The sequence below is a fragment of the Ranitomeya variabilis genome, chromosome 3 (assembly GCF_051348905.1).
Source record: "Ranitomeya variabilis isolate aRanVar5 chromosome 3, aRanVar5.hap1, whole genome shotgun sequence".
Taxonomy (NCBI): domain Eukaryota; kingdom Metazoa; phylum Chordata; class Amphibia; order Anura; family Dendrobatidae; genus Ranitomeya; species Ranitomeya variabilis.
The window spans coordinates 739,686,496-740,263,211 of record NC_135234.1 but is presented as its reverse complement, the minus strand read 5'-3'; the positions used below and the strand labels follow the sequence as shown (position 1 = coordinate 740,263,211).

Genomic DNA, 576,716 nt, shown 5'->3' with positions numbered 1-576,716 from the left:
CAGACACAGTAACGAAACTGCAGCTGTGAACTGGAACCAAAATACAAAAACAAAACATGGACGAATGTCCAACTTATCTAGTAGATGTCTGGGAGCAGGAACAAGCACAGAGAGGCTTCTGATAACATTGTTGACCGGCAAGCATCTAACAGAGAAGCCAGGTTATATAGCGACACCCAGATCTAATCAGAACAGGTGAACAGGGAAGATGATGTCACAAGTTCAATTCCACCAGTAGCCACCGGGGGAGCCCAGAATCCAAATTCACAACAGTAAAGTAGGAGAATGCATAAACGTTGAATAGCCTTATAATGTGTTATAAGAAGGTCTTTAGTGGATTTAGCGAGTACGTCCTTAAAGGCAATGTTGAATTATTGTTCAAAGATTTTGCACTTAGTAGAATACCCGGTTGGGTAAGAGAAGTTATTTATAGTCTGTTATTTAAAGTGTTTAACCATGTTTGTAACGTTCAAGTGTCCTCACCTCCCATAAAGGGAAGCTCTGTTAAAAAGTTTACTTGTACTTGCATTTTCAAAATTGTATGTCTTTTTGCTAATGTGTATTGTTGTTTTCTTCCCAGTCCAGGAGTACTGGATTTAACCGGGGGGGGGGGGGGGGAGTGCAGCGCCCCAGAGTCCTGGTCATTGCAGTACTGGAGCTTCGCCGCTAAGGGGAGCTATGGTACGTCTGATGGCACTGAAGGAGTTCATCTGACCAGGTATCACAGACACCAATACATTTCACAGTCTGGCCTCCAGGGGGAGCTAAGGGTTCTATTCATTAGGCCACTCCTCACAATCTGGTAAAACTGGGGGTTAGGCAGGAAGTTAGAAGAGAAAGCTGACTGGGTTGGAACCAGGCAACACCTTGTGGCAGAGGGTGTTGTAGGGGAAGATTCAGAGGGGTCCCTGTCAGGGGTGGGATCCTGACAGAGGCCTAGCAACCAGAGAGAACGTTACGGGACCGTGCCTGCACGATATAGCGGCGGTACCCCAAGAAAGGATAAGAAGCGAAGTTTATTGTGCTGAGTGAGAAACGAGATCAACGCAACAAGGAGAATACCAGTAGGAATCGTGCTGTAAGATGAGGCAACATCCTACTGAGGCGCATAACCGGTGGCCGGAACGCCGAGGAAGTATAGAGCTCCAAGCCAAACTTCAAACCTACGGCAGGACAGTCAGTTACAGGTGGGCTGTCTCACCCAGACCCAGGAAGACACAAGGGGGGTAACAACAGGAGTGGGGTGACGCTAGAGTCCCGGAAGAGCTCCGAGCCTCCCCGTCATACGGGTGCGTCCTAACCGTAAGATCAGGGGGACGTAGAGGGAGAACATCAGAATCGAGTTGTGAGGGAACACGAGAAACAGACACAACAGTTGTGGGTACTATCCCGTAAGCACAGCAGGGGAGGACCACAACACACAAGCGCAGGAAGGTAGGCACAGATTTCCACCTGCAAAGGGAACTCTGGAGGTGCCATCGGACCGACTGGACTTGCGCAGCCTGGTTAACCGTATTCCGGATTGAGGACTCAGAAGCCTTCAGTAAAGAGGTAAAGAGACTGCAACCTGGTGTCCTCGTTATTGACCGTGACCGGCACTACACCGCACCGTAACATCAGCACCATACCACCACCTTTCATTGTGCGCCCCTCAGCAGGGTCACAGACCGGGTCTAGCCACCGTGACAACCCCAGAGCAGAGACTCACAGGCCCGGTACCGGGTACCCCTCGGCCCTGCGGCAGTTGGGGCGCTGCACACACTCTTGGCATTCTCTTGATGAGCTTCAAGAGGTAGTCACCGGGAATGGTTTTCACTTCACAGGTGTGCCCTGTCAGGTTTAATAAGTGGGATTTCTTGCCTTATAAATGGGGTTGGGACCATCAGTTGTGTTGTGCAGAAGTCTGGTGGAAACGAGTGTCCATCATTACTTTTAGAAATGAAGGTCAGTCAGTCGGAAAAATTGGGAAAACTTTGAAAGTGTCCCCAAGTGCAGTGGCAAAAAAACCATCAAGCGCTACAAACAGAGGCATAGCTAGGGTTTTGGTTCAGGGGGGGACGAAACTTCTGAGTGGGCCACTAACAAGGTAACCTTGATTACAATTCGGTGACGCGCCTTAATAGTGCAGGAGTGGAGGAGAACCAACATAGATATTACCACGATACGGTCAGTGGTAAATACAGTTCTACAGAACATATAAGAGATCACAGCACAGTTACAGATAATGTCTTACCGCTTATGTTTTCTAATGGAGTTGTTTACTTTTCCCGTCTTTTCCATCTGGCCCAGACCGACATGACAACTTCTTCCAGCCAGGACTCGTCAGCAGAGAATACAACAAAGACACATTTCACTTTTCACATTCCAGCCCCATCACCATCTATTCCCAACCTGCACAAACTCCTTATCCTGCAGATACCCCAATACTGAGCCGCTGCTGCCGTATGTGTCCCTATTACTGCCCCTGATACCCCAATACTGAGCCGCTGCTGCCGTATGTGTCCCTATTACTGCACCTAATACCTCAATACTGAGCCACTGCTGCCGTATGTGTCCCTATTACTGCCCCTGATACCCCAATACTGAGCCGCTGCTGCCGTATGTGTCCCTATTACTGCCCCTGATACCCCAATACTGAGCCGCTGCTGCTGTATGTGTCCCTATTACTGCACCTGATACCCTAATACTGAGCCACTGCTGCCGTATGTGTCCTTATTACTGCACCTGATACCCCAATACTGAGCCGCTGCTGCCGTATGTGTCCCTATTACTGCACCTGATACCCCAATACTGAGCTGCTGCTGCCGTATGTGTCCCTATTACTGCACCTGATACCCCAATACTGAGCCGCTGCTGCCGTATGTGTCCCTATTACTGCACCTGATATCCCAATACTGAGCTGCCACTGCTGCCGTATGTGTCCCTATTACTGCACCTGATACCCCAATACTGAGCTGCTGCTGCCGTATGTGTCCCTATTAGTGCACCTGATACCCCAATACTGAGCCGCTGCTGCCGTATGTGTCCCTGTTACTGCACCTGCTGTGTAAATTCTAAAGCACCCCCTCTATAATATTGTAATGCCAGGTGCAAGTGCCCTAGAAAACACTGCCCATATTTTGCCCCCTAGAAAGTAATATTGCCCTGTGTGCCCCTTTGATAGTCACCGTAACCCGAGTTCCCCTATAACAATAAGTGCCCACTTTACATTTAGTAATGTCCCAAGTCTCCCCCTGTACAGCTCCCCTATACACAGCATGATGCTCCCTCCCTGTATAGTACCACCCACACAGTATACTGACCCCTTAGTAGACTCCAAACTGTTTGATGGCTCCAACACTGTATGATGGCCCCTTCACTGTAATCCCCACACTGTATGATGGCCCCATAGATAACCTCCATATAGTATAATGTGCCAGATAGTCCTCAATATAGTACAAGACAGTAACCCTATAGGCAGACCCTCTAGTATAAGGCAGTACCCCTATACGCAGATCCTGTAGTGTATAAGGCAGCGCCCCCCCCCAATGGCAGATCCTGTAGTGTATTAGGCAGCGGTCCCCCCATAGGCAGATCCTGTAGTGTATTAGGCAGCCCCCCCATAGGCAGATCCTGTAGTGTATTAGGCTGCGGCCCCCCCATAGGCAGATCCTGTAGTGTATTAGGCAGCAGCCCCCCCATAGGCAGATCCTGTAGTATAAGGAAGCACCCCCCCATAGTCAGATCCTGTAATGTATAAGGCAGCACCCCCCCATAGGCAGATCCTGTAGTGTATAAGGCAGCAGGCCCCCCATAGGCAGATCCTGTAGTGTATAAGGCAGCAGCCCCACCCCATAGTCAGATCCTGTAGTGTATAAGGCAGCCCCCCATAGTCAGATCCTGTAATGTATAAGGCAGCAGCCCCCCATAGTCAGATCCTGTAGTGTATTAGGCATCAGCCCCCCCATAGTCAGATTCTATAGGGTATTAGGCAGCGCCCGTAAAAAACAACAACACAATACTCACCTCTCTTCCTCCTTGTTCCAGTGGCGCTCCCTGCTTCCGCTCTTGCCCTGACAGCGGGAGCAGGGCGGTGACGTCACCACTCCCACTGTCAGTGTCGGCGTCTGCGAGTGACGTCAGACGCTGACAGGGGGATGATGGGGGAAGGAGCGCAGTGCAGCACTCCTTTCCTCATCAATGCAGTGAGCTGTATCGGCTAGTTGCCGATACAGCTCACCATGCGATGACGGTGGGGGTCCCATTGCTGACATCGTGCCCCCCACCTGCTCAGGGGCCCCATAGCAGAAGAGCAGGGAGATTGATTCTCCCTGCTCTGTCGCAGAATGTAACTACATCGGTGTGCTGCACTACTGGCTACAAAGAAACTGGCTCACATGAGGACCGCCCCAGGAAAGAAAGACCAAGAGTCACCTCTGCTTCTGAGGAAAAGTTTATCCGAGTCACCAGCCTCAAAAATCGCAGGTTAACAGCAGCTCAGTTTAGAGACCAGGTCAATGCCACACAGAGTTCTAGCAGCAGACACATCTCTACAACAGCTGTTAAGAGGAGACTTTGTGCAGAAGGCCTTCATGGTAAAATAGCTGCTAGGAAAACACTGCTAAGGACAGGCAACAAGCAGAAGAGACTTCTTTGGGCTAAAGAACTCAAGGAATGGACATTAGACCAGTGGAAATCTGTGCTTTGGTCTGATGAGTCCAAATTTGAGATCTTTGGTTCCAAACACCGTGTCTTTGTGCGACACAGAAAAGGTGAAAGGATGGACTCTACATGTCTTGTTCCCACCGTGAAGCATGGAGGACGAGGTGTGATGGTGTGGGGGTGCTTTGCTGGTGACTCTGTTGGGGATTTATTCAAAATTGAAGGCATACTGAACCAGCATGGCTACCACAGCATCTTGCAGTGGCATGCTATTCCATACGGTTTGTGTTTAGTTGGACCATCATTTATTTTTCAACAGGACAATGACCCCAAACACACCTCCAGGCTGTGTAAGGGCTGTTTGACCAAGAAGGAGAGTGATGGGGTACTACGCTAGATGACCTGGCCTCCACAGTCACCACACCTGAACCCAATCGAGATGGTTTGGGGTGAGCTGGACCGCAGAGTGAAGGCAAACGGGCCAACAAGTGCTAAGCATCTCTGGGATCTCCTTCAAGATTGTTGGAAGACCATTCCCGGTGACTACCTCTTGAAGCTCATCAAGAGAATGCCAAGAGTGTGCAAAGCAGTCGTTAAAACAAAAGGTGGCTACTTTGAAGAACCTAGAATATAAGACATAATTTCAGTTGTTTCACACTTTTTTGTTAAGTATATAATTCCACATGTGTTAATTCATAGTTTTGATGTCTTCAGTGTGAATGTACAATTTTCATAGTCATGAAAATAGAGAAAAATCTTTAAATGAGAAGGTGTGTCCAAACTTTTGGTCTGTACTGTATATGCAGCGCCCCAGAGTCCTGGTCGTGCAGTATTGTCGCTCTGCCGCTAAGGGGGGTGATGGTACATGTGATTGTACTAAAGGAGTTCACCTGACCAGGTATCACAGTCACATATTACACTTCACACTCCGGCCACCAGGGGGAACAAAAGGTTCTATGTATTAGGCCACTCCTCACACTCTGGTAAAACTGGGGGTTGGATAGGAAGTTAGAGAGAAAGCTGACTGGGTTTTGACCAGGCAACATCCAGTGAGAGAGGGTGTTGCGGGGAAAGATTCAGGGGGGTCCCTGTCAGGGGTGGGATCCTGACAGAGACCTAGCAAGAGACAGATCGTTACGGAGCCGCGCCTGCACTTCATTGCGGCGGCATCTTAAGAAAGGACAAGAAGCGAAGTATATTGTGGAGAAGTGAGAAACGAGATCACAGCAACAAAGGAGATAATACCGGGAGGAGTCGTGCCCTAAGATCGTGGCAACATCCTTCTGAGGCGCGTAGCCGGTGGCCGGAACACCGAGGGAGTACTGGCTCTGCGCTTTACTTCAATCACGGCAGGGCAGTTGACTTTAGGTTGGCTGTCTCACCTTTTCACCTAAGCAGATAACAGAGGCAAATTGTGGGAGAGGGGCGTCTCTAGGGTCCCTATAAAATAGCTCCAGGCCTACCCCCATCATACGGGTGCGTCCTATCCAAACTGGGGGACGGAGAGAGAGAACATCAGAAACAGATACAAGAGTTGTGAGGACTATCCCGTGGTGCTCAGCAGGGAGGTACTACAACACACAGGCGCAAGTAGGAAGGCTACTGATTTCCACCTGCAAAGGGAACTCTGGATGTGCCTTCGGACCGGCTGGTCTCAGTTTGCCCTGTTAGCAGTGCTCTGGATTGTGGATGCCGAAGCCTACAGTAAAAGGTAAAGAGACTGCAACCTTGTGTCCTCGCTATTTACCGCGACCTAAACCACCACCACCGTGACATCCCCAGAACCGAGACAGAGGGACCCGGTACCGAGTACCCCATTGCCCTGCGTCTGGGGGCGCTCCATATATATATATATATATATATATATATATATATATATATATATATATATATAATCCCACTTTGTGGAATTTTTTCCTGCTTTTAAGATGAAATGAATAGTGAAATTCAAAACTACAACCAAAACATGACATAATAAAAGAGCATTGTGCCTACAAGTATCTATATAAATGTATTTTCTGCATTAAGCTTATACAAACAGTAAAGACGAAACGGCTGTTGTGAGTGATATGGTGACAAGTGATTGAGCACCGTGTAATTGATGGATTTGCTGCCGTTTACCATCCTCCATACTGTTAATTTATTTCTCTTGCTATTTTTACAAAAACTCAGAGGAAGCATCAGAGCTGGAAGTGACTGCTGCCCCAGATGTCGCACTTTTGTCAGTGTTGAGCACCCGTGGGAACTTCAAGCTTCAATCCCATCTTTTCAGTTAATTTAATAGTGGCTCTGGAGCATACTGAGATAAACAGCTGATTATTCAGCGTTCATTTACCTGATCCATAATACACAGGCAGACCACAGACGGAGATCACAGTAGTAAGAACCTTATGGTTCGTGAAGGGGCCACTGTTCTAGGACTGACCACCACTGTTTGAAATCACATTTTGCAGCCTTGGCGAGTGGAAAACCACATCAGGTGGATGTAGGGACAGGTGTGGTCAAGGACGTGTAGCTGCTATGATGACACTGGCCAGGGCCAGGGCTGGCATCACGGTAGTTTAGGTGGTACTGCTGTCAGGTACACATACCACCCCCAAAATTGGAATGAGCTACTAGAAGAAAGAAGAACTGTGCTGCGTCCTACAGGGTAAAGGAAAAGCCCTGATGTTTTCTCCTCAAAGGATGTGGGAGTTGCATGGCCAAAACTGGTAATAAGGACATTTTTCTTTAATTTTTATATTTTTGTTTTGGCCTAGAGGACTGCGAGCTGGGTGTTTTTATCTGTGGACTCTTTTTGTTTGTTGCACCGTTGTTCCCATTCTGCTCAAAAGCAAGACTTTACTTAGGAACTGTGTGCCAGGGTACAGAAATACCATTTTCAAAGGAAGGGGAGAAACATCTCCATTTGAAGAAAAAGAAAAGTTTGTGGACTTTACTCATACTGAGTCCTCTTTGCTACCTCTAGTATTGCTGTTTGTATAATTGTTGTATATATTAAAGTTCTACCATGGTTGGGGACAACCATATTAAATGGAAGGGGGTATGTAAGGGGATGAGAAAAATATGTTTGTTTATCATTATGCTGGTACTGCTACACCGTTAGGTGTATTACCAATGTTCAGTTGTGGTACTGCTACACGTCTAAATGTATTACTATTTTCTGTTAAATGTATAATGCATGACATGTATATTGTTACATTGATGCGCACAAGGTTAGGGAAAGTGCAGTTAGCCGGGTTGGCCACTAGATGGGGGCATGTTAATGTTCACAGCTAGTAGATAGTGTAGATAGTACAAACACATAGTTAATTGATCTATCTAGAAAAAAAAAAGAACCAGCAAACCTATTTAATAGCCCATTTGTGTGCGACGTTTCGGCTCTGTGTGTGAGCCTTCTTCAGGCAGTATACAAGTGCACATTCAGAGTATTTAATATGCAATGAAGTGAATACAATCTACATCAATTAGTATCAAAACAGTACAATTTCATATCTATTATTCCATAATTTTGGTTATCCGGCCACTCCTGGGAACGTTCAGCACTGCTCCATGATTTTTCCATTTGTGAATAATGGCTCTCACTGTGATTCGCTGGAGTCCCATAGCTTGAGAAATGGCTTTATAACCTTTTCCAGAGAGATAGATCTCAATTACCTTGTTTCTCTTTTGTTTCAGAATTTCTTTGAATGGTGTCTAACTTTTGAGGATCTTTTGGTCTACTTCACTTTGTCAGACAGATGCTATTTAAGGGATTTTCTTGATTGAGAACAGGTGTGGCAGTAATCAGGCCTGCGTGTGACTAGGGAATTTGAACTCAGCTAAACAAAGGTATGATAAACCACAGTTAATTTATCTTTTAACGGGGGGGGGGGGGGGAGGGATCAATTTTTCACACAGGGCCCTGAAGGTTTAGATATATTTTCCCCTTAATACTAAAGACCTTCATTTTAAAACTGCATTTTGTGATTGCTTCTGTTTTCTTTGTCTAATATCTACATTTGTTTGGTGATCTGAAACATTTAGGTGTGACAAACATGCAAAAGAATAGGAAATCATGAAGGGGTAAATACTTTTTCACACACAACTGTCTGTGTACTATGGCAGATCGGCTCACTTGGCTGCACACAAAGGTAGGCAACTGAACACTGTCTCTTTTAGACTGGTTTATTAGGAGTTCTGCATAAGCAGGAGCAGAGCTGTCAAAATAAACATGGCCTTCCTGGCCTAAGGAAAAACAAAGCAAAAACATACAGCACAGTCCTTATGGTTGTGGGGATCCCTCCTTGAGGAAAAAACAAAATGCACTGGTTCAACTTTCTAGTAAGGACACCAAGCACTGGAGTTCCACTCTCCATGCATACCAAACACTGAATGCCTCAGAAGGCCGACTATTTAAACCCCAGGATACACCCTGGGGTGGAGATAAGGTGGACAACCTCCCACCTGCTCTATGGTTGTCCCCAAAAACCCAGTCCTTAAAATGGCAGATTAACCCCTCTCAAACTGTGCTGGAGCAAACTTCTGGGTTTCAAATCACTGAAGCTAATAGCCTCAGTGAAATGTATCTAACCTCCAGCACTTTGCCAGTGACTTTGTCACAGTCCTTTTTGGATTATTTTTGTTTTTAAACAAATATACCTATTCATTGGTTTAATATTTTTTCATTTTGCTTTTTTAGTTATTTTTTTAATATATATATTTTTTGTAAAGTTAACTTTTTTTTTTTTACTATTTTACTCAGTCCCTATATGGAACTTCAACATTTATTTCTCTGATTGTTAGTATAATGGGTAAGTATGGCAATGTATGAGAACTGTCAGTTTTACATTGGCAGAACACCTGTTAGACCCTGCTGCTGGCTGAGTCTAACAGGCCACTAATATATACTAATATACTAAATATACACCAGCTGATGAAAGCAGAGAGAGCAATGCTCTATATATTATATTGATGATAGTAGTAAATTTTGCATTGATGAACCTGCACCTCGCCACACCACCTGATATCACTATTATGTCAGACGGATCACATAGTACAACCTCCCCACTATCACCAACGTGACGTTCCGCACCCCCTGGAGACATGTAAGGCCAGCTTAGTACAGTTTTACACAGACCCCACCTGTCCACTTGGGCCCAGGGAGTCACGGGGATTGAGAGGATGTGACTCACGCAGTCACTGACTTGGCACCACACTCGCTCACAACCCTGACAGGCTGAGAGGCCCTTTTCTGAGAACGTTCGCTCCTCACTAGTAGTTAACTCTTTACAAGCGCTCTAATGGCACAAATATATTGCCATTCATATAATAATAATATTTGGGCATACTAAAGTGGCACTATTTAGACATCATATGGCAGTAAATTTGAGGAGTATGCATTGAAAATGTTGACACTTTTTCACACAGAAATTTTTTTTTGTAATAATGGTTGTTGAGAAAATGGGACAAAAAAAAATCCCACAAGAACCTAACAATGTGGAAACTGTTACACACATGTAAGGTCATGTCCCTTTATACAGGAAATGACCGATATCTGTGGGAAAACTGTATGGGGACCTAAGTGGCTTATGGTGGGACAGACTAATGTCAGAAATAATTGTAAATTCTGCAGTGAATTGTGTCTGTTATGTCTGCAAAAATGTATTCTGATATTGAGGCTACAAGTTTTAATTATTGAAGATTGGAAGATGGAACAAATACTAAATAGTGAGAGAATCGAGGAAGAAAGCTGGTAGTCAGTTAATATGGTAGATATAAGTCTGTACATGCTGTAAGAAAGTAGGAAGTAAGGTCCTGGATGGTGGAGATGTGTCAGTAAAGTCAGTGGTGCCATTAACACAAGGTTACTGAGAGTTTTTAATGTGACTGAATTTTGGGGACAGGATTTTTGAGCAATCAAAAGAACCAGGCTGGGAAAAGTTGATTCTATGATCCAGTCTTGGGTTTACATGCCTCTTAAGAGCAGCTGGGTTGGTTCAGCAGTGTGGAGTGTGCTGAGGCTGAAGAAAGCCAGGGCTGCTGGTTAGTATAGTTATGCAAATAGAGGGTGTTTGTTTGGTGAACACGTTTAATACAAGTGTGAGCTGCTGCTGGGAATACTGAGGTTGGTAAGGCTGCTACATCTATGCTGTTTTATTCTACCTAAAGAAAAGGACTGTTTATGTTATTGATAATGAAGGAAGGATGTTTTTATTTTGGAACTGTAAATTTTATGATGATCAATAAACTACATGCTGCTTTGATATAAAATATTGTGCCACGTGTATCCAGGCGGCTACACAGAGTGTGAACACCTACAATTGGTGTTTGAATGCCGGCATGAAGTCTCAAAGAGCACAGGTGATTATTACAGTATATAGACTGAATATCCTTGGAAAAAGCAGCTACAGCATTGCAAACATGGGTCTGAAAAGCATGGAGGAGCTTGTTAAGCAACTGGTCCAGCAGGAGGCCCAGCAAGAAACTAATAAACTCCTGATCCGGCAGTTGCAACAGCAGCAGCAGTTTCAGCAGTAGCTGCAGCATCAGCATCAGCAACAATTTCAGCAGCAGCATCAGTAGGTGACTCCGCCAGCCAGAATGACAGTATCCATGGGAGGTGAACATTACGGGAGGCATTGCAGGAAATTACTCTGTAGGACGACATCAAGACTTTCCTGACTGTTTTTGAGAGGGTAGAAAAGAGGGAGAAACTGACCCCAGAGCAATGCACAGTGGTCCTAGCTCCGTACCTTACTGGAGAATCACAGAAAGCGTACTACTCAAGCTTAAGAAAGGTTCATATCTCAGAACTGAAATGTTGCCACTGCCACTAAGGGCTAATAAAACACTGTTTTTTTGCCATATTGCTTGTTGTGCTTACTCAGTTGGTTCCTTTTTAAAATAGATAGATAGCTGTGACATCACTGTGTGTATTATCTCTGTACTGTTACATCACTGTGTGTATTATCCTTGTACTGTGACATCACTGTGTGTATTATCCCTGTACTGTGACATCACTGTTTATTATCCCTGTACTGTGACATCACTCTGTGTATTATCCCTGTACTGTGACATCACTGTGTGTATTATCCCTGTACTGTGACATCGCTGTGTGTATTATCCCTGTACTGTGACGTCACTGTGTGTATTATCCTGTACTGTGACATCGCTGTGTGTATTATCCCTGTACTGTGACATCGCTGTGTGTATTATCCCTGTACTGTGACATCACTGTGTATTATCCCTGTACTGTGACATCACTGTGTGTATTATCCCTGTACTGTGACATCGCTGTGTGTATTATCCCTGTACTGTGACATCGCTGTGTGTATTATCCCTGTAATGTGACATCGCTGTGTGTATTATCCCTGTACTGTGACATCGCTGTGTGTATTATCCCTGTACTGTGACATCACTGTGTGTATTATCTCTCTACTGTGACATCATTGTGTGTATTATCCCTGTACTGTTACATCACTGTGTGTATTATCCTTGTACTGTGACATCACTGTGTGTATTATCCCTGTACTGTGATGTCACTGTGTGTATTATCCCTGTACTGTGACGTCACTGTGTGTATTATCCCTGTACTGTGACATCACTGTGTGTATTATCCCTGTACTGTGACATCGCTGTGTGTATTATCCCTGTACTGTGACATCACTGTGTGTATTATCCCTGTACTGTGACATCGCTGTGTGTATTATCCCTGTACTGTGACATCGCTGTGTGTATTATCCCTGTAATGTGACATCGCTGTGTGTATTATCCCTGTACTGTGACATCGCTGTGTGTATTATCCCTGTACTGTGACATCACTGTGTGTATTATCTCTCTACTGTGACATCACTGTGTGTATTATCCCTGTACTGTGACATCGCTGTGTGTATTATCCCTGTACTGTGACATCGCTGTGTGTATTATCCCTGTAATGTGACATCGCTGTGTGTATTATCCCTGTACTGTGACATCGCTGTGTGTATTATCCCTGTACTGTGACATCACTGTGTGTATTATCTCTCTACTGTGACATCATTGTGTGTATTATCCCTGTACTGTTACATCACTGTGTGTATTATCCTTGTACTGTGACATCACTGTGTGTATTATCCCTGTACTGTGATGTCACTGTGTGTATTATCCCTGTACTGTGACGTCACTGTGTGTATTATCCCTGTACTGTGACATCACTGTGTGTATTATCCCTGTACTGTGACATCGCTGTGTGTATTATCCCTGTACTGTGACATCACTGTGTGTATTATCCCTGTACTGTGACATCACTGTTTATTATCCCTGTACTGTGACATCACTCTGTGTATTATCCCTGTACTGTGACATCACTGTGTGTATTATCCCTGTACTGTGACATCGCTGTGTGTATTATCCCTGTACTGTGACGTCACTGTGTGTATTATCCTGTACTGTGACATCGCTGTGTGTATTATCCCTGTACTGTGACATCGCTGTGTGTATTATCCCTGTACTGTGACATCGCTGTGTGTATTATCCCTGTACTGTGACATCACTGTGTATTATCCCTGTACTGTGACATCGCTATGTGTATTATCCCTGTACTGTGACATCGCTGTGTGTATTATCCCTGTACTGTGACATCGCTGTGTGTATTATCCCTGTACTGTGACATCGCTGTGTGTATTATCCCTGTACTGTGACATCACTGTGTGTATTATCTCTCTACTGTGACATCATTGTGTGTATTATCCCTGTACTGTTACATCACTGTGTGTATTATCCTTGTACTGTGACATCGCTGTGTGTATTATCCCTGTACTGTGATGTCACTGTTTGTATTATCCCTGTACTGTGACGTCACTGTGTGTATTATCCCTGTACTGTGACATCACTGTGTGTATTATCCCTGTACTGTGACATCGCTGTGTGTATTATCCCTGTACTGTGACATCGCTGTGTGTATTATCCCTGTACTGTGACATCGCTGTGTGTATTTTCCCTGTACTGTGACATCACTGTGTGTATTATCCCTGTACTGTGACATCACTGTGTGTATTATCTCTCTACTGTGACATCATTGTGTGTATTATCCCTGTACTGTTACATCACTGTGTGTATTATCCTTGTACTGTGACATCGCTGTGTGTATTATCCCTGTACTGTGATGTCACTGTTTGTATTATCCCTGTACTGTGACGTCACTGTGTGTATTATCCCTGTACTGTGACATCACTGTGTGTATTATCCCTGTACTGTGACATCGCTGTGTGTATTATCCCTGTACTGTGACATCGCTGTGTGTATTATCCCTGTACTGTGACATCGCTGTGTGTATTTTCCCTGTACTGTGACATCACTGTGTGTATTATCCCTGTACTGTGACATCATTGTGTTTTATTATTCCAGCACTGTTACGTTCATATGAATTTAGGAAAGACCAAAACATTCATAACTTGTTCAGGACTCATTGCTAAAAGTCTTCATGACAGAGTAAGTCGGCCTTATCCCACGTTCTACCATGGGCCCCATCATTACTCGTTGGACCCCTGATCTGTGTGTACAGTATGTGCATCTTAGGCCCATGGAACACACAATTATGCCTATGACAGAGCTGCAGTTTGATCTCTGCTTATGCAGTGTCTTGGGATTTTAGTATTTAGCGCAGTTCCCGGCTGGATCTCATTTTATTTAAACAATTAGCACAATACCCAACGGTAAATATTTTCATAGTCTAAACACAGGAGCGTTCCAGGAAAATAGACTCTCAGGATTTTTTATATCGAGCTCACACATTTATGTACTATGGAAAAGCAACTGCGGCAGCACTTTAATAAATTACCCAGGAGCTTGTTAATTAGTTGTAGAATGAACACTGGAAGCATAAAATTAAAGCTGAATGCTAATGTATTATCCGTGGGATCAGCGATCATCTGGAGGAGTACTGTAAGGCCAAGGTATTGACAAGTTGCAGTACACTCTCATACACTTTTGGAGACACCATAAGTTAGCGATTATTTTGACATTTATGCAGTACAGACACACATACAGGCATGTTCAAAAGTGTTGGCACCCTTGAAATTGTTCCAGAAAATTAAGTATTTTTCCCAGAAAATTATTACACGTTTTGTTATACCCATGTTTGTTTCCTTAGTGTGTATTGGAAAAACACAAATATAAAAAAAGGCAAATTGGACATAATTTCACACAAAACTCCCAAAATGGTCCAGACAAAAGGTTTAGGGTGTATCAGTGTCAGCACAAACTATCTGTCGACATTTGAAATAAATTAAGCTCTATGGTAGGAGACCCAGGAGGACCCAAATGCAGTCACAAAAGCATAAAAAAAGCTAGACTGCTAGGCTGCCAAAATGTACGAGAGTAAGCCAAAATCCTTCTGGGAAAGCATTTTGTGGACATATGAGACCAAGATAGAGCTTTTTGGAGATGCACATCTTTCTACTGTTTACCGAAAACAGAATGAGGCCTACAAAGTAAAGAACACAGTACCTACAGTCAAATATGGTAGAGGTTCAAAGATATTTTGGGGTTGTTTTGCTGCCCCTGGGTGCCTTGACTCTGTGCAAGGCATCATAAAATCTTAAGACTAACAACATATTTTGGGCAGCAATATAGTGACCAGTATCAGAAATCTGGGCTTGCATCCTAGATCATGGGTCTTCCAGCAGGACAATAACCCCCAAAATACATCAGGAAGTACCCAGAAATAGATAGGAACAAAGCACTGGAGATTTATGAAGTGACCAGCAATGAGTCTGGATGTAAATCCCATTGATCACCTGTGGAGAGATCTTAAAATTGCTGTTGGGAGAAGGCGCCTTCAAATATGAGAAATCTGAAGCAGTTTGGAAAAGAAAAGTGGTCCAAAATTCCAGTTGAGAGGTATAAGAAGCTTATTGATAGTTATAAGAAGTGATTGATTGCAGTTATTTATTCCTAAGGGTGTGCAACCAAATAATAAATTGAGGGTGCCAAAAATTATGTCCTTCCCAGTTTTAGGGTTTTGTGTGAAATTATGTCCAATTTCCTTTTTTTGTTTTTTTTTGTGTGGTTCCAACACACACTAAGGAAATAAACATAACAAAACATGTGCAACTGCAATAATTTCTCAGAGAAATACTTCATTTTCTGGAACAATTTCAAGGGTGCCCAAACTTTCGGCCATGATTGTATATATAAATATTGTGAGGCAACGGCGTTTCCGACAGTGAATTTAGTGAGACAATGACCCAGGAAGTTAAACCAAATGTCCTTTATCGTCCAAATACTGTACACATGAACATTGCTCACCTCCAGATTGCAGCCGGGAACAGTTAAGTAATGTCCAGTGCCGCTGGTATTTGCACCCCAATAAGGTTGTCGGGTGCCATTGCGGTCGTACAAGTCGCTGTCTCTGGGCTGTGTTAGCTTCACACAGTCAGGCATACATCCACAGTCCCTTCAGCTCTGCTGCATGTGAAAACCAAATCCAAAAGTGACACATGCAAACCTTAACTGTCGGTTTAAAGTGAACAGGTCAGCAGGATTTTGCTAAGTAAACTACAGGCATTGTCAGGTTGGTGCTGTTATACTGATTAAAATGATACCTGGGGTGAAGAAATCCGTCTTATGGTTCTTGTGTAATCAGTGTTAGAAGTTTTCAGTTAGTGAGATGCCCGTTCTTCGGGGCAGGACTGTAGGCAGAGTCTGATCTTCCTGCTCTAAGCCAGAGAAACCAAGGAAAGACCTGCCCACAGGCCACCCTGAAGCACAAACATGTTCCTCATCATAGAGACAGACTATTTGTGCTTCGGAGCGGCTTGTGGGCAGATCTTGTGCCTCGACTTCATCGGGCCCCACCTCAAATACTCACCTCTTCTCATTCCCTGCAGCTCCGGGGATTTCAGCGTTGCCATCTTGACATCTCAAGGCAGCGGGTACGATGACGTCACTAAAGATGACGGCACTACAGACGCTGAAGAGACCTGGCCTGTGGAGAGGTATTATATATATATATATATATATATATATATATATATATATATATATATATATTTAGAGCATTATATAGTGCCCCATTATACTGTATGGAGCATGATATGGGGGCCATTATACTGTTTAGAGCATTATATTTGGCCCATAATACTGTATAGAGCATTTTATGGGGGCCATTATTTACAGTGTATGGGGCACATTATGCTGTATGTAGCATTATATGGGGCCCATTATACTGCATGGAGCAATATACGGGGCCATTTTACTGTATAGAGTAATATAAGGGGCACATTATACTGTATGGAGCAATATATGGGACCCATAATACTGTATGGAGGACTATTTGATACCCATAATTATGTATTGAGGACTATGTGGTGCCCATAATTCTGTTTGTAGGACTATGTGATGCCCATAATACTGTATGGAGGACTATGTGATGCCCATAATACTGTATGGAGGACTATGTGGTGCCCATAATACTGTATGGAGGACTATGTGGTGCCCATAATACTGTATGGATGACTATATGGTGCCCATAATACTGTATGGAGGACTATGTGGTGCCCATAATACTATATGGAGGACTATGTGGTGCCCATAATACTGTATGGAGGACTATGTGGGGCCCATAATACTGCATGGAGGACTATATGGTGCCCATAGTACTGTATGGAGGACTATGTGGTGCCTATAATACTGTATGGAGGTCTATGTGATGCCCATAATACTGTAAGGAGGACTATGTGGTGCCTATAATACTGTATGGAGGACTATATGGTGGCCATAATGCTGTATGGAGGAATATGTGATGCCCATAATACTGTATGGAGGACTATGTGGAGCCCATAATACTGTATGGAGGACAATGTGGTGCCCATAATAATGTATTGTGGACTATATGGTGCCCATAGTACTGTATGGAGGACTATGTGGTGCCTATAATACTGTATGGAGGTCTATGTGATGCCCATAATACTGTATGGAGGACTATGTGGTGCCCATAATACTGTATGGAGGACTATGTGGTGCCCATAATACTGTATGGAGGACTATGTGGTGCCCATAATACTGTATGGAGGACTATGTGGTGCCCATAATACTGTATGGAGGACTATGTGGAGCCCATAATACTGTATGGAGGACTATGTGGTGCCCATAATACTGTATTGTGGACTATATGGTGCCCATAGTACTGTATGGAGTACTATATGGTGCCTATAATACTGTATGGAGGTCTATGTGATGCCCATAATACTGTATGGAGGTCTATGTGGTGCCCTTCCCAAGCTGTCCGGGGGAAGGAGCGGGACGCCGGGAGCAGGTAAGTATGTCATATTCACCTGTCCGCGTTCCACACGCCGGGCATCGCTCTGTCTCCGCGTCCTCTTGTTCTGACTGTTCAGGTCAGAGGGCGCGATGACGCATATAGTGTGCGCACCGCCCTCTGCCTGATCAGTCAGTGCAGAGAGACGCCGGGACGGGACGCTGAGGAGCTGCAAGCAAGAGAGGTGAGTATGTGTTTTTTTTTTTTTTATTGCAGCAGCAGCAGCAGCAGCAATGGCACAGCTTTATGTGGAGCATCTATGGGGCAACGGTGCAGAGCATTATATATAAGGCACAGCTTTATGTGGAGCATCTATGGGGCAACGGTGCAGAGCACTATATATAAGGCACAGCTTTATGTGGAGCATCTATGGGGCAACGGTGCAGAGCATTATATATATGGCACAGCTATGGGGCAACGGTGCAGAGCACTATATATAAGGCACAGCTTTATGTGGAGCATCTATGGGGCCATAATCAAAGGTCAAAGGTGCAGAGCATTATATATGGCACAGCTATCTATGGGGCCATAATCAAAGGTGCAGAGCATTGTATATGGCACAGCTTTCTATGGAGCATCTATGGGGCCATAATGAACGGTGCAGAGCATTATATATGGCACAGCTTTATATGGAGCATCTATGGGGCCATAATGAACGGTATGGAGCATCTATTTTTAATTTTGAAATTCACCGGTAGCTGCTGCATTTTCCACCCTAGGCTTATACTCGAGTCAATAAGTTTTCCCAGTTTTTTGTGGCAAAATTAGGGGGGTCGGCTTATACTCGGGTCGGCTTACACTCGAGTATATACGGTACTGGCCTATAATTTCCAGGTTCGCTTTTAGAGCCCTTTTTGAATATTGGTACCACATTTGCTATGCGCCAGTCCTGTGGAACAGACCCTGTCGCTATAGAGTCTCTAAATATAAGAAATAATGGTTTTTCCATTACATTACTTAGTTCTCTTAGTACTCGTGGGTGTATGCCATCCGGACCCGGAGATTTATCCATTTTAATCTTATTGAGCCGGTTTTGCACCTCTTCTTGGGTTAGATTGGTGTCCCTTAATATAGGGTTTTCTTTGTCTCTCGGCATTTCACCCAGCATTTCATTTTCCACCATGAATACCGATAGATATCAATCATGTAATGTAAGAAGTAAGTGAAATTTTTGGCATTGTACTACACTCCCTGACAGAAGTTATGTCGCTTATCCATGTTATGTAAATAAAAGCTTATAACCTGACGTTAAATTCATCCATTGGTTGTATAAATTATTCTTTTGAAAGCTGAAACCCTCTGAAATGTGGTTTAAGTTAAGAAAATAAATTGGCATCAATGCAGAAATATTGATCTGTTAATGGATACAGAATGGTCTGTGTATATATATATACAGTATATATATATATATATACTATCAGAAGGAACAATCCAAGGGAAATCTCTGCTGCTTCATTGGACAATTGTATCCGTAGAGTAATATAAATTGTAGTCTGTTATCTGCGAGGGTTTTATCTCATAAATTCCTCCTTGTCCTCCTCTGCCCTCACTACAGAATGGGGTGAACCGTCATCTCCCGTATCTGTAGCTTATTTCATGCTGTTTTTACACAGAATCCAATTTAAAATCCTCAGAGACTGAAGATAGAGAAAGATCTAATAGGAACGTCCTACACATTTCAAGGAAAAGATCAAAAAGTAAATAACTCAAGTTAGTGAGTATTCATTTATGTGACCTGTGTGTTGTACACAGTGTCCTCAGGCAGCAGTGATGAAAGAGATGTATGGATGGTTGGATGGATGGATGGATGGGTGGGAGGATGGATGGATGAGTGGGAGGATGGATGGATGGATAGCTGGATGGATGGTTGGATGAATGGATGGATAGATGGAGGGATGGATGAGTTGGAGGATTGATGGATGGAAGGATGGATAGATAGATGGATGGATGATTGGATGGATGGAAGGGAGGATTGATGGAAGGATGGATAGATAGTAGGATGGATGGATGGAAGGATGGATAAATAGATGGATGGATGGAAGGGTGGATAAATGGATGGAAGGATGGATAAATGGATGGATAGATGGTTGGATGGAAGGATCGATAGATAGATGGATGGATGGAAGGATAGATGGTTCGATGGATGGATGCATAGATGGATGAATGGATGGATGGATGAATGGATGCATAGATGGATAGATTTTTTTTCGGACAGCACCCGGATCCATAGAGTTTCACCGATCTGTGAGACTCAAAGCATGTCCTATTCTCATGCTTTTAATGGATAAATTACACGCTACAGTATTAGTATCCATAAAAACAGGTTGGAAAACAGAATACAGACTTCAGTTTTCTGTTCGAGTTTCATCCATTATCAACTTATCTATTGCTAACAGTCAATGGCGAAAAAAAAAAATCAGGCAATTTACCTGCTTCAGTGAGAAAAAACAAAACGGAAGCAACTAATATTACATCTAAGAAAAAAATTGGTCCATATCTCTCAGATGATACCACTCAGACGGATGTGTGTATGCAGCCTTCAGGTTTCATGTCAAAAGAAAAAAGAGGTATGTACGAGAGTGACCACCTTAATAACAAGCCACTAACAAAGATTAAAAACATTTAAAAAGGTCTAAAAATGGCCATAACACAAAGCACAAAACACAGACCTTGCCTATGATAGGACTTAGATCAGACATTAAGGGTAGTCCTATAATAAGCTATGCCTGTGGGCTCATCCCTATTCCCTACCTACGTGATTAGTGCCCTCTAAAAACCTTGTTCTAAAGCCTTCAGATTTATCCACCCTCAGTCTCCAGACATTTCACATTTTCTTCTCTACATTTATTTAATGTAAGAAGAAAAATTCGATACTAAACATCTTTGATTAATTATCTCCTATAAATATTGCAGTAGCGCTAATAGTCTGTAATGGGAAATGTCTAATTACTATCCTCTCTGTGATCACAGAGATAATTGTACAGCCGAGACTTAGATTTAATCACAATTATACGTTGCAGCTTTGTTTATGAGACTAAATATGGAAATCAAACAGAATGATTAAAAGAGTCATTGTGTCAGCGCGTCATCTTCCACTGAGTTTCGGAACATAATTTACCTTTTATGTTAAAATCTTAAAGGCAGTCTGTCAGAAGGACCGACCCCCCACACATACCCCAACTGTATACATGGTTATGTCATTCACACCTTTACTTATGCAATCTGTTGCTCCCTAGCTGAGACCCAAAATCATCAAATTAATCAAAATGGAAAATAGGTCACGATTCTTCAAAATGTTCTCTCTGGTCTTGATGATGGAGTGTGGAGGAGTGTCTGATGAGCGGGGTGCTCCTCTGTGCACAACCCCAGGAAATCTTATACCAGTCCTTTAGTGGTGTAAGATTTCTGGCATAAGTTCCTCATGAATTAATTGAGCCGTGGCGTCATGCCCTCACAACACCCCGTCACTTCCCAGCTCTGCCCATTTTGGTGAAGCTAGGAGAAATTAGCATGAAAATACCAAAAGTTGCATAATTTTGATGCAACTCTAAGTTGTGCCAACATTTTGGGATTTTTTTTTAAAGCAATTTTTGCCAAAATTTTGGCAAAATTGCTATGATGAATCGGGGCCATGATGTTTTATGCATTTGGTGCAAAAGCAGACGATCATTTTTTTCTTGCTTTTTCTTTTTATCTGTCTCTTTTTTGTGTATATTTTTGCTCAACCCTTTTATTTAAGCTTTAAAGTGTTGAACATTAATCTTGAACTGTGCGAAATTTTTTAGATATATTCTGTACTCTACTAGGGTATTGGACTACAATGGCATAAAAAGTGTCAAATGATGACTTAACTGAAAACATCTGGATAATAAAATCCATAAGCACATTGTCGAGCGAACCCAAAAGATAACAATGACTGGAAAAGTGGCGTAAAATTGGCACAAAAACTATTTTGAATTTTTTATTATACATGTCTTGTGATATTCACTGCCGTTTCTAGCGTCAAATTCGTCAAAATGGTGCATGCGAATTCATGAGTTTTCCGCAACATCAAAAATCCTCTTTATCTTGGTATTTTGCCTTTTTCTTGTGCTTTTTTTAGTGCAAAACGTTGCATGATTATATAAAATGTGGTATGCAAAACTTTCGTTTTTTGATAAAATCCAATCCAGGAGCGGACTGGAGTACCTTTGCGAAAGAATTTAGTGACTTTTAAAAAAAGTAACAAGCAATAAATCAGTGAGAACATCTGGATTGCAAAAAAACATGGTCACAATGGAGTAAACAACAGTTGAACAAGAAGAAAATTAGGCAGAATTTAAAAGAAAAATTTGGCACAAAATGAAACGGAAGCGTAAAACAGGAAAACTAGACAGCAAATAGGGGCAAATGGCATAACGAAACAGGCACCAAACTTGTACTCCAAAAGAATGATAAATCGGGAGACACAGTTTTCTGGAATGAGGGAGCCTGTCTGGATTTCGACTTCCCTGTTAAAAGGTAAAATGATGAATTACAAACATTGCAAATGTCACATCTTTATGGCATCGTATTGACCTTCTCAGGCCCAGAATAGGGTAGGGCACATGAATAATGAGGCATGCACCGATGACCCTAAATACTGTCTGGTTCCCCCATGATCAATAGTAGGGGATGGAAGCTGACAGTGCACTTTTCCGTGGAGTTTTCTCCTCTGTGATTTTTTTTTACTGATGTAGGATAAACACTACTGCATAGAACCAGAGGTAAGAAAACCTACAACGCTAAAATAGTCCCTATAAATAATATCGGACAGATGGATACTCCGTTATTGCAGGCTCTTCTATTCCCTTGGCGGTATTTGTTCCCTTGGAAAAGAACAATCAGGGTAAAGTTAATTCTTTGAAAATTCCATTAGTTCCAGACAGATACATCATGTATGAACAGGATGGTAATTACGGAGACGGCGGACTATGACTTTGTAAGAAACTTCACTGTATGCTAGCAGAAGCAATATGCTTCCAAGGCCACGGTCATGTGAGCAGGTGTCGGGATGCAGTAACGGACAGGAGGCAGAGCAAGAGTTAACAGATTTATTAACAGGGGTATGCTCCATGCAGGGAGGTAATGGGTTAAGCAGGGGGTATGAGAGGTGACATTGGCACCGTAAGACTGCGTGGTGAGGTAACAGATAAAGCAACTGTTCATGAAAGGGTTAACTTATCACTCAGCCGTCTTCCTGGCTGCAGAGCCTTTAGTTGGCACCCACGCAACTGGCGTGTGATGACTCCGGTGTCGTCCTGAAGAAGCTGGGGGTCTGGTTCCCAAGGATGACGGTGAGTCCTCGTTATACCAAGCGGGGTCCTGATTCCAAGATTCGTCGTACGGGATGCAGCACGGTCTGTAACACCGCCGGAGTGTGACTCAGCTCGGCAGTAGCAGGCAGGTGAGGAATGGCACAGTTCTAGATGAGTCACCCGGTCTGTCTTAGGCGGCATGCATGCAGTAACTAACTGCCTGGAGCATCTGTAACTTTTGGTTACGGGAGACAACGGGCACACGGCAGCTCTCTGTCCACAGTCAGTGGACCCAGGGGATCTACAGTGCTGGCCTGCGCTATCACGATTCTTAGAGGACGGAGCACCAACCTTCCCCTGCTGCGCGCTCTGTCTTCCCGCCAAGTCTGCCCTCTCTTTCCCGCGCACAGGGACTTTTATCCTTATCACGCCCCCTGCTGACAAGTGAAAAAGGTCGGTCCGGGTTGGAAAGCCTTTCCCCGTGCAACAATGGTGACAGCACCGACAGTTCCGAGACCGGTGCAAGAGAGGTACCCCCAGTCCGGTCTATCTTCTTACAGTCACACGGTCAGTATTTGGTCAGTATTATACATCAGTATTTGTAAGCCAAATCCAGGAGTGGAACAATCAGAGGAAAAGTATAATAGAAACACGTCACCACTTCTGTATTTAGTACACACTTCTGGCACTGCAGGATCTGAGTCCATGGTGGCGTAGTGTGTTACTTATGGTAGGCCTTGTTACATTGGTCCCAGCTCTCTGCAGTTCATTCACTAGGTCCCCCCGCGTGGTTCTGGGATTTTTGCTCACCGTTCTTGTGATCATTCTGACCCCACGGGGTGGGAGTTTGCGTGGAGCCCCAGATCGAGGGAGATTATCAGTGGTCTTGAATGTCTTCCATTTTCTAATTATTGCTCCCACTGTTGATTTCTTCACTCCAAGCTGGTTGGCTATTGCAGATTCAGTCTTCCCAGCCTGGTGCAGGGCTACAATTTTGTTTCTGGTGTCCTTTGACAGCTCTTTGGTCTTCACCATAGTGGAGTTTGGAGTCAGACTGTTTGAGGGTGTGCACAGGTGTCTTTTTATACTGATAACAAGTTTAAACAGGTGCCATTACTACAGGTAATGAGTGGAGGAAAGAGGAGACTCTTAAAGAAGAAGTTACAGGTCTGGGAGAGCCAGAAATCTTGATTGTTTGTTTCTGACCAAATACTTATTTTCCACCATAAAATGCAAATAAAATGATAAAAAAACAGACAATGTGATTTTCTGGATTTTTTTTTCTCAGTTTGTCTCCCATAGTTGAGGTCTACCTATGATGTAAATTACAGACGCCTCTCATCTTTTTAAGTGGTGGAACTTGCACTATTGCTGACTGACTAAATACTTTTTTGCCCCACTGTATATATAGCCGGTGATACGTATTGGACACGTTACCAATAGTAAATATATTTCTAAAGGTGCTATTGACATGAAATTCTCACCAGATGTCGGTAACAACCCATTCAATCAACACAGGCAGAGAAATCAAAACATAGTTGTCTGTTGTGAATTTGGATTCTGGGCTCCCCCGGTGGCTACTGGTGGAATTGAACTTGTGACATCATCTTCCCTGTTCACCTGTTCTGATTAGATCTGGGTGTCGCTATATAACCTGGCTTCTCTGTTAGATGCTTGCCGGTCAACAATGTTATCAGAAGCCTCTCTGTGCTTGTTCCTGCTCCCAGACATCTACTAGATAAGTTGGACATTCGTCCATGTTTTGTTTTTGTATTTTGGTTCCAGTTCACAGCTGCAGTTTCGTTACTGTGTCTGGAAAGCTCTTGTTGATCAGGAATTGCCACTCTGGTATTATGAGTTAATGCCAGAGTCCTAAAGTAATTTCTGGATGTGTTTTGTTAGGGTTTTCTACTGACCATGAAAGTATGCTTTCTGTCTTCTGCTATCTAGAAAGCGGACCTCAAATTTGCTAAAACTATTTTCCTGCTGCGTTTGTTGTTTCATCTCATATCACCGCCAATATATGTGGGGGGCCTCTGTCTCCTTTTTGGGCATTTCTCTAGAGGTGAGTCAGGTCTTATATTTCCCTCTGCTAGCATTATTTAGTTCTCCGGCCGGCGCTGGGCATATAGGGATAAAAAGTAGGACATGCTACCTGGCTACTTCTAGATGATGCGGTAGGTTTAGTTCATGGTCAGTACAGTTACATCTTCCAAGAGCTTGTCCCTATTGAGGCTTATGCTAGTTCTCTGGCCATGGAGATCATGACAGTTTGACCGGCCCACTAAAGGGTTAAAATCCTTGGCTGAGAAAGGAGAGAAATAAGAAGTCTGCTGAAAATTTTTTTTTTTTTTTTTTTTTTTCTCTAGTAGTTAGTGTGCTCTTAATTGGATAACTTGCTAGTCTGTCTATGCTGCAGTCTTTCTTTTTTTTCTCTCTCCTTCTAATCTTTGAATGGCTCTATGTTCACCTGTCTATAATGGATCTACAGAGTGTAACTGCAGGTTTGAATAATCTCGCCACGAAAGTACAAAGTTTGCAAGATTTTGTGGTTCATGCTCCGGTATCAGAGCCGAGAATTCCTTTGCCGGAATTCTTCTCAGGGAATAGATCTAGCTTTCAGAATTTTAGAAATAATTGTAAGTTATTTTTGTCCCTGAAATCTCGTTCTGCTGGAGACCCTGCACAGCAGGTTGGGATTGTGATTTCCTTGCTCCGCGGCGACCCTCAAGATTGGGCTTTTGCATTGGCACCAGGGGATCCTGCGTTGCGCAATGTGGATGCGTTTTTTCTGGCCTTGGGCTTGCTTTATGAGGAACCTCATTTGGAACTTCAGGCAGAAAAAACTTTGATGTCCCTATCGCAGGGGCAAGATGAAGCTGAAATTTACTGCCAAAGATTCCGTAAATGGTCTGTGCTTACTCAGTGGAATGAGTGTGCCTTGGCGGCTACTTTCAGAGAGGGTCTTTCTGATGCCATTAAGGATGTTATGGTGGGGTTCCCTGTGCCTGCAAGTCTGAATGAGTCCATGACAATGGCCATTCAGATCGATAGGCGTCTGCGGGAGCGCAAACCAGTGCACCATCTGGCGGTGTCCACTGAGAAGACGCCAGAAAACATGCAGTGTGATAGAATTCTGTCCAGAAGCGAGCGGCAGAATTTTAGACGGAAAAATGGGTTGTGTTTCTATTGTGGGGATTCTACTCATGTTATATCAGCATGCTCTAAGCGTACTAAAAAGCTTGATAAATCCGTTCCCATTGGCACTTTACAGTCTAAATTTATTTTGTCTGTGACCCTGATTTGCTCTTTGTCATCTATTACTACGGACGCCTATATCGACTCTGGCGCCGCTTTGAGTCTTATGGATTGGTCCTTTGCCAATCGCTGTGGGTATGATTTAGAGCCTTTGGAGACTCCTATTCCTCTGAAGGGGATTGACTCCACCCCATTGGCTAATAATAAACCACAATTCTGGACACAAGTGACTATGTGTATTAATCCGGATCACCAGGAGACTATTCGTTTTCTGGTGCTGTATAATCTACATGATGATTTGGTGCTAGGATTGCCATGGCTGCAGTCTCACAACCCAGTCCTTGACTGGAGAGCTATGTCTGTGTTGAGCTGGGGATGTAAGGGGACTCATGGGGACGTACCTTTGGTGTCCATTTCATCATCTATTCCCTCTGAAATCCCTGAGTTCCTGTCTGATTATCGTGACGTCTTTGAAGAACCCAAGCTGGGTTCGCTACCTCCGCACCGTGAGTGCGATTGTGCTATAGATTTAATTCCGGGTAGTAAATACCCAAAGGGTCGTTTATTTAATCTGTCTGTGCCTGAACATACTGCTATGCGAGAATATATAAAGGAGTCCTTGGAAAAGGGACATATTCGTCCATCGTCATCTCCCTTAGGAGCCGGTTTTTTCTTTGTGTCAAAAAAAGACGGCTCTTTGAGACCATGTATTGATTATCGGCTTTTGAATAAAATCACGGTTAAATATCAATACCCATTGCCGTTGCTGACTGATTTGTTTGCTCGCATAAAGGGGGCCAAGTGGTTCTCTAAGATTGATCTCCGTGGGGCGTATAATTTGGTGCGGATCAGGCAGGGGGATGAGTGGAAAACCGCATTTAATACGCCCGAGGGCCACTTTGAGTATTTGGTGATGCCTTTTGGTCTTTCTAATGCCCCTTCAGTCTTCCAGTCCTTTATGCATGATATTTTCCGCGATTTTTTGGATAAATTTATGATAGTGTATCTGGATGATATTCTGATTTTTTCGGATGATTGGGACTCTCATGTCCGGCAAGTTAAGAGGGTTTTTCAGGTTTTGCGGTCTAATTCTCTGTGTGTCAAGGGTTCTAAGTGCGTTTTTGGGGTTCAGAGAATTTCCTTTTTGGGATATATTTTTTCTCCCTCTTCCATTGAGATGGATCCTGTTAAGGTTCAAGCTATTTGTGATTGGACGCAGCCCTCTTCTCTTAAAAGTCTTCAGAAATTTTTGGGCTTTGCCAACTTTTATCGTCGATTTATTTCTGGTTTTTCGGATGTCGTTAAGCCATTGACCGATTTGACTAGACAGGGTGCTGATGTTGCTAATTGGTCCCCTGATGCTGTGGAGGCCTTTCAGGAGCTTAAGCGCCATTTTTCTTCTGCCCCTGTGTTGCGTCAGCCTGATGTGACTCTTCCTTTTCAGGTTGAGGTCGACGCTTCTGAGATCGGGGCTGGGGCAGTGTTGTCGCAGAAAAGTTCTGACTGCGCCGTGATGAGGCCTTGTGCCTTCTTTTCCCGTAAATTTTCGCCCGCTGAGCGGAATTATGATGTTGGGAATCGGGAGCTTTTGGCCATGAAGTGGGCGTTTGAGGAGTGGCGCCATTGGCTCGAGGGGGCCAGACATCAGGTGGTGGTATTGACTGACCACAAAAATTTGATCTATCTTGAGACCGCCAGGCGCCTGAATCCTAGACAGGCGCGCTGGTCATTATTTTTCTCTCGGTTTAATTTTGTGGTATCGTACCTACCGGGTTCTAAGAATGTTAAGGCGGATGCCCTTTCTAGGAGTTTTGAGCCTGATTCACCCGGCAACTCTGACCCCACAGGTATTCTTAAGGAGGGAGTTATCTTGTCAGCCGTTTCTCCAGACCTGCGGCGGGCCTTGCAGGAGTTTCAGGCGGATAGACCGGATCGTTGTCCGCCTGATAGGTTGTTTGTTCCTGATGATTGGACCAGTAGAGTCATCTCTGAGGTACATTCTTCTGCATTGGCAGGTCATCCTGGAATTTTTGGTACCAGGGATTTGGTGGCAAGATCCTTCTGGTGGCCTTCCCTGTCACGAGATGTGCGAGGCTTTGTGCAGTCTTGTGACGTTTGTGCTCGGGCCAAGCCTTGTTGTTCTCGGGCTAGTGGATTATTGTTGCCCTTGCCTATTCCTAAGAGGCCTTGGACACACATCTCGATGGATTTTATTTCAGATCTGCCTGTTTCTCAGAAGATGTCTGTCATCTGGGTGGTGTGTGACCGTTTTTCTAAGATGGTCCATTTGGTTCCCCTGCCCAAATTGCCTTCTTCTTCCGAGTTGGTGCCCCTGTTTTTTCAAAATGTTGTTCGTTTGCATGGTATTCCTGAGAATATCGTTTCTGACAGAGGAACCCAATTTGTGTCTAGATTTTGGCGGGCATTCTGTGCTAGGATGGGCATAGATTTGTCTTTTTCGTCTGCTTTTCACCCTCAGACTAATGGCCAGACCGAGCGGACTAATCAGACCCTGGAGACATATCTGAGGTGTTTTGTGTCTGCTGACCAGGATGATTGGGTTGCTTTTTTGCCATTGGCGGAGTTCGCCCTCAATAATCGGGCCAGCTCTGCCACTTTGGTGTCCCCGTTTTTCTGTAATTCGGGGTTCCACCCTCGATTTTCCTCCGGTCAGATGGAATCCTCGGATTGTCCTGGAGTGGATGCGGTGGTGGAGAGATTGCATCATATCTGGGGGCAGGTGATGGACAATTTAAAGTTGTCCCAGGAGAAGACTCAGCTTTTTGCCAACCGTCACCGTCGTGTTGGTCCTCGGCTTTGTGTTGGAGATTTGGTGTGGTTGTCTTCTCGTTTTGTCCCTATGAGGGTCTCATCTCCTAAGTTTAAGCCTCGGTTCATCGGTCCGTATAAAATATTGGAGATTCTTAACCCTGTTTCCTTCCGTTTGGACCTCCCTGCATCCTTTTCTATTCATAACGTTTTTCATCGGTCGTTATTGCGCAGGTATGAGGCACCGGTTGTGCCTTCCGTTGAGCCTCCTGCTCCGGTGTTGGTTGAGGGTGAGTTGGAGTACGTTGTGGAAAAAATCCTAGACTCCCGTGTTTCCAGACGGAGACTCCAGTATCTGGTCAAGTGGAAGGGATACGGCCAGGAGGATAATTCTTGGGTCACTGCATCTGATGTTCATGCCTCTGATCTGGTTCGTGCCTTTCATAGGGCCCATCCTGATCGCCCTGGTGGTTCTGGTGAGGGTTCGGTGCCCCCTCCTTGAGGGGGGGGTACTGTTGTGAATTTGGATTCTGGGCTCCCCCGGTGGCTACTGGTGGAATTGAACTTGTGACATCATCTTCCCTGTTCACCTGTTCTGATTAGATCTGGGTGTCGCTATATAACCTGGCTTCTCTGTTAGATGCTTGCCGGTCAACAATGTTATCAGAAGCCTCTCTGTGCTTGTTCCTGCTCCCAGACATCTACTAGATAAGTTGGACATTCGTCCATGTTTTGTTTTTGTATTTTGGTTCCAGTTCACAGCTGCAGTTTCGTTACTGTGTCTGGAAAGCTCTTGTTGATCAGGAATTGCCACTCTGGTATTATGAGTTAATGCCAGAGTCCTAAAGTAATTTCTGGATGTGTTTTGTTAGGGTTTTCTACTGACCATGAAAGTATGCTTTCTGTCTTCTGCTATCTAGAAAGCGGACCTCAAATTTGCTAAAACTATTTTCCTGCTGCGTTTGTTGTTTCATCTCATATCACCGCCAATATATGTGGGGGGCCTCTGTCTCCTTTTTGGGCATTTCTCTAGAGGTGAGTCAGGTCTTATATTTCCCTCTGCTAGCATTATTTAGTTCTCCGGCCGGCGCTGGGCATATAGGGATAAAAAGTAGGACATGCTACCTGGCTACTTCTAGATGATGCGGTAGGTTTAGTTCATGGTCAGTACAGTTACATCTTCCAAGAGCTTGTCCCTATTGAGGCTTATGCTAGTTCTCTGGCCATGGAGATCATGACAGTTGTCCATAAATTGTTATGTGCAATAATGAGAAATGTCACAGGGAAAAGAGATTGAAAAAGTGAAGAAAGAGGTGCAAAAAGCCATGGAAAATCATGACACCAGCTGAAATCTAACAGTATTTAGAAAGCAAGCCTGCCAATTAGTGAAAAATAATACCTGGTGCTTCAACTGTTGGCCTATAAAAGGTGTCTCATTACCAAGGTGCCATACAAGAAACCTCTCATGATGGGTAAAACCAGTGAGCTGTCTCAAGACCTTTGCAACCTTATTGTTGCAACCCCATACCGTTTATTACCCAGAGGTTAATAACATCCTTGGCAAATGTAAATTAACCTGGCCTGTTTGGGGTCGTCTCTTTACTGAGAGTAGTCCGCCACCGCGTGATTGGCATCCTCTTCACTTGCCAAATAATTTCAGAAGCCCTTGAAATTTTTCACTGCGCAATGAAGTTGAGAGTATGCTCCCGCGGCTACATCAGCACATTGCATCCTTAAATTTTCAGTAATATTCTTTATAGGCCTAAGTTTGTATTATTTCAAAAATAATTTAATAGCCTAAAAAGTCAAGGGGGATTTTCATGGAAATAGTTTTCTTGTAATACCACATTTTAGTTAATAAATTCTGCAATGTCTGTAGGTCAGTAGGGATTTTCTAAAATGGATAATTTATTATTTAAGATGGCTATCTAGGTTCTGCTATAGAGGAAAAATGTGTAAAACACCAAAGACACTGTGAAATGAACACTATTATTACATTTCTAAAGTAAAACAGAAATATAACCCTGAGTGACCGTGATTGTGGGTGGTTAAAGTATAAATGCAGGTTGGAGAAGTGGCATCACATATTCCTGGAATCTGCAGAGCTGCAGATGATCCACAGGATGAAGGTGGTGCCATACTGCTGGAGCTTTGTTCTTTACATTCCAATCAACGCAGGATAATTACATCGGTTTATCAATTTTATTTCTTAATTTCCAGGTTGATAATAAACTAGACGAGGCACAAAATTATGTCTCTTCAGTCACATTAAACACATGAGTTTTTCTGTTTGTGGACCCTTCTGCAGCCATGGTCCCCAAATATTCCGTAGCAATATGATCATACAGTGTCTGAAAAACATACCGTAATCAAGTCATACCTACAGGTGCTTCTCACAAAATAAGAATATCATCAAAAAGTTCATTTATTTCAGTACAAAAAGTGAATCTCATATTATAGAGAGTCATTACAAACACAATGATCTATTTCAAGTGTTTATTTCTGTTAATGTTGATGATTATGGCTTACAGCCAATGAAAACCCAAAAGTAATTATCTCAGTAAATTAGAATAATTAACAAAAAATATCTGCAAAGGCGCTTCCTAAGCATTTTAAAAAGTCCCTTAGTCTGTTTCAGTAGCTCCACAATCATGGGGAAGACTGCTGACTTGACAGATGCCCAGAAGACAGTCACTGACACACTCCACAAGGAGGGTAAGTCACAAAAGGTCATTGCTAAAGAAGCCGGCTGTTCACAAAGTGCTATATCCAAGCATATTAATGGAAAGTTGAGTGGAAGGAAAAAGTGTGGTAGAAAAAGGTGCACAAGCAACCGGGATAACCGCAGCCTTTAATAAAACCAAAGCTCATCATTATCACAAGAAGTTAAGTTTGCTTTTGTTGCACATATCAATCTGATATTCTTATGCACTGTAACTTTCCATCCACCCTTTCTGAGCAGGTTGTTCCTGTTCATCAGCATTCTGGCAGCACTATTAGAGCTGGAACTTCACTTCCCAGCATGCAATACTCTTGCCTTTGTCCAATGGCTTACCTGAATTGATATGAAAGTCCACCTCTCAGTTATGCCTGTATGCAGTTTGACAGAGAGGAGAGTAGGAGCAGAGATACAAGGATCCACCTCCACTTCTTGTAATCCATAGCATAATCCATAAGCCATTGCTGCTAGAAACAGATTACACTTGACAACAGCCAGAAGATAACAAGGTATACAGAAAAGTGTCACTTAGTGACTGGACTGACAGTATGCAGTGATTTTTTGCGCTAAAACATCATTAACCCCTTTCTGACCTCGGACGGGATAGTAAGTCCGAGGTCAGAACCCCCGCTCCGGCGGTGAGCCCGCATCAAAGCCGGGACATGTCAGCTGTTTTTTTTTTTAACCAATAAATTTTTATTGAAAGATTGCATATTAACAACATATCAAGAAAAAAAAAACCACATCAGGAGGGGGAGAGGGAGGAAGGAAGGGAGGGAGGACAGGGAAAGGAGGACAACAAGGAACCCAGTACATAATACAAGAGGACCACAATGTGGTCAAGCAAAACACATAAATTCCACAATCACAGGGTCAGTCATACTTTAAATGAGGGCGAGTGCAGACTGAGATATGTGTGCGGAGGAAACCCATGGATCCCACCACGAGAGGACCCTAGATTTCCTTGACAAATCCTGCGCCATAATAACCTCGTAGCAAAAATGTAAGTCAATTTTCGCAATCAGCTCGGCTCTGGAGGGGAGGGCCGGGGACTTCCAATATTTTGCAATACATTGTCTGGCGGCAACAAGGACATTAGAGATCACGGGCCGGAGAGGAGAGGGGAGGTCTATGAGGGAAATACCCAGAATAGCGAGCTGACCACTCAGCAGCAAGGGGAGACGGGTCAAATCAGTAATCAGTGCCTCCACCCCACGCCAAAAAGCCCGGATCTGCGGGCATAACCACCAGACATGAGAAGCAGATCCCACAGCGCCACAACCCTTCCAACAGAGGGGGGAGGAAGATGGAGAGAACCTCGCCAGACGGGACGGAGTAATATACCAATGTAATTGTATCTTTTTAACCTGTTCCAAGTGACCAATACATGAAGAAAATTTAGAGGGATGAATCATTGCGAACTGCCAATCCTCCAAGGAAGCCCCAAAACCCAATGAGGACTCCCAGGAAGACATAAATTGAAATTTGCCAGAGATGCCACAGGATAGGAGGGCTTTGTAAATAATGGAGATGCCATGGGGCAATACAGTGGAAGGTCTGAAGAACCTATGGACCGGGTCCTCTGTCAAAGGCGGGGGGGCCCCGAATGAGCGATGAGACCTGAGAAAACTACGAAGTTGGAAATATTGGAAAAAGTCAGAGGCGGTCAGGGAGAACCTCCCAGAGAGCTCCTCAAATGACAGAAGGCCATCTGAGCCGAATAGATCCGCCACCCGGAGCACCCCGCGCCCCCTCCAAGAGGAGAGAGAGATGTACCCGATGGCATACTCCAAGGCCCGTACCGAGACATAATCATGCATGAACCCCAGAATAGAGGGAATAAGCAACGCCCAAAGTTTCGTAGCAGTCCTAACAGAGCGGAGACATTTGCCCACAAGGGGAACCCGGAGAAACTGAAGTTCTAAGAGCAATTTTAGCGAGTTTTGGGGACCAAAGTGAGATTCGATAAGAAACCAGGGTAGACACGAGTCCCCTTCCCACCAAATTTTAAGAGGCTCAAGGATCGCCGCTCTATAATAAGATTGGACCGCCGGGACGCCCAGACCCCCCATTGAGTATGGTAGGCACATAATCCGACGCCTGACCCTATGAGGTTTCTTGTTCCAGATGAACCGATCTATAAGCGATTGGAAAGCAGAGATAAACTTCGAGGGGATAAAGAGGGGAAGACAACGGAAGAGGTACATAATTTTAGGCAGGAATAACATTTTAGCAGTTTGTATACGTGCCATCCAAGATAGAGTCGTACTCGATAAATGATCCATACCTCTTCTGACCTCTGCAAGAGTTCCCTCACAGTTTGCACGGACTATGTTGTCTAACCTAGTTATCTTGATGCCTAGGTACGTGAATCCCAGGGGAGCCCAGATGAACGCATATTTCGATTGGATTTGGACCTGAAGGGAAGCCGGGAGAAACAGGGGAAAAATTGTGGATTTGGTCAAATTAAGCTTATAATACGAAACCGCTGAAAATTCAGTTAGAATGGAGGTGATGGCATTCAACGAGGTTAAGGGCGAAGTGCAAGTTAATACTACGTCGTCGGCATAGAGACCGATTTTATGTTCCGATCCCCCCACCACAATTCCCCTTATATCCGTCGACTGTCTAACTCTTGCAGCCAGGGGCTCCATGACCAGAGCGAAGATAATCGGAGAGAGGGGGCAGCCCTGACGCGTACCATTACGAATAGGGAATGTCCGAGAATTAAAACCCGCCGAACGAACCGACGCACAGGGGTTGGAGTACAATGCCATAACTGCTCTACCAATTTGGCCAGTAAGCCCGAATCTCCCCAGAGTGAGTTCAATATAGTCCCAGTGTACCCTGTCGAACGCTTTTTCTGCGTCGAGCGACAGAAATACACTGGGGAGGCCCCTCCCTTCCACCACATCCAAAAGGTCTATCAGGCGCCTGGTGCCATCTCTGGTCTGCCTACCCGGGACGAACCCAACTTGATCAGGGTGAATAAGACTAGGGAGAACTGCGAATAGTCTGTTGGCCCAGACCTTTGCATAGATCTTCACATCGCAGTTTAGTAGTGCTATCGGGCGGAAATTCCCCGGGGATGTTGGGGATTTTCCTTGTTTGGGGAGAGTCGCAATGGAAGCCTCCAATCCCTCAGCCCTAATACTACCTGCCGACAACCAACTATTAAAAAGCCGCAGGAGGTAAGGGGAGAGAACAGAAAAGAACTGCGCGTAGTACAGAAAAGAAAAACCATCCGGCCCAGGGGAGGAACCTTTATTGGCATCTCTGACAATTTGTGAGAGTTCAGACTCAACAATGGGGGAGTTTAAGAAGGCGAGCTGTTCCTGGGTAACCGAGGGGAGATTAGCCCCATCCAAGAATGCCAAAATTGACTCCCGCGAAGGCTGGGGAATCCCTAGGTCAGACCCGAGATCATAGAGCGAGGAGTAATAGGAAGCAAACTCCTCAGCAATCTGAATCGGGTTGCACACCCGGGAGCCGTCAGGCCTGAGCAAGAATGGGATCTTGGACTGAGCCTCTCTCTTCCTAACACGTCTGGCCAGGACAGCACCTGCTCGGTCCCCCATTGTGTAGAACTTTGCCCTAGATTTCCTCAGGTTCCTCTCAGCTCTATGGAGGAGAAGGTTGCGAACATGCATACGGGCCCTAGAAAGGTCAGAAAGAAGGGCTGGAGTAGGAGATAATTTGTGGGCAGACTCCAGTCGAGATAAGTCCTCCAGAGCCGAGCAAAGGACCGCGTTATACTGCCTTTTGGCCTTAGCTGCCAGTTTGATGAAGTGGCCCCTAATTACCGCCTTGTGAGCAAACCAAAGAGTGTCATCCGCTGTGTCAGGAGTATCATTGTAGGCGAAAAAATCACCCAAAGCCGCCTCTATACATTGGGAGTTTGTTTGGTCAGCAAGGAGATGGGCGTTGAGACGCCAGTGCCCGGGGGGTCTAATGGCCAAGGGGTCCTCCAGGGTGAGGGACACCGGAGCATGGTCCGACCAGGTAATGCCGCCAATATCTGCTGAGGTACAGTGAGGGAGAGCCACGTCATTCACCAGTACAAAGTCAATCCTGCTATAGGAACCATGTCTGGGAGACAAAAACGTGTAGTCTCTCTCGCCGCAATGCAGATATCTCCAAATATCATGAAGGTTGAAAGAATTAATTAGGGGACCCGCTTCACATCTTGACAGTGAGGAGGTAGAACAATCTAAATCTTTAGACATTGGGACATTGAAGTCGCCAGCAATCAATTGATGACCATGCTGAATGTCGTGAAGAGTTAAAAAAAAACCCTCCAGAAACCTGAGCTGCCCCACATTAGGGGCATAGATCGAAGCAATGGTATAGGGTGCGTTGTTAATGAGGCATAGCACCACAAGAAACCTACCCAGCGGGTCTGCAATGGAACGAACCAACTGAAAGGAGTTGGACCTGCTAAAGAAAATAGCTACACCCGCCTTTTTAGACGGGCCGTTAGCAAAAAAATGGTGCGGGTATAAACCTGAATGCATTCTCTGATTATCACATTCCAGCAAATGCGTTTCCTGAAGGCACAAAATGTCATGTCGGGATTTGCCTAATTGGCGCCACACAACAGACCTCTTGCCCGGGGAGTTAAGGCCATTAACATTAATTGAATATAGCGAGATACTCATAATGAGAACATAAAAACAGTTTGGTAATCATCAAACACCGACAACCTGTGAATAAGAAAAGATACCAAGTAATCAATGGACTAGAGCATACATGTGTGCAGACCGGGGGGAGGGGAGAAGGAGATGGGAGGACACAAACAGGACATACGACAAGTAACAAGTAAACTAGCGGACCGGAGTCCATTCAGGAATACCCTGAGTCCAAAAGGTGAGAGTCAGAAAAACAGTTCACCTATGGGGCAAAAGAAGGTTGCAGAGAACCTCAAAAGAGGGCTCAGCACAGCAACAAAAACCAAGAAAAAATAAAAGAAAAAAAAAACCCAGAGTATAACCGTGCGGGAAAATAGCCAGGAACCACAAGACCGTGGAGTCAGACCTCCTCCCAATCAGGAACAATGCGGGCCCTGGGGCCTCTGTTACCTCCAGTCTTAGAAAGGGATGCCGAAGCCGGAGATTCAGGAGTCGCGAGTCCCCATTTGGAGAGAGCGGAGGCAGCGTGAGCCGGAATTAGGCAAGTGGTGATCGAGCCATCTTTGCGAATGAGAAGCTTGGCAGGAAATCCCCAGCGGTACTGGATACCCTTCTCTCTAAGGATCGTGGTGTAGGGGCCAAAGGCCCTCCGTAGCGCCAAAGTACCTGGGGAGAGATCCGGAAAAACAGCAATGCGTGTGAACCTATCAGGGAGCGCTGGATCTTTCCGTAGAGCCTGGAGAAAATCTTCCTTCATCTCGTAGAAATGTATGCGAGCCAGCACATCTCTTGGAACGGAGGGACCCAAGCCAGACGGTTTAGGGATCCTGTGTATACGATCGATTATGACCTCCTTTGGAGCAAGATGAGGGAGAGCTGCAGCCACAAAGTCTTGCAGGAATAACTTCAAATCTCCTGAAAGTATAGATTCCTCAATGCCCCTAAGTTTGACGTTGTTTCTCCTGGACCTATCTTCAAGGTCCAGGGCTTTAGAGTGGGTTTTAGTAGCCATGGTTTGCAGGGCCTCATGAGCATCCCAGAGTTCATTATGCGAAGAAACCAGCTCCGCCATCTTACGCTCCAGGCGGTCTGTACGATTACCCAGCTCCACCACCTCCCCTTTAAGTTCAGCCAGCATAGAACGCATATCCTCTTGGATAGAAGCTCTAAGGTCACCAAGAAGGCCTTTGAGGAGAGCAGCAGTCACCGGGCCATCGACCGAATCCGACGCTGCAGCGCCCGAACGCGACGCCCCACCGCCAGAATGGAACGCTGTTGCGTTGGACTTCAGCGCCGCACCTCCGGACTGCGACGCCTGAGCGTTACGATGCGCAGAGCGCGAGGACCTGGGGGAGGACGGCGCCATCTTGGCTTTCGGCGAGGGCTGCGGGGCGGCAGCGAAGAAGTCGGGAATTCTCCTCGAGGGGTCACGGGCGCCTGCTTTCGCTTTCCCCATGCACTCACCACCGCAGCGGGGACCAGCGCCAATATCTTGGAGGTGAAAATTATCGAAGAGGAGGTAGATAAGAGCCGCTTTAGGGTTCCTGGCTGAGGAGCTCCCGCTCTGTGCGACCTACTCCATCAGCAGATAGGCCACGCCCCCCACATGTCAGCTGTTTTGAACAGCTGACATGTGCCCGCAATAGCGGCGGGTGAAATCGCGATTCACCCGCCTCTATTAGCTAGTTAAATGCCGCTGTCAAACGCTGACAGCGGCATTTAACCGGCGCTTCCGGCCATCCGGCCGGAAATGAGCGCATCGCTGACCCCGGTCACATGATCGGGGGTCAGCGATGCGTCTGCATAGTAACCATAGAGGTCCTTGAGACCTCTATGGTTACTGATCCCGGCTAGCTGTGAGCACCACCCTGTAGTCGGCGCTCATAGCAAGCCTGTTATTTAGCTACATAGCAGCGATCTGATGATCGCTGCTATGTAGCAGAGGCAATCGAGTTGTGCCAGCTTCTAGCCTCCTATGGAGGCTATTGAAGCATGGCAAAAGTTTAAAAAAAAGTGAAAAAAATGTGAAAAAAATAAAAAAAATATAAAAGTTTAAATCACCCCCCTTTCGCCCCATTCAAAATAAATCAATAAAAAAAAACAATCAAACCTACACATATTTGGTATCGCTGCGTTCAGAATCGCCCGCTCTATCAATATAAAAAAGGATTAACCTGATCGCTAAATGGCGCAGAGAGAAAAAAATTTGAAACGCCAGAATTACGTTTTTTTGGTCGCCGCGACATTACATTAAAATGCAATAACGGGCAAACAAAAGAACGTATCTGCACCGAAATGGTATCATTAAAAACGCCAGCTCAGCACACAAAAAATAAGCCCTCAACCGACCCCAGATCACGTAAAATGGAGACGCTACGGGTATCGGAAAATGGCGCATTTTTTTTTTTTTTAGCAAAGTTTGGAATTTTTTTTCACCACTTATATAACAAATAACCTAGTCATGTTAGGTGTCTATGAACTCGTAATGACCTGGAGAATCATAATGGCAGGTCAGTTTTAGCATTTAGTGAACCTAGGAAAAAAAGCCAAACAAAAAACAAGTGTGGGATTGCGCTTTTTTTGCAATTTCACCGCACTTGGAATTTTTTTTCCCGTTTTCTAGTACACGACATGCTAAAACCAATGATGTCGTTCAAAAGTACAACTAAGCCCTCAAATGGCCATATTGACGGAAAAATAAAAAAGCTATGGCTCTGGGAAGGAGGGGAGCGAAAAACGAACATGGAAAAACGGAAAATCCCAAGGTCATGAAGGGGTTAACATACAGTATTTCTTCATCAACCAAAACAAGCCAAAATTGCTTTTGGTGCACAGATCAGTTTGATATGGTGAGGAACTGCCCCTATATGTCACGAGGATGCCGCGGCAGATGAACTGCTGCACTGATTAGAACTGTTTCACCATAATACTAAATGGTTCATGTTTTTCTGGCTCTGTCATTGTGAGAGTTAATCAGTTCAGTTGATCTCATGGAGCATCCTGAATTGTCTCAGCTGTTCTGTGTTGGCCACTCCCCTCTGGTATATATGCTTGCCACTGGCACTTGGTGGTCAGCGATAGTTGTTGTACTTCCTGGTTTGATGTTGGAGGAGAAGTTCAGTGTTTGGAGTAGGCAGTTGGAGAGTTTTTCAGGAGACTGCTGCATGGAATTGATTTGTGTGTTTATCCTTATCCTCTCCTAATTGGTTTGTACCTCCTATTCCTCTCCTGGGGGTAATCTGGGGGACTGGGATAGCCTAGGGTGCCCCTAGTTCGAGAGATCGTGTAGTGGCCTACAGTCCCTTGTCACTACGTGACACTATATTTATACTTGATACCTTGTTATTTGAGTCTACAGTTCCTCTTCATCAGCATTCTGCCAGCACTATGGGAGCTGAAACTTATGCCCCAGTATGCATTTCTTCTGCCAATGTCCAATGGTTTACATGCCTTGAACTGAAAGTTTGCTTCTCAGTTATGTCTGTATACAGTAAGACAGACAGGAGAGCAGGAGCACAAAAACACTTGCTCCAACTTCCTGAAATCCTGTCTCAGCAACTCCCTTGCTAGAGATGGATTACACTTGACAAGAGCAACAATGTCAGATTGAAGGGAGACACCTAGTGGCTGGTATTTTGGATCCATATTTTAGGCTGGAAACATCCTTTTGGGTAAATAAAGTACTTTGCAATTTTATTAGTCTGAGGATTCATCATCAGATGAGCACAAGTTTATTGAAACGATTGTGACCATTTCATGTGTCAAACAAAGATGTGCCCTCTCTACGGATAAAGGGATACCTGACTAATGGGTTGTCCGGCCTTAGGGTACAAGTCTGCTTTATATGACTGCAGACTTGTGAATACTCAGTGCACACTGTCAGGATTCTCTGGGGACGGCACAGGGAGCGGGTTAGTACGTTATTGCAAGTATGTAATTGCATACCTCCCAACTTTTGAAGACGGGAAAGAGGGACAAAGTTTGTGGCAAATTTTAGGCCACGCCTCTGACCACACCCATTCATAATTAGTCACACCTATATCCACGTCCCAACCACACCCATTTAGCACTGCCCATCACACTGTTTCATATACAATAATTATAAACAAAAAAAATATGGCCACACAGTGCCCCATACTGTATAATGGCCACACATGATGCTCCATACTGTACGATGACCACACATGACGCTCCATACTGTATAATGAACACACATGACGCTCCATACTGTATAATGACCGCACATGATGCTGCACACTGTATAATGGCCGCACATGATGCTCCATACTGTATAATGACCGCACATGATGCTCCATACTGTATAATGGCCGCACATGATGCTGCATACTGTATAATGACCGCACATGATGCTCCATACTGTATAATGACCGCACATGATGCTCCATACTGTATAATGGCCACACATGATGCTCCATACTGTATAATGGCTGCACATGATGCTCCATACTGTATAATGGCTGCACATGATGCTCCATACTGTATAATGGCCGCACATGCTGCATACTGTATAATGACTGCACATGATGCTCCATACTGTATAATGACCGCACATGATGCTCCATACTGTATAATGACCGCACATGATGCTCCATACTGTATAATGACCGCACATGATGCTCCATACTGTATAATTGCCACACATGATGCTCCATACTGTATAATGGCTGCACATGATGCTCCATACTGTATAATGGCCGCACATGCTGCATACTGTATAATGACTGCACATGATGCTCCATACTGTATAATGACCGCACATGATGCTCCATACTGTATAATGACTGCACATGATGCTCCATACTGTATACTGGCCACACGATGCTCCATACTGTATAATGACCGCACATGATGCTCCATACTGTATAATGGCCGCACATGCTGCATACTGTATAATGACTGCACATGATGCTCCATACTGTATAATGACCGCACATGATGCTGCATACTGTATAATGACCGCACATGATGCTCCATACTGTATACTGTCTGCACATGATGCTCCATACTGTATACTGGCTGCACATGATGCTCCATATTGTATAATGACTGCACATGATGCTCCATACTGTATAATGACTGCACATGATGCTCCATACTGTATACTGGCTGCACATGATGCTCCATACTGTATAATGGCCACAGTTCTCCATACTGTATAATGACATACAGGCACGCAGCTCACACACAGGCACGCAGCTCACACACATGCTCACACACACAGCTCACACACGCAGCACACACACAGCTCACACATGCACGCAGCTCACACACATGCAGCTCACACACACGCAGCATCACACACACGCACACACATGCAGTATCACACATACACACGCAGCTCACAAACACATGCAGCTTTGGCACAAATGCATCACACACGCAGCCATCACACACACACGCAGCCATCACACACACACACGCAGCCATCACACACACGCAGCCATCACACACACGCAGCCATCACACACATGCAGCCATCACACACGCAGCCAGCACATACACACCAGATACCTCATACACACATGACACACATGCAGCATCACACACACACACACATGCAGCATCACACACACACACACACATGCAACATCACACACACATGCAGCATCACACACACACATGCAGCATCACACACACACATGCAGCATCACACACACATGCAGCATCACACACACACATGCAGCATCACACACACACATGCAGCATCACACACACACAGCATCACACACACATGCAGCATCACACACACATGCAGCATCACACACACACACATGCAGCATCACACACACACATGCAGCATCACACACACATGCAGCGTCACACACACATGCAGCATCTCACACACACACACACACATGCAGCATCACACACACACACACATGCAGCATCACACACACACACACATGCAGCATCACACACACACACATGCAGCATCACACACACACACACATGCAGCATCTCACACACACACACACACACATGCAGCATCACACACACACACATGCAGCATCACACACACATATGCAGCATCACGCACACACATGCAGTATCACACACACACACATGCAGCATCACACACACATGCAGCATCACACACACACACATGGAGCATCTCACACACACACACACACACACGCAGCATCACACACACACAATCTCCTCTGTGGTGGAGGGGCGGCTGATCTGTCCATGTGCAGCTCTTCAGTTTCTCTGGCTGCTCACAGCTCTGCACTGTCCCAGCACCTCCCCCGTCTCTCCTTCTCTGCCGGGATACCAGATGAGCAGGAGAAGCCGGAGCTCCGTGCACACACAGGAGGGAGGTGAGTCCCTGACCTTTCATCTTGATCGCTGCTGGCTCTCTGCCTCAGCATGGCAGCACAGCGCAGCGCCGCACAGGGGGCGGGGGTCGCTCGGGAGGTGACCCACCCAGCATTTATAAAAAAAAAAAAACAGCCACAAACCTAAGTTACTCAGGTGCCGCCCCCTGCATTGTCCCCGCTCTAGGCACGTAGTGCGGGGCAACTAATGTCCCGCCCGGGATCCTGGGGCTGACTGTCAAAATCAGGACAGTCCCGCGGGATCCGGGACGGTTGGGAGGTATGTAAATTGTATACAAGTGGTCACTTGCCGACTTGACCTTCATGGCCTCACTCAATGCAAGTGAACTGAGCCAGAATGGACAAGTCTAGTCGGAATGTGTCTGGAAATATGCAAATTGCATATTTACAGTCCCATGATGGCTTGCTCCTAGTGCAAGGAGAGTTCTCACAGTGCGCAGTGCAGGTGATGTGAGGATTCACAAGTCTCCACATACTTGTACCCCAAGGCCAGGCAACCTCTTTAAGAAACCTTGTTAATTTGCCTGAGTGGAGATTATGCAGCATCTCTCTGGAGGACCTGACATGAATGCGCAGTCAATTGAATGCAATGTGCATGTTGTAATGCTTTATTTCCCCTATGGTGGCGCTGCACAGAAATTAAGCACCAGCTGACAGGTTCCTTCACAGATCACATCTGATCTCTGGTGGTTCCCAGGATCAAGACATCTTGTGATCAACTTATGGTCAGGGGACATTTCTAACGAAGGGAATGTGCAAGGTGGAGAGCCCTTTATTCTTTCGCTCTGTATGATGTGTGTGGTCTTTCAGAACAGTCAGTGTAATATCCACAAGTCCTGCTTGTCACTTCTCAGTGTATGTATCTCTGCTATTTTAATGCAGTATGATTTTAATGTTTATACTCTTATGTAAGACTCGTCTCCATAAACACAATAGCACAAGGATCGGTGATGGTGAAATGCGCCTTGTGCTGATGTCGTCCTATAAACACTGATAAGATAGGATAGCGCATTTATGATGCAGAGATTGGCAGGCACAGCGCACCATCCCAGATCTCTGCTGTCCAGGAATGCGTCTCCTTAAAAGGGATTTTGTTCTCAAATGCAAAAAATATGTTGCACGATGGAGATTGGAAAAATTGAATCAGCATCTCCGCTTCCTAGGAAATGGATTATGTCATGTTCCGGCAAAACATATCAAGCCTGTCAACGTAAGATACGCCAATGTATTATAGTTTAAATCAAGATGAATGTCTAAGATTGTCCTGGCTGATGAGTAACAAAAGTCTTCGCTTGGAATTTATGGCAAATATTCTGCAGCTTTTGGCTTTACAACCGTTTTTTTTTTGGCATATGACTGAGTAAAAAATTGAGTGTTTTTTGGATCCCACTTTCATCCATTTTTGGTCTATGTATCTGTTTTTACCATCGGTGTGGCATCTAATTTTCTTATATAAAAAAAATTCCAAACTTGTCCAATCGAACAGTAAAAAACGGGAAACACCATGATGACATATGAATCACATCCAAACTATTCGTTGTTTTTCATGGACCAATTTCCTTGAATAGGAGAGGTCTCATCTGCAAATCGAATAAAAATGGACATATCATTCATGTGAACATGCCATTTTTCATTTTTTTTTTGCTTTTGTATATTTCTATAAACTTTTAGGACCTGGCATGATTAAGGCTTGTTTTTTTTTGTTGTTGCAATGAGTCCTTTTAATGTGTGTCTATGGCGAGAAATGGGAAGACTATCAGATAAAAGAATCAAATGTCAAACGTTAGGCTACGTTCACATTTGCGTCTTGCGACGCAGCGTCGTCGACGCAACGCATGACGCATAGGAACGCTTCAGAAAACGCATTTTTTCGACGCATGCGTTTAACGCATGCGTCGTAAAATGCTGCGTTTTTGTGTGCGTTTCAGTGCGTTTTTCTAAAAAACGCAGCGTTTTCCGACGCATGCGTTGTCAAACAATGATGTAATTTTTGGTGTCTAGACACTAGATAAAGACCATCAATGGATAGAAGAGGGTGGGTATAATGGAATTTTAGTATATATACCCCGGCATCCATGAATTCCTCCCATTTTGCATGTTTTTTACAGCATCAAGATGGAGCGTCCCATGGAGAGCATTTACCTCAATATGGAGCTGGATTTAGCCATGGCTAATGCTTACGCTATCGCCTTTCATGAACAAAGGAAAAGAGAAAAACAACGGAGAAGGATTCATCGGCGTTTTTGGCTACACCCAATAGTGGAAGTCCGAGAGAGCCGTGGAGCCTACCATTGTTTGTTTGGCGAGCTGAATGAGAACCTGGAGAAATATTTCGAGTATACCAGGATGTCTCAAGACAGCTTCCGCTATCTTCTGCGTCGGGTGGAAGGAGCCATTACCAGGCAGGACAAGCAGCTCCGGAGATCAATTTCCGCCGAGGAACGTCTGCTGGTGACTCTCCGGTACGTAATGCAGCTATTTGAAGGACTTTAAATGTTGTGGACTTTTTTTCATTAACCTTTTTTTGGTTTTTGGTGTGTGAGGGATGCAAATGTAATTTTAGTTTATAACAATGTACATACTTTTATTAAATTTATTTATTTTTCTTCTTGGCAGTTTCCTGGCTACCGGAGAGACCTTGAGATCTTTGCATTTTCAGTTTCGGATTGGAGTCTCTACACTTTCGGGTATTATTGCCGACACATGCCGCGCATTGTGGGACAATCTCCGTGAGGAATTTTTACCAATCCCATCCACTGAGTTATGGGAGGCCAACGCCCAAAAATTTGACCAAGTGTGTTCCTTCCCTAATTGTATTGGAGCAGTTGATGGGAAGCACATTCGGATTACAAAGCCTGCAAAAAGTGGTTCGCTGTTTTTTAACTACAAAAAATACTTTTCCACCGTCCTCATGGCCATTGCAGGTGCGGACTGCAGGTTTCTTGCCGTGGACATTGGAGCGTTTGGCCTGCCAATGATTCCCGGACATTTAAGGAGTCTGATATGGGCCGAAGATTGTATGAGAACAATTTTAATTTCCCCCAGCCAAGACCTCTTCCCAACACCCAAGGCCCGGCAATGCCATTTGTGGTTGTTGGTGATGAGGCATTTCAAATGTCTGCCAACCTTCTGAAACCGTACTCAAGTCGGGGCTTGGACCACACAAAAAGGATTTTTAATTATAGACTGTCCAGGGCCAGAAGAACTGTGGAGTGCGCCTTTGGAATCCTTGTCTCCAAATGGCGGATTTTAGGATCTGCTATAAATCTGAAAATTGAGACAGTTGATCAGGTGGTGAAGGCTTGTGTGGTTCTACACAATTATGTTATTGCCAAAGAGAGAGTCAACGTTGAACTAGATGAACCCATAGCAAACCCATTGCCCGATTTCCAAGATCATCCTCTGAGGACAACTTTGGAAATTGCTCAGATGAGGGATCAATTTGCATCATATTTTGTTTCTGATGTTGGCCGTGTGTCATGGCAAGATCAAATGGTTTAATGTATATACTGTACTTTATCCTGCTGTAACTGTAAGTAAAATTATTGGGATTAATAAAAATATAATCTAATTTAAAAATAATAAAACACTGTTGAGTCCATGACATTTCAGCCAAATGTACTGTTCTTTAAATGTAGAAATGTATAGTGTTTTTATACTTTGTGTTTTTAAATACATTTTTTAATTGTGTCTTTACGTTTAAAAAAAAATTCTCCCCTATAAATGTTGTTGGCAATTTAAAAAAAAAATTAAAAATTTAATGTTCTAGAACCAAATGTGTGTACCATAAAATGTAGTAATGTGAGCACCGGTTCCCAAATTGACTCTGACAAAACAAACCAATTGTTCACATAGCCGTGTGTTCCATAGTTTTGAAAGCAAACATGATTGGCTCCCACCTTGTCAAGCAATTAATCTTGCAGACTATTTGCATATGGAACCTGGCATCATGGAGCGTGATGGCTGAAGCAGGTTTTCTGTCGCTGTGCTGCGGCTGTGTGACAGGCACTACACATGCCTTGGATGTGCATGTGTTCTGCCTGTCACAGAGCCTCTGAACATGTGGCTGCAGATCATATCCGCACTCAATGAAGCCGGGTGACATATGCTACTAGTCTGCAAGTGTTTTGCTTGACAAGGAGGGAGACTATCTCGGGATGGTGGAATACGTCCTGAGTCAAATAGTGGCTACGCTTGGCCACGTAAACATTGCTACAACCTCACGTGACCAATAGCCTTAATGTACCGTTACAGAAACGATTAACCAACGATCACGACCAGCGATACGACCTGGCCGTGATAGTTGGTAAGTCGTTGTGTGGTCGCTGGGGAGCTGTCACACAGACAGCTCTCCTTTGACCAACAATGCCGAAGTCCCGTGTAACCAGGGTAACCATTGGGTTACGCATGGCCGCTTAAGCCAATGTTTACCCTAGTTAGGATTGTAAATTTAAAAAAGTTAAACAGTATATACTGAGATTATGGTGTCTGCCACGTCCATCGCCGTCAGCTTCCCGCACTTTGCCGGGCCACAAGCACAGCACAGCGTTGACGTCAGTGGTGTGCTCTGCTTTTACTTTACGGCCGTAAATCACTGTCACTCATTGCGGGAAGATGACGGCCAGGGACGTGGCAGACAACGGAATCTAAGTATACACTCTTTATATTTTTTACATTTACAATGGTAACCAGGGTAAACATCAGGTTACTAAGCGGCCCTGCTTAAAAAGACATCGCTGTTTACCCTGGTTACCAGTGAAGACATCGCTGAATCGGTGTCACACACGCCGATCCACCGATGACAGCGGGTGATCAGCGACCAAAAAAAGTTCCTGATAATTCGCAGCGACCAACGATCTCCCAGCAGGGGCATGATCGTAGTTCGCTGTCACGCATTAAGATTTCGTTAACTATCAACGATATTGTTAACGAAATCGTTATGTGTGACGGTACCAGTACAGTAGGATTTGAAAATTTATATATTTTTTTAACCTCTTTGTGTTTGTAACAACTCATAGTAAAATGAGCGACAGGGCCAAAAAATTTAAAACAAACTGCATAAAAATCTGTCATACATTGCAGATATGAGTTGTTGCAAATACAAAATTTGTGTACGGCGCACGGTGTGAGTTGGTGCAAACTTTATTTTAGACCAAGAAATCAAATATGGTTAACCAAATAACAATTTATTAGGGGTGATAGGGGTGACACAAAAAGAAAAATGGGGAAAGGTTCTAAGGGGTGGGAACTTCCGCAATTAAGGGAGATTGATATCCCCCAGTTTGGGAGTGGGTGGAGGTGGAGGAGGAGGAGGAGGAGGAGGAGGAACCACCATATTGAAGGATGCTGGATGGTATGCCAACGTCTGACCACCCTGTGGTCGACGGTGGCGAGAATGCCAACGCAGGAGGGGAGGGAGTAGGCACGACCAGTGTCCTTGGCTCTCTGGGCTGGCTCTGGCTACTCCTGCTCCGGCTAGACCCCTGCTGAGAGCTTGGTGCAGGTATTGGAGCAGCCAGAGCTGGTGTAGCGGGTGATGTTCTTGCCCGTTTTCTCCTCTCTCCTTCTGGGTGTTGTTCCTCCTGCCGTCTGTGGGTCCTTGAAGGCCTTGCAGGAGCAGGACTTTGCGGCTCTGTTCGGCGGCGTCGGCGGCGGTGGCCCTCGGCACGCGGAGTTCGGTGTAGCTGCTCTGCAGCAGGAGTCGGAGTCATGCTAGCCAGCGATGGTACTACGGGCATTGTAGTAGCTGACTGCATGACCCGAGCCTGCTGCAGAGCAGTCACGTACGCATTGTTGCAGGCCTGCATCACCGAAATCTGGAGTTCCGGCGTAAGATGTTCCACCATGCCCTTCGCAATGGCACTAAAGAAATGTTTGGCCGGCCTCGAGAGCTCGGATTCCATATTTTCAAGGCGCCAGTCGATATTGGACAGAGCAGTGTCCATTCTATCGCCCAGCGCCTTGAAACAATTCTGGAATACCGTGCTTAAATGGAAAAATTCGGGCAGTAGCGGCCTGTCCGAGGCCCGCTGACGCTGTCGGGAAAACCCGAAGGAAGGAGCGCCAGTGGCCTCGGCCAGGGGAACATCTGATGGACCGGCTGCCGGTTCTCCAGATGGTGGTGCAAGCCTACTGTCGCTGTGGGATGGCTGTGACGGTCCAGATGGCGATTCACGAAGGACCGCTCCAGAGGGACAAACTGGCTCGAGGGTGCTGCTGTGTGTTCTGTGAAAACATAAGGAAAACATTAGTATACAAAATATAACATTTCACATTCGCCACCTCCTGTGTGTAATAAAAAGTTAACATTGCATGACACACTGTAAACTTTTACATAATTGTAAAGGGTCAGTTCCGTCTGTTAGTCCTAACGGTTTGCTGATTTTTACGGCCAGCTGCCTGTCATGGCTGACGCAACCAATCAGCGCCGGGCACAGTCCTCCTTACTCCCCGCAGTGAATGCCTGTCGCCCGCATACTCCCCTCTGTCATGGATAAACACTTACCGGCGGTAACCGTTGCCGCCGTTAAGATGTAACCCAATTTTTACTATTGACACTGCCGATGACGCATCAATATTAAAAATTGAAAATTTTTGGTGTTAAAAAATTAACAAGCTATACTCAACCATGTTTGCCGTTTGTAACGGCCGGCATGGTTTACGCTTATCATCGGAACTGTCATGACGTCACGGACATGTGACCGAGACGTCATCACAGGTCCTGCGATCAGACCAACCCTGGGTACACAACCTGCCGTGGACTACAAGGTCTCCCGTGTCAATTATTTTAACGTTATAGGAAACTGTGATAAACCTGGATGTGCAATATACTACGCCACAATGAAATAGTGCAAGTGGCTGGCCAATACACTATGTGTCTGTGTGCTGTATACTACGTCACTGGCTTAAAAATGGATGGCCAATAAACTACGTGGCTGGGGAATATACTATGTGAATATGCATGTTGGAGAGTACACGATGTGTGGGAATAGGTAATACTTACTGTCGGCGGCCAAGGGCAGGTCTCAGGAACTGCAGAATCCTGTTGTACTTGTATGGTATTGACCTTGCCGCTGCAGCACCACTACGAGCCTGTCCCTCCTTACGCAGGCCCCGATTGAAACGGTCCTTCATGGAGCGCCATCTGGTCTTCAATTTTTTGACTGTGGAAAAGGCAAACAATTAGTTTGAGATAAACTTTTATTGATAACACAACCATGTGTGATGATACAAAAGTAGAACACATCACAGACGGTTGTGTATCCTGATGGTTCAGAGCGGCATTTTAGCAATAGTTATCAAATTTAGTTTGGTCACTGGGTGAAGCGCTGTCAAAGCCATGCCACAGCGATTTGGCCACCTCAGTCCACATACGTTTCAAAACCACCTGGCCCGCGTGCCGGAGGTCACGGGGGTCCCACAACGGGGCTCGCTCCTGGATTGATGCTACCATGACATCCACATCAATGCTCTCTTCTTGGTCCCGTTGTGAAACCTAGAATAATAGGAAAACATTAATGTTTGCAATATAAATACAAATTGGTCTCCCTCCCTTCAACTCCCCACCCCCCCTCCAAAAAAAAAAAAAAGGAAAAAAAAAACATTGGACTACGTTGTTTTAAAAATTACTTACTCGCCGTCTTGCCACCACAGCTTGGCCCTGAGGTCGCTGCTCCTGCTGGCTGTGTTCCTCCTCACTTGGAGAAGCCTGGAAAATAGTTTTAAAAAATTGAGTGACACGTCTACTACAAATGACACCGAATAGGAAGCAACAGTAGATCATGTACTCACCGGACTCCCCTGCGTTGTCGTGTGGCTCGAGTCACTTGCCATTGCGATGAAATTCTAAAATGGAAAAAAAAAATAATATTTACTATGCACAATACAGAGTCACATATTGTATAATATCCAAAATCCAAAAATCAATACATTAACATTACAACCACAACAAACAGTGCACTCACTGTACAATACCAAGTGAACAAGCGCTGAGAAAACAACACCGCCATACATTAAAAGAAAAAACAATGGCAGAGAAGACACAATGCCAGAGTATAGCAAAAGCAACAGTCCCAGGAAAGATAACAAAACAAATAAACAACAGACCCTATGTACTACACAAAAAAGACAAAGATTTTTTTATGCCACAATTTTATAACATTGATTTCCAAAAAGGCACAAGAAAAGGCAAACCATACCGCCATACGTTACAATAGAAAAAAATAACAAAATAAAAAGAGTACGGCTACATATGAAGCCCAGAAATTGTTCAGAACCTGATAAGAACATATTTATATTAAAAAAAAAAACACAGTGGAACCACCGCATGCACAGAACAACCCCAAATAAACAGCACAATACAAGAAAAAAAAAAAACAAAACCCAAAAGTAAAAGTCAATCCTGGATAGACCACCATACTTTACAATTAAACCAACTAGGCCGGAGACAATGAAACGCCATCATATAACGCCAGAAATATACATCACAACCAGAATAAAAAAACACCACAACAAAAATGGAAAAGAAAAGTCAATCCTGGAAAGACCACCATACTTTACAATAAAACCAACTAGGCCGGAGACAATGAACGCCATCATATACAACGCCATACATCACAACCAGAATATAACAATACACCAATGTCCATATACACTACAGTGCAGAACTACATACACAACTTGCAATACAATAAAATAAAACATAAAATGCGCAGAATCAATCTATACTTACATCTCTTGAAAGCAGATGATGAGCTCTGGTCGGTCTGGTCTCTGTGGTATGCTGTAGGCAAAGTGACAAACAATGCAAACTTTATTTTTATATATGGGGGATGTTTTTGCACTGTCTAGACACAGTCTAGACACTGTTTGTGTAATTTTAATTAACGACGCATGCGTCGCACAACGCACGTACGACGCACGCACTTGCGTCTCGTGCGTTGTCAATTGGTTTCAATGGGGATTGTAACGCAATTACGACGCACGGGCGACGCAAGTGCGACGCACGCGTTTTTACGACGCTACAAAAATGCAACATGTAGCGTCGACCGTGCCCCGCCAGGTGCGGCAAACGACGCATGCGTCGTGCGTTGTCCAAAAACGCATGTACATGTGCCCCCAATGTTAAAGATAGGGGCGCATGACGCATGCGTCGTTATGCGTCGACGACGCTGCGTCGCAAGACGCAAATGTGAACGTAGCCTTACATAGGTATATTGGACCTAAAATCATTACTTTCAGACTGCTACACTAAAGGGGTGGTCTAAAATACAAATTAATTTAATTCTAAATGCCCATCTATTTAATGCCATAATCAAGTCTATTTTCTAATTTACTTACAGCCCTGAGAGCAGACAAGGTGGAGGTTGTGGTCTGCTCCTATCAACCTAATGTACTTTTCAGGTTATCCTTCAGTGCCCTCACTTACTTTCCTTTCTTTTGAGGTCCACACTGTCAGACTCTACTAGCCTGTCTACCTGCGATTGACTGTTATGTATCACACTACGGGCCACTCCCGTCAGATCTTGGATCACTTTGCCACCTGGCTTCAACACTTTCTATCCTGTGACATCTCCACCCTCATTATGGGGACCTTTAACATCCCCATTGATGATCCAATCTGCAACTTACCTTTTATCTCTAACCTCCTCCTTCGGTCTTTCACAGCTTACTAAATCTCCTACACATGAAGACAGAAATACGCGGGACCTGGTCTTCTGGCTCTTCTCAGTGCATGATTTTACTAACTCCCCTCTTCCGCTCTCTGACCACAGCCTTCTTTCATTCACTGTCAAGAAATGTCAACCTGCTCAGGACACCCCACTTTCCACACTTATATTATAGAAATATACGTGCTATTAGCATGCAGAAACTTCTGAAGAATTTGCAGTCATCATGGTCCCCAATCTCCTCCCTCTCATGTCCTGACTCTGCACTGAAACATTATAATGATGCATTGCAGAGTGTCCTGGGTGAAGCTGCATTTTTTACACTCCTTCACTGTATCTTTTGCTGGCTCCTTTTCCCCTTAGTGTTGGGGTTCCTTAAGGATCGGTCCTAGTCCTGTTCTCCGTGTATACTGCCCCTATTGGACAAACCATCAGTAGATTCAATGTTCATCAGTACCATCTCTATGCTGATGACACCCAATTATACATCTCTGCTCCTGACATGACGCCTGCATTATTACAAAAGACCAGTGATTGTATTTCTGCTGTCTCTAACATCATGTCCTCCCTCTGTCTGAAACCGAACCTGTCAAAAACTGAGCTCCTTGTTTTTCCTCCTTCTATTAACCTACCTATGCCCGACATTGCCATTTCCTTGTGTGGTTCCACCATTACTCCCAAGCACCATGCCCGCTGTCTTGGGGTCATACTTGATTGAATCAGAGATCTTTCCTTCATTCCATACATCTGATCACTCGATCGCTCTTGTCATCTGCACCTCAAAAACATTAATAGAATTCGACCTTTTCTTACGTTCAACTCTGCAAAAACTCTTACTGTTGCTCTTATCCATCCTTGTCTGGACTATTGCAACTCTCTACTAATCGGTCTCCCTCTTACTAAAATCTCCCCTATCTAATCTGCCCTGAATGCATCAACCAAGATCATATTCCTCACCGACCGTTACACTGATGCCGCCACCCTGTTCCAGTCATTGCACTGGTTGCCCAATCGATATAGAGTTCAATATAAACTTATCACTCTCACCCACAAAGCATTTCACTGTTTAGCACCACCCTACATCTCCTTCCTTGTTTCAGTCTACCATCCTTCCCGTGCCCTCCATTCTGCTAATGACCTAAGATTAACGTCCTCTAGAATCCGAACCTCCCATCCCCATCTCTAAGACTTCTCACAAGCTGCACCAATTCTTTGGAATGCACTACCCAGGACACTTCGATTAATCCCCAATATCGACAGTTTTAAGCGTGGCCTAAAAACACATTTCTTTAGACAGGCCTACTGCCTCAATGTTCTTATCTACGTAATTGTCCCTGTTTTGTCCATACAAAATTGTCTTCAAAACCAGAGCAGGAGGAACTGAGCAGATTAATATATAGCTTTGAGACGCCCACCAGGGCAATGGGGATACTCGGTACCGGGTCTGGTACTTAAAGGGGATGTCACGGTGGCGGTGACCCGGTTCGTGGCCCTGGGCACCCAAGTCAAAGGAGAAAGGTCTTTTAAGGGGATTTGTAATAAAGTATGTGTTCGTGACACCAGCTGTGGTTCTCGGTCAGAGGGGACCGACGCTGGTTAAAGGGGTCCTCTGGGGTGATGTTACTGCAGCATAGATGGTGACGCTTCCCACTGGTGAAGCGGGGTCCCCAGGTCTCCCGGTGTGCTGGGCAGAGATGGTGTATGCCGGCAAATAAATGGAGGACACAGAGTTGTAACGTCTTTACCTGGTTTACTGGTTGTAAGCAGCCGCAGTCCAGGGTACTAGGAACAGGTGGTGATATGGTCTGGCCGGCCTGGAGGCAATAGTGATCTCTCTTCCAGATGAGGTCCGTAAGTCTTCCTACTCGTGCTAGTATGTGAAGTCCCTGCTGCCTGTAGCTTGCTTTCTCTCCCCTGTTCTGGGACAGTTACCTGTATGATGGGCAGTGTGAGCCTTTTTATAGGGTCTCTATCACGACCCGGGCTCCTAGTGTACTGCTGCACCTTCAGGTGTGGGTGCGGGCAAATAACAAAGTCCCATGCCCTCTGGTTCTGCCGTGCGACCTGGAGTACAACACAGCCCGGTGCCCGGTTCCTGCGCTTCGGCCCAGAGGGTGCCCAGTCGCAGTTCCCCTCTAAGCTCTTTCCTTCTCCTGTGCTTCTTTCCTCTGATGCTCACTACAATCCAACCCTTCAGGTTATCTTCCTTTTCCTGGAGCTGCAGCTCACACGTGGCTGCATGGCACCACTGTCTGCTCTCAGTCCTCACTCTTCAGTGTCACTGAACAACTCGCTCACTCCTCCTCCAGACCAGGATATAACTATCTGAGGGAAGCTCCCCTGAATCTGGCTTCAGAGCTCCCCCTTCTCGCCTGGATTCAGAATGTGTTGTATGTAGGTGCGTTACCTGGTAAAGGGACTCCAAGCATGATATTGCTCTCCCCGAAAGGTAGGCAACATCACTGTAACAACGGGTTACCTGGGGTGTTACAGTTTTTTCGGGGAAAATATTATAGCATGTTTTTTTACTCGTTTAAAGGATCATTCCCCAAAACATAATGCATTCTCAGTTTTCTGTACATACAGAATTATTCATATGTGCCAAGACAACCTATTTTAACATCTGCACTGATTAGCAGTCATGACCCATCTAATGTTAACCCCGAGAGGGCTCTTTTTTCCGTCCATTGCCACTGGATGAGTCCTCCAGTACTAATGCTGTTGGTCCAGCATGCTCAGATGCACTGATGGACATAGACAGAAAAGGACACATGTGCAAGAAGTGTCTATGTCCATCAGTGCAGATGTTAAAATAGGTTGTCTTGGCACACATCAATAATTCTGTATGTACAGAAAACTGAGAGTGCATTATGTTTTGAGGAATGATCCTTTAAACGAATAAAACACATGCTATAATATTTTCCCCCCAAAAATTGTAACATCCCATGTAACCAGTAGTTACAGCGATGTTGCCTTCCTTTAGGGGAGAGCGATATCATGCTTGGAGGCGAAGGAGATTCCCTTTACCAGGTAAAGCACCTACATACAACACATTCCGAATCCAGGCCAGTATTGCAGTACAATAGTTCCAATCATACTGCACAATTCCACATACTTTGGAGGTGAACATGGGCCATCTTACCTCCTGGGCTCCTGTGCAGCAGTACATGTTGCACCAATGTTATGTCGCTCTCTGCTCAGATGCACCTACTGACCCTGTTTAATAAAAATCTGACAACTTGGTTGCAGCACAGCTCAGCTTTGCTAAGCCAAGGATTCCACTGATACCACCTGCATTAGCACCCAATGACTATCTAATACATGAAAAACAGATACCCCTATGACCCTGTCTAACAATAACTCAACACTCTCACGGAATCATCATTGCACTGACGGGAAGGTTGAAGCACAACTCAGCTATGCTATATTCAGCTCTGCTATGCATGCAGGGGAGAGCATGGTCTTACTCTGAAGATCCATTAACCAACAATGAAATGTGGCGTTTGTAAATAGTAATGCATATTGGTCACATGGTGGGTCACAGTCACCACATGAAAAACTACCAATGGTCACCTCATTATTAGAAATATAAATTGCCCATATTGAGATCTAGCTTTATCAGGAAGCACACATAAGAGTAGAGAGTGTGGCCTGCAGCACGGAGAAGAAGCAGGGTGTTGTTGGGAAATGTAGTTTTAGCAGCTAAGAAGAGACCTGCCTACTCACCTCTGTGAAGTTGAATGCGAAGGTGATGAAAAAGACACAACAATACAAGAATAAAACTATACAAGAATAAAAATATACAGTACAAGCCGTTGGGCTTGTACAGTATATTATCTATAGTCATCATGAACAGTCATGACCGAAAGTGTTGGGACTCTGGATATTGTTCCCGAAAATGAAGTATCTCTCCCAGAAAATTACACATTACACACAAGCTTATTTCCTTTGTGTGTATTGGAACAAAACAAAAAAGGGAAAAAAAGGCAAATTGGACATAATTTGACACAAAACTCCAAAAATGGGCCGGACATAAATTGTCAGCATCCTCAACTTAATATTTGGTTGCATACCCTTTGGACTAAATAACTGCAATCAATTGCTTCCTATAACCATCAACAAACCTCTTACACCGCTCAACTGGAATTTTGGAGCACTCTTCTTTTGCAAACTGCTTCAGGTCTCTCATATTTGAATGGCGCCTTCTCCCAACAGCAATTTTAAGATTTATCCACAGGTGTTCAATGGGATTTAGATCCAGAATCATTGTTGGCCACTTCAGTACTCTCCGACGCTTTGTTTCCATCCATTTTTGGGTGGTTCTTGAAGTATGTTTGAGGTCATTGTCATGCTGGAAGACCCATGACATAGGAAGCAAACCCAGATTTCTGACTCTGGACACTACATTTGCGACCAAAAATTCCTTGGTAATCTTCAGATTTCATTACGCCTTGCACACAGTAAAGGCACCCAATGCCAGAGGCAGCAAAACAACCCCAAAACATCTCTGAACCTCCACCATATTTGACTGTAGGTACTATGTCCTTCTCATTCCCTTTTGGCAAACAGTACAATGATGTGTTTTACCAAAAATCTCTATCTTGTTCTCATCTGTCCACAAGACAAATTTCCAGAAGAATTTTTGCTTACGTACATTTTGTGAAACTGCAATCTAGTTTTTTTATGTCTCTGTCAGCAGTGAGGTCCTCCTGGGTCTCCTGCCATAGCGTTTCTATTCATTCAAATATCTACAGATAGTTTGCTCTGACACCAATGCACCCTGAACTTCAATTTCCTTGGAACTTGATTAGGGCTGCTTATCCACCATCTGGACTATCCTGTGTTGCAAGCTTTCATCATTTTTTTCTGCCATCCTCATCCAGGGAAATTAGCTAAAGTGCCGTGGGTTGTAAACAACTTGATTATGTTGCACACTGGACAATGGAACATCAGGATCTCTAGAGATGGACTTATAGCCTTGAGATTGTTGATATTTTTGAACAATTTTGGTTCTCAAGTCCTCGGACAGTTCTTTTCTTCTCTTTCTGTTCTTCATGCTTAGTGTGACACACTCAGACACACAATGCAAGGATTGAGTTAAATTCTCCCCTTTTTTATCTGGTTTCAGGTGTGATTTTCATATTCTCCACACCTGTTACTTGCCACAGGTGAGTTTGAGAAGGTGAGAAGAATGTCAACAATTTTGTTTGGCCCATTTTGGGGTTTTTGTGTGAAATTATGTCCAATTTTTGCCTTTTTTTCTCTGTTTTTTTCTTGTTTCAATACACACGAAGGAAATACATTTTCTGAGAGAAATACTACATTTTCTGGAACAATTCCAAGAGTGCCAACACTTTCGACCATGAGTGCAGACAGTATGCTTTGTAAAAAGTATTAAAATTTTTGGAAAAACCTTTTAACGATCATCTCTTTCTATGCTTAGGAGTCCAGTGGGAGGTTCCTAGTGAATGATTGACAGCTTTCCTAAATAGCTGGCAATTATTGAGTTGGAGCGTCCATTGGACTCTTAAGCCCAAAATAAAGAGATGTTGCATCTTACTATTTTTTTTCTCTTTCTCAAAAAGCTATAAATCAATCTGTTCAGCTCCTCCTGATAAAAACACATGTTGCTGGCAGACTGGATAACATTTTTAATCCCTTTAAGCCCCTGGCTGCTTCCGTTTTTTACCTAATAATTTTCAGTGTACAAACTCCTTTATTTGTGAACGCTGAGGACCCAGGTGTCTGATTAAAACTGATCGGCCAAAATGTCCTTCACATTGTCACCTTGGATTAGAGTAGGTAATGAATGTCAGCACGGATCACTTCTCTATAAACACAGAATAATGGATATTGTGCGGCCAAAGAGAAGCTTACACGAAAGTACTGAAAAATTGGTGCGTTGTGCATGATCCGTCTGAAAAATGTAGAATTTGTGTGAAACACCTGCAATCCCAGTTTAAGGAAAGTTCTCGGTTACACCTGAGAGTTGCCGCCATGTGCTGGGTGGAGTCACGTGATACATGCCTTTTTTACTCCTGTAGTTGCCAACAGTCTCCAATTTGCCAGGACTGAAATTTCAGATATAACACCGTCAAATATCAAAGCCATTTCTGTGACATATCGCTTGGGGCAGAGTTTAGGGAGGACAGTCAGCAGCAATGCTTATAGCTTTTAACAGCATGTTCCCAGTTGTGTGTGAAAGGAGGAAGACAGGGCTGAAGGTGCCTGCATCCTGCTGGGTCCGGAACTGCTGAGGCTGCGTCCCATGTTGCCCAGGGGGGAAAGAATAGGGAACAGGACAAGCCCCATGACCTGGGAAGAGGGGGCGTGACTAAGCCAGCAAGTGCGGAGAAAGCGCGCGAAGAAACAGGTTCCTGCCGGCAGCGCGAGCAGAAGCAGGCGTGCGGCGCGCTCCGCAAAGTGACAGGCCGTGCAGCAGAGATAAGGACCGCAGAGCACAGATCCAGGACGGCTGCATGAAAGACTTACTGCATTAAAGACTTTCTGGTATCGGGGATGCGCAGAGCAGTGTGCCGCCGGTTGAGCAGCGTGCTTCCTCCTCTGAGCACCGGCGCCGTGACGGGCTGCATTGTTTGGTCCCCACCGCCTCCAATGGGACCGCTGCAGAGAGAGGTGCTATGAGCCCAGTACCTGCCAGAGACAGAAGTGCCATGCGCCTAGTGACTGAGTACCGCGCACGTGCAGAGGAGGGAAGGCCGAGTACTAGACAGACTTTTGCGGCCTAACTTGCCACTTGCTTCCCTCCCATTTATGCTTGACTGTGATAGTGCTAAGGCCTTATTTTATTTGGCCGCACGTGTTTATGGACTAGGGGCTCAGCGGAAGGTACCGGAGACCGACCGCTGCCGTCAGAAGACGGACCATCGCTTAAAGGACCCCATCTAAGGACATCGCCCGGCCGCTGCCGGTTCTACAAGCCCCTGGAGGATCATATGCTACAGAGGACCACATAGGACACTATAAGTTCTATCGATGGACTGCTATTGTTTTACAGTTGCTACCCCTATTATCCCTCCTTTAACCATTAACCTTCCAGCAAGGAGTGAATACCTTGTTCCATTAAATTGTTACAACTTGTTAACCCTTGCTCTGCCTCCAGTTTGTAACTGCATCCCGCAAAACTGCTTACATGTGTGCGGGAAGCCATAGCCTTTTGTAGACCATATCCCTTTCCACGCCGCTCCCTCGAAATTAAATTCAAAGTAAGGTTAACCAAAATTAAAGGGACGCTATTCTTTTTTACAAAAAATGTAGAAGACGCCATCTGCAGTCCTATGTAACAACACAGATAATAGTGATAACTCTGAGTACAGATAATGTAGATGTCACCCGCAGTCCCATGTAACACTACAGATAACACAGTGATAACTCTCTAAGTACAGATAATGTATTACATGTCACTTACAGTCCTATGTATCACCACAGATAAAACAGTGATAACTCTGAGTACAGATGATGTAGTAGATGTCACCTGCAGTCCTATGTAACACCACAAATGATACAGTGATAACTCTGTGTACAGATAATGTAGTACATGTCATCTGCAGTCCTATATAACACCACAGATAAGACACAGTGATAACTCTCTGTGTACAGGTAATGTAGTAGCTGTTGTCTGCAGTCCTACGTAACACCACAGATAAGACAGAGTTATAGTTTCCCGAGTACAGATGATCTATTAGATATCACCTGTAGTCCTATGTAACAGCGCAGATAACACAGTGATAACTCTGCATACAGATAATGTAGTGTACATTAGGACTGTACCCAGACTAGGAGAGGAGTAAGCATAACACAAAATGACAAAATGGGAGGAGAAAGTTCAGAAATTTTGCTCCAAATAAAAAATGATCTGGGGTAAAATTCGCCCTACATATTTGGCGCTCATAAAATTACTTCTTCCAAATTCGGCAAACCGGTTGTGATTTTAATAACTAATTTGGGAGAATTGAAGAGAACTGGCTAAATCCCATCACTGAGCCTACAGATCCATTGTATAGACCACCTCCCTGATGTCTTGCCTGGTTCATAGGAGGGTGGGGTTTGTGTTACATGTTACCTAAAAATGCTCTGCAAGCATATGAATGTTCCTGAGGAGGATACTAGGTATGTTGCTATACATTTGCAAGAGTCACATTTTCAAATTTGACTGGTGGATCACTTCAAACATACTTATATTGCTGTTCATCCATGTATCCATAAGATCAAGTTCAGAGAAACATTTGACTCCGGCAATCTGAATGCCCGACTAATCCATCTGAACCCACGCTATTCCCCGGCCTCTCCCCACTGTTAATCCCTGCACTGGCTCCCCATTACCCAAAGACTTCAGTTCAAAACCCTAACCATGACATACAAAGCCATCCACAGCCTGTGTCCTCCGTATATCTGTGACCTCGTCTCCCGGTACTTTCCTGCACGCAACCTCCGCTCCGCACAAGATCTCCTTCTCTACTCCCCTCTTATCTCCTCTTCCCACAATTGCATACAAGATTTCTCCCGCGCATTCCCACCACTTTGGAACTCTACCACAACATATCAGACTCTCGCCTACCATCGAAACCTTCAAAAGGAACCTGAAGACCTACCTCTTCCGACAAGCCTACAACCTGCAGTAACCACTGATCAACCAAACTGCTGCACGACCAGCTCTATCTTCACCTACTGTATTCTCACCCATCCCTTGTAGATTGTGAGCCCTCGCGGGCAGGGTCCTCTCTCCTCCTGTACCAGTCGTGACTTGTATTGTTTAAGACTATTGTACTTGTTTTTACTATGTATACCCCTTCTCACATGTAAAGCGCCATAGAATAAATGGCGCTATAATAATAAGTAATAATAATCTGATTAAACAGATCAGGAATGAGTCGGCTCCCGCTATTAGATTGAGCTCCGGGAAGTCCAGGTACTGCCCTAACCCACCATTCTTCCTTTTGACAAATAAGAACCCTGCTGCTAGAGTTGAGGAAGATGGCCTAATGTGTCCTTTAGCTAGACTCTCAGTAATATACTCCTTCACAGCTAATCTCTCCGGACCAGATCTATTGGAAAGTTTGCTGGATTGGACAATTTTTTCAAATTCTACCCTGAGGAACAGGCGAACTGCTCTTCAATCATATTTGCCCCTGAAGCACTATCAATAAATATAGAAATAGAAATCTCCTAGCCCCCTATATTAACGCTGGCTGGTATCTAACATTGAGACACCATAGGGGAGGATATACATAGACCCAGGTTGAAATTCCCTAAAACAACCTGGGTCTATGAGATTTCTAGCTGCTTTGGGAATAGGGAAATAGGGAAAGAGCAGACACGACTAATTTTGCCTCAGCATGTGACCATAGTCAATCAACAAGATTAGTCCAGGAGGAGGAGTGTCTGAATCTGTGGAATCCACAGACCCTGACGCCGCCATGACAGTTTTAGGAAATCTCCTTGTGACACTTTCTGTCTTTGAATCAGTCACAGAAGAAAAAGTTAACATGCTCCTTGCATCCTCCCACCTTACTGCCTGCATCAGTGACCCCATTTCCTCACATCTCCTTTAGTCCCTTTCCTCGCCTGTCACCACTCACCTAAAATATTTAATCTCTCTCTCATCAGGTATCTTCCCCCCTCATTTACACACGCCATCATACATTCATTACTTTAAAAAAATCCCTCGACCAAAACTGTGCTGCTAATTACAGACCTGTCTCTAATCTTCTCTTCATCTCTAAACTTCTGAAAAGCTTTGCCCTCTCCTGTCTATTCGCTATCTTTCAGATAACGCTCATCTTGACCGGTTACAAACTGGTTTCTGCTGTTTACACTCTACTGAAACTGTCCTTGCAAAAGTATCTAATAATCTACTAACAGCTAAATCTAATGGTCTCTGCTCCCGGCTGTTTCTCCTGGATCTTTCTGCATAATTCAACACTGGATCATCAGCTCTTCCTCACTATGCTCCTCTCTATGTGCCTCTAATATACCGTTCTCTCCTGGTTCTCCTCCTACCTCTCTGACGGCTCCTTCATGGTATATTTTGCTGGCTCCTCCTCCTCTCCTGTTTTCCTTCCTGTCGGGGTTCCTCAGGGCTCAGTCTTAGGCGCCCTCCTCTTCTCCTTATACATCACCCCTATTGGACTGTTATGACCTGGTGGTTAAGAGGCCACACTGATATGACCTGGTGGCTAAAACGCAACATGGGACGAGCTCTGAGGAGGTGGAATCTCTACTGACCGCAATCCCTAATCCTAACAACAACACTAGTAATAGCCGTGGGATGTTCCTGACTCTCCCTAGACACCTCTTCACAGCCTAAGAATTAACTACCCCTAAAGAAGGAAATAGAAAGCTATCTTGCCTCAGAGAAAACCTTAAAAGGAAAGATAGCCCCCCACAAATATTGACTGTGAGTGGAGAGGGAAATGACATACACAGAAATGAAATTGAGTTGTCAGCAAAGGAGGCCAATACTAAACTTGATAGACAGAGAGAAAAGGATACTGTGCGGTCAGTATTAAAAACTACAAAAATCCACGCAGAGTTTACAAAAATGAACTCCACACCGACTCACGGTGTGGAGGAGCAAATCTGCTACCCCAGAGCTTCCAGCTAGCCTGAATATGACATAGTGACAAGCTGGACAAAAAGAGACATATTTGCAAAACAATAGAGTCCAAAGCAAATGGACAAACAAGAACTAGCAAAAACTTATATTTTGCTGACAAGGACAGGCCATATGAGAAATCCAAGGAGAGAACCAAATCCAACCTAAGACATTGACAGCTGGCATGAACTAAAGCCCAGAGCAGGTTTAAATAACAAACCCAGGCAAGGCGATCAGTGGAGGCAGCTGCTACAGCTAACTAAAGGAGCAGCAGGTCCACTCGAAACCACCAGAGGGAGCCCAAGGGCAGAACCCACAAAAATACCATTAGCAACCACAGGAGGGAGCTCCAGAACGGAATTCACAAGACTGGACAAACCATCAGTAGATTCGGTGTTCAGTATCATCTCTATGCTGATGACACCTAATTATACACTTCTTCTCCTGACATCACATCTGCATTACTCCAAAATGCTAGTGAATGTCTTTCCTCTGTAACATCATGTCTTCCTTCTATCTAAAACTAAATCTGTCACAGACTGAGATCCTGTTTTTCCTCCCTCCACTAACCTACCTATGCCCGATATTGCCAATTTCCATGTGTGGTTCTACAATTAGTCCAAAGCAATATGTATGCTGTCTTGAGGTCCTAATTGATTTGGATTTTTCATTCACCCCATACATCCAATCACTAGCTCGCTCTTGTCATCTACACCTCAAAAGATCTCTAGAATTTGACCATTTTACATTTGACTTCAAAATTCTTACTGTTGCTCTTTTTAATTCTCGTCTGAACTCTCTACTAATTGATCCTCCTCTTACTAAACTCTCCCCTATCCAATCCATCCTGAATACAGCAGCCAGGATCATATGCCTTTCCAACCGCTACACAGATGCTTCCACCTTGTGCCAGTTGCTGCACTGGTTACCCAACTGCAACAAAGTCCAATATAAACTTATCACTCTCACAAAGCACACCATGGCTCAGCACCACCCTACATCTCCTCCCTCGTCTCAGTCTACCACACCACCCGTGCCCTCCGTTCTGCTAATGACCTAAGACTAACATCCTCAATAATCCGAACATCCCACTCCCATCTCCGAGGCTTTTTGCGTGCTGCACCAATTCTTTGGAATGCACTACCCAAGACAATTAGATTAATTCTCAATATCCACAGTTTTAAGCGTGCCTGAAAAACGCAACTTTTTAGACTGGCCTTTTTTATATAACTATCTCAATTTTGCCCATACAAAATTTTCTTCAAAATTAGGACTCTTGTATCATCTGATCACCCACCCTTCATGCGCTTAACAGCCCATTGTGTTTGTACTTGTACACATATTGGCTGGTGACCGCTCCATGCAGCGTTATGTGAATACTTTATTTAATATATTATGGAAGGACCGTACAATACAAGCACTTTTTATCATTTACCTTTCATGTCTCACCTATTTCCTCATAAATTGTAAGCTTGCGAGCAGGGCCCTCATTCCATTTGGTATCTGTTGAGTTATGTGTTTTTCTGTAAGGTCTTTCTTGTCTGTAGACGTCCTCTTTAAAATGTAAACTGCTGCGGAATATATTGACGCTATAGAAATAAAATTATTTTTATTATTGTTTTTAGTAAGCCCCCAGCTACCATTAATGCAGTAGGTGACAGATTGTCCGCAGTCTAACCACTTAGATCCCATGGTCGCTGCATTCAGTGGATTTTAACTTGTTAATATACTAATAAAGTACCTGAAAAGTATTTTCTTCCTCCAGACATTCTCTTTAGAGTCACTGAAAGGTTAGCAGCTACAAAGTCTCTAGATATCTACAGTTTCTAATGTCCTTAAAATAAACCTAGCTGGTATCTCTCCGTATTATCACTTGAGTTTGTCTGTATCGGGCAGAGCTCAAATAAATCTTGGAAAAATTGTGGAACACTTGACATGGGATACAGCACATATTCTGAAACAGATTAAGCCATTGTACAAATAAATCTTTTCTAAAAATTGAGTAGAAAATCTAACCAGGGTCAGCAGATACAGGATGAGAGATATAATTACCAGCCACAAAGTTTTCAAGGATAGAAGATTTATAATTGTGTTCAAGTCCAGATATATATTGAACAGGTTAGCGGCCTCTTATACTGGACACAGGATATAAATATACTCAGTGCACACACATTAAACTTGTTAAAGACCTAACTTTACGAAAGTGCTAAGAAAAACAGCTTAAAGGGATGTTCCCATTTCCTTATGCCGACTTTACACTGTCCACAAGGAGAAATCTTAGATCATCTATCAGAGGCCTTTTGCCCAGTTAAATCAGATCTACTGCTTGTACTGATGGGTGGAGAAGAGTGAACTTGTTTGGAAAATGTTCACTAATCTCAAAGTTGGCACAAACGTTGCACATTTGGATTTGTGTTCGGATTCCTGGGCATTTTGCTGCAAAATTCGATATATGATCGAGTTTCCCTAAGGCTGTGATCTTACTGCCAGCAAGATTTTTAACGTCGGTCAGAACGTTGCGGGGACACGCTGTCAGATGTCAGCGTGACCCCGCAGCTATGTCTGTGACCAGAGGTGTGGTAAATCATTACTGCCGGTCAGAGAGCCGCAGTTCCCACACTGTCAAATGAGAGCGTGAGCCCATAGCTATGATCGGAGGTAAACTGTTTACCTCCAGTCACTGGCATCAGCTTATGAGACTACTACTTCCATCAGCCGATGGCTGTGGCCTCTAATAACAGCAAGAGCAGGAGCAGCTGATGGGAGTATTCATCAGCCGGCACCTGCGCTCTAAATAATTCATTAAAAAAAAACAACTGGAGTGGTTTCCCCTGTAATAATGATAACCAGTCAGGCAAAACTGACAGTTGCGGGCTGCAACCCTCAGCTATCAGCGTTAGCAAGGCTGGTTATGAAGAATAGAGGGATCCCCACGCTGTTTTTTTTTAAATATTTAATTAAATAATAATTAAAAAAACGGTTTGGGGTCCCCTCCCCATTTTTGACAACCAGCCAAGCTAAAGCAGAAAGCTGGGTGCTGGTATTCTCAGGCTGGTAAGGAGCCATGCATATTGGCACTCCGCAGCCTTAAAATGGCAGTCCGCAGCCGCCCAGAAAAGGTGCACCTGTTAGATGCACCAATTTTGGTGCTTTGCCCAGCTCTTCCCACTTACCCTGTAGCAGAGGCAAGTGGGGTTCAAATTTGCAGGGTTGATGTAGTCCAGTTACATCAAGCCCACAGCTTAGTAATGGAGATGAGTATATAAGACACCTATCCATTACCAATCCAATAGTTATGTTGTAAAGAAACACACAGCAAGTATAAAGTATTTTATTTGAAATAAAAGCAAAACACAGTTTTCCATTTTAACTTGAAAATAAAAAAACACAGTTATACTCACTTAATGCCCATTCCATTGAATCCCATGTAATAAATAGAAAATAAAAAATAACAATATCCCTCACCTCTCCATCGTTCTGTCCCATGCCATAATCCATGTGCAGCGCCCCAGAGTCCTGGTCGTTGCAGTACTGATGCTCCGCCGCTAAGGGGGGCTATGGTACGTCTGATGGCATTGAAGGAGTTCACCTGACCAGGTATCACAGACACCAATACACTTCACAGTCTGGCCTCCAGGGGGAGCTAAGGGTGCTATGTATTAGTCCACTCCTCACAGTCTGGTAAAACTGGGGGTTGGATAGGAAGTTAGACAGAAAGCTGACTGAGGATTGAACAGGCCACATCCCGTGGCAGAGGGTGTTGCGGGGAGAGATTCAGGGGGGTCCCTGTCAGGGGTGGGATCCTGACAGAGGCCTAGCAAACAGAGAGAACGTTACGGGACCGAGCCTGCACGATATAGCGGCGGTACCCCAAGAAAGGACAAGAAGCGAGGTTTATTGTGCTGAGTGAGAAACGAGATCAACGCAACAAGGAGAATACCAGTAGGAGTCGTGCTGTGAGACGAGGCAACATCCTACTGAGGCGCGTAACCGGTGGCCGGAACGCCGAGGAAGTACTAGGCTCCAAGCAATACTTCAAACCTACGGCAGGACAGTCAGTTATAGGCGGGCTGTCTCACCCAATTGACCTAAGAAGACACAAGGGGGGTAACAACAGGAGTGGGGCGACGCTAGAGTCCCGGAAGAGCTCCGAGCCTCCCCGTCATACGGGTGCGTCCTAACCATAGCATCTGGGGGACGTAGAAGAACATCAGAATCGAGTTGTGAGGGAACACGAGAAACAGACACAACAGTTGTGGGGACTATCCCGTAAGCACAGCAGGGGAGGACCACAACACACAAGCGCTAGAAGGTAGGCACAGATTTCCACCTGCAAAGGGAACTCTGGATGTGCCATCGGACCGGCCGGACTTGCGCAGCCCGGTTAACTGTATTCCGGATTGAGGACCCTGGAGCCTTCAGTAAAGAGGTAAAGAGACTGCAACCTGGTGTCCTCGTTATTTACTGCGACCGGCACTTCACCGCACCATAACATCATCCCATACCTCCACCTTTATTGTATGCCCCTCAGCAGGGTCATGGACCGGGTCTAGCCACCGTGACAACCCCAGAGCAGAGACTCAGAGGCCCGGTACCGGGTACCCCTCGGCCCTGCGGCAGTGGGGGCGCTACACATGTCTGGGGATAAACAGTTTTCAACCTGGATGGTGCCAAGATGCGACCGTCCAGGATGAGAACCACTGAGGAATAAGCTGCTGAGAACGTAGCATCAGTGACGTCATCGAAGTTACAGCGGGTCACTGAAACTGCGTTCCCAGATGGAGATTTCTCACGGTGATCTGCGGTGAACTCACTGTGGTGCGGTGAACTCACTGGCATTTTCTCATGGTGCAGAGCTCACCGAGCCATTTTTCTGGAGGAAAAAAAAATTGGCTACAACAATATGGTGCCAGCAGCAGCACATGCACAGTAGCATCTATCGCTTGCTAATAGATGCTACTGTGCAAGCACCACTGCCATTTTGCTGCAGCCAAATTTTTTTCCTACAACAAAATCGCGCTTCCGTCGGCGCTTGTGCAGTAGCATCTGTCAGTAAGAAATTCATTCTATTGCGCAGGTGTGGACGCTAGTGCCATTTTTCTGGATGTCATTTTTTTTTTCTAAGCCTCACAATTGCCACAATAGTATAGGTATCATCAACAATATTACATATTAAGAATATTATCAACAGTAATATCAACACTATTATATGCATTATGTAAAATAGGAGGCAGGTCACTGAAGGATCATTGATTTGTCATAAGCCCATACAGATGCATATGTAAGCAGAGCACCACATAACGCCTGGCCCACAGCCTCGCCCACAGGCTGCCCCAAAGCAATCTCAATTACTGAAAACTCAAAATAAAGATTAAACAAGAACCACAAGACGGATTTCATCAACCAAAATATCATGATAACCCCTTTCCGACATGTGGCGTAATAGTACGCACATGTCGGACTCCCCAATGTTTGGTGTGGGCTCCAGCGCTGAGCCTGCACCTTTCCGGGCACATGATAGCTGATCTATGAACATGAAGTAGTTAAATAATTCGGAAAATATTATGTCATTGTGAGTATTACAATTAGATAATTACCATGCCGGGTGTTATTTTATGCTGTGATGGATCAAAGGGCTTTGCAGTGAGCACATAGTAAACTGACATGAACTCAGATGTCGCTGTGTAAATTTTTGCTGCATTTTGTAAATTGTGCAGCCATTCCCCGCATGAAAGTGCTACGAGTAACACTGTGTTGAGAGAGAGACCGGTCCCTCGAGATGACGTTTTTTTTTTTTTCAAAACATCCTGTCAGGTCATGGAAATTCAATCTTTCCCACGTAACTACATTCTGTGAACTAACTGAGGTCATCTGAAGAAGCATCACTGCGAGTCATTATTACTGTATCAGCTCTGGAAGCATGAACTACAGCTCTGGAGATAAGCTGCTGCCCAGGATATTGTCACTGCCTAATATGGGTGAAGTGGCAGCCTGTATGGAAATGTTCTCTGCTGTAAGGAACATAGGAAAAAGAGGAGGCATGTGCTTAGCTCCAGCTACTGGTGTCAGTGGGGTCCAGAGGTGAGCATGGTAAGGGTGGGCACCTACAGATTTGGTATTGATACTTATATACTGTCTTGGCTGAAAGTTTTGGCAGCCTTGAAATTGTTCCAGAAAATGAAGTATTACTCCCTGAAAATTATTGCATTTACACATGTTTGCATTTACACATGTTTATTTCTTTTGTGTGTATAGGAACAACACAAAAAAAGAGGAAAAAAAGGCAAATTGGACATAACTTTACACAAAACCCCCAAAATGGCCCAGACAAAATTGTTGGCACCTTGCCAAAACTGTGGGTAAACAACTTTGTTTCAAGTGAATGATGCTCATTCAAACTCACTAGTGGCAAGTAACAAGTGTGTGCAATATGAAAAATCACACCTGGAACCAGATAAAAAGGGGAGAAGTTGACTCAATCTTTGCATTGTGCATCTGTGTGCGCCACACTAAGAATGGAGAACAGGAAGAGGAGAAGAGAACTGTCTGAAGATTTGAGAACCAAAATTGTTGAACAATCTCAAGGTTACAAGTCCATCTCCAGAGATCTTGATATTCCTTTTTCCATGGTGTGCAACATAATCAAGAAGTTTACAACTCATGACACTGTAGCTAATCTCACCCAACGTGGACTGCAGAGAAAAAATAATGAAAAGGTTGCAATGAAGGATAGTCCGGATAGTGGATAAACTACTCCAATCAAGTTCCAAAGAAATTCAAGCTGTCCTCCGGACTCAAGGTGCGTCAGTTTCAGTGCAAACTATCCATTGACATTTGAATGAAATGAAACACTATGGCAGGAGGCCAAGGAGGACCTTACTGCTGACAGACATAAAAAAGATAGACTACAGTTTGCCAAAATGTATGTGAGTAAGCCAAAGTCATTCTGGAAAAATGTCTTGTCGACAGATGAGACAATGATAGAACTTTTTGGTACAGCACATCATTCTACTGTTTACAAAAAAAAAAACAGTACCTACAGTCAAATATGGTGGAGGTGTAAGGATGTTTTGTGGTTGTTTTGCAGTCTCTGACACTGGGTGCCTTTACTGTGTGCAAGACATTTTGGGTTGCAATGTAGTGATCAATGTCAGAAAGCTGGTTTTGCGTCATAGGTCTTCCAGCAGGACAATGACCCCAAGCACCCACAAATGGATGAAAACAAATATGAGAGACCTGGCATAGCAAAAGAAAAGTGGCCCAAAATTCCAGTTGAGAGGTGTAAGCAGCTTGTTGAGAGTTGAAGGAAGCGATTGCAGTTATTTATTCCAAAGGATGTGCAACCAAATATTAAGTTGAGGGAGCCAACCATTTTATTCTGCCCCCCCCCCCCCAAAAGAAAAGAAAATGTTCTACAAAAAATGACGGTACTGTAACGGTGCCCAGGGTGGTACCTATGGGTGAGTGTCCTGAATCTGACACCCCAGCACAATACAAGAAACAGAGGCCTGCTTTGGGTGTGTGTGCTGCTGATGTGACTGTGGACACCTACTGACTCCCCTGGTCCTCCGCGCTTAATGTTGCTGTGAATCCCTGCGACCCCACGCACGGGAGGCCATGACTGTGTATAAAAACAAGTTCATCTTTACCTTTCAGTTTAGTCATCAACAAAGCACAGCAGGAGATGCAGACATCTTTCTTTTTTAGCGCTGTTCGGCGAATGATTCAACAAACATATTTAAACCCCATTGACTTCAATAGTAGGCAAAACTAAACACATAGACAACACCTTGCCAAAACAGCTAAAATTAGGGGCAGACACCAGGAAAAGTGGCATCAATTGACCCATCAATTGCTCTATAAATAAATAATTAAATAAAAAATTGAGGTGGGTTCTCCTGTATTTTTGATAACCAGCCAGGCAAAACTGACAGCTGTGAACTGAAAACCTCAGCTGTCAGCATTAGCAAGGCTGATTATCAAGAATGGAGAGCTCTCCATGCTGTTTGTTTTTAATTATTTAAATAAATAATTAAAAAAATGGTGTGGTCCCCCTCATTTTGGTCAACCAGCCAAGCTAAAGCTGACAGCTGGGGGCTGGTATTCTCAGGCTGGTAAGGGGCCATGGATATTGGCAGGGGCGGACTGGGCCAGGTGGCAGAAGGGCATTTGCCCCCTGGGCCGGTCACTAAGCAGCTGATTAAGGCCGCCAGGGGGCCGCCTTGTTTTATTTGTGCAGGCGGCATCACAGTGGAGCAGACACACAGATGCAGCCACAGCTCCCTGTGTGCGGCCGTCTGCTCTGCTGAAGTGGAGAGAGTGCGGCTGTATCTTCTTCCGGCTGGAGATGAGCTTGTGGGCGGCTCAGACAGGAGGCCTGATGGTGAGTGCTGGAGAGCTTCTGTGCAGTGAGGAGGGGGACGCTGATAAGACCAGGGTCGGTCCTGTATAGAGTCAGTGGGCTGCTCTCCTGATGATCACTGAGATTTATTGCAGGAGAGTGAACTTTCAGGGTCGCCCTCTCAGTGACAGGTTATCAGCTTCAGGGTCACCAGATCTGCAGGAAAGTTCAATCTCCTGCAATAAATCTCCATCCCTGTACCTCAGAGTGACCAGAGACACAATACTGAATCCTGCCCTGGACTGATCCAGCCTGAGCCTAGTACAAAGAAGAATACAGAGATCAGAGGTTATATCGTGTACACACTATCTTAGATCTGTACATACATACAAAAATGCGTATACTGTATAAGGCAAAGTTCACATTAGCGTTTGAGTCCCCAGCGTGGTGCTGCGGACTTCTTTCCTTAAGCTCCACTGACTCTGCATGCGTCCTGCGTACCTATCTTTAACATTGTGTACGCAGGCACATGCATTGTATGTGGAAGCATCCGCGTGCATCATTTTGACGTCCCCTTAGAACGCAAGAAAATGCAACATGTTGCGTTCGGCAGGCACGTCAAAACGTTGCACAAGGACGCACCGCATACAACACATGTCCCTGCATACACAATGTTAAAGATGGGTACACAGGACCCATGTGGAAGTAGGCAGAGCTTAAGGAAAAAAGTCCGCAGCACCATGCTGGGGACTCAAACGCTAATGTGAACCCAGCCTAACAGTATATCAAATGCCATGTTGTATGTGTTAGGGCCTGTGCACACGCTGCAGATTGTCGCAGATTTTTCTGCACAGATTTGTCACCAAACCTAAAGGGATTCCTAATGCCAGCAAGTGACTGAGAATCCTGATGTCTCGTGTCAACATTCCTTATATTTTTTCCTTGCAGATTTGGTAGAGATGTAAATCTTCAGCATGTCACTTTTACCAGTGCTTTTGCTGCAGATTTCACTCAGACTAAGGCCGGGATCACACTACAGCGAGCTACGGCCGAGTCTCGCAGGTTAAAACCAAGTTCTGGCACCGGCACTCTTGAGAGGAGCGTGCGGCTCCATGTATTGCTATGCGGCCGCACGCTCCGCTCCGGAGTGCCGGTGCCAGAGCTTGGTTTTAACCTGCGAGACTCGGCCGTAGCTCGCTGTAGTGTGATCCCGGCCTAATAAGTGGGGACAAATCTGCAATAAAATTGCATGTAAAAAACACCTAAAAAACTACTATATGCAGCCTTTTTCCTGCAAAGAAAGACAGAAATGGGGCAGAAATTTCTGCACCAAATACTGTGGACATACCCTTGGGGTATGTGCACAAAGTAAAATTTCAGCCTTTCTAGGCAGGAAACACGCAGCTACAAAACCGGTATTATTTATCCCTGCGTTTTTAACTGATTGTGAAGTCAATGGTGAAAAACGCAGGGAAAAATGCACAGAGAATTGACATGCTACAGGTTATTCTCTGCACCAAATCTGAAAGGGTAAGTTCACACTATGCGGTTTTTCTGCAGCAAAACCTGATCTCTCGGCAGGAAAGAAGTATGTTTTTCTTGCGTTTTTTACTGCGTTTTTTATGAGGTTTTTGCTGCGGTTTTGGCATGCTAGATTTGCTAGATTTGTCTCTTGTGCATGCTGATAAAGTTTAGTGTTGAAAAAAAAGTCCTATTCTATACAATCAGGGTTTTGGCACAAAAACGCAGCAAAACCTGATACCTCAGTTTTTGGTGTGTTTTGTCAGCATTTTTTCACCACCCATTCATTTCAGTGGGTAAACAAATGGTGAAAGTGACATGCTCCATTGTGCAAAAAAACATGCAAAGAACAAAATCCTGATGACAAAAAAAAACAATGTGTGCATGAGATTTCTGAAATCTCATAGACTTTGCTGGTTCTGTAAAATGCAGCTGAAAATTTGCATAAGAAAAGCATCAACAATAACATACATTGCAAAAACGCCCTGTGTGAACTAAGTCAAGAATACTCAACATCTGCATGACACCTCAGGTTTCTCATTCACTTTGCTGGCATCAGGTTTTGTTAACAAATCTGCGCAGAAAAAAACATGGCAAATATGCGCAAGTGTGAACATGGCCTTATACTTTGCGTACAGACATGAGATGTTATACAGTGTACACACTGTCATGTATACGTATCTACACACATACACATGTGTATACTGTATAACATCTGATGTTTGTATGACAGTGTTTCATATGCAAGTAATATATTATCCTGTATGTGTAAAGGTACCGTCACACGAAACGACGCTGCAGCGATAGCGACAACGATGCCGATCGCTGCAGCGTCGCTGTTTGGTCGCTGGAGAGCTGTCACACAGACCGCTCTCCAGCGACCAACGATGCCGAGGTCCCCGGGTAACCAGGGTAAACATCGGGTTGCTAAGCGCAGGGCCGCGCTTAGTAACCCGATGTTTACCCTGGTTACCAGCGTAAAATGTAAAAAAAACAAACAGTACATACTTACATTCGCATCCCCCGGCGTATCCTGTAAATGACATATGATGTTTGTAGACATATCACCCACCAGTCACATATCCTGTATACTGTATGTAATATACTACGTGCACAGACATCTGATGGTATATACTGGATATGTGACTGGTGTAATATCTGATGTCTGTAGTCATTGTCTAATATACACCACTCACATAGTATCCTGTATACATAGTGGGTACGGAAAGTATTCAGACCCCTTTAAATTTTTCACTTTTTGTTTTATTGCAGCAATTTGGTAAATTCAAAAATCTTCATTTTTTTCTAATTAATGTAACTCTGCACCCCATCTTGACTGAAAAAAACAGAAATGTAGACATTTTTGCTAATTTAATAAAACAGATAAACTGAAATATCACATGGTCATAAGTATTCAGACCCTTTGCTCAGACACTCATTTAAGTCACATTCTGTCCATTTCCTTGTGATCCTCCTTGAGATGGTTCTACTCCTTCATTGGAGGCCAGCTGTGTGTAATTAGACTGATAGGACTTGATTTGGAAAGGCGCACACCTGTCTATATAAGACCTCACAGCTCACAGTGCATGTCAGACCAAAGGAGAATCATGAGGTCAAAGGAACTGGGCAAGATGCTCAGAGACAGAATTGTGGCAAGGCACAGATCTGGGCAAGGTTACAGCAGAATTTCTGCAATACTCAAGGTTCCTTGTAGAACAGTCGCTTATAAATGGAAGAAGTTTGGGACCTCCGGAAGTCTTCCTAGACCTGGCCGTCCAGCCAAACTGAGCAATCGTGGGAGAAGAGCCTTGGTGATAGAGGTAAAGAAGAACCCCAAGATCACTGTGGCTGAGCTCCAGAGAGGCAGTAGGGAGATGGGAGAAAGTTCCACAAAGTCACCTATCACTGCAGCCCTCCACCAGTCAGGCCTTTATGGCAGAGTGGCCCGACGGAAGCCTCTCCTCAGTGCAAGACTTATGGAGTTTGCTAAAAAACACATGAAGGACTCCCAGACTATAAGAAATAAGATTCTCTGGTCTGATGAGATGAAGATAGACCTTTTTGGTGATAATTCTAAGCGGTATGTGTGGAGAAAACCAGGCGCTGCTCATCACCTGCCCAATACAATACCAACAGTGAAACATGGTGGTGGCAGCATCATGCTATGGAGGTGTTTTTCAGCTGCAGGGACAGGACGACTGGTTGTCATTGAAGGAAACATGAATTCTGCCAAGTACAGAGAGATCCTGGATGAAAACCTCTTCCACAGTGCTCTGGACCTCAGAGTTGGCCGAAGGTTCACCTTCCAACAAGACAATGACCCTAAGCACACAGCTAAAATAACAAAGGAGTGGCTTCAGAACAACTCTGTGACCATTCCTGACCGGCCCAGCCAGAGCCCTGACCTAAACCCAATGGAGCATCTCTGGAGAGACCTGAAAATGGCGTCCACCAACGTTCACCATCCAACCTGAAGGAACTGGAGAGGATCTGCAAGGAAGAATGGCCGAGGATCCCCAAATCCAGGGGGGAAAAACTTGTTGCATCATTCCCAAGAAGAGTCATGGCTGTACTAGCTCAAAAGGTGCTTCTACTCAATACTGAGCAAAAAAGGGCTGAATACTTATGACCATGTGATATTTCAGTTTTTCCTTTTTCATAAATTTGTAAAAATTTCTATATTTCTGTTTTTTTCAGTCAAGATGGGGTGCAGAGTGTACATTAATGAGAAAAAAATAAACTTTTTTTGAATTTACCAAATGGCTGTAATGAAACAATGAGTGAAAAATTTAAAGGGGTCTGAATACTTTCCGTACCCACTGTATACAGAGCTGGTTGGGAACTCAGAGGACATTATTTGTTATAAATAGGGAAATTAATAGTTTTCATAGGGGCACCTGAATCAGAAAAAACATCATCTGTAAGTTACTATATATGACTGTACTGTAATCACATGTATGTGCAGGGCTGGAATCTACCAATATACGGTTACTATAAGGTGATATTATTGCTCTTTAGTAGCATTTTTGTTTTCTTTTTTTATTTAGTAACAGTTTAATGTGTTTCAGTCATTATGTAGTAGAAGGTGCATAGTGGTGTCATTGGTATTTGTATAAAGTGTTTTGTTATGTAGAGGTAATGGTAATATGATAATATTATGTATTCGCTGTGTAGTGGTTATGGTAGTTGACATTGTGTAGCCGTATTATTTGGCATTTTATAGACGTAATTTTATAATATTGATCATTGCATTGTGTGTTTTTGGTTAGCAACAGTATATACTGTAATTATACACGTATAGATGCTACTTTAAATAGCTATAGGGGGGTCGTATGGGGAGACATGCACTTTGGGGCTAGGGCCCCTGATCTTTTATGACCCTAGCAACACCCCTGCCATACTGTGTGTTTTACATGTCCGTGTTTCTGGAGTTTTATGTATGTTTGTAAATCAGCTCAGTTATGGTACCATATGTAAGCAGTAAGCTTGGTTCTGGTACTATATCAATGTAGTAATCTAGATTCTGGTACGATATGTATGCGGTAAGCTTGGTTCTGTTCCCATATCTACGTAGGAGTCTTGGTTTTATTGCTTTATCTATGTAGTAGACTTAGTAAGCAAAAGCTTGGCTCTGCTCCCTTATCTCTGTAGTAAGCTCCGTTCTTTTCCCATAGCTTTGTAGTAAGCTTGATTCTGCTCACATATCTTTTTTGTAAGCTCATTTCAGTTCAGGTATGTACCATATGTAGTAATCTTGGTTCGTGTCTATGCAGTCAGCTTGCTTCTGTTGCAGTATCTATGTAGGTACAGTAGTAAGCTTGCTTGTGTTCCCATATCTATTCAGCAAGCTCCGTTCTGTTCCCATATCTATATACCATCCCATTTTTTTAAAGCATGTTATTTCTGCTGCTTTAATGCAGGGACCAGAGATAAGCAGGGCAGGGGTGGTCCACCGCAACTGGTGGGCCACTGCCTTGTGATTGCCCCCCAGGCTGAAAAGTGCCAGCCAGCCCCTGGATATTGGCCCCCCAGTCTAAAAATTTTTATATGCATTTTTTCAGTTTTAGAGATCACAGGAAATGTCTCCCAGACCACAGAATAGAGTATGGATGAGAACTGTAATCCTGCCAAAATTTTAAACATTTTTTGTAGTGTTAGATAATATCACAGAAATATACCCCAGACCACGGAATAGTGTATGGGTGAGAAATGTAATCCAGTAAATTTTTTAACGCTTTTTTGGAGTGCTAGATATCACAGAAATGTACCCCAGAATACATGAAACTGTATGGCTGGGAAATTTGAGACTGCAAAAAAATTTTAACACATTTTTTCCAGTTTTAGAGATCACAGGGAATGTACCCCAGACCATGTAACACCATAAGGGTTACAAATTTAAGCTTGCAAAATTTTTAAATGCTTTTTTGGAGTGTTTTATATAAAAAAATTAATCTAGAATACAGTATGGGTAAGAAATTTAACCCAGGCAATTTCTTTAAAATTATTTGGAGTGTTATATAACACAAAAAAGTAACACACATCACGTAATAATTGATGCATCAAAATATATTAAATTTTTTCACCCTCCCCCAAAAAGCTGCAGCTACATATTTGCCAACAGACTGCACAGTCCTCCTAATTCCTGTGTACAGACTGGATTCTGTCACTCTCCCTACTCCTGCGACTCTCTCTCCCTCTGTACACTAAATGCAGAATGTATGTGATACAGATAGCAAAGCAATCAATTAGCCCTTAGAAGGGCTGTTAGTATGATGGCTCAGCTGCAGCACCAGTATCAACACTGCAGGACTCTGATTCATTATACTGTGCACACACAGGCTTAGACAAGCACTATCTCCCTCCAATACAGAGCCGTGGAATGGCGTCAGTGTGCCGAGCTGGGAGGCGCCTGTTCTTTTATAAACCGTGATGATGTCACATGGCCAGCCAATCACAGTAATGCCACAACCAAGATGGCTATGGCATTACAGTGAAGCAGACAATCCTCGCATGCTTATTGGCTGTGTAACCGATGCCAAAAATGTGGGGCGGGGAATTGAGTTTTTGAGCACAGTAACGAACAGTCGCCAAGTAACGAATACATCCGAGCACCATGACACTCGAGTATCACCGAGAACGTTCGCTCATCCCTGTTGAATATGTTATGGCTAAGATCCTGAACTGAACTGGCCACCAAGGGTGAGTACTGCAGTATTTCTCAGTTGACCACATGAGATTCATGAAGGAAATCACATTAATGATTCCAACATTTATTCTTTTGTAGTAAATGGAAAGACTTGTACAGTCTTATACAGAAACAGATGGGAGACTGCGTATCTTCTTTTTTTGCTTTCTCTAGTAAAGGCGATTAGATATTCATCTCTCCGGTACAGAATGTACCACAAGAAGACAAATGGCCGTACGTGACCATGATGACCATGGCGGTGCTGCCTGCTGCTGATGTATATTTTTCATTCATTCTGTAGGAAAATTACCAGAAGTTCTTCGCAATTATTGAAGACTAAAAATTCCATTAACACTCACCGGAAGAAAATCCCAACTATTCTTGGAAATGATTGACGAGATTTCATCTTATTCCTGTTTACTGCAGTTTATGAAGTCATCACGGAGGGGAATCTGATACTGATGGTCATTAGATAATTGAGACCTTGGGAAGGAAAAGAACAAGAAAGCTGATCACACGCACGACAATAATTTGATGGTATCAGCCAAGGGAAAAGAGACTTTTACCATATTAGCTACATATAAATTAGCTGCCCTATTATATGTAGTCCAAGTCTTCTGTAGGGGAACATAAGAGATAGAGAAGAAATTGGAGTTATGGTTCTAGCATCCTTTTTACTCACATAGTCTGTGGGACAAAAAACACTGGATAAACCGGTCTTAAAATTGGAAATGGAAGATATGATGGATGCATTTGATATTACTATGTAGCTTATACGTTGGGTTTTGCTTTTGCCAAGAATCAGGAAGCTCCACAGACATGTCTCTTTATGAAATACTTGTATTTCCCATCACAGTCCATCTCTGGTGTAACATTCCTTAAACGTTTCTCAACAAGGAGAAACTTTACTCCTTAGACTACTTGTCAAAGGGGTCTCACCCAGCCAAACCATTCTCCTGTTTTGCACTGATGAGGGGCAAATATCCTGAAACATCTATTTGAAAAATAGGTATTCTGGTTTGACTTGTTATCCTAAATCATGTAGCAAGGCTCATTAAAGGGTCGTTGATGACTTTTGAGACTGATACCTCCAAAAGGGAATGTTAGAGTTCAAGTCTTGTTCCTCTTTGAAGATGCTATTGGTATATTTTCTTTTCTTGTCAAAGGGGTCTCACCCAGCCAAACCGTTCTCCTGTTTTGCACTGATGAGGTGCAAACATACTGAAACATCTATTTGAAAATAGGTCTTCTGGTTTGACTTGTTATCCTAAATCATGGAGTAAGGCTCGTTGATGACTTTTGAGACTAATGCCTCCAAAAAGGGAAAGTTAGATTTCAAGTCTTGTTCCTCTCTGAATAGTCTATTTGTATATTTTCTTAAATTTCAAGGAAATGAATGAATAAATTGACAAAAAGGTGTTTTTTTTTTTGTTTTCTCACATCTAATCAGTGCCGCTGACAAGAACACTGATAATTGTCAATTTATTCATATATTTCCAGGGGGAATAACCGTAAAATAGCCAAACGCAAAATTCTGAACAATTAACAGGGTTTTTTTTGGCGAGGATGCATAGAAAATATTTAATAAAACATGTCAGGATCACATCTGGCAATATAAGGCTACGGTTACGAACCGCTCCCGGCACATTAACCCCCGGAACACTGTGATCAAACATAATCGCAGCGTTCCGGCGGCATAGGGAAGCATCGCACAGGGAGGGGGCTCCCTGCGTGCTTCCCTGCGACCCTCAGAACAAGGCGATATGCTGAGCGTCTCCTCCGTCCTCCTCCCTGCAGGCCCCGGATCCAAGATGGCCGCGGGGGGCCTTCTGGGTCCTGCAGGGAGGTGGCTTGCAAATGCCTGCTGAGAGCAGGCGCCAGCAAGCCTGCAGCACTACCTGTCAGATCGCCGATCTGACACAGTGCTGTGCAGAGTGTCAGATCAGCGATCTGACACTATACAGTGATGTCCCACCCTGGGACAAAGTAAAAAAAAAAAATATTTACATGTGTGAAAAAAAAACAAAACACATCCTAAATAAAAAAAAAAATATATATGTATTGTTCCAATAAATACATTTCTTTATGTAAATAAAAAAAACAAAACAATAAAGGTACACATATTTAGTATCGCTGCATCCGTAATGACCCGACCGATAAAACTGTCCACTAGTTAACCACTTCAGTGAACACCGTAAAAAAACAAACAAAAAACAATGCTTTATCATCATACCGCCGAATAAAAAGTGGAATAACAAACACGCGATCAAAAAGACGGATATAAATAACATGGCTCCGCCGAAAACGTCATCTTGTCCCGTAAAAAAAAAATGAGCTGCCATACAGCATCATCAGCAAAAAAATTAAAAAGTTATAGTCCTCAGAATAAAGCGATGCAAAAATAATTAATTTTTCTATAAAACAGTTTTTATTGTATAAAAGCGCCAAAACATAAATGATATAAATGAGGTATCGCTGTAATCGTACTGACCCGAAGAATAAAACTGCTTTATCAATTTTACCAAACGCGGAACGGTATAAACGCCCCCTCAAAAGAAATTCACCAATTTCTGGTTTTCGTTCATTCTGCCTAACAAAAATCGGAATAAAAAGCGATCAAAAAATGTCATGTGCCTGAAAATGGTACCAATAAAAATGTCAACTCGTCCCGCAAAAAACAAGACCTCACATGAGTCTGTGAACCAAAATATGGAAAAATTATAGCTCTCAAAATGTGGAGACACAAAACTATTTTTTGCAATAAAAAGCGTCTTTTAGTGTGTGACGGCTGCCAATCATAAAAATCCGCTTAAAAACCCGCTATAAAAGTAAATCAAACCCCACTTCATCAATCCCTTAGTTAGGGAAAAATAATAAAATTAAAAAAAATGTGTTTATTTCCATTTTCCCATTAGGGTTAGAGTTAGGGTTGGGGCTAAAGTTAGAGTTGGGGCTAAAGTAAGGGTTAGGGGTGTGTCACAGTTAGGGGTGTGGTTAGGGTTATGGTTGGGATTAGGGTTAGGGGGTATGTTGGAGTTAGGGGTGTGTTGAGGTTAGGGGTGTGGTTAGGGTTAGGGTTGGGATTAGGGTTAGGGGTGTGTTTGGGTTAGGGTTTCAGCTAGAATTGGGGGCTTCCACTGTTTAGGCACATCAAGGGCTCTCCAAATGTGACATGGCATCCAATCTCAATTCCAGCCAATTCTGCGTTGAAAAAGTAAAACGGCGCTCCTTCCCTTCCGAGCTCTCCCGTGCGCCCAAACAGGAGTTTACCCCAACATATTGGGTATCAGCATACTCAGGACAAATTGTACAACAACTTTTGGGCTCCAATTTCTCCTGTTACCCTTGGTAAAGTAAAACAAATTGGAGCTGAAATAAATTTTTTGTGAAAAAAAGTTAAATGTTCATTTTTTTTTAAACATTCCAAAAATTCCTGTGAAACACCTGAAGGGTTAATAAACTTCTTAATTGTGGTTTTGAGCACCTTGAGGGGTGCAGTTTTTGGAATGGTCTCACACTTGGGTATTTTATATCATATAGACCCTCAAAGTGACTTCAAATGTGATGTGGTCCCTAAAAAAAAATGGTGTTGTAAAAATGAGAAATTGCTGGTCAACTTTTAACTCTTATAACTCCCTAACAAAAAAAAATGTTGATTCCATAATTGTGCTGATGTAAAGTAGACATGTGGGAAATGTTACTTATTAAGTATTTTGTGTGACATATCTCTGTGATTTAAAGGCATAAAAAAATTCAAATTCAATTTTTTTCACAAATAAACGCAGGTAATATCAAAGAAGTTTTACTACTATCATGAAGTACAATATGTCACGAGAAAACAATGTCAGAATCATCAGAATCCATTGAAGCGTTCCAGAGTTATAACCTCATAAAGGGACAGTGGTCAGAATTGAAAAAATTGGCCCGGTCATTAACGTGCAAACCACTGTTGGGGGTAAAAGGAAGAGACAGAAGGATTTACACAAGCGACATTCACAGAAGATCTGTGGTTAGTTCTCCAAGATGTTTGGAGCACCCTCTCGAGTTCTTTCAAAAACTGTGTTACAAATGTATGTATAAGAAATAATGCTGTTTTGGATGCAAACCATCAAATATCGATTTTACTTAAATTTCTGTTTTGTTCATTCCCTTTGCATTTTTTTAAATAAAAAATAAACTAAGAGCAATTCTATGGTTGAAAGCATTCTTGCAGCATTTTTCACACCTGCCTAAAACTTTTGCACAGTACTGTATATACACAGTGTTTATATACAATTTGTATCCTTTGCTATGTCACTGATGGAAATAATCAACTTTTTATGTATATACTGTATATAACGGGACTGTCTTTGAATTCCTGTCTAAATTGCATCTTTACGAAACTTTGACTGAAGAGTAAATTGCCGCCATTGTCTTATTCCTTTGCAGCTGGTCTCCTCCATTCAGCTCCAGGCTGTCACTAATTGCTCATGTATATTTACTTAATAGATCTCTCAGGGCTAAAAAGCTCCGCAGAAATATACATGTGATAATTAAATGGAGCCATTTAAGCCCGATAATCTCTCTCTTCTGTTATACTTGTGTGATGACCTGATTTTTTTCAGCTACTTAGATCTTGCACCGACATCTTCAGCATATGGAGCCGAGCCTGGTGCGTATTCGGTGCCTGAAATGAAGGCGGAATATCAATTGCTTTCATGGTGACTTTTGTTACATATGGGAAATAATCTGAGATGAAAAGTGAATATGTTGTAAAATTAAATAGGACTCTGCAGATTTCCCGGAGATCATGGAGCTGCCTGCATATATTACATTTTTTTGCAGGCATTACTTCTACTACCAGCAGGAGGGTAACATAAGGAAGAATAGATTTGATGGAGATTTAAAAAGCTTGGATGGGTGGATTATTTTTTGCAGATCGATTTTATACTGAATTCTATCATGATTTTTCCATTAAGGTCTTCACTAACATAATCATATAAGTGGTCTGGTCACTGCTTCCAGCAAGGTCAGTGCACTCCTCACCTGCTGCTGTCACCATTCTCATGGTATGAATGACTGCAGCATGTTCTATCGCCCACTCCTTCGTGTCACCGCCATACGATACATAGTTCTACCATCACTAACAATAGATATGTAGACTAGTTACTGCTTCCAGCAAGATCAGTACAAGATCTGAATAACTACAGCATATTACATCTCTTCTTATATCATTCTTCCATCAAATATAGTCCTGTTGTAAAATAATCACATTAATGGACAGGTCACTGCTTCTATAAAGATCACCTCAGCCTCTTCCTTCTGTTATTGTCGCGCTATGACGGTCTTCGGTAAGGAAGGCCTCAAACTGTCCCTGAAAATGGGACACTAACTATCCTTGTCCTGGGGTACTCTTGAAGGTAGAGAGGCCTGAGTCTCTGACCTTACTTTCCGCTCCATGAGATCTGGGACAGAAATATGAGGCAAATAAGACACAAAGACAAAACAGGGATAACAGAAAGTTACAAACATACAAAAGCACTCACCAAAGTGGTATAAAGGGAAGGATAGGAATGTACCTACCAAATGGGAATAGGGACTGGGAGATAAATACACACGTACTACAGCAAACTAAAGTTCACAACTCCACTCCAGCTACTTAGCTTTAGCACACAGCACAGGAAGATGAATCTCCAGTAGCAACAACATACTCCTATTCAGCACAGCGTCTCCTAAGAGCAAAGAAGCAGAGCTTTCACTGGCAGGGCAGAGCGGGTCTGGCCAGGTTTTATAGGGAGAGGTAATGACCAGGTCAGAAGCAGCTGAAAATGGAGCTGCAAGTTTCTGACCAGCATATAAAGAATCGGTAACCTCTTTAGCACCAAAGGTAATCAAATCCATTTAATATGGGACACAAACGCACAGGCTAAATGGAAGATCTACGATTCACAATACGTAGTGATCTTCTACCCCAGGATTCCCAGAAAGACAGGACACAGTCATGAAAGTTATCATTTCCATGCTATAATTGGCTATAGCATGAATTTCATCTCTCTATACCATATACTCCTATCTTCACAATCACATAAATGAAGTCACTGCTTTAAATATCAGTCTCTAACATCCCTCTATTGTTTTAGGCTTCCGCATGATCTATTTATGTACAGAATCTTTTATTTAAACTGCCTTAAATAATTCCCTTTGATATGTAAAATCTGGTGCTGAGTGACCTTGTCTTTAGATTGGACAAGGTCACTGACTCCAATGAGATCAGCACACTCCTATCCCGCTGCTATACCCATTCCTGTGATATAATTGTCTGATGCTTGTTCTTCCTCTACCAAAGTATTGCCCTTGTGATACGTAATCATGTCCTCACCAACATAATTACAGGATAGGACTGGTCAGTGGCTCCAGCAAGTTCAGCAACACTTACTTCTTGTTCCTCACATTAACATTAGCAGCGATGAACGGACTCAGACCCTATTTGTTTGTATAGAAGTGTTTTCTGAACATGCTCTAAACCAGTGTTTCCCAAACTCAAGTCCTCATGGCCCCCCGACAGATCGTGTTCTCAGGGTTTACTTACTATTGCACAGGTGATATACGTAACTGTTATCAAGGCATCAGAAATTGTCATAGGTTCTGTCCCTTGAGTAATACTAGGGAAATCCTGATCCTGATTATAAGACGCACCCCCAAATTTGGTGAAGAAAAGGAGAAAAAAATAATTTTTTATGTTAAATGGGGGTCTGTCTTATAATGCCAGTGTCTGTCTTACAAATCATATGTCCCTCACCCTGGTATCTATATAACACCCATCCTGGCACATGCCCCCCCCCCGTGCTGCTGGCAGGCACATGCCCCCCGGTCACTCTATGCCCCCTGTGTTGCCGGCAGAAACATGCCCCCCCAGTCACTATATGCCCCCCTGTGCTGCTGGCAGACACATGCCTTCCCTGGTCACTATATGCCCCCCTGTGCTGCTGGCAGGCACATGCCCCCCTGGGTCACTATATGCCCCCCTGTGCTGCCAGGCACATGCCCCCTGGTCATAATATGTCCCCTTGTGCTGCTGGAGGGCACATGCCCCCCCAGTCACTATATGCCCCGCTGAGCTGCTGGCAGGCACATGCCCCTCCTGGTCACTATATGCCCCCCTGTGCTGCTAGCAGGCACATGCCCCCCCTGGTTACTATATGCCCCCCTGTGTTGCCGGCAGAAACATGCTCCCCCCGGTCACAATATGCCCCCTGTACTGCTGGCACATGCCCCCCAGGTCACAATATGCCCCCCTGTGCTACTGGCAGGCACATGCCCCCCCCTGGGTCACTATATGCCCCCCTGTGCTGCTAGCAGGCACATGCCCCCCCTGGTCACTATATGCCCCCCTGTGTTGCTGGCAGAAACATGCCCCCCAGTCACTATATGCCCCCCTGTGTTGCTGGCAGAAACATGCCCCCCAGTCACTATATGCCCCCCTGTGCTGCTGGCAGGCACAAGCCCCCCTGGATCATTATATGCCCCCCTGTGCTGCCAGGCACATGCCCTCCGGTCACAATATGCCCCCTGTACTGCTGGCACATGCCCCCCTGGTCACAATATGCCCCCCTGTGCTACTGGCAGGCACATGCCCCCCTGGGTCACTATATGCCCCCCTGTGCTGCTGACAGGCACATGATAAAATAGCAAACACTTAACTCACCTTCCCATGATGGCTCCCTGCTCACAGCTCCTCGGTTGCTCTTCCTGTTTCCTAGGCATCGGATCATGTGACCTGGGCACACTGTGCTGTACCGATCACATGATCGGATGTCAGCACAGACACAGGAAGCAACAGAGGAGCTGGGAGCACGGAGCCATCATGGGAAGGTGAGTTAAGTGTTTGTTATTTTATCATGTGCCTGCCAGCAGCACAGGGGGAGCATATAAGTGTGGGGGGCCATATCCATGATGGGGGGAGATGCAGGCACATGCAATATTCGCTGTACCCCTATGAATCAACTCGGCTCTTCAGCACCGAGGTGATGGCCAGCGGGTGCAGTGAATATTACATGAGGCTAATGAGCGGGAGCACAGGACCTCCTGCTGTCTCTGCAGCCCGCAGCCAGCCCACCCCAGCCCCCTGACAACACTCCAGTGCCGCCCCCTCCTCTACAGCACAGCACACAGATTCGGATTATAAGACGCACCCTCCACTTTCCCCCAAAATTTTGGGGAACAAAAGTGCGTCTTATAGTCCGAAAAATATACAGTAAGCTCCCCCTAGTGGAGACTGCAGGCGGGCAAAACTTTCTCATTTAACACTAGTGCTGAGATGTACCAGCAAGAAGGGCTTTGAAGCTTGCATGTGCAGCGCCCCAGAGTCCTGGTCGTTGCAGTACTGTTGCTCCGCCACTAAGGGGAGCTATGGTACGTCTGATGGCACTGAAGGAGTTCACCTGACCAGGTATCACAGACACCAATACACTTCACAGTCTGGCCTCCAGGGGGAGCTAAGGGTGCTATGTATTAGGCCACTCCTCACACTCGGGTAAAACTGGGGGTTGGATAGGAAGTTAGAGAGAAGCTGACTGGGTTGGAACCAGGCAACATCCTGTGGCAGAGGGTGTTGCAGGGGAAGATTCAGGGGGGTCCCTGTCAGGGGTGGGATCCTGACAGAGGCCTAGCGAACAGAAAGAACGTTACGGGACCGCGCCTGCACTTCATTGCGGCGGTGCCCCAAGAAAGAATAAGAAGCGAGGTTTATTGTGAAGAGTGAGAAACGAGATCAACGCAACAAGGAGAAATACCAGTAGGAGTCGTGCTGTAAGACGAGGCAACATCCTACTGAGGCGCGTAGCCGGTGGCCGGAACGCTGAGGAAGTATAGAGCTCCAGGCCTTACTTTAAACCAACGGCAGGACAGTCAGTTATAGGCGGGCTGTCTCACTCAAATCATCTAAGAAGACATAGGGGGCAACAGTTGGAGAGGGGCGACACTAGGGTCCCGGAAGAGCTCCGAGCCTACCCGTCATACGGGTGCGTCCTAGCCATATCATCTGGGGGGACGAAGAAGAACATCAAAATCAGTTGTGAGGGAACACGAGAAACAGACACAACAGTTGTGAGGACTATCCCGTGGTGCTCAGCAGGGAAGGACTACAACACACAAGCGCTAGAAGGTAGGCACTGATTTCCACCTGCAAAGGGAACTCTGGAGGTGCCATCGGACCGGCCTGTCTCAGCCAGCCCTGTTAACCATACTCTGGACTGAGGATCCTGAAGCCTTCAGTAAAGAGGTAAAGAGACTGCAATCCTGTGTCCTCGTTATTCACCGCGAACTGCACCACGCACCACTACTTTCCCTTTCCTTTCATTGGACGCCCCTTAGCAGGGTCACGGACCGGGTCTAGCCACCGTGACGACCACAGAACTGAGACCGAGAGGCCCGGTACCGAGTACCCCGCGGCCCTGCGTCTGGGGCGCTCCACATGAGCTAGGATTATCTGATCTTTGGGAAGTAGAACAAGCGTTAAGTAGAAAAATGTTTGATATGTCACAATGCCATGTATTATAATACATTATCATCCCCAATTTTATACTATAATTATAGAATAAAATAATTTATATTATATTATGTATATATTGTATTATGTACTGTATACCATATATATATATATATATATATATATATATATATATATATATATATATATATATATATATATCTATGTATTTATGCTGCATTATGTATAAATTAAGTAATAATTTATAATACAATAAAACAACATTTTGTAGGATCCTGCAAAACAAAACCAATATTTCAATGTTAGTTATTTTAATGGTAATACAAATGAATGAATTAAAAATAAAGAATATATATTCTTTTTTTTTTTTTTAAACATCCAACGTTGAAAAATCGGTATATATATATGTGTATATACATATATATATATATATATATATATATATATATATATATATATATATATATAAATACAAGAATAAACCTAAAACAAAACTTCCACTATAGCGATAACGTTAGGACTTATCTATAGAGATCGTGATGTTTCTTCAGATGTCACATTGCTTATTTTTACATGTCTGCAAACAAAGTCTTGTAGTTAATTTGTAAGTGAGGAATTATTTTTCTTCATCCCCATTTCTCCTTTTTTCTCACGTCATCTTCCATAATTAATTTATACAGAGTCTGTACACAGTGTGAGATTTCAAAGAATTGCTGCCTAAATGCACAGATCAAAGGTATCATCTCAAGTTGCTTGTGCAAGGCTGACACATGAAGATGAAGCTCTTCTTGGTTTAGCAGAGGCATAGTTTTGAAGTTCCTGCCAAAATCTTTTTTCGAGGGCTTGTCAATTCTTTGGTTTTCATACTGTTTTCCACCTATGTACTGTATACAGATAGACTTGTCCTTCCTTACCTTTGTTTTGGGCCAGTGAGAAAACTAACTTTACAAAAAAAAAAAAACAAGAACATTATTTTGTGATACTCTGTTGGGAGAGGTTTATGCTATAAGTGTCTGTATGTGGCCAGTCAGTGGTTGTTGTGATGTGGTTTGCAGCCAGTGTAGGGTTTTTTCAGCAGGTTCTAGTATTGTATTGAATTACTGTACTAAAATATTACAAAATTCTCATGGAATGTCATGGAGCAGAGTAGGATGAAAATGCCAATTAAATGAAAAGAAGTCTGTGTGATGGGTATTGTGATGGTCTTACAAAATAAAAGACACAATCTAGCAGTAATGATATTTTAATTGAACCGGCTGGACTAAATAATACTGTCATATAGTGCTCTAAGAATAGTATCATATGGTGGTCAAATAATAACACCATACAATGTTGAAACAATACCAATATTTAATTTCTAAATAGATCTATTATACAGTGGTTAAATGATTCTGCATAATACTGCCATATGGAGCCCAAACAATACTAATATTTATTGTAGATCTATTATATAGAGGTTAAATAATACAGCCATATAGAACCCCAAAAGTTCCAATATTTGTTATCTAAATAGATGTATTATACAGTGGATAAATAATACCGCCATATATAGCTAAAAAAAATACCAATGTTTAGTGTTTAAATAGCTCTATTATACAGTGGTTACATGATACTGCATAATACCGCCATATAGAGCCCAAACAATACTAATATTTAGTGTCTAAATAGATCTATTATGTGGAGGTAAATAATACCGCCATATAGAACCCCCAAAATTCCAATATTTAGTGTCTAAATAGATCTATTATACAGTGGTTAAATAATACCGCCATATAGAGCTCAAACTAAATAGGTCTATTAAATAGAGGTTAGTCATAGTGCAAATTAGTTCTTAGTCATAGTGTCATTGGCACTGTGAATAAGAACCGTTTGGTTCGAAATGCATAAGGTCGCCCCTCTGTCCATACCTTACTTTCCTTGAAAAGGATTTCAACATGATCTAAAGGGAACCTATCAGGTCCCACCAGTCCTGCAACCCTGCAGCATTCACTTAATTATGAGTAATTTCCCTGCCTAACCAGCCCTGTATAAGGTTTTTCTGTAAAAATTAGGTTTTAAAAAAGCATTTATATTATCCCTGTTTGCTATGCTAATGAGGGCTTTGAATAGTCGATGGGGCATTTGTTGCCCCAGACTAGTCAGCCCTCTTTCCATGTTATCACGCCCCTTGTGATACTCGTCATCGCCAACTCCTGCAAACCTCGCGCATGCCCCCCGCACATTTCAGCAGCGTTACTGCACCTCTGCATCCGGGGGTACACTTCTCGGCTTCAGTGTACTTGCCTGGAAGCCATCTCCTGAATTTCTGGTCAGGCGCACTGCACAAGGTCTGAAGTTCAGAAGATGGCTTCCGGTCATGGGCAGTGCTCCTCTGAAGCGAGTAAGAGTACACCTGGTTGCAGAGGTGCAGTGATGCTGTCGAAATGTGCAGTGCATGATATTTGCAGGAGGTGGCGATGACGACAGCTCCTGTAAATTATATTATCACACCCACAAGGGGCGTGATAGCATGGAAAGAGGGCTGACTAGTCAGGGGCAACTAATGCCCCATCGATTAGTCAAAGCCCTCATTAGCAAAGCAAACTGGCAATATAAATGCTTTTTTTAAACCTAATTTTTACAGAAAACATTATACAGCACTGGTTAGGCAGAGAATTTACTCATAAATGAGTGAATGCTGCTGGGTTGGAGGGCAGGGGGACCTACACCTTTTCCTGCACCTGACGATGTGCTGCATCTCAGGGCACGTCGTCTATATCACTCGCAAGTTAGTAAGGGATGGGGAAGTGGACGTGCTGCTGATGGTGCATGCAGAGGCTGAGGGCCTGCCTGCTGTGGAAGCGCAACAAACACACCCATCCATGAGACCTAGCTTCTTGTCCCACTTGGGGCGTTGGAAACCACTCTTGAAACCAAAACAGTACAAACAGTTGGCCAGTTGGATTGCTGATAATGGTTCCAGTATGTTTCCCAGCACGACCCGGCCTGCAACATGGTCCAGACTCAGCAGCCAGGACTCTGAACCACATGGTCCTCAACCTGACCCTCCTTCCTTCCACCATAGTGAGTCCCAGGAGACAAGTGATTCCACACTCGGACACACCGAGGAGCTCTTTAAATTTCCATTTATTGATTCTAGCCTCTTGCCCTGCACGTTTCAAGAGGGACATGAGGAGCTTGTGTGTAATAATGCCCAAATATTTGAGCAGCCATAGTCAGAAGAAGACAGTGGTGGGGAATGGCAATTATTGTCTCAAGATGTAGACGATGATGAGACACAGTTGCCAACAAGTGATGCTAAGTCGATAAGTCAGGAGGACCAGAGTGTGGAAGTGGAAGACGAGGTCCTTGACTCATCACTTATGAAGTCCTTGACCCAACTTGGGAAGGTGCCATGCAGAGCGAGGACAGCAGCGCAGAGGGGGAGGGATCCGCAGCACTACAGGAAGGGGCAGTGAGGTGGCCAGAGGGAGAAGATGGGCAACTGTTCAGCAGAGCACACACGCGGCAAATTTCCAGGGCAAGGGTTAGGTGTACCTGAGTCTGGCGCATTTTTAAAGAAAGTGTCCACAATAAAAGAATGGTCAATTACTGCCTGTGCCGTACCAAGATCAGCAGGGGTCTGACCACCACCAGCCTGACCACCACCAGCCTGACCACCACCAGCCTGATAACCACCAACCTGACCACCACCAGCCTGACCACCACCAGCCTGATCACCACCAGCCTGACCACCGCCAGCCTGATCACCACCAGCCTGATCACCACCAGCCTGACCACCACCAGCCTCATCTCTACCAGCCTGACCACCACCAGCCTGATCACCACCAGCCTGACCACCACCAGCCTGATCACCACCAGCATGCTCAGGCACAATCTTTTTCTGTAAAATCCATTTTCTCTTCGGTTTTGTATGTTTTATTGTCATTCCGTAAAAGTGGAGTAACAACATTGTTCCCAGCAGCGACCGGAGAGACAGATGCGTCCAGACGTCTTCCCCATGCTGTTCCCATTAAATCTGAGCACAGTTTCCATCCATTTCAGCGATTTTCCTGCTCCCCCAGCCCTCCTGTTAGGGTTTTTTGGAAAAAAGCTTGAGCTTCCCATTGACTTCCATTATGTCCCAGCATCCGACCTGCTCGATTTAAGTACCGAGAACTCGAGCATCACTATCTGCCATACATCTGCTACTGACTTCCATTTTCTTGTTTCCATTGCTTTTGAAAGTCTACATCCATACAATTAAAAAGACAGTATGCTGACATATATAATCCCGACATATACTGTCCATAAAACACAGTGTGAACAGAACAATAAATATATTGTTTTAGCATCACAGAAGTTCATAAACCCTACTAATGGCGTCTAATAATATAACAATCTTAAAGGACACATACAATGTTATTGTGTTAATTGCCTCCTGCCAGAAGTCTGTAGTATGTCTGTGGGCAGGAGACGCATCTGGCAGATTAAATCAGGAAATTATACGAAGCCCGAAGCTCCTGCTGCAATACGGGAAGTATTTTCCACTCTTGTATGAAGCATGGAAAATAGTTTCCATTGACTCTGATCATTCACCATAAGCTAATAATATGCTGTAGACAAAATATTAAGCAACATAAGAGCATAGCCCACACTCCTACTAAAATTGCCGGGATCAGAGAATACTCAGATCACACACACTAAAGAGTTGGCTCAGAAATACAACCCTTTTTATCAATTCAATTCCTCATGAGCTTTGCTTCTGAAACACCAGAGATCCTGATTCCAGTAATGTGTAACTTACTTTACTGGGTGCAGCAGTTATGATTGAGCCACAGTTTTCACTGTTGAAGATCTAGCAGAGCTCAATTGTTGAGCTGTGTATAACCGCACAGCTTTCTGTGTATACAGTATAGTGAGAGAGAGCTGCCAATCAGTGCCGGGGATATGGCTGGACTAGGAGGCACAAGAACAGTTGTCCTGTAGTGATAATCTCCTACTGATAAAACAATGGTTGTATTGAAACAGCAAAACACAGCCTAAAAAGTGACATATCACTGGAATCAGGGTATCTGCTCCTACATTATGGTGCTCTTAGATTGCATAGTAAATATCTAGTGAAAGATTCCCTTTAAACACTTTATGACATATGTTGTAAACTTACGTCATATGTCATGTCATGTCCCTGACTTTGATGTGGGCTTGAACACCGAGCCTGCATTTTTCCCGGCACATGTTGGCTGATTTAATCAGCCATTATGTGCCCTTAACCTATTAAATCCTACTGTCTATCTCTGAAAGCCGCATTTAACACGCAGCGGCAAGGAGATGCATTGTTCCACGCTCCCATCAGCGTGTCTGTGACGTGATCGGGTAAAGTGCTGCAGAGCGGTAGTTGCGACTGAGCTGCTGTCCGGTGGCGCTCTGGCACTTTACAGACAAGGGGGTGAGCCAGTCCTAGTGTGCTGCAGGGTGTGGGGTGCATCACACTTGTTTGTAGGCCGCAAACCTCCGCTGACTCCAGGCTTCCGGTCTCAGGAGACGCTCCACACAATGTATGGGACACCAGGTTCTTTGTAGCAGTCAAACCTTTGCTAAACAGTCCAAGTTATAGGGATAGGGCACAGCAATGCGTAGTTCCGTCCTGCTTATCAGAACTCCTCTTCTGTTCTGCCACACGTTCAATCTGAAGTGTTGCCAACCCATTGACTTCACCAACCCCAGGAATTCGCTATCCACTCAGTCAGTGCACCCAGGTTCGACCACCTGCCCCTTACGTAACTACTTGTCCACCCACCTAGTAATGTCTGAGGACCAGGTCTGCCCCATGGACTCTGGCCCGAGCCCTAGGCTCCAGACGTTGGTGGAATGTCCTTCAGGGATCTCCATTTGGCCGCCCACTGTCCTGAACGTTTGGCCCATGCTGTCCCTAGCAACCCACCAACCCAACTGAACTTGAACCCACTCCACACTTCACTGGCTGTCACTGAACTCCCTCTAACCAGGAAGTGCCCCCTTATCAGCACTAGTGCCCACCCCTGGGCTAGTCCTAACCTTAACCATTTCCTATCTAGCATGCTAACCTATTATCCTCATATTATATTCTGTGCTGCCCTAAGCTTACCGTTATGGCATATTCACATTATGCATTAACACTTTATATCCTGTACATCACCATAATACATTATATCGCAATACATTAGACACACATTACTGCACATATAAAACCGCACAACGGTATTCACATAGTGCGTCTGTTGTCTTCACGGACAGGAACAGGGTAAGACAGTCCACATCCCGACAATCGCAGGGCACTAGTGGGTTGTCATGTTTAGAGTTGAGCGACTTTTACTTTTTTTGGATCGAGTCGGGTTTCGCGAAAGCCGACTTTGCCGAAAGTCATAGATTTTTGAATTTGTCCGATCCGTTTCGCTCAACCCTAGTCATGTTATGTATATCACAAGCGATTAGATGACTGCAGCTTTTAGTCCCCTAAAAGAACTATTAAATACAGTAAAAAGTGAAAAAGTTTTAAAAAACGTGAAAAAAATTTAAAAAAACCTACAAAAGTTTAAAACACTTTTGTCCATTAAAAATAAAACAATTAAAACAAAATGAAAAAATACACATTTGTTATCTCTGCATTCAGAAAAGTCCGATCTATCAAAATATAAAATAAATTAATCCGATCGGTAAACGGCGTAATAAGAAAATAATCAAAACACAAAATAAATTTTTTTGGGCTGCCGCATTACACAGTAGGAGGCGATCAAAACATCGTATCTATCCCAAAATGGTATCGATAAAAACGTCATTGGGGTGAAAAAAATAAGCCCTCACACAGCCCCATATCCCAAAAAATGAAAACGTTATTGGTCTCGGAAAATGGCGACAAAAGTAAATTATTTTTTTTTAACAAATTTCCCAATTTTTTCACCACTTAATTAAAAAAAATGAAACTATACATGTTTGGTATCTGCGTACTTGTACTGATCATCACATTGCCAGGTCAGTTTTACTATATTGAACACGGTAAATAAAAAAACCCAAAATCAAATGTGCAATTGCCTTTTTTGTTTGCAATTTCAAGGCACTTGGATTTTGTTTCCTATTTTCCAGTACACTATTATTATTTATTTATATAGCACCATTGATTCCATGGTGCTGTACATGAGAAGGGGTTACATACAAGTTACAGATATCACTTACAGTAAGCAAACTAACAATGACAGACTGATACAGAGGGGCGAGGACCCTGCCCTTGGGGGCTTACATTCTACAGGATTATGGGGAAGGAGACAATAGGTTGGGGGTTGCAGGAGCTCCGATGGTGTTGAGGTGGCAGAGGGGTCATTGCAGGTTGGAAACGTTCTTGAACAGATGGGTTTTCAGATTCCGTCTGAAGGATCCAAATGTGGTGGATAGTTGGACGTGTTTGGGCACAGAATTAACCCCTTTCTGTCGTCGGACGGGATAGTACATCCGACGTCAGAAGCCCCTCTTTGAGGTGGGCTCCAGCGGTGAGCCCACCTCAAAGCCGTGACATGTCAGCTGTTTTCAACAGCTGGCATGTGCTCGCAATAGGCGCAGGCGGAATCGCGAGAATTACTTTTTTTGGTCGCCGCGACATTGCATTAAAATGCAAATGCATAACTTGCCATCAAAAGAACGTATCTGCACAAAAAATAAGCCCTCACCTGACCCGAGATCATGAAAAATGGAGACGCTACGGGTATCGGAAAATTGCACCATTTTTTTTTTTTTTTAGCAAACTTTGGAATCTTTTTTCACCACTTAGATAACAAAGAACCTAGACATGTTAGGTGTCTATGAACTCGTAATGACCTGGAGAATCATAATGGAATGTTTCAGCATTCAGCGAACCTAGCAAAAAAGCCAATCAAATAACAAGTGTGGGACTGCACTTTTTTTTTTTTTATGTCAGTCAAAAGTATAACTCATCCAGCAAAAAATAAGCCCTCACATGGCCATATTGACGGAAAAATAGTTGTGGCTCTGGGAAAAGGGGAGCAAAAAACGAAAACGCACAACCAAAAAAAGGCTCCTGTCATGAAGGGGTTAAAGAGGATGGGGGAAATTCAGGAGAAGTCTTGGAGGCAATAAGATGAGGAGTGAATAAGTGTGGAGGAGAGTAGGAGGTCTTGTGAGGACCGGAGAATACGTGAGGGAAGATATTGGGAGATTAGTTCAGAGATATATGGAGGAGACAGGTTATGGATGGCTTTGTAGGTCAGTGTTAGTAGTTTGAACTGGATAAGGGGGAAAATTGGGAGCCAGTGGAGGGATTTGCAAAGGGGGAAGCAAGAGTGTGCTACTATGTGGTAGACTGAATAATTTGAATGTACAACTTGTCATGCAAAAAACAAGCCCTCATACAGCTACAGGAACAGAAAAAATAAAGTAACGGCTCTGTGAAGAAACTGGGGGGGGGGGGTAAAAATGAAAAATTAGAAAAGCACCGTGTTATTAAGTTGTTAAAAAGTCAGACATTGACTTTTATGGAAGCCACGTCATTTAGTTTCTACTTGCAAGATAGTTTATTTCATTCCATGAGAGCTAATTAACACAATTAAAGAACAGAAGTCACAGTGCTCTGTTAGATCCCCAGCATGATGTGCACCAACAGCACCCAATGGACTTTTATAGAGGGTTACAATAAGTCTTTGTTGTTTTGTAAGGACATATAGCCCTGCAGGTAGCACTAATTTTTCTATTGATTATGGTGAAATCAGAGGCAAAATTTCTGCCACAGAAGTGATCAGAACCTCGGAATACTTGATCAGATGTTTAGAAAATAATGATGGGCGAGCCTGAACTGTAAAGTTCGGGTCCCTACCCAACACCTAGTGTCCCTTCCCCAGGAAGTCCATGTTACTGGTCAGGTTTGGCAACATGAACATCAGGTGTTTCTCATGCTGTTATCTGTGTGACAGTGAGAGAAACACCGGCTCTGATTGGTGGTAAGTACATTAAACAGGATACCGCAGATCACATGCATCGACTGATGAGAGTACTACTGTCATCATAGTACGCTTACTCTCAATGATAGGAGAGAGAGCAGGCATCCGATGATGAGAGTATCCATCAGCTGGAGCCTGTGCAATAAATGAATAAATAAAAAAATGGTGTTGGGTTCAATCTATTTCGACAACCTTGGAAAACCAACAGCTGCTTGTTGCGTCCCTCAACTATCTTGGCTGGTTATTAAAAATAGAAATGCCCACACTCCACCTTTTTAATTTGTTTAAATAAAATATTAAAAAAACGGTGTAGTGTCACCACCATTATTGACAGCCAGCCAATCTAAAGCAGACAGCTGGGGGCTGGTGTTCTCAGACTGGTGCGGGGCCATGAATATTGGCCCCAGCCTAAAAATAGCAGCTCTTCATACTTGCCCTGGTGTGGTGTCAAGTGGGGTAATAGTTGTCGGGTTGATGTCAGCTTTGTAACATCAGCCGACATCAAGCTCACAGGTTAATAATGGAGAGGCGTCTATAAGACTCCCCCATTACTAACTCAAGTCATAGACACAGCAAGTACCTGCATGATCAGGCATCTGAAATCTAAGCACGAGCTGCAGTGGAGTGCACGTTAAAAAGCTCCCTCCTGCTGCAGTCTCAGCCTCTTAACCCCAAATCACAGTCAACAGGGCCATCTGACTCTCCGCAAAGAGAGGATGCGGCACTACCACCATCACCAGTGTGACTGAGCATCTCCACATGGAACAGTTCAGCTTTCCATCCACCAAACCCTGGAGAGAAAGACAAAATTTGCTCCTAAAGAGCCACGAGCCATGCTCCTTAATTACAGCATTTGAAAATTACTCTCCTTTCAGGGACATTACTGTACATCTCTTTAATTGCCACCTGCATAAATATAGTGTTGGCTGGGCCAGAGGCTGAAGGCATTCTAGCGGATGTCCTACCACCACCGAAGATTACTGGATGTTCATTTGGCCAGGCAACCACTTCCTTCACCACCTCATCATCCGATCACAGTAAGACCTGCACCACCAACCTGAGCTCAGCCAAGAGGAATTGACAGCAGGAGGTTCTGAAACTGATCTGTTTGGGGGACAAACGCCATACTGCACAGGAGCTGTGGACTGGGATCAAAGAGCAGACAGATGAGTGGTTGGTGCAGTTGCACCTCAAGCCAGGCCTGGTGGTGTGCGATAACGAGCGAAATCTGATAGCAACTCTTGGCCTAGCCGGGTTGATGCACATCCCTTGTCTGGCGCATGTTCTTAATTTCGTCATGCACAGTTTCCTCAAAAATTACCCAGATACAGTATGTCCGATCTGCTTGTGAAAGTGGGAGCAGTGTGTGCACACTTTCAGCATTCTGAACCTGCTGCTGCTCGCCTGTCTGTGTTGCAGCGTCCCTTCTCTCTTTCTGCTCACCTCCTCATATGCGATGTACCAACAAGGTAAAACTCCTCCCTGCATACGCCGGAGAGGCTGTGTGAGCAGCATCAGGTAATTGTAGACTTTCAGCTGCAGCATGCACAGGTGACTCGCTCTGCAGAGCAAACATACTTGACCACCAATAACTGGGCCTCCATGTGGGACATGTTGCCGTGTTGTGCTGCTTTGAATTTTTCAGCAACATGGCCAGCACTGATGACAATATCATCAGCGTTACGATACCTATTGTTTGTCTGCTGGAAAAAACACTATAGGCTATGATGCATAAGGAAGTGCGAGAGCAGGAAGAGGAGCAGGAGGAACAGGGATCATTATCAATGTTATCAGGCCTGTGCTGAACACAAGTGGACAACCAGGGGACAGTATTGGAGAATGAGAAGGAGGAGCAACAGCCTTGTTCTCAGTAGGGAGGCTCTCAGAGCAGCTCATGGGCATCACTGGAGCATGGATGGGGGGATAGTGAGGACACAGACTATAGATCTTCCACCGAGGACAACCTGTTGTTGCCTCTGAGCAGCCTGGCACACATAAACCAATACATGTGGCAGTGCCTGAGCAATAACAGCCAAGTTGCCCGTATTTTCAAGAGTGCGGATTACTGGGTGACCACCCTGTTGAATTCCTGCTACAAGGTCAATGTTCCATCAATACTTCCGTCAGTGGAGCAGTATCAAAAAATGTGCCAATACAAGCAGACGCTGTACAGAAATTACTGATAGTTTACTGCCCTTATTGGATGGACGCAGCGCTTCCAAAACATGGTGGGAGAGTACGTGTCCACACATATCTATGTACAAAGTGATGGGTCTGCTCCATTTAACTATTGGGTGTCAAAATTAGACACATGACCAGAGCTTGCCCTGTATGCCTTGGAGGTGCTGGCCTGCCCTGCAGCAAGTATATTGTCAGAGCGTGTTTTTAGCACCACAGATGGTGCCATTGCAGACAGGTGCATCCACCTGTCTACAGACAATGTGGGGAAGATAACATTTCTACAAATGAATGACATGCATCACAGAGGACTTGTCTGTACCTTTCACTGACAAGACAATTATACCAGCCACACCCAACCATGGTTACACTGTATTTTGCATTTGTTTAATTATGTTGTGTGTCAAAATCTAAACAACCTTCCAAAAAATTTTAAACAGTGTTGGCCTCCTCTTCCTTTTCCATGTACACCAACACATCCACCTTCATCCTCTCCTCCACTTGAACTTCTGCCTCATGGTTCTATTTTTTTTGTTGCTGTTAATTTTTGATTTATTTTTTTTTCTCTTTAATTCTAAGTCATTTGATTTAAAAAAAAAAAAGTATTGACACCTTCTCCTTTTTCCACGTATACCACCACGTCGAACTCTACCTCTCCTTCACTTGGACCTTTGCATCATGGTTCAATTTGTTTTATTTTTGATAATTGTTTGGTTGGCAGTTTTATTTATTTTTAAAAAAAATTGTTTAAAACAAAAAAAAAATAATTTTTTTTGGCCCCCTTCCCTTTTTCCACCTCCACCCTTTCTCAACTTTGACCTCTAGTTTGACCATGGTTGTATTTTTTTTAATTTCATTTTGTGTCTCTGTTATTTTAAGTCATTTCCCTAAACGAATTGTGGAATGGATGATGGAAGGCTGGACGAGGGAGGGATGGATGCATGGGAAAGCAGACAGCTTGTGTCTGCAGACCTCAGATGTCTGCTTTCCATTAGATGGTTATTAATAGGGGGAACCCACAAGGGTTTTTTCATTTATTTCTTACTAATATAAATAATTAGAAAAAAGTATGTGTGATCCTCCCTATTTTTAATACCAGCTGAGGGAAAGCTGACTTCTGGGGGCTGATGTTAATACCCTGGGAATGGGCCAATATCCATAAAGGTTCCAGGCTATTAATATAATCTCATAGCTGTTTGCTTAGCCTTTACTGGTTATTATAGGGGAGAGCCACCCCAAGCAATGTGTAGTCCCCCTATATTCAATAACCAGCAAAGGCTAAACAGGTAGCTGCGGGCTGATATTAATAGCCTAGCAGAGGGCCATGGATATTGGCTAAACTGCAGCGCCGAACAGTGACATCAATAAAGTCAGCGCTCACGAGAAACTTCTCATGAAGACAGTGCTGATGTCAGGAAGGTCACTGAAGTTCATTGACTATGAACTCCACTCACCTTATTGACATCACTGCTAGGTGCTGCAGCTGAATTGACAGCCTCAGCTAGGTGTCTCTGTCCTATATTCATGACTGAGTGCTCGCATCATGCCAGCGCTCAGCCATGAAATACAGATGTAGCAGAGGTGGAGCACATCGTGGGACAGATATGGATTATCTACTTATCACAAATTTCCGTAACCTCTCTAATCTTATACCCATTCGCCCAGCCCCCACTTCACCAGTCCCACTAATAGGAGCTCTGTGGAACGCTCGCTCTGTCTGCAACAAGCTTTCCTACATCCACGATCTTTTTGTTACTACCAAACTTTCCTTCCTCACCATCATCGAAACCTAGCTCACCCCTTCTGACACAGCCTCTCCTGCTGCACTTTCCTATGGTGGCTTCCACCTTTCTCACACACCCCGCCCCAGCAGCAAGCATGGTGGAGGAGTTGGTTTTCTCCTGTCAGATAACTGCTCCTTCATCCCAATCCCACTGCCACCCTCTGTTACCCTCCCTTCCTTTGAGGTACACTCTGTGCGCATCTATGCCCCCACCAACCTCCAACTGGCTGTCATTTACCGCCCCCCAGGGCCAGCCACCACCTTCTTTGACTACTTCACCACCTGGCTACTTTATTTCCTTTCTGCGGACATCCCCACTATCATCATGGGCGACTTCAACATCCCATTGGCACTTCCCTCTCAGCTGCCACTAAACGTCTATCTCTCACTTACTCCTTTGGCCTCACTCTATGGTCTTCTGCAGCCACTCACAAAGATGGTCACACATTGGACTTCACCCACCTCTGCTCCCTATCTAACCTCTCTAACTCACCTCTTCCTCTTTCTGACCACAATCTACACACATTCTCTTCCCTCTCCACTCCTTGTCTACAATCCCCTCCCCACAAACTTGCACACTCTCGCAGAAATTTTAAACACATTGATCTACATTCACTCTCTGAATCCCTCCTCCCTCTCACAGACATAACTTCCCTACACAATGCGGATGACACTGCCGCTCTATATAACACCACAATAGCTGCAGCTTTGGAATCTCTTGACCCTCTCACACATACCAAAGCTTGCAAAATCAACAGACAGCCCTGGCACACCAGCCTGACCAAAGAACTGAGGCTAGCTTCCAGGGCTGCTGAGCGGAGATGGAAAAGATCACACTCCAACGAGCACTTCATCGCATTCAAACAGTCCCTCACTACTTTCAAGACCACAATCGCCACAGCAAAACAAACCTACTTCTCATCTCTCATATCCTCCCTGTCTCACAACCCTAAACAGTTATTCAACACCTTCAACTCTCTCCTCCATCCCCCAGCACCTCCTCCCTCCCCACTCATCTCAGTTGAAGACTTTGCCTCATTTTTCAAGCAGAAGATTGAGAACATCAGAGACAGTTTTAGTGGACAACCCCCAGAGCCCTTCCTCCCAACTACCCAGCCCTCCACCTCCAAAACCAACTTCTCCACCATTACAGAAGATCGACTCTCCACCCTACTCTCAAGATCGCATCTCACCACCTGTGCAATTGACCCGATCCCTTCTCACTTCATCCCAAACCTCGCTACAGTCTTCATCCCAACTCTAACCCATCTCTTCAACCTATCACTAACAATTGGTGTTTTCCCCTCAAGCTTTAAACATGCCTCAATCACACCTATCCTCAAAAAGCCCTCTCTTGACCCATCCTCCATATCTAGCTATCGCCCTATATCACTCCTCCCTTATGCCTCAAAACTACTGGAACAACACGTCCATCTTGAACTGTCCTCTTATCTATCTTCCTGCTCCCTCTTTGACCGCTTACAATGAGGCTTCCGGTCACACCAGTCCACTGCAACTGCCCTAACTAAGGTCACCAATGACCTATTAACCGCCAAGAGCAAGTGACACTACTCTATCCTCCTCCTCCTGGACCTGTCCTCTGCCTTTGACACAGTGGACTATTCCCTATTACTACAGACCATCTCATCCCTTGGCATCACAGACTTGGCCCTATCCTGGATCTCGTCATACCTAACTGACCTAACATTCAGTGTCTCCCATTCACATGCCACCTCCTCACCTCTCCCCCTATCTGTCGGAGTCCCGCAAGGTTCAGTTCTAGGGCCCCTGCTCTTCTCCATTTACACTTTTGGCCTGGGACAGCTCATAGAATATCATGGTTTTCAGTATCATCTCTATGCTGACGACACACAGATCTACATCTCTGGACCAGATATCATCACCCTACTAACCAGGATCCCTCAATGTCTATCCGCTATTTCATCCTTCTCCACTAGATTTCTAAAAGTTAACATGGACAAAACAGAATTCATTGTCTTTCCCCATCTGACGCAACCCCCCCAACAAACCTATCCATTAGAGTAAACGGCTGCCCACTCTCCCCAGTCCCACAAGCTTGCTGCCTTGGGGTAATCCTTGACACTGATCTCTCCTTCAAACCGCATATCCAAGCCCTTTCCACTTCCTGCTGCCTTCAACTCAAAAATATTTCACGGATCCGTACATTCCTAAACCAATAATCTGCAAAAACCCTAGTCCATGCCCTCATCATCTCCTGCCTCGACTACTGTAACCTCCTGCTCTGTGGCCTCCCCTCTAACACTCTCGCACCCCTCCAATCTACTCTAAACTCAGCTGCCCGACTAATCCACCTGTCCCCCCGCTATTCCCCGGCCTCTCCCCTCTGTCAATCCCTTCACTGGCTCTCCATTACCCAGAGACTCCAGTACAAAAGCCTAACCATGACATACAAAGCCATCCACAACCTGTCTCCTCCATACATCTGTGACCTCGCCTCCAGGTACTTTCCTGCACGCAATCTCCGATCCTCACAAGATCTCCTTCTCTACTCCCCTCCTCTTCCCACAAATGCATACAAGATTTCTCTCGCGCATCACCCCTACTCTGGAACTCTCTACCACAATATATCAGACTCTCACCTACCATCGAAACCTTCAAAAAGAATCTGAAGACCTACCTCTTCCGGCAAGCCTACAACCTGCAGTAAATCACCGATCGGCCAAGCCACTGCACGGCCAGCTCTATCCTCACCTACTGTATCCTCACCCATCCCTTGTAGATTGTGAGCCCTCGTGGGCAGGGTCCTCTCTCCTCCTGTACCAGTTGTGACTTGTATTGTTCAAGATTATTGTACCTTGTTTTTATTATTTACACCCCTCCTCACATGTAAAGCGCCATGGAATAAATGGCGCTATAATAATAAATAATAATAATAATAATAATAATAATCTACTTGTCGGACAGGTGAGGAATATGGTATTTTTTTATTTTTAATTTTTGAAAATAAATGTGTAAAAGAGGGTGGGGAGTTTTATTTTAAATAAAGCAGCCTGTGTTTTTATTTCAAATAAAGGACTTTATTCTGGCTGTGTCTTTGTTACATTATGACGATGGGATTAGTAATGGGGGCATCTAATAGACGCCTCTCGATTACTAACTTGTGGGCTTGATATCAGCTGACATCAACCCCACAACTATTACCCCATCAAATAGATGTGCCTTTTCTTTTCTGGGGTGGCTGTGGGCTTCTATTTTTAGGATGGGAGGCCAATATCCACGACCTCTTATTAGTCTGAGAATACCAGCCCCTGGATATCTGCTTTAGCTTGGCTGGTTGTCAAAAATGGTGAGCAACCCTATGCCATTTTTTAAATAATTGATTTAAATAAGTAAAAAAAATAAGGATTGGGGACCCCTCTATTTTTGATAACCAGCCAAGATAAAGCTGACAACTGAGGGCTGTAGTCCGCAGCTGTCGGTTTTGCCTGCACTGGTTGTCAAAAATAGAGGGGACCCCTTGGAATTATTTTTGAAATTTATTTATTGCACAGATGCTGGCTGATGAATACTCTTATCTTTGTATGCCTGTTGTCTCTGCTATCAGCAAGAGCTGGCGTACAATGATGAGAGTAGTACTCTCATCAACAGACGCCTGTGACCGGTGATAACTTTTTTCCTCTGGTCACAGCTGCTGGCTCACACACTGTCATCTGTTTAACAGAGTAGAAACTGAGGTGCTCTGACCAACGGTAACTTGAAAGGTTATCTCTAATCAGAGATGGTGTTTCTCACTCTGTCACATAGATGACAGTGTGGGAAACATTGTATGTTCAGCCCCCCATTTATTTGAATGAGGTCCAGGTTCGGGCACCATTCTAGTACCCAAACTGAACTTTTTTAAAATGTTCTTCTGAGCCTACCAGACCCGAATATCCATACGTTCGCCCATCACTATTAGAAAATACACATCTTGTTTTCATCCAAAGCATCTGATTGTTCACCAACCATCTGCTTTCCTTAAACAAAGTTTCCGGGTCAGTGAGAAGACCTTTCATTTACAAAATAAAAATCTCATGACAATTTACAAGCTTCACGTTCCCAGAAAGACATAACTGAGTAAATACCTCATGTAATATACTGTATGATAAAAATAACGTGGGTACTAAAATATGCAAACTAACAGGTCAGAAAGGGTGCCGGGATAAATCTGGAAACAGTACAGACTCGACCATTGCACTTTGCAGATGTAATCTGTCTTTCTTTAATTGCAAGGACTAAGTCAATTGTTCATCATTTTCCATTAGGATTAACGTCACAATTCACTTTTGTCAAAAATGAGTAAAAAAAAGTTTGTGGAACAAAATTCTAAATCCTGGAATCAAGTCAAGAAAATGACAAAAATAAAGATGCAATCATGTAAAAAATGTGCTGACTTCTAGATATAAATCGAATAGCAATAAAGCAGTGCAGCCATCAGTCATAAACTTCTCAAGATCGTCCATAAGTCATAATTCTGGATTAAATCAAAAAGCAAAAATGATTAAATGGCAAATGTGAGCAACTTCCATTACATCGTGCAAACGAAGTCCAAACCACCAGTGCCCGACCAGGGATACAATCAAGGCAGTGTGTGAACTTTACCAACTATTTTAACTTGCCAGCAAAACTAAAAAAAGGAAGCAGATTTGTAAATAGTTTTATATCAAAATATATTTCACCTTTAAGTCTACATCACCTATGCAGACTTACAGGTGCTTCTCATAAAATTAGCATATCATTAAAAATTTAATTTATTTCAGTTCTACAATACAATAAGTGAAACTCATAGAATATATAGAGTCATTACAAATAGAGTGATCTTTTACAAGTGTTTAATTTCAGTTAATGTTGATGATTGTAGCTTACAGCCAATGAAAACCCAAAAGTCATTATCTCAGTAAATTAGAATACTTTATAACACCAGCTTGAAAAATTATTTTAAAATCCGAAATGTTGGTCTACTGAAATGTATGTTCAGAAAATGCACTCGATACTTGGCTCCTTTTGCATCAATTACTGCATCAATGCGGCGTGGCATGGAGACGATCAGCATGTGGCACTGCTGAGGTGTTATGGAAGAAAAAAAGGCGTGGGCTCCTGCATAATTTTCTTAACTAGCAGAAGGAACGCCGATGGCTGGGGGAAGATGTTTATAGCCTTGGAAGGGATAATACCCATGGAGCTTCCCAGGCTATTAATATCAGCTCACAGCTGTATACTTAGCCTTTACTGGTTATTAAAACGGAGGACAATAAAAAAAATCACGTAGCGTCCCCCTATTATTAATAACCAGCAAAGGCTATGCGGATAGCTGTGGGCTGATATTAATAGCCTAGGAAGGGGCAATGGATACTGCCCCCCAGGCTAAAAACATCAGCTCTCAGCTGCCCCAGAAAAGGCACATCTCTAAATGTGTCAATTCTGGCACTTAGCCATGCCCTTCCCACTTGCCCTGTAGCGGAGGCAAGTGGGGTGATAGGGGGATTGATGTCACCTTTGTATTGTCAGGTGACATCAAGTCCAGTGGTTAGTTATGGAGAGGCGTGAATAAGACGCCCCCATTACTAACCCGATAATCACATTATTTGAAAACATAGACTCCCAGAATAAAGTCCTTTAATTGAAAGAATGACATATACTCCTTTAATAAATCTTAATTAAACCATACTTACGACCTCGCCCATTCCACCGATGCCCTTGTCATCTCCAAAAGAGTTAAAAATAAAAAAAACAACATCCTCACCTTTAAACAAAGCTGCTGCTAATCCATTTGTCCCACTATGGGTCTAGCTCTGCTACATCTAGATGGTAGGCTGCATGGTTGCATGAGCAGACCATACAGCCTATCATCCAGCAGAGAAATTGAGCAGCATGTGCTCAATGTCTCCCTATGAACTCCTATTCTGTTGTGAATTCTGTTCTCGGGCTCCCTCCTGTGGTCGTGAATGGTACTTTGGTGAGTTCTGTCCTTGGACACCCTCTGGTGGCTTTGAGTGGAACTGCTGATCTTTGAGGTTGGCTTTCCCAGCTGCCCTCGCTTATTGCTTCTGCTGGCTTCCCTATTTAACTCTGCCCAGGTCGTTAGTTCATGCCAGCTGTCAATGTCTCAGTACTGGTTCAGATCTCTCTTGGATTTCTCAGATGACCTGTCTACTCCAGCAGAAGCTAAGTCCCTGCTAGTTCATTTGCTGTTCATTGGTTTTTGAATATATTTCTCAGTACATGCTATGTTTCTAGTCCAGCTTGCTATTATGATATTTCCTTGCTAGCTGGAAGCTCTGGGGGTGCAGAGCTGTACCTCCACACAGTGAGTCGGTGTGGAGGTCTTTTTGCACACTCTGCGTGGTTTTTGTAGTTTTTAATACTGACCGCACAGTTCGCTTTCCTATCCTCTGTCTATCTAGAGAAGATTCGGCCTCCTTTGCTAAAATCTGTTTCATTCCTGTGTTTGTTACTTCCCTCTTAACTCACAGTCAATATTTGTGGGGGGCTACCTTTACTTTGGGGAATTTCTCTGAGGCAAGGTAGGCTGCTATTTCTATCTTTAGGGGTAGTTAGCTCTTAGGCTGTGAAGAGGCGTCTAGGGAGAGTTAGGCACGCTCCACGGCTATTTCTAGTGTGTGTGATAGGATTAGGGATTGCGGTCAGTAGAGTTACCACCTCCTCAGAGCTTGTCCCAGGTTTTCCTGTTTTAACCATCAGGTCATTTCGGGTGCTCCTAACCACCAGGTCCATAACAGTACAGCTGGCCAACAAAGTGTTAATGCATCTTAAAAGAGGGATAAGAGAAGTTCTGAGTCAATTTTTTTTTCTTTGCAGCTTGTTTTGTCTTTCTTTTCCCCTTAAACTCTGGGTGGTTCAGGACTCAGGTGTAGATATGGATATTCAAGGTTTGTCCTCTTGTGTGGATCAACTCACTGCAAGGGTACAAAGTATTCAAGATTATGTAGTTCAGAATCCGATGTTAGAGCCTAGAATTCCAATTCCTGATTTGTTTTCTGGGGATAGATCTAAATTTTTGAATTTCAAAAATAATTGCAGACTGTTTCTTGCTCTGAAACCCCGCTCCTCTGGTGACCCCATTCAGCAAGTAAAGATTATTATTTCTTTGTTGCGTGGCGACCCGCAAGACTGGGCATTCTCCCTTGAGCCAGGAAATCCTGCATTGCTTAATGTAGATGCATTTTTTCTAGCGCTTGGATTGCTTTATGACGAACCAAATTCTGTGGATCAGGCAGAAAAGATCTTGCTGACTCTATGTCAGGGTCAGGATGAAGCAGAAGTATATTGCCAGAAGTTTAGAAAGTGGTCTGTGCTTACACAAAGGAATGAGTGTGCCCTGGCAGCAATTTTCAGAAAGGGTCTTTCTGAAGCCCTTAAATATGTTATGGTGGGGTTCCCCACGCCTGCTGGTCTGAATGAATCAATGTCTTTGGCCATTCAGATTGATCGGCGTTTGCGCGAGCGCAAAGTTGTGCACCATTTGGCGGTGTCCTCTGAGCGGAGGCCTGAGCCTATGCAATGTGATAGGACTTTGACCAGAGCTGAACGGCAAGAACACAGACGTCAGAATGGGCTGTGTTTTTACTGTGGTGACTCCTCTCATGCTATCTCTGATTGTCCTAAGCGCACTAAGAGGTTCGCTAGGTCTGTCACCATCCATTAGTACTGTGCAGCCTAAATTTCTCTTATCTGTTACTCTGATTTGCTCACTGTCGTCCTACTCTGTTATGGCATTTGTGGATTCGGGCGCTGCCCTGAACTTGATGGACTTGGAGTTTGCCAGGCGCTGTGGTTTTTCCTTGGAGCCTTTGCAGAGTCCTATTCCCTTAAGGGGGATTGATGCTACGCCATTGGCCAAGAATAAACCTCAGTACTGGACTCAGCTGACCATGTACATGGCTCCCGCACATCAGGAAAATATTCGCTTTTTGGTGTTGCATAATTTGCATGATGTTGTCGTGTTGGGTTTGCCATGGTTACAGGTTCATAATCCAGTACTGGATTGGAAATCAATGTCTGTGTCTAGTTGGGGTTGTCAAGGGATACATAGTGATGTTCCTTTGATGTCAATTTCTTCTTCCACTCCTTCTGAAGTCCCTGAGTTTTTGTCGGATTACCCGGATGTATTTGATGAGCCCAAGTCCAGTGCCCTACCTCCTCATAGGGACTGTGATTGCGCTATTAATTTGATTCCTGGTAGTAAGTTCCCTAAGGGCCGACTGTTCAATTTATCTGTGCCAGAACATGCCGCTATGTGGAGTTATGTAAAGGAGTCCTTGGAGAAAGGGCATATTCACCCGTCTTCGTCACCGTTGGGAGCAGGGTTCTTTTTTGTGGCCAAGAAGGATGGCTCTCTGAGACCCTGTATAGATTACCGCCTTCTCAATAAAATCACGGTCAAATTTCAGTACCCTTTGCCTCTATTGTCTGATTTGTTTGCTCGGATTAAGGGGGCTAGTTGGTTTACCAAGATTGACCTTCGAGGGGCGTATAATCTTGTGCGTATTAAACAGGGCGATGAATGGAAAACAGCATTTAATACGCCCGAGGGCCATTTTGAGTACCTGGTGATGCCATTCGGGCTTTCTAATACTCCATCTATTTCAGTCCTTTATGCTCGACATCTTCCGGAAGTATCTGGATAGGTTCATGATTGTATATTTGGATGATATTTTGGTCTTTTCGGATGATTGGGAGTCTCATGTGAGGCAGGTCAGGATGGTGTTCCAGGTCCTTCGTGCTAATGCGTTGTTTGTGAAGGGGTCTAAATGCCTCTTTGGAGTTCAGAAGGTTTCCTTTTTGGGCTTCATTTTTTCCTCTTCTACTATCGAGATGGACCCTGTTAAAGTTCAGGCCATTTATGATTGGACTCAACCTACATCTGTGAAGAGTCTTCAGAAGTTCCTGGGCTTTGCTAATTTTTACCGTCGCTTCATCGCTAATTTTTCTAGTGTGGTTAAGCCTTTGACTGATTTGACGAAGAAAGACGCTGATGTGGTGAATTGGTCCCCTGCGGCCGTTGAGGCTTCTCAGGAGCTTAAACGTCGTTTTACTTCGGCCCTTGTGTTGCGTCAGCCAGATGTTTTGCTCCCTTTTCAGGTCGAGGTTGATGCTTCTGAGATTGGGGCAGGGGCTGTTTTGTCTCAGAGAAGTTCTAATGGCTCTTTGATGAAGCCATGTGCTTTCTTTTCTAGAAAGTTTTCGCCTGCTGAGCGTAATTATGATGTCGGCAATCGGGAGTTGTTGGCTATGAAGTGGGCATTCGAGGAGTGGCGACATTGGCTTGAGGGAGCCAAACATCGCGTGGTGGTCCTGACTGATCACAAGAATCTGACTTACCTCGAGTCCGCCAAGCGGTTGAATCCTAGACAGGTTCGATGGTCACTGTTTTTCTCCCGTTTCGATTTTGTGGTTTCATACCTTCCGGGATCTAAGAATGTGAAGGCTGATGCCCTTTCTAGGAGTTTTTTTCCTGATTCTCCGGTAGTCCCTGAGCCGGCTGGTATTCTCAAAGAGGGGGTGATTCTGTCTGCCATCTCCCCTGATTTGCGGCGGGTGCTGCAGGAGTTTCAGGCTGATAGACCTGACCGCTGTCCAGTGGAGAAACTGTTTGTCCCTGATAGATGGACTAGTAGGGTTATTTCTGAGGTTCATTGTTCAGTATTGGCTGGTCATCCTGGGATTTTTGGTACCAGAGATTTGGTTGCTAGGTCCTTTTGGTGGCCTTCTTTGTCACGGGATGTGCATTCTTTTTTGCAGTCCTGTGAGACTTGTGCTCGGGCTAAACCTTGCTGTTCTCGTGCCAGTGGGTTGCTTTTGCCTTTACCTGTCCCGAAGAGGCCCTGGACGCATATTTCCATGGATTTTATTTCTGATCTTCCTGTCTCTCAAAGGATGTCTGTCATCTGGGTGGTTTGTGATCGTTTTTCTAAGATGGTCCATTTGGTACCCTTGCCTAAATTGCCTTCCTCCTCTGATTTGGTTCCATTATTTTTTCAGCATGTGGTTCGTTTGCATGGCATTCCGGAGAACATTGTGTCGGACAGAGGATCCCAGTTTGTTTCTAGGTTTTGGCGGTCCTTTTGTGCTAAGATGGGCATTGATTTGTCTTTTTCTTCAGCGTTCCATCCTCAGACAAATGGCCAAACCGAACGAACCAATCAGACCTTGGAAACCTATCTGAGATGCTTTGTTTCTGCTGATCAGGATGATTGGGTGACCTTCTTGCCATTGGCCGAGTTCGCCCTTAATAATCGGGCTAGTTCTGCTACTTTGGTTTCGCCTTTTTTTTGTAATTCTGGATTTCATCCTCGTTTTTCTTCAGGGCAGGTTGAGCCTTCTGACTGTCCTGGTGTGGATTCTGTGGTGGACAGGTTGCAGCAAATTTGGACTCACGTGGTGGACAATTTGACGTTGTCTCAGGAGAAGGCGCAACGTTTTGCTAACCGCCGTCGCTGTGTTGGTCCCCGACTTCGTGTTGGGGATTTGGTTTGGTTGTCTTCTCGTTATCTTCCTATGAAGGTTTCTTCTCCTAAGTTCAAGCCTCGTTTCATTGGTCCTTATAAGATTTCTGAAATTATCAATCCTGTGTCGTTTGGTTTGGCCCTTCCAGCTTCTTTTGCCATCCATAATGTGTTCCATAGGTCGTTGTTGCAGAGATATGTGGCGCCTATGGTTCCTTCCGTTGATCCTCCTGCTCTGGTGTTGGTTGAGGGGGAGTTGGAGTATGTGGTGGAGAAGATTTTAGATTCTCGTATTTCGAGACGGAAGCTTCAGTACCTGGTTAAATGGAAGGGCTATGGTCAGGAGGATAATTCCTGGGTTTTTGCCTCCGATGTCCATGCTGCCAATTTGGTTCGTGCCTTTCATTTGGCTCGTCCTGATCGGCCTGGGGGCTCTGGTGAGGGTTCGGTGACCCCTCCTCAAGGGGGGGTACTGTTGTGAATTCCGTTCTCGGGCTCTCTCCTGTGGTCGTGAATGGTACTTTGGTGAGTTCTGTCCTTGGACACCCTCTGGTGGCTTTGAGTGGAACTGCTGATCTTTGAGGTTGGCTTTCCCAGCTGCCCTCGCTTATTGCTTCTGCTGGCTTCCCTATTTAACTCTGCCCAGGTCGTTAGTTCATGCCAGCTGTCAATGTCTCAGTACTGGTTCAGATCTCTCTTGGATTTCTCAGATGACCTGTCTACTCCAGCAGAAGCTAAGTCCCTGCTAGTTCATTTGCTGTTCATTGGTTTTTGAATATATTTCTCAGTACATGCTATGTTTCTAGTCCAGCTTGCTATTATGATATTTCCTTGCTAGCTGGAAGCTCTGGGGGTGCAGAGCTGCACCTCCACACCGTGAGTCGGTGTGGAGGTCTTTTTGCACACTCTGCGTGGTTTTTGTAGTTTTTAATACTGACCGCACAGTTCGCTTTCCTATCCTCTGTCTATCTAGAGAAGATTCGGCCTCCTTTGCTAAAATCTGTTTCATTCCTGTGTTTGTTACTTCCCTCTTAACTCACAGTCAATATTTGTGGGGGGCTACCTTTACTTTGGGGAATTTCTCTGAGGCAAGGTAGGCTGCTATTTCTATCTTTAGGGGTAGTTAGCTCTTAGGCTGTGAAGAGGCGTCTAGGGAGAGTTAGGCACGCTCCACGGCTATTTCTAGTGTGTGTGATAGGATTAGGGATTGCGGTTAGTAGAGTTACCACTTCCTCAGAGCTTGTCCCAGGTCTTCCTGTTTTAACCATCAGGTCATTTCGGGTGCTCCTAACCACCAGGTCCATAACACTATTCCCTGTCTGAGGGCACCGCAAACGTGAGAAAGTTCTCCTGCTCGCGGTGCCGTCAGACAGGTCCTGTGAGTTCACAGTTAATTAAGTCACTTCACCTATGTGACATCAGTGCGAGCATTGTGGGAAATTTTCAGTACTGCTGATTCCCAGGTGACGGTATGTATCACACTGATGATACAGGGATGTCATCCATGTGTCATCAGTGTGCACATGTGCAGGACATTTTGAGGCTTGTGCTGCAACCGGAAACACTGACATCTGAAAGAGCCTGTCATGATCCAGGCCGGGGTTTGTTTCATGTTATTCTCTCCCCGGTCTGGTCATGGTGGGGTTAACCTTCTCTGCCTCATTTTGGGTTTGGTGTGGCTATTTCAGTCTGCTGGGCCAGCAGACCCATGTCAGTGATAGTTCATGCTCACAGGCTAGAGCAGCTGACCCCTTGATACAGTGTTTTGTCCTCTGCCTGTGTACTCTGTCCCCGTGACTTTCCTTTCCTGCCACCCTGCTTTGTCTTAGTGTTCGCTTCCTGTTGTTGAACCTCTTGGCATGTGACTCAGCTTGTATTCTGACCTGTTTTACTGTCTCTAATCTCGGTTATGTCTGCTCCCATCTGGCTCTGACTTCTAGCTTGTATTTGACCACGTGTATTGCTGTGACCTCTGGTACTTCTTGTCCTGCCGGTTTCTGACTCGGCTCGTCTGACCACTCTTTCGCCACTTGGTGGCGTTTGTGCTGCTGCTCAGTGGTGTTACGCTGTGTGTGCAACCTCTCCTCCTTCACCAGCATCCCCTGGTGGAGGTTGCGCTATACTGCACTGCAGCAGCATTACAGAGCCCTTAGTGAACTTGATCATTTACCAAACTTTGGTCGACTTTTGACAATTTTTAGGAAAACTGCTCGGGAGTCAGAATCCGAATGAGGTACATTCGTGCTGAATGTTTTCGGAACAAGTTCGCTCATCTCTACTTAGGAACAGCACCACTCTGGAAGGTGAGTCTAGGTCCATTAAGGTTACCTTGTGTAGTAATGGAGAACCTCTTTAGATTCTCTACTGTAATATACTTTCCATTTAAAAGGAATCTATCAGCATATTTTGCTATGTAATCTGACAGCAGTATGATGTAGAGGCTGACACCCTGATTCCAATGATAGTTTACTGGGTGCAGCAACTTTTATTACCAATTAAATAAAATACTAGTGCACTCAAAAAGAAACAATACCATCACCAAACAAAAGACACTTGATAGAAAAGGCCTCAGGATGTGCCTGGCCCTATTCAAAAACTCAACAGCTCCCTTCCTAGCAGCGGAGGTTGGCACCCTACACCTGCGCAATGATGCCCCGCTCACTGTCGACTGTCCCTTCTAACCCTTAAAGACCCTATAGGAAGGGGATAGAAAAACTTTGGGACAATTGTGGTCAATATCGAATGAATTGAAAGATAAAGGGCTGATGATTTGTACTGACCCTTTTCTGACCCTGCCTTACAGCGGAGGTTGGCGCCCTAAAAACAAATAACGACAAATGGCACCCCTGCTCCTCGACGGCTATCCCAAAGTACACCACAATGAGGCGCTGTTAGAGGGGATATGTACATAAGATGTTAAACGCTGGAGTGCAAAGAACGTAGCATCAAACAGGTCATACAGACCATGGGCCTTTTTGTACTAATCAGTGTCAGATGTGACAAGAGCTCAATGATTTAGAGATGCAGGAATAATATTAATGCATAGTTATCACTAATGCAAAATGTAGGAATCATGCTTATAGATAATTCAATAAGCATATCAGACTCCCATGATACCAAAACAACAAACTGAGGAAGAACCCCCAAACAAAAAGTTCATCTTCGTGCAACCTCCTCAGATACATTCACTATACTTAAAATCAAATCCTGCATATTAAAGACTCCAAAGCTCATGCAACACTATTGTATTTAATTTCTTCTCTGTCTATTATTAGGAGTCCAGTGGGCGGTTCTATTGTACTATTGATATTTTTCTCTAATACACTCATATACTTGTCTACACTGAGTCTGGACTGCCTACTGGACTTCTAATCATAGAAAAAGCCAGAATTAAAATAAGTAAGCCAGAAAGCTATAGTGAACAATTAAAAAAAACTCAATCTGCTCAGATGGTACTGTTCTATAACATAGTTCCTGCAGACCAGACACTATGTTCAATGTGACAAATGCCCATTACCTCCTTCCTGCTAGTGATTTACTGCAAATGGGCATACAGCTATGTCTCATAGATGGCACGGACACTGTTGTACACTGCCAAGCTCCTGTCGCCTGTGCTCAGACTGGTCATTGCATCAATTCCAGCACTTAAACCCCTCAGATTCCAAAGACAATAGTGACAGCGGCATGTGACGACTTTGAGAATGGGAAATAGCTTCCTTTGTTAGTACCTCGGTACCCCCGCAGCATGAATGCATGGGTGCCAACAGGTTGCAATGGCAACCTGAGGCCTGACAATGACCTCCATGTTTGCCATGTTCCTGAGCCAATCAGATCCTGCCTAGGATGGGGACTGATAGGTTAAATAATGCATTGTAGCACATAAAAATAGAATCGCTTGTCGGAAACAACTTATTGACAAAAATTAACGTTTTTAAGTGTTAAATACAATGATAAAAAACATAAAATCACAATTTTAATAATACGGTTTAACTGTTAAAAAAAACAACTCCCAGCTAAAACAACACATATTTGATATTGCCACGTTCGTAATGACCAGTGTTATAAAATCATATCAACTTTTATCTCCTACTGTGAACACCGTTCAAAAAGAATATATGACACACTATCCCATAATTGCTGTTTTTCTTACTCAGAGCTAAAAAAACCCCCCTTGAATGTATCCCAAAAATGTTATCAATAAAAACTACAGCTCATTCATTATATAACAAACAAGGACTCACAAAATTATGTAAACATAAAAATGAAAAGGTAAGGGTCCTTACAATATGATATCAAAAAAGTGATTTTTCTTGTTAAAAAGTAGTAAAACTTAAAAAAAAGTATAAAAGTATAAATTGGACATAACTCACAGGATACAGTTAACATGTCGATTATACTGCATGGTAAACTCTGTAAAAAAAAAATGTTAAACCAATTCCAGATTTAATTTTTTTTTTGTACATGACTCCTAAAAAGAGAGAATTAAGAAATGATCAAAGCGTTGTATGTATCCAAACAATGGTACCAGTAAAAAACAAAGGTTTTCCTGCAAACAAAAGAAACCCTCATACAGCTCCAACTATGGAAAAAATGAAAAAGTTATCCATGTCAGAATATGGTGACCAATATAAAAAAAAATGTTTTTAAAGTTACGGTAATTTTTGTGCAAAAGTAGAAAAACATAAAAACATTCCCACTTTTTGTATTGTAAATAAAATATAGAATTGCTGTTTTTTGTTCTTTATTAAAAAGTGATTTAAAAGTCACACGTCCCACATATTAGCACCAATGAAAACTACAGCTGGTCCCATGAAAAAATAACCCTTCGTGCAGCTCTGATGATAGAAAATTGTGCTTCTCAGAATATGGCTGTACAAAAACAAATATTTTTTTTTCCCAGCATACTAACTGTACAAAAAAATAAAAAATAAAAAAATAAATAAATAAATGTGGTGTTGCTATAATTGTACTGACCTACAGAATGAAGTTAACACTTTATATTTGACAATCCGAACGATATCTGGCACTCGCATCTTCTAAACAGAACTGTTTTATTGATCCAGTAGTATAAAAAGGCAGAAAAATTGGTTCAACACAACAGCACAAAAATTTTAAAAAAGGCAGAAAATAAATATTGGCTGCGCTCCCAGGCAACATGTTTCAGACTTTCATTGGCAAGACAATGGACCACACAGGTCTGAAACATGTTGCCTGGGAGCGCAGCAGATATTTTTTATTTGCCTTTTTAATTTGTGCGCTGTTGTGTTCATCCATGTGTTGTGCCTTTTATACCACTGGATCAATTAAGCAAATCTTTTAAGAAGATGTGAGTGCTCTCTATCGTTTGGACTGTCGCTATTATTGGGGTTTATTGCCGTGCACCTGCACAGGAGAGCTGATTGCTCCTTTATCCCAATAACACTTTATTATTTGCAGGATTGTGAATAGCATGAAATTTAAAATGCAAAAAGAAATCCGGTGACAGAATTGCTGTTTTGTTTAACTTCTTCAAATAATGTTAATAAAAATGTATTAATTAATTATCCTTTTTGGGTATATATAATAATTAATTATAAGTTATATACGCCCAAAAATGATAAACACTACTCAACTCGGAAAAAACAAGAACTTATATAACTACGGTATGTTGCTGGAAAAAAAAAAGAAATAAAAGTTACGGCTCCTATCGCGTGACACTAGAAAAGTGCCCCTCAAAAAAGTCAGTCTTAAAGTCTAAAACTGGCTGTGACGCCAAGGGGTTAAAGTCAATGGGGTGTCTGTAAAATAACGAAATGCTCTTGGTAACCGCTCTCCGCTCTTGGCTAAGAGATGAGATAGAAGAAATTAATGATGTTTCTAAACAAATTCCAGAATGAGTTTCTTGGGAATTCTGGCAACAAATGATAATCTGGTATGAGCGTTACTTGTATAAATAGAGGGATAGATGATGATCATTTAGCCATAAAAATGACTAATAATTGAAAGTTATTAAAGTGCTCCGTTAAGATGACCGAAAAAGTATTTCGGAAAATTTCCTACATTGGCAGAGAAAATGACTTTATATTAGAAAAAATCAAATCTACGAGTAGGTGGTGGATTAGGGATAAAAAAATCATAAAAGTCATTACTTCATTGTGTTTTATTTCTCCAAAGAAAAGACAAAATCCTAAAATCTAAAGCGACATAATATACACAAAGGAGAATCAGTGACGAGACAACAGAGGAGCTATTAACATTCTGCTTTGGAAGCTCATTAATTTATCAAAAGTATTCAGAGAACAGGAACAAAAGTGGTGACAAGATCCAAAAATTCTTCTCTAAATTCTTCTTACTTTTCATGTATAAGATTAAAGGGAACAAAGTGAAATAAGTTTCACGACACGGAGGTTAACTTTGCGAATGTTTAATGCTGGGATTATTATTGGTTTGTTTCTTAAAGGCTTTTTCTCGTCTGATTAATGGGAATCCACCACCGCATTTTTACTGCCACATCTGACAGCAGTATAAAACAGGGGCAGAGACCCTGATTCCAGTGATGTATCATTTGCTGAGCTGCTTGCTGCAGTTTTGACAAAATACCTGCTGCAGATCTAGTAGTGCTTTAATGCTGAGCCCTGGATAACCCCACCCACACCACTGATTGGCAGCTTTCTGTGTACACTCTGCATAAGCAGGAAGCTGCTAGTCAGTGGTTGGGGTGGGATTACACCGAGTGTGATGCGGCTGCAGTGCAGTTTAGCACAACCTCCACCAGGGGGTGCTGGTGAGGGAAGAGAGGTTGCACACTCACAGCGTAGCAACATTGAACAGCCGCACAGATGTCACAGGTAACAAAAGAGTGGTCAGATGAGCAGAGTCAGAAACTGTCAGAAACAGAAGTACCAGAGGTTACAGCAAAGAGCAAAGTCAGAGACAAGCCAGAAGTCAGAGCCAAACGGGAGCGCGGTATCCAAAACGAGTGGTGTAAAACGGAGTAGGGGTACAAGCCAGAAGTCAAAGCCGGTCCGGAAACGAGGTATCAGAGACGGAAAGTAAGAGGCAGGGTACAGAGATCAGGCCAAGTCATACACTGTAAAGAAAACCACCAGACGAACACTAAGTCAGGGATAGGGAACAGGTCTCACACAAATAGGGGAAGTCAGAGGCAGAAGGATCACCAGGGTATAAGGGTCAGCTGCTCTAGCCTGGAAGCATATGTGGTGTCCCTGAAGGTCCAGTCACCACAGAGGTACTGTGTCTCAGCCAGAGGTGTGGTACCCCAACTCTCTGGTAAGGAGCGGACACTGTACAGAACCCTAACACTTGCACCCAACACCAGACCTCCTCAGGCCAGGGAGGGATTAGATGGAAGGTGTGGGTGGAGAGTGAAGAGTTGTCAGGGAGACAGAAGAGACAAGTCAGAGAGTCTGTGAAGTGGAGCTGAGCAGACGTGTGGGTCTGCAGCTCCTGACAGTGAGGAGAAAGAAAGGAAGGAAGCTCCCAGGAAGGAGAAGAAAGGGTCTCAGGGGCACGAAAAGTGCAGAAGCCACCCAAGGGGCCCGCATCCAGGCTGACCAGAGTCATGTGGAGGGACCAGGTCAAAAAAAGGGGAACCGACCCCTGATCTAGTAGAAGAACTTCAAGTCTCCACTAGGAACCCGGAGGCTGTGGCATCTGTAAGAGCCACAGCCACATCCACCCATAACTGGTTAAAAAAGCAGCCAAATAGAATCCAGGGGATTGAGAGGACATCACCCGGCCAGGTTCATGGTTGCTGGCTTAGAACAGTGTGGGTGAGACGCTGGGCAGGAGGAGTGGAAACCAGCATAGAGAGACGGCCAGGAAAGGCTTATAAATGGGGGTTCTGGACAGGAGCCCCAAGTTGCTGGAGAGTCTGCTGGAACACTCAGCTGGAGGACACAGCACCCCGGCTGGGCCACAACACCTGAACTGTGAGTAAAACGTAAGTAGAAACTTGATTCCAGTTGCTCTATGCTCATCCACCTGGGGCTCAGACACCGGCCTCGCCCTGGCCTCACATCAAGGAAAATAGAAAAAATTGGAGTCCGGCTCAACAGGACTGGATTTTCCTTTTCTTTTTCTTTTTCAAAAGAAAATATAGTGCACACAAAAGAAAAATTTACATGGTTGACATGACCCAGTCGGCGCATTTCGACGGCACTAGTCAGTCTTACTCATGACATACCATGAGCTCCAGCGGTCCCTTTAAGCAGCGTTGGCTAAATGTCACGGGGGTACTGGGTAGACTACAGCTGATTACCCGGGCCCCTGCAATATCCCTCAAACTAGGGAAACCCTGTATGTCCCTCTCCCAGAGTTTACACTGAAGGTGTGCATGTCTGGGCCGCCAGGCCTGACCCTGAGTCCTGTTTCAGTACTAAGCTGAAACCTCCACCCGCCACCCAGTGATAAGACCTCTCACCAACCCCTACAGAAAGCACAGACAGGGAAAACACTATAATGTGCACAGGGCAAAACAATACAAATATAGGAAATACAGACAAGGTAAAGGTAAACAACACTTAGCTTAATGCTGCAAGGCACAGAACAGCAAGAAGTAACACCAGATTCACTGGACACAGCAGTAGAACAACAATTCCCAGCAAGCTCCTTCTCCCAGCTTGGTCGCTTTAGAATGAACTAACACCGACAGTCAGCTGATGAACCAGGTGACCTTTTAAAGGATGGAGAGAGTGGTCACCTCACCACAAACATCAGCTGACCCAGCAGCAATGCAATAACACCAGCGGCCACCGGGGGGGGGGGAAAGACCTCTGAAGATCTCCTTCTCTACTCTCCTCTTATCTCTTTTTCCCACAACCGCATCCAAGACTTCTCCTGTGCTTCCCCCATACTGTGGAACTCTCTACCCCAACACATCAGACTCTCGCCTACCATGGAAACCTTCAAAAACAACCTGAAGACTCACCTCTTCCGAAAAGCCTACAACCTGCAGTGATCCTCAACCTACTGAACTGCCACACAACCTGCCCTACCCTCTCCTAGTGTATCATCACCCATCCCCTGCAGACTGTGAGCCCTCACGGGCAGGGTCCTCTCTCTCCTTCTGTACCTGTTAGTGCCTTGTTTTTGCTCATGTTTATTGTATTTGTCTATATTTGCCCCCTTTTCACATGTACAGCGCCATGGAATAAATGGCGCTATAAAAAATGTATAATAATAATAATGTTTCCTAAACTTCTGCAAGCAGCCCAGTAAGTGACACATCGCTGGAATCCGGGTTTCTGCCACTACATCATGTTACCGTAAGATTAGATGGCAAAATCCTGGTAACAGATTCTCTAGGGAGCAATGCCTTTCTGAAGGTAGGATTCCAAGACCATCCCCTTAAAGGAGATGTGCATTTTAGACTCGTACTCCTATTCAAACTGGGTGGGTCCGGGCATAGACCCCCAGTGATGTGATCGTGCTTAGCTCAGTCCATCTGTCAAGTCATGTGGAGCGCCCCAACAAGGCAGCGGAGTACTCGGTACCGGGTCCGGTCATAAAGGGGATGTAACGTGGCTGCGACCCAGTCCGTGGCCCTGGGCGTCCAATTAAAGTGATAGGTCTTTAAGGGGATTTGTAATGTCTATGTTCATGATGCCATCTGTGGTGTTCCGTCAGTAGGGACCAACGCTGCTTAAAGGGGTCCTCTGGGGTGATGTTGTTGTAGCAAGATGGTAACGCTTCCCACAGGTGAAGTGGGGTCCCCAGGGCTTCCCAGGTGTATGGCAAGATGGTGTAAGCCAATAAATGCACAAAGAACGAGGACACAGGTTTGCAAGTCTTTACCTGGTTTACTGATGGTAGTAGTAGTCCTCAGTCCAGGGTACCAAGTACAGGGTAGCTGTGGTCCGGCCGGCTTGGAGGCAATAAGAGATCAGTTTACCAGGTGAGGTCCGTAAGCCTTTCCTGCTAGTGCCATTCAGTTAATTAGGTCCCTGCTGCTTGAAGCTCAGTGCAAGTCCCCTCTCTCCTGTCCTAAGACAGATGTCTGTACGATAGGTAGTTTGAGCCTGTTTATAGGATCTCTTAGATGACCCGGCTCTCACGGTCACTGCTTCACCTCAGACTTGTTAAGGGCAATTGACATATAGTGCTCCTGGTACCCGGCTTCTGCTCTCTGACTCTGAGGGTGCCCTTCCGCTGTTCCCTTCCTGAGCCCTTTCCTCCTCTGTGCTTCTTTCCCCTAAGCTCCTCCACAATTCAACTCTCCTTCTGCTTCTGTTTCCAGGGGTAGCAGCTCCCTCGTGGCTGCTTGGCCCCCACGTCTGCTTCAAACGCCCTTCAGCTACTGGAGACCAACTGTCTCCCTCCACCCTCTCTCTCAGACTCCCTGAGACTGACTGGCTCCTCCTCCAGACCAGGATACATAAAGTGTAAGGGAGCTCCCCTGTATCTGGGTCCTGAGCTCCCCTGTTATGATCTGGTGGCCCAGGAGTAGCATTGGACGTACTCTGGAGAAGGTGGTATCTATACTGACCGCGGACCCTGAACTTAACACCGCAACTAGAAGTAGCCGTGGGATGTACCTACTGATCCTAGACACCTCGACACAGCCGGAGAACTAATTAACCCTAACCCTATCGATAGAAAAGGGAAAACTATCTCGCCTCAGAGAAAATTCCCAAAGGATAGGCAGCCCCCCACAAATAATGACTGTGAGAGGAGAGGAAAAAACATACATAGGCTGAAAACAGGATTTAGCAAAGGAAGCCAATCTAGCTAAATAGGAAAGATAGGACAGAGAACTATGCGGTCAGTATTAAAATACTAGGAAATATCCACCACAGAAAATAAAAAAAAAACTCCACATCTAACTAAAGATATGGAGGGTATATCTGCCTCTCCAGAGATTCCAGCTTGACTGCATAAATCCTTACACAGATTAAGCTGGACAAGAAAAAACATGAAATGCACTGAACAATGAGGCCCACAACATGTGGGCTGCAAACAAGCAGAACTTATCGTGGTGAAAAGACCAGGAAGCAGGAGAAACCATGAAGGGATGTGAATCCTCCAGAATACAATGGACAACTGGCACTGACTAAAGGGTGAGGCCAGACTAAATAGCCCAGTCCAGAGTGGACACACCTGATAACTGCTGTGAAGGACAGACAGCAGCACTACCACTTATAACCACCGGAGGGAGCCCAAGAACAGAATTCACAACAGTACCCCCCCTTGAGGAGGGGTCACCGAACCCTCACCAGAGCCCCCAGGCCGATCAGGACGAGCCAAATGGAAGGCACGAACCAAATCGTCAGCATCAACATCAGAGGCAACAACCCAAGAATTATCCTCCTGGCCATAACCCTTCCACTTAACAAGATACTGAAGCCTCCGCCTTGAAAAACGAGAATCCAAGATCTTCTCAACAACATACTCCAACTCCCCATCAATCAACACCGGGGCAGGAGGATCAACAGAGGGAACGACGGGTACCACATATTTCCGCAACAAAGATCTATGAAAAACATTGTAGATGGAAAAAGAGGCTGGAAGGGCCAAACGAAAAGACACTGAATTGATAATCTCAGAAATCCTATAAGGACCAATAAACCGAGGCTTGAACTTAGGGGAAGAAACCTTCATAGGAACATGATGGGAAGACAACCAGACCAAATCCCCAACCCGAAGCCGGGAACCCACACGCCGCCGACAGTTAGCAAAACGCTGAGCCTCCTCCTGAGACAAGACCAAATTGTCCACAACATGAGCCAAAATTTGCTGCAACCTGTCAACCACGGAGTCCACCCCAGGACAATCAGAAGGCTCAACCTGCCCCGAAGAAAAACGAGGATGAAACCCAGAATTACAAAAAAAAGGTGAAACCAAGGTAGCAGAACTAGCCCGATTATTAAGGGCAAACTCGGCCAATGGCAAGAAAGCCACCCAATCATCCTGATCGGCAGACACAAAGCATCTCAAATAAGTTTCCAAAGTCTGGCTAGTTCGCTCTGTTTGGCCATTTGTCTGAGGATGAAATGCGGAAGAAAAAGACAAATCAATGCCCAGCCTAGCACAAAAGGCTCGCCAAAACCTGGAAACAAACTGGGAACCTCTATCGGATACAATATTCTCCGGAATGCCATGCAAACGAACCACATGCTGAAAAAACAACGGAACCAACTCAGAAGAGGAAGGTAATTTAGGCAAAGGTACCAAATGAACCATCTTAGAAAACCGGTCACAAACCACCCAGATAACCGACATCCTCTGGGAAACCGGAAGATCTGAAATAAAATCCATAGAAATATGCGTCCAAGGCCTCTCAGGGACCGGCAAAGGCAAAAGCAACCCACTGGCGCGTGAGCAGCAAGGTTTGGCCCGCGCACAAGTCCCACAGGACTGCACAAAGGAGCGCACATCCCGTGACAAAGAAGGCCACCAAAATGACCTACTAACCAAATCTCTGGTACCAAAAATCCCAGGATGGCCAGCCAACACAGAACAGTGAACCTCAGAAATCACTTTGCTAGTCCATCTATCAGGAACAAACAGTTTCCCCACTGGACAGCGATCAGGTTTATCAGCCTGAAACTCCTGAAGAACCCGTCGCAAATCAGGGGAGATGGCAGAAAGAATCACCCCCTCCTTCAGAATACCAACCGGCTCAAGAACCCCAGGGGAATCAGGCAAAAAACTCCTAGAGAGGGCATCAGCCTTAACATTCTTAGAACCCGGAAGATACGTGACAACAAAATCAAAACGGGAGAAAAACAGGGACCATCGGGCCTGTCTAGGATTCAGCCGTTTGGCAGACTCGAGGTAAATCAGATTCTTATGATCGGTCAAGACCACAATACGATGTTTAGCCCCCTCAAGCCAATGTCGCCACTCCTCAAATGCCCACTTCATAGCCAACAACTCACGATTACCGACATCATAATTGCGTTCCGCAGGTGAACATTTTCAAGAGAAGAAGGCACATGGTTTCATCAAGGAACCATCAGAATTCCTCTGAGACAAAACGGCCCCTGCCCCAATCTCAGAAGCGTCAACCTCAACCTGAAAAGGAAGAGAAACATCCGGCTGACGCAACACAGGGGCAGAAGTAAATCGGCATTTAAGCTCCTGAAAGGCAGAAACGGCCGCAGAGGACCAATTCGTCACATCAGCGCCTTTCTTCGTCAAATCAGTCAGGGGTTTAACCACACTGGAGAAGTTGGCAATGAAACGGCGATAAAAATTAGCAAAGCCCAAAAATTTCTGAAGGCTCCTCATGGATGTGGGCTGGATCCAATCATGAATGGCCTGAACCTTAACCGGATCCATTTCTATAGATGAGGGAGAAAAAATGAAGCCCAAAAAAGAAACCTTCTGTACTCCAAAGAGGCACTTAGACCCCTTCACAAACAAGGCATTATCACGAAGGATCTGAAATACCATCCTGACTTGTTTCACATGAGACTCCCAATCATCCGAAAAAATCAAAATATCATCCAAATATACAATCATGAATTTATCAAGATAATTCCGAAATATATCATGCATGAAGGACTGAAACACAGATGGAGCATTAGAGAGTCCGAATGGCATCACAAGATATTCAAAATGGCCCTCGGGCGTATTGAACGCAGTTTTTCATTCGTCGCCCTGCTTAATACGAACAAGATTATATGCCCCTCGAAGGTCAATCTTAGTAAACCAACTAGCACCCTTAATCCTGGCAAACAAATCAGAGAGCAAAGGCAAAGGGTATTGGAATTTGACTGTGATCTTATTCAAGAGGCGATAATCAATACAGGGTCTCGAGGAGCCATCCTTCTTGGCAACAAAAAAGAAACCTGCTCCCAATGGAGAAGAAGATGGCAGAATATGCCCCTTCTCCAAAGACTCCTTAACATAACTCCGCATGGCGGCATGTTCTGGCACAGACAGGTTGAAAAGTCGGCCCTTAGGGAACTTACAGCCTGGAATCAAGTCAATAGCACAATCACAGTCCCTATGCGGTGGAAGGGAACTGGACTTGGGCTCATCAAAAACATCCTGGAAATCTGACAAAAACTCAGGAACTTCAGAAGAGGGGGAGAAGGAAATTGACATCAAAGAAACGTCATCATGAACCCCCTGACAACCCCAACTAGTCACAAACATAGATTTCCAATCCAACACCGGATTATGCACCTGTAACCATGGAAACCCCAGCACAATAACATCATGCAGATTATGCAACACCAGAAAACGACAATCTTCCTGATGGGCTGGCGCCATGCACATGGTTAACTGTGTCCAAAACTGAGGTTTATTTTTAGCCAATGGTGTAGCATCAATGCCCCTCAAAGGGATAGGACTCTGCAAAGGCTGTAAGGGAAACCCACAACGTCTGGCAAATTCTAAGTCCATTAAATTTAAAGCGGCGCCTGAATCCACAAATGCCATGACAGAAAATGACGATAATGAGCAGATCAGGGTCACAGATAACAGAAATTTAGGTTGTACAGTACTGATGGTAACAGAACTAGCGATTCTCTTGACACGCTTAGGGCAATCAGAAATAACATGAGCAGAATCGCCGCAGTAAAAACACAACCCATTATGACGTCTGAATCCTTGTCGTTCAGCTCTAGACACAATGCTATCACATTGCATAGGCTCAGGACTCCGCTCGGAAGACAACGCCATAGTGTGCACAACTCTGTGCTCCCACAAGCGCCGATCAATTTGAATGGCCAGAGACATAGAATCACTCAAACCAGCAGGCGTGGGGAACCCCACCATAACATCTTTAACGGATTCAGAAAGACCCTTTCTGAAAATTGCCGCCAAAGCATCCTCATTCCATTTAGTCAACACAGACCATTTTCTAAATTTCTGGCAATATGATTCTGCCGCTTCTTGACCCTGACACAGGGCCAACAAGGTTTTCTCAGCATACTCTACAGAGTTAGGTTCATCATACAATAACCCAAGCGCCTGAAAAAAGGTGTCTACATTAAGCAACGCCGGATTCCCAGGTTCCAGGGCAAATGCCCAATCCTGGGGGTCGCCACGCAACAGAGATATGACAATTTTAACCTGCTGGATGGGATCACCAGAGGAACGGGGCTTCAGAGCAAAAAACAGTTTACAGTTATTTTTAAAGCTCAGAAATTTAGACCTGTCCCCAAAAAACAGATCAGGAGTTGGAATTCTAGGCTCTAAAGCTGGAGTCTGAACGATATAATCAGAAATACCCTGTACTCTAACAGCAAGTTGATCCACACGAGAAACAAGTCCCTGAACATCCATGTCAGCGCCAAACTCCTGAACCACCCAGATGTAAAGAGGGAAAAAAAACACAACAGAGGAAAAAAAAAATTGGCTCAGCACTTTCTTTCCTTTCTTCTGAGATGCGGTTAACTCATTGTTGGCCAGTTGTACTGTTATGATCTGGTGGCCCAGGCGTAGCATTGGACGTACTCTGGAGAAGGTGGTATCTATACTGACCGCGGACCCTGAACTTAACACCGCAACTAGAAGTAGCCGTGGGATGTACCTACTGATCCTAGACACCTCGACACAGCCGGAGAACTAATTAACCCTATAGATAGAAAAGGGAAAACTATCTCACCTCAGAGAAAATTCCCAAAGGATAGGCAGCCCCCCACAAATATTGACTGTGAGAGGAGAGGAAAAAACATACACAGGCTGAAAACAGGATTTAGCAAAGGAGGCCAATCTAGCTAAATAGTAAAGATAGGACAGAGAACTATGCGGTCAGTATTAAAATACTAGGAAATATCCACCACAGAAAATACAAAAAAAACTCCACATCTAACTAAAGATATGGAGGGTATATCTGCCTCTCCAGAGATTCCAGCTTGACTGCATAAATCCTTACACAGGTTAAGCTGGACAAGAAAAAACATGAAATGCACTGAACAATGAGGCCCACAACATGTGGGCTGCAAACAAGCAGAACTTATCGTGGTGAAAAGACCAGGAAGCAGGAGAAACCATGAAGGGATGTGAATCCTCCAGAATACAATGGACAACTGGCACTGACTAAAGGGTGAGGCCAGACTAAATAGCCCAGTCCAGAGTGGACACACCTGATAACTGCTGTGAAGGACAGACAGCAGCACTACCACTTATAACTGTAGCGAACCCACTGCCGCAGGGCCGAGGGGTACCCGGTACCGGGCCTCTGAGTCTCTGCTCTGGGGTTGTCACGGTGGCTAGGCCCGGTCCGTGACTCTGCTGAGGGGCGTACAGTGATAGATATGATGGATGTGGATGGTGGTGGTGGTGCGGTGCAGTAAATAACGAGGACACCAGGTTGCAGTCTCTTTACCTCTTTACTGAAGGTCTCTGGGTCCTCAGTCCGGAATACGGTTCACCAGGCTGCGCAAGTCCGGCCGGTCCGATGGCACCTCCAGAGTTCCCTTTGCAGGTGGAAATCTGTGCCTTCCTGCTAGCGCTATGTGTTGTGGTCCTCCCCTGCTGTGCTTACGGGATAGTCCCCACAACTGTTGTGTCTGTTTCTCATGTTCCCTCACAACAACTCGATTAGATGATGTTCTGCTAATCCTCCGTCCCTCCCAGTGTTATGGTTGGGACGCACCCGTATGACGGGTAGGCTCGGAGCTCTTCCGGGACCCTAGAGTCGCCCCTCTCCACAGGTTGCCCCCCCAAGTCTGCATAGGTGATTTAGGTGAGACAGCCCGCCTGTGACTGACTGTCCTGCCGTTGGTTTGAAGTATTGCTTGGAGCTAGATATATGAATACTTCCTCGGCGTTCCGGCCGCCGGTTGTGCGCCTCAGTAGGATGTTGCCTCGATCTTACAGCACGACTCCTACTGGTAATCTCCTTCTTGCTTTGATCTTGTTTCTCACTCAATATATCTCGCTTCTGATCCTTTCTTAGGGCACCGCCGCTATGCTGAGCAGGCACGGTCCCGTGACGTTCTTTCTTGTTGCCAGGCCTCTGTCAGGGTCTCAAAATGACAGGGACCCTACCGAATCTTCCCCACAACACCCTCTGCCACAAGGTGATGCCTGGTTCCAACCCAGTCAGCTTTCTGAACTAACTTCCTGCCTGACCCCCAGTTTACCCACACGGTGAGGAGTGGCCTAATAAATAGCACCCTTAGCTCCCCCTGGAGGCCCGACTGTGAAATGTATTGGTGTATGTGATACCTGGTCAGATGAACTCCTTCAGCGCCATCAGACGTACCATAGCCCCCCTTAGCGGCGGAGCCACAGTACTGCAACGACCAGGACTCTGGGGCGCTGCATAACCACCGGAGGGAGCCCAAGAACAGAATTCACAACACTCCCCCTCCTTGCCTAGATTCAGATTGTGTTGAATGCGAGTGCCTTACCTGGTAGATAGGATCAACCTTGCCTCCAAACATGACATCACCCTCCTAGAAGGGAAGGCAACATCACTGCAGCAGCTGGTTACCTGCGGGTGCTGCACATGCTATGGACTGAAGATATTTCACCCCTTGCATTTTTGTGATTTTATTTTTTTCTCCCATTCTTCCAAGAGACATTGCTTTACTTTACTTTACTTTACTGCCGATATCACCATATGTGGGCTTCTATGACACCATTCACTTTACCATATAATGTGCTGAAAAATGCTGTCAAAAAAAGCTGGCCATGTGGCGTGTGACACATAAGCAGACCGATCTTGTTTCATTTTTGAAAGAGGGACTCTTAAAGTCACAAAGCCTATTTTTAGAGGGGCATCAGGCGGCATTAATATTCTTAAAGGGCCATTATTAAACAGTGAGTCTCCTATGCTGTTATTGCCTATGAAGTGAGTGGCTGGGCTGCCAATAATTACAATGCACCCCAATAGGAGGGGGTTCCTGAAAAAATGTTGCATTGAATGCAAGGCCTGCTCTGTTATCAAGTTATATGCACCCCAATAAGCGTTTGAACCCAGGCACTGGATGGCCACAGGAAAACCCACTTCACATTCTTCAGTTGGTCCTGCCATACTGTTTTCTTATATATTACCCGCAAGGCCTACCCTGCTATCAAGTCATATGCACCCCAATAAGCTTTTGAACCCAGGTAATGGATGGCCACAGGAAACCCACTTCACATTCTTCAGTTGGTCCTGCCATACTGTTTCCTTATGCATTGAATGCAAGGGCCGCCTTGACCCAAATTTGCACGCACCCCAATCCCCCCTTGGAAGAAACATGGAGGAGGACCTCATAAAAAACCTGTCCCATTACAAAGGAGTGGGTCTCCTAGACTCGTAATGAGCATACACTAAGTGCATGGGCTGACAAACATTTCCCCATGGAGGGTTACATTTTTAAAAAATATACTATGGGCATCATAGACACCCTTGCCAAAAAATGGACTGAATGTAGTGGCACAGAAGACGTTAAACCTGGTGATCTAGTGTTGGAGAATGAGGAGACATTGCTGAAGGCCTCATTAAAAACTAGGCCCAATGTAAAGGAGTGTGTCTCCTAGACTTGTAATGCCCATACACGCAGTGCATGGGCTGACAAACATTTCCCCAAGGGGGATACATTTTTTAAAAATATACTATGGGCATCATAGACACCCTTGCCAAAACCTGGACTGCCTGTAGCGGCACAGAAGATGTTAAGCTTGGTGATCTAGTGGTGGAGAATGAGGAGACATAAAGATAAATCATAATGAAATCAAACAAATAAAAAAAAATGTGAATCCACCGATGAAAGTACATAACAAAAGGTAGGGGCGAACACAGGTTCATAGATTTGAAGCCAGAATGTGTCCAACGAGATATGTTTGTCCCTAGCAACAGCTCAGAGACAGGGCTATAAATAAAAATATAATATTAAGTCTTTGAATAGTTTTCTATTGTAGAGGTATACACTACCTCATTAGAGGACTGTCCAGAGATAGGGAAAATGGAAAATATAAGAATAAATGGGAATGATATACGTACATCTCTTTTTTATGACATTTCCGCCTGTGGGAGTAACATTTGTTTTGGTTTCCAATTAGTAACGGGCATCATAAAAACACCCTTGCACAAAAGAAATTGTGACTTTGGCATCACCGAATCCGTTCACCCTGGTTTCTACTGGTTGTGGATGACAAGGATGAGGATAAAGAGGAGGATAACAACAAACAGACCAAATCTGGAAGCGTATACCCATGTGTGGTTGTGAAGAGGTGCATGAAAATACACAAAAAAGAGAATGTATTAGAGGTTATGTTTCGCTGTTTTCACTTGGTGGTGTACAGAAGTCTTGCCCAATCCAGCCCTTGTTCATTTTTATAAGAGTCAGCCTGTCAGCATTTTCATTTGATAGGCGGATGCACTTATGTGTTATAATTCAACCAGCGGCACTAAAAACGCACTCAGACAGAACGCTAGCAGCAGGACAGGCCAGGACCTCCAAGGCGTAGAGAGCCAGTTCATACCACGTGTCCAGCTTGGATACCCAATAATTAAAAGGCACAGAGGAATCCTGGAGGATGTTTGTACAATCTGAAAGGTACTCCCTCAGCATTTTTCCAAACATTTCACTTGTGACAGCACCCCTTGCCTCTGTGCTGGCACAATGGGAGGGTCTGAGAAAACTGTCCCAGAACTTTGCCATTGTTCCCCTGCCTGAGCTGGATTGTACTTCTGTCTCTCTCGCTTGGACTCCTTGGTTGTACAACAAACTCTGACGTCTGCTGCCAGCGTTCTCACATGAGAATTTTCTAAGTAATTCTGCTACAAGGGCTCTCTGGTACTGCAACATTTTAGTACACCTCTCTGACTCTGACAGAAGAGATTGAAAGTTCTCCTTGTAGCGTTGGTCTAGAAGTGTGACCAACCAGTAATGAGTGTGACCAAAAATTTTTATAATGCGAGGGTCAAGTGAAGCGCAGCGCCATGCATGCCAGACTGCTAACAGGCAAGACTTCCGTGTTCTCACCAACAGGACGACTGACCATGCTGTCCTCCTCCTCATCCTCCCTGTCCTCACGCCATCCCCGCTGAACAGACGGTTTGACAGCTGTGATTGTAGTACCGTCTATAGCGCATGAAAGTAGCTCCTGTTCTTCCTCCTCCTACTCGTTGCCTACCAATCCACATTGGGAAGACATGAGGCTGGGCTGAGTGAAATCCCCCTGTATGGTTCCTTGATCCATGTCCTCGTGCTCTGCCTGCAATGCATCCTCTTTAGTTGTGAGCAGAGAGGTTTTCAGAATGCTGAGAAGCGGGATGGTGACGCTAATTATGGCATCATTGCTGCTCCCCATCTTGGTGCAGTCCTCAAAGTTTTGGAGGATGGTACATATGTCTAACATCCATGTCCACTCCTGAGGTCTTATGTGTGGAGTCTGAACTGAATATCGACGGCCTTGTTGACGTTGGTAGTCAACAACTGTCCTCTTCTGCTCACAAATCATTTCCAACATATGCAGCGTAGAGTTCTAGCGCATGGGGACATCACACACCAGTCGGTGAGCCGGAAGCTGCAAATGCTGCTGAAGCTGTAGCTGACTTTCTAAAATGGGCAAATGGCGTGCTTTCACCAGCAGATCCGGCAGCTCCGGGTAGCTTTTCAGGAAACGTTGAACCACAAGGTTAAGCTCATGGGCCAGGCAAGGTATGTGTGTGAGCTCACCTTGCTTCAGAGCCGCCACCAAGTTCCAGCCTTTGTCACACACGACCATGCCTGGCTGTAGACTCAGCGGTGTCATCCAAATATCTGACTGCTCTTTCAGCACTGTCCACAACTCTTCTGCATTGTGCGGTTTGTCACCTATGCAGATTAGCTTCAGCACAGCCTGTTGCCGCTTGGCTGAGGCAGTGCTTCCAGCTTCTGACTGATGTGTTGATTTCAGAGATGAAGACTGAAGAGGAGGAAGAGGAGGTGCAGGAGCTGTACACTGTGGGGGCAACCCTGATTGATGTAGGGCCCGCAATCCTCGGCATGGGGAGGATGTGTTCCATCCCAAGGTCCGACTGGGTCCTGGATTCCTCTGTGTTAACCCAGTGTGCCATCAGTGAGATGTACCATCCCTGGCCACAAGCACTTGTCCACGTGTTCATGGTTAGGTGGACTTTCCCAGTAACAGCATTGTTGAGGGCACGGGTAATGTTGTGGGACACATGTTGGTGTAATGCCAATACGGCACATAGGGAGAAATAGTGGCGACTGGGACCAAGTACCTTGGGACGGCCGCTGCCATCAGGTTGCGGAAAGCTTCCGTCTCAATGAGCCTAAAAGGCAACATTTCGAGCGCAAGCAGAAGAGAAATGTTAGAATTTATTTAGGACTGTGGCCTCTGGGGCGTTGGTTGGGTATTTCTGCTTGTGTTCCAATGACTGGGGTATAGACAACTGAAGGCTGTGCTGGGACAAGGAAGTGGATGGGCTTGATGATGGTGCTGCTTTACTGTGGGCAACAGCAGGTGCAGGGCTAGAGGCATCTTCACATGCATGGTGGACTGGGGATTGGTTTCTACGCAAAACAGTGGAAGAAGCAGTGGTGTCACCTGCAGACAGTGTTCCTGGAGCCTGGGGTTCGGCCCACAAAGTCGGGTGCTTTGCTGCCATGTGCCTGATCATGCTGGTGGTGATCAGGCTGGTAATTTTGCTACCCCTGCTGATGCGGGCATGGCAGGTGCTGCAAATGTCTTGTTTGAGTTTATCAGCAGTCTTTAAAAAATAACCAGACTCGGGAAGATCTAACAGTTGGAATGACAACTTCCTTCATGTTGGTGTTACGGGGAACGGATGCACACCTTCTGTCTGTGGCCACCACACTGCTTCTTCCCACCTGTTGGGGTGATATGCCTCCCTTCCCACTTCCAATGTGTGCTGCTGTCCTCACTCTGCATGTCCTCCTGCCAGTTTGGGTCAGTCACTATGTCATCCACCACCTCGTCTTCCACATCCTCACCCAGCTCCAACTCCTGACTTCCTGGCAATTGTGTCTCATCATCGTACACCTCTTGTGACACTTTCCCACCATCGCCTTCATGTGACCGTGGCTGTTCAAAGCTTTGGGCATCACGCTACATGTGATCTCATCTGGCCCCACTTCAAGTTGACCGGCCAAGAGTCTGGAATCTTGAAAGGGAAAACTGAACAGCTCTTCAGAGTGTCCAAGTGTGGGATCAATTGTCTCAGGGCACTTGGCATGGTGGGAGGAAGGAGGATCAGGGTGAGGAATATCTGGTCCACACTCACGGCTAATTAGACTTGACCGTGTGGAAGACATGGTGGTGGTAGTGGATAAGTGACTGGAAGCATTATCCGCTATTCAACCAACAAGCGTTTCACACTGCTCTGGCTTCAATAGTGGTGTGCTGCAGTCCCCTAGAAACTGGGACAGGAAGGTCAAGCAAGAAGATGTGGGTCTTTGTTGTGGCCCACTTTCAGCTTGGCCACGTCCTTTCCTTGTCCTCTGCATGCACCATCAGCATCACGTCCACTTCCCTGTCCCTTGCCTTGCCCATTTTAAATGGACTACTGCACTATTTCAAAAGCTCAACACAAATGTATTTATTTGGAGCTAAATTATATCTGATCAGTATGCCTGCAAAGTTACTATTTTTCTAACACAGAAACACAAGGCCTCAGCCTGACAAAACAGACTATATACATTTTTTTTTGCTTTTTGGTGAATTTAAAAAAAAAAAAAAAAAAAAAAAAAGAGAGTAGCACAAGGCTAGTACACAGAACTATGCCATGTATGCCTGTGAAACTACGATTTTTCCACCACAGATACACCAGGCCTCAGCCTGACATAACAGACTGTATAAATTTTTTTTTTCTTTTTTGGTGAATTTAAGAAAAAAAAAAATGAACAAGGCTAGCATACAGAATTATGCTACGTATGCCTGCTAAAATACAATTTTTCAAACACAGATACACTAGGACTCAGCCTGACAAAGAATGTATAAGTTTTTTTCTTTTTTTTGTTGAATTTAAGAGAAAAAAAAATTGAACAAGGCTAGCACACAGAACTATGCCACGTACATAGCTCCCAACCGTCCCTCATTGTGCGGGACAGTCCCGGTTTTGATGCTTTGCCCCACTGTCCAGGATGGGACGCTCTGATCCCGCAGACAGCAGGAGAAGCAGCCGACACGCCCCCTTGTGTTAAGCCATGCCCCCTGCAGTCTGTTTATCTTCCAGTGTGCATGGTACAGCTCAGAGGGAGAGAGACAGGAGACATGTTTGAGGTACATGTTACGCCCCCTTGTGTTAGGCCACACCCCTTCCCCTTCAGGTGTGTTCCTGAGTGAGTCTCCAGTGTGCGTGCGGTACAGAACTTCAGAGAGGGAGACACTGAGAGGGGACACTTCTGTTCTTTGAGGTACATAAGTTACAACACAGTCAGTCACCACCTCCAGGGCTTATCTGCTGAACACAGCCCTGGGTGCCACAATAAGCAGCAGACCAGTGGACTGCTGAGCTAATCTCATGCCTTGCTAGTAAACTAATCGTTCGTGGAATGAGTGGGGCTGAGCATGGTGGGATGGACACTGACAGCCTCCTCTGTTAGTGGCCTCTGCTGCTGTGATTGCAGATCGACGTATCAGGTATGGAGAAGTCTGTGCAGTTAGCTGTGTGTGTATGAGGTGTACGGAGTGGAGCGTGTGTGTACGAGGTGTATGGAGCAGAGCCGTGTGTGTACGAGGTGTACGGAGCGGAGCCGTGTGTGTACGAGGTGTACGGAGCGGAGCCGTGTGTGTATGAGGTGTATGGAGTGGAGCTGAATGTGTACGAGGTGTACGGAGTGGAGCCGTGTGTGTATGAGGTGTATGGAGCAGAGCTGAATGTGTATGAGGTGTACGGAGCGGAGCCCTGTGTGTACGAGGTGTATGGAGCGGAGCCGTGTGTGTACGAGGTGTATGGAGCAGAGCCGTGTGTATGAGGTGTATGGAGCGGAGCTGAATGTGTACAAGGTGTACGGAGCGGAGCCGTGTGTGTACGAGGTGTATGGAGTGGAGCTATGTGTGTACGGGGTGTATGGACCAGAGCCGTGTGTGTACGAGGTGTATGGAGTGGAGCCGTGTGTGTATGAGGTGTATGGAGCAGAGCTGAATGTGTACAAGGTGTACGGAGCAGAGCCGTGTGTACGAGGTGTATGGAGCGGAGCTATGTGTGTACAGGGTGTATGGAGTGGAGCCGTGTGTGTACGAGGTGTATGGAGCGGAGCTGAATGTGTACGAGGTGTATGGAGCGGAGCAGAATGTGTATGAGGTGTACGGAGCGGAGACGTGTGTGTACAAGGTGTATGGAGCAGAGCTGTGTGTGTATGAGGTGTATGGAGTGGAGTTGAATGTGTACCAGGTGTATGGAGCGGAGCCGTGTGTGTATGAGGTGTATGGAGTGGAACTGAATGTGTACGAGGTGTATGGAGCGGAGCCATGTGTGTACGAGGTGTATGGAGCAGAGCCGTGTGTACGAGGTGTATGGAGCGGAGCTATGTGTGTATGAGGTGTATGGAGCGGAGCCTTGTGTGTATGAGGTGTAGGGAGCAGAGCTAAATGTGTACGAGGTGTACGGAGTGGAGCTGCATGTGTATGAGGTGTACGGAGTGGAGCCGCATGTGTATGAGGTATACGGAGCGGAGCGCGTTTGTGTACGAGGTGTATGGAGCGGAGCCGTGTGTGTACGAGGTGTATGGAGCGGAGCCGTGTGTGTATGAGGTGTATGGAGCGGAGCTGAATGTGTACAAGGTGTACGGAGTGGAGCCGTGTGTGCACGAGGTGTATGGAGCGGAGCTATGTGTGTACGGGGTGTATGGAGTGGAGCCGTGTGTGTACGAGGTGTATGGAGCGGAGCTGAATGTGTACGAGGTGTATGGAGCGGAGCAGAATGTGTACGAGGTGTACGGAGCGGAGACGTGTGTGTATGAGGTGTATGGAGTGGAGCTGAATGTGTACCAGGTGTATGGAGCAGAGCCGTGTGTGTATGTGGTGTATGGAGCGGAACTGAATGTGTACGAGGTGTATGGAGTGGAGCCATGTGTGTACGAGGTGTATGGAGCGGAGCCGTGTGTACGAGGTGTATGGAGCGGAGCTATGTGTGTATGAGGTGTATGGAGCGGAGCCGTGTGTGTACGAGGTGTATGGAGCAGAGCCGTGTGTGTATGAGTTGTACAGAGTGGAGCCGTGTGTGTATGAGGTGTATGGAGCAGAGCCTTGTGTGTATGAGGTGTACAGAGCGGAGCTAAATGTGTACGAGGTGTACGGAGCGAAGCCGCATGTGTACGAGGTGTACGGAGTGGAGCTGCGTGTGTATGAGGTGTATGGAGCGGAGCGCGTGTGTACGGAGTGGAGCCGTGTGTGCAAAGTGTACAGAGCACAGCCGCGTGTGTAGGAGTAGCTATGTGTGGCCATTATATGGTACGAAGTATCATGTGCGGCCAATATACAGTATGGAGCATCATGTGTGGTCATTATACAGAATCGAGCATCATGTGGGGCCATTATACAGTATGGAGCATCATGTACGGTCATTATACAGTATTGAGCATCATGTGGGGTCATTATACAGTAAGGAGCATCATGTGCGGTCATTATACAGTATGGAGCATCATGTGAGGTTATTATACAGTATGGAGCATCATGTGCGGTCATTATACAGTATGGAGCATCATGTGCGGTCATTATACAATATGCAGCATCATGTGCGGTCATTATACAGTATGGAGCATCATGTGTGGTCATTATACAGTATGGAGCATCATGTGTGGCCATTAAACAGTATGGAGCATCATGTGCGGTCATTATACTGTATGGAGCATCATGTGCGGTCATTATACAGTAAGGAGCATCATGTGCGGTCATTATACAGTATGGAGCATCATGTGAGGTCATTATTCAGAATCGAGCATCATGTGGGGCCATTATACAGTATGGAGCATCATGTGCGGTCATTATACTGTATGGAGCATCATGTGCGGTCATTATACAGTAAGGAGCATCATGTGCGGTCATTATACAGTATGGAGCATCATGTGAGGTCATTATACAGTATGGAGCATCATGTGCGGTCATTATACAGTATGGAGCATCATGTGCGGTCATTATACAATATGCAGCATCATGTGCGGTCATTATACAGTATGGAGCATCATGTGTGGTCATTATACAGTATGGAGCATCATGTGTGGCCATTAAACAGTATGGAGCATCATGTGCGGTCATTATACAATATGGAGCATCATGTGCGGTCATTATACAGTATGGAGCATCATGTGTGGCCATTATACAGTATGGAGCATCATGTGCGGTCATTATACAGTATGGAGCATCATGTGTGGCCATTATACAGTATGGAGCATCATTTGTTGCCATTATACAGTATGGAGCATCATGTGCGGTCATTATACAAAATGGAGCATCATGTGTGGCCATTATACGGTATGGAGCACTGTGTGGCCATACTTTTTTGTTTATAATTATTGTATATGAAACAGTGTGATCAGCAGTGCTAAATGGGTGTGGTTGGGACGTGGATATGGGTGTGACTAATTATGAATGGGTGTGGTCCGAGGCACGGCCTAAAATCTGCCGCGGCGCACGTTGCCCGCCACAAACTTTATCCCTCATTTCCCATCTTCAAAAGTTGGGAGGTATGCACGTATGCCTGACAAACTATGATTTCTAAAGCACAGATACACTAGGCCTGAGTCTGAAATAACAGACTGTATACTTTTTTTTGGGTGAATTTTTGAAAAAACAAAAAAACAAACAAATAGAAACTGCAGCTAGGTATATAGTAAATAAGCAGCAGCAGGCAGTTATGGAGCTTTGGGAGGTATGCAGTGAGAGCTATGTATGCGCATACAGTGCCAGCAGGCCTTGCACTGATATGAATATGTGCACATAGACTCCCCTGCCTACCTAACGCTGAAATCTCGAGACCCCCGAATTAGCCCTAAAAAGGACTGTTGTGGACTGAACAGTTGCAGACTTACACTAACTATTAAAAGGGTGATTCTGACCCTATCTCAGCAGCAGCTCTCCCTACACGCGCTAAGTCCAAAGCAGAATGCGGCGAGCAGGGCAGCGCCAGGTCTCTTATAGACCTGATGACGCTGTGCGGCCAGCCAATCACTGTTATACCACAACAAAGATGGCTGCGGCATTACAGTGCATGGCAGACAAGCCTTGCATTGTCATTAGCGCTCTAAAGAGCGCCAGAATTGCAGGGCAGATACCCGAGCTCCCACCAAATATTCCCAGAAATACTTAGTGCTCGCTGAGTACACCAAGCATACTGATACTCGGGTGAGTACCGAGTAGTGGCAAGCACGTTCGCTCATCACTAGTAACTATGCAATTCAACAGTAGAAGCAATAACGAGTTTAGAATAGCCAAGAAAGTCTTTCACTTTTAAACGCTAGTGTCCTTTTCACAAAGGTCGTGTACCCAGTCATGGGAATCACCACGTGAGTTCTCTGTCAAAGCTCTGGCCCTAGCGGGGGGTCACAGGATTTTCCCAATATGCCGCAAGTCTCTTCCTGATGTAGTCAACTAAAGCCTGTTGAGCCTCCCACGCACCAACCGGCTCCATCCCAACCTGTAATCCTAGTCCCAGCCGTCCCTGGTACAAAGGCATTAGCTGGAAGTGACGGCCCTGCTCACTCGTGCTGTTCCTCAACAATCACAGGCGTGTCCCTCCTGTCGTAATCTCTGCATGGCTCTTCTTGGCAGAAGTCTCTCAGGCTCAGGGCAGAGAGGGCTGGACCTCAGCTCTTGAGAGGCGACATTGGGTATCGGAGGCTTGACCAGCGCAGGGCACAGATTCTGGTTCTGACTAGTGTAAGCCATACTTGGGAATATCTTTCGGGGAATCTGGACATTGTCAGGCAGTTGGTCTTAGCGATGTCTCTTGAGAACATCTGTCCTCTCTCTTCCATGGCGTCAAATCTCCTTGTGCTTGGGTGCGCAGGGCTTTTATACCAAGGAAGCCCTTCCTGTGGGTCACCTGATCCAGTCCAGCATGCAAGGTCGCTCCCCCTGTGAATGTTCCAGTACACTTTGGTTCCACTTAATTTTGGCTGCCCAGCAGATGGCAGTCTCTCCTCATGAATGGCGCATCCTGTTCCATCCTGCGAGAGTTCTCCAGAGATATAATTGGCTCCTGGTTAAACATGCAAGGCATGATGGGAAATATAGCCAGAGCTTGAGAACAAGGTTGAACTCTCACCAACACACAATAAGAGAAAAGGTAATGGATCTACTTGTGGCAAAACATTTTTGTATCCCAGATCACAGCACCATGGGCATGAGATTACTTGTATTAAAGGGTAATTTCAAATCTCAGAGAGACAGAAGAGTCTGGGAGTATAAACTTATGTCATCATTTGACACTCTCAGTGCAGGAATAAATGTGTCACATGGATTTATGTATTTTAACATCAATTAAGGAATTTGCTCCTCAGACCTTGTGGGGGCATCATAACATAGAACCAGACCCCAATCAGAGGACAATAAAACATTCACTCCTTATCTACGAACTGTTCCAATATTTATGGACATAACTGTTTATCACTCTCCCATAATGGTAGTTCTGCTTCACGTCACCTGTCTTATCTATGACATTATTTCTCTGCTATGTTGTGCATAAATATGTGATTCTTCAGAATTTCTTTTAGTCTTTGCCTGACGAAGAGACCGGAGTAGTCTCGAAAGCTGCAATTTGTTACCATCTTTTCAGTTAGCCACTGAGGACTCTCAATTCTAAATATTTTTTGAGTTTAGTCACAGTTTCATCAGCTTTTTGACTAATAAGAAAAGGAAAAGTCTTTCCACCTTCTCCTATCTATCAATCAGTGAAAAATGGACAGCACACCGATGGCCTCTGAGGGCTGTCCTATTTTTTCATGGACCCATAGACTTGCATTGCTGATTTTGATCCGGACTTGTCTCCACAATTTTGCACAGACCACTTGATCCAAGGTAAAAATTTGACATGTGAACAGCCTCAAAGACTCTCATAGATACGACTTCTATGCATAAAAAAAAGTACAGATCATACGTGTGAAAAAAATGCCTGGAACTGCCACCAAAGGGAGTAAGGATCTCAGTAATACAACAGTAGCTCCCTCTAGTGTCAGTTGCATGAAGCCAAAATTTTCCCAGTTAACACTGTGCAAGAAATTTGGATCTCTGCATCAGAAAAAAGATTATCTAGCCCCCAAAATGATATGTTATTAAATGGAATATGTAGCTTAAAAGTCCAAATATACTGTATAAACAATGAACGGGTGATGTAAGATTTCATTTTTATTACACATATTAGAAGGAACATTGTGTATAATTTTAGCTTTCCTTGCAGGACTGTTTGCACGATGGAAGCTTCCTATGGCGGTATACATGAGCTGTGGCGGAGCCGGAGGCTCTGGGGATCTAGTTATGTTAACTTAATTCTGTCTTCCTCGCCGATTGCGCGCGATGCTTAAGACAAGAATGTAACCAGTCACTGTCTAATTAATAATGACAGGCCTCTGTGAAAATAATTGTAGGTGGAAAGCTAAAAATAATTGAATAGATCGCTGGGTCCGGCGCGCTGTTCTCCAGCACATTTCCTCTATCATTGATCTGTCATGTCTGTTCTTCCAGTTTAGTAAGGTGGAAGAAATTTTTAGAGCGTGAACTGAAAATATACTTTTGTTAAAGATGTAGTACTAAAAGTTGTATCATTTATTCATAACGCCAGCTACAAAAACCAAACTTTAACTTTGCTACAAGCTCTAAATTTACAGGAAAATCATGTTTAATGGCCGATGGTTTGAAGAAAAAAAGTTGGCACTCTGCAAGTTATATTATAGTGAAAAAAATGTAAAAAAAAGTCTAAAACGTATATTAATGAGAGGTCGGTCCATCAGAAAATGCCCTTCAAAACCCCAGCATTATGTAATATGTAATACTATGCTATAATAATGTGACACTGTATTGTAATAATTAATGATGGGGGAGTGTGCTTGGCACTCCTCGACACTAGATTGAGCATTTGGGTGATCGAATACTGAGCAGTGCCGAGTATTGCGTGGTGCCCGGGTACCTGTAATAAGCTCTTTTTAATATATATGCCACAGCAGCACAGAGGATGTCAGGAGAGCCAGCCACAGCAGCACAGAGGATGTTAGGAGAGCCAGCCACAGCAGCACAGAGGATGTCAGGAGAGCCAGCCACAGCAGCACAGAGGATGTCAGGAGAGCCAGCCACAGGAGCACAGAGGATGTCAGGAGAGCCAGCCACAGCAGCACAGAGGATGTCAGGAGACCCAGCTACAGCAGCACAGAGGATGTCAGGAGAGCCAGGCACAGCAGTACAGAGGATGTCAGGAGAGCCAGCCACAGGAGCACAAAGGATGTCAGGAGAGCCAGCCACAGCAGCACAGAGGATGTCAGGAGAGCCAGCCACAGCAGCACAGAGGATGTCAGGAGACCCAGCTACAGCAGCACAGAGGATGTCAGGAGAGCCAGCCACAGCAGCACAGAGGATGTCAGGAGAGCCAGCCACAGCGGCACAGAGGATGTCAGGAGAGCCAGCCACAGCAGCACAGAGGATGTCAGGAGAGCCAGCCACAGCAGCACAGAGGATGTCAGGAGAGCCAGCTACAGCAGCACAGAGGATGTCAGGAGAGCCAGTCACAGCAGCACAGAGGATGTCAGGAGAGCCAGCCACAGCAGCACAGAGGATGTCAGGAGAGCCAGTCACAGCAGCACAGAGGATGTCAGGAGAGCCAGCCACAGCAGCACAGAGGATGTCAGGAGAGCCAGCCACAGTAGCACAGAGGATGTCAGGAGAGCCAGACACAGCAGCACAGAGGATTTCAGGAGAAGCAGCCACAGCAGCACAGAGGATGTTAGGAGAGACACTCACAACAGCATACAGGATGTCAAGAGAGCCTGACACAGCAGCACAGAGGAGAGCCTGCTGTAACCGGTTGTTACAGTGGTATTGCTTTCCTCACGGGGAGAGTGATGCCATGCTTGGAAGCGAGAAAGGATCCCTTTATCAGGTATTCAGCACATGCAACACTGTTCGACTCCAGGCCAGGAGGGGGAGCTCTGATCCAGTTTGTGGATGGCTTCCCTATATATTCTGGCTGGAAGAGGAAGTTACTCAGATTGTGAAAAAGGAGTGAGGAGGGAGGAAGGAAAGCTGGGGCCATGCAGCCACGTGAGGTGCTGCAGCTCCTGGGAGAGCAGAGCAGTCTGTAAAGAGACAGAGGGAGGAAAAGCGAAGAAGTGTAAAGAGCTGGAGGGAAGCTGCGACTGAGCTTCCTCCACTCTGAAACACAGATACCGGTAGCCGGAAGACCGAGGTTGTGGGGGTAACTTCATGCCCCAAGGCAGAAACCGGCGGACAGCTAGATTTCAGGTCACCTGTCCACCATTAACACCCAAGGACACAGTAACAGATAGAGCCCGGAGACATCTGAGAGACCATGTAAAAAGGCTCGGGTTACCTGTCGTACAGGTAGTGTCCTACCTAAAGGGGACAGAGAGAACGTGAGGACCTTGTGTGAGGCCTAAGGCAGCAATTGACTACAACACGGCACATAGGGGAAGGCTTCCAATCCCACCTGGCTAGGGGGATCCCTGATTCGCTTCCAAGCTGGTCGGACCACCATCAGTACCTGTGATCTGGTAACCTGGACTGTGGCTGCCTGAATTGTTTCTTTCTACACCACCTACCACCTGTCCCTACTACACCCGGAACCCTGGGGACCCAGCTTCACCTGTGGGAAGCCATACAATTCCTGCTGCCATAACATCACCCCAGTGGATCCCTTTAAGCAGCGTCGGTCCTCCCTGACCGAATACCACAGGTGGCATCACGAATATTTCTTATTTCACAAACCCCTTTAAAGACCTTCCCTTTAATATGGGCGCCCAAGACCACGGACCGGGTCACCGCCGCCCTGACACATCCTTTTAAGTACCGGACCCGGTACCGAGTACCCCACAGCCCTGGCGGGCGTTCCACTGCCACAGCAGCACAGAGGATGTCAGGAGAGCCAGCAACATCAGCATAGAGGATGTCAGGAGAGCCAGCAACATCAGCACAGAGGATGTCAGGAGAGCCTGCCACAGCAGCACAGAGAATGTCATCCACATCAGCCCAAGTGATTAATATACAGTGCCTTGCGAAAGTATTCGGCCCCCTGGAACTTTTCAACCTTTTCCCACATATCATGCTTCAAACATAAAGATACCAAATGTAAATTTTTGGTGAAGAATCAACAACAAGTAGAACACAATTGTGAAGTTGAATGAAATTTATTGGATATTTTAAATTTTTGTGGAAAATCAAAAACTGAAAAGTGGGGCGTGCAATATTATTCGGCCCCTTTAACTTAATACTTTGTTGCTCCACATTTTGCTGCGATTACAGCTGCAAGTCGCTTGGGGTATGTCTCTATCAGTTTTGTACATCGAGAGACTGAAATTCTTGCCCATTCTTCCTTGGCAAACAGCTCGAGCTCAGTGAGGTTTGATGGAGATCGTTTGTGAACAGCAGTTTTCAGCTCTTTCCACAGATTCTCGATTGGACTGAGGTCTGGACTCTGACTTGGCCATTCTAACACCTGGATACGTTTATTTGTGAACCATTCCATTGTAGATTTTGCTTTATGTTTGCGATCATTGTTTTATTGGAAGACAAATCTTTGTTCCAGTCTCAGATCTTTTGCAGACTCCAACAGGTTTTCTTCAAGAATGGTCCTGTATTTGGCTCCACTCATCTTCCCATCAATTTTAACCATCTTCCCTGTCCCTGCTGGAGAAAAGCAGGCCTAAACCATGATGCTGCCACCACCATGTTTGACAGTGGGGATGGTGTGTTCAGGGTGATGAGCTGTGTTGCCTTTACGCCAAACATATCGTTTGGCATTGTTGCCAAAAAGTTCGATTTTGATTTCACCTTCTTCCACATGTTTGCTGTGTCTCCCAGGTGGCTTGTTGCAAACTTTAAACAACACTTTTTATGGATATCTTTGAGAAATGGCTTTCTTCTTGCCACTCTTCCATAAAGGTCTTCCATAAACTGTCTGTTCAGCATCAGCATTCCTCTCTGCTCTCAAACTGCCTCCTCACTGCTTCTCTCTTCTTTCAGGCCTTCTCAGCAATTCTCTGTGCTCTCAGGTCATCTGCTCAGCACTCCTCTCTGCTCTTAAGGTACCGTCACACTAAGCGACGCTGCAGCGATAGCGACAACGATGTCGATCGCTGCAGCGTCGCTGTTTGATCGCTGGAGAGCTGTCACACAGACCGCTCTCCAGCGACCAACGATGCCGAGGTCCCCGGGTAACCAGGGTAAACATCGGGTTGCTAAGCGCAGGGCCGCGCTTAGTAACCCGATGTTTACCCTGGTTACCAGCGTAAAAGTAAAAAAAACAAACAGTACATGCTCACCTGCGCGTCTCCCAGCGTCTGCTTCCTGACACTGACTGAGCTCCGGCCCTAACAGCACAGCGGTGACGTCACCGCTGTGCTTACACTTTCACTTTAGGGCCGGATCTCAGTCAGAGCAGGAAGCAGACGCTGGGAGACGCGCAGGTGAGTATGTACTGTTTGTTTTTTTTACTTTTACGCTGGTAACCAGGGTAAACATCGGGTTACTAAGCGCGGCCCTGCGCTTAGTAACCCGATGTTTACCCTGGTTACCAGTGTAAAATATCGCTGGTATCGTTGCTTTTGGTGTCAAACACAACGATACACGGCGATCGGACGACCAAATAAAGTTCTGGACTTTATTCAGCGACCAGCGACATCACAGCAGGATCCTGATCGCTGCTGCGTGTCAAACTAAACGATATCGCTAGCGAGGACGCTGCAACGTCACGGATCGCTAGCGATATCGTTTAGTGTGACGGTACCTTTAGTCCATCTCCTCAGCACTCCTATCTGCCCTCAGGCCATCTCCTCAGCACATCCCTCTTCTCTCAGGCCATCTTCTCAACACTTCTGTCTGCCCTCAGGCCCTTTCCTCAGCATTACTCTCTGCCCTCAGGCTGTTTCTTCAGTGTTCCTCTCTGCGCTCAGGTCAATGCAACGTTGACATTTTCAATGACAATATTCTCTGGACCAAGAACAGAGAGGAGCATCTTAAAAGGACTGCTCTCCCAATTGACTCATTATAGGGGTTTTCTGTTTCAACCTGCTGTACACCATCAGTGTGGTTTACTCACCTTCCCCGGATCCAGTGCTGACTGCAGCAATGACTGCAGTAATGTCTGTAGCACATATGACCATAGCAGCCAATCATGGAGCTCAATGGCTCATGCTCCCTAAAGCAGCATCAGTGCTAAGCTCAATGATTGGCTGCAGTGGTCACATGCACTGGAGACATTACGTCAGTAGGGTCACATTTATACAAAGGCACATGATGGCAGATATAATATAAAGATTAGAATCACCCAACTTCCCACCTCTCCCTCCGGTTAAAAATAAATGAATTTAAAAAATGAATTTTTTTTTTTACAAATTTTGTATCGCCATGTTCGTAAAAGTCTGATCTATCAGATTATCAAATTATTTAACCCATATGATAAAAGCTGAGAAGATTAAAATGGTTTTCTGGTCAAGACCGATAAGTCTACAGTCACTCTGTGTGACTGCAGACTTATGAATCCCCCCAAAGCACGCACCGTGTGCCACGGGGATTTGCCAGTTTCAGACCTGGGGACAGAGGGTATTCAAGGGTTACACACTTGTATGGAGCGAGGCCATGCCCACTGGCCGGTCAAATCACTGGCCGGCACTGCAGACTTATTGGTTTTGACCGGACAGCCCCTTTAAGCAAAAAACATAAAATACCAGAATTGTTGTTTTTGGTGACCACACCTCCCTAAAAATGCAATAAAAATCAAAATGTCAGATGTACATTTAATTTGTATCAATAAAACTGTCATCTTGCAACTCAAAGAGAAATCCTTCAGCTAAATCAGTGGAAAAATAAATGATAAGTCTTGAAAAATAGCAACGCAAACCAAACTTATTTTTTTTTTACAAAATACAATTTTTTTTTTCACCACTTAAAGAAAGAAAGATCTCTGCAAGCTTGGTATCAATGAAATTGCGCTGATCTGAAAAACATGGCACCAGGTCCTTTTCGTGATATAGTGAATACGGTAAAAAAAATATGGTGAAGTTGAATTTTTTATTTACCCATTTCATCCCACCTGGATTTTTTTTTGTTCCATTTCTCAGTGCTTTGTTTGGAAAAATGGATGATGTCATTGAAAACTACAACTTGCTCTGTAAAAAAAGCCCTCATATGGCTATGTCAATGGACAAAAAATAATGACAATTGAAAGAAGGGCTGGGAGAAATGCAAACTTAAAAAATGAAAATAAGCGGCTGGAGGAAGGGGTTATGCTCCAAGCTGTTAGGTTGGCACCGGCCTTTACAATGTGAATCGAGATAAGGAGATAAGATAGGAAGTGCTGTGTACAGGTGCTTGAGAGCATTAATGTTGGCGCAACACTTAATAAAATGATAATGGAAAATAATTATCTTGTGTAGAACAGATAAGTGGCACTCACCGATGATGTAATTTCTTCTTTATTATCAGTCCTTAATAGATAAAGGGAACAAATGTGGGGATGAAAGTGAAGCATGTTAGATGTGTGTGTGGGGTGAGGGATAAAGGGTTGATATATGATAAAATGTTTTTCTAAGAAACAATCTGTTTGTGGAATGGGAGTACTTTATTTTTTATTTCACATTTTGTTAACAATTCACCACAGTTTTTTCTGACTTCAATATATATAAGTGCAGCGCCCCAGAGACCTAGTCGTTGCAGTAACGTCGCTCCGCCACTAAGGGGAGTGATGTTACATCTGATTGCACTAAAGGAGTTCACCTGACCAGGTATCACAGTCACACACTACACTGCACACTCCGGCCACCAGGGGGAGCAAAAGGTTCTATGTATTAGGCCACTCCTCACACTCTGGTAAAATTGGGGGGGTTGGATAGGAAGTTAGAGAGAAGCTGACTGGACTTTGCCAAGGTAACATCTAGTGAGAGGAGAGCGTTACTTGGGAAAATTCAGGGGGGTCCCTGTCAGGGGTGGGATCCTGGCAGAGGCCTAGCAAAGGACAGATCATTACGGAGCCGCGCCAGCACCTCATTGCGGCGGCATCTTAAGAGAGGACACGAAGCGAAGTATATTGTGGAGAAGTGAGAAACGAGATCACAGCACAAAGGCGATAGAACCAGTAGGAGTCGTGCCCCGAGATCGGCAACATCTTACTGAGGCGCGTAGCCGGCGGCCGGAACGCCGAGGAAGTAATAGACTCTACGCATTACTTTGAACCAACGGCAGGGCAGTTAACTTTAGGTTGGCTGTCTCACCTTTTACACCTAATGAAGACAACAGAGGCAATTGTGGGAGAGGGGCGTCTCTAGGGTCCCTATAAAATAACTCCAGGCCTACCCCGTCATACGGGTGCGTCCTATCCATATCATATGGGGGACGGAGAGAAAGAACAGAAACATACACGACAGTTGTGAGGACTATCCCGTGGTGCTCAGCAGGGAAGTACTACAACACACAGGCGCTAGAAGGTAGGCACTGATTACCACCTGCAAAGGGAACTCTGGATGTGCCTTCGGACCGGCCGGTCTCAGCCAGCCCTGTTAGCAGTGCTCTGGATTGTGGATGCCGAAGCCTTCAGTAAAGAGGTAAAGAGACTGCAACCCTGTGTCCTCATCATTTACTGCGACCTACACCATCACCTACATCTTTAATTGGGCGCCCCTTAGCAGGGCCACGGACCGGGTCAGGCCACCGTGACATCCCCAGAACCGTGACAGAGAGACCCGGTACCGAGTACCCCACTGCCCTGCACTTGGGGGCTGCTCCAAACTTGGCGTCATGAACAGGATCTACTTAAGCCTGAGGAATCAGGTCATGTGTGCCTTGGAACTGTGACTGAATTGTGCTTGAATCGTGATCTATTGCAAAGACTGTGTATTGCTATTTGCTGCCAAAACCGCGCCATTACAGCGCCACGAGGAGCGCAGAGAAAGAGGAAGGGCGTGCCATGGGAGGAGACTATCAAAGCGGTGCCAAAAGTGGCGACCACCCCCTCCAACTATTGCTGCAAGATGACGACCTGCCCCGAAGCAGAGGAGAACCGCCCCCTGATTTGCAACGGCGGGAACCAAGACGAGAAGGAGCTCCACCCTGGGAAAATGGCGGAACCATGTGTGTGCAGCTGTCGATCGGGAAACAGCGAGGGTGACCAGCGAGTACCTGAACGACGACAAAGTGATCCCGGCCTATCACCACCGACCGGAGGCGGATCCGAACCCACCGCAGCTGGAGGATCCGGACCTCTCGGAGCCGCGGGCGGAGGAGCTGAGTCCACCTATCCCGAACAAGGAGCCAGCAGATGTGAAGCAATGGAAGTCGGAGCTGTCCCAGAGGGTCGCATTGGAAGAACCGTGGTCCGAGCTGCTGCCGACTCCAGTGTCCTCGTCAATGGAACGGACCGGCATCGGTGGAACCACATCAGACACAGGTATGGAAAGCGCCCCTGCCCCACTGACCGATCCTGCTCCCGTGACCGCTCCCCGTCCCGACAATGACCGATTCCTCGCCGCTGAGCTGGTAGTGATAACCCCCGACACTATGGAGAAGCTGGTGCCTCCGTTACCGACAACTATGGGAGAACCACTAGATGTGAGCTCAGAGGGGGTGATCTTCCAATGGGATACCCCAAGGATTGGGCCAGACAGGGCCAGGCAGGAGGGCCTCAGCATTGCTGTGCTCACCTGGGAACAATATAAACAATGCTTAATTCTACACTGGAAAAAACGAAAAGAGACAGAACAAAGAGACCCACCGAAAGTACAAGAACCAAAGACTGAACGCGGTAAGAAGAACTTGGTAAAACAGGGGACTGTACTAGCCTTTCACCCGAAACGGGGTTGGGGCTCTATACAGGAACCGGGACTGCCGACTGAAGTCTTCTTTACCAGTTACAATGTGAAGACCTTGTTCCACAACAGATGTGACAACCAACTTCTATGTAAAGGGGACTGTTGTGAATTTGCTTTTTGCTCCCTCTAGTGGTTACTAGTTTTTTGACTCTGGTTTTTCTGTCATTCCTTTTATCCGCACCTGGGTCGTTAGTTAGGGGTGTTGCTATATAAGCTCCCTAGACCTTCAGTTCAATGCCTGGCAACGTAGTTATCAGAGCTAGTCTGCTGTGCTCTTGTCTACTGATCCTGGTTCCAGTTATATCAGCTAAGTCTGCCTTTTGCTTTTTGCTATTTGTTTTGGTTTTGTATTTTTGTCCAGCTTGTTCCAAATCTATATCCTGACCTTTGCTGGAAGCTCTAGGGGGCTGGTGTTCTCCCCCCGGACCGTTAGACGGTTCGGGGGTTCTTGAATTTCCAGTGTGGATTTTGATAGGGTTTTTGTTGACCATATAAGTTACCTTTCTTTATTCTGCTATCAGTAAGCGGGCCTCTCTGTGCTAAACCTGGTTCATTTCTGTGTTTGTCATTTCCTCTTACCTCACCGTTATTATTTGTGGGGGGCTTCTATCCAGCTTTGGGGTCCCCTTCTCTGGAGGCAAGAAAGGTCTTTTGTTTTCCTCTACTAGGGGTAGCTAGATTCTCCGGCTGGAGCGTGTCATCTAGAATCAACGTAGGAATGATCCCCGGCTACTTCTAGTGTTGGCTTTAGGAGTAGATATATGGTCAACCCAGTTACCACTGCCCTATGAGCTGGATTTTTGTATTCTGCAGACTTCCACGTACCTCTGAGACCCTCGCCATTGGGGTCATAACAGGGGACCAGGTGACCTACACTCGCCATCGGAGTGTGCAAGGGTGGTGCGCTCGGAACGTCCAACGATGGGAGCCTGCAGTAGCGCCACCTGCTGCCCTGACTACAACTAACCCGGACCTGACAAATTCTGCTACTATCACCACTGCGTGCATTATTGCTGCTATTGAACTTGCAACTAAAGCTGACATTCGAATCCAGACACCGGGTGACCTTACCGCGCCTGAGAGACGAACCACTGATACTGACACCGCATCAGCCGGGAACAAGGAACCGGAGCTTCCCCGGTCAGGAAGTGTTCGCTACCGGCTGGTGTCTTACAACCTACTATGAGGATGAACCTTGGAACAACGAAACTGTAAATAGTTAACTGTTTGTTTTCCTGCTGTTCTGCTGTTTTAAACCCGACCAGGGTTAGTTCTTAAAGGGATCCCTTTGTTGACCCGGGATCCCTATTGTTTTATGTTTGTTTTGCGCAAGTTCATCAGTGTTCTAAAAGACTGCCGAATCATGGACGGTGAATGATTCACAAACGGTCGCTGTATATAGTTCGCACCTTCTTAAAGGTGCCCCCTACTGGTTTTACAAAGAAAAGAGCTTTTTGAAGAGACTGTTCCTGGATACAGCGCAGAAGTTCTTGTTTACCGCAGACTTGCAAATTGATAGTTTGCACTACCTCAAAGAGACTTGAGATGTCCCTCTTAAAGGGAATGTTCATTGTTGCACTTAGCCAAAATATAACGTTGCCTTAAGAAAGTTAAATGGTAATAATGTTTACATAGGAATAGTATGTAGTTAGTTAGTAATAGAAAAATGTTTAATGACGTACTTTAGAGATTGAGGACAAAGGAAAGTTGAAAACTGAGTTTCAATAAAGTGAACCCGTAGGGGTTAGTCAGTCCTCCGGAAAGCCATAAGAATATGGTTAGTGAATCTGTACTTAGGAAGATAAAGAAAAGTTAATTTGTACTATAGTGTTTTATAGTATACCTTTAGTGGGTACCTGCCCTTATGCCCTTAACCCCTTCATGACCCAGCCTATTTTGACCTTAATGACCTGGCCGTTTTTTGCAATTCTGACCAGTGTCCCTTTATGAGGTAATAACTCAGGAACGCTTCAACGGATCCTAGCGGTTTTGAGATTGTTTTTTCGTGACATATTGGGCTTCATGTTAGTGGTAAATTTAGGTCGATAATTTTTGTGTTTATTTGTGAAGAAAATGGAAATTTGGCGAAAATTTTGAAAATTTCGCAATTTTCACATTTTGAATTTTTATTCTGTTAAACGAGAGAGTTATGTGACACAAAACAGTTAATAAATAACATTACCCACATGTCTACTTTACATCAGCACAATTTTGGAAACAAAATTTTTTTTTGCTAGGAAGTTATAAGGGTTAAAATTTGACCAGCGATTTCTCATTTTTACAACAAAATTTACAAAACCATTTTTTTTAGGGACCACCTCACATTTGAAGTCAGTTTGAGGGGTCTATATGGCTGAAAATACTCAAAAGTGACACCATTCTAAAAACTTCACCCCTCAAGGTACTCAAAACCACATTCAAGAAGTTTATTAACCCTTCAGGTGCTTCACAGCAGCAGAAGCAACATGGAAGGAAAAAATGAACATTTAACTTTTTAGTTACAAAAATGATCTTTTAGCAACAATTTTTTTTATTTTCCCAAGGGTAAAAAGAGAAACTGGACCCCAAAAGTTATTGTACAATTTGTCCTGAGTACGCCGATACCTCATATGTGGGGGGAACCACTGTTTGGGCACACGACAGGGCTCGGAAGGGAAAGAGCGCCATTTGACTTTTTCAATGAAAAATTGGCTCCAATCTTTAGCGGATACCATGCCGCGTTTGGAGAGCCCCTGTGTGCCTAAACATTGGAGCTCCCCTACAAGTTACCCCATTTTGGAAACTAGACCCCCCAAGGAACTTATCTAGATGCATAGTGAGCACTTTGAACCCCAAGGTGCTTCACAAATTGATCCGTAAAAATGAAAAAGTACTTTTTCTTTCACAAAAAAATTCTTTTAGCCTCAATTTGTTCATTTCCACATGGGCAGCAGGATAAAATGGATCCTAAAATTTATTGGGCAATTTCTCCTGAGTACACTGATACCTCACATGTGAGGGTAAACCACTGTTTGGGCACACGGCAGGGCTACGAAGGGAAGGAGCGCCATTTTACTTTTTGAATGAAAAATTAGCTCCAATCGTTAGCGGACACCATGTCGCGTTTGGAGAGACCCCGTGTGCCTAAACATTGGAGCTCCCCCACATGTGACCCCATTTTGGAAACTAGACCTCCCATGGAACTAATCTAGATGTGCGGTGACCACTTTAAACCCCCAAGTGCTTCACATAAGTTTATAACGCAGAGCTGTGAAAATAAAAAATCTTTTTTCTTTCCTCAAAAATTATTTTTTAGCCCGCAATTTTTTATTTTCACAAGAGTAACAGGAGAAATTGGACCCCAAAAGTTGTTGTCCAGTTTGTCCTGAGTACGCTGATACCCCATATGTGGGGGGGAACCACTGTTTTGGCACACGTCAGGGCTCGGAAGGGAAGTAGTGACGTTTTGGAATGCAGACTTTGATGGAATGGTCTAAGGGCATCATGTTATGTTTGCAGAGCCCCTGATGTGCCTAAACAGTAGAAACCCCCACAAGTGACCCCATTTTGGAAACTAGACCCCCCATGGAACTTATCTAGATATGTGGTGAGCACTTTGAACCCCCAAGTGCTTCACAGAAGTTTACAATGCAGAGCTGTGAAAATAAAAAATCATTTTTCTTTCATCAAAAATGATGTTTTAGCAAGCAACTTTTTATTTTCACAAGGGTAAAAGAAGAAATTGGATCCCAATGGTTGTTGCCCAGTTTGTCCCGAGTATGCTGGTACCCCATATGTGGGGATTAACCACTGTTTTGGCACACATCGGGGCTCGGAAGGGAAGTAGTGACGTTTTGTAATGCAGACTTTGATGGAATGGTCTGCAGGCGTCACGTTGCATTTTCAGAGCCCCTGATGTGCCTAAACAGTAGTGACCCTATTTTGGAAACTAGACCCCCAAAGAAACTTATCTAGATATGTGGTGAGCACTTTGAACCCCCATGGGCGCACGTCGGGGCTCAGAAGCGAGGGAGCACCATTTGACTTTTTGAACGCAAGATTGGCTGGAATCAATGGTGGCGCCATGTTGCGTTTGGAGACACCTGATGTGCCTAAACAGTGGAAACCCCTCAATTCTAACTCCAACACTAACCCCAACACACCCCTAACCCTAATCCCAACTCTAGCCATAACCCTAACCCCTAACCACAACCCTAACCCCAGCACACCCCTAACCCTAATCCCAACCCTAATCCTAACCCTAATCCCAACCCTAACCACAACCCTAACCCCAACACACCCATAACCATAACCCTAACCACAAGCCTAATCTTAACCCTATTTCCAACCCTAGCCCTAATTCCAACCCTAACTCTAATTTCAACCCTAACCCTAAGGCTATGTGCCCACGTTGCGGATTCGAGTGAGATTTTTCCTCACCATTTTTGAAAAATCCGCAGGTAAAAGGCACTGCGTTTTACCTGCGGATTTACTGCGGATTTCCAGTGTTTTTTGTGCGGATTTCACCTGCGGATTCCTATTGAGGAACAGGTGTAAAACGCTGCATAATCCGCACAAAGAATTGACATGCTGCGGAAAGTACAACGCAGAGTTCCCGCGCTGTATTTTCCGCACCATGGGCACAGCGGATTTGGTTTTCCATAGGTTTACATGGAACTGTAAACCTGATGGAACACTGCTACGAATCCGCAGCGGCCAATCCAATGCGGATACGCAGCCAAATCCACACCGTGTGCACATAGCCTAATTCTAAGGCTATGTGCACACGCTGCGGAAAACGCTGCGGATCTGCAGTGTTTCCGCAGCTGCGGGTGCGCAGCAGTTTCCCATGAGTTTATAGTTCAATGTAAACCTATGGGAAACAAAAAACGCTGTGCCCATGGTGCGGAAAATGCAGCGCCGGAACTCAGCGGTTTACATTCTGCAGCATGTCACTTCTTTCTGCGGATTCCGCAACGGTTTTACACCTGCTCCAATAGAAAACCGCAGTTGTAAAACCGCAGTGAAATCCGCAGAAAAACCACAGTAAATCCGCAGCGGTTTTGCACTGTGGATTTATCAGATCCGCTGCGGAAAAATCCGCAGAGGACCAGAATACGTGTGCACATACCCTAACCCTAACCCTAGTTCTAACCCTAACCCTAACCCTAGTTCTAACCCTAACCCTAACCCTAGTTCTAAACCTAACCCTAACCCTAGTTCTAACCCTAACCCTAACCCTAGTTCTAACCCTAACCCTAACCCTAGTTCTAACCCTAACCCTAACCCTAGTTCTAACTTTAGTGGGGGAAAAAATAAAAAAAAAATATTTTCTTTATTTTATTGTTGTCCCTACCTATGGGGGTGATAAAGGGGGGGGGGGTTGATTTACTATTTTTTTTATTTTGATCACTGTGATAAAACCTATCACAGTGATCAAAATGTACATTGAACAAATTTGCCGGCCGGCAGATTCGGCGGGCGCACTGCGCATGCGCCCGCCATTTTGGAAGATGGCGGCGCCCAGGGAGAAGACGGATGGACACCGGGAGTCTCGGTAAGTATGAAGGGGGGGAGATCGGAGCACGGGGGATTGGAGCACGGGGGGGTGGATCGCAGCACGGGGGGAGCGGAAAGGAGGACGGGGGAGCGGACAGGAGGACGGAGGGGAGCGGACCACCGAACGGAGGACTGGGGAGTAGATTGGGGGCGGTGGGGGGGGGCAGACCAGTATTTCCAGCCATGGCCGATGATATTGCAGCATCGGCCATGGCTGGATTGTAATATTTCACCATTTTCATAGGTGAAATATTACAAATTGCTCTGATTGGCTGTTGCACTTTCAACAGCCAATCAGAGCGATCGTAGCCGCGGGGGGGGGGGGGGGTGAAGCCACCCCCCCGGGCTAAAGTAACACTCCCCCTCTCCCTGCAGATCGGGTGAAATTGGAGTTAACCCTTTCACCCGATCTGCAGGGACGCGATCATTCTGTGACACAGCATATGCGTCACAGGTCGGATTGGCACCGACTTTCATGATGCATATGCTGTGTCACAGGTCGGGAAGGGGTTAAAGGAAGAGTTAGATTATTGTTCCGAATTTGCACTTAGTAGATAGAATGTCCAGCTGGGTAATAATGGTTATTTATGGTTAGTTATTTAATAAGTGTTATTTACAATCTTAAGCACAATGTAAATATGTTTCTGCTTGTAACCTTCAAGTGTTCTCACCTCCCATAAAGGGAAGCACTGTTAAAATTTACTTGTTTACAGCATTTCAAAATTTTGTATGTCTTTTGCTAACATGTATTGTTGTTCTTCTTTCCCAGTCCGGGAGTACTGGATTTAACGGGGGGGGGGGGGAGTGCAGCGCCCCAGGGACCTGACCGTTGCACTAACGCCGCTCTGCCTCTAAGGGGAGTGATGGTACATCTGATTGCACTAAAAGAGTTCACCTGACCAGGTATCACAGTCACACATTACACTTCACACTCTGGCCACCAGGGATAGCAAAAGGTTCTATGTATTAGGCCACTCCTCACACTCTGGTAAAACTGGGGGTTGGATAGGAAGTTAGAGAGAAGCTGACTGGGCTTTGCCCAGGTAACATCTAGTGAGAGGAGAGCGTTACTTGGGAAAATTCAGGGGGGTCCCTGTCAGGTGTGGGATCCTGACAGAGGCCTAGCAAAGGACAGATCGTTACGGAGCCGTGCCTGCACCTCATTGCGGCGGCATCTTAAGAAAGGACAAGAAGCGAAGTATATTGTGGAGAAGTGAGAAACGAGATCACAGCACAAAGGCGATAGAACCAGTAGGAGTCATGCCCCGAGATCGGCAACATCCTAATGAGGCGCGTAGCCGGCGGCCGGAACGCCAAGGAAGTAATAGACTCTGCGCATTACTTTGAACCAACGGCAGGGCAGTTAACTCTAGGCTGGCTGTCCCACCTTTTACACCTAATGAAGACAACGGAGGCAATTGTGGGAGAGGGGCGTCTCTAGGGTCCCTATAAAATAACTCCAGGCCTACCCCGTCATACGGGTGTGTCCTATCCATATCATCTGGGGGACGGAGAGAGAAAGAACAGAAACAAACATGACAGTTGTGAGGACTATCCCGTGGTGCTCAGCAGGGAAGTACTACAACACCCAGGCGCTAGTAGGTAGGCTACTGATTTCCACCTGCAAAGCGAACTCTGGATGTGCCTTCGGACCGGCTGGTCTCAGCCAGCCCTGTTAGCAGTGCTCTGGATTGTGGATACCGAAGCCTTCAGTAAAGAGGTTAGAGACTGCAACCCTGTGTCCCCGTCATTTACTGCGACCTACACCGTCACCTACATCTTTAATTGGGCGCCCCTTAGCAGGGCCACGGACCAGGTCAGGCCACCGTGACATCCCCAGAACCGAGAGAGAGACCCGGTACCAAGTACCCCGCTGCCCTGCGCTTGGGGGCCGCTCCATAAGTACACCCTGACAGATTTGTCAGAAAATATTTAGTTTCCTTACAAAATGAACATTTTGGATAGGATTCCATACTCCCACCAATGTGGTCCATTCATCGCAATCAAGATTTATTATCTTACCCCAAAAAAGTAATTTTCCTAACAAATTCACTCAATGAAAGTCTTAGGAACGAAGCTAAAGTTTAGACTACAAATTTAAAATAGACAAGAGTTCTACCATAGATAAGTCTAATTATTTGTTACACAGGTGTCCAGCAGACAGTTGACTACAAAAAGGAGTTGCCTGTGTAAAAAAAAAATTATAGAAGTCATTCAAAATACTACATGTAGTAGTTTTTGATGTGGGGTTTATTCATTTTTGCATCAACTTTTTTGTAGTGAAAGTTATAGTATTAACTTTACTTTCATGTTATAGGTTAAAAAATGTTCTATGAAACTCAGTTTGACATAATTTTGGAAATTGTTCTTGTTTTCAGTGATGTATTGATTAAAATGTTACTTTTTTAAAGGGGGGTACTCATTTATTCTGAGAATATATATGTATATATGTATATATGTATCAATCAATCTCAAACACCATAAAAATGGTAGAAATATATAGTGAAATATAAATATATATTTTACACATATATGCATGATATATGGAGCTATATTACCATGTCCAAGTTCAATGTGCCTACAAAGAAAACTAACATCATTTAGATGAGAAAATGATCCTATACTTGGTAGTGCAGACAGTACTGCTGCCTGCCATGCAAGAGCTTGTGAGTTGGAATCCTGAGAAAGATGAGTCTTTAATAGCAAAGAATTAATGTATGTATGTAATGTACATATAGAGAACAAGCCGATGCCAGTACTTTCCTCAAGGTCCTGTGCTGGAGGAGGAGCTAAACAAGCACTGCAGTGTCTGAACCTGCATGACTGAGCAAGACGGGAACATCACTGGGTTGCCCCTGAGAGAGACTGCAGACTACTGGACCTGAGGACATAGAGTTGAAGTTGGGACAAATCCTTGACCTTCCGGGACAGCGAGACATCTACTCTAATTTGGGGCTGCCCAGTTGGATCTGGAACAGTTTGGAGGTATGATCACGGGGACAAAAGGATTGACTATTGAAGTTTCTGCAGCCTCATCCTGCTTTTGAGCAAAGTCATCTGATGGAGGAGGCCCCATGCACATTACAGTGATGGTCAGTTTTGCCGATACTACCTGTTAAGATGATTGCAGTCGAATGGGTCTAATGGGTATTGGACCTTAAGTTCATTACACCACCAAAGATATCAAGCTAGATAGTATTCATTAAAGAGACACCATTTTTGCACCTCCTGAAACTCCTTCACACGGTTTGTGTAGTCCTTATCTAAAACAAAACAGGTGACTCCACGAGCGTAATACTAAATGTGGGGGAAACATAGCTCCAGCCCAGACCTGGACATCCCAGTAGATTCCTCAATCCAGCCAATCAACAATTCCTGACTCTGGTCTATTATAATTGCCTTTGGACATGATTTAGTGGAAGGTCCACGTACATTGGTGGTCTACAGTGTTGATGCATTTAGCATGTCAGAAATGCCATCTTGTTACACAATCAAGTTATCGATGAAATGTTAGATTCTTCTCACATCCAGATGTCCAGCAGTTCACAATCATCAGTCTTTTATAATACTATAACTGTCTATTAGTGCATTCATGCAATCACTTATCCAGTTGGGCTCGTACACACTAACATCCATGAGTTGAGTTCATTGGATTGAGTATAACCATTTCTTAGGCCTTTAGAGCTCCCGTGAGCCTTCATAAAGATTTTCACATTTTCCCTTTACTATGATATAACAACATAAAGATTCTGCTCTTCTACATACAGTGGAAGTAGAAAAGTACAATAAATGTATATTTAAAGATCAAATTAGTAGCAGAAACATGTGGGCCTAAAAGCCTAAAGAAGCTCATCAAGGCAATTTGTGCAATGTTTGCAATGATGCAATCTAGATTTCTATGTCGTTCTTTACATTTATGTAGGGCAAGCTGTCATCAAAATGAATTATGCATATTTTGGAGCTAACCTGAACCATGTGAACGCTGCTATACTGCAGAGTGCGATGATGTAATGACCTTGTGGCTTAGTTCTTATAACGATTAAAACAATGAATTATGTATTATCTCTAAAGATATAGTGAAATATGGTTACCCATTCGACATTCATATGGTTTCCTCCCAATCTTCAGGTATCTACTATATAATTGTCTAAGGGTCACTTCTGTCTGTCCTTCTGTCTGTCTGTCACGGATATTCAATGGTCGCGGCCTCTGTCTGTCATGGAATCCAAGTCGCTGATTGGTCTCGCCAGCTGCCTGTCATGGCTGCTGCGACCAATCAGCGACGGCCACAGTCCGATTTGTCCCTCCCTACTCCCCTGCAGTCAGTGCCCAGCGCCCGCTCCATACTCCCCGCAGTCACCGCTCACACAGGGTTAATGCCAGTGGTAACGGACCGCATTAGGCCGTGGGTAACTCACTCCGTTACCGGCGCTATTAACCCTGTGTCACCAAGTTTTTACTATTGATGCTGCCTATGCAGCATCAATAGTAAAAAGATCTAAAGTTAAAAATAATAAAAAAAATAAAAAATCATTATATACTCAACTTCCGCCGCCTTTCCCGCTCCTCGCGACGCTCCGGTGACCGCTCCATGCAAGCGGCAGGTTACGGTGGCAAGGATGGACCTGCCATGACATCACGGTTATGTGCACGCCTGCGCGAGAAGGACCTGCCATGACGTCACGGTCATGTGACCGCGACGTCATCACAGGTCCTGCGCTCATACCAACCCGGGGACCGGAAGCTGCCACGTGCACCGCACACAGGCGACAGGACTACAAGGGGCCCTCGGAAGGTGAGTATATGTTTAGTTTTTATTTTTTAACCTGTGACATACGTGGCTGGGCAATATACTACGTGGCTGGGCAATATACTACGTGACTGGGCAATATACTATGTGGCTCTGTGCTGTATACTATGTCGCTGTGCAATATACTACGTGGCTCTGTGCTGTATACTACGTCACTGGGCAATATACTACGTCACTGGGCAATATACTATGTAACTGGGCAATATACTACGTGGCTGGGCAATATACTACGTGGGCTGTGCAATATACTACGTGGACATGCATATTCTAGAATACCCGATGCGTTAGAATCGGGCCACCATCTAGTAATCTATAAACACCATAATTTTGCCCTAAAATAAAAACAAGCAAACAAAAAAAACAAACCTAAATTAATAAAAATAAAAAAAAATAGGGAAAAATATTTCTGACATTAAGGAATAACTTAACTTTTTTTTAAATTATTCTCCAGATTTTCCAAAGTTAATATTTTTTGCAATGTACTTCATTACCTTATTTAGCTTCCTTCTCTCTCAAAGACCATACTGAAGTGCTTGTTCAATGCTAGGTTTATGCTTCTTTAGAAGCTGCTTTCAACTGCTGCTCAGCAAGATCCATAAACCATAGTTAAATAATCTGTGCATGGCTTTTACTCTCAGCAATTTTTCTCCCAAAAACACACTCATTGAAACATTGGAATTCCGGTAAACAATCTGTATCAATATACGATATTGCAGAGCAATGGAAAAATGGAAATGAAATGAAATGAAAATGGAAAAATAGAAATTTCTAATTTTTTTTTTTATATCGTTCACCGTTTACGCCAAATAAATTGTTGACATAATTCTTCAGGTTATTATGGTCTTGTTCATAATGAACATAAAGGTTTATGTGTTAAGTTATATATGTGGAATAAAATGTATTTTTTTTACTAAATAAAAACTCGTTTTTTTTTATACAGTTTATTGAGTATTTTTATACTAATTTTTTATTACATTTTTTGTAGTTTATTTTTAATTTATTTTAAATAGTGAATCTCTCAGGCAATAAAAGTTCTCTGGGGTCTTTAGCTATTTTTTTTTTTTTTTTGTAATGCAGTTTTTCCGTAAAGGACCGCCATCTACAAGAAAAAGTGACCCCTGCATTGGTGTGAGTCTAGTCGACGATGGTGCGGTGTTTGATTTCGATCGCCCTTACCTGTTGGCCATTTTGTAATCGCAATGAATTCTTTATATTATTTTACAAAAATGCTGCACACAGAATCCATGTCTAAAAATAATTTTCTGTGTTGAAAAAAAAAGGGAAGGACAGGAAATAAAGCGTTCCACTCTTACAATTTAATTTTTTTTTTCCTGTTCTGAAGGTTATTTAGCTCCATGTCCTGTCTAAAGGAAATGAAATCCATACAATCCTTTTATTCATACGTCCTCCATAACTATATATTTCATTAGATGAATTCCCCAGAGAAATGAATGTAGTAAATGATACAACCATGTCGCTCTCATCAAAACCAATACGATGCAAATCTCCTATATTTATCCTCTCCGCCAGGGTCTGTGCGCCAGATGTAGGACGTGGCGCTGTAATTTGGAGTCACTAATCAGATCAGGCCACTACTGATGATCATATTTATTATTTCTGTATAGAATATGCTATTTTTATACTTTTCATTTTTATTTATTTTATTTATCATTTTTTTTTATTTTTATTTAATTATTTTGTAGCTGACGTTAGACCTACCTACGGGAGTAGTGGACTGCTTGGGTTGCAATTGATTTAGCACGGATTAAAGTGAGAAGTGGGGACCTCTTGGAATTCACCCTTTAATTCCAGTACCGAAGTCTGGACTTCACTCTAGTGTTCCTCAGGACACAACCTCAGAGTAGTCTCCATTAGCATCTGTAAAGAGTAGTCAGCCAAGCGGTGGTCAGGGCAGGCCGCAGACAAGAATCAAGGTCAAGATACAAGCCAAGTGAGCAACTGAGAGACAACTCAGAAGATCACGACAAGAGGGAACTATATGACCTAATTGCTCAGGCGGCAAAGAACAATGGAGGAGGATCCTATAAGTATTCTGGGTTGACTGGGCATTTGTTGGGGAAAATGAGCTAGAAAGTGCGCTGACCTCCAAGGAGATCAAGTGTCAGCTTATGAGTCCTAGAAAAATAACCAAAGGTTCCAACAGGAGTAGGGAGCCACTAGCCACGAGACTATGCTATGAATCGGGGCAGGAGAAGAGCCGACCAATGGACAAGGGACCTGTCTATGTATTTATAATCAAATGTTAATAAAAATGTCTGCTGTCAACAAGTTCTTAGTTTTATGATGTGGGAATATATTTCCATTTGAATCAATTAGCACCTCGTTGTCACCTTATTCAGCACAGAGACATATTGAAATCATCCGGTCACTTAGCACTTTTTGACATCTTTGTGTTAAATGTTTCAGTCTCTCTAGATCTAAGTGTTAAGTTCTAAATGGGAAAAAAAACAACCTTATTCTCTAAAAGATGACTTTTCTAGGGACTAATGATTTAATATGTCCGTGAATCCAAAACCATTACAAAAACAGAATGCTATTTTCTTAATACTGTTCAGTACATTCAAGATATTTACTAACTGTTTATGTCTCTGTTATCTACAGTATCTATGTACGATGTTCTTTGGATGCAACTCCTTCAAACACAACGAGTTTTGTTTCTACCACACAGTTCTACTTTGGTTTCATCAGACCATATGACATTCTTCCAATTCTCTTCTGGATAATCCAAATGCTCTCTAACAAACTTCAGATGGGCCTGGACGTGTACTGGCTTAAGCAGGGGGACAACTCTGGCACTGCAGGATCTGAGTCCCTCGCGGCATAGTGTGTTACTGATGGTAGCCTTTGTTACGATGATCCCAGCTCTATACAGGTCATTCACTAGGTCCCCTCGTGTGGTTCTGGGATTTTTGCTCACAGTTCTTGTGAAAATTTTGACCCCATGGGGTAAGATCTTGCGTGGAGCCACAGAACGAGGAAGATTATCAGTGGTCTTGTATGTCTTCCATTTTCTTATTATTGCTCCCATAGTTGATTTCATCACACCAAGCTGCTTACCTATTGCAGATTCAGTCTTCCCAGCCTGGTGCAGGGCAGCAATTTTGTTTCTGGTGTCCTTCGACGGTTCTTTGGTCTTCACCATAGTGGAGTTTGGAGTGGGACTGTTTGAGGTTGTGGACAGGTGTCTTTTATTCTGATAACAAGTTAACAGGAGCCATTACTACAGGTAATAAGTGGAGGACAGAGGAGCCTCTTAAATAAGAAGCTACAGGTCGGTGAGAGCCAGAAATCTTGCTTGTTTTTAGGTGACCAAATACTTATTTTGCACCATATTTTGCTAAATAAATCTTGCCAAATCAGACAAGGTGATATTCAGGATTTGTTTTCTCATTTTGACTCTCATAGTTGTGGTCTACCTATGATGCTGAAAAAGGGCAGCACATCTTACCTGCCCAGGTCTCTGAACAAATGCACAACAGGATGCAACCGACCCATATAACAAAGATGTTGCAAAACACAGGTGCAAAATACTAAATAGACAGCCACGCACAAGCTACCAGTTCATGGAGGCGATGACTGCTTAGTATTCCTTTGCACAATAGAGGCCTGTATAGGGTGCTGTTCACATGTAGGTAATGCATAGTGTCTGGTTCTCAGCCTATTAGTCACAACCATACTATTCGGTTAAGCAGGCTGACCAGCACTCTGTCAATGCATCCCAATGTGAACACCCCTGTATACAAGACCCAACGTGCTGGGCTTGGCTGCACCCTGAAAAATAAAGTGCACAAAATACATATAAATATGTGAGGTATTGGTCGATATTTTGGCCAAGATATGCAAGTTCGCAACCCAACGTCAAGGGTCCTCATGCTTGCGAGTACTATTACTAAACTCAGTAGCAAAGCCACAAAAGAGGACTAAAAGTCCTCCAAAAATTTAACATGAACTCGTAGGTTGTGATTGGCTGTCTATTTAGTATTTTGCACCTGTGTTTTGCAACATCTTTGCTGTATGGGCTGACTGCAAGTGCAGCACCCCAGGGTCATCGCAGTAGTGCCGCTTTCCTCCTGGGGAGAGTGATGCTACGTTTGGATGCAAGAAAGGATAACTGCATCCAGGTATCACAAACATGCAACACATTCACACTCCAGGCCACCAGGGGGAGCTTCTGCTCCTATTTATTAGGTCACTCCCTATATATATATAACTGGTAGTCTGAAGAAAAGTTAGTGAGTCCTTCAGGGAAGCTGTTCCTGGCGGGAGCGAATTCCTGTCAGAAGACAGAGGAGAGGGTCCACGGAGCTGTGCATGCCCTAAGAGCTGCAGATCCCTGAAAGAGACATTGGAAGGCAGAATTGTATTGCAGCGAGCGTGAAGGAAGTCAAAGCAAAGGAGAGGATACCAGAAGGGGACCAGCCCCAAACAGGCTGCCTCCTTTTGAGGCGCAGAACACCGGTAGCCGGAACACCGAGGGAGTTAGGATCTCTACACCTTATTTCAGAGACCGGCAGGACAGCTAATTGCAGGTTACCTGTCCGCACCTACACCCAGGAGGCACGGTGACACCCCACAGAGCCGGGTTATCTAAGAGACCCTATAAACATGCTCAAGTCACCAGTCATACGGGTTTTGTCCTATCCTATACGGGGGAGAGAGAGAAAGAAACACTACATCTGTGAGACCCTTATATGAAGCCATAGGCAGTAAGGGACTACAACATCGCAGCGCAAGGGAAGGCTATTGATTTCCACCTGGACAAGGGGACTCTGGACTTGCCTCCAAACCGGCCGGACTCTGCCTGCCCTGTGATCTGGTGCTCTGGACTGTGGATGCTGAAGTCTTCAGTAAAAGGTAAAGAGACTGCAACCTTGTGTCCTCGTTCTTCACTGTGCCTCTCACCATACCACCACCTACATACTGGGAAGCCCTGAGGATATACTTCACCTGTGGGAAGGTATACCATATAGCTGCCATAACATCACCCCAGCAGACCCCTTAAAGCAGCGTTAGTCACCCTGACCGAATACCACAGGTGGCATCACGAACATAAACTCTATCCCTTTAAAGACCTTTTATACGGACGTTCCAGGGCCACGGACCGGGTCAGCCACCGTGACATCCCCCCTTTGAGCCGACCGGACCCGGTACCGAGTACCCCACGGCCCCTGGGGGAGCCCTGTGGTGCTTTTGTTCAGAGTAGTCCCTGTAGTGCTTTTGTTCAGAGATCTGGGCAGGTAAGCGGTGCTGCCTTTTTTCAGCTGTATTTTTGAATTTTTGGAGGATTTTTAGTCCTCTTTTGTGGCTTTGCTACTGAGTTTAGTGATAGGACTCACATAGCGTGAGGACCCTTGATGTAGGGTTGCGAGCTTGCATATCTTGGCCAAAATATCAACCAATACCTCACATATTTATACGGTATGTATTTTGTGCACTGTATTTTTCAGGGTGCAGCCAAGCCCAGCACGTTAGGTCTTGTATACAAGGTTGTTCACATGGGATGCATTGAGAGATTGCTAACCGAATAGTATGGGCGTGACTAATAGGCTGAGAACCAGACACTATGCATTACCTACATGTGAACAGCGCCCTATACAGGCCTCTATTGTGCAAATGTATACTAAGCAGTAGGGTTGAGCGAAACGGGTCGGCAATTTTCAGAAGTCGCCGACTTTTGGCAAAGTCGGGTTTCATGAAACCCGACCCGACCCCTGTGTGGGGTCGGCCATGAAGTCGGCGATCTTCTGAATCTGGAATCGGAATTCCGATACCGATTCCCGATATGTTTAAGATATCGGGAATTGGTATCGGAATTCAGATTTAAGTGTAAAATAAAGAATTAAAATAAAAAATATCGCCATACTTACCATCTGATGCGCCCTGGTACTAAGCGGGAACCTTCCTTCCTTAGAATCAGCCTTCCAGGACCTAGCGGTGACGTCGCGGTGACGTCGTGGCTTGTGATTGGTCGCGCGGCCGCCCATGTGACCGCTCGCGCGACCAATCACAAGCCGCGACGTCACCGTGACGTCACCGAAGGTCCTAGAAGGGCTGATTCTCAGGAAGGAAGGCTGCCGGAAAGAAGCAGGGCGCGTCCGAGGGTGAGTATATACCTAATAGGAATATACTCACCCTTGGCTTCTTTCCGGCAGCCTTCCTTCCTAAGAATCAGCCCTTCCAGGACCTTCGGTGACGTCACGGTGACGTCGCGGCTTGTGATTGGTCGCGCGAGCGGTCACATGGGCCGCCGCGCGACCAATCACAAGCCGCGACGTCACCGCGACGTCACCGCAAGGTCCTGGAAGGCTGATTCTAAGGAAGGAAGGTTCCCGCTTAGTACCAGGGCGCATCAGATGGTAAGTATGGCGATATTTTTTATTTTAATTCTTTATTTTACACTTAAATATGGATCCCAGGGCCTGAAGGAGAGTTTCCGCTCCTTCAGACCCTGGGAACCATTGGAAACCCAATGCACTGCATTGGGTTTCGAGTTTCGGCCGACCCCGACTTTTTTATAGGATCGGCCGATTTCACTCGACCCGACTTTTGAAAAAGTCACGTTTCGTGAAACCCGACCCGATCCTATAAATGTAAAGGTCGCTCAACCCTACTAAGCAGTCATCCCCTCCATGAACTGATAGGATGTGAGTGGCTGTCTATTTACAATTTTGCACTTGTGTTTTGCAACATCTTTGCTATATGGGTTGGCTGCTTCCTGTAGTGCATTTGTTCAGAGACTTGGGCAGATAAGTGGTGCTGCCCTTTTACAGCTGTATGTTTGAATTTTTGGGGAATTTTTAGTTCTCTTTTGTGGCTTTGCTACTGAGATATGTGTCACTGCGCTTAACAGCGTGAGTGATGTGAAACCAGAGGATTTTTCTCCAGCACACTGCATGTTGTGAGGGTTAAGTTGCATATAAAGGGCTGGTTTTATGTGGACCTTCATAGAGTGGGTGGGAGAAGGTCCACTTTATCTCCCCTGGCAGACCTGCCAGGACCTGCATGAGGTCGTGATCATGTGATCAATGACATGATGGGGAAGTTACAGGCTTAGGTTGAAATAACCGAGCTCTATAGGCAGTCTGGGTTCAGCTAGCCTGGAGAGAGGAGTCTCCAAAGACTTTGTGGCTCGTTGGGCACAGACTGAACCTGTGCTGCTCCAGAGCGGGACGCCGCCCGCAACATATGGACTGTGTTGCAGCATTTTGATTTTATTTTGTTGTTTTGTTCCTGTTTTAGCTGAAAAGCAATCGCTTTTTTTGAGTGATGGATATCACAGTAATGTACCCCAGACCACCCAATACTGTATGGGTGAGAAATTTAATCCAGAAAAAATGTCAACACTTTTTTGGAGTGTTTTATAACACTAAAATATCCTGTAAAGTACATAATACTCGATGGATCACACAGTATTTCAATTTTTTATAACACTTTTTTGCAGTGTTTTATAGCACCAAAATGTACCACAAAGTATGTAATACTCGATAGATCACACAATATTTCAATTTTTTCACAAAAAACCTAAATGCCGCAGTTATATTTTTTGCAAGGGATTGCACAGCCCTAATCTCTGTCCACAGACTGGATTTTGTCACTCTCCCTGCTCCTGGCACTCTCTCTCCCTCCCTACACTAAATGCAGATTGTATGTGATACAAATGATTAGCCTTTTAGTGGAGCGCCCAATTAAAGGGAAAGGTCTTTAAGGGGATTTGTAATGTCTATGTTTGTTATGCCACCTGTGGTTTTCGGTCAGTAGGGACCGACGGTGCTTAAAGGGGTCCTCTGGGGTGATGTTATGCAGCAAGATGGTGATGCTTCCCACAAGTGAAGCGGGGTCCCCAGGGCTGCCCAAGTGTAGGGCACCAATGGTGTGGTGGATGGTATGGCAAAGAACGAGGACACAGGTTTGCAGTCTTTACCTGGTCTACTGATGGTAGTAGTCCTCAGTCCAGGGTACCAAGTGCAGGGTAGCTGTGGTCTGGCCGGCTTGGAGGCAATAACAGATCTCTCTCCCAGGTGAGGTCCGTTAGCCTTTAATACTTGCGCTACTTTAGTTGATTAGGTCCCTGCCGCTTGAAGCTTATTGCAAGTCCCCTCTTTCCTGTCCTAAGACAGATGTCTGTACGATAGGCAGTTTGAGCCTGTTTATAGGGTCTCTATCATGACCCGGGCTCTAAGGTTACTGCTTCACCTCAGACTTGATGCAGGCAATTGACATACAGTCCTATGCCCTCCGGTTCTGTCGCATGTCCTGGAGAACAACACGACCTCGGGCTCCCAGTACCCGGATTCTGCGCTCTGGTTCCTAAGGTGTCCTTCCCCTGTTCCTCTGCTGAGCTTCTTCCTCCTCTGTGCTTCTTCCCTCTAAGCTCCTCCACTATTCAACGCTCCTTCAGATTCTCCATCTTTCCAGGGGTAGCAGCTCCCTTGTGGCTGCTTGGCCCCTACGTCTGCTCCAGACGTCCTTCTGCTCTCCTCTCCTCTCTCTGACTGACTGACTCCTCCTTGACCAGGATACATAAAGTGTAAGGAAGGTCCCCTGAATCCGGGTCCTGAGCTCCCCCTCCTGGCCTAGATTCAGATGTGTTGAATGTGAGTGCCTGCTACCTGATAGAAAGAATCTCCCTTGCCTCCAAGCGTGACATCACCCTCCCCGAAAAGGAAGGCAACATCAATGCAACAACCAGTTACCTGGGGTGTTGCATTAGTATGATGGTTCAGCTTCAGCACCAGTATCAGCACTACAGGACTTTGATTCATTATACTGTGCACACACAGGCCTAGACAAGCACTATCTCCCTCCAATACGAAGTGTCACAGAGCTGGCAATGGCGTCAGTGTGCCGACGATTGGCTGATGAAGTCACGCGATCAGCCAGTCACAGTAATGCCACTACTAAGATGTCTACGGCATTACAGTGAGGCACAGATAATCCCCGCATGCTTATCGGCTATGTAAAAGGCGCCAAACATGCGGCGTGGGGATTAGAGTTTTACGTCGAGCACCGCCCAATACTCGCTGAGTAACAAGCACATCCGAGCACCCAGACACTCGAATGATATCCGAGTATCACTGAGCATATTTGCTCATCCCTATGCATAAGTTAAGATATGAGCTCAAATACCCAAACCAAAAATATCAAAATGGAATATGCTTAGCGCCTTAGAAGGGTTTATGTGTACACTTGAAGTGGAGCAATGAGTCTTTAGGTCTTACAACAGCCTGAAGTCGCATATACTGTACATTAGATTAAAAATGACTGAACCTGCTGATTTCAGCAGGACCAGCTACTCATCTGATGTGCATGGGGTTGTCTTGACTTTACCCCGCAGATGAAGGAAACAAGAATTAGGCAGTTCGAATTCAAACTTCGATCTCTTTGTGCTCCAGGCAGATAAGTTGCTGCAAGAGGTGTCTACCAATAGGGAACTTCACTCTTCCTATGGAGATCACATTAACGCTTGCCAAACCAAGAGTTCATGTGACTGGAGGAACCTAGAGCGATAGCTGTAGGTGAAATGAACATTTAGCCGACTGTTATCTCAGCCATCTGGGCAGCTTAGGCTATGTTCACACTTAGTAGATTTTGAAGTGGATCCACTCCTTGAGTGCAGGGTGGTAACAGGGATGAATTTAGAAGTTGTCTAAGTGCCATATTTGTCAAAGTGCAAGGCAGGTAAACATGGCAGTTACACAGGGCAGTAGACAGGTAAGCTATGCAAGATATTCAAACAAATTTGTTTCTAGCTCACTTGTGCTGCAATGTGGATTTGTTCCCTGTCACGATTCCTCTGCTCAGAGTGTCTGGGACTCAGTGATGGACAGCTCTGTCATCCTATCTTGTGCTGGGGCGTGCTGAACTGTTGGTGCTTTGATTGACAGTTTGGTTGACCTATCTGAGACTGGAAGGTGCAGAGATTTCCACAGGTGCTCCCTGTTTTGGTAATTGCCCTGATATTTAGGTTAGCTGTCTGGCCCAGATCACCGCCAGTCAAAAGCTTGTTCTAAGCCTGTACTCTCTGGTGTGTGTTCACCTGATACCTGTGCTGTAAGTTCTGATCTACTGTTGCTATCCTTTGGACCATGTTCTGACTACGCGCTTGTTGTTGCCCGTTTGCACCTGATATTCTGCTGCTGACCTTTGGACCATGTTCAGACTACCCGTTTGTTATTGCCCTTTTGCATCTGATATTTTGCTGCTGACCTTTGGACTGTGTTCTGACTACCCGTTTGTTATTGCCCCTTTGCTTATCTGCTGTTGTTATGGTATTCTGACCCTGGCATGTGACCTGACTTACTACTTCGTATTTTCCCTTGGTTTACTACATGCTTTTTTCATATTGACCCCAAAACGTCTGACTTTGCTGACTCGCAGCCTGTCCGTGGGTCACATTGTGACTAGCATAACATTCCTTCCATGTTTTTCAAACTTTATCACTCTTTCAGACATTCAGTGCACTCTCTCCACATCATTACCGCTTTCCTCCCTTCTCCCTTGTCACATTCTTAAAATATTGTGTCCCATGGTATGTCTCAGAAGACGCTATCACAAAACACTGAAACATCTGTTCACTCTCTCTATTCGCCTTCTCCTTCTACTAGTAAAGTTTACTCTCTTTTTTGCTGCACACAATAAATCCTGTTAATCTCATTAACATTTAGTACATGCCTTCTCTTCTATCCTTTAATTGTACCCTCTGGAACTCCCGGTCAGTGTCTAACAAACTCCCCTATATACATGACTTCTTCCTTTAAAACACTCTTAAACTTCTGGCTTTCACTGAAACATGGATGCAGCAGTCAGACAACACCTCCACTGTAGCTGTCTCGTATGGTGGCAAACATATTTTTCTCGTATCTTCAGGCTAACGATCTAACAAGTTGGAGGTGTTGGTCTGCTTCTTTCATTAAAAAGTGCTTTTAAGGTCATCTCCCCAGTACCTTCACTTATGTCTCCCTTTTTTTTAGCTCTACACCATCAGACTTTTCACCTCATCTCCCTGCAAGTTGCGGTTATGTACCACCCTCTGGGCCAACCCCACCAATTCATAGATCACCTTGCTTCTGCATCTTCTGTCCTATGACATTCCCACTCTCATCATCTCACCTCTCTGACCGCTCTTTCAGTGTACTATTCAGTGTACTAGCTCTTCTCCTCGCCTCTTCCTCTTACTGCTGCGGTTCCTCAGGGTTCAGTCCATGTCCCCTCTTTTCTCTCTATACCGCTCCTATTGGATAAACCATGAGTAGATTTGGTTTTCTGTACCATGTCTATGCTGATGACGCCCAATTATACACATCTTCTCCTGACATCACCTCCGCATTATGTCCTCCCTCTATCTGAAACTAAATCTGTCCAAAACTGAATTTTGTGTGTTTCCTCCTTCCACTAACCTTATTAATCCCAATATTGCCATTTCCATGTGTGGTTATACGATTAATTACAACAGCACGCCCGCTGTCTAATTTAAATTCAAGTATTTGGGACAAAAAACACATTTCCAGTTGGGTTTCATGTAAAATTTTGCACTGTTTGATTTTACATGCTCTTTTTTTCTCTGCACACTCAACTTTAATGTGTTCTGTGGTCATAAATCAGCTGAGAAGAGCTAAAAAAAGACAGATAAAAGAGTTACAAATTCTCCCATCAGACCATCATGATGAGTTCACTGACGGTTTGTTAGTTAACTCATTCAGCAGCCAGCGATTGGCAGTGCATCACAGTGGCTACAGAAGGCAAATCATTTTTTTTAAAGAAACCCAATTGCAAAAATTATATTTAGTCCAAAATAAATGCTTTTAAGTGAAATAAAAACTGTCTCAAGGGTGGAAAACCCCTTTATGAAGTAACCAGACACTTTTTTTTTCTAATTCTTGTTAATTAAATGAAGGGTGTCCTCCTAAAGGTGTGTTCACACTGAGTCTTTTTACTGAGTTTTTGGAGCTGAAACTGAGCAGAAGTTTCCGAGGAGGACTTGGAAACATTATGCTCAATTTATGTTCCCAAAAAATCCCCCAAAACTGTGAACAAACCCCAAGGATCCATATAGCAATTTTTTATTAGTGTAACAGTAGGTGCAATTATTCTTTTAGTTTGAATCATTAGGCCCATATCGAACCTTTTTGCAGTAATGGGGGCATCGTTGTTGCAGTAATTTACTTAGACAGAGATGTCCCGATCCTCTGTAACTGCTTTATAATAAGATGCTGATAAATTTATTACAGCACATACAGTCCGCAGTCCTGCCCTGCACACAATGCAGTCATTGTCAGTGCCCGTACCCCAGGCCTCCATCAGTAATGGAACAGTTGTGCTGAAAATACAATGGACTTATGACCTCTCTCAATCAGCTGGATGTCACTAATGAGACAGAGACTGTAGGAAGCAGCTGTATCTCTGCCGTCTACGCCCCCGGAGCATTTACTGCTGCTGGTGTTATTGCCCTGTACTATCTAGTGCAAGAACATGGAGCTCCGATCATCTCATTCATCCAATGTTGTTACCATGTCGGGTCAGGTATAGGCTGCAGGACACCGGAGTCATTGGCATTTCTTGCTCTCTTGGGTGCATAGTCTTGTTGGTTGCATTGTGTCCTTGGTTTATTTATTTTAACGCTCTGATTTGAGTTTTCTAGGTCTTATGTAATAATATTATTATCCATGGTTAGTAAACAATAGGACTTAAAAGGGTCAGCCGTTGCCGATTGGGGGCGCCATTTGCCCTAATTGTAGGGTGCCAGCCTCCGCGGTTAGGTAGTGCTGTACTCTAGGGCTACCTATGGACAGATTTTCTAATATTTGGACATATTTTTGTACTAATACATTTTGTCTGTGGATATACTTATTTATTAGAGTATGCATCTGATATTTCCTTTTGGTTTTAAATAATTCATACAGGTTAAATTTTAGAGGGTTTGGTATATTTTGTGAGCTGTTAATTACTATCACTTACATTTTTGTGAGATCCCTATTATTCAATGACTAGTGTAATCCATACAGGAAAATCCTGATCTCTAATAAATTCTCGCTGCACAATCAGTAAACAAAGGAAGTGTGAAGTTTCCACAATCAGTGATGGTTTGGGGAGCCATGTCATCTGCTGGTGTAGGTCCACTGTGTTTTATCAAGACCAAAGTCAGTGCAGCCGTCTACCAGGAAATATTAGAGCTCTTCATGCTTCTCTCTGCTGACAAGCTCTATGGAGATGGAAATTTAATTCTCCAGCAGCACTTGGCCCCTGTCCACACTGCCAAAAGTACCAATACCTGGTTTATAAGCAACAGTATCACTGTGCTTGATTGGCAGCAAACTCACCTGACCTTAACCCCATAGAGAATCTATAGGGTATGATCAAGAGGGAGATGAGAGACACCAGACCCAACAATGCAGACGAGCTGAAGGCTGCTATCAAAGCAACCTGGGCTTCCATAACCCCTCAGCAGTGCCACAGGCTGATCACCTCCATGCCACGCCGCATTGATGCAGTAACTGATGCAAAAGGAGCCCCGACCAAGTATTGAGTACATTTACTGAACATACATTTCAGTAGGCCAGCATTTCGGATGTTAAATCATTTTTTCAAGCTGGTGTTATAAAGTATTCTAATTTACTGAGATAGTGACTTTTGGGTTTTCATTGGCTGTAAGCCATAATCATCAACATTAAGGGTATGTTTCCACGGTCAGGATGGCCGGCGGCATCGCCGCAGCGGCGAAGCCGCTCGGCGCTGAGCCCCGCCCCCTTTCTGGGATGCCGGATGTGTTAACTCTTCACATCCGGGATGATCGCTCTCTCCCATAGGGCCCTGTAATATGCCTTGCGGGGACGCTGCGTCCCCGCAAGGTGTACGAACATGCTGCGATCTGAAAAGACGCGCAGCATGTCCGTAGTCGCAGGGAAGACTGATGCGGGTTTCCACGCATAGTGGAGACAGGATTTCATAAAATCCCCTCCACTATGCTGGAACATCTGGACGCTGCGTGTTTGACGCTGCAGCTCTGCGCAGCGTCAAACAAGCAGCGTTTCCTGACCGTGGAAACATACCCTAAGGCTGCCATCACACTATCAGTATTTGGTCAGTATTTTACATCAGTATTTGTAAGCCAAAACCAGGAGTGGGTGATAAATGCAGAAGTGGTGAATATGTTTCTATTATACTTTTCCTCTTAGGGCTCATTTCCACTTGTGAGAAACACGTCTGTGTCTCGCATGTGGAAACCAAGCTGTGGCGCCGGCACTTTGGAGCGGAGCTGTGCAGCTCCATGTGTTCCTATGCGGCCGCACGCTCCGCTCTGGAGTGCCGGTGCCACAGCTTGGTTTCCACATGCGAGACACAGACGTGTTTCTCACAAGTGGAAATGAGCCCTAAGAGGAAAAGTATAATAGAAACATATTCACCACTTCTGCATTTATCACCCACTCCTGGTTTTGGCTTACAAATACTGATGTAAAATACTGACCAAATACTGATAGTGTGACGGCAGCCTAACAGAAATAAACACGTGAAATAGATCACTCTGTGTGTAATGACCCTATATAATATATGAGTTTGACTTTTTGTATTGAAGAACTGAAATAAATTAACTTTTTGATGATATTTCAATTTTGTGAGATGCAACTATATATATATATATATATATATATATATATAGTACCCATGAATAAAAATATATTTCTTTTTTTCTTTTAAGTACACATATTTGGTATCGCAGAGTCCAGAATGACCCGACCTATAAAATTGTCACAAAGAAAAAAAACTAGGCAAAAAACTATGCTTTATCACCATACCGCCAAACAAAAAGATGTATGATTAAAAAGATGAATGTAAATGAAAATGGTACCTCTGAAAACAACATCTTGTTCCGCAATAAAACAAGAAATAAAAAAATACAGCTCTTAAAATAAAGCGATGCAAAAATAATTGTTTTTTCTATAAAATAGTTTTTATTGTGTAAAAGTGCCTATACATATATATATATATATATATATATATATATATATATATATATATATATATATATATATATATGTGTGTGTGAAAAAATACATGTGCTATTATCCTTCCTTATCAATTTCACCACATGTGGAACGGCATAAAAAAAACCAAAAAGTGAGAAAAACAATTACTGAATTGCTGGTTTGTGTTCATTCTGCCTCCCAAAAATCAGAATAGAAAGCGATCAAAAAATGTCATGTGTCTGAAAATGATACCAGTGAATACGTCAACTCATCCCGCAAAAGCAAAAAAAGCATCTTTTACTGTGTGACAGCAGTCAAGCATAAAAACTGATATAAATCTGATATCACTGTAATCGCACCGACCTGAAGAATAAAGTTCCCTAATCACTTATACCACACGAGGAAAGGCGTAAAAAATAATTAAAACCAATACTCGACTTACTATTGATTTTTTAATAATGTCTCCCAAAGATTGCAGTAAGGCTCGGCTCACATTTATCCTGCTCTCTGCACTGAGCGCTTACACCGGGGTTTCTGTGAAAATCTCTGCAATATATGATTCAGACGGAACCCCCGGCGGAAGATTCCTTAGAATGAGGCAGATGAGGACACTGTGGACGCCGTCTGACCTCTGATCCGGCGGTTTCAGTCTTTTTAGGATTGCATAAGAGCGCGGTCTGCCACAGTTTTGTGCATTGCTGAAAAGAAGGACACCGCTAAGCAGAGGCCAGACGTAGTGCAGGGTATCTCTGCTGCCTCATTATAGTAAATGGATCCCCCGGGGGTTTCATCTGAATCATGTCTGTAATGTGCAACTGCAGTGCAGTATAGTGCAACCTCCACCAGGGGGTGCTGGGAGGGAACAGAGGTACACACAGCGTAGCAAAATTGAATAGCAGCACAGGTGCCACAGGTAATGAAAGATTAGTTAGACAAGCCAAGGTCATACACAGAGAGGTCAGCACAATACACAGAGGCAGTCAGAAGAATAGTCAGGGGCAAGCAAGAAGTCAGAGCCTACCGGGAAACGTAACCAAAACGTGAAATGTAAGATGAAGTCGGGGCACAAACCGGAGTCGAAGCCAGTCGGGGAGCGTGGTATCAGAAACGGAAAACCAGGGGCAAAGTACAGAGATCAGATCGAGTCATACATGGGTACAGGCAGTCAGAGGCACCAGGGTCACTAATACAGGTCAGGGGCTCAAGCCTGGAAGCAAGAACTATCACTAACACTGGTCAGCAGGCTGTGATGGACTGAAATAGCCCAGCAGCTAGCTCCAGAACGAGGCTGAGGAGATTAACCCCTGCATGACCAGTCTCGAGAGAGGAAAGAAGAAAGTAAACTTCGGACTGGACCATGACAATGTCATTTGGAGATTTAGATGGAAACTACAAAGCAATTGCTCAAGGTAGAGCACCGGATAAATGAGATCCCAAGCGTTATGTAAAAAGTTCTCAATAAAAGCTTCAACTCAATCCACAAAAAAAGCAAGCCCCCACTCAGGTCCGTCATCTGTTAACAGAAATATAGGGGGCTTTCACAATACTGGTTTTACAAAGGCTCTGGAACAGCAAAATGGCTCCTTGCCTCGCCCCCCCCAAAAAAAAAATCTGCAAATTCTCAGCTCCCAAATCCAAATGCGCCCCCTCCCTTCAGAGTCCCAGTGTGCCAAAACAACATATAGCGCCCACATGTTTGGCATTTCTATAGTGATTATAGACAGCCTAATTTACGGGTGTGTGTCTTCAGGAGCACGGGCTGGGCATAATGTACTGGTCACTACAACGGCAGTTTGTAATTTTCATTCAGCAACATCCACTGCTGCCTGTTTCTGGGAAACACCCATGGAGTCAAAATCATCACTTCACTACACCTGCAGATAAATTCCCAAAGGGTTATAATTTCCACAGTGGGGTCACTTGAGGGGGAACTCTGCTCTTATAGCACTTAGGGGTTCTGTATATGGAGTCTGCAAACTATTATAGGATCTGCACTCGAGCAGTCCCTCCTGAGTCTCTCCGTATGGCTAAGCAGTACAGTACAGCCACATATGGGGTATTTCTACATTCAGCAGAAATTGTGGGACACATTTTGGTGCCATTTTTATCCATTTCCCTATGTGAAAATGTAAAATCTAAAACAAAATTTTGGTGGTAAAAAATATTTTTTCTTCACTGCCCAATGGTATAAAATTCTGTGACACACCTGTCATACCAATATGATCACTGCACACCTAGATGAATTCATTGAGAGATGTAGTTTGCTGTTCTGGCACCTCGGGGTCTCTGCCAATGTGGCATGGCACCCTCAAACCAGTCCAGCAAAATCTGAACTCCAATATGGTGCTTCATCCTTTCTGACCTTTGCTCTATGTACTCAGGAGAAATTGCACAACAAATTATGGGGTCCATTTTCTCCTGCTATTCTTGTGAAAATTAAAAAATTTGGGGCTAAAACACCATTTTTGTGGGGAAAATAATTTGTTTTCATTTTCACAGATCAAAGTTGTAAGATTCTGTGAAGCATCTGTTGTTTCAAGGTGCTCACCCCATGTCTAGATAAATTTCTTGAGGGGCCAAATTTCGAAAATGGGGTCACTTGTGGGGGATTTCCACTATTTACGCACAACAGGGTTTCTCCAAATGTGACAAAACATCCGCAAACCATTCCATCAAAGTCTGCGTTCCAAAATGTCACTCCTTCCTTTCTGAGCCATGCCGTGCACCCAAACAGTAGTTTTCCTTTAGATATAGGGTATCATTAAACTCAAGAGAAATTGCACAACAAATTTTGGGGTCCATTTTCTACCCTTGTAAGAATAAAAAATGGGGTTAAAAGAATATTTTTGTGGGAAAAATTTGAATTTTTTATTTTTACGGCTCAACGTTATAAAGTTCTGTGAAGCACCTGTGGGTTTAAGGTGCTCACCACACATCAAGATAAGTTCCTTGAGGGGTCTAGTTTCCAAAATGATGTCACTTGTGGAGGGTTTCCACTGCTTAGGCACATCAGGGGCTCTGCAAACTCAACATTGCGTCTGCTAATGATTCCAGTAAATTTTGCATTCAAAAAGTCAAATGGCGCTCCTTCCCTTCTGAGCCCTGCTGTGCGCCTCACCAACACCGAATCCAAACCTACTGTCTCCTTCCTCATTATCCTGTAGAATGTAAGCCTGCAAGGGTAGAATCCTCTCCCTTCTGTACCTGTCTGTCACTATTAGTTTGTTAATTGTAATTTCTATTTGTATTTTATATGTAACCCGTCCTGATGCACCACACCATGGAATCAATGGTGCTCTAAAAATAAATAATAATAATCAGACTGTGTACCATAGAGGAACCACAGTATTGATGTAGTCTGTATCACATAAACTTTTAGATCAAGGTATCTTATAGGTGAAATGTTGTTTGATTGGAATCGTTCTCATCCCTTTCGTCTCCATTTTGTCCAGATGCCATGATGACATTACACCTCCACAGTTCATCTGTGCATACTTCCATCTTCTCCAGTTTTTTACATCACACCTTAAAAATAAGTCATTATAATTAATGACCCCTATACAAAACTTTTCTGCCCATGCTGTGCCCGAGTAAAAACTTAACCTCACTGTGGTCACTGCAGAAATTATGTCCTTGTTGTGATAAAAGCACTCCACACTGTTCTCTCCTATAAAATATTGCCTCCTTACCATCCTCTTGTGAACTATAACCACCACATTATCCCCCTTCTAAACTATAACTGTCACAGTGTCCGCCTTTATTGCCTATAACCGCCCTACTGTCTGTCCTTATTACCTTAGGAGCTATACCCGCCACACTGTCAACCCCTATGAGATATAACTGTCACACTGTCTGCCTTTATTAACTATAACTGCCACACTGTCTGCCCTTAGGAGCTATACCCGCCACACTGTCAACCCTTATGAGCTATAACTGTCACACTGTCTGCCTTTATTAACTATAACTGCCACACTGTCTTCCCTTAGGAGCTATACCTGCCACACTGTCTTCCCTTAGGAGTTATACCTGCCACACTGTCAACCCTTATGAGTTATAACCATCGCACTATCTGCCTTTATTAACTATAAGTGCCACACTGTCTGCTCTTATTAGTTACATTGCCACACTGTCACACAGTGTCTGCCTTTATTGCCTATAACCGCCCTACTGTCTGTCCTTATTAGCAATAACCACACTTTCCTCCCTTATTAAATATAACAGCAACACTGTCCCCTCTAATTAGTTATAACCATAACACTGTCTCTCCTTATTAGCTATAACTACCACACTGTCTTCCCTTAGGAGCTATACCTGCCACACTGTCAACCCTTATGAGTTATAACCATCGCACTGTCTGCCTTTATTAACTATAAGTGCCACACTGTCTGCTCTTATTAGCTACATTGCAACACTGGCCCTGTCTTAAATTTTTCATGCACACTGCCTCCTCTTTATGCTGTCCCCTCACATTATTTCTCTCCCAAAAAAACTCCTGTATCTTTGGCTCCCTCATAATACTTCCCTTTCCTTTGTCTTCTCCCAGTGACATCAGCAGATTGATTAGGGGACGTCATCACCCTGCTGTACCATGTCTTCCCTACAGAGCTGATAGCGGTGAGAGATTCAATTGTATTTGGGTCTAAAAGAGGCGTGTACAATTGACAGCAGGGGATCAGCCTGCTAAGGAATCCCTTACTGGGTGTGCGCCAACATGCTGCTATTCAGACCGCCAAACAAAGCGAGATGCTAATCTTGCCTCATGAAAGAAGCTACTCAATGGCGCCCAGGTGTGATCCTACAAATATACCAAGAGCATGATGCCCCAAATAGGACATAACGTCACCAAATGTAGGGATGTAAGGAGTGTGTAGGAATAGCCCCATAAGGTCCATGATGAAATCCTAATACGGGATGTGAAACAACTAGTCTACCCTATAAATTCCCTCTCATATTGGCCATAGCCCAATTATTATCAGAAAAGAACATCAATCAAAAGTGCAATCAGTGCTACTTACCCATGTGAGGTTTACTGCTGGATACGTCCACCGCAAGCCCCCACGCGCGTTTCGCGTACTGAGCTTCCTCGGGGGGCTGTGTATCATGGTGCCCAGGACACATTCCCTACATGCCCCCCCAAGTTATCCCCCTGCAGTAGGACCCTATTTATGCATGTGAATGCCCTCTTGTGGTGTACTCAGACATTGTAGTTATACAGCTTTGACCACAAATTTATTATATGATCTCAATGTAAGGGACAATTCCTATATTTTTCCTATATTTTCCTATAGCTGCAATTCTCCGAAATTGGGTCTTGTAGTCTCATCTTACTTCTAACATCATATATGCGTATGATACCTTAAAATTTGTTGCGACTATCAACATCTAAGGCCACCGGTGGGCACATTATTACATATGGAGGTAGTGGAGCGGCTGCTGACCAATAAATAGGACACATTTTTTTTTAGTAGGGATCCAAAGTGGGACTCATGAGAAATCTAGAACACGAGCCACATATTAATCAGCCTAGAAGTGCACTAGGGGCGTGTCAGTGCACTCGGACGGCCTCTTCCAGTTCATTGACACACCCTGAATGCACTACTACCCTGATTTGCATATGGCTTCTAAGCTAAATCTCTCCCTATCAGATCTTTACAAAATCACTTTTTTTTGTGTGACAAGCCTTTACATCGCCATACCATTACTTCAATGTGTGACAAGCCTTTACACCGCCATATCACCACTTCCATGTGTAAAAACTTGCCATGTTCCTTTAAAATCAATGGATGCCCCTTATTTTCATCAGACAACATATAACGTTGCACTCCTACGATATTATCATCTGTATAGCATTCTCCTTTTTTTGGGGGGGGAGCAGACTAATACACCTCAATGCAAATTAATCTTGCTGCAAAATATTGGCTCCATGCAAATAATTAATAATTGATTAGCTATGGCTGTTGATTACACGTTATCTATCCAATCATGTCCCAGATCGAAAAAAAAAAAAGCCTATTTTGTGAAAAGATGAAAAACAATAATGAGCAATCAGAGCAAAACCAGCTGCAGCTCATCCCTGCGCTGACACTGCATTCTACTCTCTGCCGCCAGAGGGCGTGTGAAGACAGTGAAGAATTGGAGCTGGGGGGATCAGACAGAGGGAATAAAAAGCATGCGAGGGGCTTCTGGAGCAGCAGAGACTGCCTGTGCTCCTGGACTCAGGGTGCATGAAGCACACACACTGTGGGGACTTGCATGCCTCTGCTGGGGAGAAGACTTTTTCCAAGAGAATTTCTGGAATTACCATGAGCCACTGTGAGCCTTATGTGTCAAGGAATAACAACTGTCCCATCACAGGTGTCAGGAATGAGAGCCAGGACTACCTGCTTCAGGAGGCGGAGGATGGGGGCGACAACTCTTCTCATCACTATGGACATTGTCACATGTAAGTGCCTAATTGTAATATACAGGGATATAGACTTGTATGCAATAATTATAGGCAAGGACTACAATTCCCAGCAGATTCTGCCTGAAAATGCATGCTGTGACTTATAGTTCAACACCATACCTGTGATCTATCATATGCAGTCAATGAGTGTAGTATTATACTATAAGGAAGGTGCAGAGCATTAATATTAGAAAGGAATGGGGAAATTGTGGGATCCAAGTAGCAGAAATGTATAGAAATGATCGGGAGCGCGGGATGGCGGATAGGATGGATGTTGTGCTTGTAGGTGGGAATGGCATTGTCATGTCACTTTACACTGTCATTCTATATGTTTTACCCCACAAGGTGTCACCTCACATTGGGGTGAATATTTGGAGTATACATCTAATGTGTCCATAAGGTATCATGGCCATTTGATGCTTTGCCAAACCTAACACGTGTCACATATGTACATACATACATACATACATACATACACATATACATATATACATACATATTTACATACATATACACACATACATACACATATACATGCATATAGACATACATACACACATACATACATACATACACATATACATATACATACATATAGACATACATACATACATACACATACATTCACATATACAGTACATACACATAAACATACACATATACATACATACACACATACATATATACATACATATACATACATAAACATATACATACATACATGCATACACATGCACAAATACACACACATACATACACACACGTACACACATGTTTACATACACACTCACACACACATACATATACATACACACATACATACAGTCATGGCCAAAAGTATTCCCACCCCTGCAATTCTGTCAGATAATACTCAGTTTCTTCCTGAAAATGATTGCAAACACAAATTCTTTGGTATTATTATCTTTATTTAATTTGTCTTAAATGAATAAACACAAAAGATAATGAAGCAAAAGGCAAAACATTGATCATTTCACACAAAACTCCCAAATTGGGCCAGACAAAAGTATTGGCACCCTCAGCCTAATACTTGGCTGCACAACCTTTAGCCAAAATAACTGCGACCAACCGCTTCCGGTAACCATCAATGAGTTTCTTACAATGCTCTGCTGGAATTTTAGACCATTCTTCTTTGGCAAACTGCTCCAGATCCCTGATATTTGAAGGGTGCCTTCTCCAAACTGCCATTTTTAGATCTCTCCATAGGTGTTCTATGGGATTCAGGTCTGGAATCATTGCTGGCCACCTTAGAAGTCTCCAGTGCTTTCTCTCAAACCATTTTCTATTGCCTTTTGAAGTGTGTTTTGGGTCATTGTCCTGCTGGAAGACCCATGACCTCTGAGGGAGACCCAGCTTTCACACACTGAGCCCTACATTATGCTGCAAAATTTGTTGGTAGTCTTTAGGCTTCATAATGCCATGCACACGGTCAAGCAGTCCAGTGCCAGAGGCAAAGCAACCCCAAAACATCAGGGAACCTCCGCCATGTTTGACTGTAGGGACGTGTTCTTTTCTTTGAATGCCTCTTTTTTTCTCCTGTAAACTCTATGTTGATGCCTTTGCCCAAAAAGCTCTACTTTTGTCTCATCTGACCAGAGAACACTCTTCCAAAACGTTTTAGGCTTTTTCAGGTAAGTTTTGTCAAACTCCAGCCTGGCTTTTTTATGTATCGGGGTAAGAAGTGGGGTCTTCCTGGGTCTCCTACCATACAGTCCCTTTTCATTCAGATGCCAACGGATAGTACGGGTTGACACTTTTGTACCCTCGGACTGAAGGGCAGATTGAACTTGTTTGGATGTTAGTCAAGGTTCTTTATCCAACATCCGCACAATCTTGCGTTGAAATCTCTTGTCAATTTTTCTTTTCCGTCTAGGGAGATTAGCCACAGTGCCATGGGCTTTACACTTCTTGATGACACTGCGCACGGTAGACACAGGAACATTCAGGTCTTTGGAGATGGACTTGTAGCCTTGAGATTGCTCACGCTTCCTCACAATTTGGTTTCTCAAGTCCTCAGACAGTTCTTTGGTCTTCTTTCTTTTCTCCATGCTCAATGTGGTACACACAAGGACACAGGACAGAGGTTGAGTCAACTTTAATCCATGTCAACTGGCTGCAAGTGTGATTTAGTTATTGCCAACACCTGTTAGGTGCCATAGGTAAGTTACAGGGGCTGTTAATTACACAAATTAGAGAAGCATCACATGATTTTTCGAACAGTGCCAATACTTTTGTCCACCCCCTTTTTTATGTTTGGTGTGGAATTATATCCAATTTGGCTTTAGAACAATTCTTTTTGTGTTTTTTCATTTAAGACAAATTAAATGAAGATAATAATACCAAAGAATTTGTGTTTGCAATCATTTTCAGGAAGAAACTGAGTATTATCTGACAGAATTGCAGGGGTCTCAATACTTTTGGCCATGACTGTACATACACACATATAAACACAGATACATGCATACACACATATATACATACACACAAACACATACATACATATACACACATATTTACATACACACACACACATACATACACGCATATAAACACACATACATACATACATACATACTGTATATATATTTGCATACACACATATATACACACATACATACATACACATACAGTACAGACCAAAAGTTTGGACACACCTTCTCATTTAAAGATTTTTCTGTATTTTCATGACTATGAACCTTGTAAATTCACACTGAAGGCATCAAAACTATGAATTAACACATGTGGAATTATATACTTAACAAAAAAGTGTGAAACAACTAAAATTATGTCTTATATTCTAGGTTCTTCAAAGTAGCCACCTTTTGCTTTGATGACTGCTTTGCACACTCTTGGCATTCTTTTGACGAGCTTCAAGAGGTAGTCACCGGGAATGGTTTTCACTTCACAGGTGTGCCCTGTCAGGTTTAATAAGTGGGATTTCTTGCCTTATAAATGGGGTTGGGACCATCAGTTGTGTTGTGCAGAAGTCTGGTGGATACACAGCTGATAGTCCTACTGAATAGACTGTTAGAATTTGTATTAGGCCTCTTTTACACGTCAGTGTCTCCGGTACGTGTAGTGACAGTTTTCTCACGTACCGGAGACACTGACACACGTAGACCCATTCAAATGAATGGGTCTATGCACATGTGCGTGTTTTCACACGGACCGTATGTCCGTGCTGAAAACACGTAGACATGTCCGTTTTCTACCGGCAGCACGGACCACAATACGGACAGCACACGTGCACACGGAGAACAGTGTGCACTCTCCTCCGTGTGCACGTACCGCCCGCAGGAGAGACAGCGCTACACTAAGCTCTGTCCCCCCCGTGTGTGGTGCTGAAGGCAGAATTCATCTCTTCTCCCCCAGCGTTCGTTGGAGAGAAGAGATGAAAGATCAAGGAATATTCCCTGACTGTAATAAGCGGCACCACGTGACCGCTCACACAGGAGAAGCTGCCAGCGCGGAGAGGACAGAGGAGACATTGCGGGAGCTAGGTGAGTATTTCTGCGGCAAGGGGCCAGGCGGCGCACTGAGGGGGGGACACGGACGCACATGCAAACTTTATTCCCCCCCCCCCCAAAAAAAAAATATATCTTTCATCTCTTCTCTCCAACGAACGCTGGGGGAGAAGAGATGAATTCTGCCTTCATCACCACATGCGGGGGGGACAGCGCTTAGTGTAGCGCTGTCTCTCCTGCACGGTCCGTGTGGTCCTCGGGCGGCACACGGATGCCGCATGTATGTGCCACTTGAGCACACGGACATTCGGACACGGATATCTCCGGTACCGGTTTTTCCGGTACCGGAAATATCAGGACGTGTGAAAGAGGCCTTATGGCAAGAAAAAAGCAGCTAAGTAAAGAAAAACGAGTGGCCATCATTACTTTAAGAAATGAAGGTCAGTCAGTCCAAAAAATTGGGAAAACTTTGAAAGTGTCCCCAAGTGCAGTGACAAAAACAATCAAGCGCTACAAAGAAACTGGCTCACATGAGGACCGCCCCAGGAAAGGAAGACCAAGAGTCACCTCTGCTTCTGAGGATAAGTTTATCCGAGTCACCAGCCTCAGAAATCGCAGGTTAACAGCAGCTCAGATTAGAGACCAGGTCAATGCCACACAGAGTTCTAGCAGCAGACACATCTCTACAACAACTGTTAGGCTACGTTCACACGATCAGGATTTCCATCCTTTTTTTTTCCTGCCCGTTTTTGGAAAACGGCAGCTAAATTCCGCAGTGAATTTGAGCTGCGTTTTCTGATCCTTTTTCTTCAGCGTTTTCCACTGCGGGTTTCCAATAGCAGTTTCCTATTGGAGCTGCTGGAAAACCGGTGCGGAATCCGCTGAAAGAATTGACATGCTACTTCTTTTTTCCGCTGGAAAATCCGCGCGGATTTTCCAGCGGAAAAACGGATCGTTAGCACAGCGGTTTTGGTTTTCCATTGGGTTACATTGTACTGTAACCAACATGGAAAACTGATCCGGATCCGCAGCTGAAAATCCGCTACGGATCCGGATCAAAATCCGGATCGTGTGAACGTAGCCTTTAGAGGAGACTTTGTGCAGCAGGTGTTGTGAATTTGGTTTTTGGGCTCCCCCGGTGGTCACTGGTGGTACTGGACTTGTGTGCTTCACTTTCTCTGTTCACCTGTTTCCATCAGGATATGGGAGTATCCTATTTAGCCTTGCTGCTCAGTTATTCTAGTGCCGGCCATCAATGTAACCAGAGCCTTTCTGTTGCATGTTCCTGCTTCTAGAGTACTATCAGCTAAGTTGGACTCTTAGTCCTAAGTTTGTTTTGCATTTTTGTTCCAGTTCACAGTTATGTTATTTTTCTGTAGCTGGAAGCTCTTGTGGGCCGAAATTGCCACTCCGGTGTCATGAGTTGACACATGAGTCTTAAAGTAATTTCGGGATGGTATTTTAATAGGGTTTTCAGCTGACCGTGAAGTTCCCTATTGTATCTTCTTGCTATCTAGTAAGCGGACCTCGCTTTGCTGAACCTACCTTCATACTGCGTATGTCTTTTCCTCTGAACTCACCGTCAATATATGTGGGGGGCTTCTGTCTCCTTTTTGGGGGAATTTCCCTAGAGGTAAGCCAGGTCTGTCTTTTCCTCTATTAGGGTTAGTTAGTCCTCCGGCTGGCGCTGGGCGTCTAGGGATAAAACGTAGGTACGTCACCCGGCCACTGTTAGTTGTGTGATAGGTTTAGCTCACGGTCAGCTCGAGATTCCATCACCCAATAGCTGTTCTGTTATTTATGTTCTCTGACGTCCCCTTGCCATTGGGAACCATGACAGTATGGCCGGCCAAGGGTTAAAACCGTTGGCAGAAGAAAGGAGAGAAAAAGAAGTCTGCAGATTTTTTTTTTTTTTTTTTTCCCTCTGAGCTTGCTCTATAGTTGACTTAGTTGCATTTCTGCTCTAATTGCAGCCTTTGTCTCTCTCTCTCCTTCTAATCCTTGAATGGCTCTGATCTCACCTGATTAAAATGGATCCTCAGAGTTTGGCTACAGGTTTGAATAATCTTGCTACGAAGGTTCAAAATTTACAGGATTTTGTTATTCATGCTCCTATATCTGAACCTAGAATTCCTATACCAGAATTTTTCTCCGGGGATAGATCTCGTTTCCTGAATTTCAAAAATAATTGTAAATTATTTCTTTCCCTGAGATCTCGCTCCGCTGGAGATCCCGCACAGCAGGTTAGGATAGTAATTTCCTTGCTGCGGGGTGACCCTCAAGACTGGGCATTTGCATTGGCACCCGGGAATCCTGCGTTGCTCAATGTGGATGCGTTTTTTCTGGCCTTGGGGTTGCTTTATGAGGAACCTAACTTAGAGATTCAGGCTGAAAAAGCCTTGATGGCCCTATCTCAAGGGCAAGATGAAGCTGAAATATACTGCCAAAAATTTCGTAAATGGTCTGTGCTTACTCAGTGGAATGAGTGCGCCCTGGCGGCGAATTTCAGAGAGGGTCTCTCTGATGCCATTAAAGATGTTATGGTGGGGTTCCCTGCACCTACAGGTCTGAATGAGTCCATGACAATGGCTATTCAGATTGATCGGCGTTTGCGGGAGCGCAAACCTGTGCACCATTTGGCGGTGTCTTCTGAGAAGGCTCCAGAAAATATGCAATGTGATAGAATTCTGTCCAGAAGCGAACGGCAGAATTTTAGGCGAAAAAATGGGTTGTGCTTCTATTGTGGTGATTCAACTCATGTTATATCAGCATGCTCTAAACGTACAAAAAAGGTTGATAAGTCTATTTCAATTGGCACTTTACAGTCTAAGTTTATTCTGTCTGTGACCTTGATTTGTTCATTATCGTCAATTACCGCGGATGCCTATGTCGACTCTGGCGCCGCTTTGAGTCTAATGGATTGGTCCTTTGCCAGGCGCTGTGGGTTTGATCTAGAGCCTCTGGAAGTTCCTATACCTCTGAAGGGTATTGACTCTACACCATTGGCTAGTAATAAACCACAATACTGGACACAAGTGACTATGCGTATGAATCCAGACCATCAGGAGATGATTCGCTTCCTTGTGTTGTACAATCTACATGACGTTTTGGTGCTCGGATTACCATGGTTACAATCTCATAACCCAGTCCTTGACTGGAAAGCAATGTCTGTGTTAAGCTGGGGATGTCAGGGGGCTCATGTGGACGTACCTTTGGTTTCCATTTCGTCATCTATTCCCTCTGAGATTCCGGAATTTTTATCTGATTATCGTGATGTTTTTGAGGAGCCTAAGCTTGGTTCACTACCTCCTCACAGAGATTGCGATTGTGCCATAGATCTGATTCCGGGCAGTAAATTTCCAAAGGGTCGTTTATTTAATCTATCTGTACCTGAACATGCTGCTATGCGAGAATATATTAAGGAGTCCCTGGAAAAGGGACATATTCGTCCTTCTTCATCTCCCTTAGGAGCCGGTTTTTTCTTCGTATCTAAAAAAGATGGCTCTTTGAGGCCGTGTATTGATTATCGACTCTTGAATAAAATTACAGTCAAATATCAGTATCCGTTGCCTTTGCTTACTGATTTGTTTGCTCGAATAAAAGGGGCTAAGTGGTTCTCTAAGATTGATCTCCGTGGGGCGTATAATTTGGTGCGAATTAAGCAGGGGGATGAGTGGAAAACCGCATTTAATACGCCCGAGGGCCATTTTGAGTATTTAGTAATGCCTTTTGGTCTTTCAAATGCCCCTTCAGTCTTTCAGTCCTTTATGCATGACATTTTCCGTGAATATTTGGATAAATTTATGATCGTGTATCTGGATGATATTTTGATTTTTTCGGATGACTGGGATTCTCATGTCCAACAGGTCAGGAGGGTTTTTCAGGTTTTGCGGGCTAATTCCTTGTGTGTGAAGGGTTCTAAGTGTATTTTTGGGGTTCAAAAGATTTCTTTTTTGGGGTACATTTTTCCCCCCTCTTCCATTGAGATGGATCCTCTCAAGGTTCGGGCTATTTGTGATTGGACGCAACCTTCTTCTCTTAAGAGCCTTCAGAAATTTTTGGGCTTTGCTAATTTTTATCGTCGATTTATAACTGGTTTTTCTGATGTTGCTAAACCTTTGACTGATTTGACCAAAAAGGGTGCTGATGTTGCTGATTGGTCCCCTGCTGCTGTGGAGGCCTTTCGGGAGCTTAAGCGCCGCTTTTCTTCCGCCCCTGTGTTGCGTCAGCCTGATGTTACTCTTCCTTTTCAGGTTGAGGTCGATGCTTCCGAGATCGGAGCTGGGGCGGTCTTGTCGCAGAAAAGTTCCGACTTCTCCGTGATGAGACCTTGTGCGTTCTTTTCTCAAAAATTTTCGCCCGCCGAGCGAAATTATGATATTGGTAATCGGGAGCTTTTGGCTATGAAGTGGGCTTTTGAGGAGTGGCGTCATTGGCTTGAGGGGGCTAGACATCAGGTGGTGGTATTGACCGATCACAAGAATTTGATTTATCTTGAGTCTGCCAGGCGCCTGAATCCTAGACAGGCGCGCTGGTCGTTGTTTTTCTCTCGGTTTAATTTTGTGGTCTCATACTTACCAGGTTCTAAAAATGTGAAGGCGGATGCCCTTTCTAGGAGTTTTGAGCCTGATTCCCCTGGTGATTCTGAACCTACAGGTATCCTTAAGGATGGGGTGATATTATCTGCTGTTTCCCCAGACCTGCGACGGGCTTTGCAGGAGTTTCAGGCGGATAGACCTGATCGTTGCCCGCCTGGTAGACTGTTTGTTCCTGATGATTGGACCAGTAGAGTCATCTCGGAGGTTCATTCTTCTGTGTTGGCAAGTCATCCCGGGATCTTTGGTACCAGGGATTTGGTGGCTAGGTCCTTCTGGTGGCCTTCCCTGTCTCGAGATGTACGAGTTTTTGTGCAGTCTTGTGATGTTTGTGCTCGGGCCAAACCTTGTTGTTCTCGGGCTAGCGGATTGTTGTTATCTTTGCCTATTCCGAAGAGGCCTTGGACTCACATCTCTGGATTTTATTTCTGATCTCCCTGTTTCTCAGAAAATGTCTGTCATCTGGGTGGTGTGTGACCGTTTTTCAAAGATGGTTCATTTGGTGCCCTTGCCTAAGTTGCCTTCCTCATCCGAGTTGGTTCCTCTGTTTTTTCAAAATGTGGTTCGCTTGCATGGTATTCCGGAGAATATCGTTTCTGACAGGGGGACCCAGTTCGTGTCTAGATTTTGGCGGGCGTTCTGTGCTAGGATGGGCATTGATTTGTCTTTTTCGTCTGCGTTCCATCCTCAGACTAATGGCCAGACTGAGCGAACTAATCAGACCTTGGAGACTTATTTGAGGTGTTTTGTGTCTGCAGATCAGGATGACTGGGTTGCCTTTTTGCCGTTGGCGGAGTTTGCCCTCAATAATCGGGCTAGTTCTGCCACTTTGGTTTCTCCTTTCTTTTGCAATTCGGGGTTTCATCCTCGTTTTTCTTCCGGTCAGGTGGAGTCTTCGGATTGTCCTGGAGTGGATACTGTGGTGGATAGGTTGCATCGGATTTGGGGACAGGTGGTGGACAATTTGGAGTTGTCCCAGGAAAAGACTCGGCATTTTGCTAACCGCCGTCGTCGTGTTGGTCCTCGTCTTCGTGTTGGGGACTTGGTGTGGTTGTCTTCTCGTTTTGTCCCTATGAGGGTTTCTTCTCCTAAGTTTAAGCCTCGGTTCATCGGCCCGTATAGGATTTTGGAGATTCTTAACCCCGTGTCCTTTCGATTGGACCTCCCAGCATCTTTTTCTATCCATAATGTCTTCCATCGGTCATTATTGCGCAGGTATGAGGTACCGGTTGTGCCTTCCGTTGAGCCTCCCGCTCCGGTGTTGGTTGAGGGTGAATTGGAGTACGTTGTGGAGAAGATCTTGGACTCCCGTGTTTCCAGACGGAGACTTCAGTATCTGGTCAAGTGGAAGGGCTACGGTCAGGAGGATAATTCTTGGGTGACAGCCTCTGATGTTCATGCCTCTGATTTGGTCCGTGCCTTTCATAGGGCTCATCCTGATCGCCCTGGTGGTTCTTGTGAGGGTTCGGTGCCCCCTCCTTGAGGGGGGGGTACTGTTGTGAATTTGGTTTTTGGGCTCCCCCGGTGGTCACTGGTGGTACTGGACTTGTGTGCTTCACTTTCTCTGTTCACCTGTTTCCATCAGGATATGGGAGTATCCTATTTAGCCTTGCTGCTCAGTTATTCTAGTGCCGGCCATCAATGTAACCAGAGCCTTTCTGTTGCATGTTCCTGCTTCTAGACTACTATCAGCTAAGTTGGACTCTTAGTCCTAAGTTTGTTTTGCATTTTTGTTCCAGTTCACAGTTATGTTATTTTTCTGTAGCTGGAAGCTCTTGTGGGCCGAAATTGCCACTCCGGTGTCATGAGTTGACACATGAGTCTTAAAGTAATTTCGGGATGGTATTTTAATAGGGTTTTCAGCTGACCGTGAAGTTCCCTATTGTATCTTCTTGCTATCTAGTAAGCGGACCTCGCTTTGCTGAACCTACCTTCATACTGCGTATGTCTTTTCCTCTGAACTCACCGTCAATATATGTGGGGGGCTTCTGTCTCCTTTTTGGGGGAATTTCCCTATAGGTAAGCCAGGTCTGTCTTTTCCTCTATTAGGGTTAGTTAGTCCTCCGGCTGGCGCTGGGCGTCTAGGGATAAAACGTAGGTACGTCACCCGGCCACTGTTAGTTGTGTGATAGGTTTAGCTCACGGTCAGCTCGAGATTCCATCACCCAAGAGCTGTTCTGTTATTTATGTTCTCTGACGTCCCCTTGCCATTGGGAACCATGACAAGCAGGCCTTCATGGTAAAATAGCTGCTAGGAAATCACTGCTAAGGACAGGCAACAAGCAGAAGAGACTTGTTTGGGCTAAAGAACACACGGAATGGACATTAGACCAGTGGAAATCTGTGCTTTGGTCTGATGAGTCCAAATTTGAGATCTTTGGTTCCAACCACCGTGTCTTAGTGTGATGCAGAAAAGGTGAACGGATGGACTCTACATGTTGTACATGTACACTGTTGGGGATTTATTCAAAATTGAAGGCATACTGAACCAGCATGGCTACCACAGCATCTTGCAGCGGCATGCTCTTCCATCCGGTTTGCGTTTAGTTGGACCATCATTTATTTTTCAACAGGACAATTGTTGTGGATTCTGTTTGCGGGCTCCCTCTGGTGGTTACTGCTGGTACTGGGTGACTTTGGTGGGTTGCGGCCTTTGGTTTCCATCTGTCCATCAGAGGCTGGGTGTTTCCTATTTTACCTGGCCTCTCTGTCATTTCCCTTGCCGGCTATCAATGTGTTCAGATGTGCTCTGTTTGGTTCCTGCCTACCTGCTCCCAGATCTTTCAGGATAAGCTAAGTGCTGATTTTCAGTTGTTTGGTTTTTTTGTCCAGCTTGCTTAGAATGTCTCTTGTTAGCTGGTTGCTCTAGTGGACTGAGGTTCTCCCCATGTGCCATGAGTTGGCACATGGGTTCTTGTAATCTCAGGATGGTTTTTTTGATTAGGGTTTTTTGCTGACCGCTCAGTCCCCTTTTGTGTCATTCTGCTTTCTAGTTTTCAGCGGGCCTCTATTTGCTAAAGCTATATACATCATCTCTATGTATGTGCCTTCCTCTCATTTCACCGTCAATACATGTGGGGGGCAACTATATCTTTGGGGTTAATTCCTCTGGAGGCAAGTGAGGTCTTTGTTTTCTCTGCAGTACTAGTTAGCTCTTAGGCTGGTGCGTGGCGTCTAGAACCAACGTAGGCACGCTCCCTGGCTATCTCTAGTTGCGTTTGTCAGGCGTAGGGCAGCGGTCAGCCCAGGTTCCATCACCCTAGAGCTCGTCCGATATTTATTATACTTTGCTTATCCTGTGCTATCCCTAGCCATTGGGGATTCATGACAGTATAGCCGGCCCACAAAGTGTTAATTGTTTGGGCTGAAGTAGGAGGAAAAGAAGTGTTCAAGGAAATTTTTTTTTTTTTTTTTTTTCCTTCAGAGTTTTGCTGCCTAGCCCTTAATTGCTGTCTAGCTGCTTCTTACCTCCTCTTAACCCTTGAATGGCTCTGATGTTAGCTGTTTATCATGGATGTCCAGAGTTTGGCTTCCAGCCTGAGTAATCTCGCGGCAAAGGTTCAAAACATACAGGATTTCGTTGTTCACACTCCCATGTCTGAACCTAGAATTCCTATTCCAGAGTTTTTTTCTGGAGATAGATCTACCTTCCTGAATTTCAGGAACAATTGTAAATTGTTTCTCTCTTTGAAATCTCGCTCCTCTGGAGACCCTGCTCAACAGGTCAAGATTGTTATATCGTTCCTACGGGGCGACCCTCAGAATTGGGCATTTGCATTGGCACCAGGGGATCCTGCATTGCTCAGTGTGGATGCGTTTTTTCTGGCATTGGGATTGCTCTATGAGGAACCTAACCTAGAGATTCAGGCTGAAAAGGCTTTATTGGCCCTCTCTCAGGGACATGATGAAGCGGAAATATATTGTCAGAAATTTCGGAAATGGTCGGTGCTTACTCAGTGGAATGAGTGCGCCCTGGCTGCAAACTTCAGAAATGGTCTTTCTGAGGCCATTAAGGATATTATGGTGGGGTTCCCTGCGCCTTCAGGTCTGAATGAGTCTATGGCTATGGCCATTCAGATTGATCGGCGTTTACGGGAGCGCAAACCCGTGCACCAGTTGGCGGTGTCTTCTGAACAGGCACCTGAGACTATGCAATGTGATAGAATTCAGTCCAGAAGTGAACGGCAAAATTATAGGCGGAAAAATGGTTTGTGTTTTTATTGTGGTGATTCAGCTCATGTTATATCAGCATGCTCTAAACGCACAAAAAGGGTTGATAAATCTTTTGCCATTGATACTCTGCAGTCTAAGTTCATTTTGTCTGTGACTCTGATTTTTTCACTGTCTTCCATTTCCGTCGATGCCTATGTGGATTCAGGCGCTGCCCTGAGTCTTATGGATTGGTCATTTGCTAAACGCTGCGGTTTTAGTCTGGAGCCTCTGGAAGTTCCTATTCCTCTGAAAGGAATTGATTCTACACCATTGGCTATGAATAAACCGCAGTATTGGACACAAGTGACCATGCGCATGACTCCCGTTCATCAGGAGGTGATTCGCTTCCTTGTACTGTATAATTTACATGATGTACTAGTGCTTGGTCTGCCATGGTTACAAACTCATAATCCTGTCCTGGACTGGAAAACAATGTCTGTGCTAAGCTGGGGATGTCACGGGGTTCATGATGATGCACCTCCGATTTCTATAGCTTCATCTACTCCTTCGGAGATCCCTGCGTTTTTGTCGGATTATAGGGATGTTTTTGAGGAGCCTAAGCTCAATTCGCTCCCTCCCCATAGAGAGTGTGACTGTGCTATAGAATTGATTCCTGGCAGTAAGTTCCCTAAGGGTCGTTTATTTAATCTGTCACTGCCAGAGCATACTGCTATGCGGAATTATATTAAGGAGTCCTTGGAAAAGGGACATATTCGTCCATCTTCGTCCCCTCTGGGAGCAGGGTTTTTTTTCGTGGCAAAAAAAGATGGTTCCCTGAGGCCTTGTATAGATTATCGCCTTCTGAATAAGATTACAGTCAAATACCAGTATCCATTGCCATTATTTACTGATTTGTTTGCTCGCATTAAGGGGGCTAGGTGGTTCACTAAAATAGATCTTCGTGGTGCGTATAATCTGGTGCGGATAAAACAGGGTGATGAGTGGAAAACCGCATTTAATACGCCTGAGGGCCATTTTGAGTATTTGGTAATGCCTTTTGGACTCTCCAATGCTCCGTCAGTCTTTCAGTCCTTTATGCACAATATTTTCCGTGAATATCTGGATAAGTTTATGATTGTGTATTTGGATGATATTTTGGTGTTTTCTGATGACTGGGAGTCTCATGTTCTACAGGTCAGGAAGGTGTTTCAGGTTTTGCGGGCCAATTCTCTGTTTGTGAAGGGCTCAAAGTGTCTCTTCGGAGTCCAGAAGATTTCTTTTTTGGGGTACATTTTTTCTCCTTCTACTATTGAGATGGATCCCGTTAAGGTTCAGGCTATTTGTGACTGGACACAACCTACATCTGTTAAGAGCCTTCAGAAGTTCTTGGGCTTTGCTAATTTTTATCGTCGGTTCATTGCTAATTTTTCCAGTATTGTTAAACCTTTGACTGATTTGACTAAAAAGGGTGCTGATGTTGCTGATTGGTCTCCTGCGGCCGTGGAGGCCTTTCGGGAACTTAAGCGCCGGTTTTCTTCTGCTCCTGTGTTGTGTCAACCAGATGTTTCACTTCCTTTCCAGGTGGAGGTTGATGCTTCCGAGATTGGAGCGGGGGCGGTTTTGTCACAGAGAAGTTCTAATGGCTCGGTGATGAAGCCATGTGCTTTCTTCTCTAGAAAATTCTCGCCCGCCGAGCGCAATTATGATGTGGGTAATCGGGAGCTTTTGGCCATGAAGTGGGCATTTGAGGAGTGGCGTCATTGGCTTGAGGGTGCTAAACATCGCGTGGTGGTCTTGACTGATCACAAGAATCTCATTTACCTTGAGTCTGCCAGGCGTTTGAATCCTAGACAGGCTCGTTGGTCGTTATTTTTTTCTCGTTTCAATTTCGTGGTTTCATGCCTGCCAGGTTCAAAGAATGTGAAGGCAGATGCTCTTTCCAGGAGTTTTGTGCCTGACTCTCCTGGAGACACTGGGCCTGCTGGTATCCTTAGGGATGGAGTAATATTGTCCGCCGTATCCCCAGACTTGCGACGCGCATTGCAGGAGTTTCAGGTGGATAAACCGGATCGATGTCCACCAGAAAGACTGTTTGTTCCGGATGATTGGACCAGTAGAGTCATCTCCGAGGTCCATTCTTCTGTGTTGGCTGGTCATCCTGGAATATTTGGTACAAGAGACTTGGTGGCCAGGTCTTTTTGGTGGCCTTCCTTGTCTAGGGATGTGCGTACCTTTGTGCAGTCTTGTGAAGTGTGTGCTCGAGCTAAGCCTTGCTGTTCACGGGCTAGTGGGTTGTTGTTATCCTTGCCCATCCCGAAGAGGCCTTGGACGCACATTTCCATGGATTTTATTTCTGATCTCCCGGTTTCACAGAAAATGTCCGTTATCTGGGTTGTGTGTGACCGCTTTTCTAAGATGGTTCATTTGGTGCCCTTGCCTAAGTTGCCCTCCTCCTCTGAGTTGGTTCCTTTGTTTTTTCAGAACGTGGTTCGTTTGCATGGGATTCCGGAGAATATCGTTTCTGACAGGGGATCCCAGTTTGTGTCTAGATTTTGGCGGACGTTTTGTGCCAAGATGGGCATTGATTTGTCTTTCTCGTCTGCATTCCATCCTCAGACGAATGGCCAGACGGAGCGAACTAATCAGACCTTGGAAACTTATTTGAGGTGTTTTGTTTCTGCTGATCAGGATGACTGGGTTGCTTTTTTGCCACTGGCCGAATTTGCTCTTAATAATCGGGCTAGTTCGGCCACGTTGGTCTCTCCTTTTTTTTGTAATTCGGGGTTTCATCCTCGTTTTTCCTCTGGTCAGGTGGAGTCTTCGGATTGTCCTGGAGTGGACGTGGTGGTGGACAGGCTACATCACATTTGGAATCAGGTGGTGGACAATTTGAAGTTATCTCAGGAGAAGACTCAGCAGTTTGCTAATCGCCGTCGCCGCGTGGGTCCCCGACTTCTTGTTGGGGACTTGGTGTGGTTGTCTTCTCGTTTTGTCCCTATGAAGGTCTCTTCTCCTAAGTTCAAGCCTCGGTTCATCGGTCCTTATAGGATCTCGGAGATTCTTAACCCTGTATCTTTCCGTTTGGATCTCCCAGCATCGTTCGCTATTCATAATGTGTTCCATCGGTCGTTGTTGCGGAGGTATGAGGTGCCTGTTGTTCCTTCGGTCGAGCCTCCTGCTCCGGTGCTGGTGGAGGGAGAATTGGAGTATGTTGTTGAAAAGATCTTGGATTCTCGTGTTTCCAGACGCAAACTCCAGTATTTGGTTAAGTGGAAGGGTTATGGTCAGGAGGACAATTCCTGGGTGGTCGCCTCCGATGTTCATGCGACTGATTTGGTCCGCGCCTTCCATAGAGCTCACCCTGATCGCCCTGGGGGTTCTCGTGAGGGTTCGGTGACCCCTCCTCAAGGGGGGGGTACTGTTGTGGATTCTGTTTGCGGGCTCCCTCTGGTGGTTACTGCTGGTACTGGGTGACTTTGGTGGGTTGCGGCCTTTGGTTTCCATCTGTCCATCAGAGGCTGGGTGTTTCCTATTTTACCTGGCCTCTCTGTCATTTCCCTTGCCGGCTATCAATGTGTTCAGATGTGCTCTGTTTGGTTCCTGCCTACCTGCTCCCAGATCTTTCAGGATAAGCTAAGTGCTGATTTTCAGTTGTTTGGGTTTTTTTGTCCAGCTTGCTTAGAATGTCTCTTGTTAGCTGGTTGCTCTAGTGGACTGAGGTTCTCCCCATGTGCCATGAGTTGGCACATGGGTTCTTGTAATCTCAGGATGGTTTTTTTGATTAGGGTTTTTTGCTGACCGCTCAGTCCCCTTTTGTGTCATTCTGCTTTCTAGTTTTCAGCGGGCCTCTATTTGCTAAAGCTATATACATCATCTCTATGTATGTGCCTTCCTCTCATTTCACCGTCAATACATGTGGGGGGCAACTATATCTTTGGGGTTAATTCCTCTGGAGGCAAGTGAGGTCTTTGTTTTCTCTGCAGTACTAGTTAGCTCTTAGGCTGGTGCGTGGCGTCTAGAACCAACGTAGGCACGCTCCCTGGCTATCTCTAGTTGCGTTTGTCAGGCGTAGGGCAGCGGTCAGCCCAGGTTCCATCACCCTAGAGCTCGTCCGATATTTATTATACTTTGCTTATCCTGTGCTATCCCTAGCCATTGGGGATTCATGACAGACAATGACCCCAAACACACCTCCAGGATGTGTAAGTGCTATTTGACCAAGAAGGAGAGTGATGGGGTGTTACACCAGATAACCTGGCCTTCACAGTCACCAGACCTGAACCCAATCGAGATGGTTTGGGGTGAGCTGGACTGCAGAGTGAAGGCAAAAGGGCCAACAAGTGCTAAGCATCTCTGGGAACTCCTTCAAGATTGTTGGAAGACCATTCCCGGTGACTACCTCTTGAAGCTCATCAAGAGAATGCCAAGAGTGTACAAAGCAGTCATCAAAGCAAAAGGTGGCTACTTTGAAGAACCTAGAATATAAGACATAATTTCAGTTGTTTTACACTTTTTTTGTTAAGTATATAATTCCACATGTGTTAATTCATAGTTTTGATGCCTTCAGTGTGAATTTACAATTTTCATAGTCATGAAAATGCAGAAAAATCTTTAAATGAGAAGGTGTGTCCAAACTTTTGGTCTTTACTGTACATGCATACACATACATACACACACACACACACACACACACACATACACACACACACACACACATACATACGCATACACATACATACTCACACACATACATATGCATACACATACATACTCACACACATACATATATATACATACACATACATACTCACACACATACATATATATACATACATGAACATACAGATTCATACATACACATACACACACACATTTTGGGAATCAATGACCGATGTATGAAAATACCGTATATGGGGAAACCGTTGCAAATAGCATTCCGTTATAAAAGGTCCGGCCAACTGTAATCTCCAAGTGAATCATGAAACCAGTGATCCCCGTATCCAGGACATTGTATTACTAGGACTTATGTAATATATAATATTAGTCCCAGTAATACGATGTCCTGGATACGGAGAACAATGGTTTCATGCTTCATTTGGCCATATAATAATTTATAACGTTGATTATACTTATAGATTTATTAGTTTTTTTATTTTAATATGATCTTATATTACTGTTTCTCCAACTATTGGCTCTAGTCTCCAGCTGTCACAGGACTACAATTCCCAGCATGCTTTGACACCTGTAGACTCAGGAGCGACAGGTCTAGGCTTACTTAATAAATGTCCGTATATAGGCTAGTTGTAGGTGACTATATTTTAGCTCAGTGTTCTCTAACCAATGGCTCTCCAGCTACATGACATGGACAAAAGTATGTGCCCCCTCCACATTATACTACAGGGGCTTTTCTGGCCTCCAGTTCTGCATCCACAGACGGTAATATGGAGTCGGCCCCTCTGCAGATATAACGACGTCCGATCTTCTGGGAAGGTTCCATGAGATTTTGGAGGCGTCTGTGGGAATTTTTGCCCCTTAATCCAGAAGAGCATTAGTGAGGTCAGATACTGATGATGGGGGGAGGCCGGGATCAGTGCCTCCATTAGAGCTGCTGGATGGGGCTGAGGTCCGGGCTCTGTGCGGCCGCTCATGTTCTTCCACTAAGCTCCCCTAACCATGTCTGTATGAAGCTTGTGCTCTGGGCGCAGTCATGGGGGGCAGAAAAGGGTCTTCCCCAAACTGTTCCCGCAAAGCTGGAAGATACAATTGTCCACAATGTCTTTTCCTGAAGTATTAAGATTTCCCTTCACTGGAGCTGAGGGGCCGACCCCTGATAACAGCCCATAGTATTATCCTCCTCCACCATCTGTACAGGGGGCACAGTGCAGTCAGGGGGTAACGTCCTCCAGGAATCACCAAACCCAGACTCCTCCATCAGACGCAGATAGAGAAGTGTGATCCATCACTGCACAGAACACGTCCCCTCCAGAGTCCAGTGGTGTCAGCTACACTCCATACTACGCTCAGCATTGTGCTTGGTGATGTACGGCTGCATGCAGCTGCTCGGTCTTGAAGCTGCCGGCGGGGGCGCAGTGTTTGTGCTGATCTTAATACCAGAGGGGGTCTGGACTCTGCAGTTATGGAGTCAGCAGAGCGTTGGTGACTTTTCTGCCCTCTACTCCTCAGCACTCAGCCCCCCGCTCTGTAACATTACGGGGTCTCCACTTCGGGGCTGAGCAGCTGCGGTTACTTCCACTTCTCAATAATATCATACATAGGTGATGGGGGAAGATTTAGGAGGAAGTAATGTCATGAACAGACTTGTTACCCCGGTGGCTCCTATTACAGGACCACGCTGGTATCAGGGAGCTCTGCACTGCCGGCTGTTCCGTCACATTAGTAAAGGCAGACGTGGGGCAGGAGGTTAGACATGGTAGGGCGACGGGGCAAATGTTACAGACTGGGGACAATGGGGCCAGATGTCATGCACCGGAGCAAAGGGGCTGAATGAGAAACCTGAATTCACTGATTAAGGGTATGTGTCCACATTCAGGATTGCATCAGGATTTGGTCAGGATTTTTCATCAGTATTTGTAGCCAAAACCAGGAGTGGGTGATAAATACAGAAGTGGAGCATATGTTTCTATTATACTTTTCCTCTAATTGTTCCACTCCTGGTTTTGGCTTACAAAAACTGATGAAAAATCCTGACCAAATCCTGATGCAATCCTGAACGTGGACACATACCCTAAGATGTGTGTCCCAATACTTTTGTCCGTATAGTGTATCTCAGAACTACAAATTCCAGCATGCCCTGACAGCAGCCAACTTGAGTACCACAGTTCTAAGCAATCCTCTCACATTGGAACAGCAAATGTACGTGATGACCTTGATGCAGCAGCGCAGAGCGTGTCGGGCTGCACAACTCCTTGTGATTATCTGTGCGGCTTGTTAGGGTTGCAGGTTACTACTGCTTTATATTAGATGAAAGAAAAAATTGTTCGCTTTTTGTTTTTCCCCAGAACCAGCAGTGCTTTTGTCAGTGAGATGTGTCTAGTTTTGAATGGACATGACCTGTAATACCAAAGACTGCCTTGGTATGACAGTGGCGCTGTTTCTATTAATAATAATAATCTTTATTTATATAGCGCCAACATATTCCGCAGCACTTTACATAAGCAGTTTAATAGAGCAATAGATATAAAATATGATCAGAGACGGAGCAGGACCGAGAGCTTAATGTAAGACATTGGATGTGCGCTGTTTGTACATTGTTTTTTCAGTAGGACTGTAAAACAAAATCAACTCTGCTACATCAGAGCAGAACACTGCTTGGTGATATCTCCCTACCGTACATGGAGATGGGGACGGTGTTTTTTGGAAGTAATCTCAGAGATTTCTTGGAAGATTTAGCTATTGAAACCTTCACCATTTGTCAATACTACAGATGCCGGAGATAAAACAGGTCTGTGAAAGTGAGCGGATAGCGGGAGACCACTGCTCTAGGACATCCAGTACTACTATCCTCATCGTTCTCAATCAATAATGGTCAACAACTGGGGTCACGGGAATAACGATCCTCCTTAAGTATTCCAAATTTTCTTCTGAAATTTTTCGCTTTTTTCAATCCCCCCCCCCCCCGAGGCAACCCCCATGCTCTGCCACTGCCTACATGAGGTCTCTCTGAATATACATTAGATTATGTATTTTTCTCACACCGAACATGTACCAATTATAGTCTATGGGGTTCGTTCACTGAGAGGTCCACGCCAAATCGCGGAGACATGTCTGATCACTGATCAAATTCCCCCCCCCTTAAAATTTTCTGCTATGGGGAGGTAAGGAGTATTCTTTAAGTTGTAGAGCAGGGTATTCAACACGGACCGGAGGCGATGATCCAGTGGTGCTGAACCTGCCGGATGGAAGATGGTTCAGTGGGGTTGGAAGAAGTAGATGCGGCTGAGACAGAAATGCATATCGTACAGGAATAGAAGAGATAGGCAACTGGTATCTTGCTGCAGAAATGCTGTCCACACACCGGAATAGCAGAGATGTTTAGGCAAACTGGTGTCTTTTTTGCAGAAGTGTGCTTCTACAGGAATTGGGGCAGTGAGGAGGGTCCATGTACCCTGTTATACCATGGGTAAGCAGAGCAATTGGCCCTTGGGATGCTGAGTCACTACACACGGGCAAGCCAAGAGACAAGGAAGTCAAGGAGTACGGGGTCAAATACAGGGAGAGCATGTCAAAGGCAAATGAATGATCAGAAGGCAAAGTCCAAGGTCAAGCAGCAAATATCAGAGTATTCATAGGCAAAGGGGCAATACAGAAGAATGGTCAAAAGGCAAAGTTCTAGGTCAGGCAGCAAAGATCAGAATAACTCTGAGCACAAGGCCCACACACCACTGAGCAAAGCTATGACTGACAATGGTCTCATCATTAGCAGACAAGCTATGCAATCATACAGAATGTGTGACACCTGAGTCAGTGACCCCTGTTACAGCTAGGGGGCACTGTTTGTGCTCTCCAGAAGCGTAGTGAGGCCATGAGGGCGTACTGCAGACACAGGTGTGGCTGTAATTAGAATAGTGAAGCAGTGACTGATTAAAAGCCCTGCAGTAGAGGGGGAGGTGTGTCAGTGTTGGTTTGGAAGCAGACAGAGAAGTTGTCTGCAGAGCTCTTTGTGTGTGGAGCAGCACATTGGCAAAAGGAACTGACACCCAGTGTCCCGGGCTGTCTTGCGTTGCCAGGCTGCAATCCGGAGGATAGCATGAGGTGCACGGCGTGAGAGAAGAGACTTGGTATCCGCAGGCGGCTGCCCCAGGGAAACTGGACAAAGGGAAGTCTGGCTTGTGTAGGGATTGCAAAGTAAAGCCAGTTACTGTGTATTTCTAATGGACTGTATTAAGAAGCCGTGTACTGTATATTTTTCTTTGGCCTGGATGGAGAAGCCGTTTAATGTGTATTGCTAACAGACTGTGTGAAGTAACACAGTAAAGAAATGTTTTGTTTGAACTTGCTTGGGTCACTGCCGTTTCACTGTGTATGGTCCTACTGCTGCATCACATGTGGAGAATGCGGGCAATGTGAACTAAGGCATACCCAAAGCGTGCTGCTTGTCAGTGATTAAACCTGCAAAGCTAAAGTTCAAGCCAGCTGATAAAATGGAGGAGCTTTTGAAGCAGTTTGTCCTCTCTCAGCAGCAGCCATACAGCGTTGGGTGGGACAAGGGGACCCAGGCACTCTGGATGGGGTGGTGGGACTGGTAGAGCGATATATAGCCACTCAGGACTTTATACAGGACACTGCTCCATTTCGGCTGTCACGTAAGGTTTACCCAGCCCAGGAGCTGGGAAAAACTAAAACGGCTCCTGGGTACAGTTGTGCCGCAGTGATCAGGTGTTGGCACTGCTAAGAGCCCGGCCATGTGGCTGCTAACTGCCCGTTGGTGTCTGAACCCATGGACTGCAGGTATGGTCGCCGTATTTCTATGTATGCTCAGCCAGTCGGTACCACCAACAGAGAACCCCAGCTGTGCCAGGTACTTGTGAACGGGTACCAAACAGAGGCCCTCCTGGACTCAGGGAGCATAGTAACCTTGATTCATGGGTCCCTTGTTGCCTGTGACAAACCCAAAGGACCGAAAGTGGAGGTGACGGGTGTCCACGGGGAAATCCGGGAGTACCCGACCATGGAGGTTAATTTTTCCAGACCATATGGGGACATTAAACATGTGAGAGTGGTGAAGATGCTTCCACATGGGGCTGTGTTGGGAAGAGACTTGCCCCTATTCTGGTCCCTGTGGGAGACCAGGGTTAACCCTCTCATGGTAAAGGTTGTGCTGGGCATAGAACCCGGAGATTTTGAGATACTTGCAATAGGGGTCACCAACCTAGGGACAGAGTGTAATCCCGATAGGCTCTCCCTAGAAGTATTGGCAGGGAAGGGTGAAAATGTTGTTTCGGGCGCAGAACCCTAAGGTGTCAAGTTAGAGTTATCAGCCACAGGGCTCACCAACTTATGGACAGAGTGTAACCCCGATAGGCTCCCCCTAGAGGTTGTGGCAGTAGAGGATGTGGAGACTCCACTGAACCCAGAGCTGGAAATGCCCCTGGTAAGTTAGGGACAGCTCAGGACCAGGGTCCCACGCAGAGACATAGGTATAGGAAGAGCCGGGAGTGTATGGTCATGGAAGCGACTGGGGACGTGCGCATGAGGAACCCTCTGGCACCGGTCAAGGATGGGGCCAGGGGTCAGGGTAAATTAAATAGAGCGCTCGCTAGACAGCAGGGTCAGGAGGCTCAGGTTCGGGGGCGACGCAATACAGATATAGTCACTGAGGCACGGGTAAGAGTACAGAGGAAACTGTACCAGGGGCCCGGAAGCAGATACTTAGGTGACAGGATGACCCATGGGGTTAGTGTACCCAAAACAAACAAGGTGGAGACCACCCAAAACTGGCCCAAATCTACGGTTAAACAGAAAAGAGAGCTTGGCTTCTGCAATGGAGAACCTTGTGGGTGATCCCGTAATGAAATATGGAGGAGAAACGCAAAGGGGAGGGATGCATGCGCCGATCGATGGTTCAGGTCCCTACTTTGGTTTCTTAATGTAGTGTCAAGCGGGGATGTCACAGGGGCATACCAATTCCCTGTCTTTTGCCCATACAGGGAAACAAATGTTCAACCCCACAGGTAAGAACAGGGGGGAGGATATGTGAGGCAGTGACCCCTGTTACAGCTAGGGGGCATGGTTTGTGCTATCCAGAATGCGCACAGAGGCGTAGTGAGGCCATGAAGGCGTACTACAGACACAGGTGTGGCTGCAATTAGAATAGTGAAACAGTGACTGATTAAAAGCCCTGTAGTAGAGGGGGAGGTGTGTCATTGTTGGTTTGGAAGCAGACAGAGAAGTTGTCTGCAAAGCTCTTTGTGTGTGGAGCAACACATTGGCAAAAGGAACTGACACCCTATGTCTCGGGCTGTCTTGTGTTGCCAGGCTGCAATCGGGAGGATGGCTTGAGGAGCACGGCGTGAGTAAAGAGACTTGGTATCGGCGGGGGGTCGCCCCAGGGAAACTGGACAAAGGGAAGTCTGGCCTGTGTAGGGACTGCAAAGGGACTGTTACTGTGTATTTCTAATGGACAGTATTAAGAAGCCATGTACTGTATATTTTCCTTCGGCCTGGATGAAAGAAGCCATTTAATGTGTATTGCTAATAGACTGTGTGAAGTAACACAGTAAAGAAACGTTTTGTTTGAACTTGCTTGGGTCACTGCCGTTTCACTCTACACTCACCGGCCACTTTATTAGGTACACCATGCTAGTAACGGGTTGGACCCCTTTTGCCTTCAGAACTGCCTCAATTCTTCGTGGCATAGATTCAACAAGGTGCTGGAAGCATTCCTCAGAGATTTTGGTCCATATTGACATGATGGCATCACACAGTTGCCGCAGATTTGTCGGCTGCACATCCCAAAGATGCTCCATACAAGGCAGGATGGATCCATGCTTTCATGTTGTTTACGCCAAATTCTGACCCTACCATCCGAATGTCGCAGCAGAAATCGAGACTCATCAGACCAAGCAACGTTTTTCCAATCTTCTACTGTCCAATTTCAATGAGCTTGTACAAATTGTAGCCTCAGTTTCCTGTTCTTAGCTGAAAGGAGTGGTACCCGGTGTGGTCTTCTGCTGCTGTAGCCCATCTGCCTCAAAGTTCGACGCACTGTGCGTTCAGAGATGCTCTTAGGCCTACCTTGGTTGTAACGGGTGGCGATTTGAGTCACTGTTGCCTTTCTATCAGCTCGAACCAGTCTGCCCATTCTCCTCTGACCTCTGGCATCAACAAGGCATTTCCGCCCACAGAACTGCCGCTCACTGGATTTTTTTTCTTTTTCGGACCATTCTCTGTAAACCCTAGAGATGGTTGTGCGTGAAAATCCCAGTAGATCAGCAGTTTCTGAAATACTCAGACCAGCCCTTCTGGCACCAACAACCATGCCACGTTCAAAGGCACTCAAATCACCTTTCTTCCCCATACTGATGCTCGGTTTGAACTGCAGGAGATTGTCTTGACCATGTCTACATGCCTAAATGCCGCCATGTGATTGGCTGATTAGAAATTAAGTGTTAACAAGAAGTTGGACAGGTGTACCTAATAAAGTGGCCAGTGAGTGTATATGGTCCTACCGCTGCATCACAAATATATATATACACATATATACAGCTCTGGCAAAAATTAAGAGACCACTGCAAAATGTTCAGTTTGTCTGATTTTACACTTTATAGGTATATTTTTGAGTATAATGAAAAATGTTCATTTATTCTATAAACTTCTGACAGCATGTCTCCGAAGTTTCAAGCAATATTTTTTTTTTTCCAAAAAGGAGAAATGGTCAAAATAGAAAAAAAATAACCAATGCTTTCAGACCGCAAATACTGTAATGCAAAGAAAACAAGTTCATCATCATTTATAAACAACAATACTAATGTTTTAACTCAGGAAGAATTCAGAAATCAATATTTTGTGGAATAACCATGATTTTTAACCACAGCTTTCATGTGTCTTGGCATGCTTTCCACCAGTCTTTCACACTGCTCTGGTACAAAAATTGTAAGCAATTTGCAATTCTTTGTTTGATGTCTTGTGACTGTCCATCATCCTCTTGATTACATTCCAGAGGTTTTCAATAGGGTTCAGGTCTGGAGATTGGGCTGCCCATGACAGGGATTTGATGTGGTGGTCTCTTAATTTTTGCCAGAGCTTTATATTCATTCTCTCTCTCTCTCTCTCTCTCTCTATCTATATATATATATATATATACACACACACACACACACACACACACACACACACACACACACACACACACACACACACATATATATATATATATATATATATATATATATATATATATATATATATATATACACTCACTGGCCACTTTATTAGGTACACCTGTCCAACTTCTTGTTAACACTTAATTTCTAATCAGCCAATCACATGGCGGCAACTCAGTGCATTTAGGCATGTAGACATGGTCAAGACAATCTCCTGCAGTTCAAACCGAGCATCAGTATGGGGAAGAAAGGTGATTTGAGTGCCTTTGAACGTGGCATGGTTGTTGGTGCCAGAAGGGCTGGTCTGAGTATTTCAGAAACTGCTGATCTACTGGGATTTTCACGCACAACCATCTCTAGGGTTTACAGAGAATGGTCCGAAAAAGAAAAAAAATCCAGTGAGCGGCAGTTCTGTGGGCGGAAATGCCTTGTTGATGCCAGAGGTCAGAGGAGAATGGGCAGACTGGTTCGAGCTGATAGAAAGGCAACAGTGACTCAAATCGCCACCCGTTACAACCAAGGTAGGCCTAAGAGCATCTCTGAACGCACAGTGCGTCGAACTTTGAGGCAGATGGGCTACAGCAGCAGAAGACCACACCGGGTACCACTCCTTTCAGCTAAGAACAGGAAACTGAGGCTACAATTTGTACAAGCTCATCGAAATTGGACAGTAGAAGATTGGAAAACGTTGCTTGGTCTGATGAGTCTCGATTTCTGCTGCGACATTCGGATGGTAGGGTCAGAATTTGGCGTAAACAACATGAAAGCATGGATCCATCCTGCCTTGTATGGAGCATCTTTGGGATGTGCAGCCGACAAATCTGCGGCAACTGTGTGATGCCATCATGTCAATATGGACCAAAATCTCTGAGGAATGCTTCCAGCACCTTGTTGAATCTATGCCACGAAGAATTGAGGCAGTTCTGAAGGCAAAAGGGGGTCCAACCCGTTACTAGCATGGTGTACCTAATAAAGTGGCCGGTGAGTGTATATATATATATATATATATATATATATATATATATATATATATATTAAAAATTTGGTTAGCGGCTGCAGTCAAAGTGTTTTTTTGGGGATCGATAACACTGTTATGTACCATGGAACGTGTAATGATATATGAATTAGTAATTGAAATCAGAAAAAATTTACAATGCTTTTTGCAAATGTTCTATACCAACAAAATGTATCACAGACCAAATAATACTGTGTGGATGATGAACTGAATCCAGAAAAATTTCTGGAAGTGTTAAATATCACAAAAATGTATCCCAGACCACGGAATACAGTCTGGGTGAGAAATTTAGCCCAACAATTTTTAAGCGCTCTTTTGAAGTATTACAGTTACATGAAAAAGTTTGGGCACCCCTATTAATCTTTAGCTTAATGTTTTATAAAAATTGTTTTTTTTGCAACAGCTATTTCAGTTTCATATATCTAATAACTGTTGGACACAGTAATGTTTCTGCCTTGAAATGAGGTTTATTGTACTAACAGAAAATGTGAAATCTGCATTCAAACAAAATGTGACAGGTGCATAAGTACCTCACCAGAAAAGTGACAGAAAAGTGACATTAATATTTAGTAGATCCTCCTTTTGCAAAAATAACAGCCTCTAGTCGCTTCCTGTAGCTTTTAATGAGTTCCTGGATCCTGGATGAAGGTATTTTTGACCATTCCTCTTTACAAAACAATTCCAGTTCAGTTACGTTTGATGGTCACCGAGCATGGACAGCCCTCTTCAAATAATCCCACAGATGTTCAATGATATTCAGGTCTGGGGACTGGGATGGCCATTCCAGAACAGTGTAATTGTTCCTCTGCATGAATGCCTGAGTAGATTTGGAGCGGTGTTTTGGATCATTGTCTTGCTGAAAGATCCATCCCCTGCGTAACTTCAACTTTGTCACTGATTCATGAACATTATTGTCAAGAATCTGCTGATATTGAGAGGAATCCATGCGTCCCTCAACTTTAACAAGATTCCCGATGCCGGCATTGGCCACACAGCCCCAAAGCATGATGGAACCTCCACCAAATTTTACTGTGGGTAGCAAGTGTTTTTCTTGGAATGCTGTGTTTTTTTGCCGCCATGCATAACGCCTTTTTGTATGACCAAAAAGAAATTGGCTTCTCCAAATGTGCTTTTGCATACCTCAGCTGACTCTGTTTGTGGCGTGCTTGCAGAAACGGCTTCTTTCGCATCACTCTCCCATACAGCTTCTCCTTGTGCAAAGTACGTTGTGTAGTTGACCGATGCACAGTGACACCATCTGCAGCAAGTTGATGCTGCAGCTCTCTGGAGGTGGTCTGAGGATTGTCCTTGACTGATCTCACCATTCTTCTTCTCTGCCTTTCTTATTTTTTTTCTTGGCCTGCCACTCCTGGCCTTAACAACAACTGTACCTGTGTTCTTCCATTTCCTTACTATGTTCCTCACAGTGGAAATTGACAGCTTTTTGTATCCTTCCCCTGAACAACTATGTTGAATAATCTTTGTTTTCAGATCATTTGACAGTTGTTTTGAGGAGCCCATGATGCCACTCTTCAGAGGAGATTCAAACAGGAGAACAACTTGCAAGTGGCCACTTTAAGTAGCTTTTCTCATGATTGCATACACCTGGCTATGAAGTTCAAAGCTCAATGAGGTTACAAAACCAAAAAAGTGCTTTAGTAAGTCAGTAAAAAGTAGGTAGGAGTATTTAAAACAAGAAAATGATAAGGGTGCACATACTTATGCACCTGTCAAATTTTGTTTGAATGCAGATTGCACATTTTCTATTAGTACAATAAACCTAATTTCAAGGCAGAAACATTACTGTGTCCAACAGTTATTAGATATATGAAACTGAAATAGCTGTTGCAAAAATTTTTTTTTTATAGAACATTAAGCTTTAGAATAATAGGGGTGCCCAAACTTTTTCATGTAACTGTAAATATCACAAAAATGTACCCAAGGCCACAGAATACTCTATGGGTGAGTAATGTAATCAAGAAAAAAATGTCAACACTTTTGTGTGTTTTATAACACAAAAATGTACAACAAAGCATGCAATACTAGGGTTGAGCGACTTTTATTTTTATAGGATCAGTTCGGGTTTCACGAAACCCGACTTTCTCAAAAGTTGGGTCGAGTGAAATCGGCCGATCCTATAAAAAAGTCGGGGTCAGGGTCGGTCGAAACACGAAACCCAATGCAGTGCAATGGGATACTTGTTGTGAACTCTGTTCTCGGGCTCCCTCTTGTGGTCACAAGTGGTACTGTGTGAGTTGTATCTTTGGGCTCCCTCTGGTGGCTCTTTTGTCATTCTGCGGGTCTGTGGCTGGGATCAGCTGCCTCGTCACCTGCTAGTTAGGTTTCCTATTTAACTCACCTGGACCTTCATTTGTTGCCTGCTGTCGATGTATTCAGTGCTGATCTGATCTCTCCTGACTGCATTCGTTATCAGTCTCTCCAAGAGAAGCTAAGTTTCTGTTTGTTCATTTTTTGCTCATCAGTGTTCAATATGTTTCTTAGTATATGATGAGTTCTGTCCAGCTTGCTAATATGTGATTTCCTCGCTTGCTGGTAGCTCTGGGGGTGCAGAGTTTCTCCCCTCACATCGTTAGTTGGTGTGGGGGTTCTTGCATTCTCTGCGTGGATATTTTTGTATAGGGTTTTTTACTGACCGCACAGCTTCCTCGCTATCTTCTTCTATCTAGTGTTAGCGGGCCTCATTTTGCTAAACCTGTTTCATTTCTACGTTTGTATTTTCCCCTTAACTCACCGTTATTATTTGTGGGGGGCTTTCTATATCTTTGGGGTTATTTCTCTGAGGCAAGTGAGGTCTTTGCTTTCTCTTTAGGGTTAGCTAGTTTCTCAGGCTGTGAAGCGACGTCTAGGATTTTTCTAGGTACGTTCCACGGCTACCTTTAGTGTGTGTTGGATAGGATCAGGATTGCGGTCAGTCCAGTTACCACATCCCCAGAGCTCGTCCTATGTTCATTTACTTAGCTGGTCAGATTTGTGATCCTAAGCCACTAAGGATCATAACAGTACAGCAGGCCGCAAAGTGTTAAATGCATCGCAGAAGCGGGATAAGAGAAGTCCTGAGTGCATTTTTTTTTTCTCTGCTGCAGTTTGTCTAGCTTCTCTCCTCCCCTTGATCTCTGGGTGGCTCAGAATTCAGCTGCAGACATGGATATTCAGAGTTTGACTTCTAGTGTGGATCAGCTTACTGCAAGAGTACAAAGCATTCAGGATTATGTTATTCACAGTCCTATGTCAGAGCCTAAAATACCTATTCCTGAGTTGTTTTCTGGAGATAGATCTAGGTTTTTGAATTTTAAGAATAATTGCAAGTTATTCCTTTCTTTGAGACCTCGTTCCTCTGGTAATCCTGCTCTGCAAGTTAAAATTATTATTTCTTTGTTACGTGGTGACCCTCAGGATTGGGCATTCTCCCTGGCGCCAGGAGACCCTGCATTGCTGAATGTGGATGCGTTTTTTCTGGCGCTTGGATTGCTTTATGAGGAACCTAATCTTGAGGACCAGGCAGAAAAGGCTTTGTTGGCCCTCTCTCAGGGTCAGGATGAAGCAGAGGTTTATTGTCAAAAATTTAGGAAATGGTCAGTGCTTACTCAATGGAATGAGTGTGCCCTGGCAGCAATTTTCAGAAAGGGTCTTTCCGAAGCCCTTAAGAATGTTATGGTGGGGTTCCCCACGCCTGCGAGTCTGAATGAGTCAATGGCTTTGGCCATTCAAATTGATCGGCGTTTGCGGGAGAGCAAACCTGCGCACCATCTGGCGGTGTTTTCTGAACAGAAACCTGAGTCTATGCAATGTGACAGGATTCTGACCAGAATTGAACGGCAAAATCATAGACGTCAGAATGGGTTGTGCTTTTACTGTGGTGATTCTGCTCATGTTATCTCAGCATGCTCTAAGCGCATAAAGAGCTTCGCTAAGTCTGTCACCATTGGTACTGTACAGCCTAAATTCATTTTGTCTGTTACTTTGATTTGCTCTCTGTCATCCTACTCTGTTATGGCTTTTGTAGACTCAGGTGCCGCCCTGAATCTGATGGATTTATCATTTGCCAGGCGCTGTGGTTTTGTTTTAGAGCCTTTGCAGTTCCCTATTCCATTGAAGGGAATTGACGTTACGCCATTGGCCAAGAATAAACCACAATACTGGACTCAGGTGGCCATGTGTATGACTCCTGCGCATCAGGAGGTGATTCGCTTTCTTGTGCTGCATAATTTACATGATGTGGTCGTGTTGGGTCTGCCATGGCTGCAGGCTCATAATCCAGTCTTGGATTGGAAAGCAATGTCTGTGCTAAGCTGGGGTTGCCAGGGAAGTCATGGCGATGCTCCTTTGGTATCAATTGTTTCCTCTACGCCCTCTGAAGTCCCTGAGTTTTTGTCGGACTACCAGGATGTATTTGATGAGCCCAAGTCCAGTGCCCTACCTCCTCATAGGGATTGTGATTGTGCTATAAATTTGATTCCTGGTAGTAAGTTCCCTAAGGGACGACTGTTTAACTTGTCTGTGCCAGAACATGCCGCTATGCGGAGATATGTAAAGGAGTCTTTGGAGAAGGGACATATTCGCCCGTCCTCGTCCCCTCTTGGTGCAGGATTCTTTTTTGTGGCCAAGAAGGATGGTTCTTTGAGACCCTGTATAGATTATCGCCTTCTAAATAAAATCACGGTCAAATTTCAGTACCCTTTGCCATTGTTGTCTGATCTGTTTGCTCGGATTAGGGGGTCTAGTTGGTTCACCAAGATAGATCTTCGTGGTGCGTATAATCTTGTGCGTATAAAGTAGGGCGATGAATGGAAAGCAGCATTTAATACTCCCGAAGGCCATTTTGAGTACTTGGTGATGCCTTTTGGACTTTCTAATGCCCCTTCTGTGTTTCAGTCCTTCATGCACGACATCTTCCGAGAATATCTGGATAAATTTATGATTGTGTATCTGGATGATATTTTGGTCTTTTCTGATGATTGGGAGTCCCATGTGAAACAGGTCAGGATGGTATTTCAGGTAATGCGTGCCAATGCCTTATTTGTGAAGGGTTCTAAATGTCTCTTCGGAGTCCAGAAGGTTTCCTTTTTGGGCTTTATTTTTTCTCCTTCTAATATTGAGATGGACCCAGTCAAGGTCCAGGCTATTCATGATTGGACTCAACCTACATCGGTTAAGAGTCTTCAGAAGTTCTTGGGTTTTGCTAATTTTTATCGTCGCTTCATCGCTAATTTTTCTGGTGTGGTTAAGCCTTTGACGGATTTGACCAAAAAGGGTTCTGATGTGACTAACTGGTCTCCTGCGGCCGTGGAGGCCTTTCAGGAGCTGAAGCACCGGTTTTCTTTGGCTCCAGTCTTGCGTCAGCCAGATGTCTCTCTTCCCTTCCAGGTCGAGGTTGATGCTTCTGAGATTGGAGCAGGGGCTGTTTTGTCGCAGAGAAGCTCGGATGGCTCTGTGATGAAGCCATGTGCTTTCTTTTCAAGAAAATTTTCGCCTGCCGAGCGGAATTATGATGTTGGTAATCGGGAGTTGTTGGCTATGAAGTGGGCATTTGAGGAGTGGCGACATTGGCTAGAGGGAGCTAAGCATCGTGTGGTGGTCTTGACTGATCACAAAAATTTGATTTATCTCGAGTCGGCCAAATGGTTGAATCCTAGACAGGCTCGTTGGTCGTTGTTTTTCTCCCGTTTCGATTTCGTGGTCTCGTACCTTCCTGGTTCGAAGAACGTGAAGGCTGATGCTCTTTCTAGGAGTTTTGTGCCTGACTCTCCGGGAGTTTCAGAGCCGGCTGGTGTCCTTAGAGAGGGGGTGATTTTGTCTGCCATTTCCCCAGATTTGCGACGGGTGTTACAGGAATTTCAGGCGGATAGACCTGACCGTTGTCCACCAGAGAGACTGTTTGTCCCTGATAGATGGACCAGCAGAGTTATTTCCGAGGTTCATTCTTCGGTGTTGGCGGGTCATCCTGGGATTTTTGGTACCAGAGATTTGGTGGCTAGGTCCTTCTGGTGGCCTTCCTTGTCGCGGGATGTGCGTTCCTTTGTGCAGTCCTGTGGGATTTGTGCTCGGGCTAAGCCTTGCTGTTCTCGTGCCAGTGGATTGCTTTTGCCTTTGCCGCTTCCGAAGAGGCCTTGGACGCATATTTCCATGGATTTTATTTCGGATCTTCCAGTCTCTCAGAGAATGTCTGTCATCTGGGTGGTGTGTGATCGTTTTTCTAAGATGGTCCATTTGGTGCCCTTGCCTAAGTTGCCTTCCTCCTCCGATTTGGTTCCGCTCTTTTTTCAGAATGTGGTTCGTTTGCACGGCATCCCTGAAAACATTGTGTCTGACAGAGGATCCCAGTTTGTGTCCAGATTTTGGTAGTCCTTTTGTGCTAAGATGGGCATTGATTTGTCTTTTTCGTCGGCCTTCCATCCTCAGACGAATGGCCAAACCGAGCGAACTAATCATAGTTACATAGTTATTAAGGTTGAAGGAAGACTGTAAGTCCATCTAGTTCAACCCATAGCCTAACCTAACATGCCCTAACATGTTGATCCAGAGGAAGGCAAAAAAAACCCATGTGGCAAAGAGTAACTCCACCATGGGGAAAAAAATTCCTTCCCGACTCCACATACGGCAATCAGACTAGTTCCCTGGATTAACGCCTTATCAAGGAATCTAGTGTATATACCCTGTAACATTTGTAACATTATACTTTTCCAGAAAGGTATCCAGTCCCCTCTTAAATTTAATTAATGAATCACTCATTACAACATCATACGGCAGAGAGTTCCATAGTCTCACTGCTCTTACAGTAAAGAATCCGCGTCTGTTATTATGCTTAAACCTTCTTTCCTCCAGACGTAGAGGATGCCCCCTTGTCCCTGTCTCAGGTCTATGATTAAAAAGATCATCAGAAAGGTCTTTGTACTGTCCCATCATATATTTATACATTAAAATAAGATCATCCCTTAGTCTTCATAACCTATCTTGGTATTGCAGACCCCCCAGTCCTCTAATAACCTTGGTCGCTCTTCTCTGCACCCGCTCCAGTTCAGCTATGTCTTTCTTATACACCGGAGACCAGAACTGTACACAGTATTCTAAGTGTGGTCGAACTAGTGACTTGTATAGAGGTAAAATTATGTTCTCCTCATGAGCATCTATGCCTCTTTTAATACATCCCATTATTTTATTTGCCTTTGTAGCAGCTGCCTGACACTGGCCACTGAATATGAGTTTGTCATCCACCCATACACCCAGGTCTTTTTCATTGACAGTTTTGCCCAGAGTTTTAGAATTAAGCACATAGTTATACATCTTATTACTTCTACCCAAGTGCATGACCTTACATTTATCCCCATTAAAGCTCATTTGCCATTTATCAGCCCAAGCTTCTAGTTTACATAAATCATCCTGTAATATAAAATTGTCCTCCCCTGTATTGATTACCCTGCAAAGTTTAGTGTCATCTGCAAATATTGAAATTCTACTCTGAATGCCCCCTACAAGGTCATTAATAAATATGTTAAAAAGAAGAGGGCCCAATACTGACCCCTGTGGTACCCCACTGCTAACCGTGACCCAGTCCGAGTGTGCTCCATTAATAACCACCCTTTGTTTCCTATCCCTGAGCCAGCTCTCAACCCACTTACACATATTTTCCCCTATCCCCATTACTCTCATTTTATGTAACAACCTTTTGTGTGGCACCGTATCAAAAGCTTTGGAAAAGTACATATACACTACGTCCACTGGGTTCCCTTGGTCCAGTCTGGAACTTACCTCTTCATAGAAGCTGATCAAATTAGTCTGACATGAACGGTCCCTAGTAAACCCGTGCTGATACTGGGTCATGAGGATATTCCTCTTCAGATACTCCAGTATAGCATCTCTTAGAATGCCCTCCAGGATTTTACCCACAGTAGAGGTTAAACTTACTGGCCTATAATTACCGAGTTCAGTTTTTGCCCCTTTTTTGAATATTGGCACCACATTTGCTATACGCCAGTCCTGTGGTACAGACCCTGTTATTATGGAGTCTTTAAAGATTAAAAATAATGGTCTATCAATGACTGTACGTAGTTCCTGCAGTACTCGGGGGTGTATCCCATCCGGGCCCGGAGATTTGTCAATTTTAGTTATTTTTAGACGCCGCTGTACTTCCTGCTGGGTTAAGCAGGTGACATTTAATGGGGAATTTTTATCACTAGTCATTTTGTCTGCCATGGGATTTTCTTTTGTAAATACTGATGAAAAGAAGTCATTTAGCATATTGGCTTTTTCCTCATCCTCATCCACCATTTCCCCCAGACTATTTTTAAGGGGGCCAACACTTTCATTTTTTAGTTTCTTACTATTTATGTAGTTAAAAAATATTTTGGGATTATTTTTACTCTCTCTGGCAATGAGTCTCTCTGTCTCAATCTTTGCTGCCTTGATTTGCTTTTTACAGAATTTATTTAATTTTCTGTATTTATTTAATGCCTCCTCACTACCTACTTCCTTTAATTCTCTAAATGCTTTCTTTTTGTCCCTTATTGCGCCCCTTACAGCTCTATTTAGCCATAATGGTTTCCTCCTATTTCTAGTATGTTTATTCCCATACGGTATATACTGTGCACAGGTCCTATCCAGGATGCTAATAAATGTCTCCCATTTTCTTTGTGTATTTTTGTGTCTCAGGATATCGTCCCAGTTAATTGCACCAAGATCCTCTCTCATCCGTTGGAAATTTGCCCTCCTGAAGTTTAGTGTCCTTGTCACCCCCCTACTACCCATCTTATTAAAGGTTACATGAAAACTTATTATTTTGTGATCACTATTCCCCAAGTGACCCCCAACCCTTATATTTGCTATGCGGTCTGGCCTGTTGGTTAATATTAGGTCTAGCAGTGCCCCCCTTCTTGTTGGGTCCTGAACCAGTTGTGAAAGGTAATTGTCTCTCATAGTTGTCAAAAACCGATTACCTTTGCTGGAACTGCAGGTTTCTGTTCCCCAATCTATTTCAGGGTAGTTGAAGTCCCCCATAATAATGACTTCTCCTTGAGTCGCAGCTTCATCTATTTGCTTTACGAGGATATTCTCCATTGCTTCCATTAGTTTTGGAGATTTATAACAAACCCCTATCAGTAATTTATTATTTTTTCCCCCTCCCCTTATCTCCACCCACAGTGACTCTACATTTTCATTAAATTCACCTATATTATCACGCAGGATGGGTTTTAAGGTCGATTTTACATACAGACACACCCCTCCCCCTCGCTTATCTGTACGGTCATTTCTGACCAGACTATAGCCCTGCAAGTTAACAGCCCAGTCATGGCTCTCATCCAGCCACGTCTCAGATATCCCCACCATGTCATAATTATGCTCCAACAACATTAGTTCTAATTCGTCCATTTTGTTGGCGAGGCTTCTGGCATTAGTATACATGCACTTGATGTTACTCTCTGTACCTCTATTCTTTCTTAAATTATTAACTGTTCTAACCCCACCCACTATGCCACCGCCACCCCCAACTTCCTTATTTGTGCCCAGGTCTCTATCTGCACTATCTTCCCCTCCTATAAAATGAATACCCTCCCCCCAATCCCTAGTTTAAACACTCCTCCAACCTTCTAACCATTTTCTCCCCCAGCATAGCTGCACCTTCCCCATTGAGGTGCAGCCTGTCCCTAGCGTAGAGCCTGTAGCCAACTGAGAAGTCGGCCCAGTTCTGCAGGAACCCAAACCCCTCCTTCCTACACCAATTCTTGAGCCACTTATTAACCTCCCTAATCTCCCGTTGCCTCTCTGGCGTGGCACGTGGTACAGGCAGTATTTCGGAAAATACCACGTTGGAGGTCCTTGCTTTCAGCTTGCAGCCTAATTCCCTGAAATCATCTTTAAGGACCTTCCACCTACCTCTAACTTTGTCATTTGTGCCAATGTGCACCATGACCGCTGGGTCCTCACCAGCCCCTCCCAGTAATCTGTCCACCCGATCAGCGATGTGTCGGACTCGAGCGCCAGGTAGGCAGCACACCGTTCGACGATCCCTGTCTTTGTGACAGATTGCCCTATCTGTTCCCCTAATAATTGAGTCCCCCACTACCAGCACCTGTCTGGCCTGCCCTGCTCTCCTATTTCCCTCCTTACTGGAGCAGTCACTCCTCCGGCTTTCAGAGGACATGCCTGGCTGCAGCAGTGCTACCCCTGTATTGGCACCCCCCTCATCTGCCAACTTAGCAAACTTATTGGGGTGTGCCAGGTCAGGACTAGCCTCCCTGGCACTCTTCCCTCTACCCCGCCTTCTATCTGTCACCCAGCTAACTGCCACACTGTCCTGCAGCTCCATCCTACCATCCCCCTCCTCATCTATCCCATTGAGCGTCTGCTCTGTGAGCAGAAGACTCCTCTCCATATTGTCTATGGATCTCAGTGTTGCCAGCTGCACATTTAGATCCAGTATCTGGGTTTCCAAATGCACAATGTGCTCACATCTCGCACAGCAGTATGCACCCTCGACCAGCTGGTCAAGGACTGCATACATGTGGCAAGATGTGCACTGGATGGCATTAACAATTGTGGAGCACATTTCCTAATGGGGATTGCACCACACAGAAACGTTAATTAAAAATAAATACAAAGTATTAATTTAAAAAAAAAAAAAAAAAAAAAAAACAGAAGCAATTCCTCCCTTGGAAACTCCCTGATTCCAAAGTCACTGAATCACAAGTCACACACTTACCGCCGTTCACACTTACGCTCAGGTCACACTTACGCTCAGGTCACACTCAGCTCGTTCACACTCGCTGTGCTGAAGATTTATAGATTTTTTTTTCTCTCTATCTCCCCTCAACATCAGACCTTGGAAACTTATTTAAGATGTTTTGTTTCTGCTGATCAGGATGACTGGGTGACTTTTTTGCCATTGGCCGAGTTTAACCTTAATAATCGGGCTAGTTCTGCTACTTTGGTTTCGCCTTTTTTTTGTAATTCTGGTTTTCATCCTCGTTTTTCCTCGGGTCAGGTGGAGCTTTCTGACTGTCCTGGGGTGGATTCTGTGGTGGATAGGTTGCAGCAGATTTGGAACCATGTGGTTGACAATTTGAAGTTGTCACAAGAGAAGGCTCAGCGCTTTGCCAACCGCCGTCGCTGTGTGGGTCCCCGACTCTGTGTTGGGGATTTGGTATGGTTGTCTTCTCGTTATGTTCCTATGAAGGTCTCCTCTCCTAAGTTCAAGCCTTGTTTCATCGGTCCTTATAAGATTTTGGAAATCCTCAACCCTGTGTCATTTCGTTTGGACCTCCCAGCATCGTTTGTCATTCATAATGTGTTCCATCGGTCATTGTTGCGGAGGTATGTGGTGCCTGTGGTTCCTTCTGTGGATCCTCCTGCTCCGGTGTTGGTTGACGGAGAATTGGAGTATGTGGTGGAGAAGATCTTGGACTCTCGTATTTCAAGATGGAGGCTTCAGTACTTGGTTAAGTGGAAGGGCTATGGTCAGGAGGATAATTCCTGGGTTGTCGCCTCTGATGTCCATGCGGCCGATTTGGTTCGTGTCTTCCATGTGGCTCGTCCTGACCGCCCTGGGGGCTCTGATGAGGGTTCGGTGACCCCTCCTCAAGGGGGGGGTACTGTTGTGAACTCTGTTCTCGGGCTCCTTCTTGTGGTCACAAGTGGTACTGTGTGAGTTGTATCTTTGGGCTCCCTCTGGTGGCTCTTTTGTCATTCTGCGGGTCTGTGGCTGGGTTCAGCTGCCTTGTCACCTGCTAGTTAGGTTTCCTATTTAACTCACCTGGACCTTCATTTGTTGCCTGCTGTCGATGTATTCAGTGCTGATCTGATCTCTCCTGACTGCATTCGTTATCAGTCTCTCCAAGAGAAGCTAAGTTTCTCTTTGTTCATTTTTTGCTCATCAGTGTTCAATATGTTTCTTAGTATATGATGAGTTCTGTCCAGCTTGCTAATATGTGATTTCCTCACTTGCTGGTAGCTCTGGGGGTGCAGAGTTTCTCCCCTCACATCGTTAGTTGGTGTGGGGGTTCTTGCATTCTCTGCGTGGATATTTTTGTATAGGGTTTTTTACTGACCGCACAGCTTCCTCGCTATCTTCTTCTATCTAGTGTTAGCGGGCCTCATTTTGCTAAACCTGTTTCATTTCTACGTTTGTATTTTCCCCTTAACTCACCGTTATTATTTGTGGGGGGCTTTCTATATCTTTGGGGTTATTTCTCTGAGGCAAGTGAGGTCTTTGCTTTCTCTTTAGGGTTAGCTAGTTTCTCAGGCTGTGAAGAGATGTCTAGGATTTTTCTAGGTACGTTCCATGGCTACCTTTAGTGTGTGTTGGATAGGATCAGGATTGCGGTCAGTCCAGTTACCACATCCCCAGAGCTCGTCCTATGTTCGTTTACTTAGCTGCTCAGATTTGTGATCCTAAGCCACTAAGGATCATAACAGATACTATGGTTCCTGTTATGATTTTCCCAATGGCAGGGAAATCAAAAATAACAAACGGACTAGCTCTCGGGTGATGGAAACTAAAGTGACCGTGACCTGAACCTGACACAACACTGGAAGTAGCCGGGGAGTGTTTCCTACGATGCCCTAGACACCACGCGCCAGCCGGAGATCTAACTACCCCTATCAGAGGAATATACAGGCCTGCCTTACCTCCAGAGATGAACCCCAAAAGGAGATAGCAGGCCCCCACAAATATTGACGGTGAGTCAAGAGGAAAAGACATACGTAGGATGAACAGCAGATTTAGCACAGTGAGGTCCGCTTACTAGATAGCAGAAGTACAGGAAAGAGTTACTTCACGGTCAACTTCAAAACACTACTCAAAAACACCATCCTGAAATTACTTTAAAACTCCAGTGACAACTCATGCCACTGGAGTGGCAATTTCAGTCCACGAGAGCTTCCAGCTGCAGAGAGTCACATTGCAGATAGCTGGACAAAAAATAACATTAACTAGGAACAAAATTCAACTTAGCTGAACTGGAACTTGAGGCAGGAGAATGCAACAAAATGCTACTGATACATTGTTGGCCGGCATTGGACCAGCAGCCAAGCAGCCTTAAATAGGAAACTCCCCTAATGGGTGTCAACAGGTGATCAAGGATAGAAGAAGGCAAATAAGTGGCAATACCATAAAACACCACCGGGGGAGCCCACAAACAGAATTCACAACAGGTTCCCAGGGTCTGAAGGAGAGGAAACTCTCCTTCAGGCCCTGGGATCCATATTAATGTGTAAAATAAAGAATCAAAATAAAAAATATTGATATACTCACCCTCGGACGCGCCCTGGTAATAACTGGCAGCCTTCCTTCCTAAGAATGAGCGCGTGAATGACCTGCGGTGACGTCGCGGCTTGTGATTTTTCGCGTGAGCGGTCACATGGGCGGTCGCGACCAATCACAAGCCATGACGTCACCGCAGGTCATTCACGCGCTCATTCTTAGGAAGGAAGGCTGCCGGAAAGAAGCAGGGCGCGTCCGAGGGTGAGTATATTCCTATTATGTATATACTCACCCTCGGACGCGCCCTGCTTCTTTCCGGCAGCCTTCCTTCCTAAGAATGAGCACGTGAAGGACCTTAGATGATGTCGCGCTTGTGATTGGTCGCGACCGCCCATGTGACCGCTCACGCGACCAATCACAAGCCGCGACGTCACCGCAGGTCATTCATGCGCTCATTCTTAGGAATGAAGGCTGCCAGTTAGTACCAGGGCGCGTCCGAGGGTGAGTATATCAATATTTTTTATTTTGATTCTTTATTTTACACTTAAATATGGATTCCGATACCGATTCCCAATATCGCAAACATATCGGAACTCGGTATCGGAATTCCGATACCAGATTCAGAAGATCGCTGACCTCATGGCCGACCCCACACAGGGGTCGGGTCGGGTTTCATGAAACCCGACTTTGCCAAAAGTCGGCGACTTCTGAAAATGGCCGACCCGTTTCGCTCAACCCTATGTAATACTCAATGGATCACACAATACAATGTGTCTGTAAAATCATGGTACACTTTTGACCAGTCACTGGAAAGCAACAAAAAACTATAAAAATGTGAAATCTGCTCCAAATAAAAGAAGAACCCTCCCAGTTTCATACCTATTCAGTGCAGTTCGATGTGGGCTCCATTTGTTGCCCTATACACATCCAAACGATAAGTTCTTGCCACACACGGGTAAGGACGTCTGGTGACAGAGTGAATAATGTCTGTGATTCTCTGTTTTAAGTGATTAATGTCGTTGATACTTTCAATGTACACATGTTGCCTCACATAATCCCAAAAGTAAAAGTCTAAGGGCGTCTGATCCGGGGATCGTGGTGGCCATGGCTTGATAGAACCCCTGCCTATCCACTGCCGGGGGATTGTTCTATCCAGAAACTCACAATCAATGTTGGCGCAGTGTAGAGGAGCGCCGTCCTGTTGAAAGATGACACCTTCTGGAAATTGTGGCACTGCATACAATTCCAACCTGTCAAGATACGTGTTTGCCGTCACAGACCGCTCCGCGAAAAAAAATGGGCCTATCACCTTATCATGCATCAGGCCACACCACACGTTCACTTTAGGGGTGTTATGTTCATACTCAACGTAGGCATGAAGATGTTCAGCAGCCCATATTCGGACGTTATGGCGATGAACATGTCCACACTTGTAGAAGGTCGCCTCATCGCTAAACACAATCTTCTGCAAAAATCTTGCATCATTGTCGATCTCAAGAAGCATATCTGTAGCAAACGTGCCGGTTTGATAGTGTGCAACAGCCGCAATTTGTACCCCGTAAAACAGAGATGTTTCTTTAACACCTTATGAACTGTAGTCTTGCTTAGGTATAATTCTCGAGCACACGCACGCACAGATTTTTTAGGGCTCCTTAGGTAGCTATCACGTATAGCCTCTACAGACTCGTTACTGACTGATGGCCTACCAGAATGGGGTTTCTCCACCAAACTGCCGGTTTCCTTATCCCACCGAGTAATGTTATTCCTATGTGGTGGCGCTTCGTTAAAAACGCTCCGATATTCACGTTGCACTTTGGTCACAGATTCAAATTTAGCGAGCCACAGAACACTGAACTTTTCTCTGTACCGTCCACATCTCGACTGGCATGGAAAACCACACAGCTGGCATAAGCTTGTGGATGCATGATGTTACAGACCTGGCAGTGTATTAATCAGAGTTCAGTTTATCAGGGGTTAATCTGACTGGGGCTCAGGAACAGCTTAAATGAGTTTGTGTTGTTTGATTGCTTCTTGTTATATCTCCTCATGAACAGGCCTGATATGATCGGGCCACAGAAACTGTGCCAAAATGTAAACTATAAATACCGTATTTTTCGGACTATAAGACGCACCGGACCATAAGACGCCCCCAAATTTGGGGTGAAAATTGTAGAAAAAAATATATTTTTATAAGATGGGGGTCCGTCTTATTGTCTGAATTTACAGTATCTTACCTGAGGGCTGGCGGTGGCAGAGCAGGGTCACAGGAGGCATGGTGTCGGTAGAGGTGGGGTGTTGCGGTACGGCGTGCACCTGAGCAGGGTCCCTTCCTGCTTAGGTGGGCAATGCCACGGCCTAGTGTCCATGGCAGGTTTGCAGCAGTGGTGTGGCGACAGCGGAGCCGGGTTAATATAGGCTAACCGGCAGAGGTGCGGCGGCGGCAGAGGTGCGGGGATGGAGGTGGCGCAGTGAACGGTATGGCGTGAGCGGGGTCCCTTTCATAGGTGAGGTGATGCAGCAGCCCGGTAAGCAGCAGAGCCGGGTGAATCATGTTATCGGTGGTGGCGGCCATCTTCCTGAGGTCGCACATGCACAGATGGAGATCGCGGTGGCCAGTTTCCTGAAGCCGAGTTCGCAGATTTAGATCTTGGCTTCAGGAAAATGGCCACGACGATCTCCCTCTGCGCACGTGCGGCCTCCCGCGGCCATTTTCCTGAAGCCCCGGGAAGCAGAGCACTCCATCTGCGCACGCGCGGCCTCAGTAAGATGGCCGCCACCACCGATAACAACATGATTCACCCGGCTCTGCTGCTTACCGGGCTGCTGCATCACCTCACCTGTGAAAGGGACCCCGCTCACGCCATACCGCTCACTGCGCCTCCTCATCCCCGCACCTCTGCCGCCGCACCTCTGCTGCCGCCACCACACCACTGTGGGTAAGCCTGCATTACGACTATTAGACGCACCCCCTATTTCCCCCCCTTTTTTTGGGGGGAAAATGTGCGTTTTGTAGTCCGAAAAATACGGTAGATCCTGTGACGGTCAAAAGTGCACTATGACTTTACGGACACACTATATATTAATTTTTTCACAAAAAAAGCTGCAGCTATATATTCTGCAAGGGACTGCACAGACCTAATTCCTGTCTACTGACTGGATTCTGTCACTCTCCCTGCTCCTCATGCAAATATCTAAGCAAACGATTAGCCCTTAGAAGGGCTGTTAGTACGATGGCTCAACTTCAGTGCCAGTATCAACACTACAGGCCTCTGATTCATTATACTGTGCACACACAGACCTTGGCAAGCACAATCTCCCTTCAAGACGAAGTCTCACAGAGCTGTGCGGCGTGGCGAGCCAGGTGGCACCTGTTCTTTTATAAGCCCTGATGATGTCACATGGTCACCCAATCACAGTGATGCCACAACCAAAATGGCTATGGCATTACAGTGAGGCGCAGGCATTCCCCACATGATTATTGGCTGCATAACAAGCGCCAAAATTATGGGGGATTTGAGTTTTACATAGATCACCGCCCAATACTCGCCTAGTAACGAGTACAATCGAGCGCCATGATACTCGAGTGATATCCGAGTGCCACCGAACACGTTCGCTCATCCCTAGTCCTAGACATACGCTGGACAGTATATATCTTAGTCTTGCGGGTACCTTTTTGAATTTATTTGAATAGAATGCGGTTCGGGAAATCTAGAGCAATAGCGGTTGTCTTGTCCAAAATTAGCAAAAAAGTTTTTTTTTTGTTTTTTTTTCAGCACCACTCATGTGCAAGAGCTATTACAGTGAAGTTCACCTTATTGAGGTGAATGAGGCTAAACTGTAATACCATAGACAACCTGTGAAAAAGAATGGCGCTGTTTCTGGGAAACAAAATGCACCGTTACAACCCCTTTACGTCTGAATGTACAAATATGGCACCTGGTTTATATACCTTTAAAAATGCAATCTGTATGATTTATATGGCTTTTCTTTCATCCTTACTTCCATACGTTTGCATAGATTTCTTGTGAATACAGCAAATTGCAATGATTCTTGAGATTAATATGAAGACGACGTCCTAAAGAATCAATGATTGATTGCTGTTATTATTATTATTATTTATTAAAGCAATTATGGCAGAAACTATTTGTACACAACATACGATTGCCTGGAAGTGGGAATGTGATGTCATGTTTATTGAAATCAACTAATTGAGAATGGAGACGATCTAATGAGGGACTTTAATTATGTTGGTTTCTCCGCTCAGTTATTATTTTATTTTGTTTCTTAAAATGATCTGAATCCTCCTGCTGTTTCCTATAATATGATGATATTGTATTTCACCTGTTCCTTTCCAATTGCAAAACTACAATTCCCAGCATGTCTGGGAGAACTTCAGATGGGGTAAGATATAGACCCACAAGTTCCAGATCAATGCTATAAACCATATATATCACATGTCCATACGATAGGGGATAACTTACTGATTACTGGGCGTCTGACTACTGGGAGCCCCTATGCTACTGAAACCAGGCCATGGACCCTTTGAATGGGGTTCCGAAGAAAGAAATGGACGTATGTATGCTTGACCTTTGCTCCTTGCATTGTCTGTGGGGCTGCCGGAGACAGCTAAGCACAGCGCTCCTATATGTCCAGCAGTCTCGTGGACAATGAATGGAGTGGAGGTCGAGCATCCATCCTTCTGCTCCATCTAAAGAGGATCTTTCCTAGATTTTTATTTTTTTAACCTTAGCACCTCCTCCAATTGCCCCTGCCCCACTGATTCTGGAACAGTTTTCTTTTCCTTCTGTGCCCCTTCGTTCCAAAATTATGCCCCTCGGTAATAATGGTGCAAATTTCATCCAAATAGGCATATACTACAGGATTTCTCCATGGGCATGGCCATGTTTCGATTGGCCAGCATCAGAAGAGAAAAAGTAATACCCACAGTGAAGTTCTGTGGTATACGCTGGTGGTTGGTTGATGAAAAAGATTGCTCCATTATTATTCATAGGATATAACTTTGGAACAGAGGGGCACAAAAGAAAAAAAACTGCTCCAGAATCAGCGGAGCAGCAGTAATTGCAGGAGGTATCCAGCATACATAAGAAAAAAAAATCTAGTCAAAGGTCCAATTTAGGACTGGGTTACAGAGATGCAGTGTCTTATTATCGAAATTCAGAGCTATATTCTCAGGATCACTTAGGTCACATTCACACATTCAGTATTTGGTCAATATTTTGCAGAAACACAGGGGTCGGCGGGCGCCCGCTCACCTTTTAACATGGGTATAATGCTACTCAGACAACACAGGGGGAGGGTAAAACATGTAGAACAGTCCCAGCAAAATACGTCAAGATGGTGCACATTACAGAGTCTCACCCTTCTACTGACTAACCGGAATAATGGCAGCTGTTACTTGAGAGCTCCCAGGGTCGTTGGCAAACACAGAGAGGAGGTAACGACAAGCTTGGTAAGATGACAGTCCACTGAGGTACAAGGCCAGTTGATCTGGGGGTCATAACCTGGCTTCTCCAAACATCTCCATGGAGCCAGATGAACTGCGGGTCCCAATCCTAGTTTTCCCCAAACATCCATGGTTCAGCAATGGTCGATGGAGCAGATCTGTATTCTTCCAATCGGGGCCGATAACTCCTAGGTTGTTTCCTGTAGAATGATAGATCCGTACCCCTCGTGATGGAGCCATGATGAATTGGCAGCAGCCCTGTAAGATCCCCTGGATGTTTGGATGTCTTGGCAGAATCTCTGGCTGTTTCTCTCTCTCTCTGTCTCTGTCAGTATTTACTGAGGCATGTAACCTATTATTAGGGTATGTGCACACGTTGCGGATTTCTTGCAGAAAATTCCTGAAGAAAACCGGAAATTTTCTGCAAGAAATCCGCATTTTTTTTTTTGCGTTTTTTTTCCGTTTTTTTCGCGTTTTTTTAGCATTCTGCAAGCGTAATTAGCTTGCAGAATGCTAAAGTTTTCCCTGCGATCTGTAGCATCGCTTGGAAAACTGACTGACAGGTTGGTCACACTTGTCAAACATAGCGTTTGACAAGTGTGACCAACTTTTTACTATAGATGCTGCCTATGCAGCATCTATAGTAAAAGATAGAATGTTTAAAAATAATAAAAAAAATAAAAAAATGCTTATACTCACCCAGACATCTCACCGGCGTCCGTTCCGTATAGCTGGTCTGTGCGCACAGGACCTCCCGTGACGTCACGGTCACGTGAGCGGTCACATGACCGCTCACGACCAATCACAGGACAGTGACGTCATTCGGCGAGGTCCTTCAGCGCACACCAGGTACAGAAACCGAACGGCAGCGTGCGAGGAGGCGGCAAGACATCGAGGGTGAGTATAGGACTGTTTATTATTTTATTTCTTATTTTTTGACCACTTATATGGTGCCCAGTGCGTGGAGGAGAGTCTCCTCTCCTCCACCCTGGGTACCAACCGCATATAATCTGCTTACTTCCCGCATGGTGTGCACAGCCCCGTGCGGGAAGTAAGCAGATCAATGGACCCCTAGGTGTGCGGAATCCCTGCAATTCCGCATTTTTAATGAACATGTTGCTTTTTTTTCCGCTATGCGATTTTTTCGCGGAAAAAATCGCAACATTTGCACCAAAAATGCGGAATACCCTGTAAATAATAGGAGGCTTATGTAAGCGTTTTTTTTCGCGTTTTTATCACGTTTTTATAGCGAAAAAACGCGAAAAAAACGCTAACAATCCTGAACGTGTGCACATGGCCTTATACAAGTGTCCTTCATTCAGTATTTACATAAAGGGTAAGAATACAGATGAGATCAAGTAGCGTTCCTTGATTATTTAATCTATTTGAATAGTTTTTCCTCCTCTGATATAAAAATCAACGAACTACCTGGCCTAGAGAATGATTAATTAGCATATCAGTAAACATGACTAGTCATCAAGGATAAGCACACAATACAAGTCAATATTACAGGCTTACACACACAAAAGTCTGTTTTCTTGACCAGCCGAAAAGAAATGCTTAAATTCAAAAGCCAACATACAGATAACAGCCTATTCTTTTTGGCTTGTCTGGTTAATTAAGATACAATTCTGTGTTTCCACATTGCTCCCCCATCTTAATTAGCTAGACGTGATAGGATTGTGATCATCCTCCTCCACTTATCGGGAACAGTCCACAACATGTCTTTAAGCACAGTCACGAATGTAAGAGGTCTCACCATTATGACACAAAACTTTGTATGATTCAGTTTCCTCAGAGCATATCCCATGTGCTCCTTGCAAAAATAAACTCCACACGTAATTGATGAGAAACAACTGGAATCCATTGGGTCCACACATGGCATCCTCCGCATTCTGTAGTTCCTGGATTAAATCCCATTCAATCCGTTGAATCTTGCACAGCTCCTATAGTTTCTGTTTCCTGTTATAGCTATACATCCATTCTGTTCTTCTTCCCAAGGCCGAGTTGGTGGGGTTGGACATAGTAGCGTCTGAAACCTGCTGTGCATGCCTCATCAATGGTCTGCTAGGTCTGTCTGTATGCCTCCTTGGTTGTGGAGCCCTGGATGTTGTGTGAGAACGCCAGTCCCCTGCAGATCCCCCCGTTCTGCCGGACTGAGTACTATCCCACTGCTGCCACTATAATGTGGAGACTCAGGGGTCAGCGGGCACCCAGGTCTGCTATCCAAAACTGCATGGACCAGGGATAGTCCCGCAGAACTCCCACTCTCCTTTTAACATGGGCATAACGCTACTCGGACAACACAGGGTGAGGGTAAAACAGTGTGGCAATGCTTTATTGAACCACAAAACAGGCAGATAACACGTAGAACAGTCCCAGCAAAATACCCCAAGATGGTACACATTAGAGTTTCACCCTTCCACTGAGTCGCCGGGATGGCAGCTGTTACTTCATGGCTCCCAGGGTCAGCTACCTCACTTGTGGTACACACAGAAAAGAGGTAACAGCAAGCTTAGGAAGATGACAGTCCATTGAGGTACAAGGCCAGTTGATCCGAGGGTCACAACCTGGCTTATCTGAACATCTCCATGGAGCCAGGTGACCAGCAGGTCCCTATCCTGGCTTTCTCCAAACATATCCATGGTTCAGTGATGGTCAATGGAGCAGATCTGTTTTCTTTACCAGCCAGAAAAAAATGCTTAAATTCAAAAGCCAACATACAGATAACAGCCTATTCTTTTTGATTTGCTAAAAATATATTTATATATATATGGTTAATTGAAATACAATGCTGTGTTTCCACAATACTGATGAAAAATACTCACTAAATACTGAACGTGTTAACGTGGCTTTAGTGTCTGACTGCTGTGACTTTTAGCTGTGGGAAACCACTTTAATCCACCTAATCTTGTAATTCCGGGAAATGGGTAACTGAGTATTTTTAAGTCTTACCTTAAGCATTATACATAATTTATCACCCACTCCTGGTTTTGGCTTACAGATACTGATGAAAAATACTGAACATGTGACCATAGCCTTAGTCTGTGTGTATACGCAGCAGATGTTCTGAGAGACGAAAATACTGCGGCTGTGATCACCAAAAAGTCCTAGAACTTTTTGTTCTAGAATCACTTAATTTTGCAATTTCAGTCACAAAACCTTGTGGCCAGTATATCAACCATCATAGCTGTTCAGGTTCATTGCAATTTTCGTCCGACAGTGAGAGTGACCACAGCCTCAGTTTTCACTAATGTAACTTGTCAACAGCCATAAATTGAACAGATACTATACAGGTAAAAAGAATGCTACTATACAGTGCCCAAATAATACCCCCATCTCAGCATCAAAAGGTACTGAAATAAGTAGACACATTACCATTCTCTCAGGTTATAGTGCCGTAAATTATAACCATAAAGCAATATAGGACATGGCAAATTGTTAGCGAAATAATGGCTGGGGACCAATTTCAAAGAGATCTCCACGTCTCCATACACAGGAGAGAACAGCCTGAAAGAGATGGGACAGGCACTGAGGCTTATGACCTACATGATGCTGTTCATCATACTGATGGACATCAACAAGACCTCTCTGTGCACTGGACTTGCCATGACACCTGAAATTTTTACCAATAATTGTGCCCCAATCACTAATAGGTTTTGGCATCAAGAAAATGTGACAATTATTATGGGAGTCGGGGAGGTCGGCCAGTAAATCCGGGAGAGTTGGCAAGAATAATATAAGTCTGCATCAAAATGTGGAACCTGGGTGAAACTATACTGGCCCCATGGTGCCTTACTATTACCACAGTGACCATTTCTGTTGTATTGCAAGTAGCTAGGAGTAGAGATGAGCTAACGTGTTCGGAAAAAACGTTTGCCAATCTCAAATTCGGCACTAATGTTGCACACTGGCATTCGTGTTTGGATTCCAGAGCATTTTCCTCCAAAATCAGCAAAATTGGGTCAAAGTTCAGTAAATGATCGAGTTTCCACAAATGCTTTTGTTAGGAGGATTATCCATTTGCAAATGTCAACCCCATTTCTTAAACAATTACTTATCACACTCATTCCCCGGAAGATTGTTTCAAATATCTTGGAGAACTGACCACAAATCTTCATGTGCAAATCTTTCTGTGTAATCATTTAATCCCAGATAGACTGGATGGTGTGACATCAAGGCTCTGTGGTGCCTGATTATCATTTCCAGGACTGCTTGTTCTCCTTTACGCTGAGGATAGTTCTTAATGACATTATCTGGATGTTTGGGGTCATTATCCTGAAGAAGAATAAATTTAAGCCAATCAGATGCCTCCCTGATGGTGTTCCATGATGAATAAGTATCTGTCTGTATTTATCGGGATTGAGGACACAATTAATCCTGACTAAATCTCCAACTCCTTTTTTTGAAATACAGCCTAAAATTGCCAGGACCCTCCACCATGCTTTACTGTTCCTGCAGACACTCATTATTGTGCTGCTCTCCGGCACTTCGCGAACAAACAGCCTTCAGTTACAGCCAAACATTTCACATTTTGACTCATCAGTTCAGAGCACCTGCTGCCATTTTTCTGCACCCCAATTTCTATATTTTTGTACATAGTTGAGTCACTTGGTCTTGTTTTCATGTCGAATTTCTGAGTTTTGGTTACAATTCTTCAATGAAGACCAATTATGGCCAGACTTCTCCAAACAGTAGATGGGAGTAGCTGGATCCCACAGGTTGGATGTGCAGTGTTATATGGCCACATTATATGTCAGCAGTATATAGAAGTGAGATATGGCTGTACTTCTGTATATATTGGTGTATGCATAGATTGAATGTTATAGAATGTTTCTACATGTTGGTACCTTCCTTTCCCCACATTTCTATGTTTTGTACTATTTTAATTGCAGTCTGAATACAAATAACCTGCTGCTGTCTCCCACAGACATTGCACATTCGCGAGGAGTTTTGCTTGGACATCAAAGAAGACAAATGAAATATTTTTAGTTTTCTAGATGTTTGGGTATCTAGGGAGGAGCAGAAGTCAGTAGCTCATTTTCTGATAAACAGAACAAGAGAGGAAATGCGGAGAGTTCCCAATCTTTTCCCGTAAGACTAAAATGGAGAAAGATGGTGATTTGGGGATGGGGAAAAGGTTTATATATCAGTTTAAACTTATGCAGCCAGGCTGAGTTTGCTATTTAGTGCAGCTTACTCTACTATCACAATGTATTAGCTGTTGTCTTACAAAGGACTGCAGGTAAACCTTTTACAATTGATAGAAAAAAGTTTTTACACCCCCCGTTAAAATACCAAGTTTTTGACATGTACAAAAAATCACATCAAGAACAATAACTTCAGACCTTTTTCCCGTAATCTGTACATATCCATAGAGAAATAAACTGAAATCATTTTGTTGAAGAAAATAAAAAGATGAAAACTAAAATAATGTTTTTGCATACGTCTGAACACACTGTTATAATTGGGGATGTGGTTGTGTTCAGAATAAGCAAATCACATTTATAGTCATGTTAAATAGTAGTCGGTGCACTGTTGCCATCATTTACAGGGATTCTGATTATCCCCATATAAAGTCTCTGCTCTTGGAGGATTTTCCTAATATTTTTGTAGTTGCCTTTACTTTAAAAGCCATGGTCTTTAACCAGCTAACAACACAGCAAAGGGATGGCATTGGTGAAAGTGATCAGTCAGGAGAAGGGTATAAAATAAAAAATCCAATGCACTAAATATACCATGGATCATTTTGAAGATGGTTATCAAGAACTGACTTAAATTTGGCAGAAGAGTGACATTACCTAGAACTGGACGTCCTTCAAAAATTGAAGAAAAGTCGAAAAGAAAATTGGTCCGGAAGGCTGCCAAGAGGTCTACAGCAACATTAAAGGAGCTGCAGGAATATTAAATGTGACAGCAATCTCCCATATTCTTCATATGTCTGGCCTGTGGGGTAGGGTGGCAAGATGGAAGCTTTTTCTTACAAAGAAAAACAGCCAAGCCCGACAATTGTATGTTTTGCTAAAGCCTACATCAATTCTGACAAAACCATGTGGGAAAATGTTTTATGGTCTAAAGAGTCCAAGGTTTAACACTGTACATCACAAAACAAAACAAACCCCACAGTGAAGCATTGTGGAGGAAGCTTTATGCTTTTGGGAATGTTTTTTTCAGCTGAAACTGGGTATTTAGTCAAGATTGAGAGAATTATGAACAGTTCCAAACATCAGTTAATTTTGCCTCAAAACTTTCAGGCTTCTGCTAAAAATGTGATGATTGGACAGTGCATGGATTCAGCAGACCACACTTGGATATGTTTTTCTTTTTGGTTTTTTTTATCTACTGTTGATGTTCAAGACAAAACAAACATGTACGAATTGTGCCTGTGCATCATTTAAGATAAAATTTGCAACGCCCATGAAAAATGGAGCCTTAGGGTGTACTTGCATGTGGTAGTTGAGATGTGGTTGAAACTTCATTAACCTATCTTTTTGTGTGCTTTTTAAGGTACTTGCTTATTTAACACTAGAAATAGGTCCGATGCTATCACATCGGGAGTGCGGTGAAATTAACGCTGTTACTGCTCAGGTGCGTGAATAATGGTGACGTGAATGTCACTTGCTCCTGCGTAAGTGACACACGTCACCGCTATTCCCACGCATGCGTAGTAACCATGCGGTTGTTACTGCGCCTGCCTGGGAATAGCAGAGACAAGTATGTCACTTGCGCAGGCCACTAACTGCGCCTGCGCAAGTGACACTGCCGTGGTGCCTAATTGGAGTCGGGGACAGAGGCCGGATGTTCCAACTGGCGATTATTATATTAGAGGTTTCATTTGTAAGACCCGAAAAAGCCTGAAAAGCTGCTTTAAAACCATATTTTTCTTTCGATGCAATTTAGATGAACTTTTAATTATACATTGACCTCAACATGAATACATCCTTATCCATTCTTGCACTTAGCTAAAAAAACCGCAGCAAAACTTCTACAAAAATTCCAGCCTAAGTCAGAATACCGTATTTTCTTCCGTGTTAATTATATTTTAGCTTTCAGTACGGTACAATAACTGTGATAAATGCGTGCTATAAAGGCTCTCGGATTCACACAGGCAGTAAATGACTTACTCTTTGCTATAATAAGTTTTCCTAATGCTGGAAAAAATTTTCATATCAATATTTTCTAAGCTAATAAGTGTTAAATAAAGTACACGAGCTCAGCCTCCGGTCAGTAATGTTGCCTAAGTCTATACTCTACTAATTTCCCCTTAAATAGTTATGCCTGTTTTAGGCTACTTTCACACTAGCGTTAACTGCATTACGTTTCAAAACGTCTTTTTTCAGAAAAAACGCATCCAGCAAAACTTTTTGCTGGATGCGTTTTTTTCCCATAGACTTGTATTGGCGACGTATGGCGACGGATTGGCATACGTCGTGTACGTTTTACGACGGATGCGTCGAAATTTGGCGACACGTCGTCTCAAAAAAACGTAGATTGTAACGTTTTTTGTCTCCGCCTAAAAAACGTGTCGCGACGCATCCTGCGGCATACGTCGTTGGCTGCAATGGAAGCCTATGAGCGACGGATGCGTCGGGACACGTCGTACGACGCAATGCAGCGCTGCAATACGTTTTTTTTACACTGAGCATGCTCAGAAGAAGTATTTTGTTGCCAATTGGTCAGACACCCCCAAATCTATATAAACCTGGCCTGGGCCTTGAACCCCACATATGCCAGCAAGACACAGAGAAGCAAAGAAGCCTGCCAGCAAGAGCCAGCCTGCCACAAGACCCCAGCCAAGCACAAGACCCCAGCCAGCCTGTCACAAGACTGCAGCCAGCCTGCCACAAGACTCCAGCCATCCTGCCACAAGACTCCAGCCATCCTGCCACAAGACTCCAGCCATCCTGCCACAAGACTCCAGACATCCTGCTACAAGGCTCCAGCCACCATAGCCAGTGTGAGTATTGCAATTTTAGTGTGCATCTGTGTGCCTGTGCATTTCTGTGTGTATGAGGTACTACTGACTACAGCAAGAGCTTAAAACCTGAAGAGAACCTGAGGCCTGCCATCGTCCTGCACCAGCCAGTGCCATGCTAGAGTCCAGATCCACCATGATGCCAGCCACTGTGAAGACCTGCTGCTTCAGCCAAAGGATTGTCAGCCTTTTGTATGTGTGTGTGTGTGTGTGTATGCGTCTTCTGATTGGTTTCACCTTTCTGCCTTTGTTGTACATATGTGTATTTGCATAAAGCTATGTGCGTGCATGTGTATGTGTGCATTTTTGGACGGCTGTGTGCTTTTGTACCATGTGCCTGCACCATATTATGCCTTTGCCAATTTTATGCCTGTTCATGTGGGAGGGTATGTGTCCATGTGCAGGATTGCATCAGGATGTGGTCAGGATTTTCCATCAGTATTTGTACGCCAAAACCAGGAGTGGGTGATAAAAGCAAAAGTGTGCCTGTTTTCGTATTATACTTTACCTAATTTTTACACTCCTGGTTTTGGCTTACAAATACTGATGGGAAATCCTGCCCAAATTCTGATGCGATCCTGAATGTGGACACATACCATGCATGTTTTTTGGGTACGTCTTGTTGATGGCATGTGCATTTGTCCATGCTGTATAATTGGTTATTTGCCTTTTTCTGATGTATTGACTGTATAGTGGTCTGTGCAGCATGTGGTTTAAATTTTTTTTTTTTTTTTTTTTTTTTTTAAATCTGATGTGTTTTTTAAAAAAGTCTAGCGGTGTGCAGCTTGTGGTTTGAATGTGTGAATGTGGGGTTTTTCTATTTAATAAAAGTGTTGAATTTTTTTTTATTACAGTTATAACCATTTGCAGTTGAAGTACTTGTATTTAAAATAAAGAGCATGTCAGCTCCTTGTGATTTTTTAAAAAAAAAGTGCAAAAAAAAAATTATAATAAAATGTTTATTAAAAAAATGTCCGTAGTATTATTTCATAAAGGTAAATTTAAAACTGGTGTATGTACCAATGGTTACACATGCAATACAGGGTTGGTTGAGGGCTCATTTTTTTTAATAAAGGTTAACCTGTAAAGTATTTTTTTTTTTTTTTGGGGGGGGGAGAGGTTATTTATTTTAAATAAAATGTGTCAAATATATTTTTTCATGGTGTTAACATTAAAAAATTTTGTTTTTTGGGACATGGAAATGAATGGTATAACGTGCAACTTTTTGGGGGGGTTTTGGTGTTCACCTGTATGAACATTTCTGACATCATTTTAGTAGGGTGTTTATCATTGAACATTACCTAGTTCAGGGGGTGGTCTAACTATAGATCCATTATACATATAACAGATAAACCAGGACCGCAGCCGCTGCCCACCAGGACACAGCCGCTGCCCACCAGGACCACAGCTAAAGAGCTAGAAGTAAGTTTTGAAGACCCCAATCTGCTACTTCAATGTGTCGAGCAGATTGCAAGTGTGTCTTTAACTTACAGAACCACCAGGACACAGCCGCTGCCCACCAGGACACAGCCGCTGCCCACCAGGACACAGCCACTGCCCACCAGGACACAGCCGCTGCCCACCAGGACCACAGCTAAAGAGCTAGAAGTAAGTTTTGAAGACCCCAATCTGCTACTTCAATGTGTCGAGCAGATTGCAAGTGTGTCTTTAACTTACAGAACCACCAGGACACAGCCGCTGCCCACCAGGACACAGCCGCTGCCCACCAGGACACAGCCACTGCCCACCAGGACACAGCCGCTGCCCACCAGGACCACAGCTAAAGAGCTAGAAGTAAGTTTTGAAGACCCCAATCTGCTACTTCAATGTGTCGAGCAGATTGCAAGTGTGTCTTTAACTTACAGAACCACCAGGACACAGCCGCTGCCCACCAGGACACAGCCGCTGCCCACCAGGACACAGCCACTGCCCACCAGGACACAGCCGCTGCCCACCAGGACCACAGCTAAAGAGCTAGAAGTAAGTTTTGAAGACCCCAATCTGCTACTTCAATGTGTCGAGCAGATTGCAAGTGTGTCTTTAACTTACAGAACCACCAGGACACAGCCGCTGCCCACCAGGACACAGCCGCTGCCCACCAGGACACAGCCACTGCCCACCAGGACCACAAAACGATGTCCTCTTCTGACAGCCCTCCTCCACAGCAACAGCGTGTATCGGTAAGTTAACACAAAATTTTTTTTTTTTTTTAAATTTCTTTAAATTAAATTTTTATGGATAACTACATGCATACATTATGTTTCAACAGGAAGCTGAATCAGATGAGGAGCTGTCAGAAGGGGGCGAGACGGGTGGAGAGATGCAAGTGGAGGAGGAACCAAGTGTAAGTAGTGGTGAAACAGTTGCTTCGCACATCACACTGCACCATACACAAAACAGATTACTAAACACCTGCCTACCTTAACTGAGAATTTGTTTCCTTCATTTCAGGCTGCTGCTGCTGCTCCTGCTGCTGCCGCTGAAGGCTCTCCCAGACAGTCCCAGAGTCGGCGGACTCGTCGCCACGGTCGGCCATCAGTGAGTTTTTTTTTTGGGGGGGAGGGGGATTCTATTGGTACTTTAGTATTTCAGTGTACTAATTTGTTTGTTTTCCTTTTTTTTTTTTTTTTTGACACAGGCTTCACAGCGTGCTCCCGCAGAAGAGGAGGATGATGATGATGACATTGACATCGATTGTCTCATCGAGGAGGTTCGCGAGCGGGAGCCGCTGTGGAACATGGCTGACCGCAGGCATGCTGATACCGGTGTCACCCGTCGGCTCTGGGACGAAGTGTGTCGCAACCTGTTTCCAAGGCGGGAGAGCCTTCATCCTCAGCAGCAGAGCAAACTAGGTAAGTATTCACTTTCCAGTGATGTTTTGAGCTGACTGTAATGTATTGCATTTACCAATTTTTTGTATTTTCTTTTGATTCTTGTCTTCACAGTTGGAAAGGTTAGGAAGCGGTGGCGGTCACTGAGGGATCGCTTTAAGAGGGAATTCAATGATGAGATGAAGGCCCCGAGTGGCTCTGCAGGAAGGAAGAGGAGCAGATATAAATATGGCCAGGCCCTCTCCTTCCTGAGGCGAACCATGCTAAGCAGAGTGTAAGTATTCTACAGCCCAATTATAACCATGTTAACCTGTCTACTTAGTTTGCTTTCAGTCAGGGCTTTTTCATTCCAATGTATTAATTTCTTTTGTTTTTTCTTTCACAGCACCTTCTCCAGCCACCGGGCGCCTGCATCTTCCTCTGCGCCCTCTGAAGCGATCCCTCCTGAGTCCGCCACTGAGGGCCACGTCGGTAGGCCCCACACCTCTGTCCCCTCCTCTGACCCCTCTGTCCTCTCCTCTGACCCCTCTGTCCCCTCCACTTCATCCGCCCCAAGCAGTGGAGCATTATTGCAGGCTTCATTGCTCGCATCTGATGCTGAACAGTTAGCGTTCCCTTTACCCCACCCCTCTGATCCTGCCACCTCGACACCACCATTAGGTTCGTGGCGGCAGCGCCAGAGGGGTCAGGAAAGGAGCTATGCTCCTGAGTTCTTACACCTGAATGCATCCTTCCAAGGCTCTTTCAAAATTTTGGGAGAGCAAGTGACTGCTGGTTTCAACATGGTGCAATCACGCATCAGTGAAACAAGCCAGGAAACCAGCAGTCGCTTGGATAGGCTGCATTCAGCTGTAAGTCCCGATCCGGCCAACCTTTTTTTCCAATCCATGCTCATGAGCATGGAGAAGCTTTCTTTTGAGCAACAGATGCGGGTAATGAATACCTGCCATAATGCTGCACTGCAGGCCATTAATGAATCGACCCACACACCTCACCACACCTCCACTCCAATTCCACACCAGGCCCCATTTCCACACCATACCCCCCATTACCAAACCCAGCCCCAATACCCACACCAGCAGCATTACCAAACCCAGCTCCAATCCCCACACCAGCACCATTACCAAACCCCACGCCACTCCCACTACCCTACCCAGTCACAATACCCGACCCAGTCCCCACAACAATCCCGGCCCCTAGACCAAATTACTTCCCCAATGTTTTCCTTACTGAACTTTTCTCTTCCACCTACCCCAACACCACCCCCCTCTGGTCAGCCTCTTGGTTTAACCCCCACTTCCACTGCACCCCAAACAAGTAGGGTTTCCCCACCTATCGACGTGGTCCAACCTTCCGGCACATCCTCCTCTCATATCTCCACCCAACACTTTGAAAATTTGTAAAGTGTGTAAATAAGATTCTAAAAAATGTTCTAATTTTTCTATAAAAATGTTGGAAAATATATATATATTTTTTTTGCAAAACAAAAAAAAAAAAAAAAAAAAAGAGTTAAAATAAAATTCGGATTACAATTCTACTCTTTGTGTGTGTGTGGATTTATTAAGGTAATATAATAAAAAAAGGTTTAATAAAAACAAACACCAGACATGTAAAGGGTATAACATAATGGTTTTACTAGCAAGAAAACCACGCTTTTGGGCCTTTTTTTTGGGGGGGGGGGCAGAAACACTTTTTTTACATAACCAAAACACATGGGAAACAGGTTACACATGGGAAACAGGTTACACAATCATGTCTTGCCACGGGATCCGCCCGACAGGTGAGACAAAATAATCGGCAAACTGGTCCCTCATCCTTGTAACTGAACTTGTAGAGCGAACCGAGCTGCTGCGGTAGTCCCACAAGGTGGTCTCCAACTCTTCATCATCCAAAGAAACGGGCTCCTTTGACAGGACAAAGTTGTGGAGCACCACACAGGCTTTAACTACCTCGTCTATAGTTGTTGTTTTCAGCTTGATAGCCGTCAGCAGAACTCGCCACTTCGCCGTCAATATGCCAAAGGAACACTCCACTACTCTTCGTGCTCTAGTAAGCCGGTAATTAAAGACCCGCTTGGTATGGTTTAAGTTCCGGCTACTGTACGGTTTCAGTAGGTGCAGCGACAGTTGAAAGGCTTCATCACCTACAAAGACATATTCCAGGGCTGGGTCATTTGTTCCTGGCAGTGGTCTGGCTGGCGGGAAATCGTAGCTCTCTCCATAAAGGCAACGACCCATCGGAGAGTTTTTAAACACTTGCGAATCATTGGACCGTCCATACGCTCCAATGTCCACGGCAAGGAACCTGCAGTTGGCGTCTGCAATAGCCATAAGGACGATGGAGAAATACTTCTTATAATTATAATACTCCGATCCTGTTCCTGCCGGTTTCGCAATCCTTATGTGTTTCCCGTCAACTGCACCCACACAATTAGGGAAATTGCAAATTTGCTGAAACTCTTCAGCACTTCGCAACCAGATTTCCGTGGATGGTTGGGGGATATACTCTGGTTGCAAAGTGGTCCAAACAGCCCGACATGTGTCCTTCACTATTCCAGAGATAGTTGAAATGCCCAGCCTGAACTGATAATGGAGCGAAGTCATAGATTCACCCGTAGCTAGGAAACTTTATAAAAAAAAAAATAAAAAAAATGTTAAAAATTGTTTGTCTGTGCAATTTTTTATAATATGGCACTGTTAATTTTTTTTAAAATGACAGGAGACCCAATAAAACCAGCATGAATCCGGTGTAAAAAAACAGTGGAATGTCCGCCAAGAAAACCCAAATTACATGCTGCAGAAAATAGTGCGCAATATGTCAGCGCAGTATTGTCTGCAGCATGTAATATAACATTCAAAATGACCAATGACAGGAAAAAAGCAGTTGTGTCATCAAACCCAAAAAACCCAAAAAAAAAAAAACTGCAGAAAATGCAACGCAATATTTCAGCGCAGTATTTTCTGCAGTCTGTTATCTAACATTCAATATGAGCAATGACATTTAAATAAAGCAGTTGAATGTCCGCCAAGAAAACACAAACTACATGCTGCAGAAAATAGTGCGCAATATGTCAGCGCAGTATTGTCTGCAGCATGTAATATAACATTCAAAATGACCAATGACAGGAAAAAAGCAGTTGCATGTCATCAAACCCAAAAAAACCAAAAAAAAAAAAAACTGCAGAAAATGCAACGCAATATTTCAGCACAGTATTTTCTGCAGTCTGTTAACATTCAATATCAGCAATGACATTTAAATAAAGTAGTTGAATGTCCGCCAAGAAAACCAAAACTACATGCTGCAGAAAATAGTGCGCAATATGCCAGCGCAGTATTTTCTGCAGCATGTAATATAACATTCAATATCAGCAATGAAATAAAAAAAAGAGGCTTACCGCAGGGTCACCATCAGCCGCTCCGCCGGTGTGATGGCAAGCCTCATCCTTGTATCCTGTCTTCGGATGACATCCTCCAGTTTTGCAAGCAAAAAATCAAAATGTTCAATCCTCATCCGCACGTAGTTGTGGAATTTGTGTGGATTGTGCCGCAACTCCAGGTACAGAGTGGACTGGACACCCCGGGTCATCCGTAGTTGATTAATCGGATGAATCCACATTCGTCTTCGTCTCCGTTGCTGCAGAAGCATCCTACGCCTTTCCGCTGCCGCCTCCTTCTCCCGCACTATGATATCCAGGCGATTTGTCTCAAAGATAACGTCGGTAACCAAACTAGCAATCCTCCCAAGAACACCTTCCATCGCTGCCACAAAACTAAAACCCACAAAGATGGGCTGTAAATACAGTACTATATAGTTTTTCAAATTTTCCAGTAGCCAATCAAATTTTGGGAGCCTCCCCTTTTAAAAACGGATCCGTCGGAAAAACGGATACAACGGATGGTAAAACGGATACAACGTATGCAACGCATCCAGTATTTTCGACGGAAACGTTTAGCGGATTTGCGACGGATCCGTCGAAATGCTGGATGCGTGGCATACGTTTGTCACCGTTTTTCAATTTTTTGACGCATCCGTTTTTTAGGCAAAAAAACGGATTTGCGACGTAATGCAGTAAACGCTAGTGTGAAACTAGCCTTAGGAATCTACAGGATAGATGATAACTTGCTGATCACTGGGGGTTTGATCACTGAAACTCTTCCCAATCACAAAAATGGTGCTCAGAAATGTCCCATTAAATTGGCAGTCCGATAGATCCCTCTATTGAATATGCACGGTCCCCTTTCCATTTAGCAATCGGACTTTCAATAGTGAGCCAGTTGTCACCTATCTGATTGAATAGGAAATTGCTTTAGGATCTATGGATCAAGATTGCACTGAACTCAAAAGGGTCTCTGTATATGTACTAGGGCATGTAGTCATCACAGAGGAGAGTCCCCTGCTCGTGATCCACTTTTACGAGCCAGATTGGAGAACCAGTAAGTATCAGCCACTTTACATAGTTACATAGTTATTAAGGTTGAAGGAAGACTTTAAGTCCATCTAGTTCAACCCATAGCCTAACCTAACATGCCCTAACATGTTGATCCAAAGGAAGGCAAAAAAAACCCATGTGGCAAAGAGTAAGCTCCACCTTGGGGAAAAAAATTCCTTCCCGACTCCACATACGGCAGTCAGACTAGTTCCCTGGATCAACGCCCTAACAAGGAATCTAGTGTATATACCCTGTAACATTATACTTTTCCAGAAAGGCATCCAGTCCCCTCTTAAATTTAAGTAATGAATCACTCATTACAACATCATACGGCAGAGAGTTCCATAGTCTCACTGCTCTTACAGTAAAGAATCCGCGTCTGTTATTATGCTTAAACCTTCTTTCCTCCAGACGTAGAGGATGCTCCCTTGTCCCTGTCACCGGTCTATGATTAAAAAGATCATCAGAAAGGTCTTTGTACTGTCCCCTCATATATTTATACATTAACATAAGATCACCCCTTAGGGTACTGTCACACTCTGCAACTTTCCAACGATCACGACCAGCGATACGACCTGGCCGTGATCGTTGGAAAGTCGTTGTGTGATCGCTGGGGAGCTGTCACACAGACCGCTCTCCAGCGACCAACGATGCCGAAGGCCCCGGGTAACCAGGGTAAACATCGGGTTACTAAGTGCAGGGCCGCGCTTAGTAACCCGATGTTTACCCTGGTTACCATCATAAAAGTAAAAAAAAACAAACAGTACATACTCACATTCCGGTGTCCGTCAGGTCCCTTGCCATCTGCTTCCCGCTCTGACTGAGTGCCGCTGTAAAGTGAAAGCAGATCACAGTGGTGATGTCACCGCTGTGCTCTGCTCTTACTTTCTGGCCGGCAGTCAGTCAGAGCGGGAAGCAGACGGCAAGGGACCTGACGGACACCGGAATGTGAGTATGTACTGTTTGTTTTTTTTTACTTTTACGATGGTAACCAGGGTAAACATCGGGTTACTAAGCGCGGCCCTGCGCTTAGTAACCCGATGTTTACCCTGGTTACAAGCGAACGCATCGTTGGATCGGTGTCACACACACCGATCCAACGATGACAGCGGGAGATCCAGCGACGAAAGAAAGTTCCAAACGATCTGCTACGATGTACGATTCTCAGCAGGGTCCCTGATCGCTGCTGCGTGTCAGACACAGCGATATCGTATGGATATCGCCGGAACGTCACGGATCGTACCGTCGTAGCGACAAAAGTGCCACTGTGAGACGGTACCCTTAGTCTTCGTTTTTCCAAACTAAATAGCCCCAAGTGTAATAATCTATCTTGGTATTGCAGACCCCCCAGTCCTCTAATAACCTTGGTCGCTCTTCTCTGCACCCGCTCCAGTTCAGCTATGTCTTTCTTATACACCGGAGACCAGAACTGTGCACAGTATTCTAAGTGTGGTCGCACTAGTGACTTGTATAGAGGTAAAATTATGTTCTCCTCATGAGCATCTATGCCTCTTTTAATACATCCCATTATTTTATTTGCCTTTGTAGCAGCTGCCTGACACTGGCCACTGAATATGAGTTTGCCATCCACCCATACACCCAGGTCTTTTTCATTGACGGTTTTGCCCAGAGTTTTAGAATTAAGCACATAGTTATACATCTTATTACTTCTACCCAAGTGCATGACCTTACATTTATCCCCATTAAAGCTCATTTGCCATTTATCAGCCCAAGCTTCTAGTTTACATAAATCATCCTGTAATATAAAATTGTCCTCCCCTGTATTGATTACCCTGCAGAGTTTAGTGTCATCTGCAAATATTGAAATTCTACTCTGAATGCCCCCTACAAGGTCATTAATAAATATGTTAAAAAGAAGGGGGCCCAATACTGACCCCTGTGGTACCCCACTGCTAACCGCGACCCAGTCCGAGTGTGCTTCATTAATAACCACCCTTTGTTTCCTATCCCTGAGCCAGTTCTCAACCCACTTGCACATATTTTCCCCTATCCCCATTACTCTCATTTTATGTAACAACCTTTTGTGTGGCACCGTATCAAAAGCTTTTGAAAAGTCCATATACACTATGTCCACTGGGTTCCCTTGGTCCAGTCCGGAACTTACCTCTTCATAGAAGCTGATCAGATTAGTCTGACATGAACGGTCCCTAGTAAACCCGTGCTGATACTGGGTCATGAGGTTATTCCTCTTCAGATATTCCAGTATAGCATCCCTTAGAATGCCCTCCAGGATTTTACCCACAGTAGAGGTTAAACTTACTGGCCTATAATTACCGAGTTCAGTTTTTGTCCCCTTTTTGAATATTGGCACCACATTTGCTATACGCCAGTCCTGTGGTACAGACCCTGTTATTATGGACTCTTTAAAGATTAAAAATAATGGTCTATCAATGACTGTACTTAGTTCCTGCAGTACTCGGGGGTGTATCCCATCCGGGCCCGGAGATTTGTCAATTTTAGTGATTTTTAGATGCCGCCGTACTTACTGCTGAGTTAAGCAGGTGACATTTAATGGGGAATTTTTATCACTAGTCATATTGGCTGCCATGGGATTTTCTTTTGTAAATACTGATGAAAAAAGTCATTTAGCATATTGGCTTTTTCCTCTTCCTCATCCACCATTTCACCCAGACTATTTTTAAGGGGGCCAACACTATCATTGTTTAGTTTCTTAGTATTTATGTAGTTAAAGGATTTGGGATTAGAAAACGCAAATACGGTGGCTATTCATTTTAAAAGTCACCATATGATAGCACATGGTCTCTCCATTAGAATATATTCCTTGCATCTTCCCCTGACTTGGAGTTGTATCTGGAATTGAGCGACGCTGGTGACATCACATCTACAGATACCTGCCGAAATGACGCCATTGGCAAGTATAGAACGAATACACGATACCTGCTGATCAGCTATCTGTAGATATGACGCTATGATACCGCAAGAACTTGATACGGAGTAATCGTTTAACGACCAGTGACAGATATATCCATCATTGGTGGTATCTTCATGTATGGAGAGTGCTCAAAAGCTGCACTCATGGGAAGCTGCCCTGACCAGCGATAACTCCAATCTCAGCAGCTTAACCCAAGAGATGACGAAGTCAATAGAGACTGTGAAAGCTGAAGAATTAGTCAGGGAGACCTCCGTCCTCTTGTTCTAGTTGTTTCCTGATTTTTATTAGTCATCATCAGGCAAATCCTAAGTAGAGATGAGAGAACCTTTGGATGTTCGGTTTGGCAAACTTTTAAATGTTACCAGCCCCCAGCTGTCTGTTTTAGCAAGGCTGGTTGTAAAAAATGGAGCAGGCCCCATGCCTTGTTTTTAATTATTTACTTAAATAATTTAAAACATACAGCGTGGGGATCCCTCCATTCTTGATAACCAACCTTGCTAAAGCTGACAGCTGAGGGTTGCAGCCCCAAGCTGTCAGTTTTGCCTGGCTGGTTATCAAAAATACAGCGGAACCCCACATCATTTTTTAATTTATTTTTTATAGCGCATCAGCCACTGCCTGCTCTTGCTGTTAACAGATAAATACAAATCTCAACATTGTCCCCTGTTAGTGCTGATCACAGCGCGAGCAGTAGACAGGAATGTGAGCTGTCTTCACATCAGCACCAAGGAACAGTGCGAAAGGTAGTGCTGATTCCCAGGCGCTGGTAGGTGTCACACTGATGACACAGGAATGTCATCCCTGTGCCATAATAATAATCTTTATTTATATAGCGCCAACATATTCCGTAGCGCTTTACAGTTTAACAGCTATGTTAAACTGTGTCATCATTGTGCACATGTGCAGGACGTTTTGCGCAAATGCTGCTACTGGAAACACTGATGTCTGAAAGAGCCCTTGGTGAACTTGGTTATTTACCGAACTTTGGATGACTTTTGCCGATTTTTAGGAAAAACGCTTGGGAATCCTAACACAACTCCGAATGAGCTATGTTCGTGCCGAATTCGAGATTGGAGCCTTTTCCAAACAAGTTTGCTCATCTTTAATCCTGAGAAGAAATGATTAATAGAAAAGAGAACGAAGGACACATCTGTTAATCATAATATATTTTACAAAACAGTAGATTACAAATTGTGACCCAAAAAGTGTGTCCCCGCCCTTGTACTGTACCATTGAAGCATTTTCTGTGCCGGATGTATTGTTCTGCATCTCATTCATTTTGATTACATTGCAGTTGTTATGTTTAGCAGCTGATCAGAGTCTGTGCCGATATAATCCATTTAGGGGTCATCACCATAAGTACTCTCAGACTGTCACCATAAGTGCCGCCAGACAAACTTACATTAAGCTCCATTTACAAAATGAAGATTTGTTGATTTTTGCATCCACGATACGGATACGTCCATTTCATTACCATGTCATTTGCTTGGTGTTTCGGTCATATGATGAGATACTATATGTTCTTTTCTTAAAGGGAAAACACATTTACGGATCAACGCTTCCCAAAGTATGCTCAAACATTTGCAGTATATATTTGTTAGGAATTAGGTTCTGGACAGCAGACTTTGGAGACTAGGTTTACTCCTTTACCTATTTTCAAAATCCGGCTTCTCATGTTAACGGGAATCTGTCAATAGGATCAACCTTCCTAAGCTGTGTATGTGGGCATGTAAGGCATAAGACGTTGATTAAAATAACATTGATATCTGGGATCCGACGTGAAAACTGTTGTAAAAAATAAATAGTCATGGAAAAGTGAACAAAAAAAATTAAATGTTGTGTTGGTGGTGGTATTTTTCAATCATGTTATGGGCTCAGCTACACCATATTTTTGTTCCAGGTTCTGTCCATTTACACCGGGTCACACACGTTCAGCACTAGGACCAGTGTTATTCAATGAGGGAGTGCAGATGAGAGCTTTTTTTTCTTTTAACTAACGCAATCTTTGTGTGAAATATATCAAAGCCCGCACTAGTTTATTTCCTAAATAAGATGAATCTTGCCCGTTCCAGTCTTTGGGTGCACAAAAAAAAAATGCGATGCAAAACGGATCCACTTTTTAGCATCCAATTTTTCCATAAACATTGCAATTCTGTAACAGGAAATTTTACATGGTCCAGTAAATTTTTAAGTAAAAAAAACTGTTTATATATGGACTTCACAAGGATGAAAAGTGAGAAAAAAGTAATTCAAGATTTATCGATAACCCCTTGATAGCACCACCACATTTCATTTCCATAAAGCCTGAATGACTGAGTGACTGAAGACCGTAACTGCTAAAAAATGGTACCAAAGGTGAAAACGTGGATATTTTATGTTATCAAGTACAAACAGGAGGAAGGATAAAGGTTCTAGATTTTAATCCTCATCCAATGCAATTGTTCATCCAAAATCCTTTCTTTTTTTCATAAGATGTCATAAGATGTCAAGACAATGAACTGATTGAGAGGTGGAGAGAAGGAGACCATGGACACGAGCATGGGTCCATTTACACAAAACATAGAAAAGCATAGTCTTGTTGCCCTCATCCCCAAAAGATATAACACATACCAATCTAATCAGTCTCAATTCTCATGAGCTTGCCTCATGACCATCATGCACTTCTCCTGCCATTATGAACTGAAAGCCTAGATGTCTATAATGCATGTGTGAGGGCAGGTGGTTAGCACTGCAGCCTTGCCACGCTGGGGTCCTGGGTTCAAATCCCACCACAGACAACATCTGCTAGGAGTTTGTATGTTCTCTCCGTGTTTGTGTGGGTTTCCTCCGGGTTCTTCCAAAGACATACTGATAGGGAATCTAGATTGTGAGCCCCGAACTGTAAAGTGCTGCGGAATATGTTGGCGCTAAATAAAGAGATTATTATTATTATTATGTTTCATCTGACACGGTGTAAAGTGATGGGAGAAAGTGCGGAGGGGGTTATAGAAATGATTAGATGGACTCTTGTTATTTGATAACCGTGTGACTCCTATTTACAAGTTTTACTTAATGATCTTATTGCTGTTTTCTATAAGATTTAAATATAATTTGTCTGTATACTTTTTCTTTCTTTTTTAATGGAGGGGGGGGGAATAGGTCTTTACAGGATCTCGTACATTACAACGACTCCTTCATCTGACCGCCATGCTGGTGGTGGCCAGGTCCAAATTTTGCACTGGCTCCAGAGGATTGTAGTTACACTTCTGCCCGAAACATCTTTGGGACAGCACAGAGTAGGTCAAAGTAGGAGAGCGCCAGTGCCCCATAATAACATCATGCCGGAGCACACTGTATTGGAATGGAGGACCCCTCTTTCCCACGCATGACAGGTAGTGCTGACGAAGCTACCTGGAGTAGCGATACGCGTTGGGAGCTAGCGGGCTCTGTGACCTTAGTGAGTATTACTATTTATGTATTTATCTATGCATTTTGCACTACCTGTCATGCGCTCAGTGTGAGACGTCCTCTTTTATATTATGTATTGCTGATCGTTATTTATTTGTATATGTATTATTATCATCTTTTTCCACATGGTATAAATTCTCCTATACAAACCACTATGTGGTGGTATTGGTTATTGGATATTTATGGCCTTGTAGGCTGGAGGAATTTTTCCACTTGAGCTTGTGATGGGTGTGTATATCCATATCTTTAACCTTATTCTTATTTGTTGAATAATACTACTCACTGGGTTCCTGTGTGGGATTATTTATTCTCTTAAGTCCTCTTGATTTACATCCTCATATACAGGGGACGTTGTCTCAGTTTGGGTATGTTTTCACATACGTTTTAAATGTTTTTATGTTTTGTAAGCACTTTTTGTCTGAATAAAGCCTTGTTCACTTTATATGGGTTGGGTGTGCACTTCATTTGCGCTTCTTCTTCTTTCCTTTGTTCTAAACAATCGTACATGGAGATAATTTCCCACAAACCTCCGTACAATTAAGGTGCGATAATGTATTCAGCTTACAAGCAGACTCTGCAATATCAGCGGGTGGCAGCTGTATATGATGGCTGACGCCCTACTACAATGCCCATGATCGGCATTCGCTCCGTTTAACCCATTAGATACCACTCTCAATAGTGACAGGTGTATCTAGATGGTTACTTGAGGGATGGGGCTCCTTCTTTAAGCCGATCAACTCTCTGTAATCGCAAGGTGAAAGTAGTTGCCATGGCATCTTGAGGCCTTCAGGTCTGCTGCCAACTACTGCAATAACTGGGTGTAACAAGCGAAGTGTCAGTGTAAAACTGTCAGCTCTGTTATCCTGTAGTGCAGACGTATTGCAGGATATTAAGTCAGCTATTAGGCAAGTAAAAGGTAAAGTTAAAATTGTAAAAATTAAAAATATAGATGAAAAAATAAAGGAAAAATGTTTCACCACCAAAAATGCTGGTTTATGTAAAAACTAAATTAAAGTGAACCTATCTCTAGAAAAAATGCTATTAAACTGCAGGTTTGGGGTTAATTTGCAAATAAATAGTGTTACTGACATGCCTGGCACCTGCACTTTGCCGAACGCTGCAGGGAGAAAATAAACTTTCTTCTTCCCACAACATTCCAGTTTTAGCCACATGGGTGGTGAGAGAGCTGGGTCAGTCACCGAGCGCTGGCTGTAACTGCGCCCCAGCACTGAATGACGGTCGGTCCCAGTGCAGAGCGAGTGTCAGGCAGTGCCAGGGTGCTGTCACAGCCGCTGCTGTGTGTACTCTGGTGACTGGACAAGCACTGGTGTCGCCCCCATGACTGAGAAAGTGAAACAACACCGTGAGCACAGCTACGAAGTGGTGTTATAGTTAGGCTCCCACGCCATATACTTAATCAACATAAAACTTAGCACTCAACTTAGGATGCTGGAACAGAAGAATTTATTTTGCAGTATACTCAAAACGTTTCGGTTCAACATGAACCTTCTTCAGTTACTACAAAATGTAAAAAGTGCAAATAAATACAATAAAACAAAATAACCAAAGTACGGTATGTACAAAAAGGAGAAACAATCGGTCAAATACAATGTAATCATACATGATACTCAGCGGAAGTGAATCGGGCAGAGAATATAAGACAAAATCCGAGCACAATCAAATATAGGTGTAAGGAAGAGAGGAAGTGCAGGACAAATGTTAGATACGTGTCCGTGTGGTACAAGGTATCTAGAGAACATACCGTATACGGAATACATGTGATGAATGGGGCCGGAAGTCAGTGGGCCACACAAATTCTATTCTGGGGGCTGTGGAAAATAACGGGGTAACCAGAGGGTTAAACAAAGGACTACTGAGGGAGAAATATAGATGAATATGCTACTTACACCACAGCCAAGGTATGCAGAGAGAAGTGCTGTAGGATATTAAAATAATGGTAGTAAGTGGGTGAAATGGAGGTAAAAGCATTAACCGTGCAAGGAGGGGTTAAATTACCTTTAGGAGAGCGAGGTGTAGGCGTGCATGCTGCCAGACGCGGAGTCCACCGCTAGTCTGGGGATGTAGACTCCGAATGAAGTTTAAGAAGGGAAGGGGCGGGACACCTTAGCCGGCAACAAATGAGTGAGGAGCCCTGGCCGGGAGTGACATATCGCTACTTGCCCCCATGACTGAAACTGGAATGCCGCCAGGCGGAATAAAGTTAATTTTCTTCCAGCAGTGCTCGACGCCAGGCAGGTTAACAATAGAGATCAACGAACATGTTCGGAAAACGTTCGCCATTCTCAAATTTGGCACAAACTTATCACATTCGGATTTGTGTTCGTTTCACAAGCATTTTTACTCAGTCATCAAAAGTCGGTCACAGTTTTGCATCTTGTTTTGCTGGCATTTGCTCAGTGTCACAGTGCAGAGACGTCGCTTCTGTGCTAGAGTTGGTGCTGCTAAAAGTGAACTTGTCAGTGAAATAGAAATCGTTCTTCCGGCATCAAAGTAGAAAAAAAAGGGCAAAAACTGTGTGGCAGTCTCCAGAAGCCCCATTTGCTTCTCAAAATCATTTGTGCTAAAATTGTATTTCAGTGGCAAATCAGAAGGCTATATTTCCACTTAAAAAATCATTAGGCACAACAGTGTTGTTCAGGCGCACTATCAAAGAAAATAAATAGTGATTGTTCATTTAGTGACAGGTGACTGACAGCTGTGGGCCTAAGGTTGTGAAACAGCAGGTTACAAGAGGGGAAGGCTTCTAAGTTCTTACAACATGAGTTGTAAAAAGCGAGGTCGTGGTAGAAGGAGGAATAGGCTTGGTGTTCAAAATGTACGTGGGTTAGGTGTTAATGGGAACGAAAGCACAACTGAACAAACTCTGTCTCGTCCTATCCAAAGACAACTGACAACATCTGTTACTGGCGGGCCTACCCGACTCCCTTGGTATGCCTTGTAGATGGGGCTCAGAAAGAGCATGTGCTCAAGTGGATGGCAAGCACTGCATCAAGTGGCCTCTCCTCCTGTTCCTCCACGTTGCCATTACACACAGTACAATCCTCATAGGTGGCACTACAATCGCCCTTGTTTCCCACACGTCAAATATTTCCAAACCCCCAACTGACTGTGAGGAACCTCAGATGGGCCATTCTGAAGAACTGTTCACACATTGTATTACATAGGCATCAAAGATCTGCTCCGAAGAAACACGGAATCCAAAGGAGGAAAGCATCTGCACCGATGCCCAAAATTTTTCGTTTTGGACCCAGGGGCTGACGAATTAGGGTCCAAGCAGAATCCAGACCCTCATCACCAGACGTTAACAGCCTAGGGTGGAGGTGATCCTAATGAGACTCAGATACCAGAGGCACACGTGAACTGAATTGTAGTGTCAGGGCAGGAAGAGGAGGAAGGTGACTCTCAAGGTGAAGAGTGTGAGAACAGAGAGGATGACAATTTTTATTATTATTTATTTATATAGCACCATTAATTCCATGGTGCTGTACATGGGATAGGATTACATCAGAATGCAAATATCACTTACAGTAAACAAACTAACAATGACAGACTGATACAGAGGAGAGATGAAACTGCCCTTGCGGGCTTACATTCTACAGGATTGTGGGGAAGGAGACAGTAGGTCAGGGGTTGCAGTAGCTCCGATGGTGTTGAAGTGGTTGTGTGGTCAATACAGGTTGTAAGCTTCTTTGAAGAGATGGGTTTTCAGGTTCCGTTTGAAGGATCCAAATGTGGTGGATAACCGGATGTGTTGGGGCACAGAATTCCAGATGATGGGGGATATTCGGGATAAGTCTTGGAGGCTATTGGGTGAGGAGCGAATAAGCATGGAGGAGAGAAGGAGGTCTTGGGAGGACTGGTGATTACGTGAGGGAAGATATTGAAAGATTAGTACTGAAATATATGGAGGAGAAAGGTTATGGATGGCTTTGTAGGTCAGTGTTAGTAGTTTAAAATGGATACACTGGGAAATTGGGAGCCAGTGAAGGGATTTGCAAAGAGGGGAAGCTGGAGTGTAGCGAGGAGAGAGATTAATTAGTCAGGCAGCAGAGTAAAGGATGGACTGGAGGGGTGCGAGAGTGTTAGAGGGTAGGCCACAAAGGAGAATGTTGCAGTGGTCGAGGCGAGAGATGATTAGGGCATGCAAAAGCATTTTGGTAGAGTGAGGGTTGAGGAAAGGACGGATTCTGGAAATATTCTGGAGCTGGAGGGGACAGGAGGTGGCGAGAGCTTGGATGTGTGGTTTAAAGGACAGGGCAGAGACAAGGATTACTCCGAGGCAGCGGATTATCGGGACGGGGAAAGTGTGAATTAATTTATAGGGATAGATAGATCAGGTGGGGAATATGTGCGAGATTGAGGAAAGATAATTAGTTCAGTTTTGTCCACATTGAGTTTGGGGAAGTGAGAGGAGAAGAAGGAGATTGCTGATAGACACTCAGGGATTCTGGAGAGCAGAGAGTGACATCTGAGCCAGAGAGGTAGATCTGAGTGTCATCGGCATATAGATGGTATTGGAAGCCATAGGACCCTATGAGTTGTCCCAGGCCAAGGGTATAGATTGAGAAAAGAAGAGGTCCTAGGACAGAGCCTTGAGGGACACCAACAGAAAGGGGGCAAGATGAAAAGGTAGTATGGGAGTAGGAAACATTAAATGTGCGGTTGGTGAGGTATGAGGAGATCCAGGATAGGGCGAGGGCTTTGACACCAAAGGAAGAGAGGATCTGTAGTAGGAGGCAGTGGTCAACTGTGTCGAAGGCAGAGGACAGGTGCAGAAGGAGGAGTATAGAGAATTGTCTGTTAGCTTTGGCTGTAAGTAAGTCGTTCGTAAGTTTGGTCAGGGCAGTCTAAGTGGAATGGTGGGGACGGAAGCCAGATTGTAGGCTGTTGAAGAGAGAAAAGTTCAGCGTGGACATGCAGCTCAAGTAGTTTGGAAGCAAATAGGAGCAAAGATATAGGGAAGGCTTTTTGAGGGTAAGTGTGATTGTGGCATGTTTGAAAGCAGAGGGGAAGGTACCATAAGTTAGTGATAGATTGAAGAGATGGGTTAGGGATGGGATTAGTGTAGTGGTGAGGTTGGGGAGGAGGTGGGATGGGATGCGGTCAAGTGCACAAGTGGTGAGGTGTGATTTGGAGAGAAGATGAGCAAGCTGTCCTTCAGTGATTTTGGAGAGGGAATTGGGGTTAGGGCATTGGTCTGGCATACAAAGGGGTTGTGGTGGTCGGACAACAAAGACTTGCCTTGTTTGGTGTATCTTATTTAGTGTGTGGCAAAGTCCTCAGCAGAGATTAAGGAAGTCGGAGGGGGCAGTGGTGGGTAGAGGAGGGAGTTAAAAGTGTTGAAAAAATATTTGGGGTTGTGGGATAAAGAAGATACGAGGGATGTGAAATAGGCCTGTTTAGCAGAGGTGAGAGCTGATTTGAATGCGAGTGTTGCTTGTTTGAGTGCAGTGAAATCATCTTGTGAATGCGTTTTCTTCCAATGCCGTTCTGCAATTCTGGATACTTGCCGAAGCTTTTTAGTGATGTTATTGTGCCAGGGTTGTCTATTGATTCGTTGCACTCTGCTATGCATGACAAGGGTGACCGAGTCGATGGCTAATGCCAGAGTGGCATTGTAGAAACTAGTGGCAGTGTCTGTGTTGTGGGACAATACGGTTGTTGATCCCACTTGGTGTGAACCCAGAGGTTGCAGCTGATTAACTCAGCAGAGGAGGTGGAGGAGGAGGAAGATGAGGAAGTTACGTTGCAGCTTCCCACACAGACACGAAGTAATGCAACCACAACAAGCACTGCATCCTCAGCCCCAACTCTGGTTGTGGCCAGCATCGGTTGCTAGTATGCAGTTCGCAGAGGTGGCAAAGGTTGCCTAGCATGGAAGTTTTTTGATACTGCAAATGACCCAACACACATTATCTGTCAAATTTGCAGAAAAAAAACTCAATAGAGGCAAAAATTGCAATAATTTGACAACTACATGCATGAACCGGCACATGCGCGATCCACATGCTTTAGTGTGGGAATCTCACTGCGCTAAAATGCAGACTAGTGGGCCTCAAAAACCACCAGACATCCCATCAAACCCATCTGCTGCTTCTTCCTCCTTCGTCACGATTCCAAGTGTTCACACACAGGTCTCCGGCCAAAGAAACTACAATTGTTGACCTACCACCACAGTCAGGGTGAGAGAGCCAGTCAGCTGTTACTGAAGTAGACATGACTGCTGCTTTTGTGTCACCTAGCACAACACATCTTTCTCAATCCACCATAACATCTCCTCTTGCACCTTACTCACAGTCCATAAGTTTGTCCTGTTCTCCATACTCCGCCCTCTCTCAGCACAGCAGACAGCTCTTGGTCCCGTAGTTGTGGTCATGCAAATTAAAGAATGTTTTCTCCTACACATGGCAAAGCTAAGCACTTGAACTCCACCATCTCCAATCTGTTGGTCACAGAAATTCTGCCTTTCTGCCTTGTGGATACAGACGGTTTCTGAAAGTTGATGACTGTTGCAGTCCCCCAGTACCAGTTGCCCAGTTACCATTATTTCTCAAAGAAAGCTATGCCTGCGCTACACCAGCATGTCGCTGACAACATCACCCTTTCCCTTTCTATGTCTGCCAGGGTGATTTCACCACTGACACCTGGATGAGCAAACATGGTCAAGGGAGATAGATCTCTCTGACTGGGCACTGGTGACTCTGGTGGCTGTGGGGGCAGGTGGTCAAGGGGCTGCTCCACAAGTCTTGGAATCCCCAACGCTTGCAGGACAAACCTCTGTATCTAACAGTTCCTCTACTGCTCCTGCCTCCACCTGTGCCCTCTACCTCTCTCTTAGTCAGACACGCATTCCAACAGTGCAGATAGAATCTCCCCAACCTCTGTACTGCGCAGCCAAGACTCACTGCAATCAGACATTGTTTAAATTAATATGCCTTCGTGATCGCAATCACACAGCTCAAGAGTTGTGGACAGCTATCCAGGCCAAGTTAGAGCAATGACTGTCTCCACTAAACCTGGAGCAAGGGAAGGCCGTGTGCAAAAATGTTGCAAACCTGGTGGCGACCCTATATTGTGGCAACCTCACACACATGCAGGCTCGGACTGGCCCATCGGGGAATCAGTGGATCCCCCCGGTGGGCCCCTGACTCAGACAGTCTCTCTCTTCTGAGCATCGCTGCATGCCGATTTAAGCTCCGCCTCTCCCCGCTCATCAGAAGAAGAGAAAAGCTGAGCCCCTGCATTGCCTGGTATAATGGTGGGGATCATTGCAGACTGCAGCATAGGAGCGGGGTGCGGGCTGGATCTCTTCCCTCCCCAGAGTGTCTGGCTAATGGAGGGAGGCTCAGCACAGACATTTCACTGACCTGCACTGATTACGCTGCTCCTGGAGCCTGACAGCAGTAAGCCCGGCCCACCAGCACCATGGGTGACGGGTGAGACACTGCTGCAGCATGTGGCCAGGAGAGCAGTGCAGTCACTGCTAAAGCCACTGCTAGCAGTGAAGAAAGTGCTACTGGAAGTGGTGTCCTCTGGCTCCTGCAGTGCTCCAGGCCAAGCGCTTAGCTCTGTCGTCGGGCACGGGCAGGAGGGGGAGGGGAGGCCCCAGAGGAACACAGTGGCCTGAAGTGAGAACCGGAGCTTCCTGTTTATGTCTCTGTCCTGACTCTCTCCTGTCCTCCATCCCAACAAAAGCTGCTTTCTTGTTTGCCCCACACAGCCACACTCTCCCTGCCCCGTCTACTGTTTCTGCCTTCTAGTTGTTGATATCACTTTACCTTCCCCCACTGCTCCCCTGTGATGGTGACAGGGGGCCCCCATCTTCTTCATGGCACTTGCTGCCCGAAATCCTATCTTATTTCTCTGAGTGTATAGGGTGTATAGACAAATCACATATATACACTATATATAAGTACAGTGTGTATGTCTGCATTGCATTTATGTGAATGTGTGTGTACATGTGACATTTTTAGTTATAGTCTGACATTAAAAAGCGCCACAACAAAATGCCAAAACACATGCACCTTTTAAAAAGATACCTGGCATTTTTATATGCAGAATGATCAATTAATATATTTATAATGTTATTTATAGGAAAAAGATAATAGTAAAAAAAAAATGCCACCTCTCTTCCAGTTTGCATGGGGTGCTCTCTAATCATGATCAAAAGGAAACAATAGGAAAAAGGTTCCTATTGTTGCCGGGTATCGGCTGGCAGATCTTGGCGGGCAATAACGGCAATCACATGATCAGAGAGCGGAAAATCCTGCCCTGATTATGCTCTCCGGGGTCTCGGCCACCCCTGGTAGCCGAGACCCCCGAGATTTTCTAAATCTGGGGGGCATTACAGCCTTATTGCTGATTGCCGTTTTAAAACGGCGATGAGGAAATAAGTACACTTAGCTTAATGAGTATCGGCAGTTGCTAAAAGTTTAAACTAAGGCTACAATCACACAATCAGTATTTGGTCAGTATTTTGCCTCCGTGTTTGTAAGCCAAAATCAGGAGAGGAACAGTCAGAGGGAAAGTATAAGGCTATGTTCACAATGGGCATTTTTGCTGTGTTTTTAATGCATTTTTTTATGCTAATTTTCAGCTGCTTTTTACAGTACCAGCAAAGCCTATGAGATTTCAGAAATGTCATGCACATACATTGGTTCATTTTTTATCAGTATTTTGTGCTTTGCTTGTTTTTTGCATGTAGAGCATATCCCTTCTTTTAGCAATTGAATGGAAAAAAACACACCAAAAATGCAGCAAAACCTGCGTTTTTGCCACAGCTTCTTTCCTGCCAAGCACTTGAGTTTTGCTGCGGAAAAAAACCCATCAAAAATGGCCACTGTGAACTTAGCTTTAGGCTACTTTCACACTAGCGTTGGGTACTGCACATCGCAAGGCGTCGTTGTGGAGAAAAAAACGCATCCTGCAAAGTTGCCCGCAGGATGCGTTTTTTTTCCATAGACTTTTATTAGTGACGCATTGCGATGCAGTGCCACACGTCGCAACCGTCGTGCGATGGTTGCGTCGTGTTTTGGCGGACCGCCTCCACAAAAAAGTTACATGTAACTTTTTTTGTGCATAGAGACCGCCCCCTGCTCCCCAGACCTTACAATGGGGCAGCGGAAGCGTCGTAAGACTTCTTCCGCTGCCCACATCGGGCATTTTTTTCACAGTATGCGTCGGTACCTCCCCTATGGGAGGTGGAGCCGCATGTTCATCACTGTAATGAGCGGCACCACGTGACCGCTCATACAGGACAAGCTGTGGCGCTGAGAGGAAGCATCGAAGGAGCTGGGTGAGTATTTTATTACCAGCGGGCGGGCGCACAGGGGGTGGGAGGGTTAGGTTGCTGGGAAGTTTACTTTAACCACACAAAAAAAACCCCAAAAACATTGATTTTTCATTCCTTCTCTCCAGCGAACGCTGCTGGAGAGAAGAAATGAATGGCGGCTTCAGCACCACAAGCAGGGGACAGCGCTTAGTGCAGCGCTGTCTCCTGCACGGCACACGGACAGCATCCGTGTGCGGTACGTGTTTTACACGGACCCATTGACTTTAATGGGTACATGTGATCCGTGCGCTCCCACGAACACTGACATGTCTCCGTGTTTTTCAAACGGACATACGGTCCGTGAAAACACGCTGACATGTTCAGAGACACATTGATTTTAATGTGTCTACGTGAGTCAGTGTCTCCGGTACGTGAGAAAACTGTCACCACACGTACCGGGGCCACTGACGTGTGAAACAGGCCTCAAAGGAATGCAGCCGGTGAACTTCAAGTTTTTTCTATGTGAGGCCATTTACGTGGTGGAGTTTGAGACCCTTGAGCTAGGAGAACTGTCCACATGAACATCTGATCTCCCTCCAGCACTGCTGCATCTGTCGCTATTTATTACAAAGCCTACAATGCGGGAGCTGTAAGTTCCTGATTAGAGGCTGACATCAATATGTCAAGTATAAAACTCTTTGTATGTACAAATAATCAAGCTCGCCATTAACTGCTTCCCATTGGGTTGCAAATAATTACACAAGTCATCCTGCTGTTCCCGATACATTCAGTCCACAATTTGTGGCGCACTGAACACCAGGGAATGAGCGACGTTCATATTCATAAAGTTGTAAATGGCGCGGGCTCCGCGGAAGCTATAATAAGTGCTGATTATGTACAGAAGCCCACAGCCGTTCTAGGTGTGTAACCCACGGCCCGTGGAGAAGAGAGGAACACAAACAAGCCCAAAATAAATTCACAGAGGTGGAGATTCCCCCCCAGTGAGGGGCTTTGTGTCTCCACATGTCTCCCCCAGGGAGAAAAGTACAATTAGAGGGAAAGCTACCGGCAGTCTTCTGACATATGCTACCCAAGTGTACGCCACGGTGATATGCCAATTAGTTGTGCCAGGTTATGCTTCAAAGCATGTGCTGAAAATTGCTGTAACACATCGAGAGGCTGCGTTACTGAAAATCCTGTAAAATCGGATCACAAAAAGAAATCTCCAGAATTTTATATCTTCAATCCAAATCCTTTTGGATCCGCACATTATCTCTATGAGCGCGGAGGATTAAAGGGTCTCTAGGAAAACTGCACCGAGGGAATGAGATCAAACTGGAGACCTGTGAGCATAATGTTCATCTATCTATCTATTATCTATCTATCTTCTATCTATTATCTATCTATCTATCTATCTATCTATCTATCTATCTATCTATTATCTATCCCATATCTATCTCATCTCTATCTATCTATTATCTATCTATCTTCTATCTATTATCTATCCCATATCTATCTCATCTCTATCTATTATCTATCTAATCTTTATCTTTCTATTATCTATCTATCTCATATCTATCTATCCATCCCATATCTATCTATCTATCTATTATCTATCTATCTATCTATCTATCTATCTATCTAGCTACAGTATCTATCTATTATCTATCTATCTATCTATCTATCTATCTATTATCTATCTATCTTCTATCTATTATCTATCCCATATCTATCTATCTAATATCTATCTATTATCTATCCCATATCTATCTCATCTCTATCTATCTATTATCTATCTCATCTTTATCTATCTATTATCTATCCATCCCATATCTATCTATCTATTATCTATCTATCTATCTATCTATCTATCTTCTATCTATTATCTATCCCATATCTATCTATCTATCTATCTATCTAATATCTATCTATCTATCTATCTATTATCTATCCCATATCTATCTCATCTCTATCTATCTATTATCTATCTAATCTTTATCTTTCTATTATCTATCTATCTCATATCTATCTATCCATCCCATATCTATCTATCTATCTATCTATCTATCTATCTATCTATCTATCTATCTATCTATCTATTATCTATCTATCTATCTATCTATCTAGCTACAGTATCTATCTATTATCTATCTATCTATTATCTATCTATCTATCTATCTATCTATTATCTATCTATTATCTATCCCATATCTATCTATCTAATATCTATCTATCTATCTATCTATCTATTATTTATCCCATATCTATCTCATATCTATCTATCTATCTATCTATCTATCTATCTATCTATCTATCTATCTATCTATCTATCTTTCCCATATCTATTATCTATCTCATCTCTATCTATCTATTATCTATCTATCTATCTACAGTATCTATCTATTATCTATCTATCTATTTATCATTTATCTGTTTATTAGAGTATTAGAGCCTTATATATGAGAAGTGTCTATTCTGAAATGTGGTTGCTCTTAGATTCGGTCTTACAATATGAATATTATTGGGGAACATCTGGGTCCGGTTACACTGCACAGGGGCAATGATGAAATACAGGGATAGTCACTTATTCTCATTATGATCTCATGTTCATTAATAATGGACATTGGTTTTTCTGGATTTGGATGTACCAGAATGTGAGGATTTGTGCTTGGTCCATATTCCTAGATTGCACCTTTTCATGCGTCGCCATGAGCCTTCACGACATTTAGACAGTATACACTATACATTTTGGTTGGTAGATTTTTTTTTGTATATTCCCCAAATCCAGATTCATCTATAGTGAACTATGACTATCACTGCAGAGACCAGAGTCCAGTCATGGCCGGCTTTACACCCCTCCGGTTGACGATTGGCACTGCACATGCTGACGTTAGCGTTGGGAATATATTCTTCAGAAAGGAAGAGGACAGGAACTCTAGTGCCTATTGGAAGTAGCAATCCTAAAAGTCAATATTGACCCTTTAAAAAAAAATTGCCACATGACTCAGGATAAGACGGCAAACCACACGCTCCATTTGCACTAAAGTGTTTCAGGATGTTTGCCTCTCATCAGTGCAAAGCAGGAGATCTGATTGGGCTGGGTGAGAGGCCAGGTCTAAGGGCTAAAGTTGACATAAGGAGACTTTTAGGCATTGCAGTCATTCTCTTTGAATTTTTATATGCATGTAGCCTCTTCGGAGAGGAAGAGGTCAGCAACTCTAGTGTCACCTATTGAAAGTAGTAATCCTAAAAGTTAATATTGACCCTTATGTGTTGTTGCTAGGTCTTTGAAGCTCATTTCACGAGACGTCTCTCAGTACTTGCACTGATATATCTTGTTAGACAGTGTGGATCTTGGAAGTGAGCGCCACAAGAGGACAGGCAGTTTATATGTGGCATATCCTTTGCTATTTGGTTGCCCTTCTCTCGCTTGCCCGGTCTGACGCCTTTTGGTTGAGCTGATGTTACTCCTAGATCCTTTTATTTTACAGTAATAGAATTTCCAAAGGGTTGGAACAGGTCTTGCAGATCCATCTAACAACTGACTTGTGGCATCGGTGGCTTCCTGTGCCAAGTTTGCTGAGGTTTTCAGTGCAATTCAGTCTACTACCAATGCTTGTCTATGGAGATCGCATGACTGTGTGCTTGATTTTTGCATCTATTGGAAGACCCAGCACAAACGTACATTTATATGCTCAGCTATTAATTTTAATAGAAACTGTGAAATTCTTTATTTCTGCTGAAGGGAAACCCAACACTTTATGATGCAATCAGCTTCAAATCTAAAATAAGTGATTGAAGCACAACAGTAACGTGTGAGGTTATTGTCGGCAATTACTAGTTGACACTCACAATTTAGTCATTTGATATCGACGTCACTTCTGCATCACATGTATCACCTTCTAGTGCTAAAAATGACACTATGAGCCTGTAGGATGTGTAATATGAAATGTAAGGAAGAAATTAGCTCTTATGCTATGAGATTAACACTTTTTTGGGCTTTTTGATAAAGCTGGGCTCCATAAAGAAATGATGATAAAACGTTTGGATTTTTTGTGTTTTTAGATTTTTTAGATTTTTTCAGCATCAATTACGCCTGCATATATATCCTAACACTTGGCCTCATTGATCGCAGCCAAGACTATTACTGTTTGGCCGGGGTCACACTTGCGAGTGCAATGCGAGAAACTCACGCGTGTCTCTCGCCTCAATACCCGGCACTGCCGCCGGCACTCAGGACTGAAGCGTTCAGCTATATAGAAATACATGCAGCCACACGCTCCAGTCCCGAGTGCCGGCGGCAGTGACGGGTATTGAGGCGAGAGACGCGCACGAGTTTCTCGCATTGCACTCGCAAGTGTGACCCCGGCCTTAGTCTGATGAAGGTCGCACTAAATGTACTTGGGTAATTCATCAAGATCCGCTGCTGGCAGCTCCCTGTGCAATTAGCAACAAATAACATCCCAGATGTGCACAATGAGCGACAAGTCTGGAGATGCTGCAGGCCATGGTAGCACGTTTAGGCCACGTTGGCTGCTCACAGTAGCACAAGCAATATACAGCCTGGCAGTGTCATGTTGAAAAATGGCTCCTGGGATATTTTTGGAGAAATGGTCATACCACTGGTTCCTCCAGGAAATCATTGTAACACCGAGCTGTTGGTGTACCTGGAATGAAAACAAGAGGGTTCCTGCCACCACTCACCATAATCCCAGGAGAAGGACCAGGGTGATGTTCTCTCGTGAAGACCTGCAGTCCTCTTGAACTCACACCATTGCTCTCTAAGGCCATCATGGAGCAGAGCAAGACGCCAATGTAAGCTGGAATAGAAGTCTGTTCTCTTCAGTGATGAGTCCTACTTTTGTCTTGGATGCAATTGTAGCGCCCCCACTGCCGCATGGCCGAGGGGTACCCGGTACCGGGCCTCTGAGTCTCTGCGCTGGGGTTGTCACGGTGGCTAGACCCGGTCCGTGACCCTGCTGAGGGGCGTACAATGAAGGTGGAGATATGGTGATGATGTTGTAGCGGTGCAGTGCAGGTCGCAGTAAATAACGAGTACGCCAGGTTGCAGTCTCTTTACCTCTTTACTGAAGGCCTCAGGATCCTCAGTCCGGAATACGGTTAGCCGGGCTGCGCAAGTCCGGGCGGTCCAATGGCACCTCCAGAGTTCCCTTCGCAGGTGGAAATCTGTGCCTACCTTCTAGCGCTTGTGTGTTGTGGTCCTCCCCTGCTGTGCTTACGGGATAGTCCCCACAACTGTTGTGTCTGTTTCTTAAGTTCCCTCACAACTCGATTATGATGTTCTTCTTCGTCCCCCAGATGCTATGGCTAGGACGCACCCGTATGACGGGTAGGCTCGGAGCTCTTCCGGGACCCTAGAGTCGCCCCTCTCCAAATGTTGCCCCCTATGTCTTCTTAGGTGATTTAGGTGAGACAGCCTGCCTGTAACTGACTGTCCTGCCGTTGGTTTGAAGCTAGGCTTAGAGCTCTGTACTTCCTCGGCGTTCCGGCCACCGGCTGCGCGCCTCAGTAGGATGTTGCCTCGACTTACAGCACGACTCCTACTGGTGTTTCTCCTTGATGCGTTGATCTCGTTTCTCACTCTCCTCAATCCACCTCCCTTCTTATCCTTTCCTAGAATGCCACCGCAACGGGTGCAGGCGCGGCTCCTTTTAGGTTCTGTTCTAGTTCGCTAGGTCTCTGCCAGGATCCCACCCCTGACAAGGACCCCCCTGAGTCTCTCCCCGCAACACCCTCTGCCACAGGATGTTGCCTGTTCGATTCCCAGTCAGCTTCTTTCTAACTTCCTGCCTAACCCCCAGTTTTACCAGACTGTGAGGAGTGGCCTAATCATAGCGCCCTTAGCTCCCCCTGAAGGCCAGACTGTGAAGTGCATTGGTGTCTGTGATACCTGGTCAGGTGCTCCTTCAGTGCCATCAGACTTACCATAGCCCCCCTTAGTGGCGGAGCATCAGTACTGCAACGACCAGGACTCTGGGGCGCTGCACAATCATATCCAGAGATTGGTCTGGAGAGCACATGGGCAACGCCGCCATGAAAAAGCCTTCATGTGGGTGCTTCACACCAGTCCACTTTCCATTGTTTATGTCATGGGGTTGTTTTGCCAAGTATTTAAAGGGGTCGGATATGGCTTTAAAGAAGGGGTTACATTTTATTACAATAATTAAATGATTTTAGAAAGTAGGAAATAGTGTGATATTGCGTACACTTTTGCATAATATAAATCTCAAAGGTAAAGTACTTACATTGCACACTACACGAAAAGAAAAACTTCACCAGGAATAGCGCATCATCTGTCCGGGAAACATCAACTGTGAAGCAAAACAGCGAGGACAGAGAAATTCCTGGGATATCTACACTGTGGACCCATGGGGGTCTCCTTCAGTCCACAGGTTAACAGTCTTCCGTCTTAGCTGAAATCTTCCCCAGCTTATGTCTAGTTTGGAAAAACAATGCCTGTGCAAACAAATGTTACACAAGCTCTGAGGCCATGTGCACACGTTCAGGATTTCTTGCAGAAATTTCCTGAAGAAAAACGGAAATTTTCTGCAAGAAATCCGCATTTTTTTTTTGCGTTTTTTTTCCGTTTTTTTGCGTTTTTTTAGCATTCTGCAAGCGTAATTAGCTTGCAGAATGCTAAAGTTTTCCAAGCGATCTGTAGCATCGCTTGGAAAACTGACTGACAGGTTGGTCACACTTGTCAAACATAGTGTTTGACAAGTGTGACCAACTTTTTACTATAGATGCAGCTTATGCAGCATCTATAGTAAAAGATAGAATGTTTAAAAATAATAAAAAAAATAAAAAAAATGGTTATACTCACCCAGACATCTCCTCAGCGGCGTCTGTTCCTCTTCCTATAGCTGCTGTGCGCGCAGGACCTTCCATGACGTCGCGGTCATGTGAGCGGTCACATGACCGCTCACGACCAATCACAAGACAGTGACGTCATCACAGGTCCTTCACCGCACAGCAGCTATAGGAACCGAAGCGGCAGCATGCAGCGGTGAGGCGGGAAGACATCGAGGGTGAGTATAGGACTATTTTTTTATTTTAATTCTTTTATTTTTGACCAATTATATGGTGCCCAGTCCGTGGAGGAGAGTCTCCTCTCCTCCACCCTGAGTACCAACCGCACATAATCTGCTTACTTCCCGCATGGTGTGCACAGCCCCGTGCGGGAAGTAAGCAGATCAATGGACTCCTAGGTGTGCGGAATCCCCGCAATTCCGCATTTTTAATGAACATGTTGCTTTTTTTTCCGCGATGCGATTTTTTCGCGGAAAAAAATCGCAACATTTGCACAAAAAATGCGGAATACACTGTAAATAATGGGAGGCATATGATAGCGTTTTTTTCGCGTTTTTATCATGTTTTTATAGCGAAAAAAACGCGAAAAAAAGGCAAAAAATCCTGAACGTGTGCACATGGCCTGACAGGTTCTATTTGTCCGATATTGTACCATCGTACTGAGTGGCCAGCTCTGTCAATCAACACCGCACAAATACGTCACGGGATAAACCATGCCAAAAGCTCTCCTGATTCCGAATGTTCTACTGCACTATAAACACGACATTTCTCACTAAACATTAATAACGAAACTATGCAGTAATTGGATGAATACTATAAACATACGCTTTACCACTGAAGATACCGTAAACAAGGAGGAGGGAAAATTACAGAAAATACAAAGCTAATATGAGCTGAACTGTAGTTGTCTAGTAAGGTTCCTTAAAGGAGACCTGTTGCCCCCAAAATCAACGATGAGCTAAGCCCACCAGCATCAGGGGCTTATCTACAGCATTCTGTAATGCTGTAGATAAGCCCCCGATGCATCCTGAAAGATAAGAAAAAGAGGTTAGATTATACTCACCCAGGGTTGGTCCCACTGCGGTGGGCGTCGCGGTCCGGTCCGGGGCCTCCCATCTTCTTAGGATGACATCCTCTTCTTGTCTTCATGCTGCGGCTCCGGCGCAGGCGTACTTTGTTTCCCAGTTGAGGGCAGAGCAAAGTACTGCAGTGCGCAGGCGTCAGGAAAGGTCAGAGAGACCCGGCGCCTGCGCACTGCAGTACTTTGCTCTGCCCTCAACAGGGCAGACAAAGTACGCCTGCGCCGGAGCCGCAGCGTGAAGACATGAAGAGGACGTCATCGTAAGAAGATGAGAGGCGCTGGACCGGACTGTGATGCCCATCGGACCGGACCGCAGTGGGACCGCCCCTGGGTGAGTATAATCTAACCTCTTTTTCTCAACTTTCAGGATACATCGTGGGCTTATCTACAGCATTACAGAATGCATTACAGAATGCTGTAGATAAGTCCCTGCTGCCGGTGGGCTTAGCTCGTCTTCCATTTTGGGGGTGACAGGTTCCCTTTAAAGACAGGCTACCAATATGGATTCCTGATGGTCATTAACCCCTTACCGACATCGGACGTACTATTCCGTCCGATGTCGGCTCCCCCGCTTTGATGCAGGGCTCTGCGGTGAGCCCGCATCAAAGCCGGGACATGTCAGCTGTTTTGAACAGCTGACATGTGCCCGCAATAGGCGCGGGCAGAACCTACAAATGCAGACAGCGGCATTTAACTACCGCATCCGGCCGCCCGGCCGGATATGACGTCATCGCCGACCCCCGTCACATGATCGGGGGTCGACGATGCATCAGGAAGGTAACCATAGAGGTCCTTGAGACCTCTATGGTTACTGATGCCGGCGTGCTGTGAGCGCCCCCCTGTGGTCGGCGCTCACAGCACACCTGCATTTTAGCTACATAACAGCGATCTGATGATCGCTGTTATGTAGCAGAGCCGATCGGGCTGTGCCTGCTTCTAGCCTCCCATGGAGGCTATAGAAGCATGGCAAAAGTTAAAAAAAAAAGTTTTAAAAAATGTGAAAAAAATAAAAAAAACACAAAAGTTTAAATCACCCCCCTTTCGCCCCAATCAAAATAAATCAATAAAAAAAAAAACCAAACCTACACATATTTGGTATCGCCGCGTTCAGAATCGCCCGATCTATCAATAAAAAAAAAGCATTAACCTGATCGATAAACGGCATAACGAGAAAAAAAATCGAAACACCAGAATTACGTTTTTTTGGTCGCCGCGATTTGCATTAAAATGCAATAACGGGCGATCAAAAGAACGCATCTGCACCGAATTGGTATCACTAAAAACATCGTCTCGGCACGCAAAAAATAAGCCCTCAACCGACCCCAGATCATGAAAAATGGAGACGCTACGAGTATCGGAAAATGGCGCAATTTTTATTTTTTTTTTTAGCAAAGTTTGGAATTTTTTTTCACCACTTAGGTAAAAAATAAACTAGTCATGTTAGGTGTCCATGAACTCGTAATGACCTGGAGAATCATAATGTCAGGTCAGTTTTAGCATTTAGTGAACCTAGCAAAATAGCCAAGCAAAAAACAAGTGTGGGATTGCACTTTTTTTGCAATTTCACCGCACTTGGAATTTTTTTCCCGTTTTCTAGTACACGACATGGTAAAACCAATGATGTCGTTCAAAAGTACAACTCGTCCCGCAAAAAATAAGCCCTCACATGGCCAAATTGACAGAAAAATAAAAAAGTTATGGCTCTGGGAAGGTGGGGAGCGAAAAACGAAAACGAAAAAATGGAAAAAGCTCCGGGGGTGAAGGGGTTAACATCTTAGCACTACAGGGGTGGCATAATGTACGGTAGCACGACCAATCTAGTCTCCATTAGGGATGAGCGAGCACTAAAATGCTAGGATGACCGTTGCTCGAACCAAGCAATTCCTAAAACTTGCATGCTTGTTTCGAGTAACGAGTATGATGAGAGTCAATGGAAAAGCCAAGCTTTTTTCCGGCAGACCTTACAAAGAGGTCTGGGGGCAGTGAAAATGTTCAAATAGATGGGACAAGTGCTGAATGGAAGGAGAACAGCATGGGGAAGACCCCTGGAAGCATCTCTGACTCCCAGATCGCTGCTGAGAACAATGGTGTCACACTTTTACTCCACTTCTAGGAGTGACAATAAAACGTTCCAAACCAACGAGAAATTGCATTTTACAGGAAAAAAATGCTAAGAAACATTCTCTCCTGTATAATGACTTGTACATAAGGCAAAATTAAAAAAGGATTTAATAAAATATAATTTAAGTAAACCTTTTTTGTTGTTACAAAAATAGAAAATTTCATTTTCATATACGAAGGAAGCAAGAAGTGCCAAAAATAAGGGACTCAGATATACCCTGTATTACACATAAAGGAGGGCCTCATATGCATTCTTTTCAAATTGTCATGTATTGGTCTCCTAGACTCATAAAGGATATGCACTTGAGGGATATATACCAAGGAAATGTCCTCCAAACCACGGAATAGTCTATGGGTGAGCAATATAATACCGAGAACGGGATGTGCACATGGTGAGTAAAATTTCTGCATCTCTTGGCAGAAAAAACACAGTTGCAAAACATTCGTTTTTGCATGCATTTTTGATTGATTTGAGTGAAGTCAATGGTGAGAAATGCAGGGCAAACACGCACAGAGAATTGACACGCTGCAGGTTATTTTCTGCACCAAATCTGCAAGTCAAAAATACTCAAAGTGTGAATGACACTTCAGGTTTCTCATTCAAATTGTTGGCATCAGGTTTTGTCAAATACACATTTTCCTTTCTGTCATGCCACTTTGCATTAATTCCTGAAAATCACCCGAAGGGTTAATAAACTACCTGACCGCAGTTTTCAGTATGTCAGGGGGGGCTGTGTTTAAAATGTTATCACTTTTTGAGGGTTTTCCAATATATAGGACCCTCAAAGTCACTTCAAACCTGGATAGGTCCCTAAAAAATACATTTTGTAAATTTCCTTGAAAAAATGAAAAACTACTGCTGCATTTTTAAATCTCCTAAAATGCTAACAAAATAAAAGAACATTTTACAAATGGTGCCAATGTAAAGCCAACATGAGGGAAATGTTATTTATTAACGGTTTGCTAAGCTATGACTATCTGGATTAAAGGGATAATCATCCAAAGTCTGAAAACTGCTAATGTTTTAACATTTTTCTCAAATTTCTGATATTTTCAATAAATAAACACAAAACATATCGACCTAAATTTACCATTATCATAAAGTACAATATGTCACGAAAAAACAGTCTCAAAATCACTGGGATTTGTTGAAGCGTTCCAGAGTTATTACCACATAAAGTGACACTGGTTATAATACAAAAATTTGGCTCCGTCACTAAGGGGTTAATCTTCTATATCACAAAAATATATCCCAGAACAGCATTACATTAACTCCCAGGTAATCCCCACATGCTTATTGGCTGCGTAACAGTCGCCAAAGATGTGAGGCAGGGATTCCAGTTTTAAATCAAGCACCGCCCAATACTCGCCGAGTAACGAAAACATCCGAGCACCGTAATACTTGAGTGATAATCGAATATCACCGAGCGTGTTTGTTCATCCCTAGTCTCCATTCCAGGTATACTAACAGTTTGGTGTATAAATGTGTATATTTTTGTGCATGGCTCTATAAAAAAATCGGGACGTTGACTTTTTTCAGAATTTGCATATCCTTGACATGTCTATCAATCCTATGATTTCCATAAATCCACGACCTTTCTTTCTTGAAGTTGCAATTTCAATGACACCAGTGACCGGAAATAAACTGTATACCTCCGATCACAGCTGAGCGCTCACGCTGTCTTTTGACAGCATGGGAACCGCGGCTCTTTGACTTCCCATGCACATGACAAACACTGGATGTTCGGGCCCCCCATTCAAGTGAATGTGGTCCGGGTTCCGGTCCGGGTACTGCTCTGGTACCCGAACCCGAACTTTTTGTAACTGCTTGACAACCCATTGGACCGAAACATCCAGGTGTCCGCCCATCTCTAGCAAACATCAAAGTTTTGTCAAGTAAGAGAAAAGCCGTCACTCCGTCCTTCTTGAGAAAATTTGGTTTACATTAGTATTGTTTATTATAGCGCCATTTATTCCATGGTGCTTTACATGTGAGGAGGGGTATACATAAGAAAAAACAAGTCCAATATTCTTGAACAATACAAGTCACGACTGGTACAGGAGGAGAGAGAGAGGACCCTGCCCGTGAGGGCTCACAATCTACAAGGGATGGGGGAGGATACAGTAGGTGAGGGTAGAGCTGGTCGTGCAGTGGTTTGGTAGAACGAGGGTTACTGCAGGTTGTAGGCTTGTCGAAAGAGATAGGTCTTCAGGTCCCTTTGGAAGGTTTTCACAGTAGGCAAGAGTCTGATATGTTGGGGTAGAGAGTTCCAGCGTAGGGGAATACTAAGGTAAAATCTTGTATGCGTAGTTTTAAGGTTGAAGGAATACTTTAAAGGGAACCTGTCACCCCCAAAATCGAAGATAAGCTAAGCCCACTGGCATCAGGGGCTTATCTACAGCATTCTGTTATGCTGTAGATAAGCCCCCAATGTATCCTAAAAGATGAGAAAAAGAGGTTATATTATACTCACCCAGGGGCGTTCCCGCTACAGTCCGGTCCGATGGGCGTCACGGTCCGGTCCCGGACCTCCTATCTTCATAGGATGACGTCCTCTTCTTGTCTTCACGCTGCGGCTCAGGCGTACTTTGCCCTGTTGAGGGCAGAGCAAAGTACTGCAGTGCGCAGGCGTCGGGTCTCTCTGACCTTTCCCAGCGCCTGCGCACTGCAGTACAAAGTAGGGCAGACAAAGTACGCCTGCGCTGGAGCCACAGCATGAAGATAAGAAGAGGACGTCATCGTAAGAAGATGGGAGGCCCCGGACCGGACCACGACACCCATCGGATCTGACCGCCCGCCCAGGTGAGCATAATCTAACCTCTTTTTCTCATCTTCCAGGTTACATCGGGGGCTTATCTACAGCATTACAGAATGCTGTAGATAAGCCCCTGATGCCGGTGGGCTTAGATTATCTTCCATTTTGGGGGTGACAGGTTCCCTTTAAAGAACATAATAGTATGACTGCTGTGGCTGAGCTGGTTTTCCTGAGCTTTGCTGCTGTTTTTAAGGGGATTTCTCATATTGCTTCAGGAGCGCACTGCTCCTCTGCCTTCAGGCTTCCTGTTTTGCGAGTGGCAGTGCACTCTTGAAGATTGACAATTTGAACTAGCAACACGGTCACGCTGCTGGTATGAACTGGGTGGTCTACCAGACTCCTAGTAGGGGCAGCTTTGCGTATACAGCATGGGAGAGGTGCAGGGGGACTGAGTTGTCGGATCCAGCTTGAGATCGCCACTAGCAAGCTATGAAACATAGAGCCTGCAAGCTACATGTGCACCTTAGGCCTCTTTCACACTTCCGTCTTTTAGCTCCCCAATGCGATTGTGGGAAGAGGAGATAAGTGTAATAATTATAGGGGATAACTCAGGAGACTCTTTGCGTGGAACAAGACAACTACAGGACACAGTTTTATAAGTGGTAAAGTCTATATTATCACACGGTGATTCAAACAGGTGCAGAGAGAAACTCAAGTCCACAACACTCGGTGCAAATATCAAATGCAGCTTAGCAGTCTATAGGAAACTTCAGAGGAAAATGCAATCACGCAGAAAGTCTATGAAGCACAATTATTCTTGAGGAAACTTGACACGAATAAGTCCGTGCTTAGTCCACAACACAGATAGATATGCTTATAAGGCAGTTCAAATAATATCTTAGCTCAACCAGGGAGGTCTGGGTAATAGTCTCAGGTTTTTGCAGAGCAGCAACAGCTTACATATCCAGCAAATGCAGATGGAAGTAAACACGAGCAGCAGATGAAGGAGGATTACTGGAACTGGTGTATGCAGCAGGAACTCAGAGCAGAGTAGCAGGATAACCCCACAGGTTCACAGGAGCAGGTATATAGCCAGGGAGTCACCAGAGGTCAGGAGCTGGATGCAAGGCAGAATACTCTAGCACAGACTGAAGGCTGGGTGGAGTTTTATAGCAGGAAGACACAGTGCACATGAGACCAAAGACGCCATCTTGGAAAAGGGCAGTAATGCACAAAAAGGTAATAAAAAATGTTCAGAGTCCTGACATTAAGAGGGGAATAGAGAAGGAGATCTTGTGACGATCGAAGGTTGCGTGCTGGTAAGTATCAGGAGACTAGAAAGTTACATGTATTTTTATTCCAAAACCACTGAACACAGATCCTGAGACACTGACGCGTTTCAGAAATAAACATCCCTATTCACAGCTAAGGATGCTACAAACATCTAAAGCAGCAAGGGGTTAAACATTTCCGGACTAGATTCAGAATCCTGACTGTAGTGTCTCATTACAAGCTTGATGAGGCTTTTCTGCTCAAGCATGGCACAACTGGATTGCAAACAGTCAGTGCCCTGATCACAGAAAGGACCAGAAAATGAAAACTTTCTAGATAGATAATAATCACTTTGTGGCGCTGCTGGCGGACAATCGCCCCCTCCCTCCAATTTATATCAGTCTCTTAGATGAAAACAGATGAAGGATACAGTGCATAGAAATGTCTCTCCAAAAGTGGATAGTTATACAGAGGAGAAAAGCGCTGGATCAATCCATGGGAAATTGCCATCCATCATCTGCCACTCAGATCTCAGGCAACGCGTAGAAGTGGGAGAATAAGTGATGTGATGCTTTTCTGATGGACATTTAACCTGACTGATGTTTCTGAAAGCTGGAAATTTAAAGGGGAACTGACACGAAGTCACTTATATTAGGGCATGCCATTTATAGCGCCAAATTAGGAACACAATTTATGGGGATCTCTCGCCTCAGTCTGTATACCTGTGTTTCCAAAGAACTAACAATTCTGGAACATCTTTTTTTAGAACTCTGCATTCTGCTGTTCCTCTCATGATCCTCCTAGAAATTTTTAATAAATTGACAGCTTAGTTGTTCATCTTGTCATAGGACAGTGTCCATACAGCTTGCCTCTTCAGAGTGCCACTTATTGGAAGTAGCAATCAAATAGTCAATATCAACTCTTTAACGAGCCTTGTCATATAACTTGGGATAAAGGCCAAACCAGAATCTCGTTTCCCATAGGAGCGTTACTTGGCCTATAAGTCTCCTTACACTGGCATGTCTGGTAGGTCACTCTACACAAAGAGACTTCACCTCTCTACAGTTTGTGAACTCTGATTAGACAGTGTCATCATGTAGGGAAACACAATAGAAGGAGTAACAAAGAACGACAGATGCCAGTCACTCAATTATGAGGAATGAAATGATTTACTAAGATGCCCGTGTCAGGAGACCTGCCTGGTCCGTACTAAGCCGCCAAGATCAATCAAGGGTCTAAGTGACCAAAAAAGAGGTAGACCTCCCAGATGAGTAAACTGTCCTTCCGCAAGGGGGCCTCCTCTGATAGCTCCATAAATAGACAATTTTATATTTTAGACTATAGCCTAAGACTATATTCACATGCAGTTTTTTTTTGCTGCATTTTTTTCTGCAGAATAGAATCTGTGTTTTATAGCACCAGCAAAAGCTACTGTATTGGATTTCAGAAATCTCTTGCGTTTTTTTTTTCCTTTTAAGTGAATTGGGAAAACTGCAGCTTTTTTAAAATCTGCAGCACGTCCATTGTCTCAGCATTTTTTTCAGTGGTTTTTTTTTACCATAGAAAGCAATGGAAAAATTGAAGAAAAAAAAAAGCAAAACAGGTTTTGCTGCATTTTTTGCAAATAAAACTAACTTTCTTAGACCAGTACTGTAGACAAATTAGACATTTAATTCACACCAAAAAAGATAGCAGCAAAAACCCCGCAGTAAATAGCTGCGTTTTATATGCAGAGCTTTTACTGCCAAGAGGTGGAGGTTCTGGCTGCAGAAAAAAAAAGCTGCAAAAACACTGCAAGTGAATGTAGTCCAAGGTAATGTGCACACAGTTTGTTTGTTTTTTTACGTAAAAAACAACAAGTGAAAATTGCTTCAGGACACAATCGTTCTTAAGAGTTTTGGAAGAATCCTCCTGAAGCTTTTTTTTCTTGCAGCTTTCTGATTGGATAACGCCTAACTTAGACCGAAGTGAAATGCACTTTTCTTTTTTTCTCCACCAGACTTGTTTCAAAACCTGAAGTGGCAATTTTTACAGCTATTTTTCACGTACTTTTGAAGCTGGAAAATACTCCATTTACATGTACCCCATATCTAGATTATCTGGGCGTTAGATTCTGGGTGCTGGGGTTTGAGTCTGGCATGAGTGTGACGTCTGTGCTGCTGGGTCTGGTTTCTTACGTGTTCATACATGTCCATATATTTCAGTAAAGTTTGTGCGCCCTACTACTGATACAATGGTTGTGGTGGTAGCGTCTATGTTATAAGTGGCATGACATATATCTGGCAGGACAAGACTATTCCATTCCTTTTTGCTCCTATGCGCCGATGTCGCCACTTTCCTAAAACAGAAGTTAAAATGGGCAGGGTTAGCTATGTAAATGAGCTGTAAGCAAGATCTATGAATCATGACTTTTTTTTTTTTAAAGTTGCAGATTCGCTCCAATAGGGGGGCGGTTCTAGACTATTATATTTCGACATGCGCCAAATTTATCAAAATTTTGAGAAATAGCAAAGTCTCGTGATAACCTCCGCCCCACCTACAAAGAAAGACTCTTAAGAGGACTGTCTACTTGAAGCTGGGAGTGGTATTTGACAAACCACGTCTCTTTTCCTCCACGATGACCGTTTTAGGGCCATTTAATGGTTACAATTGTAGACTGTCATAAAATGTAATATCCCCTTAAAGGAAATGACCATCATCCGCTAACTTACATTCGATAGGTAGAGTGACTTACAAAGATGTACATACCATTTAATTTATAGGGAGCGGCCCTAGTGGCAGGTCTCCTTTTTAACAGGTGTCTAAGGGGTAATGTTTCTCCTTGTGGAGAGTGGCATGCCAAGGTAAGGAGACTTATAGGCCATGCAATGCTCATCTGAAAAAATTAACATTTGCTATTTGTCTATTCAGAGAGGAAGAAGACTTGATCTCTAGCACCACCTAGTAATAGCAATCCTAAAAGTCAATATTGACCATTTAAAGAACCTTGCCACATGACTTGGGGTAAAAGCCAAACCAGAATCTAAATTTTCAGACACGGATGTTAAGGTACCGTCACATTAAGCGACGCTGCAGCGATAGCGACAACGATGCCGATCGCTGCAGCGTCGCTGTTTGATCGCTGGAGAGCTGTCATACAGACCGCTCTCCAGCGACCAACGATGCCGAGGTCCCCGGGTAACCAGGGTAAATATCGGGTTGCTAAGCGCAGGACCGCGCTTAGTAACCCGATGTTTACCCTGGTTACCAGCATAAAAGTAAAAAAAACAAACAGTACATACTTACCTGCGCGTCCCCCAGCTTCTGCTTCCTGACACTGACTGAGCTCCGGCCCTAACAGCACAGCGGCTTTCACTTTCACTTTAGGGCCGGCGCTCAGTCAGTGTCAGGAAGCAGAAGCTGGGGGAGGTATGACGCTGGGTGAGTATGTACTGTTTGTTTTTTTTACTTTTACGCTGGTAACCAGGGTAAACATCGGGTTACTAAGCGCGGCCCTGCGCTTGGTAACCCGATGTTTACCCTGGTTACCAGTGTAAAACATCGCTGGTATCGTTGCTTTTGGTGTCAAACACAACGATACACGGCGATCGGACGACCAAATAAAGTTCTGGACTTTATTCAGCGACCAGCGACATCACAGCAGGATCCTGATCGCTGCTGCGTGTCAAACTAAACGATATCGCTAGCGAGGACGCTGCAACGTCACGGATCGCTAGCGATATCGTTTAGTGTGACGGTACCTTTACCCCGTCTCAGTGCAAAGCATGAGATCTGATTTGGTTGTATGAGAGGCTTCTGACTAGACACGAGAGTTCAAATCATTTTCCTCTCTGAAGAGGCAATATGTATATTTAATTTCCTAGGGGAGCATTGCCATGGCCTATAACGTCTCTTTACACTAGCATGTGAGGCATGGCACTCTCCACAAGGAGAAATTATACCCCTTAGATCCAATTCAGAGGCCTCTCACCCAGCCAAATCAGATCTCATGCTTTGCACTGAGGAGGGGCAACACGCCAAAACACGTGTCTGAAAAATAGAGATTCTGCTTTGGCTTTTATCCCAAATCATGCAGCAAGGCTCATTAGAAGGTCGATATTGACTTTTAGGATCACTACATCCAAAAGGTGGCTCTAGAGTTCGAGCCCTCTTCCTCTCTGAAGAGGTAATTGTCATTTTTAACAAAGCACACCCTCTTTGTAGGGCGCCAGGGTTTGATATTGCGGCTAAGAAAACTTTGAAGAATGATTACCTTGCGGCACCCCGGAGACTTGCTGAGTTTTCGTTGAATCTGTGTACAGTTTTTTTTTGTGAAATTGTACCTTGTTATAGGGCATGGATAACATTTTCACCCCATCACATTTACTTGTAAAATCTTTTTGACAGATGGTTATTTGATACAGATGGTATCACTGATCATAAAAATAAAAAATAGTCGTTGCATAATATTGCCTTATCCAGGATGTTGTACTTTTTGCTTTGTGAACTGGAATCTGCTTAGTGAGTTGCCTTTTCCAATTCATCAAATTGATTCTAGCCAAGAGACTAAATCTAAAATCCTACAAGAAAAGGAACTGCTCGAGTAATCTAAAAGTAATACGGTATGTGACAAGGACAAGGACAAGGCAGGTAATAAGCCTCTGTATTAAACATGATTTTTATAGAGTATGTACCATACATTTTTGCAAACAATTTTTAGTACATGTAAATACAAAGACAGGAGAAAAAGAATGAAATAATTAAAAAAAAAAAATTGTTTCAAGCTCTATTGTTACAGACTACAGCTGTAATCAGACGACACCCACAGTTGTCTGAGTCTGCAGTTGTGGTTTACTTTGCATCTTACTCTTCTAGTGCGTGGAGGGTAGCACTGAAAAGGAGACGAGAAATGTGGACTGCAGGATCAGAAGATACAGGGTTTGTTTGTAGCTTGGAACCATGGAGGCACATATAGTTGGGAAAATAAGTATTTCATACACTTCCGATTCTGCAAGTTTTCCCACCTACAAAGAATGGAGACGTCTGTAATTTTAATTTTTAGGTACCTTTCAACTGTGAGAGACAGAATCTAAAAAAAAATCCAGAAAATCACATTGTACGATTTTCACATAATTAATTTGCATTTTATTGCATTAAATAAGTATTTGATACAATAGAAAAACAGAACTTAATATTTGGTACAGACGTTTCCTGTAGTTCTTGACCAAGTTTGCACACACTGTAGCAGGGATTTTGGCCCACTCCTCCATTCTCCAGATCTTTAAGGTTTCAAGGCTGTCGCTGGACAACATTGAGTTTCAGCTCCCTCCACAGATTTTTTTATTGGGTTCAGGTGTGGAGACTAGCTAGGCCACTCCAGGACCTTGAAATGCTTATTACAGAGCCACTCCTTAGTTGCCCTGCCTGTGTGTTTCAGGTCATTGTCATGCTGGAAAACCCAGCCATGACCCATCTTCTATGCTCTTACTGAGGCCAGGATGTTGTTGGCCAAAATCTGGCGAAACATGGTCCCATGTTTCCTCCCTTCAATACAGTGCAGTCGTCCTGTCCCCTTTGCAGAAAAGCAATATGATGTTTCCCTCACCATGCTTCACGGTTGGGACGGTGTTTTGGGCGGTTGTACTCCTCCTCCTTCTTCCTCCAAACATGGTGAGAGGAGTTGATACCAAAAAGTTTTATTTTGGACTCATCTGACCACATAACTTCTCCCATCCCTCCTCTGGATCATCCAGATGATCACTAGCTAGATCACTAGCTAAATTTAAACAGGCCTGGACATGTGCTGGCTTGATCAGGGATTTTAATCCATAATGGCATAGTGTGTTGCTAACAGTAATATTTGAGACTGTGGTCCCAGCTCTCTTCAGTTCAATGACCAGGTCCTCCTGTGTAGTTTTCGTCTGATTCCTGACCTTTCTCAGAATCATCCTTACTCCACGAGGTGAGATCTTGCATGGAGCCCCAGATCGAGGAAGATTAACCTTCATCCTGTGTTTCTTCCATTTTCTAATAATTGCGCCAACAGTTGTTGCCTTTATACCAAGCTGCTTGCCTATTGTCATGTAGCCCGTCCCAGCCGTGTGAAGGTTTAAAATTTTGTCCCAGATGTCCTTAGATAGCTCTTTGGTCTTGGTTGTGGTGGAGAGGTTGGAATATGATTGAGTGTATGGACAGTTGTCTTTTATACAGGTAATGAGTTCAAATGGGTGCAATTAATAAAAGTAATAAGTGCAAAGCAGGAGGGCTGCTACTGGTTGGTAGGTGATCAAATACTTTATTTCGTGCAATAAAATACAATTTAATTATTTAAAAATCATACAATGTAATTTTCTGTTTTTTAATTTTAGATTCTGTCTCTCACAGTTGAAGTCTACCTATGATAAAAATTACAGACCTCTCCATATCAAATACTTATTTTTCCACCATAGGTCTGCACAGGAGCAGTATACAGACCTTTCAGAAAGACTGTGCATTTTTTTATTTTACATTAAAGAGGGTTGTCCCATAAACATCATTCATCACTTATTTGCAGGATAGATAAAAGTAAGAACTACTCTTTAACAAGGACCTGCATCAAGATATTTGTCCCCTAACTAAGAGGTATGAGTGTAAATTCTTATGGCATTCATACCTTGCTTGTAGAATTTTGTTGTGGTGTTTTAAAAAAATCTTTTTGTTAAGCCCGAGAAACAATTCACTTGGGAAAATAGGTTTCTGTACAGACTTGATATCCTGCCCTAACCACAGACTGGAAGATGGCAACTCAAACCTCAACCACCCAATAGGCTGTCGAGTTGCTTCACGTTCCTCCTATAGAACCAGAGGGCAGAGCAGAGTGTGAATTACCTACAAGAGGAGAAGTGTGCTGAACAAAGGATCTCAGAGTGAGTAAAGTAAATAGAGTTAATACCAAACAAAGAATAAAACAAGTACAGTTAACAAATACACTTCCTAAAGACAAACAGAAGATAGGTCCAAAGTATAGCAAAGAAACAGCTAAGAGAAGACCCTTAGCTGGAGAATCACAGATTGGATCCAAACATCAATAGAATGTTAGAACATACAAATGAATCTATCACCAGCAGGAGGGAGGTTTCAAAATAGAAGCACCTGCAATGTCATAGGACAGACCAGAAGGAATGGACGAAAAGGCAAAAAGTAATACGCACCTCGACAGCAATGAATCTGTTGTGGCTCAGTGGACAGAGACGCCGACAGAAGAGCATTGAACTGTTGGATTGAATCTCGAGGCATGACAACTTTTCTTGAAGTCTTATGCTCAAGTGCAGCTGGGCAGACACTTTATTCCTCATCTATGATGTCCGTTGCCACCACTGCCGGGCTCTGGTTGATAATTGACAGGCCATTCTTCCCTCAGTGAATTGCCTCACTTGTGAAGGTGCCATCATTGCTCCGGTTCGTTTCGATGACAGATCCTGCACAGCGAGCTCTTAAGACATTACTGAAACCAGTACATAGATCTCATGAGTCATGACATCTTCAGGCGCTCACTGGGCACTGCTGCCCCTTCTGATTAAATTAACCCAGGAAATGATGGCGCATATACAGGGGAAATAGGTCACTCATCCCTCAATAACCTGTCAGTCAATGACCAGAGGACAGGAGGTGGACGGTAAAGTATTGCAGAGCTGAGGAGTGAAATGTCCAGCCTGCTGCTCTTGAGCATAAAACTTCAATAAAAAAATTATCAAAAATGCCCCAACAAAATTCTACTAGAAAGTAGGAATGAAAAATCGGAGGAAACAGGAGTATTTAGGGTTAAAAAGTCGTAAACTTTATTACAAAAACATATAAAGTAATATAAATATAATTCAAAAAAGTAATATTAAAACCGGATGATGTGCCAGATCAATAGCGCCACCTATACCCCAATAATATATAATACATAGTGACTATGTATTATATATTATTGGGGTATAGGTGGCGCTATAACTTTTTTGAATTATATTTATATTACTTTATATGTTTTTGTAATAAAGTTTACGACTTTTTAACCCTAAATACTCCTGTTTCCTCCGATTTTTCATGTTTATATGGAGTGGGGTAACCTTGTTCCCTATGGCGTAATTATACGCAACATTTGATGCATTATGTGGTTGTCTGGTGATCTGTTTATAGAAAGTAGGAATGTAATAAGCATTAAATTAAAGGGGCTTTACACTCATACCTTTTTAGTTAGGGGTCGATTATCCTGCTGACAGGTCCTTTAAAAAATATAATCTAATTGCAAAAAAGTGTAAATTATCTTTGCATATAAACACATTAGTCCACATTTATTAATTAGTTCACATTAAATTTTTAGAGCTAAAACCCCCCCAAAAAGACACAATATGTTTAAAGAAGCACTCTTGTCAAATTTTTATCCTATTAATATATTGCAATCATGATATTATAGAGCACTGTGTATGCAGCTCCCCAAGTAACTGGCTGCTGCAGTGATGTTGCCTTCCCTTCAGGGAGGGTGATGTCACGCTTGGAGGCAAGGGGGATTCTTTCTATCAGGTAAGGCACTTACATTCAATACATCCGAATCTAGGCCAGGAGGGGGAGCTCTGAATCAGGATTCAGGGGAGCGTCCCTTAGCTATATGTAGCCTGGTCTAGAGGAGGAGCCAGTCAGTCTCAGGGAGTCTGAGAGACGAGAGGAGAGTAGAAAGACGTCTGGAGCAGACATGGAGGCCGAGCAGTCACGAGGGAGCTGCTACCCCTGGAAAGAGAAGCAGAAGGAGAGTTGAATTGTGAAGGAGCTTAGAGGAAAGAAGCATAGTGGAGGAAAGGGCTCAGGAGGGGAACAGCGGAAGGACACCCTCAGAGTCAGAGCGCAGAAGCCGGGCACCGGGAGCCCGAGGTTGTGTTGTTCTCCAGGACGCGGGACAGAACCGGAGGGCATAGAACTGTATGTCAATTGCCCATAACAAGTCTGAGGTGAAGCAGTGACCATGAGAGCCGGGTCATCTAAGAGAACCTATAAACAGGCTCAAACTACCTATCGTACAGACATCTGTCTTATGAAAGGAGAGAGGGGACTTGCACTGAGCTTCAAGCAGCAGGGACCTAATTAACTAAACGGCGCTAGCAGGAAAGGCTTACAGACCTCACCTGGTAAACTGATCTCTTATTGCCTCCAAGCCGGCCGGACCACAGCTACCCTGTACTTGGTACCCTGGACTGAGGACTACTACTACCATCAGTAAACCAGGTAAAGACTTGCAAACCTGTGTCCTCATTCTTTGTGCATTTATCAGCTTACACCATCTTGCCATACACCTGGGAAGCCCTGGGGACCCCGCTTCACCTGTGGGAAGCTTTACCATCTTGCTTCAACAACATCACCCCAGAGGACCCCTTTAAGTAGCGTCGGTCCCACTGACCGAACACCACAGGTGGCGTCACGAACATAGACATTACAAATCCCCTTAAATACTTTTCCCTTTAATTGTGGGCCCAGGGTGCCGCTCCATGTACTTACAATTGCTCATTTTGTCTTTCTACCCACTTAGCTCTTCTATTTTCCATTAGGTCTATGACATCAGATGATTAAAACCTGATTAGCTGAATCCTTCTAAGCTCCATGTAGAAACAGGAAGTAAGTTTTCAGTCATCAGTCGCTTCAAAAGTCTGGCAGGGAAAGGGGGGAGCAGCTGGGTCAGGAGTTAAAGAGAGGAACAGTTTCTGCAGAGATAAAAAAAACTTTGTGTTTCTAAATAGAGAAAAGGTGAATGAGCTGGGTAAAGGGCAAAATGAGCAATTGTAAGTACACAGTGCTATTGCAGTTCTGTATTGCAATTCACCATGAGAAATTTAATTGTCTTTCTATTTTCTCACTGTCAGCTGCCGTGAGCTCACTGACCTCAGCGCTGCACCATGAGACTTTCTCACGGTGTGAGGGGTTATCTCACTGAGGTCACCGCAGTTCAGAGGTAGTGTTTGCTGCACTATCATACACATGACAGCATGGCAAACACTGGATGTTCAGGCCCCCCATTCATGTGAATGGGGTCTGAGTTCGGGTACTGCTCTGGTATCCTAACCAAACTTTTTTAACTGTTTGGCCGAACCCTCCTTACCTGAACATCCAAAGGTTCGCCCATCACTATTTACTAGTAGAGGGCATCATCTACAACTTTTAGATCTTTTACAATGCTAAAGCCAGAAATTATTTTGTCTGATTTTTAGGACAGTTGAGAATGTGCCAAATTTATTCACTCCAAATAGCTTAATGTAAGACTGATATAGGAAGCCCCAGACTTAATAAATGAGAGTTATTGACTCTGAGCCATGTATGTCTTGACAATACCCACAGCACTTTCCATAATTACTTCCAATATATTATTATTTACAAATGTTTTTATATTTAATTACTAGATGGACTGCTTGGATGAAATAGTCAAGGGAATGAATGCGTTGTGTTTCCATATTAGCGGGAGACAGTATACAAATAGTGGCCAATGAGGGACCAGGGCTGAGGCCATAATGACCACAGTTTTAGGCCACGTGTGTAAGGCATTTGCAATAAGGAAGACGATAAGGAATGTAAAGGAAGAATTCAAGACCATGGAGCAAAATAAAAATCAATCTTCAGGTTTGTCCTTCAGCCTAGCCTCAAATATACTGAATATGCGTTGCAGTGGTGTTCAGTGACTGATGAATCTCGAAAAACAAAGTATTCAACTTCTAGTACAGGGTTGTGAGAAGGACACTTTAGTATTGAAGTAGGAGTCTAAGGGCTCAACTAGACATCATTTCTTTCTTGTATGAGTTCTATCCATGTTTTCGTTGAATCTTTCCACGTGTGTTAGGTGTCAATTCCCGCCTCTGCACAGGGGGAATCTCAAACCATCTCCGCTGCAGTCTCCCATTCTTCTCCAGCCGCAGTGGAGCCTGCTCAGCGGAGATGTCGGTCCCAGCGTCTAGCTCAGGCTGATACTGTGCGACTAGTTACTGCTGCCCTTCCAGGCTCTGCCTTTGTAGCCAGCACTGGTCAGCAGCGAGCAGATCTTTCTGGGACTAAGTCCTGCTTTTCCCATACTGAGCATGCCCACGGGACGACCTCCCATTGGAGGTCGAGGGTCACATGCTCAGGTCCTGTTGCGGCTCCTTTTGGACCATCTGAAAGGTCCCGCAGCACTGCTGCTATAAAAGGTTTGCATGGCCGCTCGGCCATGCGCTAGTGTACATTTGTAAATCTGTGTGTGTTGACGTATGAAAGTTGTTTATTAATTAACCCATCCCTTGTGTATGACTGCTTGCGTAAGGTGGATGATTGCTATCTAGCGCCCGACTTAGCTATCAGCACGTGACACACAAAACAGCGTCAAATTGCTGTGACCGCCAGTGCGGCGCCGTGCGCTTTCTCAGCGCTTTCCTTACCCAAGCCTGGGTGGTTAGTGGCGTCTGCCAGAGCGGCACCGCATGCACTCTCGTGCATCTAAATAATTATTACTATTTCATTCACTCTGATACCCCAGTTGCGGTGTCGAGCGCAAGAGGTCTTGATGAACTCTAATCTAGAGTCTTGGGATTGAGTTCTGTGACTCCTTGCTTGCTCTCTTGGTGCGGTACCGTGGCCCTATGACGCAAAAGGGTTCACTTTCTTCATACAGGGTGAAGTTAACCCATGTGTGAATCCATTTTGTACCGCCATATAGTCCATCATTACTCAGCAGCAGGTTCCATCTCTGCACGGTGGACCCCGGGCTGCGAACGCACCTTATTCTATCTATCTTATTATTTGGTGCGTTCCGCTAGCCCTAACAACGTGTCCGTGTATTGTTCCTGACAGAGCGGTCCACACAAAATCACAGTGATTTGTCCAACTTAAGTCAGAATCTCATTTCAATCTCGCAAACACAAGACTATGAGCCAATGATAAAATTGGGCAGCACTTGGATGCCACCTCCGTGCTTTCCATTTTTCACGGATCTGAGTAGAGAAACTTCCATCTTTTTATCTGAGAAAAATTGTTAAAACTCTGACCCAACTCTAATGGTAAAAACTGACACTCTGATAAATTATGATAAAAAAAGCTGATGAAACTTGAACCGGTTTTTTTTTGCGTACGAGAGAATCACCAACTTCTGAATTAGCCCTAAGTAGGAACCTAACCACGTGGCATTAGTAGGTACCTAACCACGTGGCATTAGTAGGTACCTAACCACGTGGAATTAGTAGGTACCTAACCACGTGGCATTAGTAGGTACCTAACCACGTGGAATTAGTAGGTACCTAACCACGTGGAATTAGTAGGTACCTAACCACGTGGCATTAGTAGGTACCTAACCACGTGGAATTAGTAGGTACCTAACCACGTGCAATTAGTAGGTACCTAACCACGTGGCATTAGTAGGTACCTAACCAAGTGGAATTAGTAGGTACCTAACCACGTGGAATTAGTAGGTACCTAACCACGTGGCATTAGTAGGTACCTAACCATGTGGCATTAGTAGGTGCACATACTTTTTATAGTCCATATGTGTTTGCATTACTGACATTACTCACCAACAGTCCCAAGTTTGCCACAGAAGTCTTGAAAACCGAATTGCTTAAGCACACACTTTCCAAAAATAATGCCAAACGCAGCCAAATTGAGAGCGTTCCTGATTGGAGGTGGGATTAAAGTCTATAAACATTTGATATGGCTAAAAAGAGATTTTTTTATAAGTTAGTCATTACTTGTAGATAATAAAATTGCTCTGAGTCTCCATTTGCAGTCTTTATGCTTTCATTCATTTTCAACAACAAATGCTGTCCAAACAAGTCAGCGTAGGGTATTACTAACACAAATCAAAGTTTGCCAAAGGCAGATAAATCCCCAACTAAAGACTCTAAAACACATAACTTTTAATATTATAATTAAAAAGGGAAATAATTCTAAAAATTGCATGTCAGTGTGTATCAGGGACAGTCATATACTGTTACAATTCCTAACGTCTTTATAGACAAATCCTAGTCCCATGTCCATCAAATCCCAGTATTCAGGGGTATGGAATATGGTGCGGCCGCTACCTATATCCTGTTAATTCCACCTCAAAAACAACATGTTTCACCAGCTAGACTGGCTTCGTCAGGGGGTTGAGGATGCAGTGAGCTAAAACAGAGAGTGCTGGATCTTTTAAGACCTAGGTTCTGATTTCACAGTATGAGTCACCCAATCATCCATAGTTGACCAATCTTAGCTCTTCTTACATCCTCAATATACAGCTCAGAGACCACCACATCAAATCCCTGTCATGGGCAGCCCAATCTCCAGACCTGAAGCCCAGTGAAAACCTCTGGAATGTAATCAAGAGGATGATGGATAGTCACAAGTCATCAAACAAAGAACTGCTTACATTTTTGCGCCAGAAGCAGTGTGAAAGACTGGTGGAATGCATGCCAAGACGCATGAAAGCTGTGATTACAAATCATGGTGGTTCCACAAAATATTGATTTCTGAATTCTTCCCAAGTTAAAACATTAGTATTGTTGTTTCTAAATGATTATGAACTTGTTTTCTTTGCATTATTTGAGGTCTGAAAGCACTGTTTTTTAAAAAATATTTTGACAATTTTTCTTTTCTGTCAGAAAAAAATACAAAAATTTTTGCTTGGAAATTTCGGAGACATGTTGTCAGACGTTTATAGAATAAATGAACAATTTACATTTTACTCAAAAATATACCTATAAAGAGAAAAATCTGACAAACTGAACATTTTGCAGTGGTCTCCTAATTTTTGCCAGAGCTGTACATGTAAAGGAAGATTTAAATACCCCCAAACTAATGCCTAGGTATATAGAGCAATCTACTCCTATATATATATGTGTATATATATATATATATATATATATATATATATATATATATATATATATATATCAATATCAATCTGGTATATTGAATCTTACTTCCATCAGAGGGAATCTAATTAGAAATAAAAAGTTAATTAACGGGGTAAATAGAAGAACAAATACACGTGCTCAACAAAAGCACAACCACTAGTTAAGATTAATCATTAAGAAAGGCTGAATAGGAAAAAACCTCAGTGACGCCGAGCAGGCTACAAGAATTTAATTTAAATATCCATCTGCATTCTTCCTGCAGCAGCAATTGATCAAGATTACCCTTACGGGGACCAAGTGTCATGTGTCTTAAACCCCATACCTGGAAATCAAGAGGGTTTCGAGAGTGCCCATTCCTCATATGTGCTGCCAATGGTGTCTCTGTGCCCGTATTAATAGAGCTGATGTGTCTAGATAGGTGTCTTCTCAATTCCTGTATTGTTTTACCCACATACAACTTGGAACCTAGGTCTTAAAAGATCCAGCACCCTCTGTTTTAGGTCACTGCAGCCTCAACCCCGTGACAAAGCCAGTCTATCTGGTGAAACATGTTGCCAGATTGTGTGTGTGGGGGGAATTAAAGGGATATATGTAGCGGCCGCACCATATTCCATACCCGTGGAGACTGTGATTTGATGGAAATGCGACTAGGATTTGTCTATAAAGACGTTATCAATTGAAACAGTGTATGACTGTCCCTGATACTCAGTGACATGTGCAATTTTTTTAATTATTTCCCTTTTTTCATGATATGTAGTTTTCAGATTCGTCCAAGTTTCAGATTTTTCTCTAGTAGGAGTGTCTCTCCCAGTAATATAGGCTGGGTGTGATGTCTATAATTGTGTAGTGTGGTGCAGTGTTCAGTAGCTCGTATATCAGCACAGCTTCTATCCTGTACTTATTTCCTTTTCATGCTCTTTCTACCTGTTTTTCTTCTACCCTCCTGGAGTCTGTAAATGCTTTTCCCTTGTTCATAATCTTTCCTCCTCCCTGCTGCTATCTCTAACACTGGAAGAGACGGGGACAGCAGCAGCAAAATGGTAGAACATTTTTAATAAAACTATTAAGAAAGTTGCTTAACTGTTTTGCATTTAGGCAGTGTCGGGTATTGATGCGAGAGGCTAGTGCGAGTTTCTCACATTGTACTCACAAGTGTGACCCCGTCCTAAAAGTCAATATTGACCCTTTTAACAAACCATGTCACACAACTTAAGAAGAAAAAGCCAATCCAGAGTCTCTGTTTGCTGACACGTGTTTCTGGGTGTTGCCCCTCTTCAGTGCAAAGCATGAGATCTGATTTGGTTATATGAGAGGTGTCTGACTGGCATCTAAGGGGTAACGTTTCTCCTTTATAGAGAGTGATATGCCAGGGTAAGGAGGCTTATAGACCATGCAATGCTCCTCTGGGAAATTAAATATGCAAATTGCCTCTTCAGGGAGGAAGAGGACTAGAACACTAGTGCCACCTATTGGAAGTAGCAATCCTAAAAGTCAATATTTATCGACCTTGTCACATGACTTACAATAAAAGCCAAACCAGGATCTCAATTGGCGGACACATGTTTCGGGATGTTGTCCCTCCTCAGTGCAAAGCGAGAAAACACATTACACAGAAGCTCTAATAAAAGACCCACAGAAATGTTATTTCAAGGGAAATTCAACACATGTCCTCTTTAAGCCGCAGCTTAATTTTTTTTTTTTTCGTGTGCGGTGCGTTGTCTACACTATGAACGCTGAACATTTCCAATTTATTCTGTGGATATTTAAACAATTATTTGATAATGGAGAAAATAGAACGAAGAGATGAAAGGAAATTTTAGATAAATGTGCACTGTTCCGTGGATCTGCATTACATTCCTGAATAATGGTCAGATCTCTCCATAATCTCTGAGCAAACGTCATTTATTCTGAGTGGCTGCTGCCATATTGTTTCCCTAATATTTATTCCTATCCATATTTCTTATTTATGATGCTGTCCTGCCATGTTCATATTTACGCTGTGCTCTACCTTCATAATGGAAACCATAGCGGTGTACTAGATCCATTGTGTTACAGATCCCAATTATGCCCAAGGACCCCCATTGGCTTACAATGGAGGAAGGTGGCTGTGGGTTTGCCAAATGCAATTTGTTTATTCAGATGGACCGTTTCCAATCCTAGGGGTCCGAATTAGGACTGTGATCTTCAGCTGTTCTTTTGAGAATGTGGCTCTGGAATTGGGCTATGCAGGGCCCCGTCCTAAATGGAGCAGAGGTGCACATCCTCATCTTACACTGTGTTCGTTGTCATGCAAAACTCTGCACCATTTCCGTCAGTCCCATAGACAATGAATGGAATGGAGGAGGCTGAGCTTACGCACCTCTGCTCCATTAACGATGTAGCCCTGCAGAGCCCCATTTTCAGGAGCCAAAGCCACATTCTCGAGATTACTGTAGGACCCCCAAGAGTAAGCAAAAACTGTCTCCTATTCTATGAATAAGGGTTTACTTGTGATCTTGGGAATAACCCTTTATCATGGTGGCATCTTTCTAACAAAAAAAAGGAGATTGTCTGAAAAAAAATCCGTTTAAGAATTGGCAAAATATGGTAACATACTTCCAAATATAATGCCTCCCTTGTCCACATGTTGTGTGTTTTTTTGCATCTCCCTCTCATTTCTTTTATAGAAGAACTTAGCTGCAATTAGGTGTTTTTCAAAGAAAGCAGCCATGTTTTCTAAAGTAAAGTTCACACTGGGCACTTTTGCTGCATTTTTATGCTTTTTTATGCTAATTTTCAGATTTTTTTTACAGTACCAGCAAAGCCTATTTGTTTGCAGCAGAAAAAAGAACGCAGAAAATACGCCCAGTGCGAACAATCAATTTGTTTTGCCTAGTCTGTAGTGTGTCTAAGATCTACTGTACGGTGCGAGATGATGAGCTTTTAAGAAAAAAAAAATAATGTGATACTCTGTTGGGAAAGGTTTATGCTATACATGGCTTTATGTGGCCACCTAGTGGTTGTGATCGGAATTGCAGGATGTTGGAGGTTAATAGTCTTAATAATAATCTTTATTTTTATATAGCGCTAACATATTACGCAGCGCTTTACAGACATTATCATTGCTGTCCCCAATGGGGCTCACAATCTAAATTCCGTATCAGTCTTTGGAATGTGGGAGGAAAATGGAGGAAACCCACGCAAACACGGAGAGAACATACAAACTCTTTGCAGATGTTGTCCTTGGTGGGACTTGAACCCAGGACTCCAGCGCTGCAAGGCTGCAGTGCTAACCACTAAGCCACCGGAGGTTAGGCCAGTTTCATATGTCAGTGTCTCCGGTACGTGAAGCGACAGTTTTCTCACGTACCGGAGACACTGACACACGTAGACCCATTCAAATGAACGGGTCTATGCACATGTCATCGTGTTTTGACAGACCGCGCGTCCGCGTGAAAAACATACCCGTTTTTACCCGGACATACGGGCCGCAAAATGTGCCACACACGTGCACACAGAGAACAGTGTACACTGTCCTCCGTGTGCACAGACGGCCGCCAGGGAATTAGCGCTACAGCAAGCACTGTTCCCCTGTGTGTGGTGCTGAAGTCGACTGTCATCCATTCTCCCCTGCTCTGCTGACAGCAGCAGGAGCAGGGGAGAGTGAAAGAAAGAAAACCCCGACATGGGGTCTCCCCTATGTTTTCAACCAACCCGGCAAAACGCACAGGTGGGGGCTGCTATTCTCAGGCTGGAAAGGGGCCATGGATATGGGACTCCCAGCCTAAAAACATCAGCCCGCAGCTGCCCAGAAAAGGCGCATCTATTCGATGTGCCAATCCTGGAGCTTTGCCCAGTTCTTCCCACTTGCCCTGTAGCAATGGCAAGTGGGGTAATGAGGGGTTAATGTCACCTTCCTATTGTAAGGTGACATTAAGCCGGCTTAGTAATGGTGAGGTGTCAATAAGACACTGTCCGTGTGGCACTGATGCGGCACACGGTTGCCACACGGGTGCCGCACAAAGAACACAGACGGACACTGATATCTCCGGCAGAGGAAATATCAGGACATGTAAAACTGGCCTGCTAGAAAGTCACAATCTTTTATTTATTTTGTGAAAAACTGGAGTCCTGAACCAAATTCATGAAAAAGGAATGGAGGACACATTGGGATGATGTGACAGCTGACGCTACACACCGTGTGATGTTCAGCTGTCATCCCGTTGTCTGCATCTATTCTGCCGAGAGCAATCCAGGACGGCAGTGAGGAGCTGTCAGGGCTGTCACCTGCTTTAGTATTAATAAAAGGGAGCCTTCATTCTCACAATAGACGTCTGTGACTCAGAAATGACCCTTCTACCTCTCGCTTTTTGCTAAAATTCTTTATAGGAATAGTAGACGTATTGCTTGGATGTAAAATGCTGAGGTTCTGCTTTTTATCTTTGATAAAGGCAGAGAAAGTTGTAGAGAAACTTTCACAACTATATTTTTAGTTCTACCTGATAGAAGCAGACGGTTAATTTAAAGGGAACCTGTCACCCCCAAAATCGAAGGTGAGCTAAGCCCACCAGCATCAGGGGCTTATCTACAGCATACTGGAATGCTGTAGATAAGCCCTAAATGTATCCTGAAAGATGAGAAAAAGAGGTTAAATTATACTCACCCAGGGGCGGTCCCCCTGCGGTCCGGTCCGATGGGTGTCGTGGTTCGGTCCAGGGCCTCCCATCTTCTTACGATGACGTCCTCTTCTTGTATTCACGCTGCGGCTCTGGCGCAGGCGTACTTTGTCTGCCCTGTTGAGGTCAGAGCAAAGTACTGCAGGCGCCGGGAAAGGTCAGAGAGGCGCACTGCAGTACTTTGCTCTGACCTCAACAGGGCCGACAAAGTACGCCTGCGCCGGAGCCGCAGCGTGAATACAAGAAGAGGACATCATCGTAAGAAGATGGGAGGCCCTGGACCGGACCACGACACCCATCGGACCGGACCGCAGGGGGACCGCCCCTGGGTGAGTATAATTTAACCTCTTTTTCTCATCTTTCAGGATACATTTAGGGCTTATCTACAGCATTCCAGTATGCTGTAGATAAGCCCCTGATGCTGGTGGGCTTAGCTCACCTTCGATTTTGGGGGTGACAGGTTCCCTTTAAAGAACATAATAGTATGACTGCTGTGGCTGAGCTGGTTTTCCTGAGCTTTGCTGCTGTTTTTAAGGGGATTTCTCATTGCTTCAGGAGCGCACTGCTCCTCTGCCTTCAGGCTTCCTGTTTTGCGAGTGGCAGTGCACTCTTGAAGATTGACAATTTGAACTAGCAACACGGTCACGCTGCTGGTATGAACTGGGTGGTCTACCAGACTCCTAGTAGGGGCAGCTTTGCCTATACAGCATGGGAGAGGTGCAGGGGGACTGAGTTGTCGGATCGAGCTTGAGATCGCCACTAGCAAGCTATGAAACATAGAGCCTGCAAGCTACACGTGCGCCTTAGGCCTCTTTCACACTTCCATCTTTTAGCTCCCATCGAAATCCGTCGATTTTTGAAAAAACAGGATCCAGCAAATTTTTCTGCTGGATTCTGTTTTTTCCCATAGACTTGTATTAGCGACAGATTGTGACGGATGGCCTTCCGTTTCATGCGTCGTGTACTGGATCCGTCGGAAAATCGCTGTTCGTCGGGCAGAGAAAACATTCAGAGGAACGTTTTTTTTTCTGCACGTCGGAAAATCGCTCAGTGACGGGTCCTGCGCTGCCCGTCGTTGGCTATAATGGACGTCGTTGGCTATAATGGAAGCCTATGGACGCAGGATCCGTCACTGTCAAAAGCAGGAATCCAGCGACGGGTTACATCTTTTGAAACTGAGCTTGCGTGGAAGAATTTCCAGTCAGGGAAATTCTCTCTCGCTCTCTCTCTCTTTTTACTATTGATGCTGCCTATGCAGCATCAACAATAACAAGATATAATGTTAAAAATAAAAACAAAATCGCAATATTCTCACCTTCCGGCGTCCCGCACAGCGTTACTGATGCCCGCGATGCTCCCAGCAGCTAGCGTTCCCATGGATGCATTGCGAAATGACCCGATGACATCATCAGAGGTCATTGCACGCAAGGCATTACTGGGAACGCCAGCTGCCATGAGCATCGGTAACGCTGCGTGGGATGCCGGACAGTAAGAATATTGCGATTTTTTTATTTTTTTGAACCGGGGTTTTGTTGTGTATGCGTTTTTGCAGCGGAAAACCGCTGCAACCGCTGCGAAGACGCATGCACAACAGGTGCACATAGCGTCGACGGGTCCGTCAGAAAAACGGGCCCAGTGCACCCGTTTTTTACAATCTGCTCAGGATTCGTCATTTCAACAGTTTGATGGATCCTGTTCAGATTGTAAAAACGGAAGTGTGAAAAAGGCCTTACCTAGATAATCGGCTACTCCGAAATTGCAGAGATGACAGGGAATAGAAAAGAGAAAAATAAATTCGGTAATATATATAATATATAATATGATGACTGCAGTATATTAAAAGGATATAAACTTTAATAGAAGGTGTGCTTCTTTAAGAACTTGAGACAACCCAATTAAGAACAAAGCAGTAAAATATGACTCATGATTAGTGTTGAGCATTCCGATACCGCAAGTATCGGGTATCGGCCGATACTAGCGGTATCGGAATTCCGATACCGGGATTCCGATACTTGCCGCGTATCGGATACCGGAATCGGAAGTTCCCAGATTCAAAATGCAGAAATTCAGCCAATGAGAATGATTTCAAGTGTGGGCACATCCTGTTCAGCATGGAGGGCATGAAACTACTGGCATGGCTGTGATTGGCTGCTGAAATGATGTCATGATGCAGTTTAAAAGTCGCTGGCGCCATTTTGCGATCACTCTGCTGTGAATTCAGTTAGTGACAGGACGCTGTTTGCTGACTGAGGGACAGTTTAGAGATAGCGATTTGCTTCTTTGTGCTTTCCAAAGGCTAATTTAGCAACCGCTGTGTTCACCTACTATTCACCTTCCTTTTGCCTTGTAGCGCTGTTTTCACAGCGATCTGCAAGGTCTCTCTGTGTGTGTGTGTGTGAGTGCAGCCCACTCTCTAGTCTGAGTGCAGCCACATAGGCCATCCATAGCTGGTTGTATTCAGTTCAGGGAGGGTGGTTCATTGCCTCATACTGTTCTTTTTTTTTTTTTTGAAGTAGTGCAGGCTGCTGCACATTTTTTCCAAAAATTCCTATTAGTGTCTTTCCACCCGTCTCCAGCTAATTTGTGGAAAAACACTACATAGGATAAAGTAGAGGAGGGTTTTTGGGCCTTGCAGCGCCGTTTACGGCTGTCTGCACGGTCTCCGTGTGACTGCAGCTCGCCCTGTAGTCTGTGAGCAGCCGTAGCTTGGTTGTCTCCAGCTCAGGGTTGTTCACTGCGTCATACCGCCAAATCAATTTTCATTTTGTTTTCAAGTAGTGTAGTCTGCTGCTAATTAATTTAAAAAAATCCTATTAGTGTCTTTCCACCCGTCTCCAGCTAATTTGTGGAAAAACACTACATAGGATAAAGTAGAGGAGGGTTTTTGGGCCTTGCAGCGCCGTTTACGGCTGTCTGCACGGTCTCCGTGTGACTGCAGCTCGCCCTGTAGTCTGTGAGCAGCCGTAGCTTGGTTGTCTCCAGCTCAGGGTTGTTCACTGCGTCATACCGCCAAATCAATTTTCATTTTGTTTTCAAGTAGTGTAGTCTGCTGCTAATTAATTTAAAAAAATCCTATTAGTGTCTTTCCACCCGTCTCCAGCTAATTTGTGGAAAAACACTACATAGGATAAAGTAGAGGAGGGTTTTTGGGCCTTGCAGCGCCGTTTACGTCTGTCTGCACGGTCTCCGTGTGACTGCAGCTCTATCCGTTGTCAGTTCAGCCCCAAAAAAATAAATAATAAAGTTCACCAAACACACCAGTTACACCACTTTACATTTGTGTAGGCCACATTAGCTCATATTCAAGTCTAGTCCACACTTTAGAAAATTAGTGTGTCTTATACCTGTTAGGAGGAGTTGCTCAGGAATAAGCACACAAAGCCGTTAGTACTTTTCTGCTTATCTTTATCAGTCAACCAAGATGAAGAAGGCAGTGAGTAAGGCACGTGGGCGTGGGCGTGGGCGCGGAGCAGGGAGGGGACGTGGGGATTCTGTGCCTGCTGCGGGCACCGGTGAGTCATCAGCACCCACTTTCACAAGGGAACAGTCGTTCATGCGCAGCTTTGTCGCCGAGCGCCGTACACCGCTGCTGCGTCAAGACCAAATTGAAGCCGTTGTGGGATGGATGGCAGCTAATGCATCAACTTCCATTAGTGCCACATCCTCTCAGACACAGAGCACTGGAGAGCAGCCATCTGTCTCTTCACCACCTGCAAAATTGCCCAGGCAGACAGAGATCCCAGGACAGGAGCAGTCTCTACTTCTGTTCTCTGAATCATCTCTTGGCTTGGAAACAGGGGGCCAGCCAAGCAGCATTGGAGAAATGGAAGAAGAGGCAGGGTGCAGTGATGCCCAACCGCTTTTTCTGTCTTCCTCTGAAGAGGCGGGTGGGCCAGTGGCTCCGGTCACCACCTCGCAGGCCGCATCAGCTGATGATGACACTCAGGTGCCACTTACTGGTGCGTGCTCTGCTGCTGAGACTACCCAGGAGGAGCAGTTGGGGGCAGAGGGTAGTGTAGATGATGAGGTCCTTGACCCATCTTGGCGTCAGGGACAGGAAGGTGGTGGGAGCAGCTCTGAGGAAGAGATTCCCCGTACGGCCCAAAGAGGGAGAGGGAGGGGGAAGACTGCGGATCCTGCAGCCTCCGCTTTGGCACCCGTAAGGAGCATGTCTCTTCCAAAAGTCAAAAGGGGGGCTCCCAAGACTTGCAGTGCCTGGTCCTTTTTTGACCCAGTTGCAGATGACATTTGCTATGTCAGATGCAAGGTGTGTCATCAAAAAATCAAAAGAGGTCAAAAAGTCGCCAACCTCAATACCTCCAACATGTGGAAACATGTGCGCAACAGGCACCCGGCGGAGTTAGACAAACACACTGAAGAGCTAGGCCAACCAACAGCGGCAGCTACCACCTCTTCAGCTCGTGTTGCCTCTTCCTCTAGCTCACACGCAGCTGGTTCGGCTTCCTCCCAGGATCGCCGTGGAAGAACCTCTGGCCCTGTTGTCCAGAGACCCGCTGTCATTCCACCCACAGCACCACTTTCCCAGTCATCCACACACTCCCAGCCCAGTCTACAGCCATCGGTAGTACAGGCATGGGAGAAAAGGCGGCCTTTCTCGTCAAACCACCCACGAGCACAGGCTCTGACTGCAGGCATTGCCAAACTTCTGTCACTGGAAATGCTGTCATTCAGGCTGGTGGAGACTGACAGCTTCCGTGACTTGATGTCATTGGCAGTCCCACAGTACAATGTGCCCAGCCGCTTTTACTTCAGCAGGCAAGCCGTCCCTGCCCTGCACAAGCATGTGGAGGGACACATAAAACACGCGCTACTGAACGCCGTCAGTAGCAAGGTCCACCTCACCACCGATGCGTGGACCAGTCAACATGGACAGGGGCGATACCTTTCCCTCACTGCCCATTGGGTTAATGTAGTTGAGCCGGGTACAGACCGTGCGAGTGGCGCAGGACGTGTCCTGCCCACTCCAAGGATTGCAGGAATCCATTCTGTACGCATTGACTCCTCCTCTTACACCAGTTCCTCAGAATCATCGCTGCAGGAGCCGTCACAGTCCACCTCCACATGGACCCGTGATGAACGTGTACCTGTTACGACCGACATGAGCACAGCCGTGGCCAAACGTCAACAGGCCGTCTTGAAATTAATTTTTTTGGGGAATCGTAGCCACACAGCGCAGGAGCTCTGGAATGCCATCAAGCAGGAGAGCGATGTGTGGTTTGAGCCAGCGAATCTCCAGCCAGGCATGGTAGTGTGTGATAATGGCCGAAATCTGGTGGCAGCCCTGGGCCTCGGCAACCTCACTCACATCCCATGTCTGGCACATGTGCTCAATTTGGTCGTGCAGAGTTTTTTGAGGGACTATCCGGATCTTGATGCACTGCTGCACAAGGTCCGCCTAGAGTGTGCTCACTTGCGGCGTTCCAGCACGGCAAAAGCGCGCATTGCGGCTCTGCAGCGCCGACACCGCCTGCCGGAACATCGCATCATATGTGACCTACCTACCAGGTGGAATTCCACGTTACATATGTTGGAGCGGTTGTGTGAGCAGCAGCAAGCTGTAATGGAGTACCAGCTGTATCAGGCGCAAAAAAGTCGCAGTCAGCGCCGTACAGACTTCACAACCACAGAGTGGGCCACTATGAAGGATGTCTGCCAGGTTTTGCGTCCCTTTGATTATTCCACGCGGATGGCGAGTGCAGATGATGCACTAGTCAGCATGACTGTCCCCCTTATCTGCCTGCTTGAAAAATCACTGCAAGCGCTAAGGGATGATGTTGTGGAAGAGGTGGAGGATGAGGATTCACCACTTCCATCATCTTCTGGACAGTCAGCGCCACGTGGCTCCTCACAAACGCGTAGGCAGGGGACAGTTTGTGAGGAGGATGAGGAGGAGTCAATGGAGGAGGAAGACATCCGTCCAGAGGAGGGAGTTACACAATTGTCCAGTACTCAGTGTGTACAGCGAGGGTGGGGTGATGACGAGCGGGCAGAGATCACGCCTCCAGCTGGGGACAGCGTTTCTTGGGCAGTTGGCAGTCTGCAGCACATGGTGGATTACATGCTGCAGTGCCTGAGAAACGACCGCCGCATCGCCCACATTCTCAACATGTCTGATTATTGGGTGTTCACCCTCCTCGATCCTCGCTACCGGGACAACGTAGAAAGCCTCATCACACCGTTGAACCGGGAGCGAAAAATGCGGGAGTACCAAGACACACTGGTCAGTTCCATCATCTTCTCCATTCCAACTGAGAGAAGTGCTGCTACTGCATTCCAAAGCAGCTCAGTGCGTCCAGGCAGTGGTGGAGGCTCTGCACAAAGAGGGAGCAGAAGCAGTGCCTCTGCCCAAGGCAAGACCAGTATGGCCCAACTGTGGCACAGTTTTGTGTGCCCCCCACAAAAGTCTACACCATCACAGACGGCTCCAGTCAGCAGGAGGCAACGGTTCCGTCAGATGGTGACAGACTACATGTCTTGCCCTCTTGCTGTACTCCCAGACGGCTCTTCCCCTTTCAAGTTTTGGGTCTCAAAGCTGGATACATGGCCAGAGCTAAGCCAGTATGCATTGGAGGTGCTGTCTTGCCCTGCGGCCAGTGTATTATCGGAACGTGTCTTTAGTGCTGCAGGTGGTGTACTAACTGACCGTCGCATGCGACTATCCTCCGATAACGTTGACCGGCTTACTTTTCTGAAAATGAACAAGGCCTGGATCTCGCAGGAATTTGCCACTCCTCCTCCTGATTAAATAATTAGGTCACTGTATACGTTATCCAGGTCTCCTGTTGTGTTCATCTTTCTACCACCTGAACTTAAATTCCTGGGCTCCAACACCGCCAGTTGAGGCTCAGACGTGCCGTCTGCACAGTCAAAACATACGACCCAGTGTTATTGGGTTTCAGTAACGTCAGCTGATCCCCAGCTGTGTAGCCGGCAATGTGTCATGCGACCGCCACGCTGACACAACAACTGAAATGTAAGGGAATCTGTCCCCCCCCCCCCAAGGCGTTTGTTACTGAAAGAGCCACCTTGTGCAGCAGTAATGCTGCACAAGGAAAAAGGTAGCTATTTTGGTTTTGCTCCTTGCACACGCAAAACTTAACACTTATAAAATGTGTCCACTGATACCGTAAAACCGTCCCGGAGGTGGGACTTTCCTTCGTAATAGGACGCAGCACAGCCGTCATTCCTACCCCCCCGGCGCCGCGCCCCGGCTCCTCAGCGTTGTTTGATTCCGTCCCGGAGCCTGCGCTGTTATGTTATCCCGTGGCCAGGCACACTTAGCGCTGCCCGTCTTCTGGCATCATTTGGTGTCAGGCTGGCTGCGCCTGTGCGGCCACGCTGGCCGAGAGCCCGCCTCGCAGTGTCTTCTGATTTAATCCCACTGGGGGCCTGGGATCTATGGACATGCGCAGTGCATATCTGAACCTCCACCTCTCACTCATCTCCCTATGGCTTCTTCAGACTGTTCGGTGTCAGCTGGTCCCTAATAGCATGCCACGGCCGTGACACCGCACAGTCTGAAAAAGAAGCCGTAGGGAGGGGAGTGAGAGGCGAGGATATGCACTGCGCATGGCCATGGATCCCAGGCCCCCAGTGGGATTACATCAGAAGACACTGCGAGGCGGGCTCTCGGCCAGCGCGGCCGCACAGGCGCAGCCAGCCTGACACCAAATGATGTCAGAAGATGGGCAGCGCTAAGTGTGCCTGGCCACGGGATAACATAACAGCGCAGGCTCCGGGACGGAATCAAACAACGCTGAGGAGCCGGGGCACGGCGGCGGGGGGGTAGTAATGATGGCTGTGCTGCGTCATATTACGAAGGAAAGTCCCACCTCCGGGACGGTTTCACGGCTTCAGGGGACACATTTTATAAGTGTTTAGTTCTGTGTTTGCAAGGAGCATGATGAAAAGAGCCACCTTTTCCTTTTGCATCTTTTGTGCTGCACAAGCTGGCTCTTTCAGCTACAAACGCCTTGGGGGGGGGGTTAAAGGTTCCCTTTCGACTTTCTCAGGCTTCGGCCTACATTGTGTTCCTCTGCTTTTCCACCTGCCCCTGGGCTCCAACACCGCTAGTTGCCGTCCAGAAGTGCTGTACGCACAGTCAACAGTCGCTCCTCTGTTATTGGGGTTCAGTAACGTCAGCTGTTCCCCTGCTGTGTGTGTGGCAATCCCTCCTACCTCCTCCAACCTCCTCCTCCTCCACCTGTCCCTGGGCTCCAACACCGCCAGTTGCCGTCCAGAAGTGCTGTACGCACAGTCAACAGTCCCTCCTCTGTTATTGGGGTTCAGTAACGTCAGCTGTTCCCCTGCTGTGTGTGTGGCAATCCCTCCTACCTCCTCCAACCTCCTCCAACCTCCTCCTCCTCCACCTGTCCCTGGGCTCCAACACCGCCAGTTGCCGTCCAGAAGTGCTGTACGCACAGTCAACAGTCCCTCCTCTGTTATTGGGGTTCAGTAACGTCAGCTGTTCCCCTGCTGTGTGTGTGGCAATCCCTCCTACCTCCTCCAACCTCCTCCAACCTCCTCCTCCTCCACCTGTCCCTGGGCTCCAACACCGCCAGTTGCCGTCCAGAAGTGCTGTACGCACAGTCAACAGTCCCTCCTCTGTTATTGGGGTTCAGTAACGTCAGCTGTTCCCCTGCTGTGTGTGTGGCAATCCCTCCTACCTCCTCCAACCTCCTCCTCCTCCACCTGTCCCTGGGCTCCAACACCGCCAGTTGCCGTCCAGAAGTGCTGTACGCACAGTCAACAGTCCCTCCTCTGTTATTGGGGTTCAGTAACGTCAGCTGTTCCCCTGCTGTGTGTGTGGCAATCCCTCCTACCTCCTCCAACCTCCTCCAACCTCCTCCTCCTCCACCTGTCCCTGGGCTCCAACACCGCCAGTTGCCGTCCAGAAGTGCTGTACGCACAGTCAACAGTCCCTCCTCTGTTATTGGGGTTCAGTAACGTCAGCTGTTCCCCTGCTGTGTGTGTGGCAATCCCTCCAACCTCCTCCAACCTCCTCCTCCTCCACCTGTCCCTGGGCTCCAACACCGCCAGTTGCCGTCCAGAAGTGCTGTACGCACAGTCAACAGTCCCTCCTCTGTTATTGGGGTTCAGTAACGTCAGCTGTTCCCCTGCTGTGTGTGTGGCAATCCCTCCAACCTCCTCCAACCTCCTCCTCCTCCACCTGTCCCTGGGCTCCAACACCGCCAGTTGCCGTCCAGAAGTGCTGTACGCACAGTCAACAGTCCCTCCTCTGTTATTGGGGTTCAGTAACGTCAGCTGTTCCCCTGCTGTGTGTGTGGCAATCCCTCCTACCTCCTCCAACCTCCTCCAACCTCCTCCTCCTCCACCTGTCCCTGGGCTCCAACACCGCCAGTTGCCGTCCAGAAGTGCTGTACGCACAGTCAACAGTCCCTCCTCTGTTATTGGGGTTCAGTAACGTCAGCTGTTCCCCTGCTGTGTGTGTGGCAATCCCTCCTACCTCCTCCAACCTCCTCCAACCTCCTCCTCCTCCACCTGTCCCTGGGCTCCAACACCGCCAGTTGCCGTCCAGAAGTGCTGTACGCACAGTCAACAGTCCCTCCTCTGTTATTGGGGTTCAGTAACGTCAGCTGTTCCCCTGCTGTGTGTGTGGCAATCCCTCCTACCTCCTCCAACCTCCTCCAACCTCCTCCTCCTCCACCTGTCCCTGGGCTCCAACACCGCCAGTTGCCGTCCAGAAGTGCTGTACGCACAGTCAACAGTCCCTCCTCTGTTATTGGGGTTCAGTAACGTCAGCTGTTCCCCTGCTGTGTGTGTGGCAATCCCTCCTACCTCCTCCAACCTCCTCCTCCTCCACCTGTCCCTGGGCTCCAACACCGCCAGTTGCCGTCCAGAAGTGCTGTACGCACAGTCAACAGTCCCTCCTCTGTTATTGGGGTTCAGTAACGTCAGCTGTTCCCCTGCTGTGTGTGTGGCAATCCCTCCTACCTCCTCCAACCTCCTCCAACCTCCTCCTCCTCCACCTGTCCCTGGGCTCCAACACCGCCAGTTGCCGTCCAGAAGTGCTGTACGCACAGTCAACAGTCCCTCCTCTGTTATTGGGGTTCAGTAACGTCAGCTGTTCCCCTGCTGTGTGTGTGGCAATCCCTCCTACCTCCTCCAACCTCCTCCAACCTCCTCCTCCTCCACCTGTCCCTGGGCTCCAACACCGCCAGTTGCCGTCCAGAAGTGCTGTACGCACAGTCAACAGTCCCTCCTCTGTTATTGGGGTTCAGTAACGTCAGCTGTTCCCCTGCTGTGTGTGTGGCAATCCCTCCAACCTCCTCCAACCACCTCCTCCTCCACCTGTCCCTGGGCTCCAACACCGCCAGTTGCCGTCCAGAAGTGCTGTACGCACAGTCAACAGTCCCTCCTCTGTTATTGGGGTTCAGTAACGTCAGCTGTTCCCCTGCTGTGTGTGTGGCAATCCCTCCTACCTCCTCCAACCTCCTCCACCTCCTCCTCCTCCACCTGTCCCTGGGCTCCAACACCGCCAGTTGCCGTCCAGAAGTGCTGTACGCACAGTCAACAGTCCCTCCTCTGTTATTGGGGTTCAGTAACGTCAGCTGTTCCCCTGCTGTGTGTGTGGCAATCCCTCCTACCTCCTCCAACCTCCTCCAACCTCCTCCTCCTCCACCTGTCCCTGGGCTCCAACACCGCCAGTTGCCGTCCAGAAGTGCTGTACGCACAGTCAACAGTCCCTCCTCTGTTATTGGGGTTCAGTAACGTCAGCTGTTCCCCTGCTGTGTGTGTGGCAATCCCTCCTACCTCCTCCAACCTCCTCCAACCTCCTCCTCCTCCACCTGTCCCTGGGCTCCAACACCGCCAGTTGCCGTCCAGAAGTGCTGTACGCACAGTCAACAGTCCCTCCTCTGTTATTGGGGTTCAGTAACGTCAGCTGTTCCCCTGCTGTGTGTGTGGCAATCCCTCCTACCTCCTCCAACCTCCTCCAACCTCCTCCTCCTCCACCTGTCCCTGGGCTCCAACACCGCCAGTTGCCGTCCAGAAGTGCTGTACGCACAGTCAACAGTCCCTCCTCTGTTATTGGGGTTCAGTAACGTCAGCTGTTCCCCTGCTGTGTGTGTGGCAATCCCTCCTACCTCCTCCAACCTCCTCCAACCTCCTCCTCCTCCACCTGTCCCTGGGCTCCAACACCGCCAGTTGCCGTCCAGAAGTGCTGTACGCACAGTCAACAGTCCCTCCTCTGTTATTGGGGTTCAGTAACGTCAGCTGTTCCCCTGCTGTGTGTGTGGCAATCCCTCCTACCTCCTCCAACCTCCTCCAACCTCCTCCTCCTCCACCTGTCCCTGGGCTCCAACACCGCCAGTTGCCGTCCAGAAGTGCTGTACGCACAGTCAACAGTCCCTCCTCTGTTATTGGGGTTCAGTAACGTCAGCTGTTCCCCTGCTGTGTGTGTGGCAATCCCTCCTACCTCCTCCAACCTCCTCCTCCTCCACCTGTCCCTGGGCTCCAACACCGCCAGTTGCCGTCCAGAAGTGCTGTACGCACAGAGCCAAACACCTCGCCTATGTGTTAGTGGGGTTCAGCACCGCCAGCTGTTCCCCTGCTGTGTATACGGCAACGTGTACTGCGACCACCACGCAGGCACAACAAGTTAAATTTAAGGGAACCTGTCCCCCCCCCCCCATGCGTTTGTTACTGAAGGAGCCACCTTGTGCAGCAGTAATGATGCAAAGGGAAAAAGTGCCTCTTTTCGTGGTGCTCCTTGCATATGCTGAACCTAACACTTATGAAATGTGTCCCCTCACAGCGTTCAACCGTCCGGTAGGTGGAACTTTCCTTTGTCATGTGACGCAGCACAGCCGTCATTTTTACCCCCTTGTCGCCGTGCGCCGCCTCCTCAGCGTTGTTTGAATCTGTCCCGGAGCCTGCGCTGTTAGGTTACCCCTTGGCCATGCACACATTTTGCGCTGCCCGTCTTCTGACATCATTTGCTGTCAGGCTGGCTGCGCCTGTGCGGGTGCGCTGTCCGAGATTCAGCCTCGCGGTGTTGTCTAATGTAATCCCACCGCGGGCCTGGGATCCGTGTCCATGCGCAGTGCATATCCTCGCCTCTCACTCCCCTCCCTACGGCTTCTAATGACTGTTCGGTGTCAGCTGGTCCCTAATAGCATGCCACGGCCGTGACACCGCACAGTCTTTAGAAGCCGTAGGGAGGGGAGTGAGAGGCGAGGATATGCACTGCGCATGGACACGGATCCCAGGCCCGCGGTGGGATTACATTAGACGACACCGCGAGGCTGAATCTCGGACAGCGCACCCGCACAGGCGCAGCCAGCCTGACAGCAAATGATGTCAGAAGACGGGCAGCGCAAAATGTGTGCATGGCCAAGGGGTAACCTAACAGCGCAGGCTCCGGGACAGATTCAAACAACGCTGAGGAGGCGGCGCACGGCGACAAGGGGGTAAAAATGACGGCTGTGCTGCGTCACATGACAAAGGAAAGTTCCACCGACCGGACGGTTGAACGCTGTGAGGGGACACATTTCATAAGTGTTAGGTTCAGCATCTGCAAGGACCATAATTAAAAGAGCTAAGTTTACCTTTTCCAGCATTAGTGCTGTACACGATGGCTCTTCCAGCTACAAACGCCTGGGGGGGGGGGTTAAAGGTTTCCTTTCAACTTGCTCCAGTGCAGGCTTCGGCCTACACTCCGCTCCCCCTGCTCCTCCTGCTGTCCCTGGGCTCTAACACACCGCCAGTTGGGGCCCAGATGTGCTAGCTGCACAGAGAAAAACACCTCGCCAATGTGTCAGTGGGGTCCAGCACCGCCAGCTGTTCCCCTGCTGTGCAGCCGGCAACGTGTCCTGCAAAAGCCACGCAGACACAAGAACTGAAATTGAAGGGAACCTGTCCCCCCTCCCCCAGGCGTTTTTACGTTATCCAGCCACCTTGTACAGCGGTAATGCTGCATGTGTGCAAGGTGGCTCAGAAACGTATTCTCCTCGCACATGTGGAACTGAAAACACGTCTGAAATGTGTCCTCTGTGTGACCAGTTAACCGTCCCGGTGGTGTGACTTTCCTTTGTAATGACACGCTGCAACCCCCTTGGTAGCGCTGCCCGTCTTCTGGCATCATTGTTTGGCTGGCTGCGCCTCTGCGGCCGCCCTGACCCACACAACGCCCCTCGGTGTCTTATTTATTGGGACTGCGAGGGTGTGATTCATGGGCAGGATCAGTGCATCAGTTCGCCTGTCCCTCCTCTCCTTCCGCCTTCTTCGGACTGTGCGGCTTCATGGCCGTGGCATGCGATAAGGGATCAGATGACGCCGCACAGTCTGAAGCGGGTGTAAGGACCCGAGTGTGAGAGGCCAACATATGTGCTGCGCCAGGCCCTGAATCCCAGCCCCGCAGTGTTTTAACAATGTTAAGACACTGCGGGGCTGGGATTCATGGTCATCGCGAACCGCACCGGCCGACATTACATGATGCCAGAAGATGGGCAGCGCTAACGGCGCTAGGCCAGGGGATAACACGACAGCGCAGACTCCTGTACAGCAAATAACAACGCTCGGGAGGCTGCACCCAGCACCAAGGTGGGATTCTTGACACCTGTGCTGCGTCTCATTACAAAGGGAACTCGCGCCTCCATTACACAGTTTGACTGTATAAAGGGCTGAATGTTATACGTGTTCCATTCAGCGTGTGCAAGGAGAAAAATTACAAGAGCAACCTTTGACTTGCGCAGCACTGCTGCTGCATAAGCTGTGGCTCTTCTACTTTGTAACCCCTGAGGGGGGGTTAAAGGTGACTTTTGAAATCGGTTCAATTAGGCTTCGGCCTACACTCTGCTCCACCTGCAGAGCCCGGGCTCCAACAACGCTAGTTGCTGTCCGGAAGTGCTGGCTGCACAGAGCCAAACACCTCGCCAATGTGTCAGTGGGGTCCAGCACCGCCAGCTGTTCCCCTGCTGTGTAGCCGGCAACGTGTCCTGCAAAAGCCACGCAGACACAACAGACCCAAAGCTGCCGCCAGTGCAGGCTTCGGCCTACACTCCCCTCCCCCTGCTCCTCCTCCTCCTGCTCCTCCTCCTGCTGACCCTGGGCTCTAACACACCGCCAGTTGGGGCCCAGATGTGCTAGCTGCACAGAGAAAAACACCTCGCCAATGTGTCAGTGGGGTCCAGCACCGCCAGCTGTTCCCCTGCTGTGCAGCCGGCATCGTGTCCTGCAAAAGCCACGCAGACACAAGAACTGAAATTGAAGGGAACCTGTCCCCCCTCCCCCAGGCGTTTTTACGTTATCCAGCCACCTTGTACAGCGGTAATGCTGCATGTGTGCAAGGTGGCTCAGAAACGTATTCTCCTCGCACATGTGGAACTGAAAACACGTCTGAAATGTGTCCTCTGTGTGACCAGTTAACCGTCCCGGTGGTGTGACTTTCCTTTGTAATGACACGCTGCAACCCCCTTGGTAGCGCTGCCCGTCTTCTGGCATCATTGTTTGGCTGGCTGCGCCTCTGCGGCCGCCCTGACCCACACAACGCCCCTCGGTGTCTTATTTATTGGGACTGCGAGGGTGTGATTCATGGGCAGGATCAGTGCATCAGTTCGCCTGTCCCTCCTCTCCTTCCGCCTTCTTCGGACTGTGCGGCTTCATGGCCGTGGCATGCGATAAGGGATCAGATGACGCCGCACAGTCTGAAGCGGGTGTAAGGACCCGAGTGTGAGAGGCCAACATATGTGCTGCGCCAGGCCCTGAATCCCAGCCCCGCAGTGTTTTAACAATGTTAAGACACTGCGGGGCTGGGATTCATGGTCATCGCGAACCGCACCGGCCGACATTACATGATGCCAGAAGATGGGCAGCGCTAACGGCGCTAGGCCAGGGGATAACACGACAGCGCAGACTCCTGTACAGCAAATAACAACGCTCGGGAGGCTGCACCCAGCACCAAGGTGGGATTCTTGACACCTGTGCTGCGTCTCATTACAAAGGGAACTCGCGCCTCCATTACACAGTTTGACTGTATAAAGGGCTGAATGTTATACGTGTTCCATTCAGCGTGTGCAAGGAGAAAAATTACAAGAGCAACCTTTGACTTGCGCAGCACTGCTGCTGCATAAGCTGTGGCTCTTCTACTTTGTAATCCCTGAGGGGGGGTTAAAGGTGACTTTTGAAATCGGTTCAATTAGGCTTCGGCCTACACTCTGCTCCACCTGCAGAGCCCGGGCTCCAACAACGCTAGTTGCTGTCCGGAAGTGCTGGCTGCACAGAGCCAAACACCTTGCCAATGTGTCAGTGGGGTCCAGCACCGCCAGCTGTTCCCCTGCTGTGTAGCCGGCAACGTGTCCTGCAAAAGCCACGCAGACACAACAGACCCAAAGCTGCCGCCAGTGCAGGCTTCGGCCTACACTCCCCTCCCCCTGCTCCTCCTCCTCCTGCTCCTCCTCCTGCTGACCCTGGGCTCTAACACACCGCCAGTTGGGGCCCAGATGTGCTAGCTGCACAGAGAAAAACACCTCGCCAATGTGTCAGTGGGGTCCAGCACCGCCAGCTGTTCCCCTGCTGTGCAGCCGGCATCGTGTCCTGCAAAAGCCACGCAGACACTTGCTCTTGTACCTTCTGCTCCCCATCCTGGTTCCAGTACCGTCAGCTGGTTCCGGGCAGAGCCTTTGGCTTAGGTGCCTCCCTTTGGTATCCGAGTTCCACCAACGTCAGGTGGTCCTTGGTAGTGCTTTCAGGCACGGGTACCTCCTGCTTAGTAACCGGGTTCCAGTAACGTCAGCTGGTCCTCGGTAGTTCCATTGGCTCTTGGACCTTCGGCTACCCATCCGGGTTCCAGCACCGTCAGCTGGTTCTCGGCAGTGTCTTTTGCTCTTGTACCTTCTGCTCCCCATCCTGGTTCCAGTACCGTCAGCTGGTTCCGGGCAGAGCCTTTGGCTTAGGTGCCTCCCTCTGGGTATCCGAGTTCCACCAACGTCAGGTGGTCCTTGGTAGTGCTTTCAGCACAGGTACCTCCTGCTTAGTAACCGGGTTCCAGTAACGTCAGCTGGTCCTCGGTAGTTCCATTGGCTCTTGGACCTTCGGGTAGCCATCCGAGTTCCAGTTCCATCAGCTGGTTCTCGGCATTTTCTCAGCCTTCTTGTACCTTCTGCTACATTTCCAAGTTCAAGAGACTAAACACAATGACCCAGAAGACCACCCCTAAGATGACGACGACACCAGAGACGACAACCACCGTGATGACGACGACCCTGGAGACGATGACCCCGAAGACCACCCCGATGACGACGACCCCGGAGACGACGACCCTGAAGACCACCCCGATGACGACGACCCCGGAGACGACGACCCTGGAGACGACGACGACCTGGAAGACCGAGAAGCAGAAGAACAAGAGGCTGCAGAACAAAGAGCAGAAGGACATTAAGCATAACACAAAATATCAGAGCAAAAAATATTATGTAAATTATAAGCAGAAGAAGACTAAGCAGTGTATGGGGGTGAGTCCGTTCCTCCTCGTGGTGCCCCTGGATAAAGCCTGATGCTGCAGGCCAAACTGAACGCGGACAAATGTAACTGTTTTGTGACAGGCAGAACGGAAGGTGTAATCTTCAAACTTTTATAGATAACAACTACGGGAATGCCTGTCACAAATAATAATATGATGAAGAAGTTGAATATGATGAAGATAATAGTAAAATAAAAAGAATATGAACAATGTAACCCAAAAAATAATAGGTAGAAGATGAAGAAGAAGATGAATAAGGTGAAGAAGTTGATGTCAAAGAAGCTGATGATGAGGATAATTAAGAAGAAAGCGTGGGAGAAGTAAAAAAGAAGGTGAAGGGCGTGGAAGTAGTGAAACATCAATATCTGACATAAAAAAAAAAAAAAAACATAGTCAAATTCTTTCTAACGCCGAACTTCATAAAAAAAAAAAAAAAATCCTGCTATTCTATTACATTGGGCTAAACCTCTGTCCCTTTAATATCTCCGCCACGTCCCCCAATACATCCTACAATATTTTTAGTTGTTTTCCTTCATGTAGAATGAACCTACAAGTGTATAAAGGGTTTATTTTAATTCCGATATTTTCGTCCCATTGACTTGCATTGGGATCGGGTATCGGTATCGGATTGGATTCCGATACTGTGACGGTATCGGCCGATACTTTCCGATACCGATACTTTCCGATATTGGAAAGTATCGCTCAACACTACTCATGATTCCAAGGTATAGATGTGTCCTTTCTTAATTTTTCCTAAATATTTGAAAAAGGTATTTTTTGGGGGAGCATTCCTCCAGTAACTTACAAACTTCCTGGTTAGTGGTGGTCAGGCACGCCTGGTTGACCGTTGACCTTAACCTACACGCTCTGACGAAGCTCTATGATCCCGACAACCAGCTACGGAAGTATGATTTTCACCATTCTTAGGCTGGTTTCACACTTGCGTTTTTGTCTGCATGCGTTTTTAAAAAAAAACGCATGTGTGAAAAACGCATGTAAACGCGGTAAAACGCATGCGTTTTTTAGACGCATGCGTTTTTATAGAAAAACACAAGAAAACACAAGAAAACACAAGAAAAAACAAGAAAACCCTAACCCTACCCCTACCCCTAACCCTAACCCTAAACGTGACTGAAATACGTGGCACTGAAATACGTGCAACTGAAATACGTGGTACTTAAATACGTGGCACTCAAATACGTGGCACGTGGCACTTAAATATGTGGCATGTGGCACTTAAATATGTGCCACGTGGCACTTTAATACGTGGCACGTGGCACTTAAATACGTGGCACGTGGCACTTAAATACGTGGCACGTGGCACTTTAATACGTGGCACGTGGCACTTAAATATGTGGCACGTGGCACTTAAATACGTGGCACGTGGCATACGTGGCACTGAAATACGTGATACGTGGCACTTAAATATGTGGCACGTGGCACTTAAATACGTGGCACGTGGCATACGTGGCACTGAAATACGTGGCACGTGGCACTTAAATACGTGGCACGTGGCACTTAAATATGTGCCACGTGGCACTTAAATACGTGGCACGTGGCACGTGGCACTTTAATACGTGGCACGTGGCACTTAAATACGTGGCACGTGGCATACGTGGCACTGAAATACGTGATACGTGGCACTTAAATACGTGGCAATATGACTGTCAGAAAATGTTCATTAAACGGTTAGGGGTGAGGTTAGGGGTAGAGTTAGGGTTAGGGTTTGGATCCCTTTATCACCTTGATGGTGGTGGGTGGCTTTTCAGTGTGTTTTCTGGTTTTTTTCTATAAAAACGCATGCGTTTTTAGCGCAAACAAATGCATGTGCTTATAACGCATGCGTTTACATAGACAGCAATGCATTTTTTTGCCGCGAAAAAACGCATGCGTTTTTTTCGCGGCAAAAAAACGCGCAAGAAAATACTGCAGGTAGCATTTTTGAAAATGAACGCATGCAGACAAAAAACGCATGCGTTTGAAAACGCGACCAAACGCATGTGCAAAAAAACGCATGCGTTTTCAATGTTAAATATAGGGAAAAAAACGCATGCGTTTTTTGTGCAAAAAACGCTGCAGACAAAAACGCAAGTGTGAAAGCAGCCTAAGCACTCCAATTGAATTACCGTTATTTGTTAGCTTTTTATGGGTTGATGAATATAAGCTCAAATCCATTTCATGTTCTGCAAAAGCCACTATGAAGGTTTAGCATCTGGATTGGTGGAGGTGAGCAGCGCAGTAGAAGAGCTCCTGGACTACTGCGCTTGCTCTGGAGTCAGTCGTTGTTTAATCGAGAGGTGGTTTGGCGCTAATTGTGCAAGCTCCAGAATGCGCACTATCGAGAACCCAGCCAGCTTCATTAGAAAACTGCACGAGGGAGCGCACATGTCACCGCTTTAACATATCGGCAGAAGTAATGAGCTGTAACAGAAAGAAAAAAAATATCAAAAGTAGTGATGAGCAAACCCGTGGATGTTCGAGTTCACCAGTTTCAGGCAGTCTTTTTAAAAACTCCAGTTCGGGACCCAAACTTGACCCCGAATTCCGAACCCCAGTCAAGTCAATGGGGAATGGAACTTTAGTGCTGTAAAATGGCCATAGTAAGGGCTAGGGGGCTGCAAAAGGAAGATAAATGGGGTAAGAGAAGGACAATTGCCCTGAAAAAAAAAATGTGGATAGGGAAATTACTTAAAATTGCAGAGAATAAAAGGAAAAAATGATAATCGTGACCCAGGAGGCGGAGGTCCAAGTGGAGCTGGAGGTTGAGCAGTAGGCGGAGGTGTAGGTGGAAGAGGTGTACGAGAAAGAGGTAGCCAACACTGTGTATGTGCTTTTTTTTTTTTTGGGGGGGGGGATACTATAAAAACAGGCAGTATAATAATCTGCTGGCCACATTCTCTCTGTATATAGGCCATATAATACTCTGTTTTCAACCCAAACAATTGCAATGAGGAGCACATCAAATAGGAGATGTGGCCTTGTTGATGCTACTGGTGGTGAAGCTGCTGCAGGGAGAGAGGACATGTTTGAGCTGTGTCTGCTATGCACCCAAATGAAACACCTACCTCTGCTGTAAGCAGGTGACAGGACGTTCTGTGTAATTTCGTAAGCCCGAGTACCATTGGATGAAAGGTGAGGCCAGAACAAGTAGAGGTGGTTTTAGACTGCCTTCAAGTAGAGGTGGTTTTATACTGCCTTCAGTACTTTTGCTTTATCTTACCCTCAGTCCCCTGCTGAAAACACAAATTTTGCACCTGCGGTCCCTGGGCATCTTTCTATTCACCTCACCCCCTTGCAATTCAGGCAAGCAGTCTGAGCCCCAAGTCATGCAGCAGTCACTTCTGCTTTCTGATGACTGTGCTAGCTGTGGTTCCATGGGACATTGACCTGGCCCAGCCCCACAAGTGGAAAAGATTGAGTGCACTGATGCCCAGCCATGTTATGTTGGAGGATGAGTACGTGGGAGGGATGGTGCAAACAGTCAGCGGATCACCGCTCACATCTCTGATGATACAGATGACAACACACAGGAGCCAACTATAATGGCGACTAAAGCTGACTATACACATTAAATGGCTGTCAGCCAAATGATGGTTTGGCCGGTAGCCATCTTGCCAGCCTCTCTCATACACGAACGCATGTTCAGCCTAGAGTTTTTGTGTTCTTTATGAGAAAGCCGATACTAAGACATGTCTGGTGGCATCTTGTGTCAGAGAAAAAAAGGATTGGCAGTCCTAAATTGGTCAAGCCGGATTCTGAAAGGGGTTAGCCCGGAATATTTCATTGTTTTCTTATAAGAATTTACAGGTAGGTAGTTGCTAATTACCTGCGTATTTTGTTCAACACCAAGCTCAGAGAAGTCACAGACTGCTCCTGCTGGCGATTCTGCAGCTCCTGATGATATCACGTAGACAGTGCAGCACTGTCTCTTCTGCTCTACTCTGTTGATGGGGCGTTACTGCCGTTGCCATGCAGATTGACAGCCGGTTCCCTATTGCCTAATTGCGGAGAGTCTGCTTTCAATTGGCATGACATTGTTAGTCAAGGCCTGTTGACAAATAAGCCCAGAATAGGAGGACTGCTCTGTTGAGGTCAAAGAAGCTGCAAAATTGCCCACAGGCGTGGTATGTTACCTTTCTATGCAGGCAAAGATCAGTGCTGGGCAGAACATGCAGGTAGTTGGTAAGTACCTGCCTGCCAGTTCTTGTTCCAATGAGAAAAAAATAAAATAGTCCTGGATAACCCCTTTTAACTCACCTGAAAATCAGTTGTCCGGCTCTCCCATACACAGACTGTTGGCTGTACTCATTATTGGAGATATGGTCAATATTAGTCTAATGTGTGTGTGTGGGGGGACTTTAGATTGAAAGCAGACCACAATTTATTAGTAATTATGTATTAATGTGGAGAAAGTCATATCTGAAAGTGTTAGCACCCTTTAAATAGTCCCAGAAAAATGAAGTTTTACTCCCAAAAATTACTGCAATTACACATTTTGTTATACACATATTTATTTGTGTGTATTGGAAACACAAAAAAAGAGAAAAAAGGCAAATTGGACATAATTCCACACAAAACCCTCAAAATGGGGCAGACAAAATTGTTGGAACGCTTCAAAAATTGTGGGTAAACAACTTTGTTTCAAGCAAGGGATGCTTGTTTAACCTCACCTGTGGCAAGTAAAGGTACCTTCACACGAAACTACTTTGTAACGATATCGCTAGCGATCCGTGACGTTGCAGCGTCCTGGCTAGCGATATCGTTTAGTTTGACACTCAGCAGCGATCAGGATCCTGCTGTGATGTCGCTGGTCGCTGAATAAAGTTCAGAACTTTATTTGGTCGTCCGATCGCCGTGTATCGTTGTAACGATACCAGCGATATTTTACACTGGTAACCAGGGTAAACATCGGGTTACTAAGCGCAGGGCCTTGCTTAGTAACCCGATGCTTACCCTGGTTACCAGCGTAAAATGTAAAAAAAACAAACAGTACATACTTACATGCGTCCCCCGGCGTCCGCTTCCCACACTGACTGAGCGCCGCAAAGTGAAAGTGAAAGCACAGCACAGCGGTGACGTCACCGCTGTGCCCTGCTACTGCCGGCGCTCACACAGTGCAGGAAGCGGACGCCGGGGGACGCATGTAAGTATGTACTGTTTGTTTTTTTTACATTTTACGCTGGTAACCAGGGTAAACATCGGGTTACTAAGCGCGGCCCTGCGCTTAGCAACCCGATGTTTACCCTGGTTACCCGGGGACCTCGGCATTGTTGGTCGCTGGAGAGCGGTCTGTGTGACAGCTCTCCAGCGACCAAACAGCGACGCTGCAGCGATCGGCATCGTTGTCGCTATCGCTGCAGCGTCGCTTCGTGTGAAGGTACCTTAAGAGGTGTGGACAATATGAAAATCACACCTAAAACCAGATAAAAAGGAGAGGAGTTGAATCTATCTTTGCATTGTGTGTCTGTGTGTGCCACACTGGACTTGAGAATCAAATATCAACAATCTCAAAATTACAAGGTTGCAAGTCCATTGCTAGAGATCTTGATGTTCCTTTGTGCATAGTACATAACAAAATCAATAAGTTTACAATACATGGCACTGTAGCTAATCTCCCTGGACATAGAAGGCAGACAAAAATTGATGGAAGGTTTCAATGCAGGATAGTCCAGATAGTGGATAAGCATTATCAATCAAGTTCCAAAGAAATTCAAGCTGTCCTACAAGCTCAGGGTACATCAGTGTCAGTGATAACTATCCGTCGACATTTTAAATTAAACTCTATGGCAGGAGACCCAGGAGGACCCCACTGCTGATGTGACACCCCAGGAGTCCAGCAGCCACAGTGGCATTGCCTTCCTCACGGGGAGGGTGATGTCATGCCTGGAAGTGAGAAGGATCCCCTTGGCAGGTAACACTTGCATACAACACGTTTCTGACTCCAGACCAGAAGGGTGAGCTCTAAACACGGTTTCAGGGTAGCTTCCCTATATATACTCTGGCTGGAGGAGTTAGAGCAGATTGTAGGAGACAGGAGAGAAGGAGCACAGGAGGAGAGAGAAACTGGAGTGGAGCTGCGACTGGGCTCCCTCCAGATTCAAGCGCAAGAAACCGGACACCGGAAGTCCAAAGTTGTTGGAGGAACTATATGCCCCACAGCGGAAAGTGTCAGGCAGGAGATTCCAAGTCTCCTAGCCACAATTACACCCAAAGGCACTACATCAGATTGAAGCCTGGAGTCACCACGAGAAGGGACACCTGTAAAAAGGCTCAAGTTGCCTGCCAGGCGGGTAGTGTCCACCTAAAGGGATAGATTGAGAAAGGACCTTATGTGAAGCCTCAGGCAACAAGGGACAGAGAACACAGTGCAGTAAAGAAGGCCTCCAACCCCACCTGGTTAGGGGGATTCAGAATCTCTTCCAGGCTGCCTGGATTCCAAAGATTACCTGTAACCTGTACCGGAACTTCATCAGTAAAAAGTAAAGAGACTGCAACCTTGTGTCCTCCAATTCTTTCCTGCACTTCATCATCTATAATCCTTTCCAACCACATCGGGAACCCTGGGGACTAAGCTCTACCTGTGGGGAGCTATACCAACTCTGCTGCAATACCATCAACCCCAGAGGACCCCTTTAAAAAGCGTCGGCCATCCATGGCTGAGTACCACAGATAGCATCATGAACATTACATTAGACTTTATTCCTATTTTGATTAATCCCCTTTAACTGGTTCCCAGGGTCACGGACCGGCTCACTGCCATAGTGACCACCCCTTTAAGAACAGAACCGGGCAGGTACCGAGTATACCACGGTCCTAGCAGGCGCTCCACTGACACAGAGATGGAAAAAAGCTAGACTGCAGTTTCCAAAATGTACATGAGTAAGCCATATCCTTCTGGGAAAGCATCCTGTGGACAGATGAGACCAGGATAAAACTTTTTGCTAAAGCACATCATTCTACTGTTTACTTAAAATGGAATGAAGCCTATAAAGAACACAGTACCTACAGTGAAATATGGTGGAGGATCAAAGCTGCTTTTTGGTTGTTTTCCTGCTTCTGGAACTGGGTTCCTTTACTGTGTGCAAGGCATCATGAAATCTGAAGAAAGCCATCTTTGCATTCTAGGTCATGGGTCTTCAAGAAGGACAATGGCCCCAAACATATATCAAGAAGCACCCTGAAATGGATGGAAACAAAGCGCTGGAGAGTTCTGAAGTGACCAGCAATGAGTCTGAATCTAAATCCAATTGAACACCTGTGGAGAGATCTTATAATTACTGCTGAGAGGAAAGGCCTTCAAATGTGAGAGACCTGGAGAAGTTTGCAAAAAAAGAGTTGTCCAAAATTCCAGTTGAGAGGTGTAAGAAGCTTGTTGATGGTTAAAGGAAGCAATTGATTGCAGTTATTTATTCTAATGGGAGCGCAGCCAAATATTAAGTTGAGGGTGCTAATAAATTTTATATAGCTCATTTTTATGATTTTGAGTGAAATTATCTCCAATTTGCCTTTTTTCTCTGTTTCTTTGTGTTTTTCAATACAAAGGAAATAAACAAATGTATAACAAAACGTATAATTGCAATAATTTTCTGAACCCCTTTGACAGCCATTAATTTCAATGTTTCTTGTGATCTTCATTTTGCTGTACACAAACCGTGTAGACCTGGACTTTCTCTTGCTTGAATATTACACTGGATTTGTGAAAGGGGTGACTTTGGGATCTATCAATCAGTCAAACAGCCATAGGAAGCTTGTCTGCTACTCTTGCCTCGTGTCTAAAAACCTGCCCCAGTTATAAATAATAAAGCATATAATATGTTAATAGGAACCGGTCACCATGAATATGCTGTCCAATCTGCGGGCACCATTTTAAAGATCAGGAGCTGAGTAGTTTAATATATAGTTTGTGAAAAAAAGATTCAGTATGATCTGTGTTTTCATCATTTAATCCTCTGATTTTTGGGGGATTTTGGGTCCAGTGGGCGGTCCTCTCTGTGATTGACAGCTTTCTTTGTATAAGTGTGCATGCGGAGATAGCTGTCAATCACTGTCAGGACAGCCCACTGGATTGAAACTCCCGGAAGGAGCAGAAGATTAAATGATGGAGACTGAGGTTATACTGAATCTTTTCTCACATAACTATATATCAATCTACTCCGCTCCCTCTCCTCCTTACTATGGCGCCTGCAGACTGAGCACTCCACCCATTAGCCTGTGGCGGTTTTAATTATTGTAGGACCAGGCTCTCATAGACTTGCATTGAGACCTTGTGGTATAGCTTTTGACTTCCAAAGCTACTGTGACAAGATGGCACCATGGCATGGAAAACGGTGAAAAAGCCAGAAGATGACTATAAGGACGAGGAAAGGGGATGAACATTTAAAGCTACACTCCAGCGCTGAAAAAAAAGTTCTGATAGGGAACATGCATCATCATGCTGCACAGAAAACAAATGGAAAAGTTCAAGTGAGCAATAAGATCCATCAGCAGAATAATTGTGTGACGAGAGGAAACTCTTGCCAATTTAATCAATGAACTGACCCCTGTGCGACCCATTTTATGCTACAGCTAATGGCCTATGGTGGCAATATAATTTACCTTTATTAATTGACTTACATTTTTAACTAAAGTGTCTTTTGTTAATTTCTCCATTTATATATAGGTTTCAATTACCCATCTGTTTGAAATGGGTATATACAGTGTTAACATATGGAATAGAGGCAGTATTATTTTTGCTACCTCACGTGGACCCATCACTTGATCGCCAGATGCCCTCAACATGGTAGAGCTGCTGTATTTTGACAGATCCAAATTATCCTTTTCTGTTACTGTGACCACCTAACAGTCCTCAATTTATTATATTGTAAGGTCCCCATACACATAATACTGAAGCCGGCCGAATCAGAGAAGATGGATTGCTGGGCTGAGTCAAGTGTTCTTGTATATCGGGGAGTCGGGAGAAATACCTTTCGCTTAAATGATCTAATGTGCATGGGGACCTTTTATCTAGGCTTTCAACAGTACAATAGCTCGGTCATCAGCTCACTGCCCCTTTAATGATAATGAGATGACTCTGTTCATTCTATCCCAGTCTGTACAGCAAAGCTGACCAGTCATCTGCACCAAACAGGAAATATCAGGCTATTGTATTTCTACTGAGATTGGCACATTAGTACCCTCACCTACTGTATCCTCACCCATCCCTTGTAGATTGTGAGCCTTCGCGGGCAGTGTCCTCTCTCCTCCTGTACCAGTCGTGACTTGTATTGTTTAATATTACTGTACTTGTTTTTATTATGTATACCCCTCCTCACATGTAAAGCGCCATGGAATAACGGGCGTTATAATAATCAATAAATAATAATTAGTGAGAGATTTGATAAAAAGTCATCAGAGAAGAACTCTATGATGATCATTTGTCCCCTAAAAAGGGGCAAGGAGCTCACTTCCTGGTCTTCCACAGGGGGCCTCTTTTTTATGTAGACCTCAGTAAGAAGCTGATGAAGTACATCTCTTGATATAGCTGAATATGTTTATTTGATTTGACCTATATGATAAAAATGGAGTCTTCTCGCCCTTCACCTTATTGAGATTGATTTCTCTTGGTACCTGTGTGACAGATATCGGACAATCATTTTACTGGATCTTCAGTTGCTTATAGTTTATCATCATTCTGTTATATCTATAATTGTTCGGTTTGCAGGTATCTAATGTGTTTGGGGGTCTTCAGTGATGCTGATGTAGTTATCTCCTTTATCCTTATAATTAGAGATGAGTATATTCAAATTTGCCAACTTTGACAAATTTTCCCAGAAAATTTGATTTGCGGGAAATAAAATTCCGTAGATCTCAATGCTAGAAAGCTTGTAATTTCTCAGAAAATACATGTAGGGGAGAAGAACGAGGACCCTGCTGACCATAACAGCTTACACTCTACAGGAGAGAGAGAGGACCCTGCTGACCACGAGAGCTGATACTCTACAGGAGAGAGAGGGAGAGAAAGAGGCCATACTAAAGGAGAGAGGGGACCCCGCTGACCATAAGAGCTTACACTCTACAGGAAAGAGAGAGAGGACCCCGCTAACCATAAGAGCTTACACTCTACAGGAGAGAGAGGACCCCACTGATCATAAGAGCTTACACTCTACAGGAGAGAGAGGACCCCACTGATCATAAGAGCTTACACTCTACAGGAGAGAGAGGACCCCACTGATCATAAGAGCTTACACTCTACAGGAGAGAGAGGACCCCACTGATCATAAGAGCTTACACTCTACAGGAGAGAGAAAGAGGGCCTCACTGACCATAAGAGCTTATACTCTAGAGGAAAGAGAGATAGGCCCGCTGACCATAAGAGTTTACACTCTACAAGAGAGAATGATTTACCCAGTGACTTTGGAGATGGGAAGCGACTCTGACATAAAAGCTATGCTCCAATATGATCTGCTGATCTGTATCCAGGTACTGACCACTAGGGTTGAGCGACTTTCATTTTTTTAAGATCGAGTAGGGTTTTGGGAAACCCGATTTTGTCCAGAGTCGAGTCGAGTGCAGTCGGCCGATTATCGCTAAAAGTCGGGGATCGACCGAAACACGAAACCCAATGCAAGTCAATGGGGAAGCATAGTCGGCAGTGAGTGGAGGCCAGGAAAACACCTACAGTGCCCATTTTAATGCCAAAAACATCCATTCTTGTTTCTGAAGCTTGCCAATCTTAATTAACTGTATAATAATAGTTGGGCATAGGGAATTGGGGGAAAGTTGTGGGGGGAGTAGGGCTGGCTCAAGTTTTTCGTGGGCCCAGGAAATGCGGACTACGTCACGGCGGTGTTGCAGGGAAAGGTAAGTATTTAAAAGTTGCAAGTGCTGTGATCCTGAGCAAGCAGGGGGGGCCCACTCGTTCGCATTGCCACTGGCACAGGGCCCCTCAAAGTACGGCGGTGTGTTTGCATGGCGGGGGCGCCTCCCACCAGCAGCGACACTTTTGCGTACTCTGAGGGGCCCTGTGCCAGTGACGTCGCCAACGAGTATGCCCCCCCACCTGATGAAGGAACCTGCACTTTCATCTGCACCTTCCTCTTTGTCCCTGTGTAAGGTGGTATAACATGCGGGAAGGGGAACCTTACTTTCAGCAGGGACAGATTCTGGCTGTGTAGAGTACAAGGGGAATGTAGTGGTCTAGGTCAATGTACCAGCAGACTCATTTAGCAGTGGCTGGGCAATGGGCAGGATGAGGAGGAAACAGATATAGGGCCAAAGAATAAAGTAGGCTACATGCAGTTCAAAATTGGTAACAGGACTAAACAGGCGGCATTGCTTTGTTCAGTGGAGTAGCAAACCCAAGAGCAGCAGACACTGTTTCAAGGGCCTAACCACACTAGTAGGCCAAATGCAGTTTAATATCTGATAGTATAGGGCGAAAGCCAGAATGTGGAAGCTCAGCTTTGTTCAGTTGAGGACAACACCAGGGAGGGGCAGACACCTTTAGTAGGCCGGAAAAGCCTATTGCATTTTTTAAAATGGTAATTTGGAGCAGAAGGTTGAAGCTCAGCTTTATTTAGTTGAGGGCAACACCAGGGAGGGGCAGAAGCCGTTAGTAGGCCCTAACCACCATTTTTTTTTTTTTTAAAACCACTTAATGAGAGCCGGAAGGTTGAAGCTCAGCTTTATTTAGTTGAGGACAACACCAGGGAGGGGCAGAAGCCGTTAGTAGGCCCTAACCACCATTTTTTTTTTAAAACCACTTAATGAGAGCCGGAAGGTTGAAGCTCAGCTTTATTTAGTTGAGGACAACACCAGGGAGGGGCAGAAGCCGTTAGTAGGCCCTAACCACCATTTTTTTTTTTTAAACCACATAATGAGAGCCGGAAGGTTGAAGCTCAGCTTTATTTAGTTGAGGACAACACCAGGGAGGGGCAGAAGCCGTTAGTAGGCCCTAACCACCATTTTTTTTTTTTTTAAAACCACTTAATGAGAGCCGGAAGGTTGAAGCTCAGCTTTATTTAGTTGAGGACAACACCAGGGAGGGGCAGAAGCCGTTAGTAGGCCCTAACCACCATTTTTTTTTTTTTTAAAACCACTTAATGAGAGCCGGAAGGTTGAAGCTCAGCTTTATTTAGTTGAGGACAACACCAGGGAGGGGCAGAAGCCGTTAGTAGGCCCTAACCACCATTTTTTTTTTAAAACCACTTAATGAGAGCCGGAAGGTTGAAGCTCAGCTTTATTTAGTTGAGGACAACACCAGGGAGGGGCAGAAGCCGTTAGTAGGCCCTAACCACCATTTTTTTTTTTTAAACCACATAATGAGAGCCGGAAGGTTGAAGCTCAGCTTTATTTAGTTGAGGACAACACCAGGGAGGGGCAGAAGCCGTTAGTAGGCCCTAACCACCATTTTTTTTTTTTTTAAAACCACTTAATGAGAGCCGGAAGGTTGAAGCTCAGCTTTATTTAGTTGAGGACAACACCAGGGAGGGGCAGAAGCCGTTAGTAGGCCCTAACCACCATTTTTTTTTAAAAACCACTTAATGAGAGCCGGAAGGTTGAAGCTCAGCTTTATTTAGTTGAGGACAACACCAGGGAGGGGCAGAAGCCGTTAGTAGGCCCTAACCAAAGTTGAAGGCCAAATGCAGTTTAATTTCTGATACTATAGGCCGAAAGCCAGAAGGTGGAAGTTCCGATTTAGACAGTGGAGGACAATTTGAATTAGGGACTGCAGACAGACTTAGTAGGCTGTCCCCTGTGGACCATGCATCCACCACATTAACCCATTGCGCCGTAATGGACACGTAATCTTCCGTGGCCATGCCTACAGGTCCATGCGTCTGTTGTCAGGTGCACCTTTGTACTCACAGATTGCCAGAGTGCATGGACAATGCGGTCTTCTACATGCTGGTGGAGGGTTGGGATGGCTTTTCTCGCAAAAGAAGTGTCGACTGGTTAGCTTGTAGCGTGGTACAGCGTAGTCCATCATGGCCTTATTAATAGTAAATAAAATATATAACTAGGCTCTATGAACTTTTAAATAGGTTCCAGGGGTACACGGGCAGCATTGGTGTGGTCAGTGGAGGAGTATTGCAAGTAGGGGCTGCAGACAGGCTATCAAAGGCCTAAAATAACAAACAGTAGGCAGTCATGGCAGTTTTACATCGGTTACATGGATACACAGGCAGGCACTCCAGGCAGCATTGTGCTCAGTGGAGGAGTATTGCAAGTAGGGGCCGCAGACAGGCTATCAAAGGCCTAAAATAACAAACAGTAGGCAGTCATGGCAGTTTTACATCGGTTACATGGATACACAGGCAGGCACTCCAGGCAGCATTGTGGTCAGTGGAGGAGTATTGCAAGTAGGGGCCGCAGACAGGCTATCAAAGGCCTAAAATAACAAACAGTAGGCAGTCATGGCAGTTTTACATCGGTTACATGGATACACAGGCAGCTAGGTGGTGAGTGGAGGAGTATTTAAAGTAAGGACCGCAGACAGGCTATCAAAGGCCTAACATAACAAACAATAGGCTCATGGCAGTTTTACAGCGGTTACATGGATACACGGGCAGGCAGCTTGGTGGTGGTGAGTGGAGGAGTATTTAAAGTAGGGACCGCAGACAGGCTATCAAAGGCCTAACATAACAAACAATAGGCTCATGGCAGTTTTACAGCGGTTACATGGATACACGGGCAGGCAGCTTGGTGGTGAGTGGAGGAGTATTTAAAGTATGGACCGCAGACAGGCTTCGAAGGCCTAACACAATAAAATGGGCTGGCTGTAGGCACTTTAAAATTGGTTCCAGGGGTACACGGGCAGCAGTGGTCTGGTCAGTGGAGGCCTAGTGGAAGGAGGGACCGCAGACAGGCTTCGAAGGCCTAACACAATAAAATGGGCTGGCTGTAGGCACTTTAAAATTGGTTCCAGGGGTACACGGGCAGCAGTGGTCTGGTCAGTGGAGGCCTAGTGGAAGTATGGACCGCAGACAGGCTTCGAAGGCCTAACACAATAAAATGGGCTGGCTGTAGGCACTTTAAAATTGGTTCCAGGGGTACACGGGCAGCAGTGGTCTGGTCAGTGGAGGCCTAGTGGAAGTATGGACCGCAGACAGGCTTCGAAGGCCTAACACAATAAAATGGGCTGGCTGTAGGCACTTTAAAATTGGTTCCAGGGGTACACGGGCAGCAGTGGTCTGGTCAGTGGAGGACTAGTGGAAGGAGGGAGCGCAGAAAGGCTTCAAAGGCCTAAAATAACAAACAATAGGCTCATGGCAGTTTTACAGCGGTTACATGGATACACGGGCAGGCAGCTGGTGATGAGTGGAGGAGTATTTAAAGTAGGGACCGCAGACAGGCTATCAAAGGCCTAAAATAACAAACAATAGGCTCATGGCAGTTTTACAGCGGTTACATGGATACACAGGCAGCTTGGTGGTGAGTGGAGGAGTATTTAAAGTAGGGACCGCAGACAGGCTATCAAAGGCCTAAAATAACAAACAATAGGCTCATGGCAGTTTTACAGCGGTTACATGGATACACAGGCAGCTTGGTGGTGAGTGGAGGAGTATTTAAAGTAGGGACCGCAGACAGGCTATCAAAGGCCTAAAATAACAAACAATAGGCTCATGGCAGTTTTACAGCGGTTACATGGATACACAGGCAGCTTGGTGGTGAGTGGAGGAGTATTTAAAGTAGGGACCACAGACAGGCTATCAAAGGCCTAAAATAACAAACAATAGGCTCATGGCAGTTTTACAGCGGTTACATGGATACACGGGCAGGCAGCTGGTGATGAGTGGAGGAGTATTTAAAGTAGGGACCGCAGACAGGCTATCAAAGGCCTAAAATAACAAACAGTAGGCTCATGGCAGTTTTACAGCGGTTACATGGATACACAGGCAGCTTGGTGGTGAGTGGAGGAGTATTTAAAGTAGGGACCGCAGACAGGCTATCAAAGGCCTAAAATAACAAACAATAGGCTCATGGCAGTTTTACAGCGGTTACATGGATACACGGGCAGGCAGCTTGGTGGTGGTGAGTGGAGGAGTATTTAAAGTAGGGACCGCAGACAGGCTATCAAAGGCCTAACATAAAAAAACAATAGGCTCATGGCAGTTTCACAGCGGTTACATGGATACACGGGCAGGCAGCTTGGTGGTGGTGAGTGGAGGAGTATTTAAAGTAGGGACCGCAGACAGGCTATCAAAGGCCTAACATAACAAACAATAGGCTCATGGCAGTTTTACAGCGGTTACATGGATACACGGGCAGGCAGCTGGTGATGAGTGGAGGAGTATTTAAAGTAGGGACCGCAGACAGGCTATCAAAGGCCTAAAATAACAAACAATAGGCTCATGGCAGTTTTACAGCGGTTACATGGATACACAGGCAGCTTGGTGGTGAGTGGAGGAGTATTTAAAGTAGGGACCGCAGACAGGCTATCAAAGGCCTAAAATAACAAACAATAGGCTCATGGCAGTTTTACAGCGGTTACATGGATACACAGGCAGCTTGGTGGTGAGTGGAGGAGTATTTAAAGTAGGGACCGCAGACAGGCTATCAAAGGCCTAAAATAACAAACAATAGGCTCATGGCAGTTTTACAGCGGTTACATGGATACACAGGCAGCTTGGTGGTGAGTGGAGGAGTATTTAAAGTAGGGACCACAGACAGGCTATCAAAGGCCTAAAATAACAAACAATAGGCTCATGGCAGTTTTACAGCGGTTACATGGATACACGGGCAGGCAGCTGGTGATGAGTGGAGGAGTATTTAAAGTAGGGACCGCAGACAGGCTATCAAAGGCCTAAAATAACAAACAGTAGGCTCATGGCAGTTTTACAGCGGTTACATGGATACACAGGCAGCTTGGTGGTGAGTGGAGGAGTATTTAAAGTAGGGACCGCAGACAGGCTATCAAAGGCCTAAAATAACAAACAATAGGCTCATGGCAGTTTTACAGCGGTTACATGGATACACGGGCAGGCAGCTTGGTGGTGGTGAGTGGAGGAGTATTTAAAGTAGGGACCGCAGACAGGCTATCAAAGGCCTAACATAAAAAAACAATAGGCTCATGGCAGTTTCACAGCGGTTACATGGATACACGGGCAGGCAGCTTGGTGGTGGTGAGTGGAGGAGTATTTAAAGTAGGGACCGCAGACAGGCTATCAAAGGCCTAACATAACAAACAATAGGCTCATGGCAGTTTTACAGCGGTTACATGGATACACGGGCAGGCAGCTTGGTGGTGAGTGGAGGAGTATTTAAAGTATGGACCGCAGACAGGCTTCGAAGGCCTAACACAATAAAATGGGCTGGCTGTAGGCACTTTAAAATTGGTTCCAGGGGTACACGGGCAGCAGTGGTCTGGTCAGTGGAGGACTAGTGGAAGTATGGACCGCAGACAGGCTTCGAAGGCCTAACACAATAAAATGGGCTGGCTGTAGGCACTTTAAAATTGGTTCCAGGGGTACACGGGCAGCAGTGGTCTGGTCAGTGGAGGACTAGTGGAAGGAGGGAGCGCAGAAAGGCTTCAAAGGCCTAAAATAACAAACAATAGGCTCATGGCAGTTTTACAGCGGTTACATGGATACACGGGCAGGCAGCTTGGTGGTCAGTGGAGGAGTAGGGACCGCAGACAGGCTATCAAAGGCCTAAAATAACAAACAATAGGCTCATGGCAGTTTTACAGCGGTTACATGGATACACGGGCAGGCAGCTTGGTGCTGAGTGGAGGAGTAGTGCAAGGAGTGTCTGTCCCAGTACTCCCAAAATATAAATAGATGTTAATGTCTCGCAAAACAACCAAAACAAAAAAAAAGATGGCATACTTAGGTACAGGGGTGGGCTCATCTGCTGTGTTTCTGACATAGTAATTTGGCAGTAACTATTTAATGGTGCCAATATAGGACACAGACACAGACTACTTTAAGTTGCATCATAGATGTCTACAAATTTGTATTGTCAGTGCCAGACATTGAATGATGTCAGCGAATAGACTAAAGATTGGTGGAGCTGTGCGACATAATTTTGCACGTAGTAGAGCCCAGTTTGAGCTGGGGTAGGGGGGAACTCTCTTGAGGCCGGCGGGACCGCCCCAGGGCCACTCATGTTACAACGGTGTGTCTGACGTTGGGTGCGCACCACCACCGCCAGAGACACTACATTGTACTATGAGGGACCCAGTAGCAATGCCGTCAACCAAAAGCGAGCACACCCACCTCTTCAGACAAACAGCAGTCTCACGGGTGCTTGCGCCAAGTCGCGATACCACGGCCCCGTGTGGGGAGTTTGGCCATTTAGGGAGGTGTAAACATGTCGTATGCTGTACAATCTGCAGCAGCAAATTAGACATTAGAAAAGTAATTCACAGGCAAGAGCTTTTCATAGGAAAGCTAGGTGTCGGCCGGGCAAGGTGGGGCAAAAGATTTTGAAATCCAGTTGTGGTTCATTTTAATGAATGTTAGATCGTCAACATTTTGGGTAGCCAGACGAGTCCTTTTTTCGGTTAATATTGACCCTGCAGCACTGAATACTCTTTCTGATAGGACACTTGCTGCCGGGCAAGCAAGCTCCTGCAATGCATATTCTGCCAATTCTGGCCAGGTGTCTAATTTGGAGGCCCAGTAATCAAATGGGAATGACGGTTGAGGGAGAACATCGATAAGGGATGAAAAATAGTTAGTAACCATACTGGACAAATGTTGTCTCCTGTCACTTTCAATTGATGCAGCAGTACCTGTCCTGTCTGCGGTCATAGCAAAATCACTCCACAACCTGGTCAGAAAACCCCTCTGTCCAACGCCACTTCTGATGTGTGCACCCCTAACACTCCTAGTCTGCTGCCCCCTGGAGCTCGTGTGAGAACGATCACGTGCGCTGTGTGCTGGGAATGCCTGAAGCAAACGGTCAACAAGAGTTGATTGTTTGGTTGCTAATATTAGTTCCAAGTTCTCATGTGGCATAATATTTTGCAATTTGCCTTTATAGCGTGGATCAAGGAGGCAGGCCAACCAGTAATCGTCATCGTTCATCATTTTCGTAATGCGTGTGTCCCTTTTTAGGATACGTAAGGCATAATCCGCCATGTGGGCCAAAGTTCCAGTTGTCAAATCTCCGGTTGTGATTGGTTGAGGGGCAGTTGCAGGCAAATCTACGTCACTTGTGTCCCTCAAAAAACCAGAACCCGGCCGTGACACGCAACCAATTTCCTGTGCCCCCGTGAAAGTTTCCGCATTAAAAATATACTCATCCCCATCATCCTCCTCGTCCTCCACCTCCTCTTCGCCCGCTACCTCGTCCTGTACACTGCCCTGACCAGACAATGGCTGACTGTCATCAAGGCTTCCCTCTTCCTCTGGTGCAGACGCCTGCTCCTTTATGTGCGTCAAACTTTGCATCAGCAGACGCATTAGGGGGATGCTCATGCTTATTACGGCGTTGTCTGCACTAACCAGCCGTGTGCATTCCTCAAAACACTGAAGGACTTGACACATGTCTTGTATCTTCGACCACTGCACACCTGACAACTCCATGTCTGCCATCCTACTGCCTGCCCGTGTATCCTCCCACAAATAAATAACAGCACGCCTCTGTTCGCACAGTCTCTGAAGCATGTGCAGTGTTGAGTTCCACCTTGTTGCAACGTCTATGATTAGGCGATGCTGGGGAAGGTTCAAAGACCGCTGATAGGTTTGCATACGGCTGGCGTGTACAGGCGAACGTCGGATATGTGAGCAAAGTGCACGCACTTTGAGGAGCAGGTCGGAGAACCCAGGATAAGTTTTCAATAAGCACTGCACCACCAGGTTTAAGGTGTGAGCCAGGCAAGGAATGTGTTTCAGTTGGGAAAGGGAGATGGCAGCCATGAAATTCCTTCCGTTATCACTCACTACCTTGCCTGCCTCAAGATCTACTGTGCCCAGCCACGACTGCGTTTCTTGTTGCAAGAACTCGGACAGAACTTCCGCGGTGTGTCTGTTGTCGCCCAAACACTTCATAGCCAATACAGCCTGCTGACGCTTGGCAGTAGCTGGCCCATAATGGGACAACTGGTGTGCAACAGTGTCATCTGCCGATGGAGTGGTTGGCCGACTGCGTTCTGTGGAAGAGCTGTAGCTTCTGCAGGAGGACGAGGAGGAGGAGGAGGGGGTGCGAACGCCTACAGCCAACTGTTTCCTAGACCGTGGGCTAGGCACAACTGTCCCTAAATTGATGTCGCCTGTGGACCCTGCATCCACCACATTCACCCAGTGTGCCGTGATGGACACATAACGTCCCTGGCCATGCCTACTGGTCCATGCATCTGTAGTCAGGTGCACCTTTGTACTCACAGATTGCCTGAGTGCATGGACGATGCGCTGTTTAACATGCTGGTGCAGGGCTGGGATGGCTTTTCTGGAAAAAAAGTGTCGACTGGGTAGCTCGTATCGTGGTTCAGCGTACTCCATCAGGGCTTTGAAAGCTTCGCTTTCAACTAACCGGTAGGGCATCATCTCTAACGAGATTAGTCTAGCTATGTGGGCGTTAAAACCCTGTGTACGCGGATGCGAGGATAAGTACTTCCTTTTTCTAACCAGAGTCTCATGTAGGGTGAGCTGGACTGGAGAGCTGTAGATCGTGGAACTTTCGGGTGTGCCGGTGGACATGGCAGACTGAGAGACGGTTGGAGACGGTATTGTTTCCGCCGGTGCCCTACATGCAATATTTCCTCCTACAAAACTGGTGATTCCCTGACCCTGACTGCTTTTGGCTGGCAAAGAAACCTGCACAGATACTGCCGGTGGTGCGGAAAATGGTGGCCTTACAGTGACGGAAGGGATGTTGCGTTGCTGACTAGCTTCATTGGCCGAGGGTGCTACAACCTTGAGGGACGTTTGGTAGTTAGTCCAGGCTTGAGAATGCATGGTGGTTAAGTGTCTATGCATGCAACTAGTATTTAGACTTTTCAGATTCTGACCTCTGCTTAAGCTAGTTGAACATTTTTGACAGATGACTTTGCGCTGATCAGTTGGATGTTGTTTAAAAAAATGCCAGACTGCACTCTTCCTAGACTCTGATCCCTTTTCAGGGATTGCAGACTGAGCTTTAACCGGATGGCAACGCTGTGCTCCAACAGGTTTTGGCTTTGACACGCGTTTTGGTCCAGATACGGGCCCGGCAGATGGAACCTGTTGCGATGTTGATGCCTGCTGCGGCCCCTCCTCCACCTCCGCTTCTGAACTACTGCCGCCTGCACCCTGTTCCCCCAATGGCTGCCAATCGGGGTCAATAACTGGGTCATCTATTACCTCCTCTTCGAGCTCGTGTGCAACTTCGTCTGTGTCACTGTGTCGGTCGGTGGTATAGCGTTCGTGGCGGGGCAACATAGTCTCATCAGGGTCTGATTGTGGATCTGTACCCTGAGAGGGCAATGTGGTGGTCTGAGTCAAAGGAGCAGCATAGTACTCTGGCTGTGGCTGTGCATCAGTGCACTCCATGTCAGAATATACTTGTAATGGGCATGGCCTGTTAAATGTTTCACTTTCTAAGCCAGGGACGGTATGTGTAAAGAGCTCCATGGAGTGACCCGTTGTGTCGCCTGCTGCATCCTTCTCTCTTGTTGTAGTTTTTGCTGAGGAGGACAAGGAAGCGACTTGTCCCTGACCGTGAACATCCACAAGCGACGCGCTGCTTTTACATTTACCAGTTTCGGAAGAGGAGGCAAAAGAGCTAGAGGCTGAGTCTGCAATGTAAGCCAAAACTTGCTGTTGCTGCTCCGCCTTTAAAAGCGGTTTTCCTACTCCCAGAAAAGAGAGCGTTCGAGGCCTTGTGTAGCCTGACGACGAAACTGGCTCCACAGCTCCAGACTTAGGTGGAATATTTTTATCCCCACGACCACCTGATGCTCCACTACCACTACCATCATTACCAGCTGACAATGAACGCCCACGACGACCTCTTGCACCAGACTTCCTCATTGTTTTAAAATCTTAACCAAAGTAACTTTATTTGTTGCTATCAAACAACTTACACGGTGAGCTATAACTTCAGTATGATTTCAATATCCCTTAACAGGTTGGTGAGACCACAAGGAAAATCAGGCACAATGTTACACACTCTGTTTTCTGTGGCACAAAATCACAGAGATGACACACACGCAGGACTGTCACTCAAGCACTAATGTCAATATTAATCTCCCACCTAATTTATTTATTTTTTTTTCTCAGGGAGACTTTAGAAACCAAATAATATTAAAAAAAAAAAAAAAAAGGCTTTCTATGGCCCACAATTAGAGAGAGAGAGGTGGCACAACCAGGAGTCAAGACTGGCACACAAGCTGAAAGGGCAATATTACTCTCCCACTGTTTTTTTATGTTTTTTTTGTTTTTTTCAGGGAGACTTTAGAAACCAAATAATATTAAAAAAACCAAAAAAAAAAAAGGCTTTCTATGGCCCACTGAATGAGAGGGAGAGAGGTGGCACACCCAGGAGTCAAGACTGGCACACAAGCTGAAAGGGCAATATTACTCTCCCACTGTTTTTTTAGGTTTTTTTTTTTTTTTCAGGGAGAATTAGAAACCAAATAATATTAAAAAAAAAAAAAATAGGCTTTCTATGGCCCACTGAATGAAAGGGAGAGAGGTGGCACACCCAGGAGTCAAGACTGGCACACAAGCTGAAAGGGCAATATTACTCTCCCACTGTTTTTTTATGTATTTTTTGTTTTTTCAGGGAGACTTTAGAAACCCAATAATATTTAAAAAAAAAATAAATAGGCTTTCTATGGCCCACTGAATGAGAGGGAGAGAGGTGGCACACCCAGGAGTCAAGACTGGCACACAAGCTGAAAGGGCAATATTACTCTCCCACTGTTTTTTTAGGTTTTTTTTTTTTTTCAGGGAGACTTTAGAAACCAAATAATATTAAAAAAAAAAAAAAAAAAAAAAAAATAGGCTTGCTATAGCCCACTGAATGAGAGATAGCACACACAGCAGTGGCACACAAGCCCTGACTGAGGCCAATATTTTTCTCCCACTGATTGATGTAGTGTTTTTGTGTTGAGGTAGAATTTAGAACACAAATCACGGAAAAAATAAATAGGCTTTCTATGGCCCACTGAATGAAAGGGAGAGAGGTGGCACACCCAGGAGTCAAGACTGGCACACAAGCTGAAAGGGCAATATTACTCTCCCACTGTTTTTTTATGTATTTTTTGTTTTTTTCAGGGAGACTTTAGAAACCCAATAATATTTAAAAAAAAAAATAAATAGGCTTTCTATGGCCCACTGAATGAGAGGGAGAGAGGTGGCACACCCAGGAGTCAAGACTGGCACACAAGCTGAAAGGGCAATATTACTCTCCCACTGTTTTTTTAGGTTTTTTTTTTTTTTCAGGGAGACTTTAGAAACCAAATAATATTAAAAAAAAAAAAAAAAAAAAAAAAATAGGCTTGCTATAGCCCACTGAATGAGAGATAGCACACACAGCAGTGGCACACAAGCCCTGACTGAGGCCAATATTTTTCTCCCACTGATTGATGTAGTGTTTTTGTGTTGAGGTAGAATTTAGAACACAAATCACGGAAAAAATAAATAGGCTTTCTATGGCCCACTGAATGAAAGGGAGAGAGGTGGCACACCCAGGAGTCAAGACTGGCACACAAGCTGAAAGGGCAATATTACTCTCCCACTGTTTTTTTATGTATTTTTTGTTTTTTTCAGGGAGACTTTAGAAACCCAATAATATTTAAAAAAAAAAATAAATAGGCTTTCTATGGCCCACTGAATGAGAGGGAGAGAGGTGGCACACCCAGGAGTCAAGACTGGCACACAAGCTGAAAGGGCAATATTACTCTCCCACTGTTTTTTTAGGTTTTTTTTTTTTTTCAGGGAGACTTTTGAAACCAAATAATATTAAAAAAAAAAAAAAAAAAAAAATATAGGCTTGCTATAGCCCACTGAATGAGAGATAGCGCACACACAGCAGTGGCACACAAGCCCTGACTGAGGCCAATATTTTTCTCCCACTGATTGATGTAGTGTTTCTGTGTTGAGGTAGATTTTAGAACACAAATCACGGAAAAAATAAATAGGCTTTCTATGGCCCACTCAGTGAGAGATGGCACACACAGGGATGGCACTGTAGCAGAAATGCCAATCTTAATCTCCCACAAAAAAAAAAAAAAAAAAAAAAAAAAACTGTCCTACAATTACTATCTCCCTGCAGTAATGTAAGCCAGGTATGGCAGGCAGCAATAGGAGTGGACTGATGCACAAATTAAATAAAAAGTGTGGACAAACAAAAAAGATAGCTGTGCAGAAAGGAAGGAACAAGAGGATATGTGCTTTGAAAAAAGCAGTTGGTTTCCACAGTGGCGTACACACAGCAATACAGCTATCACGGAGCCTTCTAGGGCAGCCCAATGAGCTACAGCGCTGAGGGGAAAAAAAAAAAAAAATAGCTTCCACTGTTCCTGCACACCGAAGGTGGTGTTGGACAGTGGAAATCGCTGCAGCACAAGCGGTTTGGTGGTTAGTGGACCCTGCCTAACGCTCTCCCTGCTTCTGATGAAGCGGCAGCAACCTGTCCCTAAGCTCAGATCAGCAGCAGTAAGATGGCGGTCGGCGGGAACGCCCCTTTATAGCCCCTGTGACGCCGCAGACAGCAAGCCAATCACTGCAATGCCCTTCTCTAAGATGGTGGGGACCAGGATCTATGTCATCACGCTGCCCACACTCTGCGTTCACCTTCATTGGCTGAGAAATGGCGCTTTTCGCGTCATTGAAACGCGACTTTGGCGCGAAAGTCGCGTACCGCATGGCCGACAAGCACAGGGGTCGGATCGGGTTTCATGAGACGCCGACTTAGCCAAAAGTCGGCGACTTTTGAAAATGATCGACCCGTTTCGCTCAACCCTACTGACCACCACTGTACAAGGTATGATAATCACTACTAGATGTAATAGCTGGAGGGCATTATGGAGAGGCCATGCCGCAATGCAAAATTATGTTTTCCTGCTCTCTGATGCTTCACCAGTGTGGGAAATTGTGCCCAGTATTTTTTTTTTGTGAACCGCAAATCGAATCTCAAAATTATCGAATTTGTCTGAAACCATGTATTTCAGGACATTCGAATTGAACTCAATCGCCGGGTCGATCCACTTATCTCTAAGGGGCACTTACCCATTGACCTTCACCATATATCACCATTAGTGATGAGCGAACATGCTCGTCACTGCTTGATACTTGATTGTGCATCATGGTGCTCAGGCACGCTCGGTACTCGATGGAGTATCATGAGTGCTTAAGCACCATGTTCGAGTCCAGGGCCCACATGTTTTTGCGGCAGTTAGACAGTCAATAAACATGCGGGGATTGCTTGTCATACACACTAATGCCATAGCCATGTTGGCTACTGGCAATACTGGGATTGGCTGGCTGCATCAAGTAATTGGGTCTTAGGAAAGGGTATTTCTAATCTTTTATAACCTATTAAGTAAATAATTAATTTTTTAAAAATGATGCGGGGTCCCCCTATTTTTGATAACTAGCCAAGGTAAAGCAGACAGCCAGGGGCTGATGTTATTAGGTTGGGAAGGTCAATGGATATTGGCCCTCTTCCCAGCCTAAAATACCATTCATATAAACCGAAGAGAAAAATACGGAGTTGAAGTCCCATTTAAGGATTTATAAAATACAAATTTTATTAGTAAATTAATACATCACAATAAATAGAAACACATAACTGAAAACAGTGAGAAGACCTTCATAGAACACTGAAAAATAGCAGCAGTGAAACCCACTATAACACTGGCAGTATTGCTCATAAAGTGCTATTAGTGCATATTTACGGTAGAAGAGCCCACTATATTACCTCACTAGTGTGAGGGGATGTACCTGGACCCCACGAGGGAATCCATTAGCCAAATCAGCTCATATACCATCCAGCGCGGTAGGCATCACTCTTACCCATAAAAGAGCCGGTGTTAGGGGAGTCACCGCCGCAGCCCCAACGCACGTTTCGCGTCGGCTTGCTTCTTCAGGGGGCAGTGAAGTGCTCTGTATCGGACTACAATATATATTGTCCATAATACCGGAACATGTGTGCCTAATTGCGGCGCATGTAGCTCGTCATCCACGCCAGGAACTGCATGGTGTTCGGCGCCCAAGATGGCGCTGCGGTTCACAGTCACGTCCTAATGACGCCACTGGACCGCATACGTCACTGTCAGGGCGCCGCCCACAATGCCCCGGCGACTGGCCACGAGGGACATGCGCACTAGGCATGGAAGGACATAGGGGTAAACATGACGTTCAGACGTCGGAAAAAAGAACGCTACACCGCAACTATAGTATGACACAGACCAGGACGCCCAAGTGCACCGGAAACAACGGATTCAGAACAATTAATCAGCTGCAGCATAACCGTAAAAGAAAGAAAAAAAAGGAGCACACCAGCACCAATGGTACCAGATAATCATAAGTGCATTACAATAAAATAGACAGATAACAAGAACCAATGTGAATGAATAGTACGGATACAATCTAATAAACATAATGCACACATTAATAATGTAATAAGTACAAATAACGTGCCAAAATACTGTGACTGAAAACAAATACCTATTACATATATATAAAGAAAAAAAAAAACCCCTAACGATATGATGAAAATATTCCAAGATACCTCAAATGAACAGAAAGAAAAATGTATGTATATCACCATACAAAAGAAAAATTAAATAATCTTATATATATATATACCAAAAAACCCAAAATATTAATGAATAACAAAATATTACTTTATTAATAAAACCTATATAGTGTGATCATTACTTTATGCTGCAAACGATACAATTCTGGTGACACATGGTGTAAAACATCCTAGAAGAGTCCTAACATTGTTGCACTCATTGCAGTCCCGATGACGCGTTATATGATGGTCAGGAACATCATCCCAATGTTGGTATCTTGATCAGAATTCATTCCGTCTTCCCCCGCGGAGCCACTCTGGACTGCTCCATACATGGACATATATACGATGAGAAATATATACAAAACTAAATAAAAGTAACAATACGAAACATAGGTTAATAAGCCATACAAAACACAAACACATATATAAACAACTAAAAAATATATATAAAAAGGAGACTGAGTATATTATTATAAAAAGGAACTGAAGCTGAGATGTTCATTCAGCCCTAATGGGGAGATGGTATCCAACAGAGTTATCCATCTGCATTCACATTGGGCAAGTTTACGTTTCAGATCGCCTCCTCTGATGCCGGCACGCACCTTATCAATACCCCAGACCTTTAGATGTTTCGGATTGCATTTATGGTGCAAGCGAAAATGTCTGGGTATTGGTTTCAGACTGTCCACATCATCCACGTCACCTGCTCCCATGATATCCCGTATATGTTCACGGACACGTACACGCAATTCACGTGTGGTTAACCCTACATATATCAAGTTACATGTACATACTGCGTAATACACCACAAACGTGGAGCTACATGTAATATGCTCCCTGATTTGGAAAGTTCTACCATTGGATGACGTGAATGATGTGGATCGCACCAAATTTTTACATGCAAGACAACTCCCACATGGAAAAAAACCTTTTCTTGGTTGTCCTGCTCCAAAAAGATTCGGAGTTTTTGCGACATAGTGGCTGTGTACCACCATGTCGCGTATATTGGTGCTCCTGCGTGCCGTCATCAGAGGTCGGTCCGACAAATGCTTTCGTAGTATTGGGTCCGTTAATAAAACAGACCAATGCTTATTCATAATGGACCTCATCATATCCCATTTATGATTGTAGGTTGACACAAACCTTGGTTGTCCATCACCCACTTTCTTATTTTGCTTGTCCTTCTTCCCTACCGCTAATAAATCATTACGTTTAGTCCATTTTGCTCTCCGATAACCCTTTTTGATGGAGTGGCCGCTATAGCCACGTGCCCTAAACCTCTCCCCAAGGTCCTGCGCCTGACTTTCAAACATTAAGTCAGAGGTACAAATTCTCCGGGCCCGAAGAAATTGTCCGATCGGAATAGCCCTGATCGTGGAGGGCGGGTGTGAGGAAGTGGAGTGCAGAAGGGCGTTTACTGTTGTGAATTTGCTTTTTGCTCCCTCTAGTGGTTACTAGTTTTTTGACTCTGGTTTTTCTGTCATTCCTTTTATCCGCACCTGGGTCGTTAGTTAGGGGTGTTGCTATATAAGCTCCCTGGACCTTCAGTTCAATGCCTGGCAACGTAGTTATCAGAGCTAGTCTGCTGCGCTCTTGTCTACTGATCCTGGTTCCAGTTATATCAGCTAAGTCTGCCTTTTGCTTTTTGCTATTTGTTTTGGTTTTGTATTTTTGTCCAGCTTGTTCCAAATCTATATCCTGACCTTTGCTGGAAGCTCTAGGGGGCTGGTGTTCTCCCCCCGGACCGTTAGACGGTTCGGGGGTTCTTGAATTTCCAGTGTGGATTTTGATAGGGTTTTTGTTGACCATATAAGTTACCTTTCTTTATTCTGCTATCAGTAAGCGGGCCTCTCTGTGCTAAACCTGGTTCATTTCTGTGTTTGTCATTTCCTCTTACCTCACCGTCATTATTTGTGGGGGGCTTCTATCCAGCTTTGGGGTCCCCTTCTCTGGAGGCAAGAAAGGTCTTTGTTTTCCTCTACTAGGGGTAGCTAGATTCTCCGGCTGGCGCGTGTCATCTAGAAATCAACGTAGGAATGATCCCCGGCTACTTCTAGTGTTGGCGTTAGGAGTAGATATATGGTCAACCCAGTTACCACTGCCCTATGAGCTGGATTTTTGTATTCTGCAGACTTCCACGTTCCTCTGAGACCCTCGCCATTGGGGTCATAACAGTTTGCCAGGCCAGTATTAAATGTTTAATGCATTGCAGAAGAGGGATTATAAGAAAGAAGATTCTGAGTTTTTTTTTTCTCCTTCCCCTTTACCTCAGAGTGGCTATGCTTGCTGCAGATATGAATGTCCAGACCTTGATTACAAGTGTGGACCAGCTGGCTACTCGTGTGCAGGGCATACAAGACTATGTTATCAGAAATCCTAGGTCAGAACCTAAAATACCGATTCCTGAACTGTTTTCCGGAGACAGGTTTAAGTTTAGGAATTTCGTGAATAATTGTAAATTGTTTTTGTCCCTGAGACCCTGTTCATCTGGAGATTCTGCTCAGCAAGTTAAAATTGTGATTTCGTTCTTACGGGGCGACCCTCAGGATTGGGCTTTTTCGCTGGCGCCAGGAGATCCGGCATTGGCTGATCTTGATGCGTTTTTTCTGGCGCTCGGTTTACTTTATGAGGAACCCAATCTTGAGATTCAGGCAGAAAAGGCCTTGCTGGCTATGTCTCAGGGGCAGGACGAGGCTGAAGTGTATTGCCAAAAATTTCGGAAATGGTCCGTGCTGACACATTGGAACGAGTGTGCACTGGCCGCTAATTTTAGAAATGGCCTTTCTGAAGCCATTAAGAATGTTATGGTGGGTTTTCCCATTCCCACAGGTCTGAATGATACTATGGCACTGGCTATTCAAATTGACCGGCGGTTGCGGGAGCGCAAAACCGCAAATTCCCTCATGGTGTTGTCTGAACAGACACCTAATTCGGTGCAATGTGATAGAAAAACTGCAAATTCCCTCATGGTGTTGTCTGAACAGACACCTGATTTAATGCAATGTGATAGAATCCTGACTAGAAATGAGCGGAAAATTCATAGACGCCGGAATGGCTTGTGCTACTACTGTGGTGATTCTACACATGTTATCTCAGCATGCTCTAAACGTATAGCTAAGGTTGTTAGTCCTGTCACCGTTGGTAATTTGCAACCTAAATTTATTCTGTCTGTAACTTTGATTTGCTCACTGTCATCTTATCCTGTCATGGCGTTTGTAGATTCAGGTGCTGCCCTGAGTCTCATGGATCTCTCATTTGCTAAGCGCTGTGGATTTACTCTTGAACCATTAGAAAATCCTATTCCTCTTAGGGGTATTGATGCTACACCATTGGCAGCAAATAAACCGCAGTATTGGACTCAGGTTACCATGTGCATGACTCCTGAACACCGCGAGGTGATACGTTTCCTGGTTTTACATAAAATGCATGATTTGGTTGTTTTAGGGCTGCCATGGTTACAGACCCATAATCCAGTCCTGAACTGGAAGGCTATGTCAGTCTCAAGTTGGGGCTGTCGTGGTATTCATGAGGATTCCCTGCCTGTGTCTATTGCTTCTTCTACGCCTTCGGAAGTTCCGGAGTATTTGTCTGATTATCAGGATGTCTTCAGTGAGTCTGAGTCCAGTGCACTGCCTCCTCATAGGGACTGTGACTGTGCTATAGATTTGATCCCAGGCAGTAAATTTCCTAAGGGAAGACTGTTTAATCTGTCGGTACCTGAACATACCGCTATGCGTTCATATATCAAGGAGTCTCTGGAAAAAGGACATATTCGTCCGTCTTCTTCCCCTCTTGGTGCGGGATTCTTTTTTGTGGCAAAAAAGGACGGATCTTTGAGACCTTGTATTGATAATCGGCTTTTGAATAAGATCACTGTCAAATTTCAGTATCCTTTACCGCTGTTGTCTGACTTGTTTGCCCGGATTAAGGGTGCCAAGTGGTTCACCAAGATAGACCTTCGTGGTGCGTACAACCTTGTGCGCATTAAGCAAGGTGATGAATGGAAAACCGCATTCAACACGCCCGAAGGTCATTTTGAGTACTTGGTGATGCCTTTTGGGCTCTCCAATGCGCCTTCAGTTTTTCAGTCCTTTATGCATGACATTTTCCGGAAGTATCTGGATAAATTTTTGATTGTTTATCTGGATGATATTTTGGTTTTTTCTGATAATTGGGATTCGCATGTGGAGCAGGTCAGGTTGGTCTTTAAAATTTTGCGTGAAAATTCTTTGTTTGTCAAGGGCTCAAAGTGTCTCTTTGGTGTACAGAAGGTTCCCTTTTTGGGGTTCATTTTTTCCCCTTCTGCTGTGGAGATGGACCCAGTCAAGGTCCGAGCTATTCTTGATTGGACTCAGCCCTCGTCAGTTAAGAGTCTTCAGAAGTTCTTGGGCTTCGCTAACTTCTACCGTCGTTTTATCGCTAATTTTTCTAGCATTGTGAAACCTTTGACGGATATGACCAAGAAGGGCTCCGATGTAGCTAACTGGGCTCCTGCTGCCGTGGAGGCTTTCCAGGAGTTGAAACGCCGGTTTACTTCGGCGCCTGTTTTGTGCCAGCCTGACGTCTCACTTCCCTTTCAGGTTGAGGTGGATGCTTCGGAGATTGGGGCAGGGGCCGTTTTGTCGCAGAGAGGCCCTGGTTGCTCTGTTATGAAACCTTGTGCCTTTTTCTCTAGGAAGTTTTCGCCTGCCGAGCGAAATTATGATGTGGGCAATCGGGAGTTGTTGGCCATGAAGTGGGCATTTGAGGAGTGGCGTCATTGGCTCGAGGGTGCTAAGCATCGTGTGGTGGTCTTGACTGATCACAAAAATCTGATGTATCTCGAGTCTGCTAAACGCCTTAATCCGAGACAGGCCCGCTGGTCATTGTTTTTCTCCCGCTTTGATTTTGTTGTCTCGTATTTACCAGGTTCAAAGAATGTGAAGGCCGATGCTCTTTCTAGGAGCTTTGTGCCTGATGCTCCTGGAGTCGCTGATCCTGTTGGTATTCTTAAAGATGGAGTTATCTTGTCAGCTATTTCTCCGGATCTGCGACGTGTGTTGCAGAGATTTCAGGCTGATAGGCCTGAGTCTTGTCCACCTGACAGACTGTTTGTCCCGGATAAGTGGACCAGCAGAGTCATTTCCGAGGTTCATTCCTCGGTGTTGGCAGGTCACCCGGGAATTTTTGGCACCAGAGATCTGGTGGCCAGGTCCTTTTGGTGGCCTTCCTTGTCAAAGGATGTGCGGTCATTTGTGCAGTCCTGTGGGACTTGTGCTCGAGCTAAGCCTTGCTGTTCTCGTGCCAGCGGTTTGCTCTTGCCCTTGCCTGTCCCGAAGAGACCTTGGACACATATCTCCATGGATTTCATTTCTGATCTTCCGCTATCTCAGGGCATGTCCGTTATCTGGGTGATATGTGATCGCTTCTCCAAGATGGTCCATTTGGTTCCTTTGCCTAAGCTGCCTTCCTCTTCCGATCTGGTTCCTGTGTTTTTCCAGAACGTGGTTCGTTTGCACGGCATCCCTGAGAATATTGTGTCAGACAGAGGATCCCAGTTCGTTTCCAGGTTCTGGCGATCCTTTTGTAGTAGGATGGGCATTGATTTGTCGTTTTCGTCTGCTTTCCATCCTCAGACTAATGGACAGACGGAGCGAACCAATCAGACTTTGGAGGCTTATTTGAGGTGTTTTGTCTCTGCTGATCAGGACGATTGGGTGACATTCTTGCCGTTGGCTGAGTTTGCCCTTAATAATCGGGCTAGTTCCGCCACCTTGGTTTCGCCTTTTTTCTGCAACTCTGGTTTCCATCCTCGCTTTTCTTCGGGTCATGTGGAGCCTTCTGACTGTCCTGGGGTGGATTCTGTGGTGGATAGGTTGCAGCAGATCTGGAATCATGTGGTGGACAACTTGAAGTTGTCACAGGAGAAGGCTCAGCGCTTTGCCAACCGCCGCCGCGGTGTGGGTCCCCGACTACGCGTTGGGGATTTGGTGTGGCTTTCTTCCCGCTTTGTTCCTATGAAGGTCTCCTCTCCCAAATTTAAACCTCGTTTTATTGGGCCTTACAAGATATTGGAAATCCTTAATCCTGTATCTTTTCGTCTGGATCTTCCTGTGTCGTTTGCTATTCACAATGTATTTCATAGGTCCTTGTTGCGGCGGTACATTGTGCCTGTAGTTCCTTCTGCTGAGCCTCCTGCTCCGGTGTTGGTTGAGGGCGAGTTGGAGTACGTGGTGGAGAAGATCTTGGATTCTCGCCTCTCCAGGCGGAGGCTTCAGTACCTGGTCAAGTGGAAGGGCTATGGTCAGGAGGATAATTCCTGGGTGGTCGCCTCTGATGTTCATGCGGCCGATTTAGTTCGTGCCTTTCATGCCGCTCATCCTGATCGCCCTGGTGGTCGTGGTGAGGGTTCGGTGACCCCTCACTAAGGGGGGGGTACTGTTGTGAATTTGCTTTTTGCTCCCTCTAGTGGTTACTAGTTTTTTGACTCTGGTTTTTCTGTCATTCCTTTTATCCGCACCTGGGTCGTTAGTTAGGGGTGTTGCTATATAAGCTCCCTGGACCTTCAGTTCAATGCCTGGCAACGTAGTTATCAGAGCTAGTCTGCTGCGCTCTTGTCTACTGATCCTGGTTCCAGTTATATCAGCTAAGTCTGCCTTTTGCTTTTTGCTATTTGTTTTGGTTTTGTATTTTTGTCCAGCTTGTTCCAAATCTATATCCTGACCTTTGCTGGAAGCTCTAGGGGGCTGGTGTTCTCCCCCCGGACCGTTAGACGGTTCGGGGGTTCTTGAATTTCCAGTGTGGATTTTGATAGGGTTTTTGTTGACCATATAAGTTACCTTTCTTTATTCTGCTATCAGTAAGCGGGCCTCTCTGTGCTAAACCTGGTTCATTTCTGTGTTTGTCATTTCCTCTTACCTCACCGTCATTATTTGTGGGGGGCTTCTATCCAGCTTTGGGGTCCCCTTCTCTGGAGGCAAGAAAGGTCTTTGTTTTCCTCTACTAGGGGTAGCTAGATTCTCCGGCTGGCGCGTGTCATCTAGAATCAACGTAGGAATGATCCCCGGCTACTTCTAGTGTTGGCGTTAGGAGTAGATATATGGTCAACCCAGTTACCACTGCCCTATGAGCTGGATTTTTGTATTCTGCAGACTTCCACGTTCCTCTGAGACCCTCGCCATTGGGGTCATAACAGTTTACAGAGGTCTCTTTTCTATACATGTCGGTATAAATTGTCCCATCCTCCTGTACTTTCAACATAATGTCCAGAAAGGAGATTTCTTTTCTATGGTACGTATAGGTGAGCTTAATATTGGAGTCATTGAGATTGAGCTGAGCCATAAAACTAACTAATTCAGAGACAGGGCCGTGCCATATAAACAGCACGTCATCAATAAAACGATACCACCCAAGTATTTGGGGGACGGCCTGTGCATCACTGGAGAAGATTTCTCTCTCCCAGAAGCCCAAAAACAAATTTGCATAAGATGGTGCACAGGCCGCCCCCATGGCGGTGCCCTGTCTCTGAAGAAAAAAACGATCTTTAAATACGAAAAAATTGTGTGTCAAAACAAAATCCAATAACTCCAATATAAGCTCACGGAGATCAATCTCCAAATTACTTGATTCAAGAAAAAACCTCACCGCCCTTATGCCATCCACGTGCCGAATACTCGTATAAAGGGCCTCAATATCTGCTGTTACCAACACCATGTCATCCTCCACGATCAGGCCATCGACCCGTCTGAGGACGTCCGTCGTGTCCCTGACATAGGAGGGCAGCGTCTCGACCTGTGGCCTCAGATCATGTTCAATGAACTTGCATGTCATATCACACAGCCCTCCCATGCCAGAGACAATCGGACGTCCAGGTGGTGAAATCGGGTCTTTATGGACCTTGGGGAGAAGGTAAAAGGTAGGAATCACCGGATCCTGGGGTAGGAGACCACCCAAAATTTTTTTAGTTATTAGACCTCTCTCAAAAGCCAACTCCAAGATGTTCTGGAGTTGGTTCTGAAACTTTGGAAGAGGATTCTGTGCCAATTGGATATAAGTGTCTTTATTTTTCAGCTGTCTAAATGCTTCTCGTTCGTACCTCTCCACAGGCCAGATGACCACGTTGCCCCCCTTATCCGCAGGTTTTATAACAACGTCATCTCATTGTTTAATTTCCTGTAATGCGTGTCTCTGCTCTTTAGTTAAATTGTCCCTTTTTTTATAATTATTAATTCTTTTAAACTCTTCCGTTACTAATTTTGTGAAAATTTCCACCTGAGGACATGAAGATAGGGGGGGAAAAGTAGTACATCTGGCTGAGATATTAGGTGGAGAGGTACTCACCACAGTATCAGTTGATTCTCGCTCCAGTTCCTCAAGATTTTGTAGGGCTTCCAATTCAATTGGGTCAATTATTCCAGAAATTGAAGAAGAGGGTTGTAGATGTAGTTTTTTGAGAATAATTTTTCTAGAAAAAAGTTGAAGATCCTTCAAGGCTACAAAAAAATCAAAATTATTAGATGGGGAAAATGACAAACCAAGCTCTAAAACCTCTCGTTGAGGTCTAGAGAGATCATGTGAGGACAAATTCATTACCTCTAAGTTGTTAGTTTTGGTTTTTTTATCTGCTTGTGGGGAGGACGTCATTTTCCTTTTATTTTTAGACCGTCCACTCCTCCATTCATTGTTTCTCACATGATCTCTCCTCTCCCAATATGGTGTGGAGCTGTCTCTGCTGTTTGTTCTTTCTTCAACTGAAGATACTGATGACACTGAGGTGGAGCGATTTCTAAAGTGTTGCCTGTTATGGGAAGTACGTTTATGCCACTTGTAGACCCGGTCCTGCTGTCGGTCCCCTAGGTCACGTTGATATTTTTTTGTTTTATTTTGTACTAATTCTGTTTCCCATTTTTTTAAAACCCCATCCACTTCATTTTTAAATTTGACCACCATGTCACCTGTCAGGCATTTATTAATCTCATCCTGTATTTTCTTAAGTTCAATATCTAACTCCTGTAGTTGACTATCGTTAGATTTAGATAAGAGTTCCATGAATTTCCTGGAACATGCAGAAGCTGCCTCCTCCCACTGTCTAACAAACTCGGTATCATCCACTACAAACGAGGGAAAAACTTGAATCCTCAATCCTCTAGGTATGAGGCCACATCCCAAATAACGTTGCAGAAAGGCTCTGTTCCACCATAGGCGGGTACGTTTATTAAGCAGTTCCTTATATTTAGAAGTCAGAATACTTGTGTCTCCATTATTAAAATCAACAGTGTTCCCAGATCCCTCACTGAAAACTTTATCCAGCTGAGTCAACCACGCTTTTTCGCGTGCAAGAAAGTCCATTTGTTCCACAGTGGTTGCTGTGAAAACACAGAAACAGATACAATGAAAACATACCACCACGAACCACAGTAGTTTCGCTCTCCTATACCCATGCATAGTATGACATAGGAAATTAGATACTCGTATAGGAGAACAGGATAAGTCACTATAGGACACTCCAAAAGCATACATATAAACCGAAGAGAAAAATACGGAGTTGAAGTCCCATTTAAGGATTTATAAAATACAAATTTTATTAGTAAATTAATACATCACAATAAATAGAAACACATAACTGAAAACAGTGAGAAGACCTTCATAGAACACTGAAAAATAGCAGCAGTGAAACCCACTATAACACTGGCAGTATTGCTCATAAAGTGCTATTAGTGCATATTTACGGTAGAAGAGCCCACTATATTACCTCACTAGTGTGAGGGGATGTACCTGGACCCCACGAGGGAATCCATTAGCCAAATCAGCTCATATACCATCCAGCGCGGTAGGCATCACTCTTACCCATAAAAGAGCCGGTGTTAGGGGAGTCACCGCCGCAGCCCCAACGCACGTTTCGCGTCGGCTTGCTTCTTCAGGGGGCAGTGAAGTGCTCTGTATCGGACTACAATATATATTGTCCATAATACCGGATATACCGGAAATACCATTCAGCAGCCACCCCAGATTTGGAGCATCCATTAAATGCTGTCTGATAGACACCTCTCCATTACTAACTCCTGGGCTTCATGCCATCTGACATTACACAGCTGACATCAACCTAAAAAAATATTACTCTGATTGCCAGGGCAATCGGGAAGAGCCAGGCTAAGCACCAGAACTGGCGCATCTAATGGATGCACCAATTCTGTGTGGCTGCATGCAGGTATTTTTAGGTTGGGAAGGGGCCAACATCTATGGACCTCCCCAGCCTGATATATCAGCTCCCAGCTGTCTGCGTTCCATTGGCTGGTTATCAAAAATGAGGGAGGTACTCCACATCAGGCGTCTTCCTCGTGCTCGATCATCATTACTCACCATACACTGTTTATCCTATACTTTAAATTTTGTTATTTTACCTACAAAATGACAATAGGTATGGTATTAATACCACTATTAGTTGGGATCTGTTATATTTTTTTTTGTATTCCAGCATTATTTTATGGGCACAGTGAGGCATTATTATTTAGGCAGTATTATTTTGGCCTTGTAGAGTGCTTAATTTACCTTGAACCAACAGGCTTTGTTTCTCCAAATAATATTTCATGTGCTTTTAAGCAAAGGGTATAAAGGGTATAATAAATCTGAGACACCTTTTCAGATTTCATTAGTTACAGTCATGAAGAGCCGAGGGCAGTACTGATGGTAAATATTTCCCTCTTTACTACAAATTTTTAATTAAATGTTAATGTAATTATGATCACGTTGGTAAAAAAAATTCTCAATGTATCTGCTATAATTTCTACAATGTTATTACATTTCCGTTGTGATAGTTTTTCTCCCACCGCAAAGCTTCATTTCATCATATAATTAGCGGAAAATAAGATCATATAAAGAGAATGAATTTTTTTCTAATTAGGTATAAGTTTAATTAAACTGAGATATTTATTCTCAGTCTTCTCCTAGTGCACAATGTGGTTTGCTGGTATGTATCCTAATTAGTATTTCTAGATTATATTCAATCTCACTTATATTCTATGTTTACAAATAATGAGCTTTTTATTTCCGTTACATTCATTTTAATCCTCTTGAAACTAAGGAAGTAGTTCAGGATTATAAAACAAATGTAGGAGAACGGAGCACAGGGGATAAAACACTGCTATGCCGTGCGGCTTCCAGGTTTGAACAAAACCCTGCAGAACTGATCCGAAGGAGAGAAGTTGCAGGAGGGACGGAATTAGCTAGTGCTCCCGGTCAGGTGACGATGACGAAGCCAGCCTTGGATACAAAAGGCCAGCGCACCAAAAGGAGAGAAACTTTGGTGCCAAGGGTAGGGATAGTTGCTCCTGCTGCAGCAGCCATGTGTACCAACAAAGCTCAGACTCAGACAACGACGGTCAAGCACCGAAGACCAGAGCTATGCCAGTCAAGGTCCAGACTTCACCCATTGATGGACAAGCACTGAAGACCCAAATGATGCTGGTCAACAGCCAAGGACCAGACCCCATCAATATGGGCCAAGGAGACATTCATTGGTGGTCAAGAACGGAAGAGACATCCTGCCAGGGACCCAAGCCAGGGCTGGTGATTGGAGGCGACGTGTGAGACAGGCCATCACTTTCAGCAGAGACTTACGGTTCCGGACGTGGGCGAAGGAAGGACTAAAGGCCAGATGTGGTCTGGCTGAAGCTAAAGCCGCTCAGAGAGAGCTGATAACCTTTAGGAAATCGTGTGGTTAGTGAGACGGAGCAGCGGCCCTTGTCAGGGGCCGGTTAGTCGCAGAGGCGCCTTAGTGACTGTTCCCACCAATACAGCGCTTGTCACCTCCATGCCAGACAGAAGTTGACCATAAATCCTGATCTTCCATTGAAGTCATATTTCATGTTGTGCATTAACTAATGTATATCTGTATATATATATAATGGCCTGTGAATAGTATTGTGAATGCTTTGTTCATGTAATTTACTTGCAATAATAATCTTTATTGTATTATTCCTGTTAAGTAAATTTGTAGCAGTGCACTGTTGATCCCTGCCTGGTGTATCCGCTTACACAAACATGGCTGCTTTCTTCCAAAACAGTGCCACCCCTATCCACATGTTGCAGGTTCTAAAATCTGCTCTTGTGCTTAAAGGGCGCATTAAACTTACCAACATTTTCTATTGGTAACTTAGGGACATTTTATTCCCAGGTCCACCATAGCTCCATCAGAACTGCCCAATGGTGAGCAGGGTATATGTAACCCCTTTTCTTTTGGCTGTAAATTTAATTGTATTGATTTGATTGTTTTCAAAAAAATTTAGATAATCTCTACATATTCAGGTCAATTATCATATATGAGAGATCCCACAGACAACATTTATCACCTATTTACAGGATATATCATGTGTCCATTAAAAAGGACGGTTAGGACTTATTTTCAGGGGATGTCTTATTTTTCTCCATAAATAACAATCCACATTTATTCTTGAACCAAAAAACTCAATTTATTCAAATATAATCATGTGATAACCCACACAGTGCACACACACTTGACACGCACACACACTGCATATACACTCCCGTAGTTAGAGGACCTTTGGTGAAATCATGTGTTATGACCCCAATGGCGAGGGTCTCAGAGGAACGTGGAAGTCTGCAGAATACAAAAATCCAGCTCATAGGGCAGTGGTAACTGGGTTGACCATATATCTACTCCTAACGCCAACACTAGAAGTAGCCGGGGATCATTCCTACGTTGATTCTAGATGACACGCGCCAGCCGGAGAATCTAGCTACCCCTAGTAGAGGAAAACAAAGACCTTTCTTGCCTCCAGAGAAGGGGACCCCAAAGCTGGATAGAAGCCCCCCACAAATAATGACGGTGAGGTAAGAGGAAATGACAAACACAGAAATGAACCAGGTTTAGCACAGAGAGGCCCGCTTACTGATAGCAGAATAAAGAAAGGTAACTTATATGGTCAACAAAAACCCTATCAAAATCCACACTGGAAATTCAAGAACCCCCGAACCGTCTAACGGTCCGGGGGGAGAACACCAGCCCCCTAGAGCTTCCAGCAAAGGTCAGGATACAGATAGGAACAAGCTGGACAAAAATACAAAACCAAAACAAATAGCAAAAAGCAAAAGGCAGACTTAGCTGATATAACTGGAACCAGGATCAGTAGACAAGAGCACAGCAGACTAGCTCTGATAACTACGTTGCCAGGCATAGAACTGAAGGTCCAGGGAGCTTATATAGCAACACCCCTAACTAACGACCCAGGTGCGGATAAAAGGAATGACAGAAAAACCAGAGTCAAAAAACTAGTAACCACTAGAGGGAGCAAAAAGCAAATTCACAACAGTACCCCCCCCTTAGTGAGGGGTCACCGAACCCTCACCACGACCACCAGGGCGATCAGGATGAGCGGCATGAAAGGCACGAACTAAATCGGCCGCATGAACATCAGAGGCGACCACCCAGGAATTATCCTCCTGACCATAGCCCTTCCACTTGACCAGGTACTGAAGCCTCCGCCTGGAGAGGCGAGAATCCAAGATCTTCTCCACCACGTACTCCAACTCGCCCTCAACCAACACCGGAGCAGGAGGCTCAGCAGAAGGAACTACAGGCACAATGTACCGCCGCAACAAGGACCTATGAAATACATTGTGAATAGCAAACGACACAGGAAGATCCAGACGAAAAGATACAGGATTAAGGATTTCCAATATCTTGTAAGGCCCAATAAAACGAGGTTTAAATTTGGGAGAGGAGACCTTCATAGGAACAAAGCGGGAAGAAAGCCATACCAAATCCCCAACGCGTAGTCGGGGACCCACACCGCGGCGGCGGTTGGCAAAGCGCTGAGCCTTCTCCTGTGACAACTTCAAGTTGTCCACCACATGATTCCAGATCTGCTGCAACCTATCCACCACAGAATCCACCCCAGGACAGTCAGAAGGCTCCACATGACCCGAAGAAAAACGAGGATGGAAACCAGAGTTGCAGAAAAAAGGCGAAACCAAGGTGGCGGAACTAGCCCGATTATTAAGGGCAAACTCAGCCAACGGCAAGAATGTCACCCAATCGTCCTGATCAGCAGAGACAAAACACCTCAAATAAGCCTCCAAAGTCTGATTAGTTCGCTCCGTCTGTCCATTAGTCTGAGGATGGAAAGCAGACGAAAACGACAAATCAATGCCCATCCTACTACAAAAGGATCGCCAGAACCTGGAAACGAACTGGGATCCTCTGTCTGACACAATATTCTCAGGGATGCCGTGCAAACGAACCACGTTCTGGAAAAACACAGGAACCAGATCGGAAGAGGAAGGCAGCTTAGGCAAAGGAACCAAATGGACCATCTTGGAAAAGCGATCACATATCACCCAGATAACGGACATGCCCTGAGATAGCGGAAGATCAGAAATGAAATCCATGGAGATATGTGTCCAAGGTCTCTTCGGGACAGGCAAGGGCAAGAGCAAACCGCTGGCACGAGAACAGCAAGGCTTAGCTCGAGCACAAGTCCCACAGGACTTCACAAATGACCGCACATCCCTTGACAAGGAAGGCCACCAAAAGGACCTGGCCACCAGATCTCTGGTGCCAAAAATTCCCGGGTGACCTGCCAACACCGAGGAATGAACCTCGGAAATGACTCTGCTGGTCCACTTATCCGGGACAAACAGTCTGTCAGGTGGACAAGACTCAGGCCTATCAGCCTGAAATCTCTGCAACACACGTCGCAGATCCGGAGAAATAGCTGACAAGATAACTCCATCTTTAAGAATACCAACAGGATCAGCGACTCCAGGAGCATCAGGCACAAAGCTCCTAGAAAGAGCATCGGCCTTCACATTCTTTGAACCTGGTAAATACGAGACAACAAAATCAAAGCGGGAGAAAAACAATGACCAGCGGGCCTGTCTCGGATTAAGGCGTTTAGCAGACTCGAGATACATCAGATTTTTGTGATCAGTCAAGACCACCACACGATGCTTAGCACCCTCGAGCCAATGACGCCACTCCTCAAATGCCCATTTCATGGCCAACAACTCCCGATTGCCCACATCATAATTTCGCTCGGCAGGCGAAAACTTCCTAGAGAAAAAGGCACAAGGTTTCATAACAGAGCAACCAGGGCCTCTCTGCGACAAAACGGCCCCTGCCCCAATCTCCGAAGCATCCACCTCAACCTGAAAGGGAAGTGAGACGTCAGGCTGGCACAAAACAGGCGCCGAAGTAAACCGGCGTTTCAACTCCTGGAAAGCCTCCACGGCAGCAGGAGCCCAGTTAGCTACATCGGAGCCCTTCTTGGTCATATCCGTCAAAGGTTTCACAATGCTAGAAAAATTAGCGATAAAACGACGGTAGAAGTTAGCGAAGCCCAAGAACTTCTGAAGACTCTTAACTGACGAGGGCTGAGTCCAATCAAGAATAGCTCGGACCTTGACTGGGTCCATCTCCACAGCAGAAGGGGAAAAAATGAACCCCAAAAAGGGAACCTTCTGTACACCAAAGAGACACTTTGAGCCCTTGACAAACAAAGAATTTTCACGCAAAATTTTAAAGACCAACCTGACCTGCTCCACATGCGAATCCCAATTATCAGAAAAAACCAAAATATCATCCCGATAAACGATCAAAAATTTATCCAGATACTTCCGGAAAATGTCATGCATAAAGGACTGAAAAACTGAAGGCGCATTGGAGAGCCCAAAAGGCATCACCAAGTACTCAAAATGACCTTCGGGCGTATTGAATGCGGTTTTCCATTCATCACCTTGCTTAATGCGCACAAGGTTGTACGCACCACGAAGGTCTATCTTGGTGAACCACTTGGCACCCTTAATCCGGGCAAACAAGTCAGACAACAGCGGTAAAGGATACTGAAACTTGACAGTGATCTTATTTAAAAGCCGATAATCAATACAAGGTCTCAAAGATCCGTCCTTTTTTGCCACAAAAAAGAATCCCGCACCAAGAGGGGAAGAAGACGGACGAATATGTCCTTTCTCCAGAGACTCCTTGATATATGAACGCATAGCGGTATGTTCAGGTACCGACAGATTAAACAGTCTTCCCTTAGGAAATTTACTGCCTGGGATCAAATCTATAGCACAGTCACAGTCCCTATGAGGAGGCAGTGCACTGGACTCAGACTCACTGAAGACATCCTGATAATCAGACAAATACTCCGGAACTTCCGAAGGCGTAGAAGAAGCAATAGACACAGGCAGGGAATCCCCATGAATACCACGACAGCCCCAACTTGAGACTGACATAGCCTTCCAGTCCAGGACTGGATTATGGGTCTGTAACCATGGCAGCCCTAAAACAACCAAATCATGCATTTTATGTAAAACCAGGAAACGTATCACCTCGCGGTGTTCAGGAGTCATGCACATGGTAACCTGTGTCCAATACTGCGGTTTATTTGCTGCCAATGGTGTAGCATCAATACCCCTAAGAGGAATAGGATTTTCTAATGGTTCAAGAGTAAAACCACAGTGCTTAGCAAATGAGAGATCCATGAGACTCAGGGCAGCACCTGAATCTACAAACGCCATGACAGGATAAGATGACAGTGAGCAAATCAAAGTTACAGACAGAATAAATTTAGGTTGCAAATTACCAACGGTGACAGGACTAACAACCTTAGCTATACGTTTAGAGCATGCTGAGATAACATGTGTAGAATCACCACAGTAGTAGCACAAGCCATTCCGGCGTCTATGAATTTTCCGCTCATTTCTAGTCAGGATTCTATCACATTGCATTAAATCAGGTGTCTGTTCAGACAACACCATGAGGGAATTTGCGGTTTTTCTATCACATTGCACCGAATTAGGTGTCTGTTCAGACAACACCATGAGGGAATTTGCGGTTTTGCGCTCCCGCAACCGCCGGTCAATTTGAATAGCCAGTGCCATAGTATCATTCAGACCTGTGGGAATGGGAAAACCCACCATAACATTCTTAATGGCTTCAGAAAGGCCATTTCTAAAATTAGCGGCCAGTGCACACTCGTTCCAATGTGTCAGCACGGACCATTTCCGAAATTTTTGGCAATACACTTCAGCCTCGTCCTGCCCCTGAGACATAGCCAGCAAGGCCTTTTCTGCCTGAATCTCAAGATTGGGTTCCTCATAAAGTAAACCGAGCGCCAGAAAAAACGCATCAAGATCAGCCAATGCCGGATCTCCTGGCGCCAGCGAAAAAGCCCAATCCTGAGGGTCGCCCCGTAAGAACGAAATAACAATTTTTACTTGCTGAGCAGAATCTCCGGATGAACAGGGTCTCAGGGACAAAAACAATTTACAATTATTCACGAAATTCCTAAACTTAAACCTGTCTCCGGAAAACAGTTCAGGAATCGGTATTTTAGGTTCTGACCTAGGATTTCTGATAACATAATCTTGTATGCCCTGCACACGAGTAGCCAGCTGGTCCACACTTGTAATCAAGGTCTGGACATTCATGTCTGCAGCAAGCATAGCCACTCTGAGGTAAAGGGGAAAAAGAAAAAAAAAAGTCAGAATCTTCTTTCTTATAATCCCTCTTCTGCAATGCATTAAACATTTAATACTGGCCTGGCAAACTGTTATGACCCCAATGGCGAGGGTCTCAGAGGAACGTGGAAGTCTGCAGAATACAAAAATCCAGCTCATAGGGCAGTGGTAACTGGGTTGACCATATATCTACTCCTAACGCCAACACTAGAAGTAGCCGGGGATCATTCCTACGTTGATTCTAGATGACACGCACCAGCCGGAGAATCTAGCTACCCCTAGTAGAGGAAAACAAAGATCTTTCTTGCCTCCAGAGAAGGGGACCCCAAAGCTGGATAGAAGCCCCCACAAATAATGACGGTGAGGTAAGAGGAAATGACAAACACAGAAATGAACCAGGTTTAGCACAGAGAGGCCCGCTTACTGATAGCAGAATAAAGAAAGGTAACTTATATGGTCAACAAAAACCCTATCAAAATCCACACTGGAAATTCAAGAACCCCCGAACCGTCTAACGGTCCGGGGGGAGAACACCAGCCCCCTAGAGCTTCCAGCAAAGGTCAGGATACAGATAGGAACAAGCTGGACAAAAATACAAAACCAAAACAAATAGCAAAAAGCAAAAGGCAGACTTAGCTGATATAACTGGAACCAGGATCAGTAGACAAGAGCACAGCAGACTAGCTCTGATAACTACGTTGCCAGGCATAGAACTGAAGGTCCAGGGAGCTTATATAGCAACACCCCTAACTAACGACCCAGGTGCGGATAAAAGGAATGACAGAAAAACCAGAGTCAAAAAACTAGTAACCACTAGAGGGAGCAAAAAGCAAATTCACAACAATCATGGTCATATGAGCGTGATGTCACCAAAGGTCCTTATCTAAGACAAAGGGATTAGTAGACTGTGTCTGTGCTGCTGAAAGTATTGAGACATATCCCAGTAAAAGTTGAATAAGGTAATGGTTTATTTGACACGTTTCGAAGTACATTTACTTTTTCTTCAAGAAAGACCACATGTAACATTATACATGTGGTCTTTCCTGAAGAAGAAGTAACTCTGTACTTCAAAACGCATAGGATGAACCACCACCTTTTTCAACTTTTACTGGGATATACGTCTCAATACTTTCAGCAGCGCGGAAACCATGCACTAATCCCTTTGTCTTAGATGTCTGATGGTCACTTGCTGACCCGTGGATCTGCTGCAGATGATGTCTAAGCATTACATGACTTCCTAACAGATTGATCAGGTTAGCATGAAATTTATTTTGTCTCTCCTTGTAATAATTATAGGGGATAACTCAGGAGACTCTTTGCGTGGTAAAAGTCTATATTATCACACGGTGATTAAAACAGGTGCAGAGAGAAACTCAAGTCCACAAGACTTGGAGTAAATATTAAATGCAGCTTAGCAGTCTATAGGAAACTTCAGAGCAAAAAGGCAATCACGCAGAAAGTCTATGAAGCACAATTATTCTTGAGGATACTTGACACGAATAAGTCCTTGCTTAGTCCAAAACACAGATAGATGTGCTTATAAGGCAGTTCAAACAATATCTTAGCTCAACCAGGGAGGCCTGGGTAATAGTCTCAGGTTCTTGCAGAGCAGAAACAGCTTACATGTCCAGCAAATGCAGATGGAAGCAAACAAGAGCAGCAAATGAAGGAGGATTACTGGAACTGGTGTATGCAGCAGGAACTCAGAGCAGAGTAGCAGGATCACCACACAGGTTCACAGGAGCAGGTATATAGCCAGGGAGTCACCAGAGGTCAGGAGCTGGATGCAAGGCAGAATACTCTAGCACTGTCTGAAGGCTGGGGTGGAGTTTTATAGCAGGAAGACACAGTGCACATGAGACCAAAGACGCCATCTTGGAAAAGGGCAGTAATGCACAAAAGGTAATAAAAAATGTTCAGAGTCCTGACACTCCGATAAGACCCTATTTCGCACTGATTTCTCCTACAGCTACCTTGATTGACCAAAGGTCCTTAAGCAGTCTTGGCATCAGAATAAAAATGCTGGGGGGCCCCTAAGAGAGTGGGGGCCCTCGGCAATTGCCCAGTTTACTCCCTCTCTCCAATGATGGCCCTGACTGTAACTAGAGCTTATTTTTGGAATATGACTTATAATTTAAGCATTTTCCTAAAAATCCTGTAAAATCATGCTAGGACTTAATTTCGGAGTAGGTCATATTTTTGGGGAAACATGTTAGATGATAAATGTATGATCATCACTGAAGGGCCAACCATTGGTCTCTCCATTAATCATGAAAATTGGGGTCTTTGTTTCATCACAGAATTGGAGCGGTGTTGCACAGGTTTGACCGCTCCATTTACGGTCATGAAAGTGTTGGTCATGTATGTGCACTATAGATCCAGTGTTGTAGATAGATCGATGGACATACATTCCTTCTTCGTTCAGAGTTGTGATGGTCCCAGTGGTCAGACTACCAGCTGTTATTGGGATAACCTCTTTAACATAAAGGTTTGGCATTCTTACTAACAGTCCTATTTATTTGCCGGGACAGTTCTGGAATGCGAATTGCAAAAAGGGCTTGTCTTGGTAAAACCACAACATAAATAGTCATTTTGGGGGCAGTCCAGGGCATTTCCGGGAGTTCCATTGGGCAGAGATTTAATGTAGGATGGTCAGGATGATGTTTGTACAAGGGTTCACAAGAATCCTTTGCATATGCATCTAGTTAAATATAGAGGATTTGCAGCTGTTGATGGAGACATGATCCAAGCACCATGTGTCTGTTGTTCCGTCCTCGACAGCTTCTTAGATAGACCCATGAGGCTGTCGAGATCGGATCAGGAAACTCATGACCACGCCATGTACCAACCTCAAAACATGGAAGTGTGAAACCTGGCTTATTCTAATAATCAACATTTTGCACAGGATACAAAATGACAAAAAATTGCCCACAAAAAAGTGTATAACTCCCATGTCCTCTCTGTCAAATAACAAATGTGCTATTAAACAAAGAAGGGAGCCAGTATGTCTTCCTCCCGAAGGTCTTTATTGGAATGACGGCGCCGCTAAGATGATAGATTGTGTAGTCAATGACTGATTGTGGTCTGACGGGGAGCAGGGGAATTTGTATTGAAAATGATGGAGAAATGAAAGCTCCGGGTTCGAGGTGACAGATGTGTATCTACATGCAGCCATCATTCATGTATTCATCTAATAGGGCTGCCTGATGGGCGGTGAAAATGAGATACAGAGCGTTATTCCCAGCAGATGTGAATATCGTCATTTGGTCTCCATTTCCTTATCAGCAAGGAAGACATTGATAACACATTTGAGAGCAAACTACAAAAAAAGTGCATAACTTACACCGTCATCAGCAAAAAATGCCATTTGAATAATGAATAGAAATAATAAAAATGGGTAATGTAAAATGAATGCATCATTGCATCAATATGTAGAGAAACAGGTTGGCAGCAACCGCAATATAAAATATTACAAAAACATAATTTATTGATTAACTCTTTAAAAATAATAGGAATAAAATCGAAACACTCTTCCTACGCGTTTCGAGCACTAAGCTATGATTTACAGCCTTGGTGCCCAAAACGCGTGGGCCGAGAGTTTCTATTTTACTCCTCTCAATTATTATTTTTAATAATTTAATAAATGATGATTTTATAACATATAACATTTTTCATTGCACCCTACAAGATTTCCTTCTTATCACGATGTGGTGAGCTGATGTGATTTTTTGCTTTTTTTTTTCTGTTTATGTTTATATTATTTCATCAAGGGCTAAAGCAGGTCTGTAACCTGGATTTCACAATATAAACTGCATACATTAATGAAAAATATCTTAGACCTGATGAGGCTAGTGTACTTGCTGTGGAAATCAATGTCGGAATGGCTGTAAAATCCAGAAATGAAGAACAAGAAGCTAGAACTGGACTCCTAAAATGCCCATTATAATACCTTGGGGGTAAAACATTCATAAAGGACTGTCTAGTTATTCCCACATGAATTTTCATAGTAAGTACATCAACCTTACCAAGTCTAAGACATGTGTTTACACTATAATTTAAAAGGTACAGACTTACTTGGTCTCATGGTTTGTTTCAAGGTTATTTTATGCTTATTTACCATGCCCTGCCTCAACAACTTGCAATTCTCTATATTGCTGGATTACAGACTGTAGCATCTCCCGACACCGGCGCATGGTTCCCCTCCTCTCACCATGTGAGGACGCCATCAACTTGCTCCTCCTTCCCTGTGCATGCCACAGTGAGCTCAGGCGGTGAGCCTAGTGTGCGTGCTCCCCTGCTCCTAAAGGGGCAGTGCATGTACATGGCAAAATGTCACAGCTAACAGCTGGGAGGCATTTAGTTAAAGATATCACCTACAAGGTGTCTCCCAACCAATAGCTGGGAGGCATGTTGTATAAGAGGCACCCTCCCCAATAGAGAGGTGCCTGAGCAACCCCTATAGTTTAGTCTTAGTGGTGTTAGTGTGTGCAACTGTATGGTGCCAGGTTCCCCGTCCTTAGTCTGTTAAAGTTAATTACGTCTCTTGTGTTCCCATTAGTCCAGTATAATTTGTCCGTGTTCCTGTAACCACTTTGGTGGAATCCTAATCGTGAAACCACGTCGGGGGTAACTATACCCGGTCTCCTGGTCCCAGTGCGGCCAGTTCTGTGTCTACTGTCCTTGTTCCTAGTGCAGCCACCTCCAGAATGGTTTCCTGTAATCTATGTGTGTGAACCAGAACCTATCTTCAATATCCAAATAATTTTAGTGGTAATTAATTATTACTTTGACTGAGGTATTAGATAAAAAATTTAATTTTTAAAAACATTTTTTTAAAATGACTATTGATGAAGAGAGGAGCATAGGAGACAGGAGGCCAATGCATACACTCACACAGCAGTGATGCTACGTTTAGATCACTACCGGCACTGATGCGCTTGAGCTTGCGAGAATCGAGTCCCCACTTCCTGCAGTCCGTGTCAGTATTTGTCACTAGAGACAGACTTAACTGGCTTGCTTCACCCCTGGTGGCCAGAGCTTTAGAGATTTTGGGGCACTCCACTTAACAGTTGCTTTATTAGGATTAAAGGGGTTTTCCCAAACTATTTTTTTAAAATCCTAAATGTCTATCCATTTAACGCAATAATCGCCTCTTTTTTTAATATGCTTTAATTGAAAAGTTCCTACTGTCCCCTCACTACTCTAATTGCTTTATTTTATTTTTTTACCAACTTCTTGTTTGATAACTTTTAGCTTGAGAATCCCTGGTGCATGCTGGGATACTGAAGGAGAGGTCATCAGAGGGCAAAGCCTGCGGTCACTGCCACAGATTCTTTCTTCACCCTGAAAAGAGTTGTCATCAGTAACATCAGTTTCAGAGGCTGGGCTAGTCCCTGCTCTACATCGGATGTCAATTCCGATGTGTGCTCAGTAGGATCTTGTCACTGTGCAATATTCTTCTCAGACCAGTGACAGTGCACTCCCTCATTGGCTCTGATGATAAGTAACAATCCGACAAGAGAGCGCACAGTCAGTGCACATTGTCAGAAGAGAACCCAGGGAAAACAGATACCACCCCCTTCCAAAACCGAACTGCCCCCTGATGACGTCTTGTTTGAGTATTCCAGTATGAACTGGGAATTCTCAAATGAAGCATCATCAAATAGGAAGTTGGTAAAAAAAATAAAATAAAGCAGTTAGAAAAATTAAACAGAACGGTAATGAAGTCTTAATTAAGGTATATTAGAAAATTAAATTACGTTAAATAGAAGACATTTAGGATTTAAAAAAAAATAGTTTCAGACGTCCTCGTTAAGCTGCCATTGGAGGTCTCCTGTCTGTTGTTAAATTGGCATGTACGGTAATTTGTGTACTATATAGTTTTTATTCATACCATATGGCAGCATTATTTACATAACCAAGTGCTTGTGCATCTATGTGTGTATGTCACATTTTAATATAATGAATCTATTTATTATGACAAAAATGGATCTTTATAGCCGTACTTTAAATGTTCCTATCGTTGATCAATATTACATATTGCAAATTTTAGCCGTGCTGTGATTCCCTAATAAAACATGTAATCAAAACGGGTGTAAAGTCGTGCTCAACTATTCGTGATAAGAAGATTTATTACTCAACTAAAACCTCTAAAATGTTCCATAAATGTAAATGAAAAAGAATGACTACGCTCTTGTAGATTCATTGCTGACTGACACAATTTCTCTTCTGCACAGTTCATGTATTGTAGATGTAATTCAGGATAAAATTAATTTTTTCAGCACTTTCTTCCGAGGCTCTGTGCCCATATTCTTTAGTCTGGTAAGTACCTAATAAGAAATCCAATAAGCATTATAATCCTATGGACACGTCCTGTGACCTGTTCTATATACATTTCCAATAAAATATTTAATAGCCTCTTCAAATAATTATAAAAATTAATTGAAATAGAAACTTACGGAACATGGTGGTAAAATTATGATTTATTATTTCGTTGAATTCAAAATTATAGTTTTATAGAATTATAGATTTTTCATGCGCTGTCCTTTGCCCTTGTACCCTTTTAGCACATAGGTAGATGTTGTTTGGGCACCATATCCCCAATTAAATCCTCCTTTTTTAAACCAGATTGGTAGAAGACTTTGGAAAGAGTATCCCAGTCAAATAATTTCGATGGCCACTATGACAGTCCATCAGTTCACAATCCGCTTCTATGGTCATTGGCCACTCCATAAGGCTCCCTTTAAAGTTTTGAACCCCTTTTTTTCTTAGGCTATGTATTTAATATTGATTGGTGGGGGTCCAAAACCCAATACTTCAGCTACAACAATGGCTGGACGTAAACAGTGGGACTCCTGTGCTCCGTCACATTGTTTAGTGGTCATTATAGGGTACTGCAGATCAGCTCCTATTCAAATAACAGGTGATCGATGGTGGTGCCAGTTGATGGAACCCCACTAACATGATGACGATCTACCTTACAGTTGAACCGTCAGATAATGGGGTAACTTGCAACTTTGGGAAAAACCCCTTTAAATATAGCTTTGGAGATCTTGATGGGCTGCCAAACCCACCATAATATCGGTCTTCATTATTATCAGTATAACAAAATGCAAAGTGAATAAGAATAGAGAAATCAAATCAATATTTGGTGTGACCGACCTTTGCCTTCAAAACAACATCACTTTTTCTAGGTACTTTTCTGTTGCCCAAAATTTTCAAAAGAATTCGGCAGGGACAGGGCCGGTGTACCAGGGCAAGTGCCAGGGCCCTGAAAAGGCAGGGGGCCCACTCGCAGTCGGGGACACCTGCGCACTATGGGGGCCAGGGCCGGCATCAGCACCCGGCATACCCAGGCAAGTGCCAGGGAACTGAGCAGGTGGGGGGGCCCACTCGCCGTCGGGGACACTTACGCACTATGGGGGCCCGGTGTCTGTGCTAGTGCAGACACCCACGAGTGGGCCCCTCCGCTTGATCAGGGTCCCGGCACTTGTGATACTTACCTCTCCCAGCTCCACCGCTGCGGCGTTTGATGACTGTGACGTTCAGGTCAGAGGGAGCGATGACGTCACATCTGTGTGCCCTCTGCCAGAGCTGTCACAGTTCAGAGAGCAGGAAGATGACATCGCTGAGGAGTCCGAAGCAGAGCAGCAGCCAGCAATGAGAGGTGAGTATTTAATTTTTTTATGTTTGGAGCATTATATATGGGGAGCATTATACACTGGAGCATCATATATGGAGCCCATTATACACTGGAGCATCATATATGGAGCCCATTATACACTGGGGCATCATATATGGGGCCAATTATATATGGAGCATGATATGGGCACATCATACACTGGAGCATTATATATGGGGCCCATTATATATGGAGCATTATATGGGAACTATTCTATATGGAGCATTATATGGGGCCCATCATATACTGTATTGAGCATTATGTGAGGCTTATTATACTATATGGACCATTATTTGGGGCTCATTATACTGTATGGAGCAATATATGGGGCTCATTATACTCTATGGGGCCCATCCTATACTGTATGGAGCATTATATGGGGCCCACTTGATTGGCCAACAAACTCGCCTGACCTTAACCCCATAGAGAATCTATGGGTTATTTTCAAGAGGAAGATGAGAGACACCGGACCCAACAATGCAGATGAGCTGAAGGCTGCTATCAAAGCAACCTGGGAAGCAACCTGGGCTTCCATAATACCTCAGCATTGCCACAGGCTGATCACCTCCACGCCACACCACATTGATGCAGTAATTTATGCAGAAGGAGTCCCGACCAAGTATTGTGTGCATTTACTGAACACACATTTCAGTAGGCCAACATTTTGGATTTTAAAATCATTTTTTCAAGCTGGTGTTATAAAGTATTCTAATTTACTGAGATAATGACTTTTGGGTTTTCATTGGCTGTAAGCCATAATAATAATAATCTTTATATAGCGCTAACATATTCCGCAGCGCTTTACAGTTTGCACACATTATTGTCGCTGGGGTGACGCTGGGGTGAGCTGGGGCTCACAATCTAAATTCCCCATCAGTATGTCTTTGGAATGTGGGAGGAAACCGGAGTACCTGGAGGAAACCCACGCAAACACGGAGAGAACATACAAACTCTTTGCAGATGTTGTCCTTAGTGGGGCTTGAACCCAGTACTCCAGCACTGCAAGACTGCTGTGCTAACCACTGCGCCACTGTGCTGCCCCGCATTAACAGACATAAACAAGTGAAATAGATCACTCTGTTTGTAATGACTCTATATAATACACTGTGTTCCAAATTATTATGCAAATAATATTTCCTCATATTTTCTCTAAATTACCTCTCTGAATTGCAGTCATTGTTATTTTCCAGTCATCTACTATTCTAGTATAATTGCAATGTTTTGGAACAAACTGCCTATGAAAATAGTATCTTTTTTTAAAAAAATAAACACTCAAAATGCATGTTCCAAATTATTATGCACAGCAGAGTTTTCAACCTTTTTTTTATTTTGAACAAAAAAATGGTGAATTGTGAAGTTATAAGCATTATCAGCTTATTACAAAATGAAATCAAACAGTTTTCAAGTGAAACCTTTATTCTAGGTGATGTTACATTTGCACATAGGACCCCTTGTTCGAAAGAAGCTTCTGAACTCTCTCGTCCATTGAATTTGTCAGTCTTTGGATGGTTTCTGCTTCAATTGTTTTGCATGTGGACAGAATCCCCTCCCAGAGCTGTTGCTTAGATGTGAACTGCCTCCCGCCATCATAGACACTCCTTTTGATGATGCTCCAGAGGTTCTCAATGGGGTTGAGGTCAGGGGAAGATGGTGGCCACACCATAAGTTTGTCCTCTTTTATGCCCATAGCAGCCAGAGATGCAGATGTGTTTTTTGCCGCATGAGACGGTGCATTATCATGCATGAAAATGATCTTGCTGCGGAAAGCACGGTTCTTCCTCTTGAACCATGGCAGGAAGTGTTGTTTTAGAAACTCCACATAGATTATGGAGCTCATCTTTACCCCTTCAGGGATCATAAAGGGGCCGACAATCTCTCTCCCCATGATTCCAGCCCAAAACATTACTCCACCTCCTCCTTGTTGGTGCCTTAGCCGTGTTTTCATGGGGTGTCCATCAACCAGCCATCCTCCACTCCATCCATCTGGACCATCGAGCGTTGCACGGCACTCATCGGTGAACAAAACAGTTTGGAAGTCAGTCTTCATGTATCGTTTGGCCCACTGGAGCCGTTTCTGCTTGTGTGCAGTGGATAGAGGTGGTCGACAGGATGGCTTACGCACAGCTGCAAACCTCTGAAGGACCCTGCATCTTGTTGTTCTGGGGACGTTGGAGGCACCAGCAGCTTCAAAAACTTGTCTGCTGCTATGACAAGGCATTTTTGCAGCTGCTCTTTTAACCTTACACAATTGCCTGTTGGAAAGAGTCCTCAATTTTTCCTTATCAGCGCGCACACGTGTGTGCTGGGAATCAGCTACATACTTCTTGATTGTGCGATGATCACGATGAAGTGTCTTGGCAATGTTGATTGTAGTCATGCCTTGACCTAAATACTCCATAATTTGTTGCCTCTCTGCAGCCGACACATCCTTTTTCTTTCCCATTTTGGCGAAAATGTAGGCTGCTTAATAATGTGGAACAGCCTTCTTAAGTAGTCTTGCATTTATTTGGACACACCTGACAAACTAGTTTGCACAGATATCTGCAATTGCTTTCAGTGATATAAAGAGCCCTGACACACATCACCATCAATGAGTTTAAATGACAAATAAAAAAATTCTAACCTTATCACTCCTAAACTCTTTGTGCAGAATCATTTGGAACACAGTGTATATGAGTTTCACTTTTTGTATTGAAGAACTGAAATAAATTAACTTTTTGATGATATTCTAATTTTGGGAGAAGCACTTGTAGGTCGGAATATAATTATATTTCCCTTACAGTGTCACCAATTTTGCCATCAGACTAGAGTGACTGCCAGGAATTTCTAAATCATTGAATCTACTAGCAGTGGCTGAAGTTAACCCACTCCTGCCTGTAGTGTTGATTTTCATGGCACTGTCCTGCAAACCAAACTAAAAAGTGTTGGTTTTGTGCACCTTGCATTTGGGAGCTCTCTGGATTAGATAAGATGATCAATAGCTAGCCAGTAAATATATGAATGTGTCATGCTTGTCATAGCAGCAGCCATGCTTACTGGGTACTACCCCTCTATAATGTCCATATTCTCTTATAGGGCTTATTAATCTGAGACAACCTCTTAAATATCAATAATATTAAGAAGAAATTGTAAAAAATGATCGTACGTGGCAATCTTTACCAACTTCATTTAATGGATCTTGTAGATGAGACTCCGTTGGGGCTTCTACATTTTAGTGGTCGCTCATGTCCACAGTATTGGGGTAAATGCAGTGGACTCGCTTAATTAAAATGGACAAGGACCTTCTTGAGTCTCTCCCTGTCAATATATGACAAAGGGCTGGATGCTCTTAGCAGATAGCAGATCTATTGATATTCCTCTGATGACTGTCAAGGGGCAATAAATGTTGGGAAGCATCAGAAGACTTCAATTACACAATGCAGATAGGGCCCTAAATCATCTCCTGAAGCGGATGCCATGTCCGATCAATCAGATCTATTAAGGACTTGTTAAAATGAAATGAGAATAAAACTTGACAGAATTGTTTACTAGCCATGTGTCTTGCCCTGTGTTCTCCTTAGGTTGACAATTTTCGTATTTCGTAGTTTTTGCTGCACTTTTTCCAATTGTTCTAATTGTTTCAATGCATCTAAAATAGAATTTTGATGCAACTTTCCAAATAGACTTAATCATAGAAATGGTGTATACAGCTCCTTTCATGACCTACACTATATAAGCAAAAGTATGTGCACCCTCAACATTACACCTACAGAGCTTTTACGACCTCCCATTCTACATCCATAGACATTAATGTGCAGTTGGTCCCTTTGTGGTTTTAACAGCTTCCAATTCTCTTTTTATCATGACTTTGGGAATTGCCCATTCGACCAGAAGAGCATTTGTGAGGTCAGGCTCGTAAGTTTGAGAGAGGTCCGGGCTCACAATCTCTGTTCTATTTCATCCCAAAAGTGTTAACTTGGGTCGAAGTCAAGTTTGTCAACACCGACCTCACCCAACTATGAATTTCTGGACCCTGTTTGTGCACTGGGGCATTGTCATGCTAGAACAGAAAAGGGCCTTCTCCAAACCGCTCTAACAAATGTTGAAACAATCAATTGTTCTAAATGTCTTCTGCTGAAGTACTAGGATTTTGCTTCACTGGAACTAAGGAGCCGGTGCTGACCCTTACGAAACAAGCTCATACCATTATCCCTCCTCCACCATCTCTCCTCCATGAAGCTCGTGTCTGTGCTGATGTTAATTCCCGAGGAGGCTTGAAGTCCATTGGTGACTTTTCTGCCCTCTGCTCCTCAGCACTCGGCCCACCGCTCTGTAACATTACAGGATCTCCACTTTGTGGCTGAATTGCTGCGGTTCCTTACACTTATCAACAGGGTCGGACTGGGGTGCCTGAAGCCCACAGGGGGAATTGACCCTAGGTGCCCACCCTACAGCTATATGCAAATAACTTTTCCATTATCCTATCAATAATATCACTCAAAGGTGATGGGGTAAGATTTAGGAGGATGAAATGTCATGAATGGACTTTTTATCCCGGTGGCTCCTATTACTGGACTGCGCTGGTATCGGTGAGCTCTGCTCCACCGGCCGTTCTGCCACATGTTAATAAAGGCAGACGACACGGCGGGTGCCGGAGGTTATACACCGGGGGTGAAGGGTCAGATGTTATACTCCGGAAATCTGAAGTCAATTATTAAGATGTCCTAATACATTCATCCATATAGTTTATGCATTTTCCAAAAATCATATTTTAAATATATTTAATCCAAAAGATGTAACTACAGAGATAAATGAGTGATATTGTATATTATGCAGTTGAGTCTACTAACTTAACCAGATTAATTTCAGATATACCCATAGGCTTCGAACCACTCCTATATTTTTTTCTATTCCAAAGTCTATTCCAGAAGTGATTTTTCATTATAGTCGCCCAACTTTTTACAAAATAAATTCAATAAATTATTCTGACATACCAGAAAAACCTTTGACAGGCTGCATTCCACCTCACAACCACTGGTTGGCCAGATATAGACACATACACTATAAATATCTCCCAACAGACAGTAACAAAATCATTATTTTGTCAGTTAGTTTTTTGATACTTATGTCAGGATTTGTAAAGGAAAGCTAAGGAAAAGCTGGTTAAAGTGTTATTTTTCCATTTTCGTAAATGGATACTGATGAATAATACTTGTATACAAGAAATTTTTCAGTTTACCGTTTATTAAAATTTGCAGCCATTCTTTAGTTATAAACACATTTGTTTACAGCTCGTTACCTTGGAGACCGACCACTATTGTTTTATGTTGAGCATTGAGCTGTAAACAAAAGAAAAGTGTTAATAACTCAAGAACGGCTGCAAATTTCAGTAAGCAGTGAATTGCATAAGTGCTTGCTTTTTCAAGCACTATAAAATAATATCCACTGATGAAGATGAAAATAACCCTTTAATTACAGATTGCGATATGATAAATGATAAAGATTAGATTTCCATCTGCCTAAGAAAGGAGGAAACCCTGGCTGATGACATCACTGCACATAAAAGGGAAGAGGAGTTTTATGTTAAGTACAGAGGTCTTGTTAAATAAATCGTCCATAAGGGTGTACATAGCATATTTGCACATGGGACAATCTAGGTGGCTTCCCTGGTGGTTTGGTGGTTTCAGTGATGTTGAGAACCAGAACAGTAATTTGATCTCCACATTTGCTGAAGTGTTGGGAAATAAGAAAATAGAAGATTTAATCAAGGCATGAGTATAAGATTGAGCATCAGAACTTCCTGTTTTGAGTAGTTAGCGTCAAGCTGCTCCTGAAAGGGGCCTTATTTTTATCGTTGCTCTGAGGCTTTCTATATTCTGGATACCCTACTGGTCCTCTATCAATTATCACACTATATGCAGTCATTATTGCAAAATAATAAATGTAGAAGATAACTGTATACCCTGTAAATAAAATAGTGTGTGTGGTATTGTAGCGGAATCCCGCTAACCTCAGTAGAGCTGAGCTGTAATGCCAGGCACAGCCTATGGACATGAGTGGCACTGTTTTTGAAGAAAACAGGCATATTTTCATCTATACAAGTTATAAAAAAAACTGCAGTTTGATTTGAAAAACAAACAAACAAGACAAACAAACAAAACAAAACAATTCTAAATTTGCCCTCCCAGGATCCATTGTCTGTTATTGTCTGCAGCGCTGACATCAAATTGACAGCGCTGCAGCCAATTAGTACCTTCTTCTGTCAATCCGGCAGAGCCATTGAGTTTAGTTGTTGGTAGCAAAGCTGTCGACGTGACGTCAGACAATAATAGACACCGGGAGCAGCGGTGGAGACTCGGTGCTGGACCCGGGGAGGGTGAATAAAGAACAGCATTTTGTTTTAAATTACAGCTGTGGGACAGGGTCTTTCTGAATTCATTAGACCCCTTAAAGGGAACCTATCACCCCGTTTTTTAAAGATTAGATAAAAATAGTGTGAAATAGGGGCAGAGCTGGGCTTTACATTAGTGCCTTTTTGGTGCCTTTACACCCCCGTTAGGCTGCCGAAATACCTTTGTGAAGTGGCCGTTTTGTCCTGTCACTCAAGTTGGTCAGGTCGGATGGGCGTGGTCACAGCGCTGTTTGTCCCCCAGGATCCTGCTCATCATTACGTTGGTGGCGTAGTGGTGTGCGCATGTCCAGCAGGCGAATCCACTGCCCAGGAGATGAATAACAGCGCGGTCTTCGCTATTCAGCCGTTTACCGGTGGGCGCGGCCATCTTTCCTGTGGCCGCGCCTGCGCAGATGGAGCACTCTGCTGCCCGGGGCTTCAGGAAAATGGCCGCGGGATTCCACGCGTGCGCAGATGGAGATCGCGGTGGCCATTTTCCTGAAGCCCCGGGCAGCAGAGCGCTCCATCTGCGCAGGCGCGGCCACAGGAAAGATGGCCGCGCCCACCGGTAAACGGCTGAATAGCGAAGACCGCGCTGTTATTCATCTCCTGGGCAGTGGATTCGCCTGCTGGACATGCGCACACCACTACGCCACCAACGTAATGATGAGCAGGATCCTGGGGGACAAACAGCGCTGTGACCACGCCCATCCGACCTGACCAACTTGAGTGACAGGACAAAACGGCCACTTCACAAAGGTATTTCGGCAGCCTAACGGGGGTGTAAAGGCACCAAAAAGGCACTAATGTAAAGCCCAGCTCTGCCCCTATTTCACACTATTTTTATCTAATCTTTAAAAAACGGGGTGATAGGTTCCCTTTAAATATCCAAGCGTCCAATAAATAACATAGCCTATGCACAGGATAGATGATAAAAGCATAGTTACTGGAGGATCCCCACAGCTTATGAGAATGAGGGTTCTGAAGTCCGAGTGGACTGAGCATGTGCGACCATCACTCATATAGGCAGTGAATGGTCGCACATGCTCACTACTGCTCTATCAACACTAAGACTTTGGTACCTTGTTCTTCTGGTCGGTGGCTGTCCCAGTCGTTGAATTCCTACTAATGATAAGTTATCACCTCTACTGTGTTGATTTTGGGGAAACACTCCCTATAATTATGACACAAAAAATTTATGTATAGGTTGTAACACTCACTTATTGTAGGTTTATACGGCTAGTATTGGTGAGATGTGTCTAGTTGCACCTGCCGGTAACCACTACAGCAATGTCCTAACAAGCAGTTGGTGCTCCTATCACAGGCTTTGCATCAGTCAAATGCGTTGGGACGCGACTGGTTTTAGTTTTTTATGACTTTGTTGACCATTTTATCCTTTTCTTTTGTCTTCCTAGGCGTGCCACTGACAATAAGTTATCTCATAGACGGCAAACATTGCTTAGGGAGAAGGGCAGAAGACAAGCCAATAGAGGACCGGCTTACATGTTTAATGACCGTTCCACCAGCCTTACAGCAGAGGAAGAGCGCTTTTTGGACGCAGCGGAGTACGGTAACATTCCGGTAGTTAGAAAAATGATGGAAGAGTGTCACGAGTTAAATGTCAACTGCGTAGATTACATGGGTCAAAACGCTTTGCAATTAGCTGTTGGCAATGAGCACTTGGAAATTACAGAACTTCTACTTAAGAAAGAAAACTTGGCCCGGGTTGGGGATGCGTTACTTCTAGCCATCAGCAAAGGATACGTGAGGATAGTCGAGGCTATACTGGGACACCCGTCGTTTGCTGAAGGGAAGCGGCTCACCACAAGTCCAAGTCAAGCTGAATTCCAACACGATGACTTTTACGCCTACGATGAAGACGGGACAAGGTTCTCTCAAGACATCACTCCCATCATTTTGGCTGCTCACTGTCAGGAATATGAGATCGTTCATACACTTCTAAGGAAAGGAGCCAGGATCGAGAGGCCACATGACTATTTTTGTAAATGTTGTGAATGTAGTGAAAAACAAAAACATGACTCTTTTAGCCATTCCAGGTCCCGGATTAATGCTTATAAAGGTCTTGCCAGTCCGGCATATCTGTCTTTGTCTAGTGAGGACCCGGTCATGACGGCTTTAGAACTCAGTAATGAACTGGCCGTATTAGCAAACATAGAAAAAGAATTCAAGGTGGGTGCCGTACGTGATTGGCAAGTGAATTTCCAAAAAATGTGTATAATCATGGAAATGCTATTGTACTGTTGAATAGAGAAAAATGCTGTATTACATTTCAAGAATCATACATTTTTCTGGATGAAAATTAGATGATGTGAACTTAGCTCAATAATGAAAGAGGTCAATGAGATATTTGGAAGCAGGTCGCAAAGGAGGATGTAGAAAAGAGTAGGGCCACAAAATTGAGTCTAATCCCTACTTTTTTTCTGTGAGTTTGCATACAGAGTGAGCTGTCGATCACAGTGTGTGGGCGGTGAAAGCGGGACTCACAGGCTTTCTGTATAAGTGAAGAAAGGACTCTCAGGCTTTCTGAATACATTGGAAAAGGACTCACAGGCTTTAACTAATAATACTGTTTTGTAAGAAGTAACGCTGGGTGATAAATCTAATTAATTTGGTTTATTTGCCATTTTAATGGTACACAATACTAATTTTCATCAAAAATGTGAATTTATTTGGAGCTCTAGCCCATGGGCAGGGTTAATATCGTGGCCTATAGAAAGGTTGCAGGCAACAAGGTGCAGAGATGACCGGGCAGTAGTGATGAGCGAGCGTGCTCGGTAAGGTGTTATCCGACCTTGCTCGTGTCCTAATCGTGTATTTTTGGCGTGCTCGAATAACATGTTCGAGTCCCCGCGGTTGCTGAGTGAATCATTATGCTTAACTATTGAACTTTGAAGGGCCCATATACTGTTCTTGTACACAAGCCATCTTCTGTCTGTGTCCCGCCACTGAGAAGGCTGCACAATGGTACTGATCAGTCACATAAATATAGATTAGAAAGAATCTTTTGGTCTGTGGGTCACCGCACCCTCCCACTAATGGTGCAGTCAGACGGCCATATAATGTGTGCGAGGATCGTATCGCACTCCTTGGACTGTCTGTCGGCACTCCTGACCTTAGCATGACAGCTGCATAGAAATACATGCTGTGATGCTCGGGTCAGGAGAGCTGATGGCCAGTCTGCGGATTGTGATGCCATCTTTTCACAAGCAGTGCGGCCTTCTGACTGTGCTCTTAGTCTCACCCCCCCCCCCAAAAAAAGAAAAAAGTATATATTTTTATTTTAATCAAAATTTAAGCTTAAAAAAATGGACGGTTTTTCCTTTTTTATCTAGCGTGACATTTTCTGAAGTTTTTATTGTACTAAATTCATCAAAATGGCACACACAGTTCATGAATTTTGTGTAAAGTAGAAAAAATTGTCTTTTTTATCTTTTTTACTGTCTCTAAATTTTTTTGCAAGATTTAAGATCAAAAAGTCGCATGTTTTGAAAACGAAATCACAAAAATTGCTGATTTTCACAAAATCACTCTAAGTAGAGGAATGAGGGGGTCAGGAGTACAAAGTTGCAAATAATGAATGGGACCACTAGAAACCCTAAACCCCACCCTTAGAGGCAAACTAATAAAAAAAATTCTATAGACAATCACATATAAAGTACACATTAAAAAAGGCACAAAAAGAATGATGAATTTGGTGTAAGCAGCAAAAAAAAGTACAACATTTGACAAAAAAAAGTTATAAATGCAATGATAAATCAGGACTATGGAGATTTTGGGCCCAATTCACTATTTGTGTTTTTACTTAAAGGGGTATTCCCATCTCCATGATCCTTTCCCAATATGTAGCAGGTGTTGTAATAATAATAATATTAGCAATTACCTCCAATTAGCAATGTAGAATAGCTTTTCTGATTTGCTACCTTTTTCCTCAAGTGCAGGCACTGCAGGACCTTAGTTATCTATGGTTACATCCACTAGCAACTTGCTAACAAACGGTCAGTATTTTAGTGGTTGTAACCATGAATACCTAAGGTCCTTCAATGCCTGCCCATTAGAAAAATGACATACAGTAGCAAATCAGAGGAACTACACCACATTTATAATTGAAGGTATTTGCTAATATTATTGTTATAACACCTACTACATATTGGGATAAGTCACTTTTCTTTTTTATCTTTTGGTATTTGTTGATGTTTTTTGTGCCAAACGCTTCAATTTGAAATATTATTAACTAATTTTGTGCAAAATCAACAATATTCTTTTCTGTTGTCTTTAACTTTATTTGAGACTTTTAAGTGCAAAAAGCTGATTTTTTTTCTGCTAAAATGTCCAAAAATGTGTGTGTATATAAATATATATCTATATCTATCTATCTATCTATCTATCTATCTATCTATCTATCTATCTATCTATCTATCTATCTATCTATCTATCTATCTATCCTGCTCAAAAAAGTAAAGGTAACAATTAAACAACAGAATATAACATCTCAGTACCAATGCTTTCTGGCTGACGTTTTGGTCACTTTTGAATGTTGGTTGTCCTTTCAGACTCGGGGTAGCATAAGACGGACTCTACAACCCACACAAGTGGGTCAGGTAGTGCAGCTCATCCAGGATGGCACATCAATGCGAGCTGTGGCAAGAAGGTTTGCTGTGTCTGTTAGCGTAGTGTCCAGAGGCTGAAGGCACTACCAGGAGACAGGCCAGTACACCAGGAGACGTGGAGGGGGCCGTAGGAGGGCAACAACCCAGCAGCAGGACAGCTACCTCCGCCTTTGTGCAAGGAGGAACAGGAGGAGCACTACCAGAGCCCTGCAAAATGATCTCCAGCAGGCCACAAATGTGCATGTGTCTGCACAAACGGTTAGAAACCGACTCCATGAGGATGGTCTGAGTGCTCGACGTCCACAGATGGGGGTTGTGCTCACAGCCCCACACCATGCAGGACGCCTGGCATTTGCCACAGAACACCAGGATTGGCAAGTTCACCACTGGCACCCTGTGCTCTTCACAGATGAAAGCTGGTTCACACTGAGTACATGTGACAGACATGACAGAGTCTAGAGATGCCGTGGAGAGCGATCTGCTGCCTGCAACATACTTCATACTTCATACATACATGACCAGTTTGGCAGTGGGTCAGTAATAGTGTGGGGTGGCATTTCTTTGGAGGGCCGCACAGCCCTCCATGTGCTTGCCAGACTGCCATTAGGTACCGAGATGAGATCCTCAGACCCTTTGTGAGACCATATGCTGGTGCGGTTGGCCCTGGGTTCCTCCTAATGCAGGACAATGCCAGACCTCATGTGGCTGGAGTGTGTCAGCAGTTCCTGCATGATGAAGGCATTGAAGCTATGGACTTGCCTGCCTGTTCCCCAGTCCTGAATCCGATTGAGCACATCTGGGACATCATGTCTCGCACCATCCACCAACGTCACGTTGCACCACAGACTGTCCAGGAGTTTGCGGATGCTTTAGTCTAGGTCTGGGAGGAGATCCCTCAAGAGACCATCCACTGCCTCATCAGGAGCATGCCCAGGCATTGTACAGTAGGGAGGTCATACAGGCACGTGGAGGCCGCACACACTACTGAGCATCTTTTCCTTGCCATGAGGCATTTCCACTGAAGTTGGATCAGCCTGTAATTTGATTTTCCACTTTGACTTTGAGTATAATTCCAAATCCAGACTTCCATGGGATATTCATTTTGATTTACATTGATAATTGTTATATTTTATCGTTCTGAACTCATTCTACTATGCAATGAATAAAAAATTTGCAACTGGAATATTTCATTCAGAGATATCTAGGATGTGGTATTTTAGTGTTCCCTTTATTTTTTTGAGCAGTGTGTGTATATATATATATATATATATATATATATATATATATATATATATGTATGTATCTCGAACTTAAGCAAAATCCATATAGGGCGGATACTGGAGTAGATTTGCAAAAACAATTTGCCACTTTTTAAATATTCGCAATTGATGTATCAGCCAAAAACATCTGGACTTTCCAAACCCCAGACACAATGGTGAACTTAAAAAAATTACAGGTGAACACATATACAATATACAATAAAAAAGGGAAAAAAAATAAACAAGAATATGGGACAAAAAACACCCACAGTCCAACTCATTATTGCAGCCTTTTTTGTCCAGTTTTCAGTGTTTTTCACCTGTTTTTATTTTTTTTATTTGTGCTTTTAGAAAGTATGGTATGTTTTACGTTGCCTCAAATTTTTTTTTTTTTAATCAAAATAGTGAAAATTAATTGCAGACTATGCGCCATTTAACCTATTAAGGTCTCTCTCTCCTCCCCCTTCATATTTATTACAAGCGACAAACCTTTCCAAAGAGTCTTAATTGCAGATTTCTCTCTCATTCTTCTCGATGTCATTTGAAAATATGTAATTTAGCATGCCAAGGTCTGTGCCCGTGCATAAATTATCCCTAACGACAGCTCTCGGGGCTCGCATTTTAGACTGTTTATTGCTCTGTGGGGCAGTTATTACTGCCTTTGCATATATTTTGCATAAAGCGTTCATCATGGCCACTAAGGTGGGTGAGGTTTGTTTCAGAAGGTCATTTAAGTCTTAAATAAACCTCCGAACACATAAGAGGGGATTTGCCGGTTGTAAAATAGTTCATTTATATGCAAACACGACTTAACGTTTACATTGGAATTCATTGCCTGCTAGATACAGCGTATTCATTATGTCTGGATCCGAATGTAATTACTGGTGGGGATGTAAGGGCAATATGTGTTTTTTAATAAATGCCGAAAAAAATCCTGTAAATATAACAATGACACTGGAGGGAGAAAAAATAAAATTGCGAATATTAAATTATTTATTTTATAAATGCATCTATTGAATAAAAATGAATTTATCATCATCAGTTTCGAGAGGGATAGAGGGAGTTCTTTTATAGGGAACCTGACAGTGGATTAATGCCGCTCGATGTTTCCGACACCGGCTATATCAATTCAGACATATATGTTTGACCCTTAAACATTGTGGCACACAAAATAAAAACATAATTGAAAAACTGCACGGGAGACTACTTGGACTTACAGTTTCTGGCAAATTTTTATCATCCGCTGCCCCTACGTGTCAGGTCTCGCCCTTCATGCGGGTATTGGGAGAGACCTGTCAGTCACTAGCGGAGGGAGGGAAAAGTGGCTTCTGGAGTGCGTTTTTTTTTCTCAAAAGCCGCAGCATTTCTGAGTCAGACCTACATGACTGAAGTCATATGGCCACCATTTTATACATGCTGCCCATAAATCAGGAAGCATGTATCAGTTGTCCAGTTCCTTGTTATAGGGAATCTATCACCAAGATTTTGCCACCTAATCAGCGTAATGTAGGGGCAGCCAAGACAAGCAAGATGAAGTGGTCTCTATGGGCGCCGGGTGAAAAGGTTAGTGCAAAAGGATCAGATCTAGTGATGAGAATGTGCTGGGATAAGGTGTTATCCGCCATGCCCGGGTGCTAACCGACTGGCTTCGCCATGCTCAAATAATATGTTAGAGTCCCCGCGGCTGCATGTCTCCCGGCTGTTAGACAGCTGCGACACATGGAGGGATTGTCTAACAAACAGGAAATCACTGCACGTGTTGTGGCTGTCAAACAGCCGTGAGACCTGCAGGTGCAGGGACGCTAACCGTGGCTCTAACCAAGTGTCTTCGGTGTGCTTATGTAATATCTTAGTGTCCCTTAGAGTTTGTTGTATCTACCTGAGTGATGACGAATCCGATGTAATCCTTCGCACGGACCTCTCCACACGGCGCCCATAGAGAGAACTTCAGCTTGCAGTGTTTAATTCCCATACCCTTTTTCCATGGAAAACTTGGATTTGGTCATTTAGAAAGGCACGTGGTCGAGGAGGAATCACTCTACACACCTCATGGCATTGTACCTATAGTGCAATGACCCAGGTGAGGAAACACCTATCATTCTATTCAAGATGGTTATACACACTCAGAATTACACTAGGGTTTACATATCTTCCTTTTTATCTCCATATCATTATGTAGGAAGAGGGATCCTGATTTCAGCTACATTTAACTTATTGGGCTGCTTGCTGTAGTTTTGCTAAAATCACTGCTTTATCAGCAGGAGATTAACACTAGAGGACTAGTAAACCTTTGACATGTAGTCCTAAATATTCACGAGTTCTGTATAACCCCTCCCCCACCACTGATTGGCAGCTTTCTGCCTATGTACAGTGTACACAGAAAGCTGCCAATCAGTGGTGTGGACAGGGTTATACAGAGACATCCTGGGGTGAGTGGTGAAAAACATTCAGCTTTGAAAAAATAAAAAATTATGATACTCTGTCAGGAGATGTTAAAAAAAATTATATATATATATATATATATATATATATATATATATATATATACTGTATATGTATATTAACGTCCATATTTGTATTTATTTAAATATAGATTTAAAATATAAATAAAAATATATATATATATATATATATATATATATACCGTATATACTATATATATAGCCACCTAGTGGTCGTCATGTGAATTCCAGTCTGTCAAGGGTCCTGATAAAATTCCTTAATATAGTGAATCTGTATTATGGGAGTCCATAGTGAAATTCTTGGAAAGGTAAGGGTGGGCACATCTGTAGTTAGTGGCGACTCCTAATCTCTGTTTGATTGGTTATTTATTAAAATCAATTACATGAACACATGGGTCTTTTCATTTGGTTCCTGGCATTGAGTGTCAAATACAATTTTGTAATATTTAGTCTTGTTTTTTTTAAAAACTTCTCAGCAGTCCTACCTCTGCTTCATTATATAAAGGTCGAGCCCTTGGACTAAACTGGGTGGAATAGCTAAAGCAAAGCTAAATATAACAGTTTCTAAGCTTCTTTAGAAAAAAAGAAACACATTTCTTAACCATTTTTAACCATTTTGAAGACCTGGCACACTGGATGGGCAGGAACCTATGATGAGTTGCCCCCATGAATTCCGCATGTTTCGACTATTTATAGTCATTCTCCGATATGTTTTACATGTTTTTTAGAATGACTACAAAAAATTGTCTATGCAATGCAAGGACTTTGTTGTTGGACTTCTTGATTTGTGCAGAAACACAGAGGAGGTGGAAGCGATATTAAATGGTGATGTAGACACGACCCACAGCTCTGGAGAAGTGAGCGGCCGGCCGAGCCTCTGTCGATTAAAGCTTGCTATTAAGTATGAAGTAAAAAAGGTAGGCGTAACGCTTCTTCACACCACTGATCGTAACTCAATTATTGTCCAATTTTTAGAAGGAACGTGATGTCTAGTAATGGCAACTGACTATTGTCTTCTAGGCTGATCGCGATCTGGTTGACTTGTGTCATCTCATAGTATTGGCCCAAGTTGCAAAGTCGGTAGTTTAACCACCTTCTCTACTCCAAGAAAACCTTTTTCCAAAGACTCAGATATATGGACTAAAAAAGGGCCCTAGTTCAGTCCACGTTATCAATGGCATATATGGCACATTGGACTATAAACTCCCCAGATAAAATGTTAGGTGGTACATAGCGCACTTATTTTTTAGCTTGAGCCAATGGATGAGCTGAAAGTCAAATGTAGTGAACTACTAAAGGAGTTGTCTTGGATTTAAAGAATTTAAAGACGATCTATCACCAGATTTTGCAATACAAACTGAATACAATATTAAATAGATCTCTAAGACCTGATAGAGTAAATACTAGTTGAGCACAACAGACATAAGTGTGATACTAAGACATCTCCGTGCTGCGGTTTGAGGGATGGCCAGTACAGCTGAGGTAATTGTGTTTGGTAAGGAGGAAAGATAGAAGGGTTTGTAATTTGACACAGCTAAACTCAGCTGTGCTGCTTCTCCCACAGGGACCTTATCTGATAGGTGTTTCTAATCGAGCAGGAGGTTAGACAAGAATATCAGGGCTGCAATAATGCATTTTACACATTGACAAATCTACTCTAATACTCTAAGTCATTGTAGGGGCGTGTTCTTCTTTCCTTTGAGTATTGCTGCCTGCAAATGATTGGCCAGCATGTAACAGGAGCAGAAGTACACACCCCAAGTGCAAACTGTGTGATTACACTCACTTAGATATAAAGAAAAATTAACTCATGAGGTGCTAAATACTTTGCTAACATCTCTGACACAAAGAGGCAAAAATAGAAAACAAAAATAACTTTTTATTTAATCATGCAGCCTCTATTACATCATGTGTTCAGTTTAGCCTGAGAAATTTGATGAAGGGTCTTCTTCAAACATTAGGCCATTTTTTAACCATTACCAATACGCCGTGGTGAACTGCCGAGTGCTGTACTTGGCTTCATCGATTAAATATGGGAAGTAGGGAAATTAGAGGCAGTGAGGATAAATTAATATTTTTTTAGTTGTTTTAATAGATATTAAATTTACATAAATATTTTTTTTATTTTTTAGTTTGTGGCCCATCCTAATTGTCAGCAGCAGCTTCTTTCCATCTGGTATGAAAATCTATCAGGTTTGCGGCAACAGACCACAGCAGTAAAGTTTCTGGTTGTGTTGGCTGTAGCAGTCGGGTTGCCATTTCTGGCAATGGTTTACTGGGTGGCGCCGTGTAGCAAGGTAATGTACTAATATAATAAATGCTCCTCAAGGGTGAGATTAACATTTTTAACATCAGGTTCCTTCCTTTCCATCAAAAATATATTCCTACTTTTTAAATCAAATAAACTTGTTTTCCTTATTCGGCCCAGACCACCATGATGACTTCTCCCAGCTACTTATCGTCTCTGCAGAGTATGCCTCCCAGCTTTGACTCCTAACTTTTCCAGGAGATCATTAACTTTTATGCTAAAACAGTCATACACAATATGTCCCTAAAAATGGTACCACATACTGTCCCTCCTGAAATAAATAATGGTGCATGATTTGCCCCTGAAAACAAAAGTGCCGCACAATGTTCTCTCAGAAATGAATAACACTGTACACATTACTGACTAAAAAATTCTGTAGCCCGTGCAACCGTAAATTGTAATAGATAACTCTATACAATACGGCCCTGTAAGAAATAATACTATACAGTAAATAATAGTTCCATAAACTATGCCCTATAATAAATAACTCTATATGCTATGCCCCGGTAATAAATAACTCTATACGTTACGCCCCGGTAATAAATAACTCTACACGCTGTGCCCGGTAATAGATAACTATACGCTATGCCCTGGTAATAAATAACTCTATACGCTATGCCCAAGTAGTAAATAACTCTATACGCTGTGCCTGGAAATAAATAACTCTATACGCTATGCCTGGTAATAAATAACTCTATACGCTATACCCCGTAATAAATAACTCTATACGCTATACCCCGTAATAAATAACTCTATACGCTATACCCCGTAATAAATAACTCTATACGCTATGGTCCGATAATAAATAACTCTATACTCTATGCCCGGTAAGAAATAACTCTATATGCTGTGCCCCGGTAATAAATAACTCTATATGCTATGCCCCGGTAATAAATAACTCTACACGCTATGCCCCGGTAATAAATAACTCTATACGCCATGCTCTGGTAATAAATAACTCTATACGCTATGCTCGGTAATAAATAACTATACGCTATGCCCCAGTAATAAATAACTCTATACACTATTCCCCGGTAATAAATAACGCTATACGCTATACCCCAGTAATAAATAACTCTATACGCTATGCCCCAGTAATAAATAACGCTATACGCTATGCCCCAGTAATAAATAACTCTATACGCTATGCCCCAGTAATAAATAACTCTATACGCTATGCCCAAGTAGTAAATAACTCTATACGCTGTGCCTGGTAATAAATAACCCTATACGCTATGCCCCGGTAATAAATAACTCTATACACTATGCCTGGTAATAAGTAACCCTATACGCCATGCCCTGGTAATAAATAACTCTATACGCTATGCTCGGTAATAAATAACTATACGCTATGCCCCAGTAATAAATAACTCTATACACTATTCCCCGGTAATAAATAACGCTATACGCTATACCCCAGTAATAAATAACTCTATACGCTATGCCCCGGTATTAAATAACTCTACACGCTATGCTCCAGTAATAAATAACTCTATACACTATACCCCAGTAATAAATAACTCTATACACTATGCCCCAGTAATAAATAACTCTATACACTATACCCCGGTAATAAATAACTCCATACACTATACCCCGGTAATATAACACTATACACTATGCCCCAGTAATAAATAACTCTATACGCTGTACCCCAGTAATAAATAACGCTATACGCTATACCCCAGTAATAAATAACTCTACACGCTATGCTCCAGTAATAAATAACTCTACACGCTATGCTCCAGTAATAAATAACTCTATACACTATGCCCCAGTAATAAATAACTCTATACACTATACCCCGGTAATAAATAACGCTATACGCTATGCCCCAGTAATAAATAACTCTATACACTATTCCCCGGTAATAAATAACGCTATACCCCAGTAATAAATAACTCTATACGCTATGCCCCAGTAATAAATAACGCTATACGCTATGCCCCAGTAATAAATAACTCTATACGCTATGCCCCAGTAATAAATTTATACGCTATGCTCCAGTAATAAATAACTCTATACACTATACCCCGGTAATAAATAACGCTATAAGCTATGCCCCAGTAATAAAAAACTCTATACACTATACCCCGGTAATAAATAACGCTATGCTCCAGTAATAAATAACTCTATACACTATGCCCCAGTAATAAATCTATACGCTATGCTATGCTCCAGTAATAAATAACTGTATACACTATACCCCGGTAATAAATAATGCTATAAGCTATGCCCCAGTAATAAATAACTCTATGCGCTATGCCCCGGTAATAAATCTATACGCTATGAACCAGTAGTGGCTGATACATATTGAACAGAGCTGCAAAACACAATTCCATTCAATTGTTTACATCCAGTGGATACCTGGGCAAATGACAGTTGATGGGTGGGGTTGCCAGATGTTGGATCCCCACAGATCAGCGTTTGATGACCTACCCTGTGGACACAGAGAGACAGTCCTAGATTCTCTAATCCGAAAGAATCTGGACGATTGTGTAATTGACTCTCTGATCAAACACTGATCAGGCTTTGATCAGAGTGTAATCATAGTGTGATCCAATTCTCTTGGATGAGGAGAACATGGAGAAAAATATGTTTCCATCTTCTCCATTCTGTCAGTCCGTTTAAATATGACTGGACTCCTATGTCATCCGAGTACAGTTCGATGTTTCCCACGCTCTCATTGACTTGCATGACTGAGTGCGATCCGAATATCAGATATAAATCGGGCACGCTGCGTTTTTTTTTAATTGGATAGACTCTGTCCGAGTAAAAAAATCTGACGTGTATGGCTCCATAGAATAACATTGGTCCGAGTGTGATCCGAAGTTTTGTTGGATCGCTCTCAGACCGATAATACGGTCGTCTGACTGAGCTGTACGGACAAGTCATCAATATACTGTGGTCGGACAACCACTTTAACACATAATTCTAGGGAATTGAACTGTCTTCATGTGAACCAGAAATGTGCAGTCACTTGCTTTTATTTGCCAAGAAATCTTTCATATTATGGTCTTGATATTTTGGAATAAATACGAGTGGGTTGCCTTGATAATATTATTCATGGACTGGATTCCCAATGCATAATGTATGAGTGCTAATAGTGTATTAAGTTATCTGGCTTATGCGATATCTTTTCTTTTACAGCTTGGTAAGATAATGCGTGGTCCTTTCATGAAGTTTGTGGCTCACGCGGCCTCATTTACTATTTTCCTTGGTCTGCTGGTGCTGAATGCGGCCGACAGATTCGAAGGCACCAAGATCCTTCCTAACGAGAGCATCACAGATAATGCAAAGCAGATCTTTAGAATGAAAACGTCTTGCTTCTCCTGGATGGAATTGCTCATTATTTCCTGGGTAATAGGTAAAGATTTTTTTTTTTGCCATTTCTTGATGTCTTATACATAAATTATATTTAGAATCTCTTCCCATAAATTTTGTAGAGCACGGATTGTCCAAGAGACCGGTTCTTTTTTATTTAAAATCCCAATGTCCGAGTTATTTGAGTGACCTATTTTCCTAAATACGGGTTTTACAGTGTTTAATGACCTGAAAGGCTACACACACGTTTTATTATTGGTTTTCAGCACGTAAAATAGAACGTGAAACGACTCCTAACCATCTGAACCTAACAGGACACATTGGAAGCCACATCCTATGTACCTGACCATTTAAAATAGTGTCAAAATTAAGTTGTAATGGGCCAAAACCCTGTGTATACTGACCCTGTGGTCATATCTTACTATTTTTCTCTCCCGTAATAACCGACAATAGGAAGAAGGCTTGAATAAGATTACACATTGTGTCTGTAACCTGTCACGGCTCACCAGGTGAGGTGGATCCTCTACGTTTTAGGTCCGCGTGGGCAAGCGGACACCAAGCGTCAATGCAGCTATCAGAAAGGCACGTGGGCAGTGAGGACTGTAAAGGATCACCAGGAATCCAGAATCAGCAGGACAGATGAAGTGGAACCCAGCAGGGATAAAAGCACAGTATAGACAGAAAAGGGAGCACACCAAACAAAAAGGTCTAGGAAACTCAATCCCAAGACACAGGTGCGTGTCAATGGGCCTTAAATAGTTCTAGGGAGATGATGTCATTGATCCAAGCAACTTGCAAAACCCGACGTGGAGCACAACACAGGGCAGAGGACCTAGGAGAATGCAGCGGAGCCCAAGACAGGAGTGTAACGTAACCATTACTCTACATGGATGCTGCATGCAGAAGAAAGTAAACCCTCAATCAGCTATAACATTAATACCACCGACTGATGAAGTGAATAATATTCATTATTTCCTTACAATGGCATCTTTCAAAAGGTGGGATATATTAAGCAGCAAGTGAGAAGTCAATTTTTCAAGATGATGTGTTGGAAAATGAAAAAATGGGCAAGTGTAAAGCCTTCTTCATACACTTTACATACAGTTGATGTCGGCCAAGCGGTGGTTCAGCCAATCGTTTATTTGGCAGCTATTTTGCTTGACTTGCCATATACAGGTGTGCTCGCTCCACCGTGTTCTTTGGCTTGTTCTATCTACTCGAGAACAAAAGGATTGGCAGTCCAAAATCAGACATGCCGAATCCTTATTTCCCCCGACATCATCATTGGAATGTCGGCCATACCCATCAATATCATTGGGTACGGCCGATGTTAGTCTAATGTTTATGAGGGCCTTAAAAACATGAACAACTGTAACAAGGGTCAAATAATGATGAATAGATTAGGCCAAAACAGAAGATCCTGTGGGGTGTTCCCAGTAAGCAGTGGCCCAGGAAAGGACAACTGGAGACAGGGTCATGAAGCCTCATTAATGTATGTTAAGGATAGCCTATCTAGTCCAGTAGTGCAAATTGCTGAGAAGTTAGCCCTGGCCAAGATCGAAAAACACTACAATGGGCACATGAGCATTAGAACTGGACCATGGAGCAATGGAAGGAGTAGAGATGGCACCAGGATGGGCTATGGATAGAATAGAAGACAGTGGAGACAGTGTGATTCTTTTCGCAAGTTCTGCTGAAAATGTTTTGTCCCGGCATTCATTGATGCAGTATATCTGTATGCAGCCAATCATTAATAACATGGAAGATCAGATTCGAAGACAGAACATTAATGAGGAAAACCCAACTAACAAGCAGTATATTTCCTCCTGATATTTATGAGCCGGGCTTCTGATTAGCTTCTTTGTAACACCAGAGTTTGATAGATTGAATACAATTTTAAATAACAGCAATATTTTCTACGTCTCCTTCCCCGTAATGAGAAAACAGATAGAGTCATGCACTCAGACCCACGGCTGCCTATTACAGACTCTGCTATGAATACCAATGGCTGTGTAAGATCGGATAAACACGACTGGTGAGGAGAGTTCATATCTGTCATTGTCCGTGACTTCTCATGGAGCAACACTACAAGTACTGGAGCTGCAGTCTAGCTTGTCAAAGAAAAATATAAGGAATAATAAGAGGAACAGTGGGGATGAAAATAAATATAAAACTGGCCACTTTTGTTCTGGTGACACGTTCTTTTAACTAATAATTGGTGATGAGCGAACAAGCGGGAATAAGGTGTTATCCGCCATGCTTGAGTGTCTTCGATGTGCTCGAATAATATGTTCGATTCTTCGCGACTGCATGTCTCCAGGCTGCTCAACAGCCGCAACACATGCAGGGATTATATCTATCGAAAAGTAAATCCTGACATGTATTGTGACTGTCGAACAGCCGTGAGGCATGCAGCCACGGGATCTTGAACATATTTTTCGAGCACGCCAAAAACAGGGCCAAGGATCTGCTGAGCAGGGACGCCGACTTTGCTGGTCCTGGGTATACCTATCTTCACGGTCTAAGTAAGGCTTGATCTAGTGTCTTGCCCTACTGTATTCTTCTTGAGAGACAACTATCTCATTTTTTGAGATATTCACTATTTTTGTCCGTGTACCACATTGTTTGGGAATTTTCTACCTTTTGTTGATCTCTATTAGATTTGTTGGGGTTTGTTTTTGGTGTTGTTTGGGTTTGTTGTTTTTATATTCTCAATAGGCATTGTTTTTTTAGATTTCTTTGTTAGCCGTAAACATAATGGCGTCCGCTGACAACCTTGTTGATTCATCAAATGACATCACAATAAGTTGGCCCCCCTAGAGGTCAGACCCCATCTATTAGACATTTATGGCATGTCCTATGGATGGGAATGCTTTTCAATTCTGTCTTTTTACTGACACTAATAAGGGCAGTAAGAAGAACACTTGGCCTTACATGAAATACTGTATCTTCTCTAAGTGATGTAATGACCAGATAAAAGGAAGTTATTGACAGCAATGCTGCAGTAATAAATGGTCAGAGGCTGAGGATCTCCTCCTCCTTTGATGCTGTTTGCCACAAAACTTTAATTAAAAGCTCTGGCAGGTACATTTGACGAGAGATGGAGGTTTATATCATGTGTCAGTACAAGGATCCTACAAGCAACGCTAAGCAGACGCTCAGGGATAGAGGCCTATTTCATGTCAGAAGTCTGCCAGAGAACTGACATTTAAATAGAAAATCGTATCCACCTAAATGAAAGTGCAGCCGCTCGTCCTCCAGTCTCTTGTGTGCCGCTGAACCTTCCTTAATGGGGTTTTCATCTAATAGCAGAATGTGTCAGATTGTATCAGGACATTTTTTTTTTTTTAAAGAGATTTGCACCCAAAACATAAACTTGACTACAAATCAAAAGTGGTGTTCATTTTTGCAAAAAAATAGCAACTGGAAGTTGAGTCATATCAGTTCAATTTATCACTTTTGTGAAATGATCTTCGATCTTTGAGCTCAGACCAGTTTCCTAAGGAGCAGTAATTCCTAACGAGGGGGCCATCCACTAGTGATGAGCGAACGTGATCGGATAAGGTGTTATCCGCCATGCTCGGGTGCTAACCGAGTGTCTTCGGCGTGCTCGAATAATGCAGCTCTGGCAACAATTAAGAGACCATCACATCAAAACCCTGTCGTGGGCAGTCCAATCTCCAGACCTGAACCCCATTGAAAACCTCTGGAATGTAACCAAGAGGATGATGGATAGTCACAAGCCATCAAACAAAGAAGAACTGCTCAAATTTTTGCGCCAGAAGCAGTGTGAAAGACTGGTGGAAAGCACGCCAAGACGCATGAAAGCTGTGATTAAAAACCATGGTTATTCCACAAAATATTGATTTCTGACCTCTTCCTGAATTAAAACATTAGTATTGTTGTTTCTAAATGATTACAAACTTGTTTTATTTGCATTATTTGAGGTCTGAAAGCACTGTTTGTTTGTTTTTTAATTTTGACCATTGTCTTTGTCAGAAAAAAAATACAAAATTTATTGCTTGGAAATTCAGAGTCAGGTTGTCAGAAGTTTATAGAATAAAAGAACAATTTACATTTTACTCAAGAATATACCTATAAAAAGAAAAATCAGACAAACTGAACATTTTGCAGTGGTCTCTTAATTTTTGCCAGAGCTGTATGCTCGAGTCCCTGCGGCAGCATGTCTAGCAGCTATTCCACAGCCACAACACATGCAGGGATTGTCTAACAAACAGGCAATCTCTGCATGTGTTGCGGATGTCGAATAGCTGCAAGACATGCAGCCACAGGGTCTCGACCATATTTTTCGAACACGCCGATGACAAGTAAATACACGAGCATGGCGATAACACCTTATCCCAGCATGTTCGCTCGTCACTAGTATCCACTTTTAACTTTTCTCGCAAATTTTAAAGAACTCCTTATTCCTCAGCATACAAATTTAGCAGATTTCAGTTCATATGACAATGACCCAAAGGACACATATAGTATAAACATCTGATAATTTGTGTATAATTGGGTATCCTGCGCTACTGATCCTGGAATATTCACATTCCTATATATTGGCCAAGAAGTGAAGGGCACTTCTACTAAATACAAAAACCTACAAAAAACAGGAAGCATAACTCCCAAAAGTAAAATCAAATAAGGTTTATTGAGAAAGAACAATTATATAAAACAGATAAAGATTAAAAATGGGGTTTCGAATTTGACTGTGATTTGCTTTCCACCAATGATGTCTTCTGATTTCATCTTCATTATTACGATCTTCTGACGGATCTTCATCTTCCTGATCTTTATGGTCTTTATCACTGTGATCTACAGATTTTGTCTTCTTCAAAGTGATGTTCTGACTTTGACTCCATCAATGTCATCCTCTAATTACTTTTCTATCACTCATATCTAGTGTTGAGCGATACTTTCCGATATCGGAAAGTATCGGTATCGGAAAGTATCGGCCGATACCGTCAAAATATCGGATCCAATCCGATACCGATACCCGATCCCAATGCAAGTCAATGGGACGAAAATATCGGAATTAAAATAAACCCTTTATACACTTGTAGGTTCATTCTACATGAAGGACAATGGCATCTTTCAAAAGGTGGGATATATTAAGCAGCAAGTGAGAAGTCAATTTTTCAAGATGATGTGTTGGAAAATGAAAAAATGGGCAAGTGTAAAGCCTTCTTCATACACTTTACATACAGTTGATGTCGGCCAAGCGGTGGTTCAGCCAATCGTTTATTTGGCAGCTATTTTGCTTGACTTGCCATATACAGGTGTGCTCGCTCCACCGTGTTCTTTGGCTTGTTCTATCTACTCGAGAACAAAAGGATTGGCAGTCCAAAATCAGACATGCCGAATCCTTATTTCCTTATTTCCCCCGACATCATCATTGGAATGTCGGCCATACCCATCAATATCATTGGGTACGGCCGATGTTAGTCTAATGTTTATGAGGGCCTTAAAAACATGAACAACTGTAACAAGGGTCAAATAATGATGAATAGATTAGGCCAAAACAGAAGATCCTGTGGGGTGTTCCCAGTAAGCAGTGGCCCAGGAAAGGACAACTGGAGACAGGGTCATGAAGCCTCATTAATGTATGTTAAGGATAGCCTATCTAGTCCAGTAGTGCAAATTGCTGAGAAGTTAGCCCTGGCCAAGATCGAAAAACACTACAATGGGCACATGAGCATTAGAACTGGACCATGGAGCAATGGAAGGAGTAGAGATGGCACCAGGATGGGCTATGGATAGAATAGAAGACAGTGGAGACAGTGTGATTCTTTTCGCAAGTTCTGCTGAAAATGTTTTGTCCCGGCATTCATTGATGCAGTATATCTGTATGCAGCCAATCATTAATAACATGGAAGATCAGATTCGAAGACAGAACATTAATGAGGAAAACCCAACTAACAAGCAGTATATTTCCTCCTGATATTTATGAGCCGGGCTTCTGATTAGCTTCTTTGTAACACCAGAGTTTGATAGATTGAATACAATTTTAAATAACAGCAATATTTTCTACGTCTCCTTCCCCGTAATGAGAAAACAGATAGAGTCATGCACTCAGACCCACGGCTGCCTATTACAGACTCTGCTATGAATACCAATGGCTGTGTAAGATCAGATAAACACGACTGGTGAGGAGAGTTCATATCTGTCCTCCAGTCTCTTGTGTGCCGCTGAACCTTCCTTAATGGGGTTTTCATCTAATAGCAGAATGTGTCAGATTGTATCAGGACATTTTTTTTTTTTTTAAAGAGATTTGCACCCAAAACATAAACTTGACTACAAATCAAAAGTGGTGTTCATTTTTGCAAAAAAATAGCAACTGGAAGTTGAGTCATATCAGTTCAATTTATCACTTTTGTGAAATGATCTTCGATCTTTGAGCTCAGACCAGTTTCCTAAGGAGCAGTAATTCCTAACGAGGGGGCCATCCACTAGTGATGAGCGAACGTGATCGGATAAGGTGTTATCCGCCATGCTCGGGTGCTAACCGAGTGTCTTCGGCGTGCTCGAATAATGCAGCTCTGGCAACAATTAAGAGACCATCACATCAAAACCCTGTCGTGGGCAGTCCAATCTCCAGACCTGAACCCCATTGAAAACCTCTGGAATGTAACCAAGAGGATGATGGATAGTCACAAGCCATCAAACAAAGAAGAACTGCTCAAATTTTTGCGCCAGAAGCAGTGTGAAAGACTGGTGGAAAGCACGCCAAGACGCATGAAAGCTGTGATTAAAAACCATGGTTATTCCACAAAATATTGATTTCTGACCTCTTCCTGAATTAAAACATTAGTATTGTTGTTTCTAAATGATTACAAACTTGTTTTATTTGCATTATTTGAGGTCTGAAAGCACTGTTTGTTTGTTTTTTAATTTTGACCATTGTCTTTGTCAGAAAAAAAATACAAAATTTATTGCTTGGAAATTCAGAGTCAGGTTGTCAGAAGTTTATAGAATAAAAGAACAATTTACATTTTACTCAAAAATATACCTATAAAAAGAAAAATCAGACAAACTGAACATTTTGCAGTGGTCTCTTAATTTTTGCCAGAGCTGTATGCTCGAGTCCCTGCGGCAGCATGTCTAGCAGCTATTCCACAGCCACAACACATGCAGGGATTGTCTAACAAACAGGCAATCTCTGCATGTGTTGCGGATGTCGAAAAGCTGCAAGACATGCAGCTACAGGGTCTCGACCATAATTTTCGAGCACGCCGATGACAAGTAAATACACGAGCATGGCGATAACACCTTATCCCAGCACGTTCGCTCATCACTAGTATCCACTTTTAACTTTTCTCGCAAATTTTAAAGAACTCCTTATTCCTCATCATACAAATTTAGCAGATTTCAGTTCATATGACAACGACCAAAGGACACATATAGTATAAACATCTGATAATTTGTGTATAATTGGGTATCCTGCGCTACTGATCCTGGAATATTCACATTCCTATATATTGGCCAAGAAGTGAAGGGCACTTCTAATAAATACAAAAACCTACAAAAAACAGGAAGCATAACTCAAAAAAGTAAAATCAAATAAGGTTTATTGAGAAAGAACAATTATATAAAACAGATAAAGATTAAAAATGGGGTTTCGAATTTGACTGTGATTTGCTTTCCACCAATGATGTCTTCTGATTTCATCTTCATTATTACGATCTTCTGACGGATCTTCATCTTCCTGATCTTTATGGTCTTTATCACTGTGATCTACAGATTTTGTCTTCTTCAGAGTGATGTTCTGACTTTGACTTCATCAATGTCATCCTCTAATTACTTTTCTACCACTCATATCATCTGACTTGGCCTCCATCCTTGTGATTTTCTGAATTCGTTCTTTGACGGGATAGAAAGTTTCGCATTCGAAGGTTGACATGCATAAATATACTTACTTAATCAAGTTTTCCGTGAGTGTAATTGTGTTTCCCAAACGAGCTTCCAAGAATCCTCTGTAATAGTCATAATATTTAGGTTTGCATCTCCGTTCGTAAGCAATCCAATCCCAAATGATTTGCATCCACTAGAAATAGACCAGGTTTGTAGCCGTACCTTCTGTATGTTTATTTTCTGAGTCTTATTTTTGAGTATCGGTTGTTAATTCTGTCTTTCTAACTAGAATATTATTGTGACATCCCTCAGGTATGATCTGGTCCGAATGTAAAGAAATTTGGTCACAAGGGCCCAGGGAATACATGTTCGAACTGTGGAATATCTTGGATTTCGGGATGTTGGCCATCTTTGCAGCATCTTTCATTGCTAGGTTCATGGCTTTTTGGCATGCCTCCCGTGCACAGAACTATGTTGATGATGATGAGAACATCAAGGACGTGACAAGTGCCACGCTGCCCCCTGAGATAAAATACTACACTCTCGGTGAGTGGGCTTCAACTCATAATTCAACAGCTAATTTGATTTGCACTCTTGAGATAGTTCTCCATGTAAATCAAAACCAACCCAACAAAGAAGATGTCACTTGTCACCTATTAGTATAATGGCCATATATATCTCATGTAGATCCTAGAATGGCATCTAGAATAAATCCCTGAATGATCCACGGTAATCTAGTGCCCATAACTATGGTCTTTGATATTATATTTTTATAGAAGATGGCCTAGATCCAGTTTTAAAATCATTTATGGCAGAGATTCAAAATGCCACTATTCTTACCATAAAGAATCTCTCTCCTAGAAGATGTCATTTGTTAGAGCCAGGGCCCTGGCTAGAACATTCTTTAGACATCTGTAACGGCCATTGATATATTAAGTCATCTTAGGAATATTGCCTCTTTTCAAATGTTATCCTGGGATAATATACTGTAAATGCTGCCCTTTATTACAGTGTTCGACACCCCAATAATGGAGTTAAAAGGGTATTTGCTTCCCGGTAAATGGTGAACTATCACTTGGATCTGCCTAGTTAACTACATTTGTGTTGTTAATTTAGTGATGCCTTAATTTCGCACCCATTGCTGCCCCTAAACCTTACCAGTAATGGCCATTCATGAGTGGTATATTGAGTAAACGCCAGCATTTTTGGTCCAGGAAATGAAAATTTTCTTGGACAGCTTCCATAAACTCGGGAAATTCAGGACAATCGCCATCATCTGATGATCACTGAGGGACTGACCTCTAGGACAGGCACATCCTTGAGAATTAAGGGAGTACATCATTGCTTAATAAATCTTCCTCTGCAAAGAGGTATTCCCAACCTCATAGTAACATAGTAACATAGTTAGTAAGGCCGAAAAAAGACATTTGTCCATCTGTTCAGCCTATATTCCGTCAGAATAAATCCCCAGATCTACGTCCTTCTAAAGAACCTAATGACTGTAAGATACAATATTCCTGCGCTCCAGGTAGACATAAAGGCCTCTCTTGAACCCTCGACTGAGTTCGCCATCACCACCTCCTCGGGCAAGGAATTCCAGATTCTCACTGCCCTAACAGTAAAGAATCCTCTTCTATGTTGGTGGACGCAGAGAATGCCCCCTTGTGACCGTCACCTTCCTTGGTATAAACAGATCCTCGTTTCACAGCGTGGCTCTATTCACTATAGAGTTCGCTGTGGTTGTCTGAACAGCAGGGTGAGTGGGAGCACCCCTATGTAGGAAAAAACTAAGATGGGGATGCAGGACTGTGACCCCTTTATTCTCTAGATTAGTGGGGGCCAAAGAGGTTTGTACAGAAACCTGTTAGCACAATTTTTGCATTTGGCTGTATGGCTGTATAGGGTCATATAAAAATGAATTCTTCGAGGGAATAAACAGATGCACTCGCCGGTTTCACTTATCTTCCTTATTCATATCGTCATTTGTACACAGTGTTAGCAGAAAACAGTGCTGGATCCCTGAGGCAATCGCCGTTTTACATACTACTATGCTTCTATGGGTTTCATATGCAAGACACCTCAGGGGCATGTAGACGTGTAGGAGTAAGCGAAACAGTCGTTCCCTCAGGGGTCCATCACTATCTCCCTCCACATGTTTTGTAAAATTGACGATGTCCATAAAGAAGATAAATAAAACTGGTGATTGCCACTGTTTATTCTCTTAAAGAAATTGTTTGTCCATGTTATTGATGATGGGCACCGGTCGGGGTCTCCTGAAGGACTGTGTCCTTCTGGATGGTTGGGTTTGCTCCTATGTAAACCGTGCCAGCCATTTGTCTATTGCTATTGGCCAAATAAAAAATTACCTTTTTTATATACTCATGATGTACCAATCGTGAGAAATCTAACTATATGCAAATCAGACTGGTTGTGTACCAGGGGTGTGTCAATTCACTTGGCGGAAGCAAGCCTAGTGCGTGGACACCCCCCCAATGTACTTCCAGTCTGATTTGCCTATGGGTTTAACACTGGATTTCTCATGACTGGCACCTCGGATCCCTACAAAGAAAAGAGTATAATTTTTATTGGGAGACTTCAATATCCTTGCCATGTGTCATCGCTTAGGCCACGTTCACGCGTTCAGTATTTGGTCAGTATTTTACATCAGTATTTCTAAGCCAAAATCAGCAGTGTAACAATCGGGAAAAGTATAATAGAAACACATGCACCACTTCTGTATTTATCACCCACTCCTGGTTTTGGCTTACAAATACTGATGTAAAATACTGACCAAATACTGAATGTGTGAACGTGGCCTTACATAAATATGAATGCCCCTTTAAGGCAGGGACACACCATCATACAAGACTTACACATTTTCGTTATTTTCGAAGCAAATCTTTATTGTTTCCTAAGATTTATCTACTGTGTGCGGTGAAATAAGTCTCGGCATCTATTATCCCGGACTCAGGTAGAGAAGCAGTAACACAAAATCGTAAAAAGACTTTACAGATGTAATCTTTCCTTCGGTGATGTTTCTAAATGAAGAGAAGCGATCGGGGCCGACAGTAAATTTGGGTTTATTTTTTTTCTATTTCAGAGGCAATCAGTTTGATTGTGAATGTGCTAAAATTGTTTCTGAATGCAAATAGATTGTAAATAATAAAAGAAAAAAATGTGATATAGAGAATGCCGCCAGTATGTAGCCACTAATGGCAAATTCATGCATTAATGCCTACATAGTGCCATCAAAAAACACTGATCCGATCATATTTTGCTTAATTAATAGCCCCATTTAGTGCTCAATTAAAATAGCCACACACAGTTCAACTACTGTAGCCATTCAGTGCTGAAATACTGCCATGCAGTGCTTAACTAACGGCACCATTTAAAGGGAACTTGCCAGTTTTTTTGTGACTGATTCCCCTTTTTATTTCTGCCAGCTAACACCACACAGAACAGAAGTTAATTTTTATACTAAGCATTGCCCGTCTATTACTAATAAATTCTCTCACCGCCCATCAGACCGAACACAGGGCCCGCCAAAATCAGGTGACAGAGTCCCTTTAACACAGCATTATGCAGAGGCTCAGACCCTGATTCCAGCGATGTGTCACTTACTGGGCTGTGTATTGCTGGTTCAATAGAATCAGTGTTTAATCAGCAGGAGATTATCACTACAGGACTAGGTGTCTTCTGCCTTATAGTCCACTGCTTTGTGTAACTCCACCCCCACCACTGATTGGCAGCTTTCTGCCTATGCCCAGTGTACACATAAAGCCAACAATCAGGGGTGTGGGGTGGGGTTATGCAGGGCTCAGCATTTGAGCACTGCTAAATTTGCAGGAGATAAGACAAAAATTTTCTCAAAATGCCATCATGCAGATCAGTAAGTAAAACATCAAAGGAATCGAGGTATCGGCCCGTACAATATGATGTTTTCAGATTACATTGCTATAACCTAAGGACAGATTACTTTTAATATCCCTGCTTAAGGCTACCACATAGTGCTTGTCTTATTCTGCAAAACAGTGTTCAGTAAGGCTGCCGTCACACTAGCTGTATTTGGTCAGTATTTTACATCAGTATTTGTAAGCCAAAACCAGGAGTGGTTGATAAATACAGAATTGGTGCATATGTTTCTATTATACTTTTCCTCTACTTGTTCCACTCCTGGTTTTGGCTTACAAATACTGATGTAAAATACTGACCAAATACTGATAATGTGACGGCAGCCTAATACCGACATTTAGCATGCTTTACACAAATTTTTAGACTTAAATACTGTTATATGGTGACAAGCAATACCCACTCAATGCAGACATTCAGTGCTCATGCTCAGATAATACTAACATACAGTGCTAAATCGTATTATGTAAAGAGTATACATACAGTAACTCTACTATATATTCTTAGTCCAGTTTTGGGAAGCTCCATAATGCTGCTGTCCTTGTGGACTGGAGTGGTGAACTGTACACAGTCACAGAACCCATGTGAACTATACACAGTCACAGAACCCATGTGAACTATACACAGTCACAGAACCCATGTAAGCTATACACAGTCACAGAACCCATGTGAAGTATACACAGTCACAGAACCCATGTAAAGTATACACGGTCACAGAACCCATGTGAACTATACACAGTCACAGAACCCATGTGAACTATACACAGTCACAGAACCCATGTGAACTATACACGGTCACAGAACCCATGTGAACTATACACAGTCACAGAACCCATGTGAACTATACACGGTCACAGAACCCATGTGAACTGTACACAGTCACAGAACCCATGTGAACTGTACACGGTCACAGAACCCATGTGAACTATACACAGTCACAGAACCCATGTGAACTATACACGGTCACAGAACCCATGTAAAGTATACACAGTCACAGAACCCATGTAAGCTATACACAGTCACAGAACCCATGTGAACTATACACAGTCACAGAACCCATGTGAAGTATACACAGTCACAGAACCCATGTAAAGTATACACAGTCACAGAACCCATGTGAACTATACACAGTCACAGAACCCATGTGAACTATACACAGTCACAGAACCCATGTGAACTATACACAGTCACAGAACCCATGTGAACTATACACGGTCACAGAACCCATGTGAACTATACACAGTCACAGAACCCATGTGAACTATACACAGTCACAGAACCCATGTGAACTATACACAGTCACAGAACCCATGTGAACTATACACGGTCACAGAACCCATGTGAACTATACACAGTCACAGAACCCATGTGAACTATACACAGTCACAGAACCCATGTGAACTATACACAGTCACAGAACCAATGTGAAGTATACACAGTCACAGAACCCATGTAAGCTATACACAGTCACAGAACCCATGTGAAGTATACACAGTCACAGAACCCATGTAAAGTATACACAGTCACAGAACCCATGTGAACTATACACAGTCACAGAACCCATGTGAACTATACACAGTCACAGAACCCATGTGAACTATACATGGTCACAGAACCCATGTGAACTATACACGGTCACAGAACCCATGTGAACTATACACGGTCACAGAACCCATGTGAACTATACACGGTCACAGAACCCATGTGAACTATACAGAGTCACAGAACCCATGTGAACTATACACAGTCACAGAACCCATGTGAACTATACACGGTCACAGAACCCATGTGAACTATACATGGTCACAGAACCCATGTGAACTATACAGAGTCACAGAACCCATGTGAACTATACACAGTCACAGAACCCATGTGAACTATACACAGTCACAGAACCCATGTGAACTATACACAGTCACAGAACCCATGTGAACTCTACACGGTCACAGAACCCATGTGAACTATACACAGTCACAGAACCCATGTGAACTATACACAGTCACAGAACCCATGTGAACTATACACAGTCACAGAACCCATGTGAACTATACACAGTCACAGAACCCATGTGAACTATACACGGTCACAGAACCCATGTGAACTATACACGGTCACAGATCCCATGTGAACTATACACAGTCACAGAACCCATGTGAACTATACACAGTCACAGAACCCATGTGAACTGTACACGGTCACAGAACCCATGTGAACTATACACAGTCACAGAACCCATGTGAACTATACACAGTCACAGAACCCATGTGAACTATACACAGTCACAGAACCCATGTGAACTATACACGGTCACAGAACCCATGTGAACTATACACGGTCACAGATCCCATGTGAACTATACACAGTCACAGAACCCATGTGAACTATACACAGTCACAGAACCCATGTGAACTGTACACGGTCACAGAACCCATGTGAACTATACACAGTCACAGAACCCATGTGAACTATACATGGTCACAGAACCCATGTAAGCTATACACAGTCACAGAACCCATGTGAACTATACACACTATACACGGTCACAGAACCCATGTGAACTATACACAGTCACAGAACCCATGTGAACTATACACAGTCACAGAACCCATGTGAACTATACACGGTCACAGAACCCATGTGAACTATACACGGTCACAGAACCCATGTGAACTATACACGGTCACAGAACCCATGTGAACTATACACAGTCACAGAACCCATGTGAAGTATACACAGTCACAGAACCCATGTGAACTATACACAGTCACAGAACCCATGTGAATTATACACGGTCACAGAACCCATGTGAAGTATACACAGTCACAGAACCCATGTGATCTATACACAGTCACAGAATCCATGTGAACTATACACAGTCACAGAACCCATGTGAACTATACACGGTCACAGAACCCATGTAAACTATACACGGTCACAGAACCCATGTGAACTATACACAGTCACAGAACCCATGTGAAGTATACACGGTCACAGAACCCATGTGAACTATACACGGTCACAGAACCCATGTGAACTGTACACGGTCACAGAACCCATGAACTATACACAGTCACAGAACCCATGTGATCTATACACAGTCACAGAACCCATGTGAACTATACACGGTCACAGAACCCATGTGAACTATACACGGTCACAGAACCCATGTGAACTATACACAGTCACAGAACCCATGTGAATTATACACGGTCACAGAACCCATGTGAACTATACACAGTCACAGAACCCATGTGAACTATACACGGTCACAGAACCCATGTGAACTATACACGGTCACAGATCCCATGTGAACTATACACAGTCACAGAACCCATGTGAACTATACACGGTCACAGAACCCATGTGAACTGTACACGGTCACAGAACCCATGAACTATACACAGTCACAGAACCCATGTGATCTATACACAGTCACAGAACCCATGTGAACTATACACGGTCACAGAACCCATGTGAATTATACACAGTCACAGAACCCATGTGAATTATACACGGTCACAGAACCCATGTGAAGTATACAGGGTCACAGAACCCATGTGAATTATACACAGTCACAGAACCTATGTGAATTATACACGGTCACAGAACCCATGTGAACTATACACGGTCACAGAACCCATGTGAATTATACACAGTCACAGAACCCATGTGAACTATACACAGTCACAGAACCCATGTGAAGTATACACGGTCACAGAACCCATGTGAATTATACACAGTCACAGAACCTATGTGAATTATACACGGTCACAGAACCCATGTGAACTATACACGGTCACAGAACCCATGTGAATTATACACAGTCACAGAACCCATGTGAACTATACACAGTCACAGAACCCATGTGAAGTATACACGGTCACAGAACCCATGTGAACTATACACGGTCACAGAACCCATGTGAACTGTACACGGTCACAGAACCCATGAACTATACACAGTCACAGAACCCATGTGATCTATACACAGTCACAGAACCCATGTGAACTATACACGGTCACAGAACCCATGTGAACTATACACAGTCACAGAACCCATGTGAACTATACACAGTCACAGAACCCATGTGAACTATACACGGTCACAGAACCCATGTGAACTATACACAGTCACAGAACCCATGTGAACTATACACGGTCACAGAACCCATGTGAACTATACACAGTCACAGAACCCATGTGAACTATACACAGTCACAGAACCCATGTGAACTATACACGGTCACAGAACCCATGTGAACTATACACAGTCACAGAACCCATGTGAATTATACACAGTCACAGAACCCATGTGAACTATACACAGTCACAGAACCCATGTGAACTATACACAGTCACAGAACCCATGTGAATTATACACGGTTACAGAACCCATGTGAACTATACACGGTCACAGAACCCATGTGAACTATACACAGTCACAGAACCCATGTGAATTATACACGGTCACAGAACCCATGTGAACTGTACACGGTCACAGAACCCATGTGATCTATACACAGTCACAGAACCCATGTGAACTATACACGGTCACAGAACCCATGTGAACTATACACAGTCACAGAACCCATGTGAATTATACACGGTCACAGAACCCATGTGAACTATACACGGTCACAGATCCCATGTGAACTATACACGGTCACAGAACCCATGTGAACTATACACGGTCACAGAACCCATGTGAACTATACACGGTCACAGAACCCATGTGAACTATACACGGTCACAGAACCCATGTGAACTATACACGGTCACAGAACCCATGTGAACTGTACACGGTCACAGAACCCATGTGAACTATACACAGTCACAGAACCCATGTGAATTATACACGGTCACAGAACCCATGTGAACTATACACAGTCACAGAACCCATGTGAACTATACACAGTCACAGAACCCATGTGAATTATACACGGTCACAGAACCCATGTGAACTATACACGGTCACAGAACCCATGTGAACTATACACGGTCACAGAACCCATGTGAACTATACACGGTCACAGAACCCATGTGAACTATACACGGTCACAGAACCCATGTGAACTGTACACGGTCACAGAACCCATGTGAACTATACACAGTCACAGAACCCATGTGAATTATACACGGTCACAGAACCCATGTGAACTATACACAGTCACAGAACCCATGTGAACTATACACAGTCACAGAACCCATGTGAACTATACACAGTCACAGAACCCATGTGAACTATACACAGTCACAGAACCCATGTGAACTATACACAGTCACAGAACCCATGTGAATTATACACGGTCACAGAACCCATGTGAACTATACACGGTCACAGAACCCATGTGAACTATACACAGTCACAGAACCCATGTGAATTATACACGGTCACAGAACCCATGTGAACTATACACTGTCACAGATCCCATGTGAACTATTCACAGTCACAGAACCCATGTGTACAAGAGATGAGAACAACCTGAGCTATGTCCCCTCCTCACCCTGAAGGCTCCTGGATGGGTATCAAATTTATGTTATCACTAAAGGGGTTGTCAGGTGATAACTTACTGATTTGTGGGAGTCAATCCACAGGGACCTGCACTGATTGGCAGAAGGAAATGTTTTTATGCCAGATGGGCACTTTTGTCCTCGTTACAAAAATAGTCAGCAAGTCAAATGGCTGCCCACCACGCTAGTTCATCTCTATGGGGCTGCCATAAAGAACACTCAGTGGCCCCATTGAGAATGAAAGGAATGGAAGTTGAGCTTGTGCAAAGCTGCTATATTCTACCAGGGATCGAAGTTCCCCGTTTTGCCAATCTGTGCGAGTTCCAGCAGCAGGACCACCTCTGATCAATAAGATCCTATGGATAGGTTACTGGACAACCCCTTTTAATAGCTATACAACACGCTTGCCAGCTTCCGCGGAACGTCAGGAAGACTCCCGTAAAAAGTGGTGGACCTTCCGGACTCTTGGAAGAATTGCATATCTCGATTGCCACCAAAAACTCTCAGACGACAGCTCTTCTGGAAGGTTTCCTGTGCGTGACACCAGGATACTCTGTCATCAGACAGGGCAATAGTGTCTAAATGCACATCCTGGGGGTGGATTATGGGGATGGAATTGCCATTGAAGTGTATGGTCTGTAAAAATGGTGCATAATCATAAAAACATTTTGGACTTCCCATAGCTCTATCAAAAAGATGGCTTTTCTGAAAGTTTGCAAGTACGAATGGCATGGCAGTGAGTGAACGTATGATAGTTTCATGGTTTTTAAGGTTGAAGGTAGAATTAAGTCCATCAAGTTCAACCTATAACCTAACATGTTAATTCAGAGGAAGTCAAAAACCCTATGGGGCAGATGATAATAGCGCCATATTAGGGGAAAAATTCCTTTCTGACTCCATACGGCAATCATACTGGTTCCCTGGATCAACGTCACATCTCAGAATCGATGCCCTTAACCTGTAATATTATATTTATCAAGTGAGCCATGCAGTCCTTTCTTAAACTTTAGTAGTGAATCAACCATTGCAACCTCATATGGCACAGAGGTCCACGGTGTCACTGCTCTTACAGAGGATGCTTCCACATTGTAGGCCTAGGTGTAAAAAGATCATTAGGAAGATCTCTGTTCTGTCCCCTCATATATTTGCACATTGTATTAAGATCGCCCCTAAGCCTTTCTTTTTCCAAACTGAATAACCCAAAGTTTGATTACCTATCTTCTGCAGTTCCCCCATTCCCTTAATAACCTTGGCCGCACGTCTCTGCATCTGCTCAAGTTTACCCATGTCTTGTTTATACTCTGGAGACCAACATTTTGCCCAGTATTCTAAGTGTGGCTACACTAGTGGCTTGTATAGAGGCAAAACTACTTTCTCGTTATGAGCATTTCTGCCTCTTTTAACGCATCCCATTATTTTATTTGCCTTGGTAGCAGCTGCCTGACACTAATCACTGAAGAGGAGTTTTCTGTCCACCCATACACCCAAGCCTTTTTCATTGACAATTTTACCTAGTTCTTTATAATTTACTTCATCATTATACATTTTATTTCCTCTGCCCAAGTGCATAACATTACATTTATCAACATTAAACTTCTGTTACCATTTCTCAACCCGAGCCTCCAGCTTACCTAAATCTTTCTGTAATATTAAATTGTTCTCCTCTGTATTGATTACTCTGCAGAGTTTGATATCATCTGCAAATTTTAAAATTCTACTTTGTATGTCTCCTACAAGGTCACTAATATGTAAAAAAAAGAGGAAGGCCCAATACTGACCCCTGTGTAACTCCACAGCTATTTTATACAGATATCCAATCTAGGCAGTACCTAATCCTGCTGTAAATCTGTAGAGAGAAGATGAAATCCTTTATCAATATGTTCAACAGCCGAAGCTTTTCACGTGGGTGACCAACTAAGACATTGTAGTCATACAAGATATGGTTGTTTTGCCGTATTACTTTTTATCATACATCTCATAATTTATTTTTACCATTTTCTCCTTCTAGCTAGAATAAAATGGCTGCCGTCAGATCCCCAAATCATCTCTGAGGGCCTATACGCGATTGCTGTTGTTCTCAGCTTTTCCCGGATCGCCTACATCCTTCCAGCCAATGAAAGCTTTGGGCCTTTACAGATATCGCTGGGAAGGACGGTGAAGGACATTTTCAAGTTCATGGTGATCTTTATTATGGTGTTTGTGGCCTTCATGATTGGAATGTTTAACCTCTATTCTTATTATCTGGGAGCCAAGCAAAATGATGCCTTTACCACGTAAGGGTTTATGTATTTTACTACTTCGTGCTTGTAATTGATTGTTTCATCGTCCCGTCTTCTTTGACAAGTCAATAAGTAAGAAAAATGTGAGATATATGAAAATCTGTTTTCGCTGTCCATAGCAACCAATCACGGCAGAGCTTTCATTTTTCAAAAGCAGAGTACGAAATGAAAGCCGCGCTGTGATTGGTTGCTATGTTCAACAAAGACAGATATTCTTTTAGACAGTATTGTAATTCCACCCCTTTGTGTTTTCAACTTTAAGGGCTTGGTACATCAATACTACTTATTATGCATAGGTAAAATGGAGCTGATCACTGGGTTCTGGAATTCCTCATTTGAAAGGAGCAATGTTTGAGCATGCCCACTATTGCTTCAGTCATTGTCTATGGGACTGAAGGAGATAGCAGATGAATGGAGCAACAGTGTGCATGCTCAGCATCAGCTTTATTTTAGGAAGGGACTCCAGAGCCCCATTCTTAATATGTAAGGGAGAAAACTCCCAAAGATCAGCAACATTGAAAATGGTGAGGAGCCGAAATACAAGTTATGGTAGAACGATGCTTCATAGAATGTGCCATCAGAGAATGACCAATGGTTTAAGTCAAGTTTTTATGTTTTGTTTTATTATTATTATTATTATTATTATTATTATTATTATTTGTTTCTTTCATGCCACTGTATAGATTTCTTTTAAATTGTAATTTTTCACACTGTCCACTAGATCTAACATCAGACTACTGCTACCTGGTGAGCAAATGGATATTAGCAGCAATAGACTACATCCGACCCTATATATATATATATAGAAGCATTATCTGAGTATGCTCTACGCTGTGCACAGGTCATTGTGAAGGGAGGGGAAAGATGTGACATCACCTATTGTGCATGGTGGATCCTGGTATCTACTGTATAGAGAGGGTGGAGGTGAGCTGTGATATCACCTATTGTGAATGGTGGATCCTGGTATCTACTGTATGGAGAGGGAGGAGGTGAGCTGTGATATCACCTATTGTGCATGGTGGATCCTGGTATCTACTGTATGGAGAGGGAGGAGGTGAGCTGTGATATCACCTATTGTGCATGGTGGATCCTGGTACCTACTGTATGGAGAGGGAGGAGGTGAGCTGTGACTTCACCTATTGTGATGGGTGGATCGTGTTATCTACTGTATATAGAGGTGTTATCAGTCATTGTACAGGAGGAGGAGGTGAGCTGTGATATCACCTATTGTGAATGGTGGATCCTGGTATCTACTGTATAGAGAGGGAGGAGGTGAGCTGTGATATCACCTATTGTGCATGGTGGATCCTGGTATCTACTGTATGGAGAGGGAGGAGGTGAGCTGTGACATCACCTATTGTGAATGGTGGATCCTGGTATCTACTGTATAGAGAGGGAGGAGGTGAGCTGTGATATCACCTATTGTGCATGGTGGATCCTGGTATCTACTGTATGGAGAGGGAGGAGGTGAGCTGTGATATCACCTATTGTGAATAGTGGATCCTGGTATCTACTGTATAGAGAGCGGCGAGGTGAGCTGTGATATCACCTGATGTGAATCATGGATCCTCTGTTATGTACTTTATACTGTATAAAGGTGTTATCAGTCATTTTAATCCTGGCTGTGAGACTGCTGGAAAGTCTTATGTAAAAAAAAAAAAAAAAACACGACAGGTGACACTAGTAGTAGGTCTGGTGACCAGTAATAAAGTTGTTAATTTTATGACTTCTTTTTCTTCATATTGAGTGATATGGAAAAAAAAACACATTTAACATAAAAACCTGATTTAAACAATGGGTAATTCTCTGATATCTTATTCTCTTGAAAAGATATTTGTATAGAATTAAAAAAAAAAGCCCCAGATCAGTTCATAAGAAATATATGTAATTAGAGCTTAGCCCTATTGAAGTGAACAAGGCTGGACTGCAATGCATCATGCAATTGGTGAACAGATGTGGCATTTTATGTTGAAAAAAGTTGCCATGGTTTTTTTTAATCCTGTACAAAACAGTTATATTTTTGCCTCTTTAACTCAATCACAATGCACAAAAAATTAAAGAGGACCTGTCATCAGGTCAAAAGTAGTCAGGTTTTACTCTTATGTTCTTTCCGCTGCTCCCTTAAGTATTCTGTTTGTTTTTTTTATCTTGTAAATCCAACTTCTGGATTGGGTCTTTTATTTAGTGCTCATTTATATGGTCTTTACTAAGGGGACACTGCTCACAGGATCCTCTGGGGCGTGGCTCACAGATCCTCTGGGGTGTGTCTTTAGGCTGTTCTGCATAATTACCCTGTGAGCAACGCCCCTTGGTAAGGACCATAAAAATCAGTGCTAAATGAAGAGATCTATATCTCTGGAACTGTATGTCGGATTTAAAAAAAAAAAAAGCAAACACGGAAATTCTTGGGAGCAGCGGGAATAAAATAAGAGCAAAACAGGAAACTTTTCACCTGGTGACCGGTCCTCTGTAAATTAAAAATTCAGCTGTGTTCAATCGAATACACTACTCTTCTCCGAGAGCAGGATGTGGTCAACGATCGTTACAAACCTCATGAAGCAATCCAATGACATTCTAATAAAACCTTTTGGTGGCAGGCGGGGCACATATGACCACAGACCAGAGAAAATTGCAATTACAATGGACTGAACATTACTGATTTTCCACAGAGAGATTATAGCCTGATTAAGATTTTCTTTTCTTATTCTTCTTTTAAGAGTTGAAGAAAGTTTTAAGACTTTATTCTGGGCTATATTTGGACTTTCTGAAGTGAAGTCAGTCGTCATCAACTACGGACACAAATTTATAGAAAATATTGGATACGTCTTGTATGGGGTGTATAATGTTACTATGGTCATCGTTCTATTAAATATGCTAATTGCCATGATCAACAGCTCCTTCCAAGAGATTGAGGTAAGCGCGGCATGTGTGGCATACAAACTGTATAAACTATACTCATATAATACAGTTGATTGGAAGAGGGTTGAAAACACCCTCTAACAAGAGACATGGACATTGTGAGAAGCTATGATTTATGTTACATACTATGCTGTTGTTGTTTGTTTTGTTGGGCGGAATGACCCTTTAAGACTTGATAACATTATTTTTCTGCTCCATTTGGGATGTAGATGTGTAATTTTTGAAGTATTTTGAAGGAACCAGTGAATGTTTAGGGATGCAATATGGCTGCTACCTGGCTTATGTGGATTGATGTTACTGTATAGAGTACTTGGAAGACTGGAGAGACTGTCTGAAGTGTCACTCTTTATGGGTGAGGTATGTGTTGTCTGGATAATTGACTGCAGGGTTAAGAGCACTGAAAATGCACATGACAAGATGGGTTAGGTTGAAAATAGGGCAAAGGATGCACACAGAAAGTACAACAGAGGATAAAGATCTTTGTTTCTTTCTACTTATGATCAGTTGCAGAGGGCATGTTATTGGGTTGGAGCCTATAGGTAAGTTGCCGAGAGCATATGATTGGGTTGGAGCCTATGGGTAAGTTGAAGAGAGCATGTGAGTGAGTTTGAGCCCATGGGTCAGTTGTAGAGGGCATGTGATTGAGTTGGAGCACAGGGGTCAGTAGCAGCTGGCATATGATTGGGTTGGAGCCCACGGGTCAGTTGCAGAGGGCATGTGATTGGGTTGGAGCTCAAAGGTCAGTTGCCGAGAGCATATGATTGGGTTGGAGCCTTTGGGTAAGTTGGAGAGAGCATGTGAGTGAGTTTGAGCCCATGGGTCAGTTGTAGAGGGCATGTGATTGGGTTGGAGCCCACAGATCAGTTACAGAGGGCATGTGATTGGGTTGGAGCCCACGGGGCAGTTGCAGAGGGCATCTGATTGGGTTGGAGCTCAAAGGTCAGTTGCCGAGAGCATATGATCGGGTTGGAGCCTATGGGTAAATTGGAAAGAGCATGTGAGTGAGTTTGCGCCCATGGGTCAGTTGTAGAGGGCATGTGATTGAGTTGGAGCACAGGGGTCAGAGCAGCTGGCATATGATTGGGTTGGAGCCCACGGGTCAGTTGCAGAGGGCATGTGATTGGGTTGGAGCTCAAAGGTCAGTTGCCGAGAGCATATGATTGGGTTGGAGCCTTTGGGTAAGTTGGAGAGAGCATGTGAGTGAGTTTGAGCCCATGGGTCAGTTGTAGAGGGCATGTGATTGGGTTGGAGCCCACAGATCAGTTACAGAGGGCATGTGATTGGGTTGGAGCCCACGGGGCAGTTGCAGAGGGCATCTGATTGGGTTGGAGCTCAAAGGTCAGTTGCCGAGAGCATATGATCGGGTTGGAGCCTATGGGTAAATTGGAAAGAGCATGTGAGTGAGTTTGCGCCCATGGGTCAGTTGTAGAGGGCATGTGATTGGGTTGAAGCCCACAGGTCAGTTGCAGAGGGCATGTGATTGGGTTGGAGCCCACGGATCAGTTGCAGAGGGCATGTGATTCGGTTGGCTGGATGATTGACTGCAGAATGAGTTGAGACAGAGTGCTGAAAGTGCACATTACTAGATGGGTTAAGTAGAAAATAGGGCAAAGGATGCACACAGAAAGTACAACAGAGGATAAAGATATCAGTTTTCCTTTACCCATGGTCAGTTGCAGAGGGCATGTGATTGGGTTGGAGCCCAAAGGTCAGTTGCCAAGAGCATATGATTGGGTTGGAGCCCATGGGTAAGTTGGAGAAAGCATGTGAGTTTGAGCCCATGGGTCAGTTGCACAGGGCATGTGATTGGGTTGGAGCTCACCGATCAGTTGGTTGCACTGGGCATGTGATTGGGTTGGATCCCATGGATCAGTTGCAGTGGGCATGTGATTGAGTTGGAGCCCACAGGTCAGTTGCAGAGGGTATGTGATTGGGTTATATCCCATCCCAGTAGTAGCGGGCATGTGATTGGGTTGGAGCCCACGGATCAGTTGCAGAGGGCATGTGATTGGGTTGGAGCCCATGGGTCAGGTCCAGAGGGCATATGATTGGGTTGGAGGCCACGCCGACTGAATAGCTTACATCTGAACAAAGTAAAGGAAGCATACAGATTTATGGGAGTGCTTCTCCAGGTTTACAGAGAAAAAATTGTCTCTGTGACCTGTCCAAATATAGAAGACCAACCAATCCATAGGAGAGGAGATAGATTAGCTTCCCAAGGCTGAGAGTGTGATGAGATGAGGAAGACCTATAGAAGTATCCAAGGAGAGCAGTACCAACGGAAGAATGTGAGAGTGATCCACTGCAGTGAGTGAGAAAGAAACCTAAAGTTCTGTGTTTTGAGGTTGTACTATCCAGAGAGGATTTCTGACAATTGACCACATCAAAGTTGAGATGAACTGTGATGTGATCATAAATCAGATGAGAGGAGCTCAGAAAAGAACAGAAGTGTTTAAAAATATCAGAAAAAGCTCACTGACAGACTCTCAGTTAAATTATTTTGCAGCCAAAAATGTGCTGCAAAACCAAGAGCATGTAGAAGCCAAAAGGTGCACAATTTTTAATGAAACACAATTTGCAATAATAATATTTTTTTTAGCCCAAAATATATACATTTTAGTAAAAAAATATAATTTTTCAAGATGTCCATATCTTGTTATTATGGCTTAAAAAGGTTACTAATCTTCCTTCATCTACTCAGAGACATTATAAGTGACATATTCGTTCCATAACGTGTCTGACATGGTTGTCTCCCTGTACAGAATGTGATAATATTATACAAGCGCACTTCCGATCTGCCATCGTCTTTAGCTGAAGAGGTGACAGATGCATGTCATTTACCGAACACTTTGGGGATTATTAATCAGTCCCCAGTGCGGAGAATGACACACACTGATCACATCATTAGAAGATACTTTCTGTCCCTACTTCCTTCTCAGATGAACTAAAAATAATTGGGAGCACTTTATAACATACATAGAACATCTGAAAAAAAAGAAAAAATCACCACTGTCCTGTGATTTACCGCCAGGAACATTCAACCCATCGCTCATTGAAGTCGTTCCCGACTGTTGCAACTCCATCAGCGTCTGCCTAAAACAATGGTGCAAAGTGACTTGCTTCAATAGGAATGAGCAGAAAATAAAACCCTACGTTGGTAATAGGAATACTCTATATGTTGCCAAGAATGTGGAAAGATGAAGAGGTGGAAGTGGATGTGTCACATAAACAGGGTCTGCAAGGTATCAACCAGAAAATACGACCTTTATCAAAGGGAAGCTTCAAAACCGTGCGCGCAGGCACTTCGTCCAAAAATTATCACAGAAAATAAACAGTTTTAGATTTAGCATCAGAATATGAACACATGTTAAGCTGTTTGAAGTTATTCCCTCTAAAAGGGAACCTATGACGTTGGATATCTCTACTTGCAGTTAAGTTAGGGTTAATCTGAAGGTTCTGCCCCGCTGTATTGAAAGTGCGGCATCTGGGAGAAAATGAACCTTATTCCTCCTGGGAGCCGCCGGCTTTTAGTCATGCAGGCGTGCCGTTGCGGCTTCAGTCGCCGCTCACAGCACTGTGATTGCAGCACATCAGTGCAGAGCCAGCTGTCAGTCAAAGTGCCATGGTATGCTTATAGCTGTTGCTCACAGTACTGTCAGTGGGGACTGTAGCCACACTGGCATGCCTGTATGACTGAAAGCCGGCGGCTCCAAGCAGGAATAAAGTTCTCTTGTGCATAATTTTCAGCCATATTTACCACCTGGAGGTGGTCAGCCGGATGTAGTCTACTACATCTTGCTGCCTGCCTTAAAGGGGTTTTCTGGTTTTAAAACGACTGCGCTGTGTGAGGATTCCCTGGTGTCAGCACAGGGAACGGTGGTCATGTGACCGATATGCATACTTCTGACTAGAAACAGTCTAGTCCAGAGCTGGGACAACTGTGGCCTGTGAGCTATTCGGCCCCTTGGTTGTTCCAGTCCTAACTGTGGACCGAGACAGCTGAAGAGGTGAAAACAGTGGCCCGCAGGCTGTATCACGCCCTTGCTGCCATCTGCGGGCGCTGCTATCCACAACCTCTGTATGCAGATAGCAGGGAATACATTGGTGTAGGAAGGCGCTCTCTGGTATGGGTGTCTGAGACAGCAGACGTGATGACATCACTTCATCGTGTCTGCTGTAAAAAAGTCAGTGCACCCAAGACAGGAGCAGAGCATCAGTGGAACATGAGTAAGGTGCATATGTGTTGTTTTTTTCATATGTATATGGGATGTTTGCATGTATATTGGAGGCTATGTGGGGGCTCGTGCTGTATATAGGAGGCTATGTGTGGCTCATACTGTATTTAGGGGACTATGTGATGGCTGATATTGTACATAAAGGGCTATGTGGGGGCTCACCCTGTACATAGAGGGCTATATACTGTAGTGGGCTCAATACTGTATATGGGGGGCTCATGCTGTATATTGAGTCTGTGTGTATATTTTATATTGGAGGCTACGTGGGGGCTCATAATGTATATATGAAGTTATGTGGGGGCTCATATTGTATATAAGGGTGCTATGTGGGGGCGCAATACTGTATACAGTGGGCTCATACTGTGTATAGAGCGGCTATGTGAGAGCTCATACTGTATATAGAGGCTACGTGGGGACTCATATTGTATATATGAGGCTATGTGGGGGCTCACATTACGTATAGGGGTGCTATGTGAGGGCTCATACTGTATACAGGACGCTGACACTGGAGAATTCAGCAGTCACATAGTTTCATTGTCGTTTTAGACAGGATAACCCCTTTACCTAGGTGCACACAGCCAAGGATGATGTCTAACACAGCATAATGTGATCTGACTCTGTGGTTGATGCCATATTTTTGCAATTCGTACAAATCTAATATTGTTCAAATTCGCCAGGACCTGAGAATTTCATAAAATTCAACTTAAATTTTATTCACATGGAATCAATTCGACTATTTTTATTAAGAAACACAAATACCATTTTCTTTTGCATAATTGTGTAAATACATTACAAAATATGATACGAAACTAGTGCCAGAAGCATGGTGATGTCTACAGTAGGCTATCAGATTTTGATTGTTTTTTTGTGTGCCCCAATTTTTATACGATCACCATTGTATTAATAGTTTCACAATTTATTTTTGTTTTTTACAGGATGATGCTGATGTGGAGTGGAAATTTGCCAGGGCTAAGCTTTGGTTCTCGTACTTTGAGGAAGGAAGGACTCTTCCAGTACCATTCAACTTGGTTCCAAGTCCTAAATCATTTGTTTACATTGTGCTCAAAATAAAATCATTCCTTCCTAGGATATTGTCCTGCCACTCCAAAGGTTTACAGGAGGACTCTGAGATGAACAAGGTATACGGGGGATATTTTTGGTACCTCTTTTTACTGGTATTTTATTTATGTCTGTGCTTTACACTTTACAAATGAATTACGGTATTTCATGCATACAGGCAGGGACAAAGCTAGGGGAAATGTCAGGAGGGCATGTAACTCAAGAACTAAGTGCCACGAGGAGCGTCTGTTTTCTTCGGGTGAGAAAAGCTGAACTATGACTGTAAGACATATGATTTTTGACTATCAGTGAATCCATATGCAACTGACTTTATAGAACATAATGAGCTAAATTAGTTTTTCGATCTTCGGCGTTTAAGTGCATTGATTCATCTCTTATATCCCAATAGTCTGACATCAATGTGAAAATGTCTGTAGGGTTTCCTCTGGTAGGGTCTAAACTAATTATCCCCAATTTGGCCCCTGAAGAGAGAGGACATAAACCTGTTTGGTCTCATTCTTTTTTTTTGTCCATGTGACCTTTCATCAGAGAAAGCTGTAGGGAATAGGCACATTTGGCATATAGCTAGGAAGCTCTTTTATCCTGGGTGTCAAAACCTGTCGTCGTAATGTGGGCCCACTTTGATATTTGATATAAAACATCTACTCCTACTGGCCACCCAAATAAAGAGTTGTTTGGGATTTCTGGCTTCTGTAAAACCAAAGCTGTCAATAAACAAGTAGGTGGGAAGATGTACTAAACTGCTCGGCCAACCTGAGGCATAGCTAAGGGTTCAGCTCAGAGGGGGCGAATCATCTGAGTGGGCCTCTAACCATGGAACCCTGATTACAACTACGATGGTGCAGCTTAATCGTGGGTATTAGGGAACCTCAGCAGATGACCGTGCCATTACTATAACAAATCTTTGCAAAGAGCAAGATTTACATTACTGTCTTTTGGTGACCATAGAGTGGTAGATGTCAGTCCCGCAGAGCATGTAAGAGATTACAGTACAGTAACAGATTGTGACTTACAACTGATGTTCTTTCTTACTAAATTGTTCACTTTTTCCATCCTTTTCATCTGGCCCAGACCAACATGACGACTTCTCCAGCCACAACTCGTCTGCAGAGATTACAGCAAAGACAAACCTTACTTTTCACATTTCCAGCACCATCCACATCTATTCCCAACCTGCACAAACTCCTCATCCTCCTATAACCCAATGTCACAACTCTGTTGTTGGATATCCGGGGGCCAAGGGCTCCATTCCTGTCCCTAGCGCTAGGGGCACTCTAGCTATCCCTGCTGCCCGGATTACTTCTAATGGTGAAGATGCCGGGGACACATACCAAGCTGAGCTCCTGAATCCGCCCTTAAAAAAGTTGTCCACTATTTGGACAAGTTCTTCTCCTACCCCTCGCTTAGCCCTAATAAAATAATAAAGCTTATACTCACATTCCGTGCCAGCGCAGTTCCCGTGGTGTCGGCAATCACTCTCTATGGTGCTCTCACGCTGTATTGTGATACGTGTTGCTGGCAACCAATCAGCGCTGGCATCACTGTTCCCGCGTTCGAACTTAAAGAGGATCAGCTGCAGCTCTGACTTCCTCTTCATGATTGATTTGTCCGAAGGCGAGGACAGTGACGCCAACATTGATTTGGACGTCGGTGTCACAACACTGGGCGAGAGCCCAGGGAGAGTGACTGCTGACACCGTGGGAACGGCGCAGGCACGGGAGTGGAGTATAGGCTTTATTATTTTATCAGGGCCAAACACTCTGATCAAAAGGGGGTTGTCCTAGTAGTGGCCAAACCCTTTAATCTGTTCCCTTCCCCACCCAGTGAAGTGGGTAGTAGAAGTGTATGACAATTCACAAACCAGAGTAACAAGGAAATACTTTCAGGGATAAAGGAAAATACCAATCACACAAAAACTCACAAAAACAGAATGGAACACCAGAGAGTGAAGTAAGGATAAAAACAAATAGGAGAGGATAAGGAAAGGCAGACAACCGAATAACCAAGCAACAGTCTTTAGATAAACACTCCAAATGCCTCATCAAACAACCAACTATTCCAGCTCCAGTACCAGGCAGCAAGAAACAAACACAGGCAATCCCTGATTGCCAGAGTCCAGTATATATAGGAGAGGGGAGAGGCCAACACTAAACAGCTGAGATCATCAACAGAGGAAAGCTCTAGATCTCTCAACTGGACAGATAAACCCATGCACTGCTAGCAGAAACCTGCACAATTTTAATATGATAATGAGCTACTTCTAATCCGTGCAAAAGAGTGGGAAATTAGACTCTGTGGTCTTCTAGCACCTCTCTGTTGCAGTAAACCCGTGACACCTCAATGCTAAGCAGCTGCTGCCATATGTGTCCCTTTAACTGCACCTGCTGTCTGGTACAATAATGGCTCCGCTAACTGCCCCACATAATTATGCCCACCAATATGCTCTTTACATAGCAATAATGACTTCTTTGTGCCCTGTAGGTGTTAAAACTGCACCTTAGAAAATGTTAATGCCCTTTACAAGTGCCCCTCTGCATTAGTCCCCAAGCTGTATAAGGGCCCCTGCATTAGACTTCAAACTGCATAATGGCCCCCACATTAGTCCGCAAGCTGTACAATGGCCCCTGTATTAGTCTACAAGCTATACAGTGGCCCCTGAATTAGTCCACAAGCTGTATAATGGCCCCTGCATTAGTCCACAAGCTGTATAACGGCCCCCACATTAGTCCACAAGCTGTATAATGGCCCCTGCATTAGTCCACAAGCTGTATAATGGTCACAGCATTAGTCCTCCAGCTGTATAATGACCCCTACATTAGTCCACAAGCTGTATAACTGCCCCCGCGTTAATCCACAAGCTGTATAATGCCCCCCGCATTAGTCCACAATCTGTATAATGGTCACAGCACAGAATTAGTCCTCCAGCTGTATAATGGCCCCTACTTTAGTCCACAAGCTGTATAATGTCCCCCGTATTAGTCCCCAAGCTGTATAATGGCCCCTACATTAGTCTCCAAGCTGTATAATGGCCCCCGTGTTAGTCTCCAAGCTGTATAATGGCCCCTACATTAGTACCCCAGCTGTATAGTGGCCCCACATTAGTCCCCAAGCTGTATAATGACCCCTATATTAGTCCTCAAGCAGTACAATGGCCCTTTCATTTGTGCACATCTGTATGGTTGCCCTTACATTAGTCTCTCAGCGGTATAATCATAACCCTGCATTAGTCCACAAGCTGTATAATGGCCCCAGCATTAGTCCCCAAGCTGTATAATGGCCCGGCATTAGTCTCCAAGCTGTATAAAGGCCCCCACATTAGTCCCCAGCTGTATAATGGCCCCCACATTAGTCTCCAAGCTGTATAATGACCCTCACATTAGTCTACAAGCTGTATAATGGCCCCTACATTAGTCCTCAAGCTGTATAATGACCCTCACATTAGTCTACAAGCTGTATAATGGCCCCTACATTAGTCCTCAAGCTGTATAATGGCCCCCACATTAGTCTCCAACTGTATAATGGCCCCTACATTAGTCTCCAAGCTGTATAATTGCCCCTACATTAGTCCCCAAGCGGTATATTGGCCCCCGCATTAGTCTCCAAGCTGTGTAATGTCCCCTACATTAGTCCCCAAGATGTATAATTGTCCCGACATTAGTCCCCAAGCTGTATAATGGCCTCAGCATTAGTCCGCAAGCTATATAATGGCCCCTACATCAGTCCCCCAGCTGTTTAATGGCCCCCCATTAGTCCACAAGCTGTATAATGGCCCCCGCATTTGTCCACAAGCTGTAAAATGGCCCTCACATTACTCCCCAAGCTGTGTAATGGCCCCCACATTAGTCTCCAAGCTGTATAATGGCCCCTACATTAGTCCCCAAGCTGTATAATTGTCCTTACATTAGTCATCCAGCTGTATATTGGCCCACACATTAGTTCCCAAGCTGTATAATGGCCTCCTTATTAATCCAAAAACTGTATAATGGCCCTTGCATTTGCCAACAAGCTGTATATTGTTCCCTGCATTAGTCCCCCAGCTGTTTAATGGTCCCTACGTCAGTCCCCCAGCTATTTAATGGCCCCCGCATTAGTCCACAAGCTGTATAATGGCCCCAGCATTAGTCCACAAGCTGTGTAATGGCCCCTGTATTAGTCCCAAGCTTTATAATGACCCCACATTAGTCTCCTAGCTGTATAATGACCCCAGCATTAGTCCACAAGCTGTATAGTGGCCCCAGCACTAGTCCTCAAGCTGTATAATGTACCTCACATTAGTCCCCAAGCTGTATAATTGTCCCTACATTAGTCCACAAGCTGTATAATGGCCCCTTCATTAGTTCCCAAGCTGTATAATGGCCTCCACATTAGTCTCCAAGCTGTATAATGGCCCCCACATTAGTCCCCAAGCTGTATAATGACCCTTGTATTAGTTCCCAAGCTGTATAATGGCCCCCTCATTAGTCCCCAAGCTGTATAATGGCCCCCACATTTGTTCACAAGCTGTATAATGGCCCCTGCATTAGTCCACACGCTGTATAATGGCCCCCAAATTAGTCCAGAATCTGTATAATGGCCTCTGCATTAGTCCACAGGCTGTATAATGGCTCCCATATTAGTCCTCAAGCTGTATAATGGCCCTCACATTAGTCTCCAAGCTGTATAATGACCCCATATTAGTCCCAAATCTGTATAATGGCCCCCACATTAGTCTCCAAGCAGTATAATGGCGCCCGCATTAGTCCTCAAGCTGTATAATGGCCCCTACATCAGTCCCTCAGCTGTTTAATGGCCCCCACATTAGTCTCCAAGCTGTATAATGGCCCTTACATTAGTCTCCAAGCTGTATAATGGCCCCCATGTTAGTCTCCAAGATGTATAATGGCCTGTACATTTGTCCCCCAGCTGTATAATGGCCCTGACATTAGTCCCCAAGCTGTATGACCCCTGTATTAGTCCCCAAGCTGTACAATGGCCCCCACATTAGTCTCCAAGCTGTATAATGGCCCCCACATTAGTCTCCAAGCTGTACAATGGCTCCCACATTAGTCTCCAAGCTGTATAATGGCCCCCACATTAGTCTCCAAGGTTTATAATGGCCCTGCATTAGTCCACAAGCTGTAAAATGGCCCCTGTATTCATCTCCAAGCTTTATAATGGCCCCCACATTAGTCCACAAGCTGTATAATGCCCCCTACATTAGTCTCCAGGCTGTATAATGGCCCCTGCATTAGTCCACAAGATGATTAATGGCCCCCACATTAGTCCCCAAGCTGTATAATGGTCCAACATTAGTCTCCAAACTGTATGTCGCAGCATTAGTCCCTAAGCTGTTTAATGGCCCCTACATTAGTCCACAAGCTGTATAATGACCCCTGCATTAGTCCACAAGCTGTATAATGGTCCATGCATTAGTACCTAAAATGTATGAGGGCCCCCACACTGATTCAGGGTTCTCCACACTGTGTATAAGGGTCCCCCATTGTTTATCATGGCCCCACACATCACACCACAAGTTTAAAAAATATATTTATATACTTACCTAAACCAGGATACTGACAAGTCCAGTGTCAAGGTAATGCACAGTCATAGCGCCGACGCACGCTCAGAACGTCAGAGACCCAAGCGCAGTGCAATAACCTCACCACACCGGGACTCTCATGTCGTGCGTGTGTGTTGGCTCCTCGGCTATTCTGTAGACTCTGTAGACCCAAGGCTTAAAGCAGCCTGCAGTCTACTGAATGGAGAAACAGTAGTGTAGAGGGATCGTGTCTTCCTGCTCGACCGCTGGGCCTAACTGTATTGTCGTGCTATTCACTGTGATCTGTTAAGGGTAGCGTAGCTTCAGGTGAGCTGCTCTGACAGTGGAGGCTGGAGCAACTGCATTCTCTGCCCCCCGGTAGCTACGCTACTTCACCCATCGGTTCACCGCCTGTGCTTGGTTTGAATATTCATTTTGTGCTGATGGACTCCTTCAAGTGCTCAAAATTGGCTGAAATGTAAAAAAGATACAACTCTCACCTTAATCGTCTCCTGCAGCTCTATTACCAACCCTATAGAGACCTCTGTCTTCTGCTGTAGTGGAAAGTTTCTGACTCAGGGACAAGTGACCTCTTCACCCAATCACTGGCTATAGCCGATACCTGCTGCTGCCAGTGATTGGCACCAGTAGTCACATCATTGGAGCAAAAAGAGGAAGAAGCCGGGGGACCAGCAGTGTAAGATCGACATGGGATTTTTGAGGTTACTATTGCCTCTGTATACCATTATAAAAAATATCACTTCCCAGATAAAGTTTTTTTTTTAAATTACATTAATCCCCCTTTTGTTGCACTCTACCCAGCTCTTGCTATGCCCTATAGACCTTCGCGTTGCGGACAAAGCCTTGAAAAGCGTTCACACATGGTTCGGAGCCTTTTTATTCCCCCTATATAATAACCACATTGCGATTACAGATGAAATCATTTCCAGTCCATTCTTATCTCTATAGAACATCTCTCCACAGAACACAATGACCGTAATTACTTGACTTGTCTCCACGCTGAACTTTACACCAGCGTTGGCCAAAGGAAATGAGTCGCCTGCTTGGAGAACCTCTGAGGTCTGATCACCATGCAGCGGTCCAGCTGTGTTTCTTCTCTGCAGTGTAATGAAAATCAGAGGCTCTTGTGTTCACAGACCATCACGGCTTAGAGATTTGGTACAATCTGATCCTGCTTTTAGGTTCGAGGGATCATATCTCTGCTCACAAAAAGGAAATGGATGTGATTGCTGCTCTCCATGTGCCGGGCTGGCTGGGGTCACGCTGAGCACTTTGTTCTTTATAACTGAACTAAAGTATCAGTCTCAGGAGTTTATGTTTGAGGGTTTTTTTTAATTTTTTTTTTCTAGTTTATAGCTGAGAATCTTTTATCTTGCAACTGCACAAATACTAATTCTCAAACTCGCATGTAAGACCTCATAGACATATTGCACAAGCTCTGAGTTGGACGGAGACAGTTGTACGGTCACGTTGTACCTCTGTGTGGTGCCATATATCGGTACAGAGTTATTAGCCCTGATTCATTATTGCATTTGTTCCTTTTTTTGGCGTTTTTTTGCTTCTTTTTAATTAACCCCTTTCTTAAAGTCTATCTTCTACAGTATGTATTCATTTGTTTGTCTTGTTGGGAAGTTTGGACACCCTTATCAGCTGTAAGTGGAGGGAGGGGATTCCAACAAAACTTGGCAATCCCCTTAGAGAAAAGGATGACCTGAGTTAGTGTTCCCTTTTCAAGGACAGCCTCTATGATGCATACACCATTGGATATAAGATATTTGTTTCCAATTCTGCCATAGCGTGAAATCTGAATGTTCTCCTAGCTACCCAATAAATTATTAATTTCCCATTGAAAAGTCTGTTAAATCTTGTCCACATAGCTAAAGAGAGGATGATATCTGTCAGCCGCCGTTATCTGTTACTAGGCTGATATCTGCACCGTAATGTGAGATGTGATGAATACAAAAGCTATGTATTTAATGAGGATATTGAATAAGATACGGTTTATCGCACAATGACAGTGATTAGTGTTCAGAAAGGTTACCAGCAACCATCGGGACGTCCATCATCTATGAGCAGCTCAGATCAATACTGATGTTAGCATCAATAGTACAATAAATACCATGTACCTGAGTTCAATAGTTATACATATTTAACATATGTTTACTATATACCATTTGATTATTCTTAAAGAGATTATCTGGAACTTTCGTATTTTTTTATGTTGCTAAGAACTTATAGTATATAGTAAATATACTGATTATGAGAACACCGAAGAGAAAGACCAAAAAATCCCATAGGAAAGGCCAATAAGCTTTATTACAACAGTAAAAACAATAACAAAATATAATAGTGTGTTTTTGAAGAAACAGAAAAACACCACAAACAGAAATGGATGGGAAAACCTGGATGGTAGGTAATGCGCATGTATAAAAATACAAATATATAAATATGTGTAAAAAAAAATGAAAAAAAATGTAAAAATCCTGTAGCTGTAATATATACTGCAGTCAGGGGAATAGTACGAAGGACTAAGATAGCATACAGGATATAGTACATATCATGTCAAATTCATATAGTTCATGTAACCACAAGTAAACAGGTATAAAGTGAAGGGCAATAAATGCATGTGCATAATGTCAGATATGTGACCTAGACACAAGAAGAACTGGCATTGTGATGCCAATATGCATCATGGCCAATAAATGTCAGCCTTGTCCATTAAGTACATATCATAGACCTAGTCTACAAAGGAAAACACACATATTACCTTGAAGCAATAGATGATCCGGGCGCCCACCACACCCCTGGATGAAGTATTTCAATGCAAAACGCGCGTCGGGTGTGGTGGATGCATAGATCATCTATTGCTTCAAGGAAATATGTGTTTTCCCTCACTTTTCCTTCACTTCTCTGTCCATTTATTTTCACTTAGGTCCGGATTCGTGCTCACAGGGACATTACTTCTATCTTATATTTTGCATTGCGCTTTGACTTCAGAATACACTGGTGCCATGCTACCTTCAAATATTCCTTTGTTTCTGTTTTGTTTTCATCCTTTGGTATTGAGGAGAGCAAAAATGTGCAGATACTTTTGTCCTTCGTGATAAAATGTGTCACCATAATGTAGGACCTACTAAGATCATCGATGTGGGGCCCCCTCCTTCCTATGTAACCTGTTGTGAATTCCGTTCTCGGGCTCCCTCCTGTGGTCATGAGTGGTACTGTGTGAGTTTGTTCTTGGGCTCCCTCTGGTGGCCTTTAGCGATATGGCTGGTCTGTGGCTGGGCTCAGCTGCTTCATTTCCTGCTAGGCTTTCCTATTTAGCTCACCTGGACCTTCACTTGTTGCCTGCTGTCGGTGTATTCAGTCCTGATTCTGAGCTCTCCTGGATATTCCTTGTGACCTGTCTCCTGCTGGAGAAGCTAAGTTTGCTTGTTCATTTTGCTCATTATTTCCTTGAAAACGTTTCTCAGTATATGATGAGTTCAGTCCAGCTTGCTTTTATGTGATTTTTCGCTTGCTGGTTAGTTCTGGGGTGCAGAGAGCACCCCTCACATCGTGAGTCGGTGTGGGGGTTCTTGTATTCTCTGCGTGGTTAATTTTTGATAGTTTTGTACTGACCGCACAGATTCCTATCTATTTTCTGTCTATCTAGTGTTAGCGGGCCTCATTTGCTAAACCTGTTTCATTTCTACGTTTGTATTTCCCCTTAACTCGCTGTTATTATTTGTGGGGGGCTATCTAAAACTTTGGGGTTATTTCTCTGAGGCAAGTGAGGTCTTTGCTTTCTCTCTAGGGGTAGTCAGTTTCTCAGGCTGTGAAGAGGCGTCTAGGTTTTTAGGTAACGCTCCACGGCTGCCTTTTGTGTGTGTGGATAGGATCAGGATTGCGGTCAGTATAGCTTCCACATCCCCAGAACTTGTCCTAATATTCTGGTTATATGTGTCAGGTCAGTTTTGAGATCCTACCACCGGATCAAAACAGTACAGCAGGCCACAAAGTGTTAATGCAGCAGAAGAGGGAGAAGAGAAATCCTGAGGTCATTTTTTTTTTTCCTCTGCACTGTGTTTAGCCTCTCTCCTCCCCTTAATCTCTGGGTGGTTCTGAATTCAGCTGCAGATATGGACATTCAGAGTCTGTCTTCTAGTTTGGATCATCTCACTGCAAGGGTACAGGGCATTCAGGATTATGTAGTCCGCAGTCCTATGTCAGAGCCTAAAATACCAATTCCTGAGCTGTTCTCCGGAGATAGATCTAGGTTTTTGAACTTTAAGAATAATTGTAAGTTATTCCTTTCTCTGAGACCTCGCTCTTCTGGTGACTCTGTTCAGCAAGTTAAAATTGTTATTTCTTTGTTACGTGGTGACCCTCAAGATTGGGCATTCTCTCTGGCGCCAGGAGATCCTGCATTGCTGAATGTGGATGCGTTTTTTCTGGTGCTTGGATTGCTTTATGAGGAACCAAATCTGGTAGACCAAGCAGAGAATGTTTTGCTGGCTCTCTCTCAGAATCAGGATGAAGCAGAGGTTTACTGTCAGAAGTTTAGGAAGTGGTCTGTGCTCACTCGATGGAATGAGTGCGCACTGGCGGCGGTTTTCAGAAAGGGTCTTTCTGAAGCCCTTAAAGATGTTATGGTGGGGTTCCCCACGCCTGCGGGTCTGAATGAGTCAATGTCTTTGGCCATTCAGATTGATCGGCGTTTGCGGGAGCGCAAACTTGTACACCATCTGGTGGTATTTTCTGAGCAGAAACCTGAGCCTATGCAATGCGACAGGATTCTGACCAGAATTGAACGGCAAAACCACAGACGTCAGAATGGGTTGTGCTTTTACTGTGGTGATTCTGCTCATGTTATCTCAGAGTGTTCTAAGCGCACAAAAAGATTCGCCAAGTCTGTCACCATTGGTACTGTACAACCTAAATTCATTTTGTCTGTTACTTTGATTTGCTCTCTGTCATCCTACTCAGTTATGGCTTTTGTGAATTCAGGTGCTGCCCTGAATTTGATGGATTTGTCATTTGCCAGGCGCTGTGGTTTTATCTTGGAGCCTTTACAATTTCCTATCCCACTAAAGGGAATTGATGCTACGCCATTGGCCAAGAATAAACCTCAGTACTGGACTCAAGTAACCATGTGCATGGCTCCTGCACATCAGGAGGTGATTCACTTTCTTGTGCTACATAATTTACATGATGTTGTCGTGTTGGGTCTGCCATGGCTGCAGGCTCATAATCCAGTCCTGGATTGGAAAGCAATGTCTGTGTCAAGCTGGGGTTGCCAGGGAATTCATGGCGATGCTCCTTTGGTGTCAATTGCTTCTTCTACTCCTTCTGAAGTCCCTGAATTTTTGTCAGACTACCAGGATGTATTTGATGAGCCCAAATCCAGTGCCCTACCTCCTCAGAGGGATTGTGATTGTGCTATAAATCTGATTCCTGGTAGTAAGTTCCCTAAGGGACGACTTTTTAATTTATCTGTACCAGAACATGCCGCTATGCGGAGTTATATAAAGGAGTCCTTGGAGAAGGGGCATATTCACCCGTCCTCGTCCCCTTTGGGTGCGGGGTTCTTTTTTGTGGCCAAGAAGGATGGTTCTCTGAGACCCTGTATAGATTATCGCCTTCTAAATAACATCACGGTCAAATTTCAGTACCCCTTGCCACTGTTGTCCGATCTGTTTGCCCGGATTAGGGGGGCCAGTTGGTTCACCAAGATAGATCTTCGAGGAGCGTATAATCTTGTGCGCATAAAGCAGGGCGATGAATGGAAAACAGCATTTAATACGCCCGAAGGCCATTTTGAGTACTTGGTGATGCCTTTTGGGCTTTCTAATGCCCCCTCTGTGTTTCAGTCCTTCATGCATGACATCTTCCGAGAGTATCTGGATAGATTTATGATTGTGTACCTGGATGATATTTTGGTCTTTTCTGATGATTGGGAGTCTCATGTGAAGCAGGTCAGGATGGTATTTCAGGTCCTGCGTGCCAATGCCTTGTTTGTGAAGGGCTCTAAAGGTCTCTTTGGAGTCCAGAAGGTTTCCTTTTTGGGCTTTATTTTTTCTCCTTCTACTATTGAGATGGATCCAGTCAAGGTCCAGGCTATTCATGACTGGACTCAACCTACATCTGTGAAGAGTCTTCAGAAGTTCTTGGGTTTTGCTAATTTTTACCGTCGCTTCATCACTAATTTTTCTAGTGTGGTTAAGCCTTTGACGGATTTGACCAAGAAGGGTTCTGATGTGACGAATTGGTCTCCTGCGGCCGTGGAGGCCTTTCAGGAGCTGAAACGTCGGTTTTCTTCGGCTCCTGTCTTGCGCCAGCCCGATGTCTCTCTTCCCTTTCAGGTCGAGGTTGATGCTTCTGAGATTGGAGCAGGGGCTGTCTTGTCGAAGAGAAGCTCTGATGGCTCTGTGATGAGACCATGTGCTTTCTTTTCAAGAAAGTTTTCGCCTGCCGAGCGGAATTATGATGTTGGTAATCGAGAGTTGTTGGCAATGAAGTGGGCACTTGAGGAGTGGCGACATTGGCTTGAGGGAGCCAAGCATTGTGTGGTGGTCTTGACGGATCACAAGAATTTGACTTATCTCGAGTCTGCCAAACGGTTGAATCCGAGACAGGCTCGATGGTCGCTGTTTTTCTCTCGTTTCGATTTCGTGGTTTCATATCTTCCGGGTTCGAAAAATGTGAAGGCTGATGCCCTTTCTAGGAGTTTTGTACCTGACTCCTCGGAAGTTTCTGAACCGACTGGTGTCCTCAAAGAGGGGGTGATTTTGTCTGCCATCTCTCCTGATCAGCGACGGGTGTTGCAGGAGTTTCAGGCCAATAGACCTGACCGTTGTCCACCGGAGAGACTGTTTGTCCCGGACAGATGGACCAGTAGAGTTATTTCCGAGGTTCATTCTTCGGTGTTGGCGGGTCATCCTGGGATTTTTGGTACCAGGGATTTGGTGGCGAGGTCCTTTTGGTGGCCTTCCTTGTCGCGGGATGTGCGTTCCTTTGTGCAGTCCTGTGGGATTTGTGCTCGGGCCAAGCCTTGCTGTTCTCGTGCCAGTGGATTGCTTTTGCCTTTGCCTGTCCCGAAGAGGCCTTGGACGCATATTTCCATGGATTTTATTTCGGATCTTCCTGTCTCTCAGAGGATGTCTGTCATCTGGGTGGTTTGTGATCATTTTTCTAAAATGGTCCATTTGGTACCCTTGCCTAAGCTGCCTTCCTCCTCCGATTTGGTGCCACTGTTTTTTCAGAATGTGGTTCGTTTACATGGTGTTCCGGAGAACATTGTGTCTGACAGAGGATCCCAGTTTGTGTCCAGATTTTGGCGGTCCTTTTGTGCTAAGATGGGCATTGAATTGTCTTTTTCGTCGGCCTTCCATCCTCAGACGAATGGCCAAACCGAACGAACTAATCAGACCTTGGAAACTTATTTGAGATGTTTTGCTTCTGCTGATCAGGATGATTGGGTGACTTTTTTGCCATTGGCTGAGTTCGCCCTCAATAATCGGGCTAGTTCTGCTACTTTGGTTTCACCTTTCTTTTGCAATTCTGGTTTTCATCCTCGTTTTTCCTCGGGTCAGGTTGAGCTCTCTGACTGTCCTGGGGTGGATTCTGTGGTGGATAGGTTGCAGCAGATTTGGAACCATGTGGTGGACAATTTGACGTTGTCCCAAGAGAAGGCTCAGCTCTTTGCTAACCGCCGTCGCTGTGTGGGTCCCCGACTTCGTGTGGGGGATTTGGTATGGTTGTCTTCTCGTTATGTCCCGATGAAGGTCTCCTCTCCTAAGTTCAAGCCTCGTTTCATCGGTCCTTATAAGATTTTGGAAATCCTCAACCCTGTGTCATTTCGTTTGGACCTCCCAACATCGTTTGCCATTCATAATGTGTTCCATAGGTCGTTGTTGCGGAGATATGTGGTGCCTGTGGTCCCTTCTGTTGATCCTCCTGCTCCGGTCTTGGTCGAGGGGGAGTTGGAGTATGTGGTGGAGAAGATCTTGGATTCTCGTATTTCGAGACTGAAGCTTCAGTACTTAGTTAAATGGAAGGGCTATGGCCAGGAGGATAATTCCTGGGTTGTCGCCTCCGATGTCCATGCGGCCGATTTGGTTCGTGCCTTTCATTCGGCTCGTCCTGATCGGCCTGGGAGCTCTGGTGAGGGTTCGGTGACCCCTCCTCAAGGGGGGGGGTACTGTTGTGAATTCCGTCCTCGGGCTCCCTCCTGTGGTCATGAGTGGTACTGTGTGAGTTTGTTCTTGGGCTCCCTCTGGTGGCCTTTAGCGATATGGCTGGTCTGTGGCTGGGCTCAGTTGCTTCATTTCCTGCTATGCTGTTCCTATTTAACTCACCTGGACCTTCACTTGTTGCCTGCTGTCGGTGTATTCAGTCCTGATTCTGAGCTCTCCTGGATATTCCTTGTGACCTGTCTCCTGCTGGAGAAGCTAAGTTTGCTTGTTCATTTTGCTCATTATTTCCTTGAAAACGTTTCTCAGTATATGATGAGTTCAGTCCAGCTTGCTTTTATGTGATTTTTTGCTTGCTGGTTAGTTCTGGGGTGCAGAGAGCACCCCTCACATCGTGAGTCGGTGTGGGGGTTCTTGTATTCTCTGCGTGGTTAATTTTTGATAGTTTTGTACTGACCGCACAGATTCCTATCTATTTTCTGTCTATCTAGTGTTAGCGGGCCTCATTTGCTAAACCTGTTTCATTTCTACGTTTGTGTTTCCCCTTAACTCACCGTTATTATTTGTGGGGGGCTATCTAAAACTTTGGGGTTATTTCTCTGAGGCAAGTGAGGTCTTTGCTTTCTCTCTAGGGGTAGTCAGTTTCTCAGGCTGTGAAGAGGCGTCTAGGTTTTTAGGTAACGCTCCACGGCTGCCTTTAGTGTGTGTGGAAAGGATCAGGATTGTGGTCAGTATAGCTTCCACATCCCCAGAACTTGTCCTAATATTCTGGTTATATGTGTCAGGTCAGTTTTGAGATCCTACCACCGGATCATAACAGTAACCCCGTTGTTGCTACTTAAACATTTTAGTATCTTTCAACTATACAGATGTGGCCTCCCTTACTTTTCCACAAATTTCATTAAGTACTCCTAATTTCTCACAATACCAATTCAATGCAACATGCTGAAACGTGCATCACGTTCACTGGGCGAGCACATAGTCACATACAGCATAAACATCTCCCGAATGAATATCATAAAATTATTTTTTTCAAAGCTGGTCATCTCAAGAAATGTTGAGCCAAGAGGAAAGGTAAGGAAAGACACATCTGTATGAAACTTTTGTAACTTATATTATTAGAAACTGATGGAAGATCAGGAAGATGACAATTTCTTCGATGTCCCCTTTTGTTGCTTGCATGCCAACTGTAAATATTGCAGTCTGCAAAAAAAAAGCTGTCTAGTGTGTAGGAAATTACAGACAGAGAGGAAGGAGATGCAAAATTAATATTTGGAGACTGACGCCAATATTTCAGTGCCCTGCAACATCAATTATAATTAACACTAATTTCCTGGCAAAAACAAATGTACATCAATGAAATTGGATTTGTAGGGTCATCCTCATGTTTTGATGCTCAGGATCAAGAATAGAATTCTCAACTCTTCTTCTTGCACAGCTCTCATAAGAGTGAATGGAGAGGGCCCTGCACATGCACGGCCACCAGTCAGCATGTCCACCTAACCAGGCAGGATGATGCTTAGAAGTCCTCTGGTACTCCAACTCTTCCTTGTTTCATGGAATGAGGCTGACACCGCCTATGGATTTCACTGTTGTATCACTGCCTATGGAACCAGATCTCCCTCACTTCTGTCTGTGTCTTCAACCTAGCCGTTCATGAAGACCCTATCCCCACCACACATCCACCCACTGTCTTCTCCAATCCTCTAGTTCTATTGTGAGGGTGGGCCAGGGCCATAGTCATGGCCAAGAGCATATGCGTAGTCGTGCCCTGGTCTCCCATCACATGAATACAGTTCTCATTACTCAGCACACCTATGTCTTCTCTCACTGTGCCGTCAGGGTCTTCTCTGCGTTGCTGGAAACTTTCTGTAATCGGTTTCGCATGAATTGAGATACAGTCCATTGCAACTTTTAACTGAACAACTTTACTGACTTCAGGACACAGCACATCCATTTCCAGTACACGTCTTCCACTTTCCCTTCACTCTTCTCCCTGTCACACAGCACGTGCCTGGGATGGACCGTATCATACGGTTCCTCAGCGTCCTCCCTGTCCAGGCTTACTTTGCTTGGTAGTTCCCACAGCTGTTTCGCGCTGGATCTGAGGGCATCTGCCCATGCTATAAGCTGCCAAATGGTGAGCGACCTGCACGTCTGTACTGCCGTGTTATTCCTTTCAGCTCCAGTTCCCACTACTGATGTCACTGCTGTTGTCTTTGCTGCTGTCTCTGTAACTCACTAAAGGTCCTGGATGGTTGGGCTATCTTCCTTGAACGTTACGGAGTACGAATTCCATACAGGCGTAGTGAATCATTCGGCTGATCATGGCGACAGATGCGCGACGTGTCTACAGGCAGAGGAAGCCAGTCACATTAAAGGGGTTTTGCCACAAACGAAAGTTCATTTTAAAAATTGTCTGTGTCTGACCGTGTACGAGAGCACATGGGGTACACAGGTCAAAGAAGAGATGAAATGAGAGGAGAAGACAGCAGATGGGGGAGAGAGAAAGCGCACAGGGGTGAGAGACAGAGCACAGGGGGGAGACAGCTCAAACGGGACAGCACATGAGGGGAGAACACAGCACAGAAAGGAGAGAGACAGCAGACAAGGGGGATAGCACATGAGGTAGACAGGTCAAAGAAGAGAGCACAGACGGGAGAAGTCAGCACATGGGGAAAGAGAGAGTGGATAGGTGGGTGAGCACATGGGGGAGAGATACTCAACGCTGCAAAGCCTGCCCCCATCGCGACATTACCGCCCTCCCGATGCGATAGCATCAGGCCTCCATCTAGTAATATTAATAAAAAGGTTCGTGATGCCAGTTGGAATGTTCAGCCTGGTATGGCCGGGCACTGATGAGGGTCCCTGGGAGTTAGGTGGTGATGGACAGTGCCAGATGATTAACCCTTTCCCAACTAGGGCTGGCTCCCAGGGGAGTTAGAGCAGGAAACCTTGAAAACCTTTGAAACCTTGGTCAAAGTAATCTGAGCACACAAATCTCCAAGGGTGCCCAAACTTTTGCATCAACCCATTTTCCTTTTTGTATTTTTTTTAAATGTTAAAAATTACAATATATATTTTTTGTTGTGTGTGGTTCAGCAGTGCTGATGCTTATTGCAGTTTTACAATGCTGCAAATCTAGGCAATAACCACAGGTTTGTCGAATGGGTGTGTGAAAAAGTGTAGTAGATTTGCGCAAGTGAAAACCTGGGGAGAAATGTAAAGAATGGTGGTGAAGGAGGATTTAAAAAGGTTTACTAGAGGTAACAGATCAAAGAACAACAACTCCACGGCATGACGATAGGAAATAAATCCAATAATCGGGTTGTATAAATGCCGAGTCACATTAAACCCAAGGCATTAACCCCTTCCCGACATTCGCTCGCGTTGTCCTGATGGTGTCCATGGATTCCCCTGGCTCCAAGATGGCCACAGGGTTCTTCCGGGTCTTGCAGGGAAGGTGGCTTGTGAGCACCTTCTGAGAGCAGGTGCCGGCATGCCTCCTTCCCTGCCTGTCAGATCCTGATCTGCCTGTTTCTGGAGTTGAAATCTTCAATACATCTGTAAATAAATTCCCAAAGAGTTATCATTTCCAAAATGGGGTCCCTTATGGGGGGTTCTGCTGTTCTGGCACCTCAGGGGCTCTGCCATTGTAACATAGCACCCTCAAACAAGTGCAGCAAAATCTGCACTGTAATATTGCACTTCTTCCCTTCTGAGCTTTGCACTGTGCCTCAAAAGTAGTTTTTGACCACATATGGGGTTTCGGTGAACTCAGAAGAAATTGCACAACGAAGTTTGGGGTCCATTTTCTCCTTTTGCCCTTGTGAAAATACAAATTATAGAGCTAAAAAAGAGTTATTTGGGAAAAATGTGATTTTTTTTTACATTTTCACGGCTATACGTTATCAGCTTCTGTGAAGAACCTTGTGGGTTCAGGGTGCTTAATGCACATCTAAATAAGTTCCATAAGGGTCTAGTTTCCAAAATGGTGTCACTTGTGGTGGGTTTCCACTGTTTAGGCACATCAGGGGCTCTACAAACGCGACATGGCAACCGCTAATTATTCCAGCATATTTTACAGTCAAAAAGTCAAATAGCGCTCCTTCCCTTCCAAGCCCGGCGGTCCGCCCAAACAGTTTTCCTCCACATATTGGGTATCTGCACACTCAGGAGAAATTGCACAACAAATTGTATGGATTAATTCCACCTTTTACCCTTATGAAAATGCAAAATTTGAGCTAAAAAAGATTTACCTAGGAAAAATGTGATTTTTTTATTTCCACGGCTCTACGTTATAAACTTCTATGAAGCACCAATGGGCTCAAGGTGCTCAATACACATCTAGATGAGTTTCATAAGGGGTTTAGCTTCAAAAATGGTGTCACTTGTTGGGGGTTTCCGCTGTTTAAGCACATCAGGAGCTCTTCAAACGCAACATGGCGACTGCTAATAATGCCAGAAAATTTTACATTCAAAAAGTGAAATGGCGCTCCTTCCCTTCCAAGCCCTGCCATGCGCCCAAACAGTAGATTTCCCCCACTAAAGAAAATTTTTGTGAAAGAAAAGTAAATGTTTATTTTTTTCTTTCACATTCCAAAAATTCCTGTGAAGCACCTGAAGGGTTAATAAACTTCTTGAATGTGGTTTTGAGTACCTTGATGGGTGCAGTTTTTAGAATGGTGTAATTTTTTGGTATTTTCTGTCATATGGGCCCCTCAAAGTCACTTAAAGTGTGAGGTGGTCCCTGAAATAAACAGTTTAGCAAATTTTGTTGTAAAAATGAGAAATCGCTGGTCAACTTTTAACCCTTATAACGTCCTAACAAAAAAAAATTATGTTTCCAAAATTGTGCAGATGTAAAGTAGACGTGGGGAATTTTATTTGTTAACTATTTTGTGCAATATGACTCTCAGATTTAAGGGCATAAAAATTAAAAGTTTGAAAATTGTGAAATTTTCACCAATTTTTTTTTTCTCGCAAATAAACGTAAGTCATATCTAAGACGTTTTACCACTATCATAAAGTACAACATGTCACGAGAAAGCATTCTCAGAATCACCGGGATCCGTTGAAGCATTCCAGAGTTATGACCTCATAAACTGACAGTGGTCGGAATTGTAAAAATTGTAAAAATTGGCCCGGTCAGGAAGGTGAAAACAGGCTTTGAGGTGAAGGGGTTAAAGGAAGTAATTGAAAAATCCTGGTTGCCATACGAAACCAGTCTATGAATAAATGAATGTTGTGGATACCCAAAGAGCCCGAGGCACAATGACGGCCATGTAAATATTTAACTACTAGCGGCTTATGTGAAGCCATGTACAAATTGCTTTGTGCATGTGAGCTGAGAGCTCTGCACACATAGGTATTCGGCTTAAGGCAGGGATTATTAGCGGTGTCTCCAGTCTGTGCACATAGCGGGACTTGTATGTGACAGCTGCCGGAGAGACGATTATGATAAACCTGCAGCGGAGCGTGAAACGACAAGAATTATAATACGGTAAATTACTCAACAAGGCAGGCGCAGTCTATAGTGTGAGCGGGACATCATGGCTCATTCTGCATTCACACGGCTCACATAGATTGACTCGAATAGATTTAATTTGGCTCAATCCCAGTAAATCCAGCGATAGAAGTGATGTGCGGACGATCCGTCACCATTCTGCTTCTATTAAGTGGCACTAAAGAGGTAAAAATCCCCCCCTGACGTGACCTGACGGTATTGATCGTTGGATATACAAATGTAAAACAGCGGCGTTTGTCAGTTGTAGCAGCGCTCAGTTAGTGCTCTGTTGATGAGGATATTAGAATATGACATCTGTTGTTATTACATAGGACTGCAGATTATGGTTTTGCATTTTGCATCACTTTAAACACAATACAGCCCTACGTAAAGGGAATCTGTCACCAGGTTTTGCCACTTCACCTTCAAGTGGCTGGTAGCAGCGATTCGTCTTTGATGGCGTGTACTTTTTCCTCTGCATGGCGTTGACCAATCATAGGCAGGGGGCGTAATGCAGAAGAAAAAAAAAAAGAACCCACCCCCAGAGAAGGTCAGATCTTACTTTCTCTGTAATGACACACAGCCCTGATTTCACGGATCTGATTGCCTGCATCTACTGTGATTAAAGGGATTCTGTCAGCAGGTTTTTGTTACCTCATCTGAGAGCAGCAGGATGGAGGCAAAGAGGCCCTGAATCCAAAAATGTATCATTTATTTTACTTGGTGCAACCGCTCTGGCACAATCAGAGTATTTAGACTTAGCACAGCAGAGCTGAGAGAGCTAACCCCACCCACACCATTCCCTTATAGACAATGAGGTGCTTATCATAGAAGGGGGCGGAGTTGGCCAGGGCTCACAGGACCAGTTAGTCTTTGGACCCCGCTGTTGGTGGTGGGCGATGACAGTACCTGGCTTGCACGCTGCTGCTGCTCTCAGGGCAGGGCACTTCTCTCTCTGGCTGCTGCACGGCTGGCTCAGCTCTGCTCGGTCTGCACGGCTCGTCTCGGTGTATACGGCTCGTCTCTGCACGGCTCTGCTCTGCTCTGTACAGTATAGGTGTGCTCTGCAGACGACGGGGGCTCCTTCTATATGGCCCGTCGTCACACCGGTACACTCGGGGGAAGCAGAGCACGCTGGTCACTGCTCTGCGCGCCACTCTGCACACCGCTCTCTGCGCTGCTCCCCACACTCTTCTCTGCCGGCGCTAGACTCCTGTCCTTTGTGCGCTTTTTCTTTTTATATCCCGGCTGCTGCGCGCGCGCGCGCTTTCTGCCTGTCTTTCCCCACCTCTCCGGGTCTGCAGTAAGATCCCACCCACCCAGGCTTCCCTCAGGCTCTAAGGGAAGGTCCGCCTCCTCAAAGCTGTCCCCCGGGAACAGAGGATGCAGCCTTTCTAGTGCAGGTACCCACGGTCCGGTCAACCTCCTAAGGGTAAGTTCACACAGGGCGGTTTTGCTGTTTTTTTTTTCTGCAACAAAACCTGATCTTCTTGGCAGGAAAGAAGCTGCGTCAAAAACGCAGGTTTAAGTTGCGTTTTGGTTGCTTTTTTATTTTTTTTCTATTTGTCCGTGCAAATGTCCTTGGATTTTCAGCAGCAAATAATGATACCGGCGTTTTTGCTGCGTTTTTTCAAGACCCATTCAAGTCAACGGGTGACAAAAGCTGAAAAAAATTCAGCAAAAACGCTGAAAGAAGTGACATGCTCTATTGTCCAAAAACCACAGCAAAGCACAAAATACTGATCGCACAAAAAACCAATGTGTGTGCAGGAGATTTCTGAAATCTCATAGGCTTTGCTGGTACTGTAAAAAGCAGCTGAATTTTGGCATAAAAAAAGCAGCAAAAACGCAGCAAAAAAGTCCTGTGTGAACTTACCCTTACAGTAGTGCAAGATTTATCTACAACCCGACCATTGTAGTAACATTTGGTGGTTCCTCACCCAGTCTTAAAGGGAACCTGTCACCTGAATTTGGCGGGACCAGTTTTGGGTCATATGGGCGGGGTTGTCGGGTGTTTGATTCACCCTTTCCTTACCCGCTGGCTACCATTTCTCCAGAAATACCTAATACCTTCACGCAAATATATATATATATATATATATATATATATATATATATATATATATATATATATATATAAATGTATTTGTACACACACACACACTCTATCCTAGGGATCTGAAAAGGCCTTAATCACTGGTGATGACTATTGTTGTAATTCAGCCCCAATCCATTGTACTCTCCACTATCTTCAGTAGCAGTGTATTTGATAATATCGCTGACCGTAATGATCATTCATATTATCATGCACACGGCAAAGTGATTGCACAAATTAATAATAATCGTCCGTCATTTGTCAGGGCTAGTACATAGACGACACATACATAACTCAGCGGTGGTGTGTGACTGCCACCCAGTGGTGGAACTGTAAAAGTAACTGAACATGGTTGTATTAATATCCTTTGCGGTGAAACGTATTATTTGGGCTAACAGTTCAAAGTTTGCAGAAATGTTCTCTTCTCCAACTACAGATTAGAACCAAGGATAAAAATGTTCAATCATTTTTTAAATAAGTAAATGTATTTATTAGTGATGAGCGAATATACTCGTTACTCGAGATTTCCCGCTCGCTCGGGTGTCCTCCGAATATTTTTTAGTGCTCGGAGATTTAGTTTTTAGCTCCGCAGCTGAATGATTTACATCTGTTAGCCAACATAAGTACATGTGGGGGTTGCCTGGTTGCTAGGGACCCGCAACCCCCCTCGTCCCCCTGGAGTGATTTTTCGTATGCCTGCATTTTTTTTGTGTGTGTGTGTACAAGTCTTGCCACATTCTAGCGGAACATGCACTATTTGCTCTAAGAAGTTGCAGAAGAAGTTTACAGACAAAAAAAGAGAGAATTTTTCGTTTTGCTAAAATTCTATAAACTACGTGTGCGATTTTGATGCAAAAAAAGTCAACGAATAGCTCAAGACAAAAAAAGAAAAGTGACTTAAAAAAACAAAACAAGTGATAAATGGGGCCTCAATTGTTCTATGTCTTCTGCCTTTTTTATGTAATCCATGTAATATTAGTAACCTGGACGTGTTCTTGATTGAATTGCAGCTTGGTCACAGTAAACACTCGAGTGTAAGAAGTTCTGAAGATGGGAACTTAAACAACATAAGTCATCCACCCACAAGATATCAGGTGATTGAGACGGTCTTATGAATATGTTGCATGGTAGTCAATGCTGCAAAGTAAACATTATGTATTCTGAAGTCTGCCATCAGTCTCATTGTAAGCCTAAGCTGCTGTGATATCCCTCCCCCATGCTTTACACTGCAGCTCTGCTCATTCAGATTGGCTGCTGAGTATTAACACAAACCCTCCAAAAAGTCATTGGATAACTTATGGTGAATACACTGTATACATGAACGCACTTAATAAAGAATTGGGGGAGATCAGATTATTGGGGCCTGCATCAATGTGTAGTGAAATCCTTTCCTTTTCCTAGAAAATAATGAAGCGTCTCATCAAACGGTACGTGCTCAAAGCTCAGGTCGACAAGGAGAGTGATGAAGTCAATGAAGGTGAGTTGGATAAACGTCTGAACTGATGTGGACTATTACATATCATCCTGATTCCTAAAGTGTTGGCATCCTTGAAATCGTTCCAGAAAATGAAGTATTTTTTCCAGTAAATTATTCCAAAAGTACATGTTTTGTTATGCGCATGTTTATTTTCTTTGTGTGTATTGGAACAACACAAAAAAAAACTGAGAAAAAAGAGATAAAAAAAAGGAAGATTGGACCAAATTTTACACAAAAGCCCAAAAATAGTTGGGACAAAATTGTTGCCACCTTTCCACAATTGTGGATAAACAACTTTGTTTCAAGCATGTGATGCTCGTTCAAACGAACCTGTGGCAAGTAACAGGTGAACCAGATGAAAAGGGGAGAAGTTGACCCAATCTTTGCATTGTTCATCTGTGTGTGCCACACTAAGCATGGAGAACAGAAAGAGAAGAAGAGAACCAGGGTCGGACTGGCCCACCGGAGAACCAGCATTGATATCTGCTGGCATACAGGGTTGGCAGTTGCCTAGGGCCCTTGCTGCTCCAGGGGCCCCCAGTCAGTGTCGTGTTGCTAATAGCGGCACACTACACAGCTGCTATGGGGCCCACTGGTCAGGGTGGCCCTCCTGGTGCCAGCGGAGCAGCAGCAGGTGACATGATGCAGGAGTCGGCTGCTGAAGCTGAAGCCTGTGCCGGCTGCTAAAGAGAAATGCATATTCACTGCTCCCCATGCCCATGGGCGTGAAGAGGAGTGAATATTCATTTACTAAAGAGAATGAATATTCACTCCTCTCCACGTCCATAAGTGTGGGGAGCAGGGAATATTAATTTCTTTTTAGCAGCCAGCACAGGTTGCCTCCTGTCACCCACTGCTCCACCACTGCTGCCCCCCAGTGTGCGCCGCATTCAACTGTATAGGCATCATGCATGTCGTTACAGTTGAAAGCAATAATGGAGGAGAAAGTGTCTGATGACGCTCCCTCCCCCATCATTCCCCTCTGCCTCTGACACAGCCGGGGATCACAAATGGGTCTACCTGTGAGGTAAAACATTTCCCTGACTGTTTTTAAACAATGTTTTACCTCAAAGAAAGAATCAGCTGCTATCTCATGCTGTAATGTCTGTATACTCTTTTTCTTCCCTCCTCTCCTCAGGAGCTGTGGTATGATCAGACCATGTCCCTGTACGGTCAGACACAGCCATTACACAGTACACAGCAGGGGCACATTAATAAGATTATCTCCGCACAGGAACATTTTATTTATGCACATCCAATTGTGGAGGGGATTGTGATTTTTACTACATACTGTAACACTTGTATTTTAATATATATCATAAGCGATCTATTGATTGTAAGTGGGGACCAAAAAAATCGGAAAAGTAAAAATCAAATGTTTTTAAAAATATATAGATAAAAAATGGTGTCCCCACGTAAGAATCAAAATATAAAAATCGTTAAACCCATACGGTTAAAGAAAAAAGATCAAAAAGACAAAAAGAGGGTATGTGAACATGGCGCCATGTAGATAGCGGAGCAACAGCCAAAGTTTCCCAACCGAAGCTGTCATGTGCACGAAAAACATTTTTCATACTTCCCACAAAACATCCAATATAAAGCCATCTAAACTTAGTATGTTCCCCAATATAATATTGATAAAATCACCAACTAACCACGCAAAAAAAAGTTATGTGACTCGCAAAATGGCCACAGAGATCAAATCATTGTTTGTTTTTTTTTTTTTACAAAGCTTCAGTTATTTTTATATATATATATATATATATATATATATATATATATATATATATATATATATATATATATATATATATATATATATATATATATACAGTGGGGCAAAAAAGTATTTAGTCAGTCATCAATAGTGCAAGTTCCACCACTTTAAAAGATGAGAGACGTCTGTAATTTACATCATAGGTAGACCTCAACTATGGGAGACAAACTGAAAAAAAAAAATCCAGAAAATCACATTGTCTGTTTTTTTATCATTTTATTTGCATATTATGGTGGAAAATAAGTATTTGGTCAGAAACAAACAATCAAGATTTCTGGCTCTCACAGACCTGTAACTTCTTCTTTAAGAGTCTCCTCTTTCCTCCCCTCATTACCTGTAGTAATGGCACCTGTTTAAACTTGTTATCAGTATAAAAAGACACCTGTGCACACCCTCAAACAGTCTGACTCCAAACTCCACTATGGTGAAGACCAAAGAGCTGTCAAAGGACACCAGAAACAAAATTGTAGCCCTGCACCAGGCTGGGAAGACTGAATCTGCAATAGCCAACCAGCTTGGAGTGCAGAAATCAACAGTGGGAGCAATAATTAGAAAATGGAAGACATTCAAGACCACTGATAATCTCCCTCGATCTGGGGCTCCATGCAAAATCCCACCCCGTGGGGTCATAATGATCACAAGAACGGTGAGCAAAAATCCCAGAACCACGTGGGGGGACCTAGTGAATGAACTGCAGAGAGCTGGGACCAATGTAACAAGGCCTACCATAAGTAACACACTACGCCACCATGGACTCAGATCCTGCACTGCCAGATGTGTCCCACTGCTTAAGCCAGTACATGTCCGGGCCCGTCTGAAGTTTGCTAGAGAGCATTTGGATGATCCAGAGGAGTTTTGGGAGAATGTCCTATGGTTTGATGAAACCAAACTGGAACTGTTTGGTAGAAACACAACTTGTCGTGTTTGGAGGAAAAAGAATACTGAGTTGCATCCATCAAACACCATACCTACTGTAAAGCATGGTGGTGGAAACATCATGCTTTGGGGCTGTTTCTCTGCAAAGGGGCCAGGACGACTGATCCGGGTACATGAAAGAATGAATGGGGCCATGTATCGTGAGATTTTGAGTGCAAACCTCCTTCCATCAGCAAGGGCATTGAAGATGAAACGTGGCTGGGTCTTTCAACATGACAATGATCCAAAGCACACCGCCAGGGCAACGAAGGAGTGGCTTCGTAAGAAGCATTTCAAGGTCCTGGAGTGGCCTAGCCAGTCTCCAGATCTCAACCCTATAGAAAACCTTTGGAGGGAGTTGAAAGTCCGTTTTGCCAAGCGAAAAGCCAAAAACATCACTGCTCTAGAGGAGATCTGCATGGAGGAATGGGCCAACATACCAACAACAGTGTGTGGCAACCTTGTGAAGACTTACAGAAAACGATTGACCTCTGTCATTGCCAACAAAGGATATATTACAAAGTATTGAGTTGAAATTTTGTTTCTGACCAAATACTTATTTTCCACCATAATATGCAAATAAAATGATAAAAAAACAGACAATGTGATTTTCTGGATTTTTTTTTCTCAGTTTGTCTCCCATAGTTGAGGTCTACCTATGATGTAAATTACAGACGCCTCTCATCTTTTTAAGTGGTGGAACTTGCACTATTGCTGACTGACTAAATACTTTTTTGCCCCACTGTATATATAGATAGATATAAACTGTACAAGTTTGGTATCGTCAAACTCGTACTACCCTGAAGAATCGTGTTGCCAGGTTATCTTTACTGCACAATTATCGCTGGGAAATAAAACTCAAAAATCAATGGCAGAATTGTGATTTTTTTTCTTTTTTTCACCATTCACCCGATATGGAATTTTCTCCCCATATATTATATGCTAAATTACATATTATATTTCAAAACAACTTGTCCTGCAAAAAAACAAGCCCTCATCTGGCTATGAAAAATTTAAAATGTTACGACTCTTTGAAGAAAAAGAAAAAAATGAAAAACATGTAAATAAAAATTCACTGCTTTCTCAAAAGGGAACCTGTCGGAAACGTTAACACCCATTCCACCCCCCCCCCCCCAAAAAATAAAATAAACCATTAATATGATAGTGTGGCCCTTTAAAGTATAAGACAATCGATCACTTTATGACCCCAAGCGGTGCTCCAGCAGTGAGAGATCACGTTTTGAAGTTCTGTATAGACGTGTCTGGACCTTGGGGTGTGACGATGCACTTACAGCTTCTTCCAGGATCTAGCAGCGCCCTCACCTGGCTGATTGACGGGTCAGCGGCCATGCACCAGAGCGAACGACCTGTCAATCAGCCAGGGAATGCAGCGTACATGTATCTTATAAAAATTATTGTAGTTTTTATCTACAAAATTCACATTTATTGTCATTGTTCTTTACAGGTGAACTAAAGGAAATAAAACAAGATATATCCAGTCTCCGCTATGAGCTCCTTGAAGAGAAGACTCACAACACAGAGGACCTTGCAGAACTCATTCATAAACTTGGGGAAAGATTATCTATTGATCCTAAAAAACAATAGTGGAAGAAAAGGAAGCCCAGCAATGCTCCTGACATATTCGCTGCCTTAGCTCACCATACTGATCCCTTTGAACCTCATCTTTCGACGACGCAAATAAATCCCATCTCACCTCTTTGTATTCTGTAATAAGTTTCCCTTCTGTTGTTCTCGGAGGTTGATAGACAAGACCAATCCTCATTTCCGCAAATCAATCAAATGGAAAATTCAGCATGTTGCACAAAGTCCTCATGGTGGACCAGGAATAGGTTCCCATAGGTCTAGAAGCCCCTAGTTGGTCAATTCGAAGTAGAAGGATTACAGCTGTGCCATGTCTAGAAATTGTGGAGGACAAATCATGGAGCTCATTCACACTTATGAAATCATACTAAAGTACAGTGGGTACGGAAAGTGTTCAGACCCATTTAAGATTTTTTTTAACTCTTTGTTTCATTGCAGCCATTTGGTAAATTCACAAAAGTTCATTTTTTTCACATTAATGTACACTCTGCACCCCATCTTGACTGAAAAAAAAAGAAATGTAAAAATTTTTGCAAATTTATTAAAAAAGAAAAGCTGAAATATCACATGGTCATAAGTATTCAGCCCCTTTGCTCAGTATTGAGTAGAAGCACCTTTTGAGCTAGTACAGCCATGAGTCTTCTTGGGAATGATGCAACAAGTTTTTCACACCTGGATTTGGGGATCATCTGCCATTCTTCCTTGCAGATCCTCTCCAGCTCCGTCAGGTTGGATGATGAACGTTGGTGGACAGCCATTTTCAGGTCTCTCCAGAGATGCTCAATTGGGTTTAGGTCAGGGCTCTGGCTGGGCCAGTCAAGAATGGTCACAGAGTTTAGCTGTGTGCTTAGGGTCATTGTCTTGTTGAAAGGTGAACGTTCAGCCAAGTCTGAGGTCCAGATCAATCTGGAATATATCCAGGATATCTCTGTACTTGGCTGCATTCATTTTTCCTTCAATGGCAACCAGTCGTCCTGTCCCTGCAGCTGAAAAACACCCCCATAGCATGATGCTGCCACCACCATGTTTCATTGTTGGGATTGTATTGGGCAGGTGATGAGCAGTGCCTGGTTTTCTCCACACATACCACTTAGAATTATCACCAAAAAGGTCTATATTCAACTCATCAGACCAGAGAATCTTATTTCTCATAGTCTGTGAGTGTTTTTTTAGCAAACTCTATGCAGGCTTTCATATATCTTGCACTGAGGAGAGGCTTCTGTCGGGCCACTCTGCCATAAAGGCCGCGTGGTGGAGGGCTGCAGTGATAGTTGACTTTGTGGAACATTCTCCTATCTCCCTACTGCATCTCTGGAGCTCAGCCACAGTGATCTTGGGGTTCTTCTTTACCTCTCTCACCAAGGCTCTTCTCCCATGACTGCTCAGTTTGGCTGGACGGCCAGGTCTGGGAAGACTTCTGGTGATCCCAAACTTCTTCCATTTAAGGATTATGGAAACAACTGTCCTCTTAGGAACCTTGAGTACTGCAGAAATTCTGTTGTAACCTTGGCCAGATCTGTGCCTAGACATAGTTCTGTCTCTGAGCTCTTTGGCCAGTTCCTTTGACCTCATTATTCTCATTTGGTCTGACATGCACTGTGAGCTGTGAGGTCTTATATAGACAGGTGTGCGTCTTACCAAATCAAGTCCTATCTGTTTAATTAAACACAGCTTTACTCCAATGAAGGAGTAGAACCATCTCAAGGAGGATCACAAGGAAATGGACAGTATGTGACTTAAATATGAGTGTCTGAACAAAAGGTCTGAATACTTATGACCATGTGATATTTCAGTTTTTGTTTTTTAATAAATTTGCAAAAATTTCTACATTTCTGTTTTTTTTCAGTCAAGATGGGGTGCAGAGTGTACACTAATGAGAAAAAATTTTACTTTTTTGAATTTACCAAATGGCTGCAATGAAGCAAAGAGTGAAAAATTTAAAGGAGTCTGAATACTTTCTGTACCCACTGTAGTTGTCCCAGCCTAGTGTGTGTCCTAGCAAGTTGTCACAGCAAGTTATGAGTTATCCACCGAATAAGTCATAACCTGCTAATCGCTGGGGCCCCAACCAATCCTGGGAACTGGGCTCTTACAGAGTAACTGTCATTTTAATTTTTATTTCAGAAATCAGTAAGATCTAAGGGGTCAGGTTTCTCCTTGTGGAGAGTGACAAGCCAGGCCTGGCCTGTCAGAGTGAGGAGACTTATAAGCCATGCATTCTCCTCTAGAAAATTAAGCAAATTGAAGCTGTGATCCTACAAGTTATTATCGATCCCTTATTGAGTCTTGCCATATGACTTAGGATAAAAGCCAAACCAGAATCTAAATTTTCATACACGGTTTTCGGGGTGTTGCCCTTCCTCAGTGCAAAGTATGAGATCTGATTTGGCTTGGTGAGAGGCTTAAAACTGAGATCTAAGGGGTAAGGTTTCTCCTTGTGGAGAGGGAAAATCAGATCTCATGCTTTGCACTGACGAGTGGCAACACCCTGAAAACTGTGTCTGCAAATTTAGATTTTGGTTTTGGCTTTTATCCTAAGTCATAAGGCAAGGAACAATAAGGGATCGATAATGACTTTGTCATTTATCTAATCAGACAAATCTGCTTCTTTAACTATCAATTCACAGGAAAAATCTGCATTAAGTGAAGAAAAACTTTCCTATGACTGAGATAGGAGATCACAGTTTGTGCTTATAAGATTCTATGGAGAGGGGATGAGCTACAGGCTACACACACATTCTGCTGCATGGTCTCCTGAAACGACAGTTACACTTTTAGGGTAAGTTCACACAGGACTTTTTTGCTGCATATTTTTGCTGCATATTTTTGCTGCGTTTTTTTAATGCTAATTTTTAGCTGCTTTTTACAGTACCAGCAATACCTATGAGATTTCAGAAATCTCATGCACACACATTGGTTTTTTGTTTGATCAGTATTTTGTGCTTTGCTGCGTTTTTTTGACATAGAGCATGTCACTTCTTTCAGCGTTTTTGCTGCGTTTTTTCACCCATTGACTTGAATAGGTGTTGAAAAAAACGCAGCAAAAACGCAGGTATCATTATTTGCTGCTTTTTTGATGCTGAAAATCCAAGGACATTAGCCTGGAAAAAGAGAAAAAAAACGCACCAAAAAAACGCACCAAATACGCACCAAAAAACGCACCAAAAACGCACCTATAGCGGCTGAAAATTAGCATAAAAAAACGCAGCAAAAATAGGCAGCAAAAAAGTCCTGTGTGAACTTACCCTTAGTGCCTCTTTTGAGTGCAGATATGGCGCACATGCACACCTCCACTCAATTCATTGTCTTCAGAATTGCCAGTTCTGTCTTTTAGCAACATTATAAAATATTAAAAAACAGGTAGTATATTAAAGTGGTTGTCCTGTAAACATTAATCACATATATACAGGATGAATGATAAATAAATGATACAATACGAGAAAGGGAAGCCCAGAAGTTGTCTGTGTGAATGAAGCTGTAGTGAGCATGCGCGACCTCTACTTTATTCAGTGCCTATAGGAGCGGTGGTCGCACATGCTCACTTAGAGGTGCAGAATATTGTTCATGAGACAATCCTTTTAACAAAAAAAGAACATTTCCCAGCTTAAAACTCTTGGCAAAATAGTCAAAATCTGTGGGTGAAATGGTGGCTAGCCATAAATGTGGTAATGGCCACCCATGTGACGTACGGGTCAGATCTACTGAATCGAATTCAACAGCGGCTTTGTAGTGAAGGAAGACATTCCAATAACAGTAAATAGTAAAATAATGGGACTTTTACCATGAGACGATACTGGGACCCCCACTGCATCCTGTGTGCCCTGTTTGAATATAGTGGGGGTCACACACCTCTACTAAGTCTCTATCATGGTTTATGGGACTGAAAAAGATAGACGATCACTATATTCAGCAGGTCCATAAACCATAAATGAAAAGTTACCACGATTCCATTCAGACAGTGGGCACAGGACCCTCGTTCTTATGATTGATGGGGGTCTCACTAGTGGAGCCTCAGGCTGTTTGGTTCTATGGCATGAGTGTAAATTTGGCTGGTGTTGGTTACATACCCTAGGGGCCAGAGGGGCAACACCAAGCCACTCAGCCGTGCCCAGGATGAACGAAAGCCTAGCCACATCTCTACTGCATGAGGCCCAGATATTTGTGATTGTGGCCATGGAAAACCCCAATATTAATATACAGGAGTCAGACGATGACAGCCTAGCTTTATTAGAGACAGACTAGTTCCTATGGAAACACTGCATTGCATAGTCAATATCCCTAGCAACCAATCTGCCCTTGTTTGCTCTTAGTATTTGTAGGCCCGAACCATGAGCTCATGTGGTGCCATCTTCTCTCATGCCATTCCAAGGGCCATATATTTGGTGTGGTAAATCACACACCTCATATCTAAATTATCTTGATTATCCCACATTAATTTCTATCTAAGAGACTGAGGGAACGTGACGTATCCGTCATGAAGGAGAATTACTGATGAAACGACCATTTAGAGACGCTTATCTAGACGAAGCCATATACATTCTCCACATAATGTATGATAGCCGATCATTATAAGATAACTATCAATGCAAATACTATACAGTACACATAGTAGGGCGATTTACCTGATACGAGCGCAATGTACAGAACACAAAAGATGTATTTTTTTTTTTAAACTGAGGTATTAAAGCTTTATTGAATAAACTAAGCACAAATCTGTATGTATTGCTGTAAAGGTCTCCTGCGGACATTGGTTTCTTCTCGATTCTGAATGGTATAGGGATCGTGACTTCCATGGAGGGTCGGCGCTCAGATTCCACAGAGCAGATATAGCGGAGGGGAAGAGCACCTGTCGTGTCGTAGCCCGGGGTCTTACAGACAGGGATACATCTCATTTTTTCTTTATTTATTTTACTCACTTATAGAGCGCCATTAATTCCACAGCGCTTTACAGACATTATCATCACTGTCCCCGATGGGGCTCACAATCTAGATTCCCTGTCAGTATGTCTTTTGAGTGTGGGAGGAAACTGGAGGAAATCCACACAAACACGGGGAGAACATATGAAGCGATGGCCGGGGGACCACCACGGTGCAGGAAGACTACTGTACACAAGATGAGGTGCAAACACCAAAGGGTAGATTTATTGGAAGGCAAGGAACAAAGTGAATGAGGAAGATGCAAACAGGGGTATACAATGGTAAAAGACAATTTACAAGAGTTATAAACGTTATCTTTTCCGTAAAATAGCACGGTGCTCCAACTATTACAGACTCAAAATATGTCTAACCAGCAAATGTAAACAATAAACAAGTGATGATGCTACTCTACGTATAACCTCCCTGGCCTCTACTAAGCAGGCCCCACGGCTCCCGTGTACTGACTATTGAAGCCTACACTAGGCCCTAACAGGTGCACCAAACAGGAACAGACTCACGGTGATGTTGGAGAATCAGCTCCAGTCCCAGGGGGGCCCCCAGCAGTCTAATATGGTGGTGCGCACGGCTTTCTGTCAGCTCTGTGAAACGTGGTCTGCTCCTTGCTTCTGGATCCTAGGGATGCTCCTGGAAACTGTAAATCCCTTCCTCTGTATCTTCGTGGCTCTCTTGCAGCTATGTCAGGACACAGTTCTTCTCTCTTTCAGCACAAAAAGTCCTCTCTGCAGCAGCCTCAGTTCACACACGCTGCTACAGCTGCACACCTGCACTCTGCCAGACTAGTTCATCACACCGACTATTGCAAGGGAGAAGCAGAACATTCCATCATGCCAGACAAGGGGGTGCAGCCTCTTAAAGTGACAGCGTGTTCCTTACTGTCCATAACAGTACCACCCTCTTACACATACAAACTCCTTGCAGATGTAGTCTTGGTGGGATTTGAACCTAGAACCCCAGCACTGAAAGCCACAGTGCTATCCACTGAGCCACTGTGCTGCCCATCATATCTGATGTTTATGCAACCTTCTGGAGCACATACTGGGATGACAATATACTATTCCATTTTATCTGGAAAACTGGACCAAAATTCACCAACGAATAAAACTTTTTACAGAAATTTGCCACGCCAATTAACAGAGACCACCTCATAAAGCCCCCACACCCTGAAATATCCAAAATAACACCGGGTAAGAGAACAAACAGAGAATTGCGCCCAGAAAGGACAGGAGAAGTAGTACTGTGCAGTGTATATATACAGAATTATACACATACTGAGAATCACACCCAGTATACAGGACATCAGGAGTGATACGGTGCAGTGAAGTGGAACTGTGCTATGTATATATACAGAATAAGGGCTCACTCACACAAGCTTATAACACTGCCCTGTGCTGTTCGTAAAACACATCACATAGCACTTAGACCAGTGTTATTCCATGGGGCATCCCAGATCTGCAAACATTTTCTCATGCCAATGCGGCATGGGAAAACAATCGCAGCATGCTGCAATTGGAAGCGTATCTCACATGGGGCGCACCCATTCAAGTCAATGGGTGCGTGTGTAAAGTGACCGCAGGCAGTAGTCATGACCGAGCTGCTGCTTCACATTGCCACTTTAGAGGAAAATCATGTCCCAGTCCCAATGTGCTGTTCGGTGGGGGGTGCATTATACTCACTTGTAGGCCGCAGGCCTCAGCTTTCCCCAGGCCTTTATCTTCAGGAGCCGCCGCACATAATTCAGGGGACATGAAGTTCATTTTAACAAACAGAAGTTTACTGGACAGTTCCAGTTGAGCAGATTGTAACCTGTAGGGAAGGGCACAACACTACTTGTCCCTTATTTCCTTAGCCAAGCACAACTTCAGCGCTACCATCTGTTCCAGCTGGACTATCACTGCTCACTGGCTCCGTCAGCCCCAAGGATTTCCTGTCCAGTCCCGCAGTGCACCCAGGATCTGTTTTCTTCCCTTCACACGGTTTCACGTCCATCTTCCCCTGTGTGCCAGAGGTCACGATGTGCCCTATAGCCCCTATGCCGGGACTTTAGCGCCTGACATTGCCGGAATGTACATACATGCCCCACTGCCTTGAACGATAGGTGCATGCTGACCCTAGTAGCCCACTGCACTTGAACTTGACCTTGTTACTGTACTTTGCTATCTGACTGTGTCCAAGAAGTCAGTCCCTTTTCTAACCTTACTAACCTCCTCAAACTGTGGGCTAGTCCCACACAGTATCCTATCCTATACCAGTATGTATTATGCTTATGTGAAGACATGGGGGTAAGAGTGTGCCCTAGTCAACTAGCCTAAACCGTGTATACTATCGATCATCCCACCGAACGCCCGCTCTCCTTTCACCATGGGCATAATACTACTCAGACAACACACGGTGAGGGTAAAACAGTGTGGCAATACTTTATTGAAAGTTTAAATTTAAAGCGCTGTGGAATATGTTGGCGCTATATAAATAAAATTATTATTATTATTATTGAACCACAAAACAGGAAAATAACACATAGAAAAGTACCAGCAAAATACCCAAGATGGTGCAAAATTAGAGAGTTTCACCCTTCAACTGACTTGCAGGGATAAGAGCAGCTATGACTTCAGAGCTTCCAGGGCTGACCACTCCCTCCTGCAGCATGCAGCGGTATAACGCAGTCCGTTAACGCTGCTATTAACCCTGTGTGACCAACTTTTTACTATTGATGCTGCCTATGCAGTATCAATAGTAAAAAGATCTAATGTTAAAAATAAGAAAAAAAAAAAAAAAATCATTATATACTCACCTTCCGGCGCCTTTCCTGGTTATCGCGATGCTCCGGGCCATGCATTGCGGTCTCACGAGACCGCTAAGTAATCTGGGTAATTTCGCAATGCATCGCTGGGAACGGAAGCTGGCGGCCGCATCGCGCGCATAGGGACCGGAGGGTGAGTATATAACTATTTTTTATTTTCATTCTTTTTTTAACAGGGATATGGTGCCGACAGTGCTATATAGTACTTGGGCTGTGTTATATACTGCGAGGCTGCTATATACTACGTGGGCAGTGTTATATACTGTGTGGCCTGTGTTATATACTGCATGGGCAATTTTATATACTACGTGGGCTGTGTTATATACTGCGTGGATGCTATATATATTACGTGGGCTGTGTTATATACCACGTGCGCAGTGTTATATACTAAGTGGGCTGTTATATACTACATGCGCAGTGTTATATACTACGTGAGCTGTTTTAAGTACTACGTGGCAGTGTTATATACTATGTGGGCACTGTTATATACTATGTGGGTTGTGTTATATACTGCGTGGATGCTATATATTACGTGGGCTGTGTTATATACTACGTGGCAGTGTTATATACTATGTGGGCAGTGTTATATACCACGTGGGCTGTGTTATATACTACGTGGGCAGTGTTATATACTACGTGGGCTGTGTTGCATACTACGTGGGCTGTGTTATATAGTGCGTGGGCAGCATTATATATTACGTGGGCTGTGTTATATACTACATGCACAGTGTGATATACAAAGTGAGCTGCGTTATGTACTACGTGGCAGTGTTATATACTACGTGGGCAGTGTTATCTACTACGTGGGCAGTGTTATATACTACGTGGGCAGTGTTATATACCACGTGGGCTGTGTTATATACTACATGGGCTGTGTTATATACTGCATGGGCAGTGTTATATACTGCGTGGGCAGTGTTATATACTACGTGCGCAGTGTTACATACTGCGTGGGCTGTGTTATATACTACGTGGCTGTGTTATATACTATGTGGCTCCTATATACTACATGGCTGTGCTATATACTACGTAGCTGTCTGTGTTACGTGGCCACTGCTATATGCTATGTGGTTGCTATATATATACATACATACATACATACATATTCTAGAATACCAGATGCGTTATAATCGGGCCACCATCTAGTATAGAATAACAGTCTATTCCTCCTGGCGTACTGAAAATAGACCTCTGGTTAATGAAGATAAAATGCTGTGTCATCACACTTTATCTTATATCCTAGGTCCTAATCTATATCTTCCCTATGCTGCTTACTACCAATATTATACACTGGTACACATCATGCCCAGTATTCTTCACATTACCATATTAATAATACTACACCATATCATATTACACACTAGATGCATAGAAACGCATGACAGATGATGCGATTGTTGTCTTCAGGGACAGCAACCAGGCAACATAGTCCACATCTTTACATGTGCAAAACATTGGACTGCACTCTGATGTTATCCGAGTGCAGTGCAATATACGCCCAGAGCAGGAGATGCAGAAATGAATCTCTCCTTCATCTCACCCGTGATCAGATTCTTGCATGTGAGAGGATTGGAGTACAGTAGCATGAAATTCGGCTCACTTTCGCAGCAGAGTTTGAGCCGAGTGTCATCATTAGCATATCTCTTCTGATGCTCTCGCATCGGATGGTAAATGCTAATGTGAAGGAACAGATGATTGGCCTCGGGGAGACCAAAACATCCAACACCGCGGAGACACCATCACGTGTTTCTCAACGCAGTGATCCAGAACACTGCCCCCATCCCTTATGGGAAATATGCAAATGCATGTAGGATAGCTGCGGAGACACCATCACGTGTTTCTCAACGCAAGCAGTGAATAGCCAGACCTTTCCCCGGGAAGGAACAACCACGGGAAGGGCAGCATCCAATAAAGGAAAACATCCAATACAGGAAAACCACCTATGCCAAACATGGTATCCATCCACAGACAGCTGTTTCGGGGTGTTTGCCCCTCATCAGTGTGGAGTAGGAATCTGGCTATTAGGAGCAGTGCCTAGTAAAAGGCTGTGAAGGAACAGATGATTGGCCTCGGGGAGACCAAAACATCCAACACCGCGGAGACACCATCACGTGTTTCTCAACGCAGTGATCCAGAACACTGCCCCCATCCCTTATGGGAAATATGCATGTGATGGTGTCTCCGCGGTGTTGGATGTTTTGGTCTCCCCGAGGCCAATCATCTGTTCCTTCACAGCCTTTTACTAGGCACTGCTCCTAATAGCCAGATTCCTACTCCACACTGATGAGGGGCAAACACCCCGAAACAGCTGTCTGTGGATGGATACCATGTTTGGCATAGGTGGTTTTCCTGTATTGGATGTTTTCCTTTATTGGATGCTGCCCTTCCCGTGGTTGTTCCTTCCCGGGGAAAGGTCTGGCTATTCACTGCTTGCGTTGAGAAACACGTGATGGTGTCTCCGCAGCTATCCTACAGGTAAATGCTAATGTGACCCCGGCCTTATACAGATACTGAGAATTAGAGCTCGCTCACAATTCCATATATAAAATCGCTGAGATTCTCAGCCTGAAGGAGAGTGTCAGGCGTATGTCTCCAGAGTTGGAGAGTGTCAGGCGTATGTCATTCCTCATGACATGCGAGTGTGCGTTTTTTCTCACCTAGCATTATTTGTTGTACGAGTGCTATACAAGTGTGCATTTTTTTCTCACCTCCTAGCATCTATGAGATTCGTATGCAATCCCTATGCAATGCATTTTTAACATCAGCTTTTACACACTGTAATTCTCCATTTAATTTAAAGCTAGTTTCCAAACTAAGAAGGCAATCTTATATACAGATATAAAATAAATATAATAAATAGGATAGCTGTCCTTTAGATATTTTATGTCACAAGCCCCCTACATATAATAAACTAGCACCTTTTAGTGCCTTTCATGTGGCCTTATTTAACCTAATAAATACTTAATAATAAAATAATCTTAGGATCCCCCTTATTTTTTATAAACAGCTGGTGGAAAGCAGACAGCTGAAAGCTGGTGTCATTATTGTGGGAAGGGGCCACTATCCATGGAGCTTCCCAGACTATTAATATCAGCTCACAGCTGTCTGCGTAGTATTTACAGGTTATTATAAACAGGGCTCAAAAAGTGTGGGGTCCCCCCAATTTTTAATAACGAGCAAAGGCTAAGCAGACAGCTACAGTTGCAGGTTGATATTAATAGTCTGGGAAGGGCCATGGATATTGTTCCCTTCCTAGACTAATAACACTAGCCCTCAGTCGCCCAAGAAATGGCACATCCATTAGATACTCTAATTCTAGCGCTTGGCCTTGGCTCTTCCTGACTGTCCTGATGTGTTGGCAATCAGGGTAATGGTTTTGGGGTTGATGTCAGCTTTCTAATGTCAGCTGACATCAAGCCCAGGGGTTAGTAATGGAGAGGCATCTATCATACACCCCCATTACTAACCCCGTAAGTTAAAAGAAAAAAATACACACAAGGAAAAGTCCTTTATTTGCAAAAAGCACTCCAAGACAATTACCCTCTTTTACCCACTCAATATCATAAAAAAATTCAAAGGGTCCATAATATGGTCGTCCCATGATGATCCCCGACTCTGCCACATCCATCCGCTCACCACGGCTGCCATATACACTGAAAGGAGTATGAGAACCTGGCAGCAGTGAGGAGCAGCGATCTTATTAAGGTTACCACAGGTCACAGTTGGCGGTTCTCATGGTAACCTCTGTGTGAGCCGCCAGCTGTGACCTGTGGTAACCTTAATTACATCACTACTCGTCGTATGACAAAGTTCTCACGCTGTGAGCGGTGACGTCAGTAAGGTTAAAGTAGTTCACGGCTGGCAGAACACACAGAGGTTACTGTGAGTGTGGCGCCCCTGAGGGTCCAGTCGCCACAGTGTACTGCGCCTCATTCAGCGGTGTGGTATTCCGCTCTCAGGTAAGGAGGGGGCACTTCACAGAACCCTACACTTTCATCCAACACTAGACAATTCAGTCAGGGCACATGGATGTACCCTAAGAGAGGAAGGTCTCATCTAAGGCTGGATAGGAAAGGGTGTTGAAGGAGTTGGTGGGGTAGGTAGAGTAGAGGAGGAGCTTGTTAGGAACATCAGTTTAGGCGGAGATTGTGAGAGAAGTGGAGCTGAGCAGATGTGGGGGTCTGCAGGTCCTGTGAGACAGAAAGGAGTTCCCAAAGAGAGGGAACTGAAGAGAAGTGAAAAGACAGAAAGAACGGAAGGAAGCGGTCCTAGAAGCATGGGTAGTGAGAAGTCCACACGTGCGGCTCGGATCCACACTGTCCATCGTCAGGTGGAGGGACCAGATCGAAGTGAGGGACCGGCCCTCAAACTAGTGGAGAAACTAAGAACTCAGCTAGCTAACCAGAGGCTGTGGCTTTTGCAAGAAGCACAGCCACGTCTGCACACATTTGCTGAAAAGGCAGCCGTATAGGATTCATGAGAACTTACCACTCACCGTCCGGAGGGATCCATGGATGCTGACATGGGACATTGTGTGGCAGGCACAGGGCAGGAGAGGCGAGTGCCAGGGCAGAAAGATGGCCAGAGAAAGGAACATAAGAAAGAGGGTTCTGGAAAGTGCACCCAAATTGCTTGAGAGCTGGCTGGGCCACAAATCTGGAGGACACAGCACCCCAGCTGGGGCAACTAAGAGCTGCGAGTAAAGCATTGGAAACTGCACCACGCTGTGTCCTCACATTTGTTTACTGCTCCATCCACCTTGCACCACAGCTACCACAACTACCACAAGCACCATCATCCCCTTTAGCACTACAGCTGCCCTGGGGTCTAGATCTACCTGTGGAGAGCTGTACCAACTCTGGTGCATTACCATCAACCCCAGCGGACTCTGTAACAGCGTCGGCTAACACCATTATTGCCGAGTACCACAGGTGGCGTCACGAACATTACTCTTTAAACTTTATTTCCCACTTCTATTCATCCCTTTTATTGGATGCCCAGGGCCACGGACCAGGTTACTGCTGCCGTGACGCATCCCTTTAAGAACCGGCCTGGTTCCGAGTACCCCACGGCCCTGACAGGGGCTCCATGAGAACCGATCATTTTCCGAACTTTGGCTGAATTTTGCCTATTTTGAGAAAAATGCTCAGGAATCCAAACACGAATCCGAATGTGCAACGTGCATGTTCAATTTGAGACGTTTTCTGAACATGTTTGTGCAGCGCCCCAGAGTCCTGGTCGTTGCAGTACTGATGCTCCGCCGCTAAGGGGGGCTATGGTACGTCTGATGGCACTGAAGGAGTTCACCTGACCAGGTATCACAGACACCAATACACTTCACAGTCTGGCCTCCAGGGGGAGCTAAGGGCGCTATGTATTAGGCCACTCCTCACAGTCTGGTAAAACTGGGGGTTAGATAAGAAGTTAGTGAGAAGCTGACTGGGTTGGAGCCAGGCAACATCCTGTGGCAGAGGGTGTTGCAGGGGAAGATTCAGGGGGGTCACTGTCAGGGGTGGGATCCTGACAGAGGCCTAGCGAATAGAGAGAACGTTACGGGACCGCGCCTGCACGAGATAGCGGCGGTGCCCTAAGAAAGGACAAGAAGCGAGGTTTATTGTGCTGAGTGAGAAACGAGATCAATGCAACAAGGAGAAATACCAGTAGGAGTCGTGCTGCAAGACGAGGCAACATCCTACTGAGGCGCGCAGCCGGTGGCCGGAACGCCGAGGAAGTATAGAGCTCCAGGCCTAACTTCAAACCTACGGCAGGACAGTCAGTTATAGGCGGGCTGTCTCACTCAATTCACCTAAGAAGACATAGGGGGCAACAACTGGAGAGGGGCGACACTAGAGTCCCGGGAGAGCACCGAGCCTACCCGTCATACGGGTGCGTCCTATCCATATGATCTGGGGGACGAAGCAGAACATCATAATCGAGTTGTGAGGGAACTTCAGAAACAGACACAACAGTTGTGGGGACTATCCCGTAAGCACAGCAGGGGAGGACCACAACACACAAGCGCTAGAAGGTAGGCACAGATTTCCACCTGCAAAGGGAACTCTGGAGGTGCCATCGGACCGGCCGGACTTGCGCAGCCCGGTTAACCGTATTCCAGACTGAGGATCCTGGGGCCTTCAGTAAAGAGGTAAAGAGACTGCAATCTGGTGTCGTTATTTACTGCGACCCGCATCAATACAGCATCACCACCCACACCTTTCATTGGGCGCCCCTCAGCAGGGTCACGGACCGGGCCTAGCCACCGTGACAACCCCAGAGCAGAGACTCAGAGGCCCGGTACCGGGTACCCCTCGGCCCTGCGGCAGTGGGGGCGCTACAACTTGGCGTCACGAACAGGATCTACTTAAGCCTGAAGAATCAGGTCATGTGTGCCTTGGAACTGTGATTTATTGTGCTTGGACTGTGACTTAGTGCAAGGACAGTGCATTGCCGCTGCCGCCAAAATAAAAAAAAAATTCCCACCAAAAACCGCCGCCATTGTAGTACCATGTGGCGTGCAGGAAGAGTGGGGCGTATCTTCGTGGGCGTAGCCTGGAAGACTGGCGCGAAGGTGGAGCCAGCCCCTCACAGATACTACTATGTTCGGGAGATATGTCCATCAATGAGAAAGGTCCGCCTCCTAGTGTGGGATGGTGAGAGAGAGAGAGGCCGCCCTCTGGACGGGGAGGAGCAAGAACCACTGGATGCCACGAGGCAGAATCTGGTTGGCAGCATGGCGAGCGGAAGTGACCCAGGAGAGGGGGAGAAGACCAGTACCGGTCCCCGCCAATAGGAGCCGAGAGAGTTCCTACCAAGCTGCGCAGACCAGGAAATCCTCGGAGCGGAGGTGGAAGAGCTGTGCCGGCAGTTCCGGAGTCTGTGCCAGCGAGCGGCCATCGCTGGTGAGGGACCGCGTCATCACCAGGCACTGGTACCGCAACCGGCAGCAGAGGAGGCCGACGCCGAAGATGCTCCGGAAGCAGGTAACAGCGCCGACCCTGCCGAGGCCACCGAAGAGTCCTTGCTGGTGGATGTGGACTCACCTCCCCCACGACCACCCGGACGGGTGTGTAGTCGCATTGAATGCGAGAGGCCCTGGGAAACCCTGCAGACGGCCGACAACCCCCTGCAACCCACCAAGCAGCCCGTAAATTTCCAGTGAGAATGGGTGACCTTCAAGTGGACCCGTGCGGCCACCACCGATCTGATTGGGTTCCCAGGGGACGTCCAGGAGAAGGGGGAGAGTATCGAGGTCATCCGTCAGAGGGAATATCGCCAGCAGCTGCGCCAGCAGGAGGAGGAGTGGGCCCGCAAGAAAAAGCTACGGCGTCAGGCAGAGCGGGAAAAGGACCTTCAGGCTAAAGCCCGGGTCAGGCAAGCTGCTGAGGAGGATCGGGGCCCGCAACGCTGTGGAGTCATCAGCACCTTCCAGCTGCAGGGAGGTTGGGGCTTTATCAAAGAGCCCGGTCTTACGTTGGAGGTATTCGTGAACCGGCGGGATGTGGAGGCGCACCTCATCGAGGGACACCCAGGCCGGGGTCTTTACAAGAAGCGAGGTTTATTGTGCTGAATGAGAAACGAGATCAATGCAACAAGGAGAAATACCAGTAGGAGTCGTGCTGCAAGACGAGGCAACATCCTACTGAGGCGCGCAGCCGGTGGCCGGAACGCTGAGGAAGTATAGAGCTCCAGGCCTAACTTCAAACCTACGGCAGGACAGTCAGTTATAGGCGGGCTGTCTCACTCAATTCACCTAAGAAGACATAGGGGGCAACAATTGGAGAGGGGCCACACTAGAGTCCTGGGAGAGCACCGAGCCTACCCGTCATACGGGTGCGTCCTATCCATATGATCTGGGGGACGAAGCAGAACATCATAATCGAGTTGTGAGGGAACTTCAGAAACAGACACAACAGTTGTGGGGACTATCCCGTAAGCACAGCAGGGGACGACCACAACACACAAGCGCTAGAAGGTAGGCACAGATTTCCACCTGCAAAGGGAACTCTGGAGGTGCCATCGGACCGGCCGGACTTGCGCAGCCCGGTTAACCGTATTCCGGACTGAGGATCCTGGGGCCTTCATTAAAGAGGTAAAGAGACTGCAACCTGGTGTCCTCGTTATTTACTGCGACCCGCATCAATACAGCATCACCACCCACACCTTTCATTGGGCGCCCCTCAGCAGGGTCACGGACCGGGCCTAGCCACCGTGACAACCCCAGAGCAGAGACTCAGAGGCCCGGTACCGGGTACCCCTCGGCCCTGCGGCAGTGGGGGCGCTACATTTGCTCATCTCTAGTCATGACTGCAGACTTACAAACTTTGACAACCCCTTTAATGAACTGACATAAATAAAAGCATGACAATTAGTCAGTATCACAAAAATCATTTACATCAAGGTACTTTATAGATGACGTTGTCTCTGATTGGAGTCATTCTCTTTCTTTTCATCTTGTCCAGGCTCTATGATGACTTTTCTTATCCACATCTCGTCTCTGTTGACTTCTATCTTATCCGGTCTTGTGCAGCACATCCCCAGACGATGCCCTTAAAAATAGCAGTGTCATTTTCCTGCTCCTGAATAAAAATATCTGCCCTATGCTGTGCCCCTGAATAATTTTCTCCTCACTAAATTCCCTATACTTTCTCCTCACACTATTCCCATCAATACTAGTCTCCTCACATATTTCCCCCCACCCTCCTCATACTGTCTCCTCTCACATCCCCCTGCTAACCATACTATCTCCTCATATATTTACCCCTTCACTCGCCATACTGCCTCCTCACACATCCCCGACTGCCCATACTGTGTCTGCACACCCCATCACCCTTGCTCCCCATACTGCATCCGCATACATTTTTCCCCTCATTACTAATACTGTGTCTGCACCCCTTCCCCATTCACTATACTGTGTCTGCGCCCATTCCCCCACTTGTTACCTATACTGTGTCCACATACATTACCCCCTTCACTGCATTTGCATTCATCCTCCCCATTCTGTGTCTGCACCAATCCTCCCAATCACCATACTGTGTCTGTACCTATCCCCCTCATACATTCCCCCTTCGCTGCTCATACTGTGTCTGCACCCCCTTCACCTTATCATGTCTGCACTTATCTCCCCCACTCACCATATGGTGTCTGCACCCATCCTCCCATACTGTTTCCTCATATGTGCACCCTATCTCCCCCTTTGCTCATCATACTGTGATATCTCCCGCTCCCCATATTGTCTGCTCCTACTCCTTCCTCGCTCCACAAACTTCTGTCCTAAAATCTTCCACACCCAATTACATTAAATCTCCCCCACCCCAAATCTCCCCAACCTTCCCCCTACACTAAATCTCCCCCATACTAAATCTCCCCCCACACTAAAATTACACACATTAAATCTCCTCCACCCCTGCCCCCACACTAAATCTCCCTATCCCTCCATCCACACTAAATATTTCCCCACCCCTTCCCCCACACTAAATCCCCCCACACTAATCTCCATCCACACAAAATCTTCCCCCTCCCCACCTTGCACACTGAAAGATGAAAGTACAATTGATCTCTGGGAGCCGGCGTGCTGCACCTTCTCTCAGCTGTCTGTCAGCTTGATAGCCAGTTTAGAGAACGGCCAACTCCCAGTCCGGGGAGAGGCAAAATTCAGGCACCAAGGCAGACACCTCTCACCGCCACATTAGGCAGCTCGAAGGTGCCGCCCTCCCGGCTGCATCCAGGGCAGATGCCATAATGCAGCTTTAATGCTACTGGCACCCTGGAACTCCTGCTAGGGCCTCTTTGATAGTCACCATTTCTCAGCCCTGAAAAGGCCTGTTACCTTCTGTGTTACAAGCTCAAGATCTCGCGGCTAGACGTCCTCATCCAGGACCTGACTCTGAAAGGCCACTCTGTCACTTTTGTCACTTTTCCTCAGGATCATGTTATCCCATCTTTTTCTGTCTCCTCTAACACAGTATCACCCTGTGATGCAGCTCAGCTAACTTTGAACTCCAGACTCTATCTAACTTCCCAGCAGGAAGCAATCACTCTCCCTAAGGGTACCGTCACACTCAGCAACTTTCCAACGATCACGACCAGCGATACGACCTGGCCGTGATCGTTGGTAAGTCGTTGTGTGGTCGCTGGAGAGCTGTCACACAGACAGCTCTCCAGCGACCAACGATGCCGAAGTCCCCGGGTAACCAGGGTAAACATCGGGTTACTAAGCGCAGGGCCGCGCTTAGTAACCCGATGTTTACCCTGGTTACCATTGTAAATGTAAAAAAACCCCCACATACTCGCATTCTGGTGCCTGTCACGTCCCTGGGCGTCCGCTTCCCTGCTTTCCTCCTGCATCCTGTGTAAGCGCGGCCGTAAAGCAGAGCGGTGATGTCACCGCTGTGCTCTGATGTACGGCCGGCCGGCGCTGACACAGGATGCAGGAGGAGTGCAGGGAAGCGGACGCCCGGGGACGTGACAGGCACCGGAATGTGAGCATGTAGTGTTTTTTTTTTACATTTACAATGGTAACCAGGGTAAACATCGGGTTACTAAGCGCGGCCCTGCGCTTAGCAACCCGATATTTACCCTGGTTACCAGTGAAGACATCGCTGCATCGGCGTCACACACGCCGATGCAGCGATGTCAGCGGGTGATCCAGCGACGAAAGAAAGTTTCAAACGATCTGCTACGACGTACGATTCTCAGCGGGGTCCCTGATCGCAGTAGCGTGTCAGACACAGCGAGATCGTAACTATATCACTGGAACGTCACGGATCGTGCCGTTGTAGCGACCAAAGTGCCACTGTGAGACGGTACCCTCAAACTAAACCCTGTCCAATAAGTATATGATGATAAGGCTGCCCCACTGATCGGGTATGTGAATGTCAAAGATGACAAAAAATGGTAAAAAAAACCCACATAAATCCTGCAGAGAGATGTGGAACGCCCACCAGGGCAGTGGGATACTTGGTACAGGTTCTGGTCATTATTAAAGGGATGGTCACGGTGGCAGCGATCCGATCGGTGGCCCTGGGCGACCAAGTAACAGGGAATGTCTTTAAAGAGATTTGTTAAAATCCGCGCTGCTGTGACAAATGATGAATCCAGATATAGTTTTAAAATACTCTGGTGGTTTATTCAACGCATTTCAAAGCTCATAGCTTCTTCTTCAGGAAATTAGCTGAAGAAGAAGCCATGAGCTTCGAAACGCGTCGAATAAACCACCAGAGTATTTTATAACTATATCTGGATTCATCATTTGTCACAGTAGCGCAGATTTTATCCACATTTATCTATTATAACGGTTCTGAGAGGTCGCAGCGTCGACCTGTGGATCTGCAGCAGCTGATATCTACACACTTTTAGGGTATGTGCACATGTAGGTTGGATCTATGCAGATTTTTCTGCGCCTGTTTTTGTAAATCCGCAGGTATACTGCACTGCGGATTACCTGCGGATTTACTGTGGAATTACCGCGGATTTACAGCGGTTTTTGTGTGGATTCCACCTGTGGTTTTACAACTGCGGATTCCTATTATGGAGCAGGTGTAAACCGCAGCGGAATCCGCACAAAGAATTGACATGCTGCGGAATAAACAACGCAGTGTTTTTTTTCCGCAGCATGTGCACTGCGGATTTTGTTTTCCATAGGTTTACATGGTATTGTAAATGCATGGAAAACAGCTGCGAATCCGCAGCGTCAAAACTGCTGCGGATCCGCAGTAAAATCCGCAGCGTGTGCACATAGCCTCACTCTGCACCACCAGGTGAGCAGTTCTCTTACAATTGATTGGAAACAATTCTGGGGATAAGACCCTATTTGCGCTTTTTTGTTTCCTATTTTTCTTTAAAGAGATTTGGAAAGTGGTAAAAGTTTGTGACGCCACCTGTGGTACTTGGTCAGGGGTGACCGACGCTGCTTAAAGAGGTCTTCTGGTGGCGATGGTGCTGCAGCAAAGATGGTGTCACCTCCCACAGGTGAAGCGGGGTCCCCAGGGCTCCCGTTGTGTTTGGCCAGAGTGGTGTGGTGCCAGAATAAACGAAAGACACAGGGTTGCAATGTCTTTACCTGGTTTACTAGTTGAAGCAAGCCACAGTCCAGGGTACCAGCAACTGGGCAGTTATGCGGTCCGGCCTGCCTGGAGGCAATGGTGGATCCCTCTCAAACAAACAAACAAGGTCTTACCCACACTGGCAATGTGGGTAGAACCAATAGGACCTTAAGAGGTACCAACTATTTACATGACAGTTTGTGGACCATTCACTGTCCATGGCCTCAGTGCCTTTTCAAATAAATGAACTTTTGAACTTTAACAGTCTTTTTAAACTTTCAGCTGGTTAACTCTTTACTTTCTCTTATGCTGCCTGATGGGCCAGGGGTTGCTGTCTCTCTACAGTGCTCCCGCTAGGTTATTATGGGGATCTTCCCTTGCAACGTGATCAAATCCTCCTCCGTGGGTTCCTCCTCGAACACCACAGGTTCAGTATAGCTTACCTGGGGCCCACAGGTTGGAATTAGCGGGGCTGTCATCTGACCCAAGCTGCTGTCCCCCAGGTCCCAGTGTAACCGATAACGTACAAATCCAGGCCTTGGAGTCGGTGGGGTCGGTAGGGGTCCCACCAGGGTGTCATCTGGTGCAGGGGTTGCTGCGAGACTTAAGGCCGAGGTACCCTCAGCGTACGGTGACATCTCACCAAGGGAACCAAAACCCTGGTCGGGTGTGTACAGCGGTTGCAGTGACTCGGGCCTAGCTGTCAGACCTTCCGCCATCAGGGTCAGGGTCATGCCCCTTACCTTTCCTTCCAGAGCGCCACATCTTCTTTCTTGCTGTGGATCGGATAAGGTTGTTGGCGGTCGTCCGGTAAGGCACCCGAGGTCTCCTTCCACCCTGCCACAGCCTCCAGCTGCATCTGAACTCCTCGTGTTCTCTCCCTCTACTAACCTATAGGGTTGAGCGATTTTCATTTTTTTAAGATCGAGTCGGGTTTTGCGAAACCCGACTTTGTCCAAAGTCGAGTCGAGTGAAGTCGGCCGATTATCGCGAAAAGTCGGGGATCGACCGAAACATGAAACCCAATGCAAGTCACTGGGGAAGCATAGTCGGCAGTGAGTGGAGGCCAGGAAAACACCTACAGTGCCCATTTTAATGCCAAAAACATCCATTCTTGTTTCTGAAGCTTGTCAATCTTAATTAACTTTATAATAATAGTTGGGCATTGGAAATTGGGGGTCATTTGGCAAAAGTTGTGGGGGGTAGGGCTGGTTCAAGGTTTTAGTGGGCCCAGGAAACGTGGACTACGTCACGGCGGTGGAGCAGTGAGAGGTAAGTATTTCAACTTTGCAAGTGCTGTGATCCTGAGCAAGCAGGGAGGCCCACTCGTTCGCATTGGCACTGGCACAGGGCCCCTCAAAGTATGTTTAAAAACAACTACTTAATGAGAGCCTGAAGGTTGAAGCTCAGATTTATACAGTGGAGGACAACACCAGGGAGCGGCAGACACCGTTAGTAGGCCCCAACCACCAATTTTTACCAACAAATACTTAATGAGAGCCAGAGGGTTGAAGCTCAGCTTTATACAGTGGAGGACAACACCAGGGAGCGGCACACACCGTTAGTAGGGCCCCAACCACCAATTTTAATAAACAACTACTTAAAGAGAGCCTGAAGGTTGAAGCTCAGATTTATACAGTGGAGGACAACACCAGGGAGCGGCAGACACCGTTAGTAGGCCCCAACCACCAATTTTTACCAACAAATACTTAATGAGAGCCAGAAGGTTGAAGCTCAGCTTTATACAGTGGAGGACAACACCAGGGAGCGGCACACACCGTTAGTAGGGCCCCAACCACCAATTTTAATAAACAACTACTTAAAGAGAGCCTGAAGGTTGAAGCTCAGATTTATACAGTGGAGGACAACACCAGGGAGCGGCAGACACCGTTAGTAGGCCCCAACCACCAATTTTTACCAACAAATACTTAATGAGAGCCAGAAGGTTGAAGCTCAGCTTTATACAGTGGAGGACAACACCAGGGAGCGGCACACACCGTTAGTAGGGCCCAACCAAAGTTGAAGGCCAAATGCAGTTTAATATCTGCTACTATAGGCCGAAAGCCAAAAGGTTGAAGCTCAGCTTTATACAGTGGAGGACAACACCAGGGAGCGGCACACACCGTTAGTAGGGCCCCAACCACCAATTTTTAAAAACAACTACTTAATGAGAGCCTGAAGGTTGAAGCTCAGACAAGGAAACCTGGAGGAGAACACCAAGGAGGAGGAGAACACCAAGGAGCGGCAGACACCGTTACTAGACACCAAGCCAAGTACTAGGGCAATTGCAGTGTTACATTTAAAAATACTTAATGAGAGCCTGAAGGTTGAAGCTCAGACAAGGAAACCTGGAGGAGAACACCAAGGAGGAGGAGAACACCAAGGAGCGGCAGACACCATTACTAGGCACCAACCCAAGTACTAGGGCAATTGCAGTGTTACATTTTAAAATACTTAATGAGAGCCTGAAGGTTGAAGCTCAGACAAGGAAACCTGGAGGAGAACACCAAGGAGGAGGAGAACACCAAGGAGCAGCAGACACCGTTACTAGGCCCAAACCCAAGTAGTATGGCAACTGCAGTGTTACATCTAAAAATACTTAATGAGAGCCTGGAGGTTGAAGCTCAGACAAGGAAACCTGGAGGAAAACACCAAGGAGGAGGAGAACACCCAGGGGCGGCAGACGCTGTTACTAGGCCCCAACCCAAGTAGTAGGGCAACAAAAGTGTTACATTTAAAAATACTTAATGAGAGCCTGAACATTGAAGCTCAGCTTTTTCAGTGGAGGACAGCGTGATTTAGTGGCGCATACAGACAAACGTAGTATGTGTTAACTAAAAAAGTTGGCTCTATGCAGATTTAAATTGGTTACAGGGGTACACAGGCAGCATTGGTGTGGTCAGTGGAGGACAATTGGAAGGAGGGACCACAGACAGACTTCCTAGGCCTAAAATAATAAAATAAGCTCTATGCAGTTTTAAATTGGTTACAGGGGTACACAGGCAGCATTGGTGTGGTCAGTGGAGGACAATTGGAAGAAGGGACCGCAGACAGACTTCCTAGGCCTAAAATAATAAAATAGGCTCCATGCAGCTTAAATTTGGCAACAGGGGTACACAGACAGCATTGGTGTGGTCAGTGGAGGACAATTGGAAGGAGGGACTGCAGACAGACTTCCTAGGCCTAAAATAATAAAATAGGCTCTATGCAGTTTTAAATTGGTTACAGGGGTACACAGGCAGCATTGGTGTGGTCAGTGGAGGACAATTGGAAGGAGGGACCGCAGACAGACTTCCTAGCCTAAAATAATAAAATAGGCTCCATGCAGCTTAAATTTGGCAACGAGTACACAGGCAGCATTGGTGTGGTCAGCGGAGGACAATTGGAAGGAGGGACCGCAGACAGACTTCCTAGGCCTAAAATAATAAAATAGGCTCCATGCAGCTTAAATTTGGCAACAGTGGTACACAGGCAGCATTGTTGTGGTCAGTGGAGGACAATTGGAAGGAGGGACCGCAGACAGACTTCCTAGGCCTAAAATAATAAAATAGGCTCTATGCAGTTTTAAATTGGTTACAGGGGTACACAGGCAGCATTGGTGTGGTCAGTGGAGGACAATTGGAAGGAGGGACCGCAGACAGACTTCCTAGGCCTAAAATAATAAAATAGGCTCTATGCAGCTTAAATTTGGAAACAGGGGTACACAGGCAGCATTGGTGTGGTCAGTGGAGGACAATTGGAAGGAGGGACCGCAGACAGACTTCCTAGGCCTAAAATAATAAAATAGGCTCTATGCAGCTTACATTTGGCAACAGGGGTACACAGGCAGCATTGGTGTGGTCATTGGAGGACAATTGGAAGGAGGGACCGCAGACAGACTTCCTAGGCCTAAAATAATAAAATAGGCTCTATGCAGTTTTAAATTGGTTACAGGGGTACACAGGCAGCATTGGTGTGGTCAGTGGAGGACAATTGGAAGGAGGGACCGCAGACAGACTTCCTAGGCCTAAAATAATAAAATAGGCTCTATGCAGCTTAAATTTGGCAACAGGGGTACACAGGCAGCATTGGTGTGGTCAGTGGAGGACAATTGGAAGGAGGGACCGCAGACAGACTTCCTAGGCCTAAAATAATAAAATAGGCTATATGCAGCTTACATTTGGCAACAGGGGTACACAGGCAGCATTGGTGTGGTCAGTGGAGGACAATTGGAAGGAGGGACCGCAGACAGACTTCCTAGGCCTAAAATAATAAAATAGGCTCTATGCAGTTTTAAATTGGTTACAGGGGTACACAGGCAGCATTGGTGTGGTCAGTGGAGGACAATTGGAAGGAGGGACCGCAGACAGACTTCCTAGGCCTAAAATAATGAAATAGGCTCCATGCAGCTTAAATTTGGCAACAGGGGTACACAGGCACAATTGGTGTGGTCAGTGGAGGACAATTGGAAGGAGGGACCGCAGACAGACTTCCTAGGCCTAAAATAATAAAATAGGCTCTATGCAGTTTTAAATTGGTTACAGGAGTACACAGGCAGCATTGGTGTGGTCAGTGGAGGACAATTGGAAGGAGGGACCGCAGACAGACTTCCTACGCCTAAAATAATAAAATAGGCTCTATGCAGCTTAAATTTGGCAACAGGGGTACACAGGCAGCATTGGGGTGTGGTCAGTGGAGGACAATTGGAAGGAGGGACCGCAGACAGACTTCCTAGGCCTAAAATAATAAAATAGGCTCTATGCAGCTTCCATTAGGTGGCAGGGGTACACAGGCAGCATTGGTGTGGTCAGTGGAGGACAATTGGAAGGAGGGACCGCAGACAAGACTTCCTAGGCCTAAAATAATAAAATAGGCTCTATGCAGCTTAAATTTGGCAACAGGGGTACACAGGCAGCATTGGTGTGGTCAGTGGAGGACAATTGGAAGGAGGGACCGCAGACAGACTTCCTAGGCCTAAAATAATAAAATAGGCTCCATGCAGCTTAAATTTGGCAACAGGGGTACACAGGCAGCATTGGTGTGGTCAGTGGAGGACATTTGGAAGGAGGGATTGCAGACAGACTTCCTAGGCCTAAAATAATAAAATAGGCTCTATGCAGTTTTAAATTGGTTACAGGGGTACACAGGCAGCATTGGTGTGGTCAGTGGAGGATAATTGGAAGGAGGGACCACAGACAGACTTCCTAGGCCTAAAATAATAAAATAGGCTCCATGCAGCTTAAATTTGGCAACAGGGGTACACAGGCAGCATTGGTGTGGTCAGTGGAGGACAAGTGGAAGGAGGGACCGCAGACAGATTTCCTAGGCCTAAAATAATAAAATAGGCTCTATGCAGTTTTAAATTGGTTACAGGGGTACACAGGCAGCATTGGTGTGGTCAGTGGAGAACAATTGGAAGGTGGGACCGCAGACAGACTTCCTAGGCCTAAAATAATAAAATAGGCTCTATGCAGCTTAAATTTGGCAACAGGGGTACACAGGCAGCATTGGTGTGGTCAGTGGAGGACAATTGGAAGGAGGGACCGCAGACAGACTTCCTAGGCCTAAAATAATAAAATAGGCTCTATGCAGCTTAAATTTGGCAACAGGGGTACACAGGCAGCATTGGTGTGGTCAGTGGAGGACAATTGGAAGGAGGGACCGCAGACAGACTTCCTAGGCCTAAAATAATAAAATAGGCTCTATGCAGCTTAAATTTGGCAACAGGGGTACACAGGCAGCATTGGTGTGGTCAGTGGAGGACAATTGGAAGGAGGGACCGCAGACAGACTTCCTAGGCCTAAAATAATAAAATAGGCTCTATGCAGTTTTAAATTGGTTACAGGGGTACACAGGCAGCATTGGTGTGGTCAGTGGAGGACAATTGGAAGGAGGGACCGCAGACAGACTTCCTAGGCCTAAAATAATAAAATAGGCTCTATGCAGCTTAAATTTGGCAACAGGGGTACACAGGCAGCATTGGTGTGGTCAGTGGAGGACAATTGGAAGGAGTGTCTGACACAGTAAGTACTCCCAAAAACAAACTAGATGTTAATGTCTCCCAAAAAAACAACAACCCCCCCCCCAAAAAAAGGGTGGCATACTTAGGTACAGGGGTGTGATCCTATGCTGACTTTCAGACATTTTAATTTTGCGCAAAGTATTTACTGGTGTAAATGTAGACAGGGCCCCTGAGTATTTTAACTAGCATCATACATGTCAACAAATTGTTATTGTCTGTGCCAGGCATGGAAGGATTTCAGCGCATAGACTAAACAGTGGTGGAGCAGCGACAGATTATTTTGCAAGTGGTAGAGCACGGTTTTACCTTGGGGGGGGGACACTCTCTCCTGGCCGGCGGTACAAGCCCAGGGCCCCTCATGTTACAAGTTCGGTGTGTCTGACGTTGGGTGCGTGCCACCACCACCAGAGACACTTCATTTTACTATGAGGGATCCAGTGCCAGTGCCGTCGACCAAAAGTGGGCACACCCACCTCTTCAGACAAACGGCACTCTGACGGGTGCTTGCCACAAGTGGCGAGACCACGGCCCTGTGGGGGGAGTTAGGGCATTTAGGGAGGTGTAAAGATGTCGTATGCTGGACAAACAGCAGCTGCAAATTACGAGATTGGAACAGTCAGTAACACCAGTCCCAAACAAGACCTTTTTACAGGAAAGCTAGGTGTCAGCCGGGAAAGGTGGGGCAAAATAATTTGAAATCCATGAGTGGTTCATTTTAATGAAGGTTAGATCATCAACATTTTGGGTAGCCAGACGAGTCCTTTTTTCGGTCAGTATTGAACCAGCAGCACTGAATACTCTTTCTGACAGCACACTAGCTGCTGGGCAAGCAAGCTCCTGCAATGCATATTCAGCCAATTCAGGCCAGGTGTCTATTTTGGATGCCCAGTAATCAAAGAGGAATGACGGTTGAGGTAGAACATCGGTAATGGAGGAAAAATAGTTAGTAACCATACTGGACAAATGTTGTCTCCTGTCACTTAGAATGGATGCTGCAGTACCTGTCGTGTCTGCGGTCATTGCGAAATCACTCCACAACCTGGTCAGAAAACCCCTCTGTCCTATGCCACTTCTGATCTGTGCACCTCTAACACCTCTGCCCTGTTGCCCCCTGCAGCTCATGTGAGAACCATCACCGGCGCTGTGTGCTGGGAATGCCTGAATCAAACGGTCTACAAGAGTAGCTTGTTTGGTTGCCAATATCTGTTTGAGGTTCTCATGTGGCATGATATTTTGCAATTTGCCTTTATAGCGAGGATCAAGGAGGCAGGCCAACCAGTAATCGTCATCGGTCATCATTTTTATAATGCGTGGGTCCCTTTTGAGGATACGTAAGGCATAATCCGCCATGTGGGCCAATGTTCCAGTTGTCAAGTCAGTGCATATGCTGGGTTGAGGAGCACTTTCTGGCAAATCAACGTCACTTGTCTCCCTCAAAAACCCTGAACCCGGCCTTGCACCGCCAGCAGTTTCTATTGCCCCCTGAGAAGCTTCCTCATCCAAAAAATACTCATCCCCATCATCCTCCTCGTCCTCCTCCTCTTCGCACGCCACCTCATCCTGTAGACTTCCCTGAGCAGACAATGACTGACTGTCAGCAAGGCTTCCCTCCTCCTCGGCTGCAGACGCCTGTTCCTTTATGTGCGTCAAACTTTGCATCAGCAGACGCATTAGGGGGATGCTCATGCTTATTACGGCGTTGTCTGCACTAACCAGCCGTGTGCATTCCTCAAAACACTGAAGGACTTGACACAGGTCTTGGAGCTTCGACCACTGCACAGCTGACAACTCCATGTCTGCCATCCAACTGCCTGCCCGTGTATGTGTATCCTCCCACAAATACATTACAGCACGCCTCTGTTCGCACAGTCTATGAAGCATGTGCAGTGTGGAGTTCCACCTTGTTGCTACATCAATGATTAGGCGATGCAGGGGAAGGTTCAAAGACCACTGATGGTTCTGCATACGGCTGGAGTGTACGGGCGAACGGCAGATGTGAGAGCAAAGTCTGCGCACTTTCAGCAGCAGGTCGGGTAACCCCGGATAACTTTTCAGGAAGCACTGCACCACCAGGTTTAAGGTGTAAGCCAGGCAAGGAATGTGTTTCAGTTGTGAAAGGGCTATGGCAGCCATAAAATTCCTTCCGTTATCACTCACTACCTTGCCTGCCTCAAGATGTACACTGCCCAGCCATGACTGAGTTTCTTGCTGCAAGAACTCGGACAGAACTTCCGCGGTGTGTCTGTTGTCGCCCAAACACTTCATTGCCAATACAGCCTGCTGACGCTTGCCACTAGCTGTTCCATAATTGGACACCTCGTGTGCAACAGTGGCAGCTGCGGATGGAGTGGTCGTGCGACTGCGGTCTGTGGATGAGCTCTCGCTTCTGCTGGAGGACGAGGAGGAGGAGGAGGGGGGACGAACGCCTACAGCCAACTCTTTTCTAGACCGTGGACTAGGCAGAACTGTCCCAATATTACTGTCCCCTGTGGACCCTGCATCCACCACATTAACCCAGTGTGCCGTGATGGAGACGTAACGCCCCTGGCCATGCCTACTGGTCCATGCATCTGTTGTCAGGTGCACCTTTCTACTCACAGATTGCCTGAGCGCATGGATAATGCGGTCTTTTACATGCTGGTGGAGGGCTGGGATGGCTTTTCTCGAAAAGAAGTGTCGACTGGGTAGCTCGTAGCGTGGTACAGCGTAGTCCATCAGGGCTTTGAAAGCTTCGGTTTCAACTAACCTGTAGGGCATCATCTCTAACGAGATTAGTCTAGCAATGTGGGCGTTCAAACCCTGTGTACGCGGATGCGAGGATGAGTACTTCCTTTTCCTAACGAGAGTCTCATGTAGGGTGAGCTGGACTGGAGAGCTGCATAGGGTGGAACTAGCGGGGGTGCCGGTGGACATGGGTGACTGAGAGAGGGTTGGTGATGGTATTCTTGCTGTTGCCCTACATACAGTTTTTCCGACCACAAACCTGGTGATTCCCTGACTGCTTTGGCCTTGCGACGAAAGCGCCACATTACCTGCAGGTGGTGTGGTAAACGGTGGGCTTACAGTGAGGGAAGGGATGTCGCGTTGCTGACTAGCTTCATTGTGAGAGGGTGCTACAACGTTAAGGGACGTTTGGTAGTTTGTCCAGGCTTGCAAGTGCATGGTGGTTAAATGTCTATGCATGCAACTTGTATTTAAATTTTTAACATTCTGACCTCCGCTGAAGGTCCTTGACCATTTCTTACAGATGACTTTGCGCTGATCATTGGGATCTTGGTTAAAAAAATTCCAGACTGCACTCTTCCTATCAGATACCTTTTCAGGCATTGCACACTGAGCTACTTTAACCTGATGGCCACGCTGTCCTACAACTGGTTTTGGTTTTGCCACACGTTTTTGGCCAGATACGGGCCTGCCAGATGGAACCTGTTGCGATGTTGATGCCTGCTGCGGCTCCTCCTCCTCCGCTTCAGAGCTACTGCCGCCTGCACCCTGTTCCCTCAATGGCTGCCAATCGGGGTCAACAACTGGGTCATCTATGACCTCCTCTTCTATGTTCTGTGCACCTTCCTCTGGGTCACCGTGTAAGCCGCTGCTATAGCGTTCGTGACGGGGCTCCATAGTCTCATCAGGGTCAGATTCTGGATCACTACACTGCGAGGGCAATGTTCTGATCTGAGTCAAAGGAACAGCATAATAATCTGGCTGTGGCTGTGCATCTGTGCACTCCATGTCCGATTCATCTTGTAATGGGCATGGCCTGTTAACAATTTCCCTTTCTAACCCAGGTACGGTATGTGTAAAGAGCTCCATGGAGTAACCAGTTGTGTCACCTGACGCAGCCTTCACTGTTGTTCTGGGTGAAGGACACAAGGAAGCGACTTGTTCCTGACCGGGAGCAACCACTGACGACGCACTGCTCTGACATTTGGCGAAAGAGCTAGAGGCAGAGTCAGCAATGAAAGCCAATACTTGTTCCTGCTGCTCCGGCTTCAAAAGCGGTTTTCCTACTCCCAGAAAAGGGAGCCTTCGAGGCCTTGTGCAGCCAGACGATGACGCTGGCTCAACAACTCGAGACTTAGGGGCTATACTGCTTTTCCCACGACCACCTGATGCTCCACGACCACCAACACTACCATCATTACCAGCTGCCAATGACCGCCCACGGCCACGACCTCTTCCACCAGACTTCCTCATTCTTGGAAAAATGTTACCAAACTAACAACCGTTATGTGGTCCTGTAAAACCAGGTACAAGGTGAGCGTGAACTTGTTGGGAATGTAAATCTCCCTTTTTTATGTGTAGGAGAATGCAGTGAAAAATGAGGCCCACTGTATTACACTAGACAGTTTGATTAGCAGAAAGAGGCTGGCAGATATGCACTAACAGGAGTGACGCAGATGCACACACTGGCAATAGAAATGTCCCTCTTTATGTGTGGGGAAATCCAGGGAAAAATCAGGCCCACTGTATTACACAACAACCCAGTTTGATTAGCAGAAAGAGGCTGGCAGATATGGCACTAACAAGAGTGACGCAGATCAAAACTCTGCCAATAGAAATGTCCCTCTTTATGTGTGGGAGAATCCAGGGAAAAATCAGGCCCACTGTATTACACAACAACACAGTTTGATTTGCAGAAAGAGGCTGGCAGATATGGCACTAACAGGACTGACGCAGATAAAAACACTGGCAATAGAAATGTCCCTCTTTATGTGTGGGAGAATGCAGGGAAAAATCAGGGCCACTGTATTACACTACACAGTTTGATTGGCAGAAAGAGGCTGGCAGATATGCCACTAACAGGAGTGACGCAGATGCACACACTGGCAATAGAAATGTCCCTCTTTTTTTTTATATGGGAGACAAGGGATTGAATCAGGCCCACTATATCACGGTATAGTTCCTGTGGCACAAAATGACTGACAGATACCACAGACAGCACTCGCACACATGCACAGGTTTGGCAAGATTATTCTCCCTTTATTTTAATTTTTTGGGGGGATATGTGTGACAAGTGATTTAATCTGGCCCACTGTTACACAGTAGGTTTTCTGTGGCAGAAAAAAAAAGACAGATGCCACACACAGGACTGGCACTAATGCAGATTTGCCACTCTTAATCTCCCACTTTTTTTTTGTTTTATGGGAGAATTAGGAACAAATCAGGCATACTGTTATACAGTAGGTTTTCTGTGGCAGAAAAAAAAGACAGAAGCCACACACAGGACTGGCACTAATGCAGATTTGCCAATCTTAATCTCCCACTTTTTTTTTGTTTTATGGGAGAATTAGGAACAAATCAGGCATACTGTTATACAGTAGGTTTTCTGTGGCAGAAAAAAAAGACAGAAGCCACACACAGGACTGGCACTAATGCAGATTTGCCAGTCTTAATCTCCCACTTTTTTTTTGTTTTATGGGAGAATTAGGAACAAATCAGGCACACTGTTATACAGTAGGTTTTCTGTGGCAGAAAAAAAAGACAGAAGCCACACACAGGACTGGCACTAATGCAGATTGGCCATTCTTAATCTCCCACTTTTTTTTTTATGGGAGAATTAGGAAGAAATCAGGCACACTGTTATACAGTAGGTTTTCTGTGGCAGAAAGTGGCTTGAAGAGATATAAAAAAAAAAAAAGTACTACAATTACTATCTCCCTACAGTAATCTCAGAAAAGTGTGGCAGGCAGCAATAAAAAGGACTGCTGCACACAAAAGTCAAAAGTGTGGACAAACAAACAAGATAGCTGTGCAGAAAGGAAGGAGCAACAGGATTTGTGCTTTGAAAAAAGCAGTTGGTTTGCACAGCGGCGTACACACAGCAACGCAGCTATCAGGGAGCCTTATAACCTACAGAGCTGTTGCACAGAAATCGAGCCTCCACTGTCCCAAAAAGAAAAGGTGGTGTTGGACAGTGGAAATCGCTACAGCACAAGCGGTTTGGGGCTTAATTTACCCTGCCTAACGCTATCTCTGCTTCTGACGAAGCGGCAGCAACCTCTCCCTATGCTCAGATCAGCAGCAGTAACATGGCGGTCGGCGGGAACGCCCCTTTATAGCCCCTGTGACGCCGCAGACAGCAAGCCAATCACTGCCATGTCCTTCTCTAAGATGGTGGGGACCAGGACCTATGTCATCACGATGCCCACACTCTGCGTGCACCTTCATTGGCTGAAAAATGGCGCTTTAAGCGTCATATGAAACGCGACTTTGGCGCGAAGATCGTGTACCGCATGGCTGATCCCACGCTGGGATCGGGTCGGGTTTCATGAAACCCGACTTTGCCAAAAGTCGGCGACTTATGAAAATGACCGATCCGTTTTGCTCAACCCTAGTAGCCATGTCAAATATAATGTGACATATGGTAACAAGTGATCCCGATCGTATTAATACATGTCATCCACTGAAAATCACATTAGATCAATAGTTCTTACCCATGGTTGTGAAGCCCGTCGCACGTGTAACCCCTACTTGTGTTTTGCGTGGGCTTTGTCAGGGGACTGAGAACATCAATGATTCAGTTGCATGTAGGTGCTTTACCTGGTAAAGGGAATCCTCCTTGCCTCCAAGCATGAAGTCACCCTCCCCGAAAGGAAGGCAACATCACTGTAACAACCGGTTACCTGGGGCGTTACAGATGCTGGTAATAATATGTAAATAATAAGATGCGGGGTGATAACAGATATATGCAAATACTAAAGTATAATCTATGGAAACAATTGTATCAGAATAATCAATAAATAATTATACATATACAGGTAAGTGTGTGACTGAAATTACATGAGAAATATACCGTATAAGCCAAAATCAGATCTAAATAAAAATATGAATGAATAGCACTGATGTTGTAATAGTATGGACACACAATGGCAAATCTGATATAATTCCAATAAAGATATACCTGAATTTGTACCAGTCAGTATCGCTCTAGTAGATTCTAAAAAGAGACAGGAGAACGTGGAAATAGATGGTATACCATAAACAGAGAGGAGCCATAAACCCGCCTGGACCCAACGCGTGTCGCTATCAAGTGTGGCTTCATCAGGGGTAGTCAGCACAGTGTCAGTCAAGTCAGAGGGTGTTATGATCCGGTGACCTTGGAGCCGCATGAGAGACTTTCTCAGGAGTAGGTAGTACCTGTACTGACCGCAAACCCTAAACCGACACCGCAACTAGAAGTAGCCGTGGGGTGTACCTAATAAGTCCTAGACACCTCGACACAGCCGGAGGACTAAATACCCCTATAGATGGAAATGGGAATTCTATCTTGCCTCAGAGCAGAATCCCAAAGGATAGGCAGCCCCCCACAAATATTGACTGTGAGTATAAGAGGAAAGACACACGCAGGCAGGAAAACAGAATTTAGCAAAAGAGGCCCTTCTAGCTAGATAGAAAAGGATAGGACAGAATTCTAAGCGGTCAGTATTAAAATCCTAAAAATATCCACAGCAGAAAATACAAATATACTACATCAACTAAAGACATAGCAAGTATATCTGCATCTCCTGAGAATCCAGCATGACTGAAAAATCCAAACAAGGTCTAAGCTGGACAAAAACACAATGAATTGCACTGAATTGCAAAGCACACTGCATGTGTGCACAGAGACAAAAAAACAGACACTTATCTTAGCTGAATTGGCAGCAGAGCATGAGGAACCAGAGAGAGATGCAATCCCTCCAAGAACAATGGACAACTGGCCAGGAGTAATGGATCCTGCACACCTAAATACCTAATAGAGCTGCAATCAACAGAAACACCTGCCCTGGATTACAACCCCAAGACAACTGCACTACCACTAACAACCACCGGAGGGAGCCCAAGAGCAGAATTCACAACAGTGGGGCAGCCTTATTATCATATATTTATTGATTGGTAAACATTGGGACTATTGTGCCTTCAGTGGTAGGAATGCATCAGCCCAGTCCACCAACGTTACACCTCTATATGCAGCCTCCATATGAAGTACATCATTCCCCAGCTTCTCTATACACAGGATTCATCTGCAGTACATCACTCCTGAGCCCCTGTATACAGCCTCCATATGCAATTCATTGCTCCTCAGCACCTGTTTACAGACTCCATCTGCAGTATACTGCTTCTTACAATAGCCCCTCTATACTGTCTCCATCTGCAGTTAATCGCTCTTTATCCTCTGTATACAGCTTCCATCTGTGTGCTGTTCCATGTATGTTGTTATATTTTACTCTGCTGCCACCCAATGGCCTTTTTCCATATGGCAGCTTGTTATTCATTAACTAGATGGTGGCCCCATTCTAACGTATCGGGTATTCCAGAATATGTAGGTAGTATATAGCACAGGCTACTTACTATATTGCACAGTGACGTAGTATATAACACAACCGACGTAGTATATAACATAGCTACGTAGTATATAACAGAGCTACGTAGTATGTAACACAGCATACGTAGTATATAGCAGAGCTACGTAGTATATAACACAGCCACGTAGTATATAACATAGCCACGTAGTGTATTGCACAGGTATGTAGTATATTGGTCAGCCACGTGGTATATAGCAGAGCCACGTAGTATATAACATAGCCACGTAGTATATTGTAGAGCCACGTAGTATATTGCACAGGCACGTAGTATATTGCACAGCTACGTAGTATATAACAGTCACGTAGTGTATTGCACAGTTATGTAGTATATTGGTCAGCGACGTAGTATATAGCAGAGCCACGTAGTATATAACATAGCCACGTAGTATATTGTAGAGCCACGTAGCATATTTCACAGTCGACGTAGTATATAACAGAACCGACACAGCCACATGGTATATTGCACAGCTACGTAGTATATAACACAGAGCACGTAGTATATTGCACAGCCACGTAGTATATTGGACAGTCACGTTGTATATTGCCCAGCTACATAGTATATAACACAAAGATGTAGTATATAACAGAGCCCACACAGTATGTAACACAGCCCACGTAGTATATAGCAATGTAGGCACTATATGCGTGGTTAAAAAAGAGTTAAAATAAAAAATAAACATATACTCACCTTCCGAAGGCCCCTTGAAGTCCTGGCGCCGGTGTGCGATGCACGCGGCAGCTTCCGGTCCCAGGGTTGGTATGAGCGCAGGACCTCTGATGATGTCGCAGTCACATGACCGTGACGTCATGGCAAGTCCTTCTCGCATAGCATCCTTGGCACCAGAACCTGACGCTTGCACTGCAGAGGACAGCCGCAACTTCGGAAAGTGAGAATAACCTTTTTTTTTAATTATTATTATTATTTGTAACATTAGATCTTTTTACTACTGATGCTGCATACGCAGCATCAATAGCAAAAAGTTGGTCACACAGGGTTAATAGCTGCGTTAACGGAGTGCGTTACACCGCGGTCCGTTAACGCTGCCATTAGTGAGGGCTGATTGGAGGGGATTATGGAGTGGGCACTGACTGCGGGGAGGAAGGAGCGGCCATTTTGCCGCCGGACTGTGCCCGTCGCTGATTGGTCGTGGGCGTTTTGCCCCGACCAATCAGCGACTTGGATTTCCATGACAGAGGCCGCGACCAATGAATATCCGTGACAGACAGAAAGAAAGAAAGAAAGAAGGACACACAGAAAGATGGAAGTGACCCTTAGACAATTATATAGTTGATTCTTGTGGGCATGTCTTCCGGTTCAGGGGTCAAGTCTTCTCTTCCTCTAGCAGCCATTTCATTTTCAGTTTCATGCTGTTGTGAGAGGACACGCTTGAACCGGGCTTAGGAAGGCATCACTCTTTCGACCTCTTGCTGCTCACACTTGCAGTCATACTTGGTGCTACATCTTACTGTACCTCGTCTACACCTGCATTTCTGGAGAAAGTACTGTATTACCAGTTATATGCTGTATGTCCAAATTTCAAATAAACAAGTCTGGATTGCACAATCCCTGGTGTGCATCATCTCTCCGGACGCTGAACAGCATTGGTCCTGTCTGCCTCACATCGAGGAAAACTGAAGGTACGAAATCTCTCACAACCCTTATTAATCAACCACACCTCCATTCGCCTCATGTGGGGACAGAACTATCTGCAGTGCATACTTCCTCAGTTCTGTATACAGCCTCCATCTGCAGTATCTTGCTACCCAACCCCCCTTTATACAACCTTCATCTTCAGTCCATTGCTCCTCAGCCCCTATATACAGCCTCCATATGCATTCCATCACTGGTGGGAATTTCATCACTGCTCACATTACATAAATAGAGCTCAATCAGTGGGAGGTCTGTGGTATACATCACATAGGATACACTGAGACTGGTGTATGTACAAGGCTTAGGAGACACGGAAACTGGTGTATACATCACATAGGAGACATTGAGACTGGTGTTTGTACAATGCATAGGACACATGGAGACTGGTGTATACATCACATAGGAGACACTGAGGCTATTGTGTATACATAACATAGGAAACACTGAGACTGTTGTATGTACAATGCATAGGAGACACTGAGACTGCTGTATATACATAACATAGGAAACACTGAGACTGCTCGTGGCCCTGGGCGCCCAATTAAAGGAAAAGTCTTTTAGGGGTTTTATGAATAAGACGCCACCTGGTATTCGGTCAGTAGGGACCGACGCTGCTTAAAGGGGTCCTCTGGGGTGATGGTATGGCAGCTAGATGGTATCATTTCCCACAGGTGAAGTAGGTCCCCAGGGCTCCCGGTGTGTAGGTGGAAGATGGTGAATGGTGTAGTAAAGAACGAGGACACAGGTTTGCAGTCTCTTTACCTGGTTTACTGAAGGCTTCAGGCAACCACAGTCCAAGGCACTAGATCACAGGGTCCGGCCGGCATGGAAGCGAATCCAGAGTCCCCTTTACCAGGTGGAGGTCAAAGCCTTCCTCCAAGTGCGGTGGTATTGTAGTCCCTTACTGCCTATGGCTTCCAATAAGGTCCTCACAGTTCCTCTCTGTCCTCCATATAGGTTAGGACACGACCCCTATGATAGGTGAACTGGGCCTTTTTACAGGGTCTCTATCATGACCCGGGCTCTATAGATATCACTGTGTCTCCTGGGTATCAATGCGGACAGGTGATGTACTATCCAGCTGTCCTGCCTGTTCAGCTATGCCACTATAGAGTTCAGCACGGCCACAGTCTTCCGGCTACCGGAAACTGCACTAGCCAGGGAGGTAGCCACTTCTCACCTCTGCTCCACTGGTGCTATTCTCCTGCGCTTTCTCCCTCCTGCACTCTTTCTACAATCTGTTCTTTCTTTCTGTTTCCTCCTTCCTCCAGGAGCTGCAGTACCTAGGACTACACGGCCCCTTCAGACTTTCTGGCACTCACTGCCCGTCCGCTCTCCTAGTCTGCTCTCTCTGCTGTCTGGGACGAACTGTCTGCTTTCCCTCCAGACCAGAATGTATTTATAGGGAAGTTCCTTAATCTGGGTTCAGAGCTCCCCCATCTGGCCTGGAGTGTGAACGTGTTGTATGTAGTGATTACCTGGTGAAAGATATCCTTCATCACTTCCAAGCGTGACATCACTCTCCCTGTGGAGAAAGCAATGCCACTGTGACGACCAGGACCCTGGGGTGTCACATATATACAGTACATCATATAGAAGACATTGAGACTATGCTGTATATACATCACATAAGAGACATTCAGACTGCAAAGGATGCAATGGGACCACATCATATATTATATAGGAGACACTGCGAATGCTGGCACAGGAGTGCAGAATGGTCTAACACCACCCACAAAGAACGCCCGCCCACACTGGCCACGTCAGGACATAATTCTTCTTTGCATGCATTGCAGTGTTCAGTAGTGAAGGCTGCAGGCGGGCGCTCGCAGTCTAAGGAAGAATTAAAGGGCCAATGGCTGACAAAACTGGCAGGCGGCCCAACCACTGCAATCAATGGGAATCTGCCCGGGATCGGAAGAAGTGACAATGGTAAATGAATGGTGTCATTCAAAACTACAACTACACCCACAAAAAGCAATGGTTTAAAACTATGGCTCTTTAAGAAAGGGAAAGAAAAAAGGAAAGTGCAAACATAAAAAACTGCAGTGGCGGGAAATGATCAAAGCAGGCAAAAATAGCAACAAAAAATAAATAGAATAAAATAAAAAATTGAAATAATAAAAAATAAATAAATAAAAAAAATAAAAAATTAAGAAATAAATAAAAATATAATAATAAGCAAAAATAACAGAAGGCAAAAATAGAGAATAAACATTGCAATAATCAATTTCTCAGATTTACCACAATTTTAGATAAGATCATGCATTTTTCAAACCTTCATAAAATGTACGCTTAAATAATCTTTTAACAATTACAGTACTCAGACAAATAACAGAAGAGGAGCAATATTAGCCGTAGGTTACATTTACTGCACTGGCGCCATCTAGTGTCTCCTGCAGGAAGCCCGAGCACCTGTGTGATTCTTTCAAGAGAGGAACAGATTTTCATTCCTTGGAAGTAGGAAATTCAGTTTCCCATTCAATGACTGAAAGCACAGATATTGCAGAGCTTTATGATTTGAATCATTGATTCTGCAACATTTTTCTTAACTATAGAAAAGATTTACTTATGCTGCTATTTATTATTTCATTTGCACCTTTTTAAGTCCTATTTAGGGTATGTGAACATAACGTCTTTAAGGCTGTGTTCTCACGCTGAGTTTTTGCTGCTATTTTTGTTGCGCTTTTTTTAATGGAAATTTTAAGCTGCATTTTACAATACCAGCAAAAGCCACGAGACGAGTTGTCTTTTTTAACCATAACTAGCGTTATACAGGGTGGGCCATGTATATGGATACACCTAAATAAAATGGGAATGGTTGGTGATATCAACTTCCTGTTTGTGGCACATTAGTATATGGGAGGGGGAAACTTTTCAAGATGGGTGGTGACCATGGTGGCCCTTTTGAAGTCGACCATTTTGGATTCAACTTTATTTTTTCCAATGGGAAGAGGGTCATGTGATACATCAAACTTATTGAGAATTTCACAAGAAAAACAATGGCGTGCTTGGTTTTAACATAACTTTATTCTTTCATGAGTTATTTACAAGTTTCTCTCTACATTGACATGTCGCAGAGGTTAACACGTGAGGAGCGGATAGAAACTGTGTTGATGTCTGGTGAACGCAGTACCCGGGTCATTGCAGCAGATATCGATGCAAGACACACTACGCAAGAAAACTGTCACCATTCCCATGTTATTTAGGTGTTTCCATATAAATGGGCCACCCAAAAGAGTTTGCCTCATCACTGAACATAATGTTCTGTGTAAACTGAGGGTCCTGTTCAAATTTTAGTTTTGCCCATTCTGCAATTTCAGCGCGCCAATCTGGCATCAGTAGAACATCCCTTTTGGCAGATATTAGCTACTCACAAATGGCAGCCTTACAAAATCCAGCTGCTGCAGCATCTCAACGAGGATGACCTAGATCGGAGCGCTGAATTTGCAGAATGGGCAAAACAAAAATTGGAACAGGACCTTGCCGGTGGACAACTCCTCCTATCTTCTTCCTTGTCACGCCGCCACTCTGCTTTGCTGCTCCTGCTGCCGCGCCTGCCACTCACCTTTCTGTTCGCCGACATACTTACCCGACCCAGCGCGCTCCTGCGGTGTGCGCGCGCCTTCCGGTCTCTACTCCTCCAGTCTCGCCGCCGGTCCCTGGAAGTTCTGCAACACTCGGTCTATTTAAGGTAACTCTTCCTCTGACTCTTTTGCCTGATTGTCATTTGTCCTCAATTGACCCAGATCCCTTCGTACCTTGCTCTGTCCTGTGCGTCCACCGTACCTTGCTCTGTCCTGTGCGTCCGTCATACCTTGCCTGTTCTGTGTTTCCGCCGTACCCTGCTCTGTCCTGTACATCCGCCATATCTTGCTCTGTCCTGTGCGTCCGTCAAACCCTGCCAGCCCTGTGTGTCCGCCACACCCTGCTTGTCCTGTGTTTCCACCATACCCTGCCTGTCTTGTGTTTCCGCTATACCCAGTCCGTCTTGGGCGTCCGCCATATCCAGTCGTTCCTCGGCGTCTGCCATATTCTACCCAATCTTAGTCTCAGTCATTGCTAGTCTACCCTGTGTCTCCGTCATAGCCAGTTCTGCGTCTTTTCCGCTCCTACTTCCTGTCCCCGGGTATCAGCTTCTGCGGCAATAGTCTCCCTCGGGCCTGCCCCTAACACTCCCTGTATTGGGGGTGGTCCACCAGGCCAGCTCGCCCATGGGAGGTTCATTGTCGTGGTTCTGCGGGTTCACTTTAGGAGTTCCTAAGCTGTGACATTCCTCAAATCCTTTCTGCTGGTCAGTAACATCTTGCAGCACATGCATCAGTACTGAAGAGAGAATTCTCCTGTTACTTCTACTCTCCACCCTCCATATTCTACCTCATCGTCATCCCTTCATGTTCTCTGACATCTTACCTCCTCTCACCAAAGTACTGTGAATAAAATTGGTTAAAGTTCCTCATTGCATCATCCTTCCCAGATGTGCAGCTGATCAAACATAGGAGGGAAGGGTAGCGAGTAACATTATTTGCCATTGCTTGTACCATATGCTAGCAAGTCTATGACAATCTGCGATCTTAGCTATGGCATGTCCACGAAAAGCTCAGTGGATCCCTCTGTGAGTCTATGCTTACTGCAGAAAATGGCGTACGCCCCAAACATGTAACAGCAAAGGTCAGAGAGAACTTTGAGACATCTAGAGATACGTTTTGTGACAACCTAGATGATTTATGGGGCAGAGTTGATTGCTATTTAGCAGCTCTTCCACGGTCTAACAGTGATGCGGCAGATTTAACCTCCACATTTAATCATTTAATTGCCACATGACTGTCTGCGGGGTACATCACATTCCTGAGTAACTGTGACATGAATGATGCTACAGCAGAGTTGGCTGAAAGGTAGAGTCTACTCAAGGAAAAGACCACACTAGTGCGAGATGCCCAGGATGAGGCAGAACTCCGCATCGCACACCTTCAAGAGGTTAGGTCACACTGCACAATGTCGACCAAAATCACATTTCAATCTTCCAGAACATCTCACTCCAGGAAGCCAACATTGTCTGACAAGCTACTGGAAATCCATGCAACCGCAGATGAAGCTAGAGTTAGAAGCCCCTTTGCTAGGAAGGAAGCAGAGATAGAAGCGCAATTAAAAAGGCAGGCAGCAAAGGTAGAAGCCCAAAGAAACAAGATGGAAGTCCCATTAAAAAGGCAAGAAGCAGGGTTGGAGACCGAATTAAAAATACTTCAAGCGTAAAGGGAATAAGCAGCAGCCCTCACTAAAATTGAACCTTTTTATTATTTTATCATTAACCACCACAATTGACAAAGACTGGCGCACGCCCCTGGTTGGACTCGACCAGCACTTGGAACCACCGTAACCCAGTACTGTTACCGCAGCGGCCCGGCCAGAGCGGCACAATACCACAAGATAACCCTGCAACTATGATGGGGAGATCAGACATGTCTGACTTTGACAGATATAATTGCTTCTCACAAAATTAGAATATCATCACAAAGTTAATTTATTTCAGTTTTTCAATACAAAAAGTGAAACTCATATACTAAATAGTCATTACAAACAGAGTGATATATTTCAAGTTTTTATTTCTGTTAATGTTGATGATTATTGCTTACAGCCAATGAAAACCCAAAAGTCATTGTAGCGCCCCCACTGCCGCAGGGCCGAGGGGTACCCGGTACCGAGTCTCTGCTCTGGGATTGTCACGGTGGCTAGACCCGGCCCATGACCCTGCTGAGGGGCGTACAATGAAGGTGGGGGTATGGTGACGATGTTATGGTGCGGTGCAGTGCTGGTCACAGTAAATAACGAGGACACCAGGTTGCAGTCTCTTTACCTCTTTACTGAAGGCTTCAGGGTCCTCAGTCCGGAATACGGTTAACCAGGCTGCGCAAGTCCGGCCGGTCCGATGGCACCTCCAGAGTTCCCTTTGCAGGTGGAAATCTGTGCCTACCTTCTAGCGCTTGTGTGTTGTGGTCCTCCCCTGCTGTGCTTACGGGATAGTCCCCACAACTGTTGTGTCTGTTTCTCGTGTTCCCTCACAACTCGATTCTGATGTTCTTCCTCGTCCCCCAGATGATATGGCTAGGATGCACCCGTATGACGGGTAGGGTCGGAGCTCTTCCGGGACCCTAGTGTCGCCCCTCTCCTATTGTTGCCCCCTATGTCTTCTTAGGTGATTTGGGTGAGACAGCCCGCCTATAACTGACTGTCCTGCCGTAGGTTTGAAGTTAGGCCTGGAGCTCTATACTTCCTCGGCGTTCCGGCCACCGGCTGCACGCCTCAGTAGGATGTTGCCTCGTCTTACAGCACGACTCCTACTGGTGTTTCTCCTTGTTGCGTTGATCTCGTTTCTCACTCAGCACAATAAACCCCGCTTCTTGTCCTTTCTTAGGGCACCGCAGCTATCTCGTGCAGGCGCGGTCCCGTAACGTTCTCTCTGTTCGCTAGGCCTCTGTGAGGATCCCACCCCTGACAGGGACCCCCCTGAATCTTCCCCTGCAACACCCTCTGCCACAGGATGTTGCCTGGTTCCATCCCAGTCAGCTTCTGACTAACTTCCTATCCAACCCCCAGTTTTACCAGATTGTGAGGAGTGGCCTAATACATAGCACCCTTAGCTCCACCAGGAGGCCAGACTGTGAAGTGTATTGGTGTCTGTGATACCTGGTCAGAAGAACTCCTTCAGTGCCATCAGACGTACCATAGCCCCCCTTAGCGGCGGAGCATCAGTACTGCAACGACCAGGACTCTGGGGCGCTGCATCATTATCTCAGTAAATTAGAATAATTAGCAAAAAACACCTGCAAAGGCTTCCTAAGCGTTTAAAAAGGTCCCTGTCTGTTTCAGTAGGCTCCCAGATTTGAACTCTGTGGGGCTGTACTAGCCGTAGAGATCAAAGACTTCATACAGAGTGAACTAGCTATTCGCGGGTATGACACAAGAGTCTATACAGACAGTAAGGTTGTTCTGGGTTACATATACAACCAAACAAAATGCTTCTATGTCTCTATGTCAGTAACTGCGTTGAAAAGATCAGGAAATCTTCTATCCCTGAACAATGGCAATATGCTCCATCCCATCTTAACCCTGCTGATCTTGCTACTAGGCCAGTGCATGTTGGTACTTTCGCAAATTCTTGGTTACCAGGACTGGAGTTCCTTAGTGATCAGTATGAAGAGACTGCCAATGAATATAGCTTCAGTCTTCAGGATCCAGACATTGATCTAGAGATCTGTCCTGATGTCAGCACCCTCATCACCAAATCCAAAGATAAGGTTGCCTTGGGCTAACAGCCATTTGAACACTTCTCCAGATGGTCAAGGCTTGTTTTCGTCATAACATCTGGAACCTGAAGTTGAAACTTTCTAGGAGCTTTTGGACCACTTAAAATGCTTATCTGATTGCACTTCAACTTGAACCATTGGATTACAGTGTGATGGAGACAGTTTGGCCTAGAGCAACTTATCCAATCTGAAGATGAGCTATCCATTGGATCATTTCAAGAACTTGTTATAGACATTAGTTTACCTCATTCAAACATTAATTTATTGTTGTGTTGCATGTATTGTTTTTGTCTTTCGGGTTGAGGTATCCTTCATCGAGCTTCAGGAAAGCACCTCCACTTCAAAATGGTTAATATAGTGAAATCCTTGGATTTCAGACTGGGAGTGTGCTGTTCAGCTAATTGTTTACTAAGGCTTTCAGGCATTACAGGGACACTTGCATAATGTTATATGGTTTACTTCATTCACTGTGATATATAGATATTATTGGCAGAATACAACTGTAACACTGACTTCAGACCAGACAATCTCTCCCGAAACTTAAAGTCCTCCTCACTCCTGGACAGCATCACAGACAAAGTGGCACTTGAGATTTGTATTGGTTTGGGAGTCTAGGAAAACTCATGAACATCTCAGGACAGTTGGCAAGGTATGAGCTAGCGATAAGCGTAATTTTTCTCAAAATCTAAATTATCCCAAAAAGAAAAATGTGCCAGGACCAAGTATTTATAAAAATACATACAGAAAAATTATTATATACCAAACTAGATGGCAGCCCGATTCTAAAGAATCGGGAGTCTAGAATCCATATATACTTTATTTATTCAAATGTAAGAATAATACAATTAATAAATAATAGTAAGAAAGAACAAAAAATGGCTGCACTCACCAGCTCTTGACAATTCTTGTTATTTAAGGTACAGTTACACAGGATCCATGAACATGCTTATGAGGAGAGGGATGAAAGACATCAGACGACAACTTTGCGTGTTGTGGCAAATGCCACAACAACGGTTCTTTGCTTAAGAACAATAATGTAAATAATAAATAATATGTATCAATAACTATGTATATTGGTATGTTCTATGACATTTTAAAATATTTCATTATTATGTGGAAAAGCTCTTAGTACCCATACTGGCGCATACTTGTGTGCCCATGAGGTATTTTCACAGTAATTTTACATCTGATGGGTTGGTATGAAACGTTTTTAATCATCTCTTGGGCTTAGCTAAGCCTTCATTTTAAATAATTCTAATAGGTACAACAGAAATAAAAGCCTTTTTGTGTACCCAAATTTTTTGTGTTTATTTTTACAGAAGTGTAAAATTTAAGAAATCAACGTTCATAGTACACCGATGGGCTAATATAAACATGCCCATCAACCACGTCACGGTAGCCTTTGAACTGATGGGTCCTAACTAACTGATTCCTATTTCTTAATACTCAGACCTCTTTCACATCTGCATGTTTCTGATATTTGCAGAAGTAATGTTAAAAACAATACAACTTCCACACTTGGCACCAAAGAACTGACCTACAACACACTTTCAGCAAGTGCCATGCAATGTAGATGAAGCTTGGAGTTAACTTGCAGTAAATGCGGCAAACGCGGCTTCGGCAATTGCATTAAATGCAGCCACAACAAAAACACTGGTAAGTGGAGATTTTGTGGCGAAAACTGCAGAAACCACATGTGCCGCACCTGCCGCAAGTGAAGTACAAATTCCGTATACATTGCATGCAACTTACAGCAAGAGTGGCGTGGGTCAGCCCTTAGGCAGGAAGTGCAGAAATAGCCTTTTTTCCACCATAAATTCTCCAGATAGCAGAAAAATGTTGATGTGAAAGCAAAATCTCTATTCTTTCCCTATCTATCTAAATATGTACCTATCTATATATCTATTTCTATGTACAGAACACACCTGGAGATAGAGATGTGTGTGAACAGCCATCCCACCCGTCTCTTACCTGTTCACAAAAACCTCACCCTTTTTAAAAACAAAATGAAATCTCTCAGCAGCTATACTGCTGGAGCTCAAATACAGGTTCCTATCACCAAATACAGGCATTTGGATGATACACATCTTACATCTTGTACTTAATGTGTGTTCTACTTACCTATAAAAATATGTATTGATATATCATATTTCTAAATTTATGTAGATATGATATAGAGTTATTAACCCTATATGCTAATGAGTACGTATGTTATATACGTATTTCCTACATAAGTACTTAAAATCTATATGTCTATGGCTACACTAATTTTTTTTTGTTTTTGTTTTTTTTCCTTATCTCTATACATAGAATTTACCTATTGCTGTCTATGTTATTAGAAAAACTGAATAATGAAAAAAAAGAAAAGTAACTTTAAACTAAAATATTTTTGTACACAATATTACGTGTGAAGACTTTAGTACTATCAGCCAATAATTGTCCTTGAAGTGGTGTATTAACCACTTTAACCCTCACATTGCTACATTGCTTCACCCTGGAAAAAGCAACATACAATTGACCATGGGCAAAAGCAGGTTCTGGTAGATAAATGCCAACTCGATGGAGGGTCTGGCCTTGAGATTTATTTATGGTCATTGCAAATGCGGGCTTGATGGGAAATTGTCTCCGTCTTAATTTAAAAGGTAATCCAGCCTCTGATGGACACAAATCAATTCATGGAATGAATACCACATTTCCTGCTGCTGACCCACTAATTACTTTAGCCAGTATGATATTGGCATGTAAGGCAGTGACAATGAGCCGCGTACCATTGCAGAGACCTTTGTTCGTGTTCAGATTACGTAATAACATGACAATGGTGCCAATTTTAAGTTTCAGCCGATGTGAAGGCATTCCAGTTGGTGTTAGTGAATTCAAAAACTCAAGTGGGTATTGATCGAGGTCATCAGCTTCATCAGGATCGATGGAATCATCACTGATATATTCAGTATAGTCACCTATCAATAAATCCATGACTTGGGAATTGACTTTCTCAACGTCCTCATTTTTTGGACATAAAATTGCATGAGATGCAGCTGTATTTATGCTTTCAGTATCATTCACATCAATACAAAGATTATCTCCAAAAATTTCAATTATTAAAGAGCCAGTGCATACCATGTCTGGAGGAATTTCAATTACATCATCTCCAAGATTATGTTCATTAGATAGTTCACCATTTCCCAGTTGAAGCAACCAACTGCTGTAGTGAGGATCAATGGAGCGCATGTTGTTAATAAGTGGCAGGCGAGTAAAATGTTGCCAGTGTTGTGAATATTTTATACAGCTCTCTACAACATCAGTTCTTGTCCCATGAGGGATGACAGGAAGACATTGTCTAAAGTCGCCTCCAAAAACAATCACTTTACCTCCAAACGGTGTTTTTTCTTTGTGAGCTACATTTGTTGTCATGACATCACGTAAAACTCTATCAATGACATGCAATGCATATTTGGATAGCATTGTGCACTCATCAATAATAAAACGTTTAGTGCTGTGCAAATCTTTTGCTGCATCGGTATCATTCTTAATCCTGGAAACAGATGTTTCATTCACAGGAATTGGAATCCCATAAAGATAATGAATGGTTCGTCCACCTTGTAGCAAGTTGGCGGCAATTCCAGTAGTGGCAGCAGGTGACACAATGTCTCCTTGTCCTCTTAGCTGATGTAGGAGTAGATGATATAGGTACGTTTTTCCGCTGCCACCAGGACCATCAAGGAAAAAACACTTTGCTGTAGAATTAGTGTCTTCTAAAGCTTGAGTGATAGCATCAAAAGCAAAAAGTTGGTCCTCATTTAGAGTAGCTTTCATTTCAGCAGCTGCTGATAACTCATAATCTTTATCATACTGTGGGAGGAGGTGTTGTTTCTTGACTGGACGTGGCAAATTAAAATCAGTATAAGTTTTGCCATGAGCTTTAAGAACATGTTGGACATCTGTCATAGCATAGCCTTCACAATTGACACACTCCAGAGTGTCGGAGTGGTATGCATGGCAGTAGTCTTCTACAAAGTGTTCCTTAAATTCATCCCATAAGTCCCGAGGTTTAGCTGGAGGACCAAAAATACAAATGTAGGCAAACATGTCACGTAGCTGTGCTGGCATGTTGAGAATACTGGCATCAAGTAATGTATTTCTCCACAGCCTATCATCAAATAGTAAGCCAAGAGCTAATGTCGTATCTTTAAAGATTTCATGTGTGACTCCATGTACAGTTTTTATGCTGTCAAAACTGGTTGCACCTTTCACATGTAACAATAACAATCTTAAATAGTAGCGTTCTTGGTCTTTCACACTGACAGTATACATTCATCCAATCACAGAACCACCTGCTCGCTTTCTAACTTCCCAAGAACCTTCTTTCCAAACATAGTTTTCGGGAATTTCACGGTATAAATAAATATGAGCATGATGGTCGTTCTGATTAAGCTTGAAGTAGGCCATAAGTGTAGAATTTTGATGGAGCTTTTGTTTGATGTTTCCAATAGAGTCATCCTCATGAAAATAGAGTGGCTGAGAATGCGGTAGATGTACAGCAAGGCGAATGATGCTATGAGATTGTTTATGCATTGGATATGAGAATATTCGCCAAGCTGCCTCTGGTGCACTGACATATCTTGAATCCATGAATTGGTGTGTTTCATCATGTTGGATGTTAGTCTGGCAGATTTCAAGATTGGCTTTATCATGTCCTTTGTAGACGTATTTAAATAAATATTTCACAGCCTGAATGGAACCACAAACTTCGACATTTATATGACACTTGTATTTTAATAGCAGGAACGGATTATATGGAACCACCCACGAATTGTCAATCATGTTAGAATGGTGTTGAAAAGATGGGCCAAAGTGTCTGCGATAAGTAGGATAGGCGTCCTTAGCTATGATGGTTCTTGGTTGCAAATCTTTAGGGAAACCTTTTGTACACTTCCCCAGATCCATACAGGGAGAATTTGGGTTGTGTTCTCCACACGGACCATGAATCATATGTTGGAGAACAATTTTATGGAGGTGAGGGTAGTGGGTAGGATTGGGAATTTCAGCCCACACTGTATTGTCTATGTCCTCCTCAGTCCTTAATTTGGAGTTGCTGTCCATAATAATCAAAATGTGAGCATGTGGAAGGCCACGTTTTTGAAATTCAATTACATGAACCATAGCGCAAACTTTCCCAAATAATCCGTTGTTAATGTCTTTTAAGAGTGCTTCCAGTTTTATTTTGAAAACACATGCCACCAAATCAGGTCTATGTTCCACAAGCTGCCAAGGTTCCAAATTCTCAGTAATCTCATTCCATTTCGGATTACAGGTCATGGTGATGAATAGATCAGGACGACCATATTTAGTCACAATAGCCATGGCATCCTGGTACCGCTGCTGCATATTCCTGGGACTGCCTTCAAACGAAGATGGTAAAATGACCGTTTTTCCAATGGGGATGCCCTTCTCAATGGATTTTTTCTGGAGATGTTCCTGGAGTACACAATAATCCTCTACTTTCAAATCCTTTTGGTGTTGACGGATATAATTTAGGCGATTTGCCTCGATTTTCACATAAGCATCCACTAAGTACTGCTGAGTGAGTTTGCCACCATTCAGGAGTGGATTAAACTGATTACGGACAGACAGCACATAGCAGTAATATTGCAGTTGTGTAACTCTGCGTGGACTTTGCCCTTGTTGCTTGAGGCCATCATGCCAGCCCTGGTCTCCGTAAGGGAAAAATAAAGGATAGAGTAAAGCATCTAAATTACTGTGTAGAATGCTGACCTGTTGTGTTCTTGGCGCCAAAGGATTTTTGGGGTCCGGTTGTAAATGTATTAAAATATCACGATTAAATGGTGGCTCTCCATTGTCATTTTCAAATACGACAGCAACTTCATTGACAGTTGGATTATTATATCGGCGAGGGTCTTGATTCCGATCTTGTTTAAGGGCCATGATGATATTTGGCATAAGAGTGCTATTAGCTTCAGCTTTAAGATGTTCTTCATGTTCCACATCTCGTAACATTTTGTAGGCAGCAACAAAGGGATTCACATTGTCTAACTGAAGAGCAATTATACTCATCAAAGTGGGATGACATTTTTGATTTTGTTCACAGTTTAAACGTTGTTCATTCGCGGTAGCGGTATCCAAAATATACAGTTGGGCATAAGCTGGAACTTGATCATCACTGGGATGTAGGGTTCCAGTATGATGATATATTTGTCCATGTATACGGAAACAGTAAGGGCCATGTCCAGGTGGAGGGGATATATTGGCACCCATGGAGGCGAAAGGAAATGAGCTGTTAATACTACGAATATTTTCCATGAGATTCTTACTGAACTCACTCTCCCCTGTCAGCAATCGTTTAAAGACCTCGGGATATTGGGGTATAGGTATATGCACTTTACTCTTGTGACAACACAGAGTAAAATTTTTATCTGCTGGTATCTCAGCATTAAAATGTAATGCTTGATAATGTTCACATAAATAGTTCATAGGACCACAGGAGTGTTCTACTATGGTACTGTCATCATTAGTAAAACCTGTAGGATGTTGAGGTACAGGTTGTGGTAACGGAGCATTGGAATGTTTCTGTAAGCCAACATATATAAAACGTGGACCTGGTAGAGGATCTTCACTGTCCACAGATTCAATCACTGAGGAGTTGGAAGGTGTATCGTGGTCAGGGTTTATTAATATGGAGGTGCAAGCGGTTTTTTTGCGCCGTTCACGGCGTGCACCAGCTGCATTTGGTAATGGTTTGTTTGTTGCCTTAGAAGAGTCAGGTGTGAAGCATGTCTTATAAGCAGACTTAACGGTGTGCAGGCGACGGCGTTTATCATTTGGAGTGTAAGTAGGACAGTGTTTACGCTTACGTGCAGATTTACCAACGGTTAAAGGAGCTTCAGGCTGCACACATTCTATGAATGGAGACAAAGAAGCTGTATTGTGGGCAGAATCTATAACTGAGGACGTGGAAATATTATGTTTGCAACGTTGAGAGCGTGCAGCAGCAGCTTTATTACTTAATCGATTAGTTTTGTCCTCAAAAGACTCATTAGTAATGCGTTTATTGCAAGCAGCATTAACAGTGTCCAGGCGCTTGTGTCTGTCCTCTGTAGTCTCGTTAGCACGCTGTTTGTGCTTACGTGCGGCATCGGCGGCTTTTCGCTCTGCGTCATTGGTATACTTATTATCAGACCTGATGTTACATGCGCCATCAGCAGCTTTGGGCTCTGTGTCATTAGTATACTTAACAGTGTCCAGGCGCTTGCATCTATCCTCTGTACTCTTGTTAGCACGCTGTTTGCGCTTACGTGCGGCATCGGTGTCTTTTCGCTGTGCGTCATTGGTATACTTATTATCAGACCTGATGTTACGTGCGCCATCAGCAGCTTTGGGCTCTGTGTCATTAGTATACTTAACAGTGTCCAGGCACTTGCATCTATCCTCTGTACTCTTGTTAGCACGCTGTTTACGCTTACGTGCAGCATCAGCGGCTTTTCGCTCTGCGTCATTGGTATACTTATTATCAGACCTGATGTTACGTGCGCCATCAGCAGCTTTGGGCTCTGTGTCATTAGTATACTTAACAGTGTCCAGGCGCTTGCATCTCTCCTCTGTACTCTTGTTAACACGCTGTTTGCGCTTACGTGCGGCATCGGCGGCTTTTCGCTCTGCATCATTACCATACTTTATATCAGACCTGATCTTACGTGCGCCATCATCAGCTTTGGGCTCTGTGTCATTAGTATACTTAACAGTATCCAGGCGCTTGCATCTATCCTCTTTATTCTTGTTAACACGCTGTTTGCGCTTACGTGCGGCATCGGCGGCTTTTCGCTCTGCATCATTACCATACTTTATATCAGACCAGATCTTAAGTGCACCATCAGCAGCTTTGGACTCTGTGTCATTAGTATACTTAACAGTGTCCAGGCGCTTGCATCTATCCTCTGTACTCTTGTTAGCACGCTGTTTGCGCTTACGTGCGGCATCGGCGTCTTTTTGCTCTGCATTATTAGTATACTTTATATCAGACCTAATCTTACGTGCGCCATCAGCAGCTTTGGGCTGTGTGTCATTAGTATCCTTACTATTAGAGCTCATGTTGGCTAAGCTAAACAGCTTTAAACGTGGTGGTGGCAAACAACAGGTTAATAAGAGGCAGTGTCAGGTAGTAGGAAAATAGCCAGTTAATGATAGGCAATAGTTCTTTGCAGGAATGCAGATATTAATAAATAGGCAGTTTATATTGCAGAGAAATTGCTGGGCAATAATGGACAATGTCCTTATGTGGCAAATAATAGAACAATATACCCAGTGTGGCAAAGAAGAGGTTAATAAACGGCAGTCTCTCAGTATAACAGTCAGTGAATAATAGGCAGTATATGGAGAAAACACCAAACAAAAGTTCAAAATTGGTGTGAAAATGTCACTGAACCACTTCACAACTAAATATATATAGTTTTGGTAAATGGTATTATCATTTTTTTGACGAAATTCGGCAGGAGCTTGAAGAGCGACGTCACTGGGACGGACAGCCTCCACGCAGTACAAACTTGCTGTGAGGTAAAAATTCAAAAATCACACCAAAATGGCGGGCGGAGTGTGTCACAGTACGGCACGTTTCTGATTGGTCGCTCACGGCAGGCGGCAGCCAATCAGAAAAGTGCCGCGCACCACGAAGGCATATATCTTTGTCCACCCTGAGCAGGTGTAGGACGCTGGTGACGTCACTTATCTCCGGACATTATCTCCGGACAAAGCCACGGAAGTTGGCACAAATTGCCGGAAGTAGTATTCTAGGCAATTATATATTAGATTTTAATGTTATCAGTGTTTACCTTTGAACGTTTATATTGTATTGTCCTGTCACCAGCCATGTGTACGATTATCGGCCGAAAGCCTCTCTGGAACCAATAATCACCCCATGTAAAGGTATCTTTATAAGTTAAAGATTCAGAATACTATGACTTTTAGCATATCCTGAACAGTCAAGTTTTTTATGAACCGTTAAGGTTTTCTGGTTGAAGTAAAAAAAACTCTGAGTGTTTACAGTTTGAAACCATAAAATGTTGAAAAATTATGTCATTCTTGAGTATATCACTCAATGGTGCTCATAAACGTGTCAAATTTGATCTATAATATACTTTAATATACGTTACTTTAATCTTTAATATACTTAAGAACAGGGCCCCAGACATCACACAGGGGGTCTGAAACACCGCACAGTGGTGGTCCAAAATATCGCTGTGCTCTGCCTGGGGCCCCATATGCTGCCTGGGGCCCCTGTGCTCTGCCTGGGGCCCCATATGCTGCCTGGGGCCCCTGTGCTCTGCCTGGGGCCACTGTGCTCTGCCTGGGGCCCCATATGCTGCCTGGGGCCCTTGTGCTCTGCCTGGGGCCACTGTGCTCTGCCTGGGGCCCCATATGCTGCCTGGGGCCCCTGTGCTCTGCCTGGGGCCACTGTGCTCTGCCTGGGGCCCCATATGCTGCCTGGGGCCCCTGTGCTCTGCCTGGGGCCCCATATGCTGCCTGGGGCCCCTGTGCTCTGCCTGGGGCCCCTGTGCTCTGCCTGGGGCCCCATGTTCTGCCTGGGGCCACTGTGCTCTGCCTGGGGCCCCATATGCTGCCTGGGGCCCCTGTGCTCTGCCTGGGACCACTGTGCTCTGCCTGGGGCCCCATATGCTGCCTGGGGCCCCTGTGCTCTGCCTGGGGCCACTGTGCTCTGCCTGGGGCCCCATATGCTGCCTGGGGCCCCTGTGCTCTGCCTGGGGCCCCGTGTGCTGCCTGGGGCCCCTGTGCTCTGCCTGGGGCCCCATGTTCTGCCTGGGCCACTGTGCTCTGCCTGGGGCCCCATATGCTGCCTGGGGCCCCTGTGCTCTGCCTGGGGCCACTGTGCTCTGCCTGGGGCCCCATATGCTGCCTGGGGCCCTTGTGCTCTGCCTGGGGCCACTGTGCTCTGCCTGGGGCCCCATATGCTGCCTGGGGCCCCTGTGCTCTGCCTGGGGCCACTGTGCTCTGCCTGGGGCCCCATATGCTGCCTGGGGCCCCTGTGCTCTGCCTGGGGCCCCATATGCTGCCTGGGGCCCCTGTGCTCTGCCTGGGGCCCCTGTGCTCTGCCTGGGGCCCCATGTTCTGCCTGGGGCCACTGTGCTCTGCCTGGGGCCCCATATGCTGCCTGGGGCCCCTGTGCTCTGCCTGGGACCACTGTGCTCTGCCTGGGGCCCCATATGCTGCCTGGGGCCCCTGTGCTCTGCCTGGGGCCACTGTGCTCTGCCTGGGGCCCCATATGCTGCCTGGGGCCCCTGTGCTCTGCCTGGGGCCCCGTGTGCTGCCTGGGGCCCCTGTGCTCTGCCTGGGGCCCCATGTTCTGCCTGGGCCACTGTGCTCTAACTGGGGCCCCATATGCTGCCTGGGGCCCCTGTGCTCTGCCTGGGGCCACTGTGCTCTAACTGGGGCCCCATATGCTGCCTGGGGCCCCTGTGCTCTGCCTGGGGCCACTGTGCTCTGCCTGGGGCCCCATATGCTGCCTGGGGCCCCTGTGCTCTGCCTGGGGCCCCATATGCTGCCTGGGGCCCCTGTGCTCTGCCTGGGGCCCCATATGCTGCCTGGGGCCCCTGTGCTCTGCCTGGAGCCCCTGTGCTCTGCCTGGGGCCCCATGTTCTGCCTGGGGCCACTGTGCTCTTCCTGGGGCCCCATATGCTGCCTGGGGCCCCTGTGCTCTGCCTGGGACCACTGTGCTCTGCCTGGGGCCCCATATGCTGCCTGGGGCCCCTGTGCTCTGCCCGGGGCCCCATATGCTGCCTGGGGCCCCTGTGCTATGCCTGGGGCCCCTGTGCTCTGCCTGGGCCACTGTGCTCTGCCTGGGGCCCCATATGCTGCCTGGGGCCCCTGTGCTCTGCCTGGGGCCCCATGTTCTGCCTGGGCCACTGTGCTCTAACTGGGGCCCCATATGCTGCCTGGGGCCCCTGTGCTCTGCCTGGGGCCACTGTGCTCTAACTGGGGCCCCATATGCTGCCTGGGGCCCCTGTGCTCTGCCTGGGGCCCCTGTGCTCTGCCTGGGGCCCCATGTTCTGCCTGGGGCACACGGAGCCCCTGTGCTCTGCCTGGGGCCCCATGTTCTGCCTGGGGCCACTGTGCTCTGCCTGGGGCCCCATATGCTGCCTGGGGCCCCTGTGCTCTGCCTGGGACCACTGTGCTCTGCCTGGGGCCCCATATGCTGCCTGGGGCCCCTGTGCTCTGCCTGGGGCCCCATATGCTGCCTGGGGCCCCTGTGCTATGCCTGGGGCCCCTGTGCTCTGCCTGGGGCCACTGTACTCTGCCTGGGGCCCCATATGCTGCCTGGGGCCCCTGTGCTCTGCCTGGGGCCCCATATGCTGCCTGGGGCCCCTGTGCTCTGCCTGGGGCCCCGTGTGCTGCCTGGGGCCCCTGTGCTCTGCCTGGGGCCCCATGTTCTGCCTGGGCCACTGTGCTCTAACTGGGGCCCCATATGCTGCCTGGGGCCCCTGTGCTCTGCCTGGGGCCACTGTGCTCTGCCTGGGGCCCCATATGCTGCCTGGGGCCCCTGTGCTCTGCCTGGGGCCCCATATGCTGCCTGGGGCCCCTGTGCTCTGCCTGGAGCCCCTGTGCTCTGCCTGGGGCCCCATGTTCTGCCTGGGGCCACTGTGCTCTGCCTGGGGCCCCATATGCTGCCTGGGGCCCCTGTGCTCTGCCTGGGACCACTGTGCTCTGCCTGGGGCCCCATATGCTGCCTGGGGCCCCTGTGCTCTGCCTGGGGCCACTGTGCTCTGCCTGGGGCCCCATATGCTGCCTGGGGCCCCTGTGCTCTGCCTTGGGCCCCATATGCTGCCTGGGGCCCCTGTGCTCTGCCTGGGTGTAGGACACTGGTGACGTCACTTATCTCCGGACATTAGCTCCGGACATTAGCTCCGAACATTATCTCCGGACATTAGCTCCGGACAAAGCCACGGAAGTTGGCACAAATTGCAGGAAGTAGTATTCTAGGCAATTATATATTAGATACATGCAACATGATAAAATCTTGGCACGAAAATATTTTTTTAAATCTACTCTTACACGATAGAGTGAAATTATACTTTAGGACATAATCCACATTGATATCTAGCTTTTTGAAACTGTATTATGATAATTTCGTCTGGGTTAATAGTAGGTCTAGCTAAAATTAAATGGCTCAGAGACTATCTCTGAGACTCATTTTCACATTATACCAATTAAGTAAGATTTTTTTACATCATATGCAGAATTTTTAGTTTATTGATTAGAAAAAAGCAGCTTAGAAAATAGTAATTTACTGCATGTAGTTGTAGGTATTAAATGAGGATGTAAAGATGGATCAATTACAGTCATATAAACACATTTTCAGGCAAATACAGTGCAGTCATTGCTGGTAACTGAGGCTGAGATCTCAGCTAGCTCGACTAGTTCCGATCATGGCAGTGTAAAGTGCCGAAGGGCGTTAGCCGTGAACGAGTTGCTGCTCCATAGTGCACTTTACAGGTAAATCATGTCTGAGTCCCAATGTGCTGTCAGGCGAGGGGTGCATCACACTCACTTGTAGGTCGCAGGCCTCCACTGTCTCCATGTCTCCATCTTCTGGAGCTGTCGCACATAACTCAAGGGACACCCAGTTCATTTCAACAGTCAACACATAAATGTTTACAAGACAGTTCAAGTTCATCAGATTGTAAGATGCAGTATCAGCATGACACTGCTTGTTTCTTGTTTCCTTTACACAGTACATTTTCAGCATTGCTATCCATTCCTTCTGGACGATCCCTACGTTTACTGGTTCTGTCAGCCCCAGGGATCGCCCATCCAGTTCACCCGGGATCCGTTACCTTCCTTTCACATGGTTCCACATCCATTGGGCCCTGTATGCCAGGGGATAAGGCAGGGGAGGGATTCAAATTTTTAACAACAGGTTCTGTATTTGTGTGTAGGAAAACCACACCCATTTTTAAGCCACACCCATTTACACACACCTTTTCCTCAAACATATACAAGTAGGGGCACAGTCAAACCATACCTCCCAACTTTTGAAGAGGGGAAAGAGGGACAAAGTTTGAGGCGCGCAGCTGCAAATTTTAGGCCACGCCTCTGACCACACCCATTTCACAACTAGTCACACTCATATCCATGTCCCAACCACACCCATTTAGCACTGCTGATCAGTTTCATAAACAATAATTATAAACAAAAAATATGGCCACACAGTGCTCCATACTGTAGAATGGCCACACATGATGCTGCATACCGTATAATGGCCACACATGATGCTGCATACAGTATAATGACCCCACATGATGCTCAATACTGTATAATTGTCATGGTCAGCTGCAGCCTCTGATGCGGCCCAGCCCATAGACGCTCCCAAGCCGACCGACCTCAGAAGGCATGGGGCGCGCGTCCCTCGGGGATGCAGTATGGACCCTTTAAACCACAGAGGGGGACCTGGGCCTACCTGAACTAGGTGAGGGCAGTGACTGGGGTTCTGTGGCAGCTGAGCATGTGGACAAGGAAAGAGACACGTAGGACTTGATTACACCGCACAACTTCAGGTATAGAGACAGTAAAGTTTACTAAAGTAAAGTCACACAGTACATAAACCAAATATGACTATGCCAGGCTCCCAATTCCACACCTCCCAGAAGGGTACTACCCAGTGGACCCCAAGGCTCCAACGGATCACTGAGGCACACAGGCAGGACATCCCAGACACAGTAAGGACATCAGGGTACATGAGGTCATCAGGACGCAGGTATGATATTGGGACACACGAGGACGTCAGGGAACATGAGGTCATCAAGACGCAGACAGGACATAAGGGTACAGACAGGACATCTGGACCCAGGGTCACCTGCAGACATCAGACAGGAGTCGTTCAGTTCTGGACATCCGACACGACCCACAGGCACCACCACAGTCATCAGGCTCCAAGCTCCAGACAGCGGTCATCAGGTTCCAGACTGCGGTCGTCAGGCTCCGGGCATCGGACCTAGGAAGGAACTCAAGTGGGATGGTGCTAGAGCCGCAGGATTGCTGGGCCTGCCAGGAGGTAGCACCGCATGGTATCCAGAGCACAGAGTAGATGCTCAGCAGAAACACCAGCCACAAGAGACTCAAAGTCACTGGGTGCAAGGCTCCAGATACAGAGGGATTCCAGGAACATAACCACAGCAGATACAGTTCAAACAGGTTCAGGTACAGGTCAGGTACAGGATCAAGGATTAGGGCCTGGATATACTGCCTCCAGGACAGGCGCTAGAACAGGACAAAACAGGAATCAAGTCAAGGACCTTGGTACCAAAACATAGACAGGAGAGGTGCAGGAACACAAACACACATAGCAAAGTTCAGGAGCCTAGTGAGTAGCTCAGGCCCCGCCCATAGGGCAGGGGAACTTTATATAGGAGCTGCCCCTCAGCAATAGGCTGGGGACAGCATTTCAAGTACACACACTAACCCTGATAAAAGCAGGGGAGGGGTGGCCGCGCACGCCCTAAGCAAAAACAGTAACCATTACAGCATAATCAGTGCAGGAACTGAGGCTCAGGGCACCTGGCTGTGACTGCACGCACTGACACACGTGGAAAGTCATGCACCAACTGCAAATGACCTTGCAACCTGCGGACAGCTTCCACAGCGTCAACCAGGGACTGCACAAGTGGATGGTCATGCAGCAGAGCAAAGACCCAACCACCCATGTATGGCTACGCAGCCAAGCAGGGAACTGAGAAGGCTCCATACAGGTAAGAGCCAACAGTATCCCAGCTCAATTAGGGAAAAAGGAGCAAAGGGTTAAAGCAAAGATATGCATTGTGGAGCGCCCCCAGTAGGGCAGTGGGGTACTCGGTACCGAGTCCTTCGGTTCGGGGGATGTCACGGTGGCTGACCCGGTCCGTGGCCCTAGGGACGTCCATATTGAAAGGGAAAGGTCTTTAAAGGGGTAGTGTTCGTGACGCCACCTGTGGTATTCGGTCAGGGTGCCTGACGCTGCGGTGAGGGGTCCGCTGGGGTGATGTTATGGCAGCTAGATGGTACACCTTCATGAAGTGTGTCCCCAGGGCTTCCCAGAAGTGTAGGTGGTGATGGTGGACGATGTAAGGCGCAGAGAATAACGAAGACACAAGGTTGCAGTCTCTTTACCTTTACTGGAGGCTTCAGCATCCACAGTCCAGGGTACAGACCACAGGGTAGGCAGAGTCCAGCCGGTCTGAAGGCAAATCCAGTGTTCCCTTATCCAGGTGGAAATCAGTAGCCTTCCTTCTAGCGCCTGTGTGTTGTAGTACCTCCCTGCTGAGCTTCTCGGTAAGGTCCACACAACTCTTGTAGATGTTCTAGATGTTATTTCTTCCTCTCTGTCCCCCAGATGGGGTGGATAGGACAAACCCGTATGACTGATGGCCTGAGGCTTGTTTATAGGGACCCTAGAGATGCCCCGACTCCCACAAGTTGCCACCGTGTCTTCTTAGGTATTAAGGTCGGGCAGCCAACTTGGAATTGACTGTCCTGCCGGTCTTTGAAGTAAAGCGTAGACACTATTACTCCCTCGGTGTTCCGGCCATCGGCTACGCTCCTCAGAAGGAAGCAGCCTATTGCAGGGCAGAACTCGTTCTGGTGTTATCTCCTTGTGCTATGACTTCGTTTCTCACCCTCTACAACACAATTCTCTTCGTGTCCTTTCTTAGGATGCTGCCGCACGTGGGGCAGGCGCAGCTCCGTGTCTTTCTGTCTTGCTAGGCCTCTGTCAGGATCCCACCCCTGACAGGGACTCTCTGTCTGCAGTTCCAATATTCCTCCTTTCCCCCTGTCTGCCTGACAGGTGTTGCCTGGGCAAAGCCCAGTCAGCTTCTCTCTAACTTTCTATCCAGCCCACCAGTTTTACCCTTCTATGAGGAGTGTCCTAGTAGATAGGAGCAAGGCTCCCCCTGGTGGTCTGGAGTGTGAAGTGTGGTGTATGGTTTGTGATACCTGGTAGGAAGATCTCCTTTATTGCCATCAGACGTAATATCACTCCCCCTGGTGGAAGAATGACATTAATGCAACGACCAGGACTCTGGGGCGCTGCACTTGTCACGCCGAAAACCAGATACAGACAGAAGGGCGTGAGAATAATGGCCCCACATGATGCTTAATACTGAATAATGGCCACACATGATGCTCAATACTGTATAATGGCCACACATGATGCTCAATACTGTATAATGGACCAAAATGATGCTCAATACTGTATAATGGCCACACATGATGCTCCATACTGTATAATGGCAACACAGTGCTCCATACTGCATAACGGCCACATATGATGCTCCATACTGTATAACGGCCACACATGATGCTCAATACTGCATAATGGCCCCACATGATGCTCAATACTGTACAATGGCCCCACATGATGCTCAATACTGTTTAATGGCCACACATGATGCTCAATACTGTATAAAAGCCACACATGATGCTCACTACTGTATAATATCCCAACATAATGCTCAATACAGTATAATGGCCACACATGATGCTCCATACTGTAATATGGCCACACAGTGCTCCATACTGCATAATGGCCACACATGATGCTCAATACTGTATAATGGCCACACATGATGCTTAATACTGTATAATGGCCACACATGATGCTCAATACTGTATAATGACCCCACATGATGTTCAATACTGTATAATGGCCCCACATGATGCTCAATACTGTATAATAGCCACACATGATGCTCAATACTGTATAATGGCCACACATGATGCTCAGTACTGTATAATGGCCCAACATCATGCTCAATATTGTATAATGGCCACACATGATGCTCAGTACTGTATAATGGCCCAACATGATGCTCAATACTGTATAATGACCACACATGATGCTCAGTACTGTATAATGGCCACACATGATGCTCAGTACTGTATAATGGCCACACATGATGCTCTATACTGTATAATGGCCACACATGATGCGCAGTACTGTATAATAGCCCCACATGATGGTCAATACTGTATAATGGCCCCACATGATGCTCAATACTGTATAATGGCCCCACATTATGCTCCATACTGTATAATTGCCCCGCATGATGCTCAACACTGTATAATGGCCACACATGATGCTCAATACTGTATAATGGCCACACATGATGCTCAATACTGTAGAATGACCACACATGATGCTCCATACTGCATAATGGCCACACAGTGCTCCATACTGCATAATGACCACATATGACGCTCCATACTGTATAATGGCCCTACTTGATGCCCAATATTGTATAATGGCCCAACATGATGCTCAATACTGTATAATGGCCACACATGATGCTCAATACAGTATAATGGCCACACATGATGCTCAGTACTGTATAATGGCCACACATGATGCTCCATACTGTATAATGGCCACACAGGGCTCCATACTGCATAATGGCCACACATGATGCTCCATACTGTATATTGTCCACACATGATGCTCAATACTGTATAATGGCCACACATGATGCTCAATACTGTATAATGGCCACACATGATGCTCAATATTGTATAATGGCCACACATGATGCTCAATACTGTATAATGGCCCAATATGATGCTCAATACTGTATAATGGCCACACATGATGCTCAATACTGTCTAGTGACCCCACATGATGCTCAATACTGTATAATAGCCCCACATGATGGTCAATACTGTATAATGGCCACATATGATGCTCAATACTGTATCATGGCCACACATGATGCTCAGTACTGTATAATGGCCCAAAATGATGCTCAATACTGTATAATGGCCACACATGATGCTCAGTAATGTATAATGGCCCAACATGATGCTCAATACTGTATAATGGCCACACATGATGCTCAATACTGTATAATGACCCCACATGATGCTCAATACTGTTTAATGGACACACATGATGCTCAATACTGTATAATAGCCCCACATGATGTTCAATACTGTATAATAGCCCCACATGATGCTCAGTACTGTATAATGGCCCCACATGATGCTCAATACTGTATAATGGCCACACATGATGCTCAATACTGTATAATGGCCACACATGCTGCTCAATACTGTATAATGGCCCAACATGATGCTCAATACTGTATAATGGCCACACATGATGCTCAATACAGTATAATGACCCCACATGATGCTCAATACAGTATAATGGCCCCACATGATGCTCAATACTGTATAATAGCCACACATGATGTTCAATACTGTATAATGGCCACACATGATGCTCAGTACTATATTATGGACCAACATCATGCTCAATACTTTATAATGGCCACACATGATGCTCAGTACTGTATAATGGCCCAACATGATGCTCAATGCTGTAAAATGGCCACACATGATGCTCAGTACTGTATAATGGCCACACATGATGCTCAGTACTGTATAATGGCCACACATGATGCTCTATACTGTATAATGGCCACACATGATGCTCTATACTGTATAATTGCCACACATGATGCTCAGTACTGTATAATAGCCCCACATGATGGTCAATACTGTATAATGGCCCCACATTATGTTCCATACTGTATAATGGCCCCGCATGATGCTCAACACTGTATAATGGCCACACATGATGCTCAATACTGTATAATGGCCACACATGATGCTCAATACTGTATAATGACCACACATGATGCTCCATACTGCATAATGGCCACATAGTGCTCCATACTGCATAATGACCACACATGACGCTCCATACTGTATAATGGCCCCACTTGATGCTCAATACTGTATAATGGCCACACATGATGCTCAATACTTTATAATGGCCACACATGATGCTCAATACAGTATAATGGCCACACATGATGCTCAATACTGTATAATGTTCACACATGATGCTCCATACTGTATAATGGCCACACAGTGCTCCATACTACATAATGGCCACACATGATGCTCCATACTGTATAATGGCCACACATGATGCTCAATACTGTATAATGGCCGCCCATGATGCTCCATACTGTATAATGGCCACACATGATGCTCAATACTGTATAATGGCCGCCCATGATGCTCAATACTGTATAATGGCCACACATGATGCTCAATACTGTATAATGGCCACACATGATGCTCAATACTGTATAATGGCCCAACATGATGCTCAATACGTATAATGGCCACACATGATGCTCAATACTGTATAATGACCCCACATGATGCTCAATACTGTATAATAGCCCCACATGATGGTCAATACTGTATAATGGCCACACATGATGCTCAATACTGTATAATGGCCACACATGATGCTCAGTACTGTATAATGGCCCAACATGATGCTCAATACTGTATAATGGCCACACATGATGCTCAGTAATGTATAATGGCCCAACATGATGCTCAATACTGTATAATGGCCACACATGATGCTCAGTACTGTATAATGACCCCACATGATGCTCAATACTGTATAATGGCCACACATGATGCTTAATACTGTATAATAGCCCCACATGATGTTCAATACTGTATAATAGCCCCACATGATGCTCTATACTGTATAATGGCCCCACATTATGCTCAATACTGTATAATGGCCACACTTGATGCTCAATACTGTATAATGGCCACACATGATGCTCCATACTGTATAATGGCCAAACAGTGCTCCATACTGTATAACAGACATACATGATGCTCCATATTGCTTAATGGCCACACATGATGCTCCATACTGTATAATGGCCACACATGATGATCAATTCTATATAATGGCCACACAGTTCTCCATACTGTATAATGGCCACACAGTGCTCCATAATGTATAATGGCCACACACGATGCTCAATGCTGTATAATGGCCACTGTCATGATCTCTGCAGGCAGAGATCATAGCAAGCCTATAGAGGGACAAGCTCTCGGAAGATGGAACTATACTGACCATGAACTAAGCCTGCCGCGCAACTAGAAATAGCCAGGTAGCATTTCCTATTTATCGCTAGATGCCCAGCTCTGGCCTAAGACCTAAATAGCTAGCAGAGGGAAATATAAGACCTGGCTCACCTCTAGAGAAATATTCCAAAGAAGACAGTAGCCCCCCACATATAATGACGGTGAGTTCAGATGAAACAACAAACGCAGCAGGAAAATAGTCTTAGCAAATTTGAGGTCCGCTTACTAGATAGCAGAAGACAGATAGTATACTTTCATGGTCAGCAGAAAAACACTAACAAAACACCATCCAGAGATTACCTTAAACTCTGGCATTAACTCATAACGCCAGAGTAGCAATCCCTGATCAACGAGAGCTTTCCAGACACAGTAACAAAACTTCAGCTGTGAACTGGAACAAATAGGCAAAACAAAACATGGACAAAAGTCCAACTTATCTAGTAGTAGTCTAGAAGCAGGAACAAGCACTGAGAGGCATCAGATAACATTGTTGACCGGCAAGAAACCACCAGAGAAATGAGCTTAAATAGCGACACCCACTACTGATGGAATCAGGTGAAACAGGAAAGAGGATGACAAGTCCAATTCCACAAGCGGCCACCGGGGGAGCCCAGAATCCAAATTCACAACAGTACCCCCCCCTCAAGGAGGGGGCACCGAACCCTCACCAGATCCACCAGGGCGACCAGGATGAGCCCTATGGAAGGCACGAACAAGATCAGAAGCATGAACATCAGATGCATTGACCCAAGAATTATCCTCCTGGCCGTAACCCTTCCAGTTGACCAGATACTGGAGTTTCCGTCTGGAAACACGAGAGTCCAAAATTTTCTCCACAACGTACTCCAACTCACCCTCAACCAACACCGGAGCAGGAGGCTCAACTGAAGGTACAACAGGTACCTCATACCTGCGCAATAACGACCGATGAAAAACGTTATGAATGGAAAAGGACGCAGGGAGGTCCAAACGGAAAGAAACAGGATTAAGAATCTCCAATATTCTATAAGGGCCGATGAACCGAGGTTTAAACTTAGGAGAAGAGACCCTCATAGGGACAAAACGAGAAGACAACCACACTAAATCTCCAACACAAAGCCGAGAACCAACACGACGATGACGGTTGGCAAAACGCTGAGTCTTCTCCTGGGACAACTTCAAATTGTCCATAACCTGCCCCCAAATGTGATGCAATCTCTCTACCACCGCATCCACTCCAGGACAATCCGAGGATTCCACCTGACCGGAGGAAAATCGAGGGTGAAACCCCGAATTACAGAAAAACGGGGACACCAAGGTGGAAGAACTGGCCCGATTATTGAGGGCGAACTCTGCCAATGGCAAAAAAGCAACCCAATCATCCTGGTCAGCAGAGACAAAACACCTCAGATATGTCTCAAGGGTCTGATTAGTCCGCTCGGTCTGGCCATTAGTCTGAGGGTGAAAAGCAGACGAAAAAGACAAATCTATGCCCATCCTAGCACAGAATGCCCGCCAAAATCTAGACACAAATTGGGTACCTCTGTCAGAAACAATATTCTCAGGAATACCGTGCAATCGGACAACATTCTGAAAAAACAGAGGAACCAACTCAGAAGAAGAAGGCAACTTGGGCAGAGGAACCAAATGGACCATTTTAGAGAAACGGTCACAGACCACCCAGATGACAGACATCTTCTGGGAAACAGGCAGATCTGAAATAAAATCCATCGAGATGTGTGTCCAAGGCCTCTTAGGAATAGGCAAGGGCAACAGCAGTCCGCTAGCCCGAGAACTACAAGACTTGGCCCGAGCACAAACGTCACATGACTGCACAAAGACTCGCACATCTCGTGACAGAGAAGGCCACCAGAAGGATCTTGCCACCAAATCCCTGGTACCAAAAATTCCGGGATGACCTGCCAATGCAGAAGAATGTACCTCAGAGATGACTCTACTGGTCCAATCATCCGGAACAAACAGTCTATCAGGCGGACAACGATCCGGTCTATCCGCCTGAAACTCTTGCAAGGACCGCCGCAGATCAGGAGAAACGGCCGACAAAATTACTCCCTCCCTAAGGATACCTGTGGGTTCAGAATTACCAGGAGAGTCCGGGTCAAAACTCCTAGAAAGGGCATCTGCCTTAACATTCTTAGAACCCGGTAGGTATGACACCACAAAATTAAAGCGAGAAAAAAATAAAGACCAGCGCGCCTGTCTAGGATTCAGGCGTCTGGCAGTCTCAAGATAAATCAAATTTTTGTGGTCAGTCAATACCACCACCTGATGTCTAGCCCCCTCGAGCCAATGGCGCCACTCCTCAAACGCCCACTTCATGGCCAAAAGCTCCCGATTCCCAACATCATAATTCCGCTCTGCGGGCGAAAATTTGCGAGAAAAGAAGGCACAAGGCCTAATGACGGAGCAGTCGGAACCTTTCTGCGACAACACTGCCCCAGCTCCGATCTCCGAAGCGTCAACCTCAACCTGAAAAGGCAGATTCACATCAGGCTGACGCAACACAGGGGCAGAGGCAAAACGGCGCCTAAGCTCCTGAAAGGCCTCTACAGCATGAGGGGACCAATTAGCAACATCAGCGCCTTGTCTGGTCAAATCAGTCAGTGGTTTAACGACATCCGAAAAACCAGCAATAAATCGGCGGTAAAAGTTGGCAAAGCCCAAAAATCTCTGAAGACCCTTAAGAGAGGAGGGCTGAGTCCAGTCACAAATAGCTTGCACCTTGACGGGATCCATCTCAATGGAAGAGGGAGAAAAAATATACCCCAAAAAGGAAATTTTCTGGACCCCAAAAACGCACTTAGACCCCTTCACACATAAAGAATTAGACCGCAGAACCTGAAAAACTCTCCTGACCTGCTGGACATGAGAGTCCCAGTCATCAGAAAAAATCAGAATATCATCCAGATATATTATCATAAATTTATCCAGAAAATCGCGGAAAATATCATGCATAAAAGACTGGAAAACTGAAGGGGCATTAGAAAGACCAAAAGGCATGACCAAATACTCAAAGTGGCCCTCGGGCGTATTAAATGCGGTCTTCCACTCATCCCCCTGCCTGATCCGCACCAAATTATACGCCCCACGAAGATCAATTTTAGAGAACCACTTAGCACCCTCTATACGAGCAAACAAATCAGTAAGCAATGGCAATGGGTATTGATACTTAACAGTGATCTTATTCAGAAGCCGATAATCAATACATGGTCTCAAAGAGCCGTCTTTTTTTGAGACAAAGAAAAACCCAGCTCCCAAGGGAGAAGAAGATGGACGAATATGTCCCTTTTCCAAAGACTCCTTTATATATTCCCGCATAGCAGCATGTTCCGGCACAGACAAATTAAACAAACGACCCTTTGGATATTTACAACCCGGTATCAAATCTATGGCACAATCGCACTCACGGTGCGGAGGTAACGACCCAAGCTTGGGTTCGTCAAAGACGTCTTGATAATCAGAGAGGAACTCAGGGACTTCAGAGGGAATGGACGACGAAATAGAAACCAAAGGTACGTCCCCATGAATACCCTTACATCCCCAGCTCAACACAGACATTGCTCTCCAGTCCAAGACTGGGTTGTGAGACTGCAACCATGGCAATCCCAGTACCAAATCGTCATGTAAATTATACAGCACCAGGAAACGAATAATCTCCTGGTGATCCGGATTGATACGCATGGTTACTTGTGTCCAGTATTGTGGTTTATTATTAGCCAATGGGGTGGAGTCAATCCCCTTCAGAGGAATAAGAGTCTCCAAAGGCTCTAAATCAAAACCACAACGATTGGCAAAGGACCAATCCATAAGACTCAGAGCGGCGCCAGAGTCAACATAGGCGTCCGTGGCAATGGATGACAAAGAGCAAATCAGGGTTACAGACAAAATAAACTTAGACTGAATGGTGCTAATGGAAACAGACTTATCAAGCTTCTTTGTACGCCTAGAGCATGCCGATATAACATGAGTAGAATCCCCACAATAGAAACACAATCCATTCTTCCGTCTAAAATTCTGTCGCTCGCTCCTGGACAGAATTCTATCACACTGCATACTTTCTGGCGTCTTTTCCATAGACACCGCCAGATGGTGCACCGGTTTGCGCTCCCGCAGACGCCTATCAATCTGAATAGCCATTGTCATGGACTCATTCAGACCTGCAGGCAAAGGGAACCCCACCATAACATCCTTAACGGCATCAGAGAGACCTTCTCTGAAAGTTGCCGCCAAGGCGCACTCATTCCACTGAGTAAGCACAGACCATTTACGGAATTTTTGGCAGAAAACTTCAGCTTCGTCTTGCCCCTGAGATAGTGCCATCAAAGTTTTTTCTGCCTGAAGTTCCAAATGAGGTTCCTCATAAAGCAAGCCCAAGGCCAGAAAAAACGCATCCACATCGCGTAACGCAGGATCCCCTGCTGGCAATGAGAAGGCCCAATCTTGAGGGTCACCCCTGAGCAAGGAAATCACAATCCTAACCTGCTGAGCAGGGTCTCCAGCTGAACGAGACTTCAGGGACAAATAAAGCTTACAATTATTTCGGAAATTCTGGAAGCTAGCTCTATTCCCTGTGAAGAACTCCGGCAAAGGAATTCTCGGCTCAGATACCGGAGCATGTACCACAAAATCTTGTAAATTTTGTACTTTCGTGATGAGATTATTCAAACCCGCAGTTACACTCTGGAGATCCATTATTGTCAGGTGCACACAGAGCATACAGAGATTAGGAGGAGAGAGAGAGAAAAGACTGCAGCAAGGCAGACTGGAGGAAAAAAAAAAAAAAAAAAAAAAAATTTCAGCAGACTTCTTATAACTCTCCTTTCTCAACCTGGGTCTTTAACACTTTATTGGCCGGTCAAACTGTCATGATCTCTGCAGGCAGAGATCATAGCAAGCCTATAGAGGGACAAGCTCTCGGAAGATGGAACTATACTGACCATGAACTAAGCCTGCCGCGCAACTAGAAATAGCCAGGTAGCATTTCCTATTTATCGCTAGATGCCCAGCTCTGGCCTAAGACCTAAATAGCTAGCAGAGGGAAATATAAGACCTGGCTCACCTCTAGAGAAATATTCCAAAGAAGACAGTAGCCCCCCACATATAATGACGGTGAGTTCAGATGAAACAACAAACGCAGCAGGAAAATAGTCTTAGCAAATTTGAGGTCCGCTTACTAGATAGCAGAAGACAGATAGTATACTTTCATGGTCAGCAGAAAAACACTAACAAAACACCATCCAGAGATTACCTTAAACTCTGGCATTAACTCATAACGCCAGAGTAGCAATCCCTGATCAACGAGAGCTTTCCAGACACAGTAACAAAACTTCAGCTGTGAACTGGAACAAATAGGCAAAACAAAACATGGACAAAAGTCCAACTTATCTAGTAGTAGTCTAGAAGCAGGAACAAGCACTGAGAGGCATCAGATAACATTGTTGACCGGCAAGAAACCACCAGAGAAATGAGCTTAAATAGCGACACCCACTACTGATGGAATCAGGTGAAACAGGAAAGAGGATGACAAGTCCAATTCCACAAGCGGCCACCGGGGGAGCCCAGAATCCAAATTCACAACAGGCCACACACAATGCTCAATACTGTATAATGGCCACACAGTGCTCCATACTGTATAATGGCAACACATGATGCTCCACACTGTACAATGGCCCTACATGATGCTCCATACTGTATAATGGCCACACATGATGCTCAATACTGTATAATGGCCACACATGATTCTCGATACTGTATAACGGCCACACATGATGCTCAATTCTGTATAATGGCCACACATGATGCTCAATACAGTATAATGGCCACACATGATGCTCATTACTGTATAATGGCCACACATGATGCTCAATACTGTACAATGGCATCACATGATGCTCCATACTGTATAATGGCCACAAAGTGCTCCATACTGTATAACGGCCACACATGATGCTCCATACTGTATAATGGCCACACATGATGCTCAATACTGTATAACGGCCACACATGATGCTCCATACTGTATAATGGCCACACATGAAGCTCAATACTGTATAATGGCCACACATGATGCTCAATACTGTGTAACGGCCACACATGATGCTCCATACTATATAACGGCCACACATGATGCTCAATACTGTATAATGGCAAAGCATGATGCTCAATACTGTATAATGGCCCCACATGATGCTAAATACTGTATAATGGCCACACATGATGCTCAATACTGTATAATGGCCCCACATGATGCTCCATACTGAATAATGACAACACAGTGCTCCATACTATATAATGACCACACAGTGCTCCATACTGTATATGTTAGAATCTTTTTAGTTTGTGACTATCTGCCATTCTCTTGCAGAGTTCTGGCTGCTGGTCTTTTTCCTCTGTTTTCTGTTATCGCAAAACCCCTTACTGATCTTACTAAGAAGGGTTCCAATACTGTCCAATGGTCCCCTGAGGCTGTTAAGGCTTTTGAGCAAGTCAAGGAGAGGTTTAGCTCCGCTCCTGTGTTGATCCAGACAGATGAGACTAAGCCCTTTCTGGTAGAGGTGGATGCCTCATCAGTAGGAATGGGGGCTGTTCTGTCCCAGGAGGGAGAGGATGGGGTGCATCCCTGTGCTTTCTTTTCTAAGAAATTTTCAGAGGCGGAGCTCAACTACGATGTTGGGAACCAAGAATTGCTGGCTATTAAGCTTGCGTTTGAGCATTGGCGACATTTTTTGGAGGGTGCTAGACATCCTATACAGGTCTTTACTGATCATAAGAACCTGATCTATCTGGATGCTGCTAAACGTTTGAATGCCGGTCAAGCTAGGTGGGCATTGTTTTTTGTCTGGTTCCATTTCTCTGTGACATATATTGCTGGGACAAAAAATATTAAAAATCATGCTTTATCTCGAAGTTTCTCCCCAGCGGTTAATACTGAAAAAGAAGAATCTATTCTGCAGAGAGGGTTGGTCATGGCAGCATTAGGTTCTGAGTTGGAAAATAGCATTCTTAAAGCCCAGGATGCCGCACCAACTAACACTCCGTATGGGAAATTATTTGTTCCTAAAGCCCTGAGGAGAGCTTTGTTTACAGAATGTCATGAGTCTTGTTTGGCGGGTCATGCAGCGATTGCCGAAACAAAAAAGTCGATCAGTCGGAGTTTCTGGTGGCCAGGGTGGCTAAGAGAAATTGTCAAGTTGGTGCGTCAGTGTACCATGTGCGCTAGGTCTAAGGCTTCTCATGCTCTGGGTTGCTTTGTCCTACCTCTCCATGGACACATCTTGCAATGGATTTTATCACTCACCTGCCGGTCTCTGAGGGTTTTTCTGTTATCTGGGTTGTTGTGGACCGGTTTAGTAAGATGTGTCATCTGGTCTCGTTCAATAAATTACCCTGCACTAAGACACTTGCCAGGGCATTTGTGAAAGAGATTGTCAGACTCCATGGTGTTCCCACGGACATTGTCTCCGATAGGGGACCACAGTTTGTGGCTCGCTTTTGGCGTGGCTTTTGTGACAGACTTAAGGTTAATTTGTCATTTTCGTCGGGATATTATCCGCAGTCCAATGGACAGACTGAGAGGAAAAACCAGGACGTTGAGCAGTTTTTGAGATGTTTTGTAGCGGACAATCAGGAGATGTGGTCGGAATATCTACCATTAGCTGAGTTTGCTCTCAATAATCATACGTCTTCTTCGGCTGGGTGTTCTCCTTTCTTTTGTTGTACTGGGAAGAATCCATCTTTCGGTCCTTTTTCTAGGATTGGGGCGGCTGTGCCTGAGGAGGAGAGTTTTTCTGGAAATTTGAAAAGGGTTTGGACCAGTGTGTGCCATAATCTTAAACAGGCTAATAGGAGGTCTAAGAAATTTTTTGACAAGAGAAGAAGGGAGGCGAGGTTTGTTGTTGGGGACATGGTTTGGTTGTCCTCTAGGAATCTGCGTTTGAAGATCCCTTATAAAAAGTTAGGCATTCCTACGTCCTGGAAAATGAATTCAGTTTTTCATGTATCTTTGCTGAAGAAGGTTGACACACCAGATAAGGTGCCTATGCCATCTGCTCCTCCAATTGATGAGGACTGCGAGTTTGAGATTTCACGCATTCTTGATTCCAGGTGGCATAGATGAGGGTTACAGTATCTTGTGTCTTGGAAGGGTTTCGGTCCCGAGGACAATTCCTGGGTGAAAGCTGTGGACGTCTCAGCCTCAAGGTTAATTAAGGCTTTTCACAGGAGATTTCCGAATAAGGCCAGGCCTAGAGGATCCAGGGGATCCTCCTTAAAGGAGAGGTACTGTTAGAATGTTTAGTTTGTGACTATCTGCCATTTTCTTGAGGAGTTCTGGCTGCTGGTCTTTTTCCTCTGGTGCTGGGTTTGTCTTGGGTCAGGTGTTTGTTTCACTCTTCATTAACCAGCACCTGCCTCCCAGTCCTTGCTCGACAACAGTGTTTATCTGCTTGAGCTCTATCTTGATGCTTTGCTTTGTCTTCTGTGTGTGTTATTTGTGCAGTCCTGGTACCTCTGGTTCTGCTAGTCTTAGTTTCTGTTTTCTATTGGTTTCTGCATCCTTCTCTGTGTTTTCTACTAGGAGGTGACCCGTTTTTGTACACAGTCCTTAGTTCTTTTAGGGAACCCCTTCCCCTTATCTATAGGTCTTCGCTTGAGATTAACCTAGGATCGTCGGTGGATCTATTCCCAAGGAATGGGTCACCCACTCCATCGTAGGGTTCCAGCCTAGTCATAGTGCAGGGTCAGTTTTCCCCCTTCTACCTTAGTTCTGTGTTGCAGATCCGTAATAGTATAATGGCCACACACGATGCTCGACACTGTATAATGGCCACACGATGCTCAATACTGTATAATTGCCACACAGTGCTCCATACTGTATAATGGCCACACATGATGCTCCATACTGCATAATGGCCTCACATGATGCTCAATCTACTATATAATTGTCTAAGGGTCACTTCCATCTTTCTGTCTGTCCTTCTGCCTGTCCTTCTGTCTGTCATGGATATTCATTGGTCGCGGCCCCTGTCTGTCATGGAATCGAAGTCGCTGATTGGTGTCACCAGCTGCCTGTCATGGCTGCCGCAACCAATCAGCGACGGCCACAGTCCGATTATTCCCTCCCTACTCCCCTGCAGTCAGTGCCCGGTGCCCGCTCCATACTCCCCACAGTCACCGCTCACACAGGGTTAATGCCAGCGGTAACGGACCGCGTTATGCCGCGGGTAACTCACTCCATTACCGCCATTATTAACCCTGTGTGACCAAGTTTTTACTATTGATGCTGCCTATGCAGCGTCAATAGTAAAAAAATCTAATGTTAAAAATAATTAAAAAAATAAAAAATCATTATATACTCACCTTCCGGTGGCAAGGATGGTATGCGCGAACGACTTGCCGTGACGTCACGGTCATGTGACCGCGACGTCATCACAGGCCCTGCGCGCCTGCGCGAGAAGGACCTGCCATGACGTCACGGTCATGTGACCGCGACGTCATCACAGGCCCTGTGCGAGAAGGACCTGGCATGACGTCACGGTCATGTGACCGTGACGTCATGGCAGGTCCTTCTCGCGCAGGCGCGAAGAAGCTGCAGTACCATGGGACAGGCAGGGACAGCGTCAGGAGTGCCAGGAGCAGGTGAGTATTTCATATTCACCTGTCCGCGTTCCATCCGCCGGGTGCCACTCCGTCTTCCCGTCCTCTTGCAGTGACTGTGCAGGTCAGAGGGCGCGATGACATATTAGTGTGCGCGCCACCCTCTGCCTGAACAGTCAGTGCGGAGAGACGGGACGCTGAGGAGCAGCGACGAGAGGTGAGTATGTGATTTTTTTTTTTTTATTGAAGCAGCAGCAGCATTACATGTGGCACAATGCTATATGGAGCATCTATGGGGCCATAAAGAACTGCATGGAGCATTATATAGGGCATCTATGGGGCCATAACTGCATGGAGCATTATATGGGGCATCTATGGGGCCATAACTGCATGGAGCATTATATGGGGCATCTATGGGGCCATAATGAACTGCATGGAGCATTATATGGAGCATCTATGGGGCCATAACTGCATGGAGCATTATATGGAGCATCTATGGGGCCATAACTGCATGGAGCATTATATGGGGCATCTATGGGCCATAATGAACTGCATGGAGCATTATATGGGACATCTATGGGGCCATAACTGCATGGAGCATTATATGGAGCATCTATGGGGCCATAACTGCATGGAGCATTATATGGAGCATCTATGGGGCCATAACTGCATGGAACATTATATGGAGCATCTATGGGGCCATAACTGCATGGAACATTATATGGGGCATCTATGGGGCCATAACTGCATGGAGCATTATATGGGGCATCTATGGGCCATAATGAACTGCATGGAGCATTATATGGGACATCTATGGGGCCATAACTGCATGGAGCATTATATGGAGCATCTATGGGGCCATAACTGCATGGAGCATTATATGGAGCATCTATGGGGCCATAACTGCATGGAACATTATATGGAGCATCTATGGGGCCATAACTGCATGGAACATTATATGGGGCATCTATGGGGCCATAATGAACTGCATGGAGCATTATAAGGGGCATCTAATGGGCCATAACTGCATGGAGCATTATATGGGGCATCTATGGGGCCATAACTGCATGGAGCATTATACTAAGTGACTGGGCAAAATACTACGTGACTGGGCAATATACTACGTGGACATGCATATTCTAGAATACCCGATGCGTTAGAATCGGGCCACCATCTAGTACTGTATAATGGCCACACATGATGCTCAATACTGTATAACGGCCACACATGATGCTCCATACTGTATAATGGCAACACATGATGCTCCATATTGTATATTGGCCACACATGATGCTCCATACTGTATAATGGCCACACATGATGCTCAATACTGCATAATGGCCCCACATGATATTGCGTACAGTATAATGGTCACACATATTTACTCCTACACACGTGGCTCCGCTCCGTATACCTTGCATACACGGCTCTGCTCCGTACACCTCGTACACACACGGCTCCGCTCCGTACATCTTGCATACATGGCTCCGCTCCATACACCTCGTACACACACGGCTCGCTCCGTACACCTTGCACACACGGCTCCGCTCCGTACACCTCATACACACATGGCTCCGCTCCGTGCACCTCGTACACACACGGCTCTGCTACATCCACAAATAAGCTTACCATCATCCAGCACCATGACAGCACGGTATAGTCCTGCAATACACGGAGGCGCTTGATCATGTAAGTCCTGACTCCTCCCCTCCTGTGACCTCATCACAGGTCCTGTGCGCACAGAGCAGCGGCAGCCATATATGTGGTGTGCGGCTCTCTGCAAATGGAGGGATGCGGCTCTGCAGTGCGGGACCGCGGGGCACTCTCAAAATCGGGACTGTCCCGCGGGATACAAGACAGTTGGGAGGTGTGGTACCGGATTGCGGCTCTGAATCTCCCCAGTTCGGGGAACCGGCTGCTTTTTTAGCAAGCGGTTCCATCGAACCAGCGAGAACCGGCCGAATCCCACCCCTGGGATAAGGAACTCGTCTATGTACCTGTATCAAGCCTTCAGCTCTGAGCATTGCAGGAATGTCTGCAATTGATTCCAGTAAGGCTTCCCACTGCCCTGAAGGATAGGTTGTTGCTTTAGCTGTCAGCCCACTGCACCTTTAACTTGACCTTGATTAACGAACTTCCCTGTCACCTGCTGATCAGAAAGCATTCCATTTATCCTGGACTTGCCCGTTCCACTATGGGCTACTCCCGAATGTCTATTCCTACAGTATGTCCCTAAAATATATGGAGCTGTCAGATCTCCTTCAGAAGCACTATGTGTATAGAGCAAAGTACTGCAGTGCGCAGGCGCCGGGAAAGGTCAGAGAGGCCCAGCGCATGTACACTGCAGGACTTTGCTCTGCCCTCAAAAGGGCAGATAAGTACGCCTGTGTAGGAGCGTGATTCCGGGGAGACTGTGTGGATGATGCAGGGTCGCGTCGTCCACAAGAAGCAAGCAGGATGGGGATCGCAAGAAGATGGGAGGCGCCGGACCAAGACCAGTGACGCCCATCGCACCGCACCACCCCACAGGTGAGTGGGGGTGGCCGTAACTCGTATTGGCCAAACATGTTGACAGGTTCCCTTTAAGAGTGAAATCATGTGCTGATCATTAGTGTACCAGCACATGCACAGAAGAACAGGCAGCAGACGGACCCTTGGAGAACGGAAGTTTAGCGCATGAGCATGCGCTCTAAAACCCGCCCAAGTATTCAGTGCAGACATTGCTGAATCTTGTAAAGTCAGTGTTGTCAATCAAGCGTGACAGAAGGAAAGACGGCCTGAAGAAGTGAAAATAAGAAGCTGTGCTGAACCCTTCAGCCGTGCCCAAAGTGCGCCAATCACCTGCTTAGCATATGAGAATAATGGGTGATTTTGTGAAAATAATCCACTGAATTTATAAGGACTTTTCTGAGGACACAGCCCCATACAAGGTGCTGTGCTTGGTTTATACACTGACTCGCTCCCTTTACATACAATTCAGTTGTTGCGCCTTATAAAGTTGTGCTTATCACCTGGTTATTAATCCCTGATTATAAATTCTGAGAGTTTTATAAGTCTTAAATGCTAAATAGAAAAAATGTGCAGAAGTGATATAAACCAGAAGATGTACTGATGTCAAATCGTCAGTAGAAACCAGAGACTCACGTTACTCCCATCCAGTTACAATGGTAGAGGAATTTGTAGATTTTTCATACTCCTTCTGTCACAATCCATTTTTGGATCTGTGGCAGATTTGGCGTTTCATATTAAAACTTTTTTCCTTTCAGGCCACCGAAGGTTAATGTCTGTTTTCCCTCCCCTTGGTGGCCGCTGGTGTAATTACATTGCTGCTTAGTCTGCTGATGTGGTTGGTGACCACTCCCACCATCCTTCAAAAGGTCACCTGATGCATCTGCTGACTGTTGGTTATACAGGTCCTTTTGTATACCAACCGTGCTGAAGACTGGAGGTTGCTGGTTCAGTGGTGCTTCATTTAAGTAATTTAGTGCCTTACTCTTCTGTGTGGTGCATTTCAGCAGAGAAAAACTAAGTGTTGTTTTGTGTTTCCTTTTCCCTGGGGTGTTTGTCTTACCTTACCTTGTGTTGTCTTAGTGCAGCAGTGGGACCAGTGTTCTCACTTGCCAATTCCCTACTTAGGGATAGGAGCAGGGCAAGTGAGGCATTAGGTATCCTGCTCGGCGATGGGATGAAAGAACCCATATAGGTACACTAGTAAGAGCAGGGCATATTCTCAGGTGAGTACAGGAGGTGTCCATTACACGTTCCCTACCGACAGGGCCCACCATTGTTAAAGTGTCCTCCGGTATACCCTTTTGTGTTTCGCCGTTTTGTGACTGTCCACTCGTCGGGTCGGGTCGGGTCACGCTAGGACAGTCACTTTGTGACACGTTCCTCATGTGGTTGGGGTACCGATATGTATTAAGTGAATATTCTTTAAGATTTTTGGCCCAAGAGGCAAACATGTAGGGGGGCCACAGCTATCTTAAAAAGTAGCGCTTAGTTAGATTTAAGGGTATAACTATAAATGGCTGAACAGTCCGAAGATGAGCAAATCAGTTTGCACGACCCTATTCCAATGGCTATGTTAGTTTTCCGCATCTGCCAGATGAGAGTCCAGTTGACCAACTCCTGCCCACAGCCATCCATAGCTTCTCCTTTGATTAGTCGACATCCTGCATGTTTGACATCATAATGATGTTGCACCAAGTCGGCTAATAAAAAGGGAGGCTGGGGATACTGTCATGTAGGAGAAGGATCAGCAACCTCTCAATAAGATGTAGCTACTGGACAAGGGTCCTACAAATGTATATGCTGCTTATCTCTACTGCGCACCATAGCAATCTTTTGAATCTTTTGAATCTGCATGAACATTTACCAGCTCCATGTGAAAGCTAAGGTGAGCATACTTTCCACACCATTAAACTAGACCAAGAAGTGTAAAGGGTCCACGGGATAGTTGATAACCTACTGATTACTGGGGAATAAACCACTGGGGTCTCAACTGATGCAGAAATCGGGGCTCTGAAATGCCTGATTAGAATGTCCTGAAATAATACCTTAGAGACAGAGATCAAAGCTTCAGAGCACAAAACCCTATGGATCGGAGACATGTAACTGCTAAAAAAAGTAATCTGAGTTAAAAAAGATGTCTGGTATCTCACGCTGCGAGCGCCAATGTCAATAAGGTTTTCGCAGTTTATAGCCAATTAACTATGATAACCTAACTGACTTCAGAAAAATCACCTCTTACTTTTCAAATAATTTTATCCTTGCAGACCTGTGTTATTTATTTATTGCTAATACACGGGATGACGAAGGAATCCGTGAATTATGAAACGCGTAGGATTATTGGTCAATTCTGCTCTCCGTAGCCAGTCATGTGAGCAATCATATGACCGTGATGTCACGCAAGGTCCTGTCTGCACAGTGCACCTATTGGCTTTCATAGCGGTATCCGGCTCCCGCTTAATGCGGGTTAAGGTTCCAGAAGGACGCCTGTCACCGGCCGGAACAGCGCCTCGGGAGATCCAATCTCCACACAGATATCATTGCCTCCACACCACGGAAGGATTTCATGTGGACACCACAGACACCAGCTTTCTGAATGGAATTACCGCACAACAGGAAATGCTACCCAGAGCTTATGTGGCCTCACTGATTTATTCCATTTTTTATATTCATTCATTCATAACTTACACCATGTTCCGAATTATTATGCAAATGATATTTTTCTCAGATTTTCCTAAATGGTTGGTGCAAATGACAGTCAGTCTAATAAAAGTCATCACCCGTTAGAGTATACATTGAATTTTATTGAAGAAACCTCCCAATGATAACAGTATAATCTCCAAAATGAATAAAACCTCACAATGCGCTGTTCCAAATTATTAGGCACAGTAGAATTTCTAAAGATTTGATATGTTTTAAAGAACTGAAAATGCTCATTTGTGGAATTTGCAGCATTAGGAGGTCACATTCACTGAACAAAAAAGCTATTGAACTCACTGAACAAAAAAGCTATTGAACTCCAAAACATCCTAACAGGCCAAGTTACATGATAACACAGGAACCCTTCTTTGATATCACCTTCACAATTCTTGCATCCATTGAACTTGTGAGTTTTTGCAGAGTTTCTGCTTGTATTTTTTTGCATGAAGTCAGAATCGCCTCCCAGAGCTGCTGTTTTGATGTGAACTGCCTCCCTCCCTGATAGATCTTTTGCTTGATGATACTCCAAAGGTTCTCTATAGGGTTGAGGTCAGGGGAAGAAGGTGGCCGCACCATGAGTTTATCTCCTTTTATGCCCATAACAGCCAATGACTCAGAGGTTTTCTTTGCAGCATGAGATGGTGCATTGTTATGCATGAAGATGATTTTGCTCCTGAAGGCACGTTTTTGCTTTTTTTTTTTACCATGGAAGAAAGTTGTCAGTCAGAAACTCTATATACTTTGCAGAGGTCATTTTCACACCTTCAGGAACCTTAAAGGGTCCTACCAGCTGTTTCCCCATGATTCCGGCCCAAAACATGACTCCTCCACCTCCTTGCTGACGTCGCAGCCTTGTTGGGACATGGTGGCCATCCACCAACCATCCACTACTCCATCTATCTGGACCATCCAGAGTGGCTCAACACTCATCACTCATCAGTAAACAAGACTGTTTGAAAATTAGTCTTCATGTATGTCTGGGCCCACTGCAACCGTTTCTGCTTGTGAACACTTTTTAGGATTGCCCGAACAGTAGGTTTATGCACCACAGCAAGCCTTTGAAGGATCCTACACCTTGAGGTTTGAGGGACTTCAGAGGCACCAGCAGCTTCAAATAACTGCTGCTTTGTAATGGTATTCTGGCAGCTGCTCTCTTAATCCAATGAATTTATCTGGCAGAAACCTTTCTCGTTATGCCTTTATCTGCATGAACTCTGTCTGTGCTCTGCTCAGTCACAAATCTCTTCACAGTATGATGATCACTCTTAAGTTTTTGTGAAATATCTAATGTTTTCATACCTTGACCAAGGCATTGCACTATTTAATGCTTTTCAGCAGCGGAGAGATCCTTTTTATTTCCCATATTGCTTGAAACCTGTGGCCTGCTTAATAATGTGGAACATCATTTTTAAGTAGTTTTCCTTTAATTAGAACCACCTGGAAAACTAATTATCACATGTGTTTAAGATTGATTTCAGTGATCCATTGAGCCCGGAGACACAATGCCATCCACGAGTTTATTTGAAAAACAAAACAATTAAATCTTTTACACTTAATTCCAATTTGCATAATAATTTGGAACATAGTGTATTTGCTACGTATACTGAATCAGCAGGGCATTACTCCAGCTCACGGTGGCAGGTAATCAAACACGGTCACAAAAGTAAGATCAACCACTATGGGTCTATTTTTAATGTTTCCTCACTGCTTACCTAGCAGTTAACCAGCTAACCCATTGCCAAACCAAGATTACTGGTGGCATTATAGGACACCCCTTAGCGCAAATATAAAGTCTCAGATTTTCGATTAAAAAAAAGCGCTGCAGTCCTCAGCTGGCTGCTTAACCTGCTCTAGTTATCAAAAATAGAGGGGACCCCAGGTTTTTTTTTTCTATTTATTTAATTTTTTACATGGTTCACCGGCCAATCACAGCCATGCCAATACTTGACATGGCCTTGATGGGGCCGGAAGTGCCCACACAGGAAAAGCTTGTTGACTGGACACTAGGTGTCCGGTACGGACCCAGAAACTTTACCTTTCCGGTTCACCTATCGCTACTAGACAGCAGAACATATGCAGTGCTTACCATATTTTTTCTATTGAGCTTGTAAGCACTGTTTTGAAGTTGACCAATTGATTGCTGGAGAGTGCTTTTACCTCTTAATCCTGACCAGCTTCAGCGCGGTGCAGTGCTTACAAGCTACAGCAGCGATGGTCGGTCTTTTAGCAAGTTGTAAAAAAAAAAAAAAATACAGTATCTTGTGAATTGTTGAAACTTTTAATAGGCAGTAAATTTAGAAAGTACTTGTTTTTACCAGCACTATTTGATAATATTCATCTATGTATATGGGAATAAACCTTTAATAAAATCATATCTGTATAACAGCCCTTAATTGCAGTGCAAGGGACTTAATTTTCTGGCAGACAAACCTGACAATCTAGTATCAGAAAGCTGCAGTGCTACGCATGACACGTGATAGTTGGGGGTGTTGGATATTGCACTGGGGCCCAGGAGATTGTACTCTATAGTTTTATTAGTTTTATTACCAGTTGTTTTTTTTTTACTTTTCTCTCCTGTAAAGTTCTTTTATTGAAGCCCTGGAGTTGTAATGTATTTACTGCTTTCATCTTCCCTTCAAGAAAGCAATGTGTTCCCTGTCGCCTTATATGTCTCCCCTGGTTGTGCTTGACCATTCTGCTTCTGGAGGCTACACGTAGCAGTACCCCACTTTATCCCACGTACAGAGGACCATAAATATGTTTTATTCCTTTATTAGCTGTGATCACTTCAGAAGACATGTAATAGATGAAGCCAAACTAGAAGTCACATTTTACAATGTACTCGGGAATTACATCATCATCAATTTTCTAATATATCAATTATCTAAATAAAAATTCTTTAGTCACCGGACATTCTGATAAAATTACAGGTCCAGGGTTTGCTGTCACGGTATACCTGGTCCACGGCCCTATAGTTGTAATGTAATCTACCTCTCCTGGCAGAATGCCACTATTTAGAGAGTGTCTAAAAATTATCACAATCCCTTCCCTTTAGCTGTAAATTATATTTAGTGTAGCCAGAAATTTCAGGTGTAACATTCTTGTCGGGGTAGTTTTCCTTCTCATTCCATTAGCAATGGGTCATTCACGACCAATACGGTACAGAGTCAGCTACCTTGAGTGAACAATGGGTGGTAAAATGACGTTGTTTGGCTGCCGATGCGACCAAAATCCCATCCACCCATCCTGAATATATAACTAGAATATTTCACAATCTTTTGGCAGCTAATCATAGAGCAGCATAATTTATAGACATAGACCCTGATTCCCCAGATGTGTTTCTTACTGGGACACTTTGCGTAGTTGTGATCACTGTTTTATTTGCAGGAGATTATCACTAGATGACTAGTAAACCTACTGCCAGATAGTCTTCAATATTCATAAGCTCTGTAAAACCCAGCGGTCACCACTGATCGGCAGCTTTCTGCCTATGCACAGTAGACACAGAAAGCTGCCAATCAGTAGCGGGGGTAGGATTATAAGGATCTCAGCATTCAGAGAGGTAATAGATCTGCAGCAGATAAAACTGTGATTTTATCAAAATAAATATACTGCTGGTGCTGGGTGAGTACGTAATACATTTTTCTAGTTTCTGTGGACAATGACCATTTTCAGAACAGCTGACTATTACCAGTTTAAATCATGGTGGACCAGTTAGAAGACAATCATATTGATGGCCGCGTGATCCATATTACCCCAGCATGAATTGAGCCAGAAACTGAAATTGTAGCTCAGAGCTGTATATAATGGTGCCTGGCTGACCACATAGCTGTGAACTGGGCAGGAGACATGTATAGGAGAGATACTCGCCAATCAAAATGAGTCATAGAGGGGAAAATCACCCACCGAGAAGGTCATAGCTGCAGCCTTGCTCAGTGTGTTTCCCTGAGATGAGATATCGTTCATGTGAACATGCTGAGAACTCAGCAGCCATCGCATCTTTTCTGGTTGGAGCACAGGAGAGCAGCAGAGCCAGAGCAGTGGACTCTACAGTTACAGGCGATTCATAACATTATTTCTTTCCTGTGCTCCGGCGTCCAGTCCTCTGCTCAGCACTACGATAGCAGAAAGGGACACAGTGACAGTAGAGTGAGAACATGCTAAGCCAGGCCGCAGCTCTGTCCTCTGTGGGTGTTTTCTTTCCCCCCTCTATAATGCAGCCATGTTTTTATTGGCCAGCATCATAGAGGAGAAAAAGGAAATGTTCACAGAGAAGCTTTTTAGTATATACCACCCAATTGGTTGAATGGAAGATTTGCATATGGGCCATAACTTTGGAACAAAGAGGCACGAGAAAAAAAGAAAAACTGTTTCATAATGAGTGTAGCAGCGACAGATGGAGGAGGTACTAAGTTTAAATCGATAAATATCTAGCGAAAGGTCCTTTTCCAGTGTCCTAAATTTGGCATTCTAGGTGTTGTCATGTACACAAGGTGCTAATGGAGGAAAAAAGAAATGTAAATCATGGGTCATGAACAACTGAAAATGACATGCACTCTATCATTAAAAGAAACTTCAGGGTAGGTTTAACTAGTGTTTGGGTTAGATCCAAGGCTACCCAGGCCGTTATATTATTATAATGAGTTAATGAGGTGTAAAGTGAGGAGATACTCTATAAATGAAAAGAGACTCGGCACCACGCCTCTACGTTATCTGCCGGCTGAGGTTGCTCTGGTTACCGGTTCTGGGGCAGCGTGACACCACAAGTTTATAAGGCTTTATAGTTTTCATCTTGGCAGTCAGTATGAAGCCACAAAAATTATTCCAGATTTTAGGCACTTCCTGCATGAAAACATATTAATAAAAATCCACTTAGCAACGAGAAGAAACAAACAAATTATCTGAAGCCATCAGACGGAACGGAAACACCGCGGCACAGCTCGGAATTATGTGATTAATCAAACGTTAGCGCCAATGGTAATGAGGGAAATCGAAGGAAAATAAGAGAAGTCTGTGGTGACTAGACATAAAAACACCTGGGGCTCAATTCATTATTGGTTTTTTTTTTTGTTTTTTTTCATGTTTGTCAATGTGGTTGTGGTTTTTGTTTTCCAGATATTTTTAGTTGCTAATTTATTTATTTTCTTGCACAAATGTACACTAGTCCATATCTGGATATTTTTTTTGTACCATGTTTATGGAAATTTTGCAACATTGTAGCAGATCAAGCAATATTTTTTATCTAAAAAACAAAGAGAAAAATAAAGAGGATTTTTTATTTTAAGCAAAATTCAGGAACTCACTTGTGCCATTCTGAAGAATTCGGGACAAAAAAAGACAGCTACTGCTTAACTGGCAGCTCCTCAGTCAAGCAGGAAGAGGTGGCGCTGGATGGGTAATAGAGCTGGAGTGACAGAGGCTTCAGATCTACCATAGCTCTTCAGCTTCATTTGCATATAAATTCAAACGCTGATTTCTCACTAATGGAGTAACGGACTGGTCATGTAAAGATATTGCTTGCCCTGTCTTTGAAAGAGCTACATGCGCATATAAATAGTTTGAGGGGTGAGATCCTGCTGACAGATACCCTTAAAACAAAGCTGCGAATAATGAATTTCGATGGGGTTCAGGTCTGGAGATTGGGCTGCCCATGACAGGGTTTTGATGTGGTGGTCTCTTCGTTTTTGCCAGAGCTGTATATTTTTGGAAAATCTGCAACTTTTTGTTAATGGTTTACAGCACAATTTTGTTAAAACTTTACTACTCTGTAGAAATTGGGCGAAGTAGGTGCTAGGACAATGAGTCCCTGGTGGTCAAAGACAGTTTAATTTTTACATTACCTAGTCAAGGGTAGTGAATGGTGCTATAGTAAATTTCAGGCTGCTCCTGAAGGCATACTACAATGCACTGGGAGCCTCCAATTAAACAGGAGCACTGTACAATTGCCCAGTTTGCTACCATTAAATTAATACTGGCCACCCAGAAGCGTAAACTTTAAGCTCTTGGCCCCCAATATCAAATCTGTAACAGGGACCCCATGCCCCCCTTACTATATGTTATTATAAAGTGGTATGTAAATTACTGGTCTAAATTACTGCTATTGTGAACAGTCAAGAAAGTTGATGATGAAATGATCACTAAAAGGCCTAAAGTTAAAAATGACCCATTTAATTTGTATTTTAGGCAAAAGAATATATATATATATATATATATATATATATATATATATATATATATATATATCTTTGACCAAGGTTTCAGACCTTCATTACCCAGTTAGGCCGGCCTCACACTCAGCGTATAAAATTACGGTCCGTTTTTTACGGCCGTAATACGCCTCAAGCTTCGAAATACGGTGATCCGTACGAACTCCGTAGGCAAGGTGTGGTGGCGTATTTTGCGCAGGTAATGTTGCGTATGTAATCCGTATGTCCACCGTATTGCGTTTTTTTCACGCAACTTGACAAAATGGACAATTAACGGTTTTTGAGGCTGAACTTGATTTAAATTACCATCATCAACCCTATTTAAGGCCCCTACAACAGGTGTCTCCCTCCCATATGGTCATTTTGTGGTTTGCCATCTGTTGGAGTGTTGGGTTAACATTTGGACCATGTCTGACCACCTGCAGTTCACCCCAACACAGCGGGTTTTGTTTAACTGGGTCTTGTCGCGTCGGTTTGGCCAGCCATACCCTGTGATTGTGGATCCGCGAAGGAGGAGCAGAAGAATGTGGGTGCATCCTCTGTTGACCCAACGCCTCACTAAAGGCCATTTTCATCGGCTATATACAGCTCTGCGGGCACATCCAGAAAAGTTCTATCTCTACTGCCGCATGACAATCCAAACATTTGACAGATTGTTGGAGATATTACGCCCAGGAATAACATTTCAGGACACAATGATGCGCAAAGCCATCTCCGCCGAGGAACGTCTTCTCCTTACATTACGGTATGTATTCTACATCCTCACATACCTTTTGTTGTATTTATGGGTTTGTTTCCTTTATTTTTGACCCAGAATATGTGTACATTAGGTCACAAGCAGATGTGACAAAGATCATAAAATATTTTAGTTAAGCTCCCTTTGTAATTTTGGTTTGTCCCAGCATTGTTTGGGATTTTTTTATGAGAAATGTTTTGTGTGCACTCTTGACCCATATGTAATTTTTTGGTATGTGTTTCTCTTTCAGATTCCTGGCCACTGGATTGTCATTTGCGGGACTCCACCTGGAGTTTTTGATTGGCCAATCAACCATTTCTGGCATTGTGCGTTTAACATGTCGGCAAATATGGGATAGACTCAAGGACCTTGTGATGCCTGAGCCAAAACAGGCTGATTGGCTCAAAATAGCCCATGGGTTCCAGGTGAATTGTGACTTCCCAAACTGCATTGGAGCGGTGGATGGGAAACATATCCGGGTACGTAAGCCGCCGAACTCGGGCTCCCAATTCTACAACTATAAGCAGTTTTTCTCTGTAGTACTGTTAGCTGTAGTTGACAGTAACTACAGGTTTATAATTGTAGACATTGGGGCCTATGGCCGAACTGGAGACTCTAGGGTATTCAATTCGTCTATAATGGGTCGGCGGCTACGTGACAACCAGTTACATCTCCCACCACCACAACCACTCCCAGGCTCCACTGCAGAACCAATGCCTTTTTTTTTGGTTGGTGATGAGGCGTTCCAACTGACCAGACACCTCATGAGGCCTTATCCCCGGCGCAACCTGGACCACCGTCGGAGGATATTTAATTTGCGCCTTTCTAGGGCGCGGAGACTGGTTGAGTGTGCATTTGGTATTCTGGTGGCAAAATGGCGTGTCCTCCAGACTGCCATACAGCTCAGTGAGGCTACCGTCACTGAAGTTATCAAAGCATCAGTCATTTTGCACAACTTTACCCGCATACATGATTGCTTTGCAGATGGTAATGATGAACACATGTTGCGTAGTGTAATTAGGCCAACACCACATGGCCCTCCTCCGCGCCGTCCCCTTTCTGGAGTCAAAGTTAGGGATGTTTTGAAAAATTATTTTGTATCTCCTCAGGGTTCTACTCCCTGGCAAGATTATGCTGTTTCTCAGTTGTAATTTTCTTATTTTCTTGATGTCTTTGTGAAATATAATTTTTTATGCCCCAGAAAAAGTACTGTGTGTGTTGTGTTTCCTTATTGACCCTATGTTTATGTTTCTAGAATATGTGTGTGATGCAATAATGATTTTGACCAAAACATCATTTAGCTTTTTCAAAAACATTTTACTTAAATAACCAGCCTTTTTTGGTTTCCCTGTTAACATATTTTTTTCATATGTTAGTTTTCCTTTTTTAGGGTGAAGTTTAAAACCATAAAAAACAGAAAAGGTTAAATGGTGCCAAAAATAACACAAAACCATGGTAGGCAGCTCACAAATATAAAGATTAGGCCACAAAACAACAATACATTACAAATCCCTGTAAGTTGGCGGGGGAGATGGTGCCTGCTCTGGGTCCTGGTCAGGGGGCCTTTGTTGGGCCAATGTGACTTCATCCTGTGAGGATGCACTGGCTTGTGGCACAGAATACTGGCCTTGTCCATATTGGCCAGTTGGGTGGTGTCCATAAGCCAATTGTCTCTGTGCCTCATGCTGACGGACATATTGGCTTGCATCATACCCAAGCCCAAAATGGCCATGTTGTCCAAACCCAGGTTGGGACCAGCCTACATCACTGGGTCTGGAAAAGTTGCCATATTGGGATTGGGGGTTGTAGGCTGCCATTTGGTAGACTGATGGCCTTTGTATATTTGGTGGTGGGAGGGGTTGAGGTGGAGGCATACGTGGAGGAGGTGCTGCAAATCCTGATTGATCTTGCTCCTGTTGAGGGAATTGAAGGCGCAAGAGGTTGGTTTGGGAAAGCTGCCTTCGCTCAAGATATTCAAACACCTCATAGGGGTTATTTGGAGCTGTGCTTAAATCAATCAGGATTTGCATACACCCTCTCACACGTAGCCTCACCTCACGGGGAAGGGGTCTAAGGTAACGGGCAAGGCTGCGGGCAAAGGCCTCCTCTCCATCATCCGTTGCTGCCCTGGCCAAATAATTGAGGACCCCAGCGTCAACATCATTTCTTGTTGCTTGCAGCTCTCTCCTTCGGCGGGCTCTCCGTAAAGGCCCAGCTGCCTGTGGGGATGACACCAGTGGGTGTGGAGGGCTGCTGCTCTGGGCATGTTCCTCAGGCCTTTCAGCATCATGTGGTGCTGAGGGTGGTGGTGCTGCTGCATCTTCCTCACTTGCTGCTGCCTGCTGTGATGATGATGCTGATGGGTCCTCAAGGATGGATGCTGAAGCTTGGAAAGATGGGCCTGCCACCTCTTCATCAACACTTACAGGATCGATCAGAGCCTCCGATTCCGACCCGGTCTCCCTCTCTGTGAGGTTAGACTGTGTTCTGTTAATAAAATGCAAAAAAAAAGGGATTAGTTTTTGCCCATTGTTTAATTACACATCTGTGAGCTATATTGTGTCAAAAAACATACACACAACCTCATATCAGACCAACATCTACTCCACTCTTATCTCAAATTCACACATGAATATACCAGATTTTTCTGTGGGATCACACCAAAGGTTAACAACACTATCACAACACATCATAATGTGGCCTAACATTTCAAGCTCAAACAAAAACAGGAAGACCCACATCTTCAAACAATCACAGAACATCCAGTAACAAACCAACTAACAAACCACTGCATGAACATTTCTAATCTCGCCTACTACCTTCTCATCCATCCCTTGTAGTAGGTAGTGATGTTTGGCGGGCAGGGTCCTCTCTCATCCAGGATCCTTTTTGAATTTAGCCTTGTTTACATTATATTTTGCACTATATTTACACATCCTTACATGTAATTGGCAATGTAAGAACCGTAAAAATAACAAGATAAGATTGATTATCAATCAAAATGTGTGGAGAGGTTATTACTTACTGCCTCAGATTCATACTGACATCCAAAAATGAAAGACGGTCATAGTAGATATATTTCCGCTTCTTGAGTGGGGCTGATGACCCACTTCTTGCCCGCTGCTGTCTTTCACGCCGGTATTGGTCCCGGATGCTGCGCCATCGTGTCATTACATCATCCACTGCAATTACATGTTCAAAAATATTGAGCAAGATCAGTAGGAACATAGCTTCTTACAGTTGTCAGTGATTTTTTGTTTTTTTTTTTTTTTTTTTGGGGGGGGGTTTCTTGCACCATTATTTACATGGTGCAGCAGATGTGAAAGGGGTTACATGCAGTGGTCTATATATCGGTCACAGTTGGAAACTTTACAGTCACAGACTGGGAGGGGAGAGAACCCTGTTCTTGCAAACATACATTAGGTCGGATTGTGAATGTGAAATAAAAATGCCTTCTGCAAGAATTAGCCTAATGTGACAATTTAGGACAAATAAAGACAAGGGGCAACACCCCTCTGGGCGAGGTATGAGTACCAAGAAATATTTATCCGCGCAACATCAAGATTACCTATGTACATAAACACTTGGCCATGTTAATCAGCTTTGGGATTTGACAAAATGGACATAAATGACACAGATATCTAAAAATGATTCTTCAAGTCATCATGTAGGGAAAGCATCTTGTAAAGTCAAATCTGGGGAATACATGAGTGTACTTACTTAGTCTTGTCTGCTCCGCACGTGGCCGTTGGGCATAATCAGGGAATAGGAGGCCACAGATGGCCCTCCAAGCTGCCTCTTTCCTGGCCCGGTTGGAGTAGTTTGGATCCCGCTGGTCCCATATTTCTGGCCTTTCTTGGACCAGGATGAGGAGCATGTCCACATTAATTAGACTGGCCATGATGCATGCAACTCTGTGGAGGCGAGCCCCAGACTTCCGGGATGTCTGTGTGGCGTTTTCAGCTAATTAGCATGTCTGGGATTCATGATTGAGGGCTTGGCTCAATTCCTTGCACCTGGCGTTGGCTGGCGTATTTCTCGCAAGTCACACTGCTGGTCCGTGTGTAATCCGTATTTTTCACGCACCCATAGACTTTCATTGGCGATTTTTTTGCGCAACACGGTGACAAACGCAGCATGCTGCGATTTTCTACGGCCGTACAAGACCGTATATTACGGATCCGTAAAATACGGCAGATAGGAGCTGGGACATAGGGAATCATTGGGCCATGTTTAATGCGTATTTTACGGACGTAGTTTATGCGCTCATACGTCCGTAAAACTCGCTAGTGTGAGGCCGGCCTTAGGGTTATGGCTTGTTCACTATCATTGTTAGGAAAGGCCAAGTGAAACTTTCCCAGCTTCATAAAAACCCAGCCTCCTCAAACCTTATACCAACAAACAGCCATGTGTTCTTCTAAGCAGCTGTCTAGCACTATGAAAATGAAAATGGTGGAGGCCTACAAGGCAGGAAAATACTATAAGAAGATAGCAAAGTGTTTTCAAGTTGGCTTTTCCTCAGTTCGAAATATAATTAAGAAATGGCAGTTAACAGGAACAGTGGAGGCCAAGATAAAGTCTGGAAGACCAAGCTAAATTTTAGTGAGAGCTGTTTGCAGGATTGCTAGAGAGGCAAATCAGAACCCCCACTTGACTTCAAAAATCCTTCAGAAAGATTTAGCAGACTCTGGAGTTGTGGTACATTGTTCTACTGTTCAGAGACACCTGCACAAATATGGCTCTCATGGAAGAGTCCTTAGAAGAAATTCTCTCCTGTATCCTCACCATACAATTCAGCGTCAGAACTATGCAAAGAACATCTAAATAAACCTGATGCATTTTGGAAACAAGCCATGTGGACCAATGAGATTAAAATAGAAATCTTTAACCACAATGATCAAAGGTATGCGTGGAGAAAAAAGGGCACAGAATTTCAGGAAGAGAACATCTTGCCAACCATTAAGCATGGGGGTGGATCAATCATGCTTTGGGGTTGTGTGGCAGCCAATGTCATAGGGAACATTTCACCAGTAGAGGGAAGAATGGATTCAATGAAATTTCAACAAATTCTTGATGCAAACATAACATCATCTGTAAAAAATCTGAAGTTGAAAAGAGGATGGCTTCTACAAATGGATAATGATCCTAAACACATGTCGAAATCTACAATAGATGACTTCAAAAGGCGCAAGCTGAAGGTTGTATAATGGCCCTCACAGTCCCCTGATCTGAACATCATTGAAAATCTGCCAGTAGACCTCAAAATAGCAGTGCATGCAAGACGACTCAGGAATCTCACAGAACTAGAAGAATTTTCCAAGGAAGAATGGATGTAAATTCCTCAAAGAAAAATTGAAAGACTGTTGTCTGGTTAAAAAAAAAGTGTTAACAAGCTGTGATTTTTTTTGTAATTTTTAAAATGTAAAAGATGACAATATATGCACCGTATTTTTTTGCCTATACAGTCATCTCTAACTTTAGGACTTTTAGAGATCATTTCATCTTGAATTTGCTTAGCTGTTCACAATAATAGTCATTTTGACCAGGGGTGCCCAAACTTTTACATGTCACTGTAATTATGACATTTAATGCAATCAGTAGCTTTTGAGGGCTCTCGGGCACTAAGAGCAAATAGAAGTTTGTTTCTTACTAAACTAACTAAACTTTGCCATGGACAAAGACTTCCTGAAAAGGTACAACCTCTTTAAAGTTACAGTTACAGATTGTTCCAAAATTGTGAGCGCAGCCACAAGTGAAATGTATAGGCCAGGGCTGTAGACTGTGCACTGTAAAGCAGCATGCATGTCATGGGCAGGATATAAAAGCGAATCTATAATATAATGCTAGGAGCGTCACTCTGTCCGAAGCCTTTATAGATTTTTTATTTATTTTAATTTTTTAATTTTATTATTATTTAATTCCTATTTTTTACATGGCATAGTTTTATTCATTCACTCACTTATTAATTTATTCATCTATGCATTCACTTTTCCATTTACTCATTTTCAATTCAGGGCATCAGATGCCCTGAATAATACTGCTGTCTGCTGCCGCACTTTCTTTGTCCGGTCTCCCGGGAGCTGCGCATGCGCTGCTTGTTTTGTTACATGCGTTCCAGTCGGCTCTCTCTGCGTTCCTTCCCGCGCATGCGCTCTTACCTTCTTTGGGCAGAGTTGTCTGCCCGCTTGATTTTACATCATTTCCTGGGTGTTTACTTCCATCATCGCCGATGATCCACTGGAGCATTCCCCGGTATGCCATTGAGCATGGGCTTACAGGTATTTATACCAGCTTGGCCACATCTACAGCACTTCCCCCTGACGAAGCCGTACTTGGTACGGCGATACGCGTGGGGCCATTTCTTGGTCTCCCTCTCCTGTTCCCCTTCGCTGGGATTCCTTTCTTGGTGGTATCCATTTTCTGCCTTGCTGTAAGTGTGTTTGGGTCCTACTTATCTTAGTCATGGGCCTTTTTCTTTTAGCCGCCATTGTATCTTGGCTTTTACTAAGGCACGGCATTAGTTTCTGGGCTTAAGCCATTAGTTATCATCTAGGCTCAGGGGTCTTTATTCATTTATTATTTTTTGCAGCATTAAGGTCCTAGCCTGTTACCAACGATTTATCTGTATTGTGAGATCCTGGAACAAGTGTTTTTTCATGATATGCATTATTCATGACATAGATTTTATTACAAGCATCAGATGCATCTCAGGAAATTTCTTGATTATGATTGATGTTTTGTATATGTTCAATATTATCTATCTGTTGCCTGTATTATCGGGCATAAATGCTCATATACACCGTGTCCGGATCCTGTACATATTATTTTTGTGGGGGCCGGAGTGATTGCACCCTCCTGTTTTTACTTACGTTTTAAATCACTCTTGTATTGTGTGCCAATAAAGATCATTATATATTTTTGTATTTAATCTTGGTGTAGTGTGCATACCTTACAGTAGTGCTTTCTTTCTTGTTCAAGCGCAACGAGCAGGGCTGTATTTAGAGTTTCTGCTGCCCTAGGCCCTTTTAGTGCTGCCTCCCCCATTGCTGAGTATGACACTATCGGCAGTGACTTTGCCATAAATCGCTGATGTGAAAGTCGCCTTTTGCAGGAGATCCGGCAGTTTTTCTGCATCTGCCGCGTAATGGATCACTTACAGCAACACTGCGTTCGGCTTCATTCATTCCCTATGGGTTTTGCGGACATGTGTGGCACTTGCGGTTTTGCCGTGATCCGGCAAATGCGGTACTTGCAGCAATGGAAAAAAACACTGCTAGCAGTGTTTTTTGTATCACCGCAAGTGCAAAACCGCAATTGCCGCACATGTCCGCAAGTAGCCATCACTACCTGTCCCTGCACCTTGCTAGCTCATCCCTAACCATCCCTCCCTGACCTAAAACTACACTATAAAGCTTCAGAAAAACAATTTATTACCTGACATATTCCTATGATAATGAGGGCTCCAGGCTACGGCGTAGACTGCGACGGGCAGTCTCCGGGTCTCCATTCTCTCTGTGCACACCCTCAGTCCCTGCCTCACTGCCTGTGCTGCACTGTGCACAGACCTCCCTCCACCGGACCCGGTAATCACTGATCGCAGTAGCATACCGGCAGAGGTGTATCTAGGTTTTCTGGCACCAGGGGCAAGAATTCATTTTGGTGCCCCCTCTTCCCAAGGACATATGCGATTTGCACACTTAGTCATGTACCGACGAGCCACTCTCCCTAATGCTCTCAATGTTCAGTGAAAAACTGAGAGAAGCAGAAGAGAAGCTCGTTGTCACAGGACCACAAGTATGAAAATCACATATGAGTGAAAAGTCCATGTGATAACTACTGGAACCTGCAGAGCTGAATCCTGACATCGCAGCTTCTGAATTCTCACAGCTAATGCACTGCACACTTTTAGGCTGTATGCACACGTAGCAGATTTTTTGCATTTTTTTCACAGTTTTTCGCTATAAAAACGTTATAAAACCACGAAAAAAACGCTCACATTAAGCATCCTATTTAATAGAATGCAATCCGCACTTTTTGTGCACATGCTGCATTTTTTTTCCTGAGCGGAATCGCATTCCAGAAAAAAACGCAGCATGTTCATTAAATTTGCGGAATCGCAGGGATTCCGCACACCTAGGAATGCATTGATCTGCTTACTTCCCGCATGGGGCTATGCCCACCATCAGGGCCGGACTGGCCATAGGATACTTCTGGCAAATGCCAGAAGGGCCGGTGCCAGTGGTGGGCCGCTCAATCCGCCGCCCCTGCCGTCGCATTCAACTATACCGGCGTATAGACGCCGGTACAGTTGAATGCAATGATGGAGGAGAGAGCGTCTACAGACGCTCCTCTCCCATCATTCCCCGCTCTGCCTCTGACACTGCGGGTGCGCGATGATGTCATATCATCGCGCACCTGCTGTGTCCCGGGCAGACTGCAGCTGCTGAGACAGGAGCAGGAACCAGGAAGCAACGCGGGGCACGAGGAGAGTTTTTTTTTTTTCTGGACTGTGGGGCCATTCTCGGAGGAGGTGAGGGGAGGAAGAGAAGAGATGTGGGCTGTATATAGTTCTCTGTGGGCTGTGCTCTGTGCTGTATACTGCTGTGGGCTGTATATAGTTCTCTGTGGGCTGTGCTCTGTGCTGTATACTACTGTGGGCTGTATATAGTTCTCTGTGGGCTGTGCTCTGGGCTGTATACTGCTGTGGGCTGTATATAGTTCTCTGTGGGCTGTGCTCTGTGCTGTATACTGCTGTGGGCTGTATATAGTTCTCTGTGGGCTGTGCTCTGTGCTGTATACTGCTGTGGGCTGTATATAGTTCTCTGTGGGCTGTGCTCTGTGCTGTATACTGCTGTGGGCTGTATATAGTTCTCTGTGGGCTGTGCTCTGTGCTGTATACTACTGTGGGCTGTATATAGTTCTCTGTGGGCTGTGCTCTGTGCTGTATACTACTGTGGGCTGTATATAGTTCTCTGTGGGCTGTGCTCTGTGCTGTATACTGCTGTGGGCTGTATATAGTTCTCTGTGGGCTGTGCTCTGTGCTGTATACTACTGTGGGCTGTATATAGTTCTCTGTGGGCTGTGCTCTGTGCTGTATACTACTGTGGGCTGTATATAGTTCTCTGTGGGCTGTGCTCTGTGCTGTATACTGCTGTGGGCTGTATATAGCTCTCTGTGGGCTGTGCTCTGTGCTGTATACTACTGTGTGCTCTGTGCTATATATAGTTCTCTGTGGGCTGTGCTCTGTGCTGTATACTGCTGTGGGCTGTATATAGTTCTCTGTGGGCTGTGCTCTGTGCTGTATACTGCTGTGGGCTGTATATAGTTCTCTGTGGGCTGTGCTCTGTGCTGTATACTACTGTGGGCTGTATATAGTTATCTGTGGGCTGTGCTCTGTGCTGTATACTGCTGTGGGCTGTATATAGCTCTCTGTGGGCTGTGCTCTGTGCTGTATACTACTGTGGGCTGTATATAGTTCTCTGTGGGCTGTGCTCTGTGCTGTATACTACTGTGGGCTGTATATAGTTCTCTGTGGGCTGTGCTCTGTGCTGTATACTGCTGTGGGCTGTATATAGTTCTCTGTGGGCTGTGCTCTGTGCTGTATACTGCTGTGGGCTGTATATAGTTCTCTGTGGGCTGTGCTCTGTGCTGTATACTGCTGTGGGCTGTATATAGTTCTCTGTGGACTGTGCTCTGTGCTGTATACTACTGTGGGCTGTATATAGTTCTCTGTGGTCTGTGCTCTGTGCTGTATACTACTGTGGGCTGTATATAGTTCTCTGTGGGCTGTGCTCTGTGCTGTATACTGCTGTGGGCTGTATATAGCTCTCTGTGGGCTGTGCTCTGTGCTGTATACTACTGTGTGCTCTGTGCTATATATAGTTCTCTGTGGGCTGTGCTCTGTGCTGTATACTGCTGTGGGCTGTATATAGTTCTCTGTGGGCTGTGCTCTGTGCTGTATACTGCTGTGGGCTGTATATAGTTCTCTGTGGGCTGTGCTCTGTGCTGTATACTACTGTGGGCTGTATATAGTTCTCTGTGGGCTGTGCTCTGTGCTGTATACTGCTGTGGGCTGTATATAGTTCTCTGTGGGCTGTGCTCTGTGCTGTATACTGCTGTGGGCTGTATATAGTTCTCTGTGGGCTGTGCTCTGTGCTGTATACTACTGTGGGCTGTATATAGTTCTCTGTGGGCTGTGCTCTGTGCTGTATTCTGCTGTGGGCTGTATATAGTTCTCTGTGGGCTGTGCTCTGTGCTGTATACTGCTGTGGGCTGTATATAGCTCTCTGTGGGCTGTGCTCTGTGCTGTATACTACTGTGGGCTGTATATAGTTCTCTGTGGGCTGTGCTCTGTGCTGTATACTACTGTGGGCTGTATATAGTTCTCTGTGGGCTGTGCTCTGTGCTGTATACTGCTGTGGGCTGTATATAGCTCTCTGTGGGCTGTGCTCTGTGCTGTATACTACTGTGTGCTGTATATAGTTCTCTGTGGGCTGTGCTGTATATAGTACTCTGTGGGCTGTGCTGTATATAGTACTCTTTGGGCTGTGCTGTATATAATACTCTGTGGGCTGTGCTGTATATAGTACTCTGTGGGCTGTGCTGTATATAGTACTCTCTGGGCTGTGCTGTATATAGTACTCTCTGGGCTGTGCTGTATATAGTACTCTGTGGGCTGTGCTGTATATTGTACTCTGTGGGCTGTGCTGTATATAGTACTCTCTGGGCTGTGCTGTATATAGTACTCTCTGGGCTGTGCTGTATATAGTACTCTGTGGGCTGTGCTGTATATAGTACTCTGTGGGCTGTGCTGTATATAGTACTCTGTGGGCTGTGCTGTATATAGTACTCTGTGGGCTGTGCTGTATATATTACTCTCTGGGCTGTGCTTTATATAGTACTCTGGGCTGTGCTGTATATAGTACTCTGGGCTGTGCTTTATATAGTTCTCTGTGGGCTGTGCTGTATATAGTACTCTGTGGGCTGTGCTGTGTATAGTACTCTCTGGGCTGTGCTTTATATAGTTCTCTGTGGGCTGTGCTGTATATAGTACTCTGTGGGCTGTGCTGTATATAGTACTCTCTGGGCTGTGCTGTATATAGTACTCTCTGGGCTGTGCTGTATATAGTACTCTCTTGGCTGTGCTTTATATAGTACTCTGGGCTGTGCTGTATATAGTACTCTGGGCTGTGCTTTATATAGTTCTCTGTGGGCTGTGCTGTATATAGTACTCTGTGGGCTGTGCTGTATATAGTACTCTCTGGGCTGTGCTGTATATAGTACTCTCTGGGCTGTGCTGTATATAGTACTCTCTGGGCTGTGCTTTATATAGTACTCTGGGCTGTGCTGTATATAGTACTCTGGGCTGTGCTTTATATAGTTCTCTGTGGGCTGTGCTGTATATAGTACTCTGTGGGCTGTGCTGTATATAGTACTCTCTGGGCTGTGCTGTATATAGTACTCTCTGGGCTGTGCTGTATATAGTACTCTGTGGGCTGTGCTGTATATTGTACTCTGTGGGCTGTGCTGTATATAGTACTCTCTGGGCTGTGCTGTATATAGTACTCTGTGGGCTGTGCTGTATATAGTACTCTGTGGGCTGTGCTGTATATAGTACTCTGTGGGCTGTGCTGTATATAGTACTCTGTGGGCTGTGCTGTATATAGTACTCTCTGGGCTGTGCTTTATATAGTACTCTGGGCTGTGCTGTATATAGTACTCTGGGCTGTGCTTTATATAGTTCTCTGTGGGCTGTGCTGTATATAGTACTCTGTGGGCTGTGCTGTATATAGTACTCTCTGGGCTGTGCTGTATATAGTACTCTCTGGGCTGTGCTGTATATAGTACTCTCTGGGCTGTGCTTTATATAGTACTCTGGGCTGTGCTGTATATAGTACTCTGGGCTGTGCTTTATATAGTACTCTGTGGGCTGTGCTGTATATAGTACTCTGTGGGCTGTGCTGTATATAGTTCTCTGTGGGCTGTGCTGTATATAGTACTCTGTGGGCTGTGCTGTATATAGTACTCTGTGGGCTGTGCTGTATATAGTACTCTCTGGGCTGTGCTTTATATAGTACTCTGGGCTGTGCTGTATATAGTACTCTGGGCTGTGCTTTATATAGTTCTCTGTGGGCTGTGCTGTATATAGTTCTCTGTGGGCTGTGCTGTATATAGTACTCTCTGGGCTGTGCTGTATATAGTACTCTCTGGGCTGTGCTGTATATAGTACTCTCTGGGCTGTGCTTTATATAGTACTCTGGGCTGTGCTGTATATAGTACTCTGGGCTGTGCTTTATATAGTTCTCTGTGGGCTGTGCTGTATATAGTTCTCTGTGGGCTGTGCTGTATATAGTTCTCTGTGGGCTGTGCTGTATATATTACTTTGTGGGCTGTGCTGTATATATTACTTTGTGGGCTGTGCTGTATATATTACTCTGTGGGCTGTGCTGTATACTACTGTGTGGACTGTGCTGTATACTTCTACGTGGGCTGTGCTGTATACTACTGTGTGGTCTGTGCTGTATACTACTGTGTGGTCTGTGCTGAATACTGCTGTGTGGGCTGTGTTATCTACTACGCGAGCTGTGCTATAGTATGCAGGCTGTGCTGTATACTATGCGGTTTGTGCTATATAATATGCGGGCTTTGCTATATACTATGGGGAGTATATTATATTCTATGGGGGAGGCCATGTTATGTACTATGTGGCTGTGTTATATACTATTGTGGGGGTATATTATATTCTATGGGGGAGGCTGCGTTATATACTATGGGGGGCTGCATTATATTCTATGGGGGGCTACATTATATATTATGGGGAGGTTGGCTGTATTATATTCTATGGGGGTTACATACTCTGGGGTGGCTGCATTATACTCTGTGGGGTGGCTTCATTATACTCTGGGGTGGCTGCATTATACTCTGGGGTGGCTGCATTATACTCTGGGGTGGCTGCATTATACTCTGGGGTGGCTGCATTATACTATATGTGGGCTGCATTATACTGTATCGAGGACTATGGGGAATACGTTATACTATATGAAGAACTATGGGGTGCATTATACTATGGGAAGTGAATTGTACTACATGGATGACTGGCGGTGCATTATACTATATGGAGCACTATGAGGATTGTATTATGCTATATGGAGGACTATGAGGATTATATTATGCTATATGGAGGACTATGAGGAGTGTATTATACTATGTGGAGGACTGAGCAGTGTATTTTAATATATGGAGGACTATAGGGAGTGTATTATACTATATGGAGGACTATGGAGCACATTATAATATATGGAGGACTATGGGGTGTATTTTACTAAACAAGTAAAATGCTGCATATTCGGATTGTTTTTGCTGGAACAAAAAGCCTTGTTGTCAGCAGCACATTGCCAGTGTAAACTGTAGATGTGCTGCTGAAAACATGATACTGTATGGTGATCTATTAGTGATCGTTCTGTCTCATCATTATTCCTCAGCTGGTGGAAAGAGGCCGGGAAACAAGCGTTGAACAACTTCAGTATTGTCGATCAAACTCGTTTAGCGGCCTGAACTCAGCGCACGTAAATACAACAGAAAGGCTTCTGTGTGATGTGCAATATGTTAGCATTTGGGGACCCATTTTAAACTTTGCCTAGGGCCCCACTTTGCCTAAAACCGGCCCTGCCTACAAGTGTACAAAGATATTATACAGTCACCATGTGACAAGTGGGCCTGTGTAACTTCAAATGCCAGGGCTGAATTTTAGTCCCAGTCCGGCCCTGCCCACCATGCGGGAAGTAAGCAGATCATGTGCGGTTGGTACCCAGGGTGGAGGAGAGGAGACTTTCCTCCATGAACTGGGCACCATATAATTGTTAAAAAAAAGAATTAAAATAAAAAATAGTGATATACTCACCTTCTGATGGCCCCCGGAGTCTTCCCGCCTCTCAGCGGTGCACGCGGCCGCTTCCGTTCCCATGGATGCTTTGTGTGAAGGACCTGCGATGACATCGCAGTCATGTGACCGTGACATCATCGCAGGTCCTGCACACAAAGCATCTATAAGAACGGAAGCCGCTGAGGAGATCAGCTGCCTTCGGAAGGTGAGAATAACCATTTTTTTAATTTTTTTAATTATTTTTAACATTATATCTTTTACTATTGATGCTGCATAGGCAGCATCAATCGTAAAAAGTTGGTCACACTTGTCAAACACTATGCTTGACAAGTGTGACCAACCTGTCAATCAGTTTTCCAAGCGATGCTACAGATCGCTTGGAAAACGCTAGCATTCTGCAAGCTAATTATGCTTGCAAAACGCTAGTTTTTAGCAGGAATATGCATGCCAATTCCGCATGCGATATACCCGGGGCAGGAGTTGCAGAATTGCCACAGAAATTTCTGCGGCAATTCTGCGATGTGTGCACTTTGCCTTAGGATTCTCCCTTGCCGGTGGACAGTCATGTCAGCACAAGCATGTGATTTTTATACTTCTGACCATATTCCGACTGGACGTGCCCAGCCTCACTCAGTTAATTTTCATTGACGGAGGCCACACATGTCTAGTCAGCACGTGACTGCATGTATGTAAATCCTCAGTACGAGAGAATCCTGACAGCGTGCAATGCGCACTGTGAGAACTCAGAAGTCTGCAGTCACAAAGAATGACTGCAGACTCATCACAAACCTGAACATTCCCTTTAATGCTCCTAACATAAATAAAAACATAAGAGTTAGTTAGTATCACAAATAACATTTACATCCAGGTACCTGATAGATGACGTCGTCTCTCGAGCCATTCTCCTTCTTTTCTTCATCTTGTCCAGATCCCATGATGAGTTTTCTCATCCACAGCTCGTCTCTTCAGACTTCCATCTTCTCCGCTCTTTTGCAGAAAATCTCCACATGATGCCCTTAAAGATACAAGTGTCATTATAATGCTCCTGAATAAAAAATTGTCTGCACAATATATGATCCCTACACTGTCCCACTTATGGTACAAACTCTTCACACTGACCTCTCCTTTCCATACTGGCCCCCTCTTCACACTGTCCTCTTACACTGTGTCCCCCCTATAGGGCCCAGTATTTATACTCCATATTTATACTCCATCCTCCCACCCTGTGTGCATGGCTCCCCCATCTTCCCACCCTGTGTGCATGGCTCCCCCATCTTCCCACCCTGTGTGCATGGCTCCCCCATCCTCCTCCCCTGCATGCATAGCTCCCCTATCCTCCCACCCTGCGTTCATGGCTCCCCCATGCTCCTCCCCTGCGTGCATGGCTCCCCTATCCTCCTCCCCTGCGTGCATGACTCACCCATCTTCCTCCCCTGCATGCATGGCTCCCCCATCCTCCTCCCCTGTGTGCACGGCTCCACCATCCTCCTCCTCTGTCATACTCACCTCTCACCGCGTGGCGCAGAACTTCCTGGCATCTCTGCAGCATCTTCCTTCCTGTATGAGTGGCCACGTGGTACCGCTCATTAAGGTGATGAATATGCACATATTCATCACCTTAATGAGCGGTACCACGTGACCGCTGAAGACAGGACGCGCTGCTGGTGCTGAGACGTAGTTGCAGCCACCGCTGGAGGAGTGTGAGTATGACGTCTTCAGGGAGGGGGGTGGGAGGGAGGGAGGGAGGGAGGAGGGGGGCAGGCACTTGACCCCAGACTTAAATAAATAAAAAAAAAAAAAAAAGAAAAAACCTAGCTCAAGTGCGCTCCCTCGCATCCTGCCACCCTAGGCACGTGCCCTCAAGTGCCTAGTGGCAAATACAGCCCTGGCCAGGAGGGGCCAATAATTATGGCTCCTTCCTAGGCTATGAATATCAGCCTGCAGCTGTCTGAGTAGCCTTTCTGGCTATAAAATATAGGGGGACCCTACATAGTTTTTTTGGTGGGGTCCCTCTAATTTAATAGCCAGTAAAGGCTATGCAGACAGCTGCGGGCTGATATTCATAGCCTGGGAAGGGGCCATGGCTATTACCCCCTTCACAGGCTACAAATATTGGCCCACGGCCGCCGGCTTTCCCCATCTGGCACAGAAAATTGAGAGGGAGCCCACACCATTTTTTTCCTGTTTTTTTTTTTTCAAAATTAAACATATTGTTCATTAATAAACATCGGCCTTGCTATTATATATCTATGGATATATCTATAGATAGATCTATGGATATATCTATCTGTAGATATATCTATGTATAGATTATCTATCTACAGTATCTATAGATATATTTATAGATAGAGAGATATATCTATAGATATACAGTGCCTTGCGAAAGTATTCAGCTCCCTGGAACTTTTCAACCTTTTCCCACATATCATGCTTCAAACATAAAGACATCAAATGTAAATTTTTGGTGAAGAATCAACAACAAGTGGAACACAATTGTAAAGTTGAACGAAGTTTATTGGTTATTTTAAATTTTTGTGGAAATTTAAAAACATATTCGGCCCCTTTACTTTCAGTGCAGCAAACTCACTCCAGAAGTTTATTGTGGATCTCTGAATGATCCAATGTTGTCCTAAATGCCTAATGATGATTAATATAATCCACCTGTGCGTAATCAAGTCTCCGTATAAATGCACCTGCTCTGTGATAGTCTCAGGGTTCTGTGTGAAGCACAGAGAGCATCATGAAGACCAAGGAACACAATAGGCAGGTCCGTGATACTGTTGCAGAGAAGTTTAAAGCCGGATTTGGATACAAAATGATTCCCAAAACTTTAAACATCCCAAGGAGCACTGTGCAAGCGATCATATTGAAATGGAAGGAGTATCATACCACTGCAAATCTACCAAGAGCCGGCCGTCCCTCTAAACTTTCATCTCAAACAAGGAGAAGACTGATCAGAGATGCAGCCAAGAGGCCCATGATCACTCTGGATGAACTGCAGAGGTCTACAGCTGAGGTGGGACAGTCTGTCCATAGGACAACAATCAGTCGTACACTGCACAAATCTGGCCTTTATGAAAGAGTGGCAAGAAGAAAGCCATTTCTCAAAGATATCCATAAAAAGTGTCATTTAAAGTTTGCAAAAAGCCACCAGGGAGACACACCAAACATGTGGAAGAAGGTGCTCTGGTCAGATGAAACCAAAATCGAACTTTTTGGCAACAATGCCAAACGATATGTTTGGCGTAAAGGCAACACAGATCATCACCCTGAACCCACGATCCCCACTGTCCAACATGGTGGTGGCAGCATCATGGTTTGGACCTGCTTTTCTTCAGCAGCGACAGGGAAGATGGTTAAAATTGATGGAAAGATGGATGGAGCCAAATACAGGACCATTCTGGAAGAAAATCTGACAATGATCCCAAACATAAAGCAAAATCTACCATGGAATGGTTCACAAATAAATGTATCCAGGTGTTAGAATGGCCAAGTCAAAGTCCAGACCTCAATCCAATCGAGAATCTGTGGAAAGAGCTGAAAACTGCTGTTCACAAACAATCTCCATCAAATCTCACTGAGCTCAAGCTGTTTGCTGAGGAAGAACGGGCAAGAATTTCAGTCTCTCGATGTACAAAACTGATAGAGACATACCCCAAGCGACTTGCAGCTGTAATCGCAGCAAAAGGTGCAACAAAGTGTTAAGTTAAAGGGGCCGAATAATATTGCACGCCCCACTTTTCAGTTTTGGAATTTCCACAAAAATTAAAAATAACCAATAAATTTCGTTCAACTTCACAACTGTGTTCCACTTGTTGTTGATTCTTCACATTTGGTATCTTTATGTTTGAAGCATGATATGTGGGAAAAGGTTGAAAAGTTCCAGGGAGCCGAATACTTTCGCACATCACTGTATCTATCTATACATATATATATAACTATCCATACATCTATCTACACCTATCCATAGATATATCTATAGATAGATATATCTATAGATAGATCTATAGATACATAGATATATATATTCATATATCTCTCATTCATTCTATCTCATTCCTTTTATCTATCTAATATCTATCTAGAAATGACATCACAAATCTTTTTTTTGTTCAATAATAGATCTTTATTTAGCTTTCAAAAATGCATACAAAAACGCATCAAAAAAGTCATAAAAAACTGCATCAAAAGCACACCAAAAACGCCCAGATTTTTACCTTCATTTTCTGCCAAGAGATGCTGATTCAGTGCGGAAAAATCTGCAGGCAAATCCACAATGTGTGCACATACCCTACAAGTTCCTGTTCGTGCCGGAGCCCCTGGAGCGTTCCGCCTACAGGAACAAGTTTGGGGAGATCAAGGAGTACCAGCAGCGGTATGGCCTGGAGATCGTGCGCCGGTACCGCCAGCAGCCGCCCGCCGTCGCATCCAAGGGGAACGACGTCACCTTCTCAGAGTTCCTGCGGTACCTGCTAGACGAGGAGAAGATGAACGAGCACCTGATGCCCATCTACCAGCTGTGCCAGCCCTGCGCCGTGCCCTACGACTTCATCGGCACCTACGAGCGGCTGTGGGAGGACGCTAACCGGGTGCTGGACGCCATCGGCGCACATGACAAGATGGAGGCGCAAAAAACAGGATGAGGGTGCAGGATGGGGGCTGCACATGACAGGAAGGGGGCACAGGATGGGGGCTGCACATGACAAGAAGGGGGCGCAGGATGGGGGCTGCACATGACAGGAAGGGGGCGCAGGATGGGGGCTGCACATGACAGGTAGGGGGTGCAAGATTTTAGCAGCACATGACAAATATTAGGCGCAGGATGGAAGCAGCACATAAAAGAATGGAGACCATATACCAATATAAATGCTCGCCACCCGGGCGTAGAACGGGTTCAATAGCTAGTACTATAATAAAAACGTAGGCTGGGAAATTCTTTGTGGTAATATTAATATCATGTAGATTGTGGTGCTCACCTTATTCTGTTGTGTGACGCCGCATGGATCATGTTAGAAAGAGATCATCATGGATTGCATAATGGAAAACTTAAAATTAAAACTGTAATTATATGTTTCATGTCAACAGGCAAGATGGAAAAAACCCCAGAGATTAAGCAATACATAAATAAATGATTAATTGAATGATACACATCGGTCATCAGCATGCTTTAATAGTTTCTACAAAATGTAGTAATGGCAAAAACATAGCAGTAGAACTGTTGGCCCTGTGAATGTTTAGTTGGCACAACAGATTGTCACCTGTACATGCACATAAATAATCAACCCAGCAGAATATTTGGCAGGTGAGTATGTTTACTCTGCCCCTGCATTGGAAAAAGAGGATATTGGATTAAAGGGGTAACTAACAAGATAAGGCCAAATAAGCTGGCTTGTTACATGTGTACAGGATCAGAACCAAAACACAGGAATACATTACCAGAACCACCAATAATACTGAAATATAACATCACAACCACCATCAGTACAGGAATAAATCGCCAGAACCACCATCAGTACAGGAATAAATCGCCAGAACCACCATCAGTACAGGAATACATCGCCAGAACCACCATCAGTACAGGAATACATTGCCAGAACCACCATCAGTTTTACAATATATTTGAATCAGCTAGTACACTAACACTAGTGTTTATTATCTTATATGACATGATGGCACTTATTTTACATTGTGAATATGATATGGATTGATTATTTTTATATAGTGGCTACAAGTATTCCAATTGTTTAAACAGAATCTGACACCTGGTTTTTGCTGATTCCAGCAATGTACACTTTATTAGACCGCTTATTAGACTGTAGTTTTTTATAAAATCACTCTCATCAGCAGGAGATTATCACAAAAGGACTGCTGCCAGGTAGTCCAACCACAACTCCGCCACTGATTGGTAGCTTTCTGCCTATGCACAGTGTACACGGAAAGCTTTCAATCAGTGGTGATGATGGGGTTAAAAAGATCTCAGCATTTGGAAAACAGGTAGGTCTGCATCAAACAGTGATTAAAAACTGAAGCACCCAGTAAAATAAGTGGCACATCACTGGAATCAGGGTCTCTGTCTCTACATCATGCTGCTCTCAGATTGGATAGCAAAAACCTGGTGGGTGACTTATTAAAGCAGGACAATTGACAAGATGATGTCAAAATGTATTGTAATCTGTAATCTTTTTAGAATATGTTTTTTAATAGGAAGTGGATTGTACAGTAAATGATATAGGCAGTAGGTCAATGAGCAAATAGACACATAAAAGGTTGATAATTAACAGCACATTAAAATTCTTCACACTCACAAGCGGATGGAATAGTTAGTAAATCTTTGACTAAACTAATTAAGTCGAGTACATTTTTTTTTAAATTTATGTAGTACTAAGTCAAGATTATGTAAGACATCTTGGGGAAATTGTCTGAAAATATATATAAACATATACATTTTCAATGTTTAATGTGAAAGAAAAGTAATTAGTATTCTAACATCACAGGAAAACCAATAATTCAGGGCTATGACACTGGGACCAACAGTAAATAAAGAAAAAAAATAAAGGATAAGTTGACATCATTACAGTTTAGAATATACAGTATATTAAAAGCTGAATAACTCAGTACATACACTAAATTACTGTATTGATTCTTAATTACAACTTGTATTGTGCTCCAGAGCTGCATTCACAATTCTGCTTGACATTTTTGTTAAGACACCCCAAGCAGCTTAGCTGAGTTCATACAATGAGGTGCAATGTCGAGTCTTTCTATCTCTGAATAGTCTAGTGTCACCTACCAAAATGCTAATTATCAGGGTACGCTGGAAGTCTGCGGGAAGCGAATACTGAACTGTAGTACATGCTGCAACTCTCAAAACTACCCAAAGAGATAAGCGCTGCACGGTGGATCATTACTTAGATGCCAGGGTCGGAAAGAGCCCACCTTATGGAGAATGTGGCCCCTTTAAAAACAAAAAATAATATTTTGCTGATGGCCAAACTGCCAGTAGTTACCAAAGGAGAGGAGCAGTGCTGAAAGAAGAAAGTGCCAGGAGGAAGAAGAAGCTCCTGGGAGTGCCACAGAAGTGCTCAGCCAATCAGAATGCTGATGGGGAGAGGTGAGGAAAATTTGGGATTGATAACGAAGTGGCCCCTGGAGTCTAAGGCACCACTGCTCCATGCCTTCTGCCACCCTGGAAAAGAAGATGAGGCAGCCTGTAAGTTCTGGACTAGGCACCATAAGTGATCGTTCACGCATAGAATTTTTGGTGCAGTTTTTTCTGTTCATTTCTATTTTTGCGGGAAAGACAGTGTTTTACAGTAACAGAAAAATTTATGCAATTTCTAAAATCTCATTCACACAGTGTTTTTTTTCCTTGCGTTTTTTGACCTATTGTGCATTTAAAAAACAAAATCTAAGCATTTCAATTCTTTCTTTTTATTTTACTGCACCGTTCCCCATTGAGATCAAATTGGGTAAGCATAAAAAAATATATAAAAAATTTATCTAAAAAAAAACAAAAAACAATTAAAAAATGCTACAAAAGATGAACATAGTGTACAGCAGTGTAACGATTGCTTGCTGTGCACATGATCCGTCTTTGTCATTTCTTTTAACCGATTCAGGCTTCGGAGGCCATAAAGTAGTAAAAATAACTGACCATAAGGAAAACTCCTTCCTCCTACAGCAAAACTATGCAAGTGTTTAAAAGACTTTGTGTCCCTTTGGAAAGGATTTGGATACGTTCTGGTCAGTATTAGCTCTAAAATCTCAAGAAAAAGACTTTGGCTCCAAATTCATCAAAACTGGCGATTTTCTCACCCGTCACGACGAGGGAGCGTGGTGGAGTCAGATGCTACGAATTCATTAGGAGGCACACACCTCAGGAGTGTCCGCCAAGTGTCATGCGCCTCCGGTTGCCGTCACCACAAATATTACTCCAGTTCCAGTAAGGAATATCACAGTTTGTCATGTAGTGGGGAAGATGTGGCGTCATACCCCGTCATCATGCCATAGATCGGCCTACTTTGGCGGAGCTGTGAGAACTTGGAATGAAAAATTTAGTGACTTTTAACCCCTTTCTGACATCCGACGTACTATCCCGTTCGTGTGCCCTGGGCCCGTCTGATCATGGACAGGATAGTACGTCGTACAGGTGGTTGTGCGGCCGATCGTGGCCAGGTGTCAGCTGATTCTCACAGCTGACACCCGGCACTAAGTGCCAGGAGTGGTCGCGGACCGCTCCCGGCACTTTAACCCCCGGCACTGCGATCAAAAATGATCGCAGCGTTCCGGAGCCGGCACAGGGGCTGACAGCCCCTCTGCCTTTGGTATCGGAGACTCCACAGCACACTGTGGGGTCCCTATCGCTGCCATGGAGACTCGATGTTGTCATGACGACATCCGGGTCTCCAAAGCTGAAAGACTTCCTGTCATGTGCAGTGCATGTCAGGAAGTCTCTGAGGTCAGTGTGCACAGAGTGCAGCGCTGACAGCTTATATGGCTTGCAGATCTGCACAAAACCAGTGTTCCATAGTGGGACAAACTGTAAAAGTCAGAATGAATTGAAACATATTTTTTTTAATAATTGTAAAAATATTTGAAAAATAATAAAAAATAATAAAAAAATTCCGTCAATAAATATTTGAGCTAAAAAAATTCTAAAAAATAAAAGTACACATATTTAGTATCGCCTCATCCATAATAACCCGATCTATACAAGTGTCCCACTAGTTAACCCCTTTAGTGAACACCATTAAAAAAAAAAAAAACAAGGCCAAAAAACAACGCTTTATCATACCTCCGAACAAAAAGTGGAATAACACGTGATCAAAAAGACTGATATAAATAACCATGGTACCCCTGAAAACGTCATCTTGTCCCGCAAAAAACAAGCTGCCATACATGTCATGATCTCTGCAGGCAGAGATCATAGCAAGCCTATAGAGGGACAAGCTCTCGGAAGATGGAACTATACTGACCATGAACTAAGCCTGCCGCGCAACTAGAAATAGCCAGGTAGCATTTCCTATTTATCGCTAGATGCCCAGCTCTGGCCTAAGACCTAAATAGCTAGCAGAGGGAAATATAAGACCTGGCTCACCTCTAGAGAAATATTCCAAAGAAGACAGTAGCCCCCCACATATAATGACGGTGAGTTCAGATGAAACAACAAACGCAGCAGGAAAATAGTCTTAGCAAATTTGAGGTCCGCTTACTAGATAGCAGAAGACAGATAGTATACTTTCATGGTCAGCAGAAAAACACTAACAAAACACCATCCAGAGATTACCTTAAACTCTGGCATTAACTCATAACGCCAGAGTAGCAATCCCTGATCAACGAGAGCTTTCCAGACACAGTAACAAAACTTCAGCTGTGAACTGGAACAAATAGGCAAAACAAAACATGGACAAAAGTCCAACTTATCTAGTAGTAGTCTAGAAGCAGGAACAAGCACTGAGAGGCATCAGATAACATTGTTGACCGGCAAGAAACCACCAGAGAAATGAGCTTAAATAGCGACACCCACTACTGATGGAATCAGGTGAAACAGGAAAGAGGATGACAGGTCCAATTCCACAAGCGGCCACCGGGGGAGCCCAGAATCCAAATTCACAACAGTACCCCCCCCTCAAGGAGGGGGCACCGAACCCTCACCAGATCCACCAGGGCGACCAGGATGAGCCCTATGGAAGGCACGAACAAGATCAGAAGCATGAACATCAGATGCATTGACCCAAGAATTATCCTCCTGGCCGTAACCCTTCCAGTTGACCAGATACTGGAGTTTCCGTCTGGAAACACGAGAGTCCAAAATTTTCTCCACAACGTACTCCAACTCACCCTCAACCAACACCGGAGCAGGAGGCTCAACTGAAGGTACAACAGGTACCTCATACCTGCGCAATAACGACCGATGAAAAACGTTATGAATGGAAAAGGACGCAGGGAGGTCCAAACGGAAAGAAACAGGATTAAGAATCTCCAATATTCTATAAGGGCCGATGAACCGAGGTTTAAACTTAGGAGAAGAGACCCTCATAGGGACAAAACGAGAAGACAACCACACTAAATCTCCAACACAAAGCCGAGAACCAACACGACGATGACGGTTGGCAAAACGCTGAGTCTTCTCCTGGGACAACTTCAAATTGTCCATAACCTGCCCCCAAATGTGATGCAATCTCTCTACCACCGCATCCACTCCAGGACAATCCGAGGATTCCACCTGACCGGAGGAAAATCGAGGGTGAAACCCCGAATTACAGAAAAACGGGGACACCAAGGTGGAAGAACTAGCCCGATTATTGAGGGCGAACTCTGCCAATGGCAAAAAAGCAACCCAATCATCCTGGTCAGCAGAGACAAAACACCTCAGATATGTCTCAAGGGTCTGATTAGTCCGCTCGGTCTGGCCATTAGTCTGAGGGTGAAAAGCAGACGAAAAAGACAAATCTATGCCCATCCTAGCACAGAATGCCCGCCAAAATCTAGACACAAATTGGGTACCTCTGTCAGAAACAATATTCTCAGGAATACCGTGCAATCGGACAACATTCTGAAAAAACAGAGGAACCAACTCAGAAGAAGAAGGCAACTTGGGCAGAGGAACCAAATGGACCATTTTAGAGAAACGGTCACAGACCACCCAGATGACAGACATCTTCTGGGAAACAGGCAGATCTGAAATAAAATCCATCGAGATGTGTGTCCAAGGCCTCTTAGGAATAGGCAAGGGCAACAGCAGTCCGCTAGCCCGAGAACTACAAGACTTGGCCCGAGCACAAACGTCACATGACTGCACAAAGACTCGCACATCTCGTGACAGAGAAGGCCACCAGAAGGATCTTGCCACCAAATCCCTGGTACCAAAAATTCCGGGATGACCTGCCAATGCAGAAGAATGTACCTCAGAGATGACTCTGCTGGTCCAATCATCCGGAACAAACAGTCTATCAGGCGGACAACGATCCGGTCTATCCGCCTGAAACTCTTGCAAGGACCGCCGCAGATCAGGAGAAACGGCCGACAAAATTACTCCCTCCCTAAGGATACCTGTGGGTTCAGAATTACCAGGAGAGTCCGGGTCAAAACTCCTAGAAAGGGCATCTGCCTTAACATTCTTAGAACCCGGTAGGTATGACACCACAAAATTAAAGCGAGAAAAAAATAAAGACCAGCGCGCCTGTCTAGGATTCAGGCGTCTGGCAGTCTCAAGATAAATCAAATTTTTGTGGTCAGTCAATACCACCACCTGATGTCTAGCCCCCTCGAGCCAATGGCGCCACTCCTCAAACGCCCACTTCATGGCCAAAAGCTCCCGATTCCCAACATCATAATTCCGCTCTGCGGGCGAAAATTTGCGAGAAAAGAAGGCACAAGGCCTAATGACGGAGCAGTCGGAACCTTTCTGCGACAACACTGCCCCAGCTCCGATCTCCGAAGCGTCAACCTCAACCTGAAAAGGCAGATTCACATCAGGCTGACGCAACACAGGGGCAGAGGCAAAACGGCGCTTAAGCTCCTGAAAGGCCTCTACAGCATGAGGGGACCAATTAGCAACATCAGCGCCTTGTCTGGTCAAATCAGTCAGTGGTTTAACGACATCCGAAAAACCAGCAATAAATCGGCGGTAAAAGTTGGCAAAGCCCAAAAATCTCTGAAGACCCTTAAGAGAGGAGGGCTGAGTCCAGTCACAAATAGCTTGCACCTTAACGGGATCCATCTCAATGGAAGAGGGAGAAAAAATATACCCCAAAAAGGAAATTTTCTGGACCCCAAAAACGCACTTAGACCCCTTCACACATAAAGAATTAGACCGCAGAACCTGAAAAACTCTCCTGACCTGCTGGACATGAGAGTCCCAGTCATCAGAAAAAATCAGAATATCATCCAGATATATTATCATAAATTTATCCAGAAAATCGCGGAAAATATCATGCATAAAAGACTGGAAAACTGAAGGGGCATTAGAAAGACCAAAAGGCATGACCAAATACTCAAAGTGGCCCTCGGGCGTATTAAATGCGGTCTTCCACTCATCCCCCTGCCTGATCCGCACCAAATTATACGCCCCACGAAGATCAATTTTAGAGAACCACTTAGCACCCTCTATACGAGCAAACAAATCAGTAAGCAATGGCAATGGGTATTGATACTTAACAGTGATCTTATTCAGAAGCCGATAATCAATACATGGTCTCAAAGAGCCGTCTTTTTTTGAGACAAAGAAAAACCCAGCTCCCAAGGGAGAAGAGGATGGACGAATATGTCCCTTTTCCAAAGACTCCTTTATATATTCCCGCATAGCAGCATGTTCCGGCACAGACAAATTAAACAAACGACCCTTTGGATATTTACAACCCGGTATCAAATCTATGGCACAATCGCACTCACGGTGCGGAGGTAACGACCCAAGCTTGGGTTCGTCAAAGACGTCTTGATAATCAGAGAGGAACTCAGGGACTTCAGAGGGAATGGACGACGAAATAGAAACCAAAGGTACGTCCCCATGAATACCCTTACATCCCCAGCTCAACACAGACATTGCTCTCCAGTCCAAGACTGGGTTGTGAGACTGCAACCATGGCAATCCCAGTACCAAATCGTCATGTAAATTATACAGCACCAGGAAACGAATAATCTCCTGGTGATCCGGATTGATACGCATGGTTACTTGTGTCCAGTATTGTGGTTTATTATTAGCCAATGGGGTGGAGTCAATCCCCTTCAGAGGAATAAGAGTCTCCAAAGGCTCTAAATCAAAACCACAACGATTGGCAAAGGACCAATCCATAAGACTCAGAGCGGCGCCAGAGTCAACATAGGCGTCCGTGGCAATGGATGACAAAGAGCAAATCAGGGTTACAGACAAAATAAACTTAGACTGAATGGTGCTAATGGAAACAGACTTATCAAGCTTCTTTGTACGCCTAGAGCATGCTGATATAACATGAGTAGAATCCCCACAATAGAAACACAATCCATTCTTCCGTCTAAAATTCTGTCGCTCGCTCCTGGACAGAATTCTATCACACTGCATACTTTCTGGCGTCTTTTCCATAGACACCGCCAGATGGTGCACCGGTTTGCGCTCCCGCAGACGCCTATCAATCTGAATAGCCATTGTCATGGACTCATTCAGACCTGCAGGCAAAGGGAACCCCACCATAACATCCTTAACGGCATCAGAGAGACCTTCTCTGAAAGTTGCCGCCAAGGCGCACTCATTCCACTGAGTAAGCACAGACCATTTACGGAATTTTTGGCAGAAAACTTCAGCTTCGTCTTGCCCCTGAGATAGTGCCATCAAAGTTTTTTCTGCCTGAAGTTCCAAATGAGGTTCCTCATAAAGCAAGCCCAAAGCCAGAAAAAACGCATCCACATCGCGTAACGCAGGATCCCCTGCTGGCAATGAGAAGGCCCAATCTTGAGGGTCACCCCTGAGCAAGGAAATCACAATCCTAACCTGCTGAGCAGGGTCTCCAGCTGAACGAGACTTCAGGGACAAATAAAGCTTACAATTATTTCGGAAATTCTGGAAGCTAGCTCTATTCCCTGTGAAGAACTCCGGCAAAGGAATTCTCGGCTCAGATACCGGAGCATGTACCACAAAATCTTGTAAATTTTGTACTTTCGTGATGAGATTATTCAAACCCGCAGTTACACTCTGGAGATCCATTATTGTCAGGTGCACACAGAGCATACAGAGATTAGGAGGAGAGAGAGAGAAAAGACTGCAGCAAGGCAGACTGGAGGAGAAAAAAAAAAAAAAAAAAATTTCAGCAGACTTCTTATAACTCTCCTTTCTCAACCTGGGTCTTTAACACTTTAGGGGCCGGTCAAACTGTCATGATCTCTGCAGGCAGAGATCATAGCAAGCCTATAGAGGGACAAGCTCTCGGAAGATGGAACTATACTGACCATGAACTAAGCCTGCCGCGCAACTAGAAATAGCCAGGTAGCATTTCCTATTTATCGCTAGATGCCCAGCTCTGGCCTAAGACCTAAATAGCTAGCAGAGGGAAATATAAGACCTGGCTCACCTCTAGAGAAATATTCCAAAGAAGACAGTAGCCCCCCACATATAATGACGGTGAGTTCAGATGAAACAACAAACGCAGCAGGAAAATAGTCTTAGCAAATTTGAGGTCCGCTTACTAGATAGCAGAAGACAGATAGTATACTTTCATGGTCAGCAGAAAAACACTAACAAAACACCATCCAGAGATTACCTTAAACTCTGGCATTAACTCATAACGCCAGAGTAGCAATCCCTGATCAACGAGAGCTTTCCAGACACAGTAACAAAACTTCAGCTGTGAACTGGAACAAATAGGCAAAACAAAACATGGACAAAAGTCCAACTTATCTAGTAGTAGTCTAGAAGCAGGAACAAGCACTGAGAGGCATCAGATAACATTGTTGACCGGCAAGAAACCACCAGAGAAATGAGCTTAAATAGCGACACCCACTACTGATGGAATCAGGTGAAACAGGAAAGAGGATGACAGGTCCAATTCCACAAGCGGCCACCGGGGGAGCCCAGAATCCAAATTCACAACACATACAGCATCATCAGCAAAAAAAATTAAAAAGTTATAGCTCTCAGAATAAAGCGATGCAAAAATAATTATTTTTTTATATAAAATTGTTTTTATTGTATAAAAGCGCCAAAACATAAAAAAATATAAATGAGGTATCGCTGTAATAGTACTGACCCGAAGAATAAAACTGCTTTATCAATTTTACCACACGTGGAACGGTATAACCCCCCCCCAAAAAGAAATTCATGAATTGCTGTTTTTTGTTCATTCTGCCTCACAAAAATCGGAATAAAAAGCGATCAAAAAATGTCATGTGCCCAAAAATGGTACCAATAAAAATGTCAACTTATTCAGCAAAAAACAAGACCTCACATGACTCTGTGGGCCAAAATATAAAAAAATTATAGCTCTCAAAATGTGGGGATGCAAAAACTATTTTTTTGCAATAAAAAAAGCGTCTTTTAGCGTGTGACAGCTGCCAAACATAAAAACCCGCTATAAATACCAGCTATAAATAGTAAATCAAACCCGCTTTATCAACCCCTTAAGTTAGGGAAAAATAATAAAATAAAAAAGTATTCATTTCCTTTTTCCTGTTAGGGCTAAGGTTAGGGTTGGGGATAAAGTTAGGATTATGGTTGCGGTTGGAATTAGGGTTAGGGTTGGGATTAGGGTTAGGGTTGTGTTAGGGTTAGGTTTGTGGTTAGGGTTGGGATTAGGGTTAGGGGTGTGTTGGGGTTAGGGTTGGAGTTAAAATTGGGGGGTTTCCATTGTTTAGGCACATCAGGGGCTCTCCAAACGTGACATGGCGTCTGATCTCAATTGCAGCCAATTCTGCATTGAAAAAGTCAAACGGTGCTCCTTCCCTCCGTGCTCTGCTATGCGCCCAAACAGTGGTTTACCCGCACATATGCAGTATCAGAGTACTCAGGACAAATTGCACAACAACTTTTGGGGTCCAATTTCTCCTGCTACCCTTGGAAAAAAAAAAATTGGGGGCGAAAATATCATTTTTGTGAAAAAAATATGATTTTTTATTTTTACGGCTCTACATTATAAACGTCTGTGAAGCATTTGGGGGTTCAAAGTGCTCACCACACATCTAGATAAGCTCCTTAGGGGGTCTACTTTCCAAAATGGTGTAAATTCTGGGGGGGTTTCCACTGTTTAGGCACATCAGGGCTCTCCAAACGCAACATGATGCCTGCAGACTACTCCATCAAAGTCTGCATTCCAAGACGTCACTACTTCCCTTCCGAGCTCTGCCATGCGCCCATACAGTAGTTTTCTCCCACATATGGGGTATCAGCGTACTCAGGACAAATTGCACAATAACTTTTGAGGTCCAATTTCTCTTGTTACCCATGGGAAAATAAAACTATTTGGATCTGAAGTAATTTTTTTGTGAAAAAAAGTTAAATGTTATTTTTTTGAAACATTCCAAAAATTCCTGTGAAGCACCTGAAGGGTTAATAAACTTCTTGAATGTGGTTTTGCGCACTTTGAAGGGTGCAGTTTTTAGAATGGTGTAACTTTTGGGTATTTTCTATCATATGAACCCCTCAAAGTGACTTCAAATGTGAGGTGGTCCCTAAAAAAAAATTGTGTCGTAAAAATTAGAAATCGCTGGTCAAATTTAACCCTTATAACTCCCCCCCAAAAAAATGTTGGTTCCACAATTTTGCTGATGTAAAGTAGACATGTGGGAAATGTTACTTATTAAGTATTTTGTGTGACATATCTGTGTGTTTTAAGGGCATGAAAATTCAAAGTTTGAAAATAGTGAAATTTTCAAAATTTTTGCCAAATTTCTATTTTTTTCACAAATAAACACAAGTCACATCACTGAAATTTTACCACGATCATGAAGTACAATATGTCTCGAGCAAACATTGCCAGAATCACGGGGATCCGTTGAAGCGTTCTAGAGTTATAGCGTCATAAAGGGACAGTGGTCAGAATTTAAAAAATTGGCCCGTCATTAACATGTAAATCACCCTTGGGGACAAAGGGGTTAAAAACAGTTTATGCCAGTGATGAATCAGGACCTTAAGGAATGTGCACATTACATCTATTATATGGCTGTTTTTCTGAGGTTGCTTTGCCTTATTGCGGCGGCTCTGCCACCGGCAGCTTTCACTCTATAACGTAAAATATATTAGCATGTCACTATTTTTAAACACTTCAGATCTCTGAATTGGTTCAAAGAAGTGACGTAAGATGGAACATGAGCACAGCAATGTCATTTTGACATTGTTGTGCACTGTGCTCATATTATGTGGTGCTTTTCAAGGTAGTTTCTGGGCCGAATCAGTCTGAAAAAGATATCATGAGCACATAGCCAAAGTCAAGAATACGCCTAAAAAAGCGCTGCAAACCCGCTGCAAAAAATTGACATAATGAACAGTAATGTGAAAATTACATTGCTGTGCACATGTTCAGGCTCATGTGACTTCTTTTAGGGTTCTGAGACCATGGTGCACTTAAAAGAAGTAACGCGCTCGTTCTTCAGGAGGCTTCGATCGGAAACCGCCGACTCTCTAATACAAATGATACAGAAAGAAGATGACGATACTTCTACTTAAGAAAATAACCCAAAACTGCTGCCTAAGGAATAAATCTGCTGCTCTTGTCCTTGGCTGTAGGTGGTAATGCAGCTCAGTACCACCCGCTTGAGCTGCAATACCAGATACAATTTGTAGACAAGTGTGGTGCCATTTCTGGGAAAAAATGAAAAAATAGACCTGTTTGTTAGAAATCAGACAGCCCTTTCAAAACCTTCATTTCTTGATGCACTCTTCGTACCAAGAATCATACGTGCAAGAATAAACATTAATATCCCATAAATAAGAAGCATTGTTCTCCCCCCTCGAAGAGCAATGTAACCGCGTCCTACACTACTACCTTCTGCAAGAACTACTGTGCTGAAAACAATGTCCCTGCAGGAGGGAGTGAAAAGATTTACATGCTGTCAAGATGTTCTGCCAGTGCACATAGAAGATAAGGACAACTTGACAATTGCTGAATTGACTACTTTCCAAATAACACAGTGGAATTTATAGCATGGAGTGTTTGTTGTTCGGCCTGCATAGAATTAACCCGGTAAAGCATTGCACAGGTTTTTGGATTTCTTTATGTAGTTTTAGGAATTGTTCGATAAACACTACAACGACTTTGATACTACGGCCCGGATCAATAGATATCAGTTGTCAAAATGAAAACGTCTTTTTGTTATCTACAGTGAAGCGACAAAGCGCTGGATATTCATGACTGTTCAGGAGAACTTTGCTGATATTTTGATTTCTGACCCAGGTTCCTTTTAACGTAAAATTAGGAAAATCATTAGGTTTTGGCAGAATCTGGCATTCAAAAAAGCAAAGCAAATGGTAAACTGCAACAGGCCAATCATCTCATACATGTCAAGAAGGGAAAAAAATCCAACATGGCAGATCACTGTTTCAGCTGACAGTAATCGTCCGTTGGCCATCATGGACACTCATTGGTGTATAGTTTTAATAATGATGGTTGACCAAAAATGGTGATAATCGGCCATATCAGACTACTTTCTAAAAATCCAACTCAACGTCTCTAAGCATAGGGTCATTCAGAGTCAGATAATTTTTCTGGACCCATCACAATGGTGTCTGAAAACATTTCAACCTTATTATGAATGTCACAAAGGAAGAAGAATCTTAGTAACACATTGGAGTCTAAGACGAGGAGCCAAATAGTTCCTATTAAAAAAAATTTACACTTATTTGTCAGTGAGGATAAAACTGGCAAGGATGTCTCATAATGAATGAAGGATCCTTTACCTTGGTCAAGTCCGAGGATGGAGAGCATCAAGAGCCTGAGAAGGCAGATTTAATTGCCAGCCAGAAGGAAACATTTGATTTGCTCAATACCTCATTATTGATACCTTTCCATCTCCTAAAGGTCCTTCTCGGAACGCAGGCAACATGATGAGGTTATAAACAAACAGATGCATTCAACTATTAGGGGTGACAAGAAAGACTAGAAGTGTCGAGAATGATTTCTAGAAAAATAGGGAGCAGAAAACAGGACAATAGGGTCTTATCCGGTAAAAAATTAAAGATTTAAAAAAAAGGTTATGCCAACCTGGTCCGGGTTTTGGGTTGTGTTCACACAACATTTTTATGGCATAGAAATCCAGCTGCTGCAGGTTCAAGGTGTCCTCAGACCAAAGGAAAGAAAAATTGTGGATGATTCTCACTGTTGGTGATTGAAAATGGAAAATCCAGGTCCACACAAGTGGTTTTGTGGTTTTTATTTGGTCAACACGTTTCAAAATACTACACTCTTCTTCATCAGTACAAAAACCACTTATGTGGAGGTGGATTTTCCATTACAAGCAGCGCGGATCATCCACAATTTTCCTTTCCTGTGAGAATAATTTCTGTTACCTGCACATTTCTCTCTAATACTTACGGTATCATATATTACCAGGAATGTACGCATCTCATAAACATTAATGAAAATTAACAAAGGTGTACATTTTTATATTGAAGGTGGTGCACATTTATAAGATCAGCAATTTAAGCCTCCACAGGTAGACTGTGTAGTATATTGCACCCCCATAGGCAGCCTGTATAGTATATTGCACCCACATAGGCAGCCTGTATAGTGTAATGCACCCCCATAGGAAGCCTGCATACATAGTATAATGCACCCCCACAGGTAGCCTGTATACTATAATGCATCCCCAAAAACAGCCTCTACAGTATAATACACCCCCATAGGCAGACTCTATAACGTGATGCAATCCCACAAAAAAACAAAAACAATATTCACTTCTCTTCCTCCTGGCTCCTCCGCTGCTCTGAGCACCTGCCCGCCTTGGAACCGCGGGCGCCGAGTAGTGACGTCATCGCAACCCCCTGTCAGTGTCAGCATCAGTGATGTCAGACGCTGAGAGGGGGATGATGGGAAAGGGAGCGTAACGCTCCTTCTCTCATCAATGCAGTCAGCTGTATCGGCTAGAAGCCGATAAAGCTGAACCTGCGATGACGGGTGGGGGCCCACTGCTGGCACTGTGCCCCCCACCACCTGCTCAGGGGCCACATAGCGGCCGGGCGGCAGAGCAGGGAAATTGATTCTCCCCCCTCTGCCACAGAATGTAACTGTATCAGCGTGCTGCACACGGATACAGTTACAATAGCGTAGCTCCAGGTAGGCCCCCTCAGAGCACAGGGCCCGGGCGATGGCCCCCTCTGCCTACCCGGTAGCTACGCTACTGCTGAGTACATAACAAAATCCTAGTCAAGAGAGAGTTTCATGTTGTACAGGCATAACGGGTAATGTAGAGACCCATATGGGTGAGTCTCCAGGTTAGGATCGGTTGTCCTCAAAATGTGCACCAAAAACCCTTCACAATTAAAGTACAGCAAATAAAGCACCAATCATTCTTTCTGGGTTTCTTGGAACATCCTGGAAGCTCCAAGAAATAGATTCTTGGAGAAGCTGGCAGATCTGGCCAGAGGCTTCAGGACACAGCCTCAGGGTGAAAGACGCACATTTAGGATTTGGGTAACATGATGGACACTAAGCTGTATATGGCGGATTCTCTGACTGTATGAGACAGTGTAAGGCTATGTTCTCATGTGTGCTTTGTCTAAAGTATTTGTACAGTTATTGCTTTTTTCCAGTGTTTTTTTTCACATTCTCATTGCTTTATTTGGGTTAGAAAATTATAGAACAACTGTAAGAAATGACATGCTGCAGATTTCAAAGCACATGTATGAGATTTCTAAAATTTCAATGCTCTTAGCTGGACTGTAAAAATCACATTTTAAATTGCATAAAAAAATGCTGCAAAAATGCTGCATGTGAACATATCCTTTGTGTCACTGGTTTACCGCAACAGAGAGGAGCCAGAAGACGGCAGCGTCTGATTCCTCCTACTCCTGCACTGATTAGAAGCACTTCACCTTCATATGAAATGGTGCAGGTTTCTTTTAGCAGTGCAGGAGCTAATCTGCTCAGTTTAGAGCTCCTGGAGACTTTCCTGCATTAAGGTTTTCAGCTGTGCACTGTCAGCCTCTCCCATCTCCTATATAGTCTGTGCCCTGGCTAGTTCTCATTGTCAGAGATAGTTTATGCTGCATGGCTGGAGGTTGTTGGTGGTTATTATAGGAGAAAGGCGTTTGAAGGATTTTTCTATGACTGTTGCTTGGTTTTGAGTGTGTGATAATTCCCTTTGTTCTCATACTTTGGTTTAACCCCCATCCTCCACTCCCCTCTGTTGTTTATGTGAGTATATTCGTTTGATTTTTCATTTTCCTTTATCCCTGTTTGTATTACCTTGTTATTCTGGATGGTGTATTATGGTACACTACTACACCGCTGTTTCCTGGGTGGGGAAGGGTACAGACTGAGCACAGATTCAGGAGCTAAGGAAAGGTATGTGGCTCCAGCGTCTTCACCATCAGAAGTAATCCAGGGAACAGGGCGAACTAGGACACCCCTAGCGTTAGGGACAGGGAAGGAGCCCCTGGTCCTGGGACACCCAACAACAGATTCGTGACACTTTGGCTATGCCCATACTTGCCGTTTTTGCAGCTTTTTTCCTGCATTTTACAGTCCAAGCAAAAGCTTTGAGATTTCAGAAATTTCATGCACACACAGCTTTTTTTCCTGACTGAGTTAGAGAACTATATGAAATATGTATTTCAATACTGCTTCTGGATGCTAGGAAAAAATGAGACACTTAGCGTATAATTTAGCCAATTCATGCATGCCCAGCAACCAACGACAAGGTGGTCTCAAAACTGATGGGTCCTGACGTGTCTTATGTGAATACCTCTCTAAGACTGAAGTCTGAATTCCTGGGTAGATGTGATTACCTCCATTCCAAGTCTGATTTTATGAATCAGTAGGACCCTGCTGCAATTAAAATCCACCACATGCTAAAGGGCGGAGTGCTCGGTCAGAAAGCTAATATACAATGACAAAAAGACTGACTGGCACTTCTAAGCTAATGTGAACAGGTGCCAACTAGGAGCAGCTACCTCCATATACAATAATCAAAAAAGTTGCATTCTGTAGTGCTAAAGCATGTCAATGTGAAATATATGAAACATGAATAGCAATACTGCTTCTGGATGCTAGGACAAAATGAGACGCCAAGTTATGTGCTAAGTGTCTAATTTTTTCATATTTGTTGTGTTTTACTACCAAGAGTGAAGGTATTGGCTGCAGAAAAAAAGTTGCAAAAATGCCACGTGTGAACATAGCCTAAGGCAGGATGGCATTTCAGTATTTCTTGAAGTGGAGTATTGATTATGGTCTCTACAGTTGGGAGTGGAATGAGTGTAATCTTGAAAAGTGGCAAGGTCATGAAAAATTTGTGTTTTGGTATTGAACCTCAAACTACTAAGCAGGACATGAAATTTGTGGTACATGTTCAAGTTGTAGACAATACTTTAATAAAATTTCAAGACTGATGGTCAACTTGGTGCACCGAATACAGGCAAGAAAATCAGGATTCCAAAGGTAATCAAGTGAATGGCAATGGATCTCAACTTTGAGACTAAAAATTGTTTAGAATAATTGGTGCTCGACATGACAAGGACTTCTCGAAACACATAAAGATGCATGCCTGTGCTGTTATTGTTCAGTGGTTACTTTTATGGCCATTAAAGAGCTCTCCGATAAATCACACTGTGTGATGTGGGCATGACATAAAAAGGGTTTGGGAAAATGGCGTATACAATTTTATGCAATTTAATGGAACTTCAAGAAATATTAAAATTAATAGTTTGATCCATTAAGATACGAGTCAAGTTTTCCAGCAATAACATTTCACTAAGATCCTTATAAGTTTGTCTTTGTAATCAGACATCAAAAAGTTAATCAGCTGCAGGAATTAAAGCTTAGGTAATGTTTAGTTTGATGTCGGAGAGCGAAAGTGTGTTTGGTGAGAATATAGTCGTATGAGTCACAGGAGTAGACAGAAGAAATCACAAATTACTAGGAAAACCTATAAAAAGTAAGATAAAGGCCTCCATACACATTAGCTAAAAGTCAGTTGAACCATCTGACTCTGGCCGGATCGGTCAACCATCTGATATGTATGATGGCCTCCCGACGCTCCTCAAGTAGATAATGCCCAGGGAGAGAATTTTGGCTTTCTCCTTTTCATGCTTTTAAAAAACCATGAATGCTCCACCGAACTGAGGGCCCACATGGTGGAGTCGTGAGAAACAATTGTCTGTGGAATAAATGTTTGGCAGATCGTTGTCTCAAGTATATGGGAAGAATTAGGGTCTCCAATGTAGAGGCTTTCTTGTGGGATAATGATAAAAAAGTGCAATAAAAGAAGTCTACCAGAAAACTAAGGGTCAGATATTTGATTTGCGATTAAATGAAGTCACAATTTTTATTCGCTTTTGTGCCAAATTCTTCAAAATGGCGTATGAATTTGGTTCAAAATCTGAAATGCTCTTTCTTTTTGTCTTTAGCTGTTTTTTTGTGATTTTTCAACAGCAAAAGTCACAAACCTTTAAAAAGTCACAAAAATGTGTCACATTGAGAACTCCTACAGAAACCTCACTCCTGGCAAGACACAGAGTGAGATGAACCAGGAAAAATGAGACATTTTCTAAAAGTCATATTTTAGCAATCTGTCTAAAACATCTAGATAAGGAATGTTGTTGAGGAAAAAGCAAAAAAAAACAACTTATTTAAAAAAGAAAAACAACTTAAAAAGTGATGCAAAACAAGAAAAATACTTAAGCCACTAAAAAAAGAACAAATTACTCCAGAAAGCTGGAGAAATAGAAATGATGAATCGGGACATAAGATTTGGCATTTTATCATTTCATGTACCACCATATCACATGAAAAGATGTTTTACTTCTCAAATTTCCTATTTATTTTTGGAGATAAGGATGGCTTGATCCTCATATCTGTCATTATTACGGAGAGGGGGATTGGCTACTGTGCCAATATCATCATCAATAGAGGAAATAGTTTGTTGTCAAACCTATATAGGGCTCCACTCTGAATTTGATCCTTTCCAGACTGATTATATTTGGTTACACATTCACAGCAGACTTACCAACTCTCCCAAAACATAAAAAAAAATCCTGAAGTGATCGTAAAACTCCTTGGCACCAGGAAACCTTGCCGAAAACTAAAAAAAAACATCACTATTGGAAGGTTTCTTGTGCAAGACATCAGGATGCCAATTCAGCATCCTAACATACGTACAAGGGAATTTAAGAGGCGTAGAGGGGCCAGTCCTACAGTGCCTTGCGAAAGTATTCGGGTCCCTGGAACTTTTCAACCTTTTTCCACACATCATGCTTCAAACATAAAGATACCAAATGAAAATTTTTGGTGAAGAATCAACAACAAGTGGAACACAATTGTGAAGTTGAACAAAATTTATTGGTTATTTTAAATTTTTGTGGAAATTCAAAAACTGAAAAGTGGGGCGTGCAATATTATTCGGCCCCTTTAACTTAATACTTTGTTGCTCCACCTTTTGCTGTGATTACAGCTGCAAGTCGCTTGGGGTATGTCTCTATCAGTTTTGTACATCGAGAGACTGAAATTCTTGCCCGTTCTTCCTTGGCAAACAGCTCGAGCTCAGTGAGGTCTGATGGAGATCGTTTGTGAACAGCAGTTTTCAGCTCTTTCCACAGATTCTCGATTGGATTGAGGTCTGGACTTTGACTTGGCCATTCTCACACCTGGAGACGTTTATTTGTGAATCATTCCATTGTAGATTTTGCTTTATGTTTGGGATCATTGTCTTGTTGGAAGACAAATCTCCGTCCCGGTCTCAGGTCTTTTGCAGACTCCAAAAGGTTTTCTTCAAGAATGGTCCTGTATTTGGCTCCATCCATCTTCCCATCAATTTTAACCATCTTCCCTGTCCCTGCTGAAGAAAAGCAGGCCCAAACCATGATGCTGCCACCACCACCACTTTTTATGGATATCTTTGAGAAATGGCTTTCTTCTTGCCACTCTTCCATAAAGGCCAGAATTGTGCGGTCGACGACTGATTGTTGTCCTATGGACAGACTGTCCCACCTCAGCTGTAGATCTCTGCAGTTCATCCAGAGTGATCATGGGCCTTTTGTCTGCATCTCTGATCAGTCTTCTCTGTGTTTAAGATGAAAGTTTAGAGGGACGGCCGGGTCTTGGTAGATTTGCAGTAGTATGATACTCCTTCCATTTCAATATGATCGCTTGCACAGTGCTCCTTAGGATGTTTAAAGTTTTGGAAATCATTTTGTATCCAAATCTCGTTTTAAACTTCTCCACAACAGTATCACGGACCTGCCTGTTGTGCTCCTTGGTCTTCATGATGCTCTCTGTGCTTCAAACAGAACCCTGAGACTATCACAGAGCAGGTGCATTTATACGGAGACTTGATTACACACAGGTGGATTATATTTATCATCATTAGGCATTTAGGACAACATTGGATCATTCAGAGATCCACAATGAACTTCTGGAGTGAGTTTGCTGCACTGAAAGTAAAGGGGCCGAATAATATTGCACGCCCCACTTTTCAGTTTTTGAATTTCCACAAAAATTTAAAATAACCAATAAATTTCGTTCAACTTCACAATTGTGTTCCTCTTGTTGTTGATTCTTCACCAAAAATTTACATTTGGTATCTTTATGTTTGAAGCCTGATATGTGGGAAACGGTTGAAAAGTTCCAGGGACCCGAATACTTTCACAAGGCACTGTATATAGGAGCCAAGAAGAGAATTCATGAACGTTGTCATGTATGAGATACAGTTTTTCAATTATTAAATTGTTATTGCATATAATAAAGGGGTGTTGCGGGACTTAAATACAAAAGGGCTATCCTCTACCCCAGGTTAATAGAACAGAACAGATCAATGTAATACAGACTTAATAGGAATGAGCATCAATACCATGCGCTGCCATCTGTATCAGTCTATGTTAATGTTAAGACTACAAGTTCAAGCCAGAAATCTGGCGTAAAAGCTTTGACTAGTCCTAAAATGTGAAATGTCAATTTTTGGGACTTTTGGCATTTTTGCTAGTTTCCCCTACCTTCGACAAAATTGATAGAGCTGGAGCAGAATGGGAACACAGCAGGGCAGGGCGGGATACCACGGATCCGTCTACTTCATAACGAGTTGTGAAGTTCTGTATGCATGAAATCTCACTCCAGCCACTGACTGGAGTAGGATTTCTGGTGTAGCGCACGGAGGAGCACGCCACTTGTTAGATGCTCCAAATTCATGAAGAGGCGTGAACCTCTTCATGAATCAGGAGCCTGTGACTCCAGCAAGCCTCTGTCATCAAAACCAGTGTAAATAAGTGTTAAACTGTCGTGGGCCTCGCTGGTGTCTTTATTCTGCTGTTCACTGTGGTTATGAAGATTGATGTGTAAGGGTATGTGCACACGTAGAATGGAGCTCTGCGGATTGTTCCGCAGCGGATTTTAGAAATCCACAGGTAAAAGGCACTGCGTTTTACCTGCGGATTTTGTGCGGATTTTGTGCAGATTCCACCTGCGGATTCCTATTGTGGAGCAGGTGTAAACCGCAGTGGAATCCGCACAAATAATTGACATGCTGCGGAATGTAACCTGCTGCGTTTCCACGCGTTTTTTTCCGCAGTATGGGCACTGCGGATTGCGTTTCCCATAGGTTTACATTGTACTGTAAACGCATGGAAAGCTGCTGCGGATCCGCAGCAAAATCCGCAACGTGTGCACATAGCCTTAGCATTGTACAAGTCCCAGTGGGAAAAAATAATTCTTTGTCCTGTAGGAGATTGTTCGGTCTTGTAAAACTAAACTTTTTTATATTTAATAATAAATATTTGGGGAAACTTTAGAATTTGTGGGGATTTCGGCTTCTGGCAGAAAATAGAGTGCCATAACTTTGACTTCAGAACCCTTTGCTAATTGTCATATATTAAGGGGGCACTTACTTTTCCACATGGCAATGAAATAGCTTTGTTCTCTCTAAAGGTTGATGATCTACAGATTTTTTTGATAATCTTTGGGCATTGTTTTTTTAAGGCTATGTTCACATGCACAGTAATGAAACATTAAAAGGGATCCAGCAGAAATCCAACTTTTTTTGTCGTCCAAAAAGAAACTGATTTCAGATTACCTACAGTACAGACCAAAAGTTTGGCCACACCTTCTCATTTAAAGATTTTTCTGTATTTTCATGACTATGAAAATTGTACATTCACACTGAAGGCATCAAAACTATGAATTAACACCTGTGGAATTATATACTTAACAAAAAAGTGTGAAACAACTGAAATTATGTCTTATATTCTAGGTTCTTCAAAGTAGCCACCTTTTGCTTTGATGACTGCTTTGCACACTCTTGGCATTCTCTTGAGCTTCAAGAGGTAGTCACCGGGAATGGTCTTCCAACAATCTTGAAGGAGTTCCCAGAGATGCTTAGCACTTGTTGGCCCTTTTGCCTTCACTCTGCGGTCCGAGTGCAATCCGGCAAAACATTGGACCAATGTTATGCTATGGGGCAGTATGTCTGAGTTTAATCCAATATTTGAGTTTGATCAGAGTGTGATTTGCATAATTGACTTGATTCTCTCAGATGAGAGAATATACGCTCTTCTGCACCTGCCCTAACAGCATAAATATATGGAGCATGGTTGTGACGTTCCATAAAGTTACATTGTAAAAGCGACTTTCAGCTTCAACATAAACCCCGGTGTGATCCGGCAAGTCGGAATAGCCATTACATGACTTAGAAGAGGATCGGAGCAGCGCTGGAAACTGGTGAAGACAACAATCGGAGAGTATATTACCGCACTTATACTGCACTACATACACATTTACACACGTTTAGCTCATACACATTTCACGAGAGTGCTGCTTTAAGTAAGGTCTGTAGTACACAAAACTGCATTTTATGAATTATTAAAAAAAAGGATTTATTAATTAGGGATACAATGTTACGAAGGTCAAGATATTTTAGAATTCAATCAGTAGAATCTGGGAACAGATTGGCATGACAGCATCCATGCAGACACAAATAATAAATGTTCCATTCCAGGGCATGGTTTCAACCTTTGTCTAGAAGACCCCTCCATGGGTTTAAACTTTGCAATGTGTGGAATGTTTTCATAAGCATTAATGGTTTGTTCCCAGTAAAACAAGTTTTTCGTAATCCTTAAAATAGGTGCTAACTAGTGATGAGCGAACATGCTGGGATAAGGTGTTATCGAACATGTGCGGGTTATATCCGAATATCTCGGGCGTGCTCAAATAATATGTTAGCGTCCCCGCGGCTGCATGATTTGTGTCTATTAGATTATACCCGAGCATGTGTGGATAACACGTTATCTGAGCACAATAGCTCGTCATCACTAGTGCTGACCTGGGTCGGCTGCTAGATTCTGGAGCCTCAATATTGGGAATGAAGGAAATAAGCAAATTTGGGTGTTCCTGCATCAGTTTAGCGCACCCACCTATACACAGCTTAAGGCGAATCTGTCAGCAGGTTTTGTTTTGTAATCTGGTGGAACCATGAGACAGAGGCTGAGACAATGATTTCAATGATATGTCATTTATTAGGCTTTGTGCTGTTGTTTACATACGATGAATGTTTTATCACCAGGAGATTATCACTGCCGACACCAGCTCCCCTCCCTTGTGCGGTTGGCTGACTCTGCTCCCTTCTCTGTTAAGCAGCTTACTTTCGATAGACAATTTACACAGAAATGTGTTATTCACTGCTGTCTGCGGGGTATGCTGTGGTGTGGGCGGGGTATGCTGTGGTGTGCGTGAGGTTAGCTTTCTGTACTTTGCTACATGCCGCATTTAAAAACTCTCATTGTGTCACAACTGATGCACCCAGTAAGCCAAGTGATACATTGTTGGAATCAGGAACTCTTTGCCTACATTATGCTGCTCTCAGATGAGATACCAAAAACCTGATGACAGATTCTCTTTAAGAGGTTTAAGTAGTCAAGATATTCGATTTACACACATACTGTAATTCCATAGTTCCAAATGGTTGATCTTCCTAATTCTCTCAATGTTCTGTGAAATACTACAGCCCCTGCTTCATTGAGAAGCAGTAGGAGAAGATACTTGGCACGTTACCATAAGTATCAAAATTGCATATGATTAGTCATGTTATGACAGCTGGAACCAGCAAGCAGAACCGAATCCTGAAAGTGAATATATTACATGCTGTGAAGATTTGGCATGTTACAGTGCTTAATTTTATAATTAATGTTCCTACCATAACTATAAATGTAGTAATTTTTAACTTGTCAGATCGTTCAATGCTTTATTAAGATTGCCATGTATCTGGCAGGTGATGGATTGCTATACGTGTATAAGCTCAAAACCAATAACACCACATTAATATAGTGCCAGAACTACAAACAGTGCTGAAATACATAGTCAGAACTACCACGAGTATAGGAATACAGAATTAGAACCAACAACAGTACAGGGATATATCATCAGAACCATCTTCAGTACATGAGTACAGCACCAGAACCACCAGCAGCACAGGAATCCATCACTAGAACTACCATCAGTACAGGAATACAGGACCAGAACTACCATCAGTACAGGAATATATCACCAGAACTACCAACAGCACAGGAATACATTACCACAACCACCATCAGTACATGAATGTATCACTAGATCCACCATCAGTACAAAAATACAATATTCAGAAGGATCTAGATAAGCTTCAACAATGGACAGTAATTAATAAAAATGTATTTGACAGGGAGAAATGTAAGATTCTACATATGGGCAAGATAAATGAAAATTACATCTACAGTATGGGAGGAATAGAACTAAGCAACAGCACGTATGAAAAATACTTGGGTATAGTAATAGATCACAGACTGCACGAGTCAACAGTGTGATGTACAGTAGCTGCAAAAAAGGCAAACACGGTTCTATGCTGTATTAAGAGAAGCATAGAGTCTAGATCACATGAAGTAGTTATCCTCCTCTACTCCTCCTTGGTCAGGCCTCATCTGGAATACTGTGTCCAGTTCTCGGCACCACATGTAGAAAAGACATTGATAACTGGAGCAAGTTCAGAGAAGAGCGACCAGGATGGTGAGTGGACTGCAAAGTATGTCCTACGAGGCACGGTTAAAGGATCTGGGAATGTTTATCTTGCAAAAATGAAAGCTAAGAGGAGACTTAATAACTGTCTACAAATATCTGAAGGGCTGTCACAGTGTAGAGGGATCATCCTTATTCTTATTCGCACATGGAAACACGAGAAGTAATGAAATGAAAGGGAGTAGATACAGATTAGATATGAGAAAAAACTTAATGACAGTGAGAATAATCAATGAGTGGAATAGGCTGCCATGAGAGGTGGTGAGTTCTCCTTCAATGGAAGCCTTCAGAGGTTGGACAGACACCTGTCTGAGATGGTTTAGTGAATCCTGCATTGAGCAGGGGGTTGGACACGATGACCCTGGAGGTCCCTTCCAATTCTAACATTCTATGAGTCTATGATTCTCCTTCTGTGTGTTGCAGAACTGACGTCAACAGTGTGATCAATTGACCTGATCATGCTACTGTCCTCGCCCTGACCCAGAAGGGCCTGGAGTGCCTGATTTATGGGCTTCAATTGTCCTCACACCTGATAGACGTGAACATAAATTAATCAAGGAGGCCAGCGTTTTGCACCTTCTCTGACCTGGCTGTCAGGTTGACAGCCGGCTGCTCGGAGAATGGCTGACGGGGTGTCAAAATGCAGCTGCCTGGGATATGCCTCAGGCTGCCACATTGGGTGGCCCGAGAGAACTCCCCAGCCATCTGCCCCCATACATACACCACTGATGCAGGCCGACCCAGCAGTTGGACCCACAGTGATCAACAAGTTATCCCCTATCTTTTGGTAATGGGATTTCTTTTTTTTTTTTGGGGGGGGGGGGGGATAACCCTTTATTTTTGTCTGCCCGGATAATCTCATGCCAATCACTTGAGGATTTTTTTTACTATCTATATTGCCATGTGCAGCAACTAGTGCATGTGACAAGCACATTATTTATAGTTGATACATTGTTGCTGACTACACATATCGGTGAAATGTTATCAGTCCATTTACAGTAAACTCAGAATTCCTGCTACGATACATTTTATGTAAAATATACGTAGTGTTTTCTTACCCGTGGAATCATTAGGTAATGTAGGACTTGTGTTCTCATACTCCCTACGGTTTGTCAGCAGTCTGCGGGTTTCGATACATGAACTCAATGAGCTAGTTTTCACACTAAATTAGTTTTACAATTGGAGTTTAATTAGCAGCATCTCTAATATTGGATCCTCAGCTGCCAAGTATATGCTTGTTAGAGGCAAATAAGCAAAGTCATCAATGAAGTCACAATTTAAAGAAGTGGTAAAGAAGACTGATACAGAAGGTACATGTTACATTGGGATTTTTGCTACTTTTTATGATGCACTTATTCCATTTAAAATCCATGTAAAGGAAAGATACAAGGTTCTACTTTTTCGATGCTAGTAATTTATTATACGACCACCTTAAAGGAACAGGACAAATCTTATAGAATGATACTAACACAGACCTGGGCAAAGTGTGGTCAGCGGGCCATATCCGGCCCTCTGGCTATCTCAGTCCGGCCCGTGGACCAAGACCGCCACGGGGCAGGAAATCAGAGGTCCACTGGCCGCACCATGCCTGCCCACTCGCTGATTCAATCTGCGGCTCTGCACTGCGCCACTGATGGACACAGAGGCATATTGGGGGGGCAGCCGGGGCATGTGCCTCAGGTGCAGCTGGCAGGGAGGTGAAGTAGGGCCGCCTAATGTGGCAGTCCACATTTCCTCCCCCGGTGGCTGCATTCTGCCACCCTCGGACTTGGAGTTGGCTGTTATCTGTACCGGCTGTCAAGCTGACAGCCGGCAGAGAGAAGCTGCAGTGCGCCAGATCCCAGGGATCAATTGCACTCGCAGAGTAAATTGAGGCTCTGACCACCGGGTCAGAGCGACGCAAGCAGCATGATCAGAGCATGTGATCATTCTGCTGACGTCACCCGCAGCCCTGCAGAGGAGCACATTGGTGGTAAGTGCTCCAGTGGAGCTGAAGACACCGCAGATTAAGTGCAAGAGGGGACGATTTAGCTTGGGGATGGGGGAATTTAATGTGTGTGGGGAGATTTAGAGTGGGAATGGAGGGATTTAATGGATGGGGGGATTTAATGTGGGGGGAGAGTTGGTGGGCATTTAATGTGTGTGGGGATGTGGAGATTTAATGTGTGGGGGGATATTTGTAGTTGGGATGGGCGGTTTTAATGTGTGGGAGATTTGGCGTGGGGATGGAGGATTTAATGTGTGAGGGATTTGACGACACAAAATGAGCAGCAAAGGGGGGAAATTAAGAGCATGTATGAGGAAATAGTATGGGGGCATGTATGAGGAAACGGTACGGGGGAATGGGGGCATGGACAGGAAAACAGTATGAGTGCAGACACAGTACGGTGAGTGGGGGGATAGGTGCAGACAATATGGAGAGCGAACGGGGGAATGTATGTGGACACAGTATGAGTAGCAATGGGAAAATGTATGTGGACACAGTGTGGGGAGTGAGGGTTATGGGATGTGTGCAGACACAGTATGGGGAGCCAGGAGTATATGTGAGCAAGCAGTATAGAGAGTGAGGTGTAAATATATGAGGAGACAGTATGGTGAACAGGGGGGATATGAGAGGAGACAGTATGAGGAGGGAGGGTAATAGTGTGAGGAGACAATATGGGGGAAGAAAAGTGAGTGGGCACAGAATAGAGACTGAGTAGTGCAGGCATAGCATGGGGGAATACTGTTAGAGTACAGCCAGGAGGAGACAGTATACCAAGGAGGAGGTGTGTAATGAGAGGATACAGTATAGAGACTGGGCCCTATAGGGAGAGGACAGTGTGAAGAGGGGCCAGTGTGGAAAGGAGAGGTCAGTGTGAAGAGCATGTACCATAAGAGAGACAGTGTGGGGGTCATATTTTTGTGCAGACAATATAGTGAGGGGCAATTATTTATTCAGGGGCTCAGCGTAGGGCAGCTATTTTTATTCAGAAGCATTATAATGACACTGGTATCATGTGGAGATTTGCTGTGGAAGACCGGAGAATATGGAAGTCTGCAGAGACGGCTGTAGATGAGAAAACTCATATTGGGGTCTGGACAAGATGAAGACAAGAAGGAGAACGACTCCAGAGTAGTGTTGAGCATTCCGATACCGCAAGTATCGGGTATCGGCCGATACTTGCGGTATCGGAATTCCGATAACGAGATCCGATACTTTTGTGGTATCGGGAATCGGAATCGGAAGTTCCCAGTGTATGGTTCCCAGGGTCTGAAGGAGAGGAAACTCTCCTTCAGGCCCTGGGATCCATATCCATGTAAAAAATAAAGAATTAAAATAAAAAATATTGATATACTCACCTCTCCGGAGGCCCCTGGACATCACCGCTGGTAACCGGCAGCCTGCTTTGCTTAAAATGAGCGCGTTCAGCACCTTCCATGACGTCACGGCTTCTGATTGGTCACGTGCCGCTCATGTGACCGCCACGCGACCAATCACAAGCCGTGACGTAATTCTCAGGTCCTAAATTCCTAGAATTCGGAATTTAGGACCTGAGAATTACGTCACGGCTTGTGATTGGTCGCGTGGCGGTCACATGAGCGGCACGCAACCAATCAGAAGCCGTGACGTCATGGAAGGCCCTAAACGCGCTCATTTTAAGCAAAAAAGGCTGCCGGTTACCAGCGGTGATGTCCAGGGGCCTCCGGAGAGGTGAGTATATCAATATTTTTTATTTTAATTCTTTATTTTACACAGTAATATGGATCCCAGGGCCTGAAGGAGAGTTTCCTGGCAACCATCAGGATACCTTCCGATACTTGGTGTCCCATTGACTTGTATTGGCATCGCGTATCGGTATCGGCGATATCCGATACTTTTCGGGTATCGGCCGATACTATCCGATACCGATACTTTCAAGTATCGGACGGTATCGCTCAACACTACTCCAGAGACAACATCATCTATAAGGTACCTGGATGTAAATGTTATTTGTGATACTGTCTAATTTTCATGTTTTTATTTATGTTAGGTGCATTAAAGGGGTTGTCCAGGTTTGTGATAAGTCTGCAGTCATTCTGTGTAACTGCAGACTTCTGAATTCTCACAGTACTCATGGCACGTTGTTAGGAATCTCTTGTGACGGCGATTTACATTCATGCCGTCATGCGCTGACCTGACTAGACATGTGTGGCCTCACTCAATGAAAATTCACTGAGCGAGGTCAGACACGTCAAGTCGCAATGTGGTCAGAGGTATACAAATCACATGCTTTTGCTGACATGACCGTCCACTGGCAAGAGAGAATCCTAAAAGTGTGCAGTGCATTTGGAACGCCCGCCAGGGCCGTGGGGTACTCGAAATCCAATGTAGTTTCCCCGCACAGGTTCGAATCCTGTTCGTGACGCCAAAATGAAACGCCTGCCAGGGCTGTGGGGTACTCGATACCGGGTCCGATACTTAAAGGGATGCGTCACGGCGGCGGTGACCCGATCCGTGGCCCTGGGCGCCCATGTTAAAGGGAAGATCTTTAACGGGGTGTGTGAAATAATAAATGTTTGTGACACCACCTGTGGTATTTGGACAGGGGTGACCAACGCTGCTTAAAGGGATCCACTATGGTGATGTTATGGTAGCACGGATGGTATGGCTGAAGCTGAAGCTGGGTCCCCAGGGCTCCCGGTGTAGTAGGGACAGGTGGTAGGTGGTGTCGAAAGAAACGGAAGACACAGGGTTGCAGTCTCTATACTTCTTTACTGTATGATTCAGGCAACCACAGTCCATGGTAACGGATCATAGGTGCTGGTGGTGGTCGGAAGCATCTCATGAATCCCCCCAACCAGTTGAAGTAGGAAGCCTTCCTTCTTGCGCTGCGTTGTTGTAGTCCCTTGCTGCCTTAGGTCTCACACAAGGTCCTCACGTTCTCTCGGTCCCCCTTTAGGTAGGACACTAACCCGAATGACAGATAACTCAAGCCTTTTTACAAGATCTCTATCACGACCCGGGCTCTATCTGTCATTGTGTCCTCGGTAGTGTTGAGCATTCCGATACCGCAAGTATCGGGTATCGGCCGATACTTGCGGGTATCGGAATTCTGATACCGAGATCCGATACTTTTGTGGTATCGGGAATCGGTATCGGGATTAATATCAATGTGTAAAAGAAAGAATTAAAATAAAAAATAGGGATATACTCACCTCTCCGACGCAGCCTGGACTTTACCGCCATAACCGGGAGCCGTTGTACCTAAGAATGCGCGCTTGAAAGACCTTAGGTGACGTCACTGCTTTGTGATTGGTCGCGTAGCGGTCACGCGACCGCTACGGACCAATCAGAGCGCCGTGACGTCATCTAAGGCCCTTCAAGCGCGCATTCTTAGGTACAACGGCTCCCGGTTACGGCGGTAAAGTCCAGGCTGCGTCGGAGAGGTGAGTATATCCCTATTTTTTATTTAATTCTTTCTTTTACACATTGACATGGATCCCAGGGCCTGAAGGAGAGTTTCCTCTCCTTCAGACCCTGGGAACCATACAGGATACCGTCCGATACTTGGTGTCCCATTGACTTGTATTGGTATCGGGTATCGGTATCGGATTAGATCCGATACTTTGCCGGTATCGGCCGATACTTTCCGATACCGATACTTTCAAGTATCGGACGGTATCACTCAACACTAGTCCTCGGGTGTTAATGGTGGACAGGTAACTTGAAGTCCAGCTGTGCGATGGTTTCTGCAGTGGGGCATGAAGTTACCCTCACAACCTTGGTCTTCCACCTACCGGTATATGCGCTCAGCATGGAGGAAGTTCAGTTACAACTTCTCTCTCCAGCTCTTCACTTCGTCTTTGCTCCTTCCTCCTTTCAGTCTCTTTACAAGTTGCTCTGCTCTCTTTTTCCTTTCCAGGAGCTGCAGAATTACTCGTCTGCACAGCCCCAGCTTTCCTTCCTCACTCCTCACTCTCCTGTCAAAAACTGACTAACTCCAACTGCCTAGCAACTGACTCCTGCTCCTGACCAGAGAGAGCAGCTCCCCTGAAGTCGGGTGTAGAACTCCCCCTTCTGGCCTGGAGTCAGAACAGTGTTGTATGTGCTGAATACATGTTCACTTCCAAGCGTGACATCACTCTCCCTGTGAGGAAAGCAATGCCACTGTAACAACCAGTTACCTGGGGTGTTACACAATAGTTTTGAGAATTCAGAAGCCTGCGATGTCAGGATTCAGCTCTGCAGGTTCCAGTAGTCATGACATGGACACTTCACTCATATGCGACTTTCATACTTGTGGTCCTGTGACAATGAGCTTCTCTTCCTGCTTCTCTGTTTTTCACTGAACATTGAGAGCATTAGGGAGAGCAGCTCGCTGGAACGTGACTAAGTGTGCGAATCGCACATGTACTTGGGAAACGGAATTCTTGTCCCGGGTGCCAGAAAACCTAGATACACCTCTGCCTTTGGTGGAGGAGGGGCCTCCGGCCACTTCCTGCACCAATCAATGTGGTGGTCTTTTTTTTTCTCTCATGTGTGTGGGCTGTTTAGGTGGGCATGGGGAGGCTAAGGGGGTGACATGGTGCTGCACATGGGGGGTGACATGGTGCTGCACATGGGGGGTGACATGGTGCTGCACATGGGGGGGTGACATGGTGCTGCACATACGGAGGCTATGGGGTGACATGCTGCACATGGTGAAGGCTGTGCGGGGCTCACACAAAGTGTATACTGGAGGCTTTGTGGGGCTCATGAGACATATGGGGGAGGCTGTGTGGGCTCATGCTGCATATAAGGGGCTGTTGGGGGTTCATACGATATACTGAAGGGGCTGTACTCGGGTTCAAACGATATATAGAGGATGTCAGTATACTTAATTCTGCTCAATATTAAGTGATAAAATTAATATTAATAAAATTATCAATAATATAATAATTATATTGATATTAATATTGAGAATTAATTTTGGCCTATTGGTACGGCCCTCCACAACAGTCACGGTCTCTTATGTGGCCCCCTGGGAACATTAACTGCCCACCCCTGTACTAACATATAGTAAAATTAACGTGAGTGTCTAAAGATATTTTCTTTTCTTATACTCCATTATTGCATTAAATTGTCATAGGAAGGACCACCAGTAGAGACCACCCCAATTACTCTAGCCTTGACTAACCCCATGTGTATATATATTACATGGTAAATTCATCCATTAATTTCTATTTGTACTGCAGCCACCCAGCAGGGGGGAAGGGGGGGAAATGTTGCACAAAGGTTGGGTTTCAGCATGCACAACACTGACTACCCTTTCAATAAAGAATGATATAGTTTGGACCCGATGGACTTATGTCTACCTTCAACCTTAAGACCTATGAAACTATAAGAGTTTTCAGCTGGACAGTCACTCATTTAATGAATTACCTCATGTCTTCCCTCTTCTTCACCAGTGCCAAGTAGTGTTGTACATAATTGCCCCATGTTTCCCCCTTCTCCACCAATACCAAGTAGTGATGTACAGAATTGCCCCATGTTTCCCGCTTCTCCACCAATACCAATAAAACCTACAAGAGAAAAGGTAGGCAAAAACCCTGATGTAACTAAGTAAAAAACAAAATTGCATTTAAATAACACTTCCCCAGTCTGGCGTTCCCTGGTTGGGCCCAGTCCTTTTGTCTGCCCTTATTCACACTGAGGTCAACATTGACACGTGGTAAGGTTTTAATATTAGACAGTGTAGGACTGTCCCGATCAGAGTTACCTTGACGCGGTAAGATGGCTTTTGTGCTATTTTTTTTAATAAAAAACAGTATTACTAAAAACTCTGTTATTTAAATGCACTTTTGCTTTTTTATTTAGTTACATCAGGGTTTTTGCGTACTTTTTCTCTTGTAGGTTTTAATGTTTTGTGGCCAATGTGAACATGCGTTTAATTCTGCATGTGTACCAACTCAAGTTAAGCTCAATTTTTTTTTCCCACCAATTCCAAGTAGTGATGTACAGAATTGCCCCATGTATCCCCCTTCGCCACCAATTCCAAGTAGTGATGTACAGAATTTCCCCATGTTTCCCCCTTCTCCACCAATTCCAAGTAATGATGTACAGAATTGCCCCATGTATTCCCCTTCGCCACCAATTGCAAGTAAGGGTGTACAGAATTGCCACAGGTTTCCCCCTTCTCCACCAATTCCAAGTAGTGATGTACAGAATTGCCCCAAGTATCCCCCTTCTCCACCAATTCCAAGTAGTGATGTACATATTTGCCCCATGTTTCCCCCTTCTCCACCAATTGCAAGTAGTGATGTACAGAATTGCCCCATGTATTCCCCTTCGCCACCAATTGCAAGTAAGGGTGTACAGAATCGCCCCAGGTTTCCCCCTTCTCCACCAATTCCAAGTAGTGATGTACAGAATTGCCCCAAGTATCCCCCTTCTCCACCAATTCCAAGTAGTGATGTACAGAATTGCCCCATGTATTCCCTTTCGCCACAAATTCCAAGTAAGGATGTACAGAATTGCCCCAGGTTTCCCCCTTCTCCACCAATACCAAGTAGTGATGTATACAATTGCCCCAAGTATCCCCCTTCTCCACCAATTCCAAGTAGTGATGTACAGAATTGCCCCATGTTTCCCCCTTTGCCACAAATTCCAAGTAGTGATGTACAGAATTGACCCATGTTTGTTATGATCCGGTGACCTTGGAGCCGCATGAGAGACTTTCTCAGGAGTAAGTGGTACCTGTACTGACCGCAAACCCTAAACTGACACCGCAACTAGAAGTAGCCGTGGGGTGTACCTATCACATCCTAGACACCTCGACACAGCCAGAGGACTAAATACCCCTATAGATGGAAATGGGAAACCTATCTTGCCTCAGAGCAGACCCCCAAAGGATAGGCAGCCCCCCACAAATATTGACTGTGAGTATTAGAGGAAAGACACACGCAGGCAGAAAACAGGTTTAGCAAAAGAGGCCACTCTAGCTAAATAGGAAAGGATAGGACAGAATGCTAAGCGGTCAGTATTAAAACCCTGAAAATATCCACAGCAAATAATACAAAAACTCCACCATCTAACTAAAGACATGGAACGTATATCTGCATCTCCTGAGAATCCAACTTGACTGAAAAAATCCTAACGCAGTCTGAGCTGGACAAGAAAAAACAATGAATAGCACTGATTGTGAAGCACACCGCATGTGTGCTGAAGAAACAAAAACCAGAAACTTATCTTTGGTGATTTGGCAGCAGGGCAAGGGGAACCAAACTGAGATCCATAACCTCCAAGAACAATGGACAACTGGCAAGGATTAATGAATCCAGCAACCTTAAATACCCCAGTCAGAACTGCAATCAACAGGGACACCTGCCCAGGATTGCAATCCAGAGACAACTGCATTATCAGCAACAACCACCGGAGGGAACCCAAGAGCAGAATTCACAACAGTACCCCCCCTTGAGGAGGGGTCACCGAACCCTCACCAGAGCCCCCAGGCCGATCAGGACGAGCCAGATGAAAGGCATGAACCAAATCAGCAGCATGGACATCACAGGCAAACACCCAAGAATTATCCTCCTGGCCATAACCCTTCCATTTAACAAGGTACTGAAGCCTCCGCCTCGAAAAGCGAGAATCCAAAATCTTCTCAACCACATACTCCAACTCCCCATCAACCAACACAGGGGCCGGAGGATCAACAGAGGGAACAACGGGCACCACATATTTCCGCAATAAAGATCTATGGAAGACATTATGGATAGCAAAAGAGGCCGGAAGGGCAAATCAAAAAGACACCGGATTAATAATCTCAGAAATCCTATAAGGACCAATAAACCGAGGCTTAAACTTAGGGGAAGAAACCTTCATAGGAACATGACGGGAAGACAACCAGACCAGATCCCCAACCCGGAGCCGGGAACCAACACACCGACGACGGTTAGCAAAACGTTGAGCCTCCTCCTGAGACAACACCAAATTGTCCACCACATGAGCCCAAATCTGCTGCAACCTGTCAACCACAGAATCCACACCAGGACAGTCAGAAGGCTCAACCTGCCCTGAAGAAAAACGAGGATGAAAACCAAAATTACAAAAGAAGGGCGAAACCAAAGTAGCCGAACTAGCCCGATTATTAAGGGCAAACTCGGCCAATGGCAAGAAAGCCACCCAATCATCCTGATCAGCAGACACAAAGCATCTCAAATAAGTCTCCAAGGTCTGATTAGTTCGCTCGGTTTGGCCATTTGTCTGAGGATGAAATGCGGAAGAAAAAGACAAATCAATGCCCAGCCTAGTACAAAAACCCCGCCAAAACCTAGAAACAAACTGGGAACCTCTGTCGGACACAATATTCTCCGGAATACCATGCAGACGAACTACATGCTGAAAAAACAACGGAACCAAATCTGAAGAGGAAGGCAATTTAGGCAAAGGTACCAAATGAACCATCTCAGAGAACCGGTCACAAACCACCCAGATAACCGACATTCTCTGGGAAACCGGAAGATCGGAAATAAAATCTATAGAAATATGCGTCCAGGGCCTCTCAGGGACTGGCAACGGCAAAAGCAACCCACTAGAACGGGAACAATAAGGCTTGGCCCGCGCACACGTCCCACAGGACTGCACAAAAGAACGCACATCACGTGACAAAGAAGGCCACCCAAAAGACCTACCAACCAAATCTCTGGTACCAAAAATACCAGGATGGCCAGCCAACACAGAACAATGAACCTCAGAAATCACTCTACTAGTCCATCTGTCAGGAACAAACAGTTTCCCCACAGGACAGCGGTCAGGTTTGTCAGCCTGAAATTCCTGAAGAACCCGTCGCAAATCAGGGGAGATGGCAGAAAGAACCACCCCTTCTTTCAGAATGCCAACCGGTTCAATGACCTCAGGAGAATCAGGCAAAAAACTCCTAGAGAGGGCATCAGCCTTAATATTCTTAGAACCCGGAAGATACGAGACCATGAAATCAAAACGGGAAAAAAACAAGGACCATCGAGCCTGTCTAGGATTCAGCCGTCTGGCAGACTCAAGGTAAATCAGATTCTTATGATCGGTCAAGACCACAATACGGTGCTTAGCTCCCTGAAGCCAATGTCGCCACTCCTCAAACGCCCACTTCATAGCCAACAATTCCTGATTGCCGACATCATAATTGCGTTCAGCAGGCGAAAACTTACGGGAAAAGAAGGCACACAGTTTCATTAAGGAACCAACAGGATCCCTCTGGGACAAAACGGCCCCTGCGCCAATCTCAGAAGATTCAACCTCAACCTGAAATGGAAGAGAAGCATCCGGTTGACGCAACACCGGGGCAGAAGTAAATCAGCGTTTAAGCTCCTGAAAGGCAGAGACAGCCGCAGAGGACCAATTCGCCACATCAGCGCCCTTCTTCGTCAAATCGGTCAAGGGTTTAACCACGTTGGAGAAGTTAGCAATGAAACGGCGATAAAAATTAGCAAAGCCCAAAAATTTCTTAAGGCTCTTCACGGATGTGGGTTGAATCCAATCATGAATGGCCTGAACCTTAACCGGATCCATCTCTATAGATGAAGGAGAAAAAATGAAGCCCAGAAAAGAAACCTTCTGCACTCCAAAGAGACACTTAGACCCCTTCACAAACAAAGCATTATCACGAAGGATCTGAAATACCATCCTGACCTGCTTCACATGAGACTCCCAATCATCGGAAAAAATCAAAATGTCATCCAAATATATAATCAAGAATTTATCAAGATAAGTCCGGAAGATATCATGCATAAAGGACTGAAAAAAAGATGGAGCATTAGAGAGCCCGAATGGCATCACAAGATATTCAAAATGACCTTCGGGCGTATTAAACGCAGTTTTCCATTCATCACCCTGTTTAATACGAACAAGATTATATGCCCCCCGAAGGTCAATCTTTGTAAACCAACTAGCCCCCCTAATCCTAGCAAACAAATCGGAAAGCAGAGGCAAAGGGTATTGAAACTTGACCGTGAACTTATTCAAGAGGCGATAATCAATACAGGGTCTCAAGGAGCCATCCTTCTTAGCAACAAATAAAAATCCCGCTCCCAACGGTGAAGAAGATGGCTGAATATGCCCCTTCTCCAAAGACTCCTTAACATAGCTCCGCATAGCGGTATGTTCAGGCACAGACAGGTTGAAAAGTCGGCCCTTAGGAAACTTACAGCCTGGAATCAAGTCAATAGCACAATCACAGTCCCTGTGCGGTGGAAGGGAACTGGACTTGGGCTCATCAAATACATCCTGAAAATCAGACAAAAACTCTGGAATTTCAGAAGAGGAAGAAGAAGAGATTGACATTAAAGGAACATCATTATGAACCCCTGACAACCCCAACTAGTCACAGACATAGACTTCCAATCCAACACAGGATTATGTACCTGCAACCACGGAAAACCCAGCACGATAGCATCATGCAAATTATGCAACACCAGAAATCGACACTCTTCCTGATGGGCTGGCGCCATGCACATGGTCACCTGTGTCCAAAACTGAGGCTTATTTTTAGCCAAAGGTGTAGCATCAATGCCCCTTAAAGGAATAGGGTTCTGCAAAGACTGCAAGGGAAAACCACAACACCTGGCAAACTCAAAGTCCATTAAGATCAAGGCGGCGCCTGAATCCACAAACGCCATGACAGAGAATGATGACAATGAGCAAATCAAGAACACAGATAACAGAAATTTAGGTTGTACAGTACTGATAGTAAATGAACCAGCGATCCTCTTTGTACGCTTAGGGCAGACTGAAACGACATGAGAAGCATCGCCACAATAAAAACGCAACCTATTCTGACGTCTGAATCCTTGTTGTTCTGTTCTAGACAGAATCCTATTACACTGCATTGGCTCAGGCATCTGCTCTGAGGACAACGCCACAGCGCGCACAGTTCTGCGCTCCCGCAAACGCCGATCAATCTGAATGGCCACAGACATAGAATCATTCAGACCGAAAGGCGTGGGAAACCCCACCATAACATCTTTAACGGATTCAGAAAGACCCTTTCTGAAAATTGCCGCCAAAGCATCATCATTCCATTTAGTCAACACAGACCATTTTCTAAATTTCTGACAATATAACTCTGCCGCTTCTTGACCCTGAGACAGGGCCAACAAGGTCTTCTCCGCTTGATCCACAGAGTTTGGTTCATCATATAATAATCCTAAAGCCTGAAAAAAGGAGTCTACATTAAACAAGGCCGGATTCCCAGATTCCAGGGAAAATGCCCAATCCTGAGGATCACCACGCAGCAGGGAGATGACAATTTTAACCTGCTGAATGGAATCACCAGAGGATCAAGGCCTCAGAGCAAAAAACAGTTTACAGTTGTTTTTAAAACTCAAAAATTTGGACCTGTCACCAAAAAACAAATCAGGAATAGGAATCTTAGGCTCTAAAAACGAGTCTGGACAATATAATCAGAAATGCCCTGTACCCTAGCAGCAAGCTGGTCTACACGAGAAGCTAATCACTGAATATCCATGCTAACACCAGACTCCTCAGCCACCCAGAGAAAAAGAGGGAAGAAAAGACAAAGCAGGCTACAGAAAAAAAAATGGCTCAACACCTTTCTTCCCTTCATCTGAGATGCATTTAACTCATTGTTGGCCAGTTGTACTGTTATGATCCGGTGACGTTGGAGCCGCATGAGAGACTTTCTCAGGAGTAAGTGGTACCTGTACTGACCGCAAACCCTAAACTGACACCGCAACTAGAAGTAGCCGTGGGGTGTACCTATCACATCCTAGACACCTCGACACAGCCGGAGGACTAAATACCCCTATAGATGGAAATGGGAAACCTATCTTGCCTCAGAGCAGACCCCCAAAGGAAAGGCAGCCCCACACGCAGGCAGAAAACAGGATTTAGCAAAAGAGGCCACTCTAGCTAAATAGGAAAGGATAGGACAAAATGCTAAGCGGTCAGTATTAAAACCCTGAAAATATCCACAGCAAATAATACAAAAACTCCACCATCTAACTAAAGACATGGAACGTATATCTGCATCTCCTGAGAATCCAACTTGACTGAAAAAATCCTAACACAGTCTGAGCTGGACAATAAAAAACAATGAATAGCACTGATTGTGAAGCACACCGCATGTGTGCTGAAGAAACAAAAACCAGAAACTTATCTTTGGTGATTTGGCAGCAGGGCAAGGGGAACCAAACTGAGATCCATAACCTCCAAGAACAATGGACAACTGGCAAGGACTAATGAATCCAGCAACCTTAAATACCCCAGTCAGAACTGCAATCAACAGGGACACCTGCCCAGGATTGCAATCCAGAGACAACTGCATTACCACCAACAACCACCGGAGGGAACCCAAGAGCAGAATTCACAACAATGTTTTCCCCTTCGCCACCAATTCCAAGTAAGGATGTACAGAATTGCCCCATGTTCCCCCCCTTCTCCACCAATTCCAAGTAGTAATGTACAGAATTGCCCCATGTTTCCCCCTTCTCCACCAATACTAAGTAGTGATGTACAGAATTGCCTCATGTTTCCCCCTTCTCCACCAATTCCAAGTAGTGATATACAGAAATGCCCCATGTATCCCCCTTCTCCACCAATTCCAAGTAGCGATGTACAGAATTGCCCCATGTTTCCCCCTTCTCCACCAATACCAAGTAGTGATGTACAGAATTGCCCCATGTTTCCCCCTTCTCCACCAATACTAAGTAGTGATGTACAGAATTGCCTCATGTTTCCGCCTTCTCCACCAATTCCAAGTAGGGATGTACAGAATTGCCCCATGTATCCCCCTTCTCCACCAATTCCAAGTAGAGATGTACAGAATTTCCCCATGTTTCCCCCTTCTCCACCAATACCAAGTAGTGATATTCTGAAGTTCCCCATATTTCCCGTTCTCCACCAATACCAAGTAGTGATGTACAGAATTTCCATGTTTCCCCGTTCTCCACCAATTACAAGTAGTGATGTACAGAATTGCCCCATGTTTCTCAGTTCTCCACCAATACCAAGTAGTGATGTACAGAATTTCCACGTTTCCCCGTTCTCCACGAATTCCAAGTAGCAATGTCCAGAATTTCCCCATATTACCCCCTTCTCCACCAATACCAATTAATGATGTACGGAATTGCCCCATGTTTCCCCCTTCTCCACCAATACCAAGTAGCGATGTACAGAATTACCCCATGTTTCCCCCTTCTCCACCAATATCAAGTAGTGATGTCCAGAATTTCACCATCATTTCCCCTTCTCCACCAATACAAGTAGTGTGGAGAAGGGGGAAACATGGGGCAATTCGGTACATCACTACTTGGTATTGGTGGAGAAGGGGGAAACATGAGGCAATTCTGTACATCACTACTTGGTATAAATGGAGAAGGGGGAAACATGGGGCAATTCTGTACATCACTACTTGGTATAAATGGAGAAGGGGGAAACATGGGGCAATTCTGTACATCACTATTTGGTATTGATGGAGAAGGGAGAAACATGGGGCAATTCTGTACATCACTACTTGGTATTGGAGGGGAAGGGGAAACATGGGGCAATTCTGTACATCACTACTTGGTATTGATGGATAAGGGGGAAACATGGGGCAATTCTTTACATCACTATTTGGTATTGATGGAGAAGGGGGAAACGGGGCAAATCTGTACATCGCTACTTGGTATTGGTGGGGAAGTGGAAACATGGGGCAAATCTGAACATCACTATTTGTATTGATGGAGAAGAGGGAAACATGGGGCAATTCTGTACATAACTACTTGGTATTGGTGGAGAAGAGGGAAACATGGGGCAATTTTGTACATCACTATTTGGTATTAATGGAGAAGGGAGAAACATGGGGCAATTCTGTACATCACTACTTGGTATTGGAGGGGAAGGGGAAACATGGGGAAATTCTGTACATCGCTACTTGGAATTCGTGGAGAAGGGGGAAACATGGGGCAATTCTCTACATCACTACTTGGTATTGGACGGGAAGGGCAAACATGGGGCAAATCTGTACATCACTACTTGGTTTGGGTGGTGAAGGGGGAAACATGGGGCAATTCTGTACATCACTACTTGGTATTGGTGGTGAAGGGGGAAACATGGGAAAATTCTGTACATCACTACTTGTAATTGGTGGAGAAGGGGAAACATGGGGCAATTCTGTACATCACTACTTGGGACTGGTGAAGGGGGATACATCGGGAAATTCTATACATCACTACTTGGTTTGGGTGGTGAAGGGGGAAACATGGGGCAATTCTGTACATCACTACTTGGTATTGGTGGAGAAGGGGGAAACATGGGGCAATTCTGTACATCACTACTTGGTATTGGTGGAGAAGGGGGAAACATGGGGCAATTCTGTACATCACTACTTGGAATTGGTGGAGAAGGGGAAACATGGGGCAATTCTGTACATCACTACTTGGTATTGGTGGTGAAAGGGGAAACATGGGGCAATTCTGTACATCACTACTTGGTATTGGTGGTGAAAGGGGAAACATGGGGCAATTCTGTACATCACTACTTGGTATTGGTGGAGAAGGGGGAAACATGGGGCAATTCTGTACATCACTACTTGGTATTGGTGGTGAAGGGGGAAACATGGGGCAATTCTGTACATCACTACTTGGTATTGGTGGAGAAGGGGGAAACATGGGGCAATTCTGTACATCACTACTTGGTATTGGTGGAGAAGGGGGAAACATGGGGCAATTCTGTACATCACTACTTGGTTTGGGTGGTGAAGGGGGAAACATGAGGCAATTCTGTACATCACTACTTGGTATTGGTGGAGAAGGGGGAAACATGGGGCAATTCTGTACATCACTACTTGGTATTGGTGGAGAAGGGGGAAACATGGGGCAATTCTGTACATCACTACTTGGTATTGGTGGAGAAGGGGGAAACATGGGG

General features: G+C 44.6%; 3 protein-coding genes across 3 annotated transcripts; 2 read left to right on the top strand and 1 right to left on the bottom strand.

The window, feature by feature from the left end:
* The first annotated feature begins 180,525 nt into the window (after positions 1-180,525).
* Positions 180,526-431,672, top strand: TRPC6 (transient receptor potential cation channel subfamily C member 6). The gene is made up of 12 exons (XM_077298478.1): positions 180,526-180,811; positions 364,100-364,874; positions 371,762-371,950; positions 373,166-373,330; positions 376,492-376,708; positions 384,835-385,068; positions 395,950-396,214; positions 398,938-399,133; positions 404,310-404,513; positions 426,779-426,862; positions 427,170-427,245; positions 431,403-431,672. The coding sequence occupies exons 1-12, from the start codon at positions 180,594-180,596 to the stop codon at positions 431,540-431,542; spliced, it is 2,763 nt and encodes a 920-aa protein (XP_077154593.1). The 5' UTR covers positions 180,526-180,593; the 3' UTR covers positions 431,543-431,672.
* LOC143817244 (uncharacterized) lies at positions 234,211-239,142 on the top strand. The gene is made up of 6 exons (XM_077298477.1): positions 234,211-235,732; positions 235,822-235,896; positions 236,004-236,090; positions 236,191-236,404; positions 236,498-236,657; positions 236,769-239,142. Exons 1-6 carry the CDS (start codon positions 235,565-235,567, stop codon positions 237,784-237,786), a joined length of 1,722 nt encoding a protein of 573 aa, XP_077154592.1. The 5' UTR covers positions 234,211-235,564; the 3' UTR covers positions 237,787-239,142.
* Positions 431,673-517,653: 85,981 nt separating the features above from the next.
* LOC143817243 (uncharacterized) lies at positions 517,654-519,905 on the bottom strand. Its single transcript, XM_077298476.1, has 2 exons — positions 519,348-519,905; positions 517,654-518,809 (listed from the first exon to the last, which is right to left on the bottom strand). Exons 1-2 carry the CDS (start codon positions 519,548-519,550, stop codon positions 517,825-517,827), a joined length of 1,188 nt encoding a protein of 395 aa, XP_077154591.1. The 5' UTR covers positions 519,551-519,905; the 3' UTR covers positions 517,654-517,824.
* Positions 519,906-576,716: the final 56,811 nt, after the last annotated feature.

Bases quoted from the DNA above. Each gene is read 5' to 3' on its own strand.
- TRPC6 (XM_077298478.1), top strand. From the start codon at position 180,594: ATGAAGCACACACACTGTGGGGACTTGCATGCCTCTGCTGGGGAGAAG. The intron at 404,514-426,778 runs GTATACGGGGGA...ATTGAATTGCAG, and splicing joins AGGACTCTGAGATGAACAAG to CTTGGTCACAGTAAACACTC. The intron at 427,246-431,402 runs GTGAGTTGGATA...TGTTCTTTACAG, and splicing joins GAGTGATGAAGTCAATGAAG to GTGAACTAAAGGAAATAAAA.
- LOC143817243 (XM_077298476.1), bottom strand. From the start codon at position 519,550: ATGTTCCTACTGATCTTGCTCAATATTTTTGAACATGTAATTGCAGTG. The intron at 518,810-519,347 runs GTAAGTAATAAC...TTTTATTAACAG, and splicing joins GTCAGTATGAATCTGAGGCA to AACACAGTCTAACCTCACAG.
- LOC143817244 (XM_077298477.1), top strand. From the start codon at position 235,565: ATGTGTCGAGCAGATTGCAAGTGTGTCTTTAACTTACAGAACCACCAG. The intron at 235,733-235,821 runs GTAAGTTAACAC...ATGTTTCAACAG, and splicing joins CACAGCAACAGCGTGTATCG to GAAGCTGAATCAGATGAGGA. The intron at 235,897-236,003 runs GTAAGTAGTGGT...CCTTCATTTCAG, and splicing joins AAGTGGAGGAGGAACCAAGT to GCTGCTGCTGCTGCTCCTGC.